We start from the raw sequence: 515272 nt of genomic DNA, 5'->3' as shown, positions 1-515272 counted from the left end.
CATATTTCTTGGAGGGCTGGCAGTAAGTATTTCCTGATGGTTTTCCTTCTTCCTTTACATATTTAAGGCTATTTCTATCCGCTATGAATACATTCATATATATTTTTCTTATTAAAAATGTTCCCCTGTTTTTTAGCCAGCTTTTCCTACCAGGCTTCAGGCAGAACTTGAATGTGGAAACGGTTTGTCCCCTTACTGCTCCTTTTTACATGGAAAAGGAACTCTCCCCTCTCTGAAATTGCTCTCCAATCATTCCCTCCTTTTCCTTTCCTCACACAAAACTGTGAAGAAAAAGAAGTAATTGCAGTCATTTTGGAGTGAACTTCAGTATTACATGTCCTGAGGGTATCTATATCTTCAGCTTTGTTTTTTATTGCAGAAGTGAAGGCTTTGTCAGCCGGGCGCGGTGGCTCATACCTGTAATCCCAGCACTTTGGGAGGCCGAGGCGGGAGGATCTCGAGTCAGGAGATCGAGACCATTCTGGCTAACATGGTGAAACGCTGTTATCTACTAAAAATACAAAAAACTAGCCGGGCGTGTGGCGGGCGCCCGTAGTCCCAGCTACTCCGGAGGCTGAGGCAGGAGAATGGCGGGAACCCGGGAGGCGGAGCTTGCTGTGAGCGGAGATCGCGCCGCTGCACTCCAGCCTGGACTAGAGCGCGAGACTCCGCCTCAAAAAAAAAGAAAAAAGAAAAAGAAAAAGAAAGAAAGGCTTTGTCTCTTTGACGATGACATCTTCTGATGTCTTGAATTCCAGGCATCAGAACAATGTATAGGATGAGACTTTTTAAATGTTGTTTGGACCTCTGGGTGGGGGAATGGCGGTCATCCCAACATGGTATCGGCGGGCACACAGAGCCAGCACAGCCCTGCTCTTTCTATGTTTAACACCAGCAGAAGCTGAATTGCCCCAACATCTGGGGGCCGGGGGTTACTTTTTTTTCCTCCTGCATATAGGGTGAGGACATTTCTGCAGAGACTATGTCACTGGGTTCTTAGAATTTGGAAATTGAATTCATCAGAACCAGGAGTTGACATTTTGCTCCTGTTCCGTGCCATCCACAGGCACAGGCTGCCTTATCAGTAACACCTCTCTGGGGAGGGAGTCGCCTGGTGGAGATTCTCTGATCCAGACAAACCCACTCAGTACAAGATGAGGGCCAGAGAGCTAGCTGGTCACCATCCAAATCCGGGCCCGATCCAGATTTGAGGGCAACCTTATACAACTGGCAGATCTTCAAGGAAAAGAATACACAATTATTAATAAAATATTAGATATGCAAAGGAGTGTCTATTTATAATGAGAAAAGAAATCACCACACATTGCAAATCTTATTATTTGTTTACTTATTTGTTTTTGAGATACAGCCTCGCTCTGTAACCTAGGCTGGAGTGCAGTGTTGTAATCATGGCTCACGGTAGCAGTCTCCAATTCCCGGGCTCAAGTGATTCTACCACCTAGGCCTCCTGAGTAGCTGATACTACAGGTGCATATCATCATGCCAGATTAATTGAAAAAATTTTTCTTTTGTAGAGACTGGAGTCTTGCTATGTTGCCTAGCCTGGATTCAAGTGATCTTCCCACCTCAGCCTCCCAAAGTACTGGGATTACAGGTGTGAGCCACCACGCCTGTCAGAGGTGTTCAAATCAGAGCGACTCCATCTTGAGTGAGGGCTAGGAAAATGAAGCTTAGGACTTACTGGGCTGCATTCCCAGAAAGTTGGGTATTCCTAGCCTCTAAATGTTTACAATTAGGGAACAGATTGATAATGTTTACTAAACAGACTTGGGAGGGGCCCAATATCCTGATAGCTTGAGAAGAGATACATTCCTAATTTTGCTTTAAAGATAATAATAATATTGATTCTTGCAAAATACGGTAATTAAGAAAATTAACCCTTTATCACAAACCCTTGTAGCAGAGCACATCTCCCCACGACCTTTTTTAATCCTATACATAAACAAGTATTGTACAAAGGGTGGCCACGTTCCTCCTCTTTTGGGAATGCCCTACTCTGTCTGTGGAGTAGCTGTACTTTGACCACTTTACTCTCTTAGTAAACTTGCCTTTGCTTTGCACTGTGGACTTGCCCTCAATTCTTTCTTGCGTGAGATCCAAGAACCTTCTCTTGGGGTCTGGATCGGGACTGCTTTCCTGTAACACACCCAGCCACATTACACATTTTAAAAAGCTGACAAACACCATAAACATTACAAAATCTAGAAAATATCATTATACTATTATTAATCTACTGCTTGACACACCTCTGTTATTCTTTCCTGCCTTTTTTGACTGCATACTCCTTAATCACATCTTCATGTGATAATTTCATCATATTTCCTAACTGAAGAGAACTGAAAGGCAATTTGGTCTTTCCTCCAGCATAGTGGACCAAAGTTTGTTTTTTATTATAGTTTAGAAAAATTTCTTTTAGTTTTATAATTCTTATTTGTAAGGCTGTATAAATTTTTAGGATTGTCAAATCTTAAAAATGATCAAATTTGGAAAAACCTCTATCGAGTTTCTTTCATGTATGAGCTGTAAACTTCTTGGGGCATTTGTGTTTCTTTGGCTAATTTAAAATACTCTTTAAATTAACGACAGCCATTAACCAGTTTGTCATCAATATTCTCGTATTTACATACAGTAAATTTGTGTTATATTCATAGATACTGGTATTTCACGCTTTATCAGTCTGGGTTCAAATGGGAGAGAAAAATCACACAGTAATTTGATAGATAATAGATAAAGTTTAATAAAAAGAAGTAAAGAGAACAAACTCAAGAGAATACAGAAATCACAGATAGTAGGAGCGGCTACTCTCCCCAAGGTTAAGATAGAGCCACCAAAACCTCCTTCTCCACAACCAGGACTGAGAACAGACATTGACTTGCTGATAGGCAGAGAAGCTGGTGTGGTGCTCAGTGGTGGAACTTGCCAGGAAACGGCCCTATGGAGTGCCTGTGAAAGCTGATGATGGAGAGATCTCTCACACAACTGCCTAAGGGGCTGCCAGGGGAAGCTGCAGGCTCCTATGCGCTGCAGAGGATGGGCCCTGGAGAAGCTGCGAGCACTGCAGGCGCCCGTGCTGGAGAAACCTTATACACTACAGGAGTCTGATGCTGGAGAAGGCGTAAGCTGAAATCTTGTGTGCTGCAGGAACCTATCCAAGCACATCGCAACCAGGAAGCAAACCAGTTTCCTCCTGCAACGTCTCTCCAGCACCCTCTATTCGCAAAGCTTCGGTGCCAGCTGGCAAGGAAAAATTATTTAAAGGGCCTTCGTCCATTTTTCGAAAAGCAGTCAAAAAGGCAATACATAGTAACCACACATATGTCACATCAATGAGAAATTTACATCGTTTTCCATGTGATCAACTCTTCTTCACAGGTTGGAGTATCAAACAATCCAATAACCTTGTCTCTTCCTCTTTTTGAGTTACTGCTTTTGTTATACTCTGAAAAAAAAAATTGCTGCCATTTGCCTCTCAATGTCAGAATAATCCCCATTGACTGTACTGTTCTCCTGTATGTCTTTTGTTTCATATTCCATTACTGTTTTTAATCAGAACTTTTTCTCAATTCTTTAGTAACTAAATTTAAAGTTCATAAAAGAACGCACCCTTCACACGTTTCCAAACTAGCAGTCGATAATTTCTAGTTAGTTGTACTGGAACATTCCAAAATGGCTTTCCAAATTGCAGTAAATGTGGCATATTCCTAACTCAACTTTCCTCAGCTGGATTCTTAAAATGCCCATTGCCATTTCAATGCCATCTGACATTGCAGAATGTCTAATAGATGGGAAATCTGAAAATATCCTACTTTTGCAAATTTTAGGAAAGCACATGGTCATGTAAAAACATGTGACCATGTAAAAGCATATTGCTATTTAGTTCAGATCCTGACCACTGGTTCTTTGCTTTATTCCATCATACTAAAGTTTCTAGTATGGACACTTTCAAAAACTGGACTCTGGGCTGGACGTGGTGGCTCATGCCTGTAATCCAGCACTTTGGGAGGCCAAGTGGGTAGACTGCTTGAGCTCAGGGCTTGGAGATCAGCCTGGGCAGCATGGCAAAATCCTGTCACTACAAAAAATACAAAAATTAGCCAGGCATGGTGGTGTGTGCCCGTAGTCTCAGTTACATGAGGGGCTGAGACAGGAGAATCACTGGAGCCCAAGAAGTGGTGGCTGTAGTGAGCTGTGTTCTGGCCAATGAGCTCCCGCCTGGGTGACAAAGCGAGATGTTGTCTCAAAATAGAAAGGACTCTGTATGCCATTACAAGCCCATATTGCCATATTGGTACCAAGCAAAACGTGATCTCGGATGTCTGCACAGGTATCTATGCCTGCTCCCCACGGCTCCTTGGCTCATGGCTTTCTGCATGCCTTGAATCCTGTTGCATACTCTTATCTTGGCCCTTGTTCTTCTACTAGCCCAGAAGTTGAGAATTCTTCAGAATTCAGAAGCCAGGCAGGCCTTGTAAATGAGGGAAGCTGCTCTGTTAGGAAAGGAGGTATTATGAAGAAGAGGAAATGACATGTCCTATTGAAAGAACACTGTTGTCATGCAGAAATGCCTGTTTGGCATAATCATCTGATTTTTCAAGAGAAGACAAAAATCCAGATTGTTATGTGAAATCTCCCAAATAATAAAAATAGGCAATTAAAAAATACTTGGAACACTGTGGGTCAGACAGTTTTCTTCTAAAGTAAATTTGATATCTAACAGATCGTTCAACTGAACAAAAGTGGCATCCTCTATCCTGTCCCATTTTCCAATCACATCATGTTGTTTTATTATAATAATAGCACCTATTACTACCTGACATTTGTTTATTATCTGACAGTTCCCCACCTCCCACTATGAAGAAATTTCATAAATAGGGAGCTTGTGTAAATTGCTAGCTGCGATATCCCTAGCACCTAGAAGGGAACCTGACATACAATGCACTCAATATGTTTGTGAATGAATGAGTGATTGGGCTTTAATGCTTTTGAACATGCCGTTTTTGTTTCTTTTCAATATGAGTGTAAGGTTACTCCCGCACTCCTCCAGTCCCAAGACCATGGTCAGCACTTTTCCCAAGTGAATCTCTTTTCCAGTCGGGCCCCAAACTGACAGGGAAGGAGAAGCAAACATAAATATCTTCTTTTCCACCTCAAAAAGCTGCAAAGTTTTTAATATTAAACCTTACAAATCAAGATGTTTACATTTACATTTCAACTGAATTAAATGTCATTAACATTTTAAATTATATTTCAGTCAAGAATGTTAGTGTGTTGATCAAAATCTAAGATTCAGATGAATTTCTTTTTCTTTTTTTTATTTTGAGACAAGGTCTTGCTCACTCTATCACCTAGGCTGGAGTGCAGTGGCATGAACACACCTCACTGCAGCCTCAACCTCCTGAACTTAAGTGATTCTCTTGCCTCTACCTCCCAAAGTGCTGGGATTACAGATGTGAGACACCATGTCCGGCCCAGACACATTTCTTTAGCCAAAAATATAAAAGATAACTAATTACAAATATAATACACATAAAAGTCCAAATTGTAGTTTCATGAAAATGTTTGTTTTGTTCTGTTTTGGTATGTTAATATTTACACTTCTGACTATGGGGTTTGAAGTTTCAAGAAACCGAGATTCTTTGAAGCATTTGCATGTCTTTTAATTTGTGCTTGTATGCATATATTGATTATAGATTAACATAATATAGATTATTAGATCTGTCATTTTAGAAGAGAGCTAATAGGCTAAAGAGTTGGCCAGGCACAGCGACTCACACCTGTAATCCCAGCACTTCAGGAGGCTGAGGCGGGTGAATTGCTTGAGCTCAGGGGTTCAAGACTACCCTGAACAACATGGTAAAACCTCATTTCTACCAAAAATACAAAAAAATTAGCCAGGCATAGTGGTGTGCATCTGTGGTCCCAGCTACTTGGGGGGCTGAGGCAGAAGGATCGCTTGAGCCCAGTAGGTGGAGGTTGCAGTGAGCCAAGATCACACCACTGCACTCCAGCTTGGGCAACACAGCAAGACACTCTCTCTCAAAAAAAAAAAAAGTTAATTTTGTTCCCCTTTTTTGGGGAAATGTAGGACAAAAGACTATGTTGCCACTGGTTGGAATTTATCAAAAGAGTTGAAGGCCAAAGATTTATATTTGTATGCCTGTGTTGGTATCTTTAAAACTAAAGCCTAATCCACAGTCTTGTACCTTGTGTGAAAAGAACGGATGGATGACAGTTATCACAGAAAGGGAAAATCCAAGGGTTAGCAATTGTGACTATTTCTCCAGCACTGAACACTGGAGAGCATGCCATCCTAGATATACCAGGCCTGCTTAATTTAATATAATAATTCAGTATTGAAAATATGTGACTCTTTCCCTCTGTTCTGAGCAATCCTCCCTGGTTTTCCACATAGGTTTGCTACCCTAAAGCACATCTCATTCTCAGCTGGAGCTGTCCATCAGAATTACCTGGGGAGCTTTTAAAAATAATAACACTGGAGCCTCTCCCAGGGCCAACTAAGCCAGAATCTCTGAGGGTGGGGCCTTGCATGGGTATTTTTAAAAAGCTCGCTAAGTGATTCTAAAATGCAGCCAGGGTTGAAAACCTGTGGTCTAAAGAAGACAAGGTGCTAAGCAGATTTCCCTATTCCAAATCCTTCAATGGAATAAAATCCAAATCCTTACCATAAACTCCAAGGCCATATATGATCTGGGTCCTGTCTACCACTCTGTGCCCACCACCTATCACACTATCTTTACCCCCTATATTCTAGCCCTGTGGTTGTATGAGTTACCTATTGCTGCATAATGAATTACTCCTCAACTTATAAGCTAAAAGCAACACTTATTCTCTCACAGTTTCTATAGGCCAGGAATCCAGGCCCAGTTTAGGTAGTGCCTCTGGCTTGAAGTCTCTCACAAGGCTGCAGACCAGGTGTTGGCCATGACTGCAGTCTCATCTGAAGGCTCAACAGGGGGAGGACTCACCTCCAAGCTCATTCAAGTGGACCTTTTTTTCCATATGTCCGTTGGACTGAAGGCCTCAGTTTCTTCTTGCTGGCTGTAGGCCACAGGCTTCCCTCAGTTCCTTGCATGTGGACCTCTCCACAGGATGGCTTGTGGCAGCTTGCTTCATCAGAATAAGCGTGTCTGGGGTCCCCAGGACCACTCCCACATTAAGAAATGAGCTAGAAGGACTCATAGGACTCCTCACAAGTTGCATTCAGACTAGGATTTATTAAAGTAGGATAGTAAAGATAAACAGCCAGATTATAAAAGAAGCAGGCCCCAGTGGAGTCTGCAGGGATCCATTTGCAGGCTCCCTTATGCTCTCACATTCCACAAGGGCTCACACAGATCACATTCTTCTCCCAGCAACAAAAATGCAGAAATGTTTATGTGATGCTTCCGTCCAAAGAAGCATATTAAAACTCAGCACCCAAAGGTCTTGTCATAGGCTGGTCACACAAGCACCCTCTGCCTCACTCATGCCCAAATTCCAGATATCTGGGAAGAAAGCACGTGTTCAGCATAAGCCATATTGTTTGCACAAACAGTGTAGGCATAGTGAGCCTCCCTCATCATTTGGGGAGAGTTATATTAGCATAGGGAGCTATTTACCTGTTAAGTTCCCAGATGCCAGCCAATGACCAACCTTACAAGCTGGCCTTTCTAAGGATAACATTCTCGGTTCTGCTATGTTAATCTTTTTCTGTACAGCAAGAAAACAAGAGAGAAAAAAAATGCCATTTTTAACCTAACATTGGCAGTGACATTTCATCACCTCTACAGCATTCTATTCATTGGAGGCTAGTGACTAAATCCAGTCCTCACTCTGGGGGAGGGAATTTCAGTCTCCCAGAGTTCATTGGGAGTCATTTTAGAGGCTGCCTACCACACTGGCCTACTTTTTTTTTTGGAAAGGAGTCCTGCTCTGTCACCCAGGCTGGAGTTCAGCGGCGTGATCTTGGCTTACTGCAACTTCTGCTTCCTGGGTTCAAGTGATTCTCGTGCCTCAGTCTCCCCAGTAGCTGGGATTACAGGTGTGTGCCACCACGCCTGGCTAATTTTTGTATTTTTAGTAGAGACAGGATTTCATCATGTTGGTCAGGCTGGTCTCGAACTCCTGGTCACAAGTGATCACCCACTTCGGCTTCCCAAAGTGTTGGGATTACAGGTGTGAGCCACCGCACCTGGCCACTGGCTTACTTTTTATTCTTCAACACTCCCCCCCCCAAATTATTTCTCCCCCCAAATTATTTCTGCTTTAGAGCCTTTGCATGTAATATTTTCCCTGCCTGCTATAGTCTCCTCCATTTCATTCAGGTTTCAGCTTAAATGTAACCTTCCAAGGGGCATATTCCCTGGTCATCCAATTTAAAATAGTACACACTTCTTCCCAACAATTTTCATTGCCTTATGCTGCTGTATTTTTCTTTATAACAGTTACTGTTATCTACAATTAAATATTTATTTGTTGACACAGCTGTGTAAATTGCATGAGAGCAGCAATCTTGTCTGTTTTGTTCATTGCTTATACAATTACATAGTAGTAGCTGACACGTAGTAAACACTTATCAAAATCAATAGTTATTAAATGAGTAAGTGAGCGGCATTTCAGAACACCCCAAAGTTATATTTCTTGGCAAAAATAATTATATCTTATACATCTGTCTCTTATGAGTTTGCTTAGTCTGAGTCTATGTCCAAGACAGTAATCTGATCACCTGTGGCTAAGGTGTGATATTAAGTTTCTAGGTTGATATATCTGAGAACCAATCCTGGACCAAACCACCTCACTGAGATAGTGCCAACTTAGAGGTCTGCCTAAGAGGTCTGCCAGCCATACTCCTGAGACGGCGCTTCTGTATCATCAATTACCTCTCCATGTACTTCCTCCACAAATATTTACTAAGGGTCCACCTGTGTCAGGCTCTATGCCAGGAAATAATTCAACTGTGAAAAAGACAATCTCTGATTTCAAGAATGTTACAGTCTAGGAAAGAATGTTAGATTAATCAAGGTATAATTCAGAATATAAATAGATTTCAAAGAGTTAAACCAATAAAGACAAGATTAAATATAGCTCTTAAATTTGGATCAAATTCACTAATATTTATTATAAAATTTGACATTTTACAGGTGAAGTTAGGAATATGTTGTTATAACTGCTACTAATAGTCACACTTATTGAGTATTCTGTTAGTCACTGTGTTGAGAGCACAGGTGTAAAATCCAAATCAACCAGAGTTCTTGGTTCCAGCAACTGAAGCTAACTCCAGCTGACTACACTGTAGAAGAGCCTAATCAATGCTCATAGACTTGCCTGGGGAGCCTGGAGAAACAGGCTTTGGGCTAAATTTCCAAGAGTAATGCCATAGAACTGGGCCAATGAGGAAACTACTATCACTGTCACCAAGCACTAGATAGTACACCTTGCACTGATGCCCCTTCTGCACCAAGAACCAGTTTTAATGCAGCTAATGCTGCCCACACTGATGTTACTTCTGTACCAAGAACCCAACTGGTTGCCACTGCTGCAACCACCCCTGCTGTCTCTAGAGAGTGCTCCCAGATCCTTCCCTCCTGTGCCATTAGCTCCTGCATCATAATTTGGTTTTATTACAGCAGAATGATGAAGCCCAAGGTTACATGGCTCTGTCCTCACCGCAAGGAAAATAAAGTACACAAGAAAATAAGTATTAAGCACTTTCAACATCTACAAAGTAAAAGGATCTTTGTCCCATCCATTACTCATAAATGGGGAATTCTGTAACACAGAAAGAGTTTAGATGCTGACAAACCTAAATAAATGGTATTATCTTTTTCAGTCTTCACAACAACTCTGGACACAGGAATTATCTTTCAGAAACCAAAATTGAGGAAATTCCTTACCCAAGAGTGGTGGTATTAGTACTCAAACTCAGCCATTTTTGTCTCCAAAGCCATGTTCTTAACTAGAATTCTATACTCCTACTTCTCTAGAGTAGTTGTTTCCTGGGAGTATTTTTTTTTTTTTAATGAGACTGGCTTGCTTTACATAAATAGACTATTCCATTGGCAATTCTCAATGAAATCATCTCTAAAGCCTGATGCTTATCAGCAATAAAAATTCCCAAACATACGTTATCTTCTTGTATGTGATGATAATGTTACTGGCAAAAGAAAACACAGTACATATTTCTTTGCAATTAATTGCTAGTAGTGGTGACAAGATTTGTACTGGATTGTATACACAGAATTACCCAGACTTGCTGTGGCAAAAGGCGTTTGCAAAACAAATAATAGGCCGGGCATGGTGGCTCATGTTGTAGTCCCAGCACTTTGGAAGGCCAAGGTGGGCAGATAACCTGAGGTTAGGAGTTCTAGATCAGCCTGGCCAACATGGCAAAACCCCATCTCTACTAAACACAAAAATAAGCCATGCGTGGTGGTATGTGCCTGTAATCCCAGCTACTTGGGAGGCTGAGGCAGGAGAATCGCTTGAACCTGGGAGGCGGAGGTTGCAGTGAGCCAAGATCATGCCACAGCACTCCAGCCTTGGTGACACAGCAAGACTCTGTCTCAAAAAAAAACAAAAACAAAAACAGAAACAAATAATAATGTTACCCTAATTGCCATGATTACAATGTAACCATGATTTGTGTCCAAGGAACATCTCTAAATTTAACTGACCCATATTGTAACTGAGCACACAGCTTAACATTATCCTTTAAGTAACTGAGCTTACCAGCTGATGCCATCTAAGAACAGAATCCTCTCGTGGCCATTTGCGCACTCAAGCACTTTTTGAAGTGTTCTTCATCTCCTTTGTGTACCAGGCACTAGGTTGCATCAGGGATTCAGAGGCAAATAAGCTATAGAAGAACTTAAGCCCAGGAAGGGGAGAGGTCAGCCTGGATAGTCTCCATGCCTGAGCCTGGGCCTCTTCATATCTTGCCCAATCTAGTAATTCATACACTTCTTTCCTGGACTACTGCTGACCATTCTTCAAAGAGCAGTCACATACATAAACTTTTAAAGATTTAAGTAGTATTATGACCCCCACTCCCTGCCCACTCCAGATCCTCCAGCAGCTTCCCACTGCCCTTTGAACAACATCTAAACTCCTTACCATAGCCTATAAGGACCTAGGTGATCTGATGCCTGCCTGCTTCTCCAGACTCAACAAATGCTCTTCTCTCACTTTGGTGCCAGGTACACCAGTCTACTTTGTGATCCTTGAAAGCACAAAACATAGGGTTGCACTTGCCATTCTCTCTGCCCAAAATGTTCTGGCCTCCTTCTTGTCATTCAGGTCTCTGTTCATATGCTGCCTCTTCCAAGAGGACTTCCTTGGGTAGCCTCCAATATAATATATTATTATCATATATTATACATTAAATATATGTTAATAATTATATTATAATAATATAACATTATTATTATATTATATATATTGTATTATGTAGTTATTATATTAGGTCCAAAGTATATGTGGTTTCTGCTGACTCTTACTCATGGTGTTGTGTTTATTTTGGGTTTGATGAACCTTATTGTGAGTTAATACTTGAGAGCATGCATTGAGGACTTCCCTCAGACAGGATTTGTGATGTTCTACTTGGGATCCAGGGGAGTTACTTGACCTGACACCATTCATGTTCCCTTTCAGGGTATCAGTTTGGCTGAGAGTCTCAGCTCACTGCACCTACCTTGCTGCTATTCCAGGGCTGCTCCCCTGCACTGCTGATAGTGGCAGGTGCTTTCAACGTATCTAGCTTTCTTCTGTATCAGGGCTAGACAATCTTATTTGGTGTCTCTCATCTCTGTCATACCCTATAAACCCAAGAGGTCTATTTTTTTTTTTTGCAGGATCTAGTTGTTTTGTAGAGGGAAGTTCCCTTAGAAAATTGTACTTCTTCATTTTGATTCAAGGGACTTTTCACTATCCAACATTTTCTTATATAATTAGTTGTTTATTGTTTTATAGTCAGTTTACCTTAGTGGAATGTAAACTTCCTGAGGACAGGGACTTTGGTTTGCTAGTATATCTCCAGTGACTGGAATATAATGCTTAGTACATAGTAGAGCCTGGAACTTAATAAATATTTCTTGAATATTAAAATGAAAGAATTCCATCTATAAATTCATGCATATCAGGTTTTACATCTGGTTCTCTAGATACAAAGATGAACCTGACAAAATGTCTTTTCTAGAGGTACTTACTAGAATTAGTGTTGAAAGTAATTAGATATGAAAGTAAATAAATTGTACAAAGTACTTGCTATGGTCTCAATGTCTTTGACTCCCCAAAATTTATATGTTGAAACCTAATCCCTAATGTGATAATATTAAGAGGGGGCCCTTTTGGAGGTAATTAACACATGACATGAGGGTGGAGCCCTCACGAATAGAATTAATGTTCCTAAAAAAAGAGTCCTGAGGGAGCTTATTCTCCCCTTCTACCATGTGAAGACACGTAGAAGGCACCATCCATGAGGAACGACCCCTCATCATACACCAAATCTGCTGGCCCCTCAGTCTTCAGCATCCCAGGCTCTAGAACTGTGAGCAATAAATTTCTGTTGTGTATCAGTGCCCCATCCAATGTATTTTGTTCTAGCATCTTGAAAAGACTAAGAAAGTACCGTACCAGACACACAAAAACACACACATATGAATAAATAAGATAATATCAAGGCACATACAGCTATCTATATCCAGAACCTATATGCCGTGTTCAGTAGTTCTTACCTCATTATGTAAGTTATTATAAGCCATACCTAGGGAAAGCAATATGATTGATTTTATTCCTTGGATACAGTCTGGCAGAGTGTGGTGGGTGATCAGAGCAAACACGACTGAAGGCAGGGAAAGAAGATAAGAGATTACTGCAGTTCATGCTTCATCTATTCAATAAGGTAGGGTTTTGTTTTGTTTTTTGAGTGCCAGCAATAAACCAGGCACCTTTCTAGGCACTGAAGAAATACCTATGAATGAGACAATTGAGGTCCTGCTGTCACAAAACTTATATTCTGGTTGACTAAAACTAAATAAATAAGTAAATGAATTAACACATAGATAATCTCTCTCTCTCTCTCTCTCTGGCTCTCTCTCTCTCTCTCTCTCTCCTCTCTCTCTCTCTCAACAGGGTCTCACTCTGTCACTCAGGCTGCAATGCATGGCACGGTCTTGGCTCACTGCAACCTCCACCTTCTGGGTTCAAGCGATTCTCCTGCCTCAGCCTCCAGAGTAACTGGAATTATAGGCACCTGCCACCATGCCTGGCAAAGTTTTGTAGTTTTTGATGGAGATGGGGTTTCACCATGTTGGCCAGGCTGGTCTCACACTCCTGACCTCAAGTGATCCACCCCCTTTGGCCTCCCAAAGTGCTGGGATTACAGGTGTGAGAACACATAGATAATTTCAGATAGTAGTAGGTTTTGTAAAGGAAACAGAACCAGGGTTATTGGAAACAGAGCTGTCAGTGGGGCAGGGTGGTGGCTACCCAAGGAAGGCCTCTAATATAATATAATTAATATAATATAATATAATAATATAAGAACTACACATATTGAATATCAGACAAGGAATTTAAAAGCCATATATAAAATATTTGAAAAAATTAGAAAGGGGTCACAAAATTGAGCAAGAACTAAATCTCCATAAGCGACTTGAAAAAGAACAAAACAGACATGAAACATAAAATTGTGTAATAAAAAACTCGATGGATGGGCTAAATAGAAGACTATGCACAGCAGAAAAGAAAATTAACAAATTAAAAGATCTGAAAAATGCAGCATCGAGATAGAAAAAAAAGTAAAGAGATGGTAAAAGATATGCAACAAACTGGTGTCCACTTGATGTTCCATAAGAATAAAGAGAATGAAAAAAACCTAATCAAATCAAATAAAAAAATTTTAAAGACATTATGGCTGCATTTTCTTCAGAAAAGATATGATTGCAAAGGTACAATGTAAACTAAACATGATAAATTGAACATTTGTGTGTAATGAAACTGCAGAACATCAAAGACAAAGAGAAGATCTTAAAAGCACTCAGAGGGAAAAGATAACCTACGAAAAATGACAAACTGACAACAGACATCTCGACAATAGAACTGAAGCCATAGTAAACATTTTTTAAAGTTGAGAAAAATTAACTACTAACTTAGAAATGTGCTCGCAGAAAAACTATCATTCAAGAATGAAGATGAAATAAAGACAATGATAATAAAAACTGGGGATGAGTGGTCTACGTGACTGGAATTTTTAAAGGATGTTCTTTAAAAAGAAGAAAGTGATCCTAGAAAGAAATTCTGAGATGTAAGAAAGAATGAGAAACAAACAAATTGGTAAATATATGGTATTTACCAGTATATATTTATACACTGGTATATATTTTATAGACAACATCCGTTTAGATTTACCAGTATATATTTATAGTGGTAAATATAAACTAGTATACATTTATACTGGTAAATCTAACCAAATCTTGTCTATAAAAATATTATTAATTAATTTGTAAGATTTTTAAAAATAGACAAACAAAATGATGAAGAAAAAAATGAATGAACATCAGGAGGGAGGTGATCAGAGTTCTAAAGTTCTCACATTTCTCCAAATATTAACATTTTACAGACTCATAGTACAATGATTAAAACTAGGAAATTCATATTGATACAGTCTTATTAATGTACAGACTTTGTTCAATTTTACCAGTTGTCCCACTAATGTCCTCTTTTTAGTCCAACATCACACATTGCATGAGTGGGTACATTAGTCTGCTTGGACTGCCATAAAAGAATACCATGGATTGAGCAGTTTAAAGAACAGAAATTCATTTTCTCATAGTTTCAGAATTTGAAAGTCTAAGATCAAGGTTCTAGCACACTTGGTTTCTGATGAGGCTTCTCTCCTCCTGGCTTGCAGATGGCTACCTTCTTGCTGTGTCCTCACATGGCCTTTCCTCTCTGTGTATGTAGAAGGAGAGAGAGAATCTGCAATGTCTCTTTCTCTTATAAGGACACCAGTCCTATCAGATTAAGGTTCCACCCTGATGACCTCATTTAACCTTAATTATCTCCTTAAATACAGTCACACTGCGGACTAGGGCTTCAATATATGAAAGGTGAAGGGGAACAATTCTGTTCATAACAATGGGCTTGTGACTCCTTCAGTCAATACAGTTGAAGTAATGCTACGTAACAAGGGGAAGGGACAGAGACCCTATCTTTCAAAGGGAAATGTCAGAGTTTAGAGTATTATTTTAAACTATCCCAAAGAATAAGGAACCAATAATAGCTAAGATATTCTTGAAAAAAGAAAAACTAAGGAAATCTGTACTTCCAGATATCAAGGTGATGATGATGATGATGATGATGATGATGATGATGATTAGAAAAAGAGTCTCACTCTGTCACCAAGGCTGGAGTGCAGCAGAGTGATTATAGCTCACTGCAAACTTGAACTCCTGGGTTTAAGAGATCTTTCCACTTCAGCCTCCCAAGTAGCTAGGACTACAGGCATGTGCCACCACACTTGGCTAATTTTTCAAAAAAAGTTTTTTTAGAGATGGGATCTCACTGTGTTGCCCAGGCTGGTTTCAAACTTCTGGCCTCAAGCAGTTCTCCCACCTTGGCCTCCCAAGGTGCTGGAATTTCAGGTGTGAGCCACCTTGCCCCTCACCCTGACCCCACCCCGATATCAAGATTATTATAAAGCCATATAATTAAGACAATGTAATATTGGGATAGGTATAGACAACCAATAAAATAAAATTAAAAACCTAGGTGTAGGTACACATGCATATGTTGTTTTGTTTTGTTTTGTATTTTTAGTAGAGATGGGGTTTTGCCACATTGGCAGGGCTGGTCTTGAACTCCTGACCTCAGGTGACCCACCCGTCTCGGCCTCCCAAAGTGCTGGAATTACAGGTGTGAGCTACCGTTCCTGGCCCACATGCATATGTTTTTAACATAACACAGGGGTATTATAGTTCAATGGGGAAATAAGATAACCAACAAGTAGTGCTCAGACAATCCAAATGGAGAAAAATCTTACTGGATCATATTACATACATAAGTCAACTACAGATTAAAAACTTCTGGGTTCAGACAACATTTTAGAGAATTCAAGGCATCTGGGGAAAAGCATTCTGATGGCAACTCAGCCCCTGTCTCTTCACCGAGGCCCATCTGCATTCCTCTTCTTAGATTTCCATGAGTCATCCCTATATTCTTATAATAAGCACCACCACCACCACCTGTTTTGTTTTTGCTTCAGCTTGCTGTGCATGGTTTCTGCCACTTACACAAGGTGTTTAAATTAAGCTGGCAGAAAGGAGAAGCCAAACATTTATCCAGCACTTACTTCATGCCCTGCATGATCTAAATGCCTTAACTGTACTAACTCATTTAATTCTCACAAACAGGCCAATGAGATAGTCACAGAGTGTCCTCATTTTAAAGATGGATGGAGGCACAAAGAGGTTAAGGAACTTGCCCAAGATCACAGGGTTAATAAGTAGTAGAGCCAGGATTTTAATCTGGACATTCTGCCTCCAGATCCTAACGAAGGCATTGGAATTTGAACTTGGGTTGTCTAACTCCAAAGACCATATTCTTAACCTCTCTGTTGTGCTGCAAAGACCGGAGTATCACAGCAACTTCTTGCATTATTGTTTTATTTGTGGCCAGGTCAATCCCAGGTACTGGGGTACTGCCGAGCCTTACAAAGGGCAGCCGTCTTCTGGCACAGACTTGGCAAAAGCCTGTTCTGGAAACAGACTGTGGTACCAGAAAACCCACAGGCACTTCCAGTTCTGGGACCAGACCCCTCCTATGCTATATACACATTTTGGCTTATAAGTTGCCACACCAAACCCAGAAGGGAGATCATTCCTGCCCTTTTCCTCTACCCCAAACACCCACAGTAGAATTAACTGCAGAGGACAGGGAGCAGAATTCCTTTCCTGTCTGCATTTAGTCTCCTCTACTGCCAGAAGGAAACATGACTTATGTCTGGAAGTCACAATTAAGTGCCCTGAGGTGCATCTGGCTCAAGGAAATCAGTATTTGTTGAATTCTTAAGTCCAAGACTCTAGTAGGTGTGGCAAACAAATTTTCTACCATTTGGATTTTGTAGGTCCTATAAAAATAATGCTTTCTTTCCATCTGTCACCTTCAGAAGCCTCTGTTTTTTAAGGAGCCAACACACATGCTTCACTTGTGCTCCTGTACCCTGCAGTCTGTGTGGGCCCTTGGCAATGAGAAGCTGTCACTGAGAGAGCTACCTGAAGCCCAGATCAGAAACTGACACTTGCCCATCCTGTGTCTGAGAATTCTTTTTAAATTTTTGAAAATTATACTTTGCCCGAGCAAACTACAGAGAAGGAAGACTTTTTTCTTCCTAGAGTGCTAGTTCTGGTTTGAGGAAACACAGCTTGGACACTCATCATTTTCTATCCAAATCATAGGGTTTCATGTTGAAGCAATATGCAGCCCCATCTACCAGAAATGGCTGAGAAGCTCCACCCAACTGGGAGAATGTTACCTAGGTCAGTTGTATTAGTCTGTTTTCATGCTGCTGATAAGGGCATACCCTAGACCAGATAATTTATAAAGAAAAAGAGGTTTCATGAACTCGCAGTTCCACATGGCTGGGGAGGCCTCACAATCATGGCAGATATTGAAAGGCACATCTTACATGGCAGCAGGCAAGAGAAAAAATGAGAACCAAGTAAAAGGGGTTGCCCCTTATAAAACCATCAGATCTCGTGAGACTTATTCACTATCAGGAGAACAGCACGGGAAAGATCCACTGCCAAGATTCAATTACCTGCTATCAGGTCTCCTCACACGATACATGGGAATTGTGGGAACTACAATTCAAATGACATTTGGGTGGGGACACAGACAAACCATATCATCAGTAGAACACTTGGGAGGAGAGTTGAGGATGCAGGGGCAAGAAGCAGTGAAAGTAGCAGCAGTCTGCAATTCTGAAAGAAGAGATTATGGATAAGTGGGGAGCAGCTAGGTGAGGTGGCTCATGATTATAGTCCCAGCATTTTGAGAGGCTGGGGAAGGAGGACTGCTTGAGCCCAGGAGTTTGAGACCAGCTTGGGCAACATAGCAAGACCCTGTCTCTACAAAAAATCCAAAACTTAGTTGGGCATGGTGGCACGCACCTACAGTCCCTGCTACTCAGAAGGCTGAGGTGGTGGGAGGATTGATTGAGCCTGGGAGGTCAAGACTGCAGTGAGCCATGATTGTGCCACTGCACTTTAGCTCAGGTGACAGAGCGAGACCCTGTCTCAAACCAAAAAAACAAAAAGCAAACAAACAAAAAAAAGTTGGGGGAGGGGAGGAACAGAAAAACATGGAAAAGAAAGAGAAAGAAGATAAAAAGCTTTGCAGTACCAACAAAGGTCAAGGAGTGATGTAAATGACTAGATGTTAAGCTCCCTGAGGGGAATTTTGGAAAACCCCCAAAATAGACATAATAAGGACTCAGTAAGAGAAAATACCCAGTTCACTTAGGTGAGCAACAAAGGCAAGGAGGGGCATGAAAGAAATGGATTTCAAATATGACCCATCAAGACTCAAAGGAAATAACGTACAGGCAGTTAAAGAAATAGTAGAAATTTGTTGTTAGTTGAACAGGAATGCAAATGTTTCGTGAATTCAGTTGTATTTTTATCACAGCATGTACATTAAATATCAATTTCTTATTGAGTGATCTTCCCCCTAACCAACAGCAGTTCAGAATAGGTACCTTTAGGGAAAAACTATTTGAAAGAAATGAAACCAAAATCAGAATGAATCATACCATCTATTTAGTTGCTTAAACCAATGTTAAGAAAAGGACAAATCCAAGAACTTTGGGAGGCCGAGGCTTGAGGATCGCGTGAGCCCAGGAGTTTGAGACCAGCCTGGGTAACATAGTGAGACTCCATCTCTAAAAAAAAAATTAAAAATTAGCTGGGCATTGTGGCAAGCACTTGTAGTTCCAGCTACTCCAGCTGAGGCAGGAGGATCTCTTGAGCTGGGAAGATTGAGGCTGCAGTTAACCATGATCATACCACTGCACTCCAGTGTGGGCCACAGAGCGAAACTCTGTCCAAAAAAAAAAAAAAAAAGATTGACAGTTGGGCTTGCTTGCCTGGTGGGAGGGGAAGGAAGAGGGCAGGAGGCATCAGAAAGTGAAGCAGCAGCAGACTGGGCGCAGTGGCTCACGCCTGTAATCCCAGCACTTTGGGAGGCCGAGGCGAGTGGATCATGAGGTCAAGAGGTCAAGACCATCCTGGCCAAGATGGTGAAACCCCATCTCTATTAAAAATACAAAAATTAGCTGGGTGTGGTGGCACACGCCTATAGTCCCAGCTGCTCAGAAGGCTGGGGCAGGAGAATCGCTTGAACCCCGGAGGCAGAGATTGTGGTGAGCAGAGATTATGCCACTGCACTCCAGCCTGGGCAAGAGAGCAAGACTCTGTCTCAAAAAAAAAAAAAAAAAAAAAAAAAAGAAAAAAAAAAAGAGGCGGCAGGTGCTGAACTTCTGCTTCCTGAGTACATTCTCCCAAAGTGACTTACTTTCACCAGTTTTTCAGCTTCCAGAATAACTGCTTTTTGGGCTGTGATGAAAAATGCTGGAGGAAGCAGTAACAAAGTCAGGGTAAAAAAGAATCCATGACATGAGCCTTCTTTACTGTGCTCACCACTCCCCATCCCCAAGTATCTGTGCAGGCCCTGTTCCCTCCATGAGGGACCGTTATTAAGTCTGCTCACTAATGGGTAAAAAGGGAAAGTTTATATTAAAGATCCAATACCCCAAAAGAAATGGTTCATTTTTTAAAAAGCTAAAGTATCAAATCCATCCAAAAATTGAATACTATTTCAAAGTCATTGTTTAATTGAATTTAGTTAGTAAAAGGATAGAAACCCAGCCTGGGCAGATGGACGGACCTTTGTCTACAAAGGGAAGCCCTTGGTATCACTGAATTCAATACCCAGGTAATAAAATTTCCCCTTAGTAAACATTTTTCTATATAGGAAGCAGTTCTAATTCTATTTGGGGAATATAGATCGTTGATGAAATTCAGAGACCATTATTTCTTCTCTGTATTTAAAGGATTCAGATTCCTCCATCTGGTAAGTCATCCAACATAGTTCTCTATAATCCTCAGAGGATGAAAAATGCAAAGCTTTCAGAACAGGTAAAATTGCTTGGATTGTTCTTTGTTGCAACGAAAGGACATTATGTATTCAGTTCCAAATGCTGAATTCATTAATACAATGCTTTTCTTTTTCACTAGGAATAAGACAAATGACCTAAATCATTATTTACTTCCTTTCCAGCTAAGGGTCCTTGTTGTCCTGATCAGCTAAATGAGCTGTGGAATATCTCCTTGGAAAGAGTGTGTGGCAGAAGTGCAAGTGGTTAAATGCCCACAGATGCTGAACTCTAAAAGCCCACAGCTGATTGCATAGTCACTGTTTGCAATTTACTGCCAGCATCTGTTGTCATTCTGCACAATGTTAATGGGCTACCCTCGGGAGCTAGAGTTGACGATCTCCCAATAACTCACTTCTAAAATCACCTAAGCAAGTGAAGTAATTTTTGTTTGCCAGCATGAATTATGCCACTGGTGAAAATCATGAATCCATGTTGTTAAACTAATGTGGATTTCGTCTAACCTCCGCTTCACTCAAATTAGCATCAGGGATATTAGGGCAGGCTCCAGTCAAGAGCCAGATACCACCAACAGCTTTGGCTAGAATAAAAGACAACAGGTAGTCATCTCAGCGGAGAACTACCAAAGTAAGCACCAGCCACCCAAAGGGCCCATTAGCAAGCAAAAAAAAAAAAAAAAAAAAAAAAAAAAAAAAAAAAAAGGCTTCTGAAATCCACTTCCTTCATGCTTCCCCTTAGCCTTGTTGGCTCACCTAAGTACACTGTGTGCTTTCTCTTATTGCGCCTGGACACTCCCATCTGATAGGGTAACCTTTGCTTCCTTCCTTCTTCTCACCCAATATGGAGGAGACTTTCTATTTCCCCTTCTTATCTGACAGGAACTGTCACTACACACACACACACACACACACACACACACACACACACACAGTTTCCTGGGGTTAGAATAGCAAAGGGGCTGCAGGGAAAGCAATCAGATTACAAAAAAAAGGGAGGGCACATCAGCATCAGGAGATATTTCTTAAATCTCTGTTGCACTGAAAAGTGTTTCTCCTCTGGATGACTGTTCTGTGCCAAAATACCAAAGAGAAGGGCTTCTGGGTTTCAAATGAAACTTGTTTTCTACGGTTAGATCAAGGGTGGGGGCGGATGTGGCTCAGAGGCAATGTCAGGAAAGAGGAAGCGTAGTACACACCTCCTCCTTCCCTAAGTTAGTGTTGGAAGCTGTCCCCCTTTGAACTCAAGTGGAATTCAGACATGTGTGGCCTCTCCCGGTGAGCAGCAGGGGCGGGCCTTCAAGCAGTCTATTTGCAAGAGTAAAGGAGGAGCCCTCTGGAGAGACTCGCCAGAGAAAAGGGAATGTATGTCAAAGTGGCAGGAGGGGAAGGGCAATTCTGGGTACTACCTGATGTCCTTAACTTGGGTTTGCCATTAGATCAGGCCCTGAAGACTTGCATTTCAGCACAGGGCATGGAATGGCTGGTAGAGAGAAACTCAAAAATGAAGAGTTCTTTCACAAAAATTTGGCAAAGCGGCAACACTGGATGGGTAAGCTTCTAAAAGAAGAGAGAATATGCACACAACATTGGCATATCCAGGGCTCTACTGTACTGGAAGCATTAAGTAGTTAGAAAAGTCCAGCAGACACAGCCAGGAGAAGTGGCAGAATCATCTTGCCCATTGGTTTTACACATCCCCCTCCTTCTCCAGGTAAAACCAAGGAGCGAAGGGTTGGGGTGAGAGGAAAGGAAACAAAATGAGTGTTACTGTAAGGTAACTGACTAGCCTTGTTTGGGAACACATGGGAGAGACACCCTAAAGACCTTTAGAAATACCTGGGTTTGGAAGGTCCTTGCAGAATCCTGAGATCCTGTAGTAGGTGGGAGTGACAGCCAGTGAAACCAGGTGATGTCTTGCGTTCTTCTCCTAAGTATAGTTTTACTCATGGAGGGTATAACCAAGCAAACAGATCTCTTAACTGTTTCTCTTTTAAAGGACAGAAGGAGATCCACCCCACCAAGGGCTGGTTCCCTGAATGCTTTGGAACAGGAGTAGCAAAACTGGAATGTGCTGCAGCTCTTTGGGGGCTGCAGACCCACTGAAAAGGTCACTGAAGATATAGCCAGGGCTACTGATAACTTTATCACTTCACCACAGGAATTAACCTCCAGTTATTAGTTAGGAGGTGTTGTAGAAAAATTGTTTGAACATTTAATTTCTGTAGTTCTTTGTGTTTAAGCCTATATATTTTTATTCCTTTGAGACTTGATTCATCTTTGGTGTTCAGCAAAGGAGTCTTTAAAGAGCTCATATATGGATCAATTTTTCCATGCTTGTCTTCTCATAGCATTTTGTGTATACTTAATCTTCAATCTTATTTCCTATTGAAGTAATTGGTTTATACTTCTATCTCCCTCAGTGAAGCTATACGTTCCTCAAGGCCAGAGGTCATGTCAGACATTTAAATTATTTGTACTGAACTCTTGATAGTCTTCATTACTGTGAAAGTAAGTAAGTTCTTTCTTTTCTTTTTCTTTTTTTTCCTTGGCTCACTGCAGCCTCGACTTCCTGGACTCAAGTGATCCTCCCGCCTCAATTTCCCAGGTAGCTGGGACTACAGGCACATGCCACCATGCCTGACTAATTTTTGAATTTTAGTGGAGAGAGGGTTTTACCATATTGCCCAGGCTCGTCTTGAACTCCTAGACTCAAGCGATCCACCACCCCTTGGCCTCCCAAAGTGCTAAAATTACAAGTGTGAGCCATCAGGCCCGGCCATTATTGTAAGGATAAGTTATCACCACCCCCCACAAAAAAAATCTCAGATCAAATTTTCTGTGAATATCTTACTATGGCTAATACTGGTAATTATTGCCCAATATTACTGTATTCCTCTTTTTCATGAGTAATAAAAATTTTAGGTGGGCATATGGCAACCCTGTAAGTCCTGCATGTCATAGTTGAGGCTGCTTTAACAGAATACCATGAACTGGGCAGCTTTTAAACAACAGAAATGTGTTTCTCACAGTTCTGGAGGCTGGGAGTCTGAGATCAGGGTGCCAGCATGGTCAGGTTTGGGTGAGGACCCACTTCCAGGTTGCAGACTCCCAACTTCTCATTGTATCCTCACATTCTCATGTCTCTCCCTGTAAAGGCACTAATCCCATTCATAGAGGCTCCACCCTTATGACCTGATCACCCCTGCAAAGGCCACACTTCCTAATGCCATCACATGGAGGACAAGGATTTCAGCATACACAATTGAGGGAGGACACAAACATTCAGCCCATAATACCAATTTTGCAAGCCCCCTCACAGCTAGTTATAGTATTGTGGTGAAGTGTTGGCCACTGGGATGTCAGCCAAGTATTGAGTGCAACTTTTCATTTGTGACTGGAAAGGGAAGGAGATTACCTTCTTTCCTCCAAATCCTATATCTTGCTACTTGGATCAGGGATATGAGATGAACAATCTCTACCTTTAAGGACAAGGGACATACACTAGATATAGAAGAAAAACCAGCTAAAAGGAGGCTGAGATCTGATACCACCGAATCATCACGACAGCCCTGGAATGCTTACCCCTGGACTATTATGTGAGAAAGAAATGAACTTCTATCTCATGCAAACCATTGAACATATGAGGATGGCCACTTAGTCTGCTGTATGGTATACAAAAAAAATCATTCCATGGAACCAACTAACAAGTCTTCTTTCCTTAATTGTCATTCCTTGCAAATGCTCTGGACAAGGGATAATAGGAAGAGTTTAATATCAAATGAAAAATAATCACAGTAAGTCAGTAGCTGATATGTGAAATTGGCAGGCTCCTTGTATAAACTATTAAATTTCTAATATGTTAAGCCTTTTTATTTGCTCATAATTGTGAAATAAAAGGAGAGCCTTCCCTTTGGACATTCATTACTTTCACAGCCCACTCATCTACTATTTAGATATCCATTGGTGCAACTCCAAGAGGGCTGAAGGTGTATGTTCTATTTCCTGTCCATCCGATGCTCTTGGATCATTCAAGTATGGCTGTCTTACTGGTCTCAACCCACTTACTCTGAAACTCACAGATCCTATGCTGAACATTGATAAACTGTAATAAGAAAATAGCTTTTCTTTCATGGTCACCTCCTTGTCTCTTCTCTCATTATTTTATCTTTCTTCCTCCACCTCTTCATCCTTTGTCTCCCACACTACAACTACTTCCCATCACCCACCAATCACCATTGTCTGAGGCCAGAAAGACTTGCTCACTATATCCCTCAGAGGCTTTCATATTCCCCACCAATTCTGAGACTCCTGCTCATCCACCAAGTCACTTTCTATGTTCTGTGTGGTTTCACCAGAAGGTCCAATATAACCTGGCCATGGTGCCAGCCAAGTGAGCTGAGGGACAGAAGTTGTTGGGCCCTGAAGGACCAGGGCGATTCTATTCTGAGGGAATAAGAAGCTTGTAAAGATGGGCAGACATGGTGGCTCACGCCTGTAATCCCAGCACTTTGGGAGGCTGAGGCAGGCGGATCACCTGAGGTCAGGAGTTCAAGATCAGCCTGGTCAACATGGTGAAACACTGTCTCTAATAAAAATACAAAAATTAGCTGCGCATGGTAGCACACGCTTGTAATTCCAGCACTCAGGAGGCTGAGGCATGAAAATCCTTTGAACCCGGGAGGCAGAAGTTGTAGTGAGCTGAGATCACACCACTGCACTCTAGCCTGGGCAACAGAATGAGACTCTCTCAAAAAAAAAAAAAAAAAAAAAAAAAAAGAAAAGAAAAAGAAAAAGAAAAAGAAAAAAAGTTGTAAAGATGAGAAGCAAGTTTGATACTCAAATGCCTAGTTCTAAGAGCAGAAGCAACACTGTGAATAGATGACAGAGCTCAAGATTCAGAAAAAGAATAAAACCTATTCAAATGGCAGTTGGAATTTGGATTCACATGTCTCAAATCATTACAGGTTGTTTGACAGAATGTTATATACATATGTTATATATACATGTATTTTTTTTGTACCTAAAATAGCATGCTATCATCATCAGTCTGGGCAAGGACCCTCTTTCACTTGATTTTCGTTTCATTTTTCTTCTTCATTCTTGATCCACACCCTTATTCCCCTCTCCATCATAGGGGTCCATTCTAATGTATAAGCCTTGGAAATATCTATCCCCTTGGAAAAGGATATAGAATCCAGAATTCAAATTGGAGTTAGTCAACCTCAAGTAAGCCTTGTATCTGGATTTGGTTGGAATTAAGGTTGACATCTCTCACCCAATTTCAGGTTGTTTGCTGAAATATAGTAAAATGTAACCTATATTGCACTGTATTTTGGTTTTGGATTTCAGGTGGAGAAAGCTGAGTTACTTATGGCATGCTACCATCATCGAAGTCTTTGCAAAGATCCTCTCTTGTTTTGTTCTAATTTGCTCCCTTATCTTTGATTTTCACTCCTATTCTTTTCTCTATCATAAGGACCTATCCCAGTGTATAAGCAATATACATTGTTGAATATGTTTATATCCTTGTAAAACATGTGATATTATTTTGTGTCTGTATTTGTAATTTATAAATTCAAAACGTATGTTAAGTAATTGTGGGAAAGGACTAAATAGAGAGGACCCAGAATTCCATGTGATTTAGATAGGACCCCCACCCCCCGGTCTCTACAACTTCATTGTCAATGGTGCATATGTCAAAATGAAGAAAACATCCTGTACTCCTGGAATAAGGAAGAGTTCCCAAAACTCTGTAGGCTTCTGGAAACATTCCTGCTTTCTCATCCACCACATGCAATCACCACAGTCTGCCTGTAGACAGAGAAAATTTTATATACCTTGTAGGGCATTTTCTTATCCACATACCTTGTAACATGGGGTTTGGAGGTGACTAAGAACCTTCATATGAAGAATCGTGAAGGGACTGAGATTTTACTGTTCTTACAAGCTAAAAGCCTGCCACAATTTCATGGGTGCTGGCAGAAGACATGAGACTCCTGTATCAGAGACAAAGAACAGTTTAGTACTCATAGAAATAACAGTTGCTAGAGTATCATTTTTCCTCGACCAGTTCCTTGAAACCCAGTTTCCACAGAGCAACACAAAGAGGGTCAGGTGACACCTACACACATGGGATACATCATAGGACAGGAACCCTAACTTAGGAAACACAAATCTTTTTTTCTTTTTTAAGAGACAAAGTCTTTCTCTGTTACCCAGGCTGCAGCTCAGAGGCACAATCATAGCTTACCGCAGCCTTGAACTCCTGGCCCCAAGTGATTGTCCCACCTCAGCTTCCTGAGTAGTTGGGACTACAGGCACATGCCACCAAGCCCAACTAATTTGTTTTTCTTTTTCTTTTTTATTTCAATAGGTTTTTGGGGAAGTGGTGGGGTTTGATTACATAAGTAAGTTCTTTAGTGGTGATTTCTGAGGTTTTGGTGCATCCATCACCGAAGCAGTGTTCACTGTACCCAATGTGTAGTACTTTATTCTTCACCCTCCTCCCCCACCCTTTCCCCCTAAGTCCCCAAAGTCCATTGCATCATTCTTATGCCTTTGTGTCCTCATAGCTTAACTCCCGCTTATGAATGAGAACATACGATGTTTGGTTTTCTATTCCTGAGTTATTTCACTTAGTATAATGGTCTTCAAATCCATCAAGGTTGCTATGAATGCCATTATTACATTCCTTTTTATGACTGAGTAGTATTCCATGGTATACACGTATACCATATTTTCTTTAGTCACTCATTGATGGGCATTTGGCTGATTCCATGTTTTTGCAGTTGTGAATTGTGCTGCTATAAACAAACATCTGCAAGTATATTTTTCGTATAATGACTTATTTTCCTCTGGGTAGTGACCCAGTAGTGGGATTGCTGCATCAAGTGGTAGATCTACTACTTTTAGTTCTTTTTTTGTTTTCTGAGATGGAGTCTCGCTCTGTCCTCCAGGCTGGAGTGCAGTGGTGTGATCTCAGCTCACTGCAACCTCTGCCTCCTGAGTTCAAGTAATTCTCCTGCCTCGGCCTCCTGAGTAGCTAGGATTACAGGTGTGCACCACCACACCTGGCCAGTTTTGTATTTTTAGTAGAAATGGAGTTTCACCATGTTGGCCACGCTGACCCTGAACTCCTGAGCTCATAATCTGCCCACCTCAGCCTCCCAAAGTGCTGGGATTACAGGCATGAGTCACCATGCCCAGGCTACGTTTAGTTCTTTAAGGAATCTCACACTGTTTTCCACAGTGGTTGTACTAGTTTACATTCCCACCAACAATGGAAAAGTGTTCCCTTTTCACCACATCCATGCCAGCATCTATTATTTTTTGATTTTTTGATTATCGCCATTCTTGCAGGAGTGAGGTGGTATTGCATTGTGGTTTTGATTTGCATTTCCCTGATCATTAGTGATGTTGAGCAGTTTTTCATACATTTGTTAGTTATTTGTATATCTTCTTTTGAGAATTGCCTATTCATGTCCTTAGCCCACTTTTTGATGGGTTTTTCACTTTTAGAATTTTTATAGTTTCAGGTCTTAGATTTAAATATTTGATCCATCTTGGATTGACTATTTCATAAGGTGAAAGATGAGGATCTAGTTTCATTCTTCTACATGTGGCTTGCCAATTTTCCCAGCACCATTTGTTTAAAGGGAGCCCTTTCCCCACTTTATGTTTTGTTTGCTTTGTTGAAGATCAGTTAGCTGTAAGTATTTGGCTTTACTTCTGGGTTCTCTATTCTTTTCCATGGTCTATATGCCTATTTTTATACCAGTACCATGCTGTTTTGGTGACTATGGTCTTATAGTACAGTTTGAAGTCAGGTTTTGTGTTGCCTCCTGATTTGTTCTTTTTGCTTAGTCTTGCTTTAGCTATGCAGGCTCCTTTTTGGTTCCATATGAATTTAAGGATTGTTTTTACTAATTCTGTGAAGAATGATGGTGTATTTTGATGGGAATTGCACTGAATTTGTAGATTGCTTTTAAGTCCAACTAATTTTTAAATTTTTTGTAGAGATGGAGTCTCGCTATGTTGCCCAGGCTTATCTTGAACTCCTGGTCTCAAGCGATCTTCCTGCCTTGGCCTCCCAAAGTGTTAGGATTACAGGCATGACCCACAGCAACCTGCTTAAATCTCTTTAAATCATTAATAAGCCTGCCTGATCTTTGCCCTAAAGAAAGATATTTTTTTATTATAATGAATAGTAAATAAACCTTCCCTTAATTATCTCCATCTTCCAAAGCTGTTTTCTATAAAACATCCTTGAAAAGGTGGTTCAGAACAAAGGCAGTCTTCTCATAAGAACTGCAAAAACATAAAAGACCACTGAAGGATTGTTTCCCAAATCTCCTATACAATTTTCTCTCTTTTCTTTCTAAATATCCTATATATAAAGCTTGTATCACTAGATAACCCTTTCTTATTGCAATTATATAGAAACTCTAGGTTACGCCCTCTCATTTTCTGAAGAAATCAGTATATTCATTATCCTTTTAATACTCTGACGTTTTGGTTTCATGACTTCTTTTCCACCATTGGTTTTTAACCTCTATTTTATTTTCTAATTACTTGCAAAGTTTTTATGTTAGGTATTTGAGTTTCTCTTTATGTGAATGCCATATTCATATCCTTTACCCATTTTTCTTTCGGGTTTATCATTTTCTCATTTAATTAACAGGAATGTCTTCTCTAACATAGTTATCTATCCCCTGTTGGCTTTACTTGTTTCAAATATCTTTGTCCATACTGTAATCTCTGGGTAAACTTTACCTATTATAACATTTCATAAAGAGTCATTAATTTTAATGTCGTCTTTTTTATCTTAGATTTTGTGCAAAAAAGGAGCTGGTTTAAGAAGACCTTTTACACTTGAAAGCCTGAGAAATAATTCATATGCTTCTTTTTTATTTTCCATTAGCTTTTCAGTTTTTATCTTTTCCATTTAGTACTTTAATCCAACTGGATTCCATTCTTGTGTATGGTACAAGCATGCATTCCTAATGGGCGGGGGATGATATCACTCCCAAGGGAGTGAAAATTGGTTCTTAGGGGTAGAAAAAAAAGTAGATGTTACAATGGTTTATGGCTCTCCCAAGTGGCATAGTACAGAAAGAGATATACAGTATACCTGTGATAATAAAATTTCATTGAGAAGGAGGAAAACTGGGGGAAAATGTCTAAAATGATTTCTTAGGAGGATAATAAGGAAAAGGGTTGAGAAACACTGGTATAAGCTAAGAATATAGTATTATTTTTCTCATACAGTGACCTATTCCCAATACCATTTTTTCCTTAAAATTTTTCTTTTAAATTTTACTTTTTTACTACAGCTGCTGGCAACCTTGACCAATACCATCTATGAAACAGTTTGTTAACCTTTCTCTGCCTGTGCATATGCATGCATCCGTTACTGAGCTCTCTTGCATGTTTCACTGGCATATGTGTTCCTGAGCCAATGTCCCACTTTTTTGATTACCATAGTTTTGTAACTGTCTGATATCTGGCAGTGAGGTGCCCTCTTTCTCTGACCTTTTTCAAAGTTGCCTTAATTATTCATAAAATATTTGGTCTTCTTATACATGTCGGGATAAGTACGTTGAATTCATTTTTTAAAAGTTCTCTAATTTTAATTGGCATTGACTTGCATTTATAGATTAATTTTGAGAACTGCCATGTTTTACAATATTGCCATCTGTTCCATGAACAAGGCATAGCACTCCATTTATTTAGGCTTTCCAGTCCTTAAGTAAATTTAAAACTTTTTCTTCATAAAGGTCTTATGCATTGTTTGGTTAAATTCATAAATGCTTGCTATTGTGAATGACATTATAGAATCTGTTATATTTTTAGTTGATTATTGTTGATACAGAGGAACACTGATTTTTGTGAATGGATCTTGTAGCTTGCATTCTTGCTAAATTATCTTGTTAAGTCTATTGTCTTTCTGTTGATTTAGTTGGATTACCTCATCTGCAAAAAAAGAAAGAGGGAGAGAAAAAAGGAAAGAAAGAAAAGACCAAAAAGAAGAAAAAGAAATTCTGTACTTTCTCTGGAACAGGTAAGTAGAAAACAGTAATCTAGTGATCTACATATAGCAGGAGTTGAACCCTTGTGGAGCATATTATAATAATCAGCTGGTCTAGTTTAATGGCACAGGTAGTATCTGCTTTGCATTTCAATGATTGGCTTGTTCGGTTCTGCCCAATAAATACCTATAATTACCTTTTGCTTCCTTTTCATAGACTTAGTCCTTTTTTGGCTATATAATTATAAATTTTTAGGAATGTTTTGTGTTTCAATGGGTGAAACCACTTGTACTACTTTATCTCAGCAGAACAGTAACCAAAAAATAAAAAAACCAATTGGTTTTTTTTGAATAACCATACATAACAATCTCTGAACATTCTCACCAGTACTCACAATAAAAAGAAAATTTAGGCTGGGTGCGATGGCTCATGCCTGTAATCTCAGCACTTTGGGAGGCCATGGCGGGTGGATCATGCGGTCAGGAGTTTGAGACCAGCCTGGCCAACATGGTGAAACCTCATCTCTACTAAAAATACACAAATTAGCTGGACGTGGTGGTGTGTGCCTGTAGTCCCAGCTACTTGGGAGGCTGAGGCAGAAGACTCAGTTGAACCCGGGAGGCGGAGTTTGCAGTGAGCCGAGATTGCATTACTGTACTCTAGCCAGGGTGACAGAGCAAGACTCCGCCAAAAAAGAAAAGAAAAGAAAAAAAAAAAAACACAGAAAGTTTAAGCACATGTATTAGAGGGGAAAAAAATCTCTTGCGTAATTTTCTAAATGATGATCTATCAAAAGTAACTAAGTCAAAGTGATTGTTATTTCTTAATAAGAGCTTCAAGAGGTTAATTGTCCATAAAATATACACATCATTTCCTGAGCGGAACAATATGTGCACAATCAAATTATGCTCCATCAGAATAAATAGGCAATAGCCAGGCATGATGACTCATGCCTGTAATCCCAGCACTTTAAGAGGACAAGGTGGGTGGATCACCTGAGGTCAGGAGTTTGAGACCAGCCTGACTAACATGGAGAAACCTTGTCTCCACTAAAAATAGAAAACTTAGCCAGGTGTGGTGGCACGTGCCTGTGATCCCAGCTACTCGGGAGGCTGAGGCAGGAGAGTTGCTTGAACCCAGAAAGTGGAGGCTGCAGTAAGCTGAGATCACGCCACTGCACTCCAGTGTGGGCAACAGAGTGAGACTCCATCTAAAAAATAAATAAATAAACAAACAGGCAAGATTTCCATGCAAAAATATAATTGTATATACTGTACATTTCCCAAAATATTCACAAGAAATGTAGATGCCTTCAGAGAAACAAATTCCTGAAAATGATCAAATTGATTGGACTGAAAATTTCTTCACTACTTAAAAACCTAAGAAATCACTTAGCCAACAAGTAATTTCTTCCAGAATAAAAGTGTGGATCTTGGAAAAATTAGAGTATATGTATTTTAAACACCACCAAACAGATTTCTTCATAAAACTTTCTGTAAGCTAAATGGAATTCAGAGCTAAGGCATTGAAAAGTGACACTAAGATTGACCCTTGTGAAAGAGAACAGATGGAAAGACAAGTCTGTAACAATAGAATAATCTTTGCTGCTTTTAGAGTAGGAAGGACACAATATAAAATACAATGATTTAATCAAGGAGGAAGAACTTCCTAACAGAAACAACTTTATGAAGCTGATCCTGTATTATTCTATCAGGAAATATGAAAAATACATAAGTTTTAAGGGAAATATTTTCTTTCCTTTTCAAGACAGGGTCTTGTTCTGTTGCACAGGCTGGGGTGCAATGGTGTGGTAATAGCTCACTGCAGCTTCCACCTCCTGGGCTCAAGCCATCCTCCTTCCTCAGTCCCACAAGTAGCTGAAACTACAGGCATGCCACCACACCTGGCTAATTTTTAAACAATTTTTATTTTTGGAGAAACAGGGTCTCACTATGTTGCCGAGGCCAGTTTCAAGCTCCTGGGCTCAAGTGAGTCAACCACCTCGGCCTTCCAAAGTGCTGGGATTACAGGTATGAGCCACTGTACCAGGTTAGGGAAATTTTTTTTTGCAAAGCAATAGAAGTGTGATTCGATATAAAGTTATCATTAAAGGCAGCAGACCTGTCACTGCATTGTTAATTCATTGGACGTTGTACTTATCTCTGTAATAACACAAATTCATCCTGTGTCGTAATTATACATGCCACTGTGAGCAATTGACAGTCAGGGATTCTCTCTTCCTATCTTGGGTTTGTTTTGATTTTTAAAACTTTCTGCATTCAGCATGGTACACAGATATGTAGCCAGTGTTCAATCTTTAAAATGCTTTACGTTGTAAAGTAATGCAATATGTGATTTAAGACTTTGCACTATTTCTAGGTGTATTTATTATCACTGCAGTTGGCTATCTAATAGACATACAATTCATTCTGCTTGAGCCACAATGTCCTGAATCAGTTCAGTGTAGACCAATTATTCTAACCCCCAAGTTCAGCTTTTAACTCTGCCAGATGCTGTTTGACACTAGATTCTCCAATACTAAAAATCTTGCCAACCTTACATTATGTTGTTGTATTACAGCTTCCTAGTACTCAGTATGATATTATTAGCTCAAGCTGTAGCTCTTTTGGTGTACCTAATTACAGCACACTCAGCAGTGAGCCCTGACCTACACGGGGCTGGGGCGGAGGGTGGGGGGATTCTGGTGATAATTTTATCTATTTCACTTGACAATAAACGTAGTTATTACCAAGATTCCAAATTATGGGAAAGTGTGATATTCACACTGCATTTCCAAGTACCTTTGGAATACCTAACATTACACTGATATTTTAGAGCTATTATTCTTTCTAATAACGATCGAATATTAGTATTATTTAAGCAACACTTCACCTTTTTTGGTTATTTTCTCTTGTAGGTGCCTGGTTGGAAAACAACAAGGAGCAAAATGGTACAAAAGTGGAAGTTGTAAAGAGTTGTCCTGCTAGAGAGTTATAGCTTAGAAATTTGTATAATGCCTAAGGCATAGTCAGACTTCAGTAAATTACACTTCCTTGTTATCATTACACGTATATATTTTACAGGTTCAAACTTTAACAAGCACAGGTAAGCAACTGATAATCCTAGGTGCGTTCTCATGAATCAGAATTGTCCTGGCTCCTAAGGAGAGTAAGCGCTAGAGGAACTTGGGGGTGGGAGGAGGATGGCTTTGGTTGTTTGGGCATTTCCTCTTGTCCTAGTTTTACTTCTCATTGCTTCCCAGTCACTATTACACTTCTTGGCTGGCCTGCTTTGTCTTTGCATATATCTATCTCTTGGATTTCATTGCATTACAAAAAAGGTTAAAGTTTAACCCAGATATATGGCACTTAACTGAAACTCTCAATATCAATAATTAAAGAACTTTAATTTTTTAAAGAGAAAATGTCTTGTAGACCATTCTTTTACCTCTCCTTAGAGACTTGTCATAAATAACCAGAGTTAATGCTTTTGCACATTATTTCATGCTTGTGAAGTGCTGTGAGCCTCAAGATGAAATCTCTTTAAGTATGCAGTATATATCCCATTTTATTCCAAAGCATGTAATATTTTAAATCAAAGAAATTAATTTTTAAGAAAGAACTTTCAGTTTTCAAACTATTCATAATTTACATTTTAACAATGTACATTTAAATATTCTGAAGATGAAAGCATGGCTGCTTCAATATTAAGGATCTCTTTCCCTCTCCAAATATACTTAAAGTAATTTTCATTTATGTGGTTGAAAGTTTACATGCCCCTACAGCCTATAATAAATCAGAAAAAAACCCAAAGTTTATATGCCAATATAGGCAGGAGAATTAATTTAATTCAATAAAAGGGAGGAGAATTATTATGTAAAGGATGCTTACCAGCATAATCAGCTAATAACATTATAGAGAGCTTTTACTTTATGTAAGCATTTTTTAGAGACTTTGGTTTGACCAATAACACACACACCCACACACGCACGCACACACACGCACGCACACACACGCACACGCACGCACACACACGCACACGCACGCACACACACGCACACACACACGCACACACACACGCGCACACACACACACGCGCGCACACACACACACAGAATTTTCTTAATGCTAAACCATTTTATAATAGAGTTCTTCTTAAAACATCTTGATATCTCCCTTACACAGGTCTTGTGACTATTACAGAACCAAATCACCATTATGAAACTAAGTGATGGGTTACATAAGGAAAATGGGGTCTCTTCTGATAGGTGTCAAGGAAGCACAGAAATGTTAGAACTATTTGAGACCTGGGAGATCATCTATCCCGACAATGTCATTGACATTGAAAGTAAGGCTCACAATTCTTCATTATCAACATGTTTTTAAATTGCCTTTTATTAGTCCAAGTGATAGCAATACCTCTATAGTCTTAGGTAGAAGCTAATTATTCATTACATTGTAATTCTCTGTTTACCTTGTCCTAGCTCTGTCCTGCTACCTAGACTTCTAGAGGATGTAAACAAAAAATATTTCTCTAGGGAGTATTACTTTGTTCTCTCCCTAAAAAAATTCAGTTTGTTAGCATCTACATTTTTAAACTGTTGAAATGGACCCAAATATATAATAAATACCATAGTAGCTCAGACCCATGGAAATATTATTCTAAAATCAGTTTTCATTAAAGTACTTTCTACTTCCATTACTGGATCTGGTCTTTCTGAAAATATAAGAAACCAGTTACTATTAATGATAAACCATCTGCTCCTTATAAACATGAGGTTTAACAAGTAATACGTGCTATATTTATTCAAGTGTCTAACTCTTAACTGTTAATTATGAACAGATTATTAGATGCCTACTCTATTTTCTGCAGTTTACAATAAAATAACTCTTTGAGTAAATTGAAGTTTGATTGTGTAACAAACTTATATTAGAATACAGTTTAAAGTGTTTTTTTCTATAGCTTTTTTTGACTGGAGAAGCAAAGGGTAATGTTAATTTGTAAATTTCTTTCTTGTATTATTTATGTTTCTGTAAGATATGATGCCCTATCCCAGAGATGCTGGAAAACTTTTTTTGCTTCTACCTGTGGGTTCTGTTTTTGTGAGTTTTTAAAGGAGTATGCATACAATAAAATATTCCTTCTTTGTTAAAAAAAGAGAAATGAAGGCTCAAGAGAAATCAGTCTGACTTGTAACACTATATTGCCTGTAGTAAAAGCTGATCTAATGATAATAATGCAAGAGATTGTTAAAAGGATAACCTTTTAATTTTAAAATACAAATAATCTATTAGTGACTTGTAAGAATTACTCATAGCATTCACCTAGACCCACATCATATACTGCCGAATTACAGAAGCCTACAAAACTGAAATGTTGGGTAGCTCAGAAAGAGAATAGGAAAAATAATATTCACCACACTGGTTTACTTTGAGAATACTTGAAATCAAATATTCACCTGAAATTTATTATAAATCTCTTATAAGAAGCATGTATGTTAGATGTTATGAATGATTTAAAGAATTAAGAAAATGAAGGAGGAGTGAAGGAAGGAAGAAAAAGACAAATCCTGGTCTCCAAAAGCTTACTTCTGGCAGGAAAGAAGATACTGCTATTGCTACACTTTGTTTAACTCTCCATAAGCATTCGTGTATTATTTCAGTCCCTGCCATTAAATGAAAAGTTCTTTGAAAGCAGAGAGTATATCTCCTTCAAGGATTAATCTCCCAGAGTAGCTTCCATTAATAGCATTTGTCCAGTAAGTGCTACTTGAATTGAAATGAATTCTGTCAATATTATGGTGCATCCAAACACCAATAGTAAAATGCATCCTATCTTTTATATACCATTTCAGTCTCACTGATGATGCACATCCAATAAATCTTTTGCATAAATAATATTTTTAAGCAATGCTTGCGCAAGTGGGTTTTATAATATGTGAGGGAAAAGTACATGATGAAACATTCATCTTTTTAAAAAACTGTTAAATATTTTAGATTAAATACCAGTATTTTTCCTGAAATGAATAAAGATCGATTTAGAGATACACTTATTGGCACTCTTGCTAAAACCATTTAATCGTGTTTCTGTAAGTAAGCTGACACTTTGATTCTGCATGCCTTTGTTAATAACACCAGGTTGAGAGGGGAAATGATCTAGCTGAAAGGCAAGAAAGAGTATTATAAATCAGATGAGATCCCCGGAGACAGATGATCAATTGACAGGCATTTGGTCTGTCTAAAGGAAAAAGGGGTGGTCTTTGGCTGTCATAGGGGAGGAAGTCATATGAATAGGCCAGAAGGAATGCCACGAGCAAAAGCATAGAGGTGAAAGGGTCGGTGTACGCTTCCCCTTGTTCTAAAGACTCGTGCGCCGTTTAGGTTCTGATAAGTGGTTTCTGCTTTGTTTCTGTACTGGAGTGCTTCTCTGTATCTTGCTAATTCCCCAAGTCACTTTAGGAGTAAGGTCTTTCTTGGCTCTTGTGAGCTCCAACCCCAACCCCATAGAGCTAAAACCTCTCTCACTACACCCCACAGCATGCTCACTAGCTACCCGGATATCCTCAAAAACTTTCCAGCTCTTTGCCTAGTTTTCTAGACATCTGGATAAACTTGGGTAAATTAACTTTTTCTAATCTTTGGGTAGCTCAGAAAGAGACTAGGTGAAATAATATTCACCACATTGGTTTACTTTGAGGATAAAACCAATAATGTCTATAAATTGCCTAGCATAATGCCTAACACCCGGGATTTCTGTTCTGTTTCTGAGCTCTGTCCGCTAAGTGGGACTCTGCTAATTTCTCTTACTGTCACATTCACCACTACTGGTCCCCGCCCCCACCATGCACACCCAGGCACATGGACTATTTTCTTGAAATACCACCTATTTTTGTTAGCCTTCCCTCCACCACCCGTGCATTGCTGCAGAATGGTATTGCTGCCCGCATGGGCAGCTGGCTCTGGTCCTGTGATGCCGGCTCCATCTCCCCAGCAGGAGGATCTCATTCCTGGGCTGGCCCTTCCCAAGCTGCAGCTTCCTGAAACATATTGTCCTGAAATAGGATGCCAGGGACCTTTATTCTGAAAAAGAGAAAGCTGTTTTCAAATATTTGAAGGTCTGACCTATACATAAGAAATTAGACTAGAGTTTCTAAATGTTTTTTATGCCATGGACCCCTTTGGTGGTCCAGAGAAGCTTATGGACCCTTTCCATTATTCTAATAATTTTTAAATGTAGAAACTATAATGCATAGGATTACAAAGAAACCAATTATGTTGAAAGACAGTCCTTGAAAATTTTTTTAAACAAGCTTGTGCTATAGCAACATGTATGTTTTTAATTAATGCAAATAATAAGGTGTAGCAGCAGGCCTAAAAACTTCGGAAATTGCAGTTACCCTGCATAAATGAGATTTTAAGATTTCTAGGACAACTGGAATATGATATAGAAATATCTGTGATTCCTGTTATTGACAAAGTCATAGAGACTATTAATACTACTGTGGTTTGTCGCCTCCATTCAATAATTGAAGGAAATCTAAATTTAGAGATGAGTGAAAATGAAGATGTTGTATATTTTCCCCATCTAAATTCATAGACCCTTGAAATGTATCCATAGATATTCTTGGCCTACGCCTCCCCATCACCCGCCCTATGTAAGGACTGTAAGGACCCTGCACAAGACGCCTTCTGTGCCTTTGAAAGGAGTAGAGCTCATCTCAGTGGGTCCATGTTATAAAAGGACAGACTTCAGTTCACCACAATGAAGAACTTTCTAGCAATTAAAAATCCTCAAAAATAATAGGCTACTTAGTCAAGTAAGTTTTTCATTACTAAATTATTCAAAAGAAGTAAATATGATTAAAATAGGATTATTGCATCAGGAAGGAAATTGGGGCTCCATTTATATAAATTATAATGTGAACACTTTCTAGAGATGGACACAGCTGCAGTCCTGCTAACATTCACCAGGCATGGAGCAAGGTGCTTTACACTCCTTGACTCATTCAGTTCTAACAGTCAGCATAGGAGGTCGGCGTATTCTTCTGAATGTCACCTCAGGATTATTATTTTTTTAACTTGAAAAAGAAAAACATCTAAGAGGCAAAATTAAAATGAAGGTGTTTCAGGCCCCAAAGTTTAGACATTTTCATCTGTAAAATGGAGTTAATAATATTTACCTGTAAGTACTTGCCTTATAAGTACTTATAATTAAGTATTTATAAAGTGGGTTTTAGAACTTCAAAAGATAATATACATCAAGTATATATGTAAAATTATGAAGGATAGTGATATTCTAAGCCATTTACATGAATTAACTAATTTCTTCCTCACAACAAGTTTGAGTTAAGTAATAGTATTACTTAACTATTACTTAACACAATAATCTTTGTGTATGCAAGATTTCTGTCCCTACCAGGTATGGTGGCTTGCACCTGTGACCTGTAATCCCAGCTACTTGGGAGGCTGAGGCAGGAGGATCCCTTGAGGCCAGAAGTTCAAGACCAGCCTGGGCAACATAGTGAGACTCCATCTCTTAAAAAATATTAAAAATAAAAGTAAAAGATTTCTCTTCCCAACAAGATGGTGACTGCTCAAAGGTAATAATGGAACTGCCTTTATTACTAGCACTAAATGAAACTGCCTTTATTACTAAAACAAATTGCTAGTACCATGTCTGGGCACAGCATAACATAGTTGTTACCAGCATGAGCTCTGGAGTCAGACCATCTGGATTCAAATGCAGTTTGCAGTTGTGTAGCCTTGGGCAAGCTATTCAACCTCTTAGTGTCTCTGTTTTCCCATCTGTTAAATGAGGATGAGTAAAATAATAAAGTAAAAGAACAAGACTTGGCAGTATCTATCCCTGTCAGTTTGACTCAGAGCTAACTTGTTCTGCTTCTGCTGTCTTTTTTTAAAAAATTCATATTATTATGTTTAATCTCTGAAGACTTTTCCTTCATGGTTGGTCACTGACAACGTACTCCAAGGAAGTAACCAGAACCACCCACTCTCAGGGAAGCATTTTCAACTGCCGCTTTGAGTACTGCTAAGCCACTTTCTCTGTTCTACAGTGTACTCTAAGATAGCAATTTGCAAGCTGAGACTTATGACTTGCTAAGTTCAAAGACACAAACAAAATATTTATTTTTGACATTTCTCTTGAGAAGTCACCTGAATCACTCACAACTTTCTCTTGGTATTTAAAAGGGCGTAGTTTTCAGTAATCGTATTGTTAAGGGATCCCTGGGGTGTTGCCTCACCAGCTGGAAACCTCTGTGGCTGGAGGCACCTTTGCCTGAGTTTTGCTCTGGCCCACTGGGCTCATTCTGCTCACTTGGCTGCACTAGGCTCATGCTACTGGTCTGGATCCCATGCATGCCAAGGCCAAGCCAGGCATGGAGCAGCAAAGGGTGTGTGAGCCAGTGTGGGGTCTGACCACTGCACACAGCCAGTCATGCTGGCTGCGTCGGGGTGGGCAGCTCCAAGTGCTAGCATGGGTGCAGTCTCCCTGCCAGGCTGCAGCTAGAACAGCTGTACCATAAGCAGCTTCCACAGCTCACATTGGGGAACGCGGTGGTGCCTAAAAGCTTGGAGACACCAGGAACTGCAGAGCCCTAAAGACGGTGTCATAGCCCTGACTTGGGGAGCTCCGAGGTCTGGGCTCCTTGATGGGTTGCAGCTCTTCTCTCCTTCTCTCTTCTGATCACCCTCAATGTGGTGAGTAAGGAGTGTGTGTCAGCCCTGTTTGTGTTACAGCTCTTTTAGCCCCACCATTCAGGGGGTCCCAAGTTCTTGTCCTGTGTCCAGGAAGAATGAGGTACGCAGACAAGTGGAGGGTGGGCAAGATGAAGAGGAGCTTTATTGAGCAATAGAACAGCTCGGAGGAGACCCGAAGTGGGCAGCTCCTCTCTGTAGCCAGGGTGTCCTGATGAGTGTTCAGCTCTTAGCAGAGAGGGTAGCTCCTCTCTGCAGGCAGGGTGTCCTGACAAGTATTCAACTCTCAGGAGAGGGGATAGCTCCTCTCTGCAGCTGGTGGTCCTGTCATCCCTCTAGTCTGGCTCAGTCCAGAGGTTTTATGGGCCTCACAGGGGAGGAAGTGATTGGTCCATGGGCAACCATGGGCAGGCCTGGAAAAGGCACCACAAGTTTCCACTCTGGTGCATGGGACCAGCAGCTTGTCCCAGGCTTCAGGCCCTCCCCAGCTTGAAGGTGGGGCTTCACTGGGAACCCATTCCCTTCTGCCCAGGAGCCTGTCTGCCTCTTGCTGCCATTCATGATGCCCAGGCTGTTTGTGCCAACGGGCACCTGCAGGCCAGCACAGAGCTGCCCTCAGCCCCCCTCAGCCTCCCTCCTGTGATCATTGGCACCCAAAGTCCAGAGGGGCCCCAGGCGGCAGGGGGCTGGCATGTCAGCACTGCCCTGAGCATGTGCATACCTGGCCAGGTTGCAACAGTGCCCAGGCTCAGCCTCAACTTTGCTCCATGACCGAACTGGGTGCTGACAGCAGACAGAAGCCAGACAGTGGGAGCAGGCACTTCTGAGCCTGCAGGGATTTGGGGGGCCTTCCTGGGTCCCTGAGAGTGCAGGGGTACCTGGGTCCGCAGCCAGGGCTTGAGTAGCTGCAGCTGCAGCTGCAGCTGAGCCTGGGAGGGCAGGACTCCTGCCTGCTCCTGGCTCCCAAGAGCACAGGGGTGCCGGGGTTGCAGCCGCAGCTTGGGCAGCTGCAGTTGTACCTGGGAAACTCCCATCCTGCCAACTCAGAAAGGGCAGGGTTCCCACTTGTCTCCGGCTCCCACAGGCTCCATGGAGCACAAGCCCCGCCTGTGCCTCCTCTCCGTGTTTTCCCCACGGTGACTGCAGGCAAGGTGCAGGTGGAGCAGCAGCCCCAGCCAACCTCACACAAACAAACCCAACCCTCCCGGGGCCGGACCTGTAATGGCCAGGTACTTGTGGGCCCCTGGGTTGTGGTGGGGGGCAAGGCTGAGGCCGCAGTGGAGACTCCAGGTCTGGGAGCAGGTCCTGCCCAGTTGTGTGAGGGTGGGGGTGGCACAGTCGGCTGCCTTAGGGACACAGGGCATAGGGAACCCACCGCTGCCACTGCTGCTTCCACAGCTGCTCCTGTCACCACCACGTGTGCCTCCCCACTGCAGCCGGCATGATGTCAGCAGCTGCTCTGGACAGTCGGTCACTGCCATCAATATGCCAACCTTCACAAATAAATGCAGGCTAATAGACACGCTGAATTAGATTTAACTAAGATAGGTACAGTAAATACACATTGAGCCCACTACTTGCAAGGCAGTGCGCTAAGCATTCACATACATTCCTTCATTTGATCCTTACAAAACACTATAAGGTAAGTACCATATATATGGCTCCCATTTTATATATATGAACAAAATAACCACAAGAGGATTCTAGAGCTCAAGTTCTTAACCCTTTATTTTCTATAATCAGGGATCTTTTCCAACAACTCAGGCAAACCACCCACAAATATTGCTGAAATACTTGGTTTATAGCCATGCATTGAACTCCTCTATTCATATATGAGAAATGTACCCCCATTTACATTTCCTGATATTCTCTGTGCCCTGAAATCCTTTCAGATAGTGCCGTTAATATATATTGAGCACTCTCCATGTGCTGATTGGTGCAAAAAAAGTTATTTTTAGCAAGAAGAGAACACTTTTTTTCTGGGGGATCAGTTCATAGATGCAGCCACTATCTGCTGCCCTTCAGTGGGATCTGGTGGAGCCTGGCTGAAGTCCCTGGGGTGATGGGCTGAACAGGGTCTCCCTCCTAGTGATGTCTAAAATGCATCCTACAACATCTTCTACAGGATCTCCGAAGGGGTGTAAGACCATTAGACTAGGCTGGGTGCCGTGGCTCATGCCTGTAATCCCAGCACTTTGGGAGGCTGAGGAGAGTGGATCACCTGAGGTCAGGAGTTCAAGACCAGCCTGGCCAACATGGTGAAACCCCCTCTCTACTAAAAATACAAAAATCAGCTGGGCATGATAGTGGGCACCTGTAATCTCAGCTACTTCGGAGGCTGAGGCAGGAGAATTGCTTGAAACCAGGAGGCAGAGGTTGCAGTAAGCCAAGATCGCACTATTGTACTCCAGCCTGGCAGCAAGAGCAAAACTCTGTCTCAAAAAAACAAAAAACAAAAAACAAAAAAACCACTAGACTAAATCACTGGGGACAGGGGAAAATTTGGACCTCAGTAGCCAGATTCAAATTGTTCACTGTTTCTGAAAAGTGGAATTCACCTGTGGACAATATTCTCCTTAGAAACTCTCCTTTTAGAAAAATCATTTTATTTATTTTATTTTTGTTTATTTATTTTTTGAAACAGTCTTGCTCTGTCACCCAGGCTGGTGCCATCATGGTTCACTGCAGCCTTGACCTCCTGGGCTTAAGAGATCCTCCCCTCTCAGCCTCCTGAGTAGGCGGCTGTACAGGCATGCACCACCATGCCCAGTTAATTTTTTTATAAAGTTGTTTTGTAGAAATGGGGGGTCTCACTATGTTGCTGAGCTTGTCTCGAACTTCTGGGTTCAAGTGATCTTCCTGCCTCGGCCTCCCAAAACACTGGGATTACAGTATGAACCACCACGCCCAGCCCAGAAAATTCTTCTAATGCCTGTAGTTATTTCTTGACCTTCTGGCCAGGTCTCCACAGTTCAAAAATAACCATTTATGGAAGAGCCAGAAGTTATTCAGGTAATTTTTGTAAGTCAAGTGCTTACTCCCTTTTACTTAAGCTGTCTGTGGCTGTTTGGCTAAAGCATTGTTTCATCAATAAACTCTGGGCTTTACCTAATAACTATCGGTGATGCAGAAGTCCAGAAATTTTATAGGACTTGGTAGGAATTATTATAGTAAAAAGTATTTTGTAGAAATTTACTCTCTTATTTAAAAGCAATATAGACCATAAATACTGGATTCTGCTAGAAGAAAAAGGAAAAATCTTAGGTTGGTTGAAATGTAGTATTTTTGTGTTTTTATGTTCACTGTATCATTTTTACTTCCCTTGCAAATCTTTAGGTAAATAGATTTAAGAAGAAAAGCTCTTCTGTGAGCTAGAGAAACATTTTAGTATTTGCTCTGGTTTATTTTAGTTCCTCCTCTGCTTGTTTATTTCTTTATTTTTCATTTATTTCTTTATTTAGAGATGGAGTCTCGCTCTGTCACCCAGGCTGGAGTGCAGTGGCGCGATCTCAGATCACTGCAACCTCTGACTTCCAGGTTCAGGCAATTCTCCTGCCTCAGCCTCGCGATTAGCTGGGATTACAGGTGCCCACCACCATGCCCAGCCTATTTTTTTGTATTTTTAGTAGAGATGGGGTTTCACCATGTTGGCCAGGCTGGTCTCTAACTCCTGACCTCAGGTGATTTGCCTGCCTTAGGTTTCAAAAGTGTTGGGATTACAGGCATGAGCCTCCATGCCCAGCTATTAATTATTTTTTAGACAGGTTTTCACTCTGTCACCCAGGCTGGAGTGCAATGGCATGATCATAGCTTACAGCAACCTTGAACTCCTGGGTTCAGATGATCCTCCTGCTTCAGCCTCCTAAGTAGCTGGGATTACAGGTGTGAGACACTGTGCCAAGAACTTCATGTCTTTTTCATCCAGTAATACAGCTTCTAAAAATCCATTCTAAGAAAACAGTTGTAGATAGAATCAAAGATTTACATACCAAGTGCATTTATCACAGCTCTATAAGACGAGCAGAATCCCTAGCAACATATGTCCCTGAGGTGTCTTACTGCTCTACCATATTTTAATGTTGACAACCACCTTGAATGGTAATTTGGAGAGCGTTTCAGGCAGGGAGTCAAACACGTTGGGTCAAGTCCTTGTTCTTTTTTTTTTTTTTTTTTTAATTTATTTTTTATTATTATACTTTAAGTTGTAGGGTACATGTGCATAACGTGCAGGTTTGTTACATATGTATACTTGTGCCATGTTGGTGTGCTGCACCCATCAACTCGTCATTTACATCAGGTATAACTCCCAGTGCAATCCCTCCCCCGTCCCCCCTCCCCATGATAGGCCCCGGTGTGTGATGTTCCCCTTCCTGAGTCCGAGTGATCTCATTGTTCAGTTCCCAACTATGAGTGAGAACATGCGGTGTTTGGTTTTCTGTTCTTGTGATAGTTTGCTAAGAATGATGGATTCCAGCTGCATCCAAGTCCCTACAAAGGACACAAACTCATCCTTTTTTATGGCTGCATAGTATTCCATGGTGTATATGTGCCACATTTTCTTAATCCAATCTGTCACTGATGGACATATGGGTTGATTCCAAGTCTTTGCTATTGTGAATAGTGCTGCAATAAACATACGTGTGCATGTGTCTTTATAGCAACATAATTTATAATCCTTTGGGTATATACCCAGTAATGGGATGGCTGGGTCATATGGTACATCTAGTTCTAGATCCTTGAGGAATCGCCATACTGTTTTCCATAATGGTTGAACTAGTTTACAATCCCACCAACAGTGTAAAAGTGTTCCTATTTCTCCACATCCTCTCCAGCACCTGTAGTTTCCTGATTTTTTAATGATTGCCATTCTAACTGGTGTGAGATGGCATCTCATTGTGGTTTTGATGTGCATTTCTCTGACAGCTAGTGATGATGAGCATTTTTTCATGTGTCTGTTGGCTGCGTGAATGTCTTCTTTTGAGAAGTGTCTCTTCATATCCTTCACCCACTTTTTGATGGGGTTGTTTGTTGTATTCTTGTAAATTTGTTTGAGTTCTTTGTAGGTTCTGGATATTAGCCCTTTGTCAGATGAGTAGATTACAAAAATTTTCTCCCATTCTGTAGGTTGCCTGTTCACTCTGATGGTAGTTTCTTTTGCTGTGCAGAAGCTCTTTAGTTTAATGAGATCCCATTTGTCAATTTTGGCTTTTGCTGCCATTGCTTTTGGTGTTTTAGACATGAAGTCTTTGCCCATGCCTATGTCCTGAATGGTACTACCTAGGTTTTCCTCTAGGATTTTTATGGTATTAGGTCTAACATTTAAGTCTCTAATCCATCTTGAATTAATTTTTGTATAAGGAGTAAGGAAAGGATCCAGTTTCAGCTTTCTACTTATGGCTAGCCAATTTTCCCAGCACCATTTATTAAATAGGGAATCCTTTCCCCATTTCTTGTTTCTCTCAGGTTTGTCAAAGATCAAATGGCTGTAGATGTGTGGTATTATTTCTGAGGACTCTGTTCTGTTCCATTGGTCTATATCTCTGTTTTGGTACCAGTACCATGCTGTTTTGGTTACTGTAGCCTTGTAGTATAGTTTGAAGTCAGGTAGCGTGATGCCTCCAGCTTTGTTCTTTTGACTTAGGATTGTCTTGGAGATGTGGGCTCTTTTTTGGTTCCATATGAACTTTAAAGCAGTTTTTTCCAATTCTGTGAAGAAACTCATTGGTAGCTTGATGGGGATGGCATTGAATCTATAAATTACCTTGGGCAGTATGGCCATTTTCACGATATTGATTCTTCCTATCCATGAGCATGGTATGTTTTTCCATTTGTTTGTGTCCTCTTTTATTTCACTGAGCAGTGGTTTGTAGTTCTCCTTGAAGAGGTCCTTTACATCCCTTGTAAGTTGCATTCCTAGGTATTTGATTCTCTTTGAAGCAATTGTGAATGGAAGTTCATTCCTGATTTGGCTCTCTGTTTGTCTGTTACTGGTGTATAAGAATGCCTGTGATTTTTGCACATTAATTTTGTATCCTGAGACTTTGCTGAAGTTGCTTATCAGCTTAAGGAGATTTTGGGCTGAGACAATGGGGTTTTCTAAATATACAATCATGTCATCTGCAAACAGGGACAATTTGACTTCTTCTTTTCCTAACTGAATACCCTTGATTTCTTTGTCTTGCCTGATTGCCCTAGCCAGAACTTCCAACACTATGTTGAATAGGAGTGGTGAGAGAGGGCATCCCTGTCTTGTGCCAGTTTTCAAAGGGAATTTTTCCAGTTTTTGCCCATTCAGTATGATATTGGCTGTGGGTTTGTCATAAATAGCTCTTATTATTTTGAGGTACGTTCCATCAATACTGAATTTATTGAGCGTTTTTAGCATGAAGCGCTGTTGAATTTTGTCAAAAGCCTTTTCTGCATCTATTGAGATAATCATGTGGTTCTTGTCTTTGGTTCTGTTTATATGCTGGATTATGTTTATTGATTTGCAAATGTTGAACCAGCCTTGCATCCCAGGGATGAAGCCCACTTGATCATGGTGGATAAGCTTTTTGATGTGTTGCTGAATCCGGTTTGCCAGCATTTTATTGAGGATTTTTGCATCGATGTTCATCAGGGATATTGGTCTAAAATTCTCTTTTTTTGTTGTGTCTCTGCCAGGCTTTGGTATCAGGATGATGTTGGCCTCATAAAATGAGTTAGGGAGGATTCCCTCTTTTTCTATTGATTGGAATAGTTTCAGAAGGAATGGTACCAACTCCTCCTTGTACCTCAGGTAGAATTCAGCTGTGAATCCATCTGGTCCTGGACTTTTTTTGGTTGGTAGGCTATTAATTGTTGCCTCAATTTCAGAGCCTGCTATTGGTCTATTCAGGGATTCAACTTCTTCCTGGTTTAGTCTTGGAAGAGTGTAAGTGTCCAGGAAATTATCCATTTCTTCTAGATTTTCCAGTTTATTTGCGTAGAGGTGTTTATAGTATTCTCTGATGGTAGTTTGTATTTCTGTGGGGTCGGTGGTGATATCCCCTTTATCATTTTTAATTGCGTCGATTTGATTCTTCTCTCTTTTCTTCTTTATTAGTCTTGCTAGTGGTCTGTCAATTTTGTTGATCTTTTCAAAAAACCAACTCCTGGATTCATTAATTTTTTGGAGGGTTTTTTGTGTCTCTATCTCCTTCAGTTCTGCTCTGATCTTAGTTATTTCTTGCCTTCTGCTAGCTTTCGAATGTGTTTGCTCTTGCTTCTCTAGTTCTTTTAATTGCGATGTTAGAGTGTCAATTTTAGATCTTTCCTGCTTTCTCTTGTGGGCATTTAGTGCCATAAATTTCCCTCTACACACTGCTTTAAATGTGTCCCAGAGATTCTGGTATGTTGTATCTTTGTTCTCATTGGTTTCAAAGAACATCTTTATTTCTGTCTTCATTTCGTTATGTACCCAGTAGTCATTCAGGAGCAGGTTGTTCAGTTTCCATGTAGTTGAGCGGTTTTGATTGAGTTTCTTAGTCCTGAGTTCTAGTTTGATCGCACTGTGGTCTGAGAGACAGTTTGTTATAATTTCTGTTCTTGTACATTTGCTGAGGAGTGCTTTACTTCCAACTATGTGGTCAATTTTGGAGTAAGTATGATGTGGTGCTGAGAAGAATGTATATTCTGTTGATTTGGGGTGGAGAGTTCTATAGATGTCTATTAGGTCTGCTTGCTGCAGAGATGAGTTCAATTCCTGGATATCCTTGTTAACTTTCTGTCTCATTGATCCGTCTAATGTTGACAGTGGAGTGTTGAAGTCTCCCATTATTATTGTATGGGAGTCTAAGTCTCTTTGTAAGTCTCTAAGGACTTGCTTTATGAATCTGGGTGCTCCTGTATTGGGTGCATATATATTTAGGATAGTTAGCTCTTCCTGTTGAATTGATCCCTTTACCATTATGTAATGGCCTTCTTTGTCTCTTTTGATCTTTGATGGTTTAAAGTCTGTTTTATCAGAGACTAGTATTGCAACCCCTGCTTTTTTTTTGTTCTCCATTTGCTTGGTAAATCTTCCTCCATCCCTTTATTTTGAGCCTATGTATGTCTCTGCGTGTGAGATGGGTCTCCTGAATACAGCAGACTGATGGGTCTTGACTCTTTATCCAGTTTGCCAGTCTGTGTCTTTTAATTGGAGCATTTAGTCCATTTACATTTAAGGTTAAGATTGTTATGTGTGAACTTGATCCTGCCATTATGATATTAACTGGTTATTTTGCTCGTTAGTTGATGCAGTTTCTTCCTAGCCTCAATGGTCTTTACATTTTGGCATGTTTTTGCAATGGCTGGTACCGGTTGTTCCTTTCCATGTTTAGTGCTTCCTTCAGGGTCTCTTGTAAGGCAGGCCTAGTGGTGACAAAATCTCTAAGCATTTGCTTATCTGTAAAGGATTTTATTTCTCCTTCACTTATGAAACTTAGTTTGGCTGGATATGAAATTCTGGGTTGAAAATTCTTTTCTTTAAGAATGTTGAATATTGGCCCCCACTCTCTTCTGGCTTGGAGAGTTTCTGCCGAGAGATCTGCTGTTAGTCTGATGGGCTTCCCTTTGTGGGTAACCCGACCTTTCTCTCTGGCTGCTCTTAAGATTTTTTCCTTCATTTCAACTTTGGTGAATCTGGCAATTATGTGTCTTGGAGTTGCTCTTCTCGAGGAGTATCTTTGTGGTGTTCTCTGTATTTCCTGGATTTGAATGTTGGCCTGCCCTACTAGGTTGGGGAAGTTCTCCTGGATGATATCCTGGAGAGTGTTTTCCAACTTGGTTCCATTTTCCCCCTCACTTTCAGGCACCCCAATCAGACGTAGATTTGGTCTTTTTACATAATCCCATACTTCTTGCAGGCTTTGTTCATTTCTTTTTCTTCTTTTTTCTTTTGGTTTCTCTTCTCGCTTCATTTCATTCATTTGATCCTCAATCGCTGATACTCTTTCTTCCAGTTGATCGAGTCGGTTACTGAAGCTTGTGCATTTGTCACGTATTTCTCGTGTCATGGTTTTCATCTCTTTCATTTCGTTTAGGAGCTTCTCTGCATTAATTACTCTAGCCATCAATTCTTCCACTTTTTTTTCAAGATTTTTAGTTTCTTTGTGCTGGGTACGTAATTCCTCCTTTAGCTCTGAGAAATTTGATGGACTGAAGCCTTCTTCTCTCATCTCGTCAAAGTCATTCTCCATCCAGCTTTGATCCGTTGCTGGCGATGAGCTGCGCTCCTTTGCCGGGGGAGATGCGCTCTTATTTTTTGAATTTCCAGCTTTTCTGCCCTGCTTTTTCCCCATCTTTGTGGTTTTATCTGCCTCTGGTCTTTGATGATGGTGATGTACTGATGGGGTTTTGGTGTAGGTGTCCTTCCTGTTTGATAGTTTTCCTTCTAACAGTCAGGACCCTCAGCTGTAGGTCTGCTGGAGATTGCTTGAGGTCCACTCCAGACCCTGTTTGCCTGGGTATCAGCAGCAGAGGCTGCAGAAGATAGAATATTTCTGAACAGCAAGTGTACCTGTCTGATTCTTGCTTTGGAAGCTTCCTCTCAGGGGTGTACTCCTCCCTGTGAGGTGTGGGGTGTCAGACTGCCCCTAGTGGGGGATGTCTCCCAGTTAGGCTACTCAGGGGTCAGGGACCCACTTGAGCAGGGAGTCTGTCCCTTCTCAGATCTCAGCCTCCGTGTTGGGAGATCCACTGCTCTCTTCAAAGCTGTCAGACAGAGTCGTTTGCATCTGCAGAGGTGTCTGCTGCATTTGTTATGTTTACTGTGCCCTGTCCCCAGAGGTGGAGTCTACAGAGACAGGCAGGTTTCCTTGAGCTGCTGTGAGCTCCACCCAGTTCAAGCTTCCCAGCAGCTTTGTTTACCTACTTAAGCCTCAGCAATGGCGGGCGCCCCTCCCCCAGCCTCGCTGCTGCCTTGCCGGTAGATCACAGACTGCTGCGCTAGCAATGAGGGAGGCTCCGTGGGTGTGGGACCCTCCCGGCCAGGTGTGGGATATGATCTCCTGGTGTGCCTGTTTGCTTAAAGCGCAGTATTGGGGTGGGAGTTACCCGATTTTCCAGGTGTTGTGTGTCTCAGTTCCCCTGGCTAGGAAAAGGGACCCCTTCCCCCTTGTGCTTTCCAGGTGAGGCAATGCCTCGCCCTGCTTCAGCTCTTGCTGGTCGGGCTGCAGCAGCTGACCAGCACCGATCGTCTGGCACTCCCCAGTGAGATGAACCCAGTACCTCAGTTGAAAATGCAGAAATCACCGGTCTTCTGTGTCGCTCGCGCTGGGAGTTGGAGACTGGAGCTGCTCCTATTCGGCCATCTTGCTCCGCCCCCCCCCCCCAAGTCCTTGTTCTAACCCTTTATCTCCTGTCTGACTCTAGAAAGTTACTTTTTTTGGGTCTGTTATTTAACATTTTCTTTGCAACATAAAATACAATTTAAGATCATGGACTTTAGAGGCAAACTGTCAAGCCTCAGCTTCACTATGTACGAGCTAATGGAACTTCGGTAAATTGCTAAACCTCTGTGCCTCAATTTTCCCATCTATAAGACAGCGACAGTGATACTTCCTACCGTATAAGGTTGTTTTGAGGATTATACGAGTTATCATCTGTAAATCTGGCTTATTAGTGGTTGGCATTCAGCAAGCACTATCTTGCTTTAAGTGCTGAACGAGTCTGCATAATGGGAATAATAACCCCTTTTTCACCAGACTGATGGAAGGATGACATGGGATGATATATGTGAAAGTGCTACAGAAACTACAACATACTATGCAAATGTCATGCCATTATTAGTGAGGTAGTTGGAAGTATATGTCAATCATCTTACAATTCTATGGTAAAAATATTCTACCTCCTAGAAACATATGTATGAGTTGTAATTGATTTAGCAGACCAGAGAATTGAAATTTAAGTCTGCACTGGGGGAGAAAATGTCAGAGTAAAGGAGGGCTGCATGGAAAGAACTAATAAGCAGCAAACTGTAGAATCACAGAAGAGCTCAGGTAGGGATACAATAGAGCCTAAAACAGAAGGATTCATTAAAAATCTTGAAAAGGAGTAGGGACAGGACCCACTTCCCCATCTCTTCATCCCTCTCTACGTGGCTACCCATTCCCCCCCCGACAGAAAAGTGGAAATTTGTTCCCTCAAATGGTTGTATCAGAAAGGCTGTGATCTCAGGAACACTATTTTTAAAGGAATATTTAGAGAATAGTCTAAAGGTCTTTGACATTCAAAAAACAAGATGGTAGCAATGAAAAATCGAAAGGAAGCTTGAATATATGGTCAAGTGAATTTCCTAGAAAGAACAAAAAGATAGACGGATGTCAGATGCAGTGGCTCATGCCTGTCATCACAGCACTTTGGGAGGCCAAGGGGGAAGATCATTTGAGGTCAGGAGTTCAAGACCAGCCTGGGCAACATAGCAAAATAAGCCAGGCATGGTGGTACATGCCTATAGTCCCCGCTACTCAGAAGGCTGAGGCAGGAGGATTGCTTGAGCCCAGAAGTTTGAGGCTGCAGTGAACTATGCACCATTACACTTCAGCCTGGGCAACAGAGTGAGACCCTGTATTAAAAACAAAAGAAAACAAAACACACACACACAACACACACACAAACACACACAAACAAGACAAGAAAACAAAACATGCACACACACAAACAAGACAAACAGATGAAATATGTAAGGAAGAGCATTAGAGACGTACAAGCCAATTTCCCTGAATTTAAGGATCTGAGTTTTCAGATGAAAACATCTCAGTTACGGTAATGTCAAAAAACTAAACCAAACAACAATATCATGAAATTTCAAAAGACGAACGATTTTAAAAGACATATCTATGAAAACTCCTTGAAAGGAAAAATTAGTATGGGCACAGTGGCTCAGATCTGTAACCCCAACACTTTGGGAGGTTGAGGCAGGCAGATTGCTTAAGCCCAGGAGTTTGAGACCAGCCTGGGCAACATAGGGAGATCCCATCTCTACAAACAATAAAAAATTAACTAGGAATGGTGGCACATGCCTGTAGGCTACTTGGGAGGCAGAGGTGGAAGGATTGCTTGAGCCCAGGAGGTCAAGGCTTCAGTGAGCTGAGATCTTGGCACTGCACTCTAGCCTGGGTGACAGAGTGAGACCCTGTCAAAAAAGAAAGAAAGAAAGAAAGTGAGAAAGAAGAAAAGAAAGAAAGAGAGAAAGAAAAGAAAGAAAGAGGCCGGGTGCGGTGCCTCATGCCTGTAAACCCAGCACTTTGGGAGGCCGAGGCGGGCAGATTACCTAAGGTTGGGAGTTGGAGACCAGCCTGACCAACATGGAGAAACCCCATCTTCTAGAATTTGGAAGTTTTAATCAATTATCATCTAATTTCCAGTGGTTGCTACTAGGAATTTTGATCCCCTTTGATTCCTGATACTTTGTGACCTTGCTTTGTTTTTCTCTTTCTTTCCTTCTTTCCTCTTATTTTCCCTCCCTCCCTCTCTCTCTCTTTCTTTCTTTCTTTCTTTTTTTTAAAGATGGAGTTTCACTCTTGTTGCCCAGGCTAGAGTGCAATGGCGCAATCTCTGCTCACTGCCACCTCCACCTCCCAGGTTCAAGCAGTTTTCCTGCCTCTGCCTCCCAAGTAGCTGGGATTACAGGCGACTGTCACCATGCCTGGCTAATTTTTGTATATTTAGTAGAGACGGGGTTCCACCATGTTGACCAGGCTGGTCTTGAACTTCTGACCTCAGGTGATCCACCCACCTCGGCCTCCCAAAGTGCTGGGATTACAGGTGTGAGCCACCACGCTCCACTTAAATCCTCATCTTTCATCATAGGGGATTGTTCAGAATCAATTGAGAGATGGTCATAAGAGTCAGATGGATAAAGATCAAAATATCAGCGTCAAGGTTTGGGTGTGGGAAGGTTTTGGGGGAAGCGATTCTAGGAAGTGGAGCGAGGGTATGGGAAAGAAAGACAGGAAAAGCAGAAAATCCATTAAGAATGTGTCAACGAGCTCAGTCCCACTGGGGACCTTCTGAGAAACAGGATGGAACACGCCTTTGAATTGTCCCACCAGAGGACAGGGAGGCTGGTCGACTGGTTGAAGATGGCATAGACAAATGCCTCTGCATTTCTCATTCTGCTTATACAGCTAAGAGCTCCCGTCGGGCCAAAGAAAGCCCTGCTGTGGTGAAGTAAAGAGATGCTGGCGCTCAAGGCGGGAGGCTGTCAGCAGGGTGGAAGCTGTCTTACCACAGCAGGTGAGCTTACAGTTAGAGGTGGGTGGGGGCCTGGGAGGGGAGCATTCACAGCTTCCGTCAAACAGACACTGGATTGGAGCACACAGTGTGAGCTTCCTAATATTTCAACTATGAGTTAAGCAGACTTAGCCCCTTCATCACTAACCTCTTGCACAGAGCAGACACTGCCTCAATATGCTCACCAAATGGGAGAGCCAAATTGAAGGCACCTTGCCTCAGGCAGGTTCATCCAAGAGAAAGAAGAGGCTGAGGCCGGCCTGCTCACTAGCCGAGTAAGCCCTCTCTTCCTGGAGGAGGGAGTGAGAAATGGAGAGGCCAAAGAGTTATTTTTGCTAATACTGCCCCAAATGGAAACGTAAGACCAGGGAAATGAAGGGCTCCCATAGAAACCAGCATGTCAAAGCAGATACTGAAATTTTAAAAACAATACAAAACAGAAAACAGCAGTATTCATGTGTTATTTCAGATTACCAAGGTATATACCACCAAAATAGCTAAAATATTTCAAAAGTGGTTGCTATGGTCTGAATATTTGTGTCCCTCCAAAATGCATATGTTGAAATCTAATCTCCAATGCGTTGATAATAAGAGGTGGGGTCTTTGGGAGGTGGTTCGGTCACGAAGGCAGAGCCCTAGTGAATGGAATTAGTACCCTTATAAAAGTGGCGTGAGGGAGCTTGTTTCCCTCTTCCACTAAGTGAGGGTGGAGCTAGAAAGCGCCATCTATGAGGAAATGGACCCTCACCAGATGCTAAATCTGCCAGCACCCTGAGCTTGGACTCTCCAGCCTCCAGAACTGTGCAATACATTTCTGTTGTTGATAAATTACCCAGGCGAAGGCATTTTGTTAGAGCAGTTTGAATAGACTAAAACAGCAGTTATAGGCCGGGCGCGGTGGCTCAAGCCTGTAATCCCAGCACTTTGGGAGGCCGAGATGGGCGGATCACGAGGTCAGGAGATCGAGACCATCCTGGCTAACACGGTGAAACCCCGTCTCTACTAAAAAATACAAAAATCTAGCCGGGCGAGGTGGCGGGCGCCTGTAGTCCCAGCTGCTCGGGAGGCTGAGGCAGGAGAATGGCGTAAACCCGGGAGGCGGAGCTTGCAGTGAGCTGAGATCCGGCCACTGCAGTCCAGCCTGGGCAACAGAGCAAGACTCCGTCTCAAAAAAAAAAAAAATTAAAAAAATAAATAAATAAATAAAACAGCAGTTATCTGTGGGAGAATGGGAATTAGAATGGGAGGAAGAGTAAAGGGGATTGCTATTTTTCACTATAAGCTTAATCATATTATTTGACTATTTTAATCTGCATAAATGTATTATTTTCATTAAAATTTATTTATTTATTTATTGAGACAAGGTCTTGCTCTGTTGCCCAGGTGGAAGTGTGGTGGTGCGATCGTGGCCCACTGCACCCCCAACCTCCTGGGCTCATTGGATTCCCCCACCTCAGCCTCCCGAGTAGCTGAGACTACAGGCATGCGTCACCATACCCTGCTACTTTCCATATTTTTTTGTAGAGACGGGGTTTTGCCATGTTTCCCAGACAGTTCTTGAACTCCTAGGCTCAAGGGATCTGCCCACCTCAGCCTTCCAAAGTGTTGAGACGACAGGTGTGAGCCACTGCACCCGGCCTATTTTCGTAAAAATTTGAACATTAAATTAGAAAAAACTCTATAACAGACCCACCACATTAAGTGGGAAAAAATGTTTTAAAAATCAGCATGGCAAAATAATCCTAATTAACAAAAATTCTACATGAACAGTTGTTACATTTATAATCAAGAAAATAAAATACACACTAAAAATACATTTAAAAAATAGAGCAGAGATAAGTTGTACTCACTGTTATTTCTACATAGTAAGCAACTATTAGCTATTCGAAATGTCAGTAATTAATTATAGGAAGCAACAACGAAAATAAATTTGAGAACACGTGTACTTATATCATGCTGATCCAAACATCTTTGCTTGATTTAAATGCCTAGGGCACACTGGGATATAAATAATGCTAGCAAGGCACTACTTTGTATGGTTAAAACAAGAGGATCAGAATATGATTCCGTGAATCACATGGGTTATTGACATACAAACAGATTTTTTTAAAAAAATGCTTACAGAGGGGGAGAATAATGACAACAAATCTCACAGGAATGCACTCCATAAATGAGGTACGTTAGTCACATAGTGAATGAGTTCCAATTCTGTTTAGAATTGAATTACTAGAATTTAGTTACTTAGGGGCCAGGTACAGTGGCTCATGCCTGTAATCCCAGCGTTTTGGGAGGCCAAGGTGGTGGAGCACCTGAGGTCAGGAGTTCGTGACCAGCCTGACCAATATGATGAAACCCCATCTCTACTAAAAATACAAAAAAATTAGCTGGGCTTGGTGGCTTGTGCCTGTAGTCCCAGCTGCTATGGAGGCTGAAACAGGAGTATTGCTTGAACCCAGGAGGTAGAGGTTGCAGTGAGCTGAGATCATGCCTCTGCACTCCAGCCTGGGTGACAGAGCAGGACTCCATCTCAAAAAAAAAAAAGAATATAATTACTTAGGATGGAAGCAGGTCTCTGTGGATGTAAAGTCTAATAGAAGTTTGAGGTATACCTTTATAGGGGAGGCTTTCAAAAGAGATGATTTGACCAACATGGCGGAAATCCGTGGTGACACACAAGGGTCCTCAATGTTAGTGAGTGGTGGTGGTGTTGGTGGGAGGTTGGCAGAGAGTAGCTCTGGCGCCCATCGCCTAAGCTCTGTCAAAATCTTGGGTTCGTTTGGGCATGGTGGTTCATGCCTGCAATCCCAGCACTTTGGGAGGCCAAGGTGGGCGGATCGCTTGAGCCCAGGAGTTTGACACCACCCTGGCAAACATGGTGAAACTCCGTCTCTACAAAAAATACAAAAGTTAACCAGGCATGGCAGCATGTGCCTATAGTCCCAGCTACCTGGGAGGCTGAAGGGGGAGGATTATGTAAGCCCAAGAGGTAGAGGCTGCAGCGAGCCATGATCGTGCCACTCTACTCCAGCTTGGGCAACAGAATGAGACCCTATCTCAAAAAAAAAATTTGTTTTTAATTAAAAATCTTGGGTTTATATGTATTTTGGAGTCCAGTAGTTGAGGCCAATAACTCATATCTAGTCTGATAAGGTGTTGAAACCATCCCTGTAAACTTTATAGATTAATCATGGAAGAAGCGAGGGGAAAGAAACACAAACATACCAAGCTTGCAGCACATGCAGCATTAATCACTAGGTCAGCCTGCTCTCCGACCCACTCCCTCATAGATGTTTGGTGCCTCTTGCCTTAGCATCACGTAGACCCTTTTACAAGATTATAGTTCCCCTTAACTGCTCTATAGAGAACAATTTTAACATTACAAAATATTAAGTTTTCCATTTGAGATGCTCTTTCAGGTTTTGTGTACCAGTGAAACTACTGACATCACCTGGTCTGAAGGACCCCATGAAGAGCTGACCCACCAAAGAATGCAGTTTCCACATCCTAATGATTTCATCCCCATTATCCTGACCAAACAACGACCCCAATTTCTCAGTCCCTTACCCTCCACGATCCCCTTAAAAACCTCAGCTCGAAACTTCTCGGAGAGACGGATTTGAGGGTCTCCTCCCATCCCCTCGCTTGGCACCCTGTGATCATTCACTCTTTCTCTGCTGCAAACCCTGCTATCTCTGTACCTGTCTGTCACTGCACAGCAGGCATATGAATCTGTTGGTCCTATAACATTGCAACGTAACATTCCCATGTGGAGGGGGATTACACTCCATGTTCTTATCACAGCAAAACGGATGTTGCACGTAGCAAACTATGTAAGTGTTTGGAATCATTTCAGAGCTACATAACAGGCACCATTGTGAAATGCAAGAAACTCTGAATTTCGAGTTTTGAAAAAATTGTTTTGGAGCTCTGTCTCTGCTACCCACTAACTGTGATTTTGGTTCCTTAACATCTCTGAACCTTGGTTTTCCTCTGTAAAAAGGGGATAACCACACCAACCTCATGGGATTACTGTCAAGATTAAATGACATAATGTACGAAAGCACTGTAAATATCTCTGTATACATAGGCACATATTTGAAAGTTCTTCCTTAAATGTGAAATTTTAAAACCAGAAAGCTAATTATAGATAAAATATTGAAAGAAAAGTTATAAAGGAACATTTAAAAACTAAAATTTCATTAGAAAGATACATTTTAGCTTAAGGTACATTTGAAGATAAATATTACCATCACTGGGTGCCAGCATACTTATAACAATCTTACATTTTTCACCTTACAATTTTTAAATTTAGTTATAAAAGTAACACATACTTGTCATAGGAAATTAGGAAAATATGGAAACATGAAAAGGAGAAAAATCCCATCTCACAGAGATAAGTCCTTTTAACTTTTTAATATATTTCTTCCAGTTAGCATTCTGGCTTTCAGCTTTTCTCTCCCTCCCTCTCAAAACATTTAGTGTAAATTATGTCATTAAGTCAGGTGTGGTAGTTTACGCCTGTAATCCCAGCACTTCGGGAGTCCGAGGTATGAAGATCTTGGGAACAAGAGTTTGAGATCAGCCTGGGCAAAAGAGTGAGACCCTGTTTCTACAAAAAAAAATTTTAAAAATATTAGCTGGACATGGTGGCATGTGCTTATAATCCTAGCTGCTCGGGAGGCTGAGATGAGAGGATCACTTGAGCCTAGGAATTTGAGGCTGTGAGCTGTGATCATGCCACTGCACTCAAAGCCTGGGCTATAGAGTGAGACTCTCTCTCTAAAAAACTAAATAAATAATAAAAATTGTATTAGTAACATATCTTTCAAAAATAATAGTAATTTAACATCTTATTATTGTTAGATAGTTTCCAACTTTTGAATAGCATTACAATGAACGTGGGTTCCATAAGTGCATACACAAATTGGTACATTCTGAATAAATCATAATTGCCTACTTACTCGTTTGTCTCCCCAGCTAGACAATAAGCTTTGTGAGGAACACTTCCTTTTTTGCCATTGTTATTTAGTGCCTAATATCTTGCTTGGCATACAGTATCTCAACATAAAAATATGTGCTGTGGGCCGGGTGCAGTGGCTCACACCTGTAATCCCAGCACTTTGGGAGGCCGAGGCGGGCAGATCGTCTGAGGTCGGGAGTTCGAGACCAGCCTGACCAACATGGAGAAACCCCGTCTCTACTAAAAATACAAAATTAGCCAGGCGTGGTGGCACATGCCTGTAATCCCAGTTACTCGGGAGACTGAGGCAGGAGAAGAGGCGGAAGTTGCAGTGAGCCGAGATCACGACACTGCACTTCAGCCTGGGCAACCAGAGCAAAACTCTGTCATAAAAAAAAAAAAAAAAAAGTGCTAGGTATGAATGAACAAAAGAAAGAGTGAATACTAGTATTTCTCCCACAGAACTCAAGGGGTTTCCCAAGACAGCTTCACAAAATGAGATAACATTTGTAAAAGTTATTTGTGTGTTTTCAACTTTATTATATTTGAATCAGTATTATTTTTTAGTGTTTTTGTTGTTGCTGTAAACCGGAGCAATAAGAATGAGATATTTGAGAGGTAGATGTGGGCGTTGGTAGGGGCAAGGTATGGGAGAGACTATTGTGACAGAATGGTAACCTCTTCTAGACACTGGAGAGCAGGCTCTGTTTAGAGCCCTTTGTCTGCCTCTGCAAGCACAAAGCTTTCATCTTAATGGAATCCTCTGCTGGGCTCAGTAACTGTTTCAAAGCAGGAAGGAAAGAGAAAAAGGATGGTCCTGGGGGAGGGGAAATTGTAGGAAGAAAACATTTTTTCCCATTTTCTACTCAAAGTATGAGTTAGAAACACACAAAGAGGGGTATATGGAAAGAAATGCAGAGTGCAGCATCGATTACCTCTGTATATAAAAAGCAGTACATTTGCTGAAATATAGATATAATGTGTCGTTCCAGAGTAGCACATTGAAACCAGTTCAGAGGTGAGAAAGTGTTGGAGGTCATGGGTAATTATAGAAGGAGTGCTGTATTAGGGTAATTTCTGGTTTAAAAGGACACAAAGCAATCTTTTGAGGATGCAAATATTTTATATCTTGTTTGGAGTGGTTACATGCATGCATACAGTTGTTGAAATTCTTCAAACTGAATGCTTATCTCTTTACATTTTACTGAATGTAAATGATACCTCAATTTTTAAAATTATTATATAACAGAGTTTTTTTCTGATTGCAAAAATAACCTGTATTCATTCTAGAAAATTTAGAAATTACAGATAAGCACAGTGAAGGAAATAAATATTGCCTGGACTTTTACTGCCCAGAGATAATCACCTTCACTTTTAGGTTATTGTTATCTGGATTTTATTTGCCTGCCTGCCCAGTTATCATGTTACCCAAGAAAGCAATAGTCATCCCTATTATGGACATGTTCACTAACAACCTGACCACTCATCAAATTTATCCCCACCCAAACATCCTCCAGCTTAACACTGGCTTCCCTCCCCACCCATCCTGTCAATGTGCTTGTCAGTCAGCTCTTTCCTGAATGTTGCATATGAATATCCACAAATGTAATGGAAATTGACTCTAAGTGGATTGTGAGCTTTGAAAAATAAGATATGTTTGATGAAATAAGTGAACATAATGTTGGAAAACTACTGGGTCACATAAAAAAGCCATCGACAAGTGAGGAAGTTAGACCTGATGAGCATCTACTAAGAGAAAATAAACAGAGATGATGATTAGGCTCTTCAAAAGAGAATGATTTGATTATCAAAGACAAAGCCCTTTAGAAAACAATAAAACCCTCAAATTATTTTTGTTGTAAAAGTTATGACAGTATTATAAAAGTCAGACATAAAGTGGTAAACAATGTTGTATCATACTATCATATGATTTCGTCCAAAAGAAAAAGCCAAAGTGTCATTTTAAAAGTTAATTTCCAAACAAACATTTCAAAAATTATTTTCTATAACTGAACATCTCAAATGTCAATATGCATAAGAATCACCTGGAACTCCTGTTAAAAATACATTCTGGTCTGCTCACACCTGTAATCCCAATGCTTTGGGAGGCCGAGACGGGAGGATTGCTTGAGGCCAGGAGTTCAAGGCTGTAGTGAGCTATGACCCTTGTCTCAAAACAAACAAACAAACACCAGATTCTTATTCAATTAGGTCAGGTCAAGGATCCTTAATTCTGCATTTCTAACAAGTTCCCAGGAATACTGATGCTGTTAGTCTCTGGACCTTACTTTGAGTATCAAGACTGTACAATTGTGATCTTATGTAGATTCACTTTAAATGGCCTTTATCCAATATTAATTATCTTTGAGTATTGAGAAATGCCTGCCTATTCTTTCAGCTATTTTGTACTAATTGCTCTAGACCTGGGCAATGCATGATTCTCAAACTATAAACAAAATTACTTAGGGCTTGCTTAAACATATATTGTTTATCTTCACCCCCAGAGTTTCTCATTTGATAGATCTGAGGTGGGGTCCAAAAATTTGCATTTTAAACTAGTTCTCAGGTGATGCTTAATCTTGCTGGTCCTAGAACTACACTCTGAACTGCTGCTTTAGAATGATTGCAAATAACTTCAAAGAGGGTGCTTACAATACCTGAATTATACATTCTGCTTATAACATTTGCAAAACAGGTCATATGAACGAGCTGCAAACTTTTAACTATCTGAATGTTCCTGGTATATATTGCACTCAATGATACAGCTCCCCATCCACAGATTCAGCTTGACTTTATATATGTACACCACCGTCCCCAACTGTTTTGATTGCAAAATTATTTTTATTAATAATTGATATTATTTTCCATATTATTAATTATATTTCTAGTAAGAGCAATGAGACTATGTATGTTATATCTGCTTAGATTATTACCAATCACTTTTATCTCAGCACAGCTGACAAATGAGTGCCCCTGAATTTACAGGTGGTGGCTCTGCCATCATCTTGTTGATTGTGTTTGCATTATTAGTATATGAAAATATAAACTGTATGGTAACACACAGTTTCTTTTCAGGGATCCTGTTAGGCAATACTCTCATTTTGAGAGGACTACTTACTTAAAAGTGGATAAGGTAACCTGTAAATCCAAATATCTGCTTTTGTAACCTGCAACACAATGCCGTAGGCAAAAACTAACAAACTGCTGAAGACTTCACTACCAATCCCTTTCCTTTGAGGGATTCCCACTCAGGATACTGCAGATCTTTCAACATGACTCTTAGTATTGTTATTTAATTGACAACATGGTCATCTAACTGCATTTTCATCTAGCACACAGATTTGCAACTGGTTCAAAGTAATATCAGTGATGCTGTGTCAGATGCCCTGGGAAAAATCAAAGTTTGTAGAGGTTAAGAGATCTGATTCTAGAGCCAGATGGTCTAGTCCAGATCCTGGCTCTATCACCTACTATAAGCTCTGTGGTTTTGAGCAAGTAACTGGACCACTCTGTGCTTCAGTTTCTTCATCTGTGAAATGGGAATAATAATAGTACATATTTCATAGTGTCATTGTGAAACTCAAATAAGTTAATATCAGTAAAGCATTTAAAGCAGTTCCTGGTATATTAAGAATGCAAAAAAAAAAAAAAATAGCAATTTTATTATGCCCTTAGCACTGAATTGGAAGACAAAAGATCTGGGTTCAGGTCCTGGCTCTGTCAGTAATTAGTTCTATAACTTTAGACAAGCCATTTAACCCTTCTGAGCTTCATTTGCAAAAAGGGCTAGCAATACCTGTCTTGGCAAGCTAGCAGAGCTGTGATCGCAAATAAAATAGTTCGTGAAATGTGCTTTTATAAACTGCAAAGCACTATACAAAAATAAGAGTCCTTCTTTATAATTTTATGTGTTATATCTTAATGTATTTATAATATGTGAAATGTTTTATAGTATAGAAACACAATCAAAGCAGGAACTTATTCTTAGTGAATACTTTCAACATGAGTCCCAAGTGAGCTGTGTGACCTTGAATAAGTCACTGAAATGCTCTGAGCTTCGGTTTTTTCTTTTTTCTTTTCTTTCTTTCTTTCTTTCTTTCTTTCTTTCTTTCTTTCTTTCTTTCTTTCTTTCTTTCTTTCTTTCTTTCTTTCTTTCTTTTTTTTTTTTAGACAGAATCTCCTTCTGTTGCCCAGACTGGAGTGCAATGGCGCTCGATCTCGGCTCACTGCAATCTCCGCCTCCCAGGTTCACGCCATTCTCCTGCCTCAGTCTGAGTAGCTGGGCCTACAGGCGCCCACAACCACGCCTGGCTAATTTTTTTGTGCGTGTTTTTAGTAGAGACGGGGTTTCACCCTGTTAGCCAGGATGGTCTCGATCTCCTGACCTCGTGATCCGCCTACCTCGGCCTCCCAAAGTGCTGGAATTATAGGCATGAGCCACCGCGCCCAGCTGAGCTTCTGTTTTATTACAGGGATAATACTGGCTTCCCAGCCTACATCCTTGGGCTGGATCTGGAGAGAATAATCAAATGAATATAAACTTTCACAGTTGCTATGGATTAGAGATTACATCAGATATGCATCTTGCCCAGGAATGGGTAAAGTTTTTTTTGATAAAAAACTACACTGTAAGTATTTTAGACTTTGTAAGTCATACAGTCCCTGTTACAACTACCTAACCCAGATATAGTTGCATAAAAGCATCCACAAAGAGTATGTAAACAAATGGACATGGTTATGCTCTTTTTATTATTTATTTATTTATTTATTTATTTAAAGGTAGAGTCTCACTCTGTCACCCAGGCTGGAGCGCAGTGGCGTATCTCAGTTCACTGCAACCTCCGCCTGCTGGATTCAAGCAATTCTCCTGCCTTAGTCTCCCGGGTAGCTGGGATTACAGGTGCCCGCCACCATGCCCTGCTAATTTTTGTATTTTTAGTAGAGATGGGGTTTCACCGTGTTGGCCAGGCTGGTTCCAAACTCCTGACCTCAAGTGATCTGCCCGCCTTGGCCTCCCGAAGTGCTGGGATTACAGGCATGAGCCACCACGCCCAGCCTGTTCTAATAAAATTTTATTTATGTACACTGAAGTTTGATTTTTCTTCTAATTTTCATGTCATAAAATTTTCTTCGTTTGAGTTTTTTAAAGCACTTAATTTACTGTTTTTAACATTAAAAACAAGCAGCAAGCTGAATTTAACCTGGGGGTGCCCATAGTTTGCAGACTCTTGGTCTAGCACAATGCCTAGCACATAGCAGATAGTACTAGTTAATGTTAGTCATATAACATTGCTTTATAAACTGTAAAATTTATTAGATATAATCTAGCAACTTTCTTGTTCTCCATCATGCCTTTAAAATGATCAGCTCTTGTCCCACCGTCACATCTGTTCTCTCTTAGTACCTTAGCAGGTGATTAATGTGGGTTTGTGGGCTTAGCATCATCTAAGGCATTGAGTTGAACTCTTACTGAATCTTTACTTATGTCAAATAGTAATTCCCTGTTTTTCAATAAAATAGAGTCTTTTTAAACTAAAATGATAAAAACTCATTCTAAAACTATTTTTAGAAAATAGAGAAAAGTGGGCCTGGTGCAGTGGCTCACGTCTGTAATCCCAGCACTTTGCGAGGCTGAGGAGGCCGGGAGTTTGAGACCAGCATGGCCAACATGGTGAAACCCCATCTCCACTAAAAACACAAAAGTTAGCTGGGCATGGTAGCAAGTGCCTGTAGTCCCACCTACTCAAAGACTGAGGTAGGAGAATCACTTGAACATAGGAGGCAGAGGTTGCAGTGAGTTGAGAGTGTGCCACTGCACTCCAGCCTGGGGAACACAGTGAGACTCTCCCTCAAAAAATAAAATAAAATAAAATAAAAAGAACATAACCATGTGCATTTGTTTACATACTGTCTGTGGATGCTTTTTTAATTAAAAAAAATAGACAAAAGAAATAATAAAGAGGATCTACCATAAGTTATACTGTCCAGATTAGTTCCTGCTTAGTTATGTTTTCTATCTCCCACTTCGAAGGCCACTTTCTTCATTAAAAAAGAATAAAGAAATAAAGCTATGGTGAAGTAGTTATACTTTCTCTACCATCTGTCAGCATTACACCATTTTCTTGCTCCAAAGATAGTTTTTTTAAAAAAAACCAAACTGCAATTGTTTTTGTTATCTTTTTTATTTTTTTATTTTTTTTTTTTGAGACGGAGTTTCGCTCTGTCGCCCAGGCTGGAGTGCAGTGGCGGGATCTCAGCTCACTGCAAGCTCCGCCTCCCGGGTTCACGCCATTCTCCTGCCTCAGCCTCCCGAGTAGCTGGGACTACAGGCGCCCGCCACCTCGCCCGGCTAATTTTTTGTATTTTTTAGTAGAGATGGGGTTTCACCGTGTTAGCCAGCATGGTCTCGATCTCCTGACCTCGTGATCCGCCCATCTCGGCCTCCCAAAGTGCTGGGATTACAGGCTTGAGCCACCGCGCCCGGCCTGTTTTTGTTATCTTTAACCTCAGCTGGTTCTGTGCTTTATCTTTCCTGAGGTTTTTCCTTCATATTTGTTCTTGCCTCTTTCTGTCATCAGCATGTCTCTCAATAGAGGCTCATTCTTTTGAGGCACATGTGTTTCTTTTAGTATTGTCTTCCTCATCAGCTTTATATGTGATTGTAATTTCTTATAAGCTGTTTCCCTAGCTACACTAATCTAAGGATAAAATAGAACCATATTAATGGTAATAAAGGGTTTTGTATAATATTTTTACCCCAACCCTCTATTGCGGTTCTAGCTACCCTCAAAGTCTCATCCAGTTATCTCTAGGTGCTCTTAGGTTTTGTAACAGGTGCTTGCAAACAAGTTATAGCAGCTATTGTCTGTGTCTGCCATGATTCTGCCCCATTCTGGCCCCCTCTGGTGATGTCTGCTGCTTAAAGCTCTACTTGCTATTAAGTCATTTGATATTGCCTCACCTGCCACTGCAGCTGGTGTCCACCATTACAGTGGTGTGTCCATGCTAAGGGGTCCTGAAGCTGCAAACTATTATAATCTCTCTCACTCTTGGAACTGGTTCCCACTGCTGCAGTGTGATGAGAGCTGGCCTCTATTGTGGTCACAGACATAAGAGCTAGTCTCCACTGCAGATCCATTGAGCATTAAAGTTGAGGGGAAGGTGGTTTTTGGAGTCTTCAATGCACTGAGGCCATGCTGCACCTAAGTGGGATCAAGCTTTTTCTCCTTTTTGTGTTAGCATGAGCAGATGAGTAGAAAAATAAAATAATTTCGTGATCCTAGTATCTTACATAATTTAGTGAAACAAAGCTGCACATTCTTACATGTCCCTCTCCTTAGTAATCTGACATGGGTTTATGGAGGCTGGACCAGAGGCAAAACCTGAGAGACAGGCATCACCATGTGCTAATTACCCCTCCCCTCTGACCAGTTACTGGTCCAAACTTAAGAGCCCTGCTTTCACTGCCTTTAGAATAAATTCTTTCCCAGGAGACTTCCACTCCTGCATGAAAACAGAGGACTTATGCCCTGGCACTACACATGCAGATGTGTCTGAATGAATGCCAGTGGTGACCAAATTTAGGTTCAAGCCGGAATCCTCCGCTCCATCAGAATTCCTCCCCTTCGACACTTCCATTCTTCTGCATCTGCTGTCCCTTTTTAATGGTGTTGGTCATAGGACCGCAGTTATCTTTACTCTGGGTTTTTAGAAAATCTGGGCTTTCTAAGATTTCCCATATGTTTTTAGAGCAGACATCTGTTGTTTTTACATGCCTCCTCAAGAACATTGCTCTGTCAATTCTGCTTTCATTCTCCTACATTCTCAGTTTCCCCTCCCCTCTCCACTGGATCACTCCATCAATATACAAATTCCTCCAATTAAAAAAAAACCTCTTGACCCAATATTCCTCTTCTACCTACCATCCATTTCTCTGCTCCCTTTTATTGCAAAACACGTAGAAATAAACCGCGTGTTGTTGCTTGAAATTTGCAGTCTCCAAATTCTTTTCTTCTGATTCTCTCTTGACCAGACTCCAACAGTGTTTTATTCACCTTTACAACACTTAAAACTGCCCATGTTAAAGCCTCCACATGGTTAAATCCAAAGGTAAGTCTTAATTTTATCTTGACTTCTCTTCACTTGACAGTGACCTCTCTCCTCTCCAGGCACTTTATTCCCTTTGCTGCCGGGACATCTCATTCTCTCAGATTGTCTCCTATCTCTTTTTTTTTTTTTTTTAAACCATTACAAAATGTTTAATCAGAATTCATTTTAGCCAATCTAGTAAGAGGTCAGCTCAGTTTTCTATGCTGTAACAAAGCTATGTCTATTTTTTTTTTTTTATGGATTACTCCACTCTTTTAAATTCTTTTATTTTTTATTTTATTTTATTTTATTTATTTATTATTATTATACTTTAAGTTCTAGGGTACATGTGCATAACGTGCAGTTTGTTACATATGTATACTTGTGCCATGTTGGTGTGCTGCACCCATCAACTCGTCAGCACCCATCAACTCGTCATTTACATCAGGTATAACTCCCAATGCAATCCCTCCCCCCTCTCCCCTCCCCATGAGAGGCCCCGGTGTGTGATGTTCCCCTTCCCAAGTCCAAGTGATCTTATTGTTCAGTTCCCACCTATGAGTGAGAACATGCGGTGTTTGGTTTTCTGTTCTTGTGATAGTTTCCTAAGAATGATGGTTTCCAGCTGCATCCATGTCCCTACAAAGGACACAAACTCATTCTTTTTTATGGCTGCATAGTATTCCATGGTGTATATGTGCCACATTTTCTTAATCCAGTCAGACATTTCTCAAAAGAAGACATTCATACAGCCAACAGACACATGAAAAAATGCTCATCATCACTGGCCATCAGAGAAATGCAAATCAAAACCACAATGAGATACCATCTCACACCAGTTAGAATGGCAATCATTAAAAAGTCAGGAAACAACAGGTGCTGGAGAGGATGTGGAGAAATTGGAACACTTTTACACTGTTGGTGGGATTGTAAACTAGTTCAACCATTATGGAAAACAGTATGGCGATTCCTCAAGGATCTAGAACTAGATGTACCATATGACCCAGCCATCCCATTACTGGGTATATACCCAAAGGATTATAAATCATGCTGCTATAAAGACACATGCACACGTATGTTTATTGCGGCACTATTCACAATAGCAAAGACTTGGAATCAACCCGATTGTCTCCTGTCTCTTTAGGAGTTACCTCTCTCTCAGCCTCCAGCCTCCTTTGCTCATTCCTTATCATCACCCTCACATCTAAACACTGAAACACCTCATTCTTGAAACTCTTATATCTTATCTTCAATGCCTTTCTTTCCTTTCTTTCTTTCTCCTTCCTTCCTTCCTTCCTTCCTTCCTTCCTTCCTTCCTTCCTTCCTTCCTTTCTTTCTTTCTTTCTTTCTTTCTTTCTTTCTTTCTTTCTTTCTTTCTTTCTTTCTTTCTTTTCTTTCTTTTTCTTTTCCTTCCTTCCTTTCTTTCTTTCTTTCTTTCTTTCTTTCTTTCTTTCTTTCTTTCTTTCTTTCTTTCTTTCTTTCTTTCTTTCTTTCTTTCTTTTCTTTCTTTTTCTTTTCCTTCCTTCCTTCCTTCCTTTCTTTTTTTAGAGACAGAATCTCACTCCATTGCTCAGACTGGAGTGTCGTGGTGTGATCATAGCTCACTGCAGCCTCTAACTCTTGGGCTCAAGTGATCCTCCCACCTTAACCTCCTGAGTAGCTAGGACTACAGGCGTGTGCCACCATCTTCAGCTAATTAAAAAAAATTGTAGGGACAGGGTTTTGCTATGCAGGCTCTTACTGTGTTGCCCAGGCTGGTCTCAAACTTCTAGGCTCAAGCAATGCTCCTGCCTCAGCCTCCCAAAGTGCTGGGACTACAGGCGTGAGCCACTGTACCTGGCCAATACTTTCTCTCCTTCAGTGAGCTCATCCAATCTCATGGTTTTCAATATTAATTATATACTGATAACTCTCCAGCCAAGAACTCTTGCCTAAATTTCAGGCTTATATATTTAACTGCCTACCAACATTTCCACTTTGAGGTGTAAAAGGAATCTCAAATTTAACATGTCTAAAAATTGAGCTCCTCTTCTCTTACAAAACTCTTCCTTTCACAGTTTTCCTCCATTTCGGTTAATCACATCTCCATCCTTCTAGTCACGCTTGCCAAAACCTTAGGGTCATCCTCACTTCTTTCTGTCACTTTTCCTCTCCCCTTATTCAATCATGGTAGCCCTGCCTTCAAAATATGTTGAGAATCTATTTTTACCAAGTCAGCTGTTATCACTTTGGTCTACACTAGCAACATCTCTAATCTGGATTATTTCACTACTCTCCTGCTTCCTCCCTTTCGCCTGCATTTTTAAATGTCAGCTAGATTATGTCACTACCCTGTTCAAACTCTCTGCTGGCTTCTCATTCCAGAGTAAAACCAAAGTCAGTAGCCTACAAGACATTTTGCAATCTTTAATCTGATCTGCTACTCTCCCTTGGCTCACTTAGTAGGGCACAAACCCATATATACCTTCTGTTCTCTCTCTCTCTTTTCCTACATGCCTAAGTAGCTCATTCCCCCATCTACTGTGACTCAAATGTCCCTTTTTCAAGGCCTTCTCCAATAACCTTAAATAAAATTACAGCATCCCTCTACCCTAGCAATTTCTATTCCTCTTCCTTGACATTTTCCTTCATAGTTCATATCACCATCTGAACTATTACGTATTTTATTAATATAGCTGTTTATTATTCCCCTCCCCCAACTAAAATGCAAGGTCCAACAGAGCATGGATTTTTGTCTATATTATTCACTGTTATATACCTGGAACCTAAAATAGGCATGCATATAGTAAGCATCAGTAAACATTTGTTGAATGAATGAATGAATCCCCAGCACGCCTAATTCTTGTATTAGTACCTCAATGGATAAGGGATACGCAATCTGTATGACACTGCCTCTTTTTCTTGGTGTTCTTGTAGTTTCTAGTTACTTTACTAATCAGTTTTTCTTGTTAGTAAAAGTCAAGTCTAGAATATAAAATCCCCTAATTGCTTCCTCAGTCGTCTGAGAAATGAAACTATCAAGGAAGCAAGTAAAGAACTTTTCAAATTCTTTGTTTTAGTAGAATGAACGTATCAACAGACATTGGAATCATTGTAGTTCCTTCTCTGGAACTTGTATCTGTGTCGGTTTTGTAACTGGAATGAGAAAAGAAGCATCTAGAACATTTGTATGGTTGGGTGGCATGCAGCACACTCCTGCAATTATATCACTTGCATTTTCTCCTTTTTAGCATGAGCATAATGATTTTCATTATTTCTATCCTTGCGTTTCTAGACCTTGTTATAGATGAAACTCTATAAAGTTAGGAAATATTTATTGAATCCAACTCCATAGCTGGTACTTTTCTAGATGCAAGGAATGTAACGATGAAATTTCATTTTATCACACAGTAGTTGAGTTAGTAAATAAAAGGGCATATTGATACATACAACTACTTGAATATTCATTGGATCTATTTCCTTTGAACAAGATTTACCTTTCTGTTGATATATTTTAGTCTGTGATGACAAGTCTTGGTGGGGATGATAATAACAATGACTTCAAATTACAAAGCTCTAGTGGGCAATATATGTAATAATTTATGTTAACACGTTTCTGATCAGTGATCTTTAGGTGGGCAGGAGCAAAGACTGAATGGAGTTAGCTTAAATAAAGAGGACTTATTATATGTAGCAATGAAAGTGTTGTCATAGCAACCCAAAAATACCCACAAGGAACAGCTGTAACAGAGGGTGCCAAAGAGGAGTTCTGATTTCATGGCATTTTTGGCGACCTCAACAGCAGGAATTCATTAACTGTGACCTGTTTGCATCATTGTTCATTATCACGACTCAGTAGTATTCCACATGCCTACTTCTTTCTCTTGTCCTCTGATCAGTTGGCCATTCCTGGTTCAAGCGGCCAAGGCCAGATTCACAAAAGCAGGATGTAAATGGCAGTTGGTGCTCAGTGTGGGAAAGACTATTGGGAGCGGCAGTGACTAGGAGGAATTTGAGGGAACATGAAGCCTTATCTAAAAGGGTCTATCAATTGTTGCCATGTGGGAATATGAATCTATTTTTTAACAATACTTGATTTTTCACATGAAGATGGAAATCCTGAGTGAAATATCTTAATATTTTTAAAAAAGGCAACTAAGTAAAATATAAACAAAACAAAACAAAACCAAACCAAGAAATCTGCATAGACAAACCCTGTGCAGGTCTGTGCAACAAAAACTTGAGGTAGCAGCCCTAACTGCTTATCCTTGGAAAGGCCTGCTTACACAGCCAGCCCTGGGCAGGTATCTGGGAATGTGGATTTCAGGAGGGTTCCCACCATTCCCAGAACTGGTAAGAGCGACTCTTTGTGCCTAAACTTTTGTGTAGACAACATGTTTATGCTGACTACCTGCTTTCCTTCTAGGACTCTGAAATCTGAGTATGTGCCTAGCAGAGGCTGCCTGCCTTTTACTGGGCCCCAGTAAAAGCCCTGAGCACTGAGTCTCTAAGGAATTTCCTGGTTGGCATCATTTCACATGTTTTATCGCAACTCATTACAGGGGCAGTTGAGCACATCCTGTGTAAACTCTATGGGAGCTGAACCTTGAAAGTCTGTGGCTGGTATATCCTGTATTTTGATCATGTGCCTTTTTCCTTGCTGATTTTGCTTTATATCCTTTTGCCAATCATAATCATGAGTATTACTATATGTGAGTCCTATAAGTCCTCCTAGTGAATCATCAAACCTGGGGCTGGTCTTGGGGACCCTAACTCAAGGAAAAGCAAAACATATCTTTGAACCAAATTCAGCCAATAGTTTCACCTTTCAACCTCTAACCTGAGACATGGGCAGGACAGTTGCCAGGCATAAATGGAACATTTTCATATGCATCATCATATTGAGTCTTCACAACAACCCTGCAAAATGAGCCATTTTATAACCTCATTGTATAAGTGAGGAAATAGACTCAGAGGACTTAACCTCGCACAATGTCCTATCACCTGTAGGTGGAAGAGGCAGGAATCAGAGTTAAATCCAACTTTATTTTCATACTGCCTCAATATGAAATTATATTTCCTCCCTTACGTTAAAATTTCAGAATCATTTTGTTTATTTTCTATTCCCTATGCATAGTATTTATACCTCTGGAGCTCAAAGTATTCTTATCATTCCTCCTCCATGTAATATTTGTCTTTTTCTTATTCCCTTCCAATCTTACCTTCCTATCAGCTATGAATGAGGTTTTCTGAGCCAGTAGGGAAACAGAAAAAAAAAAAAAAAAAAAAAAGAAGGTAAATATGGGCACAGGCAAGGGAAGGGAAGGATAATAAAAGATAGCAGCTGGGCTTGCCTCTGCTAGGGATGGTCAGTAGTCCCAACAGTAGGCTCTAAAGTGGAGTGGAAGCTGGGTGTACAGGGTGGCTCACATCTTTAATACCAGCACTTTGGGAGGCTGAGGCAGGATAATCACTTGAGGCTAAGAGTTTGAGACCAGCCTGGACAACATAGCAAGACCCCCTTTCTAGAAAAAAATTAAAAATTAGCCAGACATGGTGGTGCCTGCCTGTAGTCCTAACTACTTGGAAGGCTGAGGTGGGAGGATTGCTTAAGCCCAGGAATCAAAGGTTGAAGTGAGCTATCATCATGCCACTGCCCTCCAGCCTGGGCAACAGAGCAAGACCCTATCTCAAAAAAATGAAAAAAAAAAAAAAAGTAAATAAAGTGGCAAGGAGAATACCAGGTGAATCTAGGCTGTGACAGTAGTACTTATAGTCAGAGAAGCAGTGATAATCTTTCCAGAAGGATCCATGAGGTTTGAAGCAGGATCTCATTCAGCATATAGCATAGTTCAGGTGACAGGATAAGAGGATGAGAAATGGATAGGCAGGTTGTCAAGGGCCTATCTGGGGGTGAGTGCAGAGCTATACTCTCAGGAAAAAGTAGCATGAAAACCTGGAAGCTGGATAGAAGCCTTACTCTAAGATCTGAACTTGCAGAGTCAGAAGTCTGGAAGGGAAAGTGCAGCTTGATGGTTGAGCAAGTACTCCAGAGTTCCCCTCTGGTCCACTGAATATTAAGCTTGGAACAGCACGACCAGTTCGAGCCTCTTTCTTCTAACATTTTGCATATCTTGAGTGGCTTTCTAGGTAACGATGGAACTGAATTCATAAAGCGGAAGGTCTTTCTTCGTTTCCTGTGTCTGGGCTGAGCTGAACATGTTTGAGACGGACACTTCTTGCTGAAGGAACACACCGGAATAGGTTTGCCTAGCTTTGCAGTATTTATTACTGTTTTAGATTTCCCTCACAATACATCTCTGAAAAGACTCAGTGAACTAAATGATACTCAGAGAGATAGCATTTCAGTGAACTCTCAGTGAACTCTCGAGGTTACAAACATTTAAAACAGTCACATTACCATGTAAGTAATTATTCCCAGTTATTCCCATACCAATCTGTTTTACAGATATTTTAATACTAGGTGGTCTCTGAGTTATAAGCATCAGGCTTCTGAACATCCCATGCAATTCGCTGCATCCACTAATATCTTTTGAATTTCTACTATGTGTGCCTCATGGTCATTGTGCAGAGTCATAATAATTGACATTTACTGAACACTTACTCTGCAATCTGCACTGTCGCACTGACATGCATTAATTCATTATTCTCACAATAGCTCCCAACAATGCTATGAGGTAGGCATTATTATTGTATCCATTATCAGGTAAGAGTCCAAGGCACAGAAAAGTTCAGTACAATTTTTTGTTGTACCTAGAAGTGTGCCTCACTTCAAACAATGAACAATTTAGAAAGAGAGATAAGACATATCGACATGTAAACAACCAGTCACCTGCCTCTCCCGCACTTTCACCCAAAGGTTTTGAGCCAGATCTATTTTTGCCCTTTGTTCCATTTGGCATCCAAGCTACTCTAGTGCCACCTGCTGACCAGAATGGGGAACTGTCGGACCTAGTACCGTCCCTATAATCTTACTTCTTCAAGTAGGATTCTGTCATACCCTCCATTTTATTTCTAGCTTTAAAATGTCCACTTTATTCCATATAACACTTAACATGTATAATTTATATCTTAAGAATAGATAGCCTGTGATGCTGATCTATGTTAAAACACTCTGAGAAATGTAGTACAATTTTTTACATCTCTGGGTTTCTCTAGACAAGCGTATCACAATGCAGAACTATGGGTATCATTACTACACTTTGCATAAGATACAAGAGAACTATGATAAACTTCAGAAAGTAGTGAACTCACCTATTCCTTAAAATACGAGTAGGCAATTGTTACAAAGCAACAGTAAATGGCTTATAAAGTGTAAGTGTATTTTATGCTACTCTGCTGTTACACAGGGCATAACATTTTTGCAAGGCTTTTTTGGGACCACGGTGCATTAGCAACACAAAACGCTGGTCCAACTCTGAATAGCAATCACTAGATGAAACGGATACCCTCTCACATGTGCACAAATCTGCACAGAAAAATACTAAAGTTTCAGAATTGGACTTGTGTAATGTATTTCTGCTTTCTAGGGTATTAAGTACTGATATGCATTTTAATTTACCTAAAGCAATGCATGTATCCTCGCAGCAACATGATACTTCTATTACATGGTAAGGTGAATACCGGAAGTAAAAGACAAAAGGTGTACATGAATGTTTATTGGGAAGGAAAGCTGTCAACTTAAACAGCAGCATCCTTGTTGTTATGGATACACATGACCTCCGTAAACTGTTATATAGGAGACATTCCAATTCCCCTCCAGGCCAGAGACATTCCATACTGAAAGGAAATCCTTGAAGAAGAGTAAGGGAGGGAATAAAGAAATCAAAAAGTTACATAGAATACTCTCGAATTGTAATTAACTATATTTTCAGATATTTACAGTAGTACAAAACATAATTGCTTACAGAATTTGTTCAGATTACTTAAATATCAAGTACATTTTTAGTCTATAAGTGGAAGTTACTAATATTTTATATGAAATAAAGCCATTAATACTTTTCTATAGCAGTAATTGTACACCAGGAGGGCCAGGACAAACGAAAGGAATGGAGTTTTCTCAAAGCTGCATTGTGAAAAACTATGAACAGTTGATCCCATACACATGAATTTCTTTCTTTCTTTCTTTTTCTTTTTTTTTTTTTTTTGAGACGGAGTCTCACTCTGTCGCCCAGGCTGGAGTGCAGTGGCGCGATCTCAGCTCACTGTAACCTCTGCTGCCCGGGTTTGAGCCATTCTCCTGCCTCAGCCTACCGAGCAGCTGGGATTACAAGTGTCTGCCACCGCACCCAGCTAATTTTTGTAGTTTTAGAGGAGGCGGGGTTTCACCATGTTGGCTAGGCTGGTCTCTATCTTCTGACCTCGTGATCCACCTGCCTTGGCCTCCCAAAGTGCTGCGATTACAGGCGTGAGCCACCGCACCCAGCCATCATGAATGGGTTTCTTTGCCACAGGAAATCCAAGTGTAAAAGGCAATGGAGATGTGTACGAAAGTTTCTTGAAGAGAAGAAAGATTACACCTTGTATGCATTTACTTTTCTGTCTCTTCTACCACATCACATTCTTCTCTTGCACTGTCTGATGGCCGTAATGTTAGGTTGTCTCTATAAGCAACTGCATGATAAGGGTGCTGTCTTTGAATCTTCACTCAGTGTATCAAGTTCTTCTATGGCCTCATCAAAAGTGGTTTTAGTCGGTATGCAGGCAAGCTCTGGGTTATTAATGATCTCATAGTAAAGTACAGAAAAATTAAGAGCCAGCCCCAGGTAGGTTGGGTATATGGATTACATCTCTTTACTATATCAAATGCCTCTTAGGAAGCTCCTTGGGAATTATCTATCATTTGTTTCAACCATCACCACATGCAACAAATGTACTGGAAATAATCTCCCTTCATTTTTGATAAAAGGTCGTACTCTCTAGATTAGTTGCATTGGATAGTAAATAGTTATCCAAAAATTGCAGGACAGTAATGAATATGGATCTCAGTTCAGACTTGACTTTCTCCTGATAAGTTTTCTCTTTTGTTTTGGTTTGTTTTTTGTTTTTTCTCAGTGATGTGAAGCTCACTCCCAATAGTTCTTGATCAGCTGCAACTTCTTGTCAGAGGTGTTGGTTTTCTGCTCAGAGCTCAAGATACCCTCCAGGTGGGCCTGCAGCCTTCAACGATGTTTTTGTAGGCCACAGAGAGTGAGTTTGCTCTTCCTTGGAGAGCTCTGCATCCTGCTAGGAGAGCCCTCAAATTGCAGGTATAATCAATGATAGCAAAACCCTTGAATTCAAAGTATTTGCAAGTACTCAAAGCCCCCCTCACAATCACCATGAAATCCTCGCTTACCACCTTCATTCTTTTCCACTTAAGTGTATGTTTCTCTAAGTATCAAAATTTGTGATAAAGATTTATTATGCGCCAATCCTTGAGATATTAGAGTTGGAATGAGATTTAGAGATCATTTAGAGTTCAAGTTCAACTTTTTGTTTACAGTTCTCTGCTGTTTGATGACCCAAATCGATTTCACAGGAAGCCATTTGCTGATTGCCTGGCTTGACCTCTTTCCTGATTCTTCATTTTTCTCTAGTCTACTGGGAATTCTGCCCTGCTCTTATGGTAAAGAAAGGCCTGTGTTTGTAGCCAACGTGGGCTCCCTCAACAATTGGGCATGACACATTTCTATTCCCTCTGGTAGGTCTCACTCCTCCCCACTATGAGATGGGTAAGCTGCTGGATTTCTGTGGCCTCAAATTCCCCTCATCTCATCACACTAGGGACACTGAGACACAGAGCTACACAGCTGTCAGCTGATTTTGAGCTTGGGGCTTCAGTGACCTTTCAGAGTTTTCCCAATGACTACCCTCCAAGTGGTTTCTAAACAGAAGAAAACAGTTTCTCCTTTGTTGAAGGCTTCCTCCTCCTGTCCCATTATTCCTATCTATGGCGGAGCCAGGGGGTACCTGGGGACTGTTGGCTCCATAATTTTATTAGTGCCCTCTCCCCAGTTCTTTGATATTGACCTTTGACATTCGCTCAGTCTGATGTAAAGTACTCTGCAAAATCAGCTTTAAGGCCCCCCCTTCTGACCAATATCTATCCTCAAATCCAACCTAAATAGGACTTCTGGATACGTTGCCTCTTGGAGATATTTAAGCAGGGGAATGTTTCAAAGTAGAAGGTTTGCTGTCTTTCCTGATGCCCACCCTTTCTTTGAAGCTTTCATTCTCTAAACTGGATAGATTAGAAGTGCTTCAGTCTCATCTCTAGTTTGCATTGTGTCCAGAAGCGAGAGAGTCCTGCATCAGAACACTGCTTCTCTTTTAGGTCACTTCACGTGATGTTCTTTGTGGATGATCATCTTTGTGAATGAGGTTGATGAGTTAGTAGCATGAGGTTAGGGCCTTTCTTAGTTTCACTGTATACAATTTCCTTCTATAATTAGCTTCTTTCAGTTCCTTTTAGTAGGTATAGGAATAAGAAAGACTTTTAAAAAGTCTTCCTACGCTTTTCTTTACAGATGAAGAAATTGTGGGATGGAGAGGTAAAATGATCTGGTCAGATTCACACAACCAGAGAGTAGCCGAGCAGAGGACTGAACCTGGGGCTACTGTTTCATTGACGAACACTATTTTCCTATTCTGCTTAATAGCTTTTCTTTACAGATGAAGAAATTGTGGGATGGAGAGGTAAAATGATCTGATCAGATTCACACAACCAGGGAGTAGCCGAGCAGAGGTCTGAACCTGGGGCTACTGTTTCATTGACAAACACTATTTTCCTATTCTGCTTAATAGCCAATATTATATCCATTTTTTTAAAACTGCCTTTCTAGTTTAAAATATTTAATTTTTCAGTTGCATTATGCATTCAGTTGGTGGACTCACCTCAGAAGTAAATTGTTTAAATCAAGCTTTTATGGGAAAATGCACTTCTAAATTCAAGTAGTCAATTTCCTTATGAATCTTTCAAACAGCATGTAACTCCTTGCAAAGATTTCAGGATACTAGTTGAACACTATAAAATTTTTACGTAGAAACAAAGTAATTCCAGGAACTTCTGCTGAGGGGACAGTCCATGCAGAACAGGTGAGGGGATTTAGTGGTAACCAGTTGGGTTAGAAGAATGGACAGATCGTCAGCACACAGTCTTGGTTGGTGCAGTGTTCAGATCCATTATTTGGGTCACAAATTACTTATCTCAATATGCTCTTTTAATTATGTTCTCCTTACTCCTCTTTTGTTGTAGCACCTACCTTCTGTCAGGAGTGGTATTAAAGTTGCAAACAAATTTTTGTCAGAATATTTGGAATATTAAGTTATATGAATGCTAATTAATAATAACAAAGAAGTCAGGCACGGTGGCTCACTCCTGTAAGCCTGTAATCACAGCACTTTGGGAGGCTGAGGCAGTAGGATCACTTGAGCCCAGCAGTTTGAGACTACCCTGAGCAACACGGAGAAACCCGAAACCCTGTCTCTACAAAAAACATGAAAATTAGCCAGGTATGATGGCAAGTGCCTGTAGTCTCAGCTACTCGGGAGGCTAAGGCAGGAGGATCGCTTGAGCCTGGGAGGTCAAGGTTGCAGTGAACTGTGGTTGCGCCACTGCACTCCAGCCTGGGTGACAGAGCAAGACCCTGTCTCAAAAGATAATGATAACAAAAATAATAATAACGAAGACAAAAGTTCCCAAGTTGGAAAACATTTACTTAATGAATTGCTGTGGAAATGAGGGGGGTAAACCCATCTTCAACCACTTCAGAGCTTCCATAAAAATAATAATAGTAAGAGCTACCATTTACTGAGTGTTTACTTTGTGCCAGCCATTACTCTGAGTATTTTACAAACATGTTATTTAATGAGGTAGGCATAACTTTTCTAGTGAGGAAACACACAACCTTTCCAGAGAGAGGTCACACAGTCAGCAGGAAGAAGACCTAAACTTTAAATCCAGGTTGATCCTATGGCAAGGATGAACATTTAACCATCACTGATCCTAAAATGTGATGCCTTCTCATTCCTAAACCTCACGCCCATATGCTTTGTATTCCTTCCAAATGTGTTTCTTGGTCTTCCGGAAAGGTAGAGATTGGCTATTGGAAATCCGTGATTTCTTAACTTTCAGAGTAGGACATACATCAGTGCCACTCATTCTCATTCCTTCACTTTCTGTTATTCATGCTTTTCTTATTTCTTATTCATGCTTTTCTTATTTCCCTTGTGAGTCTAGATCTGGTTGTTCCATTTCTGCCTGAAAGGCCCTCTCCTAACCCCCTCCATTCCATCTCTCCAGCTGAGCCACTCTCTTCAAGGGAAAGCTTAAACACTACATCACCCAGCAGAGGTTTCTGACTAAACATTCCCAAGGCTTCCCTTTCCTTCAGCACTTATTGAGAGTATAGACCTGTGCCTGTCCTTTTCCTGTGTGTATAGTTATGTTTCACTTAAACCAGCAATTCATTGAAAATAATTATTATTATATTATTGAGTTTTTTGGGTAAACTCAAAATAGTAGTTTTAGCAAAAACATTTATGATTATTAAAAATAAGTGATGTGTACTTATTCTGTATAAACTTTTTAGAGTTCATATTTTTTTGTTAGTTTATTTGGAGACAGAGTCTTGCTCTGTCACCCAGGCTGGAGTGCACAATCTCGGCTCACTGCAACCTCTGCCTCCCGGGTTCAAGCAATTCTCCAGCTTCAGCCTACCAAGTATCTGGGACTACAGGCACACGCCGCCACGCCCAGCTATTTTTTTGTATTTTAGTAGAGATGGGATTTCACCATGTTGTTCAGCCTGATCTCGAATTCCTGAGCTTAGGCAATCCGCCTGCCTTGGACTCCCAAACTGCTAGGATTACAGGCGTAAGCCACCGTGCCTGACCTAGAGTTCACATTTTTTTTAAAAAATGAGTTGAAATTTAAGGAGAAGGTCAATTAAATAATAGGAACTTCTTTTCCAAGAGTAGTTAGTCATTGCATCAGATAGGAGATTGGACTAGGTAGCTTTTGAGGTTCATTGGAGGCCTATGATTCCACCATCACCCTAGTACCAACTGAGTGGTAGAATGTAGTAGGATAACAGCAGGACCAAGAAGGGTGATTTCAAAAGGCAAAGAGACATAAATAGTGAGTGAGAGCCAGAGGTTGAAATATGAAACAAAGCAGAGATGGAAAGACAAACAGCCACATTTTAGTCAAAATAGCCAAACTCATGTGAAATCCACAGCACTGAATCTCCAGAATCCAAAAAAATTCATATATTTGTCCACTTTTGCATTGCTATAAAGAACTACTTGAGACTGGGTAATTTATAATGAAAAGAGGTTTAATCGACCCATGGTTCCACGGGCTGTATAGGAAACATGGCTGGGGAGGCCTCAGGAAACTTACAATCATGGCAGAAGGCAAACAGGAAGCAGGCATGTCGTATGCAGCTGGAGAAAGAGAATGAGAGAGCAGGGCGAGGGACTACACACTTTTAAACAACCAGATCTCATGAGAACTCACTGACTATCGTGAGAACAGCAAAGGGGAAATCCACCCCCATGATCCAATCACCTCTCACCAAGACCCTCCTCCAACATTGAGGATTACAATTCGATATGAGATTTGGGTGGGGACACAAATTCAAACCATAAAAATCCAATATAATTTTCTTTTTAATCTAGGCAGTCTCATTATTATAAGTTTCCAAATAAGACCCAGGAACACTGATAATTTACAGATCCAAGAATCTTGAGATTTTTACTTGGTTTGGTTTTGCAGATTAAGAGGTAAGTTCTTATTTTCATTGTTGTTTGCTATTTCACTAGAGAAAATTATGTCAAATAACCCTTATGAATGCAATTCAAAATCAAAAGCTTTGTTGGCAGCAATACGGCAGTGTAGTGTTAACATAGTACCAACACAACAAATCATAGAATCATTCCATTTGGTTCCACAAGCTTTGATGATAGGGCAAATTAAAAAATCTAACTCAAATAATAACAGAAAGGAAAAGGAAGCCCAAGAGAAGAAAAAGCAGATATTAGCTATTAAACAGAGTGTCACAGTAAAGTAAGAGTACTTCATCCTCTCTCTCCCACTGAATGCAGCTAAAAACTCTGGATAGAATGCACAGAGCAGTTATCTAAGGACTCTGGAAAGTGTATGGTCAGACAGACTGGGGAAGGAAACCAAAACTTGAAATACTGCTTAACTGGTGATAAGCTTTCTGTTATCCCTCCTCCAGTATCTCCTGTCCTGGACTCAAAGGCAGTCTGAAATCTGGAACTGCACAATGGGTGCAGAAAGAAAGTACTCCAAGAGGAGTCCTTTATTTTGGTCCACAGAGTGGAAAAGAGGGTCCTTATGGGTCAGAGAGAGTAGAGAAAATTTTCTGGGTTTTTTGTCCCCATTTTTCATTCTCTCTTGTACCAGTCCTGTGGCAATCTTGTAACAAGAGAAGCAGCCAAGCTTGTGTCTAAAACTCCAAGATAATTATTTATTATGATCAAAGGAACTATAGTCTCAAGAATATAAGCCTATGTATTTGGATTTCTCTATATCTCTATTTTTCTCCATATATTTCCTCACTGCTTAGCCCCAAATTGAAACGCTGTGCACAGCAGGGCAAAGAATCAAAAGCTCTGGATTTGTAGCCAGTGAACCAGGAAGGGGGTATGCTAGGAGCTTGAAAGTATCAAGGTGATTGTGAAAAGAACAGAGCTCAAGAAAATAATCCATAAAATTGTACAAACTTCTGGGCTAACCCCCAAGGTGCACATGCATAAATCTGACCATGAATAGCATACTAAAGGGTTTGATAACTGAATTATAGGGTAGGCCACTACACAAGTCCAAGACTGGCTATGGGGTGGCCCAGACCTGGAATAAATCCAAATAGCACTGTAAAGATATGAAAATGGAACTGAATTAGAACTATAGCCCACAAAAGGATAGTAGGAACTTGTAGTCTAAACCTAACTGGGTTGGTTGGTTAACTACAAACACTTTGGTTAACTACAAACACTTTTAAAAAATCTATTTCATAGGATTTAAAGTGTTGATTAACTACAAAAATAAAAAACAATCCATTTCATATGATTTAAACAGGATTCAGAGTCACATAACTTAATAGTCAAGATGTTCAATATATAATCCAAAATTACTTAGCACATGAAGAATCAGGCAAATCTTATCATTTCACAAGAGAGAAGACAATTAATAGTTATTAACTCCAAGATTATACAGATGTTAGAATTCTCAAACAGCTTTTATAATGACACTTCAAGAGATGAGGACAAACACTCTTTGAAAAAAAATAATTTCAACTTTTATTTTAGATTCAGAGGGTACATATACAGGCTTGTTACCTAAATATAATGTGTGATATTGAGGTTTGGGGTACAATTGATCATGTCACCCAAGTCCTAAGCATAGTACCCAATAGTTTTGCAACCCTTATCATCCTCCATCTCTTGCCCCTCTAATAGTCCCTAATGTCTATGTTGCCATCTTTATGTCCATGAGTACCACTGTTGAGCTTCCACTTATAAATGAGAATATGCAGTAATTGATTTTCTGTTCCTGCATTAATTTGCTTAGGATAACGGCCTCTATCTGTATCCATGTTGCTGCAAAGAACATGATTTAATTCTTTTTTATGTCTGCATAGTATCCCATGGTGTACCACATTTTCTTTATCAAATTCATAAACTCCCTCCCTTTAAACCAGTGGAAAGATATAAGGTCTTCAAAGAGGAATAGAAGATATAAAAATAAAAACACATCGAAAACACACTAAATGGAAATTTTAGATATGAAAAACAAAATAAAATTTAAAATTTACTAGATGGCTTCCATAGCAGAATGGAGATGACAGAGGAAAAACTCAGTGAATCTGTAGATAGGTGAATTGAAATTACCCTCTCTGAACAAGGTAGAGGAAAAGTTTTTTTTTTTTTTAAATAAACAATACTTCAAGGACCTATGAAACAATACCAAAGTTATACTATTTATATCATTATAATATTAGAAGGAGAGAAGGAAGGGTATGACACAGAAAAAAAATATTTCAATGAAAGTTGAAAACTTCCCAGATTTGGTGAAAGGCATAAAGGTGCGGATAAAGGAAGCTAAGAAAACCTCAAACAAGATGAACTAAAAAAAAATAATAATAAAAATAAAATAAAAAGTCATGCCTAGAGACATCATAATCATGCTGCTGAAAGTAGCCAGAGGAAAAAAAGATACATCCAAGTGGAGGATCAATAAGTTTAATGATTGCATATTTCTCATCAGAAATCATGGAAGCTAGAAGGAAGTAGAATGACGTTTTTCAAAGGGGTAAAAGAAGAGAACTGTCAACTCAGAATTCTAAATCAAGTGAAAATATACCTTGAGGATGACAATAAAACAGAGATATTCTCATATGAAGCAAAACTTATAGCATTCTTTGCCAGAGCACCTGCTCTAAAATCATGGAAGCTAGAAGGAAGTAGAATGACATTTTTCAAAGGGGCAAAAGAAGAGAACTGTCAACTCAGAATTCTAAATCAAGTGAAAATATACCTTGGGGATGACAATAAAACAGAGATACTCTCAGATGAAGCAAAATTTATATCACTCTTTGCCAGAGCACCTGCTCTAAAAGGCATACTAAAAGAAGTTCTTCACATGAGAGTAAAATGGTACCATAGCAAAACTTGGAACCTCAGAAATGAAGAAGGGAAAATAGTCCATTATATTTACTTAGTTGTCTACTTTCTCCTCTTCAGTTATTTTGAATATTTATAACAGTCAAAAATAAAAAATATATAGCATTCTCTGATACTCCTAAAACTTTGCCTCATCAGTATCTCAGATCTGGGGAGGCTTATGACTTGCTTGTAACCAGTAGGATGCAGTGGAAGTGACACTATATGACTTCTGAAGCTGAGTCATTAAACGTTATGCAGCTTCTGTCTTTTTGGCTGGAACACTCTGTTTTGTAACCCTGAACTGCCATATGAGAAATCCAAATACCCTAAGGCCTGATGATGTGAGAACGCCCAAACTAACTCATGCAGAAAGACCAAATGGAGAAAGTTGGAGGCTATGTGAAGAGAGAGAAATGTCTACACAGCCCACAGCTGCTTTAGTCCTCCCTGTTCCCTGCTCCAATCTGCTCTTATGGTTTCAATCACTGTGAGCCTGCATTAGCAGGAGAAACCCTGGTGTTACCCAGGTCTGGACTACATATCATACAAAAACCCGTAGAACCAGGAAAACCTCTAAAATCCAGAAGACACCACTCAAACACATCAGATAAAATAAATATTATTTGGACATGCACCCAAAAATGAGTTTGCTTTCTTGACAAAATGAAATTTTGCAGAGAGTTTTCCAATTCCCCAAGAGACCACAAAAATCAAATTAGTTTTTCTTCAAGTAGCACTCATGCCCAGCCCCTGAGAATCCTCATACACAGCAAGCCTATGTTACAGAAATGAAAACACTCATCTTTTAAATATGGTGTGGGAAAGAATAGGAAATAAGGACTCAAGGAATTTAAATGCATTTCCCAGTATTAGGGATCAGTTAATAAAAATAAATTGTATGATAGCAGTAGAATCGGAAGCAATAAGAATGGGAAGTAGTTACAACCCCAACTGATTCTAGTTAATGAGACAAAAACTCTCACCTATCTGTTTGAAAAAGGAAACCAAGAGAATCATGAATGTGCTCTTCATTTGACCATAAAGCAGAGGGGAAGGCCATTTTAAACTTCTCTTCTGGCTCAACAAAGAAATCTGGCAAACATGTAATTGCCTTTTAAATAGTAGAGATGTCAGTTTGAATACAATTACTGGGGAACCAAGTTACTAAGATAACCAATTAGAATTGCAGACTGCCAGAGGATATAGAGAAACTTCAGAGGACATAGCCCCTCTAAAAAGGCTCCTTTGTGTAAATATCTTTCAAAGAGAGTTTTTAATAACAGAATGGAGAACAGGGTTATACATTTTTACAACTGTCTCTAAACTGAACAGAATATTAAGACTGGTACTTTTGTGAACGTCCTCGATCCATCCCTTTATCAGAAGTAACTTTATGCTGCTAAACAGTGTCTGCTTCTCTGCTAGGGAAGAAAGAACTCTCCTCCTCCTCCTCTTTGTCTTTCTGAGATTTCTCATGGGCAGCTGGAGAGAAAGTGGCAGGCCTGAGAAGCCTAAAACTTACTTTTAAAAAAGTGTATTTGTTAGAACATTTGATGGCAAGTGATAGGGACTGTTGAGAAAAGGAGTCAAACTCTGTACAATATTTTAAAGAGATTTATTCTGGGCCAAATATGAGTGACCATGGCCTATGACACAACCCTCAGAAGATCCTGAGATCATGTGCCCCAAGTGGTTAGGGCACAGTCTGGTTTTATACAATTTGGGGAGACATCAATCAAATACATTTAAATACATCAATCAAATACATTTAAAATGTACATTGGTTTGGTTCAGAAGGGCGGGACAACTTGGAGGGTTGCGGGGTGGGGGGCGGGGGTGCTGGGGGGGAGCTTCCAGGTTATTGGTAAATTTAAACATTTTCTGGTTGACGGTTGAGTCAGAGAACAGATGATAAAGTCCTATAGGCAGAATGCAAAACCAGAACACTCAGGTTGGAGAGATTGTGCTGCAGAATTATCCAGTCATTCTCAGCTTTAACAAGTAAAGGCTTATGTACCTCTGTAATGTGAATGATAAGAGTTTATTTGTCAGGGTTTTCTTTTTATTATACAGAGTAAATACAATAAGATGTGGAAAAACATTTTGTAAAATACAAAAGGGGAGAAAGACAGGAACTTATATTTAATAAGAATTCACCAAGTGCCAGGCAGTGCAATGTAAAGCCTGTAGCACAGATGTATCTTTCCTCTTGATGAATCCCTGCTCTCTGCACTCTGTGTTGGAGCATCAGCCAATCACAGCATTAATCTCCAGACTTTTCATCCTCTGGAGGATGAAATAATCCTCTGGAACAATGAAATAATCTAATAAAGACTTAGCTAAGGAGCCCACTCAGGACATCCTCTGTGTTTCCTTTAGGAAGAGTTCCACACTTTGATCTTCAGACTTGCTATTAAGGGCATTCTCTGCTGTTTGTCTAAATTTAAGTGGTTTCAAAGGACCTTATGTAGCTTTTTATTTTTTTTAATGACTTTAGTATAGTTATAATTCAAAACTGTTTTATTTGTTCTTTTAAGGCGTGACTTTTTAGTTAAATAATTTTATCACTTAATATATCTCTCATGAAAGTAGTTGCCCCAAGAAGAGCCACTGATCACAAGCCGTTCCTAAGACAGATCTCCTAAGCAGGCACTAAATGCATCCCTGGATACATTCATGGAGTAAAGACCAATAGTCTGTGCTAACAGGCACTATGTCCTTTCATTCTATGAAAAGGAAAAGGGAAGGAGGCAAATAGGTACTTTATCAGTATGGAGTCAAAAAAGAAGGGCCATTCAGAATCTGGGTTCAAATGTCATTACACTGCTTCCCATTTGACCCTGGGGAAGTTACTTAACCTCTTTGCATCTTGATTTCTCTTATAAAATCCACATACTAATACCAAAGAGCTGATGTAAGGATTAGTTGACGTAAAATGTGTAAAATTTAGCATAATAACTGACATATACACTCACTCAATAAGCATATATCACTTTATAAGAGCAATCTTTGTGATATATGAACCACGGAAGAGCTCTATATCCCTGCTACATTAGTCCAGAGAAAAACTCTACAGGAAATTAAAATAACAACTGCACTTTAATATATTTATATTGCAAGGAGACATATAAAGCCAGTGTAACTATAACCACAATCTTCTAATATCTGTTAGGTTGCAGTTCTTGTAAATGGTATAAAATTTATAAATAGGCCCCTGTTGAGTATAGCCACTTACATGCCTAACAGGTAGAGAACTGAACTCATCATCTTGCCTCACACAAACTGTTTCTTTTTCTGATTATTTGATTTCTATTAATAGTTCACCATTCTCCTAGCAACTCATGCTTGAAACTGTAATTATTTTTGACAAGAACTTCTCCTTCACCACTGCCTACTGATCTTACTTGTACTCAAAATCTAACTCCATCCATCTCCATTTCTGTGCCTACCCACCTAGTTCAGGCCTCCAACCTGATTTTCTTGCTTCAAGTTTATTTTTTCCCACCAAATTCTTCCTCTGTATAAATCCTAAGCAAACTCTGATATTGAGCCCGTTTTACACCATTACTTCTGCTTCTGCTCAAATATCTCCAGTAGCTCCCTATTGCTTACCAAATAAACATCAAGTATTCAACAAATTTTATGAGATGACGCTGCAATTTCTTTCTGGCTTTGTCTTTAATTACTCACTGTATGCATTCTCCTTGAGCTTCCCTAAGCAATCTCCCTATTATTGTCATATATTGTCCCATATATTGTCATTTTACCTCCATAATCTGGTATTATTATATTTTGAAAAACTTAAACTCATTTTACCTGTCCAAATAATGTCACCCTTTAAGGCCAAAAGCAAATGCCATCTCTCTGGGAAATGACATAGTAGATCTACAGAAAATGTGGGGTTTTTTTGATAAATAAATAATGCATGAATAAAAGAATAGTGAATGAAATTAAGTTCTATCCTGAAGGGCCTGTTTGGTAACAAGAGAAGATCAAGAATTAAAATAGAATCATTGAAAGATTCGTGTGAGATTTCATCAAGTAGATACAAAGAGAAGCAAAGACTCTTTACTTTGATGACAAGAATAAATGGTTAGACATGGGAAACTGAACTAGAACTCAGAACGGAATATGATGGTCATGATATCAGCGAGCAGAAAAGGCCAATGAAAGATGTGTCAAAGCCAGGATTGGTGAAAACAGCACAGACTCTTCTCAGAGGGGCAAATTGTGTGAAAAGTGGATAGATACCACATAGGACTCAGATTTTTCTCTTGACCATGGTTCACAAAATGTGATCTGCAGGCCCCAGGGAATTTCAGGGAAGATGCTTTCAAGTATATACAAGATCAAAACTATTTTTACAATAATACTAGACATTACTTGGCTTTCTCACTGAGTTGACATTTGCACTATGAAACAAAGGCAATGGTGGGTAAAATCGCTGGTGCTTTAACAGAAATGAAGGCAGTAGTACCACAAGTGTACTAGCAGACATTGAATTCTTTACTGCTATATCCGAGAAAAACAAGACAGTTTTTCATTTTCATTTAATAATATTCTTGATAAAAGAGCATGATTAATTTTATTAAATCTCAACCTTTGATTATGTATTTTTAAAAATTCTGAGGCAAAATGCATAATATATTCCTGTTGCATACCAAAGTTCTAAGGTTATCTCAACGAAAATGATTTTTGTGCTTGAGTTGTGAGTTAAACAAACCACTATTTTACATGGAAAATTATCTTTACTTGAAAGAATGACAGACATATAAACTATAGTTATTCAGACTTAGGTATGTGTCAGAACTTCTCTCAAAAATAAGTGAGCCTGTCACTTCAAGGAAAACAACTCACAGCATTTGTTGCCAGTGATAACATTTGAGCTTTCAAACAAAATTTATAATTTTTTAAAACTCATATCTACCTCTGTGAATCTGGCAGGTTCTTGATTCTTCAAAAATTTTCTGATGAGATCAGTGGTGACAATAATACATGTGATTTTTTGGGTATTTCAAAATGAAATGTGTCAGCACTTGGAAGATATGCATAACTCAATGAAGCACTATTTTCCAAATGACTAAATGCATGATGTTGCAAAATAGTGCATGGAATCTTAATTACAGAAAGGTCAGCTCAATCTGTTGGTGCTATGTTGGTGCTAACTCCAAATGGACTGCTGCTACACAACCACCCTCCTTAAGGGTATTCCTGAAGGGAAAATCTCCCAACTGCAGATCTGTAAGCAGTGTACCTGATCAATTACTTTCTATAAAGGAAGAAAAGGCCTGATGTATAGATGTACATGGACCTTTGAATGATGGCAGTTGGCTTGTTGGTTAGTCAGAAGGGCCTAGAGGAGAAAGACTGGAAAATGGGATATAAAAATGTCCAAGGAATAAAGGTACGGGTAGACCACTGGAGTAGGCACAAAGTGTACAGAAATTTGTGTGCTACATCAATGCCTATCAGAGAGCCTATACTGCAGAGAAAGCACTAAACAATCAAGTAGAGAGGACTTGTCTAGTAGAAATCATTCAGCCTCTCTTCTCAGCAATATCTGTGTTTACACAAAGGGCCCATGATAATTGCATGGCCATGGTGGCAGGGATAAAGGCTGTGAATGATCCAATAGCATGAACTCCCTGTCTCCTGGGCTACTGCCACACTGTTTGTCCAGTCTATTAGCAGCAAAGGTAAATGCTAAGTCCTCATTATGGCACCATCCCTTAAGAAGGCCAGTCAACCATTCAGTGGGAAGTTGATTATATTGGACTCTTTCAATCCTGGAGGGAATAGCAAATTGTACTTATCAGAATTGCTACCTATTACGGGTATACATTTTTCTTCACTGTTATAGGTGCCTTTGCCAGCACCACCCACCATACAAGAACTTACAGAATGCCTGATTTACTGGCATTGAATTCTACCTATTTTTTTGTATCAAAGGGCCCATTTTATGATAAAGTAGGTGTAATAATGGGGCATAAACATGAAATTGGCCATCCTAATGGAACAATGAAATAATCTAATAAAGACTTAGCTAAGGAACCCACTCAGGACTAACACTTCAAAGGGATAGAGTATTGTTCTCAAGAATAAGATAGGTGCATTAAATGTATAGCTGATGGCTGGGCACAGTGGCTCACGCCTGTAATTCTACCACTTTGGGAGGCCAAGGCAGGCAGATCATCTGAGGTCAGGAGTTCGAAATGAGCTTGGCCAACATTGGCAAAACCTCATCTCTACTAAAAATACAAAAATTAGCTGGGTGTGGTGGTGTGTGCTTGTAATCCCAGCTACCCAGGAGGCTGAGGCAGGAGAATTGCTAGAACCCAGGAGGCGGAGGCTGCAGTGAGCCGAGATTGCGCCACTCCAGTGCGAGATCACTCCAGTCTAAGTGACAGAGCGAGACTCCATCTCAAAAAAAAAAAGTATAGCTGATTTATAGTGGTGTGTTTCCAATAGCCAGAATATACAGGTCCAGGAACCAAAGGGTGGATATAGGAATGGCTGTCACCAATACTCCCATTGACCCCTTTGCAGAATTTGGGCTTCCTATCTGTGCGTTCTTAGGCTTTTCAGGATTAGAAGCACTTGTTTGGTATGAAAGGGACTACTGTGAGGGCACACATGATGTCTCCACTGAACTGGAAACTATAACTACCACATGGTCATTTTAGATAACTTGTGTCAGTGGCCCATCAATGAAAACACTTACTATCTTGGTGGTGATAACTGACCTTGATTACCCATATGAAATAGAGTTGCTGCTACCCAATGAAGACAGGAAGTCCGATGCATGGAACACATAGGATTCACTGAGTTATCTCTTGGTGCTCCATGTCTGGTGATAAGTATAAATGGGTAATTGTAAAAACTAAGACTCACTGAAAGAGCGACAATTAGAGTTCAGACCCTTCAGAGATGATGATCTGGTTGCCCCCACCCAGTCAAGCAACACAGACTCCCTGAAATGCTAGCCAGGATGAGACAAACTAGAATAATATTTTTCATATCCATTCAGCCTACCTTTTATACCAACTACTGCTATGGCAACCAGTTTTGTGCAACCGTACCACATATTTATCATTTCTTTTTTTTTTTTTTAAGACTGCTTTGCTATTTTTTTGTTCTTTTTTTATTATTATACTTTATGTTCTAGGGTACATATGCACAATGTGCAGGTTTGTTACATATGTATACATGTGCTATGTTGGTGTGCTGCACCCATTAACTTGTCATTTACATTAGGTATATCTCCTAATGCTATCCCTCCCCCGCCCCACCCTCCAACAGGCCCTGGTGTGTGATGTTCCCCACCCTGTGTCCAAGTGTTCTCATTGCTCAATTCTCGCTTATGAGTGAGAACATGCGGTGGTTGGTTTTCTGTTCTTGCGATAGTTCGCTGAGAATGATGGTTTCCAGCTGCATCCATGTCCCTACAAAGGACACGAACTCATCCTTTTTTATGGCTGCATACTATTCCATGGTGTATATGTGCCACATTTTCTTAATCTAGTCTGTCATTGATGGACATTTGGGTTGGTTCCAAGTCTTTGCTATTTTGAATAGTGCCACAATAAACATACATGTGCATGTGTCTTTATAGCAGCATGATTTATAATCCTTTGGGCATATACCCAGTAATGGGATGGCTGGGTCAAATGGTATTTCTAGTTCTAGATCCTTGAGGAATCGCCACACTGTCTTCCACAATGGTTGAACCGGTTTACAGTCCCACCAACAGTGTAAAAGTGTTCCTATTTCTCCACATCCTCTCCAGCACCTGTAGTTTCCTGATTTTTTAATGATTGCCATTCTAACTGGTGTGAGATGGCATCTCATTGTGGTTTTGATGTGCATTTCTCTGACAGCTAGTGATGATGAGCATTTTTTCATGTGTCTGTTGGCTGCGTGAATGTCTTCTTTTGAGAAGTGTCTCTTCATATCCTTCACCCACTTTTTGATGGGGTTGTTTGTTGTATTCTTGTAAATTTGTTTGAGTTCTTTGTAGGTTCTGGATATTAGCCCTTTGTCAGATGGGTAGATTGCAAAAATTTTCTCCCATTCTGTAGGTTGCTTGTTCACTCTGATGGTAGTTTCTTTTGCTGTGCAGAAGCTCTTTAGTTTAATTAGATCCCATTTATCAACTTTGGCTTTTGTTGCCGTTGCTTTTGGTGTTTTAGACATGAAGTCCTTGCCCATGCCTATGTCCTGAATGGTATTACCTAGGTTTTCTTCTAGGGTTTTTATGGTTTTAGGTCTAACATTTAAGTCTCTAATCCATCTTGAATTAATTTTTGTATAAGGAGTAAGGAAAGGATCCAGTTTCAGCTTTCCACTTATGGCTAGCCAGTTTTCCCAGCACCATTTATTAAATAGGGAATCCTTTCTCCATTTCTTGTTTTTGTCAGCTTTTTGTCAAAGATCAGATGGTTGTAGATGTGTGGTATTATTTCTGAAGGCTCTGTTCTGTTCCATTGGTCTATATCTCTGTTTTGGTACCAGTCCCATGCTGTTTTGGCTACTGTAGCCTTGTAGTATAGTTTGAAGTCAGGTAGCATGATGCCTCCAGGTTTGTTCTTTTGACTTAGGATTGTCTTGGCAATGTGGGTTCTTTTTTGGTTACATATGATCTTTAAAGTGATTTTTTCCAATTCTGTGAAGAAAATCATTGGTAGCTTGATGGAGATGGTATTGAATCCATAAATTACCTTGGGCAGTATGGCCATTTTCACGATATTGATTCTTCCTATCCATGAGCATGGTATGCTCTTCCATTTGTTTGTGTCCTCTTTTATTTCATTGAGCAGTGGTTTGTAGTTCTCCTTGAAGAGGTCCTTCACATCCCTTGTAAGTTGGATTCCTAGGTATTTGATTCTCTTTGAAGCAATTGTGAATGGGAGTTCACTCATGATTTGGCTCTCTGTTTGTTATTGGTGTATAAGAATGCTTGTGATTTTTGCACATTGATTTTGTATCCTGACACTTTGCTGAAGTTGTTTATCAGCTTAAGGATATTTCGGGCTGAGATGATGGGGTTTTCTAAATATACAGTCATGTCATCTGCAAACAGGGACAATTTGACTTCCTCTTTTCCTAGTTGAATACCCTTTATTTCTTTCTCCTGCCTGATTGCCCTGGCCAGAACTTCCAACACTATATTGAATAAGAGTGGTGAGAGAGGGCATCCCTGTCCTGTGCCAGTTTTCAAAGGGAATGCTTCCAGTTTTTGCCCATTCAGTATGATATTGATTGTGGGTTTGTCATAAATAACTGTTATTATTTTGAGATACGTCCCATCAATACCGAATTTATTGAGAGTTTTTAGCATGAAGGGCTGTTGTGGAATTTTGTCAAAGGTCTTTTCTGCTTCTATTGAGATAATCATGTGGTTTTTGTCTTTGGTTCTGTTTATATGCTGGATTACGTTTATTGATTTGCGCATATTGAACCAGCCTTGTATCCCAGGCATGAAGCCCACTTGATCATAGTGATGTGCTGCTGGATTCAGTTTGCCAGTATTTTATTGAGGATGTTTGCATCGATGTTCATCAGGGATATTGGTCTAAAATTCTCTTTTTTTGTTGTGTCTCTGCCAGCCTTTGGTATCAGGATGATGTTGGCCTCCTAAAATGAGTTAGGGAGGATTCCCTCTTTTTCTATTGATTGGAATGGTTTCAGAAGGAATGGTACCAGCTCCTCCTTGTACCTCAGGTAGAATTCAACTGTGAATCTGTCTGGTCCTGGACTTTTTTTGGTTGGTAGGCTATTAATTATTGCTTCAATTTCAGAGCCTGTTATTGGTCTATTCAGGGATTCAACTTCTTCCTCGTTTAGTCTTGGAAGAGTGTATGAGTCCAGGAATTTATCCATTTCTTCTAGGTTTTCTAGCTTATTTGCGTAGAGGTGTTTATAGTATTCTCTGATGGTAGTTTGTATTTCTGTGGAGTCGGTGGTGATATCCCCTTTATCATTTTTTATTGCATCTATTTTATTCTTCTCTCTTTTCTTCTTTATTAGTCTTGCTAGCAGTCTATCAATTTTGTTGATCTTTTCAAAAAACCAGCTCCTGGACTCATTGATTTTTTTTGAAGGGTTTTTGTGTCTCTTTCTCCTCCAGTTCTGCTCTGGTCTTAGTTATTTCTTGCCTTCTGCTAGCTCTGAATGTGTCTGCTCTTGCTTTTCTAGTTCTTTTAATTGTGATGTTAGGGTGTCAATTTTAGATCTTTCCTGCTTTCTCTTGTGGGCATTTAGTGCTATAAATTTCCCTCTACACACTGCTTTAAATGTATCCCGGAGATTCTGGTATGTTGTGTCTTTGTTCTCATTGGTTTCAAAGAACATCTTTATTTCTGCTTTCATTTTGTAATGTACCCAGTAGTCATTCAGGAGCAGGTTGTTCAGTTTCCATGTAGTTGAGTGGTTTTGAGTGAGTTTCTTAATCCTGAGTTATAGTTTGATTGCACTGTGGTCTGTGAGACAGTTTGTTATAATTTCTGTTTTTTTTTTTTTTTTTTTTTTTTTTTTACATTTGCTGAGGAGTGCTTTACTTCCAACTAGGTGGTCAATTTTGGAGTAAGTGCGATGTGGTGCTGAGAAGAATGTATATTCTGTTGATTTGGGGTGGAGAGTTCTGTAGATGTCTATTAGGTCCACTTGGTGCAGAGCTGAGTTCAATTCCTGGATATCCTTGTTAACTTTCTGTCTTGTTGATCTGTCTAATGTTGACAATGCGGTGTTAAAGTCTCCCAATATTATTGTGTGGGAGTCTAAGTCTCTTTGTAAGTCTCTAAGGACTTGCTTTATGAATCCGGGTGCTCCTGTATTGGGTGCATATATATTTAGGATAGTTAGCTCTTCTTGTTGAATTGATCCCTTTACCATTATGTAATGGCCTTCTTTGTCTCTTTTGATCTTTGTTGGTTTAAAGTCTGTTTTATCAGAGATTAGGATTGCAACCCCTGTCTTTTTTTGTTTTCCATTTGCTTGGTAGATCTTCCTCCATCCCTTTATTTTGAGCCTATGTGTGTCTCTGCATGTGAGATGGGTCTCCTGAATACAGTAAACTGATGGGTCTTGACTCTTTATCCAATTTGCCAGTCTGTGTCTTTTAATTGGACCATTTAGCCCATTTACATTTAAGGTTAATATTGTTATGTGTGAACTGATCCTGTCATTATGATGTTAGCTGGTTATTTTGCTCATTAGTTGATGCAATTTCTTCCTAGCATCGATGGTCTTTACATTTTGGCATTTTTTTGCAGTGGCTGGTACCGGTTGTTCCTTTCCATGTTTAGTGCTTCCTTCAGGAGTTCTTGTAGGGCAGGCCTGGCGGTGACAAAATCTCTCAGCATTTGCTTGTTTGTAAAGGCTTTTTATTTCTCCTTCACTTATGAAACTTAGTTTGGCTGGATATGAAATTCTGGGTTGAAAATTCTTTTCTTTAAGAATGTTGAAAATTGGCCCCCACTCTCTTCTGGCTTGTAGAGTTTCTCCCAAGAGATCCACTGTTAGTCTGATGGGCTTCCCTTTGTGGGTAACTCGACCTATCTCTCTGGCTGCCCTTAACATTTTTCCTTCATTTCAACTTTGGTGAATCTGACAATTATGTGTCTTGGAGTTGCTCTTCTCAAGGAGTATCTTTGTGATGTTCTCTGTACTTCCTGAATTTGAATGTTGGGCTGTCTTGCTAGGTTGGGGAGGTTCTCCTGGATAATATCCTGAAGAGTGTTTTCCAGCTTGGTTCTGTTCTCCCCATCACTTTCAGGTACACCAATCAGATGTAGATTTGGTCTTTTCACATAGTCCCATATTTCTTGGAGGTTTTGTTCGTTTCTTTTTACTCTTTTTTCTCGAAACTTCTATACTCGCTTCGTTTCATTCATTTGATCTTCAATCACTGATACCCTTTCTTCCAGTTGATCGAATCAGTTACTGAAGCTTGTGCATTTGTCACGTAGTTCTCATGCCATGGTTTTCAGCTCTATCAGGTCATTTAAGGACTTCTCTACATTGGTTATTCTAGTTAGCCATTCATCAAATCTTGTTTCAAGGTTTTTAGTTTCTTTGCAATGGGTTCAAACTTCCTCCTTTAGCTTGGAGAAGTTTGATCGTCTGAAGCCTTCTTCTCTCAATTCGTCAAGGTCATTCTCTGTCCAGCTTTGTTCTGTTGCTGGCGAGGAGCTGCGTTCCTTTGGAGGGGGAGAGGCACTCTGATTTTTAGAATTTTCAGCTTTTGTGCTCTGTTTTTTCCCCATCTTTGTGGTGTTATCTACCTTTGGTCTTTGATGATGGTGACGCACAGATGGGGTTTTGGCGTGGATGTCCTTTCTGTTTGTTAGTTTTCCTTCTAACAGTCAGGACCCTCAGCTGCAGGTCTGTTGGAGTTTGCTGGAGGTCCATTCCAGACCCTGTTTGCCTGGGTATCAGCAGCGGAGGCTGCAGACGACTGAATATTGCTAAACAGCAAATATTGCTGCCTGATCATTCCTCTGGAAGCTTCGTCTCAGAGTGGTACCCAGCCGTGTGAGGTGTGAGGTGCCAGTCTGCCCCTAGTGGGGAGTGTCTCCCAGTTAAGCTATTCGGGGGTCAGGGACCCACTTGAGCGGGCAGTCTATCCTTTCTCATATCTCAAACTCCATGCTAGGAGAACCACTACTCTCTTCAAAGCTGTCAGACAGGGACATTTAAATCTGCAGAGGTTTCTGCTGCCTTTTGTTTGGCTATGCCCTGTCCCCAGAGGTGTAGTCTACAGAGGCAGGCCAGCCTCTTTGAGCTGCGGTGGGCTCCACCCAGTTCGAGCTTCCCAGCTGCTTTGTTTAACTACTCAAGCCTCAGCAATGGCGGGCACTCCTCCCCCAGCCTCGCTGCCGCCTTGCAGTTAGATCTCAGACTGCTGTGCTAGCAATGAGGGAGGCTCTGGGGGCATGGGACCCTCCGAGCCAGGTGCAGGATAAAATCTCCTGGTGTGCTGTTTGCTAAGACCCTTGGTAAAGTGCAGTATTAGGGTGGGAGTGACCCGATTTTCCAGGTGTTGTGTGTCATGGTTTCCCTTGGCTAGGAAAGGGAATTCCCTTCCCCCTTGTGCTTCCCAGGTGAGGCAATGCCTCGCCCTGCTTCGGCTCTCACTCGGTGGGCTGCACGCACTGTCCTGCACCCACTGTCTGACAGGCCCCATGAGATGAATCCAGTACCTCAGTTGGAACTGCAGAAATCACCTGTCTTCTGTGTTGCTCACGCTGGGAGCTAGAAGCTGGAGCTGTTCCTATTCAGCTGTCTTGGAACCACCCCTTATTTTTCACATATTTATCATTTCAACACCTGTGCTGTTCTGATGATATGGCATGGATGCCAATAAGAACCCACTCTGCACTTGGGCATGTACAACCTGGAAGAGTAAAGAAATTAACACTCTTTGGGACAATCCTTGACTGTGCTTGTAATCTATTGCTGCATAACAAGTTACCAAATCTAGCAGCTTAAAACAATAACATGTATTATATCCCAGTTTCTGTGTTCAAGAGTACAGACACAGTTTATTTGGATTTTCTGCTTCCAGGTCTCTCCAGGCTAGAGTCAATGCATCAGGTGGGCTGTGTTCTCATTGGGAAGCTCATCTGCTCCCAAGGTTACATAGGTTGCTGAAAGAATTTATTTCATTGAGGATATAAGACTGAAAGCTTTAGTGTGTTGGCTGGCTGTCAGCTGGAGGTGCCACTAGCTCCTAGAATCCATTCAAGTTGCCTGCCATGTGGTCTACTCCATAGGCAGCAACATAGCAGTTTGCTTCTTCATGGCCAGCAGAAGAATCTACTAGCAATATGAAGTCTTACATAACGAAAGATGTTAGACTTACGTTAGAATGTTAGAAGAATGCCATTCTGTCACTTTTGCCATATTCTATAAGTTAGATGCTTCACAGATTCCTCCCGTATTCGTGGGATGTAATTAACAAGGGCATTAATAACAGCAAGTGGAGGTCATTGGAGAATCAGCCTAGGTTCTGTCTGCCAGTCTTTCCTCAGGCCCTCCCATATGAAATATATGGTTTCTCCCCTTCCAAGATTCCTGTATTAGTCCATTTTCACACTGCTGATAAAGACATACCTGAGACTGGGAAGAAAAGGAGGTTTAATTGGACTTACATGGCTGGGGAAGCCTCAGAATCATGGTGAGAGGTGAAAGGCACTTCTTACATGGTGGTGGCAAGAGAAAATGAAGAAGATGCAAAAGTGGAAACCCCTGATAAAATCCCTCATAAAACCATCAGATCTCATGAGACTTATTTGCTACCATGAGAACAGTATGGGGGAACCACCCCCATGATTCAAATTATCTCCCACCAGGGCCCCTCCCACAGCCCATGGGAATTGTGGGAATACAATTCAAGATGAGATTTGGGTGGGGACACAGAGCCAAACCATATCAGTTCCCAAGAGTTTCATTCATTATACCATCAGCTCAAATTCTGAAATTTCATCACGTGAATGAAGTCCAGGTGCAGATGAACCTCCTACGTATAACCTGTTAAGTAAAGCTCCTGGACACAGTTATTCTCTAACTATGGACCTGTGAAACCAAGCAAATGAGTTATCTGCCTCCAACACACCCAACATACAATGGTGGGACAGACACAGGATAACAGCTATAGACATTCCAGTTTAAAAATAGGGGAAATGCACAGTAAAAAGGAGTCACTGGTCTATAGAAGTTTTGAAATACAACTGAATTTATTGGAAGTTCCTTAATCAGGTTTCTAGGCTTGGGAATGATCCTTCATGGCTCTTGGCTCTGCTTTCTGGGTTCTTAGTTCCACCATCTGAGTCATTCTTCCTTTTTCATGGAAGGTAGCATGTGTTTGCAGATGAGTAGTTTTATCAGCCTGCTTTCTGCCAGTAAAATTTTGGAGGTCTGACATCCTCTTTTCATTTTCTAGTCTTTTTTTCTGTCTTATTCCAAGTTGGCACTGTTTCTGCAGAAATAATTTTCTCAAGAATGTTGTGGTTCTGTATGTATTTCAGTGGCATTTACTCTTATCAGACAAAGGCCACATCTACAGATTGTTTCAAAAATAATTCCATCTCCTTTAAGCTTCCTAGAGGCTCAATAGTTTGAGAAGATCTGAGGCATACCCTTGGATCTTTTCAAATCTAAGTGCCGTCTCTTGAAATATACCTGAATACTTGGACCTTTGATGTTTCTGGGGCTTTAACAAAGATTATAGAGTAACTTCAAGGGCATTTTCTCTAGAGTAGGCTTTTCTGACAGTGCCCAAAAGCCATCTCCAATTGTTAATATTTTTTGCCATCTGGGGAGGATGAGGATTTTTTAAATTATCAAGTACTGATTCCTTTTTGCTTAATAGTTCTTCTCTCAATTTGTCTCTTTTCTTGCACTTTCCTGTAAGTAGCAAGAAGAAACCAGTTGTCCCCTTCAACCTTTGCTTGGAAATCTCCTTAACTATATAATCAAATTCATCCATTTACAAATTCTGCTTTCAACATAATTGTAAGAAATAATTTCACTAAGCTTTATACCAGTACATAACAAGGATCTCCCTTCTTCCAGTTTCCTATAGCATGTTCCTTACTTCCTTCTGAGTCCTCAACAGCAGTCTTCTACTGACAGTTTGTTGGCAGTGATTTGGGTTTTGTCTATCATACTTTTCAAGCATTCTTCTAATCTCTGCCCACTGATCAGTTTCAAAGCCACAGATATATTTTTACATATTTATTACAGCAGCATTCTATCTCTAGGCACCAAAATCTGTATTAGTTTTCCAATTCGATGTAACAAATTAACACAAATTGAACAGGTTAAAATAACACACATTTACCATCTCTCTTTCTGTAGGTCAGGAGTCCAGATACAGTTTAGTTGGGTTTTCTACCTTGGGGTCTCTCCAGGCTACAGTGAAGGTGTTGGCTGGACCATGTTCCCATCTGGAAGTATGAAGAAAGAAAAATCTTCTTCCAAACTCTCTCAGGTTGTTGGGAGAATTCATTTCCTTACAGTCGTAGGACTAAGAGCTTCAGGATTTTGTTTTGTTTTGTTTCTGCTGGCTCTCAGCTTCTACAAACCACCTCTGAGTTCTTTGTCATGTGGTCCTCTCCGATAGGCAGTTCTTAACATAACAACTTGCTTCCTCAAGACCAGCAGGAAAGTGAGAGAGTGGGTCTGCTATCAAGACAGATTCTTATATAACATAATCATGGGAGTGATATCCCATCACGTTTGTCATATATTGTAATGCATGTATTACATTACATCATGGGAGTAACATCCTATCACCTTTGCCTTATTCTTCTGGCTGGAAGCAGTTCACAAATTCTACCCAGGCTTAGGGTGAGGGGCATAAAGAAGGTCATTAATACCAGAACGCAGAGATCTTTGGGGGTTACCTTAGGATATGTCTGCCACATTGGGGGAAGGCAGACAATTCTAGGTAGCTATTCAAAGATCCAGAGAAATGAGCCTGAGTTACCTATAACAATGTTCAGATTGATGAATGAGTTAGCTTTTCTTCCTTTCATGTCTTAGTTTTCCTGGCCCCCTACTCCTATTCACTGGGATCTCTTCCCAAAATCAACTGTCCGCACATAAGTTATTGTCTCAGACTCCAATTTCAGGAAAGAAGCCAGGCTAAGATAGCAGAAGAGAATAAACTTGTATAAATGGTATGCTACAAGTTAGGAGGGATGGTAGGCAGGAGGTTCTCCTCCCCAGAAATTAATTACCCCCTACCCATATATTTCTCTGGACTATAATGAGGCAGTGCTAAAAGTTCATGGAAGAAAGCATGCTACAGTTGCCTTCTCTGTACAGATTTCAAGATACATCATCTTAACTCTCTCTTTCATAAAATTAGAATTGGCCCAAGATACTAAATTGGGCTAGGCTGGCCAGTGGGGTTCAAGTAGTTTCCATTGTAGGGAGAGACCTTTAAAAAGCGTAAACCTGGCAGAGCTCAAAAAAGAGCAACAGAAGTATTTGAATACAAGGGATAAAATTATTAAAGAACATTTTTCACAAATAAGCCTTGTTTCTTCAATTATCTCTATTTCCACCATGCCTGCTATCTCAAGTGATGACTATCACTCTACTCTGGCCAAGTTATATGTCAAATCACAAAGGTGAAATGAGATGACTGTCTGGTCATATGTTTGAGGGGGAGGAATGGAATTACAAAGAAAGGGAGACCATGACACTTGGAGGAAGAGTTATGAGGAAAGAAAACCAATGGGGTGCTTAAGAAAAGGACTTGAGTCAGAGTCAGCTGGATACCATGTCTAACACAGTGAACTATGATAATCCTCACAAAACATTTCTAAAATGATTGCCTTAGGATTACACTGGCTTCATGGCCAGGGTTCTCACTTCCTTTTCTTAGAATTAAGTTGATGCTCTTTGAAATGTCTAAAGATAGATGACTACCAATGGTAGTCAACCCTGAGGTTTTGTATGTACAGGCCCAGCACTCAGCTAAGTGTTTTGTATGCAATTGCACAACATCTTTATGAGGATAGATGCTATTATTATCTGTTTCTCTAAGCATGGGGAAACTGTTAACCTCAGGATGTTGAGTAACTTGCCCAACATCATACAGCTAGTAAATGACAGAGCCAAGATCCAAGATCTAGGCTGTCATCTGGTGACTTAAAAGGTTAAGCTTTTTGCTATTTTTTTTTTTTTTTTGAGGCTCCATTGCTCAAGTTTAAGTGCTGAGTGCAGTGGTGCGATCTAAGCTTACTGCAACCTCCGTCTCCCAGGTTCAAACAATTCTTCTGCCTCAGCCTCCCAAGTAGTTGAGATTACAGGCACGCACCACCATGCCTGCCTAATCTAAGGCAGGAACAGAAAACCAATATCGCATGTTCTCACTTATAACTGAGAGCTAAATGATGAGAATTCATGGACACAAAGAGGGGAACAACAGACACTGGGGCCTACTTGAGGGTGGAGGGTGAGGAGAGAGAGAGGAGTAGAAAAAAGAACTTTTGGGTACTAGGCTTAGTACCTGGGTAATGAAGTAATCTGTAAACCAAATCCCCATGACATGAGTTTACCTATAATAACAAACCTGCACAAGTACTCCTCAACCTAAAACAAAAGTTAAAGAAGAAAGAAAGGGAGCCTGTGAAGCCCTCCTACATCTCATCCTGTTCTCCCACTGATCTAGCTTAAAGTTTTCCTGCTGCAACGTTTCACCCTATACCAGGTGGTGGGGGAAAAAAAAGAATTTTGGATTAACTTACATATCTCAATTGAGCATTGGAAGTCTACTGTGAATTCATCTGATGAAAAAGTTGAATGCATCTCTTCAGAAGTTTATCATTATCATCTGCAATCTACTGAGAACTTTCTAAAAAATGAATCCTGCAATTGTATGGCCAGCAGGGGGCAACTAAATACTTCCCAAAACAGCATCTTGTATAAGAGAACAAGTTAAAATTGGAGACTGTTAGCATTCTCAGCTGTGTAGGAGAGCTGACTTCCTTTAAAATAATTAACACCTAGACACATTCTCACAATACTGAATTTGTGAAGATAATTGGAACAGTTTCCTAAGTAGACAGATTATAAAACCACATTCTGGGGCCTGTATATGGCAGATTTGTTTTGGCTGTTTTTTCAGTCCACAAGGTTCCTTGAAAAAATTTATGTATTTCATGATCAATAGCTTTGTAAAACTTCTTGTATTATAGAAAATATAATGAACCTTGATTTATTTCTGTAGGTTATTTTAGAATTCTGCTATTTTTACTTAACATTCAAAGATAAAAGTAAATAGGGATTGCAGAGGATCTTGTTCTTAAAGTATAATAAAGTATCATTTCTTAGCCCTGTTTTATAGAACTAATTTTTAAGCTTGTTATATTAGTTAGGGTTGTCCAGAGAAACCAAACCAACAGAATGTGTATACACATACATATTATAAATATAGATGTTTATTTTAAGGAACTGGCACACATGATTGTGGGGACTCAGTTTCTGTTTGAGTCCAAAGGCAACCTGCTGGCAGAACTCCTTCTTTATCTGGGGAGGTCAGTCTCTGTTTTATGAAGGCCTTCAACTGATTGATGAGGCCCATCCACATTATGGAAAGTAATCTGCTTTACTCAAAATCCACTGGTTAAAATGTTAATCTTATCCAAAAACGCCTTCGCCAAAACATTCAGAATAATGTTTAACCAAATATCTGGATACCACAGCCTAGCCAAGTTGACGGATAAAATAACCATCACAGTTGCCTATTTCTTTACATCACAGTCTCAAAGTTGTAGGAGATCTATATGGTGAAATAGCTCAACCCTCCTCCAGATGCAGCTGCAATGCCTGGCACAAAGAAAGCATTTAGCAAATATACGCTGATTTGAATTGAACTGAATGTATATGAATTGGATTAAATATCCCTAGTGGTGGTTATGTTCTGCCAGGTTTCCAGCGCGGTGCTGGGGGGCAATGGAAGACACAGGTTAAGCACAAGCTCTGGAGTCAGATTGCTCAGGTCCACATAATGAGGCTCCCCTGCTTAACTTATATATACCTTTGGATGAATAACTTACTTTTTCTAAGCCTCCATTTCTTCACCTGTAAAAAACAACAGTCTTAATAGCTATTTATGCTAGATATTGCTTTCTGGCCTCACAGTGGATTGACTGTATTCCTCAGCAACCCTGCAACTGAATGGAGCCATGTGACTTGGTCTGGCCAGTGAAAACTGTAGAGTTTATGTGTGTCACCTTCAGGATGTGGCAGTAAAAGTTCGATATGAAATTCTTTTCTTTCCCGACTGTGGCAACCACGGAAAAAGATTCATCTTAAGATAGCAGCACCACAAGGTTGAGGCTGCCTGGATTATCATGTTGTTGCATGGAAGACAGTTGCCTGGAGAGTTGCCTGCAGCCGGAGCTAACTTTTTGTTAAACACTTACTTTTTCTCCCAACTGCAGCATAATCTAGACTATTCTCATGTATTGTCTCACAGAATTGTTTTGAGGATTCAATCAGATATTGTTTTGCAGGAAACTGCTCATTTGACAAGTCATAAGCAATCAAATGTTATAATTATGATATTTCATTGCCTTGATCATTATAGCAATTCAAAACTCAAACAATAAAATTAGAGTACCAGGTAACTTTTGTTTAAAGTATTAGTATTCTAATTCTTTAAACTTCTCCTCCGAACGCTGCCTGGCACACAGTAGGCATTCATAAATAAACCCTTTTTTTTTTTTTGAGACAGGGTCTTACTCTGTCACCCAGGCTGTAACATGGTGCTACAACCAAGGCTTACTTTAGCCTTGACCTCCTGGGCTCAAGCAATCCACCTGTGTTGGAATCCCAAGACACTGGGATTACAGACATAAGCAGCCACACATGGCTTCTGGGATATTTTATTCCCTTACTGTTAGACTGGCAAGATTCAAATTTATTTCTTTTGCTAGACCAAGGTTCTCATTAAACAACTACTTTTGATTAGAGTTACCAATTAAAAAATGTATTACTATCCTGTCATCAATGGGGCTTAGGCAGTGATGGCTGCTCACACATCTTAACTCTTCCCTGAATTCAGACCCAACTGATAGGAAGCCAAAAAGATAAAATACCAACTTTAGTTGGCACGGTGGCTCATGACTGTAAACCCAGCACTTACAGAAGGCCGAGGTAGGAGAGCTGCTTGAGTCCAGGAGTTCAAGATCAGCCTAGCATAGGGAGACTCCATCTCTACAAAATGTTTTAAAAATTAGCCAGGCATGTGGCATATGTCTGTAGTCCCAGCTACTTGGGAGACTGAGGTGGGAGGATTGCTTGAGCCAAGGAGGTAGGGGCTGCAGTGAGCAGTGATATTACACCATTGCACTCCAGCCCGGGTGACAGAGTGAGACTTCATTTCAAAAAAGCTTCTTAAGATAAAGCTGATTGGATGTATTATAAAACACAACCATGACCAGGTTTTTCAATACTTTTTTTTTATTTTTTTGAGACGGAGTCTCACTCTGTCACCCAGGCTGGAGTGCAGTGGCATGATCTCAGCTCACTGCAACCTCTGCCTTCTGGGTTCAAGCAATTCTCATGCCTCAGCCTCCCGAGTCTCCCGAGTAGCTGGGACTACAGGCACCTGCCACCATGCCCAGCTAATTTTTGTACTTTTGGTAGAGACGGGGTTTCACCATGTTGGCCAGGGTGGTCAAATACTTAAGTCCAAATGGGTGATGACTCGCCATAGGAGAATTTGAGTCTGCAAGATGGATAGACTTATATAGAATCACTGTTTCATGTTTGGTGAGATCAACAGTAGAAAGAGAGTTGGCCGGGCATGGTGGCTCACGCCTGTAATCCCAGCACTTTGGGAGGCCGAGGTGGGCGGATCACGAGGTCAGGAGATCGAGACCATCCTGTGAATGGTGAAACCCTGTCTCTACTAAAAATATAAAAAATCAGCTGGGTGTGGTGGCGGGCGCCTGTAGTCCCAGCTACTTGGAAGGCTGAGGAGGGAGAATGATGTGAAACCGGGAGGCAGAGCTTGCAGTGAGCCGAGATCGTGCCACTGCACCCCAGCCTGGGTGACGGAGCGAGACTCTGTCTCAAAAAAAAGAGAAAGAAACAAAGAATGAGAGTTAGGCCTCAGGCCTGTTCTAGAAGATAAGCATAGGCCCTGATCCTTGTGTTTTTAGTTTATAACATATCTTGAGGAACTGAGCAGAATATAATTTCTTGTGGGTGGGAAAATTTGAAAAAGATGGCAAGAAATGGTTTGGGTTTTATATTTTCTCCCCAAATCGACAATTAAATACAATACTCCTTCCTCTTGGGGAAAATGGCACAAAGAAAGATGAAATTTCCTCTTGACTCTGTAGTTCTGAAGGCAACATATTTCTATTTTAAGAGCCAGGTAGGAAAACTGTGAGGCAGAGAAGATGGTTCCTTTTAATATAAGCAAATAAATTATTGTTCTTATGGTCTGAATGTTTATGTTCCCCCAAAATTCATATGTTGAACTCCTCACCTCCAAAATGATGGTATTAGGAGGTGAGGCATTTGGGAGATTATTAGATTATGGGGTTACCACCCTCATTAATAAGATTACTGCCATTATAAAAGGGGTCTGAGAGAGAACCCTCAGCTCTTCCACCATGTGAGGTTAGAATGAGAAGACAGCTGTCTATGAGGAAGTAGACCCTTACCAGACACTGCATCTGCCAGTATCGTATCGTGGAGTTCTTAGCCTCTAGAACTTCAAAAAATAAATCTCTGTTGTTTATAAGCCACTCACACTATTGTATTTTGTTATAGCAGCATGAATGGACTAAGATACTTGTGATATTCTTGAAAGCTTTTATGTTCTGAAGTTACTTTTTAATTATATAAGAAATAGGGTTTGGATGATATACTAAAAATGAATTAATTAGTACAAAAATTAAAAATACCAACAAGAAGTCACATATGCTAACATTTTTAGTGATAATTTTTCCTAACTTTTCCTCCCTACTTTTTACTGGTAATAAAGTTTTCCTAATTTTTACTCATAATAAACTGATCCACAAGAAACATTCAATAGCAAATCATGTATAAATACTGAGTACATACTATGTGCAAAATACTTTGCCAAATGAGGGGACACAGACATTTAAAAAAATCAGTCCTGATCTTACAGTCTAGGGAAAGAAACAGATTTCAAAAAATACATTTACAATAAGGTGTGTTAAGCCATTCACAGTCCAATGAATGGACTATAACAAAGTACCTACTTAATATCCATTTTCTGCTTCTTCCTTAGTAACAGAAATCCAATTCAAGTTTGGATGACAATGTAAACTTAAAAATATCCTGTCTGTCTTGCAGTTAAGAGTGACCTTATAGATAGCACATTTCTTTTTAAAGAAGTAGAAACCTGCCAGGGATTTTGGAATAAGTTGTGTCAATTCAAGTTTCTTGATTTAGGCACTATCCTCCCTCTTATATTTAAAACATGTTTTGTGACAAGAACACCTAACATGAGACCTACTCTCTTTTTTTGAGATAGAGTCTTGCTCTGTCACCCGGGTTGGAGTGCAGTGGCACGATCTTGGCTCACTGCAACCTCTGCCTCCCAGGTTCAAGCAGTTTTCCTGCCTCAGCCTCCTATGTAGCTGGGACTACCAGCGCCCGCCACCACGCCCAGCTAATTTTTGTATTTTTAGTAGAGACGGGGTTTCACCATGTTGGTCAGCTTGGTCTTGAACTCCTGACCTCATGATCCACTAGCCTCGGCCTCCCAAAGTGCTGGGATTACAGGTGTGAGCCACCGCGCCTGACCAATTTTTTGTATTTTTTAGTAGAGACGGGGTTTCACTGTGTTAGCCAGGATGGTCTCGATCTCCTGATCTCATGATCTGCCCACCTCAGCCTCCCACAGTGCTGGGATTATAGGTGTGAGCCACTGCACCCAGCCTCTTTTAACAAATTTGTAATAAAATAATACATTACTGAAATTGTACAATGTTGCACAGCAGATCTCTAGAGCTTATTTACCTTGCTTCACTGAAACTTTATGCCCATTAATTAGTTATTAATTAAATGATTAATTAATTAATTATCCCCATTTCCTCCTTCCCCCAGTCCTTGGAAACTACCATTTCACTCATTGATTCTATGAATTTGATTATTTTGGATATCTCATATAAGTGGAACCATGCAGTATTTATCTTTCTGTGACTGGCTTATTTCACTTAGCATGATATTCTCAAGGTTCATCCATGTTGTCTCATATTGCAGAAATTCTTCTTTTTAAAGGCTGAATAGTATTCTATTGTATGTATTTGCCCACTTTATCCATTCATCTGTCAATGAACATTGAGTTTATTTCCACATTTTGGTTATTATGAATAGTGCTGCAATGAAAATAGGAGTGCTAATATCTCTGTAAGATCTTGGTTCCAATTCTTTTGCACAAAGACCTAGAAGGGAGATTGTTGGATAAATGCTAGTTCTACTTTTAGTTTTTTGAGGAACTTCCATACTGTTGTTTATTTTGCTTTTGTTGCCTGTGCATTTGGTATCATATCCATAATATCACTGCCAAGACCAAAGTCATTAAGTTTTTAACCCTGTTTTCTTCTAGGAGTTTTACTCTTTTGAGTCTGATGTTTTTAATCTATTTTTATTTTTTTAAGAGACTGGGTCTTCCTATGTTGCCCAGGCTGGTCTTGAATTCTTGGGCTCAAGTGATCTTCCTGCCATGGCCTTCCAAGTAGCTGAGATTATAGGCACCACCACTTAGGCCACATTTGGAGTTTACTCTGTGGATGGTGTTAGATAAGGGTCCAATTTCTTTTCTCTCTCTCTTTTTTTTTTTTTTTTTTGAGACAGTGTTTTGCTCTGTCACCAGGCTGGAGTGCAGTGGCGCCATCTCGGCTCACTGCAACCTCTGCCTCCTGGGTTCAAGCTATTCTTCTCTCTCAGCCTCCCAAGTAGCTGGGACTATAGGCGCACACCACCATGCCCAGCTAATTTTTGTATTTTTAGTAGAGATGGGGTTTCACTATGTTGGCCAGGATGATCTCAATCTCCTGACCTTGTGATCCACCTGCCTTGGCCTCTCAAAGTGCTGGGATTACAGGCATAGGGTACAATTTCATTCTTTGCATATAGATATCCAATTTTTCCAGCACCATTTGTTTAGGATAATATCTATTCCTCGTTGTGTTATCTTGGCCCCCTTGTCAAAAACCTGTTGACTGGGCCAGGCACAGTGGCTGATGCCTGTAATCCCAGCATTTTGGAAAGCCAAGAAGGGAGGATCACTTGAGGCCAGTAGTTTAAAATCAGTCTGAGCAACACAGTGAGACCCCATCCTCACACAAAAAATTTTAAAATTAGCTGGACCTGGTGACACATGCCTGTAGTTATAGTTACTGGGAAGGCTGAGGCAGAAGGATCCTTGAACTCGGGAGTTCGAGGCTGCAGTGAACCATGATGTGCCGCTGTACTCCAGCCTGAGCAACAGAGTCAGACTCTGTCTCTAAAAAAAAAATTGAAAATAGACCAGGGACAGTGACTCACGCCTGTAATCTCAGCATTTTGGGAGGCTGAGGTGGGCAGATCACTTGAAGTCAGGAGTTCAAGACCAGCCTGGCCAACATAGCAAAACCTCATCTCTACTAAAAATTCAAAAATTAGCTGTGCATGGTGGCGTGCACTTGTAATCCCAGCTACTCGGGAGGCTGTGGCAGAAGAATCACTGGAACCTGGGAGGCAGAGGTTGCAATGAGCCGATATGGCGCCACTGCACTCCAGCCTAGGTGTCAGAGTGAAACTCTGTCTCAAAAAAAAATTAATTAATTAAAAATAAATAAAGACGGCCAGGTGCAGTGGTTCACTCCTGTAATCCCAGCACTTTGGGAGGCTGAGGCAGGTGGATCACGAGGTCAGGAGATCGAGACCATCCTGGCTAACACAGTGAAACCCCGTCTCTACTAAAAATACAAACAAAAATTAGCCAGGTGTGGTGGCGGGCACCTGTAGTCCCAGCTACACGGGAGGCTGAGGCAGGAGAATGGCATGTTGACTGTGTATATGTGAATTTATTTTGAGGTTCTCTATCCTGTCCCATTGGTTTATGTTTATCTTTATGCCAGTACCTACTGTATTAATTACTGTAGCTTTGCAATGTATTTTGAAATCAGAAAATGTAGTGCCTCCAGTTTTGTTCTTTCTCAAGACTGATTTGGTTATTTGTGGTCTTTTATAACTCCATATGAATTTTAGAGTTATTTATTCTATTTTTATTTTAAAGTGCCACTGGGATTTTGATAGGAATTCAGCGAGTCTATAGATCATTTCAGGAAGAACGAACATTTTAATAATATTAAGTCTTCCAATCCATGAACATGGAATATCTTTCCATTTTCCTGTGTCTTGTGTACCTTTTTTCATTAATGTTTTGTAGTTTTCAAAATAGAAGTCTTTCCTCTCCTTAGTAGGTTTGTTCCTATGTAATTTATTATTTTTGGTGCTACTGTAAATGGGATTGTTTTTCTAATTTCCTTTTCAGATAGTTTATTGTTAGTGTATAGAAATGCAATTGATCCTTGTTGTTGATTTTGTATTCTACTACTTTACTGAATGTTTACTTGCTCTGACCTTTTTTATTTTAATTATTGAATTTTTAAATTTTTTTGTTGTAAGGTAGTTGCCAGCTTTATTTACCACCAACTAAATCAACATTGTGCTCTGTTACTTAAACTTACATTAATATAAGTATATAATAATAGTTCTTGGCCTATATGCCACTTATTTCCATGAATATTCAGAAAGTACAATATATCAATATGGTAACATACTACAACCTTCTCTCAGCAAGCATTTACCTTCACTGTCTACTGCTTCAGACTCTTTGTAGGTACTGGGTAAACAAACATGACTAAGACATGTTCCCTGCCCTCAAAGAGAACAAATTATCTGGGTATTTTCTTTTGAAATGTGCTGATATTGTTGTTACACCAGCGTCGTGGTCATAATCATGTTCTAACCTTTTTTAAAGGAAGTCTTTGGGTTTTCTGTAGATAAGAGTATGTCATCTGCAACCAGGGACAATTTTACTTCTTCCTTTCCAATTGTAAGCCTTATATTTCCTTTTCCTTTTTTTTTTTTGAGACGGAATCTCACTCTGTCACCCAGGCTGGAATGGAGTGGTGCAATCTCGGCTCACTGCAACCTTCACTTCCTTGGTTCAAGCAATTCTCCTGCCTCAGCATCCTAAGTAGCTGGGATTACAGGTGTTTGCCACCACGCCCAGCTAATTTTTGTATTTTTAGTAGAGATGGGGTTTCATCATGTTGGCCAGGCTGCTCTTGAACTCCTGACCTCAGGTGATCCGCCCCCCTCAGCCTCCCAAAGTGCTGGGATTATAGGTGTGAGCCACCGCACCTGGCCTATATTTCATTTTCTTGCCTAGCTATTCTGGCTAGAATTTCCACTACTATGTTGAATAAAAGCGGCAAGAGTTGGCACCCTTGTCTCATTTATCTTAGAGGAAAAACTTCCAATTTTTTACTGTTGAGTATGATGTTTGTGGGCTTTGCATATATACTTTAGTATGTTGAGGTCATTTCCCTCTATTACTATGTGTTGGAAATTTTCATCAACAAAGTTTTTATCATGTTGAATTTTGTGAAATGCTTACGTATCAATTGAGAGAATCACATGGTGATTATTTTTTATTCTGCTAATATGCTGTGTCAGATTAGTTGATTTCATATATTGAAATCTTCGTATCTCAGGCATAAATCACACTCGGTCATGGTGTATGATAATGTGCTGTTGGATTTGCTTTGCTAGTATTTGTTGAAAATTTTTACAATATTCTTTAGGAATACTGAGCTGTAGTTTTCTTGTGATATCTATGTCTGTCTTTGGTATCAGCATAAAGTTGACCTCATGAGTTTAGAACCTTTCCCTCCTCTTTAATTTTTCTGAAGAGGTCAAAAAGGATTGGCACTAATTTGTCTTTAAAGTAGAGTTTACCAGGGAAGCCTGGTCCTGGATTTTCTTTTTGGGGAAGTTTTTGATTACTGAATCAATCTCCATACTAGTTATTGGTCTGTTCAGGCATTCTATTTCTTCTTGATTCAGTCTTGGTAGGTTGTATGAGCAATTTATCCATTTTTTTTCCATTTATCTAGTTTGTTGGCTTATAATTCTTCACAATGGTCTCTTATGATCTTTTGTATTTCTGTGGCACCAGTTGTAATGTCTGTTCTTTTATTTCTGATTTTGCTTATTTGACTCTTCTTTTTCTTAGTTTAGCTAAGAGTTTAATTTTAGTTATCTTTTCAAAAAACCAACTCTTAGGTGTGTTGATTTTTTTTCTATCATTTTTCTATTTTCTATTTCATTTATTCCTAGTCTACTGTTTGTTATTTCCTTTTTTCTGCTAATTTTGGGCCTCCTTTGTTCTTCTTTTTCTACTTCCTCAAGGTATAAATTTAGGTTGTTTATTTGAAATCTTTCTTATTATTTAATGCACCTGTTTATCACTATGAACTTAGTACTGCTTTTGCTGCAGCCTACGAGTTTTGAAATGTTGTGTTTTTGTCTAGAGGAATTTTTTTTTTTTTTTTTTTTTTTTTGAGATCGAGTCTTGCTCTGTCGCCCAGGCTAGAGTGCAGTGGTGTGATCTTGCTCACTGTAACCTCTGCCTCCCAGGTTCAAGCAATTCCCTGCCTCAGCTTCTGGAGTAGCTGGGATTACAGGCACCTGCCACTATGCCTGGCTAATTATTGCATTTTTAGTAGAGACGGGGTTTCACCATCTTGGCCAGGCTGGTCTTGAATTCCTGACCTCGTGATCCACCCACCTCTGCCTGCCAGTGTGCTAGGATTACAGGTGTGAGTCACGGTGCTTGGCCTGTCTAGAGGAATTTTCTAATTTAACTTTTGATATCTCCTTTGACCAAGTGGTTATTCAGAAGTGTGTTAATTTCCATGTTTATGAATTTTCCAAATTCCCTCTGCTATTGATTTCTATTTGTTTTCATTGTATTCAGAAAAGATACTTGATATGATTTCAATCTTCCTTTTTTTTTTTTTTTTGACACAGTCTCACTCTGTCACCCAGACTGGAGTGCAGTGGTGCGACCTTGGCTCACTGCAACCTCCGCTCCCTGGGTTCAAGTGATTCTTGTGCCTCAGCCTCCCCAGTAGCTGGGATTACAGGTGCATGCCACCACACCTGGCTAATTTTTTTGTATTAGTAGAGATGGAGTTTCACCATGTTGGCCAGGCTGGTCTCAAACTCCTGACCTCAAGTGACGCATCTGCCTTGACCTCCCAAAGTGTTGGGATTACAGGTGTGAGCCACCATGCCTAGCCTGAATCTTCTTAAAGATGCTAAAATCAGTTTAGTGACTTAATGTGATCTATTCTGAGGAAAGATCTATACATGCTTGAGAAGAATGTATGTTTTGCTGCTATTAGGTGGACTATTCTGTATGTCTGTGATGGTCATTTGATCTAAATTGTAGTTCAAGTCCTGTTTCCTTATTAATCTCCTGTCCAGATGTTCTGTTCATTATTGAAAGTGGGGTATTGAAATCTCCTGCTATTATTGTATTGCTGCCTATTTCTCCCTTCAGTTCTGTCAATGTTTGCTTTATGTGTTTAGATGCTCTGATATTGGGTGCACATATATTTACAGTTGTTATATATTCCTGGTGAATTACCCTTTTATTATTATACAATGTTGGGACGGTTACTATTGAGTGTCAACTTAATTGGATTGAAGGATGCAAAGTATTGATCCTGGGTATGTCTGTGAGGGTGTTGCCAAAGGAGATTAACATTTGAGTCAGTGGGCTGGGGAAGGCAGACCCATCCTTAATCTGGTGGGCACTATCTAATCAGCTACCAGTGAATATAAAGCAGGCAGAAAATCATGAAAAAGTTAGACCGGACTAGCCTCCCAGCCTACATCTTTCTCCCATGCTGGATGCTTCTTGCTCTCGAACATCAGACTCCAAGTTCTTAGGTTTGGGACTCAGACTGGCTTCCTTGCTCTTTAGCTTGTAGACACCCTATTGTGGGACCTTGTGATTGTGTGACTTAATTTTATACACACACACACACACACACACACACACGGAAGTTTATTATATGTCTTATTATATATCTTTTTCTCTTTTTTCTTTTTTTGAGATGGAGTCTCACTCTGTTGCTCAGGCTGGAGTGCAGTGGCATGATCTTGGCTCACTGCAACCTCCGCCTCCCAGGTTCAAGCAATTCTCCTGCCTCAACCTCCCGAGTAGCTGAGATTACAGGCATCCACCATCATGCCTGGCTAATATTTTTGTTTTTAGTAGAGAAAGGGTTTCACCATGTTGGCCAGGCTGGTCTCAAACTCCTGGCCTCAAGTGATCTGCCTGCTTTGGTCTCCCAAAGTGCTAGGATTACAAGTGTGAGCCACTGTACCCAGCTAGCATGGTATATCTCTTTCCATTCTTTCAGTGCAGTTTATGTGTGTCCTTAGGTTAAAGTGAGTATCTTATGCACACTGGATAGTTAGGTCTTTATTTTTAATTCATTCACCACTCTATGTCTTTTGATTGTGGAGTTTAATTTATTTGCATTTAAATTATTATTACACTTGCCTCCTACATCAAAACCTAATTGTAACATTTTAGACATATGTCCAGATGTACTCCAGTATTGAAGCAGTGTTGCCTTCTGCTATGATTGTAAAGCCTCCCAAGCAAGCCATGTGGAACTGTGAGTCAATGAAACCTCTTTCCTTTATAAATTACCTAGTCCCAGGTATTTCTTTATTAGCAGCGTGAGAACAGACTAATACAGTAAATTGGTACCAGCAGAGTGGGATGCTGCTGAAAAGATACCTGAAAATGTGGAAGTGGCTTTGGAACTGGGTCATAGGCAGAGGTTGGAATTGTTTGGGGGGCTCAGAGGAAGACAGGAAAATGTGGGAAAGTTTGGAACTTCCTAGAGATTTGTTGAATGGTTTTGACTAAAATGTTGATAGTGATATGGACAATAAAGTTCAGGCTGAGGTGGTCTCAGATGCAGATGAGGAATTTTTGGGGAACTGGAGTAAAGGCCACTCTTGCTATGCAAAGAGACTGGTGGCATTTTGCCCCTGTCCTATAGGTCTGTGGAACACTGAACTTGAGATGGATGATTTAGGGTATCTGATGGAAGAAATTTCTGAGCAGCAAAGCATTCAAGAGGTGATCTGGGTGCTGTTAAAAGCATCAGTTTTTGCATTCACAAAGATATGGTTTGGATTGGAACTTATGTTTAGAAGGGAAGCAGAGCATAAAAGTTTGGAAAATTTGCAGCCTGATGATGCAATATAAAAGAATGACCCATTTTCTGAGGAAAAATTCAAACTGGCTGTGGAAATTTGTGTAAGTAATGAGGAACCAAATGTTAATTTCCATGACAATGGGGAAAATGTCTCCATGGCATGTCAGAGGTCATTACAGCAGCCCCTCCCCCGACAGGCCTGGAGGCCTAGAGGAAAAAATGGTTTTGTGGACCGCACCCAGAGCCTTGCTACTTTGTGCAGTCTTGGGACTTGATGCCCTTTGTCCCAGCCATGGCTAAAAGGGGCCAATGTACAGCTCAGGCCATTGCTTCAGAGGGTGCAAGTCCCAAGCTCTGGTGGCTTACACATGGCATTTGCCTATGGATGCATGGAAAAATTGAGGTTTGGAAACCTCCACCTAGATTTCAGAGGATGTATGGAAATGCATAGATGTCCAGGCAGAAGTGTGCTACAGGGCCAGAGATCTCATGGAGAACCTCTGCTAGGGCGGTGTGGAAGGGAAATATGGGGTGGGAGCTCCCACACAGATTTCCCACTGGGGCACTGCCTAGTGGAGCTGTGAGAAGAGGGCCACTGTCCTCCAGACTCCAGAACCCCCAGAATGGTAGGTCCACTGATAGCTTGCACTGTGTGCCTGGAAAAGCCAGACACTCAATGCCATCCTGTGAAAGCAGCCAGGATGGGGACTGACTGCATCCTGCAAAGCCACAGGGCAAAGATACCCAAGGCTGTGGGAGCCCACCTTTTGCATCAGCATGCCTTGGATATGAGACATGGAGTCAAAGGAGATCATTTTGGAACTTTAAGGTTTAGTGACTGCCCTACTGGATTTCAGATTTGCATGGGGCCTGGAGCCCCCTAGTTTTGGCCAATTTCTCCCATTTGGAATGATTATATTTACCCAATGCCTTTACTTCCATTGTATCTAGGAAGTAACTAACTTGCTTTTGATTTTACAGGTTCATGGGTAGAAGGGACTTGCCTTGTCCCAGATAAGACTTTGAACTGTGGACTTTTGAGTTAATGCTGAAATGAGTTAAGACTTTGGGGGGACCACCGGAAAGGCATGATTGGTTTTGAAATGTGAGGACTTAAGATTTTGGAGGAGCCAGGGTAGAATTATATGGTTTGGCTGTGTCCCCACCCAAATCTCATCTCAAATTATAGCTCCCATAATTCCCACACATCTTGGGAGGGACCCGGTGGGAGGTAATTGAATTATGGGGGCGGGTCTTTCCTGTACTGTTCTTGTGATAATGAATAATGATCTGATGGTTTGTTTGTTTGTTTGTTTAACAGTCTCACTCTGTCACCCAGACTGGAGTGCAATGGTGCCATGTTAGCTCACTGCAACCTCTGTCTCCTGGGTTCAAGTGATTCTCCTGCCTCAGCCTCCTGAGTAGCTGGGACTACAGTCATGCGCCACCATGTGCGCCTAATTGTTTTGTATTTTTAGTACCGACAGGGTTTCACTGTGTTGGTCAGGATGGTCTTGATCTCCTGACCTCGTGATCTGCCCACTTCAGCCTCCCAAAGTGCTGGGATTACAGGCATGAGCCACCGCGCCCAGCCCCCCCCCCCCTTTTTTTTTTAAGACAGGGTCTTGTTCTGTTGCCCAGGCTGGAGTGCGGTGGCATGATCTTGGCTCACTGCAACCTCCACCTCCTGGGTTCAAGCAATTCTCCTGCCTCAGCGTCCCAAGTAGTTGGGATTACAGGTGCGTGCCATCATGCTCAGTTAATTTTTGCATTTTTTAGTAGAGATGGGGTTTCACCATGTTGACCAGGCTAGTCTCAAACTCCTGACCTCGGGTGATCTTCTCAGCATCCCAAAGTGTTGGGATTACAGGTGTGAGCCACTGCACCCAGTCGATCTGATGGTTTTATAAAAGAGAGTTCCCCTGCATATGCTGTCTCTTTTGCCTTCCACCATTAAGACGTGACTTTGCTCCTCATTAGCTTTCTGCCATGATTGTGAGGCCTCCTAGCCATGTGGAACTGTGAGTCAATTAAACCTCTTTCCTTTATAAGTTACCCTGTCTTGGGTATGTCTTTATTAGCAGCGTGAGAACAGACTAATACACATTCCATGAAATCTCCTATAGGACTTGGCCTCTATTTACTTCTTCAACTTAATTTCCAGCTATGCCAGTTTTACTCACTTTAGTATATATTTCAGTTTCTAGCACAACCTGATGCTCAGAAGATGACTAATAACTATTGAAAAATTAATGCATAGAGATTGAGTTGTTTTATATATTTTTCAGGTGAAATGTCTAAATGGAGTTTATAATAATTTGTGATTATATATGTGACTATATTCTTCAGGAGAGAGAACAAGGCTATAGATATCTATTTGATAGATTAACATGAATTAGAACATAAAATGTATTCTCTTCCCTCCTCCCTTTTTCAGGAAAAAGATACAGAGTGAAGGCAGAAGGCTGAGCATGGAATTGTGGGGGAAATTAAAGAAATCGTAAACTTTCTTTTTCTTTTTTTTTTTTTTGAGACAGAGTCTTGCTGTGTCTCCCAGGCTGGAGTGCAGTGGCGCGATCTCGGCTCACTGCAAGCTCCGCCTCCCGGGTTCACGCCATTCTCCCGCCTCAGCCTCCCGAGTAGCTGGGACTACAGGCGCCCGCCACCACGCCCAGCTAGTTTTTTTTTTGTATTTTTAGTAGAGACGGGGTTTCACCATGTTAGCCAGGATAGTCTCGATCTCCTGACCTCGTGATCCACCCGCCTCGGCCTCCCAAAGTGCTGGGATTACAGGCTTGAGCCACCGTGCCCGGCCGAAATCGTAAACTTTCAAAGGAGACTGAGAAGTCAGAAAGGTAGGAAGAAAACCAAGAGGATATAATGACTCAAAAACTAAAGAAGAAGGTAATTTTTGCCCAAAAGCAAGCCAAGAGACAAAGAAGTTGCCAATTGGTAAGGACTGCCAAAGTGAAAAGGCTAATTGGATTTAGTGCTAAGGTTACCTTGAGCCATGGGTAAGATGCACAGGCAAAGGAAATCAGTAAGCAAAAGGAAATCAGTAGTTACTTCTTTGAAGAAGTAACCAGCTGGGCTGGTGCCCTGGCAGCCTCCCATGCTGGAATGTATCAGTCTCATGTTGATGGTGATTCAGAAGCTGTATCTGGGCTCAGTGGAAAATAGTGATTTTCTTTTTAAAATAACCTTTTATTATTATAAAACTAGCATATGCAAGTAGAAAGTACAAAACGACATATAAGCAATATAGAAAAATAAAAACAACCACATTCCCCCCTTCCAGAGTTTAACAGTTCAGTGTATATCTCTCCAGTTCATTATTTATCCCTATATATGCATATAAATATATAAATGTATTTTTACCAAAATGATATCATACTCAGTGTGTGGTTTTGTAACCTATTTACTTTTTAAAATTAACAATCTTCACCTTTCCAAGTGAATACATTTTTATCTTATCTAAAACCCAAATCCAAATTTTTCCATTAGTCTCCAAAATATCTTTACTTTGAAAATTTGTAATTAAAAGCAAAGAATTATTATTTACTTTTCCCTTACAGTAGGGGCTGTATTTCAGGATAACCAAATAGTTCCAGGTAATAAAGGCAAGCTCTAGGTTACCGAAGAAAGTCAGAATGTAGAAGGAATGATATATTTATAATTATTTTGCAATTCTTATTGAAATTATTGACTCATGTAAGGGTTTTCAATAGGTGTTAAAGCATAAGGTTTATGTTTGAAGGGGAACTGGACATCTGTATAGTATCAAAATAATGCCATACAAATTACTTACCATAGTTTACAGTGGAGGGAAGAGTCTGTCATCATATCATCAATTCAGTTGTCAGTCTAAATATCAATAGTTGTGCATTAATCAAATAGCATGAAAGATACTATATAAAAATATATAACCTATTAGTATTCTAGCCCTAAATGTTTAACTTGAATTTGCCTGAAACCTTTATATCTATCTTACATGTTTCAAAGAAAGATTTCAAATAAATATTTCAAAAAGCCATTTTTACACCCAAAATCATACATAAGACGTTCTGGGTTGCTATGCAACACTGTGAAGGCAAAAGAATAATAATAAGGACATGTGTGCATTACTGCATCATCCTTAGAGGTAAGTTTTGTTTTTGTTTTTTGTCTTTAGAGCCAGTGCCCTCTTGCTCTGTTGCCCAGGCTGGAATGCAGTGGCACAATCATAGCTCACTGTAGCCTCGAACTCCTGGGCTCAAGTGATCCTCCTGCCACAATCTCCCGAGTAGCTGAAATTACAGGCATGTGCCACCACACATGGCTAATTTTTAAATTTTTTGTAGAGACAGGGTCTTGCCATGTTCCTCAGGCTGATCTTGAACTCTCGACCTCAAGTGATCCTCCCACCTCAGCCTCTCAAATTGCTGGGATTATAGGCATGAGGCACAGTGCCTGGCTGATAAGTTTTATTTACTGTAATTTGTTATACTAAGAAATAAGTGTGGCAAGAGGTGACTGGCTTGGAATGTTAACTCCATGTATTGTAAGAGGAGGTCTGGCTAGAGATTAACTTGAATGGAAAACATAACTCTGAAATTTAGTGTTTCCTGGTTGTTAAGGAAGTGGCTTTCATTTTCACATCACATGAAAGTTCCTGATACTTACATATTAGGGGTGTGTATATTATTACATAAAGCTGCATAATGGCCTGCAGTCATGCCTGCCTACGTATCTTCTATAAACCTCAGAATCAGGCCAGTTGCTACAAAAGCCTTGGTATGAATGAGAGGATGGTAGAGTGTATGGTCTGTGTGTAATTTTCCTTCAACTTGGTGTAGTGGGGTTAGTAATATTGTGTAGAACATAATATTCTCAAAAGGTAGTGACTATAATAGCTTATATTTCTTGAGTTCTTTAATTCTTATCGTATTATAAAAGAGGTTTTTTTAAAATTCCTATTTTACAGATGATTTTTACAGATGACAGCCTTGGTGGTAAATGACAAAGCTAGGGTTAGAACTGAGATCTGTCTGACTTTGGTGTTAGAACTCAAACACACTGCACTATACTACTTCAGTGAATCAAATTTGTATTAACTTTGTAATATTGGTTAAAATGTATTTTGAAGTTTTCTGTGGACCCAATAGTAACACTAACTTACAACAGTTTCTGGGCTATCACTGCTTATTCAATGGAAATCAAAGTACTTAGTTCTTGTCAAATATTAGCACTGAAGAAATAAAACATTAACAGAATATTTCAATTTTTTTTAAACACAGTCACTGCTATTCTAGGAAAAATCTAAATATTTATTTGACATTTTTTTGCTACTTTTTATGAATTTGACAGTTGTGCACTTGGAATCTGTTCAAATTCTATTTGTAGCTGAATCATGTGAATGCCAATGCCAAGGAGACCAGTACATCTGCTTCTTAGCATCTCTAGAGTAATCTATATTTGCAGAATGCTTTATATAAATTTGAACGTGTTAACATGCTCAATCAGATTTATTTACCACCAGTCTTAAGATGTTAGGCCTTTCATAGTGGTTTAACAGATGTTTGGAGCAAATACCAGGTAGGCAGCATGGATTGCTTTTGATTTGAACACTTTTTACTGAAAAATACTACTAGATATGATAAGGAGAAAATGATTACTGTATTTGGTTAAGGGTAGAAAATAACAAGTAGTAATACTTTCCCATGGAATTGACTGACAGGTATAAAAAAGAAAGTGACATACTCTGAAAGTTTTCTTTTCTTTTCTTTTTTTCCTAAAGCAGGGACCCAGTGACATTTTAGAATGTCTTTAGGAAATGAGACATTAAAAAAACAAAAACCATAATCATGTACCATTATCACAGCTAAGACAATTAACAATAATTCCTTAATGTCCTATAATATCTAGTTGGTATTAAAATTTTCCTGATTGTGTCATTATGTCTTTTTCTAAGTTGTTTGTTTGAGTCAGAATCTGATAAAGGTAAAGATCCATGTACTGCCTTGGTTGATGTATCCGATAAGTCTATTTTAAATCTCTAACAGTGCCCTCCCTTTTACTCTCTTGCCTTTGTTTGTCACACGAAGGTCATTTTTCTCTGGAATTTTCCCCGCCCTCAGTTCAGATAATTGTATTCTTTTAGTGTACTACTTTAGCAACTTAAGGAAGGGGTGGGGGGCTTAGGACACAAAGAATATCAGGTCCAAGTCTATTTGCTGACTGCAGAAGGAAGTGGGGAGTAAGTAGCAATGTGGGATCACGGGGTGGAGTTGGTGGCCATGTCTGGAAGTAAGTTGACATTCAAAGATAAAGTCTTAAATAGAGGTGTATCAATCCCAGTTCCAGGAGGATATTACAGGGATTAAGGGTTAAAGGATACAATTAAGGGAATGAGACTGGGAGTCTGGTTTCAGCTGTGCACGTAAGAATACCAGACAAAAGTAAGGCTCCCATAGAAATGGACTGGAAACAACTAGGGGAGAATACCAACAAGGCCTAGAACAGAGGAATGAATCTGACAGGAATGCAGTGGACACACTTTATTGGAATATAGGGTAGGCGCCTTCTTTTCCCACCATATCACTTCTGGGTACCAGTGTTCTGTAGAGGTAAAAGAGGCACTAAATACCTGGGAGATCTGGCAAAAGACATCTAGGTAGTACCCGTGGTTGGGAGGAGTGAGTAGATGGTTGCTACCTGATAATGCTGTAAGAATATATGGCACCTTCACTCCCAGAACAGTAACAATGAGTTTTGAAATACTGCTGGTTTATAGGGTGAGGACTCTTCTAGCTTTACACACATTTTAGGAATGAGGTAGAACAACATACAGATACTTGATAATTTTTTTTTGTAAATGAGTGTAAGACCCAGTACAAACTGATAACTTATTAAATTGAAAGAATTAATATACCACCTGGTTTATGAAAATTTAATTACTGTGACTTCTCAAGAGTTTCATGTACTTGTATAAATACAGGTTGGACAAAGCTAACTGGAATAATCTTGCAATTAGCTAGTAATCTAGTAGTTAATAGGAATACTAGTAATATATAAACTTTTACATATATTAAATATAAATAAAAGTCATTTGAATAGTCTTCAATAAAATTATAGATTCGGTTTTATCAAGAAAATATTCTAGGGTGTGGTGGCTCATGCTTGTAATCCCAGTGACTCAGGAGGCTGACGAGGGAGATCACTTGAACCCAGGAGTTTGAGGCTGCAGTGCATGCCACTGCACTTCAGCCTGGGTGACAGAGTGAGACCCTGATTCTAAAACAAAAACAAAGTAGTATACAAGTAAATATACTTTGAATAATCTCATGTGGTTGAGGGGAAAAAAGAGAAAGGTTCTGGTTAAAGTAAGGTATAATTCATTTGCATTATACTTACACCTTTGGAAATCTAAGGGATCATGTGTTCTAAGCTTCCCATGTTTAAATAGTCATGAAAAACTTAAAAAAAAAAACCCTTTCCCAAAATTGAAATGAAAAACACATTTACAATTGGAAATTTGTAGTCTAAGTAGCTATCAGAAAGAAATGGGTTCTTATTATTATTAGAATTTATTTTGAATTTAGGATGTCCTATGAATTGAGTTAAAACTCAGGAGTCAATTCTTATACCTCAGTACAAATTTCTAGCTATTTCCCGAGATGGTGTTAAAAGTCATAGCATGTACCTAATTTTGAATATGCAATGTGGGTGGAAAGAGTAGGCAGAGCATTTCAATAAGACTTAATTGTCTTTAACCTGTGAATACATAATTATATAATTTGTTATGATGAACTTTCATTTATAGACTTCTATGGAGGAATCATTAATACTTCATAGTTAAGTGAAAGTAGTATATAATTGTGCTTTTTATTTCTCTAAATCATGATCTTCTAAATATATGGTACTTTCTTAATCTAATTATATAATACATCATCTTCACTGGTACATTACATAAATTTGAAATGTCATTGTGAAGAAAAACACTTAAAGTGATGTTATTTAAAAAGAGAATACCAATAATATATTAATACAATTTGCCTCTATGGATGAGAAAAGAAGAAATGTATCATGTTTTTGCTTTTAGAGGTATGTGTCAGATGGAGATAATAGTACTAGTTTGTAAAACACTTGGTCTAATGAGGTCTGTTTAATAGTAGGCATAAAATGCAAATTTGATTGGGCCTATTTCTAATGTTAGATGTGATATTTTTCTTTAAAAAAATCGTATTAAAATAATTTTAACAATACTTACTGTTTGTTTGCATTGTCAATTATATTTAGATTTAGGCAAATATCTACCACTCATAATGCTCTTCGTTTATTCTCAACTCTCAGACCTTCCATTTGGGTCGATTTTCTTCTTTTTTTTTTTTTTGAGACAGAGTCTCTCTCTCTCTGTCACCCAGGCTAGAGTATAATGGTGCAATCATGTCTCACTGCAGCCTTGATTTCCCAGGCTCAAGCAATCCTTTTACCTCAGCCTCCTGGGTCAGGACTACAGGCCCATATTACCATGCCCAGCTAATTTTTAATATTTTTGTGAGATAAAATCTCAATATGTTGTCCAGGCTGGTCTCAAAATCCTGTGATCCTCCTGCCTCAGCCTCCCAAAGTGCTGGGATTTACAGGCATGAGCCATTGTGCCTGGCCTGGGATCATTTTCTTTTTGTCTGAAAAAAGAAATTTCTTTAGACTTTCCTTTAGCAAGACTCTATTAGTAGCAAATTCTGCTTTTGCTTGCCGGAAAATACCTTTATTTTGGCCTCGTTCTTGAAATATTTTTTTCACTGGGTACTGAATTCTAGGCTGATAGTCATTTTCTTTTAGGCCACTGAAGATATTATTCCACTGTCTTCTGGTTTTTACTGGTTGTGATGAAAAGTCATTTACCTGACACTTTGAAGATTAACTATATTTTTTCTTCGTTGCTTTTAAGGTTTTCTTTTTTGTTTTTGGTGTTCTGCAGTTTCACTGTGATGCATCTTAGTGTGGTTTTTTTATTCTTTAACTTGCTTGGGATTTGGGAGGCTTCTTAAGTCTGTGAGTTGGAGTCTTTCATCAGTTCTGGAAAGTTCACAACCATTATCTTGTCAAATATTGCCTCTGGCCCACTGGCTCTTTCCTTTTCATCTGAAGTCACAGATTTTAGAGCTGTTTACAGTGTCCTCCATGTCACTTAAAGTCTCTTTTATATTTTTAATTTATGTTTTCTTTTTTTATTGCATTTGAGATAACTTCATCTCTATCTTCCATTTCATTGGCTTGTACTTCTGCTGTGTCAAATGAACTATGAAATTTGTCCAACGTGTTTTTATTGTAATCATTTATATTTTTCAATTCTTTCAGTTCTATTTGCTTGTTTCAAAATCTTCAGTCCTACTTTAGTTTTTGTTCTCTGCACGTATTTTCAAACTTGTCTTTTATTCCTTTACTCATATTTAATATTGTTATTTACAGTCTGTGACACCCTTTTTTTTTTTTTTGAGGTGGAGTCTCACTGTCGCCCAGGCCGGAGTGCAGCTTGGCTCACTGCAACCTCCACCTCCCGGGTTCAAGTGATTCTCCTGCCTCAGCCTTTCCAGTAACTGGGATTACAGGCTAATTTTTTGTATTTTTAGCAGAGATGGGGGTTTCACCATGTTGGCCAGGCTGGTCTCAAATGCCTGACCTCAAGTGATCTGCCTGCCTTGGTCTCCCAAAGTGCTGGGATTACAGGCGTGAGCCACCACACCTGGCCCAGTCTGTGACTTGTAAATCCAGGATCTGAAGTCTTTTAGAATTTGTTTGTGCTGTCTTAAGTCTGTACTGTTTCTCATGAATGGTGTCTTATTTTGTGCTTGTTACTTTTTTAAAATGTGAGCTGCTCATTTTCCTTAAAATTTTATTTGTAGTCATTCTTTATGGCTTAAGATGAAGGTGGGTTCCTCCAGAGAGGATTGGTATTTGCTTCTGCCAGGTGTCTGAGAGCATTATCAGTAAAAAATTCTTAATTATGCCCAGGTATGGTGGCTCATGCCTATAATCCCAGGATTGGGAGGTGGAGGTGGGCGGATCACCTGAGGTCAGGAGTTTGAGACCAGCCTAGCCAACACGGTGAAACTCCCGTCTCTACTAAAAATCAAAAAAATTAGCTGGGCGTGGTGGCACGTGCCTGTAGTCCCAGCTACTTGGGAGGCTGAGGCAGAAGAAACGCTTGAACCTGGGAGGCAGAGGTTGCAGTGAGCCGAGATTGCGCCAAGGCACTCCAACCAGGGAGACAGAGTGAGAATCCCTGTCCAAAAAAAAAAAAAAAACCACTTAATTATTAGCCTGAGGTTTTTGGGGATCACCCAGCTAGTATGAATTCAAGCTACATTTTTGTGTGAGAATTGGATTGCGGTTCCAAATTCTCAGATATGATTTTGCTTTTCCCCGTCCACTAGGTGCCAAGGTTTAAGATAGCTAATTTTCTTTGTAGACTCTGGGGGATGGCTGCCTATGCTAGCAAGGGGCAATTTTATTGCCAGTATATCCTTACACCTAATTAAAAATCCTTTGGAATTGCAGTGTGTGAGTGTGTGTGTGTGTGTGTGTGTGTGTGTGTGTGTGTGTGTGTGTAATGCAGGTCATGGGTTTTGTGTCTTTCTTACAAGGTCATGAAAACCAAAGCTCCTAGTAACTGGGTTTAGCACATGCCTTTGAGATAAAAGTTGGCTGACTCTGCTAAACTCTAGGTTTCTGCCTTCATTTAGTTTTTTAACTTAATAATTTCTTACTTTATTGTCAGTTAATCAGTATATTTAATAAGATTTAAAAAATGTTTTTTCCAGGGATTTTGTTTTCAGTGTGACCAGTGTGACCTAGTCCTTGATATTTCTAGAAACAGAATCCTATATTCTCTTTATAATTTATTATCCAAATTTTCCTCAAGGGATACTTAAGACAAATAATACTAAACAGAAATATTTAAAATTAATATGTAAATAGCTTACATGAAAATATTTTGCATGCAAATCTATAGATTTTATAAAGACTACTTCTTAACATACATTTTAGGTGGATATTTACCAAATAGCTGGTTGACTAGTTTGTAGGTGTCTGTTATTTATTTTATTAAATAGACAAGTATTATTGTTACATAGCACATTTAGCCTTTGACTCACGAATTTGTTGGCTCAAATTCACTTTAGATGATTTGCAAGATTATGCTATGCAACAACCTCAAAAATATTTGTGATTCACAACAATAAATATTTTTGTTTTACTCTTGTTTCACATCAGTAGCTGTATGTCAGGAGCTGCAAGTCAGTTGCTTCAGTTCTGTACAGGATGAGAGTTTCAGGTCTGCTCCATATATTTTCTTATTCTGAGATCTTATCTGGAACATACCTTTCTCATGGCAGGTGGCACAAGAGTAAGAGATTGACCTGAATTTTGCAATCAAATTTAAAGCTTCTGCTTTGATTTAGCATTTAACATCTGCTCACAAAGCACTGGCTGAAGCAAATCACATGACCAATAAGAATAGGAGTCTTCAAAGCTGTGTTGAATACCTTATTTATGGCTGAGGTTGCTCTTAATCTAAATTCTCTTCCAGAAAATGAGGATTTTAGTCTAGAATCCTGATTAGTAATTGTCAGTAACCTAAGTGTCTAACAGGATAAGCCAAATGGAAAAAAGCAAACAACCTCAAGCCACATCTCTGTCATTCTAGGTCAGGGTTGAAATATACTCTGGGAAAGGCTGTCAAGCCTGTCAGTGCTTAAACTAATTTGGAAAGAACTTCTCATTCTTAGAAATGTATAATTAATAAAGCAGTAGGCAAAAGAGATGAATTCTCATTGGAGTTAAAATCGGATCGTTATAATAAAAAAGCTTTATTTCAAAATGTCATTCTTAAAATCATTGTAAGAGTAGCAAACTTGCAGGGTATCTCTGGGAGTCACTGAATGTTTTTCAGTTACAGTGCAGGATCACGTATTAGTTTCTGTTTATGTTGTCATTACACTGAAAATGCTAGATTGAATTATCATTTCCTGGAATCACAATATTAGATTTGAAAGGATCTGAAAAAACGATTTTTCAACTGTAGTGGATTAATATATTTTTGTGTTGCAATCAGTTGTTAAGCATGTCAAAATCATTAGTTATTCATGACAAGTAACTATTATGCTAGTGATAATTAAATTAGAGAAGATTGTGAAAGATATACTTACATTTGTTTTGCAATATCTTCACTTTCGGTTACTTGCATTAGGACTTTCTTTTTTTTTGAGTGGAGCTGAAACGAGTTAAACCTAGGCTGTCAGTTATTTGCATAATCCTGAGTATACCATGGCTGTTTGTTTCAAAATGTGATTGTCATCTGCCGGGGAAAAAAGGGTGGTTTAGTATCATTTCTCAAAGAGCATGTAGTCCTACTTCAGAACTTGAAATGCAGAGAGTAATTTATGTAGTCATATATCTCATTAGCTAAGTCTGTAACCTAGGCTTCCTTGCTTCTTGCTTTTTACAACAAATGATCAAATTTTCAAAAGCCAATGTATGAAACTGGGGCTGAGGCAGAAGAGAATTAGGCAAGGCAATTTGCCACCTTTCTCCAATCTTTAGTCTCAGTTTCCAAAGTAAAAGAAAAGTACCAGAAAAACAGGGTCCATATGGTGTGTTTTGCATGTTATCTACGATCTAGAAACATTCTTTTCCAAATCTATTTGATTGTAACTCACAGTAAGAAACTGTTTAAATCACAACAGAACATACTCTCACCTTCCACCATATTTGAAACAAAAAGTTTCAGGAAGCAATTTTTGCCCTTACTAGATGTTATGCACTCTGATCTTTTATATCCTAGCCTATTTCATATAAAAATAAAATGGATTTTTGAGTTGCAGTTTGAAAAACATGCCTCTAGAAAACAGGAGACAGGTTAACTGTTAACAAACTCCAAAGTTACTAGCTTTGCTGAAATAATGTCACAGAATAATAAACTTCCTCCACATTTATTTGTACTACAGTCTCTCAGGCTTCAGAACAGAACCTGGTAGAATCTTTTCCTCTTTGGAACACCAGTTCATGACAATATCTCAGAGATTCTAAGACTCGTTGTTTCCCACGCGTTTACATCTCTGAATATGTTTCAGGCCGAGCACGGTGGCTCATGCCTGTAATCCCAGCATTTTGGGAGGCCGAGGCGGGTGGATCATTTGAGGTCAGGAGTTCAACACCAGCCTGGCCAACATGGTGAAATCCCCTCTCTACTAAAAATACAAAAATTAGCTGGGCATGGTGGTGCATGCCTGTAATCCCAGATCCTCCGGAGGCTGAGGCAGGAGAATCACTTGTGCCTGGGAGGCGGAAATTGCAGTGTGCCGAGATGGCGCCACTGCACTCCAGTCTGGGAGACAGAGTGAGACCCTGTCTCAAAGAAAAAAAAAAAAAAAAAAAAATGTGGCTTAAAGGTGCCTTACTTAACAGTGGTATGGCATAGTTCCATTGGCAGCCTTTGTTTTCTTTCTTGGGTAAAATAAAACAATGTAAGTCTATGATTTTTTTAGAGCTGCTATGAAATATATCAATAATAAGGATTATATAGGCCGAACTCTATTGCTTATTCATTTCAATGTATCCAACTTATCAGAATGCCTTCTGACTTCTTGTTAAGAAAATGCAATGAGATGAGAATAGCTTAAGAAAAAATCCTTAGTTCTGGGCTACAAGGGAAAATGAGTTACGACCCCAGTTTAATTACTACAGAAAGCTTTCTCATTTGCCTTCATTGTGATCAGGGTTTGAGTATGATCTTTCTCTATTCTACCTCCCTTACTTCTGTATAGTTATTTCATTAGGCGGCTAGAGGGGTTCTTCGGATCATGGCTAAAAAAGAAAGCAAAAGGTTAAGTCCTAGAGTTAAGCCATTAGGAAAAAAAGTTAAGGCATTAGAAAAAAAATTCAAGAATTAGGCTTTATTTTAAAAATGGAACCAACTGTCAAATTCCTGTGTACCCGTTTAAACTGTCACCAACCTAACACACTGTAAAACTTAATGACTGTAAAATTGGCAGCAGGATCCTGAACACAAGAAGGAATAAAAATAAGTTTGCTAGGCTGTTTTCATCCCAGCGTGATTGAAATACACCGTTTCCTCAAAAAAAAAAAACCTCTAATGAGGGAAGCAGTGAATCAAATGCCACGATTAATGTGCCACTAGAAATAGGAACAAGTAGTTACGGAATGCTTCTTAGGCCAGACACTCTACGATGCGTTCTTTTTTCTTTGTTTCGCTAAAGCTTTTACCAAGCCTTAAAAAGGAGAGGGGTACTAACTGAGCCCTGACCAGACCAGGGAGCCCTACTGTGCAATCTCCTCAGGCCAAGAAGGGCCCGGTACGACCCGCCCATAAGGCCTGGCCGATCAACAGGCGCTGGGCCGACCTTTGGTGGGCTCGCTTCCTGAGGCTGCCCTTGGGCATGCGGAAGGGGACTGGCTGGCGATAACACCCTGGCGAAGCAAGGTGGACACTGGCTCCCGCGCTGTTCGCGCCCGCCTGGCAGGGTAAGCAACTCCACCTCTGTATCCGGGCACCGTCACGTGACGGGAAGAGGGCGTGGCCGAAGCCCGTGATCCTAGGGGCGGGCTGGGCAGTGGGAGGGCGCTAGAATGTGAAGGATCTTGGCGGTTCTGGGTGCCCAGAAAGGCGGCGACGCGGCGGATGACAACATTAGGCCGCGACGCGCTCCTGGTCAGGCGGCGGCTGTAGTGTTAGCTTTGGACTCCGCAGTAGCCGCTGCCGGTAACAAGCCGACTCTGAGGGAAGGTGGGGGTCCGCCCTGTCCGGTGGACCGCGGGGCCGAAAGTACCCGCCCCGCTCGGAGGCTGAGCCAGCAGTGCCTCCGCGGCAGCTGGGCAGCGCCCTCCGTCCGGGCTCGCGCCCCAGCTGCCGCCGACGACAGCGGCCGAGAGAAGTTGGGGTCTGACTAGACGCGTACGGGGCCCCGGACCCCGGCGCCGCCGCGACTCCGGAGGAACCGGCTCCTTGCGTCCCGCCTCCCTGGGAGCTCAGCACGGGTGAGTGTTTGCTCCATTCCTGAGGTGGGGGTGCTGGGTCCGCACCCCTCAGAGCGACTGCGCACCCTTATTGCCACATTCTGAGCTCGGGCTGTCGGGGACTCCTGGCCACCCGCGCCGAGGAGTTCTTTGGCTCCTTTGTTCCATTTTGGAGTAGGGGGATTAGAAAGGCTGGCGGGGTGGAGTGTTTCGGGGCCCACGGTAGGTGCATCTGCAGCCTTACAAAAGCCGCGGCAGGGGAACGGGGGTGGGAGGCTCTTGGAGCATTTCGACTGCCCCGGGTGTCTGTCCCTCCTGAAGTTTGATAGGTCGATGGCATGGGTCTCGTTGGGAGCCCCCGCGCCCAGGAGAGCTGGCGCTTTGTCGCTTGGTGCGGTTAAGACGAGGCTCCTTTTTTCCTGTGACAGCCCCAGAGGAGGCTGTGCCGCGCACCGCAGACCACACCCGCCTTTGCAGAGCCGAGCGACACGGTGTGTTCCCCTAAGCCTCAGTTCTCCCGGCCTTCTTGTAACGTAGGAGGAAAGCCAAGCCTTTGCTGTGCTTTTAAATTTGTTTCTAAGCCCTCTCTCAAGAGTGGAGTCAGGTTCCAAGGAGCTTCACATGCAGCATGCTTTAGGTTCATTGAACCACCCACTCAAGACTGGCTGAGGCGAAGCAACAGTATATGCAGATTTTCCATTCACAAAAGTCATTTAACCCTCTTTATGAGACACATCTGCGTTGCAGAACGTAACCTAATTTCATTTTATTTAAATGCTTTCTGAAATAATAGGTAACTTGTACTAGGTAAACAGATGGGTAAACTTTAACTGATAATGTAAGTATATATGCATTAAATAAAAAATTTAATGATGTTTTTCCCTTTCTGCTGCTGGAAGACTTAAATGACGTCTGAGTAGTAACACAGTGTCTCCTGCATGGCAGTTAAGTTTTTCCCCAAATTAGTGCTGCTTTTGAAATAATCATTTAAAACAGTTTTTGCCTCCCTTTGTATCTAGAGAGAGCAAGAATTGTGGAGAATCGTGGGTGAATTGATTGTTAGATTTTGCTAATTTTCTAGGGTTTCATCTAAACTTGCTCATGCTGAGAGGCTATGATCAGTTTCTATGCTTGCTAGAACCTGTTTTGCAGTGAAATTATTAAGATCATGCTAGTTTTATAAAATAGGTTGGAAAAGGAAGAGTAAGGCCATGCGGTTTAAAACTGTTCTCTATGAAAGTACAACTAATTTCAAATGTTTGTAACTTATTTTTTTTCGATATTAACCATTTATGGAGTGACTATAATATGCCTGTTCAAAGAGCTGAGAAAGGGAATAGATGAAACTTAAGCTACCTTTTGGGTCTTTAATTATGGACATCAAGGTATTGCGGTCACATTCCATGTCAACCGTTTGAACAGCAATACCGTGTACACAGGTGCTTAGAAATGCCTGTTTAATTAAAAATGGCCATGGTTTATTTCTCTTTGATTGGATCATAATAGTTATTGAATCTCTGATCTGTGGAAAGATGCTACTATATTTTCCAGTTAGAATGTTATTGCATTTTAAAGGCAGTCAAATATGTTTTTTATAACACATTCAGGGTACTTATACATTTGTTAATATTCAGTTTCTTGGTTCATTTAAAAATTGAAAGGTTTAGACTACACTTTGGGGATACATTTACAATTGTGTATAATGAAGTTATGTTTTAGTTTGTTTTAAGAAAAATGATGAAATTATGAATTTGTAAAATATGCATTACAAAAGAAATTTTATTTTTATTTTTTTAGACAGAGTCTCACTCTGTTTCCCAGGCTGGAGTGCAGTGGTGCAACTTGGCTCACTGCAGCCTCTGCCTCCTGGATTCAAGATATTCTTATGTGTCAGCCTCCTGAGTAGCTGGGATTACAGGTGCGCGCCACCATGCCAGGCTAATTTTTGTATTTTTATTAGAGATGGGGTTTCACCATGTTGGCCAGGCTGGTCTCCAACTCCTGGCCTCAAGATCCATCTGCCTAGCCTCCCAGAGTGCTGGTATTACAGGCATGAGCCACTGTGCCTAGCGGATCTTTCGTTTAAAAGTATGAATTGCAGAATTTTAACCAGTGTTAGTACATTTCAACTTGCTTTGGTTTGTAAATAATCCTTCAAAAGCAGATTTCTTGAATTGAGGCATTAAAGACAAAGAATTGATACAGTACATAGATTTAGTTTTCTGATATTAATTTGGAAAACTTTAATCCTAATAACAATACCTGAAATGTCATGTTGTAATGTTGGTATTATATCGAAAGTTAAAAACATTTATAGCAATGTTCTTGGAGCATCAGGCAATTCAAAGAGGAATAGGTCCTGTCTTAATGTTACAAATAATGAACTGCAAATAAGACAAACACAACTTGAATAAAAAAGCCTCTGAGAGGCCAGGCATGGTGGCTCATGCCTGTAATCCCAGCACTTTGGGAGGCCGAGGTGGGCAGATCACCTGAGGTCAGGAGTTCGAGACCTGCCTGGCCAACATGTTGAAACCCTGTCTCTACTAAAAATACAAAAAAATTAACTGGGCGTGGCAGTGCGTGCCTGTAATCCCAGCTACTTGGGAGGCTGAGGCAGCAGAATCACTTGAACCCGGCAGACAGAGGTTGCAGTGAACCGAGATCATGCCACTGCACTCCAGCCTGGGAGATAGAGCAAGACTCAGTCTCAAAAAAAGAGAAAAGCCTCTGAGAAATATACAATTTTTAATGAAGGTGGCTAGATACAAGGAGATTAGTAGAGGTGCTTGACTGGAGCAGTTGTGGCCAAAGTATAGCTTCCTTGTGATGAGACACAGGAAGAGATGTCTAGACCCATGTTGTGTGCATATTTCATGGCGGTATGTGGGAAACCCCTGAGAGATTTTAGATCTATCTTTCTTCCCACCTTGGTCCCCATCCCTCATATATCCTCACAAAGTCATAAAATTCTCATGTGGAAGGCGTGATAGAAGGAATTTTTCTTCCTGAAAAGTGTTATCAAGCTTGCGAGGGAGAGAGCTATTTTCGGAGACCTTGTAGAGAAGAAATCCTAGTGCTAGAGCATCATATTCTTATACCCTGTTATTTTTACCTTTGTTGAAGATCCAGATAATGTAAATTCTCCATGATAGCAAGGTCTTTGTTTTGCTCACCATTGAATCTCCAAATGCTCAGTAGTTAATGAATGAAAAAAATCTGCTTCCAGATATATGACTGGAGAACAAAAGGAGTATCTGTTAATGTAGTCCAAACTAAATGCAAGCAGCGAAATGATAAAGGGAGGATGTTAGCTTGGGAGGAGGGGAACAGGTCATTTAATCTGGGAAACTTTCTTGGAGGAGGTGATTCTTGAGTTAGGTTTTGGTGTAGGCTGTGTATCTGAAGGTAAGCGATGTCTAAGCGGGTAGACAACGTGCAGCAAAGCATTTAAGTCAGACTGAATAAATTATGTCAGATAAAGCACAGTGAGTCTTTTTTGGTAACATTATGAAGAATTTTTCTTCTCCCATCTCTATTTTCACCTCTCCCTAGATAAAAAGATTAACATGCTTTGCAAGAGCAGAGATTGACAGTGCTTGAGTTTTGGCAGTACAGTGAGGGTCAGAAAATTTGAATTGGTGTTCTGACTGAATCTTATACAAGCATCATTTCCATTGGCAAATCACTTGGTCTTAGTTTTCTCATTTGTAAAATCAGGATAATAATCCGTGGTTGCTGGGAGAACAAAATTATGTAATGCATGTGAAAGTGCATGCCTCAATATGAATGTGCCTACCTCAGTGTGTCACACATAGGAGGACTTCAGCAAATACGAAATTATTTAAAACGTTTGTTTCCAGATCTTTAAAAAATATTTTGATTCATTTATCATGAACTCTAATATTTGCTTGACTGATCTAGATGACTCATGGCATTATGTTTAAATTGATCAGAATCAAAATTCTAGATAATTTTCTTTCAGTCAGTTTAATGTTTTCTGATAGAAATAAGGGTTAATTGTATTACTGCTTAATGTTAACCACAAGGAATTCTAGAAGCCTCAAATTTTTGAAGCTCAAAGTAAGGGATATGTGTAGCAGAAAATCTGAGCCTTTAAGCTTTTTTCTTTACATAATTTGTGTCTTTGCCTGTAATGTCATTTATTTATTCATTGTTATGATAAGGGGTTTTCCAGTTATTAAGAAAAAAATTACCAAAAATGTTTTCTGTGGTTTTAGTGATGTGACTATAGGCCATGAAGATCTCTACCTTCCATATTTTATTATAAAATTCAGTATTTCTTGAGCAAACGAACAGACATCTGCATTATTTATCTAAGCTTTTTGTGCCAGTAGCTGTTTGTTCATTTATGAATCTCAGAATTTCATTATACTTTGTGAACTCTTTGTAGTATTTTTGATCCTTAGAGCAGTCTGTCCTTTGTATAATATTTGGAAGAGAATTTTATTATGGAAAGACTAAAAAGAGTCTTGAGTCTTTTTATTATATGAAGACTAAGAAGAGTCATCAAATGATAAGCCAGTTACCTACTAATTTCCCATATTCAAAAAGGACTGAAAAAAGGAGGAAATGGTTTCAGAGCTTGACTTTTGTCAAATAAAAAGGAGTAGCTTTTTGATTTAGAGTTCTTGAAAACTTGATAAATTCAGAGGGAAATTGTTATAGGTCATATTAATAGCTAATGTGCATCAACTTCTGTGTACCAGGTACTGTACTACTCTGGAAGTACTTGACATGTCATCACATGTGATCCTGACAATCACCCCCCAATCCGGCTATTTTCTTTTTTTTAAACCTGAGCAACTGACAGATTAAATAAGTGGTGGAGCCAGGATTTGAACTAAACCTGAGGCACAGAGAAGTTAAGTCCTGCTGAAAGGATTTAAACTTGAGGTTTAACCTGACCTTTGACTTTGGAGCCTATCCTTTTAACCATCATATTATATACTGCCTTGTATAATTTATTTGCGATTGCTCCTCTTGATAGGTCTTTACCTTGTTATCTTCCTGAGTCTGTTTTGGGTGTGTGATTTATAAAATGCACTTTACTTTATAAGAAGATGGAATATAACCTTGACTTTTTTCCCCTCATTTTACTTGTATTTGACTGACAACCTATTTTTAAATCTTAAAAACACTTGGAGTAAAGCAAATATTTATTTTATTGTTCGTGTAGTTGTCATTTTCTCACTGGGGAATTTCAGAGTAACTGGAAATAAAATAACATAATAACAATATTTAAAGCTAAGTTGTCATAATTAAAAAATTGTTTTAAAGAATAAGGCCGATTCACAGAATTGGTGGTGTTATAATTAAAAAATTGTTAAAGAATAAGGCTGATTCACAGAATTGGTGTGCCTTTTTTTTTTAGTGTTTTTTTTTTTTTTTTTTTTTGAGACAGAGCCTCACTCTGTCGCACAGGCTGGAGTGCAGTGGTGTGATCTCGGCTCACTGCAACTTCTGCCTTCTAGTTTCAAGTGATTCTCATGCCTGAGCCTCCTGAGTAGCTGGGATTACAGGTGCCTGCCACCATGCCTGGCTAATTTTTTGTATTTTTAGTAGAGACGGGGTTTCACTATGTTGGCCAGGCTGTTTTCGAACTCCTGACGTAAAGTGATCCACCTGTCTCGTCCTCCCAAAGTGTTCTGTTGCGATTATAGGCGTGAGCCACCGCGTCTGGTCTTTTTTTTTTTTTTTTTTTTTTTTGGATACAGGGTCTTGAGCTGTCACCTAGGCTGGAGTGCAGTGGCACTACCATGGCTCACTGCAGCCTCGACCTCCCAGGCTCAAATGATCCTCCCATCTCTGCCTTCCAGGTAGCAGGGACTACAGGCAAACACCATCACACATGGCTAATTTCTAAGTTTTTTTTTGTTTTTGTTTTTGGTAGAAACAGGGTCTTACTCCCGACCTCAAATGATTCTCCCACCTTGGTCTCCCAAAGTGCTGGGATTATAGGTGTGAGCTGCCATGCCAGGCCTATTTAGTGATATTTGAGGGACACAGATCTGTATAGTTGAAATTTATCCTGTTGAGATGACCACCGGTAAGATAATTTTTGCTTTTTGGCTGCCAAATGCCTACATATTAACAGGAAGAGTTTGTCAGATTACATATTTTTTTTACAGGGAAGGCTGGGGCCCATGTGGAAATTATGGAATCTGTGTTGGTATATTTTGATGGGATGGAAGTGTGGTAGATCTGGAGAGAGAGAAGTTCAATCTAAGTAATATTATTACTGGGTAGAGTAATGAGGTGGGATGCCTTGGATGTGAGGGCACAGGTACATTGTTCAAGTGGAGAGTAGGATGAGGGACTTCTGGAGACTAATTTTGCTTAGTGTGTAATTTTGTACATTGTTATGATTATAATAACTTGTAAGATCAGCAATTTGGAAGTAAAGAAAAGCAGTGCTGTGCATCATAGTGTGGAGTTTGTAATAGTTCCTAGGCTGTTTTGCAAGATGTAGGTGCTTTACAAATATCCATTGGTAGTAATGGAAGTGTGCTGTCTTACCACCTATTTTAGAAAACTGGAGAGGCGGAATAGCACGAACCCTGGAGCCAGACTGCCAAAGTTCAGAACTGGTGCAGCCACTTACTAGCCTATTGCCCTGGCCCTATGCTAACTTGGGGTGGCCAAAAGGGAAGAAAATGGTGTATTTAAGCAGAGAGGGGGCCAGAGTTAGTACTCTTATGAGTTTTCCATGGTTCTTACATGGTCTGAAAGGGATCTGGATGTTCTCACATATGACTAGTGAAGGAAATAGAAGTTAGTAGAGTGAGAGCCAGCAAGCTTTTCATGAGACTGCTGTTGTGAGGGAGGGACCATGTAGTAGACAGAGGTTGTGGGAAGGGCAGATTCATTTCATTGCCCACCAAAAATTGTGCTTGCAACTGTTTTTTTTTTTTCTTTTTTTTGAGATGGAGTATCACTCTGTTGCTTAGGCCGGAGTGCAGTGGCAGGATCTTGGCTCACTGCAACCTCCGCCTCCTGGGCTCAAGTGATTCTTGTGCCTTAGCCTTCCGAGTAGCTGGGACTACAGGGACGCGCCACCGTGCCTGGCTAATTTTCTGTATTTTTGGTAGAGATGGAGTTTCACCATGTTGCCCAGGCTGGTCTCGAACTCCTGAGTTCAAGTGATCTGCCCGCCTCAGCCTCCCAAAGTGCTGGCATTACAGGTGTGAGCCACTGTGCCTGCCACGACTGTTTTTCACCAGTGGAATGTGAATAGAAATAAATTTGTTGTCACTTCTGGGTTGAAGTGGCAGAAAAAATAGGTATTCTTTCTTCACTTTCTCTTTTCTAATTCAAGGGCCAGATGCAGAGGCTTAGACTCTTAAGGGATGGTGAAGCCATAAGATTGGAAAGATCTACAGTCCCTAAATTGACCGTGTGAAAGTAAGTTGTGTACCAAACAGGAACACCCATGATGGATTGTAATATTAATGAGAAATTTTAATTGTGTGAAAATCTGGGGTTTATTTGTTAAGCAGCTAGTGGTGCCTTAAGTATAAGCCAGGGACTGGATAGAGGAGGTAGTCGAGACTATAATAATATCCGTACCAGCAAGAGCTGAGGTGGGTGGGGCCAAGTTAGGAGATCCTCTGGATACTTTTCCAACGTATTCATCAGCATGTGCCATTGTGACTCTGTGAGGGCCGATATTCAAACCTCAGAGGCCTGTGAGGATCCCCAGGGCAATCTGTGGGTGTGTATTTAGACTAATTGTAATACTCTAGTGTCCATGAAAGCTTTATCTTATGCCCAGTCACCATGATAAGAATGAGGAACAGAGAAAATCTATACAAGTCGGAAGAGTTTTCTTAAAGTAGGATTTCTTGACTCTGTTGATATTTTGGGCTGGATAATTCTTTGTTGTGAGTTCCTGTCCTTTGTAGAATGTATAGCAACATCCCTGGCTCTACTAGATGCTAGTGCCATCTCTCTTAATTGTGACAGTTAAAAATGTTTCAAGATATTACCAGATGTCCCTGGGGGCAAGGTCACCCTCAGTAGAGAACTACTGCTTTAAAGATTGAATATATGTGAAAGAAATGATTTTAAATCGAAAGAAACTATTATCCTTAATTAAAGAACTTTTTCCCCTTTTAGGGGATATTTTAGGTTCATGGGGAGCGGTTCATTTCTGTATATCCAATAAAGGGAGCTATGTTGTTTTTATAAAACATCCTAGATGCTCTCTCTGGATATATTTCCTCTCTCTCTGGATATATTGTATATGTATATATGTTTGTATTATTTTTTGAGCGTCAGTCTCCTCCTGTCACCTGGGCTGGAGTGCAGAATTTCTGAGCTGAAGGGATCCTTCTGCCTCACCTTCCCCAGTAGCTAGGACTACAGGTGTGTGCCACTGTGGCGGGCTACTTTATTTTTTTGTGCAGACAGAGTTTCGCTATTTTGCATACGCTGAATTTGAACTCCTGCCTCCCAAAATGTTGGGATTACAGGCATGAACCCTAGTGCCCAGCCTTAATGTTGATTCATCTTTCTCTTTATCAGCTTTAGAAATTACTTGAATTTTCCATGTATTACCTTATTATTTCTTCTAAACTGGTAGCTGTACTTTTTATTGGCTAGACTAAGCCTGTCCAGTCCCTGACTGGTGAGCTGCATGCGGCCCAGGACAATTTTGAATGTGGCCCAACACAAATTCGTAAACTTTCTTAAAGCATAATGAGATTTTTTTGTTTTTTAAAGCGCATCAGCTATTGTTAGTGTTACTGTATTTTATGGGTGGTCCAAGACAATTCTTCTTCCGGTGTGGTCCGGGGAAGCCAAATGATTGGACACCCTTGGCCTAGACAAATACATGTTTTTTCCCCTGTAATCTCAGCTGTCATGTCCACAGGTTGTCTCTAAATTATGAAAACCAATAAAGACTGTTGATATTATGACTGTGTAAGTATTATTTAATGCTGAGCCAGATAATGTGCTTAGATTATGATTCCTTTTCTGTCCCTGGGCTGCCAGAAGAAACATGTTGATAATATAGACGATTAGTAGATTTTATTTATCAATTCTGACCATCGAATTAAAAAAAATTTTGATATGACCAAAATCTAACTTTGGACTTTAAAATATTTTTGAATAGGACTTCCTGTTTTTCTTAGTGTCTCAAATTACCCTCTTTTCTTGTACTATATGCCTCTATCATAGCCTCCCCTACACCCCAGCTCCCCCATACCCCAGCTCTTCAGCATACTAACTTTTGTGCTGAGTCCTTTATTTATCTGTAGTCGTCTGTAACTCTGCCTCCATTTGGACTCTTTTAGGTCTCTTCTTGTAACTTCCTTTCTCCTTACTCTTGAATTGGATCCATTCTGTTACACATTTTTTTTTCCTTTTTTTGCATTTGCTTGATCTGTTTATTGGAGTACATCTTCAAGTAACTCTTTGAAAAAGAAGTATGTATGAGAGGCAAATTTTCCGAATTCTGTGTAAAAAAGTCTTCATTCTATTCTCACAAATGATTGATAATTTGGCTGGGTGCAGTATTGTTAGTTAGAAATAATTTTCCTTTAGAACCCTGAAAGCATTGCTCTGATGTCTTCTAGCATCTAGGGATGGTGATTAGAAGTCATATATCAACGCCTGTAATCCCAGCACTTTGGAAGGCCGAGGTGGGTGGATCATGAGGTCAAGAGTTTGAGACCAGCCTGGCCAACATAGTGAAACCCTATGTCTACTAAAAATTAGCTGGGCATGGTGGTGGGCGCCTGTAATCCCAGCTGCTCGGGAGGCTGAGGCAGGAGAATCACTTGAACCTGGGAGATGGAGGTTACAGTGAGCTGAGATGGAACTACTGCACTCCAGCCTGGGTGAGACACCGTCTCAAAAAAAAAAAAAAAGGTAGTCGTGTATCAGTCTGATTCACTATCCTTTTAAGGTGATTTGCTCTTTATTCTGTCTGAAAGCTTTTGGAATCCATTCTTTTGTATCTTCTACAAAGTCATAATGAGGTGTATAGGTCATTTTTGTTTTGTTTGGCTGTTTGTCTAGATACTCAGTTGCTCTTACAGTCTGAATCAGATTATTTTTCCAATTCCTGGAAATTCTCTTCTCTGTCTTTAAAAATGTCCTCTCTTCATCTTCTTTTTTGCTTTTCAGTAGGCAGTTGCTTTCTGTCTTGATCTTCCTTGTCTCATCTTTTATATTTTGTGGTTCTGTTTGTTCTGTGTTCAGGGGAATTTTTTTCCCCTTTAGTATTTTGGCTGATTTTCCTGGGGGTAATCTATAAGTTTTGTTCTCTTTTTCTTTTCCTACCATTTTTACATTATGTTGTGTTATCATCTTGAGTCTTAGAATGTGTAAATTAGATTTTTTTAAAGATACCTTCTGTCTCCTTGTGTCTATAATTTATCTCCTTTTCTCCGGTCAGTTTTTATGTTTGTTTTTGTAATCATTCTTTTTTCATGCTCAGTTTTACTTATGTGCCTGGTAATTCTTGGTTGTCCATTCATGGTTAAGAAAGACAGACTAGGTTCCTGGTCACCCTCCCTCCCCTGTTGCTTGGACTGTTTTCCCTATTAGATTTTTTTTTCCTTTGAGTAGGAATTCTGGCCAGAGCACTTTGTGGGGCAAGGTTGTAGAGTAGGATCTGTCTTTTGGCAGATTGTTTTAGGGTAAAAGAGAGAGGAGCTAGCTGCTAGGCTATGTATGGGCCCTTTAAATGATGGATGAAATGTGTTTACTTTGTGCCACACCTCTACTTAGCTTTCCCTAGAGAGCGGTTCACTTTCTTTAGAGAAAAGCTGACTTGTTTTTTTTGCCTGGAGGTAAAATGTCAGTTGTTTAGATGTAGCTTGGAAATAGGGGATGGGAGATATAGCTGTCCCTTATAGTTAGTCCTAAGTAATACTCAGTTCTCTTATTTTTAACCCTACTATTTATTTCCACCCTCTGCTGTACCATTTACATTATGATCATGCTTTCCTGGGGATCTTGTCAGACGTGTTGGTTCCCATCCTTTCCGTGTCACTCTTAAAGGGTATAATGAGGCTGTGGCTTTTTCTGCTTGTTATTTCTATCAACCTCACATATACTTTAATTTCTCAGAAATTTGTTGGATTTTCTTCCTAGCATCAATTTTAATTTCTTTACTCTTACAATTTTCTTTCTTTTATGAGTTGTTTTTATTTCAGTGGAGTATCTAGAGTAACTGGAGGGAAAGTTTATATTTAGCGCCCCATCTTTTATTAGAAGTCTTCTAGCTTCATAAACACAAGAAACAGAGCGTATTGAGCTATTTTTTGTTAATGCAGATTTATTCATAGAAATTATGATGATCATGATACAGTGTTAAAATACACTTATGTCCCTTGGCTATTGATTTGTATAGTTGTTTGTGCCTTTATGCCACTTGGTCCTAAAACTTGAACTCTGAATTCTTGCTCGCTTCATAGTTTTTCTGTTTCCCCTTTCGTTGTCCTCTACCCCAACTTGCACGTTGTTATGATTATCTTGCCATTGTTTGTTTGCTACTTGGAAACTGAATGAGACTGTTTAGAATTGTGTGTAAAATAGTGACTTTGCTCCAGGGAATGGCATTTTAGCTTTAAACACCTGACCCTTGTGGCATCTTGATTATTTAGAAGCCTTTTGTTCTGTTTCTTGAGCGTATCTAGATGGGTGAGGTGTTACTCTTTTTCATTTACTTCTCTGCCTCACGTGTGATAGCTACTTTGGTTCAGTAGTTGGTATTTTTTCCTCCATTGCTTTTCCTTCTCTCTGTTTATCTTTGGTACTTTAAATGTTGAGTTTAGATTGCCTAGCAAGTTCATTGGAAGCCTTAATGTTCATTTGTTCATTTTCTCATAAAAATTTGCTAGCATTGTTTTATTCTTTTTTATTGTTTTGTATTTTTTGTTTTTTTGTTCCTAGATTGTTTTAAACTTGTCTTTTACTTCTTTTCCCAGACTCCTTTTCATAATCTTCAGACTCCATATTGATTGAGCTTAGAATACTATTGTAAATTAACCTGGGTAAATAAATTTAAATATATTCATCTCATTTCCCTCTCTTCTGTGATATTTCTGCATTGGCAGAATGCAAATCTTGTTTAATTCTGCTCTTAATCTTGTTTAATCATGTTCAGTTCTTCTCTCATAAGATTTTGAAGTTCTTTCTTCTGCAGCTATGGTTTTGACTATTGGAATGTGTGTCTTTTGTAATTGGAGTTATAATTCTCCTGCAATCAGAAGTTTTTACACGCCAGATTTAAAAAATGCTGACTACTTTGAAGTTGAAAATCCAGTCAGAGGGATTGTGGTTTGGAAGGCTTAAATTCCCAAATTTGGCCTGATTATATAAGGTATTATAGAACTTTCATAGTAAATACTGTACTTGTTTGAAATTTAAAGTAGCTTAGAAAATAATTGGCCCCTTTACAGTTTTTTTTTTTTAATTTGCTCATTGTCCAGGAAATCAAAGTTTTAAATATTTTCTAATATAGTGGACTAATTACTGATGATTTTGTTACCTTTCTCTATATTCTGTGAAACTAACTTTTGATTTTAGATCAAGAAACTTTTAGAATGAAGTGGTTATGTATCTCATGCTTTATTTTTTGCAGGTGTTCTAAGCATTTACCCTCTCAGATACCAGTTGTCATGATTAATTTCTTCTTGATTGATTGAATCCTTTATCCCTTCTATTATGTTTATAATTTTGATAACTTTTTTTGCTATACCTGAAATTTTAAATAGAATCTTCAAACATCAGATTGTATGCCTTAAATATGTATTTTGTTATATGTCAGTGATACCTTAATAATGCTGCTAGAAAATAGAATCTTCAGCATTATATAGATAATACTTTGAATATTTTAAAATATTTGATTATTTGGGAAATTATGGCTCTTATTATTTTCCCAAGAATTTATGATTAGGTTGTAGGAATTTAAAAAAATACCCTGTCATTACCGAGGGAAGATTTCTCTGTAAAAACAGAGATCCATTTAAGAGGTTGATTGTTTAACATAAATTTAACATGCATTTTAACTAGCAAGATCTTGTTTATTTGGTTATTTTGGAGGAGCTTCTTCGTAATTCATTAATAGAGGTTAATAGTAAATAGTAGAAATGAGCATTTTCTTGACATTTTGATTATGCAGAAAATATAGATGTTTCTTGCTATAAGCAGGGAATTGGTTCCAGGACCCCCCACATAACACGAAATCCGTGCGTATAAGTCCCATCGTTGGCCCTGCGGAACCTGCGTATTGTAAACGTTAGCTCTCTACGTATTTGGTTTTAACATCTTACGAATCCAGTGTTTTTAATCCTTGTTTGGCTGAAAAAAATCTGTGTATAAGTGGACCCATGCAGTTCAAACTCTTGTCGTTCAAGGGTCAACTCTAAGTTTTTGAAAATATTCACTGAGAATTTTTTCCTTGTCATGTTGATCAGAGTCTTTTAGGAACAGACTTTCCATATAAGAGTTAGCTCCATAGTTTCTCATTTTTTGGTAGTTATTCTTAATTCACAAATTATGTTGGTTTTCACAGTTCCTGTTTGAATTGGCACAGAGAAGTGTAATTAAGTGTCTTGGTTACTTACGTTGTAAATTAGAAATGATGACTCTTCTGGTTGTGGTAATTTATACTTAGTGGTGGCTCAAGCCTGTAATCCCAGCACTTTGGGAGGCCGAGACGGGCGGATCACGAGGTCAGGAGATTGAGACCATCCTGGCTAACACAGTGAAACCCCGTCTCTACTAAAAAATACAAAAAACTAGCTGGGCGAGGTGGCGGGCACCTGTAGTCCCAGCTACTCGGGAGGCTGAGGCAGGAGAATGGCGTAAACCCGGGAGGCGGAGCTTGCAGTGAGCTGAGATCCGGCTACTGCACTGCAGCCTGGGCAAGACAGCCAGACTCCGCCTCAAAAAAAAAAAAAAAAAAAAAAAAAGATTTCAAAACCCAGAAGCATCTAGACCAGGGTTAGGCACTCAGATACTTATTTTTGTTTCATGCCCAAGATAGCCATTCTTAGTATGTATTGAAATATGAAGAAATTGCTTTTGGGATTGAGTATCAGTAATAAAATTCTTTGAGACTGTCTTGAATTAACTTTAGATCTTGCATTTCAAGCTTTGATCCTTAGTAATGAACCATCAGCTTAAGTATGGGGATGACTTTTTACTTGTAGAAAACTGGACAAACCCTTCTGGTTTATTATAACCAGATATCATGCTTAATAAATGAGAAATTCATTCATTTTTTTCTAGTATCTTAAATCAGAACAGTGTTCATATATTTCTTTTTTTTTTATTTTTATTTTTTGAGACGGAGTCTCGCTCTGTCGCCCAGGCTGGAGTGCAGTGGCCGGATCTCAGCTCACTGCAAGCTCCGCCTCCCGGGTTTACGCCATTCTCCTGCCTCAGCCTCCCGAGTAGCTGGGACTACAGGCGCCCGCCACCTCACCCGGCTAGTTTTTTGTATTTTTAGTAGAGACGGGGTTTCACCATGTTAGCCAGGATGGTCTCGATCTCCTGACCTTGTGATCCGCCCGTCTTGGCCTCCCAAAGTGCTGGGATTACAGGCTTGAGCCACCGCGCCCGGCCCATATATTTCTTAGAAAATAACCTTTTAAAGAAAACAGTCAAAATCTACATAGAATCAGGGTAGCTTTAGCTGTAACTTAAAATATCTAACTTTAAAAACAGACATTTAGTATATAGGACTAAATTATTAATATATGGTTGCCAGTATCATATTTGCAAGCATTATCCTTAAGAGGCCTTGAGTTACTCTTTGAGACACTCTTGTCACAATGCGACCTAGTATCACAAGCACTGACTGATTTAGAGAACAGATGCACTGGGAAAATAAACCTGCAAGAAGTATTATCTTTCCTAGTAAGTAACTGTATGACCTTGGCAAACCACTTACTCTCTCTGGGTCCTAGTAAAATGGAGAATTTGGAACCAATGGCCTTTTAGGTTCTTTTGAGAGGCTAAAATTCCAGTCAGGTAGTATATTATGTAATCCTTATAATAGCACTGAAATAAATAGATGGTATTCTAACTGTTTTACAGATGGAATTATTCCTGTTTTGTTTTTTTAGACTCATTGTTTAAGTAACATGTTCAGTCATGTTGCTACTAAGGAGCTAAGTGAGAAGTTATACCGTCACCTATTTCACTCTATAGCTATATGTTCTTTTTAGTATAACATACTGCCACCCAAGCCATGTTGTGTATATTAGACCATCAGATCTTATTCTTAAAATTTGTTACATTTCTTAATCTGAAGTTTATAATAAATGTGCTTTTGCTTTATAGTATCTGTCATTCAGGAAAATCAGAAGTCAGGTATCAGGCATGTCTATGAGTTGTGCCAAAGTAGAAATATGACCAGTTTTACAATATTATTCTAGAACTTATGTGTCTCTCTAAGAGATGGTCAGTGTTTTCGAAGTTACCTTATTTCAATAATATCACTATTGTTCAAACACTTGTGGAATAATGCTTTCGACATTTCTTTACTGTCTTTCACCTCATTCTTTTAACCTACGTTCTGTGGTGACAAATTACATCTTTTGAGAATGGATTTGGTATTTGGTATTTGGAAAAGGTGGCAAGTCTTTCTGAACCAAGTCTCACACATACAATTAAGGATCAAAATGAAGAAGGCCATTTTTAGTAAAATAAGCAGTGACCAAAGGGATGAAACTTTTCTTTTATCATTTATAAGGTAGCTAAGAAAGTGGGTAGAAAAAGAGGAGTTCCAAAATTGTTTTGTGGGATGGCAACTTGAAACTAGTCTCTGAAAGTGACTACTCTGAATGGAGATGACCTTTATTTGTATGTTAATTCTGCTATATTAAGGTTATATCCTGAGTGTTACACACCTGTTCTGTTTCCCATGTGTTGGTGCTACTGTGATTTGGGACTCTGCTGTAGAGAAAAGTGTTGGCGAATGAATTATTCTTCGTATTTTAAAGAAGAACAAAATCTACAGAACAATATTTACATAGATTTGAATGGTAATTTAATTCTGGTTTATATGAATATTTATTATGTAATTTGTGGTTATCCCTGGCTAGGTTTAATTCTGGGCAGCTACCCTATCAGAGTATACTCTTTGATGCAGACTTACATGTAAGTTAAACTTTTTGCAAATAATTATCTTAGCTTATTTAATTATTAGTTATATTAATAGTTATTATGTAGTTTGTGGTTATCCAGGGCTAGGTTTAATTCCAGGCAGCTACCCCTTTGGAGTGCATTCTTTGATGCAGGCTTATATCTAAGTTAAATTTTTTTGCAAAAATTATCTTAGCATTGTATGTGACTGAGTGGCTTTTGGATATCAGTGCTATACTTGGTGTAGGTAATAAACTTGTATGGGGAGTGGTAGAAAATCGACAGTAAACTCCTAATTGCACAATTCACTATGTAATTACCATTGAGGGAAGTACTGAGAGGAAGAAATATATATATATTATATATATATATAACATATTTATATATCTTGTTGCAGAGGAGCTTGTGATAGGGAGATTTCATTTTCTATTTTGAAGGTATTATTTTTCTTGTTTAACTCCCAAATGGTGGACTTTAATGGAGTGTCCTCATTTGTAAAAATTAAAGGATACTGAAAAATGCCTCTAGGACCTTTTTAATAATACTTTCCCCTTTGAGGTACCAGAATAATTTAATGTTACAAGACCATTAATTCAATAGATTTCAGTGCAAGTTACTGTGTAGGTGGCTGAAAATTCAGTAGGAGCTTGGCAGATGTGCTCGCTGACCTCTTCGAGCGTTTGTATGGGGAGTGGTAGAAAATCGACAGTAAACTCCTAATTGCACAATTCACTATGTAATTCCCATTGTGGGAAATGCTGAGAGGAAGAAATATAGGGCAATATAAAAATGTGCTGACCTAGTGGGGGAGGGGAGCCAAAGATGATCTGAGGGAGAAAAGAATATTTCTCACAGAACATCTTGTTTAAAGATTTTAGAAGATCAAGGAAATTGGCCTTTGCTAGGAACTGAAAGAGTTCACTGTGACTGGAGTGTTTTAAAAAATATGAGAAAGATAACATTGTGGTATAGGAGGTAGGGACTGGATCATGTGAGGCCTGAGACCATGTTAAGGATTTTGCTTTTTGTCTTCAAATCTCTTGAAAACTATTAGGGGATTTTAAACAAAGGAATGAAATGGTCAGGTTTGAATTGATCTCTCTGGATGCTAAGTGAATAGTGGTTTGGAGGGTGATGAGGGTAGATGCTGGGAGACAGTTTAGTGTATCTATGATTCATCCAAGGGGAGAATCCTGTAGGCCAGTGGTTCTAAAAGTACATCACTTGGGAACTTACTAGAAACGCAGATTATTGGACTGTACCCCAGAGCTATAGAATCAGACACTTTGGGGGTGGGTCTCAGAAATCTGTTTTGGAACAAGCCCTCTAGATGATTATGATGCATCCTAAAGTTTTTAAAACTCTGCTCTAGGTCATTAAGTATATGGTTTTTGAATGCAAGAGGAAGTTCTAGACTGGTGATATGGACAGTACCTGCACTGAAGGTGGTAGTGGAGAGTGTGAGGAAGAGAAGCATCTCTACTAGAATGAAACCCTGAGATAGAGGAGGAGCTAGTGAAAGAGTCAAAGAATTGTTTAAAGAGACAGAAGAACTAAAAGTTCAGGAGAGTCTTTAAAGGGAGGGAGTGGCGAAGTAAGCATTATGCTTTATTTTTTCATGTTTATTTTTATGTTTTGAGATGGAGTTTCACTCTTGTTGTCCAGGCTGGAGTGCAATGGAGTGATCTCGGATCACCACAACCTCTGCCTCCTGGGTTCAAGCGATTCTCCTGCCTCAGCCTACCATGTAGCTGGGATTACAGGCATGTGCCACCATGCCCAGCTAATTTTGTATTTTTAGTAGAGACGGGGTTTCTCTATGTTGGCCAGGCAGGTCTTGAACTCCTGACTTCAGGTGATCTGCCTGCCTCGGCGTCCCAAAGTGCTGGGATTATAGGTGTGAGCCACTGTGCCTGGAGTATTTTTATTTTTTTTTATTTTTTGAGACAGAGTCTTGCCATGTCGCCCAGGCTAAAGTGCAGTGGCATGATCTCAGCTCAATGCAACTTCTACCTCCCGGGTTCAAACAAGGTTTCAAACAACAGGGTTTTGCCATGTTGGCCAGGTTGGTCTTGAACTCCTGACCTCAGGTGACCTGCCTGCCTCTACCTCCCGAAGTGCTGGGATTACAGGTGTGACCCACATCAACTGGCCTATGCCCTATTTTTAATGTGATAAAAACTGTTGAAGCAGTATGCATTTACATGTAAATAATTTTTGTTTATTATTATTATTTTTTGAGACAGTCTTGCTCTGTGTCACCCAGGCTGGAGTGCAGTGGCATGATGTTGACTCACTGCAACCTCGGCCTCCTGGGTTCAAGCGATTCTTGTGCCTCAGCCTCTTGAGTAGCCTGGATTACAGATGTGCACCACCACACCCAGCAAATTTTTGTGTTTTTATTGGAGATGGGGTTCACAATATTGGCCAGGCTGGTCTCAAACTCCTGGCCTCATGTGATCCACCTGCCTTGGCCTCATAAAGTGCTGGGATTACAGACATGAGCCACTGCAACTGACCACATCTAAATAATTTTAAAATTGCAAATATTTATTACAAATACTTTCTATTGCTACTGTAGAATTACTATTATGGTGTAAGGAATTGTGCCATCTTCTTGCGTTATGTGTCTTGAGAGAAGCTGGGGCCCTAGGGATAGTAGCCGTTGGTATGAAAGATCAGGAGCTGTGCTCTTTACTCTTTGGTCTACCCTGAGATTATTTGCTATGCTGTGTTTTCTTTTTCTGTTACTATTATGTATCTAAAGGAAAAATGTTTTTAAATGTGTTTTATAACTCAGACTTACTTTTCTTAATTACTTTAACTTGTTAGAATAATTCTAACATGTTAAGGTTTTGTTCTTCCTAAGGGAAGACCACGTTTGATGTGAAAAGTAATTTCAAGGTTAATCTCAGTTACAAAATAATATATTTGGAGTTGTGTGCATGTGTGTGTGAGAGAGAGAGACACTTAAGCCATTTTGGGATAATTTTCTGTGTGAAATGTGTTTGCTTGCCTTAAGTTTTTTTCTTTTTTTAAAAAGAAAAATACGATTATTATATCAATGTGTGCTCAATATAAATTCCAGCAGCTATAAAAACTCATTAAGTTGGGTTCTGTTGCCACCACTTTATGTCTGAAATAGCCCACTTTGTTAGCAGTTTGGTGTTATTCTTCTAGATTTCTCTCTCTGTAAATGCACGCACACACACACACACACACACACACACACACACAGAGAGACTATATATATTTTTTAAAACAGAACTGTTACTCTATTGTAATGCTGTTTTGCAGTTTTTCTACCGATCAATACATCTTAAATCTAAAAGTCAGATTCCTAATAATTCCTCCCATTGATTGTGTGTATTTTATTCTTAGAACATTAGACTCAAGAGACCTTAGTTCTGGTCTCTTGCCCAGGGATCTTGGACAAGTAGTCACTTAACCCCTCTGTGTTCATTTTGTGATCTCTAAAATTTATGGTTATTGAGAGGTTGACTTGAAGTGTCTTGATAGCTCTAAAATGCTGTTAAGGAATGCCGGGATTTCAAAGGGCAGAGGTTTTCTAGAATTTTATATGAAAAGTAATGATCTCAATCTAGCTGTGAACACTTAAGGGGATAAGGTTTGCCAAGTTAAAAACACAATGATGGGGGGAGGAAGGATGTTAGAAACAAGATTCAAAAAGATAATTTCTTTTTTTTTTTTTTTTTTTTTTTTTTTTTTTTGAGACGGAGTCTCACGCTGTTGCCCAGGCTGGAGTGCAGTGGCGCGATCTCGGCTCACTGCAAGCTCCGCCTCCCGGGTTCCCGCCATTCTCCTGCCTCAGCCTCCTGAGTAGCTGGGACTACAGGCGCCCGCCACCGCGCCCGGCTAATTTTTTGTATTTTTAGTAGAGACGGGGTTTCACTTTGGTCTCGATCTCCTGACCTTGTGATCCGCCCGCCTCGGCCTCCCAAAGTGCTGGGATTACAGGCTTGAGCCACCGCGCCCGGCCTCAAAAAGATAATTTCTTATTTACTGGTATACTCAGCAGGCATGCCTGCTGCTTTTAAGATAACAATGACCTAAAAAAAGAAGCTTCCTTGAAGCTGATTGTTTTCTGAATGAAAATCCAGACTACTTTTTTAGGGGATGTGGGATGAGTATGGGTCTATGTTTGGTTGTACCCGTTGACTGCTCATGGGAAGTTAGACAAATGGGACTTATGGCCTGCTCAGCATTCTTTGAGGGATTGTGCTATCTTCTTGCATAAGTGTCTTAGAAAAGCCGCAGCACTAGGGGTAGTAGCCGTTGGTATGAGACCAGGAGCTGTGCTCTTCACTCTTTGGCTTTTTATCGTGAGATTATTTGCTAAGTAAAGTTTTCATGAAAAAACTTAGGAGGGAAAAGCAGTCTTTGAAGAGTTTTTGGGTAAAGGTGTTCATTTTTTGAATTAGCATTGCTGCATTATTAATATTACATTGATTGAAAGATGGCTTTTGTTTTCTTGCTTTCAGTGTCTTAAGTTGCTGATGTTACTTCCTTTTAGTTTTTCATTTGTATATCCTTTTATTTTTATCTGTTTTTATCTTTGTCCATAGTCTTCTTAGTACACTGACATTTTATACACTCTTATTCTTAAACTTTGGCATTTATTTTTCTAATATTTTCTTGTTACCTTTACATATGTTTAAATTTCTTTGCCCTTTTTGACTTTTTGCTTAAACACTTAAAATTTTTTTCTTATTTTTTCTGCATAGGGTTTTATTAAAGCAGAGACACAAGTGTAAAGAAGAATATTGGGAAAATGAATGACTCCAACAGTGACTTCCCTAGGCAGAGCTTTAATTTAAATTTACTTTTTAAAAAATTGATATCTGTCTTTTTTTTCTCTCTGTGTGGCTGTTGGGTGGCATGGTTCTAAGGTAGGTGGTTCAAAATATAATTCCTACCCTCAGTAAGAGATTCAGGATACTTACCCAGTTTTTTAATAGCAGGCTCTTAGGACTTCTCATTCCTTTTTTATTCCTTTAAATTTTGAACTTCATCCTCAAAGTTCTAATCTTTTTTCTTTTTTTCCTTTTTTTTTGAGATGGAGTCTCGGTGTGTCACCCAGGCTGGAGTGCAGTGGTGTGATCTTGGCTCACTATAGCCTCTGCCTCCCAGGTTCAGCCTCCTGCCTCAGCCTCCCGAGTAGCTGGGACTACAGACATGTGCCACCACAGCTGGCTAATGTTTGTATTTTTAGTAGAGATAGGATTTTACCATGTTGGCCAGGCTGGTCTCAAACTCGTGACCTCTAGTGATCTGCCCACCTTGGCCTCCCAAAGTGCTGGGATTACAGGTGTGAGCCACTGCACTGGGCCTCAAAGTTCTGAATAATATAGATGTCCCATAGACAAACTTCTTACCTTTAAATAAGTTTATTTACAATGATAAAGCCTTTGAACTATACTTAAAGGGCTTGCTCTCATGTTGCCTGTCATCCCGTTAATCATTGTTACCGGTGTTTGATTTAAAATATTTCATAATCCTCATTTAAAAATAATAATGTATAGGTGTGTCACATTCCTAAAATCTCCTTTCAATAAAAACACAAAAGTTAGTGACAGGTCTTGACTAGTGTTTTATTGCTGATCTTATTATTAAGAAGTTTTTTCCAATTTGTGTTTCTTAAAAGAGGAACAAATACACACTTTTAGTGAATATATAGTTAGTGGTTTAAAAAGTATTTAATAGTGTAAAATGCTATCATGAAAAGGAAAATTATTCATGATTCTGAACAATATAACATCAAATTTTTATGTGTTTGTAAATATTTTAGTGACTACATTGATGTATAATATATGGGTTCAAAAAGCAAAAGTCATTAAGGTTATTCTTTAGTCTCTACATTCTCTACTCTGAGTCAAGGTCTCTAATTGGTATGGCCTTAATGTAGATGGAGCAGATAAAACCTTGTTAGCTGACTGTCACTATATAACAGCCTTTTTCAATAAAGAGACTTAAATTGATTTAATCCTGTAGCTTTGTTGTCCTCAGCAAACTCCATTGCTGCTACTGCGTTTAAAGGTATTATTGTCCTTTATTTATTTTATTTTATTTATTTATTTTTTAGAGACGGAGTCTCGCTCTGTTGCCCAGGCTGGAGTGCAGTGGCACGATCTCAGCTCACTGCAACCTCCACTTCCTGGGACCAAGTGATTCTCCTGCCTCAGCCTCCCGAGTAGCTGGGACTACAGGTGCCCGCCACCATGCCCAGCTAATTTTTCTGTTTTCAGTGGAGATGGGGTTTTATCATGTTGACCAGGCTGGTCTTGAACTCCTGACCTTAAGTTATCCACCCGCCTCAGCCTCCCAAAGTGTTGGAATTACAGGCGTGAGCCACCGCACCTGGCCTGTTGTCCTTTAATATTTTATTTCTCATTGTATATTTCTGTACATTTCTCTCATTCAGAGAACTTAATTTGCTCAAGTTATTACTGTAAGATAACTATTATCTTAGTTATCTCTTCCCAGAGATAAGACATTGAAAATAATACTTTTCTGTTCTGTATATGAAACACTGTTCTATATGCAAAATCTTAAGATTTAAGTCAGTTTGCACATCATAACAATGGTAACCCTGCATTCTTTAATTAAACACGTTTAAATGTATAAATGTAAAAACAGTTTAAAATTATAAATGCCCAGGAATCCTGGTCTTGGTCATATTATGTCTGTTGAAATACAATGTTAGTGTTCTGATACCTTTTAAGTAGTATGCTATGAAATAATTCTTGTTGTAACTGATTAGTTATTTGGGCAGATTTTCTTGTATCTTATTTTCCAAATACCAATCATTTATAGAAATCAGACTTTGCAAAATGTAAAGGCTTTCATAGTTTCAGAAGCACAGGGACAGCTGCGCAGCAAGTCCATATGTTGCTTAGCTGTAATTATATTTTAATAATTATAATTATTTTTTTTCTTTTGGGAAGAACTGTGGCTAACCTCCAAGAGACTGAAGCTGGTAATTGTGAGCGTTCTCTTTCTTCAAGTACAAAGATAGAACTTTTTATTTTTCTCTGTTTTAAACGGTTGAATATATTTATCGTGTATCATAGCATCCCCTGGAAGTTACATTTCTGGGTCCTACTGTAACATTTAAATGAATGCTTGCGTCAGATGGGAAGATTACTCTTTTTTTTTTTTTTTTTTCCTGATACTCCCATATATGGATTTGGTGCCACAGGCATGCTAATTTTGCCATCTCCTGCATATGACTTGCTCTTTTCCGCCTCCGTTCTTCTGCACGGTACAATTCCCTCCACCTGTAGGTCTCTCCTTCCTTTCTACCCATTTCCTTTTCTCTTTTCAAAAGTGACATGTTAAGATAATTTCCTCTAGAAATTCTTTCAGGATTTATTCCATGTAACTTTTACTTATTTTCTTTGCTTCACCTTAACACTTACCATGGGTAGATACAAATTCAACTAATATGAATTGTGTTGCTGTAATTTACCAACATACATAATGTTAAGTAGTACAGTGATAAGATTAACTGTCTCATCTATTTTTCACAGCTATCCTGTGAGTTATTCCCATTTTACAGGCAAAATTAAATAAATTATCTCAGTTACACTCTTAGTTTTAGTTGTGCTAGATTTTTTTTTTTTTTTTTGGTATTTTTAGTATTTAGTTTTTAGTATTTTTAGTATTTAGTATTGGGTATTTTTAGTTTCACCATGTTGGCCAGGCAGGTCTCTAACTCTTGACCTCAGGTGATCTGCCCGTCTCGGCCTCCCAGAGTGCTAGGATTACAGGTGTGAGCCACTGCGCCTGGCCTAGTTGTGCTAGATTTTTAATGTGTTTTCTGATTTTAAATATTGCTACTTAAACAGCGTCATTTTGCCTTTCTCTACTTCTGTAGTCTTTCCTGCTTTCCACCTCTCACCCCACCAATATCCCTTAAAAAAATACTAAAAAAAACCCAAACTACTTTATTCAAGTATAATTTACACCTGAATAAAATGAACCCATTTTAAGTACATAGTTCGATTCATTTTGACAAATGTATACGCTCATGTTACTGCTACCACAATTTAGATATAGAACTTTCCATCAGTCCCCAAAATTCTCTTGTGCCCCTTGAACTTAATCTTTCCCTTTCCTATTCTATGTCAGACAATGACTGATTCAGGTTCTGTTACTGTGGATTGCTTTTGTCTGTTCTAGGATTTCATATGAACGGAATCATAGAGTATGTACTCTTGTCTGGTTTATTTTGCCCTGCATATTTTTGATACTATTCCTTTTTATTTTGGAATAGTATTCTATGGCATAGGAATATTACTACAGTATTGTAATGAATGTCTAATTTGTTTATCCATTCATCTTTTGATAGACATTTGACTTGTTTGTAATTTTCAGTTATTGTAAATGAAGCTATTATGAACATCCATGTACAAATTTTTGAGTGGACATGTTTCCATTTTTCTTTGGTAAATATTTAAGAATAGCTATACCAATTTGCATCTCACCAGCAATATATCAGAGTTCCAGTTGCTCCCCTTCTCATCAACACTTACATTTTCAGTTACAAAAATTTAATTAACCTTCTAGTGGTTGTGTAGTAGTATCTCATTGTGGTTTTTCATTTGCATTTCACTGATAACCATGGTAGTAAGCATCTTTTCTTGGATTTATTAGCCATTTGTATTTTTTTAATAAATTGTTTAAATCTTTTATTCATTTAAAAAATTGTTTTCTTATTGATTTTAAGGTTCTTTATATAGTCAGAATCTGAGTCATTTGTCTAATATATGTATTGTGCATATTTTCTAACAGTTTATGTCTTGCCTTTTTAAAATTAAACTTTTTAAAGGGAAGTAATTTAATTTTTTGAAATTTAGCATATCTGCATTTTCTTTCATGGTTTGTATTTTTTGCATATCAATAATTTTTTGTCTACAAATTTTTATTTTCCCATTTTTATTCTAGAAGTTTTATAATGTTGGCTTTTGTTTTTACATTTGTGATTCATTTTGAGTTAATTTTCGTTTAGTATAAAAGCCAGGCTGCTGTGGTTTTTGTTGTTTTTAATGACCATCCAGTTTTTACTGACAGTATTTGCTTTTTCCCAATGGGTTTCCTTGGCACTTTTGTTGAAAATTAATTGACTCTGTTTATGGATCCATTTCTAGACTCCTTATTCTATTCTATTGATAAATGTGTGGTATGCTAGTACCACATTATTTTGATTATTTTTGTAAGTTTTGAAGGTAGTGTAAATCTTCCAACCCAACATCATCTTGGAAGGAGTAAAAAAACTTTGCATAGTTTACTCTGTTGACCTCATTGGTTGTGTGTATGTGTTGCTAATTTTTGTTTTTCATTTGTTTCTTTTTGTGAGTTTCTGCTTTCCAAGATGTTGCCACCACCAGGGACTTTCTGCTTGTGATTTTCCAATGCAGATGTTGTATATACTAAGGAAGAAGCAAAGTACTTTCAGCTAGTCAGAAGGAATTAGACAGCAATTGGTATTCTTCTTTAGCCCGTTATTGGTAGTAAGCAACTCTAGATTCCAATAGTATATGATTTTTGAGAAGGTCAGTAAATTGGGGTTGCAGCAACAAAAGTGTATACCAGAAGCCCAGTGTTTAAATACCAAGTCTGATACTTGACAGGAAATGAAATTGTAACACTTTTCAATTTAAAATTGTGTTTCTTTTCCTTCTTCTCCCATTCTTTAACAGAAACATTCCTATCCTTGCCTGAAAAAGTCTTTTGCAGGAACATTTGAGGTACTGTAATGGCAGTTGCCAAACTAGTGTGTGCTAATTGGGAACTTGTTGAATTGAAGAAAAATGTTAGATAAAAATTGCATTTAATTTTGTTTCTAACTACATATAAATGGACATTTAAAAAATCTCATTAATGAATACAGTTCTTGGTTTCAAAATAGCACTCAGGTATTTTTCCCTTCTTAAACCACTTTAGTTTACAGTAAAAATATTAGGAGAAAAGGTAAAATGTAGCATATTCAATTATAATATTGATTGCATATGAGTATTTTATTTCATATGTATTTTTTGGTCTTTCCAATTAAATTGTGTTCTTTCCTAGATAGGGATTTTATCTTCTGTTTATTTTGCCTCATTTCTCACATACTGGAAATGACGATGGATGTTGGTTATGTGCTGGAATTAACTTGTTTTGGTGAATAGTAAGTCCCAGGCCATAGTAGGAATATAGATGTATTTATTTTCCTACTGAAATCACATTTCTTCTTTGAAAGACATTTCTAATCTTTGCACTTAATACAGCTTAGAATTTTGGATAATCGGTAGGTAATGAGGTGGAGATGAGGGTAATAGTCTCATTTGAGCGCTTGAGTTTCCCCCCTTTAAGTTGTTGATATAGACTGATCGTGGTCAAGTGCTTTCGGAGGGCTGGTCATCACTTGTTTGTGTCTGCTCCTGTATTTGCCTCATAAAGACTTCAGTGGATTGCAAGATCAGTCAGACAAATGGAAATATCAGCCAGCTGCTCAAATAGATATTTTTAGAAATGTTTTTCTTCTTAGTCCTAATCATGTAGTTTACCACAAATCCTTCATTTTGATAGTGGGTAAGAAGAAATGAAGCAGGAGCTCCAGAGAAGGCACCTTGAGTAGTAGGATCCAAATGAAAATTGAAGAAGAGATTCCTGAGTAAACATTTTTTTCTCCTTATGATTATTATCAAAACCTGGACTTAAAAAAAAAACCTGGACTTGGATATGGTTATAGGATAGGTCTCATGTAATGCAGTTTAAAAACCTAGCAAGAAACACATAAATGAATACTATGCTATTGTATTTTTTTCTTATGGTAGGATACATGGTGTTTTAAAATGTTCTAGGTCTGACATTGATTTCACTTTTGTAGATTCATTTAAAAATATTTTGAAGTTAATTTTTATTTTATTTCCTTATTCAAAGGTAGACTATTTTAGTTACAAATGTCTGAAATAGTACCTATATTAATTAAGGGTTTTTTGGTTCAAGTAAGAGAAAGCTTTGGGTAACTTAAATGATTTGCTAGGATGATAAGCTCATTTTCTTCAAAGATGAAGAATGGAGTTTTAGAAATAATAGACATTTGAATAGCTTTAGGGATCTAGAGAGCAGAAAGCAACAATCTTTGTGGAGCCCCCATTAGGATAGTTTTTTTTGTGATTGTTTTTCATTCACGTGATCACTCTGCTCATGATTCACATTTCTCGAGAGAGAGAGACAGACAGATACAGACTGATTGGTCTGGCTCGGATTTTTTTGTCCACTCTTTTTGCTAGGAGAGCGTGGAGTACCAAGATAGCATATGTTGGAGGAGGGATGTTCCTTTCCCAAAAGAAGATCAAGGTGGATGTTATCAGAGGAAGGGGAAATGGGTCTGGACAGGTTAAAACAAAAATCCAGTACTGCTATAGTTTCTAGGTGGATATAACATTTTAAAATATCTTATAATACAATATTAACTTCATTGGCTGAACCCAAGCCTTTCAGCCTTTATAGATTTGCCATGATCATAATACATATAAGCATTCATTGTATTCATTATTAATTACTTTGTAGATTCAGTGTGTGATGAAGGGAGATGATTTTATGATTTTTAACAAATATAAAGTGAAATAATCTAGTTTTGCTATGTTTAAGCAACATCAAATAATTCTGCTTAAAATAGATAATTTTTAGTGATTTTTTTTTCACTATGGTGTTTTCTTAAATATATTAAGTGCTTTTCATTTTCTGATACCACCTAGTTTAATTGGGGTGAATATCAGAAATTAAAATATTTCAGCTTAAGGAGCACCGGTTTTTTTCTCTTCTTAGAGAAGATAGTGCCTCAGATACAGTCCACAACAAAAAATTTTTGTTTAAAAAAAAAATTTTTAAGGAACAGATTGTCAGTTTCTGTGTATTTTTTGGCCTTTTTTTCTTTTCTTTTTTTTTTTTTTTTTGAGGCGGGGTCTTTCTTTGTCGTCCAGGCTGGAGTGCAGTGGTGCCATCTCGGCTCACTGCAAGCTCCGCCTCCTGGATTCACGCCATTCTCCTGCCTCAGCCTCCCAAGTATCTGGGACTACAGGCGCCCGCCACCACGCCAGGGTAATTTTTTGTATATTTAGTAGAGACGGGTTTCACCGTGTTAGCCAGGATGGTCTCTATCTCCTGACCTCGTGATCCGCCTGCCTCGCCCTCCCCGCCCTCCCAAAGTGCTGGGATTACAGGCGTGAGCCACCACGCCCGGCCTTTTGGTTAATTTTTTTTTTTTTTAGTGCCCAGTACTCAATTACTATACCTTCAAAACTAAACTATTACTGTACCTTCAAGACTACTGGATTTGTTAAGTTTTACTACATGGCCTGTTAATTCAGTTATCCCTCCCCCCACCCACCCATGTTGAAGGCTTTCAATTGTTTCCTGTTTGTGTATACACAATACTCTTCACATATTGTCACAATTTGATACATCTTATTAATATTTTTCTCTCTCCTTATTCTCCGTTTCTTAAAATCCATGTGGGTTTGCCAAAAAGGTGCCTGTAGAAATGTACAAGCAATTGGTCTGAAGGGACTAGTTTTTATAACCTAGTTGTACCTAACTTGAATGATGGAGGGAAAACTTTATTACCATTGAATTACTGAAAGTCACATTTAGATTGCTGATCTGCTTGGAAGCTAAGAAAAGGAGAATGGTGTCACTTAAGTAACACAACTTGTTTTTCTTTGTGCTTGTTTTATGATACTAATTGAGTCATAAAAGGTGATACAATGACTTTAAAAATCACTCTGGCCGGGTGCAGTGGCTCACGCCTGTGATCCCAGCACTTGGGGAGGCCAGAGGCGGGCGGATCACGAGGTCAGGAGATGGAGACCATCCTGGCTAACACGGTGAAACCCCATCTCTACTAAAAAAATACAAAAAACTAGCCGGGCGAGGTGGCGGGCGCCTGTAGTCCCAGCTACTCGGGAGGCTGAGGCAGGAGAATGGCGTAAACCCGGGAGGCGGAGCTTGCAGTGAGCTGAGATCAAGCCACTGCACTCCAGCCTGGGCGACAGAGCAAGACTCCGTCTCAAAAAAAAAAAAAAAAAAAAAAAAAAAAATCACTTCTGATGGTTTTATAAGGCAATTTTCCCTGCTCTTGCTCACTCTTCTCTCTCCTGCCACCATGTGAAGAAGGTCCTTGCTTCCCCTTCGCCCCTAGCCATGATTGTAAGTTTCCTGAGGCCTCCTCAGCCCTGTGGAACTGTGAGTCAAACTCTTTTCTTTATAAATCACTCAGTCTCAGGCAGTTCTTTATAGCAGTGTGAGAATGAACTAATACAATGGTACTATAACATTTAATAAAAATAATAGTGATGGCAATTTATTATGTATATAGTTGGGTTCATTTATGTAGTTCATTGATGAGAATTTACATTGTTTCTGAAGTGGAAGATCTTCAGCCTCATACTCCTTTGTTAAGTCTTCCGGGAAGTGAATTAAGCCTTCATGCCTTTATTGCTTTATTATACTGTAAAGAATCTGTTTGCTTGATGATAAAGTTAGCTCCTCATCTCTGCCAGTCCGCAATTCTTTTTTTTTTTTTTTTTTTTTTTGAGGCGGAGTCTGGCTCTCTTGCCCAGGCTGGAGTGCAGTGGCTTGATCTCAGCTCACTGCAAGCTCCGCCTCCCGGGTTCACGCCATTCTCCTGCCTCAGCCTCCCGAGTAGCTGGGACTACAGGCGCCCGCCACCTCGCCCGGCTAGTTTTTTGTATTTTTTTAGTAGAGATGGGGTTTTACCGTGTTAGCCAGGATGGTCTCTATCTCCTGACCTCGTGATCCACCCGTCTCGGCCCCCCAAAGTGCTGGGATTACAGGCTTGAGCCACCACGCCCAGCCCGCAATTCTTAAGTGTTTAAGGAGCACCTACTGTGATAGGCACCTACTGTGGTAGGCACTCTTCTAGGTATTGGGAATACCTGACTGAACAAAACAAACTACTTATCATAGAGCACTTCTATTTGGGGATATAATATACTATACTTATATTTGGGGATATAGACAAACACATGTGTGTGTCAGGTGTTAAGTGTCTTGGAGAAAAAAGTAGTTGGTAAGAAGGTAAATAAAAGAATGGGAGGAGGCAAGTTGCTATTTTGCTATTTGTAGCTAGGATGGTCAGGGAAGATCTATTTGATAAAATGGCATTTAAACAAATAAACCTGGAAGAAGTGAGAGAGAGAACCTGAAGGAAGAGTGTTTTAGGCAAAGAACAGCAGATACAAAAACCTTATGGAGGCTGGGTTTGGTGGCTCACAGCTGTAATCCTAGCACTTTGGATGACTGAGGAGGGAGGATTGCTTGAGGCCAGGAGTTCAAAACTAGCCTTGGCAACATAGTGAGACTTCTCTACAAAAAAAGAAAAAAAAATTAGCCAGGCCTGGTGGCACACGCCTATAGTTCTTACTATTTGGGAGGCTGGGCAAGGCTGAGGATCCCTTGTTTCCAAGAGTTTAAGATTATAGTGAACTATGATCTTGCCACCGCACTCCTGCCTGGGCAACAGAATGAGACCCTGTGTCTAAAAAGAAAAGAAAAGAAAAAAAAATGTGGAAATCTGCTTGACATGTTAAAGGAATTATAGAGGCTCTTGGAGATGGTGCAGAATGAGCAATCAGCATATTACTTCACCACTCTGTGCCTTTGTGTTTTCATTTTGAAAATGGGGCTATAGTGAAAAATTACTTGCTTTATAGGGTTTATATGATGACTACATGATATAATAATGCATTTAAAGCGACTAGTAATGTGTCTTCGAATATAAAGTGGATCATGTTTCTGCCTTGTACAGGCTTTTCGTTGGTTTCCTCTTTCACAGTGAATAAAATCCAGACTCTACTGTCTCTGGAGCCTTATCTCGGATAGTTCTCCTCGTTGCTTACTATACTTTAGCCATGCTGAACTTTGAATAATGAGCCTATTCTCATCTCGAGTCTTCTTCCCCACCAGCTTCTTCAGTTCTTCGCAGAAAGGGTTTCAATGATGTATTCAGATATAGATCTGCTGTTTTAATAGAAAGCCAAATGAACAGTGGCTTAAATAAGATTTTTTTTTTTTTTTTTCCTGTTTTGTAGTAGCAGGTAGGTAATCCAGAGCTGGGATGACGCTGCTATTCTAAGGCAAATACAAATGGTTAGTTGCTTCATGGTTTAGAGGCTCAAAAGGTTTCAGCTGGGTTTCTTAATCTGTCATACCTTCTAAGCTTTGATTAGGTTTCTACAAATCCACTCCCCAACTGATTTGTTTTTGGAAGGGTATAGTAACAAGTGCCCAAGAAGGGAAAAATAGCAAGGATTCCAGTTTTCTTAAATTTATTTTTCTGAAGCTTCAGCATTGTCTTGTATTTTCCTTGTAGTATGCACCTTAATATCCTAGTTCAGTTTCTGATTGTTAGTTCATAACGCTTTAAAAAATTGTTGTTCCTAGTCAGAAACCCTTAGTATAAGAAACAGCTTAGAATCCTTAATGTTTCTCACATTTGAAATTCATGATGGTATTTTAGCTTTGGCATAGTTAAAAAAACCTAAGATTGAAATGAAGTAGTGACATAATAACTTCTTACTGCTTTTTCAGAGGTAGACCACACTTCCCCTGTTTTGGACTTTGGTCTCCTTAGTTCATTCTGGCATAAGATTGTGTTATAGCTTGAGAGGAGGTTGGAGGAAGTGAAAAATGTGATGGAATTTTAAAGTTTCTATACTTTACTTATTTTTATTTTTTTTGAGACAAGGTCTCCCTCTGTTGCCCAGGCTGGAGTGTAGTGGTGCCTTTATAGCTCATCGCAACCTCTGTCTTCTGGGCTCAAGTGATCGTCCCAGCTCAGCCTTCCCTAGTAGCTATCTATATCTATAGCTGTAGCTATATCGTTGTGTGTGTGTGTGTGTGTGTGAAATTCTATTACACTTCCTTGTCTTTTTTGGCTTTCTATGTTGATGCGACAACTATCTTTTACTTTTAGGATGTACCCTTTCTACAGTACTCACTTGATTCGTTTAATTTCTGAAGCGTTTCAGGTGATGATTAACTTCATTGCAGAAGCATTTGGTTATTAAGACTGGATTCGACAAGGCATGATTTATTTATAAAAGGATTGTTCACATTGTCTAAAAGCACATAGAAAAAATTCTAATTACAACTAACTGTCATTTACAAGAGTGAAGTTTCTTAGAAATGGCTTGTGAATCATAATTTCATCTTCTGTTATTAATAATACTCCTTTTTTTTTTTTTTTTTTAAGAGATGGAGTCTCGCTCTGTAGCCCAGCCTGGAATGCAGTGGCATGATCTTGGCTCACTGTAGCCTCCTCCTCCTGGGTCCCGGTTCAAGCAATACTCCTGCCTCAGCATCCTGAGTAGCTGAGATTAGAGGCATGCGCCACCATGCCCAGCTAATTTTTGTATTTTTAATAGAGATGGGATTTCACCGTGTTCGTCAGGCTGGCTTGAACTCCTGACCTTGTGATCCGCCTGCCTAGGCTTCCCAAAGTGCTGAGATTACAGGTGTGAGCCACCATGCCTGGCCAACAATAATACTTATATATTAAAAGGCGAAATGCTACAGGGGTTTGTATTTGGTAGCAGTTAAGTAGACAGGGATAAACAGACAATTGGAAGACAACTCTTTATTGATTTCTTGCCTTTCTGCATATCTTATAAGTAAAGCCGTGACTGCCTGTTACTTTAGACTGTCTTTTCAAGAATGTTTATCTAGTGAGCAGCCTTGGAAGATAATGAAAGTATTTTCCTCCTTAGGAAAAGAAAAGGCAGTCATTCTTGCTGTCCATTATAAAATATTTGGGTTCCCTAAGCTCAGGACTCTTCTGTATTGCAACTCACTGTTTTTTGTAGGCATTTCCCTGGGCTTGCCTTGGTATGGATAAGATAATTTAGATAACTAGAAAAGCTAGGAGAGTATTTAGAACATGTAGGATTCTCCAAACTGATGGCTTTACAAATGTTTTAAATTTTGCTTCACTTTAAAGAACTACCCGTAGAGCTCTCAGACCCGTGTATTATAGCTGTGGTTTAAGCAAGGAAGATAAGTAATTCTAATTGACAGATTTATACTCAGTGATAAGGCCTTCCATCAAAAGATTTGGAGATATATGTGTATTTCAATTGTAATAAAATATTTAACATACTGTTTTGGTTTCCTACTTGAACTGATTTTTCTTTTGAAGAACTGAATTTCTGCTGTTTAGGTAGGATAAAAATATTTTAATTGAAGTTAAAAAACCTTAGAAAACTGTAATTAATGTACTTTATTGATTGGTTGTGATTATTGTAAGTTGCCTCATGTTGCTCCCCCCCAAACCCAGCCCACCACCCTCCTTAATTTATTACTCTAAAGACAGGTCCTAATATGGACCTTAAAGTTGGGGTGGTACCATATACCTATTCTTTTGCATTTCAGTGATTATGTCAGTAGTATATAGATAGAAGGTAAAACTGCTGGCTGTTAGATTGTACAATATTAGAATTTTAAGGAGTCTCAATAATTGATATTTTAGCCTCATAATTTTACTTATGAGGAAACTGAGGTTCAGAGATGTAAAGTGGTCCACAACTAGTTCTCAATAGAGCTATGGACTTAAAAATGAGATTTACTGGCCGGGTGTGGTGGCTCGCACCTGTAATCCCAGCCTTTTGGGAGGCCAAGAGAGTGGATCACCTGAGGTCAGGAGTTCGAGACCAGCCTGGCCAACATGGTGAAACCGTGTCTCTACAAAAATACAAAAATTAGCTGGGCATGGTGGTGCATGCCTGTAATTCCAGCTACTTGGGAGGCTGAGGCAGGAGAATTGCTGGAACCCGGGAGGCAGAGGTTGCAGTGAGCCGAGATTGTGCCACTGCACTAGCCTGGGTGACAGAGGGAGACCCTGTCTCAAAAAAAAAAAAAAAAAAAAAAAAAAAAAGAGATTTACTGATAGCAACTATAATATTTGTGTATCTCCTCATGCTACATCAGCACCGGAAAAGTGAATGACTTGAGAATGTATATTTCATGAGGATAAGGCAGTGTGGTTGTATGAAATGACTTTAGTACATTGATGTACATTTGTAATTTTTACAGTTATATATCATATATTAGAAAATATGCAACTTTTGGCTTAAGCCAGTAATTAATGGATTTTATTAGTTGAGGCTAATCAAAGTTAAAGGCCAGTAAAAAAAATTAAGTAACTGTGCTAGTAGTGCATAGCAAAAGTTATGAATTTGGTACACTGACTACTGAGAAATGTTGATATGGGAGAAAATCATTAAATTCATAACTGGCGGCATAAAGTATGTGGCTGATGGAGAAATAAACATTTGAAAAGCGTTCAATTAATACTTTTGTGCTATATATCAATAAATAGAACCTACTGATACAATTATTTTCTATTAATGGAAACATTTTTTAAATGTATACATCTGTTTTCTCCTCCTGGATTGTTTAAAACATCTGTCATAATAAATGTAGTACTCTATGTAGAAATTTGTTTCAAGGTTCTGTGAATTAAAATTGAAGTAGTGTGTATAAGAACAGTTAGCAGAAATGGAAAGCAACACAAATGAACTTTTCATGTACAACTTACACTGAAGTCCACAACTCTTACCTATGTGTATATCCAAGTAACCACAAGTGAAGATGTAGACTATTTCCAGCACCCCAGTAGACTTTCCTGTGCTCCTTTGTAGTAACTCTCCCTTCAAGGATAAGCACCTAGAACAATGGTTGGCACACAGTAGGTATTCAAAAATATTAGTTCAGTGAAATAAATGAAGTCTTAATATCTTACATAATTGAGTGGATTCTTTGTACATTACAGTTTTTACCTTTGTAGTTTTCCTTTTGTTTTTATTTTTGTAAATGTTTAAAATGTTATTACATTTGGGGACATTTTTATGCTCCCTCAAAGATAAGTTATTTCTTCATGTATGAGATAAATATTCAATTTTCAGTTCCTCTCTCCAATAATTTGAAGTTAAAATTTGTAATATTTGATCTGCAGTTAATTTTGTTGTGGTCATAAGTTTTTTTCCCCCAATTTGAGAGTAGACGTTTTAAAGTTCAGATAAATCAATTATCAGTTGTTTGGAGCATGTCTATCTACAGTGTTACCATTTATGCATAATGAATATTACTCTTACCCCAAATTACATATATTCTGTGTCACACACCAGTAATTAATCTCACATTTAGTTTTGAACATTCTTTGACTTATTACATAAGTAATGGTCATGTCAAATAAATATCTGGTAAAAATATCGCATACTCCTTTTCCTCACTTTTTTAAAAGGACTTTCAGAGATTGTGTTACTTTATGTGTATATTTTTCTGTTTACTCTTTTTCATATATAAACTCTGTATAAATATTATCCTCTAAAATATCAGGAAAATTTCTTAATGACATAAAATATCTAGCATATGTTCAAATAATTCTGATTGAGAAATTTTTTAAAATTTATTTGTATCAGGATTCAAACAAGGTCTATACACCTCAGTGGTTAGTATGCCTCTCAAGTATCTTTTAAGCCATAGGTTTCCCTGGTTTTTACCCCGCTTTGTGTTTATTTGTTAAAGAAGCCTAGTTGTTTTGTAGTTTACCACAGCCTGGAGTTTGCAAATTAATCACCATGTGTTTTTTAAAATTGTCATTATGGCTGGGCGCAGTGGCTCACGCTTGTAATCCCAGCACTTTGGGAGGCCAAGGCAGGCAGATCACCTAAAGTCAGGAGTTCGAGACCAGTCTGGCCAACATGATGAAACCACGTCTCTACTGAAAATAAAAAAATTAGCTGGGCGTGGTAGTGTGCACCTGTAATCCCAGCTACTTGGGAGGCTGAGGCAGGAGAATCACTTGAACCTGGGAAGCGGAGATTGCAGTGAGCCAGGATTGTGCCACTACACTCCAGCCTGGGCAACAAAGCAAGACTCTGTCTCAAAAAAAAAGAAAAAAAAAAAAGAAAAAGAAAAGTAATTACTTCTCTAGTCTTGATATGAATTGTTTGATTTTCTTTTCTTTTTTCTTTTTGCCAAAAAAAAATTCACAGTGGTATATACTTTGTATCAGGAAGTGTATAATACCTGGTTGTCCTTTCTGTGTTTTCAAAACAAAAGCAGCACTTTGCAATTATTATACCCATTTTTCAGGATTTGTGTGAAGATCAGTGATGGTGTATGGAAAGCATTTGGGAAAGGCCTGGCCATTTTAAAAAAGATTTAATTGCTCTTACTACTCTTATTTGGTTTTCCTAGTTAAAATTTTAGTTGTACTCTCGGTAGTTACAGGATGCTAAAAGGCCAGCAGAGTTGAAATTATCACCTCCTAACAAATAACTTATAATCTTCTGAAGACTTAAATTTGTACATAGTTTTTCTATGAAATTTTTGTGCCTGCTATTATATTGCTTTCATAGACAGTTTTTAATTTAGGATTATAGTTTGGTGCCTGTGGACATTTTTATTCCTATATCTTGTTTATCTCCAATTTTGTTTATTATGAGAACAGTCTGTTAACAACATATTAAAGGATTTATTCACCTTAGTGCCATTTTTTCTCTTTCCTCCATTCTTCGTTGTTTATGTATGTACTTTAAATGATTCTAATTCATAGTACTTATATACTGTATTTCATTTTCTAAAAGAGTTAACGTATAATCTGTTTTCCATATTGTTTTATAGTCATGGTAGTCTTTTAAAGTGAAGTTATGCTTTGCCATTGAGATTTGTCATATTCATGATTTCTTTGTTTTTTTGAGTTAAATGAAGAGTTATATTGGCCTTTAATGCTATTTAAGTTTTCTTTTTCTTGGAAGTGAGTACATGGATGTCTAAGTCTGCTTGGGCTGCTGTAACAAAATACTATAGACTAGATGGCTTAAACAACACATTTATTTTCTACGTTTCTGGGGGTTGGAAAGTCTGAGAGCAGGGTGCCAGCATGGTCAGGTTCCAGTGAGGGCCCTCTTCCTGGCTTGCAGACAGTTATCATCTTGCTGAGTCCTCACATGGTGGAAACCGAGAGGGGAAACAAGCTCTTTTGTATCTCTTCTTATAAGGGCACTAATCCCAGCATGAGCGCTCCACCCTCATGACATGATTACCTCCCCAAGGCCCTATCTCCACATGTCATCACATTGGGGATTGATTAGGATTTCAACATGTGAATCTTGGAGAAGACACAAATACTGGAGATGACATAAATATTCAAGTTCATAGCAGTGAGGAATTGGCTTTTTATAAAATACCTGTTGTTTAAGGGCCCTAAATTTTCCCTTTGACTCTATGGATAGCTGCTACGTTCTCTGTGAACTCCACCCTATTCTTCCATTAGCCTTGGTTTCAGGGAAGAGGAATACTTTAGAAATGTGGAAAGAACAAAACAGTAAACTCTCCTTCCCTACTGCCCTTTAAATTTTGTTTTCCTCTAAAAAATATAAAAATAAGTTTATGGTTAATTTTTGAGCAGATAATACCGGTGAACACGGTAGAAATAACAATTTCTTCCTGGAAATTCTAGATAGGAACCAGGCTGGGCATGGTGGCTCATGTCTGTAATCCTATCACTTTGGGAAGCTGAGGCGGACAGATCACTTTATCCCAGGAGTTAAAGACTAGTCGGGGAAACAGGGCAAGACCCCGTCCCTACAAAAAATACAAAAATTAGTCAGGCGTGGTGGTATGCACTTGTAGTCGCAGCTACTTGGGAGGCTGAGGTAGGAGGATCACTTGAGCTCATTCACGGTGAGCTGAGATCATGCCGTTGCACTCCAATCTGGGTGGCAGTGACATCTTACCTCTAAATAAATAAATAAAGATAGGAATTTGCTATATTTTAGTACTTTAAATACTATTGGCTTAGGACCTTGTCTATCTGTTATATGTCTTAGTTCATTTTGTGTTGCTATAAAAGAATACTTGAGGCTTGGTGATTTATAGAGAAAAGATTTGGTTTGTTTAGCTCATTATTCTTCAGGCTGTACAAGAAGCATGGCATTGACATCTGCTCAGCTTCTGGTGAGAGCTTTGGTGCCACATCAGAAATGACAGAGAAGGTCAAAGGGAAAGCAGGCACATGTGAAGAGATACCAAACCTAAAGGGTGTCCTGGCTTTATAGCAACACACTTTACTGGGAACTGACTTATTCCCTTGAGAACTCATTCCATCTTCCCAGAGTGAGAACTCACTACTGAGAGAATGGCACCAAGATATTCATGAGGAATCTGTCCCCATGATCCTAAGGCCTCCCACTGGGGCCACCTGTCAATACCACCCCACTAGGGATCAAATTTCAAAATGAGATTTGGTAGGGACAGACAAACCATATCTAAACCATAGTACCATATGACTGTTTGTTTTTTCATTTTTTGGATTTTATTGAAGCACCTTTTTTCTCTTTTAAAACTTTGAGTTCTAGAACTAGTTAATTCATGAGTTGTTCTTGTAGTCTAGTTTACTTCAAAGATTAACTTATTAGAAGGAAAGACAGGTTCATTTATTCACAAATGAGATGAGATCATTAATTTTAAGTGACTCAATGTGAATAACCAGCACATCATGGAAGGGGATCACAGCGTTATAATTGATTTCATTCTAAATGGCACCAGACCAATTTGTTGTGTTTGAGGCAAGTTGATATGTCCTCAATCTGATCTCTAATTGTGTATTTCTAGACAGAAAAATTTTACTTTTTTTCCCAATTATTTTATTATGGTAAAATAAATCATCTTAAATCATCTTAACCATTCTTCAATGTAAAGTTCATTGGTATTATGTATATTTATATTGTACAAACATCAGTATCATCCATTTCCAGAACTCTTTATCTTGCAGAATTGAAACTATATGTCCATTAAACAATAACTCTCCATTCTCCCCTCTTCCTGTCCCCTGGCGATCATCATTCTACTTTCTGTCTCTACAATTTTGGCTATCATAAAAGTGGAATCATAGAGTATTTGCCTTTTTGTGACTGGCTTATTTTATTTAGCATAATGTCCTCAATGTCCATTGATGGTGTAGCATATGTCAGAATTTCCTTCCTTTTAAAGGCTGAACAATATTCCATTGTATGTATATACCACATTTTGCTTATACATTCACTTGTTTATGGGTTGCTTCCACATTTTAGTTACTATGAATAATTCTGCTGTGAACATGGGTGTACAGATATCTCTTCAAGACTCTACTTTCAGTTCTTTTGTTTGCTTACCTAGAAGTGGAATTGCTGGATCATCTAGTAATTCTGTTCTTTAATCTTTTGAGGAACCGTCATACTGTTTTCCACGTGGCTGTACCATTTTACATTCCCACCTGCAGGGCACACAAGTTCCAGTTTCTCCACAGAGCATACATCACTTTTTAATACACTTATTTTGGTAGAGAGAAACATTAGTCTTGTTATTTACGTCCCTTTATAGTCACAATATGTTTGTATAATTAGGAATTGAGTTTTGACTGTTGTCAAAACCCAAGGTATGTGTTTTGAACAGTTGAGAGTATTATTATTCACACTATGCTGAGTGATGAGTTAGTGGGTGTAAGAAAGATTTGGACCCTGCTGTTGGATTCTTAAAATACAAGAAGTGCTTTTAGGAAGAAAATGGCTGGATAAGTAAGGTGATGGAAATAAATACTTTGCTCTTTCTATCTGATACATTATTCTTTTGAGCACTTTCTTGTAGAGCAGAGGAATGTCAAAATTTTACCTGCTGAAATTGCTTCTCTTCCACAACACTTTAGAGTGTCATGGGAAGCAGCTACTGGGTGGACCCTTGATTGGTGGTTATTTTTCATTTTTATAAAGGCCTAATTAAATAGCATATTTAAGTGTGAATTGTCAATCTAAAACACAGAACCTTGGATATAATAGGCCTGCTCCTATATTGACTTAATTTTTTTTTTCTTTCATTCCTCCATCTTGTCACACTTTTCCCCATCATCTCATTATCACTAATGGAATATATTTACTATGCAATGTGTAGTGCTAGTGGAAATAAAGAATATAGGAGCGACCTCCCACCTTATGACTTACTTGTATTCTCTGCTTGGGATGTGTTTCTTGCCATACTTTGTTTAGCTAACTGCCAGTTAACCTTTAGGTCTCAACTTAAACATCACTTCCTATGAGAAGCATCCTGTAACCTTATGTAAGGTCCATGGAGGTCATAAATCATGTGTGTGTTGTACACTTTGATTCTCCATAAAGTAATGTAGTGCTTGACACATACCAGGCTCACATTAATTTGTGTAAATTGATTTTCATCATGTAGCCTTGGATCTAATAGGGGGAGGCAGATAGATAAATATTTAGAAATACAGTGTGACCAGTTCTGTACTAGAAGTACTTTGCGTGCAAAGGGAGAAAGAACTGCACTAGATAAGAAATGGAATCCATATTCTCTTGTTTCTTTTTTTTTTTTTTTAAATAACTAGTGTGATATCAATATACATTTTTAGGTTCATTCATTCACTTAAAGGCATTTAGAGTATTTATGCAAATTTATAACAAAGCTTTCAAAACAATTAAGTTACCATTATTTTGGGTCTTGTAGCCTTTTATTCAAAGTTGTTATAATCTCTGGTCTCTGAGATATTTTATAGGACGGTTTGTGGGAGGTAGGTGAGAGGGGAAACTGCTGTTCTTGTTTCTGGTGGTTTTACTAAATAAGCTCCTTCTGTGCTGATATGGTTTGGATGTTTGTACCCTCCAAATCTCATGTTGAAATGTGATTCCCAATGTTGGAAGTGGAGTCTGGTAGAAAGTGATTGGATCTCGGGGGCAGATTCCTCATGAATGGCTTAGCACCATCTCCTTGGTGATGAGTGAGTTCTTGCTCAGTTCATGCAGATTTGGTTGTTTAAAAGAGTCTGAGACATTCCCTCTAACCCCGTTCCCTTACTCACCATGTGATATGCTGCTCCGCTTCGCCTTCCCCATGATGTAACCTTCCTGAGGCCCTCACCAAAAGCAGATGTGGTCACCATTCTTCCTGTACAGCCTGCGGAACCATGAGCCAAAATAAACATATTTTCTTTATAAATTACCCAGATTCAGATATGTATTTATAGCACTGCAAGAACAGTCTAATACAAAAAATTGGTACTGAGGAGTGGGGCGTTGCTGTAAAGATACCTGAAGATGTGGAAGTAGCTTCGGAACTGGATAACGGGCTGTGATTGGAAGTGTTTGGTGGGCTCAGAAGAAGACAAGACGACGACGGAAAGTTTGGAATTTCTTAGAGACTGGATAAACGGTTGTGACCCAAATACTGATGGAAATATGGACAGTGAAGACTAGCCTGATGAGTTCTCAGATGGAAATGAGGAACTTGATGGGAACTGGAGTAAAGGTCACCCTTCTGCACCCTAGCAAAGAGCTTGACTGCATTGTGGCCAAATCCTAGGGTTCTGTGGAAGGTCGAACTTAAGAGTGATGACTTAGGGTATCTGGTGGAAAATATTTCTCAGCATTCAAGGCATGGCTTGGCTGCTTCTAACAGCCTGTGATCAAGTACAGAAACAAAGAAATGACTTAAAGATGGAACTTATTTAAAAGGGTAGCAGAGCATAAAAATTTGGAAAATTTGGAGTTTGGCCCTGTGATAGAGAAAGAATCCAAGCAGCCAGTGGAGCAATCACCTGCTAGAGTGATTAGCATGACCAAAAGGGAACCAAGTGCTAACATCTAAGACAATGGGAAAAAGACCTTGAAAGCCTTTTCCAGAGATCTTAGAAGCAGCCTCTCCCATCACAGGCCCAGAGGCCTAGAAGGGAAGAATGATTTCAGGGACCTGGCCCAGGGTGCCACTGTCCTGCTCAGCATCAGGACACTCCTCCCACATCCTAGCTGCTCCAGCTCCAGCCCCAGTCTTGGCTCAAAGGGGCCCAGGTACAGCTTGGGCTGCTTCTCTGGAGGGTGCAAGACATAAGCTTTAGTGGCTTCCACGTGGTGTTAAGAGGTCTAGTACGAAGGATGCTTGGCAGCTTCCCCCTAGATTTCAGAGGATGTATGAGAAAGCCTGGGTGCCCAGGCTAAGCCTGCCTCAGGGGTGGAGCCCTCATAGAGAACCTCTGTTAGGGCAGTGTGGAGGGGAAATGTGGGGTTGGAGTTCCCACACAGAGTTCCCTCTAGGGCACTGCCTAGTGGAACTATGGAAAGTGGGCCACCACCCTCCAGACCCCAGAATGGTAGATCTACTGTTAACTTGTACCCTGAGCCTAGAAAAACTGCAGGCACTCAGGTCCGGCACTCAGGTCCAACATGTGAGAGCAGCCATCGGAGCTGTACCCTGCAAAGCCACAGGGGTGGAGCTGCCCAAGGCCTTGGGAGCCCACCCCTCACACAAGGTTGCCTGACATGAAGTCAAGGATTATATTGGAGTTTAAGGTTTAACGTCTGCCCTGCTGGGGTTTGGACTTGCTTGTGGCCTGTTGCCTCTTTCTTTTGGCCGATTAATACCTGAACCACCAATGTATCTTGTTTTGATGTATCAGGTTACTTGTTTTGGTTTTACAGGCTCATAGGTGGAAGGAATTTGACTTGAGTCTTGGATGAGACTTTGGACTTTTGATTGAGTTGATGTTGACATGACTTAAGACTTTGGGAGACTATTGGGAAGGGATGATTGTATTTTGCAGTGTGAGTAGGACATGAGATTTGTGGCACCAGCAGAATGATATGGTTTAGATGTTTGTGCCCTCCACATTGTGATCTCCAATGTTGGAGGTAGGACCTGGTGGGCCAAATTGTTTTCCCAAAGTGATTGTACTAACTTGCTACTCCCAGACATCACTGTGTGAGTTTTTATTCTTCTTCTATGTTTACTAACCTTGGTATTGTAAGTCTTGTTAATTTCAGTCATTTTCGTGGGTTTGTACTAGCACCTCTATGGTTTCAGAGCGCTGTTTTATGTGCTTATTGGCCACGTGAGTATCCTCTTTTATGAAAAGCCTGTTCAAGTCTTTTCCTCACTTTTTCTATTGGGTGAGGACAACAGCCCTGTTCTGGTCACTCCAGAGGCTGAACAGTCTACGCACGGCTGAAGCTTGAGGAGACAACAAGCCCTGCTCTAGTTACACTGGCAGCTGACTAGTCTACGCATGGAAAATTATATAAAGAAAAGAGCCTGTTAAACTCTAGGAAAAAGGGGAAAACAACACCCAGAGAATGCAACTCAGCTTCAGCGTTTGCAGAGGTACCGAGAAGCACTTTTTTTTTTTTTTCCTCAGCCAGCTGTGCTTTATTGACAATGGGCCACTCAGGCCTTGACTGCGTACTACCGCAGCGGGTACAGCCGCTCCTTCTGCTGCTGCTTCTTGGCCTTCAGGTTCTCCTCATGCTTGTTGAGCCAGTGGCGCATGGCGTGTGTCTTCTTAGGCCGCAGGTCCAGGGGCTTGTACTTCTTGCCCTTGTAGAATTTCCTGAGGTTTTCTTTCTGAGTCTGGTTAATAACTGTGAGAACATGGGGGATGGATTTGCGGATGACTCCTATCTTAGAGAGCTTGGAGGCCGCACCGCCTGTAACTTTGGCGACGCGTAGCTGGGACAGTTCCACCTTCAGGTCGTCCAGCTGTTTCAGCAACTCCTCCTCCTCCTTCCTGCGAAGATCTCCAGCTTTGATCGTGGCCATTGCTGCACAGCCTGAGAAGCACTTCTGCAGAGGCTAAGAGTTGGTAGAAAAAAGCAAGTAATATAAAAAAAGATTCCAGGAATGCTTCAAGGAGCTGACAAAAGCCTAAGTCAGTTTTATAAGAGACTCTATAAAGCATTCTGGCTTTACACCCCATTTAACCCTGAGGCTACTGAGAATCAGTATATAGTCCTCGCGTCTCCCTAAGAGGCATTTGCATAGCTCCAGCAAGACCAGATCTGAGACGGCGCACTTGACTATGTTGACTTTCTTCCTTGGCCTCTGGAGGCTCTGATCCTCCCCTTCGAGGTGAGACCTGGGGTGTGTTAGCTCCTGAATCTCGTTTCTGAGGGGGTGTTGGCCTCGGTAAAGCGGGGTAGACTGGGACATATGGAGAAAGAATTTCTATTATCTCTGGCGGCTCCTGCAAAACTGGCTTCTCTTGCTGTTTCTGGGACTCCCTTTTTAAACTCTGTGTCTGCTGGTGAAGCTGCTCTTACTTTTACTTTTGGCTTTTTTGCAATAAGCTGTTAAACAGGGCTAAATTTATGCTGGTTTTGTCTATATTTAACCATGAATCAATATAAAGGAATTTAATCTAGGTACGCTGGCTGTCCTCCGACCTCTGTCACCACCTTAAATACATGGCCAGTTGTTCCTTGTCTATAGTTCCTTCGGTGGGCCATCCTACACCAAAAGAGGGCAGTTCTAATTCACACAGAGATCTTCACCTCTAAGGGATTAACGTAACTCTATAATTTCCTGCAAAACATTTCTTAAGGTTCTGTAACATGCACTTTAATAAAGTAAGTTTTGATAATTTGATGACTTTCCTTTTTTCTTTTTGAAATTTTTTAACACAGTTCCTAGCGGACTGGGCTTACTTTGTGTCTGACCTATTTTTCTCTTGAGACAAAACAACATTCACACTACAAGAAGGAAAGGGTAAAAGGTCACTCACTCATCTAATTCACACTAAATCAAAATAAAAACTAAAACCAAAGTGTTGTTAAAGGCTCACCTGTTCGTCAAGCAATTTAAGCCAAGTCAAAATCAGAACCAAAACCAAACCATATGTCTTACTGATATATAAGAATTTTAAATAATCTGGTTGTTTCTGTTATAACTGTGGCCACTCTCTTCCACACTGCTTTTTGCTTTTTCACTGGCTTTATGATGTCTTTTGATAAATGGAAGTCCCTTTTAATTAGTCAATCTCCTTATCAGTTTTTGTTCTTAACGGTTAGTGCTTTCTGTTTAAGAAATCGTTTCATACTCCAGGGTCATTTGGATATTCTCCTATATCCTTTTAAAGTTGTGTTTTGCCTTTCACGTTTAGATATGTAATCCAACTGGACTTGGTTTCTGTGTATACTGTGAGGTAGAACTTTGTTTTTTTTTCCTTTTATATGGATACTTAATTGACTTAGTTTATTGAAAGCATTATTTTCTTCCATTATCTATGCTAACTACTTCATAAATTCAAGTGTTCATACATATTGTAGGTTTGTTTCTAGACTCTTTGTTCTTTTGATATTTGAATATATTTAGTCTGTATCATACTGTCTTCATTACTGTAGCTTTATACCAAGTCCTCCTATGTTATGCTTCTTTTTCAAAATCTATTGAGAGATACTCTGGACATTTATATTTATGTCTTAATTATAAAATCAATGTGTCTAGTTACCAAAATGTCTGTTGAGATTTTGATTTTAACTTTGCTGAATATATAAATTAATTTGAGAAAAATAGACATAAAAAATTCATTCTAGACCATAGTATATTGCTCTATTTATTTAGAACTTTAATTTTTTAATTAATATTTTATAGCTTTTTGTCTTGCAGAAGTTTTTCACATTTCTATTAGATTTATATCTAAGTATTTGGTACTTTTTTGTGTAATTACAAATTTATCTTTTAAAAATCATTTTCTGACAGTCACTGATACATAGGAGTGTTGTTGATTTTTTTTTTTTTTTTCTTTTTGTGGAGAAGGATTTCTCACTGTGTTGCCCAGGCTGGTCTCAAACTCCTGGGCTCAAGTGGTCCTGCTGCCTCTGCTTCCCTAAGTGCTGGGATTACATGAGCCATTGCATATGCATGCGGTTGATTTTTGTATATTGACCTTTATATGCAGTAATCTTGCTATTCACACTTATTAATTCTAATAATCTGCATATCCTTTTGGATATTTTATGTAAAATTACATTATCTGTAGATATAGATAGCTTCCCACCCCCATTTTTAATCCTTATAGTTTTTATTTTTTCTTACTGTATCACACTGGCTAAGATCTCTTGTATGAGGTTGAATGGAAATATTAATAGGATACCTTGTCACAAAGAGAAAACTTTGAACATTTCACCACTGAGTGATGTGTTCTGTAGGTTTTGATTAGAGAGATTTCCTTCTATTCAGTTTGCTAAGAGTTTTTATCATAAGTGGGTATAAGTTGTATGAAATGTTTTTTTGTTGTCTATTACAATGAACATATAAACTTCTTTATTAAATGTACTCAGTTATATCAATTAATATATATATTTTTGAATGGATAAACCAAACCTGATATGATGATGCTCTGTTTTATATGTCACCAGATTTGGTCTTCATCTATTCTGTTTAGGATTTTGACTTTCAGCAATGAATTATAATTTCTCTGTCTTCAAATGTCCTTGTCTAGTTTTATATCACAGTTATATACTACTCGGTTAATGTTCTGTACTTTTCACTTTCCTAGAAAAATCTGTGTAAGATTTCTATGTGTCCATGGACACATAGAGGGGAACAACAGACACTGGGGCCTACCAGAGGGTGGAGGGTATGAGGAAGAAGAGGATCAGGAGTAATAAGTAATGGGTACTAGACTTAATACTAGAGTGACAAAATAATCTATACAACAAACCTTTGTGACATGAGTTTTCCTGTATAACTAACCTGCACATGTACCCCTGAACTTAAAATAAGAGTTAAACAAATTTCTGGACTGGGCGCGGTGGCTCACTTACGCTTGTAATCCCAGCACTTTGGGAGGCTGAGGCAGGTGGATCATGATGAGGTCAGGAGATGGAGACCATCTGATTAACATGGTGAAACCCCGTCTCTACTAAAAATACAAAAAATTACCCAGGCGTGGTGGCAGGCACCTGTAGTCCCAGCTACTCGGGAGGCTGAGGCAGGAGGATGGCGTGAACCCGGGAGACGGAACTTGCAGTGACCCGAAATCGCACCACTGCACTCCAGCCTGGGAAACAGAGCAAGGCTCTGTCTCAAAAAAAAAAAAAAAAAAAAAAAAAAAAAAAAAAAAAATTTCTATGTGTCTCCCACCCCCCTGCACCCACTGTTGGGTAAAATTCACTAATAAGGTATAATAATCTAGGACAGTAATTTTATTCTTTGGAAGGTTTTAAATTATGTATCCAGTAGGACTATTCTGATTTTGTTTCTTGTGGAAGTTTCCATAAGTTGGATTTTTCTAGGATTTCTCAGTAAGTTGGATTTTACTAAAACTTTTCTAGTAAATGTTCAAGTTTATTGGTATTGAGTTGTTTGTAATTCGCTTTTAGGATATTTTTAATGGTCAGAGGATTTGTTATGTTTTCTTCATCAACTATATTATTGGTTATTTATGCTATCTGTTTTTTTCTTTGTTAAATCTCACTTGGTATTCATTAATTGCATTCTTTTCAAAGAACTAACTTTTGGCATTTTCTCTTTTGTGTTTTAGTGTTCTTTGACATTTATTACTACTCTTTGTTTCCTTTCTTTTACTTTTTTGGGGTTTGCTGCTTTAGGGAAGCAAAGTTTTCCACCACCCTCCTAGGGTCATATGCTTTTCTCTGGTTATAACGTCTGTCCTATGCCAGAAAAACAAAGACACAAAAAAGCAGTTAGAGCTGAATATTTATAATACTAGGAAGGACAAAGAGCATTAGATTGTGAAAATGTAACAAGAATATGGAATTTCGACTAGAACAGTTAATTGTGGAGAAGAAGCTAGGAAGGTAAGGTTAGTTTATTAAGGTTTATGTATACAGATTTCTCTTGGTCTTGATTTTTCATCACTGGTGTTAAAAATGTCTTTCTTTCCTCTGGCACAGGGAGGGCGCTTTTCACATGAGAGTTTCATCTCCTGCTTTCAGGAAGAAAAAGGAAGGTCAGAGTACCTTTAGCTCAAAATAATCAATGTTCCATAGCAGTGTATTTTGGGGTGGCAGTCCTGAACTTCTCCACTGCTGTTTCAGATTTTTTGAAATGGATGATTAGCTGTTTGATTTTCCTGTCTTTTATAGCTATGCATTTTCTTTGCTTACCTCAGTTCTTACAGTATTTCATTATCATTTCACTAAAATTTTGATTTTGTTGATTGCCACTGTGATTACTTCTTCAATCCATAGATTATTTAGAAGTATATTTCTTAATTGTAAAACACATTGTTGGGGGTGGTCACCAAGATGGCTGACTAGAAGCAGCTAATATGTGTGGCTCTCACAGGGAGGAATGGAAGGGGTGAGTAAATAGTTGAATCATTCAAGTACATGCATCAAGACTAATCAAGGAAAAAACTCTACCCATGGAGAATGGAGAAAAGCAAGACAGGATGAAGGCCCACCCAGAAGCGACACAGAGGGAGGGGAACCTCCCCCACTCAGGGAATTTGTTGAGGAAGGAACATAAACACTGAGGTCACCCTAGAACTGCATTGGGCAGCCCAGGAGTACAAAGCTGCAATCTACAGCCAACACTCAAGGGAGGAGGAACCTATGCTTTCAGAGCATTGAGAGGGAGCATGACTGCAATTGTGAGGAAATTGTGGAGCCACCCATCTGAGCAAGAGTCTGCCAACTGATCAGTACACCTAAGTGCCACCTGCTGGATCACACCCCAGAACTTCAACACCAAAAATACCTCTCAGACGTACCCTCTCTGAAACCAAAGACAATAAATCAGCTTCTATAAAATAAAGATCCTGCACAAAGCCTTGACCCTGTGAAAATGTCCAAAAGAGAAGTCTATTGACTACTTAATCTACACTGCAGTTAAAGGAACACCCATATGCAGAGATGAGAAAGAACCAACACAAGAACTCCAGTAACTCAAATGGCCAGAGTGTCCTGCAAGTGACTGTGCCACTTCTGCAACAAGAATTCTAAATGAGGCTGAACTGTCTGAAATGACAGAAGTAGAATTCAGAACATGGATAGGAATGAATATCATTGAGATTCAGGTGTACAGAAAAATCCAATCCAAGGAAACTAAGAATCACAATAAAACAATACAGGAATTGAAGGACAAAATTGCTGGTATAAAAAAGAACCTAATTAATTTGACAGAGCTGAATAACACAATATAAGAATTTTACAGTGCAATCACAAGTATTGACAACAGAATAAACCATACTGAGGAAGGAATCTCAGATCTTGAAGACTGGCTATCTGAAATAAGATAGACAAAAATAAAAAAGAATAAAAAGAAATGAACAAAACCTCCGAGAAGTATGGGATTATGTAAAGAGACTAAATCTATGAATCATTGGCATCTTTGAAAGGGAGGGAGAGAAAGCATATGACTTAGAGAACATATTTCAGGATATTATCCATGAAAACTTCCCTAGCTTTGCTAGAGAGGCCAACAGTCAAATTCAGGAAATGCAGAGAACTCCTGAAAGACTCTACACAAGAACATCATCCCCAAGATGCATAATCATCAGATTTTCCAAGATTGAAACGAAAGAAAAAATGTTAAAGGTAGGTCACCTGCAAAGGCAACCCCATCAGGCTAACAGCAGATCTCTCAGCTGAAACCTACAAGCCAGAAGAGATTGAGGAGGGCCTACAACATTCTTAAAGAAAAAATTCTTCAACAAAGAGTTTCATTTCTAGCTGGCTCACTCCTGTAATCCCAGCACTTTAGGAGGCTGAGGTGGGTGGATCACAAGGTCAGGAGTTCAAGACCAGCCTGGCCAATATGGTGAAACCTGTCTCTACTAAAATTACCAAAAAAAAAAAAAAAAAAGATTAGCTGGCCGTGGTGGCAGGCAGCTGTAGTTCCAGCTACTCAGGAGGCTGAGGCAGGAGAATCACTTGAACCCAGGAGTGGAGGTTGCAGTGAGCCAAGTTCACGCCACTGCATTCCAGCCTGAATGAAAGAGTGAGACTCTGTCTCAAAAAAAAAAAAAAAGATCCTTTTCAGACAAGCAAATGTTGAGGGTGTTCGTTAACCATCAGGCCTGCCTTATGAGAGATCTTGAAAAGAGCACTCACTCAATATAGAAAGGAAAGACCACTACCAGCTAATTCAAAAACACTCTTAAACACACAGACTAGTGACGCTATAAGACAACCACAGAAACAAGCCAACATAATAACCAGCTAACAACAAAATGACAGGATCAGATCCACACATATTAATACTAACCTTCAATCTAAACAGGTTAAATGCCCCACTTAAAAGGCACAGAGCAACAAACTGGATAAAAAAGCAAGACCCAGTGGTATGCTATCTTCAAGAGACTCACCTCACACGTAATGACACCCATAGGCTCAAAATAAAGGGATGGAGGAGAATCTACCAAACAAACAGAAAACCAAATAAATAAATAAATAAATAAATAAAACAAGAAGCCCAGGGCTTAGAATCCTAATTTCAGACAAAACAGACTTCAAAACAACGAAGATTAAAAAAAAAAAAAATTAAAGAAGGGCATTACTAGTAAAGGGTTCAATCGAGCAAAACCTAACTATCCTAAATATATATGCACCCAACACAGGAGCACCCAGATTTATCAAGCAAGTTTTTAGAGACCTACAAAAAGACGTAAACTCCCACACAATTGATAGTGGGAGACTTCAACACTCCACTGACAGTATTAGACAAGTCGTCAAGGCAGAAAATTAAAGATACTCAGGACCTGAACTCAACATTAGACCAAATGGATCTGATAGGCCTCTATAGAACTTTGCACCTTAAAACAACAGAATGTACATTCTTCTCATCTCCACATGGAACGTACTCCAAAAGCAATCACATAATTGGATATAAAACAATCCTCAGCAAATGCAAATGAACCAAAATCATACCAAACACACTCTTGGACCACAGTGCAATACAAATAGAAGTCAAGACTAAGAAAATTCTCAAAACCATGCAATTACATGGAAATTAAACAGCATGCTACTGAATGACTTCCTGGGTAGGTAATGAAATTAAGGCGAAAAGCAGTAAGTTCTTTGAAACTGATGTGAACAAAAGTACAACATATAAGAATCTCTGGGACGCAGCTAAGCCAGTGTCAAGAGGAAAATTCATAGCACTAAATGCCCACGTTGAAAAGTTAGAAAGATATCAAATTAACAACTTAACACTACAATTGAAAAAATTAGAGAAGCAAGAACAAATCAACCCCAAAGCTAGCAGAAGACAAAAATAACCAAAATCAGAGCTAAACTGAAGGAAATTGAGACACAAAAACCCTTCAAAAGATGAATGAGTCCAGGAGTTGGTTTTTTGAAAAAATTAATAAAAGAAGTCACTAGCTAGACTAATAAGGAAAGAGAGAATATCCAAATAAACACAATTAGAAATGATGAAAAAGAATGTTACCACTGACCCCACAGAGATAAAAATAACCACCAGAAATTACTATGAATACCTCTATGCACACAAACTAGAAAACCTAGAAGAGATGGATAAGTTTCTGGACACATACACCCTCCCAAGACTGAACCAGGAAGAAATTGATTCCCTGAATAGACCCATAACAAGCTCCAAAATTCAGTCAGTAATAAATAGCCTACCAACGATAAAAAGCCCAGAACCTGATGGATTCACAGCTGAATTCTACCAGATGTACAAAGAAGAGTTGGTATTATTCTTACTGAAACTACTCCAAAAAAATTGAGGAGGAGGGACGCCTCCCCAGCTCGTTCTACGATGCTAGCATCATCCTGTAAGCAAAACCTAGTAGAGACACAACAAAAAAGAAAACTTCAGGCCAGTATCCTTGATGAACATTGATGTAAAAATTCTGTGCAATATACTTACAAACTGAATCCAACAGCACATCAAAAAGCCAATTCACCACCATCGAGAAGGCTTCAAGTCCAGGATGCAAGATTGACTCAATATATGCAAATCAATAAATGTGATTCATCACATAAACAGAACTAAAGACAAAAACCACATGATTATTTCAATAGTTGCAGAAAAGGCTTTCGGTAAGATTTGACACCCCATTCATGTTAAAAACTCTCAATAAACTAGATATTGAAGGAATATTCCTGAAAATAATAAGAGCCATCTGTGACAAACCCACAGTCAACATTATATTGAATGGGCAAAAGCTGGAAGCATTCCTCTTGAAAACCAGAACAAGACAAAGATGCCCTCTCTCACCACTCCTTTTCAACATAGTATTGGAAGTCTTAGCCAGAGCAATGAGAAGGAAGGCAAGAGAAAGAAATAAAGGGAATCCAAATAGGAAGAGCGGAAGTCAAACTATCTTTGTTAACAGTCAACATGATTCTATATCTAGAAAACCCTGTAACCTTGACCCAAAAGCTTCTTCAGCTGATAAACAACTTCAGCCAAGTTTAAGGATGCAAAATCAATGTACAAATATCACTGGCATTCCTATACACCAAAAATAGCCAAGCCAAGAGCTACATCAGGAAGGCAGTGTCATTCACAATTGCCACAAAAAGAGAAAAGATACCTAGGAATATAGCTAACTAGGGAGGTGAAAGATCTATGTAGTCAGAATTATAAAACACTGCTCAAAGAAATCAGAGAAGATGCAAACAAATGGAAAAACCTCCCATGTTCATGGATAGGAAGAATCAGTATCATTGAAATGGCTGTACTGCCCAAAGCAATTTACAGATTCATTGCCGTTTCTATCAAACTACTATCAGTATTCTTCACAGAACTAGAAAAAACTATTTTAAAATACATGTGGAACCAGAAAAGATGCCAGCAGCCAAAGCTATCCTAAGCAAAAAGAACAAAGCTGGAGGCATCACGTTACCTGACTTGACTTCAAACTATGCTGCAGGGTTACAGTAACAAAAACAGTATGGTACCTGTAGAAAAACAGACACATAGACCAATGGAACAGAATAGAGAGCTCAGAAATAAGGCTGCATACCTGCAACCATCTGGTCTTCGACAAAGCTGACAAAAACAATCAATGGCAAAAAGACTATATTCGATAAATTGTGCTGGACTGTTCACGATAGCAAAGATATGGAATCAACCTAAATGCTCATCAATGACAGACTGAGAAAAGGAAAATGTGGTACATATACACCATGGAGTATTGTACAGCCATAAAAAAGAACTAGATCATGTCTTTTGTGAGAACATGGATGGAGCTGGAGGCTATCTTCTTTAGCAAACTAAAGGAACAGGAACAGAAAACCAGGTACTGCATGTTCTCCCTTATATGATGGAGTTAAAGGATAAGAACTTGTGAACACAAAGAAGGAAACAACAGACACTGAGGTCTGCTTGAGCGGGGAGGGTTATATGAGGTAGAGAGGCAGAAAAGATAACTATTGGGTACTGAACTTAATACCTGGGTGATGTAATAATATGTACAACGAATCCCCATGACATGTGTTTATCTATGTAACAAACCTTCACATGTACTAGCAAACCTAAAATAAATCTAAGCAGTTAAATGATGCTGGGATAACTGGCTAGCCATATGCAGAAGATTGGAGCTGGACCCCTTACACCACATATAAAAATGAACTCAAGGTGAATTAAAGACTTAAATGTAAAACCGAAAACTATAAACCCTGGCAGACAACCTAGGTAATACCATCCAGAACATAAGAATGGGCAAACATTTTATGACAGAGACATCAAAAGCAATCGCAGCAAAAGCAAAAATTGACAAGTGGGATCTAATTACGCTTAAGAGCTTCTGCACAGCAAAAGAAACTGTCAGCAAAGTAAACAGGCAACCTGTAGAATGGGAGAAAATATTTGCTAACTATACACTTGACAAAGGTCTAATATCCAGCATCTATAAGGAACTTAAATAAATTTACAAGAGAAAAACAACCCCATTAAAAAGTGAGCAAAAGACATGAACAGACACTTTTCAAAAGAAGACATACCTGTGGCCCACAAGCATGTGAAAAAAAGCTTGATATCACTGATCATTAGAGAAATGCAAATCAAAATCATCTCACACCAGTCAGAATGGCTCTTATTAAAAGGTCAAAAAATAACAGGTGCTGAGGTTGCAGAGAAAAGGGAACACTTATACACTGTTGGTGGGAGTGTAAATTAGTTCAGCCATGTGGAAAGCAGTATGGCGATTCCTCAAAGCACTAAAAGCAGGATTACCATTTGACCCAGCAGTCCCATTACTGGGTATATACCCAGGGGAATATAAATCACTCTACCATAAAGACACATGCATGCAAAAGTTCTTTGAAGCGCTGCTCATAATGGCAAAGACATGGAATCAACCTAAATGCCTAATCTGCCTAAATGTTTTGACTCTCACTCTACCACCCTCAGAAGTCTGGATTTAATATCCCTATGTACTGGTTTAGGTAACATCATGTACATACCTTTGTTTAAGGGACATTACATTGTATATTATACTAATCAGTTTACTTCATTTTCTCTTGGCTGTACACTAAGTTCCTTGAGGACAGCAGTGATGTTTATTTTCTGTATGTTCAGAATTTGGAACAGTGCGTCTTGTATGGCAAGAGGTAAATGTATATATTTTTTATTATTTTTACTTATTTATTTTTTTTGAGATGGGGTTTTGCTCTTGTTGCCCAGGCTGGAGTGCAATGGCGTGATCTCAGCTCACCACAACCTCTAGCTTCCGGGTTCAAGTGATTCTCCTGCTTCAGCCTCCCGAGTAACTGGGATTACAGGCATGCACCACCATACCCGGCTAATTTTTGCATTTTTTAGTAGATATGGGCTTTCTCCATGTTGGTCAGGCTGGTCTCGAACTCCCAACCTCAGGTGATCTGCTCGCCTCGGCCTCCCAAAGTGCTGGGATTGCAGGTGTGAGCCACTGCACCCGGCCATAAATAATATTTGGTGAATGTGTTTTGAGCCCTACAAAGGACGTATAACTGACAGTGAAGCAATAATAGGTATTAAGATCTATAAGCCATAAATTTTATCAGTGGTTGGTTCAGAGATAATGGGAAATGAACTTTCTTTTGTACCTTGGCAATTTTGGTAGTAATGATTTCTTTTTTTTTTTTATTGAACTTATATTAGTATTCTGGTTTCCTCGGGGCAAAATGCTGATGATTTAGTTTTGCCTGGACTCATTACATAAGTAGTAGGTATTTATAAAACAATAGATCAAGAAAACCTTTAGTACGTTTTTCTTTGTGCATTTTATTGGTAACTTGTCACTGGGTTGGATGATTGGTATATACATATATATCTCTAAAACACTACCTCTGTTCTAAGTTTTTCATAAGATTTGCCAGATCTGGAGATAGAAAAAGTATTTGGACACCCTTCTAGTTCAGAATTTAAGTAATTTATTGGGCTTTAATGTGCTGTTAGGCAGTCATTAAATAAATAGAAACTAAATTATAATGAATTTGAAATAGACACCTATCAGCACAATAGTATGTATTTAATGTCTATGAAAAAAGTGGCTTTTTATGAAGTTTTTTGGAAAGAGGCAGTGTTTTTGGGAACATCTACTTACCTTTGTGCTCCAGAGTAATCAAGATAAAGGGAGTTGTCTAGATTTTTTGCTCTCCTTTTGCCTTTATGTTTTTAGGTAACTTACTATGCTTTTTCCCCTTCTCTCTGATAGTTGATATTATTAGTTTACTTTGTTTCTTTTTTTCCCCCCCCCACCTTGCATGTTTTCCTCATCCATCTTCCTAAAGTTGTACACAGTAGGATAGCTTGCACCGCATACCACTAATCCACTTCCTTCTTGTCCATCATGTTTGCTGTCATCATTATTTTTTTTTCTATTTTTCTTACTATTATAGTAGTAATATTAGAATGGAAGAAATGTTAACATAACTCGTAGGTGCCAGAACATTAGTATACTATAGGAAGCATATGTACTGTACCATTTTGAAATATTTGATGAAAGCCATTTGGAATAGACTGCTTTAATCAAACAGTTCACTTAGATTTTTTTTCTTTCAAAGTACGTATGAATAGGATGTTGATACTAGCTTGATATTTGGAAACTGTCACTTGTATATAATCTCTCATTATATTAGATTTTCTTTCAGGATTTAATCTACTGTAGATACAGTTATGGGTCACTTAACAGGCATACATTTGTGAAATGTATCATTAGGCAATTTTGTCATGTGAGTATCATAGAGTGTACTTATTAATACACAAATCTAGGTGGTATAGCCTACTACACACCTAGGCTATATGCTATAGCCCATTGGTCCTAGGCTACAAATCTGTACAACATGTTTTACTACACAGAATATTGTAGGTAATTGTAATACAATAGTATTTCTGTGTCTAAACATGACTGAGCATAGAAAAGGTACTGCTTTGCACTGTGACCTTGAGGGTTCTTAGATCTCACACAAGAAAGAATTTGAGGTGAATTCATAGAGTAAAGTGAAAGCAAGTGTATTAAGAAAGTAAAGGAATAAAGAATGGCTATTCCATAGGCAGAGCAGCGGCATGGGCTGCTTATCTGCTTATACTTATAGTTACTTCTTGAATATATGCAAAACAGGGGGTGGATTATTAATGAGTTTTCTGGGAAAGGGATGGGCAATTCCCAGAACTGAGGGTTCCTCCCTTTTTGGATCATATAGGGTAATTTGCTGATGTTGCCACGGCATTTGTAAACTGTCAGGCACTGGTGAGAATATCTTTAGTATGCTAATACATTATACCCTAATTAGCATATAATAAACAGTGAGGACGACCAGAGGTTATTTTCATTGCCATCTTGGTTTTGGTGGGATTTGGCCAGCTGCTTTTATCACAACCTGTTTTATCTGCAAGGTCTTTATCACCTATATCTTGTGCAGACCTCCTATCTCATTCTGTGACTTAGAATGCCTCACCTCCTGGGAATGCAGCCCAGTAGGTCTCAGCCTTATTTTACCCAGTCCCTATTCAAGATGGAGTCGCTCTGGTTCAAACGCCACTGACATTTACCATGGCTATGATGTCACTAGGCAATGGGAAATTTTCAGCTTCATAGTAAATCTTAATGGAACCACTGTCATAACATGCAGTCTGTCCTTGTCTGTAACATCCTTATGTGGTATGGCTGATGACTACTGTAGTGTAGATTAGTTCATCTAGCTAAACCAGTTTGTTCTTATTTACAATCTGACTTCTTTTTTTAGTCAAAATTGCAGAGTGAAATTAAGGTAAGTGATGTGAATATAGTGTTATCTTCCAGTAATCTTTTTTTTGAGATGGGGTCTTGCTCTGTTGCCCAGGCTGGACTGCAGCGGCGTGGTCTCAGCTCACTGCAGCCTCCACCTCCCGGGTTCAAGTAATTCTCCTGCCTCAGCCTCGCGAGTAACTGGGATTACAGGCACCCGCCACCATGCCCAGCTAATTTTTGTATTTTTAATAGAGACGAGGTTTCACCATGTTGGTCAGGCTGGTCTCAAACTCCTGATCTCAGGTGATCTGCCTGCCTCAGCCTCCCAAAGTGCTGGGATTACAGGCATGAGCCACTGCGCCCAGCCATCTTCCAGTAATACTCTGCTTTAAAAGTGTAGTGTATTCATGGCTCTGCATTTTTGCCTTTTTTTTGAGATGGAGTCTTGCTCTGTTGCCCAGGCTGGAGAGCAATGGCATGATCTTGGCTTACTGCAACCTCTGCCTCCTGGGTTCAAGTGATTTCTCCTGCCTCAGCTGCCTGAGTAGCTGGGATTATAGGCATGCACCACCACCCCCAGCTAAGTTTTTTTGTATTTTTGCTAGAGGCGGGGTTTCACCATGTTGGCCAGGCTGGTCTCAAACTCTTGACCTCAGGTGATTCACCTGCCTAGGGCTCCCAAACTGCTGGGATAACAGGTGTGAGCCATCACACCTGGCACATTTTTGCCTTTGAGAATCCTTTTTTTGTTACGTATGAGTATAATAAAACAGAGAAACTCCTGGGACATCCTGGGAGATAGGAAGTCACAAATAGGAAGTCACTTGTTGCCATAAGAGAAAGCCATTATTCATTACTGAATAATTGAATATTCAATATTCAATCATTATTATAAGATTGTTATGATTAGACATGTATTAAAGCCATTAGCCTTGCCTAGTAGGTGCTCCTTCCTTTTCCCTGTGACTGAAATAACTATTTGTAAATCCCAAATAGAGAATAATTTTCATAAAAATTACTTTCTCTAGGAACTTTGTTAGGGAAGTATAGACAGTGAGCTACCAGTTCCCCAGCTTCTAGAGTACTGATAACAAAAGGAACAATAGAGAGAACATTGTCTTCTTTATACTTTGAATTCAACTAGTAATTATATTTAAATTAGGATGCAGGCCTGGCTTTAGCTTAGCAATTTTGAGAAATGAGTCGATATGGTTGTCAAACGCCATATTCTTTTATGAAAAAGTTATTCAACTTTTAAAAAATATACAGAAGCAATATACACTGTTTAAAATGCTTAAAACAGCAGAGAAGACTACCTTTCTTGTCTCAAAGCCTATTCCTTAGAGCCTACTGCCATTAAGTTTGCCTTTAATTACTGTTTTAGCTTTTTAAAAATGCTTCCCTATTCTCAGATTTATTATCATTTAAATGTTTTTGACTTTGCCCTCTAAAGGATGAAGAGATTGGTGTGCTTATACTTTAAGCCCCCAACCACCTTCCCCTTCCAGGATTTTTTGTTATTAACAGTGTTTCTTAACTGTTATCAAAGGTGAGGAATTTAGGGCATTTATCATTAATTTTACCTTTTATCATCTTGCTTCCTTTTTTACTTAGTGATTTTATAATTTTTATTTTGTGTGTGTCTTCTTTGTTTTTCATATAGAGTAATTCTCTTTGTACATAGATAGAGTAATTCAGAAAGTTGAAAACAAAAAATAAGGATTTATTAATTCATTCATTTTATGAATATTGATCATTTAATATTTGGGCACCTCAGGGCTCTGATCTTGGGTTCTTTTCTGTCTACAAAGATTTCCAAAATTATCTCATTCAATGTTATGGTTTTAAATTCCATCCGTATGCTAACTCCTAGTTTACAATTTTTGGCCTGACCTCTCCCCCTCAGCCTCACATCTGCATGTTCAGCTGCTTCCTTGATATCTGTATTCACATGTCTACTGGCATCCCAAAGTGAGCAAGTCCAAAAGGAGCTCCTGATATCCATCCCTTTCTTCTCCAAGTCTTCCCACAATATATTGCATTCCTGCTAAATGACCTCTTCATTTTCTCAGTTGCTTTGGGCACAAACCCTGCTTAAGTTCCTGCCTCTCTTTTTTTAAAAATGTATACCTTATATCTGATTCATCAATAAAATCTTTTGGCTTCATATTCAAAGTATAGAAAGAATTTGGCATTATTCATCACATCTCCTACTGCTCTTCTGGTGCACGCCATCATTGTCTGTTGCCTGCATTATAGTGATAGTGTTCTACTTTGTAATCTCTTCTCAATTAGCAGCCCAAATGATCCTACTTAAGTAAAATCCTATCATTTCTCAGCTTTCCTTTCAGTAGTAGCTTCCCATCTCATTCAGAGTAAAAAATTAAAGTCCTTCTGTTCTTTGAGGCTCTCTGTGATTTGTAGCTTAGTTACCTTTCTGTTCTCTTTGCTCACTTTGTTCCCTATTCCACTTGCCACAGTAGTCTCTTTGCTATTCTTTAGATACACCACTTGGTCCTGCTTCAGAGTCTTGTGCTTGCTGATTCTTTTTCTGCTTGGAAGGGTCTTCTAGTCATTTGGATTGCTCACCCCCTGATGTTACTGAGATCTTGACTCAGAGTCATTTCGGTGAAGCCTAAAGTCCTTTCTAGGCAATCCAATCTAAAATTTTACCTTGTTTTTGTGATATGTCAGACAACTCCTCCCTTCCTATTTTTTATTCTAGTATCTATTATAATACACAATATATTTTAATTAATTTTAAAAAATTATCAGGTCAGGTTCATCGAGGAAAATAAATTACTACTGGTACTTCAAGCAAAAAGAAAATTAATAAGGGGAATTAGATGGTGATAAATTTATTGGAAAAGCTGGAGGCATGGATATGGATGGCTATCCCTAGCTTTCAGGTTAGTCATTGCTGCTGATCATTGTACCTGCCTGTTGGTACTAACATGGGTAGCTGGCAGCGGAGTACTTGGTGATCACTGTAAAGCCTCATGTCTGTCAAAGCTTACTGCCATTGTAATTGCCCAATGGGTTCTTCTTGCCAGCTGCCCAGATGAACCCAATTTATCAACACAGGGAAATTGCAAAAGAGAAAATATTTAATATACATAGAGCTGGTTAAATGAGAGACTGGAGTTTTATTATTACTCAGATCAGCCTCCTTTATTGGAGGCTAGGGTTTTTCAAGAATAATTTGGTGGGCAGGACGCTAGGGAATGGGGAATGCTGTAATTGGTCGGGGAGTGCAGTCACGCGGTATGGAAAAATAGTCCTCATGTGCTCAGTCCAAGCCTGGGTGAGAGCCACGAAAGAAGATCCAGGTGAGGCCACCCAGTCACCAGAAATGCAAAAGCCTGAAAAGACATCTCAAAAAGCCAATCTTAGGTTCTATAATAATGTTATTACAGGAGTAGTTGAGGAAGTTGCAAATTTTGTGATCTCTGGAACAGTGGCTGGCATCTTATTCAGGCCACTCATACTCCTAACCTTGTGACCTTTCATTAGTTTTACAAAGGCAGTTTACTTTTGGAAAGGGCTATCATAATTTATAAACTAAATTTCTCCCAAAGTTAGCTTGGCCCATGCCCAGGAATGACCAAAGGCAGTTTGGAGGCTAAAGGCAAGATGGAGTTGGTTAGGTCAGATCTCTTTCACTGTCATAATTTTCTCACTGTTAAAATTTTTGCAAAGGCAGTTTCACCGGGAGAAGAAGAATGGTCTGGTTTATATCTCTCTTCCACCTTCCAAATACTGTGAAAATGCATTGCATTGGCTGAATGTCAGTCACATCTCCAATCCCCAAGGCAAAGACATTTGCAAAATGTAATTTCCATGCTTTTAGCTTCTATGATACAGAGGAGAACACAGAATGAATGATAAAATAAATTTATTTATACCTATATTGATAAGATATGGATATATATGTATATATTGGATTAGTCAGGGTTCTCTAGAAAAACAGTACCCACAGTATGTGGAGACATACAGACATGCACATAAAATGGGGACTAGCAAGTATGACATTTGCAGGGTAGGTCAACAGGCTGGAAAACTACCACATTGCTAATGTTGCAGTCTTGACTCTGAAGGCAGTCTGGAAGCAGAATTTCTTTTTCTTTTGAGGACCTCAGGTTTTTTTCTTTTTTCTTTTTTTGCCTTTAAGTGGTTGAATGAGATCCACCCACATATTGAGGGTAACCTGCTTTACTCAAAGTCTACTGATCTAAATGTTAAACACATATTTAAAAAAAAAGTCTTCAGAGCAACATCTATACTGGTCATTAACCAAACAACTGAGTCTCATGGCTTAGCCAAATTTACACATAAAATGAACCATTATAGTCTACCCCTTGTTACATTGGCACCCACCATATCTCTTTAAAAACATACTTGTTATAAGCTGAATTGTATCCCCTTAAAATTCATATTGAAGTTTGACCTTCCAGCACTTCAGAATGTGACAGTATTTGGAGACAGAGTCTTTAATGAGATAGTTAAGTTAAAATGAGGGCACTAGGGTGGGCCCTAGTTCAGTATGACAGGTGTCCTTGTAAGAATAGGAAATTTGGATACAGACATGTACAGAAGGAAGACCATGTGAAATCTCTGGGAGAAAATGGCCATCTACAAGCTAAGGAGAAAGGCCTCTGAAGAAACTAAACGTGCTGAGACCTTGATCTTGGACCTCTAGCCTCTAGACCTATGAGGAAATAATGTTGTTGTTTAAGCCATCCAGTTTGTCGTATTTTATTATGGCAACCATAGAAAATTAATACAATAGTTTATCTCCAAACAAAGACAATAACAAGGTCATGCTTCCACCCAGTGGTACAACTGTTTTTCGTAAAATGTACTAACTTTTTCCCCGAAGAGAATGTAAAGTCCTTGGGTGATGTTCATTTTTCTTGTTATTCTGTAACTTAAATACTATAACGTAGAGTTAACAATACTTAAATGCTATGAAATAAAGTCAGTATATCTTATAAAGCAGTAAGAGAGGAAAGAAAACAAAGATTTGATACACAAACATATTCATAAAAGAATAAGGAAGTAATAATCCCCAAAATTACAATTTTTGTGTCTGTAACTGATTACGTAATTGTGGCAGGTATTTGTAACTACCTTCTTCCACTATCCCTTCTGTATTCATTTCCCTTCAGCAAGTACCTCAACTGGTCATGACTTTTGACCTGGTAGGATGATCCAAGGTTTCATTCCTGAAGAGTCTAGGCAATTACTAGTCCTGTCTAGATTGGATTGTTGTGATTTTCTATTGACTTTAATCACCGAACATGCAGTACTAAGAGATATCCCATCATAGCTCCTGTATTTCAGACATACTTTCCCATACCTCTGTTGTAGAATAGCAATCTAATTTCTCCATGGTAATTAGGATCACTCACCTCACCCAGTCTAGTAACCCCCTGTCTTTGCCTGCTGATTCAGAGGCATGAGGACCTTAAAGTGGCCAGATGGCAGTCTTAACTTCGAGTTCAGTGGAATCATTGCTGTGTCTCCTAGTGGAGGCATTCCTCTCTTTGGAGTAAGACTTCCAGACTGGCAAAGCACAAGGTTATGGGGACAGGATGCAAAAATTTTATTAGTGGATCAATAGCAGTAATAGTGGATGATGTCACTTCCATTTCTCCCTCTCATTCTCAGAGCCATGAACCTTGACTATAGGAGAAAATGCACTATATGTTGCATGTTGACCCAGAGCATATACAACCTTCTGGCGATCCATGCTGCAGCCTGTATGAATTGCTCCCTCACTGATGCTGTAATTGAGTTTTCAAAATGCCACCCTGCTATTCTGTCAAACCAGTTACTTCATGATGTTGGGGAACATGGTAAGGCCAGTGGATTCCCTGAGCGTGGTGGATTCATTGCTGTACTACAGTTGCTGTGAAATGAGTTTCTTCTTCCAAAGCAATGCTATATGTGTTACTCTGATGGTAGATAAGGCACTCTAAGTCTATGGATGTTAGTTCAGGCAGAAGCATTGCATGCAGGGAAGAGAAATTTATTCAGGTAGGAACAAAATGCTGCCCCTTCCACGATGGAAGCAGCTCAGGATAATCTACCTGCCACTGGGCAACTAGCTAATGACCCTGCACAGTGGTGCTGTATTTGGGACTTGGTGTTGATCTCTACCGCTGGTCAGTTGGGCACTCAGCAGTGGCTCTAGCAAGGTCAACTTTGGTGAGTGGAAGTCCATGTTGCTGAGCCATGCATAACCTCCATCCCTGTCACCATGGCTACTTTGTTCATGAGCCCATTGTGGAATGACAGAAGTGACTGGAGAAAGAGGCCTACTAGTATCACAGAATGGGCTCTCCTATTTACTTGATCATTAAAATACCTCTCTGCTAAGATCACCTGTTGGTGAGTATTCACATGGGACACAAATATCTTCACTGTAAAGGCCCAGGTAGTAAATATTTCAGACTTTGTGGACTACATATTGTCTCTGTCACGCATTCTCCTTTTCTTCTCTCCCCTCTCGTTTCTATTTTCCTTCTTTATAGCCCTTTAAAAACGTAAAAACCATTCTTAGATTGTGTGCTATAGTTTGCTGACCCTCAGCTTATCTGTTAAAAAATGCCAGATTCATTTATGTGAAAATTGTATTAGGAAGGAATCCATATTTCCAGATAATGAAGGTTAAGGAAGGCACTACATTTATTTTAATTATAAATTGGGATTTAAATCTAAGAAAACATTAATAAAGCACCCAAAGGTATTATAAACACACACGCTTATGTATATGTATCTGTGTGTGTGTGTGTGTGTAAAAATACACCCACATATAGTTACTCAATAAATAATTACAAATCACGTAACATTTTATAAGTTTATTAACCAAAGTTGCTGTCACAAACTCAAATGCCTACAAGGGCCTGGCAGATAAAGGGGCATTTTTGGAGTGGCTAAGTACACAGTAGTAACTGAATTGCTTATACGTCAGTAAATTCAAACATTAACAGAATGACTTTGCCAAACGTTGTGAGGACTGAATGAAACATGGTTCCAAACATATATATGGTCCCTGGGTAATCAGTTTTTATGATCACCTGTAAAAGCAGAGGCTTGTTTCTACCATCTATACTTCTAAGAAATTCTTTTTTTCTCTTACCCTGGTCGTAAGAAAAAAGAAAAAAAGAAAAAAGAAGGAAATTCTTTAAATCTTTCAGCATGTAGTCCTTGAAGGAAGATTTGTACTTTAAAATTGATGGGCTCTACTCATTCAGGGCAATAAACTATAAAATTATTGGGGAAAGTATCAAATGAATATGTTATAATCCATGATTTAAAAAAATATAATCTTATAAGGAAGATAGGAACATATGCAATTTTAACAGATTTATATAAACAAATTTTAAAAACTTTAAATAGTATTAAGTGATATATGAACTTTGGAAGTTAACGAATCAAGAGAATACTTCCAGTTAGGGGAAATCAAGGAAGGCTTCATGAAGAAGGTAATATATGACTTGGACTTCATTGGGTGGGTTGGGTTTGGTTTTGCAAAAGAAATATTCTCTAGAAGGGAGAATGCAGGCAAAGGCAGGGAAATATGAAGGCATAAGAATAGGATCTATGAAGGCACTGGTATATATGCGGAATAGCAAATAATTTGGCTGACACAAAGGGTCAGAGAAAGCAAATAATAACTGAGAAAGGCAAGTATAAGCAAAATGATTGTTACCCTCCAATGCCAAGGCAAGATTTGGACTTAAATCTTTAATAAGAATAGCTGAAGTTTTTGGTATTAAGTTGACATGATCTCTTCTGTGCGTTAGATTAACCTAGGTATAGAACCAATATAATATGTTATATAGAACCAATTGGTTCTATATGTATAGAACCAATATAATATGTAGGCATGAAGGCAGGGGCAAAGATAGAGGAAATGAATGCTTGAACATTCTTAAGAAATCTTCCAGAGCAGGTAAAGGATCATCGGAGGGTAGCTTTAAGGCAACTAGGACAGAAAAGGGCCTTATTGAGAGTAAGGGAAACTTGAGCATTATGGCCAATGGAAGAGCTAACAAGACAAATTCTTTTTTTTTGAGATGGAGTCTCGCTTTGCCACCCAGGCTGGAGTGCACTGGCGTGATTTCTGCCTGCTGCAACCTCCGCTCCTGGGTCCAAGTGATTCTCCTACTTCAGCCTCCCGAGTAGCTGGGATTATAGCAGGGATTGGCCATCATGCCTGGCTAATGTTTGTATTTTTAGTGGAGACGGGGTTTCAACATTTTGGCCAGGCTGGTCTCAAACTCCTGACCTCAGGTGATCTACCCACCTCAGCCTCCCAAAGTGCTAGGATTACAGGCATGTGCCGCTGCACCTGGCTGACAAATTATTGATATTGGAGTAAAGGCTTTTACTGGGCTGGGCACTTTGGTTCATGCCTGTAATCCCAGCTCTTTGGGAGGTCGAGGTGGAAGGATCGCTTGAGCCTAGGGATTCGAGACCAGCCTGGGCAACATGGCTTAATACATGGCATCCTAATACAGGTTCTCTAGAGGGAGAGAACTAATAGGATATAGATACATAGATAGATAGATATACAGATATATATGAGTTTATTAAGTATTAACTTACGTGATCACAAGGTCCCACAATAGGCTGTCTGCAGGCTGAGGAGCATGGAGAGCCCAGCCCGAGTCTCAGATCTGAAGAACTTGGAGTCCAATGTTTGAGGGCAGGAAGCATCCAGCACTGGAGAAAGATGTAGGCTGGGAGGCTAGGCCAGTCTCCCCTTTCACGTTTTTCTGCCTGCCTGCCTGCCTTCAATGGCAGCTGATTCAATTGTGCCCACCAGATTAAGGCCTTTCCTAGCCCACTGACTGAAATGTTAATCTCCTTTGGCAACACCCTCACAGAAACACCCAAGATAAGTACTTCGCATCCCTCAATCCAATCAAGTTAACACTCAGTGTTAATCATCACAACGGCAAAACTTCATCTCTATAAAAGACCAAAAGCAATAAACCTAGTTGGGCATGGTGGTGTGTGCCTGTAGTCCCAGCCAATCTGGAGGTTGAGGTGAGATGATCACCTGAGCCTGGGAAATCAAGGCTGCAGTGAGCTGTGATGGCACCACTGCACTCTATTCTGGGTGACCCTGTCTCCAAAAAAAAAAAAAAAGTGGGAAGGCTTTTATTACCATTAAGTGCCAGAGGGATTAGCTCAAAAGCATAGGTAGAAAACTTAGTTACAGAAAGGATGGTAGCTGATAGAGAAGAAATTCAAATGAGAGCTTTTAAAATTTCTTTGTTCAAAGCATTTGTACGTTTCTTTGTTTTAGAAAGGATTCTTATATAGATACTTTAAATCAGTTGTCAGGACTCAAATACTTACACAACCAGGACAGGTAGCAAAAATGAGTGAAACAGTGAAAGTACAGATGCAAACATGGTGTAAAAGGTGAGTGCTTGCACCTTGTGAAGTGGATGGCTGCTGCTCAGCTCTAATCAGTCATTGCTTAGGTGTTGCATCCATAGTTTCAAGGCAAACCCTAAATTTATACTGTTATGTACAGTTTTTGATTTTTTAAAATATTGGTTGTAAAAAGGACCAGAATCAGGAATCAGAGCCGGTTTCCTGACATTGTGTGACCTCCTCTTTATATACATTGACAGGGTTTCCCCATATTGGCCAGGTTGGTCTCGAACTTATGACCTCAGGTGATCCGCCCGCCTGGGCCTCCCAAAGTGCCAGGGTTACAGGTGTGAACCACCGTGTCTAGCCCAAATACTGATTTTTAAAAAATCATTTGCCTGAGAATATCTATATGCCATTCATTGGCTAACAAACATTTATTGGGCATTTATCACATGCCAGCCACTGAAAATGCATCCATATCCTTAAAATTGAATGATAAGGAAAGTGTTCACACAAAAATACTTGTTTTGTGTTGAAAAGTGTTTTTTGTTGAAGGTGTTCAACAAAAACTATGTAAATTCGTGTGCTCCTTAGTTAATATTTTTGATATATAAATGCCCAATCCTAACACACTACTGCTTGTACAAGTTATGGAGAGAAGTGTTACATAAGAGTCTTTTCTGTTATTGGAGAATCAAAAGAAACTCCTGTCTTAGCTATACTTCTTTTGCCTCGAGTTACAAAGGTACAGTAAAAAAGGACCTTACCCACTTAAGCCCTTACACAGGCTGCCTAGGCTTTAAGGGCACCAAAAGTCAGAAAAAGTTGTTTGGACAGAAGAAGGATAAAAACAACCACATAGAGAAGAATTCAGAAGAAGCTAATATTAAAACATACAGGGAACATACTGCTTCAGAAAGTGATAAAGTTAGTAGTGAGACACATGCTGAGCAAAGAAGCTACTTTTAGGGTTTAGGTGTAGGTCTAAGTGGAGCTAAACAAAGGAGAAAAACTGTGAGGGCAAGTTTTGGGGTCACTAGGAAAGATTGCTTTATTATGCTTACCAGATGTGCTATTTACACATGTGGTATTAACCTGAAACACTACACCAGGAATTACCAAACTATGCCCTACTCCTATTTTTGTAAATACAGTTTATCAGGCTCATTTTGTTTATTCATTTTCTATGATTGCTTTCATGCTACAACATCAGAGTGAAGTAGTTACACCAGAAATCCTATCATCTGCAAAGTCAAAAGTAAAATCTGTTTGCTGTGTGGCCCTTTACAAAAAAAAAAAAAAAAGTTTGGTGATCCCTAAGCTATACAGATATACTGCAACATCTGTCACCCTCTAGTTAAATTGATAAAAGTATTTCCTTAGTTCATGTATAGTGGAATATGGGAACATATCACTGAAATGTACATAACTGAGTCTCTTTTATCAGATACAAACACTTAAGGATATTAAAACCTCAATATTCATGCTGTCTATTAAAAATGAAGGATGGGGCCAGGCGTGGTGGCTCGTATCTGTAATCCCAGCACTTTGAGAGGCTGAAGTGAGAGGACTGAGGCCAGGAGTTCAAGACCAGCCTGAGCAACAAAGTGACACCCCATCTCTACACAATTTAAAAATATTAGCCAGGGCCGCGCACGGTGGCTCGCGCCTGTAATCCCAACACTTTGGGAGGTTGAGGTGGCTGGATCACCTGAGGTCAGGAGTTCGAGACCAGCCTGGCCAGCGTGGTGAAACCCCATCTCTACTAAAAATACAAAATATTAGCTGGGCGTGGTGGCAGGTTCCTGTAATCCCAGCTACTCGGGAGGCTGAGGCAGGAGAATCACTTGAACCTGGAAAGCGGAGGTTGCAGTGAGCTGAAATCATGCCATTGCACTCCAGCCTGGGCAATAAGAGTGAAACTCTGTCTCAAAAAAAAAAAAAAAAAAAAAAAATACATTAGCCAGGTCTGGTGGTGCATGTCTGCTGTGGTCTCAGCTATTCAGGAGGCTGGGGTGAGAAGATTGCTTGCACGCAGGTGGTTGAGGTTGTAGTGAGCTGTGATTGTGCCACTGCACTCCAGCCTGGGCAACAGCATAATGAAGACACTGTCTCAAAAAAAAAAAATTACACAGCATTTACTCATCAATATATTAGACAACTTAGGATCACCAGATACTTGAGGAAAACCAACAGCACAGAAGGGGAAGCATCAAGAAGAAGTAACAAATAACTTCAGAGGAAACAGAGAGGATTCTCTGGACAGAAGAGCACCAAACAGCAGAGCAGTTAAATTCCTGTGTAGTTAGAAAGATTCAAAAAAATACTGCAGTCATGAAACAATAACAGACTAATGTGTAATTGGGGAATAAGACGAAAGTTAAAAGTCATTGGATGGGCTAAGGAATAAAATGGTCCAAAGATGGTAAATTGGTAGAATTTGTAAGTTAGTGATCTGGGAAATAAAGTTGATAAGATACTTCAGGAAGTACCCAAAAATAAATGGAATGTTAAATATCACATTGAAATCAAGAAAGATGGAGGTCCAACATTTTTCTAATACAAATTTTAGCAAGAAAGAACAGAGACTAGAAAGGAAGAAAGAGTTAACAAAAAAAGCAGAAGAAACTTCCCTGAACTGGAGAAAGATAGGTCTTCTACCAAAAAGAATTCTTTTAGAGCCAACAGAATTAATCAAGATGAACCTTGCCTAGACAGATCCTTGTGTGATGTCATAACTAAATTCTTGGACAGTTTAATGGTGATGGAAGAGTAATAAGTAAATCATTCAGTGGTTTTTCTTCTTGTTTAACTGTGTAGGGTAGGTGTCATTGTCCTTTTCCTGTTATGAATGATTTTTCCAAGGTCCGGAGAATAGAGACATAGTATCAGACTTGCATAATATTTTGTTATTCTTGTTTGATTATAGTTTTGTATTTTAAAATGCCAGTCATTTGGCAGCAGCAGACTTCAGTACTATGCAGTTTCCCCCAAACACTTTGGACTAATCTAAACTACCACAGTACTTTGCCCAAATGTGTTATATAGCACTTGTACAGTAATTTATTTGCTAGACCTCTTTTATTGGACTGAATTCCTTTGGGAGGCATTTAGTAAAAATGTGTCAGATAATGCTGGACTATTATATTGTTTACTGACCATGTTCTTCCTAATGTTGCTGAATTTGTATATTTTGTTAATGTCTTCTGCATATAACATACTGCTTACAGGAACTGGAAGATAACTAGTTTATAGAAAACTCAAGGAAATAGCTAGAATATTGAGGCAGGTAATACTAGTAATGACCCTTTTATTTTTAATTTAATTAGTTGACCCAAAATGAAATGAAATATGTTCTTGTTATCTGCTCTGCAGATACCCTTTCAGCCAACAAGTTGGAATAGAGAGAAGGCAGCTCTGTTGAGGCAGGTAACACTGGTAATGACCTTTTTATTTTTAATGTAATTAGTGGACCCTAAGCTTAAGAAGTAGACTCATAAGCCTAAGAAGTTCTGAAATCCATCCTTTGATATCTGCTCCCTGGTGGTCTGATTCAGTCTCATAGCTTTAAATGCCATCAATATGTTAACTCCCCAAATTTTATCTCCAGCTCAGATCTCTTTTTTGAGCCGCAAACTCTTAAATCCAACTGCCTGCTTAACAGGTCCACACGAATATGGAATAGACATATCAAACTTAATATTCCTAAAACTAAACTTCTGATTTTTGGTTATCCTCTGGCCTGCTCTCCCAAAGAAGATAACCTTACTGCTCCTGCTGTCTTTCCCATGTCATTTAATGATCAACATCCTTCAGTCATTTGAGCCAAAAATCTAGGTCATCTTGTATCTTTTCTCATTCCCACTCCATAGTCAATTTTTCAGGAAATCCTCTTCTACCTTTAGAATTCATGTAGAATTCTTCTTCTTCTCAGTATCTTTATGGCTCTCATCTTCATTCTTGCATCATATTCTCTCTTCTAGATTAATGCAGTAACCTTTTAACTGAATTCCCAGTTTCTACCCTTCTCCCACTATGATTGTCAATACAGAGAAACTAAAAATCTCAGATCATGTTATTCCTTGCTCAGAACCCTCCAGTGGGTTCTCATATCACTTAGAGTAAAAGGCTAACATATGTCATATCCTACCACCCAGCCAGTGCCTAGAATGTAGCCATAGGGTAGGGCCTTTTCCTACCAAAACCACTATAAAGTCTGAAAGAGATGATTACTCCATATAGTGAACAAACCTTAACACAATGCAATAAGAAACATTAAAAAAACAAGGAAACATAACACCACCAAAGGAATGCAATAATTTTCCAATAATCAACCCTCCCCAAATGGAGATCTATGAATTGCCTGTCAAAGAAAAATCAGAATAATTATTTTAAGGAAGCTCAGTGAACTACAGGAGAACACAGACAACTCAATGAAATAAGAAAAGCAATACAAACAAAACTAGAAGTTTAACAGAGAGGTTGGAATAATTAAAAAGAACAGCGCAATAGAGACTGTTAACAGCAGAACTGATCAAGCATAAGAAAGAACTGATAAACTCAAACAGTGGATATTTGAAAATATTTGATCAGAAAAGAAAAAGAATGAAAAGGAGTGAAAAGCCTACAGATTTAGGGACATCATCAAAAGAGCTAACATTTGTAGAATTCAAGGAGAATAGAGAGAGACAGAAAGCTTATTTAAAGATTTAATGTCTGAAAACTTCTCTAATCTTGGAAAAAAGATAAACACCCAGGCACAGGAATCTCAAAGGTCTCCAACTAGATTCAACCCAAAGAAGACATATCTAATCAAATTGTCAAAAGTCACAGAGAATTTTAAAAGCAGCAAGATAAAAAGGATCCTCACATGCAAGGGAACTCCTTAAGCCTACTGGTGAATTTCTCAGCAGAAACTTTGCAGGTCTAGAGAGAATGAAATAATATATTTATTTAAAGTGCTGAAAGAAAAAATTGTAAACCAAGAATACTTTATCTGACAAAGCTGTTCTTCAGAAATTAAGGAGGTATGAAGACTTTCCCAGAAAAGAAAAGCAGAGGGAGTTAACCACCACTAAACCCGCCTTACAAAAAAATGAAAGAGAATTCTTCAAACTGAAGTGAAAGGATGCTAATTAGTAACATGAAAACATATAAATTATAAAACTCACTGGTAAAATGCTGTCATTGAGGATACTGCTAGAGCTCTTTCTGGTCTGTGAAGCAAATTTTGATTGGTCTAGAGCTTTGGTATAAAGCTTATACACACATTATGTTATTGGGGTCCTCTCAACAATCCTGTGAAATATGTAGAGCACGTAATATTCCCTATTTGCAAATGAGAAAACAAAGATTCAGAGAAGATAATGGACTTGCTCACAGTCATGCTAGTGGAAAATGATAGGGTGGCAGAGTGGAGATTCTACTACAAATGCACTGCACCAGTGGTTTCCAACTATTTTGACTGCAACTTAGAGGAAGAAATGCATTTTAAATTTTGACCCAAAATGTACACGTGTACATGCACACACAATGAAAGCAAAAAAAAAAAAAAAAAAAAAAAGAAAAGAAAAAAAAAAAGAGATATATTCTATAACATCAGGGACTGGTTTTGTGGCAGACATGTTTTGCACAGACCGGGAGGGCAGTGATGGTTTAAGGATGATTCAAGCTCATTTACACTTATTGTGTACCCTGTTTAATAATTATACAACTCACCATAATGTAGAACCAGTGGGAGCCCTGGGCTTGTTTTCCTGCAGCTAGATGGTCAGTCTTGAGGGTATGGGAGACAGTTACAGACCACTAGGCATTAGATTCCCATAAGGAGCAGAAAACCTAGAATCTTTGCGTGCACAGTTCACAATAGGGTTCGTGCTCCTATGAGAATCTAATGCTGCCACTCATCTGACAGGAGGCAGAGCTCAGGTGGTAATGCAAATGATGGGGATATACATCTGTATCCCCCATCTGTAAATACAGATGAAGCTTCACTCACCCACCTTTCATCTCCTGCTGTGTGGCCCAGGTCCTAAGAGGCCACAGACCCATATCAATCTGTGGCCCAGGCATTGGGAACACCTGGCCCACAGGACCAAATATGATCTACTTATACTTTGTTTCCTTACCTCTGTGGGGAAACATTTTCTGCTTTTCCCTTCCTTCACAAGTGTTCTAGCTACATTGCTTTCTTCCTATTCCTCAAACTTCTGCCTTAGGACCTTGGCACTGGCAGCTTCTTCTGACCTTCAGACTCTTCCCTCAGATATCTGCATAGCTAATTTCCTCCCTACTTCAAATGATTGCTCACATGTCACCTTTTCAATGACACCTACTATGACCATCCTATTTATAATTGTAACCCTTTAATCCCTGGGTAGTCTTAACCTGTTTTACTTTTTACCATAGCACTTACTATCTTCTAATACATAATTTATTTATTTATTATTTTTATTGGTTGTCTTCCCCTTCTAGAACATAAGCTCCATGAGGGCAGGGTTTGTTTACTTTGCAAATTGATGTATTCATAGTGGTCAGTATAATACCTAGGAATAGATGAATCCCTAACATTGAATGGATAGGATGAAAAGATTAGTAAAATATTTTTTGAAGTAAAAGCTGCTTATGATGTTTTGTTATTTTGTTGTTAATATTGCAAATTTTTAGAGTATAATAATGCAGTATTCAAATACAAATATCAGTGTACATCCCATAGACATAATTTTTGTATCATCTGCTGTTTTGGATTCTTATTTATTCACTTAGATAATTGAGTTGATAGTTAAGTGCAACAACTGTTAATGAAATGTCTACCATGAACTAGCACTGGAAACACAGATCAGTAAAATAGCCTCTGTCCTTGAAGAGAATTGGCTCATGGGAACAAATAATTACAATATATTGTAATACATGTAGTCAAGGAAAGTTTATATGTTTCTAAATTGAAAGTCAGAGTAGTCTCTTGGGCTGTTCTTATTGATTATGTCAAAGGAACCAAATGCCAACCTTACAAAGTCCAATTAAATAATGTTTCACCAGCCTTTATATTTCAGTAAGGCCTTTTATACTCGTAGAAATAAGAAAATGTTTTTGAAACTCCAAGAAAATGATTAGAAGTCTACTGATTTGATTGGTTTTGGCTTTGTTATCTCTTTGAAGGAATAATTGTTAGAGAGGTTATCAGAGACCTTTGAGTATTTATAGTTACTATGAGAGTTCAGGTTGTAGGTTTTGTTAATGAAAAAGTCAGTCCTCTTGAACCGTGCCACTGTTTTATCAACTAAATTTATGTAGTATTCTAAATCTTTTTTTTTTTTTTCTTTTTGAAGTAGCGTATTTCCCTGACCCCTTCATGGGACTCATGACAAGGGTGCCTCATTTACTCAGCCTGCTACTCCCCACTCCTCATGAGAGTGAGTGAGTGAGTGAACAAAGTGGGAACTGGAGTGCATGAGCACTGAAACTGGGTTGCCATTTCGGTGTCAGCAGGATCAAACTCCACTCACTTGGACCTGCTGTGTTCCACCCCTTGCAGGAAGGAGTGTACAGGTAAGCAGGTGCAGGAGCCAGAGCGAGTGCTTTTTGGGCACTGGCAGGAGCGAACTCCGTGGAGGCTCTGTGGCAGCGTCCAGGCGGGGTGCCTGTGACTCCTGAAGCCCCCCCAGAGGGCATATTACAGTGCTTTTTTAGCTCTGCTGTCTGTGGATGGCTTAACTGTTAATAACAAATCAGTGGGCCCTCTGCCTTTTCACATGAGATGGCTGCCTTCTGCCAGTGAGGGCAAGGGGCCGGTGTGACAGCCTTTTGTATCCACACTTGTGGCTCCCAAGCTCTTGTCCAGTGTCCTCGAAAAAAATGAGGCTACATGAACAAATTGAAAGATGGTAAATGTGGGGGATTTTATTGTCATGAAGGTGGCTCTCAACCGGAAGGGGAGCTGAAAAGGGGATGGGGCAGGTAAGTAATCTTTCACTGAAGCCCAGCCTTCTCCCACTGGATTCTTCTCTGAAGTTACACTATCAGGCTGTCCCTCTGAAGTCAAGCCGCTTCTCTCCATATGGGATCTCTCATCCCTCAATATTAATTACAGATCGCTGGCTGGGCATGGTGGCTGATAGCTGTAATCCTAGAACTTTGGGAGACTTGAGACGGGTGGATTACCTGAGCTCAGGAGTTCAAGACCAGCCTGGGCAACATGGCGAAACCCTGTCTCTACTAAAAGACAGGAGAGATGGGATCTCTCCATCTCTCAGTATGGGAAAATGTCCAGCCATATTCCCCGATGTCCAGCAGCTTCTTCTCTCTTAGGGCTGAGTCTGGGGTCTTTATAGGCATAAGATGGGGTGGGGCAGGACAAGGCCATGGGTGGTTTAGGAAAAGGCAACATTCGAACGGGAAAACAGGGATATAAGTTCTTGTTTTGGTCTGCCATTTCACGCTTTTCAGCTTGAGGGTGGGGCTTTTGCCAGGGACCTGCCCTTTTCTGCCTAGAATTTCTGTTCCCTGTCCCTGTCAATTTCAGCAGTGTTCACAGCATCTTCACCAGGAGTAGATTCTGTCTTCAGAAACCACTTTCTTTGTTCATCCATAAGAAGTAAGTCCTCATTCATTCAAGTTTTATCTTGAGATTGCAGCCATTCAGTTACATCTTCAGACTCCACTTTTAATTTGAGTTCTCTTGCTGTTTTCACCACATTAGTAGTGACTTCCTGCACTGAGGTCTTGAAACCCACAAAGTCATCCATAAGGGTTGGAATCAACTTCTTCCAAATTCCTGCTAATGTTGGTATTTTGACCTCCTCCTGTGAATCACAAGTGTACTTAGTGACATTTAGAGTGGTGAATCTTTTCCATAGGGTTTTCAACCTTTGCCCAGATCCATCAGAGGAATCACTATCTCTGGCAGCCTTATGGCCTTACTGAATGTGTTTCTTAAATAAGAAGACATGAAAGTTAAAATTACTCCTTGATTCATGGGCTGCAGAATAGATGTCGTGTTAGCAGAGATGAAAATAACATTAATCTTTTTGTACATCTCCACCAGAACTTTTGAATGACCCAAGTGCATTGTCAGTGAGTGTTAATATTTTGAAAGGAATATTGTTTCTAAGCAGTAGTCTCAACAGTGAGCTTAAAATATTAGTAAACCATACTGTAAACAGATGTGCTATCATCCAGGCTTTGTTGTTTTATTTATAGTGCACAGGCAGAGTAGTTATAGCATAATTCTTAAGGACCCTAGAATTTTTGGAATGGTAAATGAGCATTGCCTTCAACTTCAAGTCATCAGCTGCATTAGCCCCTAACAAGAGAGTCAGTTTGTCCTTTTCAGCTTTGAAGCCTGGCGTTGACTTCTCCTCTCTAGATATGAAAGTCCTTAATGGCATCTTCTAATAGAAGGCTATTTCGTCTGTATTGAAAACCTGTTGTTTAGTGTAGCCATGTTCATCAATGATATTAGCTAGATCTTTTGGATAACTTAACTGTGGTTTCTCCAAGTAGCACTTGCTACTTCATCTTGCATTTTGATGTTATAGAGATGACTTCTTTCCTTAAACCTCATGAACAACCTCTGCTGGCTGCAAACTTCTCTTCTGTAGCTTTTTCACCTCTCTCAGCCTGTATAGAATTGAAGAGAGTTAGGGCCTTGCCTGTATCATTAGCCTGTTCTTCTATCCAGACCACTCAAACTTGCTGTATATCAGCAGTAAGACTGTTTTGCTTTCTTATCATTTGTGTGTTCATTGGAATAGGACTTTCAATTTCCTCCAAGAACTTTTACTTTGCATTCACGACATTGCTGTTTGGTGTAAGAGGCCATGCTTCTGGCTTTTGACATGCCTTCCTCACTAAGCTTAAATCATTTTTAGCTTTTGATTTAAAGTGAAATATGTGGCTCTTCCTGTTACTTGAACACTTAGAGGCCTTTGTAGTGTTATTAATTGGACTAATTTCAATATTATTGTGTCTGATGGAATAGAGAAGAGCCAGGAGAAAGAGAAATGGGAGAATGGCAGATAGGTGGAGCAGTCAAAACCACATACATTTCAGTTAAGTTAGTTGTTTTATATTGCTGTAGTTTGTGGTGCCTCAAAATGATTACAATAGTAATATCAAGGGTTACTGATCACAGATTGCTGTAACAGATATTTTAATGAAAAGGTTTGAAATATTTGAGAGTTACCAAACTATGACACAGAGACACAAAGTGAGCACATGCTGTTGGAAAAGTGGTACTGATAGACTTGCTTGCTGCAAGGTTGTCACCAACCTTCATTTTGTAAAAAAGGCGGTATCTCTTTGTGCAGTAAAGCGAAGCACAATAAAACAAGGCGTGCCTGTAGAAAAGTAATACATATTCATGGTAAAAATGGAAATATACAGAAGAACAAAGAGTATCTTATTATATAATGTTCCATCACTCACATTTCTCACCTCGTGTTGTGATCCTCTTTCCAGTTTAGTATATACAGATCTTCATTTTAAAAAATTGCTGCGTGATATTCTGTTGTATGTCTGTAATATAATTTAAGGAAGCTTCTAGCCATCAACATTAAAGTTGTTTCTAGTTTTTTTCATCAAATTTATTACTTTGTTGGATTTGTTTATGTATTTCTGTGCATTTGTATATCTGTGGGAGAATTTCTAGTCTTGAAATTGCTGGATTAAAACATATGTATTTTTAATTGTCCTCCAGAAAATTGTCCTGATTTGTCTTCTCATAACAAAAGTACATGAGAATATCTGTTTCCCCACATTCTGTCCCATGATGGATTTTAGCATACTTTTTAGTTTTTACCAATGTAATACTAATTTATTTCATTAGAAGTACTTATTTCATAAGTAGATTTATGCATCCTTTCAAATTTTAGGCAATCTCATGTTTAACCTTGCTCTTACTATTTTTCTTCATTTGGAATATCTTTTTCTTCTTTCATTTTTCTCTGAACCTTTACCATTCTTCAAGCCCATGTCAAAATTTGTTTGTTTTTCTTTTTAATTATTGGATTTCTGAATAACCTCAGACTAAAATGAGTTTTCCCTCCTAATAAACTCAGTGCTTTATTTCTACTTGTCACAATTTTATCCCAGTCCTAATAAATATGATTTTTTAATTTTAGGATTTGCAGATTTACAGGATGGCTGCACATTAATGGAAAGAGAAGCATAAACCTATCTTCTTTCATTATGGAGGGAGGTTTGGCAGATGGAGAACCTGATCGAACTTCGGTGAGTAGTTCAAATATGACGTAAGATTCTATCATTTGTAACTGTGAAGTGTTTGATGTAAGCCAGGGTTTTGTTTTTAAAATATATTAAAAACAAACTTTTAAAAAAGTGTTTTTAAAATAATGCTTTAACTCCTTGAGAATTACAGATACCTTAAATGATATGAAAATTACAGATCGCTGGCTGGGCATGGTGGCTGATAGCTGTAATCCTAGAACTTTGGGAGACTTGAGACGGGTGGATTACCTGAGCTCAGGAGTTCAAGACCAGCCTGGGCAACATGGCGAAACCCTGTCTCTACTAAAAATATAAAAATTAGCCAGATGTGGTGGCACATGCCTGTAGTCCCAGTTACTCGGGAGGCTGAGGCACGAGAATTGCTTGAACTCGGGAGGTGGAGGTTACAGTAAGCCAAGATAGCGCCTCTGCACTCCAACCCGAGTGACAAAGTCAAACTGTCTCTTAAAAAAAAAAACCAAAAAACGAAAATTACAGATAGCTTAAAGCTTGTTGGAGCACAACCCAATTTTCTGAATTTCTGCTCCATCCTCCTCCTCTTATTTTACCTATATTCCCAGCCATATAGTGAAAGACATACTAATAGAATCATTTGTTTTCTCCCAAAACCTTTGTCTTAAGTGAAATCAAGAGAATGTTAACATTTGAGGAAATTAAATGCCTCCAAATCTCAAATCAGATGCAGCTATGAGTAATAGCGGGAATGAAACAGTTAAAATAATTAAGAGCAATTGCCATATATATTCTTTTTATAAAAATGTAAAGATTTAGTAAACATTTCTGCCGTGTGATCATAATTGAATTATATTCTGAAATTAAACAAGTAGTGGGTAACAGGAAAAGTATACCTTACCCAATACATTTAAAAAAGAAATCACTAGTAGGATGGACTAAATGATGATGGGTCATTTTTTTCTCACTGTACAAAAAGATTTTACTCCAGAATAATTTCATTTTCAGTTATGTTTATTGCATCTTGAGTGACTCCATTATATATTTATGTATAGATTCTTAGCAGTGTTTCTGTTACCTAAGGTAAAGGTTCCCCCTTCAGTAAAATGTAGTCAGCTGGTAGCTTTATCATTAGTTAGGTGGTGGATTGTTTAACAAATTTACATTGTTGGAATAAGGTAGAGCCCAACTTTTCTGTCTTTTATATTACTGTGGAATTGAGAGTCACTATTAGATTGAGGTGTTTGTAAATTTTAATTTAGTGAGTGTCCTTTGTTCAGGCTTCAGTGTAGGAACAGTCTAATGATTGATAGCAAAATGCAGTTTTGCTGACTTGTATTAACTTGGTCTCAGCCTTTCTTGAATTTCTGGTTCAGTCTTGTTTGGGGTTCTTAAATGATCAAAAAACGTTAAACTTTAAAGTAAGTTGTTAGTAGAGAATAAAATGGGTGTGGAAATAACTTGGCTTTTGAAGAAGGCTGTTGTCATGTTGATTTAAATGGAAAACAGATGGTAAGTTATTTTATTTTTACTATAATTTCAGAAGAAAAGTTAAGATTAAGCCTTGTCTGTAGAACTTACGTTTACTTTATCATAAACTTTACCTTTTTTTTTTTTTTTTTAAATCTATTGGACTGTCTTAGATTCTTTCAACCCAAATACTTTTGGTCTTCTAGTGATATTAAAAATATCAGTAATAACTACAGTGGCTGTTTTTAAGTGTATGCTTTGTTAGACTGTCCTCATAACAGCTGTTAAAGGTAGATATTTGTTTATCCTCACTTTTTGAGGTAGGGAAATAGGCTCAGGGAGGTTAATTATCTTCTCTAAGACTTCACAGCTTAAGCGATAGAACTGAAATCTGTCTGTCTCTAAATACTTTACTACTAAGATGTTGATTATATACCTATATTTCTGAATAGAGTGTCTTAAAATTTGTTGTTACCTTTCAAAGTATGTGTCCAAGTAAATGTTACTACATTTTATTACCAGACTCCTTTGGCTAAAGTAACAAAGTTTTAGTCATTTCTGGAGTGCAGTGGCGTGATCTCTTCTCACCACAACCTCCGCCTCCCTGGTTCAAGCAATTCTCCTACCTCAGCCTCCTGAGTAGCTGGGATTACAGGCATGTGCCACCATGCCCGGCTAATTTTTTGTATTTTTAGTAGAGATGGGGGTTTCTCTGTGTTGGTCAGGATGGTCTCAATCTCCCAACTTCGGGTGATTCACCTGCCTTGGCCTCCCAGAGTGATGGGATTACAGGCGTGAGCCACTGCACCTGGCCTTAGTCATTTACTATTCCAAATTTTGTTGATATTGAGAAGTTAAAAGTTGTTTAAAAAGTAGTGAGAGGCCAGGCACGGTGGGTCACACCTGTAATCTCAGCACTTCGGGAGGCTGAGGCGAATGGATCACCTGAGGTCAGGAGTTCGAGACCAGCCTGGCCAACATGATGAAACCGTGTCTCTACTAAAAATACAAAAAAATTAGCCGGACATGGTGGCAGTTGCCTGTAATCCCAGCTACTGAGGAGGCCGAGTCAGGAGAATCACTCGAACTCGCGAGGCAGAGGTCGCAGTGAGCCGAGATCACGCCACTGCACTCCAGCCTGGGCAACAAGAGCGAAACTCCGTCTCAAAAAAATAATTAAAAAAAAAAAAGTAGTGAGAACAGTTTTTTCTTATTCATTAGGTTCCTTCTATGAAATATTTTAGCTAATTTTAGAGAAAGTAATACCGATAATTTCAGTGTAAACTACTGAAATATTCTGTATTTGAAACTAACATTGAGGTCCACTTTTGAGTTAGCTATAAAATAATCACCTTTGAACTGCTCGGTTTAAGCTAGTTACTGTTTAGATCTGGAAGAAGTGGATCAGAACATGAGCTCTGTAAGACCTTTAGCTACATGTTAAAATCTGAGCCCTGTCACTTAGTTGTATGACCTATGTAATAAATTCTCCAGGTTTCCAGTTTCCTTATAAATAGAGATAATTGTAATATCTACCTCCCAAAGTTATTTTTAATATTAATTGAGAAAATATGTCTATGAGGTGCCTATTACAGGGCTGCACATACTGTAAACATCCATTAAATAAAAGCAACTATTTTTTTTGTTAATGTAACTATTAATATTAAGCCTTCTCTCCAAAAAGATAAATAATTAAAAGTCAGGAGAGGCCTGTGATGATTCGGTGATTGCTCCACGCTAGAGTAGTTGGAGAAGCTTTCTTAAGAGGACATAAACTTTGAATTGCACATGAACGTAGGGATCATAGGATTGAAAATGAGCAAGGAAAGCATGCCAGATGAGAGAATAGTGAGAGGCAAGGCTAAATAGGGAATTAATTGCTCAGTTTATTTAGGGTATAATTAGCAAAAAAAAATTAAGGATGGAAGTAAGTGACTGATGTCTAGAGGAATAATGATGGATATGCCAGATAGAGACCAAATTTATGGAAGACTTTAGGTGCTAGACCAGGGATTTTGGACTTGATTCTGTGAGTAGTGGTTTGCCATTGAGTATTTTAATGTAGATGAATCTGAAAGCAGGGTATAAAATGATTTGTAGGAATGAATATTAAGAGAATATTACAGGACTGGGCGCAGTGGCTCACGCCTGTAATCTCAGCACCTCGGGAGTCTGAGGCGTACGAATCACCTGAGGTCAGGAGTTCAAAACCAGCCTGGCCAACATGGTGAAATCCCGTCTCTACTAAAAATACAAAAATTAGCCAGGTGGGGTGGTGGGCACCTGTAATCCCAGCTTCCCTGGAGGCTGAGGCATGAGAATTGTCTGAACCTGGGAGGCTGAGGTTGCAGTGCGCTGAGATCATGCATGCCATTGTACTCCAGCCTGGGCGACAAGAGACAAATGCTGTCTCAAAAAAAGAAAAGAAAAGAAAAGACTATTACAGTGATCTTGGTGTGAGGTTGTGAAAAAAATCTGACTTTATTATTTTTGCTTTCCTTCTTGCACATAATACAATTTTTTTCTTTTTTGAGACAGAGTCTCACTATGTTGCCCAGGTTGGAGTGCAGGGGCATGGTCTCGACTCACTGGAACCTCCATCTCCCTGACTCAGGCCTGCCTCAGCCTTCCGAGTAGCTGGGATTACAAGCGCACGCCACCACACCAGGCTAATTTTTTTGTATTTTTAGTAGAGATGGGGTTTCACCATGTTGGCCAGACTGGTCTCGAACTCCTGACCTCAGGCGATCCATCCGCCTTGGCCTCCCAAAGTGGTAGGATTACAGGTGTGAGCCACTGTGGCCAGCCAATACTATATATATTTTTTTGAGATAGTCTCGCTCTGTCACCCAGGCTGGAGTGCAGTGGCACAATCTTGGCTCACTGCAAACTCTGCCTCCCGGGTTCAAGCGATTCTTCTGCCTCAGCCTCCTGAGTAGCTAGGACTGCAGGCGAGCGCCACCATGCCCAGCTAATTTTTGTATTTTTAGTAGAGATGGGGTTTCACCATATTGGCCAGGCTAGTCTTGAACTCCTGACCTCGTGATCCACCCACCTCGGCCTCCCACCACCCGCCTTGGCCTCCCAAAGTGCTGGGATTACCGGCATGAGCCACTGTGCCCGGCCCAATACTATATATTTTTAAAACACATTTGCTCACTTGTTATTCTAGTTTTCTAGTTGCATATGGTTCTGTTTTTCTGGCAGTGCTATTTGCCTTAGATGGCAGGTACTAAAAAGTATAGATTAAATCTGTGTTTCTATATGTGGTACTTGTATGCCACAGAACATGAAAATACTTTTTAATATATGGTTTAAACTATCTTTTGAAAGTTTACAGTTTTCATTCTAGAAATTAACTGCTCAAAATGCTTTAAAGAGTCAAATTCTTATGACTAGATTGAGGTAGACTAAAGAAGTGAAATACCTTTCTAGATTAAAGACAATTGAATATGTTCCTCAGCTTAAGGATAGTCACTCTATCTTTTTTTTTTTTTTTTGAGACAGAGTTTTGCTCTTGTTGCCCAGGCTGCAGTCCAATGGCACGATCTTGGCCCACTGCAACCTCTTTCTCCTGGGTTCAAGCATTCTCTTGCCCCAGCCTCCCAAGTATCTGGGATTACAGGCATGAACCACCACACCTGACTAATTTTGTATTTTTAGTAGAGACGGGGTTTCTCCATGTTGGTCAGGCTGGTCTTTTTTTTTTTTTTTTTTTTTTTTTATTTAAGTTCTAGGGTACATGTGCATAACGTGCAGGTTTGTTACATATGTATACTTGTGCCATGTTGGTGTGTTGCACCCATCAACTCGTCAGCATCCATCAACTCGTCAGCATCCATCAACTCGTCATTTACATCAGGTATAACTCCCAATGCAATCCCTCCCCCCTCCCCCCTCCCCGTGATAGGCCCCAGTGTGTGATGTTCCCCTTCCCGCATCCAAGTGATCTTATTGTTCAGTTCCCACCTATGAGTGAGAACATGCGGTGTTTGGTTTTCTGTTCTTGCGATAGTTTGCTGAGAATGATGGTTTCCAGCTGCATCCATGTCCCTACAAAGGACACAAACTCATCCTTTTTTATGGCTGCATAGTATTCCATGGTGTATATGTGCCACATTTTCTTAATTCAGTCTGTCACTGATGGACATTTGGGTTGATTCCAAGTCTTTGCTATTGTGAATAGTGCCGCAGTAAACATACGTGTGCATGTGTCTTTATAGCAGCATGATTTATAATCCTTTGGGTATAAACCCAGTAATGGGATGGCTGGGTCATATGGTACATCTAGTTCTAGATCCTTGAGGAATCGCCATACTGTTTTCCATAATGGTTGAACTAGTTTACAATTCCACCAACAGTGTAAAAGTGTTCCTATTTCTCCATATCCTCTCCAGCACCTGTTGTTCCCTGACTTTTTAATGATTGCCATTCTAACTGGAGTGAGATGGTATCTCATTGTGGTTTTGATTTGCATTTCTCTGATGGCCAGTGATGATGAGCATTTTTTCATGTGTCTGTTGGCTGTATGAATGTCCTCTTTTGAGAAATGTCTATTCATATCCTTCGCCCACTTTTTGATGGGGTTGTTTGTTTTTTTCTTTTAAATTTGTTTGAGTTCTTTGTAGATTCTGGATATTAGCCCTTTGTCAGATGAGTAGATTGCAAAAATTTTCTCCCATTCTGTAGGTTGCCTGTTCACTCTGATGGTAGTTTCTTTTGCTGTGCAGAAGCTCTTTAGTTTAATTAGATCTCATTTGTCAATTTTGGCTTTTGTTGCCGTTGCTTTTGGTGTTTTAGACATGAAGTCCTTGCCCATGCCTGTGTCCTGAATGGTATCACCTAGGTTTTCTTCTAGGGTTTTTATGGTATGAGGTCTAACATTTAAGTCTCTAATCCATCTTGAATTAGTTTTCATATAAGGAGTAAGGAAAGGATCCAGTTTCAGCTTTCTACTTATGGCTAGCCAATTATCCCAGCACCATTTATTAAATAGGGAATCCTTTCCCCATTTCTTGTTTTTCTCAGGTTTGTCAAAGATCAGATGGCTGTAGATGTGTGTGGTATTATTTCTGAGGGCTCTGTTCTGTTCCATTGGTCTATATCTCTGTTTTGGTACCAGTCCCATGCTGTTTTGGTTACTGTAGCCTTGTAGTATAGTTTGAAGTCAGATAGCGTGATGCCTCCAGCTTTGTTCTTTTGACTTAGGATTGTCTTGGAGATGCGGGCTCTTTTTGGTTCCATATGAACTTTAAAGCAGTTTTTTCCAATTCTGTGAAGAAACTCATTGGTAGCTTGATGGGGATGGCATTGAATCTATAAATTACCTTGGGCAGTATGGCCATTTTCACGATATTGATTCTTCCTATCCATGAGCATAGAATGTTCTTCCATTTGTTTATGTCCTCTTTTATTTCACTGAGCAGTGGTTTGTAGTTCTCCTTGAAGAGGTCCTTTACATCCCTTGTAAATTGGATTCCTAGGTATTTGATTCTCTTTGAAGCAATTGTGAATGGAAGTTCATTCCTGATTTGGCTCTCTGTTTGTCTGTTACTGGTGTATAAGAATGCTTGTGATTTTTGCATATAATTTTATATCCTGAGACTTTGCTGAAGTTTCTTATCAGCTTAAGGAGATTTTGGGCTGAGACAATGGGGTTTTCTAAATATACAATCATGTCATCTGCCAACAGGGACAATTTGACTTCTTCTTTTCCTAACTGAATACCCTTTATTTCTTTCTCTTGGGTCAGGCTGGTCTTGAACTCCTGACCTCAGGTGATCCGCCCCGCCTCAGCCTCCCAAAGTGTTGGAATTACAGGTGTGAGCCACTGCGCTCGGCCTATCTTTTGAAGTATTTCTGAAGTATTATTTCTTTTTTCTCTTGAAGCAAAGGAAACTGCTTCATACATTTTATTAGAGGACAAAATCCTTTATTGTATTAAAATTGATTTTATAAATGGTTTTTTAGAAGAGAGCAACAATTTAAAAAATATGTATGAATGTTTTTTGTGTGTATAAGGGCTCTCAATTGAGAAGATCTTTAAGATTCTAATTCAGGTTGGGTACCTTGAATCCAAAAGCTTTCTGAAGTGGAAGGAACTGCACAAATGATTTAGTTCAGCAATTCTTAGAATATAGTCAATGAATGTCTTTGTGGAGAGCCTAGAGATGATCCAACTTCCTGTAACTGATTTTTATATACTGGGTGAGTTATTGATAATTTAGATTTGGTGATCATAAGGTAAAATTGCTGTGTTATTAGAGTTTATTCAAAGCCTTAAATCATATTCTAAGAAGTCCGGCTATCTATAAAAATTAGCAACATTTTAGAGCTTGTGCATGCAAATTAATGGAATTACACCACTTTTTGCTACAGTAAGTATTATTTTGAGTGGGTCACAGTTTTTAAATATTGCTGTTTTTGTCCTGTTATAAATACTATGAGATTAACTTCATTATTATGATTATTGATTTGGTATATTATGTGGTGTTCGTGATAGCATCTTTCTAACAATAGTATTCACATTTTTTTTTAGTTTTAAATTTTTTGTAGAGACAGGGTCTTACTCTGTTGCCCGGGCTGGACTGTACTCGTGTGATCCTAGCTCACTGCAGCCTTGAATTCCTGGGCTTAAGTGATCCTCCCACCTCAGCCTCCAGAGTAGCTTGGACTACAAGCCTGCCCCACTCTGTCTGGCCAATTTCTAATTTATTTTAAATAGATGCAGGGTCTCGCTATGTTTCCCAGGCTGTAACAACAGTAGTTTTTTATGTACAACTTCCCAATAATTGGCCTCGAAGGCATTGGTGCATTCAAATTTAATGATAATTTATTCATATGCCAATTACTAATCCTCTGAAAGTATTGTTGTACAATAGCACTTCTTTAAATTTTACCGTTGGTCATTGTGCTCTTATCCTATTGCGACTATAACAAATTGCCACAGCTTTAGTGGCTCAAAACAACACAAATTTATTTTCTTAGCAGTTCTGGAAGTCAGAAATCTAAAAGCAAAGTGTTAGTGTTGTTTTCCTTCTGAAGACTCTGAGGGAAGAATCCATTTTCTTGCTTTTACTAGTATCTAGAGAATGCATTAATCTTTTTTGGCTCGTGGATCCTTGTATCACTTCAACCTCTGTCTTTTGTTATCACATAACCTGCTGCTCATTTAGGCCCTCTTGTTTCCTCCTTATGAGGACACTTATGATTACATTGAGCTCAGTTACATAACCCACTCAGAAAATCAGTTAACTGCCCTATATCAAGGTCCTTAACCTAAATCACATCTGCAGAGCCCCTTTTACTGTAGAAGGTAACATTCACAGCTTCCAGGGATTAGAGTGTGGACATCTTTGGGAGGCCGTTATTCTTTCCTCCAGAGCCAGTATTAACCTCTGGAGTAACCTAACCTATTGGAAGTGGGTCCTGTTGCTGGGTAACCCAAAGTCTGTGGTCTGCCCAGGCATCTCACCTGGGAAGTTGCCAGCTAGACTGAAGTCCTAAATAATGAGAATTCTTAGGTTGCAGGGATCTCCTTATGTAAAGTAAAAATAACTGAAAATTTTAGTCACCAATTTATTACTTACATTCTTATTTTCTCATGTTAAAATAATTTCATCTTCCCAACAGCTGCTTGCTAACTAACAGTTTGTATTAATCATACATACAAGATTGTTAATAGAAGTTATTCTTGAACTGAAATGGAGTAGTAGAATGTATCCCAATGTTCCCATTACTCATCTTCAACAATTACCAACTTGGGTCGATGTTGTTTCATCTATACTCCCACCTTTCTAAGCCAGAGTTTTTTTTAACAAATCTTAGATAAATCATTTTATTCATAAATATTTACTGTCTGTATATATCTCTAAAATATAAAGACTTTAAAACTTTGATCATAAATACATTATTCCTAAAAATTAATAACTCTTTAGTCAGATAATTATTCAGTGCCTACACTTCCCTAGTTCTCTCAAATTCTTTTTTTTTTTTGAGACAGAGTTTCACTCTTGTTGCCCTGGCTGCAGTGCAATGGCACAATCTTGGCTCAGTGCAACCTCTGCCTCCCAGGCCTCAGTCTCCCGAGTAGCTGGGATTACAGGCATGCGCCACCATGCCCGGCTAATTTTTGTATTTTTAGTAGAGACAGGGTTTCTCCATGTTGGTTATGCTGATCTTGAACTCCCCACCTCAGGGGATCTGCCAGCCTCAGCCTCCCGAAGTGCTGGGATTACAGGCATGAGCCACCATGCCTGGCTTCTCGTATTCTTTTTATAGTAGGTTGTTGTGTTGGACTTAGTTGGTAAGTCACAAGTCTTTTTGAATCTTTTAAATCTTCCCTATATCTGTTCTTAATTTTTACCTTTCAATTTATTGAAAAAACAAGATAGTTTATTCTGTGGAGTTTTCTACAATATAAGTTTTCCCCTCATGGTGATATTTAGGGTGTTCATCAGTCCCTTATATTTCTTGCAAGTTGGTTGTTAGAATTAGAGGCTTGCACAGATTGAGGTTCAAATTTTTTTGACGATAGTGATGTATAAATGGTGTTGTACATAACTGTCAGGAGGCACATAATGTCTCATTGTCTCTCTCTCTGTGATAATAGCAACCATTGATGATCATTGCCTAGGTCTGTTAGTTCAATAGGGGTATACATCAGAATTCTAATTGGGTTAAAAAAGTGGAGGCTGGAAAGAATGATTATGATTAGTCTGTACCTTTTGAGCAAGCAAACCAATCAACATACATTTTTTTAATGCAATAAAAAAATTTTTATTTTAATTTTTAAAAAATTTTGTGTGCAAGTGGTACGTAAATATATTTATGGGGTATATGTTTTGATACAGGCATGTATCACATGGAAGAGAGGTTATCCATCTCCTTAAGTTTTTATCCTTTGTGTTACAATCCAATTATACTCATTTAGTTATTTTAAAATGTACAGTCCAATCTACATTTTGTTAGGAATTTTGTCTTTTGCCACTTTATAGCTTTATTGAAACTTCTATTAAAGGGAGATATTTAGAAAAGGTCAAAATGATTTGATAGGTATACTTTGTTATACTGAGACAGAGTCTTGCTCTGTCGCCCAGGCTGGAGTGCAGTGGTGTGCTTCTGGGTTCACGCCATTCTCCTGCCTCAGCCTCCCGAGCAGCTGGCACTACAGGTGCCTGCCACCACACCCGGCTAATTTTTTGTATTTTTGGTAGAGACGGGGTTTCACCTTGTTAACCAGGATGGTCTCGATTTCCTGAACTTGTGATCTGCCCACCTCAGCCTCCCAAAGTGGTGGGATTACAGGCGTGAGCCACTGCGCCCGGCCTGTTATACTTTGTTTACATCTCCATTACTTTAACTTCTGAAAGTTTTGTTAGCAGTACTTAAATATTTGTAATTGTTTGAACTTCCCAAGTGGGAAAATATTGGTCACTATTACCTATTGTGTCAGTACTAAAGATTCCATCTCATTATATCATTTTTCTTTTTTTTTTCTTACCTTATTAGATGGTTATTCTTGTTAGAGGCTTGAGTAATGTAAAAATCATTCAGGTGTATAATTGGACTCTGTAGTAAATTTGGGGAGCCTAGTTGGAGAGAGTGTCAACTTTTTAAAAGAAAAAGAAATAACCAGTGGCATATAGAATATAACAGCAGAATTCCCAGCCACACATCTTTTGTGTTTCTATTATTCTTGGAGATGTTCTTAAAGTGGATTCCCAGGACTCTGGGACTCTCTAAGACCCTTTCAGAGAATCTGTGAGGGCTAAAAATTATTTTTTTTGTGATAATATCATGGTATTTAATATTATTTATCTTTTTTTTCCTCATTAGGGCACAGTACAACTTTCCAGAGACCACATAAAACATGATGTCATTGCTCTGGTGGCTACTGGAGGGTATGCTTGTGAATTCTTTTTTTTTAGATGCAGTCTTGCTCTGTTGCCTAGGCTGGAGTGCAGAGGCACGACCTCAGCTCACTGAAGCCTCTGCCTCCCAGGTTTAAGTAATTCTTCCACCTTAGCCTCCGGAGTAGCTGGGATTATAGGTGCACCACCACGCCTGGCTAGGTTTTGTATTTTTAGTAGAGATGGAGTTTTACCGTATTGGCCAGGCTGATCCCAAACTCCTGACCTCGGGTGATCCACCTTCCTCGGCCTCCCAAAATGCTGGGATTACAGGTGTGAGCCACTGCACCTGCTGTGAATTCTTTTGTTTTCAGGTTTTTTTTTTTTAGTTTAATTTTTTCTGAGGTATTTTTTGTAAAATAAGCTTTGTTTTAGAATAGTATTAGGTTTACAGAAAAATTGTAAAGATAATAGAGTTCCCATATATGTTGTACACCCCCCTTTCCCCTATTAAGAACATCTTATATTAGTGTGGTACATTTGATATAATTGATGAACTCATGTTGATACATTATTAACAGAAATCCATACTTGATTCAGAATTATTTAGTTTTTACATAATGTCCTTTTTATGTTCCAGGATCCAGTTCGGGAAACCACATTGCATTTAGTTCTCGTGTTTCCTTATGTTCTTCTTGGCTATGACTGTGTGTCAGACTTTCTTTGTTTTGAATGAACCTTGACCGTTTTGAGGGCTGCTGGTCAGTTATTTTACATAGCATCTCTGAACTGGAATTTGTTTGATATGTTTTTCATGATTAGACTAAGTTTAATGGATTTTGAGAAGGAAGACCACAGAGATACAGTGCTGTTTTCATCACATCATACCAAGGGTATATTCTGTCAGCATAACTTATTTTTGCTGTTGACCATGATCATGTGGCTGAGGTGGTTAGTAAATTTCCCATTAATTTTTTTTTAATTCGGAAAATATTACTAGGCATAATCCACATATACCATAGCTCTTTGGAGTCTTCAACAGTTTCTAAGAGTATAAAGGAATCTCGAGACCCAGAAGTTTGAGTTGCTTATCTAAGCCTTAAGCAACTAACACTTTAAGAAAGAATAATTGACAGCTGCCTGATATGACAAAAGGAACCAACAAGATGAGATTTGGGGGTGGGAGAGTAGAAGAAATAATTGATAGGGCCTTTAAGAATAAGGGAGTGATACCAAGATAAACTCTGGCTTCTTTATAACTCTGCTTAGTGTTGAGACAGGACCTCTACCTTTGAGTAGTTTTTTGACTTTGTTTCTTTCTTTTCTCATTTGGTAATTTAACAGATATTTGTTGAATGTCTACTTCCTTTTCATTAATTTTGATATTTTGTCTGATTCATATAATTTGCAAATAATAGGTTTTTTTCCCTTTTTCTTCCATTCCTTATACAGTTGAGGCTGTGGTCTTATGAATGTATGTCTGGCGGTGAGACTTGGGGAGTCTTTTCTAGAAAAGTATTCATTCTGTGTAGGTTTTCAAAATTATTTAAAATTTAATATTCCGTTACTATTTAAATCTTTTATGCCTTCCTTTTGCATCTCTTATTTTGTGAATGTGGCACTTCTGTTTCATTCTTTAATCTTGCTTAACTTATGTATATTTTCCATCTTTTTTCTTCCTGATGACTTCTTTTTGAATTCCTTGATTATTCTTCTAGCTTATTAATTTATTATTGGATCATATTCATTTTGCTGTTCGAGCCTACTGTATTTTATTTATCTATATTTTTATACCCAGTATTATCAGCTTTAAAAATATTTGCTTGTTCATGCTCAGTTTTATAATGTCCTCTGTTATCTTTTTAAACATGTTTATTAAGTTTTTGATGAGTTTGGTTCACCGATTTTCTTTTCTTTGACCAAGGTTGTTCAGTTTGTTGTCTTTCACAGCACTTGGGCTCCTTAGAATATTATTTTTGTTTGTGAGCTTATATTCTCTTAGTAATATTCTTTGGGAATATTAACTGCCTTGTCTGATACTGTCCTACATAGAAAGGTAAGAGCCCAGGGACTAGCTTTTGACCGTTTTGGTCAATCTAGAGAATACATGTCTTAGGTTGGAGAATCTTTTTTATTAAAAATCATAGCTTCTACCTCGTTACCCCAGTTGCTTATATATTCTGTTTCTTAGGGAACTTTTCTGTATCTCTGTTCTGAGCACACTTCTTATCCATAAACTGTCTCCTTAGTTGTGAACAGCCCATTTGAGAGAAAGCACAGTGGAAGGCAGTAGTCGGCCTCTCTGCCTGCATTTGGTATATGTGTACTGTAACAGTACAGCATGTGTACGTGCACAGTTTAAAAGCAAAAATGCTTACTTAGGACTGTGTTTAATGCCTCTGTATGGAATTAAATCATGTTTTGTGCTCATAGTAAAAACAAGGTGTTCAATGATTAGAGAGAAAAGAGCATAGAAAGATGGCTGGCTTCCAACCCTTCCTCCTGTTCCCTTCTCCTGGCCTTTTCTTTATCCATGATATTCTACTTTCTGCATCTTCAGGGATGGGTTCAGGGGCTAGGGTGGGGTGGGGACTTGTTACTTCACTAGTAATTCAGTTCTCACTTGCAAAAGCAATTGGCTTCTTCTTTATTGACTTTGCATTCTCTGTGTATAGAGTGGCTGAAAGTGGACCAGAGATTTAAAAGAACAGCAGAACTGTTACACAGTTAATTCATATTAAGATCTTTGTCAAATGTGATACACAGTTTAAAAATGAAAAATAGAACTATTAAGGAACCACCTGAAAAAACAGGCTGTCCTTTACTCAGTGTAGACAGTGAAATTATGTAACAGGAGAATAGACAAAGCGATTTGTTTTGCTAACCTAGACTTTGGGAGGAGAACTGGCTTTAAAGACTTATTATTTCCTTCAGTACCCATAAATAATGCAACTTCTCAGCTTTTAAACATATGATAGTTTTTTAAAAGTATTGTCATTTGCTCTTTCTCTCAAGTTTTAAGACATGCCAGAGCTTCTCATAAGCAGGATATAATTAAAGTTTAGACACCCACAGGTCCACATTTAACTCTTAATTAAAATGGTGTATGTTAAGAATCTTAAATTTAAGATTAAAATAAAATTTATGGGAGTCCCATAAAACCTCAGAAAGAAATGTGAAGGATTCAAATTTTAGCATATTGGAGATATGTGAAGATAAAATTTGATTAAAAGTCCAACCAAATCTCTACCTGTCTTTCTAGTGACAATAGAACAATAAAGAGATTTTTATCCATACCTCATCTTAGTAGGTTTTCATTAAGTTGTGATTGCTTCAGAAGTCACTGCTTCAGAAGTCAACTTAAGTTTAATAGGGTGAAAATAGCAACAACGGAGCAAGAGAAGCTTGAGGATTGGGTGATGAATTTATGTATGTATTTGTCTATGTACATATGTACCTATAGACATAAAATTTAATTTGGGGCTGGTTGCAATGGCTCACACCTGTAATCCTAGCACTTTGGGAGGCTGAGGCAGGAGGATTGCTTGAGCCTGGGAGTTGAGGACTAGCCTGGGCAACATAGCGAGACCTTGTTTCTACAAATAATAAAAAAAATTAGCCGGTCGTGGTGGCATGTGCCTGTGGTCCCAGCTACTCAAGAGGCTGAGGTAGGAGGATTGCTAGAGCCCTGGTGGTTGAGGCTGCAGTGAGCCAAGATCATGCCACTGCACCCCAGCTTGGGCGACAGAATGAGACTCTGCCTGCCCTCCAGAAATTTAATATTATTTTTATACATATACACACAAAATTAAATTTTATGTATATATGTATGTGTGTACATACACAAATGCATGTATATAAATTTATCCCCCCATCCTAAGCTTGCTCTTGCTCCAAAGCTACTGTTTTCACCATATTAAACTTAAGTTGATTTCTGAAGCAGTCACAAGTTAATGAAAACCTACTAAGTTGAGGTATGGATAAAAATCTGTTCATTATTATACTGTCACTAGACAGACAAGTGGAGATTTGGTTGGACTTTAAATCAAAATATTTTTTTAAATTTTATGTTTTTTAAATTTATTTTATTTTATTTAAACGTTTATTGGATTCAGCAAACTAACGTACCTTCATTAAGTACATTCTACACATAGTACCTTCGTAGATTCATGCCTATACTGTGTTTAGAGCAGGTTTTATTTAGGTCTTATGCGTAAAACTGTTGGCTGCATTAGGGGAATTAGTAGAAAATAAAGCTAATAGAAATGAATAACAATTAATGTTTATTAAATTTCCACTGTGTGCCACCAGCTATTCAAAGTGCCTTGCCCATAAACTCATTTAATCTTAAAAATAACCCTGAGATAGATAGAATTATGAGGATACAGAGACAAGGACACACATCTGGTAAGTAGCGGAGCTGGGATACATTTTGACTCCAGGGGTGAACCTTTAATCACTTTCCTATACTGCGTCTCTTTGAATCAGATCATACGGGGCCTTGAATACTACTTTTACTGTTTGGGATCTTTGTTGTTAACACAGTATCAAATTGTTGAAGATTTTGGAGCAGGGAACCAGCCTGTTCAGAGTTGTGGTTTAGGAATATCAGCATGGCAAAATTGTGGAGTATTGGTGGGGCAACCAATTGAACGTTAGATTTATCTGGGATATTTTCAAAAACTGATGCACAGCTACATTCCTATTCAATTGAATTAGAATCTCAGAGGGTGAGTTGCATATATTAGTACCTTTTAAAGTTCGTTAGTTGATTTTGATGTGCAACTAAGGTTGAAAACCATAGAAATAGAGGTGGTTAGTTCAGGGAATAAGTTAGCATGCTCTTGTGAAATCTAGATAAAAGGCAATTAAAACTTCTGTGGTAGTGGCAGCAGAATAGAAACTATGTAAAAGGAATTAGAGATGCAAATCAGCAGGACCTGGTGATTGACTGGATGTGTGGTTTCAGGAAGATACTAAAGACCAATTTTACATGTACTAAACATGTAGAATCTTAAAAATGATGTTAAGATGGTGGTATCCTCATTTTACAGATGCAGAAACTGAGATAAAGGGAAATTATGTAGCTTTTCCTGAGCTATACAAGAAGTAGACGATGGAGTCAGGCCTTGAACTCAGGCCTTTGCATATCGAATTACATTTTCTTTCTATAAGTTTTAGGGCATTAATGTGTTTAACATTAATTCATACTGGATGAGATGACACTGTTATAGATGACCATATACGATGCAGAAGGGATCATAAGAGTCACTTATTTTAGTGGAGTTGAAAAGTCATTATCGAAAAAGTGTTTTTAGACGAGGTAATGCTTAACCTGAGTGTTGAAAGGAACTTAGGTATTTGCCTGGTGAAGGTGAGAATGGCATTGTAGACAAAAGGAGCTGTGAGAGTAACAAGTAAATTGTTCAACAACATGGTGTGTTTGAAGAAGTGAAAGTAATTATCAGTTTGTCACTTTTGTGATGTGTAGGATTCATGGGTGTTTGGAGGAATGCATGACATAAGATTGACAAAATTGCGAAGAGCCTTGAAGATGGGGTTAAATGTTTTTCTCTCCAGTTTTGGTAGGCTGTGGGAGCCTACCAAGTCCAAAACCATTGAAGTGGTTCAACCATGTTGTTGAACAACTTTAGAAGGCTCTCTGTGATACCAGTATAAACTACTTAGGTGTAAGAAATTCAGGTGGCAGGTAGTAGCAGTAACTGTGGACATGAGAAATAAAGGATAAACATGATAGACTATGTAGAACTTTAGGACCTTGTCCTGGACTTAATATTAGGAGTGGAGGAGAATATAGATGAGGAAAATAAAAGTGAAGGAGAAGTTTAGAGTGACTTAAAGGTTTCTCTGTTGTGTGATTTGGTGGGAGGTACCATTCATTAAGGGAGAAAATATAGGAAGAAGAGCAGGGGCAGAGAGAGGAAAGATGAAGTCAGTTTTCCACATGCTGAGTTTGAGATGTGTATCCAAGCGGAGGTGTACAGAGGCTTGGTGTTCCGTACAGTTCCTCATTTAATCCTTTCTATAATACTGTAAGGTAGATGTTACTCTGTTTTTAAAAGATGAAGAAACCAAGGTTCTGAAAGAGTAATTTGCATAAAGTCAGTTAGCTAGACAGACAGCACTAGGATCTAAATGTAAATATTCGAATTCTCTTATTGAAAGAAAGGGCTATTTTTTTTTGTTATAAACTCATCTATATTACACCTAGACTTTTAAGCATCTTTTTAAGGTTTTTATATTCATTACCTAATATAATTTTTTGTATACATTGAAAAATATGTGATACATGATCTATTTTGTTTAATCCAAAGCTTTATTTTCCTGTAACTATTAATAATTTTGACTTTTTTAATCTAGGCTGAATATTTTGACATTTGGGCACCATGTAGTTGCAGAGACATGAGGAACAGTTGCTAACTGCATTCTTATGTGTGGTAGATTGATGAGTCATGGGGGTTGACGTTTCCATGTTATTATTAGCAGTCTTGCCCGTGGCTTGATGCTATGCAGTGTGATATACTAATCAGTGATTTGTTAGAAATGGAATAGAAATCTAGAAGGCATGAAGGTATTTTTTTTGCAGCTCTTATGTCTTAATTTAGATCTCAGTCATGATTTAATCTAGAATGTAGGCTCACATATCTCTATGTAAGAATGCAAAGAATTGGCCAAAATGAAATTTCAAGTAAGATGAGCTTTTATTTCAGATTGACAATTGAAATGTGTGAAACAGGTCATAAGATGAAGCATCAGACACTGAAATATTTATGTATATGTCAGCTCATATAGCCAGTTCTCATATCACCTGGCATGATTGTGATGTGATAATATGGTTTCGGTTGTGCTATTTTATAACCTTTTCAGGCAACTGTGGCTGGTTAGGCCAGATTTAGAGGAAAATGTTAATGAAGTTAAAGCTCAACGTTATGGCTTTAATTCTTTTAGTGGGCAGTAAACTTTTTCTGGTTTCCGAACCACAGAGTCCACCAGCAGTCTCACCAGATGCATGCCATTAGTTACAAGTGAAAATCATATTGGTTAATTTTGAGCTTCTCTTGTATGTGAAGATCTTGATAAAGGAGGTTGGATGAATCATGGCAAGAGACTGCCAGTGCCAGAAGAAATATAATTCATGTTTCATTACCAAAAACTGATTGTGAATCTGTAACAATGTTATTTTATGCAGGACAGAACTATTTAAGGAAAAGAATGAGGGGATTCTTAGTGATGGAATTTGGGCTTATAAGATGGCCAGAGACTTTGTGCTAGGTATTAGGGTTGTAATCACTAAGCCTCTTTTTTTTTTTTCTTTTCTTGTCTTTGTTCATTCAGTATTTGTTGAATGTCCACAATGGTGCCAGGCTCTGTTCTAGTTTTAAGGGATATAGCAGTGAACAAAATAGACAAAATTCCCACTCTAGTGGAGCTAACATTTGAGTAGAGAAAGAAAAAAATATATAAATATGAACTGTGTTATGAGATGATTGCTGTGATGAAAAATAAAGCAGGGTAAGAAGGAGAGAGAGTAACAAAATAGGGGATGAGTGCTATTTCCTGGGAATATTATGCAAGTATTCTGATGAAGTAGCTTTTGAGCAGAATCCTAAAGGAAGTTTTCTAGGCAGAAATAAGAACTAAGTGTAAAGCTTGCATATCTGTTGGGCAGACAGTAGTGGTTAGTCTGTAAGCAGTCGGGGTTGTGGGAAGGGGTGAGTGAAGGGTCTTTCCTCCTCCTCAGGAAGGTGGAGGTACAGGGTCAGTGTTCCTAGGAACACATGGAGCTCCGTGGGCCTTCCCCTGCAATCCGACCTGATAATAGAAGGAAGCAGTGACAAGACAGATGGAATATCTATTTGTTATGCCTGCAGTGGGAGGTCAGGAAATCCATTATCAAGGATGTCATGCTTTATATAAGAAGAATGAATTCACCAGGAGAATCATTGGAATGGCCTTGAGAGGCTGCAGCTCAGGAGAGGGTAAGGTAGGAAACTGATTTGGGGAGTTAGTGGTGAACTGAGCTCTTTAAAAAATCAAGTCAATGGAATCACATGAGGAAATCATGTTGAATGGAAATGAGAGATTCTAGGATGTAGGGGAGCCAGAGAGAGGGAGGAGAAAGAGAAAATAGGTTGGAAACTAAGAAGGGGCAGAGTTTTCAGAAAAGGAGTGGTCAGCAGTGGCAAATGCTAGAGGAGTGGTCAGTGTTAGGTTGAGCTAGGGAACGGTAAGGCTGTGCTAGACCTGAGTTGTCTGATAGTGTAGCCACTTCCCACATGTTACTAATTTAAAGTTAACCTAATTAAATTAAAAATTGTTCCTTAGTTTTACTAGCCACATTTCAAGATTTCAATAGCTACATGTAGGTAGTAGCTACCCTGTTGGACATTACAGATATGCACTATTTCCATCGTTGTAGAAAGTTCTATTGTGACAGCACTGTACTAGACCATTATAATGGTGGAGAAAAGTTAAATAACAATTGAATTGTTTATTTATTTATATAACAAGAGAGACAATACTGTGAGATAATTATGAATTATCAAAGAATTCACATTAGAAAGTCAGAGTTGGAGAATGATAACTTCATCTTGAACGTAGGTAGCAGAATTGGCAGTTTGAGCTCTCAAAGTGAGGGGTTTGTTGAGTGTCTGCTATGGTGCCAAGCTCTGTTCTAGTTTTAAGAGATGTAGCAGTGAACAAAATAGACAAAATTCCCACTCCAGTGGAGCTAACATTGGAGTGGAGAAAGACAGAAAATACATATAAAAATTTCAAGCTATTGAGTAGGGAAGCAAAAAGAAAGTAGGGAGAAAATTACAGATCACTTTAAACAATTAGTTTTACTAGGCAGAATTTTAGCTAAGTGGAGTTTGAGTTAAGTGGAGATGTGAGACTGTCTCGTAGAAAATCATTATTTCTGTGGGATGGATAGTTGGGCCAAACTGTAAAATATTTTAACTATCCGTGTTGGGGGCTTATTTTTAAAAGAACAGGGTGCCACCAGACTTTCTTTAGTGGAGGAGAAATGAGGCCAGAGTGACTGCCTAGAAAATTAAGTTGGTAAATTAATCACTTTTTTCTGGGTCCTTTCTTAGTCTTTCTCATTTGTTTTAATAATAAGTAATTCTGCCTTATGTCTATATACTGATTTTCAAAACAAATTTATATAGAATACTCATGTAAACTATTAAGCCTCATAACAATTCTAGAAATGTGTAAGGTTTAATAATCAGTGCATTTACAAAGGAGAAAAAGGAACCTCACAGAAAGAAGTTAAGTGGCATGCTAATGATGGGATAGCTTGAAGAATGAGTAATGTTGGGTAGACTGGAGATCACTTATGTTAGTGTTGAATAAACCGTAATACATACTGTCTTCTATGTGTGGTGATCTTGGCAGTAGGGACTATGTTTTTATCATGTTTTTAAATTCTGGTATGTAGCATAGTAAATGAATGAGTGGGCTGAGACTGCAGGCAGGGACATCTACTGAAAGGGAGATGCAGAAATTGACACATAAGGTGATGTGGGTCTGACATAGGGGGCACTAATGGGAAGTGAAAAAAAAGACTGAATGTGAAATAGGCACCATAGAGGCAAAAAAATCAGAATTTAATAATTTAATCCGATATTGGGGGAAATGTCTCAGATGAATCAAGGGTTTATGCCTGAGTGTTTGAAAGAAAAATGGGCAAATCAGCATGGAAGCTGGTTTCTGAGAGAAAGCTGACTACTATCCCTGATACAAAGATGTAAAGCCCTTCCTTTGTTAACATAATTTTAGAACTAGAAGGATATGCAATAATGTACATTATATGTCCAAACATATACATAGAAATGTTTTGAAGTTTTGGAGATATGCTAGGTATGAAGAAGAAACTAGGAAGTTATCTGAATATAGGTAATAAATGAGCCTTGAGCATCAATGGAACCTGCAGGAAAAGAGCCGGTAGAGGAAGAACAACAAATAGTTGAGATTGAGCACTGGTAATGGCCATTCACTTATTGGCTGGGAGGACTAAGTGTGGAGGCAGGAAAATAGAAGAGAAGCCAGAGCAGAGGAGTATTCTTAGAAACCAAAAGAGGCTTACATGAGAAGACTGATAGACTTAAATACATAAAGGAAGGATATAAAGTGTGAAAAAGTACCAGGCCAATGCCAGAGAAGACTCCACAGGTTGGCAAATTAACTGTAATTTCCTGATGACTCAGATTGAAAAAAAGATTTTTTTTTTTTTTTTTTTGGAGACAGGGTTTTTTGTTCTTGTCCAGGCTGGAGTGCAATGGCACAATCTTGGCTTGCTGCAACCTCCATCCCCCCGGGTTCAAGCGATTCTCCTGCCTCAGCCTCCCAAGTAGCTGGGATTACAGGCACCCACCACCACGCCTGGCTAATTTTTTGTATTTTTAGTAGAGATGCCATTTCACCATGTTGGCCAGGCTGGTCTCGAACTCCTGGCCTCAAATGATCCGCCTGCCTCAGCCTCCCAAAGTGCTGGGATTACAGGCATTAGCCACCACGCCCGGTCTAGAAGAAGATTTTTTTAAAAAGATTCAATTTTCAGTGTAGAAGTAATTTTGAAAAATAGCTATTACTTAAAAGATTATTGCACCACTTAATTCATTTGATAAATTCTGGGTGCTCTCTAGATTCAGATTTAAGTGTATGAGATTAAATCACTCCTGAGAAAATTTGTTTTCTTTTTAGATATTGCCATATTCAGAAGTTGCTGAAGTTCAAGAGACAGTGAGTAATATGTGGTGCTGTGTGCGACATGTTAACATTTTTTCATCTTTTTAGGATTTCAAGTTGGATTCTTAAAATATACTTCCCACTATACTTAATCACAGATAATTATGTCATAATAAGAAATAAGCTAGTGTAGATTGAAAAATATCAGTTAAACACTGTTTATATTTTTTCCAAAATGTAAGTTTTTTTGACTGTAAAAATAATGCATACTAGTGTACCATATTTAAACAATACAGAAAAATATAAGTAAAATCCTACCTCCTAAAGTTAACTACTATTGATATTTTGGTGGCATCTTTCCCAAGTTTGTATGTGTATAATAAAATTTATAAAGGTAGGGTCATATCATACAAGCTTCTTTATAAGCTTTTAAAAGCCAATATATAATGCATGTTTTTTAGTAGGTGAAGAATAAACCTTTTTTGTGTGTGTCGGGGGACAGAGTCTTGCTCTTTCGCCCAGGAGTGCAGTGGTGTGATCTCGGCTTACTGCTACCTTCACCCAGGTTCAAGCAATTTTCCTGCCTCAGACTCCAGAGTATCTGGGATTACAGGCGCGTACCACCACGCGTGGCTAATTTTTGTATTTTTAATAGAGGCAGGGTTTCACCATGTTGGCCAGACTGGTCTCAAACTCTTGACCTCAAGTGATCCTCATGTCTTGGCCTCCCAAAGTGCTGGGATTACAGGTGAGAGCCACTGCACCTGGCTGGAAAAAGAAACTTTAATGACTTCATGCTATTTCATTGTGTGAAGGTATTTTATTACCCTGTTTAAAACAGGTTACTTCTTTAGATTACTGTAAATGGTGTTGTGGTAAATATCCATGGACACATTTTTTTTTTTTTTGAGATGGAGTCTCGCTCTGTTGCCCAGGCTGGAGTGCAGTGGCACTATCTTGGCTCACTGCAAGCTCCACCTCCCAGGTTCACGCCATTCTCCTGCCTCAACCTCCCAAGTAGCTGGGACTACAGGTGCCCGCCACCACACCCAGCTAATTTTTTGTATTTCTAGTAGAGACGGGGTTTCACCGTGTTAGCCAGGAAAGTCTCGATCTCCTGACCTCGTGATCTACCTGCCTCAGCCTCCCAAAGTCCTGGGATTACAGGCGTGAGCCACCGCGCCCAGCTGGACACATCTTTTTGAACATTTTGTATGATCCCCTTATTAATATTCCTAGAAGGGGAATTGCTGGATCAAAAGTGCGATTAGGTTATTTTTAAATATCTGCTTGGTAAGCCAGATCATATTCTTTATCCAACAGTGAAAAGCTGTAGTTCCAAGACAAATACTCCTTTAAAATCTCTCCCATGAAACTCAGGGGTAAAATGTGCACAAGTACGTTTTGCAGATGATTACAGGAATATTAAAAATTCAGCTAAGTGTAGAGTGATGACTCCTGTTAAAAGAACAGACAGTTCTCAGCTGCACTATATAGCTCTCTCTGAAGTTTCTTATTCTAAGGGCTTATAATAATGCTAAATAGAGCATTCTTCAGATGTTTTGTATACTCTTTCTGAATTGTAGTTTCTCAGAGCCAGCTGTAGCAGAATTGCTACTGTAACAACTTGATCAACTTTATTGGGTGAAGAGGTGCCACCGGCTACATCAGTGCTTGATGAGCTCTTTGTCATGAGTCAGATGAGTTAAATCAAGCCATGATGTATATTAAGAGGAAAGTGCTGTGCCAAAGGGAATGGAATCAAAGCTATAGATTGCGTGGGATTACTTCTTTAGTAGTGTGGCCTTCCATTGTGGTTTGAGACTGAGAAGTTTCCCAGGCCCTAAAGGTTGTGTGTTTACTGCTAATTATAGATGAGGTGGCAAATATTTAGACATACAATAAAATACAATCACATTTTTTTGCATAGTGCACTATTTCTGAGATTTATAGACTAAAATTAGTAAACATTTGGGTAATGGCTATAAATATTTCATGCTTTTAAATACTTTGGTAATATGTCTGAAACTTTTATTATCGATATAGTTACCAATATATCTTATCGATATAACAAAATTAGTGAGATAACTGGACATTGTGGGATAATGGTAAACATAAGTTACTGAAATAGAGTCAATTAGAGAAACTTTCTTTTTAGAGACAGGGTCTCACTATGTTGCTCAGGCTGGAGTGCAGTGGCTATTCACAGGTGCGATCATGGATCATGGATCATGGTACACTGCAGCCTTGAACTCCTGGGCTCAAGCAATCCTCCTGCCTCAGTCTCCCATGTAGTTGGGGCTGCAAGGCGCCCATGATGACCTTTTTCTGAATAAACTGAGAAGCTGTTCTTGGATTCTCTGAGATTCTAGCTTTATTTAGGTTCTTTAACAAAAACCAAGAAGAACGCCTAGCATTTTACTTTTTAAATATTGTACAAGGTAATTGGGTACAGTGGTTCCACAACAGTAATTTCACATTGTTTTTATTCGTGTGTTATACAACATGGTACTGTACAAATTTGACCCAGGTCCTCGAAGTGGTAAGAATTAGTATGGGGCAGTTTAGCCATGTGCAGAAGACTTCAGTGATGTATATGTTACTTTGTAAATTTGATATGTAATCCTCAGTTACTTATATCCTGTTTCCCATTGACATCACTTACAAGCAACTCTGGAAGGATGATTTCGCTTAACTCCTAGTTTAGTGCTTTGTATCCATATCCTTTTGAGGAAGGTTTCTGAAGCCATGTTTATTTTTCATTGTGTTTCAGCTTTGCATTTGCAGTGTTTGAGTGTGATTCTTAGTTGTGTTGTTCGTTATAATACATGTTTTTCTAGGGCCTGTTCTTTTATCCTATGGCATTTTCCAATCTCTTATGATTAAGCCATTCAGGTCATATATCATAACTCTCATATTTATCATAATTTATATTTTTCTTACCAGCCTGAACATTTCCCTTTACAGATTTGTATATCCAACTGCTTACTTGACATTTCCACTTGGATGAATGTCTGGCATGCATTTCAAACTTAGTTTGATCCAAAGTGAGCTCCTTATATTTCTCCCTGTAAACTAGCTGCTCTCACTATCTTTTCTGTCTCAGATAATGACAGTCCCATCCTTCCAGGTGCTCAAACCCCAACATTTGACATTACTTTGTTCCTGCCTTTTTTTCTTTTATCTCACATTTGGTCTATTTAGAAATCTTGTTTCCTCTATTTTCAAAATATATTTGGAGCTCAGCTACTTTTCATCACCTTCACTGCTAACACTTTGGTCCATGATTCACCCTCTCTCCTAGATTATAGCAGTAACCTCCGAAGTGGTTATACCTTTGTCTCTCTAGTCCGTTATCAACATAGCAATCACAGTGATTCTGTTAAAATATAATCAGACCGTGTCAATTATCTTCTCAAAACCATCCAGTGGTTCCCCATCTTATTCAAAATAAAACTGACTACACTGGGTGCAGTGGCTCATGCTGTAATCCCAGCACTTTGGGAGGCTGAGGTGGGTGGATCACAAGATCAGGAGTTCGAGACTGGCCTGGCCAATATGGTGAAACCCCATCTCTACTAAAAATACAAAAATTAACCAGGTGTGGTGGCACGTGCCTGTAGACCCAGCTACTGGGAGGCTGAGGCCGAAGAATCACTTGAACCTGGGAGGCGGAGATCACACTACTGCAGTGAGGCAGTGAGCCGAGATCACACTACTGCACTCCAGCCTGGGCAGCAGAGCGAGACTCTGCCTCAAAAAACAAAAAAAGAAAGACTGACTGGGGGTGGAGGGTGGAGTAGGAGATCTGCTTCGAAGTTCACCTAGTGGTGTTGGCCGACCTCACTAACACCATAGTTCTTTCACCTAGTGGGCCTCTCTACAAGACTGACATATGAAGTGACAGTGGTTCCCCAGGGTAATCTTTCTACAAGAGACTGAGAAACTGCATGCAAGATGGAAGTCACAGTCTCTTTATAATCTAATCCCAGAAGAGATATCCCATCACTTTTGCTGTATTCTGTTCATTAGAAGTGATTTAGGGCCTGGTGTGGTGGCTCACATCGGTAATTCCGTCACTTTGGGAGGTGGAGGCGGAGGCTGGAGGATTGCTTGAGCCAAGGAGAATATAACTTTGTCAACTTTAGTTTGTATGTAAAACAAAAGAATGAGATTAAATGGGAAACTGCACAAACATGAATAGAGCAAATGCCTTCAAGGCATTAGAAGATCATTTCAGGTATTGTAAAAAGCCATCACTTAGGGAAGGAATAGGTCCAAGATTTTATCCAAGGAGGTCACAAAAGCCTAAAGCAAACAACTGCTAACTTGTTTTGTCACAGTCAGTTAAGATCCTCAAGCCTCTTTAAGACCAACAAATAATGTAATTATCGGGAATTTTTTGTTTCTGTTATTGCATTTGTTTTGATATGTTACTGTATTTGGTATTTAAAGTGAAGGAGAGCTGAGAACTCTGTTCCTACCAGAACCAAAGCACTTATCCATAGGCAACATTTAGAGTAATTTATGTTAAAATAGTTACAAACAGAAGGTCAGCAGCCTTTTTCCTGTTTCTTTTAGTTGACTGCAAGTTCTTCATTCAAGGGTTGGATCTTCTGACTTCCCAAAGACCAGTAGCTCGAAGTATTATGCTTGATTTTTACTGGGCCCTAAGAAAATTTTGTCTGACTTAATAAAACTTGTTTCTAATTAATGTTTCTATGTTTTTTTTTTTGACATTTGAGAAAAAATTTTTTCTACTTTGTTGATGCGTCTGTAGATGCTCTTCACACAATGCTTGGCATGTAACAAGTACTCAATAAATGTTCCTTACTCTTTTGTAGAAGAAACATACTAAACCTCCTTGTAGTGTTACGTGCTTTCATGGCATGCAGAACTAATCTTTAATAGTGCATGGGTGTTATATAGTTTTTAAACCACCTTAAATTTAAGGAATGCATAACTTGGCTGTCTCTTAAATTTCTGTGTAATTTTTACCTTTACTAACTCATATCTTGAATTATAATTGAAAGTAATTTTTGACTTAATTTTCAAAACGAAATACTTAGGCGATCCATTTTTTCTTACCACCTTCATTTTCTAAAAACAAAACAAATATTTGATACTGCTTAATCCAAGATCTTTTTTTGTGTGTGGAAAAGGAATTTTCTTATAAATTATTACGGTTATTACTATTGATGTGCATGTGCTTTCTACTTATAAACTAATGCTATTTTCCTTGTCCTTTTGTTTCACTGCTGTTTCCATCCTGATGCATTTTGCTTCTTCCTGATTTGGACTGTATTTGTTTGCTGCTCAATTACCCTGCCTTAAAAGCTTCTTGGTGATAGCAAAGATGTCCTTGGGCCATCAAGTAAGTAGCTAAAGCTTGAACGGCATGTTTGGGGACATGATAATATTTTGATGTGTAATTATTATGAAAGGCAAATGGTGTTTCAATTTTGAATTATTAAGTCTTCTACTTTTCTTTCCAGGAATTGAAATACAAAGTAAAGAATATAAATGGTCATTTAGTACCCAGTGCCCCATCTGTTCTCATTGTCCATCTGAGATTCATAGGTAGTGTTTGTATACTTACATCTTGATTATCTAAAGATGCATTGTTTACTTAATTATCTAACTCATAATTTGGGACCTCTTCTTCATAGTATTTCTTTCTACAGTTATCACAAGGCATAGTTATAGCACAAGGATTTCACTGCCATAGGAATGGGAGAAACACGTTTGTCAGAATTTTTACTTAATAATTTGATTATGAAAATTGTTTTATACTTTGGGTATTTTATAAGTGAAACGTGTTTTACCTTAGGGATTTAGAAGATGTATCCTTGAAAATTATATCCAATTCACGTCAACAGATTTTACTGAGAGTTTTTTGGGGCAGGGAGCAGCAGACACTGCCAACTTTTGGATGTACATAATGGATGTACATGATTCCTGCCCCTAAAAATTTTTATAGTTAGCTAGGGAGTAAGAGGGGCAATTTTTATATTAAAAATCATATAATTGCTGAGGTGAAAGGAACTTCAGAAATTATCTAATAAAGCATTAATTTTATAGAGGAGAGCCTGAAGCTAAGACAGCACAAATATCCAAGAATTTAGAATTGGTTACTAGTCCAGTGTGTCTTCCTTCTACTGTTATTCAAAGATAGAAGGAAACTGTTAGTTTGTTGCATTCAAGTATAACAAAATAGTTAAAATTTTACTGCATCATAAATTAGATGAAGATTTTAACTTTATTGATGAATAATATAGGAAATTATATTGATTTAGGAAGTTTTATTATTGATTCCTGAACAATTATCTGATTATTGCAAGTCAGTTTACTGTTCTGGGACTTATATTTCATTGACCTAGGAAAGGAACTGAATGAGATAATGGTAAAGGTTTCTTCTAACTATGAACTTTTTTAGTCTAGATCAGTTGCTGTTTATCAGTTGCTGTAACTCTAACTGGTTATAGTATGTATGTAATTTTTTTTTTCTAAAAAGAGAGGATTTAAAGTAATATGCTAAATTCCTTTTTTTTTTCTTAATTCTTATTTTTTAGAGACAGGGGACTCACTGTGTCACCCAGGCTGGAGTACAATAGCACAATCATAACTCACTGCAACCTTGAACTTCTAGGCTCAAGAGATCTTCCTGCCGCCTGAGTAGCTAGGACTCCAGGCTTGTGCCACCACACCCAATTAATTTTTAAAATTTTTTGTAAAGATGTGGTCTCACTATGTTGCCCAGGGTGGTCTTGAACTCTTGGTCTCAAGTGATCGTGTGGCCTTGGCCTCCCAAAGTGTTGGGATTACAGGTGTGAGCCACCGTGCCTAGCCCTTTTTTCATTCTTAAATGCAGTAACTCAAAATATTTTATAAATATTATTTATTATACAATTATCATTCGGAAGTAGAAATCTTAAAAGTAGGAAAAAGAACACAAACCTCAAAATGTTGTTTTTGATTTTCTTGAGACAGGGTTTTACTCTGACACCCAGGCTAGAGTTCAGTGGCACAATCACAGCTTGCTGCAGCCACAACTTCTCCCAGACACAAGCGATCTTCCCATCTCAGCCTCCTGAGTAGCTGGGACTACAAGCATGTGCCCAGCTAATTTTTTTTTTTATTATTATTTTTTGTAGACACAGGGTTTTCCTATATTGCTGAGGCTGATCTTAAACTCCTGGACTCAAGCAATCCTCCTGCCTTGGCTTCCCAAAATGCTGACATTGCAGGCGTGAGCAACTGCACCAAGCTTCAAAATATTTTTATGTTTTGTTGTTCAGCCTTGTGATACTTACTTGGCATATAATTTCAATGGATTCTTCAGTTTCTTTAATTACCTCATATATTTAGACATGGACTCAGGTGAACTGAATGGCACTGCTGAGCTTTATAAATAGAATAGCATTTTAAATATTAACTGAAATATTTTATCTTAGGAACTGGGTTTTTACAAATGGAGATATTTTTTACTTGGAATAGAAGAAATTTACTTAAGGTTATATATTTCAAGCATATATAAATAAAAATATGCATCATGATATTGGATATGACTTTATAATGTACTCTGCCAAGTACTAAAAGGCTGGGTCTGTATAATCATTTGTTAGAGACCATATATCTTTTAAAGTGAAGTACAGTTGACCCTTGAACAAGACAACTTTAAACTGCACGAGTCCACTTCTATGTGTATTTTTAAAAATAAATATATTGGAAAAATTTTCTGAGATTTGTGACAATTTAAAACTCACAGATGAACTGTACCTTAGAAACATAGAAAAAATAAAGGAAAGGTTAGGTATATCATGAATGCATAAAATATATGTAGGTACTAGTTTATTTTCTCACTACTTTAAAATATACACAAATCTATTACAAAAGTAAAAATTTATCAAAACTTTTCACACACACTGTACATGTTGCCATTCCCAGTTGAGAAAAATGTAAACAAACATAAAGATACAGTATTAAATTGTAACTACATAACATTAACTGGTACATACTGTACTACTGTAATAATTTTCTAGCCACTTCCTGTTATTACAATGAGCTCAGGTGTTGGGAATACATACTTAAATGCTGTGTGATTTATGCTAAACTTAAATGCTAATCATCTCTGCATGAAGTTCTTTGCTCCAGTAAATTGCATATTGCTTTAAAAAGTCATTTCTCACCATTCTTGCCTATTTTCATCATATTTCATGCAATATTGTAAACCTCGAGTAACACCGTGGGACCCATATGAAGTAACACTGTTGACGCTTCAGTTGCTCCAAGAAGCAGACGAAGGTCATGACATTACAAGAAAGAGTTTAATTGCTTAATATTTAGCTGTAGATTGAGGTCTGCAGTTGTAGTTGCTGCTATTTCAAACTGATGATTCATCTTGTAAATAGATGGCATAAACTTATATCAGTAAATACAGTATAGTACTATAATTGTATTTTCTCTTCTGATTTTCTTAATATTTTCTTTAGCTTATGTACATGCTATGTTACATAATACAATATTTAATACATACAACATATACAATATGTGTTGACTCTTCGTATTATGTATAAGGCTTCTAGTCAACAGTATAACAGTAGGCTATTAGTACTTAAGTTTTTGGAGGGTCAAAAGTTAAATGCACTTGTTTTTTTTGACACAGAGTCTTACTCTGTCACCTAGTGCAGGAACGCAACCTTGGCTTACTGCAGCCTCTGTCTCCTGGGTTCAGTAGCTGAGGTTACAGGCATGCACCACCATGCACAGCTAATTTTGTATTTTTAGTAGAGATGGGATTTCACCATGTTGGCCAGGCTAGTCTCAAACTCCTGACCTCAAATGATCTGCCTGCCTCCCAAAGTGCTGGGATTACAGGTGTGAGCCACCACTCCCAGTCCCTAAATATACATTTTTGACTGCTTAAACATCAACTGTAATTTCGTGGTACTTGATTGGGATCTGTACTATTGAATGAAAAAACTACATGATCTATACTGACATTTAAATTATTGGAGTATTTGAGAAAAGGTATACTTTAGAAGAAAAGGAGATACAGGATTTACATACAGATTATTATTTATGACTTTAAAAAATTACTTCATCTTATTTTAGCTTCCACTTAGATTAAAGGCAGACTTTGAAACTTGTAAAATTCCTCAAATTTTATATTGATGAGTTGAATTCAGAAGGTAAAAATGTTAGTTTTTGATTCATGTTCTCCTTAGATGCAGCAGATATGTTAATTAACTATTTCAGTGTGATTTCTACTAAAGATGAGTAATGTTATGAGTAGCAAAGCAGGTTGCTTTACTTCCACTTGAAGTAGAAACAGCAGAGGGCACTGTAATGTTATCTTTGGTAGGTGAGACAGTAAAACTGCACTGGAATCACACAGTGATTCATTTGCCAGATATCTAGTCAGTCGTTTAGAGAGTATTTAGTGAGTATCAGTTATATGCCAAGGGATACAGAAAAAAAAGTCACTGTCCCTCTTAAACTTATATTTGAATAGTCTACTATTATGTAACTGATGTAGGAAATCATAGTGATTTTTATATTCCCCAGCTTCTTTTGTCTGTATAGTTGTTAATGCTTGTGAATGGGGTGAGGAAACAAATAGAAACATGGGCTTTCTGGTTTTTTTGGTAAAAAGGTGCACTCCGTATATTGCTGTTTCTGCATACTCTCTTACTTCATGGTTATCAAAATCATATAGTAATACTTCCATCGAAAATGGATTAGAAAAGGTGAATAGAGCTAACTTCATAGTTCAGGCTGTTTTAAAGTTATTCAAGACATAGACACCTATGTTTTACTGACAGAATACTAAAACCTACGTTAATTCTTCTTGTGGTTCTTATAAAGTATTTTAAATTAACGTTAAATGTTCTGTCTGATATGACACAAAAGAATATGTGTCATATGTAAATGAGAGCATAATTGTACAATGAGCACTTATTGACCTATCATTCAGCTTAAGAACTAGAATCTTCCACGTACCTTCCGTCTTTCCATCTGCTGCTTTTTTATCCCGGAGCCTGCCCCAAGAGGGCATGACTAGGTTGTATTTTTTTCTTTTTATTATTCTTTGCTTTTTAAAAAGTTGGTTTTATTGTTGTTTTTTACTCACGTATGTATCACTAGATTTTGCTTGTTTTTTAATTTTAAAAAATGGTGTCATGGTTTATATAATTTTCCAGGACTTGCTGTTTGTAGTTACTTTTTTTTTTTTTTTTTTAAGTTTTTAAAGAGACAGGGTCTTGCTCTGTTGCCCACCCTAGGGTTCTTTGGTGTTATCACAGCTTACTGCAGCTTCGAACACCTGGGTTCAAGTGATGCTCCCACCTCAGCCTCCCTAGTAGCTGGGACTACAGATGCCTGCCATGCTAGGATTACAGCATGAGCCACCACGCCCAGCTAACATTTTTTATTTTTATTTCTTTTAGAGCTAGATCTTGTTATGTTGCCTAGGCTGGTCTTGAACTCCTGGCCTCAAGCAATCCTCCCATCTCAGCCTTCTGAGTAGCTGGGATTATAGATGCAAGCCACTGTGCCTGGCTGTAATTAACATTTTACTTTTAATATTCAATCATGTTATTTGTTACAGAACTAGATCATTCCTGTTTAGTGCTATACACTATTTCATTATATGCATATGCCACAATTTATTAAAATTCATTTTTTTCAATTGATGAATATGTTTTGGTTTTTACTGCTATAAACAGTGTTGCTATGAACATTCTTATTCTTGCCTCTTGGTACACACCTGTGAGAGTTTTTCTAGATACCAAGAGTGGAATTGTCAGACCCACAGGGTATTCAGTTTTATATAAGAAGCTCACATTGCTTTCGAAAGTGCTTGTATCAACTTATACTCCACTAATAGTGCTTAAGATATCTCGATGATCCCATCCTCATCAGTATTTGGTATTATCAGAGATTAATCTTTGTTAATTTTACTGAGTATAAAATATTTATTATTTTGATTTGTATTTGCCTCATTACTAAAAAAGGATGAACATCTTTTCATACATTTATTGCCTGTTTGCAGTTTTCTTCTGCGAATCACTGTTCAAGTCTTTGCCCTATTTTGCTATTATGATGATGTTCTTTTTCTATTGATTTATAGTAGTTTTTTTTTTTTGAAGAGCATTCTAGATACCAACCTTTTGTTAATTATGGGTGTTGCAAATATCTTGTTTTGTGCCTTTTCAGTTTATGATATCTTTAAATAAATTTATACTTTTAATATTGAACTTACTGATTTTTTTATTTTTGGGTTAGTGTTTTTTTGTGTCTTTTTAAAGGAATCTCTGTCCCAAGTTTATGAAGATACTCTCTTATTCTAAAGGTTTTCCAGTTTTGCTTTTTACATTGTGTCTGTAGTCTTCATAGAAGTATTCTTTGCGTGTGGTAAGAAGTAGAGTTCTATCTACTTTTCCAATATTGATGACCAGTTGAAACCTCCTATGGTGAACTGAGTAATTTATTTTCCCGATTTCTGTTGTATATCTGAACTCCATGTATGTATGTGTCTGTTTCTGAAAGCTATCTGCTATGTTCTGTAGGTCAGTTTATCTCTCTGCATCAGTACCATACATTTAAAATTATTTTTTAATAATTATTTTTAGGAATCAAATGAATCTTGGATTTAGTAACTGAAAGAGACACCATATATTTTATGATGTTTTCTAAAAATATAAAGTTGGTTTATTGATTCATTCAATAGAATTTTATTGAACATCTTTAGTATGGTAGGAAGCAACACGTTCAATATGGCAGGAAGTTTACAGGACTTGAGAATTTATGGGAAAATAAGGCAGACAAAACTTCCTTCTCTCATGGAATTTAATGTCTACTGGAGGAAGACAAGCAATAAATAAACTATATTATTTCAGATAATGATAGGAGCTACAATGAAAATCATGTAAGGTAAAGTGATAGAGTATAACTGTGAAGTGGTGGGTACTAACTCTAAAAAAAAAATGCTTAATTGTGCTGTGTTAAAATTAAGAACGTACTAAAAAGCACCATGAAGAAACCAAAGGGCTTTTCTGAAGAGATGACATTTGAGCCCAGACAACAAATGAGAGGAGCCAATAATGTGATGATCTGGGGTAGGAATATTCCAGGTAGAAAGAACAAGAGGTATAAAGCCCTGTGACTGGGCAAAAGATGGCCTTTCTTGAGGAAATACCAAGAAGACTATTATGGCAGGAGCTTATGATTTTAAAAGATTGCTCGGTAAGAGAAAGAGAAAAATAAAAACACATCTAAGGTTTTGGCCTGAGAAAGTAGTGAGAGGGGAGTAGTGATGGCACAAACTGAGATTGGGGAGAGGCAGGTTTGGAGGATGAGCAGAAACAAAAATTACATTCTAGATAAATCTGAGATGCCTGTAAATAAGAGGTAATTATAAGGCAGGCAATTGGGTATGTAAGTTTGAGTTTAGTGGGAGATATGAAGTTGGGAGTCATCAGTCTATTTTTTTAAATTGACTTGGAAAAATAATTTTTTATATTTTGGATGAAAAGTGCAGTGTTTTTATATTTTTACTTTGGAATCTAAGGAGCTGAAATAAAATTTTGAGAACTATCACAATAGAAAACATTTTAAACCAATTAGATTTAAAGGACATGATGATAAAAAGGTGAATGTGAAATTCTGAAATTCTGTGTTGACAAATAAAACCTATGGTGGAGACTAAATCATCTTTTTGGGGGGCATGGAGTTTTGCTCTTGTTGCCCAGGCTGGAGTGTAATGGCATGATCTCTGCTCACTGCAACCTCCGCCCCCCGGGTTCAAGCAATTCTCCTGCCTCAGCCTCCCTAGTAGCTGGGATTACAGGCGTGCCAACACGTCCGCCTAATTTTTGTATTTTTAGTAGATACTGCGTTTCACCACGTTGGCCAGGATGGTTTCGAACTCCTGGCCTCTGGTGATCTATCTACCTTGGCTTGCCAAAGTGCTAGTAAATCGCCCTTTCTTAAGATGAAACTTGAGTTTTTATAGGCTGAAAGCATAGGAATATAAAATGAAAGAATGTGGAGATCTTCAGGTACTTTGGACTTGGCAGTTTACCCTGTTTTCATTGAGTGTTTTCACTTTGTTTCTGCTCTCTGAAACTGGGCCTGGCTCGCTGTTACTGAGCAATAGATAGTAGGATGGCCAAAGGGGTGAGAAGCAACTTCAAAGCACTACTTAAATTGGTTATTGGGCCAGCAAGCTTTAAGAGACAGACTTTGGAACCAAATGGTTCTGAGTTAGAATCTTGCCTCTATTACTTACTGTTTAACCTTAGGCAAGGCAATCTCTGACCCTCAAGTTTCCCCCTCTCTAAAACAGTTATCGTACCGACTTTTCATGAAAATTAGAAATTAGACTAGAAATTCTAGTGAATGTCAAATATTATTTTATACTGCTAGTAATTTGTAGTTTTTCTGATTACTAATGAGGCTGAGTATCTATATATATTTATTGACCATTTGTATTTTTTTTTTGGGAAATGACTCTTTTGCTTATTGTTTTGTTGGTAAATATAAAGAGTAAATAAATAGCACAATGGAAGGCACACAGTAAACCTTAGGCCTTTCATTATCAGTTTCATTATTATAATGTCTATAATTTGTATATTTGATTCAAACATACCTGTTAGTCAATTCTTCTTGGATCAGTAACAAACCAACGTGAAAACAAGATGACTATGAGAATTTATTAAAGTATTGAGTTGGTAAAATGAATATAACCACCAAGGCCATTTCAGTTATGATCTTATTCCATGTTATTAACTATACTATTATGTAAATCTATGACTTTAGTACTAATTATTTTTCTCTCCTTTCCTTGAGCTGTTGTAGCAAACAGTGACGAATCTCAACTTCTGACACCAGGAAAGATGAGTCAGCGCCAAGGAAAAGAAGCTTATCCAACGCCAACCAAAGATTTGTATCAGCCATCTCTTAGTCCAGCAAGTCCTCATAGCCAGGGTAGGAAGTTGTGATTTTCATGTTTTGTTTTGTTTTTGGAGGGGAGAAGGGGAGAATGACATCTGGGGACTATCATATTTTTTTTCTTTTTAACTATTTGGTTTTGTAAGGGGTTTTGTTTGTTTTGTTTAGGTCATCTATAATACTCTTGAAATGAGTACACTTTCCTTTAGACTTACAATTTTTTTAATATTCTCCAACATATTTCGTTAGTTATATCATTCATCTAATTTGGTGATTCTTACACTTTTTGGTCTCATGGTTCCTTTGTAGTCTTAAAAATTATTGAAGACTGTGAAGCACTTTTCTTTATGTGAGTTATATCTATTGATATTTATTATATTGTAAATTAAAACTAGAAATTTAAAAATTTAATCCATTTAAAGGAATAAACCCATTACATGTTAATATAAGTAACATTTTTATTAAGAATTACAATGTTTTCTCTCCCTTTACTCCCCAAAAAGTTGATTGAGAAGGTTGGTATTGGTTTATCCCAGGATTTCTCAATCTTGGAACTATTTTCAGGATTTCTCAACCTTGGCACTATATTGGCCTGGACAGTTCTTTGTTGTGGAGGGCTGTCCTGTGCATTATATGATGTTTAGCAGTATCCCTGGCCTCTACCCAGTAGATGTCAATAGCAGTTTCCCCAGTTGTGACAACCAGAAATGTTTCCAGATGTTGCCAAGTGTCCCTTGAAGGACAAAATCGTCCATGATTAAGAACTGCTTTTTGGCAGTTTTTGCAAATCACTTTAATGTCTAGCTTAAAAGACACCTGCATTTTTGTATCTGCTTCTGCAGTCTGTTGTGATGTGATGATCCGATTGAAGTATATGAATAAAATCTGGCCTCACATATATATATGTGTATATATATGTGTATATATATATATATATATATAGAGAGAGAGAGAGAGAGAGAGAGAGCTGGAAAAGGAGGATTACATTGTTAGGTTTTATACATAATTATAGATATTCTTTGATAATATGTCAAAACTTGACTAGTAGTAATTTTCTTAATGTTAATTGCAATCTGGAAACTGAAGCGCTATCAGTACACTTTTCATACTCTGTTAAAATTCACTCTTGAATTTTGAATGGCTCTTTATTCTTGCATGATTTTGTAACATCATGCATTAGTCATTTGGAAAATATTTGCTCACTGAATTATGCAGATCTTCCAAGTGTTGACACATTAAAAAATATAGTACAGAGAAGGGCTTTATGTACACTTCTCATTCTGTTGCACAGAATATTAAAGTCTTGTGTACTAAAGGCTCAAGAACAATAATTTTTACTTCTTCATCAAGGACAGCTGTAAGTGAAACTGTCATTCTTCTGTGAGTGCATGACTGAAGAATTCAGTGCCTACTACTCCAGTTTGGTGCCTCTGCCTTGATTTGTGCTAAGTTGCCAGCAGTTTTACCCAACATTGCTTTTGTGCCATCAGTGAAAATGGCAACATAATGAAAAAGTATTATGAAACTAGTTTTCACCTTGCAGACCCTCTGGAAGGGTCTTTGGGTACTCTCAGAAGTTCGGGGATCACACCTTCTAATTCATAATTGATAAGTTTTGTATAATGGATTCTGCTCCTCAGCTGAAGTTTATTTAATCAAATGTACAGAAATCTCCTGTAGTACTACTCAGAGCTGTGGTGGAAGGACTTCTGCTTTTAAAACTGAGAAGTGAAATTTGGTGTTTTGAAAGTTAATATATACTTAGGTTATTTTAAAAAATTAAATTTAGAGTTCTATCATACTGTGTAATTAGTCAGGTTTGATGTAACTTTATGAATTATCTTTTGAAATTTGGCTTTAGTAACTTTTTAAATGAGTACTACCTTGTAAATAGTAAGTTACATGATCATTTTCTACTTTATTTCTTTTTTTTTTTTTTTTGAGACAGAGTCTCACTCTGTCACCAGGCTAGAGTGCAGTGGCGCGATCTCAGCTCACTGCAACCTCCATCTCCTGGGTTCAAGCGATTCTCCTGACTAGCTGGGATTACAGGTGCACGCCATCATGCCCAGCTAATTTTTGTATTTTTTTGTAGAGATGGAGTTTCACCATGTTGGCCAGGATGGTCTTGATTTCTTGACCTTGTGATCTGCCCACCTCGGCCTCCCAAAGTGATGGGATTACAGGCGTGAGCCTCCGCACCCGGCCTCTACTTTATTTAATAGAAAATTTTTTCTAGCCATATATTAGATGGAAACACTTTCATATAGCATTGAAGGAACTATAAAAATTTTATGTAACAAGATGAAAATAACTATAACATATATTACTTAGTTGTCAGTGGTGTTTTTGAAAAGTTAGCATTTTTGTTGCCAAAATGCTTTTTGGAAGACTTGAAAAATGATATGTGGTACACACTCTGGTATAAATAAGCTTCATTAAGATAAAATTCTGAAACAATGCAACCGACCTGGTTTTTTGGCACTATGTACCAGAATTTTGACTGTAATAGATATGGTTTCTCTAATTCGTGTATCTGTGCACTAGAATATTTAGAGGAATTATTTAACTCAGGAGTTAATGAACCAACAAAAGGGTTAGTTACTAATAATTAAAACTACACTTGTTTATATTTATTATGAATGTTTTCAGGCAAACAGGGAAGTTAAAAAAAGAGTACAGCGAACACTAATATGCCCATTGTGTAGATGTAAGCAGTTATTAACCTTTTGTTTTATTTGTTTCATTTATTTGGAGTACAGCATGAATATTTAGAGTAAATTACAGACCTCATTATTTACTGCAAAATACTTAAATGTGTCTAAAAAATGAACACATTTTCTTATATAACCATAAAACCTTTATTACGTCTAACAAAATTGATGATAATTACTTAACCTAACACCTAGTCTATATTTAAATTTCGCCTAGTTTTCCCCAAATCTTTCTGCAGTGGGCTTGCTGAAACCAAATAAAGTCTGTACATGTTATTTGATTATGTCATTACGTCCTTAATCCTAAAGAGTCTCCTTGTTTACTTTTGTTTTCTTTTGTGTCTTTGACGGGTTTAAGAAACTTGGCTGACCGGGCGCAGTGGCTCATGCCTGTAATCCCAGCACTTTGGGAGACCGAGGTGGGTGGATTACCTGAGGTCAGGAGTTTGAGACCAGCCTGGCCAACATGGTGAAACCCCATCTCTGCTAAAAATATGAAAAATTAGCTGCTCATGGTGGCAGGCACCTGTAATCCTAGGTACTCAAGAGGCTGAGGCAGGAGAATCACTTGAACCCGGGGGGCATAGGTTTCAGTGAGCCGAGATCGCGCCATTTGCACTCCAGCCTGGGCAATAAGAGAGAAACTCCATCTAAAAAAAAAAAGGGATCATGGCCAATGTCCTTTAGAGTGTTTGACTTTTTTAGATGTGTTTGATTGCTTCTTTGCAGTATTACTTAATTTCTTTATCTTCTATAATTTCTGTAAAGTAGAAGTTAAATGCAAAGGCTCGATTGTATCTAGCCAGAGCATTTTTGGCAGGAATACTTTGTAGGGAGTGTGTAGTACTTCAGGCTGCATCACGTAAGAATTTACTTAATATCTGATTGTCCTGCTGCTGCTAGTGATACAAGATTGGTAGATTTAGATGAGGATAGCCTGATTCTCTTCGTTGAAAGTTGCATCTTTTCCTTCCTTATGACTTGAAAGTGAAGATAAAGATGATATGTTTGGCACCTTGCAAAAATCCTGTCCCCCATCAACTTTTTACTGAAAGATGTTTAAATCCTTTGATTATCATTAACTGAATCAGTTACAATATTAGGTGCTGAAAAATGGTGATTTTATAATTCTGTCATTCTTTTTATACATGTTAATGAAATTTTTCTTCATATACAAGATCATCACTTAGGGTTACTTGGTAAATGTGAAATATAGTTAGTTCCTACAGAAAAGGTAGGCTGTGTGGGTGTTTGTTTATTGCAAAGTATTACTTTTTTGATTGAAGGCATGATGTGAAGTCTAATTCCAGTGGTGACAATTTCTTTTTGCCTTTTAAGTTTTTTTAAATCATGAGGAACTCATGGATTTTAATATATTCATTATGTTTCAATCATTGGTAAAATGAAGATAATAGTATCTAGCACATAGGATTTTATTAGGATTTAAAATGAATTAATATGTATATAAAGCCTAGCACCTGGTGTATGATAACCACTCATGATAGCTGATATAATAATAATAACAATTATTATCATTACTGTCATCAGGATTTTAAATAAAAAATGATTCCATTTGGGTTGAAGGCTGACATTTCAGGCTTTGCTATACTTCAGTATCGGTTAGAGGCTCATTTAGAACTTCTTTTCGTATGGATGGCCCATGTTTAACCCTCTAATTTTTGCATTTAAAGCAGCCACAGTGTTAGTCATATCTTTATTTGCACTTTAACGTTCCTAGGTAAGTTTATGAATAAATTAATATTTTTAGAGTAAATTACATAATAGCTGTACTTCTTTGTTGAAGTCAACCCATTGGCTTTTTGTAAAGCAAACTACTTCCTCTGATTTTTCCACTGAAATTCCGTATTACAGTTTTCATGTGCAGGGGGTTTGTTTGAAATAAGATTATCTGTTAGCTTTTGGTCATGGTGAAGATTATCTGCTGGAGGAGATAAACCAATGTCCAGAAAACCTCTGATGTATCTATCATATCTCAAGTACTCATGACCAGCATTTTAGCTCTGAATGGAAAGAATTAGAGTTCCAAAAGCTTATTGATAATATAGTGAATAACATTTAAAGGTCCTCATGTCTCTGAGGGCTTTAATATGCAATTCTTACGAGGACTTTATGGTGTATAAATAATTATTCCCCCCATTTTACGAAAGAGGAAACTGAGCAGTTGGTAAAGTTTACAAGTCTACATAGTATGTAATAGAGCTAAAATTTGAACTTAGATAAAACTCAGACTTCTTAAGTTCCAAGCAATTTTGTCATATTTTTGGAGGTTCAAGTTTTTCAAACTTTGACTCTTGAGTAGTGTGATAGAATTCCATTATGTATACAGTGCTTTGGAGATACATTTTTTTGGGGGGGGGTAGTACCTAGGAGTGCAATTGCTGAATCGTATGGCGAGTGTTTGTTTTACTTTCTAAGAAATGGCCAAGCTGTTTTCCAAAGTAGTTGTACCATTCTTACATTCCTCTTAGGCAGTGTGTGAGCAGTCCAGTGGCTCTACATCCTTGATCTTTTTTATTTTTCTCATTCCAGTAGGTGTTTAGTGGTATACTGTGGTTTCAGTTTACATTTCCCTCATTACTGATGATGTTGAGCATCTCATATACTCATTGGCCATCTTTTACATCTTCTTTTTGCGAAGTTTCATTTCATATGTTTGCCCATTTGAAAATTGTCTTGTTTGTATTATTACGTTTTAAAGATTCTTTAATACATTTTAATATCATTTTGATAGCCATGTGTATTGAGAGTACTTTCTTCCAGTCTGGGCATGCTTTCTTATTTTCTTAATGCTTTCTTTCAAAGAGCAGAATTTCATTGATACCCAATTTATCGTTTTTTTCTATGATTCAAACTTTTTTCCTATTAAAGGAAGTTTTGCCTACTCTAAAGTTGCAAAGGATACTTTCTGTGTTTTCTTTTAGAAGTTATAGAGTGTCAAGGCTCCGATTTATCTCTTTATTTTTATTCTTACTTTTACCATCGTGGTTAGATCTCTGTCATTTTATGCCTGCATTACTGAGTAGTTTCACAGCCTCCTAACTGCTATTAGAACCTTGCCCTCCAGCATTCCAGTTCATCTTTCTTAACAAAACAACCAAACAAAAAATTAATTTTTACATATTTTGGTGAGATTATGATGGGTTCAGGGTTCTTATAAGTGTATATGGCCAGAGAACACATGGATCCTATGAAGTAGATCTCTGAGGGAAATAATATGAATAAAAGAAAAATATAAAATTTTAAATGAAAGTACCACTTTTTATTATTAAAGCTTTTAACTGTAAAAAACTAGTGAGATGGCTACATTTATGTCACTCTCATTCTCAAAAGGCAGTGGTTTACTGTTGCTTAGAGCAGTAGCACCTAAGTCTGGCTGTATCTGAGTCACCTGGAAGCTTTGCTTAGATGTAGATTTCACTCTACTCTTTCAGAATCTCTAAGGGTGAGGCTCAGTAACATAATGTGTTTATAAAGCTCTCCAAGTATGTCTGATGTAGCAACATTTGGACCAGCAAGTGGAAACCAGCAATTGAGAGCATAAATTTAGGCTTCCATAATCTTTAGTAGTCAAGGTTCTTAGTATGTCTGATTTTACTGTACTCTTCCAATTTCATCTTGTGTTTCTCATCATCATGGATCCAACTAGATAGCTTTCTTCACTGTTTCCCAGTGAGACTGTACTTTTATTTGTGCTGGTCTTCTATTGTGGAATATGCTTCTTTCCACTTGCTTATCCAAATACTTCTCATTCTTGAAGGTGTAGTTTAAATCTGTTCTCTTTTATAAGGCTTTCTTAGGTGATACTGTTATCTCAGTTTTCAAAATTCTTATATCACTGCTTTGGGGATTTCACAACGTGCTGCTTTATATTGTTATTATAATAGGTATGTTTGATTTCTTCAAGCAGTGTTGTAAAGAGAGTTAAATGCCTTAAATTACATGCATAATAAATGAATGATTGCTTACCATCAATTTAAGAATTTCATCTTTTCTCATTCATGTTTCTGGCTGAATCTCTATCATGTATGTTAACTCATACCAACTTAATGTAGCTTATCATTCTTTAAAAGCAGTTTTGAAGTTTTTTGCACTCTGGTTTTGTTCTATCGTTTTAGTATTTTTTTAAGAGCTGGGGAGACTGACTCTCCTTACCCCACACACATCAAAATACATTTTTATTTGTTATATGTTTAGATTATGGTGAATTGGTTATTCAAAAAATTGTGTATTTTCTAGATTGTTTTCCTTATTCAAAGGCTTAGTATCAGTTTACTTTAAAACAATTTTACCTTAAGTATAATAATAGTCTCTTAAAGAAGATGATATTTGTTTTGATTTATTTGAGCCAAACATATTTCAATTGTTTATTAAGAAAGACAGATATGTAAGGGCCGGGTGCAGTGTCTCATCCCTATAATAGCAGAACTTTGGGAGGCCGAGGTGGGCGGATCTCCTGAGGTCAGGTATTTGAGACCAGCCTGGCCAACATGGTGAAACCATTTCTACTAAAAATATTAAAATTAGCCAGGCGTGGTGGTGCATGCCTGTAGTCCCAGCTACTCGGGAGGCTGAGGCAGGAGAATCACTTGAACTTGGGAGGCAGAGGTTGCAGTGAGCCAAGATAGCGCCACTGCACTCCAGCCTTGGTGACAGAGCGAGACTCTGTCTCAAAAAAATAAAAAAGACAGAAATGTAGATTAATTAGGCTCGCTTTCACCCTTTCCTCCTCTGCATTTAAGGACAATGCCAAAGGAGCCTGGAGACTAAATTATAGCTCATCTCATGGGCAAATAGGCAATTTCTTCTGTGTCATGTTTGAGATTCTTATCAAAGCTTCATGAAATACTGTAACTTACCTTGTAACTACTCTTTCGTTCTTGGTTGTAAAAAGCTATTTTGTATGTTTTTATTTTTAAAAAAAAATCTTTCAGTTATAGTGCTTTGTGAGAGAATATATAGTATTGCTTTACTAAAACTTAAATGAGTCAATTTTAAACTAATTTTTAAGTCTTTAAAATCTTAAAACTTTTAAAACAAAAACTTTAACCTGCTTAATCAGTTTTATCAAAATTAACAGACTCTGCTTGGTTTAGCTAGGCTTGAATTAAAATATCTATTTTTAGTTTTGTGTCTCTTATCTCTTAGTACATTCTCTTAAACCCGCAGAGTCCCTTCACTTTAAATGCTCTAGCAGCACTAAAAATATAAGTCATTATCCACTACTTCATAGAAAACATCAAAGGAGATTTTCTTTCATACAGTTTGCTAATGTGAAGATACTGTGCCAGATTCCCCAGGGTGACAGCATTAGATATTACTGGTTAGACACTCAGCGTGCCTTCATTTAAGTGGTTCACAGATAAGAAAGACCTAGACATCACTTTCCTCCATGAATCGAAGCAGTTCCTCCTGTCTTGTTCAGATATTTCTAGTATCGGTTCTGAACATACATGGGACTGTACTATACACATATAACAAATGTGTTCTTGAATATACTATATTTTGGAAAATTGTTTTACCTGAAAGAGGGCTTGTAGTTAGACCCACCCCTCCATTATCTTTAATTTCCCCCTCAAATGCTGTGCTTTGGTTTGTAGACAGAGGTTGTTGCTTTAGAGGTAGTATAATTACAGATTATGCTAACTTTCATCTGAGTTTTAAAATCCTTAATGCATTAAATATCTGTAATTTAGATTTCAAGTTATTTTTAAAAATAGGCTGTTTTCTGTTTTGAAGTTCCTTGTCTTTGGGTAGTTGCTTCATAGAACTATGAAAATACCTATTGAATAATGAAAGAGAATATAATATTTGGCAAATTCAGACTATAAAAATAAAATCTTTTAAAAAAATCTCTTATAAAATGTTATGGTACCTTTGTTCAACTGTTCCTATATTCCTACAGGAGAAACTCAAATACTTCGAAAGCATTTATTGAAAAGTAAGAATGAATAATTCAGCTTTAAGTATCTTTACAAAGATGGGGGGCAACTGTCTTATTCTTGCCGGGCCTTATTAATTGCTTCTTTAACAAAGCAGAAAGGTGAACATTAAGAACACCACATAATTTTTTTTTATAATTTTTAATTTTTGTGGGTACATAGTAGGTATAAATGTTTATGGGGTACATTAGATGTTTTTATACAGGCCTGCAATGCCTAATAATCACATCATGGAAAATATGCATTTCCTCGAGCATTTATCCTTTGTGTTACAGACAATCAATTATACTCTTTTAGTTACTTTAAAATGTATAATTAAATTATAATTGAATATAGTCACCCTGTTGTGCTATCAAATACTAGGCTGTATTCATTCATGCAATTTTTTTGTACCTATTAAGTGTCCTTAGCTCCCCTCACCCTACCCTCTCACTACTCTTCCCAACCTCCAGTAACCATCCTTCTACTCTGTATCTCCATGGGTTCAATCGTTTTGATTTTAAGATATCACAAATGAGTATTTTTTCCTTGAAAAAATGTTCTTTTATGTATCTTTTTTTAACTTAATATAACATTAAAAAATAATCAACTATTACCTGTACTTGTTTCTCAGCTCTTTTCTGTTGGGATTTAACCTTCTAGGTTTTGCAAGTTGGACAGATTGAGATCTCCTTTTAGCAAGAGTGGTAGAAGTTTTATCTGTAGAGTTGACTACTACAATTTTGTTTTTCTTATATGAGGCCTAGAGAGGACTTTCTGTATTTTTAATAAATGTACAGCCAAGTAATATCAGTAGAATTATTAAGTAATGTTTGTATAATTTTTGAGAGAAAGCAAACAGATTCATAGAATTTTTTCTTTTTCTTCTTTTTTTTGGTTGTTGTAACTTTGAAAATATATAAACTTTATTTAAGAATGAAACAATGAAATCTTAGCAAGTTGATCTCTTTTGAATTCAGTATTCAACTACTGGGGAATTCAGTATTTTTTGAGTCTCCTCTATCAAGCTGGCTTTCATTTAGCCTGCTTATAAATAGTCCTGTAGTAGAAAGCAAGTGCAAAGATGATTTTCGCAGCTCCTGCCCACATGAGTTTAATTTGTAATTGGGAAATATAGGGGAAGGAAGTAGGGAAACATTGCAAGGAAATATGAAAGCTTAATGTAAGCGAACTTTCAGTTCCAGTAACATAGCAAAGTAGATGTTCAGAAAAAATCCTTCTAGTAGGAACATCAAAATACTAAGTAAAATGTCTTAGAAATTTAAAATGTGAGTTGTCAGTAAAATAAGGGAATTAACAGGAGGGGCAGAATTATTGAGAAAGCGGGACTTCAGAGGTGATGAGATCTGGAGCCAGCATCTACTAATTTCTGAAGGTCTAAAGCTTGAGTTTTAGCAAGAGAAAGGAGTAAAAAGACTGTGGCCCATTCATGATGGAAATTTGGATTGAAGATTTCTCCTCATAAAATTAGAGGTCCTGAAGGGTAACGTACTTAGTTAATGAACTGGAAAACATACCCACAGAGGAAGACTATATTTGCCTGTCTTGGTCTTGATTCTAGGTGAAATGATGGGAGGGGAGAGTCTTCCTTGAGAAATTCTAAGCACAAGCACGTATTTATATGAGTTTGGGGTCAAAATCTATATTATCTCTGTGGCAAAAAACACCCTTCAGTTTAGTTCAAAACAATTTGGGCTCTTAGTATGCACAAGTGCCTGGAAGAATTGGCATAAGTCTTCTTTAGAGAAGAGTATTTTAAACGCAGACTTCAAAGAAGTATATATGAGTCCATAATTTAAAATCAATAAAAAATTAAAATGAGGTACCATTGTGTACCTATAAGAAAGAATAGCTTAAAATCCAAAATGCTGTCGCCACCAGATGCTGGCGGTGATGTGAAAAAAAAAAAAAATCGTCAACACGTGGGATAACAAACCATTATCAGAGAGAATTCACATGAAGTACCTACTGTGCAGTTGTATAAAGTCTGCATCAGTTGGAACTATCAGTTGCAGAATGAAATTTAATGGGTGAGAGTCATTTTTAAAAGAGATAATGCTGAGGATCTTTCAGAATTCTTGAAAGACAACAACTGTCTGATTAAAGAGACCCCACAATTTCCAAGCAGGAAATCTAAAAAATAATAGCCTTAATGCTGATATTTGGCAAGAAGAAAGGCTCAGAAGTAAGGAACTAGAAAAAGAATAATAGAATAAACCCAAAGTAAACAGGGAAGGAAATAATAATAAAGATAATAAGTTAATTAAATAGAAGACAAGACACAGTTGAGATCAGGGAAGATGGTGGTGGTTTGAAAAGGCTAGTAAAATTGTCAAACCTTTGGCAAACTTAAGCGGAAAAAGAAACATCAGGAATGAAAGGGGATACAACTAAAAATACAAGTAGATGTTTAAAAGATATTATAAACAACTTTAAGCCAATAAATTTCAAAAGTTTAATGAAATGAACAGATTTCTGGAAAGATGATTTCCCAAAACTGACTCCGTAATTAGAAAATTCTAGTGATTTTTATAATCTTTAAAGTCACCTAATTAGTAATACAGATTACTTTTACAAAGAAAACATGAAGCTCAGGTTTACAAACAAATTCTACCAAACCTTTAGGGGAAAAATAAAAAGTTTAATTTCACATTAGTACTGTATTTCATTAATTATAAAAACACTCCCCCCCCCCCAGCACATACATACTCTGTCATCTCTGAAATTCAGTTGAATCTTAAATTGATGGTATTTTACAATCTCTGTTGGTCACTGTTATTGTTAAACACTGGATTTTTTTAAATCATTCTGAGTTTGGGATGTGTGCTATATATCTTTTTGTTGTTGTTGTTGGAGATGGAGTCTCTCTCTGTCGCCCAGGCTGGTGTGCAGTGGCACAATCTTGACTCACTGCAACCTCCGCCTCCCAGGTTCAAGCGATTCTCCAGCCTCGGCATCCTGAGTAGCTGGGATTACAGGCATGCACCACCATGCCCAGCTAATTTTTGTATTTTTAGTAAAGATGGGGTTTCACCGTGTTGGCCAGGCTGGTCTCGATCTCCTGACCTCGTGATCCACACACCTTGGCCTCCCAAAGTGCTAGGATTACAAGCGTGAGCCACCACGTCCAGCCTGTGTGCTATGTATCTTATAATTGCCATCAGTCTCTCTACCTCTCCCTGTATTTTATGACCTCTCTGAAGTCAGGAATATAGCCTGTAGTTGGTGACATCTTAGAACTGATAAAATGAAAAAAAGAAACATTCCTTAAATCAGGCTTTTATATGAGAAGCAGACAGGGACATTGCCAGAGAAAAAAATTATAAGACATTTATTGTTCATGAACCTAGATGCAGAAATTCAAAAATTATTAGCAAACTGAATCTAGCAAGGTAAGCATTGTACTCACATCAGGTTGTTCCAGTAGTGCAAGGATGGGTTTGATATTAGAAAAGCTATGATTTCCACTTAACACTTTAACAAATTAAAGAAGAAAAACTGTTATCATCTTACTAATAAGGAAAACATATTTGAAAATTTTAACATCTAGTCACAATAAAAACTCTTAGCAAACTAGGAATAGACGGGATCTGTCCTAACCTTGTGAAGTTAGAATCTAGAACAAGAAAAAGGTGTGGACTATTTACACTTCATCTCAAATATTTCAAATTTAGCCAGTGAATAAAAAGTAAAGGAAGAAACAAACTAATAAGTGTTCTATACAGACCCCCTAATTGACATAGAAATCATTAAAATTATTAAGAAGTTAGCTAGGCATGGTGTAGTCCCAGCTACTTGGGAGGCTAAGGTGGGAGGATTGCTTGAATACAGGAAAGTCGAAGTTACAGTGAGCCGTAATCGCATCACTGCCCTCCGGCATGAGCGACAGAGTCAGACCCTGCCTCAAAAAATATATATATTATTAAGAAGTTACTGAATATATGTTAACTGCAGTTCTGTGGACCCATAACAAGTAGTTAGCAAAATGTGATTCAAGATACACTACTTAAAATAACAGAAAATAAGTTACACAACAATAAGTCTAATAAGAGACGTGAAATTATCTTATGTGGGAAAGTGAACATTAAGATTGTGTATTCTAAATAAATAGACCATGTTTATGATAGGAAAATTCAACACTATTCCAGCATGACATCACTTCTCATTGATTTTCTAGGGTCAATGCATTTTGAATCAATGTCTCAACAGGAGTTTTTTGAAAGTACTTGATAAGACCATTCTTAACTCTCTAGGGAAAGCAAAGAGCAAAGAAGAGTCAAGATACTCCTGAAGAAAAGCAGAACCAGGCAAGGGTGGGAGTAGAGATGCATTGCAGTGCATGTAACTAACAAAGGATTACTATCCAGAGAAAGTTAAGTACTCCTATGGATTAACCAAAAAGACGAAAAAGTTCGCCAGAAAGATGTCCAAAAGACATGAATAGATACCTCACAGAAGAGGTAACACGGATGGCCAATAAATGTGAAATGATGCTTAACATCATTAAGAATTACCAAATGTAGTTAATCACCAAATAGTAATGAATTGCTATTTGATACCCACCCACCACATCAAAAAAAAATTTCAAGTCTGATAATTACAGGTGTCAGTAAGGATATGAAATCATATGAATTCCCATTTACAACTGATGGAAGCATAATTGGTAGAACCATTTTTGAAAAATAGTTTGACATTACATAGTAAAGTTAAAGACAAACTCGAATCCTTTGCTTTTATGCTTCTAGGAATACTCTCACACATGTACCAGCAGAATTGTTGGTAATAGAAGAAAAACACCTGAAAAAACCTAAATGTTTGTCATGAGTGGAATGAATAAATATTACAATATATTCATACAATAGAATACCATACAGTTGTGAAATGAATGCTTTAAAGCTACAGGAATCAACATGGAAGAATTTATGAAACAAATTAAAGTTAAGACATTTATGTAAAGTTTAAAAACAAGTAAAACTTACCAATAGGGATAGATATGTGATAAAACAATGGAATGAGTAAACAGAATTAGGGATAATGGTAGATATATGATAAAACAATGGAATGAGTAAACAGAATTGGGGATAATGGTGAACTCTGGCTGGAAGAGAGGGAGATATTTCTTTCTTTTTTTTTTTTTTTTTGAGACGGAGTCTCGCTGTGTTGCCCAGGCTGGAGTGCAGTGGCCGGATCTCAGCTCACTGCAAGCTCCGCCTCCCGGGTTTTTACGCCATTCTCCTGCCTCAGCCTCCCGAGTAGCCGGGACTACAGGCGCCCGCCACCTCGCCCGGCTAGTTTTTCGTATTTTTTAGTAGAGACGGGGTTTCACCGTGTTAGCCAGGATGGTCTCGAACTCCTGACCTCGTGATCCGCCCGTCTCGGCCTCCCAAAGTGCTGGGATTACAGGCTTGAGCCACCGCGCCCGGCCGAGAGGGAGATATTTCTAATGCACATGTGTTATATAAACTTGTATATATCATATTTAAAATAAATGTTTATTCTTTCTTTTTTAAAAGTATAGTTTGGGGACTGTTACTGGTTTCTGTCATGTTTTCCTAGTTCTGTAACTAGATGAAAAAAATGAGTACACTACCATGAGTTTTTTTGTTAAGTTAAATTCCTTCAATTCAAAACATTGTCCTTTATTATAAGATCATAGTTTTTCCAATGTATGGTATTTAATGTCCCTTTATGAATTGATGGAGATTGTGAGTTACAGGTGTTTTTTGTTTTTGTTTTTGTTTTTGTTTGTTTTTTGAATGTGTCTTATCAAGATGAAAATCCAGATAGCTGTTGGGGGGCATGGAATTTTACTGGTCCACAAATTTCAAAATTTAGGGACCATTGGTTTATGTTATTTACCATATGAGAGGATTGTGGGTACATGATAAAGATGGGAAAATTCTTACATTTTTAGATGAAATAATGAACCATGAAGTTAGTTTGAAACATGGTTACAACCATGGATCCAAAAGAGCTTCTTAAGGACAGTGTTAGGCTCATCATGCAGGAAATTTTTGGAGTGTGGCAACCAGTAATTTATATCCAAATACAAAGCCCGTAAGGTTAGATAGAGTCTCTGTGGGTAAGTAAAAAGATGCAAGCATTGGCACCAATATATAAACATCAGCTAGGAAAGGGAGTGGAGACACTAGTATTCAGACTTGCTGTTCTAGAATAAGCAGTATTCTCTCATAGCTTGGTTTTCATGCTTACAGAGAATGGCTGCAAGACTCCAGTTACCTTTGGAGCATTTGAATATGTACGGTGGGGAGTAAGATTTTCTTTATGTTTTGAGAGCTTAGTTATAGAGAAGAAATAGTGCCTGGAAAGAGTAGTAGGCCCTTTCTAATATGATATTTGCATAGATTTCTAGTGGTAGAATTCTTTAAACAATGATGTTTTGAAAGTTTTGGGTTGAGTCCCTGATTTGCAAACTGCCTTTATATGTAAAGGAAGACCCACTTGGGTGATTTAGGTTCTATAGGCTGTCCTTTCTGTACTGTCATTGTGATGTCACTCATTTTTTTCCCTTCCCACCACAGATTGTATTGCTGCCTGGAACTATCTTTTTATTTTTTAGCTTTATTGGCATGTAATTGACAAATATAAATAATATATATTTCTCGTACAACTTGGTGTTTTGTGAAATTATCACCACAATCAAGCTACTTAACATTTCTATCACTTCACTGTTACCATTTTTTGGCATGTGTTGTGAGATCAGTTAAGATCTCCCCTGTAAGCAAATTTCAAGTATTTAATACAGTATTAACTCTGCATACATTAGATCCCCAGAACTTAATTCATACTGCATACCTGAAACTTGTACCCTTGGACTAACATCTCCCCATTTCCCCCACTCCTCAGCCTCTAGCAACCACCATTCTAATTCTGTGCATCTATGAGTTCAACTATTTTAAATTCTACATATAAGAGAGATCATGCAGTATTTGTCTTTCCATGTCTGGCTTATTTCACTTAGCATACTGTCCTCCAGCATTGTCTGTGTTGTCACAAATGGGAAGATTTCCTTCTTTTTCAAGGCTGAATAATTTTCTATTGTATATGTGTATATATGTATGTGTATATATACACATATATATAAAAACCTCAGTTTATTTATCCATTCTCTGTCAGTGGACATTTAGGTTGTTTCCATATCTTCGCTATTGTGAATAATGCTATGGTGAGCATGAGAGTACAGTTATCTCTTTGAGATACAGATTTCATTTCCTTTGGATATATACTCTAAAGTGGTGGTGTTGGATCATACAGTAATTCTATTTTGAATCTTTTGAAGAACCTTCATACTGCTTTTCATAATAGATGTACCCATTTATTTTCCCACCAGCTGTGTACAAAGAGTCACTTTTTCCCTGCATCCTAGTGAAAAGTTAACTTATGTCTTATTGATAATGGCCATTCTGGCAGGTATGAAGTGATATCTCATTGTGGTTTTGACTTGTGTTTCCTTGATGATTAGTGATGTTGAACATTTTTTATATACCTAATGGCCATTTGCATATCTTCTTTTGAGAAATGCCTGTTCAGGTCTCTTGCTCACTTTTTAATTAAGTTATTTTGTTTCTTTTCATTTTTTAATTTTTGTTATTGAGTTGAGTTTTTAATATATTTTGTATATTAGCCCCATATTAGATACAGCGTTTGTAAATATTTTCTTCTATTCTGTCAGTTGCCATTTTACTATGTTGATTGTTTCCTTTGCTGTGCAGAATCTTTCTAGATTGATGCAGTCTTACTTGTTTTGCTTTTGTTGCCTTGGCTTTTGGTGTCATATCCCAAAAGTCATTGCTCTGACCAATGTCAAGAAGCTTTTATTCCTTTTTTCTTTGGTAGTTTTATGGTTTCAGCTCTTACAGTGTCTTTAATTCATTTTGAGTTGACTTCTGCATGTGGTGTGAGATAAGGGACAAATTTCTTTCTTCTGCATGTGGATATCCAGTTTGCCCACCACCATTTATTGAAGAGAGTATCTTTTGCCCATTATATGTTCTTGGCACACTGGTTGAAGATAAGTTGACCATAAATGTGTGGGCTTGTTTCTGGGCTCTCTATTCTGTTCCATTGGTCTGTATGTCTGTCTGTATGCCAATGCTATACCATTTTGATTACTGTTGTTTTGTAATATATTTTGAAATAAGCAAATGTGGTACCTCTAGCTTTGTTTTTTTCTTCTTCTTGATCAAGATTTCTTTTTTTTTTTTTTTTTTTTTTTGAGACGGAGTCTAGTTCTGTCGCCCAGGCTGGAGTGCAGTGGCTGGATCTCGGCTCACTGCAAGCTCCACCTCCCGGGTTCACGCCATTCTCCTGGCTCAGCCTCCCGAGTAGCTGGGACTACAGGCACCCACCACCGCACCTGGCTAATTTTTTGTATTTTTAGTAGAGATGGGGTTTCACTGTGATCTCAATCTCCTGACCTCGTGATCCGCCCACCTCGGCCTCCCAAAGTGCTGAGATTACAGGCGTGAGCCACCACGCCCGGCTTGATCAAGATTTCTTTAGCTATTCTGGGTCTTTGTGATTTCATATGAGTTTTAGGAATTTTTATTTATTTATTTATTTATTTATTTATTTATTTATTTTTGAGATGGAGTCTGGCTCTGGAGTACAGTGGCCAGATCTCAGCTCACTGCAAGCTCCGCCTCCCAGGTTTACACCATTCTCCTGCCTCAGTCTCCCGAGTAGCTGGGACTACAGGCGCCCGCCACCTCGCCCGGCTAGTTTTTTGTATTTTTAGTAGAGACGGGGTTTCACCGTGTTAGCCAGGATGATCTTGATCTCCTGACCTCGTGATCCACCCGTCTCGGCCTCCCAAAGTGCTGGGATTACAGGCTTGAGCCACCGCGCCCGGCCTTATTTTTTTTTTTTTTTTGAGACGGAGTCTCACTCTGTCATCCAGGCTGGAGTGCAGTGGCGTGATCTCGGCTCACTGCAACCTCTGCCTCCTGGGTTCAAGCAATTATCCTGTATCGGCCTCCTGAGTAACTGGATTACAGGTGTGGACCACTACGCCTGGCTATTTTTCTTTTTTTGTATTTTTAGTAGAGATGGAGTTTCACGATGTTGGTCAGGCTGGTCTCGAACTCCTGACCTCATGATCTGCCACTTTGGCCTCCCAAAATGCTGGGATTACAGGCGTAAGCCACCACGCCCAGCCATTTTTGGTATTTTTTTAAAGAATGGCATTGGGATTTTGATAGTGATGTCTTTGAGTCTGTAGATCTTTTGAATAGGATGGACATTTTAACAATATTAATTCTTCTGATCCACAAAAATGGGATGTCTTTCCATTTATCTGTGTCTTCCTTCATTTCCTTCATCACTATTAATTTTCAGTGTATAAATCTTTCACCTCTTTTTATTTCTTAGTATTCTTTTCTAATTTCCTTTTTGAGTAGCTCATTATGTATATAAACACCACTAATATTTGTATCCTGCAACTTTACTGAATTTGTTTATTAGTTCTAAAAGTTTTTTAGGGAACCTGTAGGGTTTTCTACATACATGATTATGTCATCTGCAAATAGGGAGAGTTTTACTTTTTCCTTTACCGTTGGACACCTTTTATTTCTTTTTCTTGTCTTAATTCTTGTGGCTAGGACTTCCAATACTAGGTTGAATGGAAGTGGTAAGAGTGGGCATCCTTGCCTTGTTCTGGATCTTAGAGAAAATGTTTTTTGGCTTTTCTCTATTGCTTATTATGTTATCAGTGGGTATTTCATATGTGGTCTTTATTGTGTTTAGATAAGTTTCTTCTATACCTATTTTGTTGAGAGTTTTTGTTATGAATAGATGTTGAATTTTTTCGGATGCTTTTTCCGCATTTACTAAAGTGATCACATGGTTTTATCTTTCATCCTGTTAATGAGGTGTATAACATTGATTGCTTTGTGTATGTTGAACCATCCTTGCATGCCATTTGACCATAGTGTATGATTCTTTCAGTGTGCTGTTGAATTCTGCTTGCCAATATTTTATTAAGTATACATTATGTGTATAGTTGTTCATAGTTGTAATATCTATTTCTTCTGATTTTATGTGAATCTTCTCTTTTTTTCTTAGTCTCGCTAAGAGTTTGTTGATTTTATCTTTTCAAAAAACTCCTTTCTGTATTGTTTTTCTATTCTCTCTTTTATTTATTTCTGCTCTAATTTTTATTCTTCTGCTAATTTTGGGCTTAGTTTATTGTTCTTTTTCTAGTTACTTGAAGTATAATGGTAGGTTATTTGAGTTTTCTTTCTTTTTCTTTTCTTTTCTTTTTTTTTTTTTCTTTTTAGACAAGATCTCATTCTATTGTCCAGGCTGGAATGCAGTGGCATGATCACATCTCACTGCTTCTTTAAACTCCTGGGATCAAGCATTCTTTCTGCTTCAGTGTCCCAAGTAGCTGAGACTACAGGCATGTGCCACCACACCTGGCTAATTTTTAAAACTTTTTGTAGACACAGGGTCCTGCTGGGTTGCCCTGGCTGGTTTTGAACTCCTGAGCTCAAGCAATTCTCCTGCCTCCCAAAGTTTTGGGATTACAGTCATAAGCCACTGCACCCAGCCAGTGATTCCTTTTTAAATGTAGTCTTTATCACCATGAACTTCCGTTTTTGTACTGCTCTTGCTACATTCCACAAATTTTAGTAAGTTGTGTTTTTTGTTTTTCTTGAGACGTTTTTAAAATTTCTCTTTTAATTCCTTTTTGACCTAATGATTGTTCTAGTGTTAGTTTTCATCTATTTGTGATTTTTCTGTTTTCTTACTGTTATTGATTACTTAACAGTAAGTAATAATCAACTTTTACTTGATTATTTACTGTTTCATTCTTTTGTGATAAGAAAAGAGACTTGATATTATTTTGATAGTTTAAATTTTTTAAGACTTTTTTTGTTACCTGACACGGGATCTATCCTGAAGAATGTTTCATTTTCACTTGAGAAGAATATGTATTCTTCTGCTGTTGGGGAAATTCTATGTGTCTGTTGGGTCCATTTGGTCTGTAATGTTGTTCACTTCTTTTCCTTTTATTTTCTGTTTGGACAATCTGTCCACTAAAAAAAAGTGGGGTATTGAATTGCTATTATCGTATTGCTCTTTTTCTTTCTTCAGATCTGTCCATGTTTGCTTTATATATTTAGGTGCTTTGAAGTTGGGTGCATATATATGTGTAGTTCTGTCTTCCTATTGAATTAGCGATTTTATTATAATGGCCTTTGTCTCTGTGACAGTTTTTGACTTATAGTCCATTTTTCCTGATACATATATAGCCACTTCTACTCTTTGCATAGAATATCTTTCTCCACCACTGCCCTTTCAGCCCATGCATATTTTAAAATCTAAATTGATTTTCTTGTAAACAGCATATAGTTGGGTCTTGTTTTTTATTCATTCAGTGACTCTATTTCTTTTGATTAGGAAGTTTAGTCCATTTAACTTTAAAATAATTATTGATAAGTAATAACTTATTCTTGCCCTATTGTTCATTGATTTCTGTGTGTTTTGTAGTTCTCTTCTTCCTTTCTCTCATTTTCTTTCTTTGTGGGTTTTTTTTTTTTTTTTTGGCAGTGGTGTGTTTTCTTTTCTCTTTAGCTTTTTAACCTATTGTGCATTTTTTGTGGGTGATTACTGTGGTAGTCACATAAAACATTATATAGCTATCACAGTCTATTTTAAGCTGATAACAAATTTCAGCTGTCTTTAGATACTCCACATTTTACCTCCCCCCACCTCATACTTATGTAATTAATGTCACATTTTACTTCTTTCTGTATTGTGTTCCTATTAATAAGTTTATGTCATTATAGTTATTCTACTTCTGTCTTCTAATTTATATACTAGTAATAAAAGTGATTTATTTACTACCATTACAGAATTATCATATCCTGTGTTTGTCTTTATGTTTACCTTTAGCATTCAGATTTATACTTTCATATGCTTTTATGTTGTTGTTTAGCATCTTTTCATTTTTAACTTGAAGAACTCTTTGCACTTATTGTAAGGTAAGTCTAGTGGGAATGAGCTCCCCTCATTTTTTGTTTGTCTGGGAAAGTCTTTACCTTTCATTCTTAAAGGACAGTTTCACATTTTAAAGTGTTCTTGGCTGGCAACATTTTCTTTCAGTACATTGAATGTATCATTCTACTCTGTTGTGGCCTGCAAGGTTTCCACTGAAAAATGTTGTAGATAGTCTTACAGTGTTTTCCTGATTTTGTTAGATTTTCTATCTGTATTCTCTTGTAGCTCACTGAGCTTCTTTAAGAAAATCATTTGAATTATTTGTGAAGCAGTTCATGATGCTTATTTAGAGTTGGTTACAGAGCTTTATTTGCCTTTTTGGTGATGTCTTGTTTTTCTGACTTACGTTAGTGTCTGCATTTGAAGGAGCAGATACCTCCTCCAGTCCTTGGAGACTGAATTCAACAGATAAAGACCTCCTGTTGCCATTTTTCTGGACTCATGGTACTACCTCTGACATTGTGATTGAGTGGGACTGGAGCTGGTTCTGTTGCATCTGCTATTGGTGAGCCTGTTACCTAGGGCATTGGTGGATGTGGTTCCTGCCTGGTTCTTGGTCAGACAAGCCTATCTCTGAACTGCGATTGAGCAGGGTTGGAATCACAATATAGGGCCACATTCAGAAGGGCCTCAGTCAATTCTGTAGATGGTAGGTCCATTAAGAGGAATGTGGTTGGGTGTATTACCACTGTGTTCTGCAGACAGATTATTCAAGGGACAGGATTGTCTTTGAGGTCTAGAGTGGGGCTGCAGCTGGGGTCATGGCTGTTTGAGGAGCTGTGGTTGTGTTGGAAGTCAGCAGGCTTGTTACCAGGGGTGCTAGTGGGCATGGTTTTTACCAGGTGAGTTTCTGAGCAGGCACGACTCCCTCTAGACCATGAATCAGTAAGGCTACAGCCAGGTCACAGCTGGTACCATCTTTTTTTAAAAAAAAAAACACTTGTCTGTGAATCTCACCTTACAAAAAAATGCTTGATGCTGGCATTTGTGTTGGCTGACTTAGGGAAAGGAGAGAGACAGTAAGCACTATTCCCATGGCTGAATTCTAATCTTGTCTCTGTTGCACATTTACTGTGTGACCTTGAATATGTGCCTCTCATCCAGATTACTTTATACATAAAACAAGGACACTCCTTTTGTATGTCACATTGTTGTTTGAATTTATTGAGAACATACACAGAACACTCATTAAAATTATATTATTTAATTATGAGGTAGTATTGTGATGGTTGCATGGATAGGTACTATTAGTTTAGTACATTTTTAGTTATAAATAGATTTTTGTAAATAGTCTATTCACAAACCTGTGAATAGACTAAGCATTTCATATAACATTTAATACTTTGTGGGAATAGTGTCTCTGTGTTTCAGTCAACATATAATGAACATGTACTCATTCACATTGAAAGCTCAGTAAGAGCGGAAGCTAAGGTGCCTAACATAGCTGTGCCTAACATAGTTCCCAGCACATAGTAGGTGCTCACTTAATTTTTATTGGATGATTTTAATTATATATATGAAATTATAAAGAATTTTTTATCCAGAGGAAAGTACGGTCTTACACTTCTTGCAATGAATGTAGGTACATGGACAAGAATGCTATCTAAAATTGTTTTAAGCTATCCTTTTATTTTTGTATGTGTATTTATAAGTGCTTTCATGTTGAGAACATATTTAATGCTGATAATGGAGAATCTACAGCAGTGTTTTCTGAGGAAATGTAGGACAATAAGATTGCTTGGTATAATTTTCAGCCATGTAATTATTAGTAATGTTAGTAAGATTTTGCTAACTACAGCTAAGAAACTACTTTGCCCTATTAGAGGATAGAAATTGACGGAGAGCCTTATTATTGTGTTTTCTATTTTAAAGCAAAGTTCATTATCTCCCATCTTAATTTATATGCTCCCATTTTGGTTTATGTGCTCCATCTTGATTTACAGATCATTTTAATGTTATGAATAGACTTGTTTACTAAGCCTGAGCTGCTCTAATATGTCAAATAAGAATATATTCTTATTTGACTCACATGTTCTGTAAGGGAACTTACTGCTGAATTTGTGTACAACAGTCTTCAGATACTCATTTTATAGAGTGGTGGTTCTCTGTGTGTCTGGACATAGTACTTTCTTAAATTCTTGTTGGTTGATTTTTGTTCTTAATGTTTTGATCTTTCTCGAACTTGTCCTGCTGCTTTAAGGATTTTAAAATCTCTTAAAGCCTAGGTTTATTATCTTGAGATTCAAGATAAAATGTGTAACTCTTACAGTGATTTCATACTAATGTAATTCAGTGTTTTCTATCATGAGTGTGCACATAGAATTTTATAGAATTTAAAGGGGTTTTTCCAAATACTAATTAGGTTATTTCAGAATATCAGCTATGTTTGCCATTCATTTTTTTTTTTCTTAAATAGAGATGGTCTGGAATTTGTCCAGATAACCCATTAAAGTTCCAATTGTCCAATGAGGTATCTTCCCCAGTCTGCATCTTTTATCTTAACAGAAAGAAATGTAGGCTGGGCATTTTCTGTGGGCATTTAGCAGATTCCAGAAACTCTTATGACCTTTTATGGTATTTGCCTTTGTTTGTCTACCATTTTCAAATGGAAAGAGCCACTAGACCATATAAGATATATGTAGTTGGTCTCTTCAGTAGCAAGGTGGTAATAACATTTTGTAATTATTTATTTTTTAAAATTAAGGAATTTCAGAAGAAAGATATCATTTACATCAGTGTTTTCTAATTTGGACCATGGTCTCTTGTAAGACATATATTTTATATCACTACCCAAAACATAGTAAATAGTTATGTAAAAAGCCTAAAACAACATGAAACAATTTGCCCTTTAATATCAGAGTAGGATGCACTTTGATATTTTCTATCCTGACCCATTTAATTTTTAAAAGCACTGTTTGTGACCCACCAAATTGATTTTTCAACTTAACAATGTGTGGTGACTTGTATCCTGAAAAACACTTTTAAATAAGTACATGTTTATCCCAAGACCAGAATCTGTTTCTAACATAAATGCCTCACGTAACTTAAAACTGTCATGATGATCTTGCAACATTGATGCTCTTTTGTCCTTAGTATTACTTTAAAATTACAAAAATCTGTAGTGATTATAAGTAATTCTGAAATTAAATTGAAATCACAAAGGTATATATAATGTTTTAAAAATACATCTTTAGCTTTTTAGAGTGATCTAGATTTTGGTTTTGAATGAACAATTGCCATTAAAATTTTTAGTAGTTTTTTTTTTTTTATTATTGAAGAAAAGAGTATTTGTGTTTCCCTTGTGAAATTAGTCTATAGCAATTACATCCTGTCTTGAGATTATTGTAATATAATGGTTTTCTTTGAATTATAGATTTGAAATATAACTATTTTATTACTACTTTACATTTATGTGACATAAATGATCAAATTGATCAAAACAATACACATATACACATATGTGTGAGTATACATATATATAATTTCATCCTCATGAGTCTGTGATGTATAGGCAAGGTAGGTTGTAGAGAATAATTAAACAGATTTAGGATCCAGAAATATGCTATCATATAATGTTTCCACTGCTTCTCTTGAAATAATACTTTTTTAGTTTGCCAAGTAGTTTCCCAGGTATTTTGAGCTTACCAAATATTGTAAAACCTTTAACATGAAGAATGTTAATGGAAGCTTTATGAAGTTGGTGTAACCTATGGTACATCTTTGGCTAAACCACATTTATTTTACCACCATTCAGATGAGGTAAGAAAGATGGCACTCTTACTTGAATTTCTAAATAATTAAACACCAGTGATTACATCTTGTGGGAGAAGGAGTACAGATGACTGGTTTGAGTTAGGATTACTCAAAGAGTAGAAGGAAGGATAAAGTGGTAACAGGTGGCTATCAGGGAAGGGAAAATAAATCCTGCTATTATTGTATTTAGTAATATTTTGTTTTTCTTACCTGCCTTTTCTGAACTGTTGAATGAAGATCCTGGACATAATAATAGCTTACATTGAAATGTTTTCTATGTATCCGGCAACAATCTGAGAACTTTGTTTTAAGAAAAAGACATTTACATGTATATGTACTGTGAAATGTTTCATGCAGTCTGAAGAGTATATAAAATGCATTTACAGTTAAATAATAATAATAAAACCAATACTTACATACCCAGCATCCAAGATTTAGAGGAGATCTTATATATATCTCCTGATCCTTATCTCTTCCCCTTTATATGCCCTCTACATGCTCCAGGTAACCAGAATCCTCACTTTTGTGTGCCTTTTCTTTTTTTCTAGTAATGTTACCATCATGTGTGCATATCTAGACAATTTATGGTTATTTCTTTAAACACTATTTAGAGTGTGTTTGAAGAAAAACTTTAGACAAATTAAATTTAACAGAGTTTGAGTGAGAACGATTCATGGATTGTGCAACACTCAAAACCAGAAGAGGTCCAGAGAGCACCACTCTGAAACATAAGCAGTGAATATTTATAGACAGAACTCAGAAATACAGAAGTAGCTTGATTGGCTACAGCTGGGCTTCTGCCTTATTTGAACGTGATCTGATTAGTTTGTTGCCTGTGATTGTCTGAAGCTCACCTGCTTGTGATTGGCAAAGATCTGCCTATTTGTTACAAATATTAGATTCCTAAGTTAGGTTTCTGTTCATTTACATACCAAAGTTAGCTTGTAGTTCATTATTGGGAACTAAAAGTACAGAGGTAGCCTCAGGCCATTGGCCTCCTGCTTATTTAACAGTAGCAAGCCCAAACCTGGTTGGGTAAGGAAAGGGCAACATTGCTGGAAGATAAACTGAGCAAGAGTCTCTGAGCCATAATTTGTTAATGATTTATTTGAGAGTTTAACAAAAGTCGTCTGAAGAAAGCATTTGACAAGATAATTAGTGGGTCTTGGGAAATACAGGATTCATTATTGCTTGTGGTTTAGTTACTGGACACCTGGCAGGAATATGACCAGGAGAGGTATATTCTGCTTTTTAGCTCACCATGTTCTACCAGGAATAAGTAAAAAGTAGAATGCTTCCTTGTTTTGGAAGTATTCTCAACTGATCCAAACATCAGCTTGGAAGAAAAGAAGTTTTATCAGCATACAGTCAGACACACAAGCCAGTGTCAACAAAGAACTTGGGCAAAGCTCACCCAAGCAGTTTGCCCATGTGTCAAAAAAGATGGTGCATGCATGTTCTCACTCATAGGTGGGAATTGAACAATGAGAACACTTGGACACAGGAAGGGGACCATCATACACCGGGGCCTGTTGTGAGGTGGGGGGAGTGGGGAGGGATAGCATTAGGAGATATACCTAATGTAAATGACCAGTTAATGGGTGCAGCACACCAACGTGGCACATGTATACATATGTAACAAACCTGCACGTTGTGCACATGTACCCTAGAACATAAAGTATAATAATAAATAAATAAATAAATAAATAAATAAATAAAATACTACCTATGGAAAAAAATAATAAAATGTAAAAACAAAAAAAAAAACAAGGTGCAGTGGCAGGGGGACTTTTTGGTAATGACATCTCTTTTATATTGAACGTCCTGTTTCTATACCCCATGCATTCTTGATTTATCATGTTTTAGTACAGTTTTATCTTCTAGTACAGCCTTTCATAACTGGGGTCTCATGACAGAAGTAAATCCTATAGGAATATTTTCTCTGTTTTCCCAAAGATACAGTGCATGGTTGGAAACATTATAGATGTATGGGAGATAAATTTAATTCATCTTGAACAATGGATGCCTTAGTACATTAGGCTTAATTGTATTGCAGAACCCCAGCTGAGAAGGGTCTGCTGTAGTAAATTATTTTAAGAGGTACATAGAAATTAAAATTTTGAGACCTTGCATGTCTAAAGATATCTTTATTTTACTCTAATATATAATTGATAATTTGGCTGGGTATGGAATTCTAAATTGAAACTAGTTTTCTTTTTTGGCCTGCTTCCAGTATTGTTGTTGACATCAATAGCCTATCTGATTCGTGATCCAGAGGAGCTTGGTGCTGTGAATTATGTGCAGAAGGGTCCTTTGGTGTAAATAGGGTTGACTCTCAGTTTTTACTACTGCTGGTTTTGATTTGGCTTTCTTGGATCTGCAAGACCATGACTACTTGTTCATCTCAAGGTTTGCAGTGTCAAATTTATGTTGTTAATATATCCTCTCCTGGATACATACTTTTGGGATATATATACATATTTGTTTATTTATTTAAAATACCCCTTTTCTTGATTTTACTTGAGTTTTAGGAGGGAACACATTTGTTCAGTATCTTCATTTTGCCATTTTAACCTAGACTCTTTTAAGAGTTTATATGTATCATCTCGTTTAATCCTCGTAACAATCCTATAATATCAATACTACTATTAGCATTTTATAGATGAGAAAACAAAGACCCAGAGAAATTAAGTAAACTGTTTAAGTATTTCTAGGAAAGATAAAACAGAGATTTGAATGCAGTTTAATTTCAAATCCTGCTTAACTGTTATACTAGTATAATGCTGTTTGTGACGTTCTTTATGCTTTTAAAGGCAAGCAGCATTGCATGAATTATAATTATTTGTTGTCTACAGTTAATGATAATGTACATTTTATGATATGGAGAAAAGCAAAAAATAATAACCAAACCAACCCCTAAAACCCACAAACTTGCTGCAATTATGGGTATTAGTGGTAAACTTATTCTCCACTAATTGATTTTGAAATGCCTTTGCCCAAGGAAGAATATGTCATATGCAAGAAACTGAGTTTTGCCTGGTGTGGTGGCTCACACCTACAGTCCTAGCACTTTGGGACACTAAGGTGGACAGATCACCTGGGTCAGGAGTGTGAGACCAGTCTGCCTAACATGGCAAAACCTCATCTCTACTAAAAATACAAAAATTAGCCAGGCATGGTGACAGGTGCCTGTAGTTCCAGCTACTTGGGAGGCTGAGGCAGGAGAATCACTTGAACCCGGGAGGTAGAGGTGGCAGTGAGCCGAGATTGTGCCACTGCACTCTAGCCTGGGTGACAGTGAGACTCCATCTCAAAAAAGAAAAAAAAGAAAGAAAGAAATTGAGTTTTGGTTTTTTTGTGTGTCCTTTCTGGTAAGGACAAAGTCTTAGATTATATGAGATCTTGTGCATGAATAGAGAACCAGCCTTGAAGTGTATGCATAGTAAGGAAGGAAACTGAGATCTTGTGGTAAGATACCTATGAAAACGAACCACGAAGTAAATTTTAACGCAGTTGGTTGTTGTCCAGCTAAGTGGGTGTATTTTCAGATTGAAAGAAATAATTATAACCAAAAAAATCAATCTACAGCATATAGAGAGAGCAACTGATTAGAGCTTTTAAATTTGAATTAAGGTAGGGTAAGGTATATGGATTTTAGTATAATTGGGAGAGAATTCTTTGGAATTTTAAAGATTAGGTATAAAGAGATGGTATCATTATAAGGATAGGAAAGTACCTATTAGATTTAATGACGTGATGTCAATACTTGTCGCTTAGTTTTAAACATAGTACATTTGTCACTGTGATAATAAAGTTACTTTTTTAAAAAAAAATTATAAGCCGGAAAGACTCATTGATAGATTGTATATTTTGAACAGTTTAAATATAATTAAGAGGAACAGTAGCAACTCGTATTTGTTTCAAGGAACATGTTAGAGCATACAGCATTATGGTGTCATTTTAATCTCCTCTGTTGATTGGTTTGCGCTACCACTGTCTTAATGACTCATATCCCTGCTGGAGGCAAAACTTAAATGTTTATTCTCTGCTTTAACTGTTGGAATCCATCAACATTGTGCTTGAAAGAGTATCTTTCTTTATGAATTTTTAATCATGGCTGAGGCAAGCTGTAGATTAGATATAAATCTAGAAGCTTCAGGGAAGATAAAAAGCATTACATTTATATCCATCTTTGAAGTAAGTAAAAGCTGGGAAGGAAGGACTCAGAAGAGGTGGGAAGTGTGGCCGGATACTACAAAAACATAATGGATGTGATAAAAGGATTGCATTTTTAAGAAGAGAAAATGACTTTGTTACTTCATCTTGAATTGCTAAGTATTGATCTTGCTTTATTTTCCTAAAGCAGCAATTCAGTGCAGGGTGGCTTGATAAAAAGGGAAAACATTAGTAGAATAGCCTTTAGTGTTTATCAGTTCATTTTTTTAAAAATTAGCAGCATGGTTTAATGCTTTTTCTGTCAGGCTTTCTCTATCTGTTTACTGCTGATTTGACAGTCTTTGGTCCTTCTCCTTTGCTGTTAAATGTGTGTGTTCTTTGTTTGTGGTGGTGGGTTTTGCTACAGTTGGATGTGAGAGAAAAGCCTGTCTTTGCCATATTGGTCTGATTAGCCTCTGGGTGAGCCATATACATTAAATAGACCTTCTGAGCTATGAAAGAAGAGAGCTCACAACAACGTAGATTTTCTTCATGTACTGGGGTTTCGTCTGTTTTATTTCCTCCACGGATTGATGGCCGAAAGCTTGTTCGGAATGCTTCATTTGGAGGATACAATGAACTTTCTCCTTCATTGCCAGGTTGGTGTGTTTAATCTTGCAGTTCTAATTTCTTGCAGACTTTTAATTAAAATAAACCAGGCATTTTAACGTTTTAAAGCTGCTTTCATTTGAACAAAACAATTCTGTAGTGAAAGCTTAGGTTTCAGTAACTGCTGCTAAACAGCTTGGCTTTTCCATATTTTCTCTTAGAGTCTCTTCAGCTAAAACTTGAGAAGTAATGATTCAGTAAAGTGGGAATCTTGAGTGCTTACGGCATAAATTTTTGCTTTAATTATAGAAATATTATGACCCTTTGATAAAATTAAAGCCCTTCTAGACTTGAGATAAACACAAAATTATATAAACAAACCCATTTCTCTGAGGGTTTACCAAATGAAACCCAGATATTAATATTGATATTTGTTCATTTTTTGCAGAATTGTAGCTGTATTAAAGTTGATGTTTAATGTAAGCCTTAATTTCACCACTTTATTATCTTAATGTTTTTATCTTAAATTCCTAAATTTATCTCAGACTGTGACTAAAGTGAAGCTTTCTACTCAAGTATAGTTTTTGAAATACCTTAGTTTCTTCTTGTTGTTAGATGTATTTGTGTGTGATTAATTTTTGTCATGAAAATGTATGATATTTTTAGAGTTATATTTATTAGGCATTTGACAGCTATGATTTAGGCATTAAACAATCGGTCAATGAGATGTAGATATAAATTGATCTTTTATTATTTGAAATTGTAGCAAATATTTGAATATGTTTAAATAATCTTTTGTTTTCCTTTCAAATTTTTAAACACTATATAATTATGTCTACTCTTTTAAGGTTATATATTCTTTTAAAATAAAAGTATTATTTAATAATGATGACAAAGAAATATTGACTGAAACTGATACTTGCATTTATATATTTTTTCTGACACTTAGATTTTGTTGAATTAAATTCCCTATTTTCACAATAACCTTTATTCTTGGCTTTTTGAATATTCGTGTTGATAAGTGGTATATATGTTCTTTTGAGATAGTGAAATGCCTCATAGAAAGTGTTCACCTGGGCAGTTAAATAAATTATTATAAATTGACTGATTTCATTCTTTTCTAAGAGTGTTTCACAAAAGAATTGGAAACCATAGTCCTCAACTCTCCCTAAGTAGCATAAGCTTTAAATAGCACTCATAATCCATATTAAGTCTTCTTAGTGTAGCATGGTTACTCTCATGTGTCTTTCTTATGTTTTAAGTGGTGTAAATTTTAGTTTTTTGTCATTCAGAAGTGGCTTTGCAAATACAAAATACTGAGATTTTTTTAATGTTAAATATTTTTTATTTTAAAATGAGTTTCATTTCTGTATTTGTTTCTGTCTCTTTGTTTGCATTTTTTAAGCCAACAAGCTTGCTAATATAGTTTGCTGACCTTCATGCCACAAGTCTACTTAGCTTTACAGAATAATCATGTGACCTTGATGAACAATAGAAAACTTAGCTTTTAAGTTTGGTACTTATTTAATTAGGCAGTTAAAGGCAAAATTGTCAGTTTATCTTGTCAAAGAAATATTAAAAGCCATCTTAGATGGATTTGTTTTTATAGAAAAGTAAATGGTTTACTTTGTTTTCTAATTCTTGAAATAGAGAAAATCATATTCATAGAAATGATTCTATCATCTCCTTAATACAACCAGCTGTGATAAAAAGCTCTATAAAATCTGCTTTTATCAACTAAGAAGTAGAATGAAATTAAGTGCTTCAAAGAAGTGGCTTTTTGTTGTGTACTTAAGGTAAAAGTAAAAAGTATGTCTAGTATCTCCTGATATATACTTCATTGTGGTATTGAAAAAATTATTTTACATGCATTTGCTTTTATCTGACGAAATTAGAGAAAGATTTGTTCTTCATTAGTGATATTTAAAGATAACTTTTTCTTACTGCTTTGAGCATAACCCTTTTTAAATTTTAATTTTCCTGAAAAAAATCTTTTTTCTTTTAGTCACTTCTGCCTTAATAAATATGTCAGCATAGCCTTTTTCTTTATGATTAGCTATAACATGGATGTGACACCCCTGCCCCGTACCCATAGTGATGCCATGATGCAATGTGTTTGTTTATTTAGTTCATATCTGATTATCTATCTGTTGATCTCAGCTGTTACTTCTAGATAATGCTCATTTTACTAATCTCTACAACAGTACCTACAAATTGGAGTAAATAAACTTCGAGCAAAGAAAGCATCTATAGACATCTATAGATTGTACATTTTAGGGCATAGTTGTTCTGTGTATTTTGACTTCTCAGATTTTTTTCTTGGCTCTTGGCTGTATTCAATATAGTTGATGTAGCAATTCTGTATTTGTTTTGTAGATACTTATAAAATATTTATTTGTAGATTTGTATATATAATTTCATTTTAATGACTGAAGCAACATAAAATTTGCTTTATTCTATCACAACATTAATGAACCAGGTATATCAAAAAGATAACGCCTTATCAATGATGATAGTACTTGCATTTTGTGGACAAATTAGAGGTTAAGGGCAGAACACTAATTTATTCAGGGATAATATTCCATTGCATTAGCAGGAGAAAGTAAACCTATGTACTTACATGAGAGATCATCTAATGTGAAATTTCCTGTAGATGGGAAACTGAAGTCCCTGGAATTTAAGGAACTTACCATGGTTATATAATTACTTGATGGAAGAGTTATTATATTCACTCGAATTATTGTGAGACTGTGACTACTTCCAAAATGAAAAGATTGGAAGAAAGATATGACAGACTTTTTTCAACCAGGTTGGAATGTCATTAGTTTTTCTTTTGGGGTTGAGCTTTAGGAAATTCTTTTTTATTTGCTTTGATGGCTAAAAGCATTTCCGAAACGCATTAGTATGTTTTTTTCTTTTCATATGAAGAGAATATTATAGCACTCTTTTGCTTCAGTCTTAAGTACTTTATCACTTTCATGCCTTTCTCCATTAGAGAAACTGAATCATTGGAAGTTAAGTATCGTGCCCAGTGTTATACAGCTAGTAAATGGTGGTGCCAGGCTTGACAGATAGTCTGACCCCATAGCTTATTCTCAGGTATCCCTCTGACTTCATTATATGTAGTTATTTTACTGTATTATAATTTTTGTTTGAACACTTGGCTTCTCCCTAGACAATAGCCTTTTTAAAAGAAAGGAATGATAGGGAACAATGTCTTTTCATGTTTTTATCCCTAAATACAATGTGTTGTGTAACAGATAGGTATACTATAAATACTTACATTTTTTATACACACACACACACACACATATATATATACTTGTGCTTTGTTTTTGTTTTTGTTTTGAGATGGAGTCTCACTCTGTCTCCCAGGCTGGAGTGCAGTGGTGTGATCTCGGCGCGTTGCAACCTCCGCCTCCTGGGTTCAAGGGGTTCACCTGCTTCCACCTCCCAACTAGCTGAGACTACAGGCATGTATCACCACACCCAACTAATTTTTGTATTTTTAGTAGAGACAGGGTTTCACCATGTTAGCCAGGCTGGTCTCAAATTCCTGGCCTCAAGTAATCTGCTTGCCTTGGCCTCCCAGGCCTCCCAAAGTTCTGGGATTACAGGCGTGAGCCATCATGCTCAGCCTAATATTTATATTTATAAGAGGTGAATTCATTATTATTTCTTAGTTGGTTGAAAGGATGGCCATCTGTCAGTCTACATAGTCATCATTCTCAGTATCTGCTTTTTTGTTTTTGTTTTGAGACGGAGTCTCACTCTGTTGCCCAGGCTGGAGCACAGTGGCGCAATCTTGGCTCGCCGCAGCCTCCGCTTCCTGGGTTCAAGTGATCCTCTCACCTCAGCCTCCCAAGTAGCTGGGATTACAGGCGTGTGCTACCACACCCAGCTAATTTTTGTATTTTTAGTAGAGACGGGGTTTCACCATGTTGGCCAGGCTGGTCTCGAACTCCTGACCTCAAGTGATCTGCCCACTTCAACCTCCCGAAGTGTTGAGATTACAGGTGTGAGCCACCTCGCCTGACCTGAGTATGTGCTATTGTTATAGGTTCTATAACCTCAGAAAATGTGAAAGTCAGCGTGAGTGTATGTTGCAGAGTGAAAATGGAGCAAGACTACCTGGTTTCCAGTCCTCACTTAGCTACTTAATGACCATTTGGAAGGAATTTGGCTTCAATAAAATATCCCAGAGATACTCTTACTACTTTATGTAAGTTAAAACAAGAGACAGAATATTTTGGAGAAAGGCTATTAAGAAAGTAGTGAAAATCGGCCTGGCATGGTGGCTCACGCCTGTAATCCCAGCACTTTGGGAGGCCAAGGTGGGCAGATCACCTGAGGTTGGGAGTTTGAGATCAGTCTGACCAACATGGAGAAACCCCGTCTCTACTAAAAATACAAAATTAGCCGGACATGGTAGCATACGCCTGTAATCTCAGCTACTCGGGAGGCTGAGGCAGGAGAATTGCTTGAACCCGGGAGGCAGACGTTGTGGTGAGCTGAGATTGTGCCATTGCACTCCAGCCTGGGCAACAAGAATGAAACTCCGTCTCAAAAAAAAAAAGTACTGAAAATCGTATAATTTTCTGGAGACGGGCTTTTTCATTCCAGGTCTCTCATTATTATTGCAAATATTTTTTTCAAAGTCAGCAATTGGTACACAAGTCAAAGATGGCCAGATATATAAGAAAATATGACATGAATGAGAAATAACTGAAACAACAGACAGTAGAAAGAGGCCTGTAAGACTTCTTGGATATTAGAGTGGTCAGATATAGACTATTGTTTTTAAAGCTCTGTTTACTATTTTTAAAAACATAAATGCAGACTTTCAAAATGGAATTATTTAAAATAGCCTGTAGATTTGTGAAATATTAGGATATAAATTTTAGAAATGAAATTAAACATAACCAAAATTAAAAACTCAGTATACATACTAGTAGCAGATTGGACATACAGATGAAGATAGAATTAGTGAAGAGGAAGGTAAGTCAGAAGAATTATTCAGGATACAGCAGGGAAGGAAAAGATGAAAAAAAAAAAGAAGTTGAGACATGCAGAATAAAAGGAAAAAAGCTGTCTGTTTTGGGTCATAAATAAAAGAAGTAGAGAAAATAGGACAAAAACAATCTTTAAGTGTAATGCCTTTAATTGAACTGATCAAAGATACTAGTCCACAAATTCTCAAGAAAACAAATTAAAAAGAAACTTACACCTAAACACATCATAGTGAAACTACAGACCATCAAAGACAGAGGGTGAAAACACCCAGATTTCCTTCACAAGAATAACAACAGTTAAACTCACACCTGTTTGACTTCTCTACTGAAACAGTAGAAGCTACAGGTGTACTTCAGGCAAAAGGAGAGTGATTTCAGATGGAAAGTCTGAAGTTGTAAGGATAAACAAATAACAAGGCCTATATGGGCAAATTTAATAATTCTAAATCCAATACAAATGATGTCTTTTGGAGTTAAAAAGAAAGATTTGCAGTACATGACAGTTATTGTATATAAGCCAGAAGGGAGGTAAATAAGTTCTTCCAAGGCCTTTGTATTTCCCAGAAGGAGGGTAAATTAATAATTAACTTTAAACTTTGAAAAGTTAAGTATACATGTTTTAATTTCTGAGTGAAACCACTAAACAGAATGATTAACTTATGTTTTTTAATCTTGACTATTTTATATAAATAGAAGGCAAGATAGTAGAGGACAGTAGAGTATGGAAGGAACTACTAGAAAGTCCAAAATAAGATAAATATAAATCAAGATAAGTCAGCAATTATATTGAGTACTAATGATCTAAAGATTAGTATTTAAAAAATTCAGTACTGTGCTGTTACAAGTGACATATCTATATAGAAAAGAATAAAGAAAAGTTGGGGTAGGGAAGGACTGGGGATAAAAAGTGCTGCAAACCACTACTGAAAAGAAAGTTCCTGTATCTATTGATACCAGACAGAATAAATTTTGAGGCAAAAAGCATGAGTACATTATATGCCCTCAAAATATATAAGGAAATTTTATAGAAAACAACATGGAAACTAGATAAATCTGTACTTCTATTCTTCTCTTTGTAATTGAGGGAGAAAAGGACAAAAATCAGTAAATACATATCAAATAGAACTTCTCTACTAACAAATTTGTGTTAATGGACAAATATAGAACTTTATACCCAACAACTGTAGAGTATACCTTCTTATCTAATACATATGGTATATGTATAAAAATTGCTCATATGCTGTGCCATAAAGTAAGTTTTAACACATTTTAAATTATTAAAAGTATTTAGAACATATTATCTGACCTTATTTTTATGTTAGAAATCTATAACAAAAATTTCAGTAAAAATTCTGTTATGTTTAAAATTCAGAAATATATTTCTAAATGCCTCATGGATCAAAGAAGAAATCAAAATAGGAATTGAAAAAATAACTGAACAATTATGAAAGCATCACATATAGAAATTTGTGGAATATAGCTTTAAAATAGTGATTAGGGGGAAATGTTTAGCCTTAAGTGCATATTTTAGAAACAGAAAGGAGAATAAAAATTAATAAGCTAAGTATCTTTCTTAAGTTCAAAAAATAAGAGCAAAATAAATCTCCAAAATGAAAAAAAAGACCGTAATAAAGGTAAGAGTAAGAATTAATGGAACAGAAAATACACACACTGGAGAGTTTCAATAAAGCCTAAAATTCTTGGAAAAAGACTAATAGACAAACCTGTGGTGCGACTGATTATGAAAAAGAGTGTCACTGCAAATCAACAGACAAAAGGTTTTTTTTTTTTTAAAGTGTAACTCTGATACAGTTAGCCAGTATCAAAAATAAAAAAGATATACAACTATAGATGGAGCATGTATTAAACATGTAAGAGAATATTGTGAACTTTTGTATGCGAGATGTACTCAAAAGTTCAAATGAAATAAATTCTTAGTAAATATCATTTACTAAAATTGTTTTTAAAAGAAACGGAATACCTGAATAGTCCTAATAACCATTAAGAAATTAAATCAGAGGCTGGGTGTGGTGGCTCATGCCAGTAATCCCAGGACTTTGGGAGGCCAAGGCAGGTGGATCACTTGAGGTCAGGAGTTCAAGACCAGCCTGGCCAACATGGTGAAACCCCATCTTTACTAAAAATACAAAAATTAGCCAGGCGTGGTGGCATGCACCTGTAATCCCAGCTACTTGGGAGACTGAGGCAGGAGAATCGCTTGAACCCAGGAGGCAGAGGTTGCAGTGAGCCGAGATTGTGCCACTGCACTCCAGCAGCCTGGGCGACAGAGCAAAACTCCATCTCAAAAAAAAAAAAAAAAAAAGAAAAACAGAAATTAAACAAGAAAGCACCAAATTCAAGTACATAACAAGTTCTGCCAAACATTAAATGAAGGAATAATTCCAGTCTTGCACAACTGCTTTCAGAGGATGGAAGTGCAGAGTGGGAAGAACACCAGTAATAGTATAACTTTGACATGAAATTCAACTGAGATTGTCCTATGATTTTTTCCAATCAGTAATGAATATGGATTACAAAACTCCTTAATGGTAGTAGCAATATCTTTTTATAAAGATATTGAGAGATACAAAGATATAAAGAGAACAATGCATTATGACTAAGTTGGATGAAAATCTAAGGAAGCAGGATTGACTTAACATTAGAAATAAATGTGGTTCACTATACTAACAGATTAAAAACAGAAAAAAATAATATGGTTATCTTAATAGATGTGAGAAAAGTTTTGATGAAATCCAAATTTCGTTTTGGTAACTCTTAGAAAACTAGAGGGAGTGAACTTCCTTAAATATCTGTATCAGTACCTGTTCCAGCTGGACATGGTGGCTCATACCTGTAATTCCAGCACTTTGGGAGGCTGAGGTGGGAGGATTGCTTGAGCCCAGGATTTCAAGACCAGCCTGGGCAACATGGTGAGACTTCATCTCTACAAAAAAAATAAAAGATAAAAAAAAAAGACCTAGTAACATGTGTCTCTTGTCTCAACTGCTCAGGAGGCTGAGGTTGAAGGATTGCCTGTTATGGCAAGTTGAGGCTGCAGTGAGCTGAGATCACACCACTGCACTCCAGCCTAGGCAACAGAGAAGACCCTGTCTCAAAACAAACAAACAAACAAACAAAAAAGCAGAAAAATAAACCCTGTTCCTTAAATATCTATATTAATGTATGTACCAATATCAATATATCCAAATATATATAAAAATACATATATAAAAATATACCAAAAATCTACATTAAACATTATACTTACTGGTTAAATATTGACAGTTTTGATATTAGAAACAAGACAAGCAAGAATGCCTGCATTCACTATTTCTAGGCAATATTGTACTTTAAGTGCTAGATAAATAGAACAGGGTGCACAGAAACAAACCTACACGTATATGAACATTTGACATATATTAATAAAGGAAGTTCTTTTCAATAAACGGTGGCAGGTCAGTTGGTGTCTAAATGCAAAGAAAGTGAAATTGTACGTGTATAGCACACTGTACTCAAATGTCAATTCCAGATGTATTGTAAATGTAGATGCAAAAAGTAAAACTACATTATTGGAAAATATTTTTATGACTGCAGATTTAGGGAAGAATTTCTTGAGACCCAAAAGCACTGACCTTTAAAGGAAGAGATTGCTAAATTTGAGTACATGAAAATTAAAAGCTCTTCACCAAAGGAAACCATATAGCCTATAAAAAGCCACAGAATAAGGAGATATTGGCAACAAATATATTTGGTGAAGTACTAGTATCTAGCCTACATCAATAATTCTTATATAATAAGAAAAGATAGACTTTTTTTTTTAAATGTACAAAAGATCTGAAGACGTTCTTCACAAAGGAAATTAGCCAATTAATATGAGAAAGTTCTCAGCACCATTAGTAATCAGGGACACGCAGACTAAAACTTCACTGACAAACTATTGTGCATCCACCAGACTGGCAAAAATATTAAAAAATTTTCAATACTGAAGTTACTACAGTTATGGAGAAAAGAGAATTTTTGCATAGTTTGTTATAAAGTTTCAGTTACACGTGCTCTGTGACCCAGGATTCCTCCTTCTAGATTTAAACCTTAGAGAAACTTAGGGGTGTCTACAACAGTACATTTCCAGGAATATTCATAGCACTATTGTTCATCAGGGGAAAGTTAGGAACAATCCAGTGTCTGATAATGGTGGAATGGATAAATAGTGGTATAGTCATGCGGTAGGATTCTAATCAGCAGTGAAAATGAATGAAGTACCTGCTGTGACGTGCTAGTAAATAATTATTGCGCAAGTCAAGTTACTTTTGAGGAGAAAGGGTGGATTGTGATTAAGAATTGCATGGAGGAGGAATCTTATGAAATGTTAGCAATTCTCTATTTCTTGATTTGGGTGATGGTTAAGCTCTGTGTTAAGTTATACATTTATGTTTTAGGCATTTTTCTGAAGATGTGCTATATTTCACATTTTCTAAAAACCTTTAGAAATAAAAATGGAGTTCTTTCTATTAAATTTTTTATTAATTTATGAAATTTATAAGTTTCAGATAATATACAAGAATTAGACTCTTTTCAGGAACTCACGGTCAACATGAACATCAAGATAATTGGAGTACACTGCAGTAAATACTTTAGTACAAGTATGTGTGAAGTGCTGTTTGTGTCATAGAAAGGAGCAGCTAACTATGCCTGCAAAGTCAAAACAAGGCCTCCCTGAAGGGGTGGCCTTGTGTCTTGAGAGGCACCATGGCATTGTAGAAACAGCATGAGTTTTAAATGTAGACCTAAGTTTAAATCAGCTCTGATACTCGCTTGTTGATGTTGGTCAACTTAATTTCTGTGAGCTTTAGTTTTTTCAACTGTAAAATATGGTTAATTTTTTCTGTGTGTAGCATTGTTTTAAGGATTAGAAAAAAATGAAACCTGTAGCATAGTATGTTACACTCACTTGGGTTCTCATAAATAGGTATTGGTTGCTTTATTATTGCTTTTATTAATATTATTGTGTTAATTAGTATAAATATCATTATTGCTGATAAATGAATCAGAATTAGCCAGATATGGAACAAATTAAAGTTAAAGGCATATAGACTAGGTGGAATAGGATGTCAAAGCAAGAGAAACCCAATAAACTGGAAGAATAGGGAAAGGGTGTGTTTTAAAATTATTTTTATTGAGATATAACTTACATGTAATTAAGTGTGCAGCTTTTGAATTTTTAGTTGCATATAGACACGTGTAATTACTTCCCATAGCAGAAGGCTCTCTCACACCCCTCGGAGTCAGTATTTCCTCCAAAAAGGTAAACTACTGTTCCAAACTCTTAATGCCATAGATTAAGTTTGTAAATAGAATCATTTGGTATGTACTTTTTTAAAAATGGGTAGAGTTGGCTTCTTTCACTCAATGTTTGTTGTTCTTTTTTGTTGCTGTCTGATTTTCCGTTGTGTGACCATACTATAATGTATTTATTAATTTTACTCTTAATAGCCATTTGAAGTGTTTGCAGATTTTGGCTATTATGAATAAAGCTTCTATGAACATTCTTGTGCCTCCCTTTTGATGGATGTACACACTCATTTCTGTTGGGTATATCTAGGACTAGAATTCCTGTGTGTTAGAACGGGTGTACATTTAACTTTAATAGATACTGTCAAATAGTTTTTCAAAGTTGTTAGGCCACTTTGTGTTCTCACCAGTAGTAAACAGTTTCAGCTGCTCCATGTTTTCACTTGTACCTGGATAGTGTCAGTCCTTTTAATTTTAGCCATTCTAATAGGGATGTAGGTTTCTGTCTCATTGTAGGAGTGGGGAGGATAGTTGGAAGAGAATTTACTACCCCAAATCACTAATTTCATTTAACATTCCATGTTGCATTCATGAAAGTTTCATTTTTTTTACATTTTATTTTTAGTATTGGCATTGAGTGATCTTTTTTCTTACCAGAGAGGGAAAAAAGATGCCTTTTTTATATCATATAAAATTTTCAGTAAAATATTTGGATTAAGAAAATGGAACAGATTTTTTTAGCTATTGTATTAATAAACCAAATACAGAATCAACAGTATTATCCTTGATGTTCTAGAAGTGATTTTAAAATACTTTAGGCACTGGTACTACTTGACATTTTTAAAAATGCTGCTTTATGAATGTATGTATTTTTTTTAACATAGGCTTTTATTGGACTCTGACCAAATAATTATAGGGAAGAGTTACTAGTACCTGTCCTCAAAAATAGAAAAACCTCATTAAAATTAAAATGTGTACTGCTCCTTTTATGCCTACCACACAAGTCTCAATACAGTTGTACCTTTTTTTTTTTAATGCTTTAAGTTCTAGGGTAGATGTGCACAACGTGCAGGTTTGTTACATATGTATACATGTGCCATGTTGGTGTGCTGCACCCATTAACTTGTCATTTACAACAGGTATATCTCGTAATGCTATCCTTTCCCCCTCGCCCAACTCCATGACAGGCCCCAGTGTGTGATGTCCCCCTTCCTGTGTCCGAGTGTTCTCATTGTTCAGTTCCCACCTATGAGTGAGAACATGCGGTGGGTGTGTTTTTGTCCTTGAGATAGTTTGCTGAGAATGAGGGTTTCCAGCTGCATCAATGTCCCTGCAAAGGACATGAACTCATCCTTTTTATGGCTGCGTAGTATTCCATGGTATGTATGTGCCACATTTTCTTAATCCAGTCTATCGTTGATGGACATTTGGGTTGGGTCCAAGTCTTTGCTCTTGTGAATAGTGCCACAGTAAACATATGTGTGCATGTGTCTTTATAGCAGCATGATTTATAATCCTTTAGGTATACGCCCAGTAATGGGATGGCTGTGTCAAATGGTAATTCTAATTCTAGATCCACTGATGGGTCTTGACTGTTTATCCAATTTGCCAGTCTGTGTCTTTTAATTGGAGCATTTAGCCCCTTTACATTTAAGGTTAATATTGTTATGTGTGAATTTGATCCTGTCATTCTGGTTATTTTGCTCGTTAGTTGATGCAGTTTCTTCCTAGCATCAATGGTCTTTACAATTTGCCACGTTTTTGCAATGGCTGGTACCGGTTGTTCCTTTCCATGTTTAGTGCTTCCTTCAGGAGCTCTTGTAGGACAGGCCTGGTGGTGACAAAATCTCTCAGCATTTGCTTGTCTGTAAAGGATTTTATTTCTCCTTCACTATGAAGCTTAGTTTGGCTGGATACAAAATTCTGGGGTGAAAATTATTTTATTTAAGAATGTTGAAAATTGGCCCCCACTCTCTTCTGGCTTGTAGAGCTTCTGCTGAGAGATCTGCTGTTAATCTGATGGGCTTCCCTTTGTGGGTAACCCGACCTTTTTCTCTGGCTGCCCTTAACATTTTTTCCTTCATTTCAACTTTGGTGAATCTGACAATTATGTGTCTTGGAGTTGCTCTTCTCGAGGAGTATCTTTGTGGCGTTCTCTGTATTTCCTGAATTTGAATGTTGGCCTGTCTTGCTAGGTTGGGGAAGTTCTCCTGGATGATATCCTGCAGAGTGTTTTCCAACTTGGTTCCATTCTTCCCGTCACTTTCAGGTACACCAGTCAGACGTAGATTTGGTCTTTTCACATAGTCCCATATTTCTTGGAGACTTTGTTAGTTTCTTTTTACTCTTTTTTCTCTAAACTTCTCACTTCATTTCATTCATTTGATCTTCAGTCACTGATACCCTTTCTTCCAGTTAATTGAATTGGCTACTGAAGCTTGTGCATGCGTCACGTAATTCTCATGCCATGATTTTCAGCTCCATCAGGTCATTTAAGGACTTCTCTACACTGGTTATTCTAGTTAGCCATTTGTCTCATCTTTTTTTCAAGGTTTTTACCTTCTTTGCGATGGGTCCAAACTTCCTCCCTTAGCTGGGAGAAGTTTGATCTTCTGAAGCCTTCGCCTTTCCACTCGTCAAAGTCACTCTCCGTCCAGCTTTGTTCCGTTGCTGGAGAGGAGCTGTGGACCTTTGGAGGGGGAGAGGTGCTCTGATTTTTAGAATTTTCAGCTTTTCAGCTCTGTTTTTTCCCCATCTTTGTGGTTTTATCTACCTTTGGTCTTTGGTGATGGTGACATACACATGGGATTTTGGTGTGGATGTACTTTTTCCTTCTAACAGGACCCTTAGTTGCAGGTCTGTTGGAGTTTGCTGGAGGTCCACTGCAGACGCTGTTTGCCTGGGTATCAGCAGTGGAGGCTGTACATCAGCAAATATTGCTGAACAGCACATGTTGCTGCCTGATCATTCCTCTGGAAGCTTTGTCTCAGAGGGGTACATAGCCGTGTGAGGTGTCAGTCTGCCCCTACTGGGGGGTGCCTCCCAGTTAGGCTGCTCGGGGGTCAGGGACCCACTTGAGGAGGCAGTCTGTCCGTTCTCACATCTCAAACTCCGTCCTGGGAGAACCACTACTCTCTTCAAAGCTATCAGACAGGGACATTTAAGTCTGCAGAGGTTTCTGCTGTGCTTTGTTCAGTTATGCCCTGCCCCCAGAGGTGGAGTCTACAGAGGCAGGCAGGCAGGCAGGCTTCCTTGAGCTGCAGTGGGCTCCACCCAGTTTGAGCTTCCTGGCTGCTTTGTTTACCTACTCAAGCCTCAGCAGTGGCGAGCATCCCTCCCCCAGCCTCGCTGCTGCCTTGCAGTTCTATCTCAGACTGCTGTGCTAGCAATGAGCGAGGCTCTTTGGGCGTGGGACCCTCCGAGCCAGGCGCGAGATATAATCTCCTGGTGTGCTTTTTGCTAAGACAGTTGGAAAAGTGCAATACTAGGGTGGGAGTGACCCGATTTTTCAGGTGCTGTCTGTCACAGCTTCCCATGGCTAGGAAAGGGAATTCCCTTACTCCTTGTGCTTCCTGGGTGAGGTGATGCCTCACCCAGCTTCGGCTCACACTCGGTGGGCTGCACCCACTGTCCTGCACCCACTGTGCGACAAGCCCCAGTGAGATGAACCCGGTACCTCAGTTGGAAATGCAGAAATCACCCGTCTTCTGTGTCGCTCACGCTGGGAGCTGTAGACTGGAGCTGTTCCTATTCAGCCATCTTGGAAGCGCCTAGTTGTACCTTTATAATAGTAATTTGTTCATTGGTGTCGGCTTAGTGCTATATATTAAAGTGTTATGTGATTACAGGAGTATATGCATGTTTGTCCCAATGCACTCTTGTATTTTAGATTCATCCTTTTACAATAACAATAGAAAGTGATGATAATAAAAGTGAACATTAATGTATGCTGTGTGCAAAAACTCTGTGCTAAGTGCTTTGTATGTATCCTCATCTAATTCTCACCATACGCACATTATAAGATTTTTAAAAAGTCAATCCAGATTTATTTTCCCTAATCTTTTATCACCTCATCTGAAATTGTTTTCCATTTTCACCAGAGGTATGAAAAGTATGTTGGGTTGGTTCCATTAGTTAGAATTCATTGCTGGAAACCAGCTCACTGGAATAAAAGCTCTATGAGGGCTGAATTTTTGCAAAGTTCTGCAGGAGCAAAGAAAACAGATATTTCACAATGTTGGTGGGTTCAGGGAAATACTTCATTGTTTCTAAGCCTTAATTCTAAAGGATTTTACTAGATATGACCCTTTAGAGATCTTTAATAGTTTAAAGCCGTATGTACAGGCTTCCTGAACTGATTTATATCAAATATAGTCTATACTTGAAAATGAATGACTTATTATACATGTTCAAAAATAGTAATACTGATATACTGACTTTTTTTTAAGGTTTTGAAAGAGGAAAGGAAGATATTTCTCAAAATAAAGATGAATCTTCACTTTCTATGTCAAAGAGCAAGGTAAGCATATATAAGCAAATACATGATTATGAGATTTCCCTAATATTTGAGATGAGGGAACTAACACTGAAATCCTATGAAACTTTTATGTGATGTTTTTATGTTGATACATCTAAACCATGTAGTGTGTATTAAAAGAGTGAAGTTCCATTGGGGCTAATGTAAGTATTGTTGGTTACTTAGAAATGCAGCTGATTGGTAACCAGTTTTCCTGTCAGAGTAATACTGTTTCTGGTATCTCTGCTATAGCAGCACTTCTCAAACTTGAGTCTGAGGATTGCATTCAGATATATCCTCAGGGTTTATGGCTTTAAAAAAAAATTCTTAAGTATTTTGAGTTCATTCAGATGACGATCAAAATAAATATATTTTACCAGTTAAAAGCCAGATCTTTGCAGTAGTAATTGTCTATGATTGACAGACATTTTCTTAGAATAAGACATAGTTTATGAATCAGTATTTCTCAAACTGGGAGACTTAGACACATTCTTAGGCCTGTTGAGCATTTTTTCTTTAAGAGTGCATATTCAGATTTCAGAAACACTATGTGATGCAGTAACCAGTTTCCCTGTGGGTTTGTAGTTCACTAGATTTTCTATAACTTGTGAGGGGATTCGACTTTCGACTTTTTTTCTGGTAAGATTTAGTAGCAGGAGGAGCTTTTATGTTTATGGGATCAAACTTCCATGACTGTAAGACAACTGTTTCTAAAGACTAAGTTCTCTGTTATTCTCAGCAGTTGGGCTTGCTCTTACAACTTACATCTTTTGGATACTTTTAAAGGATAACAGTTATCCATTGGTCTTAGGAACCAAAAACATTAGTGCAACTCCAAATAAAAGTAGTAACCGTGTACACCTCCATTACCATAATAACCCTAACTTCTTTAATCCTCCCGATCATCATTACCTTTATCAACCCTAACAAAAAACACTTGTACCCAAATTATGTAAAAACAATTATTATATCTGCTTTTATTACTAGCCTCCTTCCCACAACTCTATATATTTTCCTAGACCGAGAAATAATTATTTCAAACTGATATTGAACAACAGCCTAAACATTAGAACTAACACTAAGCTTCAAACTAGACTATTTTTCCATAATATTTATTCCAATTGCACTATTCATCACTTGATCTATTATAGAATTCTCATTATGATATATAAGCTCAGACCCAAACATTAAGCAATTTAAGTATCTACTTATTTTTCTCACCACTATATTAATTCTAATTACTAACAACAACCTCTTCCAACTTTTTATTGGATGGGAGGGTGTAGGAATTATATCCTTCCTACTAATTAGTTGATGGCACGCTCGAACAGACGCCAACACAGCGGCCATCCAAGCAATCCTATACAACCGCATGGGCGATATTGGCTTTATCCTAACCCTAGCATGGTTTCTCCTACATTATAACTCATGGGACTTTCAACAAATATTCATCCTAGACTCCAATTTAAACTTTCTCCCACTGATAGGCCTTCTCTTAGCAGCAACAGGAAAATCAGCTCAACTTGGTCTCCATTCTTGACTCCCCTCCGCTATAGAAGGCCCAACCCCAGTTTCAGCTTTACTCCACTCCAGCACCATAGTCACAGCTATCCGCTTCCACCCCCTAATGGAAAACAACACGTTAATTCAAAGCTTTACACTATGCCTAGGGGCCATTACTACTCTATTCACAGCAATTTGTGCCCTAACACAAAACGATATCAAAAAAATCGTAGCCTTCTCCACCTCAAGTCAATTAGGCCTAATAATAGTCACTATTGGCATCAACCAACCATACTTAGCATTCCTACACATCTGCACCCATGCCGTCTTCAAAGCCATACTATTTATTTGCTCTGGGTCTATTATCCACAATCTAAACAATGAGCAAGACATTCGAAAAATTGGAGGATTATTTAAAATGATACCCCTTACCTCAACTTCCCTAACCGTCGGTAACCTGGCACTCACAGGCCTGCCTTTTCTCACAGGCTTCTACTCCAAAGACCTCATCATCGAAACCTCAAACACATCATATACCAACGCCTGAGCCCTATCTTTCACTCTCATTGCCACTTCCCTAACAAGCGCCTACAGTACTTGAACTATTCTCCTCACCCTAACAGGACAACCTCGCTTCCCAACCTTAATCAACATTAACGAAAACACCCCCACCCTATTAAACGCAATCAAACAGCTCTCAATCGGCAGCCTACTCGCAGGATTTCTCATTACCAATAGCATCTCTCCCACCTCACCTCCCCAGCTAACAATATCATCTCACCTAAAACTCTCAGCCCTGTACATAACCGCTCTAGGCTTCCTAGTAGCCTTGGATCTTACTCTTATAACCAATAAACTTAAAATGGATATCCCATCATACATATTTAAATTCTCTAACATACTAGGATATTTTCCCATTACAATTCATCAGACAGCTCCCTACCAAAACCTGCTTATAAGTCAAAACCCAGCTTCCCTTTTACTAGACTCAATCTGACTAGAAAAATCTATACCTAAAACAATCTCACACACCCACATTATCACCTACATCCTCACAACCACTCAAAAAGGTATAATCAAATTTTAATTTCTCTCTTTCCTTATCCCTCTCACCCTAACCTTATTTCTAATAATGTAACCTATTACCTCGAGCAATCTCAATCACAATATACACACCAACAAACAATGTTCAACCAGTAACTACCACCAACCAACGCCCATAGTCATACAAAGCACCCACACCAATAGAATCCTCCCGAATTAACCCCGGCCCTTCTCCCTCAAAAATCACTCAACTCCCTATATTGTTAAAATTAACCACCACCACTAACCCATCAAAATCTAAAACTCATAAAATCAATCCTACCTCCATCGCTAACCCTACTAAAAGACTCCCCAGTATCTCAAACCCTGAACCCCATGCCTCAGGATACTCTTCAATAGCCATTGCCGTAGCGTAACCAAAAGCAACCATTATACCTCCCAAGTAATTTAAAAATACCATTAAACCCATATAAGCTCCCCCATATCCTGTTCTTGAGAGTGGTTGAGAAGATTGCACAATACATTTTTATGTAGGATTTTACACAAATATTATTCCCACTTTTCATGTATACATTACACAAAAGTTCATCTATCATATTAGTGTAAAGCACTTAGGCTAGAAGTTTAAAAGTACTTTGTATTTATATAACATATATGAGAAATGCCTGGATCACCAACGGGGGAAAAGATTTCTTTCCCCATTGCAAGGTTCATGGCTGAGATCCCATAACAAAAGAAAGATGAACAAGAGAAAAGCATACATATGTGTTTAATGTAAGTTCTGTGTGACACAGGAGCTTTCAGAAATGAAGACCCAAAAGAACAGGGAAATCTGTGTATTTTTATGCTTTGGTTTGATGAAGAGCAGACAGTCACAGAAGTATGATTGCACAAAGGTTGGGGGGTATTATATGATGCTAATACACTGAGGGGAATTTAGCAAGGCCTGTTTGTTCAGCTTCTTCTTGGTATCTCTGTGTCTTTGGGTTCTTTCTTCTAAGGATAGGTAGAGCACCTGCTTCAGGGGAAGGTCAGAGAAGTATATTCTCTGGCCTGCTTTAGAGCAGAAAGGCAGAAGGTCAGAGAGTGACCTTTCTGCTTTTCAAGTTTTCTCAGTTTCCTTTAGCTTAAAAGAGTCAGTATGCCCCTGTATTTTGTATTTATACTGACTTAAAAGAGTCAGTATGCCCCTGTGAGTTTTGAGCTCTGTCAATCATTTTACATGATCTCTATTATTAAAGAAAGTAGGAAATAATTTATCTTAGGTCTGCCACAGCTAGAAATATAATGAGATTTATAGAGTTTTTTTTTTAAAAGACCTATTTTCAAGCAATTAATACCAGAATTGGTGAATACATGGTATAATGGTATTCCTACTCCAAAGCCTAAACACCTAAACACACAGATCTACATACCACAGCTACCTATTTGCCATCTATATGTACCCTTTAATGGGGGAGGCCTGAAAAGGAACTTTGCATACTTTAAATGAAGCTGTGTGCCTTAATTGGGGGTACAAAAAAAAAAAAACCTCAAGCTTTACAACTATGCTTTGGGTACAGTAGCATCTAATCATATGTGGATCTTTAAATTAAAATTAAATAAAATTAGAAATTTAGCTCCTCAATTACACTAGTCACACCTCAAATGCTCAGTAACCACATATGGCTAGTGGCTGCCACACTGGACAGCTCAGATATAAGACATCTGGCATTTAGAAAGTTCTACTGGGCAGCGCTGCTTTAAAATGAAAAGAGTCAATTTGAATCTTGACTCTCCTATTACCTATAAATTTTTAGCTGTTAGTTTCAATGTTATTAATAGCTACTTTTTTTTTTCGAGACAGAGTCTCTCTCTGTCACCCAGACTGGAGTACAGTGACACGATCTTGGCTCACTGCAAGCTCCACCTCCCAGGTTCATGCCATTCTCCTTCCTCAGCCTCCCGAGTAGCTGGGACTATAGGAGCCCACCACCAGAGCTGGCTAATTTTTCTGTATTTTTAGTAGAGACGGGGTTTCACCGTGTTAGCCAGGATAGTCTCGATCTCCTGACCTCGTGATCTGCCCATCTCGGCCTCCCAAAGTGCTGGGATTACAGGCCTGAGCCACTGAGCCCGGCCATTAATAGCCAGTATTTTTGTTTTTTTTAAAGAGTTGAAGGCCTCACTATATTGCCTAAGCTGGATTCGAACTCCTAGGCTCAATCAGTCCTCCCACCTCAACCTCCCAAGTAACTGGGACTGCAGGCACATGCCACCATGCCCAACTTAATAACTACTTTTTGTTGAGAGTTTATTTGGGCCATTTTAACATTCATAACAATACTAGAAGACAGGTATTGTTGGCTCCATTTTATGAATGAACAAACTGAGGCTCAGACAAATTAATTCCCCAAGACTCAAAATATTAAGTCTTAAAACTAGAGTTCACAGTGGCTTCAGTATTCTTTTTTGTTCAGGGGAGGTAAGATCTACCTCCCAGATTGTGGTAGCAGAAAGTACCTGACAAAGTAGCTGGTTAACAATAGATAGTTAAGAAGATATTTTTGTATGAATAAAGCATTAGAGTGAATGAATGGGATTCTTAACATAACTATTTGGTATATAAGTAAAATTATACTCATCATATTATTTTCCAAGAGCTGAAACTTACTGATTTTCTCATAATTTAGATTTAATCTTAGTTTATTCTGTTAGCTTGAGATGTCTGTAGTTGCTCCTTTGTCTTCAAATATTTTAACATGCGGCCAGGCACAGTGTTTCATGCCTGTAATCTGAGCACTTAGGGAGGCTGAGATGGGAAGATTGCTTGAGCTCAGGGGTTTAAGAACAGCCTGGACATGATAAAACCCTATCTCTACAAAAAATACAAAAATTAGCCAGGTGTAGTGACACATGCCACATGCCTGTTGTCCCAGCTACCTGGGGGGCTAAGGCAGGAGATGCTTGAGCCCAGGAGGTTGACGCTGCAAGTGAGCTGTGTTTGCGCCACTGCACTCTGGCCTGAGAGACGAAGTGAGACCTTATCTCAAATGTATAAATTTGTATATATGTATGAGCATGCAACCAACTCTCTTGTTTTTCAGAACAGTATAAACTTTTACATTTATCATTAAACCTCATACTTGTGGAATTCTGAAGATTTTTATTCTTACCTGAGTAATTTTAGAAAACAAGATTTGTTATTCCTTTCATGATTGAGTTGTGTAACTGAGAACATCAAACAATTTTAACTTTTCCCTACTTGATGCAAAAAATATGAATACTCTCATTTTGGTCACAGGATTTTAGGTTAAATGTCATTTCTTAAAATTCTTAATTGAGCCTGATTAACACAATGAAATACACCTGCCTCATCTCCAGACATTATTTAAAAATAAAGGAGCTGGGCACAGTGGCTTTTGCCTGTAATCCCAGCACTTTGGGAGGCTGAGGTGGGAGGATTGCGTGAGCCCAGGAGTTTGAGACCAGCCTGGGCAACCTAGCAAGACCTTGACTCGCTACTCGGGAAACTAAGGTGGGAGGATCACTTGAGCCCAGGAGTTGGAGGCTTCAGTGAGCTGTGATCATACCACTGCCCTCCAGGCTGAGTGACAGAGTGAGACCTGTCTCAAGAAATAAAATAAGGCAATTCCTCTTTCTCATGCACCTTTTCCTAGGCTTTTTCATTGTATGAATAAGTGAATTGGAAAAGTTGGTTAATCAGATTATCCCAAACAAACTAGCATTTTAAAATGAATTTTTAATTACCCATCTCAACAAAAGGAATTACAACATAACTAATGTGTCTAGTGAGATAAAAGGAATTCTGTTAAAAGGATAAGGGGTTTTTGAGCTCACATCTCTTGATTCTTCAACCATTTAACTACTTGCCTTGTAGGTTTGCTGAATCTGTTACTTGCTTTAAAATATACATTTACCTGGACGGTTAACAAACGTTTCTAAACCAGAATGTCTGATGTGATCACAGTAACTTATCATTATCCTTGTTGTTCCTTATATCTGTAGCATTATATAATTTTCAAAGCAAATTGCAAAGTATTTTCATAAATAAATATCCCATTATTTAAATCTCTAAAGGTCAGATTTTTGATAGCACTTGCAATCTGAGATATAGTCATAAACCTGAAACAATATATTACCAAGTACTAAGTTAAACACTTTAAGTATCATTTAACCCTCAAAGCAACCCTATAAATTAGTAGTAGTATCTTCATTTTACAGATGAAGAAACTAAGACTGACAGATGAAATTAACTTCTCAAAGTCACAGAGCCTATAAGGGGACAGCAGTTAAAGGGGAAAAGAGAGAAGAAAAAGAGAAGGAAAGAAAAAATACAACATGCTAAGCATTCTAATGCCATTTAACAAAGAGGCAAGCAGTAATATACATTAAACTTGCCTATCTTGATGGTCATCCTTAAGAGAGTGGTCAATAAAGTTTATGAAGGAAGGGAAACTTAGTTTAGTAAAATGTCCCCAACAAAAAAATCATTTACATTTTTGGCATTTGAAAGGTGTTTTGATTTAAAAAACTGAGGTAGTAATGTAGAAAAGACTGGAACGTGGTCATTCCTTTTTGTATTTCAGAACTAGACTGCACGTTATGTCAGAGATTCCTTGAGGTATGTGAGTTAAAGATTCCTTGAGGTCGGTTTACCAAGCTCATGTGACGCCCTTCTGGCCTGCTGGTCCCTATGTACAGTAATCTTTTAGGAATAACCAAGCTAGAGCTTAATTGTTAGGGAAACAAATTTGATTTTTTTTAAGACAAGGTCTCACTTTATCATCCGGACTGGAGTGTAGTGGTGCAGTCACTGCTCACTGCAGCCTGAAACTCCTAGGCTCGGGTGATTCTCCTGCCTCAACCTCCCGAATACCTGGGACTACAGGGACATGCCACTATGCCTAGCTAATTTTTGTGTTTTTCATAGAGACGGTGTCTCACCATGTTGCCCAGGCTGGTCTTGAACTCCTGGGCTCAAGCAATCCTCCCGCCTTAGCCTCCCAAAGTGCAGGGATTGCCAGCATGAGTCACCACGCCCGGCCACAGATTTCTTCTTGTTCGTAAAGATAGATCTTAACTTTAAGATACCATATGAACAGTTTTAAAAGATGAGAAATTAATATAGTGAGATAAGTAAGAACATGAAGCTGGGAATTAGATGAGGGTACAAATCCCAGCTCATCCACTTTGTAGCTTTGCGACTTTGGAAAGATATGTAATCTGTTAGTTTTAGTGTCTTCATTAGTAAAAGAGGGATACAACTCTATCTCTTAAGTCTGCTTTGAGTATGTAAATGTTTAACATATACAGTTGATCCTTGAACAACATGGAGGTTAGGGGCACTGACCCTCCACTCCCCTGTGCATATAAAAATCTGCATATAACTTTTGACTCCCTAAAAACTTAACTACTGTAATTGTGTACTGTTGACCAGAAGCCTTACTGATAACATAGTCAATTAACACTTATTTTGTATATGTATTGTATTCTGTATTCTTACAATAAAGTAAGCTAGAGGAAAGAATATGTTATTTAAAAAAAATCATAAGGAAGAGAAAATGTATTTACTATTTATTAAGTGGAAGTGGATCATCAGAAAGGTCTGTCTTTGTTATCTTCACATTGAGTAGGCTAAGAAGGAAGAGGAAGAGTTAGTCTTGCTGTTTCAGGTGGCAGAGGCAGAAGAGGTGGAGGAGGTGGTAGGGGAAGCAAGAAAGGCAGGTACACTCAGTGTAACTTTTGTAGAAAAAAAATCTGCCTATAAGTGGACCTACGCAGTTCCAACTGTGTTGTTCAAGAGTTAACTGTACTTGGTAAATAGTAAACAACCATGAATATTCATTAACTTTTAAGGTAATACTATTAACATTTTTTGTTTAATAGTTTTTAGAAAGTACACTACTGTAAACATTATCCTATTAAGTTGTGGGAAGTAGAATCTCCTAATAATTTTAAGCCATCATATTCCTCTGACAATAGCCATGCCATTTTGTGTTCCCAGGGCCAAGGAGAAGACAGAAACCTGTTTGGCTTGAGGAATGTTATGAAATTGTTTTGGTATCACAATATATGCCATCATCATTGGAGTAATTAATGTGATGTTTCAACTCCAGTTCTTAAAGGAGTAACTTTCCCAAAAGTTTAACTAGGTTGATTTCTACATTGAAAATTGTTTGCATTTCCCTTCTGGTTCAGCCAGTTAATACCATCACCTTAATAGCCCATATTTCATGCCAAGTAGCAGAAGTGTTTTTAGGAGAGATGAGAGAAATGAGCTGCAAGTACCTATTTTATTTTCATTTTATTAATTCATTAGATATTTACTGAGTTCTTTCTTTTCTTTGGGTGATACACACTGGGTATCGTTGACAAATAAATGTGTTATCTGTTCTTATTAATCTAAAAATTGAGGGACTTGTATACAAAGGTGTGTATCCTTGATGATATCTAGTAATATTATGCACATCTGGCCGCTCAACATTTGAAAGCCACCATTTGGATCAGATTCTGCATACTTTCTTGGCACTACTTAGGAGTACTGCTAAGAACTTTAAGTGCCTTCTGCTATGTCTAACAATAGTTAAAAATAAAACTTCTAGAAGTTGAAGGAGTATGTTTAATTTTGTTTTTCCAAAACAAATAGAGCTTTTAAGTTTTGTGCTTTTCTACTCTGGTGAACCTATGTGGTCTCTTTAAACAAGCATTGCATTAGGAAACCTGGGTTCTGATCTCTGCAGTGTTAGTGATTGTTAGTTTGGAAAATCAACCTTCCTGAGCCTCCCTTTCATGATTTGTAAAATGGAGATAAAACAATCTGTTGTGCCTATTTTTCAAGATTCTTGTGAAGATTAAATAAAAATGTGAAGTATAAACTGAAAGTCTGGAAAGAAATTTAAGACATGAATAATTTAGTGAGGAAATCCCACTCACTTGATAGGTAGAAAGTAGTAGATCCTAGAAATATTGGTGTTTACACACTGTACAGATTAGATAGAGTGACTTAATACTGGTTTCTAAAAGTGTTTGTATTTCTTCCTATTGAAGGAGGAGTAGAAGCAGGGCAATATGTGCATCAGCTTGTTAGAATTTGTGTCTTTTTTTTTTTTTTAGAATATTTCAACTGTTAAAAGATACAATTACTTTGGCTACTTTTGTCCTAGGAATAAATAATTATATATGTTCTTAGAAATAGTCTTAAAAAAAATGTAAAATCTACAAATGATCTTACTTAACTTCACATTGTAGGTTTGTATACTGATTAGTTTTAACTTTTTTATATTTATGGATTTAACGTGGATTCATTTTTAAAGACATACTATATAGGGAAAAATTCTATTTGAAAATTGACATTTGCTTAAATCATAGCAATAAATGAGAAAGATGTCACATAGTTTTAACATTAATTTTTATGCTATGTGTAGAAAATCTGAAGGATTTAATTATTTCTCTTCTGTTTCTGTATGATTTCAGTCTGAATCTAAACTTTATAATGGCTCAGAGAAGGACAGTTCAACTTCAAGCAAACTCACAAAAAAAGAATCTCTTAAGGTTAGTTTCCAGTTATTTCTGAAAGGTAATTTACATTGTGCTTTGCATGTGTGTTTGGAAGTAGGCTAATAAGATAAATATATATGTGTGTTCCTAAAGAAAGAAAAAACATCCAGTGGTACAGACAGGCAGGCACACATAGAAAATGTTAATATTTGTATGGTACACTGTGGTCAACTGATAAGGCTGATTGTTGAGTGTCCCAGAGCAGACTGCTTCAGGCCTCAAATGGCAGCTGCAGAGGCTGAGGACTTGATATCTTTACACAGATGTATCCGAACTAGGTATATCATCCCTGTGTTGTGGAACTCCTGATGGGAACTCTGGCACCCATTGAATTTAGAGATTACTAACTCCGGGGTCATGGCCTGACCTTGACCTGCATAATGTTTTAAAATTTTGACCCAACAGTTAATTAAAAGTTCAGCTATCCAATTTCTCTGAGAAATATGTAGCATTGGGCTTACCTTCCTGAGTGGCCATAGAATCTGGAGCTTAAGAAACACTTGCTTTCCAACTGGCTCTGGTTCCTGCCTAGTCTATTTTACCATTTGTGTTCCATGCCTGTTCCTATATATATTTGTATTTGCATCCCATATTAAATCAGATAGATTAATAAAGACCAAAATCTAAAGTTTTGAGGGTATAGAATTATTAAAATTGTATTATGTCTAGTCTGTTTATCATTAAATGCAACTTTTCTGGCATAAGATTTTGTTAGTTTTTAAAAATGTAGTCACTAATAGGTTATCATCACTCTTCCCCTATCCAAATTATAACAACAAAGCAACAATAAGACCTCATTAGTCCACTGCTGATTCCCCAAATGATTAGAATTAACTTACTTATGAAGGTGAAACTTTGATATTTTGGATAAACTAATTTTATAGTTATGGTTTCTTAATTATGTATAACTTACATATTAGTATTGGGAAAGAGAACAAAACTTCAATTGCAAACAGTTGTGGCATTCTTTGTTATCTGAAAAAATTGGTAACAGAGAAGGTTTCTATCAGTAAGAGAATATATTAATAAATATTTTAGAAGCAGTATAGGCCAGTGGTTAAAAGAATAGCTTTGGGAGCTAGTCTGCCTCTGTTTGAATGCTGACTCTACAATTTACTAAATGTGTGATTCTGAGCAGGTTACTCTCTCTGCCTCAGTTTTCTTATCTATAAAACAAGGATAATAATACTTCTACTTCACAAGGTTGTTGTGAGGGTTAAATGAGGTAATGACAATACAAGTAAAGTGCTTAGAACTGTGGCTGGTTCACAGAATGCCCTCAGTGTTAGAGCGCTTATTATTTTAATTTGCAGTAGGAATCCTATGTAACACTTAAAAGAATGAGAATGATACAGACGTGAATACTCTTCAAAAAATGTTTACTTGGGGAACTTTTTGCATGCTAAACACAAAATGTAAATGTTTTATAGGTTGTTACTTAGAAAAGGTCTGAAAAGACAGTGTTTTCCAGAAGATTAACAGTCATCAATTTAGAGGATTGGAATAGGATGGGGTATAATAAAAATGGCTTCTAGCTTTATGTTTGAAATTTTTATTGTGAGATTGTGTTAATGCATTGTGTAATTAAAAAGAGGTAAACTTGGCCAGGTGTGGTGGCTCACGCCTGTAATCCCAGCACTTTGAGAGGTGGGCGGATCACTTGAGGCCAGGAGTTCAAGACTATTCTGACCAACATGGTGAAACCCCATCTCTACAAAAAATACAAAACTTAGCCGGGCATGGTGGCATATGCCTATAATCCCAGCTGCTTGGGAGGCCGAGGCACAAGAATTGCCTTAACCCAGGAGATGGAGGTTCAGTGAGCTGAGATTCTGCCACTGCACCCCAGCCTGGGTTACAGAGTGAGACTGTCTCAAAAAAAAAAAAAAAAAAAGAAGTAAAATTATTTAAAAGATATGTAGAACTGCACTAGTGATCAGAAAAACTAGATTCTAACCTTGGTTGTCTAAGACTAACTCCTCCTGCTAAGAAAAAAAATATATATATATATATAGTATTTTTATTGTCAGATTCTGGAATTCTAAAGCGGTTTAGAATTTTATACTATACTCTCACCATTATAGTATGAAATTCTAAACCTCTTTAGAATACTAGACTATTAGGATAAAAGACAGTGTGGTGATTCCACAAAGACCTAAAGACAGAACTATGCGACCTAGCAATCCCATTACTGGGTATATACCCAAAGGAATGTAATCGTTCTATTATAAAGACACATGCATGTGTATATTCATTGCAGCACTATTCACAATAGCAAAGACATGGAATCATCCTAAATGCCCATCAATGAGAGACTGGATAAAGAAAATGTGGTACACCGTGAAATATTATGTAGCCATAATAAAGAATGAGATCATGTCTTTTACAGAGACATGGATGGAGCTGGAGGGCATTATCCTTAGCAAACTAACTCAGAAACAGAAAAACCAATACTGCATGTTCTGACTTAGAAGTGGAAACAAAATCATGAGAACACATGGACACACAGAGGGAAACAGCCCACACTGGAGCCTTTCAGAGGGTGAGGGTGGGAGGAAGGAGAGGATCAGGAAAAGTAAGTAATGGCTACTAGGCTTAATACCTGAGTGATAAAATATGTACAACAAACCCCCATGACACAGGTTTACCTATATAACAAACCTGCATTTGTACCCCTGAACTTAAAATAAATTGCTCATTTCTGTTGAGTTTTTAGCTTTTCTATTATTTCTGTAAAATAGGTACAAAAGAAAAATTACCGAGAAGAAAAGAAAAGAGCCACAAAGGAGCTGCTCAGTACAATCACAGATCCTTCTGTTATTGTTATGGCTGATTGGTTGAAGGTCAGTGTGTTTTGAATCATGAATTCAGATTGCTGGATGTTCACTTACTGGAATGGAAAAGCCCAGAGTATACCTAAAGCCTGCAAGACAAAAACAACTCCTAAGATGATTGTTTTTCACTGGCAAAGAAACTATTATTGTATTCCCGGAGGTTCTGTGTTCCCATCTTAATGAAGAGAAGGAATCTTAATGTCTTTCTTAACAGTAGCATCAATTACATACAGTATAGCAGTTCTTTTAAAAAAGCTTTTAGATTTGTGTGATATGTTGTCTAATACAATGTGCTGTAAAAAATACGTTGCTTGCTATTCCAATTATTGTTAAGTATTACCGTACACCTAGTATATTATTGAAAAGATGAGACAAATTTAATATAAAAGCTATTTTAAAATAGTTGGATACATAATATATTTTTTAAAAATGAAAATTGTTAATTATCAGACAAGCACACATTGCTGTTTCCGGACCCTATTCTTTTGGCCTTTGGTTATTTTTATTTCCTTTTCTTTCATCCTGGTCACTCTATCCTCTTTCTCATTCTTATCTGAAAGACAGCTGTAGGAATCCTAAGTTTAAGAATGATCTTGTAGGACTCTGACTCACAGGAAATTTTAGCACTTGGCGTGTACCTGAGAATCACTCCAACCCTGAAAACTTTCCACTTTTGCCAAGACTTACTAAGGCCTCTGACCTCGTAAGCCTTATGAGATCTGTCACAGGACTCCCCTCACTAAAATGAGAGTCTAGTGATAGTTTCCCTGACAATTCAGGTAACTAATTCTAGGGTTTTCAATCTTGTGCTAATAACACCTTCCAACTTGTTTTGACTCTACTTAGAAGTGCGTTAGCTCAAGATCTCACTTAGGTTTTTCAGAGTTAAAGCTGCCCTCTATTAAGTCCCCAGCACATTCTCTGGCTGACTTTCTCTACCTTACCTTCCTTCTGATAATTTGTCCTCCGTGTTCTGTTGCATCTCCATGATGCAAAATGTTATTTTAGAGTACCTGTCTTCCTTTCGCCTCTCTTGTCTTACCATTCTTTTACTTATACACATATCTTAGATTTTCTCTTTTCTTCATGCCTGGTTCCAAACTCCTTCTTTCTAAATGTTTCTTGTTGAGAGTTACGGTGGTATGCCTATTTGGGGGATTATGGAATCCTGTATTATTTCATACTTCATGTAGGTGCATTGAAATAACAGATGTTTTACAGTAAATAGAAGTATAATTCTTATTTTTGATCTAAATATTAATATCATTTCACTATTTTGAATTCACTGAATTGCAGAGATACAATTTTAATAGGTGATGGAAATGGAAATTTATAGAAAAAGTAGTTTTAGACTTACTATTGACATAGCGTTAAACCCTAGGATAAGGAACATTTTATGAGAGTATAGGGATTCATGTAACTTGTATTTTAAAATATCCTCCAGTAAATTTATATGGCATACTTTATGTAATTACTGGGAACAAAGTAATTTGAATAAGGTAATTTTAGGGGCTAGGAGGAAATTATTTTCTCTTCCTACCGCTCACCAAATACTTAGGGAATGCCTAGTGTGTGCCAGCAGTGTTTTCAGCACTGTTGATGTGGTAAAGGGGAAAAATTATTTTAAGCAGAATCATCATATACACACAAATAAGATTATAGCCATGATCAATGTTACAAAAAGAAGAATCTCAGTACTAGGAAAGTATATTTTAATGGCCCCAACCTGGTCAGGGAGATTAGGAAAATTATTCTACTTAGTACACTATTTCGAAACTGTTGGCCTGTCTCTCACTAAAATTTAAGTGTCTTAGAAACAAGAGCCGTGTCATTTTCATGTCTGTTTGCTGTGCTTGCCATGTAGTGGCTTTTAAATAAAATATTTAAAGTGTGCATGTTATGGAAATTTTAGATTAAAACATCGTATTTGCAATTTTTTGGTTTGGACCTTGGAGAACAGATCTTCATTTTTAAAATAAATTTATCTTTCTGTAGATTCGTGGTACTCTAAAGAGCTGGACCAAGTTATGGTGTGTGTTGAAACCTGGGGTGCTACTGATCTATAAAACCCAAAAAAATGGTCAGTGGGTAGGAACAGTTCTTCTGAATGCCTGTGAAATCATTGAACGTCCATCAAAAAAGGATGGCTTTTGTTTCAAACTTTTCCATCCTTTGGAGCAATCTATTTGGGCAGTGAAGGTATGTAAGCGCTTGTTATATAGGTGAAAGGTAAAGATGATAATCCATGAATAGAACTGAGATAAATCAATCAAATGAGATTCGTCCTCTGCCAGGACTTATAAATCTGTTGTGCTTTCCAGTGCATTATTCCCCATTCTGCCTCTACTCACAACAAAATGTGCACCAAAAAGCTTTACCTTTGAGGTCTAACTTTTTATATTGCATCTTTTTATCTCTTTTGCCCTTGGGGATTCAATTTGTACTATGTTTTTCAGTTTGTAATTACTAACTCAGCTTTGTAACATTGTATTATATTTATTGTTGTTGGTTTTGTTTTGTTTCCCGCGGCCCGCCCCATGTTTTTTCTCTTTATCAAAATGGTAAGTAGAATTCCCTGGAACAGAAATTGCCTTTTTTTTTTTTTTTTTTTTTTGTGGTCTTTCCTGTAGTGATGCAAAGGTGTGATGGGAAGCCTATTATAAGCAGAAGCAATCTTATTTACTCTTTAAAAAAAATTTTTTTTTTACTTACTTACTCTTGAGAAAGAGACAGGTTTCTTTAAAGATGAAGCATTAATGTTTTTTATAACTGAAAAGCATTACTGTGGCTGGGTGCAGTGGCTCATTCCTGTAATCTCAGCACTTTGGTAGGCCAGGGCAGTTGGATCGCTTGAGCTCAGGAGTTCAAGACCAGCCTGGGCAACATAGTGAAACCGCGTCTCTATAAAAAATACAAAAATTAGCCGAGTATGGTGACATGTACCTGTAGTCCCAGCTATTCAGGAGTCTGCGGTAGGAGGATCACTTGAGCTTGGGAGGTCAAGGAGGTTTCAGTGAGCCATGAGCATGCCATTGCACTTCAGCCTGTGCAACAGAGCAAGACCTTGTCTCAAAAAAAAAAGTATTATACTAACAGAATAAATGAGTCAAGTTTAAGTGGTTTTGTGTATGTATGTGTGTTTTTTAGGCAAGATTTTACTATCACCTAGGCTAGACTGCAGTGGCATGATCATTGCTCACTGCAGCCTGAACCTTCTGTGCTTAAGCAGTTCTCCCACCCCAGCCTCCCAAGTAGCTAGGACCACAGGCACTTGCCACCATGCTCAGCTAATTTTTTAAAAAAAGTTTTGTAGAGATGGGGTCTTTCTATGTTGCCCAGGCTGGTCTTGATTTCCTGGGCCCTCCTGCCTCAGCCTCCCAAAGTGCTGGGATTACAGATGTGAGCCACCATGCCTAGCCTAGTTTAAGTTTTTACAAAATGATCATTGCTTTAGTTTCTGAGAAGGCCAGTTATTGTAGAATAAAGAAGTTAGAATTTCTCCTTTAGGGAAAACCACCTCATCGAGATTACGGTTAACAAAAAGTAGCTTAATCCTTTTTGTGGGGCGGGGAGGGTATTGCTTAATAATGCAATATACATACACCTAGGAAAAAACTTGTACTTTTTAATCTTTATTTCAGTAGCCTGGAGTCACAGCAAGAATAAATTTGGGATTACCGAGTTAGTTCCATTCTGAGGTTAGGTGCTTCCCTCAGGGGAAAGAATTTAAACCCCCGAACCTCTGACATTTATATATTAAGCGATTCTCAAGTGGAGAAAATGACTTTCAAAACCTTTTTAAACAACAACAACAAAATATATGTATACATATACACATATACAAAAATACTATATATACACACATATGTGTGTATGTATATAAATATAGTATTCTACTACTCTTAGGAATTGCAAGCATTAAAATAAATTTTAAGCCATTAATGATTTTAATGTCAAATTTATAATATTTAATTCTTACTATTGGAAGAAGAGAGAAATCTGTATAATTATATAAATACTTCCCACAAGCAAAACCTACTTAGGATATTGTTTAAATATTTTGGAAGCCAGTGTTTATGATTAGGAAATAGTAACAGCTATGAGTTCATGTCAGGTACTTTAGTATTTTACATGAAATCATTTATTTAATTCTCATACCTATAAGGAAGATACAGTTTCTTCCCATTATACACATAAAGAGATTGAACTCTGTTTTTCTAGCATGGAGCCATGATTGAAACCCAGGCGGTCTGATTACATGTCCCACTGTATACTGGTTTTAGGAACTGGCCCATAAATTGTAAAGCTATTTGAAAATGCAGAATATTACGGTATTTGTTAAAGCCATATTAATTTTTTTTCTGTTTTCATTTTGAATCTACATCTTTACTTTCTGACATTTTATGCGTTTTGGAAATCTGTTTTGTTTTTTGACCTGATAACTTTAAAGAACCCTTTGAAAACAACTTAAAAATTAAGCTTTTGTATCAAAATTATATTTTAAATTCAATACTTAGTTTCCTTTCTATTGTGTCTACCTAAGTTTAGCATTGGTGATATTAATTAGTGTTGGTATTGTATACTTATAAAACAACCCTAGCCAACAACAACAACAGAATGTCTTTTTCTTTCATGTTTCTGGAAAAATAAAATCAGCGTATATAGTTGGTGTTTAAAAACAGGTATATGTCATTGGTTTTAAAGTAGAGATTTATTTTTCCTTAGACCCAGTTAAAATTCATTTCTCTTTTTCTTTTGAATTATAATTCTATTTCCAGATGCTTTCTTTAGCCTTCTAGAAATTTAGTATTTCTTATCTCATTAGTTGTATCCATGGGATGGACATTGTTAAGTTAAAATTTGGTTTAATATGGTAAATTGCAGGTTCTTTTTAGTATGTAAGCAATATATAGAGGTAATATTTAAGTGATAATTAATTTGTTCAGTTTTCTGCTAAGGAGATATATTTGTTAGAAAATTTTTCTTAATACTTAACATTTGCATTATCAAGAATGATGAAATTAAAGCTTATTTGCTTTTAGATTATAATCCATACCTGATTTAGATTATTACAGATAATATTGGATAGTATAAAGTTGAGATCTCATAATACTTACTCTCTACCATTTATTTTGTTTATTTTGTTATTAAGGGTCCAAAAGGTGAAGCGGTTGGATCCATTACTCAGCCCTTACCTAGCAGTTATTTGATCATCCGAGCTACTTCAGAGTCAGATGGTAAATATAGTTTTTGATGGATTGGATTTTGGTCTTCATTTTTAAGAGTTTTTTTATGCCGCTTTGTATTATTCTGGGGAAATATATTTTTAGTATGGCATTTGCAGCAGAAGCATGGTAATCGTAAATTGCTTTGAATGCTAAATATATGAGTAACTTAATAGACAAATAGGGAAATCTGATAGAAAGGAAGCATTGTGTGATTTATCAATGAGTTAGCAGTTCAGAGTTTTCTTCTTCATCCTCCATGGACATATTAACACCTTTTAACTTGTTAGTGATCTTTATGGTAACTCATGTTTTATTTTAAAGATACATTTAATACTTTTTATATTTTACTACTAAATGTTACCATTTATGAGACATATACTGTTTTGTTTTGTTTTGTTTTTTTTACATAAGACATTCGAGTACAACCTTTTTTATTCCTCCTTTAATACTTAATTCATGAAGCAAATATGGGGAGAGAAAAACTTAAGTGATATCAAGGTAGCTTTCAAATCTTAATAACAGATTTTGTCCTCACTTTCATGCTTTCATGTTTCGTAGTTTAGACAAGGTTGGTGTAGGGAATCTTGTAACCTTCCAAAGTTTACTTTTATCTGATGTTTTTTTGTTTGTTTGTTTGTTTTTGTGTTTGAGATGGAGTCTCGCTCTGTTGCCAGGCTGGAGTGCAGTGGCACGATCTCAGCTCACTGCAACCTCCGACTCCCTGGTACAAGCCATTCTCCTCTCTCAGCCTCCTGAGTAGCTGGGACTACAGGCACACGCCACCATGCCCAGCTAATTTTTGTATTTTTAGTAGAGGCAGGGTTTCACCATGTTGGTCAGGATGGTCCCACACTCGACCTCATGATCCGCTTGCCTTGGCCTCCCAAAGTGCTGGGATTACAGGCGTGAGCCACCACACCTGGCCTCAGATGATTTTTTTTTAATTAAAATATAGGTATGAGCTTTCAATATGAAAATGCTTTACTTGACTGATACTCCCAGCAAATCTTGAAGTGATATATATGAAAATTAAGAGCCCCAAATATAAGTGAAAAGTTTTCTGCTAATTCACTTTTAAATTTTTATTTAAAAAATAAAACTATTAATGTTTCTCTTAACTAATATGGCAGTTAATAGTAGCATTATATAGGCATTTTCCTGACTTAAAAAGTTTCATACATACAGGTAGAATGGATGTTAATCTTAAGGATAGACCTTCTATTATCAAAAACAGTTACTTCAGATAGTTTGTTTATAGTAGAACCATAAATCCTCCAGTATATTTTATGTACCTTGCTTGATACCTTCAAATTATACTGCTTGTTAATGTCCTAAGATTTGAAAAATAAAGTATGTTTATTTTAGATTGGGTATACTTTCTAATGCATGCTGTATACTATTCATTTATCAGTGGTTTGTACCTGCTTAGTATGTGAAAAGCATTTGGAAAACTGAAAGATTACATTAAAAAGTTCTAGCAGATGTTATGTTCAGATTAACTTTTCTAGTGCATGTTTCTCAAAGAAATAGTGGTAACAGGGTAAGTTAAGATGCATGCTAGTTTCATAGTTTTAAAAATTATACTGCTTATGAATCTGTGTTCATTTAGGAAGGTGCTGGATGGACGCTTTGGAGCTGGCTTTGAAATGTTCTAGTCTTCTTAAACGTACAATGATCAGAGAAGGAAAGGAACATGACCTAAGCGTTTCATCAGATAGCACACATGTAACTTTCTATGGCTTACTACGTGCTAACAATCTCCACAGTGGTGACAACTTCCAGTAAGTAGATATTGCCACTGATTTGGTAATGTTTCAGAGACTGTGCTGTTCACAAAATTAGTTGGCAGGCCTAGAATTTTAGTAGTGTATCTAGGACTGAAATTTGCATATCTTCCTGTTATATGGCCTAAGACTGGCTTAAAATTTGTTTAGCTGCTGTAATCAGGTGTAGAAATGTATTTCCTTAGGGATTCCAGCCAATGTGATTTACTTTATCTTTCCCAAATATAGCCATGCTAATTATTCACCTTGTCTGTGCATGATGTTTCTTCTATTAAGAATGATTTCTGCCTGATCTTCAAGATCAGTCTCAAATATTACATCATATGTGAAGCTTTATAACTATGAGACATAATCTGTCTTTCTATAGAGTAACACGTTTTTAGTAATGGCACTGGACTTACTCTACCTGGTATTTGTGAAATTCATTTATATCCTGTTTGGAATGAAACTGTATCCTATTTGTGGTTTTATTCCCTGAAGCATTTATTGTAGTTAACACTAAAAAAGCATTTCTCCAAGGAAACTGGGCAGTAGTGCAAAGACTTTCTTGAGATTCAGGTCTTTTTGTTGCTTTGCAGGAAAAACATCAGACTTTTCCATTTCCTCCCTTTCCCCACCCCTTGGCTTCTGCTCTGTAGTTACTTTCATCAGCATTGAGGTTGCTCTTCTCAAAGTTAGACTGCTATTCTCCTCTTCTCCATGTAGCCTGATTTAAACATTGCTTCCCTATCCTTTTGCCTGTTTCTTTTTTTTTCTCTCTCTGTATTACTTTAAAAAAATGTTTAGAGCCAGGGTCTCACTCTGTTGCCCAGGCTGCAGTGCAGTGACACAGTCATAGCTCACTGTAACCTGGAACTCCTGGGCTCAAGCTGATCTTCCAGTCTCAACCTCCCCAGTAGCTAGAACTACAGACCTGTATTACCACACTGAGCTGGCTTGCTTATTTATTTATTTATTTATTTATTTATTTATTGAGACATAGTCTCACTATGTTGCCCAGGTTTTTTGGGTTTTTTTTTCTTTTTTTCCCCACTCTCTTGAAAATCTCCATTACCTGACCTTTTATCTTATTTCTTTGCAGACCTACAATATGGAGCTTTATCTTAATCCCAAATACCTGGTGCCTGAGTGAGATAGGATGGAATGGGGTGGGCTACTGACAGAGGAATGGGTATTTGTTGGAACCTCTTTCCAAGACTTTCCCCTTTTTGTACAGACTATTTACCCTAATCACTTTAAGTGAGAATAGGGTAGATTCAGCAAAACTTACTTGATTTTAGTCCATAGGTTCATTTCCTTCAGCTGAAATTTTCATTTTTAATTCTCTGGATTTTTGCTCAGGATTAAACCTTTCAGACGGATAGAATTTAATATAATTGTTTACCATTTACCATTTTCATATCTTTTTCTTGGGCTCATGAGGTGACTTTGGAAACCTCCATATACGGGTGGAAAGTCATAATTTATTTGAGTTCAGTTGAGAATCGGATTATCTGGACCTGCATTTTTTCTTCATACCATAGGTGACAGTGAGATTGATGGAAGTGTTGCTGTTTGAAAAACTAAGAAAAATATCTAGCAAGAAGTCTAAAATTTTGGTTTTGGAAGATTTTAGTCCCAATTGGTAGAGAGGCAAAGAGCTCAGAGTATCATCTTTTCACATTTCTCCAGGTTTTTAACTTTTCTATGCCTCTGTTTACTAATCTGTAAAATGCGAATAATAATATTACCTATCTCATAGGGTTATTTTGAAGATTAAGTGAATTAACACTATATAAAACACTTAGAACACTGTCTGGCACATAGTAAATTCTCAATAAATGTTGTATATAATTTTTATTTATGAATTGAGCATTGTTAACATCCTTTATTCTTCCTCCTAAAAATTCTTTCCCTTAAGGTTAAATGATAGTGAAATTGAACGACAACATTTTAAGGACCAAGATATGTATTCTGATAAATCTGATAAAGAAAATGATCAAGAACATGATGAGTCTGACAATGAAGTGATGGGGAAAAGTGAAGAAAGTGACACAGATACATCAGAAAGACAAGATGACTCATATATCGAACCCGAGCCTGTTGAGCCTTTAAAGGAGACTACCTACACCGAACAGAGCCATGAAGAACTTGGAGAGGTAGAAGTCTGTTATTTTTAGAGATTCTGAATTTTCATATTCTTGGGAGTTGTTAAATGAAATTGAAGATATTATTTGCTTCATCTATTGCCTATTTTTCTGTGATAGAATGTGATATTTTAAAAGTTGCACACATATGAAATATATTAGGATTTACAAACAACTAAACACAAATACTCACATAAATACCAATATATTCCATTAAATTTAAAGTTTACATTTTCTTCAAGCTTGATTTTGAAGTAGGATATTGCTTGATGTCATTGCCAGTGCAAAGTAAGTTGCAAGGAAGCATGAGTTTATAACTTTGTTATTGCCAGTGCATCATGGAAGTAAATGCAGTGTAAAATAATAGGCTATAATATTTTTCTACTGGATCTCTTGTATATATTGTTCACTTTGATGTCTTTTTCAGCTACCCTTTTTACCTAAGTTTTATAGCTATAGATTTTATTACTTTTTGTTTCCACATTTAAAGAATGCTTGGAGTAGTCCTGAAAAGAATTCATATTTTCAACATTAGCTGGCTTGTTTACATATCTGTCTGAAATAAATGTAATGTTTTGGTAATTTTCATTAATTGATAAAGGCAGGTGAGGCTTCTCAAACAGAAACTGTGTCTGAAGAAAACAAAAGCCTTATCTGGACACTATTGAAACAAGTCCGTCCTGGCATGGACCTATCCAAGGTGGTTCTGCCTACATTTATTTTGGAACCCCGTTCTTTCCTGGATAAACTTTCAGATTACTACTATCATGCAGATTTCCTCTCTGAGTAAGTAGATTCTTATTTCTTAAAATAGACAATACTTCATGATTTTAGAAGCTGTCAAGAGTACTATTTTCAATTATCATTCCTTTCCAAAATCAGGCTCTAATGATACATCACTCTGTGTTCTCTACCACTTCTTAGTAAGAAGCATATTTAATACTTTGCTATAATGTTACCGTTTATGAAGTGAAATTGAGATATCATAAGCTTGAGGAAAACAAGAATTCTACCCTTTACTGAACACTGGTGTTATAGGCTCCTTAACCTCAGTTCACTAACCTAACACAGAGAGAGGTGATTGGCATCATTTGTTCTCCTCTATGAAAGCCCTTGTTCAGTCCCATCCTGGGGCCTCTGTTTTTGCTCATACTTACCTGTCTGCATGCTTGTGAGGTATGTATGGCTTACCAGAACTAAAATGCCGTGCCAGTTGCTAGCTTTTGGAACAAATCCTTCTTTTCTTTGCTTCTGAAGCTGCCAGCTGATCCTGAGTGTAATTTTGAAGAAGGCACACCTAAAGGAGGCAGAGGAGGTGCTGTCCACCTCTGTCCCAGCAATTTCTTGGAAAACCAGTAAACTTTGCAAGGAACAGCAACTTTATGTCCATGCTTCCAATTCTTACTTACCTGATGCCCGTATTCTACCAATAATAGTGTTTCAAGGCACTGTGCTTTCTATGCCACTGATATCTGGCCCTGTGACCTGATTTTTAGAATCTTTATCGATACTAGTTTCTGTCTATAAATTTCATGAGCGAACATTGAAAAAAATAATAAGCTGAGTCAAAAGATAATCGATAAACTGGGAAATTTTTGCAAATTTCATCATAGACAAAATGCTTAACCTCCCTAAAAAAAGCTTTTAAAATTTGAATGAAAATGATTCTATAGAAAAGGAAACCTATAGAAAAAGGAGTGGAAGAAATTACCGGGCAGTTGGAAAATGAAGAAATAGGAACAGTCCTTAAACATGTAAAAACCTCATGCAAAATAAGGAAAATGTACATTTGAATTATAGTAAGTTATTGTTGTTTTTCCATCACATTGACAAAAAGTCAAAAATCTTTTATATCCTAGTTCTAATATCTTCTGCACTTTTATCTGTCTGGAAATTCATTTCTCTCAGAATATAAGGCAAATTCCTGTGAATCACAAGATCTTGAGAGATGCCCCCTGTCCCAAATAGAAAGATTGTACTTTTCTGGCATTACACACTGTTGCCAAGGTTGTGTTGGCAACCAGGGGTGATCATGCACTACCATGCGCAGTGCAGACTAGCACAGCACCCTGAAGGTAATCTGGCAGTATTTACCAAAAGTATAGATGCATTCATCATTTGATACACTAATCTCACTTCTGGGAATAACTCCTACAGATATAATGCCACATATACAGAATGGCATATACACAAGATCGTTGCAGCAGTGTTTGTAATAATAAAACATTAGATATAACTCCAGTGTCCAGCACAGTGTACTGATTAAATAATATGTGACACATCCACCCATATAAGGAAGAATTCCATAAACTGATCTGGAGGGACCTCCAGAATTGTGTGTGAAAAAAGCAAGGTGTACAGAAGAGTATGTATAGTTTGCAAACCTTTTTGAAGAAAAACAGGACTGTTTATTTATATATGCTTGTTTATGCCTAAAGAAAACTTAGAAGTAAACTTTTTTTAAAAGTTACCTATAGAAGGTAAGTAGGAACAGTGTGGAGAGATGGGGCAGTAACAAGACATGTGTACCTCTTTATATTGCTTTGACTTTTGAACTATATATATTTAATTTTAAAATAAAATTGCAGAATAAGGGAATTTAAACCAAGATGGACAGAGAGCAATCAGAGGGTTGCTACTCCAGAAAAACACAAGCTTTCAACTTAGCACAATTGTCAATAAGCCTAGGTCTGTGCTCTTCTGTCTCACATCTCATTTTTTAAAAAATCACCACATTGGACTGTCAGACATGCTTGTGAAACATAAATGCCTTTTTGTAAATAAGGGTATAGTAACTACATTACAAACAGAAAACAACAATAACAAAAACAACTTCTCAGTAAAATTTACTTCAGACATACACAATCAGGTTTTTGCAATGATTACAACAACAGCAGAATTGTATGGGGGGCAGCTGAGTCATGGCTCCTACAAACTTCTTTAAAGTGAAAATTACTCTTTGATTATCCATTATTCTGGTTGAGTTTTTATTCTGGAAAATCAGTTGATAGTACACAAGAGCAGGTTGAAGAATAAAAATAGGTTAAAACCTTCTGTATTGATTTAATTATTTTGACTCTGCTTCATATTTGTAATTTGAAACTTCTGTGTTTTGTACTAAGGACTGCATACCCATAAAATCCTATATTTAGATAAGTACTTTGCACAAAAGAGGCTAACGTCAACGTATGTCCTCCCCTACATGCACTACAGCACCCACCAGTTACCATTGATCTACTCTAACATCAACAACTGAGAATGGACTCAACCAAGTAAACATTAGTCCTTCACTGACATATGAGGCTGAAGACTTCTATCAGAATTGTTAATGAGGCTGCTTGGCCACTGCCTATCATTGCAAATGCTAGAAATCACACAGTGCATGAATCCAAAATCCATTTTTATTTTTTTCAATCACAATTTTCACAGAGCCACTAACAACATCTCAGGTTCTGCAGAATCCCAATTCAGAAACCTTGGTTTGGAGAGTTTCCAAAATCTACTTTAGCGAAGACCCGGGCAGTGTACCAAAGAGTGGGAAAATGTGACCAGGTTAAGAAAAACAGAAATGGATTTACATGGTTGAAAATTGATTACATGCTTGTTTTGTCATCCATTTAAAATAAGAATTATGTTTTCCAATCATATTTCATACTCGGTTATTAGTTAATAAATGTGAGAGAGAATTTGTGATTTATTTTATAAAATTTTTGTTTACCATTTTGTGTTTTAGGGCTGCTCTTGAAGAAAATCCTTATTTCCGTTTGAAGAAAGTAGTGAAATGGTATTTGTCAGGATTCTATAAAAAGCCAAAGGTAATGTTTGTTTGTATTTTATTGTCTTTAGTGTTTTATGAGTGCTTTATATTTTATGTAATCTATAGATTGTTAACAATTACATTACTGGGCTTCTTTGACTTAGCAAAATTGCAGAATACCTGATGATTTAGACCTGTATTATGATTGAAGTCGTTTAATTTTATTTAATGTAAATTTTATTTACTCTGAAATTTTATAAGGATGGTTCCCACATGGTACAGTTAAACCCATTTTGACTAGTTTAAGCTATTTTGAATCCTTTGTATTTGTAATTTGAAATTGCATTTTTTTTTTAAACCAGGGACTGAAGAAACCTTATAATCCTATACTTGGTGAGACTTTTCGTTGTTTATGGATTCATCCCAGAACAAACAGCAAAACTTTTTATATTGCTGAACAGGTATTAGAAATGCATGTATGGAAACAAAACTTATCTGGAAGTTACTGGAATATTTTTATAGAAAATATTTACTCAGTAAACTCACTATTATTTAGCCTTTCTTACTTGTGCACATTTGGTAAACATTTAACCTTTTAGTATTAAATACTACTAAATGTCATATTCATAGGTATTATTATTACACTCATGGAATCCTTTGACCAAAAATAAATATTTATTTTTCCTTTGCTATACCCCCTGCCCTTTTTTTAATGTTTATTTTTTGGCCGAACTCGTATTTCCAAAGCAACTTTTGATCATGCTCAGAATTATTCAGTGGTGTGGCATTCATTTGTCTGGCATTCAAAGTCCTCTATATCTTTTCCAAATTTATCTCAAATTAATACCTTTCTAGTTCTCCACAGTAGTCAAACCTGTGCAGTTCATGACTAGGTAACCTGATCTCACACTTTCTTACCTCATTTTTAAATTTAATTCTCCCACTCCAGTATTTCTTCTTAGCTATTCTTTATCAAAACAAACCCTGACTCACTTATCCTTCATGATCCAAATGACTGCAGCTCCCAGTGATTTTTCCCTTCTCAAACTTCTGTATTGTTTTTGTGATTATCCATTAAGCTATTATTTTAACATTCGTATCATTTACCTTTTTACAGAATATTTATTTTCCTAATTGAATTGTTAGCTTCTTTAACTCCCTCTTCTCCCCTGTGATACCTCTCTTTTTGTTGTATACAGACAGAAAATATTTTAGTTTTTAAACTTTCATTAATTTGAACTCATATACATCCATAATCATGACTTTCAGTCTTCTGTCTGCATAAACTTGAGGAATATGACATTCTCTTTCAATAACAGTGGCTCCTTTTTATGGTAATTCTCACTTTGAGTGTAAGGAGAATGAGAAGACCGTGTATTCTTTGGAAAACCTTCTTCTAGAGGTTTTGATAACCCCCTCAAGTCAAAACCACTCATCTATATTAAATTTTTTAAAAGTCAATGATTTAATTCTTCATGAAATTAAGAAGCTTGAGATGCTGATTTTAGTTTGTCTCATGTAAGAGAACATAAGAGGTAAATATATTGTTGAAGGCATTAGATTATTAAATAACGTGTTTTTTATTTTTGTTTCTTATAGTCATTCAGTAATCCCTATGAAGACTAATCACTATATTAGTTATCAATTGCTGTCTAAAAAATTACTGCCAAAACTGAATGGGTTAAAGCAGTATTTATTATTTCATATGATGAGGTTCAGGAGTCCGAGATCTGCTTAGCTGGGTGGTTCCGGCTCAGGATTTCTAATGAGCTTGCAGTCAAACTGTCAGCCAGCTTTGCAGTCATCTACAGGCTTGACTGGACAGGAAGATTCATGTCCAGGTTCATCACATGACTGTTGACAGAAGAACTCAGTTCCTCATCACATAGGCCTCTCTATAGGGTTTTTCACAATCTCAAAGATGGCTTTTCAGAACTAATGATTGAGAGATCGGCAGAGAGAGCCCCCAACGTGGAAGGTGCTTTGTAACCTAATTTCAGAAATTACATAGTATCACTTCCACACAAACCAATTTCAGTACAATATAAGAGGGGCTTATGTGAATACCAGGAGTGTAGGTCTTACTAGGAGACAGGAAGCTGGTTACTATAACCATCAATATTTAATTTTACTGCTTATTAAATGTTTTTTCTTACTCATTATAAGACTTGAACTTTTGATAATGGCACAATAATATGCTTATCTTTTTATACTTTATATAAACATGTTTTTATATTTTATATATGCATGTTTTTTCTTGTGTTTAATAGGTGTCCCATCATCCACCAATATCTGCCTTTTATGTTAGTAATCGAAAAGATGGATTTTGTCTTAGTGGTAGTATCCTGGCTAAGTCCAAGTTTTATGGTGAGTTTCCCCCTGTCCCAACTTGCACCCATTCCTGGGAGGTATTATTTTCCGGTGAGCTTTTATTTAGTAAGTGTCATGGGCTATTTGCAACATGGAGTTTGTCATTTTAAATATCATCTTTCCTTGAATAATGGCTTTTTTCTGCCCACTCATAAAGGTGTGGCTTATGTATTCATCACATATATGTAAATATATCATAAACATCACTTATGAAAAGACAGAATGATTGCCCATTATAGCCCTTTAGTGCATAAAGTATTTCTTTTGCCTTTAGTCTGACCAGTTTTTTGTGTTTCATCTCAGTGTATCTAAGGGATCAGTCTTTCTATTGTAGTCTTTGAACAGAGAGGAAGAATTCAAGTATGTTTAGGAGACCTGGCCCAGGGTCAATCGGTAAATATATTTAACTTTGGACTAAATAACATACCAAAAAAAACTGTTTGCAAAGTACAAGGGAAAATAGAGAAAAGGTTATAGTAGGAAACATTAATACAAAAACTTTGACAGTTCAAACAAATCATTGCCAAAGCTATATACCAGTAAAACATATATAACCTTAAAATGCTTTTATATAGTGTTTTAAAATGTTTAAATGAAGAACAATTAAATTTCAACCAAAGAATTTTAAACCTGAGTGAAAAAAATTATTATGATAAAAAAGGAAAAATAAAGTATGTAAACAGAAATCCAAGGTTTGGTTACCTGAGCATGTGGTGAGCCATAGTTAAGTCTGCCACAGGGATATCTAAGAGTAGTTTTTGATCAGGAACCTGGTATGTGTTATATTTCTTCAAGGTATCTTTTATTTCCCTTGATGTTTGTTTTCATTTGGTTTTGGGGGTTTTTTTGTTTTGTTTTTTTAACCTTGTTTTGTTTAAGATGGTGATTGCTTGTTTTTTTTTTTCCCCCTTAAGTTTATATGTATTTTATATTTGATATATTTCTTACCTACTTCACCTTTCATCCCTCCATTCTTCTACCCTGACTATAGTATAAATGGCTTTTCTGAGTGTGTGTTCTAACTTTATAGAAATTTTTATTGAGTACAAGGTGCATAGCTTGCTTTCTGGGATTACTTCATCAGTGGGCCTTTTTTCTGTGTTATGGTACAATTTATATACATCAGAGCTATCTGTTCCTTTATAATTTGAAAGAGTCTATTAAATCTAGAATGAATTTAAGATTGTCAGAATTGGTTAACCTATAGGTAAATTCAAAAGACATTTTTTCTTATTTTTTCCTTTTAATACATGTAACTGTTCAAAACAGAAATGTCAGCATTATCTTGTGAGTTTTATAACATATGCAGATTTAACACACGTAACTGTAGTATATAAGCCTGGAAGAGAATGGACCTAGAAGTAGTAAAATTTTCTTTTCTATATAAAGTGGTAAAAGATTAACTGTAAGTGAGTACAATGGCACAATCTCGACTCACTGCAACCTCTGCCTCCCGGGTTCAAGCAATTCTCCTGCCTCAGCCTCCCTAGTACCTGGGATTACAGGTACCCACCACCACGCCCAGCGAATTTTTGTATTTTTAGTAGAGATGGGTTTTCACCATGTTGGTCAGGCTGGTCTTGAACTCCTGCCCTCAAGTGATCCACCCGCCTCAGCCTCCCAAAGTGCTGGGATTACAAGCATGAGCCACTGCACCCAGCCAACTGTGACATTTTGAAGATAAATATTGTAATCCCTAAAGCAGTGGTTCTCCTCAGGAGACATTTGGCAATGTCTGAAGACATTTTGGGTTCTCACAGTTAGGAGATCCAGTAGGTAGATGCCAGAAATGCTGCTAAACATCCTACAATGCACAGGATAACTCCCTACAACAAATAATTATCCGGTCCCCTAAATGTCAGGAATGCTACCATTGAGAAGCCCTACACTAGAGCAAACACACACGAAGAAAAATCACCACCAAAAGGTATAGGCAAAAAGTCAGTAAGAAAATTAAAATGAAATTATTTGAAAATTTTAAACAATAGTTTAAATAATTTATAAAAGAAACAGGAAAGCCCAATCAAGGAACAAAAATCAGAGGGGACAGATAGAAAACACATAGCAAAATGATAGACCAAAACCCAATAATATGATTGTATCAGTCTTAATGGCCCAAATAATCTCATAAGACAGTGATTATCAGATTAGCTAAAACAGCAAGGACCAACATACCTTAAATGTAGACACACAAATAGGTTGAAAGTAAGTGGAAAGTAGGCCGAGCATGGTGGCTCAGTCCTGTAATACCAGCACTTTGAGAGACCAAGGTGGGTGAATCACCTGAGGTCAGGAGTTCCATACTAGCCAGGCCAAAATGTAGCCTGTCTCTACTAAAAATACAAAAATTAGCTGGGCATGGTGGTATACACCTGTAATCCCAGCTACTCGGAGTGCTGAGGCAGGAGAATCACTTGAACCCGGGAAGCAGAGGTTGCTGTGAGCTGAGATCATACCACTGCACTCCAGCCTGGGCAACAAGAGCAAGATTCTGTCTCAAGAAAGGAAAAAAAAAAAAAGAAAGTAAATGGAAAGTAAAAGTTAAAAGCTAAACTATGCAAGTATTAAGTACAAGTAGAGTTGAGTGAGTATATTAATAAAATAGATTTCAAGACAAAAACATGTTAATAGAGATAAAGAACATTTCATAATGAAATAAAAAGGTTCAGTTCTTCAGGATAACATAATAATCATAAATGCCTATGTACCTAAGCATAGAACTTCAATATGAAGCAAAAACAGAATTAAAAGAGACAGAAATTTGAAATGGGCAGATTTTCTTAAGAGATACGAATTACCACGGCTGACCCAAGTAGTGGTGTAAAATTGTAATACTCTTATATCAGATAAATTGATTTAGTAATTTAAAATCTTTCTTCAAGGATATACTCCAGGCCCAGATGTCTTGAGTTCTTCTAAAGATTTAAGGCAGAAATAACAGTTCTACACAATTTTTGGCAGAAAATAGAAGAAAAAACAGTCCTCAGATCATTTTATGAGGCCAAGATTATCCTGATCCCCAAACCAGAGATTACAAGAAAATAAACTACAGATCTAATATCCTTTATGAACATACATGCAAAAATTCTTAAGTAGTAACAAATCAACATATAGGAAGAATAATATATGGACATATACATATAAGTAAAAGTATCATGATCAATATATTAAAAGAATAATATGATGAAATGGATTTTGTCTCGGGAATACAAGGTTGGTTTATCATCTGATAAAAATGTAATTTACCATATTAATAGAATAACAGAGAAGAAAAGTATGATTTCAATAGATACGGAAAAATGATTTGACAGAATTCAACACCTATTTATTTCTTAGTCCTCAAGAAACTAGGACTAGATTAAAGGCATCTATGAAAAATACATAGCCAACTTCATACTTTTAGGGTGAAAACTGAATAATTTCTACCTAAGATCAAGAGCAAGGCAAGGATGTTTACTCTCATTACTTCTATACATAATTGTATTAGAGGTCCTAGCCAATGCAGTAGGCAAATTAAAGGGAAAAATAGCATACTGATTGAAAGGAGGAAGATAAGCCGTTTATATACCAGATTATATAGAAAATCTTCAAGAATATACAAAAAAAGCTCATATAACTAATAAGTGAATTTAGTAAGGTCTCAAGATGCATGGTCAAAATAGAAAAATTAGTCATATTTCTATATACTAGAAATGAATACTTGCAGAAGTGTGTATATATATATATATATATTTTTTTTTTTTTTTTTTTTGAGACAGTGTCTTACTATGAGGGATCCTCTCATCTCAGCCTCCTGAGTAGCTGGGATTACAGGCACACATCACCATGCCTGGCTCAGAATGAAATTTAAAAACAACTCCAATTATAATAGCATCCAAATAATATATTTAAAAATAAATTTAATAAAAGATGTAAGTCCTATATACTGAAGACTAAAACATCGCTGAGGAAAATTAAAGAAGATCCAAATAAATGGATAGATAGACTATGTTTATATATTGAGATATTTAATATTAAGATAATAGAGCTCCATTAATTGAGCCATAGACTCAATGCAATCCTAATCATAATCTTGGCAGGCTTTTTTGAAGATATTGGCAAGTTGACTCTAAAATTACTTTGAAAAGCCAAGGACCCAAAACAGCCAAACAATTTTGAAAAAGAACAAGAGGTCTTTCACTGCCTCATTTTAGTATAAGGCTAAGGTAATCATTACAGTGTGGAATTGATGTAATGGTAGATATATAAATTAATGGAATGGAATAGAGTTCAGATGTAGACCTGTACACATGGTCAAATGTTTTTTGACGTGGGAGAAATGATTGTCCAGAGTTAAACATGCATGTACCGTAAACTCAGAAATTCCACTCCTAGGTATTTACCCATGAAAAAATGAAAATAGATGGCTACATAAAGACTTGTACATAAATATTCTTAAGTATACACAACATTATTCATAATAATCCAGGACTAAACACAACTTAAGGACCATCAACTAGTAAGGAAATGTCACAACTACAGAATGCTAACTAACAATAAAAAGGAATAGAATTCTTATACAACAATGTGGGTGAACCTGAAAGACATTGTGCTAATTGAAGGAAGTAAAACATAGCAAGCTACATCTTCTATAATGCCATCTGTACAGAATTCTAGAATAGGTAAAGCCAGTGATTTAAAATGGACCAGTGGTTTCCTGGGGCTGAGGGAAAGGATTGACTGCTCAGGGGCAAGGAGGAACTTTTTGGGGATAATGGGAAGTTCTGTATCTTGATTGTGGTGGTGGTTATATCACTCTGCAATTTCCAAAACTCGAATTTCACACTTAAAATGGGTTAGTTACTATATGTAAATTTATACTTAAGTAAAACTGAGAATAGAAGGAGAGAAAATGCATACATGAGAAAACTTAGAAGAAATTACCATAGTATTTTATTGTTGACTATATTTTGGTGCTTTATATTTTTTATTTTTCTAAATTGTCTATAGGATTATTATATCAATTATAAGCATTTAAAGCTTGAGATTTGTAAAGTAATGTGACTTACAGCTAAAAAATAATAGTTTTATTCAAAAAAGAAAATTAGGCTATTCGGCGAAACAGTGTTTTATTAATATTAAGTATTCTCCATGTTTTCTCATTTTCTTATAACTCTCATAAAATAGGCCGGGTGCAGTGCCTCATGCCTGTAATCCCAGCACTTTGGGAGGCTGAGGCGGGCAGATTACCCAAGGTCAGGAGTTAAAACCAGCCTGGCCAACATGGGGAAACCCTGTCTCTACTGCAAATATAAAAATTAGCTGGGCGTGGTGGTACACGCCTGTAATCACAGCCACTCGGGAGGCTAAGACAGGAGAATTGCTCAACCCTGGTGGTGGAGATTGCAGTGAGTCACGATCACTCCACTGCACTCCAGCCTGGGCAACAGAGTGAGACACTCCATCTCAAAAAAAAATTTTTTTTAATTATAAAAAAGCACGTAACTGTATCTTTTAAAAGTAGTCATTATGTAAAAATGAGAACAAGGATGAAATATGTTTTGGATATAAGGTAATGAATACATGTTTGGGCACATTGAGATTGAGACATTTTTAAGACTTTCCACTGTAGATGTCTAGTAGGTGTTCTAAATATATTTTGTTTGTTTTGAATTGGTTGAATATGTTTTGTGAAATTTAATAAACAACATTTTATTTCAGGAAACTCATTATCTGCAATATTAGAGGGAGAAGCACGGTTAACTTTCTTGAATAGAGGTGAAGATTATGTAATGACAATGCCATATGCTCATTGTAAAGGTAAATATTTTCTATACATGAGTTAGATATTAAGCTTTCCTTTTAAGTAAATGTATGTAGCTGTGATTTGTTATGCTTTGTGATTGATGGAGTCAGACTTATATTTTGTTTGAAAGCATCCTTGGTTTACAGATATTTAAGATTATTGCTATCATTTGCTGAATATTTCTGTGGTGAATTAATTCACCTGTAATGGACCTTTTTGTGATGTATACTTTAGTCAGAAGAGACTGACTTATCATAATTAAATTTCTTTGCACTTACCTGATGTGCAAATTTTCAAATTTGACAAAACTGTTATTTCAGAATCTGTAAAGATGATTTTCTTCTTTTTGCATGCTTTTTGAAAATTTTAATTTACTATTTTTTAGTGTACCAAGTTTTTAAAAGATTTTTCTCACCCTCATTTGGCAATTTCTTAATGTATTATGCTTTTTGACCCATTATTTAAAATACAGATAAGGGTGTTACATAATAATTGTCATGTACGACATTACAACATACTAGGCACCCAACTATTCAATGCATTTATTTAATCATTTCAGCAGCTCCTATAAAATAGAAATATTATTATTCCCTTTTTATAGAAGAGGAAAAATGAAGCACAAGGAGGCTTAATATGCCTGAGGTCACACAGCTAAAATGCAGCAAGTCAGGATCTGAACCCAGGTGGTTTACCTCTGCATTCTGAACTTTCAACTGTTTTGCATCAGTTTAGTGTGGTCATGATGTGTATCCTCCCTTCCAACCGGTTTCTTAAAATCTTAAAAATAACTTTTTTGGTAATTATCCTCTATTTTGGGAACATAGAAATTATTCAGTATGAAAAGTGGGCAAAGGATACGAACAGACACTTTTCAAAAAAAGCTCATTATCACTGGTCATTAGAGAAATGCAAATCAAACCACAATGAGACACCATCTCATGCCAGTTAGAATGGTGATCATTAAAATGTCAGGAAATAACAGATGTTGGAGAGGATGTGGAGAAATAGGAACACTTTTACACTGTTGGTGGGAGTGTAAATTAGTTCAACCATTGTGGAAGACAGTGTGGCAATCCCTCAAGGATCTAGAGTTAGAAATACCATTTGACCCAGCAATCCCATTACTGGGTATATACCCAAAGGGTTATAAATTATTCTATAAAGACACATGCACATGTATGTTTATTGCAGCACTATTCACAGTAGCAAAGACTTGGAACCAACCCAAATGCCCATCAGTGATAAACTGGATAAAGAAAATGTGACACATACATACCATAGAAGAGTTTGCATCCATAAAAAAGGATGAGTTTAAGTCCTTTGCAGGGACATGGATGAAGCTGGAAACCATCATTCTCCGCAAACTAACACAGAAACAGAAAATCAGCCACCACGTGATCTCACTCATAAGTGGAAGTTGAACAGTGAGAACACATGGGCACAGGGAGGGGAACATCATACACTGGGACCTGTCGGGAGGTGGGGGGCAAGGGGAGGGATAGCATTAGGAGAAATACCTGATGTAGATGATGGGTTGATAGGTGCAGCAAACCACCATGACACATGTATACCTATGTAACGAAGCTGCACGTTCTGCATATGTATCCCAGAACTTAAAGTATAATTTAAAAGGAATTATTTGATATGGCCTTATTTCACAGTTGAGAAACCTGGGAGGGTTGAATCTTATTGAAGCCCAACCCAGCATGTACAAAAGAGGCTAACTTACGGCCTGAGTCTAGATTATTCTTAGAGCTTGAAGTAAGCATGGAGTGAAATATCTTTATGAATTGATAAGAACAAATATATTTAAATTTTCTATCATTTAGAAAAAATAAAATTATGTTCCATGTAGATATCCGTGCCCATACTTAGCTAACAATAGGGAAAATTTTTTATAGCAATGCATGGAAAAAGAAAAGAAGTTATAACCGCTTGTGACTGAGCATATGAAATGATTTTTATAAGCTGTTTCACCCTGTATGTTTTCTAAGGTATGTTCCCCCAAGTCACTAGCCTCACAAATTGTTTTGTAAAATAAGAGTTCCATAGCCAAATAAGTATGAGAAACATTACATAGTCTGTTCCCCTCTCAAAAGATAATATTGTACGTTGCATGTTAAAGGCTGCCTTAACATCTTAGACCAACAGCACATACACAACCTGTTTAGCTTTGTTAAACCTAGAGTTTCCCCAGCTTTTAAACACAGAACTTATTCTGTAGTTTTTTTGTTTGCTTTGCTTATGCATTTGATTCTTGTTATTTGCAGTGGTTATATAAAGTCACCACTGAGTTAGCAAATACTGAGCCATTGCTCCTGGGGGGAGTATGAGATTGGATTCGTGTGAGCCTCTTGTCCTAACATTTTCATCAACCAGTCAATCAGTACATAACCTTGTTTTATGTGTGCTTCTATTTAAAGAAACCTGATGTCATTATAACATTAATTACATATTATTGATTCATTAACCTTGAACTAACAGCCAATAGAACTAAAACCTACATGTAGCTTTTAACACACATTTTCCCTATAAGATACATTATAGCTTTCTTGCACTTAGGAACACTAGACAGCAGTGCAACACTACATGTGGGTCCACTTTAAACAGCAAAACCACCAATGAAAAGCACAAAAATGTGAAAACATGGTAGTAAATACACTGCAAAAAGGACACTTTTTTTTTTTTTAACAATGTGGAAGCTGAAACAAGGAAGAGTGTTTGCCTTGCTCAACCTCAGCTCAGAATGGGTGCATCAGGTGACTCAAATTTTTCACTACTATGCATGTCTCCAAATGACTACAGAAGCACTCTGGGTATTGATATTTTACTGAGTAGGTGAATTTACAGATAGGGAATCTGCACATAATGTGAATCAGCTGTTATCTATTTATATCCCACAGAACCATCTTTATGTCTATATTATAGATTTTCATTTGAGTGGGACAGAGTGATTTTGAATTATGTTCCTCCTAAAAGGAGATTAGATTACTAAACTGTTTATTGTGAGCCATATACATATCAATTTTTTGTCAAATCTTTTTCCTTTAGGAATTCTTTATGGTACAATGACACTGGAGCTTGGTGGAACAGTCAATATTACATGTCAAAAAACTGGATACAGTGCAATACTTGAATTTAAACTAAAGGTTAGTAGAGATAATAGTAGGTATCACCTAACTAGAAGGAGAGCCATACAATAAATATTGAATAATGGGCACCATGTATTTCCTAATTAAGGACTAAATGTAAGAAAACAATTTACATCAGGTCAAAGATAAGAGCATCTAAGGGATAAGGACAAGGCTAGGTGAGTATCTTCGGATAGCCTAAGATAGCAGCCTTGGAAAATTCAAATTAACACAAAGACATTTTTTGTTTTTCATCTTAATTAGTAAAACTGTGGGTATTATATAGAAGATGAGATTTAAGAAGTGATTAGACAGAAATTTCTTAATAAATTAAAGGATTGTTTTTGCCAAATACTAGAAGATATGTGTCATCTTGCAGTCTAGCTGTGTAAACTAAGGCACAGTTGTATTAGTCACTATTTCTATGTAATAAATTACTCTAAAACTCAACAGACTTAATAACTGTGCTGTTCCTTGTGAGTTCTATGAGTCAAACATTTGGACAGGGCATATTGGGAATAGCTTATCTCTGCTTCATAATGTCTGGGGTCTCAGAAAGACTTTGTAGGCCATGGGTGACTCAATAGTTAGGGACTGTAATCACCTGAAGGCTTATCACTACATATCTGATACCTGGTCTAGGGTGACCGAAGGACTAGGACTGCTAATCTGAGCACCTGTATACACGGCCTTTCCATGTGACTTGCTTTCCTGACAGCATGACAGCCTCAAAGTAGACTTCTTACTTGGCAGTTGAGGGTTTCAAAGTGCAAGTGCCCCAATGAGCAAGGCAGAAGCTGCATTTGCTTTCTATGACCTAGTCTGAGAAGCCAAATTATATCACTTCCACTGTCGTCTATTATTTGGAGAATTATAAGACCACCCAAATTCAAGGAGAAGAAATATAGACCCCTCTTCTCATTGGGAGAGTGGCAAGGTCTCCTTGAGGAAGAGTATGTGAGCCGGAGGGGAGAGGGTACCTATTGTCAAGGCCATCTTTGGAAATTTTTGTCTGCCTCAAAATGAAAGGGAAATTTGAGAACTTAATGTGAATTAATTGTTCTTGAACAATAGTATATTATGTTCAGATAAAAATATTTCTGTGAACTATGTAATATTACTAAATTGCTGCTATGTTGATATCCAGCTGATAAGCAATTTTGCTCTAATGAAAAAGACCTCTTAAGTATTATTTGATGCAATGTCTTTTTTTTATTTTTCTTTCACCTTGGCAAAATTTTGCTTGTATGGTGATGATAATGTTTGAAGATCATGATGAATGAGTTCTTAAGTATATATGACGCCTTTAAGTATTACATTGGAGCATCAAAATTTTGTCTCTAAGGAGAGACGTTAGGTATTATAGTAACTCAAAATATATTCCTTCTAATTTTATTTTTTGTAGGCTTTTTTTAGCTATGTATTTTACTTTTGTTTATTTTTTAAGGAAGGGGTGTTATTTCAATGGATCGTTTAATTCCCTTAGGTTTACTGAGTTGTTATTGCTTAAGATAATGTCACATTGATAGGGCACAGTCTTGACAGTTAGGTGAGGAGACAGGATTTGAGCATACATGGAACATGAGTCAGTTATATCAGTGTGATCTTTCTTCATATGTTTATTTTCATTTAACATAGTCTGCTTGTTTTATCCTATTTTTTCATAGCAGCAATTCAGATTTCTTATTAAACATTTCTAACTGAAATTTGAGTCAGTATTTTTTACTGCTTGTGCATTCAAGAGCACTGTAACTATGCAAGTAATTTTTGTTGTTTTTTTGTTTTGGTTTTACATTATATGTAAATATAAGTGCTAAGTAAAATGTTTTAACATTTTCTCATTTGAAAGCCATTCCTAGGGAGTAGTGACTGTGTTAATCAAATATCAGGGAAACTTAAACTGGGAAAAGAAGTCCTAGCTACTTTGGAAGGTCATTGGGTAAGTATTTTGTATTGTAAAGAATTTTACTTCCACTGTCGTCTATTATTTGGAGAATTGTAAGACCACCCAAATTCAAGGAGAAGAAATATAGATCCCACTTCTCACTGGGAGAGTGGCAAGGTCTCCTTGAGGAAGAGTATGTGAGCTGGAGGGGAGAGGGTACATATTTTTGTAAAGGATTTTATTCTGTGGGAAAAAAAATAACAATCACATTTAAAATTTAAAACTTATTCCATTGCTGAAAACATCACTATTTAACATAGGCATCAGCTTAATAGCAGATATTTTGGTGTTGATCTGTTATCAACAATAATGAATTTTATGTAATATTTTATTTCCAAAACTTTAAAATCAGTAGAAATAGCTAACACTTATATATATGACTTACTGCATTATTTAAGAATGTTACTCATATTAACTGATTTAATATTTATAACAAATAACCCTATGAGGTGAGTATATAGGTGCCATGACCATTTTATTATTGTTTATTATTGTCCCCATTTTATAGAAGAGGACACTGAGGCACAGAGAGGTCACATAATTTGCTCAAAGTAAGTGGTGGAACAAGAATTAAAGCCCAGGAACCCTGGCTCCAGGGCTGTGCTTTTATGCACAGCACTCTACTGCCTCTCACATAGAAGAAAGAAGCATAGTTCCAATTAGTTATATTCCTTTCAGTGGAACATGGAAAGGATATAGTGGTGTACGAGAGCAATGGTTTTTATTTACTTCTGTGCTAACCTAAATTCATATTTATGTAATTTTGTTAAGAGACACTTAAATGAATAAAAAGAATCATGGCACCGCATGGATATACTGTACTATGAGCACAGAGTATATGCTCCTTTCTGCATACAGTAAGCAGAAAATGTTGAGAAATATGAGAAAGTGAAACTGTATTTAGGGACTCCGCTAAGTGGCCACATACACTCTGAAAATTTTTTTTAATTGCCTTAAATCTGAGCGTCTTCTGGAAAAAAAGTAGCAGTCATTTTTAAAAAACGAAATTTCTGTCTAGGTGGGGTGACTCACACCTATAATTCCAGCACTTTGGAAAGCTGAGGTAGGAGGATCGCATGAGCTCAGGAGTTTGAGATCAGCCTGGGTGACATAACGAGACCTCTTCTCTACTAAAAATAAAAATAAAAAAATTAGATGGGCATGATGGCACATGCCTGTCCCAGCTACTCAGGAAGCCAAGGCAGGAAGATTGCTTGAGCCTGGGAGGTGAAAGCTGCAGTGAGCCATGATTGTGCTACTGCACTCCAGCCTGGGTGAGAGAGCAAGACCCTGTCTCAGATAGATATAGATGAGAGAGAGAGATGAGAGTGAGAGAGAGAAAGAGAAGGATGGATAGACAGGTAGATAAATTGGATAGGTAAAATAGATTAGATAGATAAGGTAGATAGCACCGCTGCACTCCAGCCTACACAAGAGAGTAAGACCATCTCTTAGAAAGATTATTCGATAGAGATAGACCTCAAATTTTTAATGCTAGGAAAGCCTCTTTCAGAGGGATGTGTATGTGTATGTATGAGTATATTGAAACCATGGATAGTCAACAGCATCTCATTGTAGCTGCAACAAATACTATGCTCTACTTTGACAGTTTGGAGATGGTTATTGAGGCTTTGCATGTAATGTTTGAAATTTATGAAGTAAAACTTGTGAAATATCACAAACTGGATATTCAACCAAATTCTTTTTAATTAACTAGTATTATGTATTCAATCTTAATGTTTTTATAAAAATGATAAGAAACATGGGGCTTTTGGAAAAGTGCTAGTTACATTTGTTTTTAAAAATGTTTTTAACTGGAGGATTAACCAAAAGAAATTCTCACCATCATATTACTATACTATAAAATTGCCTTCTAAGTATAATTCTCTACATTAATTTTGAATTTCTTTAAATATAGGATAGTGAAGTTTTTATTACTGATAAAAAGACTGATAATTCAGAGGTTTTCTGGAATCCAACACCTGACATTAAGCAATGGAGATTAATAAGGCACACTGTAAAATTTGAAGAACAGGGAGATTTTGAATCAGAGAAGTAAGTATACTGTTTTACAGCCAACTTCATAAGGATCAGAGAGTAGTTTTTCAATTCCTTAATGAAATGGTCATTTTGTCACCTTTCTTCTGTCATATCTTAATTCAGCAAAATAGTTTATCATTTGTGGAATGTGACAGTATTCTGTTTCTGTGTATAAGAATGTCAAATAAATATAATATATATCGTCTTGCTTTTCTGTACCTCAAAACTACTCATGTTTTTCTTTATCAACTTCTCCAGAACCTTAAAAAAAAAAAAGTTCTGTTTAAATAAGATTACAGGACTAATTAGTGACTCTTAGTTTCTACCTGGCAACTGTTTTCTAACCTAGTTTAGGCATTAGAACTCTAGGTAAAGGGAATAGTGCAGAATCTACTTCTGTACCATTCTCTGAAACAAAAATAAAGTTACTGGATGGACTGGCTTCTAAAGGACTTATTAGTTGGATAATAATTAAGGCTATCATTTCTGTTCTTAAGTCATGAACTTTTTTGAATCAAAAATATTATATACACATTCCCCATTTTATTGTTATTATATCTTTGTGTTAAGAGAAAGAGACTTATGTATAAAAGATACTTTGCTAGGCACTAAACACTCATTTTGCAACTTAGTCCTCCCTACATGTTCCCACATACATACTATTCTCTCTCATGGGAATTCAAGTGTGTGTGTACCTTCCTTTCTACACTCAAAATTAAGGTTGTCAAAGATGGAAGAATGTGTATATACCAGTTCTAAATATTCTGCCATAACCACTTGATGTTCTTTATCCAGAGATAAGCTTTGCCAAGGCATACACAGGATAATTTTTGAGAGTGTATAATTCAGCATATTTGAAGATGAGGAAATGAGACTTAGGATAAATAACTTTAAGTGCACCAGCTAAGAAGTGGCAGCTCTAGGACTTGACTCAAGTCTATCTGATCCCAAAGCCTTTTCTTCTGGTTTTAACATGCTGCCTTTCTAGATGGGTAGGATATAGATATACTTTTATTTAACAGAAGAACAAACTAGTAGAGGATATCATTTTACCTCAGTAGTCTTTTCTGTTAAACCAGTGGTTCTCAACACTGGCAATACATTAAAATATTTTGGGGAAACATTTTAAAAATGTATCAATACTTGGGCCTGACCCCAGAGATTCTGATTATAAAAGTTCTCTGATAATTCATGGATCCAAACTTGAGAAGCACTGCATTACGTTAATGGATCTTTCTGAAGCCAGTGGATGTTAAACAGTGTAAGAATCATCTAGGAAGCTTGCTTAAAGCATAGATTCCTGAACTTTACCTTCATTACTTTCCTATCATCTTGAGCCAGCAACACTTACTACCATGAGTTTTAGAGTCTATATAGTAAGTTTCTCTTGCCAAGTAAAAATAAAATTAGTCTCCACTTATGAACTTAGTTCATAGAGAGTCCCTCTCTCTACTCAAGGGACTGAATTTATATCTTGACTCATTTCTAAGCCTGTGAGCATAAGTGTTGTCAAAGCCAGAAATTCATGTGAGCATTTTTTTTCTCTACAAGGGGATTGAAGCCTGTTCTATATAGATTTTATTTTCTGTTGCATTTTTAATACTATTTTTGCACATGTATTAGACTCTGGCAACGGGTAACTCGAGCCATAAATGCCAAAGACCAAACTGAAGCTACCCAAGAGAAGTACGTTTTGGAAGAAGCTCAAAGACAAGCTGCCAGAGATCGGAAAACAAAAAATGAAGAATGGTCTTGCAAATTATTTGAACTTGATCCACTCACAGGAGAATGGCATTACAAGTTTGCAGAGTAAGTAACTTAAAATAGTTTATTTCAAACAATATATTATTAGCATGGTTTATTGCCTTTATTTCTAGAATATTTGTTTCTGGAGTATTTTTTAATTAAACCATGTATATTAGTGTGAGATTTTTAAACTTGGTTTTGCATTCATTATAAGCTTGACTCTATGATAGTAGTTAGCCTATAAAATGAGGGTCCAAAGATTAGATATGGGGAAATCTCATTATTAGAACTACTTATATAATTATTAATAACATTGAATCATATAATAGAAAATTTTAAAGTTCTTTGTTTAGTCATTGAGCAAATGGTATTTTTTTTTTCATTTGTGTAGTACCCGACCATGGGACCCACTTAATGATATGATACAATTTGAAAAAGATGGCGTTATTCAGACCAAAGTGAAACATCGTACTCCAATGGTATGTAATAAAAAACCAGATACACTAGATACATAAATTTGTTAAATCTTTAGTATCTGTAACAACCAACATTTAAAATTTGGTTTCAAAATGTAAAATTTGGGGTGAGCAAAATAGGCAGCTCTGAACTCTTGTTACCCCAAAAAAACATCAGAAAACAAGCAAAAACTGTCAACTCAGTTTGCCAGAACTCTGGAAAACAGTCAGAGGTGTTCAGCAACCAAGTGAACACTGGATCAAGAAAGTGCAAAGAGAGGAAAGCTTTATGGCATTTTTCCTGCCCTTGCCCCAGGTCCTTCCCAGTGCAGTAGCAGTCTTGAAGGGCCCCTGCATTGCCAGTGTAAGTTCCTAGTTCCAGAAGGAACAGAGTGGACCTCAGACACAGTTGTATATGTCTGTCCTAAGCTGTCAGGATACTACCTGAAGGACTTAAACACACAGGCACTCATCTCTGAGAAAATCAGTAAAGACAAGTTATTCAAGGGAGCCAAACAAATTCTGGAGCTGAAAGGTATAATGAAAATGAAAATTCACCAGAGATACTCAAAAGCAAATATAAGCAAGCATAAGACAGGATCAGGAAACTTAGAGATAAGATCATGGAAATTATCCAGTCTGAGGAGGAGAAAGAAAAATGAATGAAGTGACATGAACAGAGCCTAAAGGACCTGTGGGACACCATCAAGTGGGTTATCATTGCATTATGGGAGTTCCACAGAGAGAAGACAGAGAAATGAATGAAGAATATTTAAGGAAAGAAGACCCCCAAATCCCTAAATTTGGTGAAAGATATAAATCTACAAATTCAAGAAGCTGAACAAACTCCAAGTAGGATGATCTCAGAGAGAACCACACCACAGCAAACTGTCAAAAGCCAAAGAGAGTCTTAAAACCAGCAGAGAAAAGCAACTTATCACATACATCAGGGATCATCCATAGGATTAACAACCAATTTCTCATAGAAACCATGGAGGCCAGAAGGCAATGAAATGACATATTTAAAGTGGTAGAAGAAAAAACTTGTCAATCAAGAATTCTATATCTGGCAAAACTGTCATTCAAAAATGGGGGAGAAATTAAGACATTCCCAGATAAAAGCTGAGGGAGTTCATTACCACTAGACCTGCCCTACAAAAAAATGCTAAGGGAAATCCTTCAGAATAAAATGAAACTCAAAGCTGTATGAAGTAATATTTTCAATAAATAGTTGGGCAAATATAAAACTAGTGCTGTTGTAATTTTAGTTTGTAAGTCATCTTTTATTTCCTACAGGACTTAAAAAATAAATGAATGAAAAATAACTTAATTACATATCTTTGTTATCAGACATACAATGTATAAAGATACAGTTTGTTACAACATAAAAGCAGAGAGGATGGAGCTGTATAGGAGGAAAGTTTTTGTGTACTACTGAAGTTAAGTTGGTATCTACTCAAACTAGATTGTTGTAGAGGTAGGTGTAAATGTCCTCCCCATAGTAACCACAAATAAAATACCTTAAAAAATACACACAAAAGAAAATGAGAAGGGAATCAAAACAGTTTACTACAAGAAAGAAACACAAAAGCAGGCAGTAATGGAGTAAATTAAGAAACAAAAAACATATATGACATATAGAAAGTAGCAAAATCAGAAGTTCTTATCCATAGTCACTTTAAAATGTAAATAGATTAAACTCTCTGAGCAAAAGACAAATTGTAAAAATTGATTAAAATAAACATAACCCAACTATATGCTGTGTACAAGAGATTCACTTTAGATCCATAGACAGAGTAACATGAAAGGTTAGAAAATAATATTATGTGCAAATAGCAACTAAAGGAAAACTGAGGTGGCCAATAGTAACCAAAGGAAAACTGAGGTGTTTATACTAATGTCAGACTAAATAGACTTTAAGTCAAAACTTGTTAGAAGAGACAAAAAGGAACATGGCGTATTGATAAAAGGGTCAATTCATATATATGTATATACACACCAATCAACAGAGCCCCAAAATATACAAAGCAAACTGACAGAATTGGAAGATAGAAACAGCTCTATAACAATAGATGGAAAATTCAGTAAATTACTTTTAGCAATAGGTAGAACCTCTAGATAGAAGATCAGTAAGGAGGAAATGGATAACTTGAACCACACTGTAAACCAACTTGACCTAGCAGACACACAGAACAATCCACCCAACCACGGAAGAATGCACATTCTTCTCAAGTATACATGGAACATTCTTCAGGATAGACCATATAACATGTCTCAGTAAATCCCACCTACTCAGGTGATTGAGGCATGAGAATCATGTAAACCTGGGAGACGGAGGTTGTAGTGAGCCGAGATCACACCATTGCACTCCAGCCCGGGCAACAGAGTGAGACTCTATCTCAGAAACAAACAAAACAAAACAAAACAAAACTCAATGGGTCAAAGAAAAACACAAGGGAAATTAGGTAATACTTAGACAAGTGAAAACAAAAATACAGTATAACAAAACTTACGAGATGCAGCAAAGGTAAGGAAAATATATATCTATGAACATCTACATTAAAAGAGATCTCAAATCAATAACCTTACTTCATACCATGAGAAACTGGAAAAAGAAGAAAAAACTAAACCCAAAGCTAGCAGAAGAAGAAAATAATGAAGATTAGAGTACAGATAAACAGAATAGAGAGTAGGAAAAAAATAGAATTTGTGAAACCAAACCAAAAGTTGCTCTTTGATAAAAATAAAGAAAATCAATAAACCATCAGCTAGGCTGAGGAAGCAAGAAAGAAAACAACAAATGACTAAAATCAGCAATTAAAGTGGCGATGTTACTACCAATCATAAAGAAATAGAAGGGATTATGAGAGAACACTATGAATAATTGTATGCCAACAAATCCCTAGAAACTCACAAATTACATAAACTGACTCAAAAAGAAACAGAAAATCTCAATAGAGCTGTAACAATAAAGAGATGGAATCAGTAACCAAAAACCTCCAAAGAAAAATTCAAGATCAGATGGCTGCACTGGTGAATTCTACAAAACTTTAAAGAACAAGCACAAATCCTTCTCAAACTCTAAAAAATAGAAGAGATGGGAACATTTACTGACTTATTCTCTGAAGCTAACATTACCCTAATGTCAAAGCCAGATAAAGACATCACAAGAAAATAAAATTACAAACAATAACCTTTATAAGTAAGATTCATACATCCTTAACAAAATAGTAGCAAACAAAGTTCAGTAGCATATTAGAAAGATTACACACCATGACCAAGTGGAATTTATTCCAGAAATGCAAGGTTGGTTCCACGTAAGAAAATCAATGTAATATATCACATTAAGAAGGGGGGAAATCACATGGTCATCTCAATTGACATAGAGAAAGCATTTGACAAAATCCATCACCCTTTCATAATCAAAAGAAAGACCTCATAAAACTAGGAAGAGAAGAGACTTCCTCAACATGATTAAGGGCATGTATGAAAAACCCACAAATAGTAGACTCAGTGGTGACAGGTTGAAAGCCTTCCCCGTAACATCAGGAACAAGACAAACATTCCCACTTTCACCACTCCTATTTACCATTGTACTGGAAGTTCTAGCTAGAGCAAGAAAAAAAAAGAGAAGTCATCAAAATTGGAAACAAAGAAGTAAAACTATCTCTAATTAACAGGTGACATTATCCTATATATAGAAAATCCCAAATAATCCATAGAAAGCTACTAGAGCTAATGAACTTAAGAAAAATTGCTGGGAATAAAATCAACACACAAAAATCAGTTATGTTTCTAACAGTAAAAACTCTCGAAATTAAGAAAGCAATTCAATGATAGCATCTAAAAGAACAAATTTAACCAAGGAACTGAAAGACTTCTACAGTGAAAACTATAAAACATTGCTAAAGAAATGAAAGAACATTTAAATAAAGGGAAAGACACCTCATATTCTCAGGTAGAAAAGGTTAATATTGTTAAGATTTTGGCCAGGCACAGTGGCTTATGCCTATAACCTCAGCACTTTGGGAGGCTGAGGCAGAGGAATTGCTTGAGCCCAGGAGTTTGAGACCAGACTGGACAACATGGCAAAACTCTGTCTCTACAAAAAAATAGAAAAATTAGCAGGGCATGGTGGCACATGCCTGTAGTCTCAGCTACTTGGGAGGCTGAGGTGGGAGGATCACCTGAGCCCAGAGAGGTCAAGGCTGCAGTGTCGTGACGGCACTACTATACTCCAGCCTGGGTAAGAGTGAGACCCTGTCTCAAAAAAATAAGAATATAACAGTACTACTCAAAGCAACCCACTGATTCGCCACAATCCCTGTCAATGTTACAAACCTTTTTTTGCAAAAATGGGAAAGCAGATCCTCAAATTCACATGGAATTGCAAGGGACCACAAATAGCCGAAACAATTTTGAAAAAGAAGTATAAAGAGAACTCTCACTTTTCGATTTCAAAACTTACTATAAAGCTACAGTAATCGAAGGAATGTGGTACTTATGTAAGAACAGGCATATTGACCGATGGAATAGAATTGAGTGTCTAAATGTCAAGCCAGACATCCATGGTCAATTAATTAATTAATTAATTAATTTTAATTATACTTTAAGTTCTGGGATACAAGTACAGAATGTGCAGTTTTGTTACATAGGTATACACATGCTATGGTGGTTTGCTACACCCATCAACCCGTCATCTATGTTAGGTATTTCTCCTAATGCTATCCCTCCCCTACCCCCCGACCCACCAATAGGTCCCGGTGTATGATGTTCCCCATCCTGTGCCCATGTGTTCTCATTGTTCAGCTCCCACTTATGAGTAAGAACATGCGGTGTTTGGTTTTCTGTTCCTGTGTTAGTTTGCTGAGAATGATGGTTTTCAGCTTCATCCATGTCCCTGTGAAGGACATTAACTCATTCTTTTTTATGGCTGCATAGTATGCCATGGTGTGTATATGCCAGATTTTCTTTATCCAGTCTATCACTGATGGGCATTTGGGTTGTTTCCAAGTCTTTGCTATTGTGAATAGTGCCACAATAAACATACGTGTGCATGTGTCTTTATAGTAGCATGATGTATAATCGTTTGGTATATACCCAGTAATGGGATTGCTGGGTCAAATAGTATTTCTAGTTCTAGATCCTTGAGGAATCGCCACAGTCTTCCACAATGGTTGAACTAATTTACACTCCCACCAGCAGTGTAAAAGCGTTCCATTTCTCCACCTGCTCTCCAGCATCTCTTGTTTCCTGACTTTTTAATAATTGCCATTCTAACTGGCATGAGATGGTATCTCATTGTGGTTTTGATTTGCATTTCTCTAATGACCAGTGATGATGAGATTTTTTTAATATGTTTGTTGGCTGCATAAATGTCTTCTTTTGAGAAGTGTCTGTTCATATCCTTTGCCCACTTTTCCATGGTGGTGGTGTTTTTTTTTTTTTTTTTCTCATGAATTTGTTTAAGTTCCTTGTAGATTCTGGATATTAACCTTTGTCAGATGGATAGATGGCAAAAAGTTTCTCCCATTCTGTAGGTTGCCTGTTCACTCTGACGATAGACTCTTTTGCTGTGCAGAAGCTCTTTAGTTTAATTAGATCCCATTTGTCAATTTTGGCTTTTGTTGCCATTGCTTTTGGTGTTTTAGTCATGAAGTCTTTGCCCATGCCTGTGCACTGAATGGCATTTCCTAGGTTTTCTTCTAGGGTTTTTATGGTTTTAGGTCTTATGTTTAAGTCTTTAATCCATCTTGAGTTAATTTTTGTATAAGGTGTAAGGAAGGAGACCAGTTTCAGTTTTCTGCATAAGGCTAGCCAGTTTTCCCAGCACCATTTATTAAATAGGGAGCCCTTTCCCCATTGTTTGTTTGTGTCAGGTTTGTCCAAGATCAGATGGTTGTAGATGTGTAGCATTATTTCTGAGACCTCTGTTCTGTTACATCGGTCTATGTATCTGTTTTGGTTACTGTAGCCTTGTAGTACAGTTTGAAGTCAGGTAGCGTGATGCCTCCAGCTTTGTTCTTTTTGCTTAGGATTGTCTTGGCTATATGGGCTTTTTTTTTGGTTCCATGTGAAATTTAAAGTAGTTTTTTCTAATTCTGTGAAGAAAGTCAATGGTAGGTTGATGGGTATAGCATTGAATCTATAAATTACTTAGGGCAGTATGGCCATTTTCACGATATTGATTCTTCCTATCCATGAGCATGGAATGTTCTTCCAGTTGTTTGTGTCCTCTTTTATTTCGTTGAGCAGTGGTTTGTAGTTCTCCTTGAACAGGCCCTTCACATCCCTTGTAAGTTGTATTCCCAGGTATTTTATTCTTTGTAGCAACTGTGAATGGGAGTTCACTCATGATTTGGCTCTCTGTCTGTTATTGGTGTGTAAGAATGCTTGTGATTTTTGCACATTGATTTTTTTGTATCCTAAGACTTTGCTGAAGTTGCTTATCAGCTTAAGCAGATTTTGGGCTGAGACAATGGTGTTTTTTAAATATACAATCATGTCATCTGCAAACAGGGACAATTTGACTTCCTCTTTTCCTATTTGAATACCCTTTATTTCTTTCTCTTGCTTGATTGCCCTGGCCAGAACTTCCAGTACTATGTTGAATAGGAGTGGTGAGAGAGGGCATCCTTGTCTTGTGCTGGTTTTCAAAGAGAATGTTTCCAGCTTTTGCCCACTCAGTATGATATTGACTGTGGGTTTGTCATAAATAGCTCTTATTATTTTGAGATACGTTCCATCGATACCTAGTTTATTGAGAGTTTTTAGCATGAAGGGGTGTTGAATTTTATTAAAGGCCTTTTCAGCATCTATTGAGATAATCATGTGGTTTTTGTCCTTGGTTCTGTTTATGTGATGGATTAAGTTTATTGATTTGCATATATTGAATCAGCCTTGCATCCCAAGGATGAAACTGACTTGATCTTGGTGGATCAGCTTTTTGATGTGCTGCTGGATTCGGTTTGCCAGTATTTTATTGAGGATTTTTGCATCGATGTTCATCAGGGATATTGTCCTGAAAGTTTTTTTGTTGTGTCTGCCAGGTTTTGGCATCAGGATGATGCTGGCCTTATAAAATGAGTTAGGGAGGAGTCCTTCTTTTCCTTTTGTTTGGAATAGTTTCAGAAGGCATGGTACCAGCTCCTCTTTGTACCTCGGGTAGAATTCAGCTGTGAATCCGTCTGGTCTTGGGCTTTTTTTGGTTTGGTAGGCTATTAATTGCTGCCTCAATTTCAGAACTTGTTAGTGGTCTATTGAGGGATTCGACTTCTTCCTAGTTTAGTCTTGGGAGGGTGGATGTGTCCAGGAATTTATTCTTTCTTCTAGATTTTCTAGTTTATTTGCGTAGAGGTGTTTATAGTATCCTCTGATGGTGGTTTGTATTTCCGTGGGATTAGTGGTGACCTCCCTTTTATCACTTTTTATTGTGTGTATTTGATTCTTCTCTCTTTTCTTCTTTATTAGTCTGGTTAGTGGTCTGTTTTGTTAATCTTTTCAAAAAACCAGCTCCTGGATTCATTGATTTTTTTGAAGGGTTTTTCATGTCTTTTTTTTGGTTCCATGTGAAATTTAAAGTAGTTTTTTCTAATTCTGTGAAGAAAGTCAGTGGTAGTTCAGTTCTGCTCTGATCTTAGTTATTGCTTGTCTTCTGCTACCTTTTGAATTTGTTTGCTCTTGCTTCTCTAGTTCTTTTTATTGTGATGTTAGGGTGTTGATTTCAGATCTTTCCCACTTTCTCCTGTGGGCATTTAGTGCTATAAATTTCCCTCTAAACACTGCTTTAGCTGTGTCCCAGAGATTCTGGTACGTTGTATCTTTGTTCTCATTGGTTTCAAAGAACTTACTTATTTCTGGCTTAATTTCATTATTTACCCAGTAGTCATTCAAGAGCAGGTTATTCAGTTTCCAGTGTGGTTTTCAGTGAGTTTCTTAATCCTGAGTTCTAATTTGATTGCGCTGTGGTCTGAGAGACTTTTTGTTATGATTTCCGTTTTTTTGCATTTGCTAAGGAGTGTTTTACTTCCAATTATATGGTCAGTTTTAGTATATGTGTGATGTGGTGCTGAGAAGAATGCGTATTCTGTTGATTTCGGGTGGAGAGTTATGTAGATATCTATTAGGGCTGCTTGATCCAGGGCTGAGTTCAAGTCCTAAATATCCTTGTTAATTTTCTGTCTCGTTGATCTAATATTTACAGTGGAGTGTTAAAGTCTCCCACTATTACTGTGTGAGAGTCTAAGTCTCTTTGTAGGTCTCTAAGAACCTGAAATGAATTAAGACTTTGGGGGACTGTTGGGAAGGCATGATTGGTTTTGAAATGTGAGGACATGAGATTTGGAGGGGCTAGGGGTAGAATGATATGATTTGGCTCTGTGTCCCCACCCAAGTCTCATCTTGAATTGTACTCCCATAACTCCCACGTGTTGTGGGAGGGACTTGGTGGGAGATCATTTGAATCATGGGGGCTGTTTCCCCCATATTATATTGTTCTTGTGGTAGTGAATAAGTCTCATGGAATCTGATGGTTTTATCAGAGGTTTCCAGTTTTGCATCTTCCTCATTTTGTCTTGCTGCCACCATGTAAGAAGTGCCTTTTGCCATCTGCCATGATTTCGCGACCTCCGCAGACATGTGGAACTGTAAGTCAAATTGAACCTCCTTTTCGTCCCAGTCTCAGGAATGTCTTTATCAGCAGCGTAAAAATGGACTAATATATCTTGTCTTTCTGATTCTAGTTTCTAATCTTGCATTTAGGTTTTTAAGTTTAATACTGAACACCAAAATTACAAATCTATTAATAGGATAGAGTCCAAAGTTTATTATTCTAAGGAAAATTTAGTCATGGTTGATGGTTTCGTATACTTTTGAATCTTGTGCATCCATTTAAATGCTTTCAATAAGTTAAAATAATGCTCTACAAAATAATAGTATCATTTTTATTTATTATAAGATACTTTCTGTACTACCCAGATGTGATTAAAAGTAAATAAACAGTTTTACTGGAAACCTAGCATCGTTCAGTGGGAATGTTTCTAACATCAGGAACAAGATAAATATAATTTATACACACTATTACTTAACATTCTACTAGAGATACTAGCTGGTGCAGTCAGAGGTAGGGGGATCTATATTCGTATTTGTTTATGTATACATAAAAATATCCCTGGATATAAACTGATAGTGATGGGTACCTCTTTAGTGTGAGAGACTGGGTATACTGTTTGTTGTGTATTTTACTTTTTGACATTTGTGCCAAATTACTTTCTATTAAAATAAGATCATTTGATTGCATAAGCACATCACCTTTGTTAAATTTGAATTAGACTATTTCATTGTTGTCTTTTTTTTCTGAATATCATGCCTATGTGCAGATAATTTTGACAGTTGTACACAATTGGTCTTCAGTCCAAAATACAGTGCAAATTCACAAAATAGTTATTTTTTTCTTTAGGTTAATGTCCCCAAAATGAAACATAAGCCAACCAGGCAACAGAAGAAAGTAGCAAAAGGCTATTCCTCCCCAGAACCTGACATCCAAGACTCCTCTGGAAGTGAAGGTAAAAATATTTATTGCAGACTAATGAGAGTCTAATTTTTTTTAATTACTACACAATTTGATATGAATATGGTTTTTCATATTAACTCAAGAAGTTACATGATTTGGTTGGGGCAGGGTTGAGGTACAAAAGCGATTCTAGATCATAGATAAGTTGTGAGACAAGGACGCAAGGTAAAGAAACAGAAAATGAAAAAGGAGAGACACCTAAATAAAAACCACACTCTAGGGCGGGCGTGGTGGCTCACGCCTGTAATCACAGTACTTTGGGACGCCAAGGTGGGCAGATCACTTTAGGCCAAGAGTTCAAGAACAACCTGGCCCACATGGCGAAACCCCGTCTCTACTAAAAATGGGAAAAAATTAGCCAGGTGCGGTGGTGCACACCTGTAATCCCAGCTACTTGGGAGCCTGAGGCACGAGAATTGCTTGAACCCAGGAGGGAGAAGATGCACTGAGCCGAGATCGCACTACTGAACTCCAGCCTGGGTGACAAAGTTAGACCCTGTCTCAAAAAAAAAAAAAAAAAAAAAACAAAAACACACACACACTCTAGGTGATAGCTACCTCTTATACCTTGTTAACCTCTGAAAAATTGTTGATGGTTCCCTAGATTGAATTCAGACGCATTTTTTGAGCTTTGAGCTCACTTCCATGCTTCAAAAATGTTTTTCATTTCCAGAATATATTACTGTAGTGTTGGGAAGTGACAGACAATAAAAATATAAAACTTAGGAACTGCTAGATTAAATTGTACTCCATTCTTATTCGAGTCAGATAATGTGTAAACTATCTTGAACTACATTGAGATATAATCATGAAAGGATTAAAGTGATGTTTGTGATATTATGACAAAAAAAAAGAAAAAAAAAACTTTAAGCCATAATCTCTACTGAGTTTACACTGAACTACGGAGCCCATTTTAACCTATAAAGATAACACTAGAGGTGAATAAATGGTAGATTACTAAGAAATTAGATGACAAGCGATAACCAGTTTAAAGGAGAGGGAGCTCAATTCAATTCAAGGGAAAGTTCTTAGAATTCTGATGAATTATTAGGATTTCTAATGGATTATAGCAGTCTGGGCTTGGGGAGTGGGGTGAGGTAACATACTCGAGTAGTTAGAGGAATGAAACAAATAAGGGTTTAAAAGCAGGAGTCACATGGCATCCCAGTGTGTTAGAAGACAGTATTGGTTGTATTATTGTTATTCCCATTTTACAAGAAAAGAAACTGAGACACAAGTTAACCTGCCTAAGGTCACATACCCCATAAGTAGGTATATGTATGTTATATATGCAGATTTTTTGGCTCCTTAATTAACTCTGTCATCCACTTTACTATATAACTATAACGTATCAGCAGACATTTACTGAGTAATTAATATGTGCCAGACTGTATGTTAAATACACCTTATAACAACCCTGTGAAGTCTGGTATTATTATCCCTATTTTTAAAGTGAGAAAGCTGAGACTTGTAGAGAGGTTAAGTAGGATCTGAACCAAAATGGAAAGGAAGGAATGCATATGAGAGGGAATTTGGAAAAACATATACAGCTTGCTGATTGGCAGTAAAAATTTGCAGAAGTGTCGAAAGGGATTTAAAGTTTGGGTAACTAAACACTAACAATAAAATATTGAAAAAAGGGCTCAAGAAGCTGACTTCTTCAGAGGTAGGCAAATGGGCAAGGAACAGAAAACAGTAATACCTTCTTCAAGTTAATATATATTTTCTAATGAATTATTTCTGTTTTAATTAGTTAAAAAATAAAACTGGTGCCATCCAAAATTCAACTGTGTGGTTCTTTAAATATATTTGTAGTGTTCTAGTGTTGCAATGATGTGTTTGAAACTTCAAAAGTGCAGAGTATTCATATTACTATGCTAATCTCTAGGCTACAAAAACAAATGCCCAGGAAAATTTTTATTACATGAGAAACATTAAATTGAACTGTAGATTATTTTTATAGTTTCAACTTCATTCTAAATGTCTTTTTAGCTCAGTCAGTAAAACCAAGTACAAGAAGAAAGAAAGGAATAGAACTGGGAGACATTCAGAGTTCCATCGAATCTATAAAACAAACACAGGAAGAAATTAAAAGGTAATATACTAACAGTTACTATTCCTTTGAGACCAAGGAGTAGTTAAGAATCCTGTTATGTGGGAAATCATATGCAAACTTCATATTTTTATAACATTTAGCTAAGTTAAAATAGAATGTTAGTTTCTATCACCTGATGTTTGACACTTATGAAATTCCTCCATCACTAAAATACTTGGGAAGGGAGGAGAGGTTGTTTTTTCTCTGTGAGGGTAGAATTGGAATCACTTTATTTACTCCTGTAGTATGCTAGGAATGTAGCTGAGTTGCCTGTGGAGGTGGGGTTGTTTCTGAGAAAGTCAGTTAACAAAGGCCTCTATAGTCCCTTCTGTGCATGGCTATTATTTCATTGGAATGCATCAGTTGAAATATTGAAATGCATCCATAACAGTGGGTAAATATTCACTCTCTGAGCCCTTAAGTATTCCTCTTTGCAGTCTCAGACCCCTCCCCCAGCCCCTACATACCACCCCATTACCCAGCAACTAAAAATTAAGTGCTCTGTGAGTGTATAATATCAAATTGTGGGCTCTATGCCAACATTTCTGGCAAATCATTATAAAATTTGTTGTTGCTTATTTTTGTAGAAATATTATGGCTCTTCGAAATCATTTAGTTTCAAGCACACCTGCCACAGATTATTTTCTGCAACAAAAAGACTACTTCATCATTTTCCTCCTGATTTTGCTTCAAGTCATAATAAACTTCATGTTCAAGTAGAAGTTCTCTGCCATTGAATCAGTGAACTAGAAAGATCTGATTTGGCCTGGGACCAGTATTCAAGTTGGTTTGGTCTTTATTAAAAATCACAATATTCTGAAAACAAAAAACCTAGGAGATAAATGTAGAGGTATTGACTTTTCGTATCTTTTATCTTCACACTGAAACAAGAGCTATCCTATTTGATTATTAAAGTGAGCTATGTGTTAAGTGCCAGGACATTTCTAGCTTTTGTGAGAATGTGTCTACATGTGAGTATAATAAACCCACATGTATACACAATTGTCTCTTATGTACTCTTACCTGACAGTAGTCTTTGTATTCTATAGTATGTTCTGAGATACAATGTTAACATTGTTCATAACAAAAAATGCTATCAATCTTATAAATATATGTAATCTATTTTCTTCATAAAACAGGCACAAAACTTTTATCAGTAGGGAATTACAGATTGAGAAATGATGGAAAAATAGACATAATTAATTCAATACACTACTGTTAAAATCATTTGCAAAGCACTCAGCTCAATTGTCTTCTTAGAAGGAAAGAAAAAGTATGAATAGTCAAAATGAATACACTGAGAGAGATAAATGGCAAATTGCTTTTTTAAAAGTTTACATAAGATTTTTTTTTTAACCCCTAGAATTTAATATTTATAGATCCAGGTAAATATATATACTTTTGTTTACATCAGTATAAAAACACTGGTGTGCAACTACTTGGATTGATTATAATACCACCTTAAGCACTTGCTGAAAAAAATGTGGTCAAAATTGATTGCTGTCCTTTTTTCTTATTTTTGTTTTTCTTAAGTCAGCTGGTTCATAACATAGGCCAAATTCTAGAGATGTTTGTAGGGCATTTGAAGTGCTGATAATTCATGTTTTTTCATTATGAAAACTTATTTTAGCTTTAGACTCTAATGTGTTCAGTGAATAAGCAGGATACAAAAAATTATAACCAGTATTTTACTTCAAAAACCAAAAAGAGAAAGGCAATAAGAAAAGACACTGTGTGGTGGCCTTTATGTGAACATTAAAATTGGTTTTTGTAAAATGTGCAATAAGTTGAGTTTTTACGAAGAGTATCAAGTTCTGAAGTTTAATTTTTTATTATCCTCCCTCTTCTTAGTAACTTCTTTCTGTGGCAAAACCACAATTCTTTAAGATTCCTATTGTTCAGGCTAAGGCAAACTAAGTTTTTTTGTTTGTTTCTTCAGTTTAATATTTTGACTTTGTATTTTTACAGAAATATTTATATTCCTCGAAAGCAATTTTTGCCAAGGTAGTTAGGTTTAGGAATATGTTGTTCTAAAATATATCTTAGAATCCTGAAAGTATAGATTTTGAAATGTTTTTTAATGAAAATGAAGGTCAGAGAGAATAGTCACCCCCACCACATTTGCCTTTCTGTAGGAGGAGGCTGTGAAATGGTAAAATTACAATCATTTATGCCATGATAAATACAAGGGTTGATTGGTAAATTATAAAAATCAAAATGATAAAAAGAGCCTGCTTTTTTCCCTAATCAATATAGCTATCTCAAGTATCCTTAGGTTTCTATGAAGAACCATTTCCATGTTTTGTTGGCAAAATAATGCTGTATTCCATATGTACATGTGACAGGATGTTTTAAATTGATAAAAGGATAAATATACCCAGTGTTTTCATGACATTAGAACAAATGGAGTTTTGGTTATATTTTGTATTTGTCAATATAATGTTTGTATTCACATTCTGTTACACTCTGCCTATTCATTGATATATTCTGTAAATATTGTACAGTTTCATCTTTTTTATGGTTTAGTTAATTACATACAACTTGATTGGCTTATCACAAAAATCATTTCATCATTAAACCTTGTTAACATTTTTTTTATTGGTGACCCACCTCTTAGGACTTTGGTCTTATCCACGTGTATGTTGTTTTCATTTGGTCCAAATAATATTTTATTTGTATGGGTATCTTCTAAGACTAAATAGGTAGTTATGTTCTTTATTTTTAAAATTTCTTTTTAGAGCAAATGTTATGGGTTCTTACCCAAAGAGTCAAAAACTATTTCTTAAGAAAGAGCAGGGTTATTCATGACTGTTCCTTATACACTAAAAGCATGCATCTAATCTAATAGTCCTCTTATGCTTTTAGTTGTATGAGTTTCTTTCTATGAACTGAACACAAAACTCAGGAATTGGTGGCTTAATTTTAGATCAGTGCTTGTACTAGACTTAGTTATATGAATCTTTAAAACACATAATTACTAACTTTGTAGCCATATGTAATTGACTTTGAATGTTATTTGCCTGAAATTAATCTTCCTTCACATATGGATTCATAATGTGATTTACGGTTCCAAGTTGTCTGAGAGCCTCATGAGGGTTTCTAGGATTTATGACCAGTTTTTTTCATTTATCCAAATGTTATTTTCCTACATGAAAATTTAACTGAGTAATAATTATTCACATGTGCATTTTCTTTTTAGCTGTTAAATGTACTATGCCATCATCCACCATTTAGTAAGATGTAGCTGGCCCAGGACATGTAAAAAAAAAACAATAAATAGAGCATGTGAAATGTTAAGTTACAGCAATAGATATTTTACTTATATTTCATGTTAGTACTTTTTTGTTTTATATCAGTTATAAAGGTACAGTGTACTCTTTGTCACAGCTCAGTTGGTAATTGCATTCCATTGAAAAGTTGGCCTTGTAAAATACAACTCTCATTTAATATTCATGCTTTTGTGCCTTTAAGAAAATATTTTTGTCATTTTTTTGTGTTACAGAACTATAATATGATTCAAGGTGTTTATAGGCTTAATTGTCATAAAAGGGTCATTTCTGTGTGTCACTTTATTTCTTTTTATATAGCTATATTTAAACAATAATGCTATCTTTTATAAGGTTTGTCTATTTACCTATTCTTTACTCAGACATTGATGTAGACTTGTCAGATTATTCTGAGTATTGTTAACAGTGCCTTTTCGATGGATTTCACACTTTTTGGCTGTTAACTTGTGCCATATACACACAAAATTTTGTGGAAGGCAGTTTTAACTTTTTGAAGAATATCTGTCAAAATTTAAGAAAACAAATGTATAAAATTCCATTTTTTCCAGTGTTTAGCATTTCTAGTAAGCAGTGAGGTTTTCTGTTTGACATACAGTGATGATGGCATTATTGATAAGCCATACATGAGACTGCAGATTATATTGAATCACATTAAATGTACAGAAATAAAATACTAGATTTATATCAAATTTTCCAATTTGAACCAGTGGAGAAAATCCCACAGAAATCAGTAAGTTTACATTTCAGTTTCTATCTTATTTGACTAAGTGGAAAGAGATTCTTTAAAATGTATAACCTGCCATTATGTAATTTGGTTTCATTTTATTCTACCTGTTGTGTGAGTTTAGTATATTTAATTTACTTTTTGTTACTCTTTACATACTGTTTATTTTTATTACAGTTTTTAATTGAAGATGGACTGTTAAAATTGTATAGGACCAGTGTCGTCTTAATATGATTAATATATTTACAAGAGCCACACGAAACCCATGACAAAATGAATGTGAATATTCTTTCTAAAAATTTAGAAAATATCTTTTTGCATTATGTAATTTGTTTTACAATATCAAAATTTTTCATTTAAAGAAAAAAATGTCATGAAACATTTGAATTGATGAGCCACAGAACTTCAGCTGAAATTTTTTTCACTTTTTAGCATGCTAAATATACATCTGAGTTTAAATATTCTGTTTAATGGCCATTTATAAATACAAGCACTACCACTGGTCAGTTTTGTGTGATAGAATAAAAATATGTTACCTGCAGTGTAAGTACAGCACACTGTCAAATTCTTTTCCTTAAGGTGCACAGTAAATGTACAGATAGTTATAGGCTACTGTTTTGTAATGTAGTACATTTCTAATCTATTATTCCTAACCTATTATAACTGTTTGCAGAGAGAAAAGAATTGAATTTTTCTAATAATCTGTAAAATTATGCTAACTTCTACAAGTAGGCTTCTAAATAAAATTTTTAAAAAAAGCAAACGGTGATCAAGTGACTTTTAATACAATATGGTGACTAAATTAGTGCTAATTTGTTTTAATCTCCCCTTTTAGGGGGATAGGGATAGCTGCAAAGGATGGCAAAGGACTTGAAAGGGATTCAACAGTGAGAATCCCTGAAGTATGCTTTGCTTGGTGCTTTATATTCATTCTTCTCGAATCCTCTATGAGAACTTTAAGAGGAAGTTAGCCAGATTTTATACATGAAGACGCTGAGGCTCAGAGAGGTTGAATGTCTCCAAAAGCTACAGAGTAAGAGTGGTAGCCCACTGTTACTTTAAGAGTAAAAACACAAGTTTGAATCTGTATCTCCATAGTACACTTAAATAGAACTCTAATAGCACTTCACTTCTAAATGTCAGGAATATAATCCACTGCTTGAATCTATATTGAGTAATGTAACCCGAGTAGCACCAGAAAAAAAACCCTACTATTAAACATACACGAAATCCATATGAAAGGGTTTTTTTTTTTTTTACCCCCCTCAGATCACCTATTAGTCTATACCAAGTCAACATCAGATGAGTTCCGAGGCATCATTCCTCTCTGGTTTTCCCCCACCCTCCTTTCTTCTCTCTGCTCAGGGTCCAATTGCTTCTGGCTGTCATTTGGTTTGGTTTGATTAATTGGGGAGAAAAAGATGGGAGGGCCTGCCGGTTCCTCCTATCTTGTTCATAGCAATAAGGATTAAGGAAAACGGGCCCCTCATTGTCCAACCTCAGTGAAACATCTACAAGATCACTTTCTTGCTAATATTGGCATGTTTCTACTCTAGATGATGTATGTTGTGCTGTTATGCTAGTTGAATCTTCTGCATCTCACAAAATATCACTTGTGGGAATAATAAACCAGGAGAGTGGTGACCTACCACAGTAATTTGGTGGGTGTGTCAGAGGTGTCTGAACCAGAGCAATTCCATCTTGAATAGGAGCTGGGTAAAATGAGGCTAAGATCTACTAGGCTGCATTCCCAAACGATTAAGGCATTCTAAGTCACAGGATGAGATAGGAGGTTGGCACAAGATACAGGTCACAAAGACCTTGCTGATAAAACAGGTTGCAGTAAAGCTGGCTAAAACCCACCAAAACCAAGATGGCCACGAGAGTGACCTCTGGTTTTCCTCACTGCTACACTCCCATCAGCGCCATGACAGTTTACAGATGTCATGGCAATGTCAGGAAGTTACGCTATATGGTCTAAAAAGGGGAGGCATGAATAATCCACCCCTAACATGTTTAGCATATCATCAAGAAATAACCATAAAAATGGGCAACCAGCAGCCCTTGGGGCTGCTCTGCCTGTGGAGTAACCATTATTTTATTCTTCTTAATAAACTTGCTTTCACTTTATGGACTCGCCCTGAATTCTTTCTTGCATGAGATCCAAGAACCCTCTCTTGGGGTCTGGATTGGGACCCTTTTCCTGAAACAGGTGTAATATAAGTATTTGAATGTTGAGTGCTGACTATGCCAGGCACTATGCAAAGTGTTTAGTGAACATTCTCCAGAGCTCCTCAAAACCTTTTGAGATTTTTTTTTTATATATATTATCTCCATTGTTTTTTTTGGCGGGGATTGTTTTGTTTTGAGACAAGGTCTCGCTCTGTCGCCCAGGCTGGAGTGCAGTGGTGCGATCTCCGCTCACCGCAACCTCCCTTCCCGAGTTCAAGCGATTCTCATGCCTCAGCCTCCAGAGTAGCTGGGATTACAAGCATGCACTACCATGCCCAGCTAATTTTTGTGTTTTTAGTAGAGACGGGATTTCGCTATGTTGGCCATGCTGGTCTTGAACTCTTGGCTTCCTGTGATCACCTGCCTCGGCCTCCCAAAGTGCTGGAATCACAGCCATGAGCCACCGCACCAGGCCTATTGTTTTTAAAGATGAGAAAAGCAGAGGTCAAAGAGGATGCTTGGTAAATGCCACAGGTAAGGAAATGACAGAGCAAACCCAGGTCTGAATCCAAAGCCCATACTCTCAAGTGCCTGTGTTTTAGGCCAAGCAAGGTGGCTCATGCCTGTAATCCTAAAACTTTAGAAGGCCAAGTCTGGAGGATCACTTGAGGCCAGGAATTCAAGATCAGCCTGGGCAACATAGGGAGAGCCTGTCGCTACTAAAAAAGAAAATAACCGGGTGTAGTGAGGCACAAAGCGACTTGAAGGCTAAGACAGGAGGATCACGAGCTCAGGAATTTGGAGCTGCAGTGAGCTATGATGGCGCCACTGCACTCCAGCCTGGGCGGCAGAGTGAGACCTCGTCTCTTAAAAAAAAAAAAAAAAAAGGGTTGTAATATAAGAGACAGTATTTTCTGTCTTTGGATTATATACACTAATCCTTGGCCATGTGTTTTAAAGCATACTCTTGATCACCAACGTGACTAATGGATTTAAATCTTCACATCGGCCTGGTGCGGTGGCTCATGCCTGTAATCCCAACACTCTGAAAGGCCCTGGCAGGTGGATCATTCGGGTCAGGAGTTCGAAACCAGCCTGGTCAACATGGTGACATCCCCATCTCTACTAAAAATACAAATATTGGCCGGGCACAGTGGCGTATGCCTGTAATCCCAGCTACTTGGGAGGCTGAGGCACGGGAATCGCTTGAACCCGGGAGACGGAGGTTGCAGTCAGCCGAGACTGCGCCACTGCACTCCAGCCTGGGTGACAGAGCGAGACTCCATCTCAAAAAATAAATAAATAAATGGAATCTTCGCATCATTTCTGCTTAATATCTCTGTGGTGTCTAGAGTTTTATTGTGATACCTGAGTCAAGGAAATGTGGTAAAGCCTCTGCAGCGGACATAAAGCCTGCAATTCATGGCTGTAGCTAGGCTCTCCTCACCTGTCCTGCATCTACAAATTATTTCCGTGACGGTAAGGAGACCAATTCCTGGAGAATGTGGACAGAACATGCGTGAATCCAAGGCAGAGGTTTTGCCCCGGAACAAGCAGCTTCTGGCAGGGGATGAAAGCCAGCTGAATTCCAACTGGGGTGCCCTCTCCTTCGCGCAGGCCCCAATACCGTGCTGCCTTTGGAAGAAAGTTTCTCGGGAGACTAAGGGATTTGGGGGCAGCGGACGCCACTGGAGGGAAATGAATTCACCTAGGGAGTCGGGGAAGGGCTTAGGGTTGCCGCTCCTGGTACAGCTGCTGGAAATCCTAGTCTTTTTAACTGCCTTCGCAGACAACAGGGCAGCTCACCCCACCTGGCAAAGCTGCGGGGCTTTTCCACCAAGCGGACAGAAGGGCAGCCCTCTCGCCCAACCAAGAAGCCGTGTTACCGGCTTCCGGGTTTTCTCCCCGCCTATTCCGTTTCCGGCCGTTCCCGCCCCTTTTTTCGGTCGGCCCCGGTGTTCTGCAAGCAGGCCAAAAAGGGGAAGCGGCCCAGATGCTAAGTTCTATGGCCGCCACAGGGTCTTTGAAGGCGGCGTTGCAGGTGGCCGAGGTGCTGGAAGCCATCGTAAGCTGCTGCATGGGGCCCGAGGGACGGCAGGTTTTGTGTACGAAGCCGACTGGCGAGGTGCTTCTCAGCCGGAATGGAGGCCGCCTCCTGGAGGCGCTACACTTACAGCATCCCATAGCCAGGTACCCGCGTCCCACACGCTAGCCTGTAGCTGGGCACCCCAGGCAGCCTCTGTGGACCTCTTGTCCCATCCTGAGGCTATACGTACTTGGAAAGACTGACCTCGGGTGAAACCACTGTCTGCTCGGAATTAGAGCCCTGCCCAAGGGAACACTCCTTTACCCCAAATCTTATCAATTCCCAAGACCACTTCTCCCCACTCCACCCAACCGTAGAATCTGAGAATAGAGCACAATTTTTTCCAAGAAAGGAAAAAACTAAGGATGTATCAAAGGAACAATATTCGCATTTTATACTTATGGCTGTGTAAACATGATTTTAATTTAAAATGTGGGAAGCTGGCCTTTTGAAAATGAGTTGCTTTATTTCTTTTTTGTACAGGATGATAGTGGACTGTGTTTCCAGTCATCTCAAAAAAACAGGAGATGGTGCAAAAACATTTATTATCTTTCTTTGCCATTTGCTTAGAGGACTTCATGCAGTCACAGACAGAGAAAAGGATCCTTTGATGTGTGAAAACATTCAAACCCATGGAAGGCATTGGAAAAATTGTTGTCAGTGGAAATTTATTTCCCAGGCTCTCGTAACGTTTCAGACACAAATATTAGACGGTATTATGGACCAGTACCTAAGTAGACACTTTTTGTCTATCTTTTCATCTGCTAAAGAGAGAACATTGTGTAGGAGCTCTTTAGAGTTGCTCTTAGAAGCATACTTTTGTGGAAGAGTGGGAAGAAATAATCACAAATTTATTTCACAGTTGATGTGTGACTACTTTTTCAAGTGTATGACTTGTAAAACTGGGATTGATGTGTTTGAGTTAGTGGATGACTATTTTGTAGAGTTGAATGTTGGTGTCACTGGCCTTCCTGTTTCAGATTCCAGGATCATAGCTGGTCTTGTGCTTCAGAAAGATTTTTCTGTGTACTGCCCAGCAGATGGTGACATACGAATGGTGATAGTAACAGAAACCATTAAGCCTCTTTTTTCCACTTCTGGGTCAGAGTTTATTCTAAATTCAGAAGCACAGTTTCAAACATCTCAATTTTGGATTATGGAAAAGACAAAAGCAATAATGAAACATCTACGTAGTCAGAATGTAAAATTGCTCCTATCTAGTGTGAAACAACCAGATTTAGTTATTTATTATGCAGGGGTGAATGGCATATCAGTGGTTGAGTGTTTATCATCAGAAGAAGTTTCTCTTATCCGGAGGATCATTGGTCTTTCTCCATTTGTACCACCACAGGCCTTTTCACAGTGTGAAATATCTAACACTGCTTTGGTGAAATTTTGTAAACCTCTTATCCTCAGATCCAAAAGATATGTTCATCTTGGCTTGATTGGCACGTGTACATTTATACCACACTGTGTAGTTCTTTGTGGACCAGTGCAGGGTCTCATTGAACAACATGAGGATGCTTTACATGGAGCATTTAAAATGCTTCGGCAATTATTTAAAGACCTTGATCTAAATTACATGACACAAACCAGTGACCAAAATGGCACTTCAAGTCTTTTTATTTATAAGAACAGTGGAGAAAGTTATCAAGCACCAGATACTGGTAAGGCCTCAATACAAAGGCCTTATCAGGACACAGTTGTAGAGAACAAAGATGAATTGGAAAAAACTCAAACATATTTAAAAGTACATTCTAATTTGGTAATTTCAGATGTAGAATTAGAAACATATATTCCGTATTCAACCCCAACAGATACATTCGAAACAGATGAAACGCTGAAATGTTTGTCTTTGGAAAGAAACAGGCTAACTGATGATTATGAACCATTACTCAAAAACAATTCCACTGCTTATTCAACAAGAGGAAACAATAGAATAGACATTTCTTATGAAAATTTACAAGTCACAAATATTACTGGAAAGGGAAGCATGTTACCAGTGAGTTGTAAGTTACAGAATATGGGTGCTTCCCAGAGTTACCTTTCCTCATCTATGCCAGCTGGTTGTGTTTTGCCCGTAGGTGGTAATTTTGAGATCTTGTTACATTACTATCTTCTCAACTATGCCAAAAAATGCCATCAATCAGAAGAAACCATGGTTAGTATGATAATAGCTAATGCACTTTTAGGCATTCCCAGAGTCCTTTATAAATCTAAAACAGGAAAATACAGCTTTCCACATATATATATAAGAGCTGTCCATGCACTGCAAACCAATCAACCCTTGGTAAGCAGTCAGACAGGTTTGGAATCAGTAACAGGTAAATACCAGCTACTAACTTCAGTCCTTCAGTGTTTGACAAAAATATTAACCATTGACTTGGTAATCACTGTTAAGAGACACCCTCAGAAAGTTCACAATCAAGATTCAGAAGATGAACTATAACATCAGAAGTTGTTTGTTTTTTTTTTTTTTTTGAGACGGAGTCTTGCTTTGTCACCCAGGCTGGAGTGCAGTGGCACGATCTCCACTCACTGCAAGCTCCGCTTCCCGGGTTCACACCATTCTCCTGCCTCAGCCTCCCGTGTAGCTGGGACTACAGGTGCCCGCCACCACGCCCGGCTCATTTTTTTAAATGTATTTTTAGTAGAGACGGGGTTTCACCGTGTTAGCCAGGATGGTCTCGATCTCCTGACCTCGTGATCCGCCCGTCTCAGCCTCCCAAAGTGCTGGGATTACAGGCGTGAGCCACCACGCCCAGTCAACATCAGAAGTTTTTAACCAAACTTTTCATCTAACTCAAGCCAAGTAAAGCAGGCATGTGACCACCAATTCTAAAATCAGTTCAGTCTGCTTAGGAAAATAGTGTAACTTTAAAAGTCTTTAGAAGAAAGGCACTAAGGTCGCCAGACCAGATGCAAATATTAAATTACTTTATGGAACAAATCTAGAGGGGAAGCCAAGATTTGGCTAAGTGTGTCTGTTTTTTCCCTATTTTATGCCTCTGTGTCTCAGCTCTGTGTTAGCTTCTGTGTTTAGGGTAGGGTGTTTCTTTGTAGCTCCTTTTCACTCTTCTGTATCTTTTTCACTCCAGCCCTCCTTCATCGTTACATGTTTAGTTCATAGAATCATTTAATTTCTGATTTGGGTAGGCTTATTCTAATTGTTTTTAATATTGAATACATTACTTGCATTAATTTTCCCTACTCATACTTTGTAAAGCAGCGAATAAAAGGCTCAAATTATTTTTTCGAAAAGCATAAAATTAGCAGTGAATAAAAGGCTCAAATTTTTTTTCAAAAAGCATAAAATTAATTTTTACTTTTATGTGGTCATTGGTTTATTGCCACCTTGGATAGATTTTCACCTTCGATATACCTTTGAATATATGTTATCTGAAATATAACTGTGCATTGTGAACTCTTTCATTTCTGTAGTAAAAGGTTAATACTAGAAAGGATATACAATTAATACTTTCATTTTCTCCTGACCCCAAGAGCTTGTAAGGATATTTCGTGTATTTACTGGTTTTTCTTGTATTTGGTGCATAGCCAGAGTTCCACAATAACAAATAATTTGACAATTTTTATTTCTAATGTTTATTTGTTTTATTTTTTATTTTTATTTCTAATTTATTTCATTTACAAATGTTCATATTTTAAAAGCTTATCAATGTAAATAACATTATGCATCTTGTCATGGACAAGGACAGTGTCTTCTACCTTTATCAGTTCTCTGTAATAGCCAAAACAGTGCTATATTTACTCCAAGTATTCAGAAATGCTTGTTGAATAAAACAGTGTTATCTTTAAATCATTCCTCTAATTACATGTTTCCAATTTACTTATTCAACAGATTCTTACTTGGGTTGGGATTGAACTTAGGAAAACTGAAGAAAAAACTTTCATTACAGTTGAAAAAGTGGTGACTAATGTATTTTAAAAACTATAATATCACGATCTTTTATATTAAATATAATTCTGGTTTTTTAAACATTTATGCTATATGATGCATTATTTTGTTTCTGTGAATATGGAGAGAATAAATGAGCTCTTTTGCTGAATTCATGGATGAATGAACTTACTTTAAAATTGCTGCATAATTTTTTTCTTTTTTTTTAAATTGCCTTTCAGGTCATTTAGTCACTTTCCTTTTTTTGTGGTTGTGTTAAACACTCCTCCATTACTGTAAGCATTTAATGACTTCCAGGCATGCCCAGTGCTTTGCATATGATAAGCATTTAATAGGTATAAATAGTCACTAGTCCAGGAACGGGGGAACCCTGTTGTGAAGTGAGACTGAGTCTTTTTATGTTTGGCACTTGGTCTATATCTTACACACAATAGATGCCTGTTGAGGACCTATTTGTTGAATGAATTAGTCATTTGGTCCTCATAGATGGGATTATAATTTCTATAAACTTTCATGGGCAAAGGACTTCTCTACACAAAGTAATCCTTTTTCTTTTCATTAAAAGAAACCCCTCAAAAATAGTGGTAAAACTTTCATGGATTTATCCTTATTTACAGAATGACACTAGACAGTTTACATCACTGAGTTAGATAGGAAAGCACTTTTAAAAATATAATTACATTATACTTATACCCTCTACCACAAAGGATGTGAAATGACCTGCAATAAGAACAGACAAAATTACAGTAAAGTCTGAATGAAAATTTAAAAATCAAGGAAAATGTAAAGACAAGTTAAAATCAAAATCAAGATCATGTTTCTATTTTGTACTGCTGCATAATGAATAATCCCAAAACTTAGTTTTTTGAATTATTATGTTATTTACTTGTGATTCTGGGGGTTGACTGGGCTTAACTGGACAATTTCCGCTGTATTCTATTGTTTAGCCGTCATAAATATTACCTGAGGTTCAAGGGAGAAGAATGCAGGCCCCACCACTCAATGGGAACAGTGTCAGTGTCACATCATAAGAGCATGTGGGATGGGATATATTGAGGCAGCTATCTTTGGAAAATACAATCTGCTGCACCATGGGAGGGAAAAGACAAATACGCATTAACTTCTCAGCTGCGTTTCTTTTTATTATTAAGTTACATGTCGATCCACCTCCCACAAACACATTTTCTCCAATAATCATTATAGACCTTCTTATTTTTTCTCCTTGGGCCAGCATGAGCCATTTTTATTTTCAAAGCAATAGACACTAAATAGTTAAACTTGAACATCCTTGAACTGGTTCAGCCAGGGATGCTATTTAATCATGTTGTACAGGAATTGCCATGTTACCCACATTTCAGACTAAAAGGGAAGGGGAAGAAGAATGCAGTTTGAGCTTGAACTTTTATGAGAAATTGCCCATCCCCTCCCAAAAGAAGTAGAATATGTCTTTCCCACCATCACAGCTTAGCAGAGAAAACAAAAACTACAGCTCACAAACCATGTATATGTATGTATACATAGTTATTAATTGCAACTTTGTCATAGCAAAAGATTGCTAACAGCCTGAAAGCTAGATGGATTCACAAAGAGATAGAGGCAATGATTTGGAGGGGTGGGGGTGTCTCCTACCAATCAGGAGGAGGTAGGAAGATTTCTCAATGTCATTTTGATTTTTGAACCAATTGAATATTACCTATACAAAAATGAAATAAAATTTTAAAATAGATCTAGTGCGAGCATATAGAGAATACTCTCCAAAGAGTAATTAAGTAATAAGGACCCTGATCTAAGGAAATGCAAGATCAGCGTGGAAGAAAAACTATGTGAGAGACACCCTGACAAATAAGTAGAACTTTGACAATAAAAGATATACACCTAAAAAAAAGGAATATTCTCTTAGCTACACCTGACTTAGGATTGTCTCACTAGTTCTTGAAATATGAGAACATCCTCACTTGGCAGGCTGCAAAGAGATGTGAGCTATGGAAGAGTGCCAGCAAGCAGTGCTTCATTCTCTTGTGGGAATTTCCACAGTGCAGGGTCTGGCTCTCCCTTATGCAGACTCACCATCAGATTTTTGTCAGCACACTGATTATGGCTTTGTCTCAGGGGCTAACTCGCACGAAGCTTGTGAATGTGATAAATTTATTTACAGTGAGAACTCTCCCGGGAACTAGAATATTCCAAGTCCATATGGCCAATCTTTCCTTTGTGTGTGGACCTCTATGGGAAGTCAAACAATAATTAGGTGCTTGCTCAGTAAGCGTGGAATCAGAACAAGAGAAATCAAATGAAATATATGGTCCTATTTCCAGTCCATTCATGCTCCAGTTCCCCATGGCATAGTCCTGGCCTTCCTCTACCTACAGTTGCTTCCTAGGAGAGCCTATCCATCCATGATGGCTTGGGTGCCAATAGATGCTGATAATCCCAAAGTATGTATTTCCAGCCTAGACCTCTTTGAATTCTCAACTCATTTATCCACCTGCCAACACAGTCTCCACTTGGACGCTCACCCTTAACATGCCCAAAATAGAATTGCTATTTCCCATATCCTAACCCTAGCCCTCCCACTGTCGTCCCATGTCTGTTAATGGTATCACCCACCTCCCACCTGCTCAGGACAAAAACCTAAGAAGCACATTGACTTGTCTTCATGCTCCACAACCAATCTATCAGCAAATCCTGCTGGCTTCAAATGCAAAATGGGTTTCAGATCCACCTATTTATCACCATTGCCATTCCAGCCCAAACCACTTCATCTCACCTGCACTAGCTCATAATGGTCTTACAGTTCTCTAGAGTGATTCACCCCAACTTTATTTAAAAATTTAAACCCACAAAAAAGTTGAAAGTACAATGAAACCTTCATCTAGATTCGCCTATTAACACTTTACCCCCTTTGTGCATGTACACACATGCACACACACACACATTTTACTGAACCAATTGAAAGTAAGTTGTAGAAAGCATTATACTTTATCTTTCAATACCTCAGTATGTTTCCTACGAATAAGAGGTTTCCCCTACATGACTGATTCTTTTGAAATGCAAATCATGGCATGTTCCCCTGCTCAAAGTCCTCCAACGATTTTCCCTCACACAGAATGCAATCCAAATTTGTCATAATCTACAAGGCTTAGTGTGACCTGACCCCCACCTATTCCTTAGATCTCATAGTCTACCAGTCTCCCTCTAGCTTACATTCCACCAGTTTACACTTTCTGTCTGGATAGGTAACACCATATTGAAATCCCCAAATCTCACAGGCTTAAAACAATACAGTCAGGCATGGTGGTGTGTGCCAGTAGTCTCAGCTACTCAAGAGGCTGAAGCAGGAGGATCTCTTGAGCCCAGGAGTTTTGAGTCCAACCTAGGCAACAAAGCGAGAGCCCATTTCCAAACAAAACAAAACAAAAACAACCACAATACAAATAGCTGTTACTCACATTACATGTCTACTAGAAGACAACTGGTGATTCTCTTTCCTTCCTTACTGCTAGATCTAGGCTGATGGAGCAGCCACTATCGCGCATTGGTGATCGTTGATCGTACCAGAGAGGGAAAAAGAGCTCTAGAGCGTCTTACATTGGTTCTCTCTGTAAATGGAACATACTATTTTCGCTTATGACTCTGTCCAGAACTAGTCACATAGTCCTATTGACATCCACAGAAGAACTAGTGGTGCAATCCTATCTTGTGCCTAGAAGGACGGAGAACCAGAACATTTGGCAAACAACACACACGCCAAACTGGCCTTTCTGTTCCCTGAATACACAAGTTCCCTGAATACACAACCTCTGAACTTGCCACTTCCTGTTCTGTCAGCTTAGAACTCTTCTTTAACTCTGATCTCTGTATGGCTCTCTTCCTCACTTTAGGCAGCTATCTCTGCTTAAATATCACATTCTTAGCAGTGCCTTTCTTGACACCCAATCTAAAATAATACCTTATTTCCTCCCCAAAACCTCCCTCCTTCACTATATCTTCCCACCTTGTTAAGCATTTTTTGAAGCACAAACCTGATGTCATTGGTGTATGGTTTATTTTTTAATTGACTGCCTTTCCCACCAGAGTATAAACATGAGGATTTTGACTTATTCGCCTCCGTATCTCCAGCGTGTGGGATAATGCCTGAGGTAGTAAGGACTCAATAAAGTTCAGTGAGTAAATGAAGGAATTAATAGGTCTAGACCAGTTGAAAAGCCTGATTAAAGCTGCCTTTCCCTGAGCAGTAATTGGATGGATCCAATTTGCCTCAATGACTCCATTTATGTATACTTCCAATGCTACTTAAATTCTGATGGACACAGCTTTTTTAAAATACCAGCTTACTGCAGAGTCCCACCAGCTTTGAAACCATTCTGTCTTCTACAGGTTACTTAACATGTCTCTGTTGCTAAACAATTATTTGTTAATTTCAAAGAGTCTCTCTCTGCAAGAAATTTTATTTCCAAATTTTTGCCAGAAGCATCACTGTAGTCCCATGTATTGATGGTATATTGTGGTTGAATCATGCTTTGCTCAGGTTAATGGTATGGTAAAATATGCATAATTCTTACAGTCTCTGTCATTCACAACCATTTTTTTTGGAAGCTTGTATTTAGCAACAAGGAAAAGAGGTGGGGGATCCTCATCCCTGCTATCACCAATTGCAGATCTTATTATAAAGAGATATCTGGGTAAGAACCTCCGTGATCGCTGCAGCCAACGTTCTTGTGCCTCAACTGAATACACCTACTTACCGATTGGGTGTGCTCCATGAGCTACTCATGGGGTTTCTCATTATGGACTCCATTGTCTGTGTTCTAATATAGGGAAATCTTGGCTGCAACAAAAGAAATGTCTGTTTTCTTTAAGCAGGGAGCTCCCATGGTATATTTAGTCATCATACATTTCTGAAGACTACATTTATGCAAACTTCCTGAGAGTTCACTTGTTTTTTCTTCACAATTTACAAATCTTTTTTGTACTGAATAAACTCCCATACTGAATTCCTCTAATTTGTATTATGTGTCTTGCAATTTAATTTGCAATGTTAGTCTTAATAATTAGTTTGATGTTCTTACGCGATCTTCCAGATAGTAATTCCTACATGAGCATTAACCAGTGATAACTTGGGCAAGAATTGAGAAGGGAGTTGTCTAATGTGCTCCTTGAAAATACTTTGTTGGTTATTTGGGGGAATAAATTTCTATTATTTGCAATATTTTACTCTAACCCTTTTGAGAAATGAGAGACAGAGAGAGAGAGAGAGAGAGATCTTTTAGATATGTATCAGAGGAAATAGAATGAACTGCATAGCTATAAAAAAAGAGGGACATTTTACAGATTGTGTTTATTTTCTATGCTTTGAAGCATGGTGTAGTGAAAAAAACACAGTCTTTGAAATCAAACAGATCAGTGTTGCCATCCTGGCTCTACCAGTTACCAGTTGTGTAACTTTGGACAAGTTACTAAATACTTCTGCCTTTATTTCCTCATCTGTGAAATGGCAATAATAGTACCTACCTTACATACCTGTGGTGAAGATTTAACGAAGATATCTTATAAGAAGTGTATGATGGTAAATACTGAGTGTCAACTTGATTGGATTGAGGGATACAAAGTGTTGATCCTGGGTGTGTGTGTGAGGGTGTTGCCAAAAGAGATTAACATTTGAGTCAGTGGGCCGGGGAAGGCAGACCCATCCTTAATCTGGTGGGCACCATCTAATCAGCTCCCAGCAAATGTAAAGCAGGCAGAAAAATGTGAAAAGGAGAGACGGGCCCAGCCTCCCAGCCTCCATCTTTCTCCCATGCTGGATGCTCCTACCCTTGAGCATCAGACTCCAAGTTCTTCAGTTTTGGGACTCGGACTGGCTCTCCTTGCTCCTCAGCTTACAGACAGCCTATTGTGGGACCTTGTGACCGTGTACGTCAATATTTAATAAATTCCCATATATATATGTGTGTGTGTGTGTGTGTGTGCGCGCGCGTGTGTGTAAAACTCCCCTTTATATCTATTCATATATATATGAATATATATGTTTTTTATATATTTATATATAAAATACATATATATATATATATAAAATCTCCTGTTAGTTCTGTCCCTCTTAGAGAACTCTAACACAAAGTGCCTCGCACAATGCCTGCCACATTATTAAGAGATTAATATTAGCTTTATTTCTTCCTTTGGTTGACTATACTTTTTTAAGTTTACCCCCCTTCCTCCAGTCTTTCAGTGATACTAGCTATTCTGTGTCCTAAGTGTGGCATCATGGGAATAGGAGAAACCTTTGACATCCATGCCAGCATGGACTATGGATGTTACAGTTGTCGCAGAAATGTGTTTTGGCAGACTGTATTTTCCTCCATATTTCCCTTGCCACATGGTCTTCTTAACAGTATGACCTACACACTCCTCCCATAGAGCAGTGGAGTCTGTGTCCCCTTCTGTTAAACCTGAACGAGCCCTTGAGACAGCCTTGCCCAATTAGACTATAATGAAAGTGACACTGTGTAATTTAGATTATGAATGGGAATATTGAACCTCCTAAATCCCTTGACTTCTTACTTTTGGAACCCAACCACCATGCTGTAAGTAAGCTCAAGCAGCCCAAGGAGAGGCCCACGTAGAGAGGAACCAAGGTCCCAATTCACAGTCCTGGCAAAATTTCCAACCAATATCCAAGCACCAAATTTCTAGTCATTTGAGTGCGTCTTTGAAGTGGCTCCCCCAAGACCCAGAATATAGGTTTTCTTCATGTGAGTTCTGCCTATCCCCACCTAAAATAATTACATTAGTACAAGAAGAAAACTTTCCTGTTATATTTTAAGAATTTGATCTTATGAGTAAGTCAGCAAGTATGTTATTCAGCTGGAATGCACAGATAGAGCGGCACATGTTGTCAAAACATTGACGTACTTCTGATTTGGTTTTGTAAATAGCTACTGTCTTGAGCCTCCCAAGTGCCACCATCCTTTCTCACATCTTTTCGTGCCATCCTGGCCTTACAGCCCCTCTCCCCAGACCCTGTGGGCTACCCCACAACTCAGGTTAATGGCTGGCTCAATAGAGGGACTTCCAGAGATTCTGCCTCAGTTCTTCGGTGTCCACTCTGATGAAGTATTAGACATGCCATACTGGTTTAAGGATTTGGAGTATCATTCCTTAATATGGTGTGTGTGTGCACATGCATGTGTATATGTGTAATATACACATTTATGTGATCATGCCACACATACTGCTTTTCAGTGCTTTGTTTTCTTTTGCCTTTCTGCTTATCTCCCCACTCTTTTCTGCTCCTCCCTTCACTTTGGGTCCCAGCCACCACCCCTGAACCCAAGTAATCCTGTGAAATACCTACCTGATGTTGTTCCACACATTTCACTGTGCTGCTTATAAAATCATATACAAGCATGTGCGTACATATTCTTATATGTTTATTTGGATTGTTTTTGTCCTACTTGGTTGAGATTCCTCTTTGCTTCTTGTCACACTCACTGCCCCCCAGGGAAGGCAAAGGGACTTACTTGTTGGGTTGGGTGGAAGAACAGCACATGCTTGGCTCAACGTTCACTTTCTTTCTCTTAGTTAAAGAAGGGAAGCATGGTCAGCTTTACTGTCATAGGCCTGGAACAGGAGTCAGTGCTGTTGGGGACCATGACTGCATTTGGTCTGATTTAGAGAGGAAGCATGGACCAGCCTGTTTGATTTAGCACCTAGGGCCTGCTATTCAGCATAAGCGTTATCCGGAGTTACTGTAGTTTTTCCAACTCCCTCAAGCTTGACTCCCCTGTCTGCCTCCCAGTGGGAGTAGAGTGAGTTATTGGTTCCTCTAAAACCCCATAATCAACAGATATCACCAGCCTTATTTTTAAGAGAGAGTCTGACTCTGTCGCCTAGCCTGTAGTGCAGTGGAGTGCAAACACGGCTGAACTGCAGGCTGAACTTCTGGGCTCAAGTGATCCTCCACCTCAGTGCACACCACCATGCCTAGCTAATTTTTAAATTCTTTGTAGAGATGAGGGTCTCACCATGTTTTCTAGCCTGGCCTCAAACTCCTGGCCTCAGGTGTGAGCTGCACCCAGCCAATAACCCAGCTTTAAAAGCAGTCACTGGCATGGGCTTAATTTAGCCAAAGAGACCCAAATGCTGTTATTTGGCATAATATTAATTTTTTTTCCAGCTCCAGGATGAGTTGAGACTCTTAAAAAGCCAAATTATTGAAAGAACCAGTGTTCCATGTTCTGTGCCACTGAATAAAAATGGCTTGATTAAACCTACTGCACATATAGAAAGATGAAATCAGAGACAATCTCTTCAGGTTGCAATCCCGAAACTTGTCAAGGCCCAGCAGTATTCCTGCTTTTGGATGCCATGAAATTCCTCTACTTAAGTTATCTCAAAGAGTCTAATACTTGTAAGAAAAGAAACCAATGAAAATGCTTTAATGAAGAAAGTAAAAATATGGAAAGATTAGACAGAAGGAATATTTTATGAATTTGATTAGGTAAACAGAAGGAGTCAGGGAAGAAAGTGGAAATAAGTTATTCCAGAGTGATGGGATGAAAATATTAGGTCTAATTAGGGTAGATTAGAAAACCACTAAGCACCAAGCATATAAATAGCTTACAATGGCTAATTAGGTATGACTAGAAGCTACATCAAAACTCTCATTAGTTAAATGCTGCCAGGTTCCATTATGATTGAGTATGTCCAAAAAAGGGCATGTATGACCAAAGTAGTAGTAGATGATACAAGTTTTAAATTTGGTGTGTCTTGTGTTTTGTGTAAGAAATCTTTGACTACTCCAAAGTTTGGGTCTTTGAAATGGTACTAAGAAATCTCAGAAAAATACTGAATTTGGGTAATTTCTTCATAAATGCAAAATATAAGTATTTAAATATATTTTAAAATAATATATGTTGATGCATATAAATATTAAATATCTGTAAAATTGAGAAATCTAGTATAATCCACTCACACTATGAAAACTATCTTACAATGCCATAATGATGAACTGAAGAAAAAAGTCACTTTCAAGTTATCTCTTTTCTAACTCATAACAAACTTGATTTGATCTATTCTTCCAACAAAACGTCTTCATGGAAATGCTTTAAATAGCAAAGCACAATTAAAATTCTTCATTAGAATTGCCGTTTTACTCACCATTCTCACAGAAATTCCTCCAGTCAGCAGCTTCTTTGGAAATACAGAAAGCAACCTCCTGGCACTGTAACATGAACCAATCTGCAAAGATTTTATAATAGCACAGTGAAATGACTTTTACATTTGCCGTACTAAGCATCTTTAGTATGCCATACTTAGTACTGCCATACTAAGTAAAACATAAGTATGGCATGGTACAGAGAACATGGGCTTTAGAGACACACTGACTTGGTGTTTGGATCCTAGATTTGCCATTTACTAGTTGTGGGACCTTAAACAAGTTTCTCAAATTTCCCATCCTTTCCCTTATTGGTTCTTCCAGTTCTGTATTGTTGTGTAACAAATTATCCCCAAATTTAGTGGCTTGACAAGGCAAACGTTTATTCTCTCACATAGTTTCTGTGGGTCAGGAATCTGAGAGTAACTTCACTGGGTGGTTCTGGCTCAGGGATTTTCATAAGGTTGCAGTCAAAATACTGAAGACCTGAGAGGCTGATGGATCCACTTCTCTCACTCACATAGCTACTGGCAGGAAGCTTCAGTCCCTCGCTCTGGGGGCGTCTCCATAGGGCTGCTTGATGTGTTCACATAACATGGCAGCCGGCTTTTCCACAATGACAGCCCCAAGAGAGAACAATGCCTGTTTTGTTTTGTTTTTTAGACAGAGCGTTACTGTCGCCCAGGCTAGGGTGCAGTGGCGCAATCTCGGTTCACTGCAATCTCCGTCTCCCAGGTTCAAGCGATTCTCCTGCCTCAGCCTCCTGAGTAACTGGGGTTACAGGCACACCACCACGCCCGGCTAATTTTTGTATTTGTAGTAGAGACGGGGTTTCACCATGTTGGCCAGGCTGGTCTCGAACTCCTGGCCTCAGGTGATCTGCCCGCCTTGGCCTCCCAAAGTGCTGGGATTACAAGCGTGAGCCACCATGCCTGGCTGAGAACAGTGCCTTTTTTTTTTTTTCTTTTTTTCTTTTTTCAGATGGAGTGTAGTTCTGTTGTCTAGGCTGGAGTGCAGTGGCACAATACCGGCTCACTGCAACCTCTGCCTCCTGGGTTCAAACGATTCTCCTGCCTCGGCCTCCTGGAATAGCTGGGATTACAGGCACGTGCCACCACGCCTGGCTAATTTTTGTATTTTTAGTAGAGACAGGGTTTCACCATGTTGGCCAGGCTGGTCTCCAACTCCTGACCTCAGGTGATGTGTCCGCCTTGGCCTCCCAAAGTGCTGGGATTGTAGGCATGAGCCACCGAGCCTGGACAAGAATAGTGACTTTTAATGTCACTCCTGCTGCATTCAATTCATGAGAAGTGAGTCACAGAGTCAGCTCACACTCTATGTGAGAGGAATTGGGCTCCACCATTAGAGGGAGGAGTGTCGAAGAATTTATGGATGTGGTTTAAAATCATTAAGTCAATAAAACAGATAAACAATAAACAATAAAACAGATAAATAATAAAACAATAATATCAGCCTTATCTCACACTCTAAAAGGTCAAAGGTAAACATCAAGAACCATGCTGGCTTAGAAACACATATACATTTACTGAGTCTTCATTGAGTACCCTCCTGGGCTGCACACTCAGGATTAAACCATGAGCAAAACTCACAGAATGCCTGCCCTCATGAAGCTCACAGTTTAATGGGGAAGATTGAATGAATCAAATGTTACATAAACAAATGTAAAATTGCTGCCTCGATATGTGCATGGTGCACAGTAGAGGGATTTGATCCAATCAGGAAAGCTTCTCTGAGGAAACTATGTCGACACTGAGATCTCAGGGTTGAGTAAGAGTTGATGAGGTGCAGAAGGAAGAGAAGAGAGTTCTAGGTGAAATATTCGACAGGCATGAGACTTGTGGACGGAGACGTGGAGAGGACAAGGCACTGAGGCCAGCGTGGCTGGGGCAGGGAGGCTGCACGTGGATGCGAGAGAGGTGCATTAGTCTGTTTTCATGCTGCTGATAAAGATATATCCAAGACTGGGAAGAAAAACAGGTTTAATTGGACTTACAATTCCATAGGCCTGGGGAGGCCTCAGAAGCATGGCGGGAGGCAAAAGGCACTTCTAACATGGTGGCAGCAAGAGAAAAATGAAGAAGCAAAATTAGAAACCCCCTGATAAACCATCAAATCTCATGAGACTTATTCACTATCATGAGAATAGCATAGGAAAAACTGGCCTCCATGATTCAATTACCTCCCCCTGGGTCCCTCCCACAACAAGTGGGAATTCTGGGAGATACAATTCAATTTGAGATTTGGATGAGGACACAGCCAAACCCTATCAAGAGGGAACAAGGAGTCAGACCTTGCCCTACTCATCTGTCTCTAATAAAGGAAGAGAAGGAAACATTGTATACGCTTATGTGAAATCAGTGGTTGCCAGGGAATAGAGTCTGGGGTAGGGATTAACTATGAAGGGCATGAATGGACTTTTGGGGATGATGGGCTGCCGTAGATCTTGCTTATGGTGATGGCTACAAAACTGTGTGTGCTCATCAGAACTTATAGAACTGTAGACTGAACAGGATGAATTTTACTATAAGTAAATTATGCCTCAATAAACTGGACTTTTTTTTAAAAAAGACACTTTCATGCAGGCACTTTAACAGAGGGGTACCATAACATAGTGAATTTTTCTGATATAGGTTTTGGATTTCATCCAAACAGTGTAATTCCTGTCACATCAAAAGAAGACTGTCATCACGAGGCTTAACCTGTCCAGTGGTTATCTGTAACTAAAACCTCCCAGTCAATGATAGTGAGCTCTCTCTCTCTCTCTCTCTCTCTCTGTGTGTGTGTGTGTGTGTGTGTGTGTGTGTGTGTGTGTGTGTGTGTTTTGGTGGGAGAGATAAACACATCTCAAAGTAAATTAAATTTAGGAGAGTTTTCGGTATTAAAATAACATGTTTTCATAACTTTGCAAAACACAAAGGAAAGGAACATTTTAGAGGTAGTGAATCAAGTGACTCTACAATATAAATGCTCTTTTTTGATTGCTCTGTTTTTATTCTGAAAAGGTTGTTGTATAAATACAATTCTAAGATCAACAATGATGCTTAACAATGGAATTTAAAAGATTATTATTTTGTTACAAAACCCTTAACAGATATGAAGCAAAATAGGTTTTCCTAACTCAGAAGCTGATATAGTACTTGAGATATTATCCTTAGGCAAGACACTGATACCATTAAGCTTTTGTGAAATTAAAGATTTGAGAAGAACATTGTTCATTGCAGCATTGGACTTCAACAGCTGAGCTCTCAAGGTTTTCAATGTAAGATGTTGTTAATGAAAATGAAATGTATAGTATTCCACTATATAAATATGCCACCATTGATTTATTCCTTACAAAGCAATGGGAATGACAGCCTACAACTACACACAATACTGTGAATTCACTTCACAAATAAAAGAAGACAGGTACAAAAGTTTATACTGTATGATTTCACCTATGAAAAGCATCAAACCTGGAAAAGCTAGTCAATGCTATTGCAAGCCAGTACAACAGTCCCCTTGCAGGGCAGCGGGGGGCCTAGTGACTGAAAGAGAGCATGATGTGGATTTCTTGGTGTGGATACTGTTCTATTTCTTTATCTGGGAGCTGGTTCCATAAATGTGTTCAGTTTGTTATTCATCGAGCTGTACACTTACATGCATTTATATATATGTATGTTATACTTCAAAAAAAAGGTTTTTTTAAAATAAAAAAAAATATGGTACAATAGCAGAAGACTGTGTCATAAAACAGAAAATTAGGACATTAGCCTACACTTTCTCATGATCGCCGATTGCTCTAACAAAAGGCTGCTATACACTTGACAACAGAACTGTCCTATCTGAGCAGATGCCCCTCTTTGGTTATTTTTAAAACTTTTTAAATTAACAGATAAAATTGTATGTATTTACAGTGTACTACATGATGTGAAGTATATATGCATTGTGAAATGTCTAAATCTAGCTAATTAACATATGCATTACCTTATAGAGCTGTCTTTGGGACGAGAACACTGACATCTGCTCTCGGCATTTTTCAAGAATACAATATGTAATTAACTATAGTCGTCCAGTTGTACAACAGATGCTTTCAACTTATTCCCAACCACCTTATTCCCTGGTAACTATCTTTCTACTGTCTACTTCTATGAGATTACATAGAAGTAGACTCCACATCTAAATGAGATCATGCAGTATTTGTCTTCCTCTGCCTGGCTTATTTCATTTAACATAATGTCTTCCAGGTTCATCCATGTTGTCACAAATAACAGGATTTCTTCTTTTTTGTGGCTCAATAGTATTCAGTTGTGTATGTATACCACATTTCTCTTCATTCATTCGTGTACTGATGTACACTTAGGTGGCTTCCGAATCCCGGCAATTGTGAATAGTGCTGCAGTAAACGCGGAAGTGCCGCTATCCCCTCAACATGTTGATTTCATTTCCTTTGCATAGGTGCCCAGTAGTGGGATTACTGAATCGTATGGTAGTTCTATTTTTAATGTTTTGAAACATCTCTACACTGTTTTTCATAACGGCTGTACTAATCTACATTCCCACCAATTGTGTACAAAAGTTGCCTTTTTTCCATATTCTTGTCAATGCTCGTTAACGTTTGTCTTTTTGATAGTAGCCATTCTAACAGGTGAGAAGTGATATATCCTTATAGTTTTAATTTGCATTTCCTTGATGATTAGCGATGTGCAGCATTTTTTAATATACCTGTTAGCCACTTGTATGGAAGACCCCTTACCCCTCTCTTTGAGCAGGCAGCTTCAGGAGCAAGGGAGCGTGAAATCAAGTCTAGCAACCAACAACGTAATAGACATCATAGCCCAATCACCTTCGTGTTCTCATGATAAGATTTGGGACTTTTACATGACAAATTCAGTTGCTTAAGAACTGAGCCAGACATTAATATGCGACAGTGTTGGGGCATAGCACTTCTATAGGGCTTGGAAGTTGGAAAATCTGTTTTCTTGTATTTCTCCTGCTTTCACTATTTATAAGCAAATTTATCAAGCACAATTTTATGCAAGTCCCTTTGCCGGAAGCTGTGGGGGATGAAAAGATATATAAGACACAGTTCTTGACTTCAATAAGCTTGTGATCTCATAGGGAGAAAGCCTCACACCATGAAAAGATTAACCAAAAATACATAGCGGTATGTAAAGGTTGAATGGGGGAGTGCTGATTAAATGCAGCTTTTATCATGTGAGGTGAGAGCTTACTGCGGGCAATAAAGGACAGAGAAAGCTTATCAAAGGAAAGTAAACTTGAGTTGGAATTTGACGGAAGGGACTTAAAGGAATAAGCTAGACATGAAAGTAAGCTAGACGGGAAATTTCAAGAGAGAGAAATAATGTAAATAAAGATGCTAAGGGATCAGTACACAAAGGACATTTAATTGGGATTGCCTCATGGCGCAGAGTCTGAGAAAATATGTTCAAAGAAACAGTCCAGCAATTAAAAGTAATTCAAATCTTTACTGGAATCTTTCAAAGGCTGTCCACAGGGATCTATCCAATTGGTAATCCCAAGCATCATTTCCTATAATATCTGTTTCTACATTTCTTGAGGTCTAATATCTCTCACATATTGCAGCTATAACTAGACCAAGGGTTAGTGAATTTTTTCTCTAAATAACCAGATAGTAAATAGTTTAGTCTTTGCGGGCCGGATAGGCTCTGTTGTAATTATTTCAATCTGCAGCTGTAGCCACAAAAGCAGCCATAGACAATATGTTAATGATGGATATGGGTGTGTTTCAATAAAACTTTATTAGCAATAATAGGTGGCAGGCTGCATTTGGCCCACAGGCCATAGTTTGCATATCCCTGAACAAGACTTATTTCCAATACCCCCAACAAAGTCAACCTCTCCTCACAATCGAAATTCTCCTTTTCTTTTTTATCCTTTCCCTGTCCTTTTTCTTGTCTCTCACAGTTAAATTTTATTCCCTATGATGCCAGTTCCTGTTTTTCATTAAGAATCAGTGTCAATGGGTAGAGAAAGATAGAATAGGAATCATGACATACCAGGGAACTATTGACCGTTTCTAACAAGGAAGAGTGAGTCAACCCAAGGAATATTTTAAGAAAATTAACCTGGCAGCACTGTGTAGGATGGATTGTAGTGGGTATTAACAGGAAGCAAAGAGACCTGTTAAGAGGTTACAGCAAAGAACTGATGCAATATATGGAGTATAAACTAGAATGTCAGCCAGGAATGGGAAGAAGGGATGGGCGTGGGACAAAGTGTGACTCAACGATTAGCTGGAATTGACATTGATTAGATGCAGGGGAAAAAAGTCAGTAAATGAAGGATTCCTAAGATACAAAAGCTGAGTCAGTAGGAAAATATTTGAATCATTTTTGTCTAAGTTTTGAGTTCTTCTTTTTGCCCCTCAAATGTCAGTGTCCTCCGGTTTCTTTAGCCTCCTCTCCTCTCCTCTCCCCTCCCCTCCCCTTCCCTCTCCTCCCCTCTCCTCTCCTCTCCTCTCTCTCCTCTCTCTCCTCTCCTCTTTCTTCTCTTTTCACTTAATAAAATTTTCCTGGGTAGCAGGATTTAAATTCATGGCTTTGACTATGACTGCACAGCTGATAATTTCCAAATCTGTTATCTCTAGCCCAATTGTCTCTGGTGAGATGCAGACCTATTTATTCAACTCCCTAGTTGGTGTTTCTAGGAAACAGGAAGACCCCAAGTCCCCTCAACTCAGGGTCCAGTTGACTTTTGATTTTGTACTACTTTCAAGCAAATTAGTTAGCCTGTTACTATTTTATGGATGCAGGCAGAAGAAACAAAACTGAGTCAGAGACAAAGGTCCTTTTTACTCACAGCACAGCAAGCAGTATGAGCATTAGCATGCTGGCATCAATTACTCTTGCACCCCAAATCCCATGAAGATGAAATGGGGGGCCAGATGGAGGCCTGCACATGTAGTTGATTGTGTTACAAGAAAGGACAAGAAGCTTGAGGAACCTACTATTTTATAGCAAGCAATGAGCAAGCCTGCTGCCTATTCTGGAAGGAGTCCTTCAAGGTTGCTCACTACAATAAGAAGGCTGAGATATGGCTCAGGTAAAGAGTGGTCAAGGCCAGCTGGCCACAATGGCTCACGCCTGTAATCCCAGCACTTTGGGAGGCCAAGGCAGGTGGATCATTTGAGGTCAGGAGTTTGAGCCCAGCCTGGCCAACATGGTGAAACCCCATCTCTATTAAAAATGCAAAAATTAGCCAGGCATGGGGGCGGACACCTGTAATCCCAGCTTCTCAGGAGGCTGAGGCGCAAGAATCACTTGAACACAGAAGGCGGAGGTTGCAGTGAGCCGAGATTGTACCACTGCACTCCAGCCTGTGTGGCAGAGTGAGACCCTGTCTCAAAAACAAAACACAACAAAACAAAAGAGTTGTCAAGGCCTTGCATTCTTTGCATATTCAGATGTAAAGGATCACAAAAGACCCACGGAAGATTGTTCCAACACTCAGCATGTCCAAAACAGAATTCACCAGCCTCTTCCTTCAACCTGCTCTTCTCTTTCCACACTTGGTAAAGGGTACCATCTCCTATTGTAATCACTGAAACCCCAAATTAGCAGTTATCTTGGGGTCCTCCCTATTTGTTTCCTGTGACTGCTAAACAAATCATCAGGCCAGGCGTGATGGCGCATGCCTGTAATTTCAGCTATGTAGGAGGCTGAGGCAGGAGAATTGCTTGAGCCTAGGAGTTCAAGACCACCCTGGGCAACATAGTGAGACCCCATTGCCCCCCCCAAAAAAACGAAAAAGCAAATGATCACAAACTAGATGGCTTAAAACAACATAAACTTATTCTCTCACAGTTCTGAAGACCAGAAGTCTGACTGAAGGCATTGGAGGGCTGTGCTCCCTCAGAAGGCTCTTGAGGAAAATCTGTTTCTTACCTCTCCCAGCTTCTGGGGGCTCCAGGAGCAGCTTAGTTTGTGGTCATATCACGTCCAGCTCTGTCTCTGTGGTCACATCGCCTCGTCCTCCTCTGCTGTCAAATCTCCCTCGACCTCACCCTTATGAGGACGCTTGTCATCGGATTTAGAGCCTACCTGAATAATCCAGGCTAAGATTATCCTCTCAAAAATCCTTAATTTAATCACATGTTTTGCCATATAAGGTAATAATCACAGGTTCTAAAGATTCGGGTGCAGACATATTTCTGAGGGGCCACCCTTCAGTTGACTGCAGCCACCAAGTTCTCTAAAAGCTCTGGCATAGTCATTTTTAATGCAATAAATATCCATTGAATTTAGGAGGTATCTGCATAGAAGTAATAGTTAAAGCTGTAAAAATAGATGAGTCTCACTTCAAGAAGGAGAAAAGAAGGAACTATTCTTTATGGAGCTTGGAGCTTGGTGTTCTTATATAATTTTTTTTTTTTTTTTTTTGAGAGGGAGTCTAGCTCTGTTGCCCAGGCTGGAGTGGAGTGGCACGATCTCGGCTCACTGCACCTCAGCCTCCTGGGTTTAAGTAATTCTCCTGCCCCAGCCTCCTGAGTAGCTGGGACATAGCCGGGCACCACCACACCCAGCTAATTTTTCTATTTTTAGTAGAGACGGGGATTTACCATGTTGGTCATGGGGGTCTCGAACTCCTGACCTCATGATTCACCTGCCTCGGCCTCCCAAAGTGCTAGGATTACAGGCGTGAGCCACTGCGTCTGGCCCTCTTATAAATTTTTAAAAAAGTAATCATGACCAGGCGAGGTGGCTCATGCCTGTAATTCTCACACTCCAGGAGTTTGAGACCAGCCTGGGCAACATAATGAGACCCATCTCTACTTTTTAAATAAATAAATAAAAATAAATAAAAATAAAAATAATCCCACAATTCCTATAAACGAAGTGTTTTATTTCCATTTTACACAAGATGAAGCTCAGGTTCAAAGAGGGCAAGGAATTTTTGAAATCATTCTGGTAATAAGTGACATAGTCAGGATTCAGATCCAGATCCGAATAAAGAAAAAAAAATCCATGATTTTTCTACTGTATTAATCACAATTCAGCAGCCTACCCTTGGGACATGGTGGCCTCTCAATGCATTTGTCCAATATGTGAAGTGAGTGAGTGTGGAGTAAATGTGGATTTTCTACAGGAATTGGGGCGTAAGAAATTCTCAAAAAAAAAAATGCTTGTGGCTCAGGTGGCAGGACAGGCCAGATGGGGAACACCTAGGGCCCAGCATCTGGGTCTATCTGGAAGTAACTGCTTGGCATAGCAACTTCTTGCAGGCAGGCTCTTAGGAGTCTGTGTGGAAGGAGATTTGGACAAGCAGAAGTATGCAGAGTTGGAGTGGGGTGGGGAGAGGAACAAGGCAAGGCTGGATGGACAGCGGGGACCAGGTAGAAAACAAGGTAGACACTGAAGACAGCATCTGTGCCATGAGGCCGGGACGCTGGCGCAAGAGATCAAAGTAGGCTGTGTACGATGTTAAATGACGTAACGGTGGCAATTAGATGGTGAGGACAGGAACATTGAAGGTCCTGACACTTGCTGAATGGAACTTAAGTATTCTCAGGAGTGATCAAATTGGAGACTGGACATCAAAAACTATACCTGATATTAAAAACAGCACCAAAAGGCCGGGCTTACGACTGTAATCCCAGCACTTTGGGAGGCCAGAGCAGGAGGATCACGAGGTCAGGAGATCAAGACCATCCTGGCTAACATAGTGAAACCTCATCTCTACTAAAAATACAAAACATTAGCCAGGTGTGGTGGCACACGCCTGTAGTCCCAGCTACTCGGGAGGCTGAGGCAGGAGAATGGTGCAAACCCGGGAGGTGGAGGTTGCAGTGAGCTGAGATCACACCACTGCACTCCAGCCTGAGCAACAGAGTAAGACTCCATCTCAAAAAAAAAAAAAGAAAAAAGAAAAAGAAAAATCAACCAGCAACAAAAATGATGATGATGATAATGACAGATCAAGACAGACACACACACACACTCTCTCACAGAGAAAGAGGGAGAGATGATGTGGGGAGACAGATAAATAGATTAGATAGAAAGATAGATACATAGATACAAAGATAGATACAAGATAGATTGAACCTATTGTGCATCTATGTGGTGGGCACTTATCAAATATTATCTCCTTTAAGCAAGGAATAGGCCCAATGAATGAGATACTAGTGGAATTACATGATAGGAAACCTAGGCTCAGCAAGGGGAAGTGACTTGCCTGGTGTCATATGTAGCTATGTATGAACAGCTATGCCAGATTCAAACCCAGACTGTATGACTCCAAACTCATGCACTTAATCACTAACTTGTATTGTCATCTACCCTTTTAAATATTACTAAATATGTTCAAAAATCAGTAGCTGTAGAAAGGAAGCATTGGCTTAAGTCTCACCAATATCCACTAGGCCCTTGGGCTGGCAAGGGTTCCATGGACCATAAGAAGCCCTTTGCGCCCTCGTTGCCCCCAAAAACCTCCCCCTGCTGAAAATTAATGTGGTGCATGGATGACCTGTGACTCAGTAACCAGAGAACTGAATTCCCTTTGTTGCCAGTTCCTTTGGATTTTCAGTTCAGTGCCCTGAGTTCCAGTCTGGGGAGTAAAAGTGTCCATGATGATCATCTGTGTTCCCAGTGAGCTCTCTAAGGGGTAGTTGGTGCAATCTAATGAGAGTCAGCACTGACAAGAGGCCTTGATATTCAGCTTCTCATTACCTGAAAGAACGAGGATGCAGGGGAAAGGAGGTGGAAGCAGAGGACCTGATATCAGATAGTCCTGGCTCTAATGCCAGCTCAGTGATCTTAGGAGAGTTGCTTAACCTCCCTTACCTGTACAATGGTGATAATAATTGCAATTGTTTCATACATTCTTGGGGTGATGAAAGGAGGTGATATATATTGAGTTCTGGGCACAATGCCATGTAACAAGTGGTGGTGGTCCATTCGGAATAGCGACAGCTTATTCTTCCACAGGAGACCCTGAGCTGATTTTGGCCTGTTCCTACTTGGATAGGTGTAAGAACACTCCTTTCATGTCAGTACCACACTTGCAAGGGTATGGGATCTCACTTTCCATTCCTGGGATGTCCTGTGCATGGGTGTTTCTCACACAGAGAAGTACAAACACAGAGGAACACTATTTCTGATGGGCAAGGGACAGGCAATGTGCCGGTGAATGGAGTTTTCTCCTCCAAAGGCTCATCACCGGATCTCGTCATCTCTTCTCTTAGTGATCCCTCCCCTTCACCTGTGTTAGCACCAGATATGTTTTAGCTAGCCTGCAGTTGAAGAAACTGCAGAGGTATACCTCAAATGTATATCTGCAGATGTATAACCACAAATGTATATCCTCTCCCAGTCTTAGATTGGCAGCTTTAGAATTTAATAGCCAGGAGCCCAGGAACTATCCTGGTTAAATAAAAGGCCCTGGAACTGCACCTGCAAAACTTGCAGTAGAATGACTACCTCCCGGTGTGATCAATTTTCTTTGTAGATTTTCTATTTCGTGACCTTGTTTATACTTGGGCAGGTGCTCTCAGGCTCTTGTAAAGTTGCTTCTCGAGTTCTTCAAGTCATAAACTCATAGCTCTTTTGGATTGTAAATATAACGTAAATACAACAGGTTTCAAGTTGAAGATGTTCAAGATGTCAGACAGGGAATACGTCAACCTGCTCTCCCTCCCAAGATCCCATTGAAAAGACAGAAATACTTTTAAAATGATAAACAAATAGCATTGAAAACTCATTGGAGGCTAGGAAAAGGTCTTCAGAAGGCCAAACATGTAAGTAAGAGCTGGAGGAGAGAAAGCAGAGGGATGGGGTTGACTGAGAATGCCCAGAAACCTTGGAGAAATGTTAAGCCCTGAGTCAACATGTGTACACACTACTTCTGTTTTTTTAATTGGGTTCTTTGCTTTCTGATTGTTGAGTTTTAAAAGGTCTTTTTATATTTTGGATAAAGTCTTTTATATGATATGTGTTTTGCAAATATTTTTTCCCAGTCTGTAGCTTGTCTTTTGATTCTCTTAATAATGTCTTTTGCAGAGCTGAAGTTTTTATTAATAAACCCTAATTTATTATTTTTTTCTTGATGGTATTTTTGATGTTGTATGTAAAAACTCATCACCAAACCCAAGGACACAGATTTTCTCTTATGTTTTCTTTGAGAATTTTTATAGTATTGCATTTTATATTTAAGCCTATGATCCAGTTTGAGCAATTTTTGTGAAATCTATTTTTATTAAAGAAGAAAAAGGAGGAGGAGGAGAAGGAGAAGCAGCAGAGAATTTCTGTCCTCCAGGCCTAATGAGAACACTGGAGCATAAATCCTTAGGACTTATGAAACACTTTATATTTCATAAGCACTTACCTAAATTAATCATGTAATTAACCTCCAAGGACGGTAACGAAGTGATTTCTTTTTAAAACTATCATTATTTATTAATAGATTAGAAAGCTGATGGAGAGTTTTGCATAAGCTTCCATAGGGGAAATTGGAGTCACTGAAGAACCAAATCCAAATCTCTTCAGGGTCTCTCAACTGAAAAGCAACAGAACCCAAACTCACTGCAGCGAGTGGGCCCACAGAGGTAGAGGACTGGAGTCTGCCCAGTCACACTGTGTGACAATCATAAAGAGTAACTAAACCCCGCGGGGCATCCATTTCTCTGTTGCTAACCACAACAGGAGAATCCTGCCCCTGCTGCCCTTGCTGAGCTGACAAGGTGAAGTCTTGGTTGAAATGAAAATTATTTATCCTGGGAATGTTGATTAAATTGCATATTACATGAATTTGAAATAAACTATAATTAAACAAGAATGCTTTGAAATCATGGATCCCTGAACTATCAGTTATTACGTAACTGGCTTTGCTAGAGTTATAGCGTATTGTGTTGTAGTTGAGAACACAGGCTCTGGAGCCAGATTGCAGGATTTTGATCTCATTTACCACCTGGGTGACTTTGGGCAAGTTACTTGCAAGTTACCACCTAGTCCCCACCCCCCGCCAGCCCCATAAAATGAGCATCACGATAGTACCTGCAAGACAGGATCATTTTGAGAACTCAATGAGTCAAATATGTGAAAGCATTTAGCCTGGGTCCAGGAACATGGTAAGTGCCCGATAAAGTTTCATATCTACATAACCCATAAAGGACTTGGACATTTTATCATAACAAAGGGGGAACATGGATACGTCACCACATTTCTTTTCTGTCTCGGTCTTTAGGTGGGTCCTGACCAAGGGTCCTGCAGATCCACTCACCTGCCCAAGACCCTCTTCTCTGTTTCTGACCTCTCTTTGTCTCTGTCTCTGTCTGTTATTTTAGCTCCTTATCTTCTCCTTCCTCCCCTTGTCTTTTCATCCCCCTCTTTCTTTTTCCTCAGTGTTCAGGATAAGGAGGGACCCTATAATTCGCTGGGTTAGCTTGTGGGAATTATTTTATCTCATGGAGCATCAGAGAAAAACAACCAGGCCTGTGAAGGCCTCTGAACTGGCTCCCTCTGTGGCTGTGTCTCTACCCGACTTTTGGGGAGCTTGTTTGGAGGTTCTAGCAGGGGAGCGCAGCTACTCTTGGCCTTGACCGTAGACTGGTCTATCGGGGATGGTCGTCCTCTTCCAGGGAGCGCACAGCTTCAGGAGGGACGCACACGGAGCCATGAGGGAGGAAGGGGACACCTGCCCAGGCTGCCAGATCAGCTGAATCAACCCTGGCAATCAATGGGGTGACAGATGTCACAGCCAGATTGCCCTCACATCTCCCACTTTTTATATATCTCTGTCTGCGTGCCTCTCTACTTGTCTCTGCTTCTGTCCGCCTCTCTTGACACCTCTTACATCTCTCTGTGGCTCTCTCCATGTCTCTTGGCTTGCAAGTCTTTCTATTTCTCTCTGTATCTCTCTGCTACTATCTTATGATGTGTGTGTGGGGTTGTGGGGGCAGTGATTGTGTACAGGTGTGTCCTGTCATTTTGGCTATGTGTGTCCCCTTAGCTGTGGGAGGTGAGCTCCCTGGGCTCTCTGATATCCTCTGGGGATGGGAGAGGAAGAAATCAGAGAGAGTCCGATCCTTTCTGCCTCCCCTGCATTGGGATGCGGTTGAAAGGGCTTTCTCAAACTACAGTACCTGTCGATACAGCCTGGTAAGCAGTTGTGGAATCTGGGGAGTCAGGTCCCTCTTGATAGACCCTGAAGTAGCAAGGACTTTAAGCAATGTTTCTGTGAACAAGTGTCCAAGCTGCGTACTCCACGTACTGTACAGTCTGAGCAGAGTGTCTAAGTAGAGCAGAGCCCATCATTCTAATCAAGACAACATACACGAAAGTTAACTGGGCACATATTTAATGATACACATGATTATGATTGTGCTGCATGGTAATTAAGCATAAATGGTGAGGGGCTCATGTAAATGACTGTAATTAGTATTACTTTTTCACAGCTAAGCCAAATTTCATTTCCCCTTTCTACATTGCTAATTTGCCAGCATCTGTAATCAGTGTCAATGTTGATAATTTCTGATGTCACATACTGTTTAATCATCACATCCCATGAACATACACAGATCCAAGCACACAGATGCACATGGATGCACACACATAAACACCGCCATATGCACACATGCTCACCCCACCCCTGCCTTCTCACACACACACACACACACACACACACACACACACACAGAGCCTGGACATAACACTGAAATGAGGGGACCTGGTCCCTGGTCCACTTACCCCATTCTTCAGGACAGAGGTTTCTTGTGTTTCTTTTTTTCTCTTTCTTTCTTTCTGCCGAAACCAGCTTGGTCGGGGAGACCCTAACCCAGCTGCACTAGAGGAGTTAAAGACACACACACAGAAATATAGAGATGTGAAGTGGGAAATCACGGGTCTCACAGCCTTCAGAGCTGACAGCCCCGAACAGAGAATTACCCATGTATTTATTAACAGAAAATCAGTCATTAACATTGTTTCTATAGATATTAACTAAAAGAATCCTTCATGGGAAATGAAAGGATGGGCTGAATTAAAGGAATAGCTTGGGCTAGTTAACTGCAGCAGGAGCATGTCCTTAAGGCACAGATCGCTTATGCTATTGTTTGTGGCTTAAGAATGCCTTTAAGGGGTTTTCTGCCTTGGGCGGGCCAGGTGTTCCTTGCCCTCATTCCTGTAAACCCACAGCCTTCCAGCGCGGGGGTTAGGGCCATTATGAACATGTTACAGTGCTGCAGAGATTTTGTTCATGGACAGTTTTGGGGCCAGTTTATGGCCAGATTTTGGGGGGCTTGCTCCCACCACTTTCTTTGTTTCTTTCTTTCTTTTCTTTTCTTTTTTTTTTTTTTTTTTTTTTTGAGATGGAGTCTCGCTCTGTCTCCCAGGCTGGAGTGCAGTGGCACGATCTCGGCTCACTGCAAGTTCTGCCTGCTGGTTCAAGCAATTCTCCTGCTTCAGCCTCCCAAGTAGCTGGGATTAAAGGCACCTGCCACATGCCCCGGCTAATTTTTGTATTTTTAGTAGAGACAGGGTATCACCATGTTGGCCTGGCTGGTCTTGAACTCCTGACCTCAAGTGATCTGCCCACCTCAGCCTCCCAAAGTGCTGGGATCACAGGCATGAGCCATTGCGCCCCACGCTCCTATGTTTCAGTTTTCCATTCCTGGCCCTGGAGCAATTGAGGCCACTTTAGAGAAGTGACAACTTGACCACCACCTGAGATCACCTGAGGTCTTAATTGTAAAATTCTATTTTAAAAATGCTAATATTGGGAGTGGTGATGGTGGTAAAAAAAAACATATTTTTATATTTTTAATATATGTAATTTTATTTAGTTTATTAGTTACTTTCATGTTCTCACCATCATTTTTATAATCACAAAAATTACTGTAACTTGGATTTTAATATATGTCAGACACAATGGCATATTCTTTACATGCATTATTCCCCTAAATTTTGAGGTACATGTTATTCCCCATTTCCTAAACAAGAAGCTGGGGCTTACTGAGGTTAAATATTTGCCCAGGGTCACGGAACCAGTAAGTGGGAAGCGAGGACTCAAATTCTGTGCATTTTGACTCTAAAGTCCATGATTGTAACTATTCTGCTCTTCTGGCAAAATGATGAGGACAGATATTTCCTTTCCTAAATGTTAATTTTTTCACCAGTAACTATGTTCATCGCTCATGTCTGTCTTATTTTTTATAGAGAAGAAGGGGCTAATGGGCATTGGATATTTGAAAAGAGTTTTTCTGCCAAAAAAAAGGAGAGAGAAAAGAATGAAGAGGCACCCAGCACTGCCAATGCCGGGATGAAGTCAAACCTGCTTGTCTTCCCTGGTACACAGAGTGACCACAGGGGTCATTTTAAAAGCTCTAGGGAGTTAGTTCAGAAGAAGAAATCTGGGCAGCAGGGCTGCGGCCAGCCTTTCAGTTTGTGCTGGGAGCTGCTCCCCAATGAGGCTTTCCCCTCAGCTGGGTTCCCGCTGCGCACTCCCTAGGCTGAAAGTTCTCCGGCTCGGTCTCGCCGAAGTAGGGTTCCCAACAGGCAGCATTGTGCCTTTCACCTGGAAGGTGGAAAAGGAGGGTTTTGTAGACACAAATGGGGAGGAAGGGCAGGGCTGCCCTGTTACTGCGACACCCTCATCAGCCAGGTCTGGGCTGCTCCCTCTTTTTTTTATTTTTAGTTTTTGAGACGGAGTCTCCCTCTGTCGCCCAGGCTGGAGTGCAGTGGCGCCATCTCAGCTCACCGCAAGCTCCTCCCCCGGGTTCCAGCCATTCTCCTGCCTCAGCCTCCCAAGCAACTGGGACTACAGGCGCCCGCCACCTCGCCCGGCTAATTTTTTTGTACTTTTAGTAGAGACGGGGTTTCACTGTGTTAGCTAGGATGGTCTCGATCTCCTGCCCGTGTGATCCGTCCACCTCGGCCTCCCAAAGTGCTGGGATTACAGGCGTGAGCCACGGCGCCCAGCGACTGCTCTCTCTTTTTAAACAGCGGCTCCTCCCCCTGTTCTAGCCTTCGGTTGGTTCTGACCAGAAACAGTCTCTTCTTTGACTCCGCCTCCTTGACCACAGTGAGTGGTCCAGGGATAAGCAAGTCAGATGGACTGAAGTCGGGGGAAGGCTCGCAAAGGCCGTGAGACTGTAGGGTGTAAGAGACACTGAAGAAATGAAAATTTTCCACTGTGGGCCTCCATGTCCTTGTCCACTGTAGCTGTTCCTCCCCACCCTCACCGCTCACACGACCTGACTGTTCTTCCAATTCCTCTTGGTAAAATCCAAGTTGTCCAAACAGTGATCGCTAATTGCTAAAGAAAATTCCTTCCTTTTCTGGGAACCATCTTTGTTCTTAAAACAAAGTGAACTTGAGCTGACCCTGCCTGCTGAAACCCCATAAAAAATTCCACCCTCCTTCCCAAGTTAGAACGCTCCTTTTCACGCCGGCATTACTGAAAGGCTTATGCTAATGGTGCTCTTGGTTTTTTCCACAGAGGATATGAGTTAAGAGATGTTGAGATGCTAGCAGCAGGTCTACAGCTTTGTAGAGAAGCCAGTCGAAGAATGAAATTAACGTGCAAACAGGTTAAGAAATAAGTGATGGAGGGAGAGACAGAGAGATCCCCTGGTGTTTAATTTTCTATCTTGCTTCTCTAAGACCAGGATTCTTCCCTGTTCTTCCCATTTTTGGTTATGTAAGTAAATTAGTTAAAAATGTAAGATTAAAAAAAGGAGAACCACAACATCTTCAAATGTGGCTGTGCAAACGTAATGTTATAACTGTATACTGAAAGAAATTCGAAGTTAGAGCCTCTGTGTCCAGGAATAAGGGTAAACATTATCTTGTCCTTTGACATAGCTCTGTCAACTCACTCTCTTCTGGGTAAATGATGAGTCAGAAACGCAGGATTCTTCTCGCATTCAATGCCACCCTCACTTCTGGGAATGAGTAAGTTGCTGGAGAATCAGGATGTTGAAGAGTAATTTTTTAAAAACACATACAATTATACAATGCCAAAAATGTTGTTCCACTTATTATTTAATAAGGAAACCAGTAAGAAGTAAAATTTGGTTGAAAGGAGAATTCAAGGACAAAACACCTATAGGCAATCGGAAATATTGAATTAATTTTGCCTATAGATGCAAAACTAGCCTCTTCCATAGAGTGGGAATCAATGCACCTTCACTGGACAAAAGTCATTCGTATTTCTAAGAACAGGAATCATGTACGTCGTCATCAACCTTCCACCACTTAACTTCAGTTTCTACAGATTTGCAAAATAGTCAAGGACAATGAAAGACACAGACCCATGTAGAATTTGATAACCCTGAAAGGGCTCTTTTTCCAAAATTTTGTCAAGAATTCGATCTGTGCAATTTGATCCCCTACACAGGATCCATAGACTGGTTTAAATAGATGTGAGATTTGAATAACTGAGTTTGAGAAATTGCCGGAAAATACACTATACATTTCCATCAAACCAAGAATATTCCTCTGTTTTTATACGGTCCCCCAACTCAACTCACGGTCATTGTGACAACACAATAACCACCTACATTTCTAGTCTTCCCCATACATTGATTTATGACAGGTTAGCCAGGCACACTGGAAAATCTCACCACCAGCCCTTTGTACCCCACCATGAGATGCATGTGCAGATGGAGAGCTGTTGCAAAAACTAGGGCTTCTGTAGGGAGAGGGGGAAGGTTTACAGATTTCAAAATCAGAGGAAACACAGCATCTGAATATGAACTTGTCGCCCCAATTAGGAAAATCTGAAAATCATGAGGGAAAAACTTTTAAACCGGGACCTCTCCTATGGGGCCCCCACCTGCTGCTTGGACATGATATACTTACATTTTGATATTCCATCCTGACTATTTGTATTAGAAAATATGATCCACATTCTTCCTTAGGCAAAGGCTCAAGAAATAAAAATGCTCAGACTGGTGCGATTGTTCCTCAGAGCTTATGGTGGATTTTCTTGCTTCTTACTAGGAGACAAAATTGGTCAAATAAAGCAAATTGAACACCTCATGAGCAAGTAGAGAATCAGCCTTGGATAGTTTCCCCATTCATAGCTGTGAAAGAGGTAGACACAGAGCCTGAGAGTCAGTAACTGCAAAGACAAAGCCACAAGAAGGATCAGCACAGGCCCAAGTGAGGGAGTGCCACTGGAGACTTACAATTCTGGAGCAAGTCTGAAGACTCTTATTGTTGTCGATAGAACATGACTCATTTATTTGGCATGGTTTGGGATGCTCCCCTGTGGTTTAAATACCAAAGTTGATATCGTACCTGGTAGTACAGTCTAGGTTCATTCTTTTGTCCATTTCTTCATTCACATACAGACCTACCTTGTTTTACTGTTTTTCACTTTATTGCACTTCTCAGATACTGCAGTTTTAAAAAATGGAAGGTTTGGCTGGGCGCGGTGGCTCACGCCTGTAATCCCAGCACTTTGGGAGGCCAAGGCGGGTGGATCACCTGAATTCGGGAGTTCAAGACCAGTCTGGCCAACATGCAGAAACTCCGTTTCTACTAAAAATACAAAATTAGTGGGGCTTGGTGGTGCATGCCTGGAATCCCAGCTACTCAGGAGGGTGAGGTAGAAGAATTGATTGAACCTAGGAGGCGGAGGTTGTGGTGAGCTGAGATCGCGCCATTGCACTCCAGCCTGGGCAAAAAGAGCAAAACTCCATCTCAAAAAAAATAAAAAATAAAAAAAGGAAGGTTTGTGGTAGCTCTGTGTTAAGCAAGCCTATCAGTTCCATTTGCAACAGCACGTACTCACTTTATGTCTCTGTGCCACATTTTGGTGATTTGCACAGTATTTTAAACTTTTTCATTATTATATATACATGGAGATCTGTGATCAGTTATTTATTTAGGTATTTATGTATTTATGTATTTATTTTTGAGACAAGGTCTTACTCTGTCACATAGGCTGGAGTGTAGTGACATGAACACAGCTTACTGCAGCCTTGACTTCCTGGGCTAAGGAGAGCCTCCCCTCAGCCTCCCGAGTACCTGGGACCACAGGTGCTCATCACCATGCCCAGCTAAATTTTTAGCTTTTTTGTAGAAATGGGGGTCTCACCATATTGCCCAGGCTGATCTTGAACTCCAGGGCTTCGGTAATCCTCTTGCCTTAGGCTCCCAAAGTGCTGGGATTACAGGTATGCACCACTATGTCCAGCCTTTGATCAATGATTTTTGATGTAACTATTGTAATTGTTTTGGGGCACCATGATCCATTCCCATAAAAGACTGTGAACTTAATTTATAATGTCATATGTGTTCTGACTGCTCCACCAACCGGCTGTTTCCCTGTCTCTCTCCCTGACCTTGGGTCTCCTATTCTGAGACATAGCGGCGTTGAAGTTAGGCCAATTAATAACCCTACAAAGGCCTCCAACTTTTCAACTGAAATAAATAGTTACTTGTCTCTCATTTTAAACAAAGGCTGGAAATGATCAAGTTTAGTGAGGAAGGTGTGTCTAAAGCTGAGATAGACCAAAAGCTAGGCCTCTTGCACTGGTTAACAAAGTTGTGAATGCAAGGGAAAAGTTCTTGGAAGAAATTAAAAGTGCTACTCCAGTGAGCACACAAATGCTAAGAAAGCAAAACAGCCTTCTTGCTGATATGGAGAAAGTTTTAGTGGTAGGGTAAAAGATCAAACCTGCCACAACATTCCCTTAAGCCAAAGCCTAGTTCAGAGCAAGGCCCTAACTCTCTTCCATTCCATGAAGGCTGAGAAAGGTGAGGAAGCTGCAGAAGCCAGCAGAGGTTGGTTCATGAGGTTTAAGGAAAGAAGCCATCTCTTTAACATCAAAGTACAAGGTGAGGCAGGCAGCAAGTGCTATTGAAGAAGCTACAGCAAGTATCCGAAAGATCTAGCTAAGATCATTGATGAAGGTGACTACTCTAAACAACAGGTTTTCAATGCAGATGAAACAGCCTTCTATTGGAAGAAGATGCCACCTAGAACTTCCATAGCTGGAGAGAAGTTAATGCCTGGTTTCCAAGTGTTAAAGGATAGGCTCTCTTGTTAAGGGATAATGCTGCTGGGGATTTGAAGTTGAAGCCATTGCTCATTGACCATTCAAAAAATCCTAGGGTCCTTCAGAATGATGCTAAATCTACTCTACCTGTGTGCTCTAAATGAAACAACAGAGCCTGCGTGACAGCACATCTGTTTACAGCATTTTTTACTGAATATTTTAAACCCACTGTTTTTTTAATTTTAAAAATTTTTATTACTTTTTATTTTTTGTAGCGATGGGGTCTCCCTATGTTGCCCAGGCTGATCTCGAACTCCTGAGCTCAAGAGATCCTCCCGCCTCAGCCTCCCGAAATATTGGGTTACAAGTGTGAGCCACCGTGCCTGGTCAAGCCCACCCTTTAAAACCTATTGCTCAGAAAAAAAGGTTTCTTTCAAAATATTTCTGCTCATTAACAATGTATCTGATCAGCCAAGAGTTCTGGTGGAGATGTACTAAGAGATTAATGTTGTTTCATGCTTGCTAACACAACATCCATTCTGTAGCACATGGATCAAGGAGTTTCAACTTTAAAGACTTATTCTTTAAGAAAAATATTTCTTAAGGCTATAACTGCCACACATAAGGATTCCTCTGATGGATCTGGGCAACGTATATTGAAAACATTCTGGAAATAATTTACCATTCTGGTTGCCACTAAGAATATTTGTGATTCATGGGAAGAGGTCAAAATATCAACATGAACAGGAGTTTGGAAGAAGTTGGTTCCAACCCTCATGGATGACTTGGAGAGGTTCATGACTTAATTGGAGGAAGTTACTGCAGATGAGGTGGAAATAACAATAAAATTAGAATCAAAAGTGGAGTCTGAAGATGTGATTGAATGCTGCCATCTCAAAGTAAAACCTGAATGGACGAGGAGTTGCTTCTTATGGATGAGCAAAGAAAGTGCTTTCCGGAGAGAGTATCTATTCCTTATGATGATGCCATGTACAATGTTGAAATGACAACAAAAAATTTAGAAGATAACATCAACTTAGTTGATAAAGCAGTAGCAGGTTTGAGAGGATTGTCTCTAATTCTGAAAGAACTTCTACTGTGGATAAAATGCTATCAAACAGCATTCCATGCTACAGAGAGATCTCTCATAAAAGGAAGATGCAGCAAACTTCATTGCTGCCTCAAGAAACTGCCACATCTACCCCATCCGTTGGCAACCACCACCGTGATTAGTCAGCAGCCATCAACATCAAGGTAAGACTCTACCCACAAAAAGATTACTGAAGTCACTGAAGGCTCAGATGATCATGAAAAATTTTCAGCAATAAACCATTTTTTAAATTAAAGTATATACGTTGTTTTTTAAGACATAATGCTGCACACTTAATAGACTGCAGTGTAGAATAAACACAATTTTATATGCACAAGGAAACCGAAATATTCTTGTGACTCACTTTATTGTGATATCTGCTTTACTGCAGTAGTCTGGACCCAAACCAATAATATCTCTGAGGCATACCTGCATATACTAAGCACACACTAACTGTCATCTTGGTGTCCCTACGTCTTCCAGCCTTAGGTAGCATATACATTTAATGTTAAAATAAAAATTGTGGCCAGGTGTGGTGGCTCATGTTTGTAATCTCAGCACTTTGGAAGACTGAGGCAGGAGGATCATTTGAGCCCAGAAATTTGAGATCAGCCTGGACAACATTGTTAGACTCTGCCTCAACCAAAAAAATTTTGTTTTTAATTAGCTGGGCATGGGCTGGGTGTGGTGGTTCACCCCTGTAATCCCAGCCCTTTGGGAGGCCGAGACTGGTGGATCACTTGAAGTCAGGAGTTTGAGACCAGCCTGGCCAATATGGCAAAACTCCATCTCTACTAAAAATACAAAAATTTAGCTGGGCATGTGGTGGGCACATGTAATCCCAGCTACTTGGGAGGCTGAGACAGGAGAATTACTTGAACCCAAGAGGCAGAGGTTGAAGTGAGCCAAGATCATGCCACTACACTCCAGCCTGGGCAAAAGAGCCAGACTCCATCTCAAAAAACAAACAAACAAACAAAAAAACCAAATTGGCCAGGAATAGTAGTATCTACCTGTTGTCCCAGCTACTTGGGAGGCTGAGGCAGGAAGATCACTTGAGCATAGGAAGTTGAGGCTGCAGTGAGTCATGATTATGCCACTGCACTCCAGCCTGGGTGACAAAGAGACCTTGTCTCAATGTCTCCAAAAAAAAAAAAAAAATAGACTCAAGTCCTTATCCTACATACTGTGAAAAGTTCAGTGCCTTTCCCATGATTTCTGCAAACGCCAAGGTGCCTCTGTTGCTGGGGTCACTCCTGCTTTGATTTCCTGGTCCCACTAAACTCTCAATCCACCTTACATTCCACTTCTTATGGTTCTTCTCTTCTCTCTGTTACTGTCCAACGGGTTCTTCCTGCCCACTGCAAAACAAAATCAATTCATGGAGACCATGGCATTGCAGTAAAGAGTTTCATCGACACGAGGCCAGCCACGCCATGTGGGAGACAGAGTTATTACTTAAATCAATCTCACCAAAGGCTCAGAGGTTAGGGGTTTCTCAAAGATAGTTTGGTGCACAGGGGGATAGGGTATGGGTGCTGCTGATTGGTTTGGGATGCAATCACAGGGGTGTGGAAAACAGTCCTCATGCACTGAGTCCATTTCTGGATGAGGGCTACAGGAGTGGTTGAGTCACGGGTCTGCCCGGGACCATCCAGTTGTCAGAAATGCAAAAGCCTGTCCAAAGGCCAATCTTAAGTTCTACAATACTGATGTTATTTACAGGAGTAACTGGGGAGGTTGCACATCTTGTGACCTCCAGAATAATGGCTGAATTCAGGCCCTTTTCATCCTCCTAACTAGGTGGCCTTTCATTAGTTTCACAAGAGTAGTTTAGTTTTGGGGAAAGGCTATTATCATTTATACTAAAAACTAAATTTCTGCCAAAGTTAGCTTGGCCCATGCCCAGGAATGAGCCAAGACAGCCAACGTGTGAGGCTAAAAGAAATCTGCCATGTCCGATTTCTCTTATTGCCATAATTTTGCAAAGGCGGTTTCATCTCCATCCATTGTCAACTTACAAGGGAAAAACAGCACCATTTTTCTCTGATTTCCTCAACAATGCAAGAAGTTCATGTGTATCAGACATTTACCAAAATTTGAACTAACCCGTAGTTTTACAAGGCCAAGGAGCACAGAAGATAATTTAAAATAACAAGCATGACTCTTCTTAAAAAAAAAACCCTTGGAGAAAATAGATGAGGTAAATATACCCAAAAGGTAATGGTGTCTAAAACTAGATAGTTACACAGGGTTATCCTGCTATTTTTATTTGATTTTTAATAGTTTATTTATATAGTTTTTATAATAAGACTTTAAACAACAACACGAGTCATGGTACCACGGAAGATACTTTGCTGTCTGTGTTGGGATAAAAGCAAAACTGCCATAACAAAGAGTTTCTGAAATGCAGGGGCTAGCGATACAGAAGTTTATCTCACCCTCACACAACGTGGCCCAGGTGGGTGAGATGACTCCACATGGCCACATCGGGATCCAAGTTGTTGGGTCCAGGTTGTTCCATTTTGTTTCTCCACCTTCCCCTACGGTCTTGTCCTTTGCTGCACAAAGTTGGGCTGCAGACGTGGCCATGTTCCCATTCACAGATAAGACAAAGAGTGGAGATGTAGGGCAGTCACGTTTTTTTAAAGCCAATGAACACAAGTTGCATATATCACTTCCACTTACATTCCATTGTCACGTGGCCATACCTAGCCACAAGGGTGACTAGGAGGTGCAGTCTCTAGGTAGGTAGCCATAGGCCCAGCTAAACCCTATTCCTCTGGAAGAAAGGGAGAATGGCCTTTGGTGAGTTCATGGCAGGCTCCACTTCACTGTCTGTCTCCCTCCATGGGACCCTGACATTCCTCTCTGGGGTGGGGCTCTTTTGTCTAAAAGGGAACGAAAGGCTTTTCTCATGAATTATGATTTAAACAGAGACTTGAAGGCAGCTGTGTGTGTCTCTGAATAAGAACATTCCAGCACAGGGAACGACAAGTGTCAGAGGCATTTAAACCAAACAGACCCCATCTTGAATAGGGGCTGGGTAAAATAAGGCTGAGACCTACTGGGCTGCATTCTCAGGAGGTTAGGCTTTCTTAGTTATGGGATGAGATAGGAGGTTGGCCACAAGGTGCAAGTCATAAAGACCTTGCTGATAAAACAGGATGTGGTAAAGAAACTGGCTAAAACCCACCATAACCAAGATTGTGATGAAAGTGACTTCTGGTCGTCCTCACTGCTTACTATGCTCTAATTATAAGGCATTAGCATGCTGAAAGATATTCTCACCAGCACCCTGACAGTTTACAAATGCCATGGCAATGTCAGGAAGTTACCCCATATGGTCTAAAAAGGGGAGGAACCCTCAGTTCCAGGAATTGCCCACCCCATTCCCAGAAAACTCATGGTTAATCTACCCCTTGTGTAGCATATAATCAGGAAATAACTATAAGTATGCTCAGTTGAGCAGCCCATGCCACTGCTCTGCCTATGGAGCAGCCATTCTTTTATTTCTTTACTTTCTTAATAAACTTGCTTTCACTTTATAGACTTGCCCTGAATTCTTTCTTGCATGAGGTCCAAGAGCCCTCTCTTGGGGTCTAGATCAGGACCTCTTTCTGGTAACACAAGTACCAAGCCCATCCAGACACTGCAAGGGGCCAGAGGTCTCAGAGAGTGAAAGGAAGTGATGCCCATTGTCAGCCATAGCCAAGCAGTTGGATGTGATTCTGAGATGATATGTCACTGGAGGGCTTCAAGCTCAGAAGAGTAATATGATCTGGTTTATACTTTATAAGGATTATTTCAGCTGCTGTGTGAAAAAATAGCCTGTGGGGGTAAAAGTGAAGACTGAGAGGCTCATTTGGAGGCTATTGAAATAATCTAGGACAGAGACACTGGTGGCTTGGGTGTGGAGGTGTTGTGGAGGTGGGGACAAGTGGTCAGGCTCCAGACACATTTTTTTGGATGGAGCCAAAAGGACTTAAAGGAATGCATGTAGGATGTGAGAGAAGTACAGGGATCCAAGATGACTTCAGAGCTTTGTCCTGAGCACTAAAAGGGTGGCATTGTCATTGACAGAGCTGCACAGGGCTGGAGAAGGAATGGGTTGGGGTGGTGGGGCAAGAAATATTGAACTCATTTGTAGATATATTGGCAACGCCATGTTGCAAAGTGACTGACTATACAACTCATGGGAGGGCTAAGTCATTAGTATATAAACAGCATTTAAAGCCATGGACTTGGATGACATCCGTAGGAAGTGAGTGTAGCCAGAAAGGGAGAGCGACCAAGGCTGGAGCTCTGGGAGCTCCAATATTCAGATGTCGGGAAGATGCAGACCAAAGGAGTTTGAGAGGAAGCAGCCAATGAAGTAAGAGGGGAACCCGAAGTGGCGTGGCATCTGTATCAGTCCACTTTCACACTGCGATAAAGATATTACCTGAGACTGGGTCATTTCTAAACAAAAGAGGTTTAATTGACTCACAGTTCCACATAGCTTGGGAGGCCTCAGGAAACTTACAATCATGGTGGAAGGCAAACGAAAAGCGAGGCAAGACTTACATGATGGCAGGAGAGAGAGTCCACAGAGGAAACTCTAGACACTAATCAAACAAACAAACAAACAAACAAAAAACCACATCTCATGAAAACTCCCTCACTATCATGAGAATAGCATGGGGGAAATCGCCCCTGTGATCCAATCACCTCCCACCAGGTCTTTCCCTTGACATGTGGAGATTACAATTCGAGATGAGATTTGGAAGTGAGTGTAGCCAAACCATATCAACGCCCCAAAGGGAAATTGCAGAAAGGACCTCAAGGAGGTGAGACGAGTGCTTGGAATTGACCGCAGGGCTGGGCAATTGGAAGCACATAGTAATAGCACTGTCAGTGAAGTTGTGGGCATCGTGGCCTGGCTGGAGTAGATCCATGAGAGAATGACCCATGAGAGGAGCTGGAGACAGAAACTAAAGATATGGCTCGTGAAGTTTGGCTTAAAGGAGATCAGGGAAATGGAGTGGTAGCTTAAACCAGATGTGGATTTAATGGAGTATTTCTCTTTTTTCTTTCTTTCTTTTTAAAAAAAGATTAAGAGATATGAAATGCTGATGGGAATTATGCGGTGGGAAGGAAGAGAGAGGGCACAATTGCAGGAGCAGAGTGCTTGAGTAGGTGAGAGGGGCTGGGACCCACTTCACAGGACTTTAAGGAGAGCCCACGCAGTTGATGATAGCAGGAATGTTGAAGGCCAGGTGTGAGGCACAGGCATAGCCTCCTCAGGAGAATCAGTGGTGGAAGCAGGTGAAGGTTATCTTCTGATTTTCTCAGTAAATTAAGAATTTGAGGCTAGGCACAATGGCTCACACCTGTAATCCCAGCACTTTGGGGAGGCCAAAGTAGGAGAATTGCTTGAGACCAGAAGTTCAAGACCAAACTGAGCAACATAGCAAGCCCCTGTCCACAAGAAATGTAAAAATAAAAATAAAAATAAAATTAACCAGGTGTGGTAGTGCATGTCTGTAGTCCCAGCTACTCAGAAGGCTGAGGTGGGAGGATCACTTGAGCCTGGAAGGTTGAGGCTGCAGTGAGCTTTACCATTACACTCCAGCCTGGGTGACAGAGCAAGACCTTATCTAAAAGGTAGGAACTTGTGGGTGTCACACGGGAAGGGCTGTCTGAATTTGGAGGAGAGAGGAGAAGTATGAAATTGTCTCAAGAGGGGAAGGGCTGTCTGAATTTGGAGGAGAGAGGAGAAGTATGAAATTGTCTCAAGAGGGGGAAAATAAGTTGACTAGGGAAGTATGAAATTGTCTCAAGAGGGGAAGGGCTGTCTGAATTTGGAGGAGAGAGGAGAAGTATGAAATTGTCTCAAGAGGGGGAGAATAAGTTGACTAGGGAAGTGGCTCTCAAACTTGAGGGCACATCAGCATCACCTGGAGGGCTTGATAAAGCAGACTGGCAGGCCCTGCCTTCTGAGTTTTTAATTCAGGAGGTCTGGAGCCTGAGAATTTGCTTTTCTAACAAGTTCCTGGTGTGATGTGGTTTGGCTCTTCTCACTTTCCTTCTGCTGCCTTGTGAAGAAAGTGCCTGCTTCTCCTTTGCCTTCCACCATAATTGTAAGTTTCCTAAGGCCTTCCCAGCCATTCGAAACTGTGAGTCAATTAAACCTCCTTTCTTTATAAATTACCCAGTCTTAGGTAGTATTCATTATAGCAGTGTGGAAATAGACTAATACATGGAGATATTGATGCTGCTGGGCCAGGAACCTCACTTTGAGAACCGCTGGACTAGGAAATGTGGAGAGATTCCTGAGAGCATGAGAAGTCCTTGTGAGGTTAGTGTCCATGAGAACCATGAGCAAGGGTGGGTGTTTTTCTCCAGCCATGTGCAATGTCTCAGGTGCTGGCTTGGATTTAACCAGAGTGGTGTTTTCCAGATAAACAGGAGAGAGGCACTGGGTATTTATTATAATGAATTATGCTGTCTAGCTTAGGTAAGAAGTAAGCTAGACTGGGGCTAGGGTGAGGCACAGGCCAGGTGCCCAGGGAGCACCATTTAAGAAGACAAAATTTGCAAGTGCCCACATGCTCTCGCAGGACCCTGAGAGTGTGTGTCGCCTTAGATGTTGCACCCTAAGCTCTCCGTTGTCTCACCCTAGTCCTAGCCATGGAAGTGAGGACATAGGGGATTTGGGGGAGTGAAAAGGTAATAGGATCAATAGTTTAGAGATCCTCACTGGGTTGAAGAATTGTTAAAATTGGGGTACTAGAGGAAGTGACTCAAAAATATGAGATAGTTTAAGATTTAGATGTTTGAGTGTAAGACTATGGAGTAAGCATAGGCAACATAATGAAACCTTATCTTTATAAAAAATAAAAATTTAGCTGGACACAGTGACTCATGCCTGTAGACCCAGCTACTTGGGAGGCTGAGGCAGCCTAGCTTTCACCTAGGAGTTCAAGGCTGCAATGAGCTATGACTGTACCACAGCACTCCAGCCTGGATGACAGAGCGAGGCCCTGTTGTCTCTTTAAAAAATTTTTTAACCTATGGAGTAGATACAATTCTCGCCATTCATGAAGTCTAGATGTGTATATGACTAAGGAAGTAAGTGGGTGGCTAAGGAGTGGAGGACAAAATCATTAAAGGTAAAGAAGTTGAGGAAATTTTAAAGGCCAGGGAACTAGAAGAATCATCTTCATGGACACTAAAACCCCCAAGAATTATGACTAGAGCTGTAGAGATAGAACAAGTAAACCTGGACCTAACATTTTCCAGGAACGAGGGAGAGTTACTTCAAGTCCATATAACTCAAACTTCTGTGATTCTGAGATAATCCAATAGGAATTCTGTCCCTGCTGGAGAAGTCCCGGTGTGACAGCTGGTGTGACAAAATTCTTGCTTACTGGATCAGACATTTCCATTGCCTCACTCAGGAGGAGGCTGAGACCTACATCCAGGATATATTCAGAGTTGAGCCCAGTTATTGCATGGGATCCTTAACCAGAGGTTTAATGTCCATATGAAGTACTGTTCCTATTCCATGTTTAATGTTTTCTGACACAAAAGCAAGAATTCTCTCCCTGCCCTCCAGCTGTCAGTAATTATAAAAAATGATCAGCAGGAACATAAGTATAAAACAGAAGGTCTGGTCACAGCCCAGTGTCGGTTCTCTTGAGTTTTCGTTTGCACAGAACCATGGCCACCAAACCATACTACAGGTTTCTGCTGTTTGTGAGCCGGCTCACGGGTGAATGTTTCCCAGTCCCAGTCATTTGGAGTCAGCAGTCCAGAGTGCATACTATGCATTTTCTTCTTCATCCATTCGCATCTTAATCCCTACAGTGACACTTCTAGTCACCCCCAGTCAAAAAATGTGTAACTATTTTCAGTCTTCATTCTTCTTGATGACATTCTATCATCATTTGCCTGATGACTGTCCTTTTCTGGTTTCTTCCCCCGCCCTTTCCCCTGCTTGTCCCTTTTCTTGCACCCTCTTCACTCTGTGATCTCATATCCGTTTTGCCCTATAAGGGCTCACTTTTTGGCTCAAATTCAAACTGGCCTGGACTGAACTAGACAATTTACTAATTTTCTGAATTTAGAAGTTTTCTAACTCAGTAATAAGTTGATATTGTTGGTGGTCCTGTTCTGGCCTTGTTACCCTGGGAGTGGGACTAGGTTTCTACCTGTCCTTGCTTTCCAGAGGCTGAGTCCTAAACACACTGGAGGAGCCTTTGTCCCTCTTAAGATGACAGGTGACTCAGATGAGTTCTCTCCTCTGTCGCATTAGACCAAGCGCTTACCACCTGACCTCCTGATTAAGACAACAGATTTGTTGCTGAATTATTTGGCTCTGGAGTCTTCCCTTCTCTAACCCCTCAGACATTGCTGCCAGAACCGTTTTCCCAAAGCACACGTCTGCAGGAATGACATTCAAAAAAACCAACAACTGGTATGCAAGGTCATGTGAGCCACTGTGCCTGGCCCATAATTTTCTTAATAATGTTTTCTTTTCTCTAGCTTACTTTATTGTAATAATGCAGTATATGATCTACATAACATATGAAATACGTGTTAATTTTTATTCATACAGGCTGCACTTTGGAAGGCAGAGGCGGGAGGATCACCTGAGGTCAGAGGTTTAAAACCAGCCTGGCCAACATGGTAAAACCCCATCTCTACTAAAAATACAAAAATTAGCTGGGCGTGGTGGCGTGCACCTGTAATCCCAGCTACTCAGGAGGCTGAGGCACGAGAATCGCTTGAACCTGGGAGGTGGAGGTTGCAGTGAGCTGAGATCATGCCACTGCACTCCAGCCTGGGGGCCTGGGTGACAGAGTGAGACTCTGTCTCAAAAAAAAAAAAAATTATTTTTAACACAAATTACTATGTTATCAGTAAGACTTCTGGTCAACAGCAGGCTATTAAGATTTGGGAGAATCAAAAGTTATATGAATATTTTCAACTACATGAGGCTCAGCACCCCTAACCCCTGCATTGTTCAAGGGTCAGCTGTATGTCAAAATTCTGACAATGGCTATAGTCGTGTTGGTATACTAGGTGAACTCTAGACATCTGTAAGGTCATTTCTCTTCTTAAGAACATTCAATAGTAGTCCGTCTTTACTGGATCCATGAGTATACATCAAAGTTCATTGTATCAGATACCAACATACATCTTTAGGAAGGTGGGCTCTGAAACATCTGAAACAGGCACCTTTACAAGCAAACCTCATTCCTTGAAAATAGTTAGGAATGGCCTCACCTGAACCCTAGTATTTGCACTTTGCCTGCAACAAAACTGTAACACAGAGGTGTATATCACACAAGGGCATTTGGGTAGAGGACTGTGCATCGTTGAAATTCCAACAGAAGGGAGTTTCAAATGGGAATCCAAAGTGGCTATTCAAGGCTAGACTCAGTGGCTTATGCCTGTAATCCCAGCACTTTGGGAGGCCAAGGCAGGCAGATAGCTTCAGCTCAAGAGTTCAAGACCAGCCTGGGCAACATGGTGAAACCCTGTTTCTACAAATAAAACAAAAAGTAGCCAGGCATGGTGGTGCATGCCTGTAGTCCCTAGCTATTCAGGCGGCTGAGGTGGAAGAATGACTTGAGCCCATGAGGTTGAGGCTGCAGTGAGCTGTGATTGTACCACTGCACTCCAGCTTGGGCAACAGAGCTAGTCCCTGTCTCAAAAAACAAACAACAAACAAACAAACCAAAAGAAAAAACAAAAAACCAAAGTGGCTCTCCAGCCAGCACATAAAAATCTATAAAGAAAAAGGAAGCTGATGTTGACACATGGAGAGAAAAGAAGCTAACCCATTCCCTTTATTAGAAGGCTGGGATCTATAAGAAGCAGATTACAAAATGAGTCCAGCAACCAAGCACACAGAGGGAGGTCCCTCCATAAATGGTGGGTGAGGAGACATGGAGGGTAAAGATCAGCCATGTGAGTGGGATAAGTATTCAGAGAACATTTTGGGGTTCAAGCAATTTTGACTTCTACAAAAACATTGACTTGATCTTTGTTACATGCTACTTGCAAAGATTGGTTTCTTTTCCAGAAAACTCTTTGATAATGGTGTCTGTTCTGCAATTCACATATTTTCTGAAATTCTAGGAAAAAGGGAATAAGTCAATAGCAGCCATATTCCAGGAATTTAATGGCAGGGGAATTGTTGAAACCAGTGCCCAGACATGAGTAACATCTGTTTGCTCCTCCTTTCAGATTTGATCTTAAGACATTCCTATTCCAGCCATCTCCCACAGTTGCATCCTCAGACTTTTGACATCCCCTACTTGGCTATTCTGGGTGTCATTTTGCTAACCTCTTCAGTAATGCCAGTCTCAAGTTTATCTCTAACCTGTCCACTTGATTCTTCTGGTCCCTCCACTGATGTTCATCTGTCTCAATTCTGCATTAAGAGCTCACATCAGCACCATTAGTAACATGGCAGAGTGGATAATTCCCACCTCCACATTTGTATTCATTTTTTTGAGACAGTCTTGCTCTGTTGCTTATCCAGGCTGGAGTGCAGCAGTGCGATCTTGGCTCATGGCAACCTCCACTTCCCAGGTTCAATTCTTGTGCCTCAGCCTCCTGAGTAGCTGGGACTACAGGTGCGCACTGCCATGCCTGACTAATTTTTTTGTATTTTTAGTAGAGATGGAGTTTCACTGTGTTGGTCAGGCTGATCTTGAACTCCCGTCCTCAAGTTATCCACCTGGTTTGGCCTCCCAAAGTGCTGGGACTACAGGTGTGAACCACCGTCCCCAGCCGTATTTTTATTCATTTATTCACTCACTCATTCATTCACTCCATAAGCATTGAGTACCTCCTATGGCTCAGGAAATATGCTAGATCCTCGGACTTGAGAGATAAATGAGACACAGATTCTGTCTTTTTTAGAGCTCATAGTCTAGTTCATGGGTGGGAATAGATGTGCTAAGAAGTGATGGGCACATAGTGTAATATATGTCCCCAATCTGCACATAGTATAATATATTCCCCAATAGAACTATGCAAATGGCATAATATAAACAGAATAGGGGATAAAGAACTCTGCTGGAGGAAGGCACAGAGAGGACTTCCCAGAGGAGGTAACATTTGATATGTCCTAAAGAAGGTTTCCATTCAAAGGAAAGGATAAGGGCATTTCACACAGAAGGAATGGGAAGACAACGGTTTCAAAGGAGTATGGCATGTTGAGGAGATGGTAATCAGTCTGACAAGGCAAAGAAGGCAGTTTTGTGTTGTGCTTAATCATCATGGTTTTAAAGCTAGATTATGTGAAAGTACCCAGTGTGCATTTCTATAAACTATTAAACTTATGTGCCTCAGTTTTCCTATATGTAAATGTGGATAAATACAGCTTCTATCCCATAGGATTGTTTTGAAAATGTAATGTGTTAACACATGTAAACACTCAAAAACAAAACTTTATATGTAGTAAGTGCACTAATCTAGGCCAGCTCTCTTATTTTAATGGTGTGGAAACTGAGACAGAAGGCCCTAGCTGAGGAACTAGCCCAAGGTCATAACCTACTCAGTAGCTGGTGCAGGGCTGGAAAGCTGACCCTCACACTCTAGCTCCGTGCTGGTCTACCGAGGGCTTCCCATTTCTGCTGGGAATTGCTATTGAACACACAGGGCAGAGGAAAAGGAAACTAATAATTGTTGAAGGCTTAATATTTACGAGTCACTGTATGGATGCTTTATTATGCATTATCTCATTTCTCCTCTGCACACACATGCACACACACGTGTGCACACACACACAAAACCCTATGAAGTGGCTCTTAATTTCCTTTCTTTCTCTCTCCTTCCTTCCTCTTTTTCTTCTTTCCTCCTCCATCCCTCCCTCCCTCCCTCCCTTCCCTTTCTTTCTTTCCTTCCTTCTTTCTACAAGACTGAGACCAAGAAGGATTAAGAAATGCTGCCCAAGTCAGCCAGGTCTAAAGCGTTTCTCTAAATCTAAGATATTTCAAGATATTTACATGGCTCTCAAATGCACACCTTCCTGTTTTTGAGAAAAGTTCATGGGATGGGAAACTTGAAAGGTCCTGGTAAAGATATGGTGGCCTAGTGCTCAAGAGAGTACTGGAGAAAATATCCCAGGTAAACCAGAAAATTCTTCAAACTCAGTTCTTTTCAGATTTTATATCTGGGCTGAGCCATATTCTCTGCCTCCCTCTACACTCCAGTTCTCTGTCTCTATTGGCACAGCTCAGCCCCTCTCTCCTCCCCACTCCTGAGATCTCTACCAAGGGACAGTCCAAGCAATGGAAATAGGCAACTTTGCCCTTTTTCTCTAGGCCCTTCCTCTATCCTGACACAGCTGTCTAGCTGCAAATCCAGATATCAAGTTGAGCTTCAAGTTTAGAACTTGTCAATCTTAAACTAGCTCCTCTTCCACTATTTCCCATTTCTACAGTGGCATTATGATCTCCCCAGTCAGCGAGGTTTAACCCTCAGAAATCTCTCTTGTCTCACATCCATGCAGGTCTAAGCCCTGTAGGAGCCACTCGCTAATTTCCTTCACGTCTTTCCTACCATCCATGGCCACCACCAATTCTCCATCACAGCCTTCATAGCCCCTCACCTGGATTACTGCAATGACCTCTTGCTTTCCTGTCCCATCTCAATCACTCTGTCATTCTATCCATCCCATTTCCATATCTTGCCAGGGTAATTTTTTTGAAAGCTCAGCTCTGATCATGTCATATGACTCCTTAAAAACTGCCAATGTTTTCCTGTCACTACCAAGGTAAATACAAATCTTGACTCACATTCAAGCCTCACCCAATTTCATTTCTCGTCTCCAGTATCCCTAGAGCATCTTCTGTGGATGACAACAGTAAACTGCTTCTGTACCATTATTTCACCCTGACTCTTCCATCTCAAAGCTTTTCCAGCTCCACAGAACAGTTGATACTACTGTTCCCTTTTCCTGGGATGCCTCCATATTCAAGACAAGGGATGGAAGCAAGGAAGGATGATAGGAAAATTATTATAGGACGTTTCATAATCATTTTAGTTTGTTATAGGCAAACACTGGTATATAAGGAATGACATTTTGGCTGCTTGGGGGAGGTATTTTTAAAACATCTTTTGCAGTGTATATACAAAAATGAAGCTGCTTCTTATACTCAAGTGCTGTCAACTTTCTGGTACTTTCTGCCTTTCTGAACCAACACATTTCATATATTTCCTACCCTTCCTTGGTGGAAAAAAACCCCACAGTGTTCTAGAAGAGCATGAGAAAAAAATAGCCTTTCCACCCAAACACAGGCTTTGTTACCAACCAGGCAGCTTGAGGGGTTGGGGACCCATCAAAAAGGAGGGGTGAGACTTTAGGTTGCAGGCCTGGGCAGAGAGTGGTGTGTAGGGCCCAAAGGCAGACTCTGCAGGGGCCTGAAATTTGACCTTGGGACCAGAGAAAGTTCTTGTGTTTGCATTTACAACATGTGTTTATTGTAATCATTAGAAAAGAATCCTGACTTTATGCCTGTGTTCTCTGCGTGTGGTCTATAGACCATCTGTGTCAGAATCAGCTGGAGAGCTTGTTTAAAGGCAGGTTACTGGGTCCCTGAGAATTCTACTAGTCAGGACTGAGGCACTGGGACCCCGGCATTTCCATTTCCAACAAGCCACCGGCCTCTCAAACTTGGATTCCCCTGTAGGCTGTGCCCTCCTCACAGGCACAGACGCTATGGAGAGGCCTTGGGTCCAGGGCTGTTTGTCTACTTGTAACAAAACCACTGAAGCCCCCAATTTCCACTTCCTACCCTTCCTGACAGCACATCTTCCCAGAACAATGACATATTTGTTTCCGACTAGTTCCTGATTTTTAAACTCTTTTTTCTTTATTCTGCCTTCTATTTCTCCCACTTCCTACTCATTGAGACCATAGTTTTATTCAGTCAACCAGAGTCCTACGTTTCCATTTTTAGGGAAATTTTGCAATCTGTCTTTCAAGTTTCTCTCTGAATCAGTCACAGTCTGGCCAAGATTGATCTCAGATGTACTCTACAACTCAGGTAATACTTCTCCTGCAAAATTTCAGAATTCTTTTTTTCCAAATTTGAGATATACTTTTTGAGTCCTTTAATGCCCTCTGTGAAATGTGGTATGTTTTTTTCAGTAATTCTTTCCTTGGCTGATTGGGTAGACTTTCCTGTGTCTTCTTTCTTGGGAATAATAGAATCATGGAGGAACAGAACCAGTAGGCAGGTGACAGTAAGTGTGTGTGGAACTATACAAATATATATTTTTTGCAGAGCTCTTGTCTATATTAACAATTGGAACCACTCCAAATCAGCATGTCAGCATCATTCTTGTGGACCAATCTCATGTGATTCTGTGCAAGAAACATCTGCTGGCCAAGCTGCCCTTCTGGCCAGGCAAGAGTGTTCCATGTGTCCCCATAGGTGTGAGTCCAATCCAGGTTCGCTGGACCCTGTCCAGATGGCACTGCCAGCCCTGACTGGCCCCAATCACCAGAGGTAAACTAAAAATTCAAGGAAGAAGTCCCAAATTCTAGGACCGTTTGAGGCAAGGCCCCGTTGGTCCAGCTCTAAGGGTGAGACTGCCAGTAGACCAACTATATATCAATACCACAACTTCCAGGTTGAGATCAGTTGGCTGTATCTAAAGACAGCTGAGGATGTTCATTTGTTTACCCTTTATGAGGTAGTGGTTTTTTATATTATTTTGAAAGTTTCTACTTCTACTGATAATGAGAAAATTCCTATTCTAATGCTGGTAGTATATGAATTATATCCCTTCTTCTCTCCCTCCCTTCCTCCCTCCTTTCCCTTCCTCCTCCCTTCCTCTCTTCCTCCCTTCCCTCCTTCTTTCCCTCCTTGCCCGGCCTGCCATGGTGAAATGCACTGCTATAATACCTTGCCTGACCTAATGCAAACCATTACAAAGGGCCACAATCGAAGGCCCTGCTCACACACCCAAGTCCGAGCCCCAAAGTCACCGAAATCCTCTCTACGGGTATACAATATTTCTTTCAATCAAAATGCCACTGTTTTATTTGCTCAGTCAAATGCTGAGTGGGCAATGAAATTGCTCAAGTACTAAATTATTTTCTGAGGAGTCAGGCCTCTTCTCATCTGAGTTCTTAACTGAGAAATAAAACAAAGGGTGACAGAAAGAGGCCAAAATATCATGACTGTTATTACCAGTGATAATAAATTCTGAGGCAGGAATAGGGATTTGTAGCAAATTAGACAGAGAGTCACAGCAGAGCCAATGACCAATTTCCTTCCAAGAGTAAAGTCGGTGAAGCTGAGGGGAGCATGCCTGGTTTATTTTTTTTCAAGTTTGCCAATCTGGGTAATCACCGTCCTCCTCATGCCGTTCTCACGCGCTGTGTGCAGGGCCACAAAGGGAGGACCAAGAGTGATTAACGGGAAGCCATTCATTTGGAATTAAACATAAATGAAAGAGTTATTTCTCCTGCAAAATTATTTTGTGAACCAAATTGTTATTATAAGTCCATAATTTTTTATCAAAATCAAAAGAGCTCTCAAAAAAAAAAAAAAGTTTTCTTATGAGATTGCAAAAAACCCATGTGGTGGCAAAATCTGACCTAAAATGACATGAGGTTACCTAAGACCTTTACTTATCCCATCTAGTTGAATATTTATATGATTTGATACTAAAATATAAAAGTTTTGATTATGGGGTGCAGACACAGTTGGGTATGCTATTTTAAATGTAGTATATGCACCATGTTACTGTTCTAAAATGTATACAATTCTGAGTCATGAAACATAATGATGGAGTAACATGCATAGAATCATAGGTAAGAATGAAAAGGAGAAGGAGGAAAGAGAACACACATTCCTTCTTTATCCCCCATCAATCCTGAGAGGTAGATATTCTTCCCATTTAACAGTCAGAGAATGGAGGCCCAGGAAAGATAGACAAACTGAGGCCCAATAAAAGGCCAGGGTTAGGACTCAGGCCAAGGATTCAGTCAGTTTGGCCAACTTCCCTCCTTCCTGACCGTGACCCCAGAAGTGCATTGGTCAACGCCATCATGTTAGGAGGAGGAAATTGGAGACCAAACAGCAGAATATCTTGCCCTGGGACTAGAATCCTGGTGTGTTTCTGGCTACAATTTGCCTCCTCCCAAAATAAAATTTCATACCAATTCCTCCCCCTTCCCCATGATACAAAAACAATGACTGAACAGAATGAAGGATTTCTAGATCCTTGCTTTCATGTATAGACTTCCTTTATAAAAATGCATTTAATGTGTGATTGTTCATTTGCATGGCCATCTTCCCACAGTATTGTTCCTTAAAGCAGAGGACCAGGTCTTTCTTTTTTGTATCCCTCAGAGCCGAGCACAATTCTCAGCATGTAGCAGGTGGTCTGTCACTAGACAGAACAAATAAATGAATGAAAAGTTTGAGGTCTCTGTGTCTGCAGGGTTAATCCAGACTGCCTGGGGTAACTCCTATCCCACCTCCACCTTTTTCCCATCCTCCAGACCTTAGGGTACCCCCCACCCCCAGACTTCCACCTACAGAACAGCAGGTACATTGCAACACAAACCCACCAAGGGACGTACATCACAGAGGATGTGAGAACCTGTTCCTCCAAAGCATAGGTTGGTCTTACTGGAGTTCTCTGTATATCAGGCCTCAATAGGATCTTCACCCTTAGAAACAACTTAGAAAGCAAGAGAGAAAGAGAAGGTAGTAAAGAAGACAGGAGTCTTTAATTCTGGGTCAACTTTCAATTCTTTACAGGCAGCAAGGACTATTAGAAAATGCTACCGAAGCAGGAGGTATTGTTTCCTAGGGTATCAGAGAAGAGAGATACTTTGATTTAAAGCTGTATATAAGTACATAACATTTTATGTCAATTTTTTGAAATTAAAGTTTAAAAAAGTCAGGTATTAATGGAACCCAGAGAGCAGGAGAACATTTTCCCTTATTTTTATTTTTTAGACAGAGTCTCCCTCTGTCACCCAGGCTGGAGTGCAGTGGTACAATCTTGGCTCACTGCAACCTCTGCCTCCTGGGTTCAAGCGATTCTCCTGCCTCAGCCTCCCAAGTAGCTGGGATTACATGTGTGTGCCACCACACCGAGCTAATTTTTGTATTTTTAGTAGAGATGAGGTTTCACCATATTGTCCAGGCTGGTCTCGAACTCCTGACCTCAGGTGATCCACCCGCCTCGACCTCCCAAAGTGCTGAGATTACAGACGTGAGCCACTGCGCCTGGCCAGGACTCGATTTCTTTAAGCTACTTGTGTTCTCTGTGGCCTGATCCATCACCTCTGTGGCATAAGTAAGTGTGGGGAAGACTGTTACTTCTTCCAGCTGGTCAGAACCTTTATGGAGACATAGATTTAAAAAAAAACAAAAACAAAATACACACACACAAACCTTTCTGCAAGGCTGGATAACCAGTTATTTTAATGATCTGAAATCACCTAAGATTAAAGTACTTTGAATTTGATTTTGATACATAGTGTTCTATAGAAAGCATAATCAAAAATAAATAATTCATGAATTGCGTAGTACATTTATGATTTATTTACAGCTCAGAACTCATGCTAACTCAGAGAACATCAAACGCCCTACACCCTGGCCTGCCATTTAAAGCAGCATTTAGGGGGATGGAGGATAAGACAGAACACAGGAGATGCACTGTAACTTTATATATGGCAATAAATAAGAACCTTAAATATTTGCTGGGAAATAAATTGAACGATGATGAACGTAAAAGGTGGCTTTGAGAAAACTAGAAGTATCAAGATATTGACTACTGATGCCGTGAAAGAAATCATAGTTGAGCCTTTAACAACATTGAGATTTGGGTCACTGACCCCCTGAGCACTTGAAAATCCACAGATAACTTGACTCCCCCAAAACTTAACTACTAATAGTCTACTGTTGACCGGAGGTCTTAGTGATAACATAAACAACACACATTTTGTACACTATATGTAGTATACACTGAATTCTTATAATAAGATAAGCTAGAGAAAGAAAATATTATTTAAAAAATCAGAAAAAAGGAATATATTTACTATTTATTAAATGGAAGTGGATCATCAGAAAGATCTTCATCCTCGTCTTCACGCTGAGCAGCCTGAGGAGGAGGAGGAAAAAGGAGTTGGTTTTGTCCCAGGAGTGGCAGAGGCCGAAGAAAATCTGCGTCTAAGTGGTCCCGCACATTCAAACCCGAGTTGTTCCCGGGTCCACTGTATGTCTGTTATGTTACAGCCTTCTCGCTAGGCTTTTTCTTAATTAATTCTTCCTAATAGCTTGTGATTTGTTTTTCATTCTTTTCTGAATATTCTTATTTCCTAATAAGATTTTAACTATTTAAAAAAACACCCTAAAATCCCTACAATGATCAGGAGAGGAACGTACTTTTGTAAGTTTCCAGTGTATTTACTAGATCATTGTTTTGCAAACATCTTGTTAAATAGCATAAATCTGTCTCCACCTCATCAGCCATTGTGCCCACCTTATCAGCCATTGTGCCCCTCCTTAGCCAACAGAGCCTCAGCTGGGAGGCTGTTTCAGGCATGACTCCTTCCTGCTGCTATGTTACATTAATTGAGTTACGCTATGGGTGATCTAACAGTTGTAGAGGTGTAGGCGTGACATAGTATCTTCCTTTGGTTAAACTGTATTTTCCTCACAAAAAAGTGATTATATCAATTAGAGAAAAATAATGAAAAATTATCTTTAAATCCTTCATTAGTTTTATAAAATGCAATCCTCTGCAGTCTGGGGACATCGAGGCTAAGGAGCACCTCCCACCTGGCCCTTGCCCAGGGGAAAGCGCGTGTGTCCTGAGCCAGGGCAGGGATCAGATGGGAGGCCGTGGCTACCTCAGGCTGGAATTGACTCTACAATTGCAGTTGAGGTGAATCCTCAATGATTAACAAGCTTGTAGTGGAAAGAGGTTTGTTCCCACTAAGTTCTGCCTTTTCCATGAAGCCACCTCAGTTGCAAACACCATCTCACCAGTGTCTTTGTCTTTGTTAAAGAAAAATATCAACAGTAACACCTCATTCTGAGGGGGAATTGTCATGCATATAATGCCCTCCCTCCACCTCTGTATGGATGGAAAGAATCACTCTTTTCCCGGAAAACCAGTCCTTAGTACAGGTTTTATCTCTTTCCTTCTCTTCACATGTAACTAATTCTTGTGTGAAACTTTTAGTCAGTTTTGGCCTGCTATAACAAATGACTATGGACTGGGTGGTTTACACACAATTTATTTCTCACAGTTTTGGAAGCTGGAAGTTCAAGATCAAAGTTCTGGCAGATGTGGGGTCTGATGAGGGTTCTCTTCCTGATTTGCAGATGGCCACCTTCTTGCTGTGTCCTCACGTGATGGAGACAGAGATCATCTCGTGTCTCTTATCCGGCACTGATCCCATTCATGAGGGATCCACGCGCATGATCTAATTACGTTCCAAAGGCCCCAACTCCAGATACCATCGCATTGGCGATTAGGGCTTCAACATATAAATTTAGCGGGGGAGGGGGTAAATATTCAGTCCATAGCAGAATTTATTCCTAAGTTAAAAAAAAATCAACCCCAGAAATTCTGAAAAGACGAAAGTTACTCAGTAGGCTAAGACCATGGAGGTCTGTGCGATCAGGGCTGCCAGTTGTGGTGCAGCATTTGGTGACACCAAAAATTAACGGTCACGCCTGCTGCATGACTAGCCATGGTTGCCCCAATGACTCAGTCATTCTAAGGCTTTGCAAGAGGCATGTTAACCTATGTAGGCAATCAGAGTAGCATTTAGGGTGGCACATAAAGGAGACCTCTATCATATTAAATTTTTGCTATATTCAAGTCTGTCTTTAAGGCATGATATCCACACAAAGCACGTGTGATAGCCACTGGGGCAAGTACCAGGCTTCTGATCTCTTGAGAGGATCATAGGACAAACTGGCTTCATCAACTATAAAATAATGTTTTTTTCCCCACTTGCCCTCCCTTGAGTTTTGTTTTGTTTTGTTTTTGTTTTTGTTTTTGTTTTGTTTTTGTTTTTTTAGACGGAGTCTCGTTCTGTCACCCAGGCTGGAGTACAGTGGCATGGTCTCGGCTCACTGCAAGCTCTGCCTCCCAGGTTCACGCTGTTCTCCTGCCTCAGCTTCCCGAGTAGCTAGGACTACAGGCGTCCACCATGATGCCCGGCTAATTTTTGTATTTTTAGTACAGACGGGGTTTCACCATGTTAGCCAGGATGGTCTCAATCTCCTGACCTCGTGATCCACCGGCCTCAGCCTCTCAAAGAGCTAGGATTACAGGTGTGAGCCACTGTGCCCAGCCTCCCTTGAGTTTTTGAGCTAGTCTGTGTGACATTATTAGCATCTGTCTTACTTGCTCTTTTAAAACAAATAAGACAGTCAGTTACTTTAGGAGAAAGAATAAGTCCTCCAAACAGAGAGGAGAACTGGGCTCTTTGGAATGTGCAGGCCCCAGTGGAATAGGAAAAAGTGCAGTAGACCCCCAGTCATTGAAGGAATGCACATAGAGCTCCTCAAAGGGAAATCCTGCCACCCACTCTGTGTGGCATGGGCATTTGGGCATTTCGTATAGCATGCACATCTCCCACAGCCACACACACTACTGTGCCAAGCCCAAGCAGCAGCCTAGATTATAAGGCTTTTAGGGGGCTTGAACACATGGCAAATGACGTTCGCCAGTGGCCATGAACAGACTGGATGTTGTGCACCAGTTGTTTTGTGAGTTGGTTCATCTAAAACAGTAGCGTCAGTGGGGTAGGGTCTCCCTGAGATCAGCCCTCAGCATTTGCCACTGCAGGGGTTGGGGGAGGGGTACCGGGGTGGGGGCTTGTCATGCAACCTTCTTTAGCTAAGATGAGACCCTCATCCAAGCCTCTCTCTCTGGAGCAAACTACCAGGATCAGGATCAGTCTCCTTCCATGACGTGAAGCGACCTGGGGGCAACTCACCTAAATGGGACTGAGCCTACAGCAGAGCAGCCTGTGTGGTGGCTGAGAGTGAGTCAGAGACAACCAACTAACCAAGGTGTTTATTTCAAAATGCTGAAGTCCTCTGGTCTGCATGACAAGCACAGTGCAGTGGACCGAGGGGATTTGGCCTGGGCTGAAAGTGATCAGATGTGAGCTTGTACACAATGGCAAATAGGTTTTAATGAATATGTTAAGCACCTCTGGCTCATAGCTGCTGTCTTGGGGATGATCTGGAGGCTGTATCTGAGCCCAACAGGAAAGAGGACCATGATTAGTGGTCCTACGATTAGTGGGAATATCTTCCATGGACCAGGGATGGAAGTGTGGTGGCCCATGTACCCTACATTCTGTCTCTGAGCCTACATACTGGCATTAAAAGTTCTGTGTCTGGAAAAGTAAGTTGGAATCTAATCATGGAAAGCTTTAAATGTTAGACTGAAGAATTTGGCCTTTATTTTGTGGAATTTTGTGGTTTGTCTGGTCAGAACACTAGCTATAAAAATATGGACAGGAAATGCCTTCAGCAGGATTCACACTCTGCACCTGCCGGAGGAGCTACGCAGCACCCTGGTGTCTTACGCTCATTTGTGTCTCACATTTAAATCACCTGACTGTCTTCCAGTTTGCAAGCCTGCTGCCGGTATTAGAAAAGCACTGATGAACTGAGTGTTGGAAAATGACATTATCAGAAGGTATTTTAGGCAGGGATGTGAAAGTTGGATTGGAGAAAGGAGAAAAAAGGGTAGAAGCTGCAATATTAGTTAAGAAGTATTGAAAGTCTCCATTTAAGAGTCACGCATACCTTAACCAGAACTGTGAAAATAGAAAAGGGGGAAAGAGCTAAGAGGCGTTGCAGAAGTGTACCATCTTTGCTTAGCTTGGGACAGAGAGAAGAGAGACTTCAAAAGTGATGTCAAAGTTTTAAACCTAAGGGACTGGGGAAAGACTGCTGGTCCTATGAACAGAAATAGGGAATTCCAATAAATGAATAAATTTAGACTGGGCTGTGGGGAGGAAGGAGATGAGTGGATGCATTTTAGAACCCAGTTATTTTTTGATGATGCCACTGTTACAGACAAACCCACTCACACACAGCATTTCCCCGAGAAAAGCTGTGAGTTGGACATTGTGTCTTGTCCCATCTTTCCCAGACTAAGGGAGGACATCCAATTAGGACAGCTGGCTGGGTTAAAGGTTCAGACTGTGGCCATGGAATAAAGCCAAATTAACTGGGATGGAACCTGTGTCCTTGACTAGAAGAGCAAAGGACTAACTGGTAATCAGCTTCGGCTATTTCTGCTGTAACATCTAATCAGATATTGGCTTCCTGTCCTCAGTCTTCTTGCCAGCTGGATGGTTGCCTTGCCTTACTGCCTGTCCCAGCTATGGGTAGATGTCACACTGAACGTGTTCATCTTTCAACTCTCTTCTCATCTCTCTCGATCGGGGTGAGAATGGATCAGGAAGTGGGAGAGTTTGGCTAGGTCAACAAAGAAGCGTGTGTAATGTCATGCCAGATGCCTGGTAGTGGTACCCTCTGCCTGCCCATCCAGTTTCTGAGTCCTGCTTTATGATGCCAGACTGGAGTTTGCAAATAGTAGTTGCTGCACATCCTCCACCTAACATTTTCTTGTAGATGCTTGATGCCAGGACCCTGTCTCACCTGTTGAGTCCTGGTTCAGCTATCAGTTAGCTTAATAGCTTGATAAAACTTTATTAGTTTTCATGATTCCATGGGTTGACTGGGCTCAGATGGATATCTCACAGGACTCTTACGCAGCTGTGGATGGGGCTGTAACATCCAAGAAGCTTCATTCATGTATCTGGCCCTTGGCAAAGACAGCTGAAAGCTGGGCTCAGCTGGGCTGCTGATGACTGAGTCTCTTGCTCTCACCATGTAGTCTCATGGCCTCTCCTTTTCCATATGGCCTCCTCACAGGGTCTCTCTAGCAGGGTAGATGAACATCTTACATGGCATCCAGGGATCTCCAAAGCACGAAAGCAGAAACTATCATGCCTTCTGATAACTTAGGCCCCAGACAGGCACATCGCCGCCAATTCTGTGTTGTTCTGTTGGTTAAGTGAGTCATAGAACCAGCCTCGATTGGGAGTTAGAAAAGGACTATGTAACCATGTAGATTTGGGGAGGCTCAATTCATTGCAGACATCAAATGTGTTTTTACCTCACCCAGAATATAATCCTTTCAGGGATTCTGTGAACTGTACCCCACACCCTCTGACCTCAACTCTAACTCCACCTTCCCTTCCTCCCTCCCCTCTCTCTGGCAATACTGACTTCTTCTGCTTTCCTTCTGTGGGCTGGGAGAAGGCACTCAGGGAGGTGGTGCTGGGAACCTGAGTATTCCCCGACATGTAGGAATCATTCAGGAAGACAAGTAGTGGTAAGGGAATCTAAGAGAGGGAAGAATGTTTAAGAACACTGAGGATGTGGAACACTTCCTGTTGCAGGGTTAGAACATAGAGTCACTACTGGGGTATTGTGTAAAGTCAGACAAAACAGACAAGGAGAGGCCAGGTCATGAGGAAAATTACATACCAAATAAGGAATTTCAGTTTGGTTTCCTAGATATTGAAGGGTTATAAGCAGGGAAACTTAATCAGATTTGCATTTTAGAAAGAACACTCTGGCAGTTTGGGAAATACACTAGAAAGTGAAGAGATTAAGAAGGAGGTAGACCAATTAGGACCAAAGATTAAGCAAGACATGGTGAAGGTCTTAGCTCAGCATGTCCCACACCCCTAGGCTGTGTGAGTCTATGGGCAAATTTGGAGTGTAGGGTGCGGGGAGCATGTCTATATAATCAATTTGATTTGAAATGTATTATAAATTTATGAACCTATGAAAGATGATAAACTGATAAAGATTTAGAAAATGGGTAGAGGGTACACATAGCCATTTGCTATCCAATCAGTGCACTGAAAGATTTCTTTGTAATGTCCAGGCCCCATCAGCTCCCATTCAGGTCTAGGAACCATCTCCTCATACTCTTTATTGTTAAATATGCTGTTCCTGGCTAATTTATATTTCCCACTGAAAGAAAAAAGTAGCACTGCAGTTATTATTCACAATGGCATGGCTCTTTGCAAGCTATTTGTATAGAAACAATATAGATCTTTTTCCTCTTGCAGTTTCCTAGTACCAGTTATTTTGTGCTGATTACATGCATGACATCATCCATCATGCTGCCTGTGAATGCTGGTTTCCAGTGATTCTCTCAGAGGTTGTTATGGTGCTTCCTTGATGACCACAAGTGCACCTGTTACCCAGGGCATGCAGGAAAATGTGAGCAACAATCTGATTTTCTGCTCATGTTAAATTTATTGTTCAGACTTTTGTACCACAAATGTAAATTAACACATATTCCAATCATGTCTTCTTTTGAATTCTCGAGGCTATAATCATTGCACTCCTAGAATGGCATCTCTTTTAATGTTGGACACACTCCTGCCTCCCACAGTGCTTTCTGTAGGGAAGAGAGGAAAGGAACCTCTAGGCTTGGCAGGAAAAGTACAATCCCATTCATCCAAGAAATATCTATCATCTCTCAGACCTTAAGACCAACCTGGGAGAGCACAGCATCACCATATCAATCAAATAGAGGCAACGCTGTGCAGCAACAGCCTCAGAAACTCTCAGAAGAAACAGGACTGGGGTCACCCCAGAGGACTTCCTGACATGTGTTATCCTAGCGTGTAAAAGGTGTGGCATGACCATCTTCGGTGCCCATGGCCTGGGGCTGGTAGTAAAAGATTCTGTTAATACTCTCATTACTCTTGGGTGCTAGAGACCAGAGATGGCACTGCAAGGTAACAAGTGAAAATGCACAGGCCCATGTATATCACACTGCTTCCCTCCTGGAACAGGGGCCCATCCACAGGGCCCCAGAACAACCCCACAGAAGCATGATTCAGAGTTCCTTGGGGCAACTGGTTGACCACGTATGTCAGGTAGAGTTGCAGGGAACACTCTGAAGAAGCAAAACGAGGGCCAGGAACCATGTGGGCTGGGGTGGCCTGTCTGGATGCCACTGAAAGAGCTGCCAGTCCCAGGCACTGGAGAGGACTTAGAAAATGTCGAGGAGTGGGCCAAATGTAGCAGCTCATGCCTGTAATCCCAGCACTTTGGGAGGCTGAGGCAGGGGGATCACTTGAGCTCAGGAGTTTGAGACCAGCCCAGGCAACATAGTGAGACCTTGTCTCTACAAGAAATGAAAAATTAGTTGGGCATGGTGACATATGCTGTATTCGGAGCTATTTGAGAGGCTGGGACAGGAGGATCACTTGAGCCCAGGAGATTGTGGCTGCAGTGAGCTATAATTGTGCCACTCCACTCCAGCCTGGGTGACAGAGTGAGACCTTATCTCAAAAAAAAAAAGAAAGAAAGAAAAGAAAACGTTGTGGAAAGCACTCTGAAACACAAGTCTCCCTTTTGCTTCAAGGCCTTAGATGGGTGCCCTACTTGCCCCAGTCTAGGAGTGGTACTGGCAGTTTGAAGGAACAGTGAGTTCAAGAGCTGCAGGTTCATTTGAGAGACTCTGTGAAGATGATTAGGGAAATAATCCACAATAAAGATTTCCAACCTGTCTCTCTCCGACTTAAATATATTTTTAAAATACATCTTACTGTAAACACCAATATTAAAGCAGATACTAGCACAGATGTTGTGGTTTAAGTGGAAGATAAGAGTTCAGAGCCTAGCTGATGACCTGAGTTCAGTACCACAGCACACCTCTGTCTCCATGAAATCCCAGGAAAACCTTAGGGACCCAGAGAACACAGCCTGAAGCTATGCATCTAAAGAATGTGCACACAGGCTAGAGGCAAAAATGAAGGCTGAATTATCATTCATCCAAATATTAATATTGCAAATATCCAGTAGTATTTTCCATATGGTATAGTATAACCTGCTTTTAAAGTTTGTTGGCCAGGCACAGTGGCTCACGCCTGTAAACCCAGCATTTTGGGACGCTGAGGCAAGCAGATCACTTGAGGCCAGGAGTTGGCCAGCCTGGCCAACATGGTGAAACCCTCCCGACTGTACTAAAAGTACAAAAATTAGCCGGGTGTGGTGGTGGGCCACTGCAATCCGTCCTGGGAGACAGAGTGAGACTCTGTCTAAAAAAAATAAGTTTTGTTGTTTGTTGAAGAACTTAGACCACTTTCTTGAACTTTTTCAGTTTTTTTCCCTCAAAAATTCAATTCAAATCTTTATTAATTCTTTGTAGTTCTCCCCTGTTACCCACTACCCTCTGTAAGACTATAAGGAAATTTTAGAAAAGGAAGTTTCTGTTGTTTACAATTTATAATGATTCAGAAAATAAGTTATAAAGAAAGAAAAAGAAAGAAAAGAAATAATTAAAAAATGGCCTACCCAAATCCTTACAGTCCAAGATGAACTGGAACAAAACACTTTAGTGAGTGTCTCATACCTGTGCTTGGTTCTGTGTTGAGCGTCCCTGCAATTCCATTTAAGACTTGCTAGGAAATTGTTTATTTATACTGGAAGATCACATAATGTCTCTTAAAGAAATCCTGTTGCTAAATGGCTCCAGGAGAGTTTTGCTGATTTCTAGAGAAGAACAGTCATGCTCTTTGTCTTGAACTGAATGGCTGACAGCAAAGGAGGCCAACCTCGGGTGCCCTCGCTGCCAGACATAAACGGGCTGCTTTGAAATTCTTGCCAACTGGCCGACAGTATTTTCATTATTTCTGTGAAGCCTGACACTGAGATCTTTTAAAGAAGCCACAGTTGTGTCTCACTGGCAGGATAAATTAGCTGAAATTGTGCATATGCTACCTGTCCTGATGTTCCCGGGGCTAAAGGCTGATGACCTACAGAGGTGAATTCACTGAAGAAGTAAGAAGGAAGCTCAAACAGGCTGTAATAATAGCAGCTCAACCCCGACCCCTGAAGAAAATGTACAACCATCGAGAGGGATCTCTATTTCAGCTGGAAACTGAGGGGAGGGAGAAGAGACGGGATAGCAAGAGTCAGAACAGGGGTGGGATCTGTTCCACTGGGGAATGGAGTAAGTTCATGACAGGGGAAATATCTTTCCACCTCTTTATTCTTGAGTGCTGTCAGAGCGACCCCTGATGTTTCTAGCCCCACGTCTTACCAATCATTGAGAAGGTGCCACTTTGAGAGGATTGTCAGACTTGCTTCTATTGTACTCCTTCCACTTCCACCACTTGCAAGGCCCCTCATGTTGGGAGGTACACATTGTCAGCCCACTCATGCCCATCCATCAGAGCACAGCTCATTTGTCACCTCCTCTGCGGACTCCTTGTTCCTTTATTCTGAATTAAGCTATGTTACTACCATGTGCTTTAAACCTTTTCTTTATACTAATGCCCAGCACTTCATTGCATTATCTTTCAATAGGCTGATCCTTGCAGGCATGAATACTGTCTTGTCTACAGTTGATTATCTGACAGCATCAGCACAGTATTGACTTTTCTGGATTTTTTGAAACTTGGATGTTAGTTGAGAATTTCTACATTCTTGATGGAAATAAAAACAAATAACTATTGTGTTTATTGATCATCTTAATGAGCTCTTTGGTGAAGTGCATGTCTGTCTTTTGTCCACTTTTCTATTGAGTCACCTGGCTTTTTCTTATTGACTTGTAGGTTTCTTTATAGATTGTGGCTAAGATACCTTTGTTGGTTGTAAGTGTTGCAAATATCTTTTCCTTTTTTTTTTTTTTTTTTTGAGACAGGGTCTTGCTCTGTTGCCCAGGCTACAGTGCAGTGGCATGATCTCGGCTCATTGCAGCCTCTGTCACCTGGGTTCAAGCAATTCTCATGCCTCAACCTCCTGTGTAGCTGGGATCACAGGTATGCACCACCACACGTGGCTAATTTTTTTTTTTTTTTTCAGTAGAGATGGGATTTCATCATATTGACCAGACTAGTCTTAAACTCCTGACCTCAAATGATCTGCCCACCTCAGCCTCCCAAAGTGCTGGGAATACAGGCGTGAGTCACCGCTCCTGGCCATAAATATCTTTTCCTACTCTGTGGCTTCCCTTTTCATTCTCTTAATGATATCTTTTGGTGAAAAGAAACTCTTAATTTTATAAAGTCCAACTTATTTTATTTATGGCTAATGTTCTTTGTGTCCTAAGAAATCTTTGCCTAGCTCCAAATCATAAAGGTGTTCTGGTAAATTTTCTTCTAGAATAATTATTTTCCCTTTCACATTTAGATAATCAATTCATCATGGGGGAAAAAGTGATCTTTTTTTGGTGGGGGGACAGATGCGTACATATTTACAGATCTCAAAGTCACCACCATCCAGCCTCGTTTTACCAATATATAACAATCCCCTGTGTAACCTCTTAACACTTGCCTCTAATGTCTTAAAAGAGAATATTAGTCAAGAAAGTTGGCCAGACATGGTGGCTCGTGCCTGTAACCTCAGCACTTTGGGAGACGGAGGCAAGTGGATCGCTTGAGGCTAGGAGTTCAAGACCAGCCTCGGCAACATGAAGGGACCCTGTCTCTACAAAAATAAAAAGTTAGTCAGGCATGGTGGTATACCTGTAGTCCTAGCTACTCGAGAGGCTGAGGCGCAAAGATCACTTGAGCCCGGGAGGTTGAGGCTGCAGTGAGCTGTGTTTGCCTCACATTACTCACGTGTTTGCCTGGGTGACAGATACAATTTTCTACACTGTACCTACTTCCCTGGAGGACTTTTGAACAAAGAGCTAGACTAAAAGAGACAGAAAAGCAGTCTAGTCAAAAAACAAAACAAAACAAAACATTGGTATTAAACAACAGCAGGTTTAAATCTCAGTCCTATTTTTCAGTTGTTTGTGGCCTAGGACAAGGTGTATACTGACTTTCAGCCTCAGTTTCTGCTCTGGAAAGTGGTCATAGTGGTAGCTGAGATTTTTTACTGTTTGCCATGTGCCAGACAGACTCTGTCGCAAGTGCTTCACCTGCACAATCTCATTTAAATCTTAGAACCACTCTGTTACATATGAACAGTTAATATATCTTCTTTATAGATGATAAGCAGAGAGGAGCCATACAGTAACCCAAGGGCGCATCTAGGATTTAAGTCTGGGCAGGCTGACCCCAGGGCTCACATATGTAGACACTGTCCTTACTTTTTCCTATTAAAATTCAAAAGCCCTAAGGTGGCAGTAAAGTGAGATAAGCCGTGTAAAGTGCTTAGCCCAGTGCATGGGCCCTGTTAAGTGCTTAATAAATACTAAAGTTTGTGAGTGTAGCAACAAATAACTAACTTATATTGTGCTCATCCCTAGGCACTTTGGAAGAGCTAGAATCCTTAGCCACTTCAGGAAATGACATAGGAAATCTTTCGAGGTACAGGTAAGAAAATCATGAAAGTTGCATGCTAGTGTGATTGAGGTTGGAAATACTTACTGAATACCCAACCAATGTTATAATCTTCATTAATTAATTAATTTTCCTTACTTTCACTCTAGTCTTCCCTTCCTTCCTTCCTCCCTTCTTTCATCAAGCAAATACTTATTGAGTGCTTACTATGTGCTAGGCCTGTTGTAGGAGCTGGTAACACAGCAGTGAAAACAACAGCCAAATTCTCCGCCCAAACCAAATTTCACTATGGTTTCATTTTCTGGTCTATACAATAAACAAAAGAATCAGTAAATATATAATATTTAATAAGTGCTATGAAGGTAAATAATGAAGGTTAAAAGAGTAGCCAGTGAGAAAGCAGGGGAAAAAAGATTCATTTATGGATGGAGAGGTCAGGGAAGGCCACTTTGTTGAGGTGACTTTTGATTAGACACCAGAAGAGGTGAGAAAGATGTTGTGAGGATATCTGGTGATAAGGAGAAGAGTGGACAGTAGTTTCAGAGGCCTGGAGTGGGGGTGTATTGGAAATATTCAAGGAACTGCAAGCAGTCGAGTTTAACTGGAGCAGAGTGAGCTTAGAAGAAAATGAGACCCAAGAAATGTGAAGGGTCAGATCATGGAAGGCCTCAGAGCCCTTGGCAAGGTAGGGTTTTAGTGAGAAGCAGTTTTGCACGATGGTTAAGAACATAGTTTCCACCAGTGAGTTCTCTAAGTTCAAACACTAGCTTTAATAGTTACATAAATTTGAGCCTTGTGTTGTACCTCTTTGTGCCTTAGTTTCTTCATCTGTAAAATGGGATTATTAATATCAAATTAGGCTTTAGAAAATTCTGGCAATTTCTTGGCATCCAGGTAAAGAGCTGAAATTAAAGCATCTCTTGCTTGAACTTGTAATTCATGGAAGGTGTTAAACCTTTACTTACACCAATACCAAAAATAGATTTTTTATTAATTTTATAGAGGTGGCTTTTCAGACTACTATCACAAGTTCTTTTTTTTTTTTTTTTTTTTTTTTTTTTTTTTTTGGTGGGGGCAGTTTGAGACAGGGTCTTCCGTGTTGCCTAGGCTGGTATTGAACTCTTGGGCTCAAGTGATCCGCCTGCCTTGGCCTCCCAGAGTGTTGGGATTACAGGCGTGAGCCACTGCATCTGGTCAGCTATCATAAGATAATTGAACAAAAGAATATCCTTGGCTAATCATTGATTGAATTTCAATTAGCAAATGACTTTGCCTATTACCAGTAAGTTTCCAAAGAGACTTGAGAATAGGTCTGCATCAGATCACATATCAAAATAAACTTTCTCCAAGACAGATTCAGAGCATTTCATCAAGATGATTCAAGTAACATGAATGAAGACAAATCTGGGCCAAAAGAATGTGGCCTGCAAAGTATGACAGGGCTTGATGGAATAACATCATTATTGGTATTCTAATATGCAATATAATTAGATTTCAGATCTAGACTCTTCTGAAAATAATGCAGACAGAGAAGTGCCTCAGGTCAGGATTTTAATTCAGAGAGTAAGATGAGAATAAGTATTTTGTGGTAGTGCTCTTTTTTGTTGAAGGGTAACTTTTACTACAGAGTACATGTTGAGGTCTGATATATTTGACAGTGCCACCATCTTCAATGTCTCCGATTTGCTTCCCGAAGTAGAGAAGGGAACACAAGTGAAAAGGAAGTTGGGACTTATTTGGATCCCAGGTTTCCAAAGGGTTTACACCTCTTACTGCCTCAGTTAGCCACAGCTCAAAGCTAGAGAGATTTTTGTTTATCCTCCAAGGTAGCAAGGAAGCAAATGACTTCAGTGGTATCTTTTGTGCTACATTCTGAGGTAGAGGATGATTGTGATTATAGGAAGTCTTGTTCCATTTTAATTTAATCAACCATCACTTCATAAAGCATCCCCTAGGTTGGCCATAAGCAGCTCAGAGTTCCACATTCCTGCTACCTTTGCTTTTCCCTGAAGAACACGATCAAGGGCAAGAAGGGTCACTAAACCCTTCTTGGGGTTTACAGTCTTAGTGGAAAACGTTAAACCAGTCAGTTCGTGGAAAAACGTTCTGCTGACACTGACTCTTTGGGCTCTTTTTATCCTAAGAGGTCAGAGAAGATGGGCCTGGATGTTAAGCCTGTTGAATAATGGGTCAAAGATAAAAAACAGAGATGCTGTTGACAAGATTTTAGCAGCTCCTCCTGCTCCCTCCACTTCCTCTCATTTCACTCCCAACAGGGAAAGGTGTGGCCATGCTGTAGGCTTCAGGATGCCTTTTCTTTTACAGGGCCAGAGCCTGAGACAAAAGCCTAAGAGCTGAGCCTGGTCTAGGCAAAATACATTCACCAAGTTGCATGTGGTCTACTCCAGTTCACAAGAGTCTACACTGGAGCCTGAGCCAGAGCCCAGCTAAACAGAAAATGCCTTTTTGCCCATCATCCTTTTCTGTGTATATCATTTACTGCAGGACAGATGGAATTCAGGTGTGCAGGATCCCTGAGCCATAAATCCCTCCAGCTCCCTGTATTCCTACCAGATGGCATAGAGTTGGGGACTGAGAAGGCATATTCACTGGAGACCAGCATTTGGGCAGTAGAGGCCCTAAGAGAGTGAGGGAAGCTCTTGGAGAAGTCGGTATTGGTAGTAAAAAGGACTCCTTTGGGGTACTAGCTTATCCAGAACTCAAAATGTTGGAGCAGAAAGGAGCTGTGAGTCCCGTGGTAAGCTCATCAGTCAGCTCAGCCCAAAGGATCTGGAGGCCCTGATGGCTGCTTCTCTGGAATCTGAGCCAAGGAAGGCAAGCCAGGAGGATGAGATCACCGTCGCCTCATTAATGTCCTATGTGTAACACAAGTGGGTGGCAAGAAGAGCTCTCGTTTCAGAGAACACTTTGTCTTAATGCTTAGTCAAACAAGGACAAGTACATTTCAAAATGTGTGACATTTTAGCAGGAGGCAGGTACAGATTCATAATCCTTTCTCTATAATTACAAAATTTAAAAGGCTCTGAAAAACAGAAGCTCTTTTGTCAGTGTGGGTTTTGTCATGTGTGCCTCACATAGCAGCAAAAACCATTCTGACCATTGGTTATGTTTCAGAGCCCCTACTCAGCGCTATCACGTCTACTGTGTACATTTTTGTTATTTTGAAATTTGGGGTTAATTCCACTCTTTGAGAAGAGTTAAAGCTGCCCTTATAGGTAACAATGAAGAGAGGGAAAGGAAGAAAAGGAAGTGCCTGTTGAAATCAATAATACAATAAGTAAAGTTATTACAGAAGACAGATCCTGCTATCTGTCTTGAAAAATACAGTATCAGAATCAAAACAATATATGACTTAAAAAACAGAATGGCAAGTTGTAGAAGATTTCCTGTGCAACAATGACTAAGAACTAATGAAAAATAGGATAACACTGCAAAGGGCAAAGAATGCAAATCATGATGATGTGTTAATTTAGTGGATTTGACAATGAAGCGAACATATACCACTAGTTTGTCAGTTATGAAGCAAGCTATTATACACTGCAAAAATTGAACATTGAAAATAATGTGAATATTTAGAAGGCTGTGGTGGTAGGGGGCTGGTAAATCTGAAATCTGTAGGGCAATTCCATAGGTTGGAAATTCAGGCAAGGTTTCTATATTACAGTCTTGAGGTAGAAATCCTTCTCCAAAACAATCTATTTTTGCTTTTAAGACCTTCAACTAATTGGATGAGGTCCACCAACAATATCAAGGGTAATCTCCTTTACTTAAAGTCAGCTGGTGGTAAACTTAACTGCATCTACAAAATACCTCACATCGACATCTACTAGTATGTGTCCAAACAAATGCTAATGCCAATGACCATGGTCACGGTCATGGTCATGGTCTAGCCAATCTGACACACAAAAATTTAACCATCACAGCTGCCTACAGAATTTAAGAGCTTTAATGCTAATAGACTAAAATAGAAAAAAACACGCAGAATTTAAGAGCCTCATGGAGTAAAATATCTTACAAATATGTAATAAAATCACTCCCGATGATGTTGAAACAACCGAAATATCTTTTAAAATAATTTAAATATATTTTTTTAATTATTAAAATGAAATAACTTAAATTTTAATAAAATTGGGATCCACCCATCTTGCCTTCCCAAAGTGCTGGGATTACAGGCGTGAGCCACCGTGCCTGACCAGCACTGTGTTTTTAAAACAAGATAAAATTGACAGTACCTGAGGAAAGCCTACACCCAAGAAATTTGAAAGATATATGCAAATTACCTGCGCAAACGAGAAAGTATGAGTAATTAGAGAACTACTTTATGATGACTCAACGACCACTTTGTACCAGCAATATGGGTTTACTACCAGTAAGCTGATGTAGAAGAAAAATGTAAAGTTCTGTTACTCCTGGACCATGGCTTTACAAACCCTCCTCTTGAACTTCTTGCATAATGTTTTCAGTGTTTCTTTTCCTTGCAACATGACATCAGGAGTGTAGCCTTGGAGCCAAAGAGCTTTAGAGACTGAAAAGCAAGTCTGAACACTTCTTTCCAAAGTGTATGTTTGCTTCAGTGAACAGAAGCCAGGAATCTAAGACTTCCTAAAGGAGGTTATTCTCAAGGATACCATTTACTGTGCTTCCAGTGCTTAGAATGATATTATTAAATCAACATTCACAAATGCTAGGCACAGAATTTTGCTACTCCAATGTTGGAAAATAAAACCACCGACAAAGACTTAGAAATATGTGGGGCCATTGACGAAAAAACAGTTATGTCAATCTTTATTGGCTGAAGATGTTAGAAGAAGCTGATAGTAAAGAAATAGTGATCATTGATAGTGATGCAGTTGTATATTTTCAGTGATGGGGAGATTGCTGAAATGTTGCAAATGTAGTAAGCATGAGGATAACAGAAGATAATGATGATGATATTATAAATATAGGTGAAAAACACTGCAGATGATCTGGTGATGTTACTTAATGTGAGGTAGTTTATAGCTAGCCTGGAATAATATACTTTCAATGATGATGGAAAGATTGTTGGCATTTACTCAAACAGAAATTGTTTAGACAAAAATCCATGTTAATGAAACAAATGACAGGACAAAGTTTGATTTTTATTTAATTTTATATATAAAAAAAATTAAATCCATATTATTTCTTATGATCCTGTGAATCCCAGTCCAAAGGCAGGAGAAGGCCGACGTTCCAGCTCCAGCATGCAAGCGGGAAGAGAACAAATCCCTTCCTCTGCTTTTGTGCTACCAAGCTTTCAACGGGTTGAATGAGGCCTGCCCACATTGACAAGGGCAATCTACTTTCCTGAGTCCACCAATTCAAATGCTAATCTCATCTGAAAACACTCTCACAGACACACCCAGAAGTAGTGTTTAATCTGGGCACCCCATGGCCTAGTCAGTTTGACCCATAAAATGAACCATTACAGGAGTTCAGGGCTTCAACATATGAATTTCGAGGGGACACAATTCAGTCCATATCATCAGCAGGCTCCACTGATGGTATTATGTAAAGTATAATATATGAATATATAACCTTTCTAAAAATTTCTAAAATTCTAAATTATGAATTATCCAGCCAAAAACGTTTCTGACAAGAGACTGTTGACCTCTACAAAATATCCTATAACCTCTTTCCTTAAGAGAGTTTAGATTATAGGACTATTGATCTAGAAAATAATAAAATTTGAGAAAAATGGGAGAAAGAATATTTCTATTGCTTGTTTCTCCCTTTAAACTCCTTTTGTTCTAAGGAGAGTGGGGACTTTTAAGAACTAGATAAAAGGGGTCCAGAATATCTCAACTGTGATTGCATTTCAGCCCTCAGCCTACTCTGTACTTTTGTGTGAAGTCATCCAGGTCCTCAGAGTCTCATATACTAGTCAGGAACAAGGCAGAACTGTGACTCTTACCCCAGGGACGTGCTCTTCCAAATACAGCACTCCTATCTACTCTAGATCTGCCACTTGCTGGTAGAGTGGTGGGCAATCCTCATCTCCAAAATGATAATAATGACAGTGCTAACTGCAAGGGTTAATCAGGCCTCTGAGCCCAAGCTAAGCCATCATATCCCCAGTGACCTGCATGTATACATCCAGATGGCCTGAAGCAACTGAAGATCCACAAAAGAAGTGAAAATAGCCTTAACTGATGACATTCCACCATTGTGATTTATTTCTGCTCCGACCTAACTGATCAATGGACTTTGTAATCTCACCCACCTTTAAGAAGGTTCTTTGTAATTCTCCCCACCTTTGAGAATGTACTTTGTGAGATCCACCCCCTGCCTGCAAAACATTGCTCCTAACTCCACCACCTATTCCAAAACCTGTAAGAACTAATGATAATCCACCACCCTTTGCTGACTCTCTTTTCGGACTCAGCCTACCTGCACCCAGGTGAAATAAACAGCCTTGTTGCTCACACAAAGCCTGTTTGTGGTCTCTTCCCACGGACATGTGAGACATTTGGTGCCAAAACCCGGGTCAGTGGGACTCCTTTGGGAGACCAGTCCCCTGTCCTCACCCTCACTCTGTGAAGAGATCCACCTATGACCTCGGGTCCTCAGACCAACCAGCCCAAGAAACATCTCACCAGTTTTAATTCTTGTAAATGGTCTTTTCACTCTCTTCTCCAACCTCTCTCGCTACCCATCAATCTTCCTGCCCTTTCAATTCCAGTTCTTTTTCCTCTCTGATAGAGACAAAGGAGACACGTTTTATCCGTGGACCCAAAACTCCTGTGCTGGTCACGGACTCAGGAAGACAGCCTTCCCTCAGTGTTTAATCATTGCGGGGATGCCTGTCTGATTATTCACCCACATTCCATTGGGGTCCAATCTCCATGGGGATGCCTGCCTTGGTCATTCACCCATATTCCCTTGGTGGCAAGGCAGTTGCGGGGACACCTGCTTTGGCTGCTCACCCCACCCTTTCTCTCCATGTCTCTATCCCTTTTCCACTTTCCTGGGGGGCAAGCACCTCCCACCCCTTTTCAACTTTCCTGGGGTGGGGCAAGTACCTCTCACCCCTTTTCCACTTTCCTAGGGGCAAGCACCTCCCACCCCTTTTCTACCTTCTGGGGGGCAAGCACCTCCCATCCCTTTTCCACTTTCCTGGGGGGCTAGCACCCCCTACCCCTTCTCTCCATGTCTCTACCCTCTCTTTTCTCTGGGCTTGCCTCCTTCACTATGGGCAACCTTCCACCCTCCATTCCTCCCTCCTCTCCCTTAGCCTTTGTTCTCAAGAACTTAAAACCTCTTCAACTCTCGCCTGACCTAAAATCTAAGCATCTTATTTTCTTCTGCAACACCGCTTGGCCCTAACACAAACTTGACAATGGTTCTAAATGGCCAGAAAACGGCACTTTTGATTTCTCCATCCTACGAGACCTAGATAATTTTTGTCGAAAAATGGGTAAATGGTCTGAGGTACCTGGTGTCCTGGCATTCTTTTACACATTGGTCCCTTCCTAGTCTCTGCTCCCAATGCGACTCATCCCAAATCTTTCTTCTTTCTTTCCTGTTTATTCCTTCAGTCTCCACCCCAAGCTCTGAGTCCTTTGAATCCTTCTTTTCTACAGACTCATCTGACCTCTCCTCTTCTCCCCAGGCTGCTCCTTGCCAGGCCAAGCCAGGTCCCAATTTTTCCTCAGCCTCTGCTCCGCTACCCTATAATCTTTCTATCACCTCCCCTCCTCACACCCGGCCTGGCTTACAGTTTCTTTCCGTGACCAGCCCTCCCCCACCTGCCCAACAATTTCCTCTTAAAGAGGTGGCTGGAGCTGAAGGCATAGCCAAGGTTAATGCTCCTTTTTCTTTATCCGACCTCTCTCAAATCAGTTAGTGTTTAGGCTCTTTTTCATCAAATGTAAAAACTCAACCCAGTTCATGGCCCATTTGGCAACAACCCTTAGATGCTTTACCGCCCTAGACCCGGAGGGGCCAGAAGGCCGCCTTGTTTTTAATATGCATTTTATCACCCAGTCAGCTCCTGACATTAGAAAAAAGCTCCAAAAATTAAATTCCGGCCTTCAAACCCCACAACAGGACTTAATTAACCTTGCCTTCAAGGTGTACAGTAATAGAGTAGAAGCAGCCAAGTAGCAATGTATTTCTGAGTTACAATTCCTTGCCTCCACTGTGATTCCAGCCACATCTTCAGCACACGAGAACTCCAAACACCTGAACCTCAGCTGCCAGGGGTTCCTCCAGAACCTCCTCCCCCAGGAACTTGCTTCAAGTGCCAGAAATCTGGCCACTGGGCCAAGGAATGCCCACAGCCTAGGATTCCTCCTAAGCCATGTCCCATCTGTGCAAGACCCTACTGAAAATCGGACTGTCCAGCTCACCTGGCAGCCACTTCCAGAGCCCCTGGAACTCTGGCCCAAGGCTCTCTGAGTGACTCCTTCCCAGATCTTCTTGGCTTAGTGGTTGAAGACTGATGCTGCCACATCGCCTCGGAAACCCCCTGGACCATCACAGATGCTTTGGGTGACTCTTACAGTGGAGGATAAGTCTGTCCCCTTCTTAATCAATACGGAGGCTACCAACTCCACATTACTTTCTTTTCAAAGGCCTGTTTCCCTTGCCTCCATAACTGTTGTGGGTATTGACAGCCAGGCTTCTAAACCTCTTAAAACTCTCCAACTCTGGTGCCAACTTGGACAACATTCTTTTATGCCCTCCTTTTTAGTTATCCCCACCTGTCCAGCTCCCTTATTAGGTCGAGGCATTTTAACTAAATTATCTGCTTCCCTGAATATTCCTAGGCTACAGCCACACCTCATTGTTGCCCTTTTCCCCAGTTTTGAAGCCTCCTTCACATCCTCCCCTTGTATCTCCCCACCTTAACCCTCAAGTATAGGATACCTCTACTCCCTCCTTGGCGACTGATCATGCACCCCTTACCATCCCATTAAAACCTAATCACCCTTACCCCACTCAATGCCAATATCCCATCCCATAGCACGCTTTAAAAGGATTAAAGCCTGTTATCACTCACCTATTACAGCATGGCCTTTTAAAGCCTATAAACTCCCCTTACAATTCCCCCATTTTACCTGTCCAAAATCTGGACAAGTCTTACAGGTTAGTTCAGGATCTGTACTTTATCAACCAAATTGTCTTGCCTATCCACCCCATGGTGCCAAACCCACATCCTCTCCTATCCTCAATACCTTCCTCCACAACTCATTATTCTGTTCTGGATCTCAAACATGCTTTCTTTACTATTCCTTTGCACCCTTCATCCCAGCCTCTCTTCACTTTCACTTGGACTGACCCTGACACCCATCAGGCTCAGCAAATTACCTGGGTTGTACTGTTGCAAGGCTTCACAGACAGCCCCCATTACTTCAGTCAAGCCCAAATTTCTTCCTCATCTGTTACCTATCTCGCCATAATTCTCATGAAAACACACATGCTCTCCCTGCTGATCATGTCTGGCTAATCTCCCAAACCCCAATCCCTTCTACAAAACAACAACTCCTTTCCTTCCTAGGCATGGTTAGGTACTTCTGCCTTTGGATATCTAGTTTTACCATCCTGACTAAACCACTATATAAACTCACAAAAGCAAACCTAGCTGACCCCACAGATCCTAAATCCTTTCCCCACTCCTCTTTCCCTTCCTTGAAGACAGCTTTAGAGGCTGCCCCCACACTAGCTCTACCTGACTCATCCCAACCCTTTTCATTATGCACAGCTGAAGTGCAGGGCTGTGCAGTCGGAATTCTTACGCAAGGACCAGAACGGCACCCTGTAGGCTTTTTGTCCAAACAACTTGACCTTACTGTTTTAGGCTGGCCATCATGTCTCTGTGCGGTGGCTGCCACCACCCTAATACTTTTAGAGGCCCTCAAAATCACAAACTATGTTCAACTCACTCTCTACGGTTCTCATAACTTCCAAAATCTATTTTCTTCCTCACACCTGACACATATACTTTCTGCTCCCCACTTCCTTCAGCTGTACTCACTCTTTGTTGAGTCTCCCATAGTTACCATTGTTCCTGGACTGGACTTCAATACAGCCTCTCACTTTATTCCTGATACCACATCTGACCCCCATGACTGTATCTTTCTGATATACTTGGCATTCACTCCATTTCCCCTGTTTCCTTCTTTTCTGTTGCTCACCCTGATCATACTTGGTTTATTGATGGCAGTTCCACCATGCCTAATCGCCATTCACCAGCAAAGGCAGGCTATGCTATAGTATCTTCCACACCTATAGTTGAGGCTACCGCTCTGCCTCTCTCTACTACCTCTCAGCAAGCCAAACTAATTGCCTTAACTCGAGCCCTCACTCTTGCAAAAGGACTACGCATCAATATTTATACTGACTCTAAATATGCCATCCATCTCCTGCACCACCATGCTGTTATATGGGCTGAAAGAGGTTTCCTCACTACACAAGGGTCCTCCATCATTAATGCCTCTTTAATAAAAACTCTTCTCCAGGCCGCTTTCCTTCCAAAGGAAGCTGGAGTCATTCACTGCAAGGGCCATCAAAAGGTATCAGATCCCATCACTCAGGTCAACACTTAGGCTGATAAGGTAGCTAAAAAAGCAGCTAGCATTCCAACTTCTATCCCTCACAGCAGTTTTTCTCCTCATTGGTCACTCCCACCTACTCCCCCACTGAAACTTCCACCTATCAATCTCTTCCCACACAAAGCAAATGGTTCTTGGACCAAGGAAAATATCTCCTTCCAGCCTCACAGGCCCATCCTATTCTGTCATCATTTCATAACTTCTTCCATGTAGGTTACAAGGCACTAGCCCACTTGTTAGAACCTCTCATTTCCTTTCCATTGTGGAAATCTATCCTTAAGGAAATCACTTCTCAGTGTTCCATCTGCTATTCTACTACTTCTCAGGGATTATTCAGGCCCCTCCTTTCCCTACACATCAAGCTCAGGGATTTGCCCCTGCCCAGGACTGGCAAATTGACTTTACTCACATGCCCCAAGTCAGGAAACTAAAATACCTCTTGGTCTGGGCAGACACTTTCACTGGATGAGTAGAGACCTTTCCCACAGGGTCTGAAAAGGCCACCGCGGTCATTTCTTCCCTTCTGTAAGACATAATTCCTCAGTTTGGCCTTCCCACCTGTATACAGTCTGATAATGGACCGGCCTTTACTAGTCAAATCACCCAAGAAGTTTCTCAGACTCTTGATATTCAGTGAAACCTTCATACCCCTTACTGTCCATTGTGATTTATTTCTACCCCAACCTAACTGATCAATGTACTTTATAATCTCCCACACCCTTCAGAAGGTTCTTTGTAATTCTCCCCACCCTTGAGAATATACTTTGTGAGATCCACCCCCTGCCAGCAAAACATTGCTCCTAACTCCACCGACTATCCCAAAACCTATAAGAACTAATGACAATACACTACCCTTTGCTGACTCTCTTTTCGGACTCAGCCCACCTGCACCCAGGTGAAATAAACAGCCTTGTTGCTCACACAAAGCCTGTTTGGTGGTCTCTTCACATGGACACATGAGACAGGTTATTGTGGGAATTTGATATGATGATCCCTGTAAAGTGCTTAGAACAGTGCCTTCTGTGTAGTGGGCTCTCAATAAATGTTATTTATTACTATGAAGGTTTGGAAGAGTAAAAATTACTTTGGTCTTTTCCATTAAGGTGAAATCGCCTCTGTGGATAGCATGGTCTTACATGTAGAAAACCCTAAATACTCCACCAAAAATCTATAAGAACTAATACATAAGTTTAGTAAAGTTGCAGGACATAAAATCAACATAAAGAAATTAGCTGCATTTCTATACATTAACAGCCTATTTGAAAATGAAATCAAGAAAACAATCCCATTTACAATAGCCTTAAACAACAACAACAACAACAACAAAAAAAAACCTTAGTACTGGGTGGAGTGATTCACTTGTAATCTCAGCACTTTGGGAGGCCGAGGCAGGAGGATTGCTTGAGCCCAGGAGACCAGCCTGGGCAACATAGTGAGACCTTGTCTCTACAAAAAAAATTTAAAATTTGGCCAGGCATGGTGGTGCACACTTGTAGACACAGCTTCTTGGGAAGCTGAGGTGGGAGGATTGCTTGAGCCCAGGAAATTGAGGCTGCAGTGAGCCGTGATTACACCACTTCATTCCAGCCTGGGCAACAGAGCAAGAGCCTGTCTCGAAAATAAATAAATAAAAATAAAAACACTTAGGAATAAATTTAACTGACATGAAAGGTCTGTACAGTTAAAATTTTAAAACACTGATGAAAGAAATTGAAGACACAAATAATGGAAAGATGCCCCATATTTATGGATTGGAAGAATTATTGTTAAAATGTTCATAATATGTACATAAAACAATCTACAGATTCAATGCAATCTCTATTAAAACTCCAGTGTTTTTTACAGAAATAGAAAAAATAATTCTAAAATTCATGTGGAACCCTAATGACCCTGAGTAGCCAAAGCAAATTGAGAGGAAAAAAAAAAAAGAAAACTGGAAGCGTCATACTATTTGATATCAAAATTCACTACAAAGCTATAGTAATCCAAATAACATGGTATTGGCACAAATACAGACATGTAGACTAGTGAAACAGAGATCCCAGAAGTAAATCCATGTATTTACAGTCAACTGATCTTTAACAATGGTGCCAAGAATACACAATAGGGAATGAAGAGTCTCTTCAATAAATAATGCTGGAAAAACTGCATATTCACATGCAGAAGAATGAAATTAGATCCTTATCTCACACCATATAAAAAAATAAACTCCAAATGGATTAAAGACTTAAATGAAAGTAGATCTGGAAAAAAGGAAACTCTCTAAGCAAAAGTCCTCCTCCCTACCCCTCTTCCAGCTGCTTTGCATCTGTTTGTGAAGCTCCACTTTTGTCCCCTTAAAGGTAAATGAACACCTTCCTCCTTCCATTTCCACTGCACAGGTAACTCTCAAAGAACTTCACACTCATCAACTCCAGCATGGAGAGCAAGGGACTAAAGAGCAACACTTCTCAGAGACAGCTTTTTAGAACATTTATCTTCTGATGATGATGGTCCTCCTCTGGTTTCCCAGAGTTGGGTGCCTACCTAGAGAATCTCCAAAAAATGCAACACTGCGCTTTGATGTTTGCTTACCATAGTTACCCTTGTTAAATGATATTTATGGGTCTGGGCACTTCTAATCAAAAGTGCCTGTAATCCCAGCACTTTCTGATTAGAAGGTTAGAACTTTCAGCCCCATCCACCACTCCTATCACTATGCAAGGGAAAGGTGCTGGGAATTGAAGGTGGCTGAGCAAGGTGGCTCACGCCTGCAATCCCAGCACTTTGGGAGGCTGAGGTGGGTGGCTCACTTGAGGTCAGGAGTTCAAGACCAGCCTGGCCAACATGGTGAAACCCCATCTCTACTAAAAATACAAAAATTAGCCAGACGTGGTGACAGGCACCTGTAGTCCCAGCTACTCAGGAGGCTGAGGCAGGGGGCACTTGAACCCAGGAGGCAGAGGTTGCAGTGAGCCAAGATTGTACCACTGCACTCCAGCCTGGGCAACAGAGCGAGACTCCATTTCAAAAAAAAATAGTGAATGACTCAGTCTATTTGGGCTGTTATAACAAAATAGCATATACTGGGTAATTTATAAACAATAGAAAGTTGTTGCTCATAGTTCTGGAGGCTGGGAAGTTCAAGACCAGCCCGGCCAAAATGGTGAAACCCCATCTCTACTAAAAATACAAAAATTAGCTGGGCATGGTGGTATACACCTCTAGTCCCAGCTACTTGGGAGGCTGAGGCAGGAGAATTGCTTGAACTCAGGAGGTGGAGATTGCAGTGAGCCGAGATCATGCCACTGCACTCTAACCTGGGCGACAGAATGAGACTCAGTCTTAAAAAAAAAAAAAAAAAAAAAAAAAAAAGGGAGGCCACTATTTTGGACTGGTTCCTGTACTAGGCTCCATCAGCCTGGACCGAATCAGAATGAAGTAAGTTCTAGGTTCCACATAATGAAACTGAATTTAGAAATGGGCCAATTAAAAAAAAAATCCAGGAGATTATCAGCAACCAATCCAAAGCCACCCCAGTCAACATGAGCTGACATAACATGAAAGGCCTCTCTGCTTTAACCCATACAAGGAAAGTTAACTGAAGCCATCTGATGTTAACCAACCCACTTTTGCCACGACACCATTTCCTTCTAGCCTAAGCTACCTTACAAAAATCGACTGTTCTGCCAAGCCTGGAGGAATGCCTTTCCATTTCGTGAATGGGATGCTGACCAACTCATAATTGCTAATAAAAGCTAATGATATCTTTAAATTCAATTTGTTGAAATTTTGTTCTCTGTCTTCCTCTACCCCATCACCTGTGCTCAGCACCACACCTCTGCTTCACTGTGCCCCTTTATTATTTTTCTAAAGCCAAACAAATCACATGGGCCCCACAGTTAGTGTTTACCTGATGGAATGAACTTTGTGGCCGCTACCAGAACAAACACAGAAACAGAAAGATACTCTTCCCCCCAAATTAATTCCTCCTCTGCTCAAAAATGGCTTAAATTTCTTGAATTTCTTCAAGCCAGCCAAATGACAATCACACTTATCTAAATACAAAACCTTCGAGATAGTGCTTTAATTCACAGTAAGATTCAAGTAAATCATAACATCATATCTCGAGGGCAGATTTTCTTAATTGGGTACATACTGTTTTCATCAATTGTTTTCCTAGAGCTCTGGATATTTCTCTTCTCATAATAGGGCCAATCTGTGCAATTACAGTTCTGTAAAATACAGCTATGGAACGCTCTGACTTAAGTGTCAGGAGAACAGCCAAGGAGCAAGTTGAGAACTGCCTGGAAGGACCTCTGGCATTACTTCAAAGCCCTGCCAGATCACTTCCGGTATCACACCATCAATTTCCTACCCCAGCTTCACTGACTCCCTATATTAGCATTTCCTGTTAATGTTGTTCATACCCACATGTGAGGGTTACGTGGGATTTTAAGTTAGATTAAATAGAAGGAGCAGCCGTATAGAAATACCGTTATTACAATTCCACTGGTATCTTTTTACTTGTTTTAATGACTACTAAAAACTTAAAAATTATATTATGGGGTTCACACTATATTTCTATTAGGCAGTGCTGCCTTAGAAAATTCTAGTCATGTTCTAACAGAAAACCTATATGTACAATTAAAAACACTTAAACTGTGGGGGGTTACTAACAACATATATCCTTTCCCCCATTCAATTTCTCTCGGTAAGCAGTTTAAATTACCTCTTCATTCGCTGAATATAAAAATTTCAATATCTGAGGATTAAGAAGAGCAAAAGAGGGTCAGAGAAGGGAGATGTTCCCTGCCAGCAGTGTCCTTGTCACATGCTGGGAAGTGAGTTGGCGTAATGACACTTAAAAATTTGACATGTGAAAAAGAAGAAAACAAGCTGCCTTTTAATCCTGGCATCCTAATCTCTCTCTTCTAATCTCTCCCTAGCCTCTGTCTTCTAGGAATGTGGGATACGTTGGGTTGGGAAGTAGAGTGACCTTTGAAAGAGATTGGGATGGGGTCCATGGCAGCTGGCTCCTCTGAATAAATAGGTAAAGACAGGTACAATTAAATAGAGAGTAAGCATTTGCTCAGATGCAGTGGTCCACTAGGAGCCAGTAATCTGTCTAAGTCAATAGAATCCAGAGAAAGTCAAGGTAGTGTGAAGACAATGATGGAAAACTTCATCCACAGAGAAGAAAGAGTAGAGCGAACAGATGACCACAGTCTACTGATGGCTGAAGAACAAGCTGTCCACTAAGACTTGTCCCTCGTGGCTAAATTGTAGTACCAAATTTATGTTTCCTGAAGCAATTAGTCTTACATTTTCTCTCTTGCTGTTCACATATTGTTGTTCTGCCACTGAGAAGCAAATGATGGCCAGGTGTGGTGGCTCACACCTGTAATCCCAGAACTTTGGGAAGCTGAGGTGGGTGAATCAGGAGTTCGAGACCAACCTGGCCAACATAGTGAAACCCCATCTCTACTAAAAATACAAAAATTAGCTGGGTGTGGTGGTGGGCGCCTGTAATCCCAGCTTCTTGGGAGCCTGAGGCAGGAGAATCACTTGAACCCAGGGGGCGGAAGTTGCAGTGAGCTGAAATCGTGCCACCGCACTCCAGCCTGGGTGACAAGAGGGAAGCTCCATCTCAAAAAAGAAAAGAAAAGAAGTAGCAAATGATGTGTAAAGCAGAGACTGTAGAGGCTCTTCTGTCCTCCCACAGATAATGTGCAGATAACATCATTCCGACATCTAAAAATGTGTTATTCATTTATTTCTGCAGGGGCAATATTCTTAGTATTATACCAGTGACAGCCCTTGGGAGTTACTATTACTAACTGTTTATAGAAGAAATTTTTCCTGATGAAATAAAGATTCTGAGTTAATGTCTCTTTTAATATCTTGGAACATTTTGGGGGAGGTTGACATTTTAAAAATATCTTGCTTTGAATATAGGGTCTCTACAGTTGATATATCTAAGCACAATATGAATATGGAATCAGAAATTAGAATAAAAGTGAGCTGGGCATGGTGGCTCATGCCTGTAATCCCAGCACTTTGGGAGGCTGAGGCAGGTGGATCACAAGGTCAGGAGATCGAGACCATCCTGGCTAACATGGTGAAACCTTGTCTCTACTGAAAACACAAAAAGTTAGCTGGCGTGGTAGTGGGCGCCTGTAGTCCCAGCTACTTGGGAGGCTGAGGCAGGGGAATTGGTGTGCACCCGGGAGGTGGAGCTTGCAATGAGCCAAGATTGCGCCACTGCACTCAAAAAACAAACAAACAAACAAACAAAAAAGATGGAGAAGGAGGAGAAGAAGAATAAAGAAGAAGAAAAAAATTATTTCTTTTTCTTTCTTTTTTTTTGAGACAGTGTCACTGCATCCTCAACCTGGGCTCTCAGCCTGGGTCCACAGGCATGCACTACCATGCACAGCTAATTTTTTAATTTTTTTGTGGAGATACTATGTTGCTCAGGCTGGTCTTGAAATCCTGGGATCAAGTAGTCCTCCCAACTCGACCTCTCAAAGCGCTGGGATTACAGGTGTGAGCCACCACACAGATGCTAACTTGCTGAAGATATTATTGAAAAGTTATCCTATTAAGATTTTATTAATATTATAAATTATTAAAGATTTTATTGATTTATTATCTTGGTATCTGGTTTATTCTCTCTTCCCATAGTTTCTTTGTAACTTAGGCTAAGATAGTTGTGTGTGTGTGTGTGTTTCTGACACCAAATATGTCATTTCAACACAACAAATTCTCCAGTTCTCCAGCACCAACTGGGTGCCCAACAGTTCAATCCAGTTCTGACACTAACTGCCCAGAGTTAGCACAGACCTCATAGGCTGAGGGCTCAGGACCACAGGCCTACTCCCGTTTTAGATGTCAGCCACAAATGAAGTCCCAGGGCTACCCACACTTCTAACCAACTGACTACTGGTTTGGAGATTCCCATGACACTCCCCCTTACCAATTGGGGTTTGATAATTCACTAGAGTGACTCAGAGAACTCAGGAAAATGCTTTACTTATAAAGGATACAATTCAGGAAAAGCCAAATGAGAAAGATGATGCATAGGGCACAGTATAGAGGCTTGGGGTGCTGACAGTCCATGTCTTTTCTGGGCAGGCTTACCACCTTCCTGGTATATCCATGTCCAGCACACATCATGTAGGCATAGTTGATTCAATCATTGACTGTTGATAATTGCACTCAATTTCCAACCCCTTTCCCGTGCATAGACGTGTGAGGGAGGATGGGGCTGAAAGTTCTAACCTTCTAATCAAAAAGTTAATTTTTCTGGCAACCAGAAAAATTAAAAACCAGTTAATTTTTCTGAAGCTAACTAGGTTGCCTCTGCAGTCATGTAAGTAGCATACAAGCAAGAGTAAATGCCAAGGGTCTTAGGAAGGAATAAAGACCACATATTTATTTGTTATTATACTCCAACAATGATCATGGTAAATAAAATAGTATTAATCATTAACATTTGTTGGATGTCAGGCAGTGTTTAAGAACCACATAGGCATTTGCTCATTCCTGTGTGGTGGAGGCTGGTGAGGTGAGGGTGGAGAGAATGTAGAACTCTCAGATTCTGATACAGTAGGCGGAGGACAGGGCTCAGGAGTCAGCATTTTTAATAAGCATTCCACACGACTCTAATTCAAGTGGCCTACAGATTACTCCTTGAAAGGATGGAATAACCCTTGAGAGGAGTTGTGACACTGTTCTACCTTGTTGAGTCCAACACTGCAATAACACCCAAAGGGATGTCTTTAATCAGATTCAGAAATGTCTCATTTATATTCTCTGAAGGTGATGTATCTAATGCTAGTGAAAGATTTTATTCTAATGCTAATTTGGTATCATAGAACTCAAGAGACACTCAGTCCCATTTAGTTTCTGAAATGGAGAGTAAAGTACATGAAAATCTCTAGTGCCCCTGGAGACTTGAGTTACACTCCAGCCATAGACTGAATAAAAGCAGAGTGTCTTGACTTTGTCATCATTGACATTTGGGGCTGGATAGTTCCTGGCTGTGGGGAGCTGTCCTCACATTGTAGGATATTTAGCAGCATTCCTGACATCTATTTACTAAATACCAGCAGCACGCTCCTCCACCTCCCAGTGCTGATGACCAAAAATGTCTCCAGACATTGTCAAATGTTCTCTGGGGGACAAAATTGGCTCTAGATGAGAACACTGTTCTTAGGTGGAGCATGCTGTGATGACCCTCACATGCTTGGCTCTCTCTTTTTGTTAAAGGGGTTTCTGTTGTGGGGACATCCACGAAGCAGCAGCGTTCAGTGAGGAGCCAAAGACAGCACCGAGCTCAAGGGAAATAAGAACACATCCCTGGATCCAGCTCGGGCCAACCAGATGTCTTCTAGACCTTAAGTGAGGGTCTCAGTAGGCTGAGGTGGGGACGAGGATCTTGCTGGTGGCACTTCCCCCCAGAATTTAAAGTAATCCTGAAATGTAGACGAAATGATTTTCACACATCTTCACCACAACTCAAAGTCCCCAAATGAGTCTGCTGAAAAACACCAACCTATCAACAGGAACATTTCCAGGAGCAGCTATTGGGCATTGTGAATGTGCCGCTGCCTCAATGCATGCCTGTAACTACTATTACCATCAGAAGCAGGACCTGGGATGTCAGGGCCTTTTCAGGGGGATTAGCAGTGACAGGAACATCAGCTTAGGAGATATGGCCAACATTATTAATAGACACTTTGCCCCAGCCTGTTGAGAATGGTCCAAACAGTTTTATTTTCACAGAATAAATCCAGGTGGCCCGTCCACTAGGAGAAAGGTAAAAATGCAATAATCGATTTCTCTGTAGATTCAGGAACTTTATGTGTAGCGAGGGGGAAGAAAACAGAATTGAAATCCTCTTCCTGCCTTTGCTGCCAAGAAAATGAAATACGTCCTCTTAGAATCTGTTTGGATGGTTCCATTGGAACAGGATGATGAACCTGTAGAAACTCCTTTTAATTTTTCAACACGGAAAGAAATGGGGACCCCTGAAATTGTAATTGTAAGGAACTATACAGTGACTCTTTCCCCTGATGGACACTGGACACATGTACTTGGAGTATGTGTTCTGTGATGTGTCCAAGAGTGAGGGCTACCAGAAGGACTCCTTTCCCTAAAGCTGCTCCCCCAGTCTCTCAACTCTGTCTGAAATTAGAGAAGCATTCAGATGAAGGAAGTTACAGCTTACATCCTGTCAACAGCCCTTTAAAAAATTCAAATGTCCCTGTGAAGAGTAACAGTGAAGATGACATCAACCATTCACACATTAGTGTGAATTAGTTTATTATCTGGCACAAGAATGGGGAATTAGCTTGGAACTTTTGAGGGCATGGGAAGGAAGGAATGTTTGGGAGATGCTATGTTAAGACCAATCATCTACAAAGAAGAGTCTGGAGCAAAAATTGTTCACAATTTTTTTTAAATTTAATGCTTTATTATTATTGCTATTTTAAACTATAAAGGTAATACATGTTAAATTGAACAACATAGAACAGGGGTTCCAAACCCCTGGGCTATGGACCGGTACCAGTGCATGGCCTGTTAGGAACCCGCTGCACAGCAGGAAGTGAACAGCAGGAGGTGAGCAGTAGAGAGCAAGCATTACCTTCTGAGCTCCACCTCCTGTCAGATCAGCAGTGGCATTTACTTCTCATAGGAGCACAAACCCTGTTGTGAACTGTGCATGTGAGGGATCTAGGTTGTGCTCCTTATGACAATCTTTTTTTTTTTTTTTGAGACAGACTTTTGCTCTTGTCTCCCAGGCTGGACACAATGGCATGATCTCGGCTCACTGCAACCTCTGCCTCCTGGGTTCAAGTGATCTTCCTGCCTCAGCCTCCTGAGTAGCTGGGATTACAGGCATGCACCACCACACCGGGCTAATTTTTGTACTTTTCCTTATGAAAATCTAACCAATGCCTGATGATCTGAGGTGGAACAGTTTCATCCCCAAACCACCCCCTCCCCATGGAAAAACTGTCTTCCACAAAACTGGTACCCAGTGCTAAAAAAGTTGGGGCCTGCTGATAGAGAAGTACACCAAGTAACACAGTATGGTCTCCTCCTCCCACGTCCAGATCCACTGCCATGTAAATTTGTTAGTATTCACTTTACTGGCTGTCCACTGGCAATGTTTTTCCATGTTTATATGAACTCACATGCAAATATAGTATATAATATAGGTTTTATTTTTTAGATTTCTAACAAAAAATATATATACTTAGCAATTTGTTATGGACATCTTTCCAAGTTAATGCCTTTCCATCATTCTTTATAATAGCTATATATATTCTGATATAGATATATCATTATTTATTCAATAATGTTTCTGTTTGCAGACTTTTTTTCAGTTCTTTGCTATTAAAGACAATGCTTCATGCTATAAGAATCAGTCAGTAAACTGTGATATCATATAATGGAATACCAACATTAAACTGACAGGCTAGATGTATATGTAACATGTTTCAATATTAAAAATCTTGAGTGAAAAATATACATAATAAAATTGTATACTATATAAAAATTAAGCATATAAAATAATGTTACATATTGACTATGGAAATGGACAGATGTAATAATTTTTTTTTTTTTTTTTTTTGAGCTGGAGTCTCGCTCTGTTACCCAGGCAGGAGTGCAGTGGCACAATCTCGGCTCACTGTAACCTCCGCCTCCTGGGTTCAAGCGATTCTTCTGCCTCAGTCTCCCAAGTAGTTGGGATTACAGGTGCGCGCCAGACCTGTAATGTTTTGTATTTTTAATACAGATGGAGTTTCACCATGTTGGCCAGGCTGGTCTCAAACTCCTGACCTCAGGTGATCCACCTGCCTCGGCCTCCTAAAGTGCTGGGATTATAGGCATGAGCCACCACGCCAGGCCTAAAAATTTTAACAGAAGAGAAAATAATGCTTCAGAAAATATCCTAGTACATATATCTTCATGTGCTCGTGCTTTTAGTTGTGTGAGAGAGATTTATAGGATATGCTGCCTAGGACAAACACCAACAAATTTCCATTCCTTTTCCACATGACATGTTTTGGGTAAATTCACTATTCTGTTTGCCAGCTTTGAAACAAGTTTCAGTTTGATTAGTAACTTAAATTTTCCTATTTGGAAAACGAAGAGATATAAGAAAAATAATAATAGTTAAAATGCCTCTTCAAGTGTAGTGCTTGAATACAAATTTCTGGAGGAGTTTGGATAGGATGTAGATGTGGTTAACCAGACTGCTCGCTTTCCCTGTTCTAGATCCAAATGTAGAATCTAGTTTATTTAGAGATGACTAAAATTTGTGTTCACTTTGTGGGCATCAATCTTATGCATAGTTTAACCCTGACTCTTGAAATTATATATATTTCTAAAAAGACCTGAGATGCATTTTTCTTAATGTTTCAAATACAAAGGTAGGGCAGTTTATCCACCCTGAAAAGATGCAGAATAAAATACTTAGGACTAGGCAAGTCTGCGACCTTGACTTTTAAATTCAAAAGCTTACCCATTTTATGTGGTATAGGTTTGCATGATGGAAAGGTGGAGTGCAGGAGACAGAGTGTGCACGCGGACGCACACTCTACCCTTGCTTGCATGCCCAACTCTGTTTCGAAGGCGTCATTCTATCAGTGCACGAATGTACTTCAACAGCCCAGCAGTCCAGGACCCGCAGCCTTGCAGGCGCCACTTTGGGAAACAGCCTTGGGTGTAGCCTGTGGCTGTGGCGTCTGACCTGGTCTGGGTTCTCCCTCTGCAACGCCAGGAAGCTCATCTGCCTAGTGCCGCTCCTCAGATTGGCTGTGTTCTGGCACTCTTTCGCGTCCTTTGCCAGACATCTTTGGCAAGGGCAATTGCGGCAGAGTAAAACAAGAGGCTTCCTCCTCTCCTTCTGTAAAGTGGAGCAGAGGCACTCTCTATAGAGTTACATAAATACAAAACAAACAAACAAACAAACAAAAAAACCCCACAAAGCTGGACACAGTGGCTCACGCCTGTAATCCCAGCACTTTGGTAGGCCAAAGTGGGTGGATCACCTGATGTCAGGCAAAACCCCGTCTCTACTAAAAATACAAAAATTAGCCAGGGGTGGTGGGGCATGCCTGTAATCCCAGCTACTCAGGAGGCTAAGGCAGGAGAATCGCTTGAACTCGGGAGGCAGAGGCTGCAGTGAGCCGAGATCGCGCCACTGCACTCCAACCTGGGCGACAGAGCAAGACTCCGTTTCAAAAATAAAATAAAACAAACAAACGTAAACACCCCCACAAAAACCCTCTTATCCCCTCCACTTCTCAGAATTCCCCCTTTTAAAGTAGATTATCTTACCTTAAACATCTTTAGTTGCCCAGGTCACAAACGGAGGTCACCCTCCATGCCCCAGCTAATAGGAAACAAGGTCGCGTGGGGTGAGGGGGAGCAACGTGGACCCCACTCAGTGGCGTATCGACCTCTGGCCCCAAGTTCTGCCTCTGCCTCTGGTGCCTCTCCACCCTCGAAACTGTCTTCCATGTTATTTGTAAACTACCAAAACTAAAAAAGGATCGGGGACCTTTCTCTTTGTCTTTTTTCTCACTATGCTTGCTACTATCTCAGAATGTATCTCATTCCTAAGATTTTCAAATGAAAGTATTAGAGAAGGTGTATTCCAACTGATACCAAGACTCTTTAGGTCTTAATTCCCTAATACAAAACCAAATTTATTATGTATCTTCACTGAGCCACGGGCAGTGTGATTCTGTTCCCAAAGTACACACCAGCCTTTAGGTTCTAGACTATATTCAAACGGCACACCTGGACTCCCCTACTTCCCCACAATAAATGTAACTAAATAAGTTCTAAAAATCGAGTAGCATGTCCCATCCTAGTGTGGGAGTCCTGTGCCATGCATGTATTTTGCCCAGCATTGTAGGAGAATGCACCCTGATCAATCTCAGTCTACTGGATTATAAATGTCTAGGATTCAGGGACTGTGTTTTATTCATCTTTTTTTATTTGTAGCTCCCAGTACAATGTCTTGCACACAATAGGCACTCAACAAATGTTCATTGAAAAGTTGCGAAATGGAAAAAAAAAAAAAAGAAGAAGCAGGGAAGGCAACAACATTCGTGGAGCACCTATGGCATGCCAGGCACTGAGCTAGGTCCTTTACAAACTTTAGTACAGTTTTTCTTATTTGTTAGTGCTCACTATGGTGTATGGCTCCAGGAAGGGTACTAGAACCAGGGGAAGCTAGAGGAAGACACATTTCAGTTCAATATGAAAAACCCTCTAATGTTCACAGCTTACTAAAGATGGAGGTGGCTGCCTCAGGAAGGGTGAAGTGCCTGTGGTTAAGCATAGATTGAAGATGTTATATGGGGAGCCAGGCATCAATATGGGGTACTTGGAGATGTTATATGTGAACCCACACACCAAGATGGGGTACTGTCAACCAAATCAGGCCCTATACTCAGATGCCTACAGAGGCAAGGCAAAAAAATACGAATGAGAGAAGAGGCCAGTGTAAGAAGCCCTTCATTTCCCCCTTAGCTCTAGGAAAATGGTGACAGTATCATGACAAATAGTGGCTGGAATTCAGCCTCTGCATTGGAGACACAAGAGGAAGGAGGGGTTCTGTGCATATTTCTTCTAAAGAGCACCACTGTTAGCACCAATAGACAGTTTTCATGTAGGTATGTGAATCCTGTTTTGAAAAATCTTTTGATTTTTCAAGAGAAGCCAGAAATCTTCATATTTATGTAAAACCTTCTGATTCTTTTTTTTTTTTTGTATGTATGTAAGTTTATTTATTTATTTTTCTTTTTTTTTTTTAAATTATACTTTAAGTTCTAGGGTACATGTGCACAACGTGCAAGTTTGTTACATAGGTACACATATGCCATGTTGGTTTGCTGCACCCATTAACTCATCATTTACATTAGGTATTCCTCCTAATGCTATCCCTCCTCCATCCCCCTAAAACCTTCTGATTCTTAAACGTGCTATCATATTCCATTTGAAAAAAAATCCAAACTGCAGGGCACACAATGTGTCTACATACTACATGGCTCATGGTCAGTGTGTGAGCCCTGCAACTAATCATGTTTAAGGTGACTCTAAGTTGTGAGACTCTTGGAATATTTACCTTTTAGCATGGCTATAATCCAGTGTTTGGTTGTAAAATGTTAAATTCTGATATTGAATGACCATGCCCTGGGTTCACAAGCTCTCCAGCTTAAAGTTTTAAACAAAGGAATGAATTTGTGCTAGCTCTATTTCATTTCAATACTTACTGTCACCGTGATCTTTGCATCAGAGGTTTATGTGACTATTTTATGTAGTTTCATCAACCACAGAGTTGATTGATGACACAGGCACATAGAAAGTCAGGCAATCGTATTATGCCTTTCAGTGCAGAGCTCAGCTCCCGGCGGGCTCAGACCAACCACAATGAATGAGAACCCTGTCCAAAAGGGTACATGCATGGGTGCTGTCATCTTGACAATCCCAGTTTTAAATTATCTCTCCAGATGTTCTCTCAGCAAAACGATAGAAGTCCCATTTTCAGTGAAGTTCCTTCAACTACAGTAGAAGAGGCTTTTATTCTTCTATAAGGTGACGTTTTCCCCTTCCTGATTTGGTAGATGGAGATTATTTTCTAATATCTGGAGTTTAGGAAAAGTGGTACAGAAATCACAAATGTTTTCTCTAGGGAGGAGATAGTGCTGATGGCCAACTAGAAGGTTATGTTTGTTGATTTCTAAGGAGTGATGAGAAGTGGCTTTGATCAGCTCTGGGCAGGTCCACTCCATTCCCTTCTTTTCTTTTTTGGGTTAGATTTTTGGGGGACTTTGTTTTGTTTTTGCCTCATCGTATCTGCCATACTTTAATTTTGGTGTGATCCTAAAGGGATGGTGCAAAGAAGGCTACTTGGCCAAGTTTTAGTGTTGTAAGACTTAGAGACACCTTCTCTAGGATAAAGAAGACGCTGTAGTTCCATGTGGTCCATCCTCTTCACCAGGAAACAATTAGGGTTAAGGATAAACTTATGGTAATGAACAGAGTGAATTTTCTTGGAGCAAGTCTATTATGTATGTCTTTCCTAATGTAGCTGGGGTTGGGAGAATGGCGTCCCCCTACCCTTTTACGTTCTTTGGGCTACAAATTAAATTGACAAAAGACAGATTAATAGGAGAAAAACAATTTCAATTATATTATGTATGCATGAGAATTACACAGGAACATGAGACTCGAAGGAATAGATAATTGAAGCTTATATAATGAAACAGTCTGACCTTCAGAAAGGAAGAGGAGCTTGGGATTTCTAGGGGGTGGTGGAAATAGGTTACGGGAGAGTGAGGGTAAGAAATGCGTGGCAAATAAAGCTTGCCTCGTTATGCAGAAAAAAATCTCAGGTAATAAAGGTTGTCTCCAGAGTAACCTGATATACGTTACATCAGGGGTGTCTAATCTTTTGGCTTCCCTGGGCCACATTGGAAGAAAAAGAATTGCCTTGGGCCACACATAAAATACACTAACATTAAAAATAGCTAATGAGCTAAAAAAAAATTGCGAAAACCTCTCATAATGTTTTAAGAAAGTTTACGAATTTGTGTTGAGTTGGATTCAAAGCCATCCTGGGCTGCATGCAGCCCATGGGCTGTGGGTTGGACAAGCTTGGGTTAAATAATCTCTTCCTGATAGAGATACCTTCACTCGTAGAAATTTCCTTTATAGTTGTAAATTTCTTTTACAGAAAGGCAGCTTTTCAGAGCTACTCTGCTGTCTGCAGTTTCTCAAAATAAACAGCTAATAATCAATATGCCAAAGAGGACATTCTAGGGTGGTGCGTCCTGAGCCAAACAGTGACATAAAGTAAGCAGCGCTGAGTCACCATTATCCAAAGTTCTCTTGGTTTCTGCAGGTTTTGCAAGTTAGGCACTGACTGCCCTTTGCTCCAGACCGTCTTCTCAAGTATGATTATATAGTGAACAGTTGGAAGATATAGTTTCTGCCTTTGAAGAAACATCACTTTTTTCTTTTTCTTTTTTTTTTTTTTTTGAGATAGAGTTTCACTCTTGTTGCCCAGGCCGGAGTGCAATGGCACAATCTCAGCTCACTGCAACCTCCGCCTCCTGGGTTCAAGTGATTCTCCTTCCTCAGCCTCCCGAATACCCGGGATTACAGGTGCCAGCCATCATACCTGGCTAATTTTGTATTTTTAGTAGAGATGGGGGTTTCACCATGTTGGTCAGGCTGGTCTCGAACTCCTGACCTCAGATGATCCATCCACCTTGGCCTCCTAATGTGCTGGGATTACAGGCATGAGCCACTGCACCTGGCCTAAGCATCACATTTTTTTTTTATAGCCAGAGATAGTATCTTTCTTCAAAACAAAGAACATGCTCACTGGCTATTATAAAATATTCAAATTACCAAAATGCAGGGTTCCTCTCCTGTAATGAAACCTACTTTGTGTGCATGTGTCATCTGGCCTTCTTCATGCTGTTCCATGGGAATTAGGGCTCAGAAAAGTGATTAAAAATGCTAGATTCTCTGGCTACTGCTATTCCTCTGAGTAATAAACAATCCTTTGTTTATTACAGTCCTTTGTGTCTGATCCAGGGGACTTTTATTCTACTAGTATCCACAAAACTGTGGTAAGCTAACTTGTTAGCTTGTAAATAGAGTAAAGTTTCACACGTTTAATTCTTGACTAGCAGAGAATTAAGCGATCAAAAATCGTAGGTCAACAGGCAAAGAAGTTACCTAACTGGCTGCGGTGATGGATCCTAACTATACAGGAGAAATTGGGTTGTTGCCATGCAGTGAGGCAGAGACAACTATGTCTGGAAGCCAGAGGAGTCTCTAGGGGCACCCCTTAGAACGTATCCAATAGTAAAAGCTGGTTAAAAACACAGCTGCAATCAAATAAAGAAAGGACAATTGAGGATTCAGGTATTCGAGAGTAAATGTGGGCCATTTCATGAGGTAAAAATATCTACTATGAATTTGGAGAAGACACAGGAATGAAGATTTTCATAGCTCTGTACATTTTCTTCCTGACCAATTTCTTTGTTTATCCTTCCTTTTTCCTCTTACTGGCTAACTTTATAATACAGTCTTCATATTATACTACACAGGCAGGCAGGATTATTACCAAAGTAGAAGAATTAACATCCTTCAGAAATACCGTGGTCCTCTGACCATGACTCCTGTAACTTCGTGCCTTCTTTTTTGTGGGGGAGACGGGTGTTGGAGTGTCTTCATTTGTACCAAGGGTACTTGCATCTTGTCAAGCAGAAGCATAAAGATGTTAGTGGTGAGATTTGGAAGTTCAAACATATACAGAGGAATGTGTGTTTTCATGTGTGAACACGTACAGGGATGGACGGTACTGGTAATTTACCTATAATAACTCAACTCCAAATCCACCCTTCTTTACCAGCTGGCTTCTTGTTGGGCTCTGCCAAGAGAAGATGTTATAAAAAGGGCAGAAAGAGGGGTGCTATGATTTGAATGCGCCCCTCCAAATACAGGTGTTGAAACTTAATGGCCAACATGATAGAATTAAGAGATGGGTCCCTTAAGAGGAGATTAATTAGGTCATGAGGGCTACCCTGCTTTGTGAATGGGCTAAGGACCTTATAAAAGAGGCTTCATGCTTTGCTCTTCCACTTTCTGCCATGTGGGGACACAGCGTTCCTCTCTCCAGAGGATGCAGCAAGAAAGTGCCATTCTGGAAGCATAGACTGGGCTCTCAGTGGACACTGAACCTGCTGGTTCCTTGAACTTGGATGTCCCAGCCTCCAGAACTGCGAGAAAATAAAGTTCTGTGCTTTATCAATTACCCAGTCTTGGGTATTTTGTTATCATAGCGCAAATGAACTAAAACAAGGAAAAGGGAATTCCTTCTTCCCATTAGGTTTGCTCTATTCATCAGTGTCACTCCAGAAACAGCCCTTCATCCCAGCAGGGACAGCTGGCTACAGACTCTAGCTTTTTTCTGGCATTCCCAGAATCAACTACCTTTCACCCCTTCTGAGGCATCAGCACCAGCTAGGCAGCACCCCCTTTCCGAGACCCAAGGCCATGATCTCTTTTCCAAATGTGTAGATTATGAGAGCCCCAACTTTTCTCTTGCTTCCCCAATCATAGCAGTGGCAGCTGTTTCCTGCCATTATTATCTCCGTGACTTCATTGATCTCCTACTGTTCGTTCATCCCTCCAACACTTGTGTAACCAATTTCTTGTATTAAATTTTCTCTGTAGAAGTATCAAATGTAATTTCTATATCCCTCAATAAACCCTGACTGTAAGACATAGTCTTTATATTTCTGTTAGAGAATTTTGTTGTAGATGACTATTAGTAGTACTTATAACTGCTCATTTGATTTTTATAACTTCATTTTAAGCAAGAAGTTTGATGGAGGAAAGAAGTTAAAATTATGAGCAAATGTGCATTCTAAGATAACTTATACATTTCAATTAACATCCAACTTTCTTTGTGTCCTTGTGTTTCAAGTATTTCTTAGGAAGAGCATTTAAGTTAGTTTTTTGTTGTTGTCGTTGTTTTTGTTTTTTGGTTTTTTGTTTTTGTTTTTGTTTTTTTTTGTGATGGAGTCTTGCTCTGTCGCCCAGGCTGGAGTGCAGTGGCATGATCTCTGCTCAGTGCAACCTCCGCCTCCCAGGTCCAAACGATTCTTCTGTCTCAGTCTCCCTAGTAGCTGGGACTACGGGCATGTGCCACCATGCCTGGCTAATTTTTTTGTAGTTTTATTTATTTATTTATTTTTAGTAGAGATAGGTTTTTACGGTATTAGCCAGGATCATCTCAATCTCATGACCTCATGATCCACCCACCTCGGCCTCCCAAAGTGCTGGGATTACAGGCGTGAACCACCGTGCCTGGCCCGGTCAGTTTTAATTTCTTAAATTCAATCACTCAGTTCTGACTTTAATTGGCAAATTGAGTCTATTCATAGTTAATGTAAAAAATATGCTTGATTTTAATTCTTCTACTTTATTCTAATTTTTTAAAATTTAACTTATCTGTTTCCTTTTTCCTTTTCCCTATTTTTCCTGGTTTGGTCATCCTAATCTTCAGCCTGATTTCTCTGAATAGTCAAAAGTTGACTCTGTGATTTTCAAAAAGAATATATTTTTTTCTTTGATATAAAGACCAGAGTTTGAAATACTGTTTTTCTAATGGTCATGATCTCATTCATACAGTTCTGCCAAAGATTCCTTTAGGGAAACTAGGTTGGCAGAATACATTCAGAAGATCTCATCACAAGTACTTTAGACTCCATAATGGTAGATTGCTTTGACTGTCCATTGAGTAACACCCCAACCCTACTCCCACACACTTTCTCCGAAATGTTAAGAAAAATGAACTTAAAAAGGAAACATCTAAATAAAAAAAGTTATGCTATGAAGAGCTTATTAACTGAATTGTGAAATTGGTTGCACATCTTCATGCTCTGGGATGCTTCAGGATGCTTTTCCCCTGTTCAGAATGCACTGCTTGCACTGGCTGACTCCTCTTCATCTTCTGAGATGCAGTCCAAAGGTCTTTTCTATCAGTCCTTCCCTGACTATCCTCTCCAAACTTGCTTCCTTCTCTGCACCTTCTCCACACTTTACGCTTGCCTCCACTATAGCCCCTACATTACAGAGGTCCCCAACACCCAGGCTGCAGCTTGGCATAGGTCCGTGGCCTGTTGGAAACTGGGCTGTGCAGCAGGAGGTGATGGGCACACAAGTGAGCATTGCCGCCTGAGCTCTGCCTCCTGTCAGATAATCAGTGGGATTAGATTCTCATAGGAGTAGGAACCCTATTGTGAACCCTGCATGTAAGGGATCTAGGTTGCATTCTTTTTTTTTTTTTTTTTTTTTTTTGAGATGGAGTCTAGCTCTGGCACCCAGGCTGGAGTGCAGTAGTGAGATCTTAGCTCACTGCAGCCTTTGCCTCCCAGGTTCCAGCGATTCTCCTGCCTTAGCCTCCTAGGTAGCTGGGATTACAGGTATAGGCCACCACGCCCAGCTAATTTTTGTATTTTTTGTAGAGACAGAGTTTCGCCGTGTTAGCCAGGTTGGTCTCGAACTCCTGATTTCAGGCGATTCACCTGCCTTGGCCTCCCAAAGTGCTGGGATTACAGGCATGAGCCACCACAACCGGTCGGTTGCGCTCTATGAGAATCCAGTGCCTGATGATCTAAGGTGGAACAGTTTCATCCCAAAACCACCCTCCCTGCAAATTCTTTCATGGAGAAATTGTCTTCCAGGAAACCAGTTCCTGGTGCCAGCAAGGTTGGGGGCTGCTGCCCTATAAAGGGTTTTGCAATTGTTGTCTTCTGCTCTAAGCTATGAGCTGTTTGAGGGCAAAAACTTTGGTTTATTCATCTTTGTGTCTCCAGAACTTAATACTGATGCTTAATAAACGCTTGTTGAGTGAATGATTGATCTTTTCACAAATAGTAGTGGTGTTTATTTACAGCAATGCATTTCTGGCCTCTCTTTTATTTTTGCATTTTCCTAAAGCAACAGAAAAAATATAGTTAATATTACCGCTAAGGAATATAAACAGTATATTTACTAGTCCTATTCATGTATTTTCCTAATATTTTGAGAATTTGGATTAGGCCTTCTGCAGCCATGTGGCTCTCTGTGCCTCAAAGATTCTTTGGCAGATCTCTGTATGAGCATCAGTGACTGACTAACCATCTAAAGTCAATTTTTCAAACTCCTTGCTCATGGAAGCAAATACTTGGCAACTATCCTGACTGGTAGACTCACTAGCTAAAATCATTTCTAATGAGATTTCCTTAGGGATAATCCAACTTTTGGTGATTTGGACTTTTTTTCAGAGATGCTTCCATGAACCCCTATCCTATAATCTAAAATCATCTTTTAATATCCCCTTTCCCAGCCTAAGGCCTTTAGCATGACAGCAACTTAATGTTCCCCAACTCTGACTGATATTCAACTTGACATTTAGATATTGACATTCAGTCAATACCTAAAATCAGGGCAAGAAAAGAGAAGTCCAAAGGCCTGCAGTGTAAATTTATCAAGGCTTAAGGTTTTCTGGGAATTTTAATGAATAAGCACACAATCACTCTGCTGTAGCCATAAAAATAACACTGTGAGTTTAAACTAAAATAAACAACTTGGATCTCTTGTAAGAATTTCATTATTTTTTTAAATGCAGAAAAACTATTGGGAAATAATTTCTACAAGTTTAGGGACCCTTGAGTAGTGAATGTCTCAATCTATTTGGGCTTTTTAAAACTAAAATAGCTTATACTGGGTAATTTATAAACAATAGAAATTTACTACTCACAGTTCTGGAGGCTGGGAAGTTCAAGACCAAGGTGCCAAAAGATTGAGTGTCTGGTGAGGACTCCTTCCTCACAGATGGTGCCCCCTAAGTGTCCTCACATAGTAGAAGATAGGGAACAAGCTCCCTCATGCCTCTTTTTGTTTTGTTTAAAACATATATATATATGGCACTATATATATAGTGCTAGGATTACAGGTGTGAGCCACCATGCCCAGCCTTGTGCCCCTTTTAGAAGGGCAGTAAACCCATTTATGGGGGCAGAGCCCTCATGACCTAATCACCTCCCAAAGACTCCACCCTTAATATTATCCCATTGAGGATAAAGTTTCAACATACGAATTTGGGGGAGGAGGCATGGAACAGGGGGATATTCAAACATTCAGACCATAGTAGTGAGAATAGTTTATTTTCATCTTTTTATCTGTTGCAGAGGGAGATAATAGCCAGAAGATATTTTCCTGACTGGTCAAGCAGATCTCTTACGTTCTCCTGTCTGTGTCAGAGGCCTACCACCACGGCTTAGTCATGTCATTCCCTCCACTGGGAGTGCTCTCTCTATTCTTCTTTGTCTAGATATTTAAGTCTTATGTTATTTTTCCTTCAAGACTGAGCTGAAGCCTTCCATCCTGGACCAAGAAAATTCATTTCTATTCAGAACTATTATAATTTTAAATTTTTATTTGTTCATATTGGACTTTTTGTTAACAAAAAGCCCCAGATCTTTTTCATGTGAATTGCTCTCAAGCCACAAGACTCCTATTCTATACTTTCACATTTTTTATTCTTTAATTTCAGTTATCTCTGACTTCATATCTTTAGAATATTATATCCATCTCTCCACTTGATCAGCAGAAGGACATGACCCTGACCACAGGCTGGGCTGCTGGGGTGTGCATCCTGCTTGGTAATCTGATGCTGTGAGGCCACCTTCATGCCTTGGTCTTTCCCCTTGAACAAGCAACTGAAGCTGGAGCCAGTTGGATTATCACCACTGCATCCAGCCTTCACATCTATCCTGAAGGAGAGAATTCTACTGCTGGGTGTTGAATGAATCATTGGAGGTAGCTTAGGGAAAGTAGGTATGCACTGTTCTTTCTTGCCCTACCTCCTCGTGTAATACAGAGGCCATGTGGAACAATTATAATATTTCTTAGGTAAGCTAAAGTTAGCATATGTTGGGGTGATCAGAACCAACACGAAGCCGTGGGGGCTACGAAGTCTGGCAGAGTCAAAGGAATGAGAAAAGACAGGCTAAGAGTACATAAGGTGGGTCCAGGGGGCCAACGCTGGTATGGAGGCTGTGAAGGCCCCAAGCTCTTGAAGCCCACACTATTTATTGGTGATCAAAGAAGCAGGTGGTGAGGATATAAGGATGTGGGGGTAGGAAGGTAGTAGTGCATCAAGCATAGCTATGACGGTTTAGCATTTTCTTTGACGCATATAGAATATGCTCTGCTGCTTGAGATAATGGAGAACATGTTTACGAGCCTGGGAGAGCAACCGACAAGTCTGTGCACATTCCAGAGGCCACGAGGAGCTTCATGCCGTGAGCCCTGGATTCCATCCAAGCCACGAGGGGTTTTATGCTCTGGGCTTAGATTTGTGGTGCGGCAGGGCAGCCTTCCACCCTTTGGCACAGAGCTTGGTGTTTCAAAGGCCACGAGGGGTTTTAGACCCTGGACCCCAGACATCTTCCAAGACTCTTTCATATTATGACAGACAAATGGGTCCTGCCTTAGCTCTTCTGCCAACAAGCATATATACATGAAGGCCAGCAATCAGGACTGGAGGTATGCACTAGGCAGGTAGACACATGAGCAGGGCTCTTACCATAGCTTGGATATCAATCCCTGTGTTATTTTGGTGCTAAGAACAATCTTGTCCTATCAGGGTGTCCCTCAGTAACCTTACCTTCTAGGTCTTCATATAAGCAACTAAGTGAATTATATCCTGTATAAAAACAAGAATAGAGACTATGGAACATCCCTAGAGCCTTCCTTTATATTAGTACTAGAAAAAATACATTTTTTTTTGAGACAGGGTCTCACTCTGTTGCTCAGGTTGGAGTGCAGTGGCACCATCATGGATCACTGCAGCTTCTGACTAACAGGCTCAGGTGATCCTCCCACCTCAGCCTCCCAAGTATCTGGGAATACAAGTACATGCCACAACTAACATCTGGCTAATTTTTTTGTATTTTTAATAGAGACAGAGTTTTGCCATGTGTGGCCCAGGCTGGTCTTAAACTCCTGGGCTCAAGCAAGTCCCCTAACTTGACCTCCAAAAGTGCTGGGATTACAGGTGTGAGCCACTGAGCCCAGCCTATATTAGTATTAATCATATACTTTGGGTATTGCTATAGTGTGAAAGTTTGTGTCTCCTTCCCTACCCGCTCCCACCACTCCCACCCTCCCTGCAGATACGTATGTTGAAAGCTGACCCCCAGTGTAATGGTTTTAGGAACTGGGGCCTCTTGGGAGATGATTAAGTCAAGAGAGCAGGGTCTCCATGAGTGAGATTAGTGCCCTGACAAAAGACACCCCGGGGAGCTCCTTTGCTCTTCCACCATTTGAAGATACACCAAGAAGACACAATCTATGTAACCAGGAAATAGGGCCTCACTAGACATCAAATTGGCTGGCACTTTAATCTTGGACTTCCCAACCTCCAGAACTATGAGAAGTAAATTTCAGTTGTTCATAAGCTATTCAATTTATGGTATTTTGCCACAGTAGCCCCAGTGAACTAAGACAGGTAATATTTGCTCTATCATGGTCTTTTTGTGCACATGCAGAATTCAGCTCTACTTCCAAAGTAAACTATGATATTCCATAAGTACAGGTGCAAAATAATATTGGTAAACTGAGTAAATCTTGACCTAGTGGCTTATGCAAAGTGGTATCTCCTGAGTGTCCATGAAGAGGCTAAAGTAGGAGTTTCTGCCTAGTAAATATGAGGTAAAGGCAAAAATGTATCTGATCTTCTTCCCCTTGGTGAGGCCTAGCCCAGAGTGAGGACCTCAGGGGCCCACAGGGAGCTCAGTGTGAGAGTAGGTGGGGCAAAAAGTTTCAGGATCCAGAAAAAAAGCAGTAAGCAAGAGAGAGGAGATCCAAGGTTCAAATCCAAGTCTATTAGGTACAAAGTAAAACTGGACTACTAAATAAATGTTTCACAACAAAAGACACATGAAGAAGATAAAGTCAGAGAGGTTAAACTCTATGCTGGGGTGGAGTGAGGGTGTTGCCAAGAAAAAGGAGGCGGGGCGGTGGCAAAGGGAAGGAGAGGTAGCTATTACTGAGGGCACCAGGACTTTTCAGACTATGAGGGTTGATGGATAGTTTCAGTCACAATATTTCCCTAAAAACTAGAACTATAAAAAATAGAAGAAACCTGTACATGAATATGTAGCTTTATTTGTAATAGTTCAAAACTATAATCAGCCCAGATGTCTTTCAACAGGTGAGTGGTTAAACCAACTGTGGTACATACATAGCATAGCATACTCAGCAATAGAAACACAAGAGCCAACTATTAGTATGCAAAACAACTTGGTTGACTCACCAGGGAATTACTGAGCAAAAAAAAAAAAAAAAATTCCAAAAGGTTACATACTGCATAATTCTATTTACACAACATTTTAAAAAGGTAACATGTTATAGATGGTGGGCAAATTAGTGTTTGCCAGGAGTAAGGACTCAGGGTGAAAGGGTGGGAGGGAGGTGAGTGTGGTTAGAAAAGGGCAATGAGCCGGGCAAGATGGCTCAGGCCTGTAATCCCAGCACTTTGGGAGGCCAAGGTGGGCAGATCATTTGAGGTCTGGAGTTCGAGACCAGCCCGACTAATGTGGTGAAACTCCGTCTCTACTAAAAATACAAAAAAAAAAAAAATTAGCCGAGCTTGGTGGCAGACACCCATAGTCCCAGCTACTTGGGAGGCTGAGGCAGGAAAATTGCCTGAACCTGGGAGGCAGAGGTTGTAGTGAGCCGAGATTGAGCCACTGCATTCCAGCCTGGGCAATAGAGCGAGACTCTATCTCAAAAATAAATAAATAAAAAGAAAGAAAAAGAAAAAAAAAGAAAAGGATAACTCTAGAGACCCTCATGGCATTGAAACTGTTTCGCATCTTAGTTGTGGCGGTGGATGTGCAAACCTACACGGTGATAAAATTGCATAGCACTTTCCCCCACACACGTACAGGTAAAACTAGGGGAATATGAATAAGACTGGTGGATTGTATCTATGTCAGTATCCTGATTGTCTGTATACTACAGTTTTGCAAAATGTTACCATTGGAGGAAACAAAGCAAATACACAAGGGATTTTCTACATTATTTCTGCATGTGAACCTGCAACTATCTCAATAAAAATTTCAATTAAAAACTTGGAGAGAGGCTAAGCATGGTGGCTCATACCTGTAAGTTCATACCAGCACTTTGGGAGGCTAAGGTAGGAGGACTGCTTGAGGCCAGGAGTTTGAAACCAGCCTGAGAAACACAGCAAGACCCAGCCCCTACAAAAAATGTTAAAACTAGCTAGGTGGGGTGACACACCTGTAGTCCCAGCTACTCGGGAGGTGGAGATGGGAGGATAGCTTGGGCCTGGGAGTTTGAGGCTGCTGTGAGCTGTGATTGCACCACTATACTTCAAGCTGGGTGACAGAGTGAGAACCTGTCTCACATGGAGAGAGTTACAAAACTAAATGACTCTTGTTAAACCTAGAAGCAATTTAATAGAATTCAACATAACATACTTATATTGTGTGCCTGCTAAGTGACAGTGCTAAGTGTTGAGGAAATGTGGAAGGTCTGGTACCTTACCCCACGGCTTTCCTAGACAGAGAAAATCACACACCTGATTTCACCAAGGCTTCCTTTGTGAAGACAGTAAGGGACTCCACCCTCATGTCTTGGGATACAGGAAGATGTGTATCTGACAGTCCCAGAGACGTACACAGTGAATACCATAAAACTGGCTTAAACACAGGGTCTAACAATGGCAATTGATGTCATGAAGTACTTTTGAAAGGGATTGGTAGCAATACCATTCCTCAAAAAAGTGTTCAGTTTGTCTTAGGAATTTAAGGATATTGAAGACCAGAGGAAGATTCTCAGAGATCCATGGGCACATTTGGCAGAATAGAGTTTCAGAGAGCACTCCAGGAAATAAAGACTCTTGAGGCCTCTTGCTTTTGTCTACTGACGGGCTGGCACCATAATTACTCACACAACCTGCAGATGCCTGTCTGACAGTAGATGGAAGCTTGGATAGGTTGAGTCACATTATTTTCCTTTCCTCCTTGGCAAACAGACTGCATTTCCCAGCTCTTCTAGAAGCCAAGTGTGGCCACATGCCTGAGTTCTGTGAATTGTACACAGGCAAAAGCGATGTACTGTCACGCACTGCATAACGACGTTTCAGTCAATGGGGGGATGCATATACAACGGTGGTTTCATCAGATGATAATACTATATTTTTACTGTACCTTTTCTATGTTTAGATACACAAATGCTTACCACTGTGTTACAATGCCTGTAGTATTCAGTACAGTCAAATGCTGTACAGTTTTGTAGCCTGGGAGCAATAGGCTGTACCATCTAGCCTAGGTGTGTAGTAGGCCACGCCACCTAGGTTTGTGTAAGCACAATGACAAAATCACCTAAGGACACATTTCTCAGAACATATCCCCATCATTAAGTGATGCATGAGTATACTGTGTATTTGGGGATGAACCTAAAAATTGTCTACCACTGGCTCATTCTATCTACTGGCTGAATGCTAATATTCATGGTGACCTTGGAAGTAATGTGTTTTCAGAGAGTGGGGCTCTGTTAGCCTGAGTCCTGGCGTGACTATAGGAGAACGCGTCTCTTGCCCCATCCCGACAGCCATTGCCCTGCATGAAGGTGACAGTTACTATGTTAAGTCACTGAAATTTGGGAATTTATTTATTACAGTAGCAGAAGTAACTGCACCTAGAACTACCTCAGAGCACTCAGAATTACCCTCCTCTTCCTTTTTTTCCCCCCAAAACTGATGATATGGCTGAAACGAAATGATTTTATGGCAGAACCTTCCCCATTTAAGCTCTCAAAAAAAGTGGGCCTGTGGTTTCTGCCTCTGTGTTAAATGTTCAGCTTCTCACCTAGAGAGGTCTATTAGCCTAGTTTGATAATGGAACACTTACACGTGTGTGTGTATGTGTGTGTGTGTGTTTCATTTTGTTTTTTGAGACAGGGCCTTGCTCTGTCACACAGGCTGGAATGAAATCATGTCACAGTGCAGCCTCAAATTCCTGGGCTCAGCAATCCTCCTGCCTCAGCCTCCCAAGTAGCTGGGACCACAGGTGCATGCCAGTATGCTCTACTAATTTTTTTATTTTTATTTTTTGTTGAGATAGGGTTTTGCTTTGTTGTCCAGTTTGGTCTCAAGCGATCCCCCTGCCTTAGCCTCCAGAAGTGCTGGGATTACAAGCTATTCTTGCTATTCCTTTTTTTTTTTTTTTTGAGACAAAATCTTGCTGTCACCCAGGCTAGAGTGCAGTGGTGTGACCTCAGTTCACTGCAGCCTCCACTTCTCTGGCTTAAGCAATCCTTCTGCCTCAGCCTCCCAAGTAGCTGGGACTACAGGCAGCTACTTGGTGGTGCTACTTGTGGTGGCACACCGGGCTAATTTTTGTATTTTTTGTAGAGACGGGATTTCACCGTGTTGCCCAGGCTAGGAGTTATTCTTGCTAGCTGCTTAGATTAACAAAAATCTGGAATAAGATTTTTAGTCTCCAAAGTCAGCCTGAACATAAGCTGTAGAAATATCAGCTTCTCTAAAGCAGAACCAGAGGCAGCAGCTGAGGCCAGCAGCCATTCCGTCTCAGGCTTAGGCCTGATGAGGAGGAAGGTAGGTTCCCAAGGCTTGTAGTTCTCGGTCTTTCAAACAGTGAAGGCGCTGATAGAGGCTGGAGGGGTATTGTGTGAAAAAGTATGAGAGATGGCATTTGGCCAGGGACTCAGGGCTCCAATATTCTGTTTAGGGGTACAGGATATTAAGAAAGAACTTTCTAGAATTTAGAGCCATCTGAAAATAGAATGAGTATTCTCTCATGATATGCCTTAACGAAGTGTTTAAGTAGAGATTGGCTTGCTCCAGGATGCTGGGTTGGGATGGTTCACTTGGGATATCTGTTGGAAGATGTTGCTGACACATTCTGACTAGGATAAAAATTAGACTAGATTAGTGGGTCTCAAACTTTCAGATGCACACCTGTGAGTGTTACAAGAAGTGATATGCTTGGACTCCACCTCTAAAGATTTGGATTCATTGGACAGAAGCCTCAGTAATTCTAAAACAGATAATTTAAAGAATACACTTTGAAATATGTTGGACTCTTATCTCTGAAGACTTTTGTACATTAAAAATTCATATTTATTATAATCTATATTTCACAGTATTCTTTAAAAAGAAGGCAAAAATCTTAAGTATTATTATTCAATATAATATTACTTTAAAAAATTCAAATTGTGGCTGGGCATGGTGACTTATGCCTGTAATCCCAACACTTTGGGAGGCCCAGGCGGGAGGATAACTTGAGGCCAGGAGTTCAAGACCAACCTGGATAAGACAATGAGACTGATGTGGTTTGGCTGTGATCCTATGCAAATCTCATCTTGAATTGTCATTCCCATAATTCCCACATGTCATGGGAGGGTCCCAGTAGGAAGTAATTAAATTGCAGGGGCAGATCTTTCCGGTGCTGTTCTTGTTCTAGTGCATATAAGTCTCTCGAGATCTGATGGTATTATAAATGGGAGTTCTCCCGCACAAGCTCTCTCTTGCCCTCTGCCATGTAAGAAGTCCTTTTGCTCTTTCTTCATTTTCCACCCTGATTGTGAGGCCTCCCCAGCCATGTGGAACTGTGAGTCCACTAAACCTCTTTCCTTTATAAAGTACGCAGTCTTGGAAGAGAACAGACTAATAAAGAGTCCCTGTCTCTACAAAAATAAAAATAAAAAATAAATTTAAAATTCAACTTATTATATAGAAATTATGAGTTTTCTCCTACAGAAAGTTTTTCTAGGTTATTTTAACCTGAGTACAATTTTGAACATCTGGAAGTGGTAAAACATGCATAGATTGGGACTTGTATTGAACAGGATTCAATTGCACACAATAGAATTCACTCTATATGAAAGAATTTAACATAGGGATTGGGTTCTAGGAAAGCCTGTAAAAGTAGTCACTGATCCTTAGGCTGAGCAGACAGGAACAAAATCCAGGCCCCAGAACCTCCCTATGCCTGAACAGGAAAGCCACTGCCGCAGCCTCCACAAATGTTAAATCAGGAAGCTGCTGTTGGTACTGCTGACTGCAGGAACAATTTTACCACTCCTGTAGTCCTCATTGCAGGTACAGTAAGATGCCAAATCAGGAAATCACTGGCTGCAGAACCACCCTGTTCTGCCACCATCTGTGCTGTCAAGTAGATGGCATGTAACTTGGTTCTCTGCCGAAGTCTCACCTACGTGGAAATGATTAGTGGAACTGTAGCTTCAATAGAGTGTGAAATATGATATGTGGGTTTTTAGAAAAAGAAGTTCAGTGGCCTGCTACATCCAGCTTCTATCAGCTCTCAAAAGCCAAATGTTAGTCTCTGTACTCAAATCCATGTTTAGTGGTGTCCACTTTAGTAGTTTGAAATCAGCCATAGTGGGAGCGTTTATACTGCAGATATTGGCAAAAACTACAGAGCAAGGATTTTGGGAGGGAAAGGAGGAGGAGCCAGCATACCACTGAGTAGTTAAGATGGTTGTTAAGTAAGACCATCCACAGTGATTGCCATAATTCTTTCTGAAACAGATGCTTTTAAACATTATGTAAATATCATAAACAGATTTCTAGAAAGCACTTTGTCATTATATGTCAAGAGCCTTGACACACTTGCATGTGAAAGGCTCGATTTTTGGAAGTAAACAGTACAAACATATTTATTATGGCATTAATAATTGAAGCAAAAAGCTAGAAATAATATCTTGGTAGAAATTAAAAACAATATATTGGTACTCTAACAGCAGTGGATATTATGAAAATGAAAAATAACACTTGCAAAGAGATTTCAATCGTGGTGATTATTGTTTAAGTGAAAAAAAAAATAAATTTTTTTTTTAAATTTTAAATAATCCAAAGTAAGTTTTTAGAAAAGTAGAAAAAAGACAAGAAAAAATATCCCAAACTGTTAAGGTTAAAAATGGAAAGAATAGACAGGTTCCAGAGTAACATCAGAAAGACAACGGAGTAGGAGTTTCCAAAGCTCAAGCCTCATAGAAAGGTAAATTCAGACAACCATTCATGCTCAGAAACACCTTCGCAAGAGCTAAGGAATGCAGGTGAGAGGCCATGGCCCCAGAGCAGAGCACAGAAATGAGAAAACGTGCTCTGAAGACAGTGGGAAAGACAGTTTCTCACATTACCCCTTCCCCAAGCCCACGCAGCGCTGAAGAGCGACACCTTCTGTGTAGGGGAAGGAGAGTGGAGTGAGCACTCAGCTTTGCCATGGACCCCAGCACCAGGCCGGCCCTCATGAACCCTGTCACTAAGTGACCACTCCCTCACCATGGACCCAGGGTATGAGCCTGTCCCAGTACCAGCTTTGTCCTTGAACCTAGGCTCTAGGCCCCCATGGCTCCATGCACCATGCTGGCTGCCATAGCCTGAGTGTCCAGCCCAGCCCCTGTGTCCCCAGGTTCTATGCTTGGCCCCTCCAACCCAGGCTTTAGGCCTGCCCCTGCATACCCAGGTTCCAAGCTGCCCCAGTGCCAGGCCAGCTCCCATAGCCCCGGGATCCATGCTGGTCCCAAGGCCCTAGGCACCAGACTAGCACCAGTAGTGCCAAGCTCCACACTGCCCAGCCACATGAATTCAAGTTCCTGGCCTGCTTCAGAGGACTCAGGCTCCAAGCACCAGGCCAGTCCAGCCAAGGACTCCAGCAAAAACTCAAAAAATCACAAAGGAAGATAGCACAAGAGTAAGAAAGGAGCAAAGAACTATAAAACAATTAACAAAATGGCAGAAATCAATTAACAAAGTGGTAGTAGGCCCTTACCTGTCAATAATTATTTTAAATGTAAATGGAGTAAATTATTCAAGCAAAAGACAGAGGGTGGATGAATGCATAAAAAACCAAGACTCAATGATATAATGCCTACAACAGACTCACTTTAAGGATACACATAGGGTGAAAGTGAAAGGAAGGAAAAAGGTATTCTATGCAAATGGTAACCAAAAGATAGCAGGGTTGTTATGCTTATATTAAACAAAATAGATTTTAAGTCAAAAACTATTACAACAGAGAAAGATGGTTATGATACGAGGATAAAGTGGTCAATTCATCCAGAAGATAAAATAATTATAAAGGTGTATACACTCAATATTGGAGCACCTAAATATAGAAAGCAAATATTAACAGAATGGAAGGGAGAAATAGACAGAAATACAATAATAGAAGAGGTCTTTAATACCTCCCTTTTAACAATGGGTAGATCATCCAGACTGAAACTCAGTAAAGAAACAGCAGATTTGAACAACACCATAGATGAAATGGACCCAAAAGACGTATACAGAATGTTCTAACCAACAGCAGCAGAATATACACGCTTTTGAAGCACACATGGAACATTCTCCAAGATAGATCATATGTTAGGCAACAAAACAAATCTTAACACATTTTAAGAAGATTGAAATCATATTAAGTATCATTTCTGACCACAATGGTATAAAACCAGAAATCAATAACAGGAGAAAGATTTGAAAATTTACAAATATATGGAAATTAAACTACATACTCTTGAACATCCAGTGGGTAAAAGAAGAAATTAAAATATTTATCTTGAGGCCAGGCTCGATGGCTCATTTCTATAATCCCAGTACTTTGGGAGGCCAAGGTGGAGGTATCACTTGAGCCCAGGAGTTCCAGACCAGCCTGGCAACATACTGAGACTCCATCTCTACAAAAAATTAGAAAAAAATGAGCTGGGTGTTGGGGGGCGTGCACCTATAGTTCCAGCTACTAGGGAAGCTGAGGTGGGAGGATCACTTGAGCCCAGGAGGTCAAGGCTACACTACTCTCCAGCCTGGGTGATAGAGTGAGACCCTGTCTCAGATAACAACAACAACAAAACAATAACAACAACAACAAAAAACAAATCTTGAGGCAACCAAAAATAAAAGAAACAAAACATACCAAAAGTTGCATACCAAGAATGCAACCAAAGTATTTTGAAGAAGGAATTTCATAACAATTAATGCTTACGTTAAGATTAAAAACCTAACTTTACACCTCAAGAGAAACTAAAAAAAGAACAGACTAAGCCCAAAGTTAGCAGAAAGGAGGAAATAATAAAGATTAAAGCAGAAATAAATGAGAAACTAGAAAACAATAGAAAAGATAAACATAACTAAGAGTTGGTTTTCTTTGAAGATAAAATAAACCTTTCACTAGACTAATTAAAAAGAGAGAAGACTCAAATCAATTAAAAATAAAAGAAAACATTGCAACTGATACTCCTGAAAAACAAAGGATCATAAACAACTACTCTGAACAATTATATTTGAACAAATTGGATAACCTAGGAGAACTGAATAAATTTCTAGAAACATACAACCTACCAAGACTAAATCATGAAAAAGTAGAAAATCTGAACAGACCAGTAGTGAGTAAGGAGATTGAATCAGCAACCAAAAAACCTCACAACCAAGAAAAACTCAGGTCCTGATAGCTTCACTGATTAATCCTACCAAGTATTTAACAGTTTTTTAAATTTTTTGGCTGGGCATTGTGGCTCATGTCTGTAATCCCAGCACTTTGGGAGGCCAAGGTGGGCAGATCACGAGATCAGGAAATTGAGACCATCCTGGCTAACATAATGAAACCCCATGTCTAAAATACAAAAAAAAATTAGCCGGGTGTGGTGGGTGCCTGTAGTCCCAGCTACTCGGGAGCCTGAGGCAGGAGAATGGCCTGAACCCAGGAGGTGGAGCTTGCAGTGAGCCAAGATCACACCACAGCACTCCAGCCTGGGAGACAGAGCGTGACTCCATCTCAAAAATAAACAAATAAAATAAATAAATAAATTATATATAATACATTATATATAATATATTTATTATTATATATTTATTTACATATAATTTTATATATATATTAATAGAGACAGGGTCTTACTATGTTGCCCAGGCTGGGTTCAAACTCCTGGCCTCAAGCCATCCTCCTGCCTCGGCCTCCCAAAGAGCTGAAATTACAGGTGTGAGCCACTATACCTCGCCCTACTAAGCATTTAAAGAAGAGTTACCACCATTCTATATCAAACTTTTCCAAAAAGTTGAAAATAAGCAATTACTTCAGTCAATTTATGAGGCCAGAATTACCCTGATATCAAAGCTAGGAAAAGATACAAGAAAAGAAAATTACACATCAATAACCCTGATGAACATTCTTAACAAAATACTAGCAAACCAAATTCAACAGCACATTAAAAAGGATCACACACCATAATCAAGTGGGATTTATCCCTGGGATGCAAATATACAAATAAATAAATGTGATATACCACATTAACAGAATGAAGCATAAAAATCCTATTTTCATCTCAATAGAGAAAAACCACTGGAGAGCACTCAACGTCTTTTCATGATAAAAGTATCTCAACAAATTATGGGGCTGGACGCAGTGGCTCACGTCTATAGTCCTAGCACTTTGGAAGGCCAAGGTGGGTAGATCACTTGAGCCCGGGAGTTCATGACCAACCTGGGCAACATGGGGAAATCCGGTCTCTATATAAAAATTTTTTAAAATTACAAAAATCAACAAATTAGGTGTAGCAGGAACATACCTCAATATAATAAAGACCATATATGACAAGCACACAGCTAATATACCCAATATTAAAAATCTAGAAGCTTTTCTTTATGATCAGGAACAAGACAAGGATGTTCACTTTCAGCACTTCTATTCAATTAAAAAAAAAAAAAGACATCCAAATTAGAAATAAAGAACAAAATGGTCTTTGTTTGCAGACGACCTGATAACATATATAGAAAAAGCCCTGAAAACTCCTCCATCAAAAAACCTGTTAGAATAAACAAAATCGGCAAAGTTACAGGATACAAAATCAACATGCAGAAAGTAGTTGCATTTCTGTACACTAACCAGAGCTATTCAAGAAAGAAATTAAGAAAACAATCCCCAGGCCTATAATCCCAGCACTTTGGAAGGCTGAGGTGGGAGGATTACTTGAGCCCGGGAGTTCAAGACCAGCCTGGGCAACATAGTAAAACCCTCATCTCTACAAAAAGTAAAAATAAATTTGCTGGGCATGGTGGTGCACACCTGTAGTCCCATCTACTCAGAAAGCTGAGGAGAGAAGAGTGCTTGAACCTGGGAGGTTCAGGCTGCAGCGAGCCATGTTTGTGCCACTACACTCCAGCCTGGGCAACAGAGAGAGACCCTGCCTGTAGTCCCAGCTAATTGGGAGGCTGAGGCAAAAAGATTGCTTGAGCCCAGGAGTTCAAGGTTGTAGTGAGCTATGATCACACCACTACACTCCAGCCTGGGTGACAGAATAAGACTCTGTCTCGAAACAAAATCCAACCAACCAAACAAAACCATTTAGAAATAAGTTTAAACAAAATGAAAAAGAGTACACTGAAGGCTATTCCATGATCATGGATTGGAAAAATTAATATTGTTAAAAAGTCCGTTCTACTTAAAATAATATAGATTCAACCTAATCTCTATAAGAATTCTAATGGCATTTTCCAAAGAAATATAAAAAACAATCCTAAAATTCATAGTCAAAGGAATTTTGAGGAAGAAGAATGAAGTAGGAGACATTACACTACCTGATTTCAAAATAGACTACAAAGCTATAGTAATCAAAATAGTATGGTACTGGAATAAAAACAGACATACAGACCGATGAAACAGAATAAAAAGCCCAGAAATAAATCCATGTATTTGTGGTCAATTGATCTTTGACAAAGGTGCCTAGAACACGCAATGGGGAAAAGAGAGCTTCTTCAATAAATCATGATGGGAAAACTGAATATCTACATACAGAAAAATAAAATTGGACCCTTATCTCACATCACATGCAAAAATTAACTCAAAATATATTAAATAGTTAAACATAAGACCTGAAACTGTAAAACCGCTAGAAGAAAACATGAGTGGAAAGCTGACATTGGTTTGGACAATTATATGAACAAAGGCATATGAATATTGCTTTGGACAATGATATGAACAAAACCATATGGATATGACCTCAAAAGCCTAGACAACAAAAGCAAAAATAGGTAAATTGCATCAAACTTAGAAGCTTCTGCACAGCAAAAGAAGCAATCAACAGAAAGTAGAGACAACTATGAAATAGGAGAAAATATTTGCAAACCATATATCTGATAATGGGTTAATATCCAAAATATATAAGGCATTCAAACAACTCCACAAGCAAGAAAACAAATGACCAGTTTAAAAAATGGGCAAAAGACCTGAATAGGGATTTCTCAAAAGAACACATACAAATAGCCAAGGGGAATATGAAAAACTGCTCATCATCACGAATCATCAGGAGAATGCAAATCGAAACCACAATGAGATATTACCTCACAGCTGTTAGAATGGCTATTATCAAATAACAAGTGTTGGCAAGGATGTAAAGAAAAGGGAATACTCGTATACAGTTAGTGGAAATGTAAACTGGTATAGCTATTATAGAAAATAGTACAGAAGTTCCTCAAAAAATTTAAAATAGAATTACCGTGTGATCTAGCAATCTCACTTCTGCGTATATATCCAAAGGAAATGAAATCAGTGTGTTGAAGAGATATCTGCACTTCTGTTTATTGCAGCATTATTTACAATAACCAAGATATGAAATCAAGCTAAGCATCCATCTGTGAATGAATGAAGAAAATGTGATATATATATATATATAGGGGTGTGTGTGTGTGTATATATATATATACAATGAAATATGATTCAGCCTTAAAAAGGAAGGAAATCCTGTCATTTAGGACAACATGGGTGAATGTGGAGGACATTATGTTAAGTGAAATAAACCAGGCACAGAAAGAAAAATAAATACTGCATAATCTCACTTATACATGGAATCTAAAAGTGTCAAACTTACAAAAGCAGAGTAGAATGGTGGTTGCCAGGCACTGAGGGATGGGGAAATGGGGAGATGCTGGTAAAAGAGAACAAAGTTTCAGCTCTAGGATGAGTAAGTTTTGGAGGTCTAATGTACAGCATGATGACTGTGACAAATAATATTGCATTGCATACTTTTTTTTTTAGACAGGGTCTTGCTCTGTCACCCAGGCTGTAGTGCAGTGGTGCCATCACAGCTCACTGCAGCGATGACCTCCCTGGCTCAAGCGATCCTCCTACCTCAGCCTTCTGAGTAGCTAGGACTACAGATGTGCCACGTGGCTAATTTTTGTGGAGAGAGGATTTCACCATGTGGCCCAGTGGGTTTGGAACTCCTGGGTGCAAGGGACCCACCTGCCTTGGCCTTCCAAAGTGCTAGAATTACAGGTGTGATCCACCACGCCCTCAAGAGTAGATCTTGGCCGGGCGCGGTGGCTCAAGCCTGTAATCCCAGCACTTTGGGAGGCCGAGACGGGCGGATCACGAGGTCAGGAGATCGAGACCATCCTGGCTAACACAATGAAACCCCGTCTCTACTAAAAATACAAAAAAATTAGCTGGGCGAGGTGGCGGGCGCCTGTAGTCCCAGCTACTCGGGAGGCTGAGGCAGGAGAATGGCGTAAACCCGGGAGGCGGAGCTTGCAGTGAGCCGAGATAGCGCCACTGCACTCCAGCCTGGGCGACAGAGCGAGACTCCGTCTCACAAAAAAAAAAAAAAAAAAAAAAAGAGTAGATCTTAAGTGTTCTCACCACACACACACACACATACATACACACACACACACACACACACAATGTGAGGTAATTAGCTTGATTGTGGTACTCATTTACAATATGTACATATATCAAAATATTGCACTGTATGCTTAAATATATACAATTTTTATTTGTCAATTATACCTCAAAAAACATGGGAAAAATGGAAAGAATACATTCAACAAAAATCCATATCACTTCACCTAAATCCAGAACTGCCCCACACGTTAGAGGTCTCCTTTGCTTGCCCCCAGCCTTGCCCATCCCCAAGGGCTGGGGAATATTCTGGCTGACAGGCATGTCCATCTGGGGCTCATCTCCCACCTCTCCTTGTTATGTTTATTTCATGATTCAGATATCCTAGAGTACAGAATCTCTGCTACTTTCATCTTTCTGGAGTCTGCTTACCTGAGGTTAGACCATTCACTATGCACACTTCTAGACCAAAAGGTGGCCAAGGACCAACTGTGGGAGTGGGAGTGGGGAACTGTAGTATGGATGGTGTTTGAACACATGAACTGGGGTGTCCACACACATGTGCAGGATGGACCGAGGGCTAGGAGAAGGGAAACCCAGCTCCTGGCCAGATGACTGGAGGCTGGCTTTCCTTGCATTGCTGTGGGCTAGCATAAAACTTGTAGGAGTTTGCAAATTTTAAACGTGATCTTGGCTTCTAGGTTATTATGAAGATATGTGGTCAAAATAACAGTACATCTTTTTTTGTTTTGTTAACTTGCCTTATAAAACTTGAAGTATTTAGGCACATGGCTGAATAGTCTCCATTTGCATTTTTGTCCCAGCCATGGCAAGAGTTAGGAGAGGATGGCTTGGATACACTAATTGGATACACTAATTGTCAGCATTTTTCCACATTTGCTTTCTCTGTCTGTCTGTCTGTCTACCTCCAACCTGCCTATGTAGCAATGTGCCTCTTTTTAAAGCTGAGCCTAGCCAGGTGCAGTGGCTCATGCCTATATTCTCAACACTATGGGGGCCCAAGATGGGAGGATCACTTGAGCCTAGGAGTTGGAGACCAGCCTGGGCAACATAGTGAGACCTTGGCTCCACAAAAAATTGAAAAATTAGCTGAGTATTGTGGTGCACATCTGTGGTCCCAGCAACTCAGGGGACTGAGGCAGGAGGATCACTTGAGCTTGGAAGGTCTAGGCTGCAGTAAGCCATGGTCATGCCACTACACTCTAGCCTGAGTGACAGAGCGAGACCCTGTCTCTAAGGAAATACATAAATAAAACTGAGCCACTTGAAAGTATATTGCAGACATCATGAGATTCTATCTCCAAGTACTTCACCATGTGTTTTCTAAGAGAAAGGACATTCTTTTTTATAATCACAATTCTATTATCACACCAAAGTAGTTTTATGTTAACATAATAAAATTATCTAATATCTAGCCAATGTTCAAATATTCTCCATTGTCTTTAAAATGCCCTGTTGAGGGTATTCCTTGTTTTCTGTTCTTTAAATCTAGGATCCAATCAAGAATAACCACCAAATTTATTTTTTGTGTTGTATATAATGGTAATGACATTAGGAAATCACCAAAAAACCCTTTCTCTTAAATAGAGGTCAGGTCAGATTGCTTAGTGTAATTGGTGACAAAGTTAATACACTAAATACATTATATTGAAATAGAATGCAACGTCTTCAAAATTTTAAGGGATGAGGGGAAAATAAATGCCAACTGCCTTCAAGCTTCATTGTATACTTTTTTCCCTCCATATTGTTATTCCTAAATGATATGTAGCTGCTTTTCTTTCTGTAGGCTTCTATTATGACTCACCTTTGGCCTAAAATTTAGAGGAAAAAAGGGAATTTCAAATGAGGGAATTTTTGTAAGGAAAACTTTAAGCAGGTTGTGTTCACATGTTTTTAATTTGCAAAAATTTAAACTTTTGCACATTTGCAAATCCTTTGCAATGTTAAACACTGATTTTTCTCACCTCTCTCTTGGCCAGATATTTCTTTTTCGGTGTCTTCATGTGCACAGTAAATCATTGATGTTTGTGAAAACTCAATCATTTCCTGTTAGCTCATTTATTTTTGTGCCAACGTACTGTAATGTTATAAGCATAGGGCTATATCTGTCTTGTAAAATTTTATTCAAGAATAAAAAGATATGCAGATAAGTAAATGGTTTTTAAAATCTCATTATAGACTATGTCTTCTATATATTTGTTATTTTCCCAAGTGCCCATTATAGTGTTCTACACATACTTAAGATTGTTGACTGGCCGGGCGCGGTGGCTCATGTCTGTAATCCTAGCACTTTGGGAGGCCGAGGCAGGGAGATCACGAGGTCAGGAGATCAAGACCATCCTGGCTAACATGGTGAAACCCCAGCTCTACTAAAAATACAAAAAAAAAACAAAAAACAAAAAAAACTAGCAGGGCATGGTGGCAGGTGCCTGTAGTCCCAGCTACTCAGGAGGCTGAGGCAGGAGAATGGCATGAACTCAGGAGGTGGAGCTTGCAGTGAGCCGAGGTTGTGCCACTGCACTCCAGCCTGGGCAACAGAGTGAGACTCCGTCTCAAAAAAAAAAAAAAAAAAAAAAAGATTGTTGACTAACAAAAAATCAAAACAAACAAAAACTAAACTAAAAAAAAAATAAAAATAATGTTCTTAACAGGAAACACATGAAACAGATGAACTTTGGGTGTTAGAGATCAATGTTCCTAGATATTCATTTGGGAATCATATATATATGTGTGTGTGTGTGTGTGTGTGTATATGTATGTATGTATATATGTATGTATTTTATGAGGAGTTTTTCTCTGTTGCCCAGGCTGGAGTGCAATGGCGTGATCTCAGCTCACTGCAACCTCTGCCTCCTGGATTCAAGTGATTCTTTTACCTCGGCCTCCCGAGTAGCTGGGACTACAGTCATTAGCCACCACACCCAGCTACTTTTTTTTTGTATTTTTAGTAGAGACGGGGTTTCACCATGTTGGTCAGTCTGGTCTCGAAATCCTGACCTCAAATGATACACCTGCCTTGGCCTCCCAAAGTGCTGGGATTACAGGAGTGAGCCACTGTGCCCAACCTGTATTTTTATTTATTTGTTTATTTTGAGATGGAGTCTCACTCTGTCACCCAGGCTGGAGTGCAATGGCATGATCCCTGCTTACTGCAACCTCTGCCTCCCGGGTTCAAGCGATTCTCCTGCCTCAGCCTCCTGAGTAGCTGAGATTACAGGCACCTGCCACCATACCTGGCTAATTTTTGTATTTTTAGTAGAGATGGGGTTTCACCATGTTGGTCAGGCTGGTCTCGGACTCCTGATTTCAAGTGATCCACCTGCCTCAGCCTCCCAAAGTGCTGAATTTACAGGTGTGAGCCATTGCACCCAGCCTCCAATATATTTTTATTTGAACCCAAGAATCCATTGGAAACTTTGACACCTTTGAGTATAAGACTGCAAGAAAATAAGAAAATAAGTTAAAAGGTCTTTTCAAACAAAATCTTGTATCCTTAAAGATTATCAACTTCAAATGATTTTTTTATTTTAAAGCTATAAATAAATGTCAGAAGACAATATGGTTAAAACAAAACATTTCTATATATAAACAGGCTAATCTTCTCTTATCACTTGAAACCATTTTTAGGAAATATAGGAAACAATGAAAGATGAGGCACATCACAGCACTTGAACATTGCTTTTTACATAATGTTTTTCTCTGTGGTTTATTTTCTTCTTCTCTACTCACCTTTCCTTAGAGTGTCCACACTATCCAAGAATGGCTTCAGCCAGGGTCAATAACCACATTTGCTTTGTTTGTGCCTCAGAGTCTTCCCTCACAGTGGGTGTGAACGTCCTCCCTCTCTCTCATCGACTGTTACTTATTGGTTCATGTCTTCCATGCCTGTCTGCCCCTTCTTCATTTCCATCTGCTCCTCTTCCCTCTGTCATAGCAGTTCCTGAAATCCCGTTTTCTCTGCAAGTTTTCCTTGCATTAACCTCATCTGCCTCAGATCACTCCATTAGATAATGTCAACTTTTATATATATTTAATATGACTTTAAATTTTACTCAATAGTTTGCAGTTATTCTCAAACCATGCTCATTGACAGCCACCCACTTCCACACACAATCCATTTGGATTCTAAGTTCTGGCAGAAAATTAGTGGCTACTTTTTTTCTAGAACTGCAATGCCCAGTATGATAGCCGTTAACTATTTAATTTCAAATATTTAAATTTTAAATAATTAACACTAAATAAAATAAGTTGGTCAGGCACGGTAGCTAATGCCCGTAATCCCAGCACTTAGGGAGGCCTAGGTGGGAGGATCACCTGAGGCCAGGAGTTCAAGAGCAGCCTGACCAACAGGCGAAAACCCGTCTCTTCTAAAAACACAAAAATTAGCCAGGCACGGTGGCAGGCACCTGCAATCCCAGGTACTCGGAAGGCTGAGGCAGGAGAATCGTTTGAACTTGGAGGCAGAGGTTGCAGTGGGCCAAGACTGCGCCACTGTCCTCCAGCCTGGGCAACAGAGTGAGACTCCATCTGAAAATAAATAAATAAATAAACAAACAAAGAAACAAGATAAATTAACATTAAATAAAATTAAGAATTCAGTTTCTCATTTGCATTAGCCAGATTTCAAGTGCTCAATAGCCACATGTGGCTAGTTGCTATCATGTCAGACAATATAGATACATAATATTTCTATCATTGCAGAGGGTTCTTGCTGGGGCTCAGAAAATCATACCCCAAAGCATGGCACTTTGACATGGGGAGTACTTTAAACTAAAAATAGCCTCAGAACCAAGGTCTCTCTGAACTCCTCCTGCCCTCCAGCCCATCCCACAGGGACAAGCTTTCTTTGAAGTTTCTTTATCTGACGAAGAAAGCTCCCCCAGAAGGAATGCAATTGTCTTGAGCCTTGTCCCTATAACCTCATCGAACAGGGATGATTAACTCACAGGAAAGAAGACTAGTTGTAACACCAGACCTAGAGCCCAGAGGAATTTTTTCCTAGGCTATTTGTCTGTTCTTTGGACCCATTCATCTCTCCTAAAAATCACTTATTTTTTCTCTAAAGTGCCTACAGTCCCCACTTCTCTCTCCCTATTGAGAAGGTTATTTAAGCTTCTGAATCTCATTGGATTATTGAACAGCCACGTTCCTGTGATGTCACTGTGCATGTAATAATAAACTTGTATACCTTTTCTGCTGTCAATCTACTGTCAGTTTGTTTCAACAGCCTCAGTTACTAAACCTCCAGAGGGAAGAGAGAACGTTATCTCACTGCTACCTTCTACTGGACAGCACTGTTCTAATATTCCTCAGAATACCTATTATAGCTCTCTGTTTACAAAACACAGTCAACACAGGAGTAATCAGTGTAGAACACATAGCATTACTAATAAGATGACTGTTACTAAGAGCAAGAGAAGTCACATCTATGAAATACCATATTTCTATAACCAAATTAAATAGCAAAGATGATATTTAATCAAAGACAAAAGTCAGCTGTGACTCTATTTATTATAAAACTGACCATGGGATGCTTCATATTTATTAGTGAGTGAATTAGATTGGTCACTAAGTAGCCACACATCATTGATATTTGACCTATCTTGTCAAGAGACACTTTAATTTTCATAGATGTGTAAGTCGGAGGTTTGGCTCTCCACTGTGTACTTCCAGATAATAACTCTTTTTCTCTTTTGGCCTCACTGATATAGAAATGGAAATAAGTTTACTGGAATCTCTGAGATTCAGTTTGTATATGCTGCAAGGGAGTGAGGAAATAAAACCAATGATAATACTTTGACTTTTTTATGTGCCCCAGAAAGACATTTGCACAGCTTCAAATGCTCTGTTACTGGAATTTTAACATCCTGAAATAAGATTACTATGTCTGCAGTTGTGTCAATATTCAAACTGGTAAAGAATGGTGTCATTTTTAGTCTTGAAGGTCATCACCTAAATCCAACAACAAATGACAATGGAACGTGAAACCATGTCAGTCATGAGGATTTAGTTAATCTATGTCTGCCCTTTGTGGTTGGATTTGAGCACATGAGTGTCTAAAACTTAGTTCCTTTGTCCACGTTACCATGTGTGCATCTAAAATAAAAATAAGCATAATGAAGGAAAGTACATTCTATCATCAATATACATACCTGGAGAGTTCAGTAGCAATAAATGCAAGACCCTAACTCACTGACGGCCTTTTTAAAGTATATAAATAGACAAGTATTTACATAAGCCTTCATTGCTAGACCACAGTGTATTCTCAATGTATTATAATAATAATACTGTAACTTTAAGAGGGGTAATGTTTGGTGCTCATTGAGTAACAAGAGAAGAACCAGGCCAGGCACGGTGGCTCATGCTTATAATCCCAGCACTTTGAGAGGCCTAGGTGAGCAGATCACCTGAGGTCAGGAGTTCAAGACCAGCCTGGCCAACATGGTGAAACCCCATCTATACAAAAATACAAAAATTAGCCGGGCATAATGGCGGGTGCCTGTAATCCCAGCTACTCAGGAGGCGAGGTAGGAAAATCACTTGAACCCGGGAGGCGGAGGTTACAGTGAGCCGAGATTGCGCCATTGCACTCCAGCCTGGGTAACAGAGTGAGATTCTGCCTCAAAATAAATAAATAAATAAATAAATAAATAAATAAATAAAAGAAACCAGCAACAATGGTAGAGATTATGATGGCAAACATCTGTTTAGTGCTTTGTCTGTGCAAGCTCTGTGATAAGCACTTTACATACATTAATTCTCCTAACAACCCTATGACGTAGTTACTATTCCTATCATTCCCATTTTACTGACGAAGAAACTGAGGCAGGGTTACTGTTATGGGCTAAATTGTATCCCTTCAAAATTCATATGTGGAAATCCCAATCCCTAGTACTTCAGAATGTGACTGTATTTGGAGATAGGGTCTTTAAAGAGATAATTAATTTAAAGTGAGATAATTAGGGTGGTCCCTAATCCAATATGACTGGTGTCCTTATAAGAAGAGGACATTTGAGTTTTTTCTGTTGTTTTATTTTTATTATTACTATTATTATTATTATTTGAGCAGAGTTTCACTCCTGTTGCTCAGGCTGGAGTGCAGTGGTGCCATCTCGGCTCACTGCAACCTCTGCCTCCCGGGTTCAAGCGATTCTTCTGTCTCAGTCTCCCGAGTAGCTGGGATTACAGGCACCCGTCACCATGCCTGGTTAATTTTTGTATTGTTAGCAGAGACGGGATTTCACCATGTTGGCCAGGCCAGTCTCGAACTCCTGAACTCAGGTGATCTGCCCGCCTCAGCCTCCCAAAGTGCTGGGATTACATGTATGAGTCACCGCGCCAGGCCTGAAGAGGACATTTGGACCAGACATGTACAGAGGAAAAACCATGTGAAGACATTGAGAAAAGATGGCCATCTATAAGCCAAGGAGAAGAGAGGCGTCAGGAGGCATCAACCATGCCAGCACCTTGACCATAGACTTCTAGCTTCCAGAGCTCTGAGAAAATACATTTCTCTTATTGAAGCCACTTAGTCTGGGGTGCTTTGTTAAGGCAGCTCTTAGCAAACTAATACAGTCATTTATTTAACCATTATTTACTAAGTGTCTACAACATACTGATACTGGCCTAAGAACTAGGAATAATCAAAACTTCCTTGCCTTCATGGAATTTACCATGTAGTGGTGAGAGATGTAGGTGAGGAAAAAAATAATTTTTATTTCTACCCTGCATATTCTTAGTTGGGGCAAATTCTTGGTTAACAAGAGAAAAAAATAAGTAAGTTTATAAATTTGTGGGTTTTTTGTTTGTTTGTTTTTCTTTTGTTTTGTTTTTTGAGATAGGGTCTCACTCTGTTGCCCAGTCTGGATTACACTGGTGTGATCATAGTTCACTGCAGCCTCGAATGCACAGGCTCAAGCGGTCTTCCCAGCACAGACCCCTGAGTAGCTGGAACTATAGGTACCTGCCACCATGACTGGCTACTTCTTTATTATTTGTTTTTAGTAGAGATGGAGTCTCAGTATGTTGCCCAGGCTGGTCTCAAATTCCTGGGCTCAAGCATCCTCCCACTTTGGCCTCCCAGATTGTTGAGATTACAAGTGTGAGCCACTGCACCTAGCCTACTTAGGTATTTTATATATGCATGGAAAATACCTAGAGAAATGAACAAGTCTCAGAGAAGTATCTTTGAATTCAGAATTAAATATCATTGTCTGCTAGAACAAAGAAATAAGGGAGTTGGGGGAGCCATTATGGAGGGGTAACCAGGAAAAGCACAGTAAACAAGGGTCAGGTTTGTTGGTGCCTTTTCCATTGATAAGAATCTCCAGTGGTTTAGAGTCACTCTTCTCTTCATGGTACAGAAAGAGACACCCTCAGAAACGGAGGTTTCCTTTATAGATGTACATTTTCTTTATAAAAGGGTAACTTCTACTTTGTTTTTAGAGCTCCTCTTCTGTCTGCTGTTTCTCAAAATACTCAGCTCAAAATAATCTGTATGCCAGAGAGGCATATTTTGGGGTGGTATATCCTGGTCTCCTAAGGAGACAAAAAAATAAACAATATAAACACATCAATTATATGAAAAGTTAGAAAGTGATAAGTGATAGAGAAAAGTAAAGCAATAAAGAAGGAGAAGGTTCTGTGAATGTGCTTGTGTGGGGGTGCAATTTCAAGCATAGGATGATGGACAGGGCAAGCCTCACTGAGAAGGTGATTTCTCAGCAAAGGTCGAGGGAGAGGAGAGAGAGACCCACACAAATGCCTGGCCAGAGAACATGGCAACAAGAGCAAACAGCCAAGTTCAGAAACCCTGAGGAGGTACCTGGAGTTTTGCAGATAGTGTGGAGGCCCCTGTGGGTGGAAGGAAGTAAGCATGGAGCCGGCGAGCCCGAGAAGAGGTCAGGGACGTAGGAGGAAGAGCCGGATCCTGTGGTCCTGGCAGATGTCAGCTTTGATGGAACTGAGAAGTCTTGGGAGGGGTTGTTGTTGTTTTAGCAGTTTTAGGTTCACAGCAAAATTGAGAGAAGGGTACAGAGATTTTCCACAGGCTATCTGCCCCTGCACATACATAACCTCCCCATATCACAACCCCCTACCAGGCTGGTACATTTGTTATAATTGATGAACCTACATTGATACATCATTAGCACCCAAAGTTCATAGTTTACATTAGGGCTTACTCTTGGTGTCGTACACTCTGTGGGTCTGGAAAAATGACCTGTAATCCATCATGTTATGTCAAACGCAGTATTTTAACTGCCCTAAAAATCTTCTGTGTTCTGCCTCTTCATTCATCCCTCCCCACAAATCCCTGGCAACCACTGATCTTTTATTGGCTCCATAGTTTTGCCTTTTTCGAAATGTCATATAATTGGAATCATACAGTTTGTAGCCTTTTCAGATGGTCTTCTTTTATTTATTAATGTGCACTTAAGTTTCCTCCATGTCTTTTCATGGCTCAATAGCTCATTTCTTTTTAGGAGTGAATGACATTCATTGTCTGGATGTATCACAGTTTATCCATTCACCGATTGAAGGACATCTTGTTTGCTTCTATGTTTTGGCAATTATGAATAGAGCTGCTATAAAAATCTGTGTGTAGGTTTTTGTGTGAACATACGTTTTCAACTTTGGGTAAATATCAAGGAGCGTGATTGCCGGATTTCATGGTAAAGAGTGTGTTTAGTTTTCTAAGAGACTCCCAAACTGTCTTCCAAAATGGCTGCATCATTTTGCATTCCCACAAGCAATGAATGATTGCGGTGATTATTTGATAAGTTAGAAAGTGATGAGTGATGTGGAGAAAAATGTATCCTGTTGCTGCACATCCTTGCCAGCATTTGGTGTCATCCGTGTTCTGAATTTTGGCCAACCTATAATATGTAGCGGTATCTGATTTGTCATTTCAATTTGCATTTCCTTATAATATATGTGATGTAGAGCATCTTTTCATATGCTTATTTGCCATCTGTATGTAGTTTTTGGTGAGGTGTCTTTTAATGCCTTTGGCTCATTTTTAAATCGGGCTGCTTGTTTTCTTATTTCTGAGTTTTAAGAGTTTTGTTTATATTTTGGATAACAGTCTTTTATCAGATATATCTTTAGCAAATATTTTTATTGGTAAGGTTTTGAACAAAGACATAATATGATCTGACTTTTATTGTAAAAATATTATCTGGGGCTGGGCGTGGTGGCTCATGCCTGTAATCTCAGCACTTTGGGGGACCGAGGTGGGTGGATAACCTGAGGTCAGGAGTTTGAGAGCAGCCTGACCAACATGGTGAAACCCTGTCTCTACTAAAAATACAAAAATTAGCCAGGCACAGTGGTGGGTGCCTGTAATCCCAACTATTTGGGAGGCTGAGGCAGGAGAATCACTTGAACCCGGGAGGTGGAGGTTGCAGTGAGCCGAGATCATGCCTCTGCACTCCAGTCTGGGCGACAGAGCAAAACCCCCACCCCCGCCAAAAAAAAAAATATATATATATATATGTATATATACACACACACACACACACACACACACACACACACACATATAAAAAATATTATCTGGATGTTAAATTGAGAATAGATGATATTTTGGTGGACACAGGATGAGGTGCTGGTAGGCTAGGGCAGAAACCAGGGCGATGGTTTACGAGGCTGATATAGTTTGGATGTGTGCCCAGCCCAAACTCATATTAAAGTATAATCTCCAGTGTTGGAAGAGGGGCCTGGTGGGAGGTGATTGGATCATGGGGGTGGTTTCTCGTGAGTGATTTAGCACCATTCTTCTTGGTACTGTCCACACAATAATGAGTGAGTTCTTGTGAGATCTAGTCATTTGAAAGTATGTAGCCCGTCCCCCCTCACTCTCTGGTTTTACCGTGTGATGAGCCTGCTCCTCCTTTGCCTTCTGCCATGATTGAAAGCTTCCTGAGGCCTCCCCAGAAGCATGTGCTGCTATGCTTCCTGTACAGCTGCAGAACCATGAGCCAGTTAAACCTCTTTTCTTTATAAATTACCCAGTCTCAGGTATTTCTTTATAGCAATGCAGGAACAGCCTAATATAGAGGCTATTACCACAACCTGGGAGCTCTGGAAACTGTTAACAATACTTGGGAGAGCAATGAGAGGGTCTTGAGCCAGGATAGTTGCACTGGAAGTGAAGAGAACCATCAGATTCTGGTTATATTTTGGAGGTAAAGTCCATAGGATTTGCTAATAGATTGTACATGAGATAGAAAGATAAGAGTAAGGATGACCAATGACCAACAGGAAGAGTGAGGTTGGCATTAACTGAAGAGGAAGACTTAAAGAGGAGCAGGCTTAGTAGAATCAGGAATTCAGTTTTGACATGTTGCATTTGACAGGACTATAAGACGTCTGTGACAGGCAGAATAATGGCCCCCAAAGGGGCCATTCAAGGTCCTAATCTCTGAAACCTGTAAATATGTTTGGTTACATGGCAAAGGGGAGTTAACACAGCAGATAGAATTAAGATTGTTAATTAGCCGACTTTAAAATCAGGAGATTTTCCTGAATTATTCAGGTATATCCCAATGTAATTGCAAGTCTTTAAATGTGGAAGAGGGAGACAGGGAAATTGGTATCTCCGAGAGATGCAATGTGAGAAAGACTTGGCTGGCCATCATTGGCATTGAAGATGGAGGGTGCTACATGTGAAGGACTGCAGGCAGCCTCTAGAAGCTGAAAAGAAAATGTATTCTCCCCTTGAGCTTCAAGAAAGGAATGCAGACCTACTGATATCTTGACTTTAGATCAGTGAGATCGATTTTGGACTTCTGACCTCTAGAATTACAAGATAACAAATGTGTGTTGTTTTAATCCACTAAGTTTGTGACAATTTGTTGCAGCAGCAATAGGAAAATACAACATCCAAGTGGAGATACCTGGTAGATAATTGGATATACAAGTCTGGATTTTGGGTAGAGGTCCAGGTTAGAGATACACATTTGGGAGTTACCAGCATACTGATGATTCTTAAAACCAGAAGACTGGATGAGATCATCAAGAAAGTTGTGAGGAGAGGAGAAGAGAAGAGGAGGAGGGGAGGGGAGGGGAGGGGAAAAGTGTGAAAACGGTTCTGGAAGGCCTTGATATTGAGAGATCGGGAAGATGAAAAGGAAACAGCAAAGGAGACCTAGACGCAGCTGGTGGTGTAGAAAGCAACCTGGCGGATGTGTTGTATGGAAGCCAGGTAAAGAGAGTGTTTCAAGGAGAAAGGAGTGATGACACATGTCAAAAGCTGCTGATGGGCCAGGAAAGATGAGGATGGGGAATGAATTGCCAGATTTAATAATGGAAAGTTACTGGTGGCCTTGACTAAAGCAGTTTGGGCAGAGTAATGGGGGCTAAAACCTTTTGGAGTGGGTTTTACTAAGAATGGGAAAAACAGAATTGAAGACAGTGAGTATTGACCCCTTTTAAAAAGAGTTTTGCTTCAGTGTTAATTTGCTTAGGAAAAAAAGGAATTTTGCTATAAAAATGAGCAGAATGGGCTTTGGGGGTGGGGGTGGCGATGAGAGAGAAATAACAGCATATTTGTATGCTGATGTGAATGATCCAGCAGAGGACCAGAGAGGTTAGGTAACTTGCTCACAGTCACATGACAATGTGTAACAGAGATGAGCAGTCCCAGCTAAAGTTAATCTAGACAAACTCAGCCTCAGAAGTGGAGCCATTTAGCCTACCCAGTAGATGACCACATCCTCATCATGAGTGAGCCCAGCCAAGACCAGTAGAACCGCTCAGCTGAGCCCAACTGAAATTGCTGACCCAAGGAATCGTGAACCTAATTAAAGGTTGTTGTGTTAAGCTAGTAGCTTAGTAGTTTACATGTGGTTGTTATGCAGAAAAGTAACTAATATTGGGTTAAATTAGTTACATATGTTGGAGTTACAAGTGGTCACATAAGCTGAAGATCATGACTAATGTGGGATTCAAGAGGCTATAACTGGTCTCATTGTAATTAGGCTGTAAGAGATCTTTTGCTCTCAAAGTTCTGCTCAGATACAATAATGTGTATTTTATGTTAAATGTCTTGTTCTTTCTTCTTTCTTTCTTTTTTTTTTTTTTTTTGTGTGTGTGTGTGTGTGTGTGTGTGTGTGTGTGTCGCCCAGGCAGTAGTGCAGTGGTAGGATCTTGGCTCACTGCAGACACAATCTCCCAGGCTCAAGTGATCCTCCTACCTTAGCCTCCCTAGAAGCTGGGACTACAAGCACAAACCACCAGGCCTGGCTAACTTTTTATCTTTTGTAGAGAAGGAGTTTCTCCATGTTGCCTAGGCTGGTCTCGAACTTTTGGGTTCAAGGCCACCCACCTCTGCCTCCCAAAGTGTTGGGATTACAGGCCTGAACCACTGCATCCAGCCTCAATAACTTATTTATGACATGACGACATGAAAATTGATACCTCTTTCTCTCAATAAGTAGCAAAATAAGAATAAATCCATAACATTATCACTGATCTCTGAATGCTTGTCTGGACAACACTCTGTGACTGCTTTCTCTTGCCCTAATACTAGGCTGTAATTTAAATGTGTTATAGTTTGTCTTCATTTCTTTGGTGAAATCATGAGGAAATAGTTTGCAGCTCAAATATTTTTTATTTGAAAACATCATTTTTCAAAACCTTTATTACTTTAGTTCTGACTCACCAGTAATTGGGCAAACTCACTTTTAGAGTATTATGACTTTGGTGCAAGAAGAACTGTGATGTCTGTAAATTATTAGCTTTTGGCTGTAACTGTTAAAAATCTAGCACTAGAACCTAAGGAATTTATCCTAGAATAAATTCCTTCTGGGTGAACCCATTCCTTTTCTCAAAGAACACTGATCTGGGAGACCAGGAGGATAAGGGAGTTAGGAGCAAAAAGTTTTCACAGCGTCTTATGCCTTCCTTAAGTCCCTAAGCGCAGAACTTTTTGCCTTGGATTCATTTCTCTCTTTCCTCTTTCCTGTAGGGTAAGGACATGATAGTTTGACCCTGAAGAGCCTTCCTTCTCTCTCCTCCCACATGGCTCTCACAATCTCACGATCAGAGGAATCAGGACGCACTATACTCTCGCTGATATTTTCTTTGCGTAAATCTAGTCATTTTTATTTTTACTAGAATTTATATTATTGACCAGCCCGCATCATTGGTCCTTGTATACCTTCAATGTAAGAAAGATCCAGCATACTATTTGAAGCCTGTATCTTTGCACACTAGGTAGGCTAGGTGCACGGTTTCCTATAAGCATGGGGCAGCAATTTGAAAGTTTAAATCTAAAAAATGTGTTTGATCAAAGGTGCAGCAATGCGTTGATAACCACTCCTGTCCACAGAGGTTGTTGGGTCATTTAGTGCTGTATTATTGTAAAATGATGTTTCTCTGGTATATCAGGAAGCTTTTTTTTTTTTTTTTTGAGGTGAGTCTCACTCTATTGCCCAGGCTGGAGTGCAGTGGAGCTAACTCTTCTCACTGCAACCCCTGTCTTCCAGGCTCAATCCTCCCACCTCAGCCTTCCGAGTAGCTGGAATTACAGGCACACGCCACCATGCCTGGTTAATATTTTGTATTTTTGGAAGAGATGGGGTTTCACCATGTTGTCCAGGCTTGTCTCAAACTCCTGAGCACAAGTGATCTGCTTGCCTCGGCCTCTGAAAGTGCTGGGATTACAGGCTTGGCCAGGAAGCTTTTAACAGAGAACAATTTTGTGTTCTATATGGAGAAATAAATGCTATGGAGAGGGGCTTTAATTGGAATTAGGGTAGTTATTCTGAACTCGACATTCACTACAGAGTCCAGGCTGTGTTAATGGACTTCCTCAGTTGGTGCCCAGGTATTAAGCACTTTCTTATATTAAGCATTTCCTTAACTACATAAGAGTCAACCTGCACTTCCACATAAATAAAAGTTTTATTGAACATTCCTTTTTTTTTTTTTTTTTTGAGACAGAGACTCGCTGTATCACCCAGGCTAAAGGGCAATGGCGTGATCTCAGCTCACTGCAACCTCCGCCTCCTGGGTTCTAAATGATTCTTCTGCCTCAGCCTTCCTAGTACCTGGAATTACAGGCATGCACCACCATGCCCAGCTAATTTTTGTATTTTCAGTAGAAATGGAGTTTCGCCATGTTGGCCAGGCTGGTCTCGAACTCCTGACCTCAGGTGATCCTCCTGCTTTGGCCTCCTAAAGTGCTGGGATTACAGGCATGAGCCATTGAGCCCGGCCGGTTTTGTTGAACATTTCTATGCCAGACTGTTCTAAGAGCTTTGTATACATTACTTCCTAAGGTGGGATATGGAATCCCTAAAGGACTTGAATTCCATGCATTTTAATTTTTAAAAATTCTTTGACCAAAAAAAGGTATTCAAAGTTCTTGAACGATCATTTTGTCACAAAGAGCAAATATATGAATTATGGAAGTAGTGAAAAACAAACAAGTACTATGAATGTGTTTCTATTAAAGCAATCAATTGACTTATGGTACAACTAAGTAAGAAAGTATGACATGGGGTAATACAGGCAGCCATGTAAGAAGGAAATTGTTGGCAACGGCAAGGTGCAATCTTGAAAGAACAGAGATGGAAATCATAATGAGATCACTACAGCATGCAATGATGTAGCCATGAAGATGAGTTTAAAACCAAGTGGCTATACAAATGCTGGCACTAACGTGTGTCTTTTCTTATCAGACATATGTTACCAAACATTGCATAAGTCCCTCATTGCATAAGGAGTGGTGAAATCAACACTGGTCATGTGCCCAGGAGAAGGAAGGATTTTGAATGAGAAAGTGTAATAGTTATCTACTGCTTCATAACAAATTACCCCCAAATTTAGCAAATGAAAAAAATAAAAATGTACTTCTAAATAGTTTCTGGGGGTCAGGCACCCAGGAGCAGCTTAGCCACATGGTTCTGACTCCTGGGGTAGCAGTCAGGATGTCAGCTAGGGTTGCAGTCTTCTGAAAGTTTGACTGAGGCTGAAGAATCCATTTCCAGACAATCTTGTGGTTATTGTAGATGGTTTCATTTCCCCACTTTTCATTTTTGTAACCTAGTCTAGGAAGTAATATATAGTCACTTCTGTTGTATGCTACTGGTCAAACAGACCAACTCCAGCATGATGTGAGAGGGGACTCACAAGGGTGTGAATATTAGGAGCTGGAATGATTGAGGCCATCTTGGAACTGGCTACCACTGGAAGTTTGTTAGTAGTTTCCTCCTTTATAAAAAGTCATTTGGCCCAACCAGTTAATGAATCAGCATCTGCAGATACATCGATGTCCTTGTGGTTTATACGAATAATAAATACAGAAACATGGAGCTAAAAGAGGCTATAGAGATGATCTAACCCAAGTATTCATTTTCTTTTAAGATTCATCAGAAAGGAGTAAGGAAAATAAAGCCCAAAACATATAAATGACTTGTTTAAACCACCCTCTCCGCCATCAAGAGCTGATTCAGAATTTCACTTTAGACCTATCAGCAACTTTTTACAGAATATTTGAATCTACAATCTTTTGTTTATGGTTACCTTAATGATAAATCAGAAGAACCCAAATGTTGAGTTAAATTTAATTTGTACAGGTCAGTCAGTATTCACTCTCAAGTAAATGTTCTTTATTTTATTTGCTAAAAACTATATGTATTGCCAAATGCATGTTAGATACTGGGTATCCTATTTAATGTAAGGGAAAAACAAATCCCCTTCCTTGTCAGTCCTGCAGTCTAGCCTACTGGAGGGAGAAGATATATTTACCAGGCACTGAAATAGGCACTTCGTGGAACACAATATTATTCGTGTTCTAAAGGAGCTTAAAATCTAATACAATTAACTTTAGAATTATGCATGCTAGATGCTAATTGGCATAATTTGCCTTTTCTTATGACTGGTCTTGTGGCACTGGTGAGGAGCTGAAAGACTCTGGGGCCACGTTGGTGGCTGCTGGATTTGTTGCTGACAGTCAGACTGGGCCCATGTTGCTTTAATGTGTGTACATTTTTAATGTTTCTGTAACATAGTCTTGTTATACATGCACTTAGAATATATGCATGGAAGAGAAAAATGATAAACAGGGTGGTTGTAGTTAAGAATCTCTAATTCCATGCTTTGTTAGGGTGCTTAAGGAATGCTAAATGATGACGATTGTCACAATGACCAGCAGCTTATGGTAGCATCATATCTCCTTAGGAAATTAGCTTTTAAAATAGAGTTAACATCAGGCTCAAGGTCTGTATGGAACCAAAGATGATGTTTTTTTTCCCAAGGACAAAGGGGGCACAATTTCTCCTTCCAGCTCCACGGTTATTGTAGCTTCATCAGTAAAAATATGTTTGTATCCAGGAACTAAACTGTAAATTTTTAGAAGAAGCTGATGTTTGTGAGATAAACTGCTTCTCAGCAATGTCCACTTGAGAAACATTTTGGATGGAAAAGTTCTTTTCGGATGACTTCTGTAAACCTCATCCTGTCTACTAATAAAACTCTCATGACTTTTCTCTCTGACTGCCCTATACATATTGGCTCCTAATTACCTGTGATTTGGGTTTGTGTTGTATGTACAATGTGTACTCTACTCGTTCATCTGCACCAGTGCTGACTCTCCCAGTGAACAGCCAGTTGGAGGGTGAGGTGGAGCCAAAGATGAACACTCCAGTTTAAATTATCTGCACAGTACACAGCAAAGCATTACATACAGGAGGACACATAATAAACACTCTTTGATAAAGACAATAACTGTTGCTAGCAGAGTTTCTAAGTTCAACATAAGTTGGACTTGTTTTTTTCTTTTCTAAGATAAGCTTGAATTTAAGCCTTTACTTTAAAAAGTTATTTAGTATTACAAAGTACCACAAAGGTAAAAACAAGATACGATGGACACAAAGGATCTGAGTATATTATGGTGATAAGGGAATGGGCGGGCATTGGGATTAGACCAGTTTTTATTCATTCATCTAACAAATACTTATTGAGAATACAAATACTTATAAGACAAATACTTATTCTTCACGTACTAGTGAAGAAAGCTAACTTTTCATACTAGTGAAGAAAACTAACTTTTCAGCTCCTCACCAGTGCCACAAGACCAGTCATAAGAAAAGGCGAATTATGCCAATTATACCATTTTAAACTTGCGTTGTAGTAAGTCAAATGTGTGGTATGTCAGATAGTGATAAGTGCTATGGAGAGAAATAAAGTGAGGACGAAGTGAGGAAGAGAGGTGGGTGGGGTGCAATTTTAATAGGGTGGTTAGAGAAGGCCTCACAGAGAAGGTGACATTTGAGTAAATACATGGTGGAGATGAGAAAGGGAGTGGAGTTCTGTGGATATGGGAGAAGAGTGTTTAGGCAGAGGGAACAGCTGGGACAAAGGTCCTGAAACGGGACCAGCAAGCCAGCCAGCATGGCTGGAGAGAAGACCTGAGTTTAAATCTAGTCCTGCTTCACAATCAACCTCACCTTCTTGAGTCTTCTCAGTTCCCTCTGAAAAAGTACAGATAGTTTGCAGGACTACTGGGAAGATCAAATGAAATAGTAAAGGTAAAGGTCCTAGCAAGTTCTAGATGTCCACATTAGAGCAGTCATTAGAATGTAAAGGATATCCTATAGCACGGATACTGCCTGTTTCTTTCTAGAAAATGAAGGAAATAACGCCACTTTTCTCAGGAGAAGTAAATGCAATAATACCTGCAAAGTACTTAGCCCAGAGGCTGACACATGGTACACTCATAACTAATGGCAGTTCTCATTACCATCAAATGCTTCAGTGAAGCATTCATTATTACAGAATAGACAAAATTAGGAGAGCAACTCCGAGTCACTAATCAATAGAGCTAGACAGAAAACAGGAGTTAGGTTAAGAGCCCAGAGGCACCAGCAAATGCAAAAGCAATGGATTTGACAATCAAGGAGGGGTGAGGATGAATTCCATCCAGATTTTACTCAAGCCCAGGGAAGCCACTGTGGGTAATCTGATTTATGTGGGGAGGTTAGAGTGGGAGAGACAGCAGAACAGGGGTGAAAACTAAGTGACCTTGAAGCTTTAATATAAGGAAAGAAATATACCTAAAAGGTATCACAGAGCTGAATGAGTAGAATCATCATAGTGCACTTGGCCATGGATGGGTATAACTTATCAAAAGGAACAGGCTAGAATGGAGAGGAAAGAGATTAGCGCTGTATGTAGAGAAGATATCCACATATGTGGAAACCCATAACTGTTAGGTGGGAGTGCAGTGGAGAACATTTGGATAAGGATAAAAGTGGAGAGAAAGCAAAAATGACATAGTTGTGGGAGGATGCTAAAGGCAGTTCCATTAGAAGTAGGAAACAGAGGTTGTACTCCCCAGTCAGACAACAAATGCTGTCCGAGCTAGCCAGAAAATTTCTAGATCCCAGATTCAATTAAGAGCAATGCATCCAATAAATCCTTGGAAGTCAAAATATCATGGTGGTTAACTTAGTGGACCATAAAGGTGAACAGTCTAGTTTCAGATGTGTTGTGACCTTGGATAAATTTACCTCTATAAGCCTTGATTTCCTAGCAAGTAAAACAAGGATGATAAATAAAGTTCTTGTGAGGACAATAAATGAGAAGCCTTTTGAAAATGAGTAAGCATTTTTCTAGAATGTCATTTTCTGCTTAATATAGAAATGACAAGGGGAGTTTTGGACTTAATTTTAACTAAAAAGGAAGAATCTGTGGACTGAGTTGGGAGCTTCAGAAGAAAGACGGAAAAGAACAAAGCCATCAAGTACGTTAGAATACTGGATAAGGAGTGGGGCGTGCGCTGTGTGAGCCTTGGATCAGAATGCTCCACTCCATTCCGCCAGGACTCCTCCAAAGCACAACTTGACAAGAACGTTGTTTTTCCTCTTTCAACCAGACCACCCAGACTGCCACACTTTTCCCACCTCTTTGAAACATTTTCTTCCTTTTGTCTTTCAGTTTGACATTTTTGTGTAAACATTAATTATTTTTTTCCTCTAAGTGGTTCTGAAAGTGCTGAAGTCAGAGTCTGGAGCACTCAAGCTGTCTCTTTTATTTTACTCCTGAGCACAGCTCCTCTCTTCTTACCCTTTTCCTTTCTCCTCTCTCTTTTCCCTTTTTCCCCATCCAGACTCATCCCAAACTCGAATTCCAAATTATGGACTGAAAGTAAAGGGCTGAGAGAGCTCAAAATTGTTAGATGAGGGTCAGTGGGGTTGAAGGTACAGGTGATAGCCATTGCAACCTCTTTGTTACTCACCCCACCTCTAGCTTGGGGTAAACCCAGTATCTATTCCTGCCTTTATCCTCAATGAAGAATCCTGATTGTATTCAAAGCTGCAATGTGTCCAGCCCTAGGTAATGAATCATGACTGGGCAAAACAAATCATTACAAACCTGCTCCATTCCTTATTCTCCTTCGCTGCTACAGATGGGGTGGTAGATACCACTCATGCCTACCACGTTCTTCCCTTCCTGGGCATGATTTCCTTGAAGTTAGGTGTGGCAAGGTGCCTTGTTCTGGCTAATGAAATATGCGTGGAAATTTTGCCTGTCACTTCTAGATGGAGGTATGTAAGAGTTGGGGCACCATACTCCGTGCTCTCTTTCCCTGCCCCCATAATCCAAGCGAAATAACCTTAGTCCTATCCCACTGTTCCAGCTAGTAACACAGCACCCCAACACGTAGTGGCCTAAGACAACCACTATCTCATGCTTCTGTGGATTGATGGAGGTCAGCCAGGAGGTCTTCTACTGATCTCTTTTGGAGTCTCACGCAGGTGCAATGAGATTATAGTCTTTGTTTGTTTGCACTGAAATAACAAAATACCTGAAACCGGGTAATTTATAAAGAACAGAAATATACTTTCTCACAGTTCTGGAAGCTGGGAAGTCCAAGATCCAGGTGTTGGCATAATTGGTGTCTGGTAAGAACCCAGTTTCTGTTTCCAAGATGGTTCCTTGTTCCTGCATCCTCCAGAGAGGAGGATGAATATGTCCTCACCTGGTAGAAGGTAGAAGGGCAAAAGAGTCTAATGCTGCATGAAGCCTCTTTTATAAGAGCCTTAATTACATTCATGTAGGAAGAAGCCCTCACGACCTAATCACTTATTAAAGGACCCACCTCTCAATACGATCACATTGGTTACTAGGTTTCAACCCCTGGATTCTGGAGGGGACACATTCAAACCATAGCAGGCTGCAATAACCAATGGTTCACTCATATATTGGGCACCTTGGCAAGGATGGCTTGAAAGCTAGATTTGTATGGGTTACTCTTTTTCCCTATGTCATCCATAGGACAGGAAAAATAATTTTTCCTCTATCCTTCATGGTTCTTAGTTGAGACAGACCTCTGTAACAAAAAACAGGTTAACAAAAGAAAAAATAGTAGAAGTTCATTTTGTAGAACGTGTGTATGTCTGTGTGTGTGTGTGTGTGTGTGTGTGTGTGTGTGTGTGTGTGAAGGGGGCAGCAATGAGGAGATGCCCAGGAAAAGCATAGTAAACAAGGGTTAGGTTTGTTATGCAGATTTAAGTTGGTGCCTTCTCCATTGAGTTTCTAGTGATTCCGAGTCATCCTTCTCTTCATGGTACAGAGGGAGATACCCTTTCATATCACCAGAGTTGGTTTTCTGGTTCCTTCTCATTTGGGTAGACTCTGTCAGAGGGAAGGTCTAGGGTTGCAGGCTGTTGTTCAGATTCTTTTGTCCCACAGGGTGTTCCTTTGATGTAGTACTCTCCCCCTTTACCTATGGATGTGGCTTCCTGGAAGCCAAGTTCTAGTGATTGTTATCTCTCTTCTGGATCTACCAGGCTCCGGGGCCAGCAGCGGGTGCGGAAGGTTGTCTGCACAGAGTCCTGTGATGTGAACTGTTTGTGGGTTTCTCAGCAGTATTTGTGGTGTCTCCTGGGTTGCACAGGATCAATCTGCTCCCTTCAGAGGATCTATGGGTCCTCTCAGGTTTCCTGATGTATTTCTGCAGTCATTCTGGAGTAAAAATTCTCAATGCGAGCCTTCACATGCTGCTCTGTCCATTCGAGTCAGAGCTGCAATCTAGTTCTACCTTCCATCACCATGATCCCTCTGGAGACACCCTTTCAAATGGAAATTTTGTTTAGAGAGGTAAATTTTTCTTACACAGGGGTACTTTACCCTTATTTTCAGAGCTTCCCCTGTAACACAGTTTCTCAAAATAATCAGCTCAAAATAATCCTCATGCCAAAGCAGCACATTTGTGGTGGCATTTTTGCCTCCTCCAGTCATATTTTGGAGCATTGTGTCCTGAACCCCATCCCACCTCGGAGCCTTACACTCTCACCTGGCCTCTCTACGTGGTTTTTCATGTGTTTTCTCTAGAACCATAGCCACGTGGTGACACAGGGTTCTACAAAGCAGAAGGGGCCAGACCTCTCAAAGCTTAGGCCCAGTATTGGCCCAGCATTACTCCACCACATTCTCTTGGTTAGAGCAACAGTCGCAGGGCCAGACTAGATTCAAGACTGTGGAAAATAAACACCCCTTCTCAATGTGGGGAGTGACAAAGAATTTGGGTCCGTTTTGAATCTACCACACTTACATATAACATGAGAAAATTATATCTCCTTCATATAGACCCGGAAGGACCCAGATCTGGATTGGTGTTGGGGAAGACACCCGTCCTAGTCGTTGTCTTTCAGCTCTCACCCCAAACTTCTGCTCCCAGATTCTTCTCAGTGGCCTCCGGTCATTTTATTACAAAATCTCCATTTCCTTCTGGTCTACTTCATCCCTAGACAGGACCATAGTTGCACCCTCATGCTCCACAGTAGTGCTGCCACAGGGTGACAATAGAGAGTCAGCAGTGGGGAGTCAGATATCAGACACCCCAATTCCTATAGTCTCGTCTTCACTCCCATGAAGACTGCCCTGTTAGTAGTCATCTTCTCCCTCAGGCCTGCTCTCCCACCAAATTGTTAAGGATTCCCCTGTTAAAGAAAATTTAATTGGGAGGCCATTAGGCTGAGATGGCTCCAGAGCCTTTGGTTGCTACTAAACAAACCAAAACCCAATTTGGTGAAAACAGTAAAAAGAAATGTAAGTGGAACCAATTAGAAACCACCAACTAACCTCTAACTAGGGACTTTAAAGCTACTGTTCTAGTTTAATCAATCAAATATTTTCTCTGCCTTGCTTCTGTATTCACCTTATAAAAGCCCCCCCACCCCATCGACTTCCTGCACTTTCCCCCTAGGCCCCTTCAGTGGAGCCCAAATCACTTGCAATTTGGTGCTTCCCAATTCATGAGTTGTTGTTTGTTCAAATGAATTCTTTAACATTGTAACGTGCCTAAGTTCATCTTTTAACATCCCTCACTCCCCAGGTTTTCATTTCCGGTTTCTTCTTTTGTATAAGTTCTACTTTTTGTATCTATCCAGATGAGGATAGAAATTGTCTTACATGAAAACAATTTCCTTACCCCAGTAGGAATATTTCAAGTTTATGATGCTGAACCTTGTCTGATCCTCCTGAATGTACAATATTGTCTGTGGACCTTGTCTTTCACAACTAAAAGGCTCATTAATGAGTGAAATGGAAATAACAGGGATTGATTTTGTGCTTTTTACAATTAATATGATAACTTCCACTTTTATCTTTTATCATTTTATACATGGCCTCTTCTCTGTTCTCTCAGAGGTATCTGCTTGCCTTTGGGAGAATTAGGTTTGTAGCAGTAGGGAATGCAAAGAGGAAGGAGAAATCAATATCCTGATTTGACTTCCCGCTGTCGGAAACTAAATAACTATCTTAAAGCTACATGTCTTTATACCTTTGAGTTTTAGCGTGTGTTCAATTTGCAACTTCATTCCTCATGTATTCCTAAAAAAAAGAATTGAACAGGCTTCCTATGGAGAGGAGTTTTATAGCTCCTCAGGATGCAGAAACAGCTGTAATTAATTTTTAAAGCAAAAACAACCAAAAAAATTATCCCCTGCAAATTCTCCCTTTCTTTGATGCTTTGTTTAGAAAGACCCAGAACTGATGAAACACAAAACTCAGATATTACTAAGTAATTTCTAGCTTTTACCCTCTGAAGAATGTGACTCTTGATAGCTCCAGTCACCTTTCCATGTGGTTTGTTGCTTGTCCAAAGGAGGTTGTCAGAAGCTCTCCTTAACAACACTGTGCAGAGTGGCTCAGACGCCTCAGAAACCACATCCTAGCTGCCCCCTATTCTGTGATCTTTTCTGGGTTTCCATCTGTCTCAGGGTCAGGTAACTGTCCTACTGAATTTCTAAAAAATAAAATTCTTCTTCCTCTTAGTTCAACAGAGATAAAACTGGAATTTTTCAAGAGGTATTTGCAGAAAGAAACTAAGAAATAATACTTAAAAAAAAAAAAACCACACACATGCTAAAGTATAAAAACCAATAATTTTTTAGAGTACAGATGTATTACAGTAAATGGAAACAAAGCAAAACAAAACATCTAGGCAAAGATTGCCTCAGATGCCCCGATTTTAGGGCATTCAGCTATGGTTTCATTTTCCCCTTTTACATCGTGCCAGGGGAATGGTGTCCCAGATTCAGAAATATCTCTTCTTCCTTTAATGAGTGGTTTTCTACTGGGGAGGCAATTCTGCCCCCCAGGGGACATGTGGCAATGTTTGGAAACACTTTAGGTTGTCACAACTTGGGGAAGGTGGTGCTACTGGCATTTAGTAGGCAGAGGGCAGAGACACTGCTAAAGATCTTATGATGCACAGGGCAGACACCCACAACAAAGAATTATCCTAATTGTCTAAAATGACAATTGTGCTGAGATTGAGAAGCCCTGCTTTAGGAAGAGCTATGCAGAATAATACCACTTCAAGAATCATATTCATTTGAAACATCTAGGACTAAATTTTAAAAAAGAAATCATATTCAATAATTAACTGGTATGGTCAAAGGACAGCTCTCAGTGGGAAAGAGAAACAATCACAATTCTATATTAATTAATCCTTCCATTACATCTATCAAATATTTATTGGCATCCACTGTGTGCATGGCACTGTCAGGCATTACGAAAGATAGACATTACTTGCCCTTACAGAGCTATGCGCAAGGGCAAAAGAAAGTCATTAAACATAAAATTATATAAATGTGTTATTTAATTATAATTGTGATAAATGAAATAAGCAAAAAATATGAACTGATATAAGAATGTATTTTGAAGGGGAAACCAATTCCTCCAAATCAATAGAACTTTATAGTTTCTAAAAATTAAAAATTCAGTGGGGAAAAAAATCCTTAATGTTTTATTCCCTTAAACATTTATCATGATGGTTTTCAATGACACAGTGTTCTTAGTCTCCTTAGTTGTCCTAAGGAGTACTGTGACTGTTCTTGTTTTCAAAATGTTCATTTTAATCTCTTTTTCAAATGAAATTTCTTTTGTTGCTCTTTTTCTATTGAAATTTATTTGTTGCTAAGCACAAACCTTCCCTTCTGATACCAAAGTGATTCTGAGCAGGGACGGGATTGGAGGGAAATACTGGAGTGTTCCAGAGTCAAGAGATAAGTGTGATAGTCCCCAAGTCCCCAGCTTCTCGCTGGTGATCCAATTCACTTTCGTGAATGGAGATCTTCAGTAAAAAACCAGACCTACATTTCAAAATTTGAGTTTGTGGTCTTTTCCCAGGGTTGTTGATCAGGGAAGTCTTTTACGGGGGAAGAAATATTTATTTAAGCTGATACCTGAAGGATAAATTAAGCAAAGTTGGAGGGGATAGGATAAGCCTTCCAAGAATAAGAAGGTCTATTAGATAGACTTTGGCATATCAAAATAATCCTTAGACACAGAAAAGGTGCTCAATATGGTCCTTTGCTCCCTATTCTCAAGGGCAAAATTCATTTCCTCAGAGAGGTAAAGACCTTGCTTTTATATTTAATCATAGGTATGTACCTCTACTTAGCGGGAAAGACATGGTGACAGAATTTGTCTTACAGTGACTTACTGAACCCTAACCCCCGATCAGCCATCCTGAAAATTTATGACAATACACAAATGCATGCAAATAAAGCAGTGGACATTCTCTACTGAAAATGTCCAGCACTATGCAGCAAATGTTTATGCAGACCTGGCTGAGTGCCACGCCACAGCCGGCTTTCATTTCTGTTTTAGTCAAAGATTCCAGGGAGAATCTGATGAAAGCTATGGAAATCTCCCCTGAAAAAGGCACAAGCACACATATACTACAGTTTTTATATAGTTTCAATTATTAGTGACTATTGTTTATTGAAATGATTATGTGCAAGCAATAATGTATGAAGGAGGAAAATGTCAGAGAGAAAGAAAAATATCTTAACAAAATTCAGGGCCCTACCATAATTTTAATTTGTGGCTTTTTGTTAATTTTATGAAGGCAGTTTCACCATCACATATACCCTTACAAGAGGGAGGCAGAGGGAGATTTGACATAATCAGAAGAGGGGAAGGCAGAAGAGGAAAGCGTAGTGTGACCTTAGAGGCAGAGATTGGAGTCATGTGACCCCAAGTCAAGAAACACCAACACCACCAAAGCTGGAAGAGCCAAGGACAGATTCTCCCCTATAGCTTCCAAAGGGAGCACAACCCTGTAGACACCTTGATTTCAGCCCAGTGGTATTTATTTTGGACTTTTGGACTCCAGAACCATGAGAGAATAAGGGAATAAATTTCTATTGTCTTAAATCATCACTTTGTGGTAATTTGTTATAGCAGCCAAGGGAAATTAATATAGGAGCTAAACTAGACAATCAAAGAGAGCATGAACTGTGTAGATCAGAGCCTGTCTATTTGTCTCAGATTTTTGATGAAGGGTTCTAGCTCACTTTGCATTCCAACCCCAGATACTTCTTTCTGAATTCAAACAAATCTTCTTCTCTGACAGTGATACTTGTATTTTAAAGCTCCACTGTCCTATACAGACCAAATAGCTGATTTTGGTTTACTGGTGCAAAATTCTGTTTTCTTTGTTACTATGTTTTGCATTGTTCCCCCATCTCTGAATAATCATTTATTGTTTTGAAAGAATCCATCTCTCTCTGTCTCTCTCCCCTCCCCATTCCCATTGTTCTTGATCTTAAAATAAAAGTTACATAAAATAAACAGCTCCTTCTTTCTTTTCTTGTCATTTCCTCCACTCAGCAGTGTGGAGCTGCAAGGCTGCTTGCCTGAGTGTTTGAAGCCACCCACACACTTTGAAGCATACTCCACGGCAGCTGACGGTTCAATGCAATCAAATGCCAGTCACAAATGCTTCTATCGTTAGTTCCACAAATCCACTATGAAAATGGGTCTGTAGGATGTAAGAAGAAAAAGAGAAGAATATTTCGTGACTGGAATTTTTTTAAACTGAGAAATAGGAAATAAAGTGGGTCAGATGATTATTTTAAGACAACCAGTGGTGAAAATAGGAACTCAAAGCAAATCTATATCAGAGAATTTGGGAAATCCAAACAAGCCATCAGTAATTCTTTCTCATGAAGACATCTTAATGCTTCAGGGAGAAATGGTAAAACCATCCCCACAGGGTTGATAAAAATTGCATACCAGTTTCTGGACAGAAATATAATTATACTTAAGCATTAGTCAGGCTGTACTCTGGCCCACTTCCTTGTTACTAAAAGTCACCGTAGCACTAGATACTGACCATTTGAATGCCCATTGTTTCTATAGGTAGGATTTCTGACATTAGGGTCTTAAGACTGTTTAAGAATTGATTTCATCCCCATCATTCCTATAGATAGGCTCTCTGACATTAGAATCATAAGGCTTTTATTTAAGGATTGCTTAAGATGTTTTTCAGACCCCAAATTCCAGCAACCAGTTTGAAGACCCCCACAGAGGAATGGGATCAGCATGAGAATATAGCTTCTTCATCTCCCTGTCCCATGACTTCACTCTGCACTCGTTGATCAAACAATCATTTTGGCTCACTCCAAAACCCTTAAAAACCCTAGCCCCAAACTCCTCTGGGAGATGAATTTGAGGTTCTTTCTCATCTCCTTGTTCTGTGGCCCTGAGATTAAACCTCTTTCTCTGCTGGTGTCACAGCATATTGACTTGCCATGTGCATCAGGCAATGAACCTATCATGGATACAGAGGACTCTAGGAGGACTGCTAAGAGATGGGCCACCAAGATCTCAGGCTAGAACATTACATTTCAGGGCTGTAACATAGTTTTAGTGCATACAGCTCTTAAAACCCTTGCATTTCCTGAGTAATAGAGGTGCTAGGAGCATTTTGTGTTTTAATATTTGGTCTCTGCCCCTGGTTCCTGACATAGAGTTCCTGAATCCCTTTACATATCTTAAGAAATAGGAATATCTTTTATTCTAATGAAGCAACTCTTGGTTGGCTCCTGAATAGCTTCTGGCTGCCACCAGAAAAACCAAGCCATTATTAGAAGCTTGGAATTTGCAGTCCTACTGCTCATCCTCCAGGAAGGAGAGAGGGGCTAGACACTGAGTTAATAATTGATTGGGCCTATATGATGAAGCTGTCAGAGGCATTTGAACCAGAGTGACTCCATCTTGAACACGGAGTGGGTAAAATTAGGCTGAGACTTACTGGGCTGCATTCCTAAGTTAGACACTCTAAGTCACAGGATGAAATAGGAGGTCAAGATACAGGTTACAAAGACCTTGCTGATAAAATAGCATGTGGTAAAGACAGCAGCCAAATCCCACCAAAACCAGGATGGTGATGAAGGTGACCTCTGGTTGTCCTCACTGCTCACTATATGCTAATTATAATGTATTAGCATGCTAAAAGGCACTCCCACCAATGCCATGACAGTTTACAGATGCCATGGCAACACCAGGAAGTTACCCTATATAGTTTAAAAATGGGAGGAATCCTCAGTTCTGGGAATTGTTTACCCCTTTCCCAGAAAACTCATTAATAATCCACCCCTTGTTTAGCATATAATCAAGAAATAACTATAAGTATAATCAGTTGAGCAGCCAGTGCTGCTGTTCTGCCTATTCTTTTTTGTAGCCATTTTTTTATTCCTTTACTTTCTTAATAAACTTGCTTTCCCTTCACTCTATAGACTCGCCCTGAATTCTTTCTTGCAGAAGGTCCAAGAACCCTCTCTTGGGGTCTGAATGGGGGTCTCTTTCCAGTAAAAAAGCCACCATAAAAATTCCTAAAATATGGGATACAGAGAGTTTCTGGGTTGGTGATCCATGTGCCAGGAGGGTGGCACGCCCTAGATCTGCAGGGATACAGCCCCTGTACTTGGAACCCTTCGGGACCTCCCCCGTTGTGCTATTCATCTGGCTGTTCGTCTGTATCCTTTATTGTATTCTCTGTAACAAACTAGTAAACATAAGTAACTGTTTCCCTGAGTTCTGTGAACCATTATACTAAATTATCAAACCAGAGGAGGAGGTGTGGGAACTCCATCTACAGCCAATTGGTCAAAAGTATGAGTGACAACCTGGGACTCGTGACTGTTCTCTGAAGTGGGGGGCAGTTTTGTGGGACTGAGCTCTTAACCTATGAGGTTTGCATTAACTCCAGGTAGTACTGTCATAATTTACCTGTAGGACACCTAGTTGGTGTCAAGAGAGTTGGAGAATTGGTTGGCATGGGGAAAACCCTCACACATATGGTGTCAGAAGTGTTGAGAGTGTAGAAGAAAGAGTTTTTCCTTTAAGGGATCAGTAAACTATGGTCTACCACCTGCTTTTGTAAATAAAGTTTTATTGGGAAACAGGCACACCCATTCATTTATGTATTGTCTGTGGCTACTTTCACACTACAACTGCAGAACTGGGAAATTGTGACAGAGACATATGGCACACAAAGCCTAAATATTCACTCTTTAGCCCTTTATGAAAAAAGCATGCCAACCCCTATTATAATGAAACTGCAGCAGTAATAATGGGTGTACAGAGTGGGCTCTAACAATAGAAGAACAGCAAAGATGACCAAGTGTACTAGTTTCCTGTGTACCCAAGTTCAAAGCTCGTACTACTCACTGTATGACAGCCAATAAATCAAGAGACCAGGTGTTGGGGCAAGGAAAGTGACTATTATTGTACTTGCTTTCAAGTTAAATAAGAAACTAAATTCCTCCCATGGTTAACTTGGCCTATGAGCAAAGATAAGCAAAAGCAGTTAACCTAAAAGATAACACTGCAGCTGGGGAAGTGGAAGTGGTTAGTTGCAAAACGGAGACAGTCATGCTAGGTTTCCTTTCCACTGCTATACTAGAGCTTCCATAACAAATTATCACAAACTAGACAGTGATTACACGAATATTTCTTTAACTTTGATATACAGTTTTTACATTGTAAGGAGTATACTAAATCCACAGAGAACACAATATTTTATTTATTTATTTTTAATTTTATTTATTTATTTTTTTGAGACGAAGTCTCACTCTGTTGCCTAGGCTGGAATGCAATGGTGCGGTCTCGGCTTACTGCAACCTCTACCTCCCAGATTCAAGTAATTCTCCTGCCTTGGCCTCCCAGGTAGTTGGGATTACAGGCGTGTGCCACCATGCCTGGCTAATTTTTGTATTTTTAGTAGAGATAAGGTTTCGCCATGTTGGCCAGGCTGGTCTCGAACTCCTGACCTCAGGTGATCCACCCTCCTCGGCCTCCCAAAGTGCTGGAGTTATAGGCATGAGTCACCTCACCCAGCCGAGAACACTAAATTTTAATGTTATACTTTTGTTTTTTACTTTTTTCCTTATTAAATTTTGTGTCATTTACAGTTTTATGTTTGACATGTAGAAAATTTAGGGAACTTAAGCTGTTGTGGACTTAAAAGTAGCAAAATGAACAAAAGACTGGAGGTAAGAAGAGGAAGAGAAGCTCAGGGTCAGGAAAATCGGTTCCTGCAAGTTCCGTTGGTAACTACGATGAAAGAAACATCATACAGTGGGGCTGTGGGATAGCAGCACAAAGTGAATCTAGTGAAGACCTTTCAAGTCTACGTGAACCTCTTGTCAGAACAGTTTTGGTTTTTTTCATCTGTGACTTCAGAACAAGAAGGTGTTGCTGCACTCTGCATGGTTCATCTTGTCTTTTCTTTCATTCTCATTACCAGATTCTGGACTAACACTGAACAGACGAAACCCAAGGGGAAAGAGAATATAGCTGATATTTCTGCTAGGATTTCTGCCTTTCCCCCTCCCTTAAAATATATACTATTGTGCCTGGAATTCACAAACAAGAGGGGGAAAGAACCCACAGTTACGTTGTCACTCTTTGGGAGAAATGTCTGAGTAGAAGTGACAGCTCCCTTGTAGGGGTTGTTCTTGATTGTCACTAAAGTCAAGCTGGGAAGAGAGAGTCAGGGAAATCAGAGCTCTTCTTCCAAGAATGGGAAAGGACATTACCTTGAGGATGTGTCAGTGGAGCCCCACAGCATGAGGGAGGTCAGGCAGCCACAGCGGGTGCCAAATGAGGAATCCCTTGTGTTGATTTCTTTCTGCTTGAAATATCTATAGTAGGTTGCATTGTTCTGTGTGAACCTTATCTGTTACCTTCAGGATCTGGGACAAATAACATCTCCAAGATCTCTTGTAATTTTTAGATATTTTCTTCTTTTCTTTCTTTCTTTCTTTCTTTCTTTCTTTCTTTCTTTCTTTCTTTTTCTTTCTTTTTTTTTTTTTGAGATGGAATCTCGCTCTTGTCACCCAGGCTGGAGTGCAATGGTGTGATCTCGGCTCACTGCAACCTCCACCTCCCAGGTTCAAGTGATTCTCCTGCCTCAGCCTCCCGAGTAGCTAGGATTACAGACACCTACCACCACACCTGGCTAAATTTTCTGTATTTTTAGTAGAGATGGGGGTTTCACCATATTGACCAGGCTGGTCTCGAACTCCTGACCTCAGGTGATCCACCCTCCTCAGCCTCCCAAAGTGCTGGGATTATAGGCATGAGCCACCACGCCTGGCCAATTTTTAGATATTTTCTAAGGATTCATACCCATAGCACACTGGCTTCTTTATTCTTTCCCCAATCATGACAAAGTTTCCTGCATTCATTAAATATGATTTGCATTTCGTAGGCTTACCAAGCCTAAGTTAAAAAGAAGTTCAAACAATGATTTAAAGAAAAAAGACTGGGCACGTTGGCTCAGTCCTGTAATCCCAGCACTTTGGGAGGCTGACGTGGGCGATCATGAGGTCAGGAGTTCGAGATCAACCTGGCCAATATGGTGAAACCCCATCTCTACTAAAAATACAAAAATTAGCCAGGTATGGTGGCACATGCTTGTAGTCCCAGATATTCAGGAGGCTGAGGCAGGAGAATCACTTGAACCTGGGAAGCAGAGGTTGCAGTGAGCTGAGATCGCGCCTCTGCACTCCAGCCTGGGTGACAGAGTGAGACTCTGTCTCAAAAAAAAAAAAAAAAAGAAAAAGAAAAAGAAAAGAAAAGAAAAGAAAAAGCACTTCACTTCTCTGAATATACCTACTTATTTGACTGATAACTGTAGTAACTCAAATTTTTTAAATAAAATTTCTGTGTATTATAATTCTCAGGTTATTGCACAGGCTCGGGAGTCAGATAAACCTGTGTTTACATCTCAGTGCCACCATTTGCCAGCTAAGTAACTAGTCAACTACTCTAAGCCTCCTTTGTCTTCATCTACAAAGTGGGAATAACAACCTACCTACTGTGCAGAAGTTTACATAGCAGGCCCAAGACTACCATTCTCAGAAAGGCCTGATGGCAGGGTTGACCCTTGCCTGGTGTCTGGGAACTTAGATTTGATGAGGGTTCCTACTATCCACTAAATGGTAAGAGAGGCTTATCGTGCCTAGACTGTTTGTAAAACTGCGATTTATGCTGAACGCCTGTTTTTCTTTTGGGAGTCTGGAATTTTGGTACATGCTAGACAGAGAGTGCCCACATGACAGCCCCCGGTAAAAACCCTGTGCACTGCGGCCCTAATGAGCTTCCTTGATAGACAACATTTCACATGTGTTGTCACAATAAGTTGCTGGAGGAATTAAGCATATCCTATGTGACTCAGGACTTTTGGAAGCTTGCACCTGGTTTCCTCCAGGCTTTACCCCATGTGCTTTTTCTCTTTGCTGATTTTACTTTGTATTCTTTGCTGTAATAAACTTACCCTTGAGTAAGACTATATCCTGAGTCTTGTGTGTACTCCTCGTGAATCATTGAAATTGGTTTGGTTTGAAGACTGCTGACACTCCAGGCACTCTGCTAGTTTATGCATTATTTTATTTAATCCTTACCACAACCTCCATTTAGTTTCTGCTAGGATTTCTGCTTTTTCCCCCTCCCTTAAAATATGTACCATTGTGCCCAGAATTCACAAGCAAGAGGGGAAAGAACCCACAGTTAAGTTGTCACTCTTTGGGAGAAATGTCTGAGTAGAAGTGACAGCTCTCTTGTAGGGATTGTTCTCGATTGTCACTAAAACCAAGCTGGAGAGAGAGAAAGTCAGGGAAATCAGAGCTCTTCTTCCAAGAATGGGAACGGACATTACCTTGAGGATGTGTCAATGGAGCCCCAGAGCATGAGGGGGGTCAGGCAGCCACAGAGGGTGCCAAATGAAGAATCCCTTGTGTTAATTTATACCTGCTTGAAATACCTACAGTACATTGCATTGTTCGATGTGAACCTTGTCTGTTACCCCTGTCTAGTAATAGAGAAGACACAGAGAGACATAGGGAAGAAGACCATGTGAAGACAAGGCAAAGGTTGGACAGACCAAGGAATTGCAAGCATCACTGGTCATTACAACAACCCATTTAGTAAGGTTGTTGCAAGGATTAAATAAAATAATGTATAAATGAGCAGAGTGCCTGGCATAGAATGAGAATCCAATTTGCATTATTATTATTGTTCTTTCAATCACATATTATAGACTTTCTGGGACAAGGGCTGCAACAATAAGCAGAAAAGAAAATTCTTGCCAGCTTTCATTTCAATGGGAGACAAGAAGGAAAAAACAAAGCAAATAGCTAAAATAAATAGAATGCAGCTGGGCACAGTGGCTCTTGCCTGTAATCCCAGCACTTTGGGAATCCAAGGTGAGTGGATCACCTGAGGTCAGGGGTTTAAAACCAGCCTGGCCAACATGGTAAAACCCCATCTCTACTAAAAATGCAAAAATTAGCCGGGTGTGGTGGTGCGCACCTGTAGTCCCAGCTACTTGAGAGGCTGAGGCATGACAATCTCTTGAACCCAGGAGGTAGAGGTTGCAGTGAGCCGAGATGGCACCACTGCACTCCAGCCTGGGTGGCAGAGCGAGACTCTGTCTCAAAAAAAAAATTAAATTAAATTAAATTAAATTAAAATATATACACACACACACATATACACACACACATGCATATATATGTTATATATAATGTTACATGGTGATGAATGCTATGGATAGAAATAAAGCCAGGAAGCGGGATACAAGGAGTGTCAATTCTGGGGGCTTTGCAGTTTTAAATAGGGCAGCCAGTAAAAAATCTCATGAGGTGATTCTTAGGCATATATCGAAAGGAAATAATGGAGGGACTAAGCCATGTGGATATCTAACAAGAGGTTGACCTAGCAAATGGAAGAGTCAATGCAAAGGCCCTGGGGCTGGAGCACACCTGGCATGTTTGAAGAACATTAAGGAGGTCAGTGTAGCTGGAGCAAAATAGGTAAGAGGATAGAGGTTAGAGTTCAGAAGGGTAGGCAGGAGAGAGGGGATAAGCATACTCTGTGGGCCTTTGAAGAGCACTGCACGGGCTTGAAGGTCATTCATGACTTTGCCTTGCCTTGAGAGTGAGATAGGAATCCATTGGAGTGCTTTGAGTAGATGAGTGACTTGGACTGATTTGTGTTTCAATAGGATCACTCTGACTGCTGTGCGAGAATAAACTAGAGTGGGGTGAGGGTGGGAGCAGGGAGACCATTTAGGAGGCTGCTACAATAGTTCAAGGAGATGATGGTGCCTTCATCAAGAGTGGTCCAGTACAGCAGGGTATTGAGAAGTGGTCAGATTCTGAATATGTTTTAGAGAAAATCTAACAGGGTGTACTGGTGGGTTGGGTATGGGGTGCAAGAGAAAGAGGGTCCAGGGTGACTCAAAGGTTTTTGAAGTGTTTCTCTGAGGGGAATTTTTCCTTCTGCTTCTCAACTCATCCATCATTTCCTCTGGGTTTTTGTTTGTTTGTATGTTTCTTTGTTTTTTGAGATGGAGTCCCGCTCTGTCACCCAAGCTGGAGTGCAGTGGTACAATCTCGGCTCACTGCAATCTCCGCCTCCCAGGTTCAAGCAATTATCCTGCCTCAGCCTCCCAAGTAGCTGGGATTACAGGAGCCTGCCCCCACGCCCAGATGATTTTTGCATTTTTTAGTAGAGATGGGATTTTGCCATGTTGGCCAGGCTGGTCTTGAACTGCTGACCTCAGGTGATCTGCCTACCTCGGCCTCCCAAAGTGCTGGGATTACAGTGTGAAACACTGCACCTGGCCATTTCCTCCTTCTTTTCCAGCAGCTTGCTGTGTGATGTATCCTCTCTTTGCTGCCTCCACCAAAAAGACAAAAGTGTTAGCAGTGCTCCTGGTCTCCAACAAAGTCTACAGTGGTGCCAGATGTCAAGGACCCTGTTGTGTGAGCTAAAGGTGCTGCCTCTTGCTGTGGCCAAAACAACAGAAACCGCATGAGAATGCTACATCTGCTCGAAAACTCTTTCAGTGGATTACTCACTGATTTTTCAATCTTCTCTTACTCTAGGGTTCAGACAGCAATCTAAAGTAAAATCTAAATGACAGATCCTATGTGAGACTCAGAATCACCCCTCCCCTCTGACTTGCTGTTGGCCTTAAATCCAACTTGTCTGCCTCTCTGTTGCCTTAGGATGAGTTCTTTCTACCTTGGGAGTTCCTTGGTCACTTATAAAACTAGACCCCACTAGGCCTCCAGACTCGCCTGAATCCTGGGGGAGACAGAGGTGAGGAGTGGGAGGACACTTGTTAGGGACAGTCTGGAATCTACTTTACCAGTATTAGATATCTCACCAACTCACTCCCATGGTAGAGAACAATTGCATTATTTTATTGCCACACTACGGTAAATATTTTGGCAACTGCCTTTCTTTTCTTTTTTCTTTTTTTTGAGACAAGTACAAGTACTATGTCACCCAGGCTGGAGTACAGTCACAATCACAGGTACAATCACAGCTAACTGCAACCTCAATTTGCCAGGCTCAAGTGATCCTCGCACCTCAGCCTCCCAGACCTGCCTAATTTTTGTATTTTTTTTGCAGAGATGGGTCTTGCTATGTTGCCCAAGCTGGCAACTGCCTTTCAGTGACAAAGCACTGGACTGAAGAACATGATATACAATGTTGATTTTCATAACAGTGCTTTTTTAATGACAAAAGAGGTTTGTGACAGTCATGGTTTAAAATTTTCTTTCTTTATTTTTTAGCATATATAATGGTGATAGATGAGTGAAATTGTACCAGTATTACTCTTCCTTTATGGGATTGTGAGAATTTTCTGGAATAATTATTAAGAAACCATTTCCATTTGTGGCAAGTAAGAAATAGCAACGAGCACCCCGTGTCCTGAAGACTTCAAGGACGAGAATCAAGCAAAGACCTGTAAATGTCTCTTTGTCCTTGGTCTGATGAGCTGTGGCTTGTGTCACCCATGTTATATACAAGGTGTAATGATAATGGAACAAGACTGGATTTTATCAACCAGACCAGAAATCAGGGTTATTTAGTTGGTTTAGCAAAGTTCTATTCAATTTATGGAGTCATCACTCTGGTAAGCCTCACGGCAGTGTCACAGTCAAAGAAATTTTTTTAATAATTTACATTCTTTACTTGCATTTCCTGAATACTTTGAAGGAGATACCAAGATCACAAAGGTAGATACGAACATCACCCATCCTCATCCTCCTCCCCTCTCCTGTACTTCCTCCCTCATTGCAGCAGCTACTGCTTCACATCTTATCAATTCCTAGGAAAACTCTTCTCTGAGATAGTGTGCCTCTCCTCTTTCCCCTTATCTCTCTGTTCTCCATCGAAAAGGTCTGAGATCTACCTCGGGGATGGGGCAGAAAGCCAAATAGATCAACTCAGAATTCTCTTTGGCACAAGAAGGAAGGAAATGACAGGGAATCTCCACACATTAATTCTTTTCCTTCTGACACACATTCAGATTAGTACTGTTTATTTCAAAATAGTGGCCTTGAGGGGCTCCAACCTTTACACCGATACCTCAAACATTCTGGGATATTCACTTTTGAAACGGTCTCATAAACCACTGTGACAAAAATCCATTGTATCCTTTTATGGTCACATTTCACAGAGCATAGCTTCCCCCTGGCACCCCTGCGACTTTCAGGACTTACCTCTTTAAGCGTCTCAGCCCTCCATTATTCTGTACTGAAAGAACTGACAGGTGAGGGACTTCTCAGAAGGCATTGGGGCTACTGGTGACGGTCAATAATGCCCCTCTGGCTGTGACATAGGTTGGTACAGGAGATGGATGAAAGAGGAAGGAAAAAAAGAAAGAAAAAATATATATAGAAGAATAAGACAATGGGAGTAAAAAGGAGAAGGCAAAAAAGAATGGAGGAAAGAATATTAAAAAGAAATACCTACTGAAAACAGAGGAACAGTTTATGATGCAGATTCTCCAACCTCCCAATGTAGTTAAGTATTTTACTCTGGTTTATCACAGGTTCCCAGTCACCTGGTGAAAGGGACTAGTGAGAAGTGGGGGTGAAGAGAAGGTAGAAGGAGTGAAGAGGGACTGCCCAGGGACGCTAGTGTCGGGTTTTGTTATATACCAAGAAGTCGCCCTGTTGATTAAACCCTGCTCAAAGAGAGTTGGAATATGAAGCAAGATACTCAATCTATCAGTAAAGAAATCAACAAGTCTTTTCTTTCCAAAATGTTGATGTCACAAGCTATTATCTGCAGCAGGACACTTGATTATAATAGAATTAATTGTCATATCACAAATGTTGGATTAATGAATGAAAGATTGGACTAAGTGAATGGATGGGCCACTATTATTATGAGAATACAGTTTGATTAATAGAAAGAAAGACTGGGAGCCAGGCACAGTGGCTCATGTCTGTAATCCCAGCACTTTGAGAGGCCGAGGCGGGCAGATCACCTGAGGTCAGGAGTTCAACACCAGCATGGCAAACATGGTGAAACCCCATCTCTACTAGATATACAAAAATCAGCCAGGCGTGGTGGTGCACACCTGTGGTCCCAGATACTTGGGAGGCTGAGGCATGAGAACTGCTTGAACCCAGGAGGCAGAGGTTGCAGTGAGCTGAGATGGTGCCACTGCACTACAGCCTGGGTGACAGAGTGAAACTCTTGTCAAGAAAGAAAGAAAGAAAGAAAGAAAGAAAGAAAGAAAGAAAGAAAGAAAGAAAGAAAGAAAGAAAGAGAGAGAGAGAGAGAGAGAGAGAGAGAGAGAGAGAGAGAGAGAGAGAGAGGAAAGAAAGAAAGAAAGAAAGAAAGAAAGAAAGAAAGAAAGAAAGAGAAAGAAGGAAAGAAAGAGAAAGAAAGAAAGGAAGGAAGGAAGGAGAGAGAGAGAGAAAGAAAGAGAAAGAAAAGAAAGAAAGAAAGAGGGAAAGAAAGAGAAAGAAAGAGAAAGAAAGAAGAAAGGAAGGAAGGGAGGGAGGGAGGGAGGGAGGGGAGGGGAGGGAGACTGGGAAACAAAAAATCAGAAAGAAAAGACCACTTTAAAGAGAGAGATGCGGAGAAAAAAATAGATTTAGGGAACTTAAAAAATAGGTTGAAGACAGTGCACATAATAATATAAAAAGGCAAAAAATCATTTTCTACCCTTTCTAAATGTTACTGATGGAATGGGCAAAAATCACTCCCACATGTGACTGCCACGTGGACATTAGTGTGTGTGGGTGTGGGTGTTTTTAAACAATTGAAGTTACCTGAGGTAAGTACCTGGTATTATTTCACACTGGACATTTGCCTTCAGAGCATAAAACAAGTTACATGGCTAGTGATGGACCCGGAAGTTACAACTGACTAATTTTCACCTTTAGTTCTAATATGATTTTTAAAACAAAAACATACAGTAAACTTGTATAAAATCTTCGAATTTTTTTTCATCTTTTCTTTCTATAACTGACACCCAGGAGCAAACTGGTGAATTAACTTTAATGTTTTGGCATCTTTTATATTATTATTTGATTTTCTTTTTTCTTCTATTATTTTATATTTTACTCATAGATCCAGCAGAATTGAATATTATTTTAGCTTTTAAGGCAGCCTCTACTATTGCATCAGAGATGCTGAAATCTCCAAGAAAAATTAAAAGATTGTTTCTTATGAACTAATAGATATGTCTTATTACTCTTCTACTCAACATTTTAATGTATGAACTTTGTTTTTATAGACTAGTTCAAGACCAGAGTCTCTTAGTAAAAACAGATTTTACAGAAAAGTGAAAAATGATAATCTATAAAGATCATTGGAAAAAATGTGCTCTCTGATAGGTAGTAACATATGCTAGTTTTTTTTTTTAATTAATAAATTAGATATCTGAAGAGGAATACAAAGATTGTCAAAGGCTTATGCATATATCAAAATATTTATCCCTGTCTTTCATTTCATAAGCTGAAAATGTCTAATTCGTATAAAAAAATGTTAATACAGCTATTATCATCTTGGCACCTTGGTACTTAGATTTGTTATTTTTATGTAGGCAAGGTTCACAATCTTGACTGCACATTAGAACTATCTGGGGAGTTTTTTAAAATAAATTTTGATCCCCAGGCAGAAGCCCAGACCAATGAATCAGAATCTCTCAAGGGTAAAACATGGTATTTTTAAGGAACCTCAGGTGATTCCAAACACACCAGTGAAGTTGAGATCTACCAATTTTAGCAGTTCCTGATCAAGCCTCATTTTAATCACCATCTCTGTTAGAGTCATTTCCTCCTCTGCACTAAAAGAAGAGCACGAAGCAGATTGTATCATTGCAACTTATGCCTGTGTTTCATTGTTTTTTTAATCTTCAGTACCTGACAGCTGCTCAAAAATGAATGAATAAATGAACGCACTTATTTCCAACCAGGACCATGGAGAAAGGCTGCCACCATTTTAAAGACAGCAGATTCATTTAGAGCACATTGAGAGATGATCTGACTCATTTCATTACATTACACAGCTCTGAGTCACCTGGCACTTTCCCAGACAAAAAGTTTCAGAACCTGATGTTTCAGATCCTCATCCAATAGACATTTTTATCCCAGGAGCCGGGGCTGAGGATGCAGCTGACAGAATCAGTACAGGGCTTCTCTTCGGGAAGCGGTGGGAAGTCGCTGCTGCTCTGTGCTTATGTAACCATATGTTGTACAAGCATGACCCATAGAATGTGATCCAAACACTATATTTGTCTTGCTCCATCATTTTAAACTCTATTCAGTAGAGACAAACTTCTTGTTCATGGACAGTCTTGGGCCACTCTCAGTGTTAGTCACTTTTAGTTGTAAAAGAATTCTATTTTAGAAAGTTAATGTAGTCAGTCTCACATAATAATAAAAAAATCCAAATGTGTAATCAGGGTTAAACCGTCACCTCTTCTCCAGCCTAGGCTTGTGTCGAAAGCCTGCACATGGAAGGACTTTGTGATCCTTCTGTTCTCTCTTTTCTCCCAGCTCAGCTGTGCTACCTGTGATTTCTCTCTGGCTGGTGTCAAAATAGGGAGCGGGAGGAAAAGGAAGGGAATATGATACTGTTACTTGGCTGAACTTTAACATGGTTAAAGTGGGAATCCTTGGATGAGACCAAGAGATGGTAGCAGTTGATTCTTTTCTCATGGGAGACTTTTATGGATTCTTTAGAGTTTCTTGCTCTGGTAGTTACCTTGACCTGGGATGATTATGCTCTACTTTGGGTGGTTCAAGGAAGGAAAAATGTTTTCTTCTACCCTTCTAGAATCTGTGACTAGTCTGAGGATTTAACTGAAATAAGGGAATAAGAGGCGAAAAAAATTGAATTGCGTCTGCACACACAGGAAACCCACAAAAATATAAGACTCAAGGAAGGGGTCAGATGATTGAAACTCATATATTATCAGGAGCTACAGAAAGGAACAGGGGTTAGAGTTTCTTGGTGCGAAGATGGGTGGAGACAAATTATGGGAAGAAGAGAGGAAATGTATGGTGAATAAATATTGTCTTGTGGTGCAAATAAGCGTCTCTCAGGTGAGAAAAGTTGTCTAGGAGTAGCTCTCTTTCTGGTACTGATGTCTTTAATAATAAAAATGTCTTTATAAAATTCCTTTAGGCTGGGCGCTGTGGCTCATGCCTGTAATCTCAGCATTTTAGGAGGCTGAGGCAGGCAGGTAACTTGAGGTCAGGAGTTCAAGACCAGCCTGGTCAACATGACTCAACCCTGTCTCCACTAAAAATACAAAAATTAGCCAGGTGTGGTGGCACGTACCTGTAATCCCAGCTACTCGGGAGGCTGAGGCAGGAGAATTGCTTGAACCTAGGAGCAGAGGTTGCAATGAGCCGAGATTATGTCAGTGTACTCCAGCCTGGGCAACAGAGTGAAACGATCTCAAAAAATAAAATAAAATTCCTTTAAATAGGAAAACCTATGCTTTAGTCTAGGCAGCCAAGGGGAAATTCCTTTGTTGGCTGGTTCTCAGTTGCCTTTAGTTCAAAATAATCAATATGCCAAAGTGGCATATTTAGGGGTGGCACTTTCTGAGCTCTCAATGGCCGTTTGTGACACTTTCTTCACCTCAAGGTACATGGGCCCCTCCAGGCAGCCTAGTCCACCCCAAAGAGCTCCTGACAAAGGCTCTCTTCTTTGGCCAAGCTTGAGTCAGGCTCCTTTGGGTCTTTTCTGACTAGACCAGACCTTGAGTTTCCTTCTCTGTCTTTGTAGAATCCAGTTAGAGCAAGAATCCTGCTAAGTCAGGTTAGTGAAAATTCTCCACCCTGGGTATCTGACCACCTTCAATATCTTACCCTGGCTTGCCTTCAACAAGAATACTTTTTTTTTTGTTTTTCTTTTTTAAGACAAGGTCTCTCTATCTTGCCCAGGCTGGAATGCAGTGGCTATGCCTAGGTGTAATCATGGCACAATACAGCCTTGAACTCCTGGCCTCAAGTGATCCTCAATCCTCAGCCTCCCTAATAGATAGGACTATAGGCAGGAGCCACTGCACCCAGCATACCTTCAGCAAGAATTCTGTTGAGTCCATCTAGCAAGAATCTCCCTTAAACCTGATCTTTCCTCTTAGTCACTTTCCATCCACTGACTCCTATCCTGCTCCATGGCTAAAAATCCCCATTTGTCCTTGTTGGAATTAAAGTCAAGCCCAAGGCTGGCCTCAGTGGCTCATGTTTGTAATCTCACCACTTCAGGAGGCTAAGACAGGTGAATCGCTTGAGCCCAGGAGTTTGGAACCAGCCTGGGCAATATAGCCAAACCCCATCTCCATAAAAATTAGCCAGGAATGGTGGCATGCACCTGTAGTCCCAGCTACTCAGGAGGCTGAGGTGGGAGGATCACCTGAGTCCAGGGAGTTCGAGGCTGCAGTGAGTCATGATCTCACCACTGCCCTCCAACCTGGGCAACAGAGCAAGACTCTGTCAAAAAGAAAGAAAAGAAAAGAAAAAAAGAAAAGAAAAGAAAAGAAAAGAAGAAAGGAAGGAAGGCAGAAAGAAAGAGAGAGAAAAGGAGAAAGGAAAAACGAAAGAGAAAGAAAGAGAAAGAGAGCGGAAGAGAGGAAGGAAGGAAGGAAAGAAATAAAGAAGGAAGGAAAGAAGGAAAGAAAGAAGGAAGGAAAGAAGGAATGAAGGAAGGAAGGGAGGTCAAGTCCATTCTCTCTCCCCTGCTGCAAGACCCCATTTCTGTGGTCCCAATCCACATCGCTATGGCCTTCCTTACCATCTCTACCAAGCGTTATGAATAATGTTTTGTTTAACAACCTACACTGCTCTTCTTAGCCCACACTGGCCCATGAGACACTCCTTGATCCCTCGTCTCCCTACCATATGGAGTCATCTCTAGGTAGCACCACGCTGCTAGTTCCACCACTGAGGCAGTTGCCACTAGAGCTTCAAGACACCATTCACAGTTCACTTTTCCTTCCTCAAGCCTGAGTGAGGGACTAGCCCTTTTTCTCTCTTGATTGTAGGGAGTACTTAAAGCTCTGCCTGTAGTTACCATGAAGTACCCATCTTCAAGGTATACCCCCACTCTCTACAGGTGCACCTCTTCTCTCTTAGTTCAGTTTCCCTAGAAGCAGAGCTAGAAATGAGGATTCTTGTTTAAGTGACTTACTGAGGAAGTGTTCTCATTAAAAGTGGAGTGAGGAAAAGGATAAAGTGGCGGGGGAGGTGGGGGGTTTGGGGAGGTCCAGCACTTGCAGACCAAGCAAGACCCCAGCTAGAGACTAGCTTCAGTCTCATCCCAGAGGGAAAATTCTGCAGCCCAAAGCGCATCACAAATACAGTCCCACCTTGGGACAAGGAATTCAGTTTATTTCCTCCTGCTAGTAGGGTTAAGGTTTGCAGGCCAAAGTTGTCTGTCAATGGGCAATTCTCCAGAGAAGCAGGTGGCTGAGAATTGTAGAAGACAAACTCTCAGGCGCTGGTGGGTGCGAGAGGGTGTGGCCACTGATCAAGGCGCTCTGAAGGGGCATCAGCAATATCCACTACACCCACCCCACATCAGCCTTTCTCTCTGTCTTGATCTTTTGGAGCAGTTCAAGGACTGTGGAACAGATTTTTGAAGACATTTCCTCTTACATGTTCTAACTGGGAGAGGGAGTGCCTGTCTCACTCACTTTGGTATCTGACATCTATCATAGCGTCCCCTCCATTGAATCAGAGGCAGGAGGAGTTCCATTCTAACATCCTCTCATTCTGAAGTGTGTTCAGGTTTTTCTTTTACACTAGTGATCATAGAGCTCAATGCCTTAATCCCACAGGCCAGAAGCCAGAAGAGTGAGTAATCTCAAATCTCAAAACTACGTTTAGTGGTTTCCCTGGTTGCTATGACAGATTTGTGCTATTCATACTCTTCCTCTCAACAGACAGCATTAGAGACATGGGGAGAGAGGGGTGCATTCTCTGTCCATGAAACAGAACACAGTCACCTGGGAGAAACCCATGAGTTTCTCATTAAAAAGCAAGCGCATTAAGTAAACTGGACTACCAAGCCATGGAGAACAACTTTTAGAGTATCCATTACCACGCTGCGGCTAGAACAGCTTTTTAGAAATCTTCCTGAGGTATTCAGGAACTGCAAGGAGAATGGACAGACAGAGGAGAAGGGAGACAGCAACCTAGTATGACAGTATGTTACCAATTTCCAAAAGAACACCCATGCCAGGGAAGCCCCCAGTGGGTTAGAGGTAAGTTGAGAAGAGGAGTCACTGAATCACAAAGATGTCAGAGCCGGAGGGAATCCTACGTTTTATGTAGAAAAGCATCCTTTTTTTCACAGAGGAGGCTCTGTGGCACAGAGAGGTCATGATGAAGCACTTGCAGACTGGCAACTCACAGGTCACACTTGGCCTACACGGTCTTGATTAGAGTATAAATTCATTGTGAAGACTGAAAACCCAGAAGATGGCCATATGCGCATATGCACATATGCACACACACGCACATGTGCATCTGGTTTTTAAAATCTGGAGACCTGGCAACAAGAGGCCCGTAGTCTGGCATCACAATAACCATCCAGGGCTGAATGAAGATGATAATCTAGTTTATTGTGTCCCATACCCCGCCAGTTTGGTTTTTATTTTTTATTTTATTCATTTGTTTTTTTTATTTTAGAGACAGGATCTTGCTCTATGACCCAGGCTGGAGTGCAGTGATGTGATTATAGCTCACTGCAGCCTTGAACTCCTGGGCTCAGGTGATCCTCCCACCTCTGCCTCCAGAGTATGTGGGACCACAGCTGTGAGCCACTGAACCCACATCCCCAGCCAGTTTGACTAACTAGCATATCACCTGGTCCCTATAGGTAACATGGGGTGTGGCTTCTCAGTCATGATATTTATCCAGAGTCATATAACTAGTGACAGACTTGGATAGGGGCCCATGTCAAAATTGACACTTGATACACACTCGCAAAAAAAATTCTAGAGGGTCCGGGACCTGTAACTACTCCTGGTCCAGAAGTGGTGCTGAACCAAGTTGGAACGGGCTTTCAGGCAGGCTGGCTAAACACAGCTCCAGTGAGTGAAAGGAAGAGACAGGTGATGGGCAGTTACCTAAACCAGTCAGCAAGAGGTGCACGTTCAGGAAATTAGGAAGGATACAGTAACACAGAGTTTTGTGGCAAACCATTGGTGTCATCAGAAAATTGTTGCATGAATTAGCAAGGTCCCAGCCACAGAGCTGACAGTCAGGAGTGGGATCCCAGTCCCTGTTTGAAGGCAGAGGGCCCCACTCAATCTTGGAAGAAGAGCTGGAATATCAGGAGAGATCTAAGGTCAGGAGATTAATATTAGGACTCAGTTACATTGCTAGAACCAGTACCTAAAGTCAGAGCAGAACTCTCTGGTTATATATGTAATATGTAACCTGAAGATGGCTGACTTCTTGCAGAGCTGTAATTTCCTCCTTGCTGAAATCCTAGAGGTTCGGGGTAGTGCCTGAGGATGTCAGATACCCAAGAGCTTACTTATGGACAGAGGTGTTTCACAGGATTAGGCAGCCAGGCCAGTGATGACATCTCCCTGCCTGGCCTCCTTTGCCAGGCATCCCACCCACTAGTTCTCATTCACATGCAAAGTCAGCCTTCACATCATTTTAAAAGCTGATTTTGCCCTGAATCTACACTACGCCTCTTTTCATATTTATAAACACCAAAGCTGGAACAAAACAAAAAGCAAATTCTCATCATTCTTTAGCTTGGCAGCAGGTGAAAAAATGAGCTCACAATGCTGTCAAGAACCATGTGAAGCAACAATAGCACTTGGCAGCTGTTACTTTCAGTGGGCATTAAGTCTAATGAAATAGCCCAGTTATACAAAAGGGGGAAAAATAAATGACAGCTATGGAGACAAATGGCAAAAGACCAGTTTCTGTACCTACAGATACCAAGTTTTATTCAAATACCTTTAAAGGTGACCTTCTTAGATAATTGTGCCTCACCATGAACTGACCTGGTTCTAGGGCATGTTCCTATTTTGTAAATTGTGGGAAAGATAAATCGGTTAATCTGGGCAAAAAATAAATGCCATGAAGGTCAGCCCAACTGGATGCATAATAATTAACAATATTTTCTGGGTCCCTGCTATGGGCCAGGTGCCATGCTAAGCTGCTTTGTGTCTCATTTAATTCTCACAACAACACTACGAAGAACCAAGCATTATTATTATCTCTATTTGCATGTGAGAAAACCGAGGCTCAGAAAGTAAAATAAGGTACTGCCTAGGGACACACCACGGGTGAGAAGGTCCCATTCACAGCAGCCCTGCCTGTCGCAGAGGCAAAGCACCTAAGTCCTCACCAGTGGTGCAAGGCCTGATGTGGCAATGTCACTAGCTGACAGCTCCAGTGTCCATTCTCCCTGTCCTCCTTAGCAAGAGAACCCCATGTTTATTCCAGATAGCAATCCTAAAGAATTCCAGACTAGTAGGGTCATTGATACATTGCATGGATGGCCCCAGTAAATGTCCTCCCTGTGCCCATGACCTTTGCAACGAGACTTGTAATCATAACTGTGATGATAGCCAACCATAACAATAGCTGACATTTCTTCAGCTCTCACTATGCCAGGTACTGTTCTAAGCCCTTTGTACGGATTCTGGCATTTATTTGATTTTTCAGTTATTTTGGTTATTTATTGAAAACTTCGTTATGTAGAACTTATGTTTCTCCATGTAAACCATGTTATTTACCTACATAAATAATATAAAGCTGAAATTCACAACTTCATATATATATATAAGCTGAAATTTATGTATTTTATATAGTATTATATATAATATATAACCTGAGGTTCACATTAAGGCACTATTTAATCCATAATATCATGAAACCAATGTATTAGTTTGAGTTTGAGGTCCTGTTAATAGAGAGTACTTCTTTTTTTGAGATGGAGTCTCGCTCTGTCGACCTGGCTGGAGTGCAGTGGCGCCATCTTGGCTCACTGCACCCTCCACCTCCCAGGTCCAAGCAATTCTCCTGCCTCAGCCTCATGAGTAGCTGGGACTACAGATGCGCACCACCACGCCTGGCTAATTTTTGTATTTTTAGTAGAGACAGGGTTTCACCATGTTGGCCAGGGTGGTCTTAAACTCCTGACCTTAGGTGATCCACCCGCCTTAGCCTCCCAAAGTGCTGGGATTACAGGCGTGAGCCATCACACCAGGCTAAAAAATGTGTGCACTTTGACCCAGCAATTCCACATTTAAGAGTTTGTCTTTAAGAAATAAGTGAATAAGCACATAACGATGTTTGTCAAAGTGCTTTTTAAAATAGAGGATTGGGCTGGATGAAGTGGCTTATTCCTGTAATCCTAGCACTTTGGGAGGCCAAGACAGGAGGATTACTTGAGGTCGGGAGTTCAAGAGCAGCCTGGGCAATATGGTGAAACCCCGAGTCTACTAAAAATACAAAAATTAGCTGGGTATGGTGGTGCAGGCCTGTGGTCCCAGCTACCAGGGAGGCAGAGGTTGCAGTGAGTCAAGATTGCACCACTGCACTCCAGCCTGGGCTACAGAGACTCTATTTCTAAATAAATAAATAGATAAATAGATAAATAAATAAATAAACAAATAGATGATTATTGGAGATTTTCCATAATTTCCCAAAGTGCATTGTTTAGAAAAGTAATTTATAAAAAAGTATTTTCTTTTTTTGTTTGGTCTTTGATTTATTAGTTTTATTCAGGAAATACATAGAATGTGAAGTTATTTTGGGGGAAGTTGAGCAAACTACAGAGGGCAGGCTTCATTTTTTAGAAATTGTTAAAAGCCAGAGTGGATGTTGGGAAAGCTCTTTTCTTTTCAAATAACATGTAACATTTTTGAGGAAGCTTTGTTGTTGTGTTAACTGGTTTGGGGTTTTTTGTTTTCTTTTGTTTTTGTGTTCCAGACAGGGTCTTACTCTGTCACCCAGGCTGGAGGCCTAATCATGGCTCATTGCAACCTCAACCTCATGGCCTCAAGTGATCCTTCTGCCTCAGCCTTTCAAGTTGCTGGGACTACAGGCACACACCATGACACCTGGCTAATTTTAAAAATTTTTTTAGAGACAGGGTCCCACTATGTTGCCCAGACTGGTCTTGAACTCCTGGCCTCAAGCGATCCTCCTGCCTCAGCCTCCAAAAGTGCTGGGGTTACAGGTGTCAGCCACCACACCTGGCTGTGTTTTAACGGTTGATAGTCTTCGGGGGGTAGTGGTGTACCGAGGGCCTCACAGTAGGGCAGTCTTCCTGAGGCAGTAAAAGAGTACATTTTCTGTGCAGAGGATTTAATGGGAATAATGATTTGAACAATAAATTCAAAAAGTTGGTCTGTTTTTTATGATCACATATCAACAATTCTGAACAACGTCAGTGATAAAAAAGCAAGGTTATGTAATAATCAGGAATGTCACTTTTTCTTGAGTTTTTTTAAATTTTGAAATAAATAACAATGTTAGAAGAATAAATTTCAGTTTTGGAAACATTTTAAATTAAATAAACTGTGTCACGCATTGAACTAAAATTTGCTTTATACGGCATGAAGGTGTTAAAAACTGATCTGCTCCGGGTGTGAAATCCACTAGGTGTGCCACTGCCTGGGGGAAAACTTAATAAGACTCAAAGTGTTACTAAGATTTCTCTGCGACTTGTTGAAAATTGTTGGTGGGAAAGCAATTCATCACCACATGTGTTAGTTCTTCAGGAACAGAATGTCAGGGCACATGAAAAGACAACAATCAACGCCTTCCTCTACTTGCACAATCTGTCACCAATAACCAGCAATGACGGCCGTCTACTATCATGAAAGGTAGTCATTGATTGTTAGTAATTCTCAAAACTTATAAAAGTAACCAATGCTTCAGAGGCTAACCTGTAATTTTTTTTTTTTTTTTGGCACGCAGTTTCGCTCTTGTTGCCCAGGCTGGAGTGTAATGGTGCGATCTCAGCTCACCACAACCTCCGCCTCCTGGGTTTAAGCAATTCTCCTGCCTCAGCCTCCCAAGTAGCTGGAATTACAGGCATGTACCACCATGCTTGGATAATTTTTTTTGTATTTTTAGTAGAGACGGGGTTTCTCCATGTTCTGCAGGCTGGTCTCAAACTCTCGACCTCAGGTGATCTGCCTGCCTCTGCCTCCCAAAGCGCTGCCATTACAGGCATGAGCCACCGCGTCCAGCCACCTGCAATGTTAAGAATAGCAAAAGTATTGAGAAAGACATCCAACATCTACCATTCTTGTAAGAGGATAGACTCATAGCAAACTGTTAAGGTAGTAATAAGCATCCTGAAAGAAGCATAGGTTTTGGAGGAGACTTGGATTTTGGTCATGGCCCTTCCAAAATTACTTGCTATTAATTTATTCAAAATATTTACCGATTCTCCACTGTGTAGGTGCTGGGAATACAATGATGCTCAAGACAGATACGGTGTCTGCCCCAAAGGAAGGGGACTCCTCACCCACCCCACCAAAAAAGTAAACAGACAAATAAATGAAACACCTTTTAGTTGTTTTAGCGCCATAAAGGAAACAAACAAATGGTTTCCCATTATCCTAGGATAAAGACCAAATTCTTAATATGGCCCTTACCATCCATTTCAACCACATCTTACACTTCTTCCTTGCTAGGTCTGTCTGTTCCAGCCATAGCCTTTTTTTTTTTTTTTTTTTTTTTTTGAGACAGAGTCTCTCTATGTCGCCAGGCTGGAGTGGTACAGTGGCGTGATCTCGGCTCACTATAACCTCTGCTTCCCAGGTTCAAGCAATTCTGCCTCAGGCTCCCGAGTGGCTAGGATTACAGGCACGTGCCACCATGCCCAGCTAATTTTTGTGTTTTTAGTAGAGACAGGGTTTCACCATGTTGGCCAGGATGGTCTCGATCTCCTGACCTTGTGATCCGCCCGCCTTGGCCTCTCAAAGTGCTGGGCTTACAGGCATGAGCCACTGCACCCAGCCTGCAGCCTTCTTTTAGTTCTTCAAATGCACCAAAGCCTTTCTGTTTCAGTCCCTTGACATATGTTGGCCAGCTCCACCCCTACTTTTCCTCAGTTAATTCCTCATGTATCTTTCAGATCTCAGGACAAATATGTTTGCAGAGAGACTTCCTTGGTGTCTGCCTACCTACACACTCCCTGAGCATCCCCAACTTACATACAATCAATAGCCAGGCCAGTTACTCCCTAGAGCACCCTGGGTTGTTTCTTCATAACTCTCACTATAGGTTGTAATTAATAATTTGCCTGTATAATCATTTGTGTAATTTCTGTCTTCTCTCCCATCACGATATGTTGCTACTGGACCGTAGGTTTCATGGGGGGCAAAGTTTACTGCTTTACTTACACCATTGAATTCCCAGGTCTTGGCACAATAAATATTTATGGAATGAATGAATGGAGGTATGCATAAATGAAGACATAACCAGCCAAAAAAAAAAAAAAAAAAAAAAAAAAATCTACCACCAGGAATATGCCTCAGGAAAACTTTTTATGAGGAAAGTCTGGCTGTCTAAAGAATTTCCTCTTTCCTAGCTTCTCTTGTCTGACCTCACTGGGCAGATTGTTGTTGTTTTGAGTTTTTGTTTTTATAAGTTTCCTTTTTTTTTTTTTTTTAACTTTCTTTCAATTCTAAAATTAAATTTAGCTGAATTTTTTCTTTTTTTTTTTTTAAATTTGGGTTTCAGCTTAATGGTATAGCTCTCCATTTCAAAGTTTTCATCTCGTTTCTCTAGCACTCAGCCTTTTTAACAAATTATAAACATTTATTTTGCTTTCATCAATTCAAATCTTAATTTGGAATATTTAGGTCTAGTCTTTACTCTTTTTTGAATTGCTGCTTTCAGTTTTTCAATATCCCTTTTCAAATCTAATTTTAAAATAAGCATCATTTATCTCATAATTTCTTTTTAATTTGTTAATGGCTTATTTTTAACTTAACTGACAGATTTAAGCATTGTTTAACCATGAAATTTCTCTTTTATTTGGAATTTTACCCTGTTTGCTCTCATCTCCTGCTCCCTCTCCCTCCCTCTGTTCATCCCATTGTTTCCCTCTCACCCATCCTCCACTCCCACTTCCCCACCTGTATTTGGGACGTTCAGAAAGAGGGGAGTCAGGAATGTAAACACTGGAAGAGTTTGCTTTATGAACGTAGAAGAATGAAAGCCAGCCTTCCCTACCAGTTTTCCTAGCATCAGCCTATTGGGCCACTTCATCAGTATTCCTGATTTATTAAGGATGGTTCTCCACAGAACCTTATTATAGAAGATTGGGTGAACTCAATTCATTGTCTCCAGAGAAACAAGCCCCATTTTGCAGTTGGAATATTTGATTTGCTGGAACAATGCTGCTTGTTAATATCCCTTACCATCTGGCTCTTATATGAGAAATTTGGGGGAAAACTATGCCAGCTGCCTGCCCAGGAGAAGTTGAACCTTGGAAGGGATTCTCCAGGTAGAGGCTCTCCAAGCCTGATCTGGTGAGATGCTGACAAATCTCTCAATAAATATTTACAGGAAGTTTCAAAGCACAGAATCTGCAGCCAGTATCTTGGCTCCACGTCAAGCCAGCTTGGATTCATCATTCTCCCAAAGATGTGTTCCTTCCCCTCTTGGCAGGTGGACACCATGGGTTTCCTGTGCAGTGGCTGTTCTCTACTCTCTTTCTTGACTGTCTGTCTGTCTGCTTATAGGACATGGGGCTCTCCAGAGTGCTAAGGAAAGTCTTTATGCCAGGGACATTGGCTAAGTTACTGAGATATTTTGTTTATCCCTGCAGAGGACAGTTGGATGCCATTCTGGAGGATGAGAATCCCTACAAGATCACAACACCATTTCCATCCTCAAATCTAGCATTGGGCTCCTTTATAGGTTTCTACCAACATGGACTCTTTTCCTTGAGGAGATGTGCTCCACTCCGCATTACTTGGTTGGGTTAAATCCATTCCCTCCCAGTTTCAGAGAAATAATCACTCTTATGGAGTAGACCTCAGATTCTCTGATCTTACTGTCTTGTTATTCTTAAGAACCCTCCTTTGAGAATCCTTCTTTGATCAACTCATCAACTAGTTCTGTTCCTGTATGGGTGATCTGGATCTGTGGATTCACCTTAGTTTCCTCAACTGTAATAATGGGGACAATAAGATCTACCTTTTAGGGTATGCCTGAGGACTGCATGATACATTTATATAAGGCAGTTGATATATACACACCAGTGTCTGGCATACATGAGAGGTGGGTAATAAAAGTTAGATATTTTAACTGAATTTGTCTTCATCTTTCCTTTTAGAAATAGATCTTCATGAAATCCATGGGCCTATAGTTTCTGGCACAGGAAAATGTATTCAACACACCAAAATCTTCAATTTTTCCAGGAGGCTGAGCCCTCTCTCGTACTTAAAATAATTTGGTTGGATCTGGGCTGGCAAGATGGGGGAATAGGAAGAGCTCCAGTCTATAGCTTCCAGCAAGATCAACCCAAAAGGCAGGTGATTTCTGCATTTCCAACTGAAGTACACGGCTCATCTCATTGGGACTGGTTAGACAGTGGGTGCAGCCCACTGAGGTAAGCCAAAGTAGAGTGGGGCATCGCCTCACCCAGGAAGCACAAGGGGTCAGGTAACTCCCTGCCCTAGCCAAGGGAAGCCGTGAGGGACTGAGCCATGAGGAAAGGTGCATTCCAATCCAGATACTATGTTTTTCCCATGTCTTTGCAACTAGCAGACCAGGAGATTCCCTTGGGTGCCTACACCACCAGGTCCCTGGGTTTCATGCACAAAACTGGGAAGCTATTTGGGCAGACACTGAGCTAGCTGCAGGGATTTTTTTTTTTTTCATACCCCAGTGGCACCTGTAATATCAGTGAGACAGAACCAATCACTCCCCTGGAAAGGGGGCTGAGGCCAGGGAGCCAAGTGGTCTAGCTCAGTGGCTCTCACCTGCATGGAGCCCAGCAAGCTAAGATTCACTGGCTTGAAATTCTCACTGCCAGTACAGCAGTCTGAAGTTGACCTGGGATGCTTGAGCTTGGTTGGGGGAGGGGCGTCTGCCATTATCGAGGCTTGACTAGGCGGTTTT

The 515272-nt window shown here is 39.1% G+C and overlaps 2 protein-coding genes, 1 long non-coding RNA gene and 1 pseudogene across 26 annotated transcripts; 2 read left to right on the top strand and 2 right to left on the bottom strand.

Annotated features, from left to right (window-relative positions):
* Nucleotides 1–102359: 102359 nt before the first annotated feature.
* Nucleotides 102360–128255, bottom strand: LOC107000939 (uncharacterized). Its single transcript, XR_001448102.3, has 4 exons — nucleotides 128101–128255; nucleotides 125887–126035; nucleotides 117504–117559; nucleotides 102360–102488 (listed from the first exon to the last, which is right to left on the bottom strand). It is a non-coding gene; the product is annotated as an uncharacterized LOC107000939 (long non-coding RNA).
* Nucleotides 128256–128320: 65 nt separating this feature from the next.
* On the top strand, nucleotides 128321–348939 carry OSBPL8 (oxysterol binding protein like 8). 22 transcript variants are annotated; one of them, XM_077952322.1, is made up of 25 exons: nucleotides 128321–128734; nucleotides 206360–206468; nucleotides 228491–228529; nucleotides 233813–233849; nucleotides 242336–242464; nucleotides 286393–286463; nucleotides 296484–296561; nucleotides 299309–299410; nucleotides 301397–301600; nucleotides 304554–304638; nucleotides 306239–306410; nucleotides 308314–308551; nucleotides 309141–309325; nucleotides 312273–312354; nucleotides 312659–312757; nucleotides 314567–314663; nucleotides 320367–320465; nucleotides 323503–323600; nucleotides 325432–325521; nucleotides 327446–327582; nucleotides 329191–329376; nucleotides 329705–329792; nucleotides 339226–339331; nucleotides 341332–341434; nucleotides 348578–348939. In XM_077952322.1, the coding sequence occupies exons 2-25, from the start codon at nucleotides 206427–206429 to the stop codon at nucleotides 348726–348728; spliced, it is 2718 nt and encodes a 905-aa protein (XP_077808448.1). In that variant the 5' UTR covers nucleotides 128321–128734; nucleotides 206360–206426; the 3' UTR covers nucleotides 348729–348939.
* On the bottom strand, nucleotides 168921–175660 carry LOC144332963 (large ribosomal subunit protein uL29 pseudogene; annotated as a pseudogene). Its single transcript, XR_013401240.1, has one exon. The product of XR_013401240.1 is annotated as a large ribosomal subunit protein uL29 pseudogene (transcript).
* Nucleotides 348940–349561: 622 nt separating the features above from the next.
* Nucleotides 349562–353767, top strand: BBS10 (Bardet-Biedl syndrome 10). 2 transcript variants are annotated; one of them, XM_015152340.3, is made up of 2 exons: nucleotides 349562–349682; nucleotides 350187–353767. In XM_015152340.3, the coding sequence occupies exon 2, from the start codon at nucleotides 350188–350190 to the stop codon at nucleotides 352150–352152; it is 1965 nt and encodes a 654-aa protein (XP_015007826.3). In that variant the 5' UTR covers nucleotides 349562–349682; nucleotide 350187; the 3' UTR covers nucleotides 352153–353767. The 2 variants fall into 2 exon arrangements, with proteins under 2 accessions (XP_015007826.3, XP_015007824.3); XM_015152338.3 differs by having other exon boundaries at nucleotides 349562–349807.
* The last annotated feature ends 161505 nt before the right edge of the window (nucleotides 353768–515272 follow it).

The sequence above is a fragment of the Macaca mulatta genome, chromosome 11 (assembly GCF_049350105.2).
Source record: "Macaca mulatta isolate MMU2019108-1 chromosome 11, T2T-MMU8v2.0, whole genome shotgun sequence".
In the NCBI taxonomy this organism is placed as follows: domain Eukaryota; kingdom Metazoa; phylum Chordata; class Mammalia; order Primates; family Cercopithecidae; genus Macaca; species Macaca mulatta.
Note: the sequence above shows the minus strand (reverse complement) of the source record. Positions and strands in the feature narration are given on the sequence as shown.

Excerpts from the sequence above, each read along its gene's own strand:
- BBS10 (XM_015152338.3), top strand. The coding sequence starts at position 349,611 with ATGCTAAGTTCTATGGCCGCCACAGGGTCTTTGAAGGCGGCGTTGCAG. Across the intron at positions 349,808-350,186 it reads TTACAGCATCCCATAGCCAG|GATGATAGTGGACTGTGTTT; the intron begins GTACCCGCGTCC and ends TTTTTTGTACAG.
- OSBPL8 (XM_077952321.1), top strand. The coding sequence starts at position 206,427 with ATGGAGGGAGGTTTGGCAGATGGAGAACCTGATCGAACTTCG. Across the intron at positions 301,601-304,553 it reads AATCTATTTGGGCAGTGAAG|GGTCCAAAAGGTGAAGCGGT; the intron begins GTATGTAAGCGC and ends TTTGTTATTAAG. Across the intron at positions 329,377-329,704 it reads TGGCATTACAAGTTTGCAGA|TACCCGACCATGGGACCCAC; the intron begins GTAAGTAACTTA and ends TCATTTGTGTAG.